This window comes from Megalobrama amblycephala, linkage group LG19, assembly GCF_018812025.1.
Source record: "Megalobrama amblycephala isolate DHTTF-2021 linkage group LG19, ASM1881202v1, whole genome shotgun sequence".
Classification (NCBI taxonomy): domain Eukaryota; kingdom Metazoa; phylum Chordata; class Actinopteri; order Cypriniformes; family Xenocyprididae; genus Megalobrama; species Megalobrama amblycephala.
The window spans coordinates 11,643,954-12,220,669 of NC_063062.1; the positions used below are offsets into that span (position 1 = coordinate 11,643,954).

The 576,716-nt window shown below is 37.1% G+C and overlaps 23 protein-coding genes, 2 long non-coding RNA genes and 10 other non-coding genes across 55 annotated transcripts in view; 11 read left to right on the forward strand and 24 right to left on the reverse strand.

Moving 5' to 3' along the window:
* siah1 (siah E3 ubiquitin protein ligase 1) overlaps nt 1-8,350 on the forward strand; it is a 21,762-nt gene extending 13,412 nt beyond the window's left edge. For all 3 annotated transcript variants that reach the window (XM_048169443.1, XM_048169444.1, XM_048169442.1), the window contains exons 2-3: nt 654-710; nt 6,267-8,350. In XM_048169443.1, coding sequence (XP_048025400.1) covers nt 701-710; nt 6,267-7,117 — 861 coding nt within the window. In that variant the 5' untranslated portion in view covers nt 654-700 and the 3' untranslated portion in view covers nt 7,118-8,350. The remainder of the gene's footprint in view (nt 1-653; nt 711-6,266) is intronic.
* A 2,350-nt stretch (nt 8,351-10,700) lies between these two features.
* lonp2 (lon peptidase 2, peroxisomal) lies at nt 10,701-41,064 on the reverse strand. The gene is given in 16 exon segments (XM_048169445.1): nt 10,701-11,322; nt 11,415-11,599; nt 11,983-12,157; nt 12,159-12,191; nt 15,291-15,409; nt 19,024-19,151; nt 21,247-21,373; nt 21,571-21,721; nt 25,835-25,976; nt 28,231-28,489; nt 32,357-32,451; nt 33,502-33,665; nt 33,746-33,868; nt 34,005-34,136; nt 37,317-37,551; nt 40,706-41,064. Coding segments are annotated over 16 exon segments (2,523 nt in total). The 5' UTR covers nt 40,939-41,064; the 3' UTR covers nt 10,701-11,100.
* Nucleotides 41,065-42,978: 1,914 nt separating this feature from the next.
* Nucleotides 42,979-51,898, reverse strand: il34 (interleukin 34). The gene is given in 8 exon segments (XM_048167782.1): nt 42,979-43,809; nt 44,491-44,653; nt 46,432-46,475; nt 46,478-46,631; nt 47,553-47,630; nt 48,021-48,127; nt 49,505-49,614; nt 51,615-51,898. Coding segments are annotated over 7 exon segments (630 nt in total). The 5' UTR covers nt 49,545-49,614; nt 51,615-51,898; the 3' UTR covers nt 42,979-43,765.
* A 2,499-nt stretch (nt 51,899-54,397) lies between these two features.
* sf3b3 (splicing factor 3b, subunit 3) lies at nt 54,398-76,090 on the reverse strand. Its single transcript, XM_048167781.1, has 27 exons — nt 75,935-76,090; nt 75,215-75,333; nt 74,719-74,874; nt 74,467-74,637; nt 74,190-74,362; nt 73,034-73,175; nt 70,723-70,835; nt 70,298-70,435; nt 69,586-69,689; nt 69,154-69,319; nt 68,710-68,805; nt 68,441-68,513; nt 64,985-65,136; nt 64,651-64,806; nt 64,408-64,563; nt 64,145-64,288; nt 63,056-63,178; nt 62,816-62,970; nt 61,975-62,149; nt 60,854-61,059; nt 60,512-60,668; nt 60,057-60,182; nt 59,470-59,682; nt 59,101-59,199; nt 56,770-56,913; nt 56,384-56,488; nt 54,398-55,216 (listed from the first exon to the last, which is right to left on the reverse strand). Exons 2-27 carry the CDS (start codon nt 75,282-75,284, stop codon nt 55,076-55,078), a joined length of 3,654 nt encoding a protein of 1,217 aa, XP_048023738.1. The 5' UTR covers nt 75,285-75,333; nt 75,935-76,090; the 3' UTR covers nt 54,398-55,075.
* LOC125254881 lies at nt 70,929-71,006 on the reverse strand. Its single transcript, XR_007181789.1, has one exon. It is a non-coding gene; the product is annotated as a small nucleolar RNA SNORD111 (small nucleolar RNA).
* On the reverse strand, nt 73,457-73,534 carry LOC125254882. The gene has a single exon (XR_007181790.1). It is a non-coding gene; the product is annotated as a small nucleolar RNA SNORD111 (small nucleolar RNA).
* A 1,992-nt stretch (nt 76,091-78,082) lies between the features above and the next one.
* Nucleotides 78,083-79,346, forward strand: LOC125253696. The gene is made up of 2 exons (XR_007181525.1): nt 78,083-78,688; nt 78,815-79,346. It is a non-coding gene; the product is annotated as an uncharacterized LOC125253696 (long non-coding RNA).
* Nucleotides 79,347-96,135: 16,789 nt separating this feature from the next.
* On the forward strand, nt 96,136-116,801 carry st3gal2 (ST3 beta-galactoside alpha-2,3-sialyltransferase 2). Its single transcript, XM_048167708.1, has 8 exons — nt 96,136-96,543; nt 97,707-97,852; nt 98,311-99,607; nt 102,900-103,093; nt 109,023-109,202; nt 110,397-110,442; nt 110,567-110,686; nt 112,924-116,801. The coding sequence occupies exons 3-8, from the start codon at nt 99,122-99,124 to the stop codon at nt 113,095-113,097; spliced, it is 1,200 nt and encodes a 399-aa protein (XP_048023665.1). The 5' UTR covers nt 96,136-96,543; nt 97,707-97,852; nt 98,311-99,121; the 3' UTR covers nt 113,098-116,801.
* A 3,691-nt stretch (nt 116,802-120,492) lies between these two features.
* LOC125253694 (alanine--tRNA ligase, cytoplasmic-like) lies at nt 120,493-135,060 on the reverse strand. Of its 2 annotated transcripts, XM_048167706.1 has the most exons (22): nt 134,910-134,991; nt 134,341-134,412; nt 132,264-132,431; nt 131,994-132,182; nt 131,696-131,841; nt 131,419-131,610; nt 130,336-130,480; nt 130,112-130,257; nt 129,914-130,022; nt 129,610-129,760; nt 128,610-128,734; nt 126,659-126,803; nt 126,401-126,579; nt 126,195-126,308; nt 125,854-126,060; nt 125,450-125,634; nt 124,272-124,380; nt 123,656-123,769; nt 123,458-123,577; nt 123,282-123,368; nt 123,062-123,175; nt 120,493-121,319 (listed from the first exon to the last, which is right to left on the reverse strand). In XM_048167706.1, exons 2-22 carry the CDS (start codon nt 134,389-134,391, stop codon nt 121,140-121,142), a joined length of 2,976 nt encoding a protein of 991 aa, XP_048023663.1. In that variant the 5' UTR covers nt 134,392-134,412; nt 134,910-134,991; the 3' UTR covers nt 120,493-121,139. The 2 variants fall into 2 exon arrangements, with proteins under 2 accessions (XP_048023663.1, XP_048023664.1); XM_048167707.1 differs by lacking the exon at nt 134,341-134,412 and having other exon boundaries at nt 134,910-135,060.
* Nucleotides 135,061-136,821: 1,761 nt separating this feature from the next.
* Nucleotides 136,822-150,685, reverse strand: tgm2l (transglutaminase 2, like). Its single transcript, XM_048169223.1, has 13 exons — nt 150,239-150,685; nt 148,682-148,858; nt 148,214-148,444; nt 147,382-147,500; nt 142,547-142,675; nt 142,236-142,413; nt 141,583-141,721; nt 140,907-141,010; nt 140,519-140,761; nt 138,109-138,375; nt 137,822-137,982; nt 137,492-137,628; nt 136,822-137,382 (listed from the first exon to the last, which is right to left on the reverse strand). Exons 1-13 carry the CDS (start codon nt 150,252-150,254, stop codon nt 137,205-137,207), a joined length of 2,079 nt encoding a protein of 692 aa, XP_048025180.1. The 5' UTR covers nt 150,255-150,685; the 3' UTR covers nt 136,822-137,204.
* A 4,050-nt stretch (nt 150,686-154,735) lies between these two features.
* Nucleotides 154,736-163,206, forward strand: LOC125254173 (plasmolipin). 2 transcript variants are annotated; one of them, XM_048168643.1, is made up of 7 exons: nt 154,736-154,872; nt 154,949-155,040; nt 157,336-157,500; nt 158,627-158,798; nt 160,317-160,490; nt 160,577-160,684; nt 161,907-163,206. In XM_048168643.1, the coding sequence occupies exons 4-7, from the start codon at nt 158,667-158,669 to the stop codon at nt 162,012-162,014; spliced, it is 522 nt and encodes a 173-aa protein (XP_048024600.1). In that variant the 5' UTR covers nt 154,736-154,872; nt 154,949-155,040; nt 157,336-157,500; nt 158,627-158,666; the 3' UTR covers nt 162,015-163,206. The 2 variants fall into 2 exon arrangements, with proteins under 2 accessions (XP_048024600.1, XP_048024599.1); XM_048168642.1 differs by lacking the exon at nt 154,736-154,872 and having other exon boundaries at nt 154,934-155,040.
* trnal-cag lies at nt 157,221-157,303 on the forward strand. Its single transcript has one exon. It is a non-coding gene; the product is annotated as a tRNA-Leu (tRNA).
* Nucleotides 162,700-168,286, reverse strand: LOC125254172 (ADP-ribosylation factor-like 2 binding protein). 2 transcript variants are annotated; one of them, XM_048168641.1, is made up of 7 exons: nt 168,164-168,286; nt 166,606-166,675; nt 166,457-166,518; nt 166,063-166,169; nt 165,890-165,975; nt 163,888-163,984; nt 162,700-163,667 (listed from the first exon to the last, which is right to left on the reverse strand). In XM_048168641.1, the coding sequence occupies exons 2-7, from the start codon at nt 166,641-166,643 to the stop codon at nt 163,560-163,562; spliced, it is 498 nt and encodes a 165-aa protein (XP_048024598.1). In that variant the 5' UTR covers nt 166,644-166,675; nt 168,164-168,286; the 3' UTR covers nt 162,700-163,559. The 2 variants fall into 2 exon arrangements, with proteins under 2 accessions (XP_048024598.1, XP_048024597.1); XM_048168640.1 differs by lacking the exon at nt 168,164-168,286 and adding an exon at nt 166,908-167,618.
* On the forward strand, nt 168,213-187,853 carry arih1 (ariadne ubiquitin-conjugating enzyme E2 binding protein homolog 1 (Drosophila)). 2 transcript variants are annotated; one of them, XM_048168638.1, is made up of 14 exons: nt 168,213-168,676; nt 170,630-170,697; nt 170,815-170,959; nt 174,285-174,377; nt 175,586-175,641; nt 176,250-176,316; nt 176,722-176,828; nt 177,137-177,179; nt 178,587-178,658; nt 178,758-178,888; nt 180,456-180,522; nt 180,606-180,866; nt 180,972-181,084; nt 187,095-187,853. In XM_048168638.1, the coding sequence occupies exons 1-14, from the start codon at nt 168,392-168,394 to the stop codon at nt 187,177-187,179; spliced, it is 1,593 nt and encodes a 530-aa protein (XP_048024595.1). In that variant the 5' UTR covers nt 168,213-168,391; the 3' UTR covers nt 187,180-187,853. The 2 variants fall into 2 exon arrangements, with proteins under 2 accessions (XP_048024595.1, XP_048024596.1); XM_048168639.1 differs by having other exon boundaries at nt 168,215-168,676; nt 180,456-180,513.
* Nucleotides 187,854-190,529: 2,676 nt separating this feature from the next.
* Nucleotides 190,530-202,714, reverse strand: lg19h15orf39 (linkage group 19 C15orf39 homolog). 2 transcript variants are annotated; one of them, XM_048168635.1, is made up of 3 exons: nt 202,482-202,714; nt 197,881-200,813; nt 190,530-192,222 (listed from the first exon to the last, which is right to left on the reverse strand). In XM_048168635.1, exons 2-3 carry the CDS (start codon nt 199,898-199,900, stop codon nt 191,189-191,191), a joined length of 3,054 nt encoding a protein of 1,017 aa, XP_048024592.1. In that variant the 5' UTR covers nt 199,901-200,813; nt 202,482-202,714; the 3' UTR covers nt 190,530-191,188. The 2 variants fall into 2 exon arrangements, with proteins under 2 accessions (XP_048024592.1, XP_048024593.1); XM_048168636.1 differs by lacking the exon at nt 202,482-202,714 and adding an exon at nt 202,268-202,412.
* A 6,172-nt stretch (nt 202,715-208,886) lies between these two features.
* On the reverse strand, nt 208,887-220,483 carry ppcdc (phosphopantothenoylcysteine decarboxylase). Of its 4 annotated transcripts, none has more exons than XM_048168677.1 (6): nt 220,111-220,481; nt 219,125-219,220; nt 218,846-218,974; nt 218,575-218,743; nt 218,270-218,380; nt 208,887-209,359 (listed from the first exon to the last, which is right to left on the reverse strand). In XM_048168677.1, exons 1-5 carry the CDS (start codon nt 220,252-220,254, stop codon nt 218,304-218,306), a joined length of 615 nt encoding a protein of 204 aa, XP_048024634.1. In that variant the 5' UTR covers nt 220,255-220,481; the 3' UTR covers nt 208,887-209,359; nt 218,270-218,303. The 4 variants fall into 4 exon arrangements, with proteins under 4 accessions (XP_048024634.1, XP_048024633.1, XP_048024635.1 ...); XM_048168676.1 differs by lacking the exon at nt 208,887-209,359 and adding an exon at nt 216,864-217,632; XM_048168678.1 differs by lacking the exon at nt 208,887-209,359 and adding an exon at nt 216,864-217,798.
* A 594-nt stretch (nt 220,484-221,077) lies between these two features.
* Nucleotides 221,078-228,452, forward strand: hacd3 (3-hydroxyacyl-CoA dehydratase 3). Its single transcript, XM_048168675.1, has 11 exons — nt 221,078-221,294; nt 223,758-223,800; nt 223,880-223,953; nt 224,068-224,232; nt 224,341-224,389; nt 224,483-224,593; nt 224,886-225,013; nt 225,432-225,544; nt 227,246-227,352; nt 227,452-227,583; nt 227,789-228,452. Exons 1-11 carry the CDS (start codon nt 221,214-221,216, stop codon nt 227,863-227,865), a joined length of 1,080 nt encoding a protein of 359 aa, XP_048024632.1. The 5' UTR covers nt 221,078-221,213; the 3' UTR covers nt 227,866-228,452.
* On the reverse strand, nt 228,405-236,535 carry ints14 (integrator complex subunit 14). The gene is given in 12 exon segments (XM_048168674.1): nt 228,405-229,018; nt 230,287-230,352; nt 230,442-230,560; nt 230,953-231,086; nt 231,278-231,422; nt 232,884-232,976; nt 233,249-233,391; nt 233,510-233,570; nt 233,573-233,627; nt 234,394-234,549; nt 235,600-235,707; nt 235,810-236,535. Coding segments are annotated over 12 exon segments (1,557 nt in total). The 5' UTR covers nt 236,032-236,535; the 3' UTR covers nt 228,405-228,763.
* Nucleotides 236,536-237,933: 1,398 nt separating this feature from the next.
* slc24a1 (solute carrier family 24 member 1) lies at nt 237,934-253,082 on the forward strand. 3 transcript variants are annotated; one of them, XM_048168671.1, is made up of 10 exons: nt 237,934-239,120; nt 241,889-241,951; nt 242,480-242,588; nt 247,402-247,452; nt 247,656-247,739; nt 248,252-248,343; nt 249,101-249,376; nt 249,471-249,560; nt 249,674-249,840; nt 251,636-253,082. In XM_048168671.1, exons 1-10 carry the CDS (start codon nt 238,083-238,085, stop codon nt 251,883-251,885), a joined length of 2,220 nt encoding a protein of 739 aa, XP_048024628.1. In that variant the 5' UTR covers nt 237,934-238,082; the 3' UTR covers nt 251,886-253,082. The 3 variants fall into 3 exon arrangements, with proteins under 3 accessions (XP_048024628.1, XP_048024629.1, XP_048024630.1); XM_048168672.1 differs by lacking the exon at nt 247,402-247,452; XM_048168673.1 differs by lacking the exons at nt 247,402-247,452; nt 247,656-247,739.
* A 2,470-nt stretch (nt 253,083-255,552) lies between these two features.
* Nucleotides 255,553-302,425, reverse strand: dennd4a (DENN/MADD domain containing 4A). Its single transcript, XM_048168670.1, is given in 33 exon segments — nt 255,553-257,444; nt 258,359-258,423; nt 258,530-258,692; nt 259,001-259,118; nt 259,258-259,476; nt 259,592-259,697; nt 259,781-259,956; nt 260,030-260,121; nt 263,395-263,434; nt 263,436-263,621; nt 264,132-265,039; nt 265,958-266,077; nt 268,807-268,929; nt 270,795-270,939; nt 272,131-272,259; nt 272,394-272,600; nt 272,711-272,843; nt 274,186-274,319; nt 278,021-278,047; nt 278,462-278,607; nt 279,244-279,465; nt 280,557-280,657; nt 281,065-281,108; nt 281,110-281,241; nt 281,330-281,474; nt 282,253-282,311; nt 282,438-282,504; nt 282,624-282,862; nt 283,486-283,655; nt 284,015-284,084; nt 293,847-294,093; nt 295,838-296,183; nt 302,182-302,425. Coding segments are annotated over 32 exon segments (5,181 nt in total). The 5' UTR covers nt 296,149-296,183; nt 302,182-302,425; the 3' UTR covers nt 255,553-257,307.
* Nucleotides 302,426-306,223: 3,798 nt separating this feature from the next.
* Nucleotides 306,224-308,154, reverse strand: LOC125254613. Its single transcript, XR_007181704.1, has 3 exons — nt 306,986-308,154; nt 306,750-306,782; nt 306,224-306,620 (listed from the first exon to the last, which is right to left on the reverse strand). It is a non-coding gene; the product is annotated as an uncharacterized LOC125254613 (long non-coding RNA).
* trnaq-cug lies at nt 307,665-307,736 on the reverse strand. The gene has a single exon. It is a non-coding gene; the product is annotated as a tRNA-Gln (tRNA).
* Nucleotides 308,155-309,203: 1,049 nt separating the features above from the next.
* rab11a (RAB11a, member RAS oncogene family) lies at nt 309,204-316,057 on the forward strand. Its single transcript, XM_048168210.1, has 5 exons — nt 309,204-309,411; nt 310,678-310,873; nt 312,811-313,004; nt 313,125-313,205; nt 313,711-316,057. Exons 1-5 carry the CDS (start codon nt 309,372-309,374, stop codon nt 313,845-313,847), a joined length of 648 nt encoding a protein of 215 aa, XP_048024167.1. The 5' UTR covers nt 309,204-309,371; the 3' UTR covers nt 313,848-316,057.
* A 1,537-nt stretch (nt 316,058-317,594) lies between these two features.
* megf11 (multiple EGF-like-domains 11) lies at nt 317,595-459,141 on the reverse strand. 5 transcript variants are annotated; one of them, XM_048168703.1, is made up of 26 exons: nt 458,905-459,141; nt 433,472-433,598; nt 428,656-428,779; nt 422,093-422,194; nt 421,475-421,575; nt 412,164-412,256; nt 372,466-372,712; nt 370,557-370,677; nt 368,299-368,435; nt 367,088-367,300; nt 364,462-364,636; nt 357,006-357,126; nt 355,777-355,940; nt 355,540-355,642; nt 346,701-346,847; nt 342,583-342,717; nt 335,753-335,881; nt 334,937-335,065; nt 334,060-334,188; nt 333,659-333,787; nt 329,204-329,437; nt 328,638-328,756; nt 326,882-326,936; nt 324,662-324,721; nt 323,489-323,698; nt 317,595-319,002 (listed from the first exon to the last, which is right to left on the reverse strand). In XM_048168703.1, the coding sequence occupies exons 3-26, from the start codon at nt 428,769-428,771 to the stop codon at nt 318,827-318,829; spliced, it is 3,345 nt and encodes a 1,114-aa protein (XP_048024660.1). In that variant the 5' UTR covers nt 428,772-428,779; nt 433,472-433,598; nt 458,905-459,141; the 3' UTR covers nt 317,595-318,826. The 5 variants fall into 5 exon arrangements, with proteins under 5 accessions (XP_048024660.1, XP_048024661.1, XP_048024664.1 ...); XM_048168704.1 differs by lacking the exon at nt 458,905-459,141 and adding an exon at nt 443,608-443,806; XM_048168707.1 differs by lacking the exon at nt 342,583-342,717.
* A 7,634-nt stretch (nt 459,142-466,775) lies between these two features.
* On the forward strand, nt 466,776-490,381 carry map2k1 (mitogen-activated protein kinase kinase 1). The gene is given in 13 exon segments (XM_048168229.1): nt 466,776-467,197; nt 482,541-482,751; nt 483,521-483,652; nt 483,654-483,668; nt 487,896-487,973; nt 488,097-488,148; nt 488,247-488,371; nt 488,606-488,813; nt 488,930-488,994; nt 489,113-489,171; nt 489,531-489,576; nt 489,671-489,736; nt 489,738-490,381. Coding segments are annotated over 13 exon segments (1,188 nt in total). The 5' UTR covers nt 466,776-467,114; the 3' UTR covers nt 489,786-490,381.
* rpl4 (ribosomal protein L4) lies at nt 490,371-494,377 on the reverse strand. Its single transcript, XM_048168230.1, has 10 exons — nt 494,232-494,377; nt 493,226-493,397; nt 492,933-493,039; nt 492,240-492,378; nt 491,787-491,911; nt 491,571-491,700; nt 491,226-491,382; nt 490,912-490,995; nt 490,603-490,723; nt 490,371-490,523 (listed from the first exon to the last, which is right to left on the reverse strand). Exons 1-10 carry the CDS (start codon nt 494,232-494,234, stop codon nt 490,434-490,436), a joined length of 1,128 nt encoding a protein of 375 aa, XP_048024187.1. The 5' UTR covers nt 494,235-494,377; the 3' UTR covers nt 490,371-490,433.
* Nucleotides 490,802-490,871, reverse strand: LOC125254876. Its single transcript, XR_007181784.1, has one exon. It is a non-coding gene; the product is annotated as a small nucleolar RNA SNORD18 (small nucleolar RNA).
* On the reverse strand, nt 491,104-491,171 carry LOC125254877. The gene has a single exon (XR_007181785.1). It is a non-coding gene; the product is annotated as a small nucleolar RNA SNORD18 (small nucleolar RNA).
* LOC125254875 lies at nt 491,452-491,521 on the reverse strand. The gene has a single exon (XR_007181783.1). It is a non-coding gene; the product is annotated as a small nucleolar RNA SNORD18 (small nucleolar RNA).
* LOC125254880 lies at nt 492,001-492,129 on the reverse strand. The gene has a single exon (XR_007181788.1). It is a non-coding gene; the product is annotated as a small nucleolar RNA SNORA35 (small nucleolar RNA).
* On the reverse strand, nt 492,771-492,868 carry LOC125254879. Its single transcript, XR_007181787.1, has one exon. It is a non-coding gene; the product is annotated as a small nucleolar RNA SNORD16 (small nucleolar RNA).
* Nucleotides 493,475-493,572, reverse strand: LOC125254878. Its single transcript, XR_007181786.1, has one exon. It is a non-coding gene; the product is annotated as a small nucleolar RNA SNORD16 (small nucleolar RNA).
* A 338-nt stretch (nt 494,378-494,715) lies between the features above and the next one.
* On the forward strand, nt 494,716-503,516 carry zwilch (zwilch kinetochore protein). 3 transcript variants are annotated; one of them, XM_048168225.1, is made up of 19 exons: nt 494,717-494,899; nt 495,048-495,087; nt 495,169-495,258; nt 495,348-495,466; nt 495,617-495,807; nt 495,896-495,975; nt 496,058-496,213; nt 496,314-496,385; nt 497,522-497,615; nt 497,779-497,831; nt 498,183-498,285; nt 498,378-498,457; nt 498,545-498,701; nt 498,856-498,884; nt 498,981-499,117; nt 499,364-499,459; nt 500,357-500,472; nt 500,580-500,676; nt 503,151-503,516. In XM_048168225.1, exons 1-18 carry the CDS (start codon nt 494,850-494,852, stop codon nt 500,669-500,671), a joined length of 1,755 nt encoding a protein of 584 aa, XP_048024182.1. In that variant the 5' UTR covers nt 494,717-494,849; the 3' UTR covers nt 500,672-500,676; nt 503,151-503,516. The 3 variants fall into 3 exon arrangements, with proteins under 3 accessions (XP_048024184.1, XP_048024182.1, XP_048024183.1); XM_048168226.1 differs by having other exon boundaries at nt 503,322-503,516; XM_048168227.1 differs by lacking the exons at nt 500,357-500,472; nt 500,580-500,676; nt 503,151-503,516 and having other exon boundaries at nt 494,716-494,899; nt 498,981-499,160.
* lctlb (lactase-like b) lies at nt 500,716-509,225 on the reverse strand. The gene is made up of 14 exons (XM_048168231.1): nt 508,935-509,225; nt 508,605-508,765; nt 508,436-508,523; nt 508,238-508,347; nt 506,316-506,444; nt 506,130-506,225; nt 505,990-506,042; nt 505,753-505,916; nt 505,405-505,679; nt 505,116-505,242; nt 504,578-504,777; nt 503,184-503,247; nt 501,289-501,333; nt 500,716-501,125 (listed from the first exon to the last, which is right to left on the reverse strand). Exons 1-14 carry the CDS (start codon nt 509,062-509,064, stop codon nt 501,010-501,012), a joined length of 1,758 nt encoding a protein of 585 aa, XP_048024188.1. The 5' UTR covers nt 509,065-509,225; the 3' UTR covers nt 500,716-501,009.
* A 2,188-nt stretch (nt 509,226-511,413) lies between these two features.
* On the reverse strand, nt 511,414-522,901 carry snapc5 (small nuclear RNA activating complex, polypeptide 5). Of its 3 annotated transcripts, none has more exons than XM_048169173.1 (4): nt 522,763-522,901; nt 513,736-513,851; nt 513,585-513,659; nt 511,414-512,300 (listed from the first exon to the last, which is right to left on the reverse strand). In XM_048169173.1, exons 2-4 carry the CDS (start codon nt 513,823-513,825, stop codon nt 512,121-512,123), a joined length of 345 nt encoding a protein of 114 aa, XP_048025130.1. In that variant the 5' UTR covers nt 513,826-513,851; nt 522,763-522,901; the 3' UTR covers nt 511,414-512,120. The 3 variants fall into 3 exon arrangements, with proteins under 3 accessions (XP_048025130.1, XP_048025131.1, XP_048025129.1); XM_048169174.1 differs by lacking the exon at nt 522,763-522,901 and adding an exon at nt 522,128-522,254; XM_048169172.1 differs by lacking the exon at nt 522,763-522,901 and adding an exon at nt 514,356-514,510.
* Nucleotides 522,902-576,716: the final 53,815 nt, after the last annotated feature.

The following is a 576,716-nucleotide window of genomic DNA, read 5'->3' on the forward strand; positions in this document are numbered from 1 at the left end:
AAGTAATTGCTTTGTAATTGCATTTACACACACTCAAACAAGTGTACACACACACACACACACACACACACACACACACACACACACACACACACACACACACACACACACACACACACACACACACACACACACACACACACACACACACACACACACGCAAGGTTTAAGCATGCAAGACGTGTGTGGTATACAAGGACTTAAAGGAGTCAAAATTATAAATCCTCAATCACTTTTAGTCAGCTTTGACGAAACTCCCCTCAGCTAGCACGTCTTTTTGAAGTGACTAGCAGCCTTGTCATCTGACCTGAATACTGCACACTGATTCGCTAAAATGGACTAATTGTTTTCTGTACACAAACGACAAGGGCACATGTCAGTTTCTGCTGTAAAACGTGAACTTGCGATGCCTCAACAGTGGACAATACTGGCTTTTCTGACACAACGTATTTAGGGTTAAGAACGTGCTATGTGGAGAATAACGGACAGGAGTCAGTTCTTTTTTTTTTTTTTTTTTTTTTTTTTTTTTTTTGGCGTTTATCGGTTTTTGCAAATGAATGAACTCTTCAGTTGGAAAACATGCATAGCTAGATCTAGACTTTTTTTATTGTATGTTACAAAACTGACACATCCTCCTCTCTCTCTCTTTCCAGAGGTCCACACATTTCAAGGAAAAAAGAAAGACGTACTTGGGAATCATATGGACGAAGGCAAGTATTCAGTTTTATGTTGTCACTGTGCATGTTCTAAAAATACTATAAAAGAACTCACAATGTTTGGGAATCCAAGTAGAGTCCTCTGCCAATGTGTAGGCCTTTGGAAATGTAGGTTCGTTGAAACTTGCAACAGGGTTGGGTATTTCTTGGCTGTGATGCTTCAATTCATGTTCAGCTGATGTTTAGTTCAGCTTGAATTCATGGGGATGTGTAAGGCTTCTTAGTGGAGAGAATGGAGAACTATCTGAGGAAAGATAATGATAAGGGTTTGTCGTTTGTGCCAGTATTCACACACAGTCCCCACCTGGAATAGCAGGACAGATCTGTACCATCAAACTCCCATTCCCTCGAAGCCCGTTACCACAGGCAGAACCACTAGACATTGCAGAGTGACCCATCTCTACCAAAACTGTCCCTGCTGGGCCACATTAGCCTACCATCTCCTTGGCCTTAATCTCTTCATCCCACCAGAACCTTGAATACTGAACCTCTTGTCTGTGCCTCGCATCAATTCTAGAAGGAATTCTTCCAGAGAACTGTGTTCCAGAGCTCTGTTTACAAATGAAACTAGACCAAAAGCAGTTCATTTTATTGGAACGTATCCCAGAATATATCCCACTTTCTGCAATCATACATGTGTACTGTACAAGCTTGTTTCCATGGCACATATAAGCCTCATAAAGAAAGTGAAAGAGCTAGTCAAACTTTAATCATAAATCTTAATAACCCACAAAGCTTTTATTATCCATTTTGAGTACTGACTTCAGATCTCAGGAATAAAACTAATTCCCATTACAGAATGTTGCAGACCACTAACCACATTAGAGACTGCAGCAAGCCTAAATCCAGTGGTAACACCTACTGAAGTGAACAAAGCTCTTGACCACAAACTTCTCCATGGAGTCTGGCATCAGACAACATCATTACTGTACCTGATAAAACTGCAAGACTGCAAGAGTTTAATAAACTTGAATTTGCTAACCCTTTTTATGTATTGAAGTAGACAGTTAATTGGCGCTACCATCAATTTGTGCAGCTGCAAATGATGTTATATTATGCCTCTTGCTTTACAAAGTGCTGCATTGTAAGTAACTGTATTCAAGTGTTTAATTAACGTAGATATTTGTAGCAGAGGTTAGTTATGTAACTTTGTACTGTGTAAACAAGATGCAGGAAGATCAACTCTTTCATTTCACATTATGAATATATTTTATTACCGTGAAATTGTTTCTGTACATTTTCTTCTTATTTCTAATTCTTGCTGCTTCATTTTAATCAGGTTTTTTATTGAGGTTGTATGCAGTTATAATATATTGATTGTTACATCAATTAAAATATTGAATTTTTGAGTTTAAATTGTTAATGTGTTTTTAAAAAAATGCAGTTATATTATTAAGTGTTTAAATTAGTTCTGCCAACTCGTGTTTTTTTTTTTTGTTTTTTTTGTCATGTCCCATCAGAAACCAGTCCATATATCTTACCAGACATTTGGAGTCCCAGCTCATGCCTAAACTTAGACCCTGTTTACACTAGTGCGTTTTAAAATGAAAACGATCCTCGTCTACACTGGCGTTTCCACAGCATTTCAGAAACATTCTCCGTCTATACGTCACGACTGAAAACGCATGTCACATGACTGTTAATGCACATTGGGCATGAGCATTCAAGTGTAAACAGTTGCCTCTTGCGCATAAAGGTAGCTGCAGTATTAAAAAAATGTAAGAGTTTAATTGCACAACGGCTGCTAAAAATGACGACAAAGCCAGCAAAGATTGCAGTTCAGTATTAATGTTATTTTTTACACGCGTTTTCAAACTAAAACAAGGTCTGCAGGGTTTATGAAAGTCTCCGTTTTCGAGGTTCAAAAATGCCGGCGTAGTGTAAATGACAGTCGTAACCATAGCAAAACTTATGCGTTTTAAAACGAAAATGCACTAGACTAGTGTAAACAGGGCCTTAGGTTGCAGTTTTCATATTAGGATTCGATTGCAAGAATTCAACAGCAAACATTAGAATACTTGATGTGGCTGTTTTGCAGTAATCTGTGTCTTGACTTGGAGATGAGAGATGACTCCAGAGATTAGATTTGTGCTTTTTGTTCTTGCTGCATGGTGTGGTATGTGGAGGTTTTTGTTTGTTTGTCTGTTTGTTTTTTAACCATGATTTAAAATGTGTGTGAGGGGAAAAGTGCTATTCTATGATGTCATTGAAAATGACATGTTTGAGGTTAACATCTTGCAAAACCTTAGCTTGCAAATAATCATGTTTGGACCAATTTCATAGTTACATTTAGATAGACATTATAAGATGCAAAACTTTGATTAGAATTGTTGTTCAAGTTGTTACATTTTCTAGGTATGAATCTTTTTTTCATAATGTTGTCTTAATTGTTTTACTAGTGTTTATGAAGTATGAAGCAATGAAGTTACAAAATTGTAATAAGCTTTAATAAGCTAGAGGTCTCTCTTTAGAACTCTCTCTTTATCTCTGCAAAACTACTGAACTCTTACTTGGTGGTGTATCATATACAGTAATAATGTGATCTGATGCCAGACTCCATGGAGATGCTTGTGATCAAAAGTTTGTTCACTCAGTAGGTCTTAGTATTGGGTTGGCTTGAACTCTGGACCCACAGTACTCTTTAGTCAAAGATTACAGAAACATGCTGGATGCAAACGCAGTTGCAAATTCTTTGCCAAAGTATTGTATATAATATAAGTAGCACCACTGAACATAATGTTTTTAGGTGGTAATGCTTTCAAATGTCTGTGCCATTAAACCAGATTTGTTTTAAGTAGCTACTTGTGTTGACCTTACGTAGCTTTTTGTTCACATACTTGCTTAGTTTATTTTGGTCCTTGGACTTGTCCAACTGCCATGCTTGGACTCAGCTCAGCACTAATGCTGATGTTACCCTCAGCATTAATGTTGATGTTTTTGCTGAGGCTCCATTAATCTGATGTATTAAAGTTACCTGACTTAACGGTCTACCTGAGACAAAATAACAGTCTTGGATATTGCAGCATTTTTAAACTTCAGCTTATGCAGTGTAGGCCAGTTGCATTGCCTTTTGTTCAGTCTTCCTAACTCCATTAGAAGACCTGACAACGAGTCTGCTCTAACCACTTCCTCTGGGGTTACAGGATTTCCTGTTATATCTGATGGACTGCAAACTTTCCACTGACATCAGCTCAGCACTGCTGGAGAAAAGACACACCGCACACCACCTTTTGATTCCCAGACGAAGAACTTTACAAATAGAAAATTCAGCAATTCCACAAGGGCTCTTACCATGCTTTGCTTTCTTCCAGAGTTTTAAACAAATCCTTATTGAAGTCAACTTTTTTTTTTCCCCCAAGTCTACTATTTATGTGCCATATAATTTGCTTTCTAGTCTCACAAAAAATGTTTAAGGAAACTACTCCTGGCACAGTGGACTAAAAAGAGAAACAAATTGCAAACCACTGTGATTTACATTATAGGTTGCCTAAAGAGTAACCCATACTGGACATACAACCTTTTTTAACATTTGCATTGATTTAATGATTGACACTTACTCTTGCTCATTACTTTGAAGGTGATTTAAGATAAGACTATTCATGAGACAGATGAACATGATGTTTAAACATGCTGCTTTGGAATGCTTCTTCTCTGTTTCCCCCTCAAGAAACAGATTTCTGATGAATTGATATTTAGCTTTGGCAGAAGTAGGATATTTTGCCTGCCAACCACAACTTACAAAAGTCAATGTCCATAAATAATCCTTTCTCACAAATCAAGCACTATCTCTCAAACTGTAACTCTAAACTTGACAAGACCTTATTCCTTTCCCTTCCCTTTCAATGTAAATTTACAGTTTGATTTTTCTCTTAGTGAGACACATGCATCACTTCAGCTGTCGTTAAAACCACTACTTAATGGACCAGCGCTGTTGTAACAGTAGTGTACAACAGCCATCAGTTGCTCAGACTGTTTCTTGGTGGGAGGGTGGCTTACTGTCTCTTTAGCTAAACTTCAAGCAGATGGACTGTCATTGCTTTTCTCATTGTATCGGGGACATCTGCTCTGGATATGAATACGCATCTCAACAAAAGCAAAGTCTGTCCAGTCGTGCTTCTGGGGGGGGCCAACATCCTGCAGAGTTTAGCTTCAACCTGCCCCAATGCACCTGCCTGAAGTTTCTACTAGTCCTGAAGACCTTGATTAGCTGGTTCAGGTGTGTTTAATTGTGGTTGGAGTTAAAAGTGGTCCTCCAGGACCAGGATTGGACACAACTGAAATATGTTGACCAGTCACCTGTAAATTTTCTTTAAAATGTGTACAGTTTGGGGGCTCGTCTGGGATTTGGATTCAATTCTTATGAGCTTCTAAAAATGTATATCTTGAATGCACCGTCACATCAAATGATATTGTAAAACATGTACCTGCATCGTTTATTATCGTTCTAGGACCTAAGGTTAACCCTTTTCCTAAAATCTGAGACTTTTTTTTTTTGGTCATTTCTAATCCCTTGGTCTTTGACTACAAGGCTTGAAAAGGCATTGGGGACATGGTGTTGGGCTAATTTTGGCCTCAGTTGTTATACTCTGAGAGCTGCTTGGTGAGGGGGCTAAAAATACTTGGCTTTATCAGAGCAGATGTGTTTACTAGCAGATTCTAAGCCACCTACATACACGCACAGCTCGCCGTCTATCCACACCCCCACCCTCCTTTCTGGCACTGTCCTTATTCCTCTACATGAGACGATTTACTGTGCTCTGATCCTGCCACACTGCTCCTTTGTTCTGTAGTCTCTTTATTCCTCACTTAATTGATGTCTGTGTTAAATCTGCAATCAGTCTTTTTCATTTGCTCCCAGTCCTAATTTACAGTTGCTCTTGTGCTTCCTATTAACTGATGTCTGGATGTAGGATATATATAGCGGTCGGGTGTTACAGCTGGGTCACACCATCCCTTTTGTCATGAATTAGGAAAAAATCCATCCCAAGTCCTATACGTCTCTCCACAGGTCGTCCCATACACGTTCACTGCAGCTTGTTGCCATAGGAACACTCTTGCAGCAGACATGCGCTCTGGCCTTCTGAGTCCACTCTCCATGTCTGGCTTTAAAAAAAAAAAAAAAAGGCGAGGCGTGAAGATCTGTGCATTTTACTCATGCCAGAAATAGCTGCCCCTAGTCTTCCCCTGAGGCCCTTGTCTGACTTATCGGTGGCACTAGATGGCTATATCTCTGAGCCGCTCGGGGAGAACAGGCATTGCCTGGCTCATAGCACCGTTGAGACTTTTTCATTGCTCTATTTGGAGTTCATACTGGTTGAATCAGCAGAAATGTGTACGTTTTACCCTGAGGCTACATTCTAAAATGTCTACTTCATGTTCAGGAAGCAGAATTGCTCAGATCAGTGCATTAGATGCCAGCTGATCTCTGCAGTCATGCATAATGCAGTTGCTTAGCTGGTCTTGGATGTTCCTTGTAAATGCTTGCACCTCCATTTCTTTCTGGTCGTCCGTTTGCCAAGCTAACTCTTTTCTTTATCTCCTTTTCTTTAGAAATGAGTCGCCAGACTGCCACAGCGCTGCCCACAGGAACCTCCAAGTGTCCCCCTTCTCAGCGCGTCCCAAACTTGTCGGGCACCACTGCATCCAACAGTGACCTCGCCAGCCTGTTTGAGTGCCCGGTTTGTTTTGACTATGTGCTGCCGCCCATCCTGCAGTGCCAGAGCGGCCATTTGGTTTGTAGCAACTGCCGGCCCAAACTCACCTGCTGCCCCACCTGCAGAGGCCCACTTGGGTCAATTCGCAATTTGGCCATGGAGAAAGTGGCCAACTCGGTGCTTTTCCCTTGCAAGTACGCCTCATCAGGCTGCGAAGTTACCCTCCCGCACACAGACAAGGCTGAACACGAGGAGCTTTGTGAATTCCGGCCATACTCTTGCCCCTGTCCTGGCGCCTCCTGCAAGTGGCAGGGATCTCTCGATGCCGTCATGCCTCACTTGCTGCACCAGCACAAGTCCATCACCACGCTACAAGGTGAGGATATTGTCTTCCTGGCCACAGACATCAACTTGCCTGGGGCAGTGGACTGGGTCATGATGCAGTCGTGCTTCGGCTTCCATTTTATGCTCGTGCTAGAGAAGCAGGAGAAATACGACGGCCACCAGCAGTTCTTTGCCATCGTGCAGCTGATCGGAACACGAAAACAGGCGGAAAACTTCGCCTACCGGCTGGAGTTAAATGGCCACCGGCGGCGGCTCACCTGGGAGGCGACGCCACGTTCCATCCATGAGGGCATTGCCACCGCCATCATGAACAGTGACTGCCTGGTGTTTGACACCTCCATTGCTCAGCTGTTTGCAGAGAACGGCAACCTGGGCATCAATGTCACCATATCCATGTGCTGAGGACTAACAGCTGTGCATACTTGAACACATACACACACATAAAACCAGACATTTCAGAACACCGCAGGATACCTTGAGTTGTGCTTGGGGGACGGGGGAGTAGCTATCCTAGAGAACTTTTTGCTGTTGTACGTTCCAAGTAGTCATCAAAAAAAAAAAAAAAAAACTGTTATTGGTTGGAGCTTGGCACGTCCGACCAGACTTTACTCCTGGGTTCTCAGTTTTATGCTACAATATTATATAAATTAAATAATTAATGTATTCTACATTTTTGAGAGCAACATTCATTGCCCTTGAAGGTATAGGAAAGCCACGTTTGTGGAAATGGACATTTGCAAATGTGGCATTTGGAACAAGGGTTTGAGGAACAGCACACCGAGCTGGATGGCGGTTGGGAATATTGATCAATTTTGAGGTGGGTTTGCTCAAAAGGTGCAACCCTTAGAGCAAATTTTTTCATTCTGTTTTGTTTCCCAAGAAGTTTTACATTTCAGTTCAGATGAAACACTAACGTTTGTTAAAATATTAGGTTTTGTTTTATGTCTTCCCCACCCCAAGTTAAGATTTCATTTTAGAGTTCTTGTTTGTTTCTGCCTGTCACTGCAGTGTTTCTCCTGTTTGTTTTTGAAGGGATAGTTTCATAACTTGGCACACGCACATCAAGCCAGGTTGTAAAAATGGTCAAGTTTCTGTCTGTCAATGCCACACTTCCTTTTTTTTTTTTTTTTTTTTTTTTTTTTTATATCAAAAACTCTTAACAGCTTGATTCAAGTTGTGCAGTGTATGCATGAGATCTTAAGTTTTGTTGCCTGAGATGGAAGCCCTCCATTACAAACAGTGGAGTAAACACTGCGCTGAATATCAGGCTAGGAACGGGGGCAATTAATACAGTTATTATAATGAGATTATTGTCATAATTATCATTTTGTAATGACTTATAAGAAAATGGAATGAAAAAGGCTGTTGTAACCTTGTGGCTAATCTTCAGTGTTTGTAGATAGTGTTGTTCTTCAGAAGACCTCAGTGTCTTCTTTTTCTCTTTTTGTAAGTCAATAATTTTGTTGCCGTTGTTCTTTGTATGTCTGTATTTCTGTTTTTTGCAAGGATAGGGTGAAGCAAAGCCAAACATCTCTGTGGATACATTGTACTGTTGCTAGTCCTGATCTCTAATTTTATTTGTTTTATTGTTTGTTTTGTTCTATTTTGCCAGTAAATAAATCTATCTTTTTCATACCCATTTTCTCACTCCTCATTCTAAGTTGCAACTGATGATGATGGCTTCTTTTGGTTTCCCCTCAACCCAATAGGTGAGAATGGGTGAAGCAAGCAAGTACTCTACCAACTAGATGTTTTGTCATTAATTTTTTGCATTGTCTATGTTAGCTTGAGTGATAATAGGGAACTTTTTAACCTTTCAACTGGAAGTGCTGAGGTTAAGTAGTGTAAATATTTTAGTCTGATTTAAATTTAACCAACTCTTTTTTTTTTTTTTTTTTTTTTTTTTTTTTTTTTGTATATAGTTATGTAAGTTGTCAGCAGCACACCAGCTCCAGACAAAAAAAATGACACTCAAAATTGTCCTGTTATATCTAGCATTACAACAACAGCATATCTTGGTTCTGAGAAACAGAAAAACCAATGTTGCTCATGTATGGTGCAAAAACGCAGCCTCTGTGTCCGTTTTCAAGCCTTCCCCCCTTAGGTCTCTCCAGCGCTGGAAAGCTTTTCTAATATTAACGGGGGTCCTAAAGCTCTTGCTTGACCCTTCTTTGTCCAGTGATATTCCTCTGACCTTTTCTTTTTATAATGTATCTCAGCCATCTCTCTTTCTACAATCTTTCCTCAACTCTATCTTGTTAACTCTCTCCTCCACAATCATGAGTGGACACGCCCCCTACTGCTGATTGGCTACAAGTGTGTTGGCTCGGTCCAATCCAACAGTTTCTCAGAAATTGCGTCTCTTAAGTTTTTTGTTTGATTCTCCAAAACCTTTTTTTTTTTTTTTCCTGATTTCAAAGTTGTGATTTTACACTAGGTGGTTCATTACTTTTAACTTTTTTAGGTGTATTATATTACCTTTTATGGTACTACTAAGATCAGAATTAAGGTGTAATGTATAGACCTATTTGGAGCAGACATCACAGTTACGTCACTTGCAGCTGTGCGCGCAATAAGTGGTGGCAGAAAAATAGCAGTAACAAGTGGAGGAAAATGTGCAAAATCCACAGAATAAGAGAAAAATGTTTTGTTGTGCCTTTGGATGTCAGAATCAGAGTGCAAAAAAATATAGATTTTTATAGAATACCGTCATTGAAGACACCCTTTGAAGCTAAATGAAGACGTTTATGTTGCAAATATGTTGTAAATAATATTTAAACCTATAACATTTTACATAGATAACTTTTAAACAGTCTATAACATTTTTATTTCCCAATTCTGACTTTTTTTCTTGCATTTGCGTGTTTATATCTCCCAGTTCGGACTTTATAATTCGCAATTGTGAATATCACAATTCTGAGGGGGAAAAAAGTCAGAATTGTGGGATATAAACTTGCAGTTCTGAGGAAAAAAGACGAGAAATGTGAGATAAACTCTGATTTGCAAGAAAAAAAGTCAGAATTGTGAGATATAAACTTGAAATGAACTTTTATTCCGTGACTTCCGTAGACTGCTACTGCAAATTTTCTGCCACCAGGTAGGCTCTGTCCACAAAAAAAAATGTCATCGCTGTTTGCAAACACAAAATTGGTCTAATGAACATCCTGGGAGGATTTTCACTCAACACTGAATGCTGAAATTTGTCATTTCTGTGTTGCTTTTATCATCAAATGGAGTTGCAAAATGATTTTCAGCTTTGTGCAACATTTTGCTGTCTTCCATTTTTCTGACCTACATCTAGTCCAACCCCAAACTAATGTCATTGGTTGAGCCAATGTTGCTGGTCAGGATGCTCAACCTACAAATAACCTCTAGCTGTCTACACAATTTAGCTTTCAAACAGGTTATTTCAAGAACAGTGTGTGGAAAATAGTGCTTCTCACAAATCTCTACACTTTATGTTGAACCTGACGGACTCCAGTGAAAGTGGTTAGTCTACATCTTATGACATTTCCAAACATGCCTTCTGTTTTCAGGCCAGAGCTGTCATGCAGGTATTAATGCGTTCTTGTTCTTGATTACTTTAACTGTTTATAACTCCCAAAAGTAGGTAAAATGTCAGCTTTGTTTGCAGTATAGCATATCAAATTATCATGTGCATGACAACTACAAATACAACAACAATACGTGGTTTAGTAGTCAAGATGAGTCATTTCAGCAGTCCTGGTAGAAGAAATAGTGCACTGCTACAGTGACTTTTTTTTTTTTAATTATAAATGTAAAATTATGGAAAAATCATATTTATTTCAAGGTTAAGAAGCGTTTTGACGTTTATTTGCAAACTGATGATCTAACTAACAAGACTATACTACCGGTATGCTATTCTATGATCATCACCTCAATGAACTGCTTGTGACTTTGTACACAAAGGAAGAATGAGGTTTGAGGGTGCAACCAAGTCTAGAAACATTTCCTGTACAGACAATGCGATTTCAGGCAATTATTTAATGCCAACCTAAATTTCAAAGACGATAATTTGACATATTCAAATTTATTCCTTTAAATTGTACTTAGTTGTCAACATATGTTTAAGAACTTTGACATTCATTCATAGGATCACTAAATATCTTGAAAAAAAAAAAAAAAAAAAAAGGATTTGTATAATTACCTAAAGTATAAGCAACATTTATTGTCAGTTATACAGGAACAAAATTATACTCAGTTACAATCAGCCAACAGCAGTCCTCTGTTATTAAATTAGAAGTTATTAAATCAATGAATTAGAGAAAGAATAAGCGCTCAAAGATGACAAACTAAGTGCTGAATGTTCGACTTCCTCTATGAGGAAAAAAGTCTTCTTGAGTTCATGTCTATCAACTACAGTCTCAGAGTTTACTAACAACTTGTGGATGACTGACAGCTGAGGGAAACCCGCCATCAAAGGCCGCATTCAGGACTTCATCCAGAGTGCTGGCGAAAACGAAATCCAGATCAGCTCGCACATGGGCTGGTATCTCCTCCAAATCTTTCTCGTTGCGCTTGGGGATGATAACACGTTTCAGATTGGCCCGATGAGCTGCCAAGACTTTATCCTTTATACCTCCCACCTGTAGAGAGACAACATACATCTTGTAAGGTCAGACACTCAACATCTCTGATGATGAACGGTCAAGTGAGAGATCTGCTTTAGGTTCCTCACCGGCAGAACCAGTCCTCTCAGAGTGATCTCTCCAGTCATGGCCACATCAGAGCGCACCAGACGCCCACTCAACAGTGAGGCCAGGCACGTTACTATGGTAACACCAGCGGAGGGTCCGTCCTTAGTGACGGCGCCTGCTGGGAAGTGCAAGTGGATATCGGTACCCTCCAGAGGATCAGCGCTGCCTACAACAACATCATTCAAACAGAAACATTGCGATAAATCAGTCTCGCCCACAGTCGACCATGAACAAAATGTGGTATTTTAGGGGAACTAAAAGCTGTCACATAAGAGTCAACTTCTCTATTTATCTTTAAATGACTACTGTAAGTACAGTACCATACAAAAGTTTGGAGTCAATAATCACTTATTTTGAACTTACTTTTATTCAGCAAGGATGACAGTAGTATAATGTTAACTTTTCAAATAAATGGTATTTCTATTCATCAAAGAATGAATTTTTTCCTCACAAAATTAAGATAGCACCTGCTTTCCCCCCTCTGGCCTCAATGTCTGTCACCTCAGATAGGTAGTATACATGTATGGGTAGTCAATGTCTATTACTTACCATTAGAGAGGAGGTAAGTCTTGGCATTGCTGCGGAGCCAGCTGATAGCTAGATGGGCAGATTCCTTCATGACATCACCCAGCTGTCCCGTCAGGGTCAACTGACCTTCTCCATCCATACGACTGGCCTCCACAAACATGATCTCTCCACCCATAGGAGTCCAGGCCAGCCCGATTCGCCACACCTGGCAGGGTCAGTCGCTCTGAGACCTACAAACATATACTGCTCTGGTTACATACTTAACATGTCAAACAGTGTAAAAATCAGAGCAGCACTAAATAAACTTTTTTAAGTGTTATGCATCTCACAAATTCCAAACAGATGATGTAAACTTGTGACCACAACTTTGAATGCTGAAAAGAACAGCAAGCCCTTTTGACTTTTTTCCCCCCAGCACATCCAGACTGAGAATTTGCCCCATTAAGAGAAGTCCACAGAAAAAGACTTTATTTTATAAATGTCCCAAAAACTTTTGTCTGTTTGTATACTTGGCAAACTAACTGCAGCTGAATGCTAATACAAGGTTTGAAGGAGAAGATGTGTGTGATAGTTCAGCAGAACTGAAATAGGGTGACTTTGTCTCTGACTGCCTCTGGGCTTTCCCTGTCCCGTCCCCATAGGCATGGCAGGAATGCAGCCTCTATTACTGAAAGGAGAGAGAGCACTCCTCTGAGAAACACAACAGCACACACAGGGGCGGGGCTGAAACGATTAGTCAACATTATCGACAACAAAAATATTTGTAGAGAATTTTTTATTGTCGACTAGTCTTTTGATCTCATATGACCTATTTGAAGGGCCTGCAATAACGCTGTTTGACCAGTGGGGCGCTGTAGCACAATACCGTAATGCAGCCCTACACGGCGCTTTGGAGTGCACAGTGCAAACGAATTCGAACCCATAAAATGTGGGAGTTTAGCATAATTCAAACTCACTGTTCGCCACACGTCCATTTTCTCACGCGGTGAAAGATACATCGCAGATCAAAGAGGACACAGACAACGCGCCAACAGATCAGGTTACTTTTGATATAAAACAAAGTTTCAGCTTTTAAATTCTGTCAATTTTACTACAGGATTCAAACAGTACATGTGGTTTTGGCGCTCTTTAATGTGGAGTGACAGATCGCTGTAGCGCCTCAGGTTTAGCGGCACGTGAACCTATTATGTCTTTCTCTTTTCTACTTTTACAGCATGAAATAAATATGAATGAACATCAAAAAGTATGTTGAAAGATACAGTACAACTTACTGAAATTAATTCATCTCTAATGTAATCACTTAATCAGAGTTTCAACCGCAGAAAGACGTCAATAAAACAGCTTGCAAACAATATGTCACAAAATCTTACATTTACCTCAGGAAAGCCATTCAATGACCATAAACTCGATAGTTAGTAAAAAAGAAAAAAAAAAAGAAATCTAGAGAGGAGCATTTTTTCAAAATATTTTGCACAGTTATTACAATTCCCAGACTTAATAAAAACACAGTACCAGTCATTTTAACAGTAATTTTAACAAATTCATTAAAACTACACTTTCAAAAGCTGAAGTGAACAAAGCATACTGATTATATAATAAGCGAAGTGCAATAAGCGATGATTAGTCGATTAATCGCTCCAAAGATCGGTAGATTAATCGATTATCAAAATAATCGTTAGTTACAGCCCTAGGTGCGAACAGTCCAAAAGTTTTGAGGACAAATGAACAATAATATGCGAGTAATGACAGGACTGCACCAAAAAAAAAAAAAAAAAAAATGACACCGGCCTTCAATTTGAAAGAACACAGACTACTAGATTTTTACATTTTCTAAAGAAAATGTGAGTGGTGTTTGCTCATGCAAAACTTTCCACTGTGATGATAAAAAAAAAAACAGTAATATTATAAAGTATTATTACTATTTAAAATAACTGCTTTCCAGTTTAACATATTTTAAAATGTAATTTAATCCTGTGATGCAAAGCTGAATTTCAGTGTCACATGATCCTTCAGAAATCATTCTAATATGCTGATTTGGTGCTAAAATAAAATGTTTAATGTCTTCTTATTATCAGTGTTGAAAACAGTTGCACTGCTTAAAGGGATAGTTCACCCAAAAATGAAAATTTGATGTTTATCTGCTTACCCCCAGCGCATCCAAGATGTAGGTGACTTTGTTTCTTCAGTAGAACACAAATGATGATTTTTAACTCCAACCGTTGCCGTCTGTCAGTCAAATAATGCTAGTGAATGGGAACTTCTACTATAAGTGTAAATAAAACTTGCATAGACAAATCCAAATTAAACCCTGCGGATCGCGATGACACATTGATGTCCTAAGACACGAAACGATCGGTTTGTGCAATAAACCGAACAGTATTTATATAATTTTTTTAACTCTAATACACCATGTCCAACTGCATTCAGCACTCGTTAGTAAGGTCTGATCGCGCTCTGACAGTGGCAGTGATGTCTAGCTCTCATTGAAGTCTATGCGCAAGACATCACTGCCGCTGTCAGAGCGCGATCAGACCTCACTAAGCGAATGCTGAATGCAGTTGGACATAGTGGTGTATTAGAGTTAAAAAAATGATATAAATACTGTTCGGTTTATCGCAAAAAACGATCGTTTCGTGTCTTAGGACATCAGTGTGTTGTCACGATCCGCAGGGTTTATTTGGATTTGTCTATGCAAGTTTTATTTACACTTTTAGTAGAAGTTCCCATCCACTTGCATTATTTGACTGACAGACGGCAACGGTTGGAGTTAAAAATCATCATTTGTGTTCTACTGAAGAAACAAAGTCACCTACATCTTGGATGCACTGGGGGTAAGCAGATAAACATCAAATTTTCATTTTTGGGTGAGCTATCCCTTTAATATTTTTTTGGAAACTATGATACTTTTTTTGTGGAGACATTGTAAAATGCTTTTGACTTGTGCTTTTTTTCATAAGGATCGTACACAAAGGTGGAAAAACGTTTCTACATTTTAGAAACATTTCCTTCAGAGACACAAAAAGTGGTGCATCCCAATTTGTGTTCTTATGGACTTATTCTATACCATTTTGTAGTATAAATAGTGTGAGTATTGTGCTCACACTGAAAATACCAAAAATAAAAGTGCATTTTAAATACACTTAAATGCTGGATGAATGTTAGACACTTCATGCGCTCAACTGTCGCACCTTTAATTATGTAGCAGAAGGGGAGAGGCTATCAGACATGACAAAATAACCTTATACAGTTCATAATCTACACAGTTGAGTACATAAGTACATCATTTGGGACGCAACTAAGGAGCTATCAGGCATTTATTTAATACCAACCTCTATTTCAAAGAGTGGCGGTCCAAGAATATCCTTAAGGGCAATGTGGTCAATAACAATTGGCATCTCTGGAGGTGCCGCTATCCCAGAATTCTCCACCTTGGTCTCTGTATTCTGATCTGAAAAATATAGACAGAGAGAAAAGGTGGGAAACTGGTGAAAACTGTGGTGGAATTCAAGGTTTATCATCAATTTAAAACTTTAAAACTGGTGTTTCAATATAAAAGAGGTGGGTGATTGACATTACATGAACTAAAAGTAAACTCAATTTAGGCAGAGATAAAAGCATATTCAGAAAAGTGAATTACAAGAGAAAAAAAAAAGTGCTATTAAATTTTATCGCACCAGCACTTCCATTATCATGTCTATTTGAGGCTTTTTCATTAGAGAAGGTGACAGACATGGAGGCCAGAGGGGGGAAAGTGAAAAGAAAAGCGAGAAAGAGCTGTCTGAAATAACGGAGAATTATAGGCTGCCACAGGGGTCCAGCTAAAGGGGGAGAGCAGGTGCTATCTTAATTTTGGGAGGTATTATAGGTTTTAATATCATAAATAACAAGGAAAGCAGCTTTAGGGTGTATTTATTTACAGAGTACGTCTATGTGTCTATTTTTTTTTTAAAGCGAGTGTTGTGTATTAGCCCTTGGCAAGACACACAATTATGTACATGCCCCTTGCTGCCCACAAGTCATGTGACCAGACTGTTAATGACATGCAAAGGAGGAGAATCATGTTCTGAAGAACAAAGAAGGAAAGAGCATATGCCATTCTGAGAAAGACATAATTAAAATGTCTTTTAAGATTTTATTGTGCTTATGATATGATTGATCAGTGCACATTATTCTAGGGGGGAAAAAAGTTTGCTTTCATAAAAATTCATCAAAGTCAGCTTTCTCCACCTTATTTTCTACTAACATAAACCAAGACAGAACGCAACAAATAATATTAACCAATAATGTCAAGCTCAACTTTCATGATCTAATCAAATTCCGATGGATAAAATTAAGTCCTACCTAGCATTATTTTGCACTATATCTTTTCGCTCAGAAATGCTTCATTTTACAGAATTTCGTGTTAGCATGGAATCAAAATTTATCATATATATTTTATTATTTCCAGTGACTGGCCTTAATGTGAATGATTAGTCCCTGCATATATTTTTTTTAGAATTTTGTTTCATCTGTCACAGTACTGTAGTAAAGCTGTTTTTTTTTTTTTTTGCGCTTTTTATTGAATAAAATGTGAAGTTTTTATACTTTTTATAAAGTATTTCAATTTTTTTTATTTTATAAATTTAATTTTTATATAAAATAAAAAGTATATATATATAATTTTATATATTTAATTACTTTTTATTTTATTTAAACATAAGAAAATAAAATAAATAAGGTAATATATTATAATTAATTTATTTTAATTACTTTATTTTATTTTATTTACACATAAGAAGATGAATAGTGCTTTTAAAAAATGTTTAAAAATTATGCAGTAGTAATAAAAGCAATTTTACATCACATTAAGCGGGATGCTTCATGGGGCCAGGCATGTTGGTCACATGACCAGCCAAATTCTGCTTGCTTTATTTATCCACCCTATTATTGGATGACATTAGTAACTGAAAACTTTTGCCTGATGCTGCATCTACAGCATGTTCCATATCAGTCAGCGCAACAAACAAAAAGTGTTCCTATTAAAGAACATCAGACTTATGCTCCTTTATGAGGAATCGGCTACCTGACAAACAGATTCTTTCATTTCCCTGTAACTTAGGAGGTTAATGCAAACACTGAACCATAAGAGAGGACTGAGATGTACTGAATGAGACTGAGAGAGTGGATATAACAGCAGGAAGCACATGCGACAGCTGTCATGATGTTAAGACCAAGAACAACACCTGCTACAGCGAGCGGCAGATAGAGCCTGAGAGACTGAATATAAAATAAAGCAAAGCAAAGCAAAAAAAGAACCCCTGACCCTCGTCTCTCTAAATCTCTTCTCACACGTGGGCCATGCAGGAGAGGACTGAGAAACAGAGTTGGGGTAAATCAGAATCTAAACAGAGCATTAACTGGCTGGGCTATTACTTCTGTTACAGAGGAGCAGCTGCAGTGGGACGTAAAGGGGGGTTCTAAAGCCGTCTGTTAGCACGCTTTACCCTCCTCCCCCTCTCTGGGGGCCCATGCTTAGAGAGATTGATGACCAATATGTGCATGTGTGTGCTGAGGTTCTCATAATAATAGCGAGACTAGTTTTTCTGACTGTACGTACGATATTTTCTCAGCATGGGTTGCCTACACATGCTCTTTAGTCTGAACACACATCTAGAGTTAGTGTACTTGATTCTGTCTGTGTGGTACAGCAAGGGTAAGTAGGTGTTATGGATTGTGCTGAAGTCAGCCATCTGTATGTGGCAGGGAATGCTAAACCCTTCCTGAGCTGCTGCCGTTGGTGAGTGAAGCACGATACACATACAGAAAAGTTCCTCAATCAAATACATCCTCACAAAGTGTCTTACCAGCTGACAGGACTAGTGGTCCATCATTATAGGGATTTTTTAAGGACAATTTGGATGCCAATAATATCTATAAATAGCAGGGTGAGGCAAATAAAATTAAATAATTGTATTTTATTTTATATATTATAATTTATTTTTAGTGCTCTCAAACTATTAACCGCATCCAAAATAAAAGTCTGTGTTTATATAAATATATGTGTGTGTACTGTGTATTTATTATGTATATAAATACACACATGCATGTATATATTTAGAAAAAAAAATAAAATAATAATGTATATATATATATATATATATACACACATGTAAATATTCCTTAAACATATACATGTGTGTATTTATATATACATAATAAATATACACCATACACACGCATATATTATGTAAACAAACTTTTATTTTGCATGCGATTAATCGCAATTAATTGTTTCACAGCACTATTTTATAAAGTAAAATATTGACAATGAATATTATTATTATTATTATATTTTTACATATTGAATATTTAATTATATATATATTTTTTTGTTTGATTTTATCATTTTATTTTAAAATAATTCAAAATTAAAATACATTTACTGATAACAAATGATATATATATATATATATATATATATATATATATATATATATATATATATATATATATATATATATATATATATATATATATACAGTTGCAAAAAATATGCTTGTGTGCATTTTCTAAGCTTGTCTGTAAATTATGTGGCTGACACAAAGGGAACTACTGCTACCATTAAATGACCGAACATGATCAAAACAGCGAAATCTTGCCAGATTTTTTGACTCATTTAAATGAATAGTTTTGTAATTGAATGTTTTTGAATACAGTTTCATAGTTACACTGTGTATAAACCAGGCCTAAATGCAACATGTTTCCAGCAACATCAATTTTCCTGTTCTTGATGAAAGCAAAATACTGCACAACGTGTCATTCTAGCTAATCAGAACATACCTAACATGTAATATGTAGCTATTGTGGTGCAGTATTTTCATCCAATGAGACTTCACTGTTGGCAGAGATAGTCATCGGGACGCAACAAAGAGGAGAGCACACTGGGACGCACATTTTTATCTCTGCCCAAAGGCTACTACCATCAATCCCGAGTCTACGACTGAAGCAGAGCCTAGGGGAGCTAATGTAATTCCAGCCATAAACTACAATGATGTGCGAGATGAAAAAAAATCCCACTTTTACCTGCATGCTGCTCAGTGGGGGACTCTGCTCTAGAGACCTTATGACCTTCAGCGACCTTCACAGCCACTGCTCGACAGATGGCCCCGATCTTCCTCTCCAAAGAGCGCACGCCTGCCTCCCGTGTGTACCTACAAACACACATTCACACACAAATCACTCTGTCATTACTGCTGCCACTGCTGGGCCGGGCCATGTATTGATTGCTTTTTAGCAGATAATCATCCCCAAATTAGCAACCTCTGAGGTAATTAATTAGTTTGCTGTGCAAATGTCTCTAATTGACGATCCCTGGTGGACTACAGACTTTTAGAAGAGAAGTTTGGCAGCTTGTCTTTAGATATGGGTTTGAAGGAGAGAGTGAGACAGCAGAGGATATAGTTTACAGGAGGGAAGCCTGATCTGTGACCCAAGCTGCCCCTCTGTTCCTCTGTTTCACCTGACAATCTCTCTTAGCAGTAGCTACATTTACATGGACACCTTTTGTTTCAATCGGAATGAATTCATTCATGAATCAAAACGCAGTGTTTACATGAATGCTAATAAAGTGATTGGGTTGATGTGTGCGTTTATATGCCACAAGCTTCAAGTCGGAATTGATTTTTTGATATGCGCACACTGCACGAACATACAGAGTTTCTCGCTGTTCTTACCAGTTTCGGTTTTTACTCCGATCAAGTTTTACGTGTCCTCTTGATTGGATTATTAAAGGTTTAAACCACCCCTAACAATCTGAATGAAATTTTAATCAGATTTGACCAATTCATTCCGATTGATGTGGTTACATGTGACATTTTTATCCCGACTGTGCAAGTAGTCGGATTATTAGGGTCCAAGTAAATGGAGCTAGCGAGAAGCTACATTCTCTGAAATGTTCTATGTTCTCTTCTGGCCTTAATGTACTCCTTCAAATATTCTGCACATGCATTCATATTTACTTAATTTAATTACACTCGAAATGTCGTGCAAATAATTTTTTTAGCCCCTTATTTCAGTGTGCCATCTATTTTTGTTATTTGTTTATATTTTCATTAATTTTTATAAATGTATTAATTAATCCATCATATACAGTACAGTCCAAAAGTTTGGAACCACTAAGATTTTTAATGTTTTTAAAAGAAGTTTCGTCTGCTCACCAAGGCTACATTTATTTAATTAAAAATACAGTAAAAAAAGTAATATTGTGAAATATTATTACAATTTAAAATAACTGTGTACTATTTAAATATATTTGACAAAGTAATTTATTCCTGAGATGTAAAGCTGAATTTTCAGCATCGTTACTCCAGTCTTCAGTGTCACATGATCCTTCAGAAATCATTCTAATATGCTGATTTGCTGCTCAAGAAACATTTATGATTATTTTCAATGTTGAAAACAGTTGTGTACTTTTTTTTTTTCAGGATTCCTTGATGAATAGAAAGTTCAAAAGAACAGCATTTATCTGAAATACAAAGCTTCTGTAGCATTATACACTACCGTTCAAAAGTTTGGGGTCAGTAAGAATTTTTATTTTTATTTTTTTGAAAAGAAATTAAAGAAATGAATACTTTTATTCAGCAAGGATGCATTAAATCAATCAAAAGTGGCAGTAAAGACATTTATAATGTTACAAAAGATTAGATTTCAGATAAACACGGTTCTTTTGAACTTTCTATTCATCAAATAATCCTGAAAAAAAATATTGTACACAAATATTTTGTACAATTGTACACATTAAATGTTTCTTGAGCAGCAGATCAGCATATTAGAATGATTTCTGAAGGATCATGTGACACTGAAGACTGGCGTAATGATGCTGAAAATTCAGCTTTGCCATCACAGGAATAAATTACTTTGTGAAAAAGTAAAAAAAAAATCTTAGTGGTTCCAAACTTTTGGACTGTATATATATATATATATATATATTTTACATAACAGTGGATTTATCTGTGATTGCATGATCATATAATGGTGATATATGATTGCTGATCATATATCATCAATATATGCATATAATGCATATGGCATGTTAACTTACAAATACCATCATACTAGCGTGTGGATGGAGATTCATCTGTTAGTGTGTGTGATTATTTCTTAATTGACAATGACTGCATCTGTCTGGACACTTTAATCTTGTCCTTCTGTCCTTCACGTGGGTTAAAAAGGATGTTATCAGCCTGAACCTGTTTAGAACACAAAGTGTGTATGTGTGTGTGTGTGTGTGTGTGTGTGTGTGCATACTTGCTGATAATCTCATGTGTAGTGTCCTGTGGGATCTGGAGCTGTTGTGGGGTCAGCCCATGCTGCTCCAGCTGATGAGGGATCAGGTGCCGATGGGCGATTTCTACCTTTTCCTCCTGGATGTACCCTAATGAGACACACATGCTGATATTCAGAACACAAATTACAATATACTAATCATGTATTCAACCACAAAACCATCTGCTCAGCTGTAGGATAGAGTTAATTGGGTTCAATTTAAATGGTCAGGAATTAATCACTAAAAATGTCACATCGTCAATGCCACATCCTGCTGTCTTTTTTTGTCCAATATTGAACTCTGACCTGGCACCTGGAGGACCTCCATTCTGTCCAGCAAGGCAGGGGGGATGGTGGCCGTGGTGTTTGCGGTGGCAATGAAGAGGACTTGTGAGAGGTCAAATGGCACGTTGAGGTAATGGTCGGTGAAGCTGTGGTTCTGCTCCGGGTCCAGAACCTGATAATGACCACAGTTTATTTGCAAAAAATTAGAAATGAAAATTGTCCCATGATGTCCTCACCCTCAAGCCATCATGGGTGTATTTGACTATCTTCTTTCAGACGAACACAATCAGTTATAAAATATCCTGGCTCTTTCAAGCTTTATAATGGTAGTGAATTACGCTTCTGATTTTGTCAAGTCCAAAAAAGTGCATCCATCCATCCATCCATCATAAAAGATATCCACACAACTCCAAGGGGTTAATAAAGGCCTTCTGAAGCAAAGCGATGGGATTTTGTAAGAAAAATATCAATTTTTAAATCTTTATAAACTAAAATAACTAGCTTCCAGCCAACACAAATCAAATTCAGAAGTGCCATTCACTACCATTATAAAGCTTGGAATTTTTAAATACATCTCTGATTGTGTTCGCCTGAAAGAAGATAGTCATATATACCTAGGATGGCTTGAGGGTGAGTGAATCATGGGATCATTTTTGGGTGAACTATCCCTTTAACACAAAAGTTAGCTTCACAAGTGTGCATTTTAACCACACATCAAATAGATCTCATGATCATGAACAGAAACTGCTCTAGCCTGAGTAGGTAACCATAGCAACAGGCTGCTCAAACCCCTTCTGTTAGAATCAGCACTGGTTGGTACATCGACAAAACAAACACTGTCATTATTTATTATTTTATTAGGGATTCACAAATCATCATACAGTTCCAAACAAAGATTCTAAACAATAACCAGTTTATTAAAACCATATTTTAATGTTTTCTACAACGCAATTATTAATCTTTAATTACATGTTGTCATATTAACATTCAATCAGTAAACTAACCAATGCCTCAGAATCTATAGTATACTAAATAATGATAAGGGCAAGTGTTCACTAAAGCATTTCTTCTTAACCAATCAATTGTTTGCTATGGGAGCGTTGCATGTTTATAAAAAAAGCCAGCAGAGTGTCCATTCCATGCTAAATGTTGTGCTTGACATTTTTGTGCTAGCAGCCAAGAGTGTTAAACAAAAATGTTTAACTTTTGCTGCATTCCATTTACCTTGGAAGAGGGATTTCAGAGCTGGGAAAACTAAGATGGACGCATCCAGGCGAACCTTTACTGTGCTTTCTCTTTCAGAATACAAACACATAAAAAAGCGGTATTTTGCACAGTTCACAAATAGATGTTGGATAGTACTGTGTGCACCACTGAGTTTACTGAGACATAGACAAATAGAAGTGCTAATAAACAATATTACTACCGTTTCACTACGGTTGATGTGCTGAGCAGCCATATTGGATTCTGAAGTTAGTGGTTCCCTCGAGTTTTCCAGTTGCAACTCGAGAGAACTTGAGAGGGCATTCCAGTTCCTACTGGGAACTAGGAATTTCTCACTTCCGAGGACAAACAGAACATACCATTTTTCTGTCAGTTTTTACCCTGCCATCCAATCACAGTGAAGGAAGGGCGGGAAAAATATCATACCAACCAACCATCACATTATACTTGCACAATGAATGACTAAACAACAATGAAGGAAAAGTTAATACTGCTGATCTTTGAGTATCTATGTCTATACCATATGACATCTCCAGGCTACCACAATAATAATATGAAAAATATTTCAAAAGAGCACCTGCCATTTTCAGCTGGCTAAAAACGCTTTGGTGGACACTGGACACTAGTTTATTTTGAATCAGACATTTTTGAAAAAATGACTCGCTGTTCAGTGAAGGAGTCAGTAATGGGTTTGATTGATTCACTGCGAGATGTTTCAAACTACTAACTCCAGAGCATTTCAACAGAAATCAGTGCAATCAAGGATTTCGTTTGAGGGAAAGAGTTTTTCCAAGTGGGTTCAAGTTGGTCATGAGAATTCATCACATTGACCAAAAGAGTGCCGCTTTGGTTTGAAAGTAACTTCTGTATGAGCTGTGCTTCACACATCACTAAACTATTGACAATAAACAATGGACCTTTTTGCCCACAAAATTTCGCTGATGTGACAGCACCTTACCACGCAAAGTGATATTTGACAAAACCTGAAAAAACAGTAAGTCTAATTGTTTAAAATCCATTCACGCCAAGGACGATAACTATAAATAATGATAAAGATATAGTTTTTAAAATCATCCTTCAATTTAAAAGAATAGAAGAGTCCACACCACAACTATAACTATAATGGCACAGTCGAACAAAATCATGGAATCCCTTTCAGAATGATTTTCCAGCTGATGAATGAGCCTGTGTGCGAACAGGCCTTTAGTCAAGTAATAACACACCTCTCCACGATGCACCATGAGGTATGAGATGAGTTATGTGCTGAAGTTTAATACTCAGGGTTAAGGGTTTAAAACAAGATCGATATAGCTATAAACAACCATCTTAAAACGATTTATTTTGAAATGCTTCCCCAAATAAAGCATGTGTATTCTGAGCCTCTGACAAACTAAATCATAGAGCTTTCTGCTGAGCTTGTCAGGTCACGTCCGCCCTGTGATGAACTTCCCTATCTCCAGATCCTATCTGGAGCACAATGAAAGGAGTCACATGCTTTACAGTAGGAGATGAACGTCACTCCCTGGATGATTTTTGAGTGGCGATCTTCTGATCACACGATGCAGACTGCTGATCTCTGGTGAAATTGTAAGATACATTTCTTTCCCCCTGAATTATTGTAAAAGTACGTCATGCCAACAGATAGGAGGATTACAATCACAGATATACAGATGTTCAAAGCATGCACGGCGATATTTGTATATTTATCTCAGTGGAAACAAACTGGCTCATGTGCAATCAAGTGTATGCAAATGGTGATGTGTATGTGATATTGTGTACAGAAAGTACAACAAACTACTCCCTATGGTATGCATGCGCTTGCCTTGCATGCAAAAATATCTTGTAGACCACACATGAACACATTTCAAAAAACATTTTCTTTCAGTATCCTGGCATACAATGTCATGCAGTAATGCTATTCTGGAACAGAGCGACCTGCCCTCAGAAATATCTGTCGGTTTTGCACTATTCCATCTCCAGTTTTTCAATTTGAAAGCATATCACAGTACATCCATCCATTCATCCATCCATCCACTTATATAAGGCCAATATTGCCCTTGAATGCAATTTAAAAAATGCAATTTTTTTAGCCTTAATCATCTATCCATCTATCTATTCATCCATCCATCCTTTCATCCATGCTTCCATCCTTAATTTCCTCCATCAATCCATCCTTTTATCCATGCTTCCTTCCTTTCATCTATCCCTTCATCCATCCATCCATCCATTGGATAAAGGGATGGATGAAGAGATAGATGAAAGGAAGGAAGCAAGGATGGATGGATGATGAAGGGATAGACAAAAGGATGGAACCATGGATGAAAGGATGGATGGAAGGATGATGGAGGAATGTCCATCCATCCTTTCATCCATGCTTCCTTCCTTTCATCTATTCCTTCATCCATCCTTACATTCCTCCATCCATTCATCCTTTCATTTATCCCTTCATCCATCCATCCTTTCATCCATGCTTCCTTCATCTATCGCTTCATCCATCCTTCTATCCATCCTTACATTCCTCCATCCATTCATCTATCCTTTCATTCCATCCCTTCATCCATCCTTACATTCCTCCATCCATCCTTTCATCTATCCCTTCATCAATCCCTTCATCCATCCATCCTTTCATCTATCCCTTCATCCATTCCTTCATCCATCCTTACAGTCCTCCATCCATCCTTTCATCTATCCCTTCATCGATCCCTTCATCCTTCCATCCTTTCATCCATGCTTCCTTCCTTTCATCTATCCCTTCACCCATCCTTTCATCCATCCTTACATTCCTCCATCCAACCATTCATCCTTTCATCCATCCTTACATTCCTCCATCCATCCATCCTTTCAACCATCCCTTGATCCATCCCTTCATCCATCCTCCCATCCATCCATCCATCCATCCATCCATCCATCCATCCCTTCACCCACCCCTCCATCCAGGCAAATTTTATTTTTATAGTTCCCCATGTTGTGTCACAACAAAAAATAAATAACATTTTCTTGTAGTGTGAGACTCTGGTCAAGGCAAGTAGCAATACTGTAACCTACATGTAGTTTCTCTCACCTCCAGCAGGGCGGCAGCAGGATCTCCCTGCAGGCTCTTCCCCAGTTTGTCCACCTCGTCCAATAAAAAGACAGGATTGTTTACCCCAACAGTCTTTAGTCCATTTATAATGCGGCCAGGCATGCTACCTACGTACGTGCGTCTGAGAACAAAGACATAGGGAGATAAAGTGGGAGTGGGAAGGAAAAAAGTAGTGAGAGGGAGAGATAAAAGATGGGGTGGAACATGATGAGAGGAGTAAAAAAGATCTGTATCAGGGTTTAGGTGAATAACTTCTTTACAAATGTTGCTGGGGCTCGAGTGCATCTGATGGGGTTGAAAACACTTAAGCCATAACATTTCATCCTACTGAACTACCAAAGAGGCAGGATACGAAGACAGACAGGATGGAGTTGTGCCCTAATTACAGTCATTAGGGGCTGTAAGACTGTCATTAAACTTTACACACTCTACTGTAGTAAACTAACGCAGACTCTGAGTTGTGAAGAGACAAATGCAGAGAGTGTGTGGGGAAAAGTCTCGTAAGAGCTGTTTGTCCTAAGGACACATTTTCCATATGAGAGTGTGAAGTTTGACATTAACCAATCAGAAAGCACAGAGGCTCCTCCCGGCCTGCAGGGTGTCATGATGTTATCACCTTCTAGTTTCTATAGTGACAAGAGATCAGAGGGAACATCAAAAGAAATCACAGTGCAGGTCAAGGTTTAAAGTTTCTCTCGTTACTAATAGGTCACTACGTCACACGTCTCTTTGGTGGGTTCATCATAGTCTGACACCTCAATCTGACACATCTACATCGCTGCATGCTTCACATCTTGGTTATGACTCACCATTTGATTGCAAAACAAAAGCTTGAATGGCTTGAGTTTCAAACGTCTGATAGAACTTGGATTAGTAACATAACACCCAGGTTAATCACAGTGGTGTCACAGGGTTTTAGTAATGCTCTGGAAATACAGCCTTTTTCTTTTTTTTTTTTTTTTTTTTTTTTTACAATAATCCAAAAACTGGTTGATGTTTATATAGTATACACTACCATTCAAAAGTTTGGGGTCAGTACTGTTTTTTTTTTTGTTTTGTTTTTAAAGAAATGAATACTTTTTTTCAGCAAGGATGCATTAAATTGATCCAAAGTGACAGTTAAAACTTTTATATTGTTACAAAAAAGTCTGTGAAATAAATACTGTTCTTTTGAACTTTGAATTTGTCAAAGAATCCTTTCATGGTTTTCATGAAAATATTAAGACTTATATTAGCAACTTAACAATAAATATTTCATGAGCACTAAATCAGCATATTAGAGAGATTTTTGAAGGATCATGTGACACTGAAGACTGGAGTAACAGCTTCTGAAAATTAAAGGCACAATATGTAAGATTTTTGGAATAAAAAATATCCAAAAACTTCTAGAACAGTGTTATATATTTTGTTGACTTGTGTACTTACATTATCCCAAATGGTTCCAAGAATGTTTACATCTAGAGAAATTTTAACCAGGACACGCGGGTATGATGTCATTGATAGGTGACATACGGACAGTATGTCACCTATCAATGACATCATACCCGCGTTACCCTCGATTTTTTGCGAATGCAGTGTAGCACTATAACAACTTTCAACATTTATCTAATATGATAAAACAGCGCTGCTTTACCCCACATACGTTTGAACGGAAGAAGCAGAAACAGCGACTGCGGCATAATAAAACTTCCGCTGCTCTCAAGACGTGTGTCGTCCTCGTCTCCTCATTAGTAATCGCTCAAGCGGCCTCGTTTCTGCTTGCACAGCACTCGGTTCCTGTTTTGCTTCATACTACAGTAACGTTAATAATCTCATCCATGAATATGATTTCTGCCCGAGTCCCATCCCAATTCTTTTCCACCGGCTGTAGACGTGAAAACAGCACCTCCCATGATTCCGCCAAAAAACCAAGGCGTCATCAAACTACAACCTTGTTTTGAATAAGCGACCTCTAGCGGCGAAAATTTACATATTGTGCCTTTAAGCTTTGCCATCACAGGATTAGAGTTGTTTTTAAATTATAATAATATTTCACAACATTGCCATTTTTAATGTATTTTTGATCAAATAAATGCAGCCTTGGTGAGCATAAGATAATTCTTAAAAAAAAAAAAATCTTACCAACCTCAAACTTTTGCACAGCAATGTATATACTTGTTCAGTCAGACTTTTGATTATCAGCATGAAGTCTGGCCCACACAGTTTATTCTGGCCAAGAACGCACCGCAAAAGGATCTTTCTGACCTGCCTGTATAATGACCGTATAACTACAGTTTCTTTCTCAAAGCAGTCAGACACTGAGACTATATGTATCACGTAGCATGCCTGTTTGAAGATCAGACTTTGAGTCTACTACCTTTATGATGACCTCTTACCTGTGGCCACGGATGTCAGACTGATCACAGACTCCCCCCAAGGCGATGCGGTGGAACTCTCGACCCAGCGTGCGAGCGATGGAACGCCCAACGCTGGTCTTTCCCACACCGGGGGGTCCCACAAAACACAGTATGGGTCCCTTAAGGGTGCTCTTGAGCTGCCGCACAGCCAGATACTCCAGCACCCTCCTCTTCAGTTTCTCCATGGCATAGTGATCATTATCCAAGAGCACCCGCGCCGCACGGATGTCCAGGCAATCTAATTAGATAACAATGAAACATGTTATAGAGTTAAAATAATGATATATACACTACAATTCAAAGATTTTTTTGAAAGAAATTAATACTTTTATTCAGAAAGGATGCATTTCATTAATCAAAAGTGACACTAAAGACATTTATAATGTTACAAAAGATTTCTATTTCAAATAAATGCTTTTTTATTTATTAAAAAATATATCATGGTTGGGTTTTCAACATTGCCAATGATAATAAATGTTTCTTGAGCAGCAAATCAGCATATCAGAATGATTTCTGAAGGATCATGTGACACTGAAGACTGGAGTAATGATGCTGAAAATTCAGCTTTGCATCAATAATTTGCATTTTAAAATATATTAAAGGTGCCCTAGAATCAGAATTTGAATTTACCTCGGCATAGTTGAATAACAAGAGTTCAGTACACGGAAAAGACATACACTGAGTTTCAAACCCCATTGTTTCCTCCTTCTTATGTAAATCTCATTTGTTTAAAAGACTTCCAGAAAACACTCGGATCTCAACATAACACCGACTGTTACGTAACAGCCGGGATCATTAATATGTATGACCCCAATATTTGCATAATGCCAGCCCATTTGACGCATTAGACAAGGAAAGGCAGCATTAACGGCTGGATCTGTGCACAGACAAGGTAAGCCAGCAAGAACAACAGCGAAAAATGGCAGATGGAGCAATAATAACTGACATGATCCATGATATCATGATATTTTTAGTGATATTTGTAAATTGTCTTTCTAAATGTTTCATTAGCATGTTGCTAATATACTGTTAAATGTGGTTAAAGTTACCATCGTTTCTTACTGTATTCACGGAGACGAGAGTCGTTGCTATTTTCATTTTTAAACACGTGCAGTCTGTATAATTCATAAACAACTTCATTCTTTATAAATCTCTCCAACAGTGTGTAATGTTAGCTTTAGCCACAGAGCATAGCCTCAAACTCACACAGAATCAAACGTAACCATCTAAATAAATACTTTACTCACATAATTCGAAGCATGCATACAGCATGCATGACGAACATCTTGTAATCATTTGAGGGTTATATTAGCTGTGTGAACTTTGTTTATGCGATGTATATATAGTCGAGAGCTCGTGGGGCAGAGGGAGCGCATCTCTTAAAGGGGCCGTGCTGAAAAAATCAGTGCATAGTTAATGATGCCCCAAAATAGGCAGTTAAAAAAATTAATAAAAAAAAATCTATGGGGTATTTTGAGCTGAAACTTCACAGACACATTCAGGGGACACCTAGGACTTATATTACACCTTGTAAAAAAACAATCTAGGGCACCTTTAAAATTTAAAGCAGTTATTTTAAATTGATATTTCAAAATATTACTGATGTTAATTGTATTTTGATCAAATAAATGAAGCCTTGGTGAAAATAAAATACATTTTTTCAAAAACATCTTACAGACCCTAAACAGTCATTGTAGCCCTTGATTGCACGCATGATGTAAAAATTCTGAAAGGAATGTGAGTGTTTTATCAAAGACATATGCATTTCCACTGCTTGATGTAATAAGATACAGACATACGTGCAGCTGTCTCATAAAGTAAACTTAAACTGGGCACAGAATTTTCTTTATGGTTCTCACAAATCATGGATTGTCTAATTCTGTATTTACAGGAGAACATTCCTGTAAGGGCAGACCTCTCTATTCCCAGCTTTCAAGCGCCGATCAAACCACTAAATCAGTTTTCTTCTAATGCTGTCCCACCCTTAAGTGCTGAGCTTAAAAGACTGTGAAATGCACTTCAAGTACATGAGACTTTCCCAGCAGAATTCCTGCCCCAAGGTCTGCTACACATCTAGCAAGGGAAATTCAGAGGTATGTATGGCGTTCTGTGTGTGTGTGTGTGTGTGTGTGTGTGTGTGAGCTCATACAATCACATGCGCATGTTTGTTCGAGCCCTTCGTGGATAGTCAGAGATCCTATTTCAAGGCAAGCTTTAACCTTAGGATAGTAAGTAATGCATAAACTTTTGAACATTCCTTTGAGTGTGCTAGTAAATTGATAAGTAATAGTTGCAATCCTGCACATGAAATAATAATAGAAAACACCAAAAATGAATGAATACAAAGGTATGTTTAATGCTTCTCAACATATGGTCAAACATTCTAGCTATGCTTGGCAATTTGATTACTGTATTTGAATTCTCAGATTCCCCCATGTGGCCATGGAGAACATGACAAGAATAACACATGTAAACAGCTCTCCACCACTACAGTAGACTCACAGCAATTCATTCACAAAAATTGGTAAAAGACTCCCTCTACTGGAGGAGAAACAGTGTAAGCAAACTCTCAGATTGATTTTATATGAAAAGCTTATTTAATAGTTAAAAGTTGTTACCAACAATTAAAACTGCTCTAGACGAAATCTCGAGATAACTTTTGATAACTGATTAAATTAGCCATTTTTGTATCTGAAAAATTAAACTATTAAACATTTCTTTAAATTAATTTTCAAAAATGTTTATTATACATTTAGTGTATAAATACACTACAATTCAAAAATTGGGGTCAGTGAGATTTTTTTAAATTAGCATATACTAATATTTGTGCAATACCTCATTAAATTAAATAAAAAGTGAGAGTTTTTTTGAACATTCTATTGATCAGAGCATACTGAAAAAATGCATCACGTTTGAAAAAATATTAAGCAGTGCAACATTGGTAATAGGAAATGATTCTTAAAGGTGCTAAAGAGGATGTTTTGTTTTATACATTTTTGCAATATTACTTGAAACTGTCTTTACTAACTGATAAAAGAATAATATTAATATACATCATCTTGCACGAGGTAGGGCCTTAAAAACATCAGCCAATCGTTTACGTGATCATCGCGTAAACGATTGGCCCTCTGGCTTGTCAATCACTGCCGTGACATTCCTTGTGAGAGACGTGCGCGGATTGGCTCTCTGGCTTGTCTACTGCCATGATCCTTGTGAGAGACAAGCGTGGCTGCGCCTGTAACTTTCCACACTCCACAGGCGCCGCATGCAATGTTTTTGTCCGGAGACAGGAGTAACAACTGCAGATTATGAGTTACCTGCGGTGAGTCCAACATAATGAATCCACTAACACGACACAGCGAATGCCGGTGGTAAACACTCGTTTTCCAATACTCGTGCACGAGTTTTGGGAGGCATTCCCTCGAAAAGGGGGGGTTGTCTCTTGATCAGAGCATGCTGAAAAAATGCTCATTTCAAAAACTCAGTAAAGCAGTCGACATTGGTAAAAAATGATTCTTAAGCAGCAAATCAGCATATTAGAATGATTTCTGAAGAATCATGTGACACTGAAGACTGGAGAAATTATGCTGAAAGTACATTTAAAAACATCAAAATATAAAAGTTTTTTTTGAACTGTAATAAAATTACTGTTTTACTGTATTTTTGATCAAATAAATGCAACCTTTGTGAGCATAAGAGACTTCTTTCAAAAACATTTAAAAATCTTACCAACCCCAAACTTTTGAACATTAGTGTACAAAACACTGGTAAAAAATAGCCTAGGTCATTTAGAAATACACAATATATCTACAGTAACAAATTGTAGAAATACTACAATAAATAGTGCTATACTTTGACTTAATTTAATAATATAATACTACATATTTTAATTATATTTAGAATGATATAAAATACTACTATAATAATTTGAGGTTTGACAAATAGTTTAATAATTTAATAGTTTAATAATTAATAATTAGTGACTAACAGTGTTTGGAAACTTCAAAAACAAAAATGCATGTACATTTAATTTAAAAACATAAAAAAAATATACAAATACATTTAATTTAATTTAATTTAATTTAATTTTAAAAAGCTTTCTTACCTGTAGTGCTCTTGCTCCAGGGCAGCTCTACCATCATCTCCAGATAGTTCCGGGTGAGGGCATACTCTGGCATGGACTGTGGCATCTTTTTTAATCTGTGGCAAAAAAACAAAACAAAACAAAAAAACCTTTCTCTTAACTCTCTGGTGGTCATTTTTGACAGAATAATTGAGGAGAAAAAAGTGTTTTGTTTATGTGTTGTTTTTTTTTCAATTTTTTTGGATGGTACAAATGGCACTTGCTATGTGAATACACACACACACACACACACACACACACACACAAAAAAAATCATGGACATGGTTAAATGTTAAATGGTCCAGGTTAAATGGTCCTGATAAAAAAAAATAGTCACACTTGTACTTACAGTCAAAAATGACTACTTTAGAAATGAATGGGAAACGAATTTCATCTAGTGGAAACCTTTGGTACCTGCTCCCAAACAAAATCTTACCGAAAGCATGTTTTTTGAGATATCAAGCTCAAATTTGGAACACAACTTGTTTAGATTTATGACTTTGACTATCTTAGAGTGTTTTAGAAAATATATATTTCATATAAAAGTGGAAACAATTATTTTTGTGCACTTTTCATAACAATAAACGTAAAATTCTATAACTTTTTTTAAGTTTACTTTTTAAAACTTTTTTCACTTCAGCAATAATTTGCCAAGTGTTGTCTTTAAAAAGAGATTAAACTTAAGTCTGTACTCCAAAGCATTCAATATTTATGACAGTTTAAGTTGTACATTTGGATTATAAAAATGGATTATAACTACTGCATAAATATAATTTAGTACCATAAAATTCACTAAAAATACAAAATATATAAATAAAAAACATTATCAAAATAAAACCTAGTACATTAATTTAGTTGAAATAATAATAAATAATAATAATAATAATAATTTTTGGCCACCATGTGAAGGGCACCAGAGGGTTAAGATGTTGGGTAGATAAGGAAGAAATCCAGGGAGGAAGCAGCTCAGCAGGGGGAGTCATGAATGTGTTATTAATTAAAATAATGATTAAACTGTAAAGACATTGACTTCATTTTAATCTAACATGCAGGCACTGGTCAGTGAAAAGTCCCTTGTGCCTAGCCAACTGTGAAATGTGGTTTCCTCTCAAATTACCAGAACATACCTTCTGAGCTCCTTGAGACACACGCGCAGTGCTGCCTCTGGCATAGCTGCTGCCTTCACCTTCTTCTCTAGCAAAGCCGTGTCATCACCATCTTCATCCTCCGCCTCCTCATCCAGCGAGAACTGACGACCTGGGAACACACCACCTTTACGGATGGCCAGCACCTAGGAAAAATGAGAAGAACTCTGATTTAGCAGGAAGTTGCGGAGGAAGGTGACAGAAAGATAAACAAATATTGACCTACTCTTTTGTCATCATCAGGTCTGAGTTTACGGGTCTTCTGCAGCAACTTGAGCCCCTCGATTTGTCTGGTGAGCAGAGGAAGGGCCTTCTTAAACCGTTCCTCCAAGTCTACTGCATCCAGCACCTGACAACAACACATTCAGAAAACATAAAAAACAAAACAAAAGTACTAAATTTAGTTTAGGAAAACATGGTGCGTGATCACACTAGATGAATCATACTGATTGTAGAACCATGCACAATAACCCTTATTGTTGCACCTGCAGTTTCTCTTTGTTGGAAGTGCGGATCATGGAGGCCAGGACATCCGGTAGGGTTTCTTTAGGCAGACTGTCCAACAGCCTCCTGAGTTTAGCCACCACAGGCACAGACATGTCCAACATCCCGACCAGCTGGACAAAGAGAGGCCAGAGAACACTATCAATACAATGAATGAAAAGCCTACATGCAATGATTCATTCTGTAGCATTTGGCAAAGAATGAAGCCTTTTTATTCATTCGGTGTTTAAATGATGACTCACCGTATAGATGACCGGTGCCAAATGAGAGAAAAAACACAATCACATTCATTTTTTCTTCAGTCATGAAAAAAAGGATGTCTTTAAAACATATATTTAGCATATACAATCATGTGAAAAAGTTAAGACACCCTATTGAATTCCATGGTTTTCCGTATCAGGACATAACAAAAAAAAAAAATCATCTGGTCTTTGGCAGGTCTTAAAATTTGGAAAATAAAACCTCAGATGATCAACAACACATGACACATGTTATTTATTTAACAAAAACTAGGCCATAATGGAAAAGCCATGTGTGATAAACTAATAAACCCCTTACTGCTAACATAGGAATTAAGAGGGTAAGTAGCAGTCAGGCACTGCTAATCAAATGCCTTTGATTAATTAATCATCAGAAAGTGTGAGCAAATCTATAAAAGCTGAAATCTTGGCAGTTTGCTGGTCTGGAGACTTCACACACTGTGTTACCAAATGCCAAGGAGGAAAGACATGAGCAAAGACCTTAGAGAAGCAATTGTTTTGCCATCAATCTGAGAAGGGTTATACGGCCATTTACAAACAATTTGAAGTCCATCATTCTAAAGTAGGGAAGATTATTTACAAGTGGAAGACATTCAAGACAGTTGCCAATCTTCCATGGAGTGGACGCCCCAGCAAATTCACCCCAAGATCAGACTGTGTAATGCTCAGAGAACCTCAGACTCTACAGGCCTAAGTTAACATGTTAAATGATAAAGTTCATGACAATACAATTAGAAAAAGATGGGTCAAGTATGGCATGTTTGGAAGGGTTGCCAAGCTTCTTCTCTCTTAGGTCTTAGGTTTACAAAGTTGCATCTGAACAAACCACAAGACTTCTGGAACAAAGACCTTTGGACAGACATGACCAAAGTGGAGATGTTTGGTCATAATGCACAGCGCCAAGTTTGGTGAAAACTAAACACAGCATATCAGAACAAACACCTCATACCAAAAGTCAAGCATGCTGGTGGAGGGGTGATGATTTGGGGCTTGTTTTGTAGCCATAGGCCCTGGGCAACTCACAGTCATTGAGTCGACCTTGAGCTCCTCTGTATACCAAAGTATTCTAGAGTCAAATGTGAGGCCATCTGTCTGACAGCTAAAGCTTGGCAAAAACTGGGTCATGCAACTGGACAATGATCTGAAGATCACCAGCAAATCTAAACCAGAATGGCTGAGAAGAAAAGAATAAAGGCCCAGTCAAGTCCAGACCTCATCCCGACTGAAAAGCTGTGGCGAGAGCTGTGCATAGACAAATGCCCACAAACGTCAATAAACTGGAGCAACGTTATGAAGAAGAATGGGCCAAAATTCCTCAAGAATGATGTGAGAGACTGATAAAGTCATACAGAAAACGATTACTTCAAGTTATTACTAAAAGTGGATCTATAAGCAATTGAATCATAGGGTGTCCTTAGTTTTTCACCCATGGCTTTTCCATCTTGGCTTTATTTTTATTAAATAAGCAATGATACGGTGTAACATGTCATGTGTTTTTGTTCATCTGAGGTTTTATTTTTTTTTTAATTTTAAGACCTGCCAAGGACCAGATGATTTTTTTATTATGTCCTGTTCTGAAAAAAACATGGAATTCAAAAGGGTGTCCTAACTTTTTCACATGACTGTATATTTTTTCGAAACATTTGGCTGCCATCAATTACCATTATTTGAATTTATCAAAAAATTATCAAATTCTCATGTTGGTTATCATTGCTCAAAGAGGTGTTTTGGTAAAAGTAGGTAAATAAATAAAAGATTATTTATTATTTATTCATTAAAATACATACAGTACAGTCCAAAAGTTTGGAACCACTAAGATTTTTAATGTTTTTAAAAGAAGTTTCGTCTGCTCACCAAGGCTACATTTATTTAATTAAAAATACAGTAAAAACAGTAATATTGTGAAATATTATTACAATTTAAAATAACTGTGTACTATTTAAATATATTTGACAAAGTAATTTATTCCTGTGATGCAAAGCTGAATTTTCAGCATCGTTACTCCAGTCTTCAGTGTCACATGATCCTTCAGAAATCATTCTAATGCTGATCTGCTGCTCAATAAACATTTATGATTATTTTCAATGTTGAAAACAGTTGTGTACTTTTTTTTTTTCAGGATTCCTTGATGAATAGAAAGTTCAAAAGAACAGCATTTATCTGAAATACAAAGCTTCTGTAGCATTATACACTACCGTTCAAAAGTTTGGGGTCAGTAAGAATTTTTATTTTTATTTTTTTGAAAAGAAATTAAAGAAATTAATACTTTTATTCAGCAAGGATGCATTAAATCAATCAAAAGTGGCAGTAAAGACATTTATAATGTTACAAAAGATTAGATTTCAGATAAACACTGTTCTTTTGAACTTTCTATTCATCAAATAATCCTGAAAAAAAAAATATTGTACACAAATATTTTGTACAATTGTACACATTAAATGTTTCTTGAGCAGCAGATCAGCATATTAGAATGATTTCTGAAGGATCATGTGACACTGAAGACTGGAGTAATGATGCTGAAAATTCAGCTTTGCCATCACAGGAATAAATTACTTTGTGAAATATATTCAAATAGAAAACAGTTATTTTAAATTGTAATAATATTTCACAATATTACTGTTTTTTACTGTATTTTTAATTAAATAAATGTAGCCTTGGTGAGCAGACGAAACTTCTTTTAAAAACATTAAAAATCTTAGTGGTTCCAAACTTTTGGACTGTACTGTATATACTACAATTAAAAGGTTTGGGGTCATTGGGGACATTTTTTAAATAAATTAAAATAAAATAAAAAAACTGTTATTTTAAATTGTAATAATATTTCACAATATTAATGTTTATTTTTGAACAAATAAATGCTTGGTGAGCAGATACTTCTTTCAAAAACTTTTACATAATCTTACTTAATCTTATATTTTACACAGGTGTATCAAATGAATAAAATCTGTGACTTGTGGAAAAAGACTTGTGTTATTTTTATAGCCAACAGAATCATGGCATAAACACTTAAAAGCCTGTCTCTTTCCTCCTGACCTGTACAGCTGCCTGATAGAACCTCTGTGACAGCTCTCCCAGCTCTCCATCAGCCGTATCCCCCTCTGTGTACTGCTCCAGCTTATCTAGCTGTTCCACCTCTGCCACAGGGAAGGGTCTCTCTCTCAGCAGCTGGGTCACACGAAAGCGACATAAGCCCGTAATGAGCAGTGTGTAGTGCGGTTTCGGCCAGTTGCTTCCCACGACCTGCACTGCCAGTCCTGCTGTGCCAATACTGAGAAGACAGAAGTACAGATTAAACTAAGCATTGAGGCCTAAGTTTTGCTTTCTGTCAAATCTAATTTGTGATATCCTATGTAGGTTTTATGCCAATCATAACATCTAACAGAGGCGCACACACACTGATTTAAATATTGATTATAAATAATAATAACTTCATCAATACCAGTATTTTCTCATTTCCATTTAAAATTCTTCTAGTCATTGAAATCATATAGTAAAGAAGCTAAAATGTGATTGAGTTAATGTACAAACATGCTGCTGACGCACAGAGTCAAGGTTGAGAGAAATATTGGCTGTGTTAAAACCTAGTGAGCTGCCAACTAAGACATGCATTTAGGCACCTAGACATGGTCAAGACAGAGATTCAAATTGAGCATCAGAATGGGGAAGAAAGGTGATTTAAGTGACTTTGAATGTGGCATTGTTGTTGGTGCCAGACGGGCTGGTCTGAGTATTTCAGAAACTGCTGATCTACTGGGATTTTCACGCACAACCATCTTTAGGGTTTACAGACAATGGGCCAAAAATAGAAAATCTCCAGTGAGCGGCAGTTCTGTAGGGGAAAACGCCTTGTTGATGCCAGAGGTCCGAGGAGAATGACCAGGGCTGCGTTTCCCAAAAGCATCGCAAGCCTATTGTTTATCATAGAGACCACTGGTGGCAATGGTTCTCCAAACTACTCAGGCCTACGATGCTTTTGGGAAACGCAGCCCGGACTGGTTCGAGCTGAGAGAAAGGTAACAGTAACTCAAATAATTACCCGTTACAACCAAAGTCTGCAGAAGAGCATCTCTGAACAGCAGCAGAAGATCACACCAGGTGCCACTCCTGTCAGCTAAGAACAGGAAACTAAGGCCACAATTCACAAAGGCTCACCAAAATTGTACAAATCTGCAGCATCTGTGTGATGTTATTATGTGCTAGGTGTAGGGTGGCAAAGGGGTGGAAAGTTTACAGAAAGTTTCCACTGTAACTTAACCTGGGGAATTTTGGAAATATTCCAATTTGTAAACTATGGGAATTTATGGGAATTAATTGGAAATTTTGGGAAATTTATAGAATTTTCTAAATACATTTTATATAAAATGTATCATATACAAACATAAATATAAACGTTTTGTTTGGTCATAATAACAGTTAGTCATGAAATAACAGTTATTTCTTCTTTTTTGCATCCAATTAATTCTAATTTAGTAAATATGTAAAATAAATATATTTTTATTGCAGCAATTTTTATGTGTGTTATTTATTTCAGTGTCACATGATCCTTCAGAAATCATTCTAATATGCTAATTTACTACTCAGGTATCAATGTTGGAAAAACTGGAGCAATGATGATGAAAATTCAGCTTTGCATCACAGAAATAAATTATTTTAATAAATATTAAAATAGAAAACCATTATTTTATTTATATATTTATTATATATTTATTTATTTTAATAATATTTCACAATATTAATATAATATCATATTTTTCTGTATTTTTGATCAAATGTGCATGTTATGGAAGAATGCACAGTGCATGCAGGGGGTGTGGCCTCAATGTCCCTGCAATAAGCATTGTGCTTTGTGTTTTATCTTGGATAAAACTGGTTGTTTTATCCAAGATTATGCTGCAAGATATTTTTTTCCACTACATTTAAGTTCCCTTTTATAGGATAACCTGCAATTTTGCAAATTCCCTGTCTATTCCCATTAAAGGATTAGTGCACTTTCAAATAAAATTTTCCTGATAATTTACTCACCCCCATGTCATCCAAGATGTGTCCTACGCATTCCCTATTCTACTTGTGGAAAAAAACAGAACTAGCGCTGCGTTCATTTTTGAAGAATACAAAAGTGCGGTTTTGGCGGAAGCACATACAAGGCAATCATTTGTTTATATAAAGCATATACATTTAAAAGAATTTTCAAAAATGACCGATCATTTTGCTAGATAAGACCCATATTCTCATCTGGTATCGTTTAAAGTCCTTTGAAGCTGCACTGAAACTGTAATTTTGACCTTCAACTGTCTGGAGGCCATTGAAGTCCACTATATGGAGAAAAATCCTGGAATGTTTTCATCAAAAACCTTAATTTCTTTTCAACTGAAGAAAGAAAGACATGAACATCTTGGATGACATGGGGGTGAGTAAATTTTCAGGAAATTTTTTTTTGAAAGTGAACTAATCCTTTAATTCCCGTTAATTCCCATATATTCCCGTTACTTCCCATGGAAAGTTTCCAGCCTTAAATTCCCAGAATTTTGCAACCCTAGCTAGATGTACCTAATAAAGTACACCTATCTTGGAATAGATATATACATTCCATTTATCCTGGAAAAATCCTGGAATGTTTTCATCAAAAACCTTAATTTCTTTTCGACTGAAGAAAGAAAGACATGAACATCTTGGATGACATGGGGGTGAGTAAATTATCAGGAACATTTTTTTTTTGAAAGTGAACTAATCCTTTAATTCCTGTTAATTCCCATATATTCCCATTACTTCCCATGGAAAGTGTCCAGCCTTAAATTCCCAGAATTTTGCAACCCTAGCTAGATGTACCTAATAAAGTACACCCAGCTTGGAATAGATGTACTGTATACATTCCATTTATAACTTTCAACATTTTATCACATTTACATGTCTTGCTGTCTTGTTTTTTTAATGATCTTATATGTCCATGTTTTACATTAAACCGGTCTAGACAGGTCGCAAACATATGAGACATGTCCACTGATCGCTAACAGAGCAGAGACTCGCAAGGTTAAAGTCCATCTGCAGCTCAAACGATTATTCTAGAAAACGAACACCGCTACTACTAGTCTCTTAGCATATAAAAACCAGCATTTAGATTAATGTTTGATTTTGAGCACCATTTAACTAAAACATCCTCAAGGTAAAGTTCAGTGAATACAAAATAGTGTCTAAATGTCGGTCATCACCCTTATAAACAATACCATGGTAACCAAAAAGATTCCAAAATGTCAAAGTTATACATAAACTAAAGTTTAAAACTAAAGCTTAGGATACAATAAAAGTAAGTTATTGTGTTATAAAATCATAATAAATGACTACTGGACTTCCTTGCAAATAGTTTCATAACGACACTCAATGACAGTTGCATCACACTGAATCTGCAGCGGGTTTGACAGACCCACCTGTGTAAGGACGGGAGCTCATCGCTGTCGTGCTCGGGGTCTCTAGTGTTAGGAATGATCCCTATGATTGTGCTTTTCAGCGAGGTCCCCTTTAGCAGTCTGCTCTTCACTAACTGCATGTTTCTCGCCGTGTCGACGCTGATTCTCATGGTCGAGCCGGGTAACAGCACCCCATCATGAGTACACAGCAAAGGCAGCCGGCTGGGGATTTGAATACCACTGTTGGATGACATTGTGCAGAAGCTGGATAACGTTAGACGTTTAAAGTTTAAAACTTGTATTCGCAGTGAACTAGGGTGCAAGGACCGCCTTCATCGTATGACAATCTGGGACAAATGAAAACAGGAAGTTGGAACTACGGCATGTACACTAGAACAATTTTTGCAGAGCAAACGGAAACGCCTACTTTTGTGAAACCACGCGGACTGCTGCCAAATGTACACTGTGTTCTCTCTCTTCGTAGTGTGTTTACTCAGTTTTACTTTGGGGACTTTACAAAAAAAGTTAAAGACAAAAAAAAAAAAAAAAAATCGGAGAATAAAATTAAAGCGTTAAGGATAGAATCTTTATAGACAGGACCCTCCCCTGGCCCAGTGACCAACGAGGCGGCCGGGGTCCATTAGGGGGCCTCAGCAAACGGGCTGATAGAAGACTTCAAAATGATTGAAAACATACTAAAATAATCCAAGCTAAATGCCCAAAACGCTAAAATAAAAATATACAATATGTAAACATATTTCTTATTTTAATTTGTCCCCTCAACAACTTGTTTTTGGAAAAGTTTTTTCTCAATTCTATTCTATTGACTAGTTTTTGTTTTACTTTCTAGGGGAAACAGACAAGAGATGACTGAATATTGTCTTTGATTGAGGACCTTAAAGGTCCTGCGCTTCACATATTTTGGTAACACTTTAGAATAATGGTCCACCATTAATAACTATGCAGAAAGTAATACTGGACTAATGAGTAGTACTACATTAACACTTCAGCTACTACTATTAATGTTGAAACAAGTTTAACTAATCAGTAAGTAATATCAAATTTAGGACTAAGTCGGTTCCTTATTAGCTAATCAATAATTAGAGACTGAGATTGGCATCATTAACCAACTAAACTAATAGGTAACTATGACAAATTATAAAGAATTACTAATTAATTACTAATCACAACATTAAAGTATCTGAGATGTGAGCAATTGTCTTTTTTTTTACTCTCAACGTGGTCATAAAATGCATCAATAATTACTCAAGTGTTACCAAGTCACTATGCAGGAACTACTAGTGATCAGGACCATTATTTAAAGTGAAAAACGTCTTTTTCACTTTAAAATAATGGTCCAGATCACTAGTAGTTCTTGAAGAATGTCCTTTTTTACTCTCAACGTGGTCATATAATGCATCACTAATTACTCAAGTACCTAAGAACTACTAGAGATCTGGACCATTATATTTAGTGAAAAAGATGTTTTTCACTTTCAAATAATGGTCCTGATCACTAGTAGTTCCTGCATAGTGACTAGGTAACACTTTAGTAATTAGTGATGCATTTTATGACTATATTCAGAGTAAAAATGATGACTGATTACGTCTCAAACACACGATAATGTTCTTTACAATTTGTCCGTTAGTTAATAGTTATTAATGATGGTAATCTCATTAGGTAATTATTGATTAGCTAATAAGGAACTATCTTCTAAATTGAATATTACTTACTGATTAGTTAAGCTTGTTTCAACATTAGTTAATAGTGTAGCTGAAGTGTTAATGTACTACTCATTAGTCCAGCATTACTTCCTGCATAGTTACTTATTAATGACGGACCATATTCTAAAGTGTTACCCATATTTTAATATCATTTATAAGCTATTATAGTATTTATTAATATTTTGAAAAAGCTTTTTTTTTTAAATATAATTTCATTTTAATTTGAGTTTGTTTTAGCAATCATATGTGCATTTTTTATTAAATTTTGTAGGTTTAGCTTTATTTTATTTCTGATTAGTTAAACTTATTTGATTTCATTTAGTTGTCAAGGCAGTGTTTCTAGTGTATTATTATTATTATAAAAATGCTAAAGTTTTCTTTTATGGTTAGTTACAGTGTTTATAATTAGCTATATAAAATAATTTAGCATGTCATCTCCTCCATATAAAAATGCGTCTTGTGATGTTTATCTCTGATATTGTAAACCCATCAGGTACTGTGTGTGAAAGGTGAGTGTGTTTGTAAAGTAACCAAACCCATAGCTTAAAACAAATGATACATGTGAACACATGAGGGTGATAGTGGGAGATTTATTTCCAAGCCATGTTACAACAGTTACCAGAACATTCTGAGGCAGGAGCCCAAATAAATAACCTAGATTAAAATCTGTGTATAAAACATATGATATCAAACCCTCTTGGTCACCTTAAAAAGCTTTTTTTATTGGAGTACTTTGGTGCCAACTTTCAACATCGAACCAGCAGTAAAGCACAAAGTAAAGAGCCAATGGGTAAAAGCAACAGTGCCGACTAAGCCAGCAGTCAGCATAACATTTGCATGCAAATGATACGTGTACAAAAGAAGCTTCATGTTATTTATACGTCTTGCCTAAATCTTACCAAGAACATTTACAACGTGGCAATGATAATATACTGTTTTGCTATTCATCAAGGACAAAATATTTAATTTCCTCAAAAATATAAGTCACAGTGGCAAAGACTTTTTGGAATTATCAATAGAAAATGCTACAGCGAAGAGTCAAAGCTTCTCTCCTCCATAGAGCACACGCACAGTGCATACATGATCCTTTATTAGCAAAATGCCACATAAATATGCAGGTTGGCAGGCGGGTGGACGGAGGTATGAATGTTCTGAATGACGGAGAGCAATAGCTGCAGGGTCAGTACAGTGTCTTCCAAGTGGTGTTGTATTTTTCCATATGGGTAACACCGGTGGAGGCAGTCACAAGGACAAGAGGCACACAAGCATGATGCATGTCACTACATACACTGGGAAACACCCTTTTACACCAACACCAGCAACATGAAGACAGGATCAGCTCCGCTTAGATCTGCTGCTATGTTGTTTTCTTCCCTTTCCTCCAGTTGAGGACTTCACAATCTAGAAATGAATTAAGAGAAAGCGCACAGATAAGTGGTCGCATTTTGGTGTCACATATAAAGATGTTATTTAGAGCTCCCATTAGAGACACATCACAAAGAGTTGGTAGAAAGCAAAAGACCAGGCATGTTCAGGCTAGTAAAAACATGTGGGTTTTCTTAAGGTACTTTACATCCTTCAGACAACCTCAAAGCCTGAATCATGCAACCATCTCATTCATCATGGAGGGGAGGGGATAAAGATGTTGATTCAATCCCCTTGGACTTTTTTTCTCATTCACAAAGGCTGATTTTTGACCACAGACATGCATCAACAAACAGCAAAAGTTTCCATCTTTTTGCTACCGTGTGCATACATTTTGGGGTTGCGTGAGGTTATCAACAAAAATTTGGTGGACTGGTGGAAGAACCCTTCTAGTGGTTTGACTCCAAAATTCCCCAAACCAAATTGTAGCAATCATTAGATGGACCTCAACTGTCTTGCCTCAAACCCGCAAAACACCAGTGAGTAAGTCAGTACCATCATTCCCAAAAAAAATCCATTTAAAAAAAAAAGAAAAAAAAAAAAGTAGTCTGTGTTTGTTGAATTGATTCAGTGGGCCTTTTACCAATCAATGTTTAGCAGATCAATATTCTACCGTCACACAAATGTAAAAACAAAAAGCAAGTTCCATTCACTTACAATCATAATTGTCATCCTCATTTGAGAAGCACTCTTTGAACAGGCAAAGCATGGTCCGATAACAGTTATCCAGTAATGACTTGGGTGTTACAGACTTCCATCCCTCGTAATATGGGTCCGTCAATCGATCCCAGATGTTTTGTATGATCTCTGGACGATCTCTCTATTTTGAAACAGGTACAAAGACACACATTTTTTCATTATGATGAACTTAAATACTATAAATAATGCTAACATAACATCAGTAACACAGACTGGACAGATTCAAGGGGTCTAACTGAGTTCAGTTTACCCAATCAAGAAAACAATAAGCCTATATTGAGGTTTTATTAAACCTCTTAAACCCTGAAGGCATTTTTGAGTTGTTTTTTCTTAGTGACATACACAAAAGTAAGGACTCATAAGGTAGGTATTGTTTGATAGAATTTTTTTTATTATTATTATTTTAAATAAAAAAATTAATTATTACATTTGGACATTCTCATGCTGAGAAACTGCTGATAAAAAAAATATATATATATAATTTTTTTATTGTAATTGTTCATATCTTTCTTATTTGACATGTAATAACTCAGGAAGGAAATAAGGTAGGAGGGCAATTATTTTTTAAGTGAAGTACCCCTACATGTGGTACATGAGCGGCATCTGGATCAAATTTTGTGGTGATAGCATAAAGTAATCAAAAGTTACAGCATTTGGAACCAATGTAGCCTTTTTGTTTAGCCCTTGACGCCCCCTAATGGGCATTTTTAAAATCGTTTCTCCATGAGGAATATCTCATGATCAACGCAAGGGATAATGTTGTTGACTCATTTCAATTGGGAGAATCCACTGTTAGTAACGATGCTCCATTTTCTACGATCTATGCATGTTTCATTAAGTTATAATCGAAAATACCACATGAGAGCTACATCTGATTTTAGTTAGTATCTGTGTGCCTGTGGGATTTTATGTGTCGTAATTCCATGAGGAATATCTCGTGATTAGATTTTGTTGATTTTTGACTCATTTTAATCATGAGAATCTGCTGTAAACATATTGTGCAATTTTCCAAAATCGGATCATGTTTCATCAAGTTACGAGTGAAAAAGTGACATAAATGCCGCATCGGTATATTTTTACATATGGGTCTTGCGGGGCTTCACATACAAAAACTTGCTCAAGTTTAGGCAAGGCCCAAAACAATTATCTTGTTGTATTCTACTCCATGAGACCTTTCAAATGACATATGACACATGATTATCTGAGCTGTATGATGTTTTTGACACATTGCAGTACATAGTAGCCTACAAAACAGTATTTCATAAGGGGCTACATTCATTGTAAAGTTCAAACTCTGAGCTTTCAAATGATACCTATTTTGTGTTGATCAAGGTAGTAGTTTTTTTTTTAAAACTACTTGTTGATTGGAATGTTGTTCCAGGATCAACAAAGATGTTGATCCAGGAACATGTCGTACTTGGCAAAATCACGGTAACCTGGGCGGTACACTCCGATTTAGCGGGATGACTCAGCACGGATTAGGAGTTGGACAAAATGGTTGGATGCATTAAAAAGATGAGTTTTGTGTTATTCCTGTAAGTGTTTGCTTAGTAATTTGATTATGATGTTTTTCGCAGGGGATGGTGTACACTTTGGGGTTAAAAAAAAACCTGTCGATGACTGCTCTGTGTAGAAACAGCAGATGACAGCATGATCGGCAAAATGTTGGTGACGTTTATTATGTAAACATAATGGGCGATATATTGTGTCACCAAAAATTATTGAGGTCATGTACACATATTGCGCGATAAGTCGATATATTGATTATTGAGACAGGCCTACTTGTATTCAAAAGCAGAAAAAAGTTAGCTTTGAGATACTGTGAGCAGTGGCAGTGACAGCCAGAATTATTAATAGCGTATGCTGTTGAGAAAGCAGAAATGACATCATTGTTCTAACCTCTTCACCGCTGGGATTCCTCTGGTTATAAAGCGCTTCAAAATTCTGAAGAGATTTTCCAGATTGGAGAGGTATTTACGTCGTGTAGGATGTCTCTCTGGCAGCACCCTTAAAACCCTCTTTATACCCTGTTGACTAATCAAAAGCCACAAATCCTGTAGATCTCTCTCCTGCACCGGTTCATCTTCAGTACTTGTGTTCTAGAGAACAGAGAGTGAAAGATAAACAAGATAAGACAGAAGGAATGAGGCGAAGAACTGTAATGAGGGAGGAAATGTTGAATTATATTAGAATGGTTGTGATTCATAGGCATGTATTGTTTTACAGTGTCAGAGTCTCGTAATGTTGAAAAAAAGAGTTCATTTTAAGGTCACAGTGTTTATGCCAGGTCAGGTCAAAGTTTTAGAATTTACGGTGTCAAGTTACATACCAATTTTACAATTTACAAAGAATGGGGAATATATGTAAACTACATATATATGTATATATATAAAATTTTATATAATACTATAATACAATAAGTAAATTATTGTATTATAGTATTATATAAAAAAAAAATTTTTACCTGAAAAGTTTTTTTAACACAAGCATAAACAAAAGGCATATACTACCATTATGCATAAATATTTTACAACTTAAGATATATATTCTTAAAATTACAATAATGATAATTGAATATTAATTGACTAAAACCCAAAATTAAATTTAATATAACATTAAATTAAGAAAAAAATATAGAAAATGGTTAAAGCAAGAGCCACATATGGTTGAAGAATGGATAGATATAAAAATATATATGTGATGGAAATATTTTATATATATATATAGTGTTATGAATTGCTGTATTTCTTTTTTTTTTCTTTTTAGTTTGTGTGAGAGTCACCCCTGAATATTTGCAAATGCTGAGTCACAGGCCCTCAAAGCCCTCAGAAACACTAAAACTCTGACTCCAATCTGACTCTGTTTGTAAGTCACGAGATTTAAATCTCTGGTGATCGGCGACAAACAGGAAAAATGATCTAATTGGTGTGGGAAGTTGTGGAGAGTGTGGCTATAAGCCACGATGGAAAGTGAGTCAGAGGGCTGTGGTCAGGGACAGTGTCAGTGGGATAAAGACTTACCAGTCTGCTGATGTTGCGTAGTCTGAACACCTCCTCATAATGCACTTGAATAGTATAATTAATAGGAAAGTTCATTTTCTGTGAAGAATAAATGTAAAACCTTTTATTGGCATGCCATTCATTCTGTGGGATGGGCAACTTTGTTCCTAGAGTGCCGCTGTCCTGCAGAGTTTAACTCCAGCCCAGATAAAAACTCACCTGCCTGTAGCTTTCTAGTAATCCTGCAGATGTTGATTAGATTGTTCAGGTGTGTTTGATTAGGGTTGGAGCTAAACTCTGGGGCTCTCCAGGACAGAAGTTTCCCATCCTTGTGCTAGACATTTATACAACCTTCACTTTATGCAAATTGTATATTTTCCTCTTTTTTATGTCTGTTTTCATTATCAATCTCTTTAAGCTTTACAAGAGCCTAACATAGTTATTGTTCAGAATATAACACTATGATTTAAGTATTATGAATCCATTTACCATATAACGTCTCCTAAGGGTTGAGTTTAGGCTTTCCCGTACTGTTTTCAGTGGGCCGCAGAGATCTGGTGCTGCACTTATGCACACTGGTAATAGACAAATAAAACCTAGAGGAACAGAAGAAGAAAAACAATAATGGCTTCATGAAATGATTGCTGTTTTGTACTTAAACTTTGCATCAAAATATGCCTAGCATAACACAGTTTCTCCACTTCATTTGAGTTTATCAATTAATAAGGCCTGTAACCTTTATGTATAGGATCAATTCAAATCTTCATGATGAATGTACTCAAAACCGTTTTGAAGATGGAGTATATATTTCAATTTATTGATGATAACTATTAACTACATCACATTTTACTTGATGTTTTGTTGACTTTGTAGCAGTATGTCACATAGTAACGGTGCAATATATATTTGAAGGCAATGACGCATTAGGTTACATAAATAAAGCGTCAAATGTTGGCCATGTGACAAGACACAAACCTCAAACCACAGCCCGACTTACAAGGAAAAAGGTGCTGCTGCAAAAAAGCGAGTCATAATGCCACAACACAAGAGCTGCAGTCCTCAAAAGCATAACATGCATGAAATGATCACATAATGCTTCTGGGAGCATTTTCAAGAAGATAAAGTGAAACTCATGCAGATGAACTGTGGTAGCAAACCTGAGGCTGATCCTGTATCTATTTTGGAGCTTTTATTGTTAAAGATAAGTGATTCTGACTAGCTAGCCCAGGGCGGAAAGACAGGGCACCGGCATTCATCTGTCACTTTGCTGTGGATCACAGTGCGGTTGGCCTCTGTGGTTGAGCTGCGCTATAGGGCTGTTACCCAGAGACTGACAGTCAGCAAAGTCTCCAAGCCATGAAACAGACTTCCGAGGGCTAGGAATTTGTTATGCCACAGAACCTGGGCTATTTACTGGTGTCCGACCACTCAACCCCCACCTCCCGTCAAAGTTATTCTGGCTTTTTTGGCCTGGTATCCCCCTCCTTGCCCTCTCTTTTACCTTATGCATCTGTCTATTTCTGATCTCTATCTCTCCTGAACACAGGAAGTGGTGACATTAACAGTCACGTCTTAGTCCTTCAGTGGCAGCACCATACGCAGTAGCTCTCCTCAAACACATGTTCAGCTTGACACTCATTTCAGAAGTAACAATTGACCATATATGCAGATGTTAAAACCACACATTAATTCTTAGCAACTGTTGCCTAAGCTAGCTCACATAATCAGCCAGAGAAGTTCTTGTCATTTGGATGTATCAGTTGTGCTTGTCCTTTTTGTGTAAAAGCACAAGAGACACTCCAGTTAGCTGAGGAAGTAATGAATCACTCTAAATGTTTCTGAAGTGCCACTGCAGAAATATTTATGTAAAGTACTGTCACATCCAAGTTTCCCACACAACTGAATATCTTCAAAGTCCTACTGGCACAAAAGCTAGCATTATACAATTGAAATCACGTAATTACTGGACTTACCCAGCAGCCCCCTGAGGAGGCGGCATTCAAACTGGATCATGGTTCTGCTTATTCTCTGCTTGCACTGTATTATGGGTCTGGATCCCAGAAAATTCTTATGTCCGCTTGGTCTATTAAAAAAACAAAAACAGACATAGTCAAAACAAACATCACACTAGATTGAATGGCAAGTTTTTGAGTTGACTTTATGTGCACATAACTTCATATTGGACAAAGAGAACCCGGACCACATCTGAATTCATTTACGCTCCTTCTGGAAGGTAAAACATATAAATATCGAAAAAGTCTGAGCTGGCAAATCTGAATTTAATGACCAAAAGAGTTGTAAAAACTCAAAGTGAAGCAGGAAAGGGGATCGCTGCTCATCTGAAGGGCTGGAGTTCGATCATAACGTTCCACTGTTTTTCTCCTACACAGCCTGTGCAGCAGCTGTGTAAAACAAATCCAGATGTTGTCTCTTTTTGCTTTTTTTTCGAAAGGAAAAATTAAAATTCCTTGTAATCCTACAGAGAATTTACTATCATCTTAACATGACAGCAAGTTTCTGACTAATATGCATGTGATGAACACGTGAATTTTTAATCAACATTTTTTTGTAGCTTTATCGGAAATGTCTTTACTTTTTTTTGGATATGGAAAATTATTACTGGTAATAATGGATCCATAAGAAAGAACCGTGAAGAACACGTGCCAGAACAAATCATATTCTTTATGCAACGTCATCTTTTATTTGACACAAGAAGAGAATTTTCTATTTCGCAATCAGTTGACTCTGCTTGATTCTCCTCTTCAAAGCAGATTTTGACAAAATATTTTGAGAAAAATACATTGCAGATACATACAGACATTTCAAACTAGTTTTTCAAATAGCACTGTTTACTTAAGCCAGCTATTTTATATAATTATCATTTGTACATGCACATCATTTCCTCAAATAGCGCCAATATTCTGGTTGTGCCTTTAGATTAAACTTCTGGAAATACTGAAGATGCCATTTTTTATCCTAAATTTTAGAAATACTAGGCAGTAATTGATTATCTCATTAATTCACATTCGTTTTTTTGGTTACACATTATTTGGTAACACTTTATTTTAGTGTCATTGTTACATGTAGTTACGATAGTAATAACTTTAAATAACCCTAAACATAACCCTATAGTAAGTACATGTAGTTACTAGTACTTAAATGTATGATTACAGTGTAACAAAGGCACCTTAAAATAAAACGTAACACATTTTAAGGTGACGTAGTTACATTATACTTATTTACTTATTAATGTACTTAGTAATACTAATTATCTACATGTACTTACTATAGAGTTACGGTTAGGTTTAGATTTAGGGTTAGTTACTTGTAATTATGCATAATTTACTGTTATTACTATAATAAGTAGGCCTACATGTAGTAACGTGTAACTGTCATCAAAATAAAATTACCCTTTTTTTTTTACAACACAACATTTTTAATTGCAAGATGTGGGTCATGCTGTTTGTTTGTTTGTTTATTTGTTTGTACAATGTTAGTCTCCTCATTGTTCCCAAATTTGTTTATACAAAAGCATAACGTTTTCCTGTGCCTAATATCACCCATAATTACCTTTGTTTGGACCTGTACAGAAATAAATGAATATTTAGTTTGAATAGTGGAATTCTGAATAATGTGACTCAAAATTCTGAATTAGAATCTAGAATTAGATTTAGATACTGGAATAATTTTCTCTCTGTATATATATATATATATATATATATATATATATATATATATATATATATATATATATATATATATACAGAGAGAAAAAACATACATACAGTATATGCCTATATAATACAGAGAGAAAGCATCATGAATCAGTTAATAATTAATATAAATTATGCCAGCGACGTAACATAAAAGTGTTGATGTATCGACCAAATTTTGCTGTCAGAACATCTTGTAAATTCACCTGTAATCTATTTGATATCAAAAGGGATCTGTCAGTGGACGGCGTTGGTTCGTTGGATCTTGGCTTAGCCTTTATGAAACGCCTTGTTGCGTCTGATTCCCATAGAAGACGCATTAACACGCAACACACTTCAACAGCACAAGGAATACAAATAAGCCACAAACCTTTCGATTCGATGACCTAGGCTGTCTCACAGGGAAGGCATCTGCAGAGTACTTTCAACAAACAGCAATTGTTTGCTTATTCCTCTAGATATGACCGCTGACACTTCCAGGCATGCAGAATACTGACCGAAGTAGTAAATTCGTCCCCTTTTCAATGCAACGTCCACCCAAAAGATTCGGAAACTCCCTTCTCTTATATTACCTCTTTAGGTTAAGTCGCTATATAGCATACACACACACACACGCCTACAGCCTTCTCCGCGCGAAGTACCACGAGAAGAACACGCTGAGTAAAGACCGACAGTCGATGAAACTGTTACTTTCACTTTTGGGTCAACATAACTATTAACTCGTCAGTGGCTGGACGTGAGCAAAACAGGTTTAGTCTTCTAAAACTAAAAAAAAAGGGAAAAAAATCGAAGAAACTTTTACTTCAGCCTTTGTTCGAACACTCGGACAATGGTACGAATCATGGGGAAGTCTGACCCCCCTAAAAAGTCTGAAATGTTGGGGGTCATAAAAGTATTTTTAAAATATTAGTAATTACTTTTCAGTAACCACAAAAGCTTACAAGTTAAGTCAGAGCACGCTAAATTTATACGCTTGCGAACAGATGTCCTCTCGAGGAGGCAACCATTAACTGATGAAACATATGTGTACTCTCGTTATTTATCAGGTTACTATACATTTAAACATGACAAAATAAGATCTTATCTTAAGAAAATATTTCATATAGTTAATGTTAACTGGAAAAGACAATGCTGTGCTAAAATAAATAAATAAATAAATAAATAAAAATAATTATTAATTAAGTTCACCCTCCAGAAAGTGCACATACTACACTCAACCTCTCCAGTTTATTTGATATAAGAGTAAAAATGACCACAAAATTGACTAGAACATTGCGAAACTATCAGTCAGCCAACAACAACACCTTTAGTACACGGGTCAAGAAACAAGCATTCAAGCATCAGTTCAAGTGTGTCTTCTTTGCCCAATCTCCCTGTAAACCTCATTCACCCACGCACATTACTAATTTATTCCCTACATTTACTGTGGTTCTGTGGTGACAGGCTTGGCACAGTTGTACACTTTTAGGAATTTCATGACAAATGTCTTTTTCGGACTCTGAAGCGCCTCATCTCACAACACAATGGACAATGGGCAAATATGGGCAACCAAGGCACACTACACACTTGCTTTGTCGTAGGATTGCTTTGTCGATTGCCACAATGGCCCCCTTGTTTTGTAGTACCTATAATCTTTCTTTAGGGGTATAACCACTTGTCAATGCAGCTATCTTTACTGTCCTAACAAAGGCCAAAGCCACTCAAGACCCAATGTGAGGGATATTCCGAATCCCGCGCCCAACCCAAATAGTCAAAACACCATCTGTCAGCCCAGATTACATCACATCAATATGGAAACCCCCCAAAGGAAAAAGAATGAAAGAAAACTCCTAAATTTGCCTCTAAACAGCATCAGTTTATAAACACCCTCCACAGTATCTCAACTTTTATGACCTAAAATGACTTTTTTTTTTTACTCTTTACCAGTGCCGTCACACAGCCCGGGACTGTTTTTCTGGGTGGGCCCCATCTTTTCAGACCCTAAGAGAATATTCCTAGTCCTGCCACATTCTTGAGGTCGATTCACAACACTTTTGAGAGATGTTCAAGCATCCCGCCTGAATTTGGTGACTTGAGGAACCAGGATTTAGATTACAAATTGCAATAATCAATGGTAACAACAATCAGAGCCTTCTGTTGGCACAGTCACAAGCAATTTGAGTTACTGCTATAGTACAATGTTACATCTGAGAGACAATAAAACAGTTGACTATACACACTAGACTGGAACAACCTCACAGCCTTAAACTCAAGTGTTAGGCACACTTGAAAACATACTGGCCTTCCTTGTATTGTGCATTTCTGTAACTTCATTCCACAGAACAGCACATTTTTGTAATTCTCAAGAAAAAACAAACAAACTCTGAATTCTTCTTGATTAAAGGTGCAATCAAAGTGATAACCACACTGTAGGTGGAGCGTGGTAGAACCTGGATGCGCAGTGGGTTTTAGTGTGATCAGGATGTGACTCACTTTGGTAAACTCATCACAGTCTGTTAACACTTCTGTCAGGTTCCACTGACCAAAGTAATTAAAATAAGAAAATGACACAAAATTCTTACTCATGGAATGGAATCCTTGTTGCAAAAAAAATGATGTGCACCATGTCTGAACATGACTGTGCAGATCTTGCGTCATTGTGGACTTGAACAATCAACATATTTGGTAATAGTTAAAGTAAGCTGTAACTTCAGCTCATAGCATTAGTCAACAAAGTGAAACATTGAGCTAAAGTGTCATCAAGAGAATGGTGCGATGCACTGGCAGTGTTCGTCAGTCATCTCAATATGCCGTTTTGCTTCAGATCAATAAAACTTTTAGTATGATGTCAGGTCAAGTGTAATTAGAGCAATCTATGAAAAATGTTTCCAAAAGATTTCAATGACTGCTTAATATTCTGTGAATTTAAGGAGATGAAGCCTGACTCACATTTATGTGAAACTCAAGACTGGATGTTTTAATGACTGAAGACTGAATAATGACTGAAGACTAAATTTAAGGCAAACACAAAATGACTCATCGTCACGAGAAGAGATACAAAAGCTTTATGGGACTTCTACTCAAAAGAGGAAAAAAAAAGGTTAGGAAAACAGTGAAAACCTGCTTTGCCTGTGAGCTCAGTTAACAGCAAGTCTTGTGACACGGAAACGCATGAGAAAGTAAAAAAGGTTTATTTACAAATTCTTTCACACTTCATGACAAACAGCACTTTTTCTTTTTTAGGTTTGGATGATTATGACTCTTTAAAAAAAAAAAAAAAAAAAAAAAAAATTAACCACAACAGATTTGCTGCTTCCACAGTGACAAAAACTAAAGCTATTTTACAACGTTTTTACAAGAGTGGGAACAGATTTTTAACGTTCAAAGGAGACAATTTAAATACTCAAAAAGTGAATGATAGAATGTTTTATGCAGACTGATTCATACAATAAAATGTGGATTTAGCTGGACTTAATTTGCATTGTGGTAGCTGCAAAATTAGTAATAGACTTTAAGTCTATACAAATAAAAGCCACAATTGTATACAGGCTGATGTAGCCTTATGCATGAAAACATTACTCCAAAAATATTTTTTATTTGCAACCACTCAGCAAGAACTAAAAACCGAGATGCTTTGTACTGAGTACAGTACCAACAGTCATTTCATGCAGGACAAGGTCAATGACCACTGGGACTGTGACGGCTCCCAGCTGGCCCCGATTAAAGGGGAAGCTTCCTTCAGCTGTCAACAAAATGTTGCTATACTTGTGGTAGAAAAGTTGAGACCACAGCCATGGGAAGTCCGGAGAAAATATTGATTTTCTCATGGTGCTCCAGCCAGATGTAAAGACACTAGAAGGCATAGCGTGTTCTGATGTCTTCCAGTTTCTTCGACACCTCTGGAGGTGTGCGGTCCAACTCTTCAGAGACACTCTTCTGCTTATGGGGGTCCATGGAGTTAAACTGCTCACACAGGTCTCCATCGATCACATTCTAGAAGCATACAAGCAAAGTCAATGAGAAAAATGACTAATAAGTGACTTAAATAGTCTGAGTCTTTGTAAAGTAATGGTATATTGGTTACTATTTCTTTTAAGATACTACATTTAAGTGTAAGTGGATAATAAGAATGAATTAAAAACTCCTTTTAATACGGTCGATCCAATACTCGGTATTGGTCCGATACAAACCATCTTTGTTGGATTAAGTAATGGTCAGACAGGAGCAATCCAATTCTCAGAAGAACAATCTCTACGATGTTACAATCTTCCCATTATTATGCATAGTCTGAACATAAACGTCTGTGGTTGTTTAAAAAGGACTGTATTTCTCTGGAGTTTTTTGGTGATTCTCAATGATGTGGTACTGTTTACTGGGTGTCTGTTAGATGAGAGCACTGGAGAGCAAACAACGAAATGCGCCATTCACACACAGAGTAACTAGAATTTAAAACCCTGATGAAGAAAGCTCAGTAAACTGCTGAAGAGATGCAATGCAATGCACTCTTCTCTTTGTGCTCTAAAAACTATAGGTTTTCATACTTAAATGTAAAAAAAAAAAAAAAAAAAAAACACATTTGTTGCAACACCTCTCTTCCAAGTCTGTCTGTAATGCTCTGTTTAGTTCCTGTCTCTATGAAGCCCCTCCATCTAAAAAGCTCAACATGCTCTGATTGGTCTGCTGTACCAGTGTGTTGTGATTGGTCAACCGCTTTAAGCATTTTCTGAAATATTATGCCCCTTACCATAGCTGCAAGTTAACACTAACTATTAAAACAACTCAACCAGGCCTGGCCCACCTTATTTTGTGTATGGAGAGGAGCTGCAAGTTAACACTAACTACTAAAACAACTCAACCAGGCCTCGCCCACCTTATTCCCGTAAGATAACTCCAGACTACAATTCAAGACGCGTTTTAGAGTTTAGAAACAGTACAGACTCTTTTCATGCTCAAACGGCTACATTACACAAAAAAAGTTGAAAATGTAAAAAAGCATAATAGGTCCCTTTTAAGTATCTGCAAATACCAATGCCATATTAGGTATCTGCACATACTTATGGTCACAGTATCGGCATCTGTTTCAGAGATAAAAAGGGGTATCGAGCCATCCCTGGTTAATACTAAAGCTGTCAAATATATTAACTGTATGTTGGTCCTTACCTTCACTGGGAAATAGTATGAGCGGAAGCTGAGGTGATCACGACCACACAGTGGAGGAAACTCAGAGCGCATGTGCATCTCCAAGTGCTGGAAGAAGTCATGATCCTAAAGACAGATGAGACGTACATTTTATTTTCACAAATAAAAACCTTATTCAATCATAAAATTAAAATACTGCCAACCTTTATTCCATTAGTTATTTAATGTGTTTGATAACTAAAGTAGCACCATACATGTCACAGTCTCTACTCTGATGGCCTGAATGCAAGCCCTGATCTGAGGCCTTCACCTCTTCTGCTTCAGTGGTTTTAGACTTACGAAAGACCACTGCACGTTAGGACTACTCTTACGTAATTTCTGGTTATTTCCACTTTAAGGAACTGTACCTCATGAGAGGTGAATGGCACCAGGATGCCAATGCCTCCTGATAGCGTGGTGTACACCAGGGACTCTGATCCTCCAGGGATGAGGGTGGTTTTCTGGAGGGACAGCACAGTCTCTCCTATGTGATAGTTAATAATCACCTCAGCCTGTGAGTGACAGGGAAGAAAGACAACAGGTACGGATTAAAATGGGCCTTGAGAAGCATGTTTGGTGTCACAGGCAAGCAATTCACTTCCATATATCATATTAGAGGTGTGCATCTTTACTTGCCTCATGATTTGATTACGATTCAGAGGGCAACGTTGATTATGAAGCAATTCATCTTTTCCTCCAAGTCTTTTATTAATAATAATTGCATTAATAATCACAATAGTTCGTTATTCTATCTGTTATTAAAAATACGAACGAAGATGAAAATAACAGTAGAACAAATACAATAAATTACCAGTGGTTTACTTTCATTTTATATCTATTTAACAGAAACTATTCAATTTCTGTATTATTTCTTACTTATCAAATGTAAAAATAGTCACTGCATAGTCTTTAGTGTATTAATTATATTATACGATTATTATATTAAAGCTACAAAAGTTATTCAGTCAAGGAGTGATTCCCTCTTTTCTTTTGTCATTTAACAATAATTGCAGCAGACCTAATGCACAGATCTAATATAATGTTACACAACAGACCCCCCCCCAACAGTTTACATTCACTTAAGCCATAACGACTAAATTAATACTCGCCAAGACATATCTTGAACTAATTGTGTATCTGAGTGTTCAAGCGCAAAAAAAAAGGCTAAAGAGAACTAAATTCAGGATTGCATGCTGTTTGAGAGACTGCTTTCTGTGTGCGTGCTTCAGTTGATGCGACTGATGCATTAACGCATTGAGATCTTTTCTGTGGTTTATTGCTCTTAACTCGGCACGTCCCACTCTTCACTTTCTCATTCATGCAAAAAAAAAAAAAAAAAAAAAAAAAAAAAAAAACCAAACATCAGACAGAAGTATTTTTCTTTTATATTACAGCCTATAAGAGTACCTTATTTACATTAAAACAGTACATTAATATGCATTATAGGCCTATTCATTTTTTTTTTTTTTTTTTAAAGAATCGATGCCTCTGAAATAAGCCTCAATTGCCAATTCTAAAACGTCATTTTAAAGCTAGTAAAGGAGGCTTGAGCCATTGATAAGCAGAATAATGCAGTTATTAGAGAGAGCGATTAAACGGATGTGACAGATGGATGGATAACCACTCCTAATCAAAGAACAAGAGAAAGCAAGTATATCTTGATTAAAGATTATAAGGACATTTTTTTCCTCTACATATTAAAATCACTCAAAAACCAAGAACATGCATTTTATTAATTAGGGTGTGTAAATTTAGATTTTAAGCTATTAACTTTAAAAACATCCAATTGAGCTTGCCTCCAACCAGAGAGCTATGACTAAAGGATTTTTGGAGTATTATGTCACAGAGTCTGTGTGTGGTCTGAAACAGGATTTGATAAACAAAGTATTAAGCATGAATAACCGTTACTGGTTACTTAGTGTAAACCTTGTGTAAACTTTTTAAAGTAATGAATATGATTCTAATGTATGAACACATACAGCTTTCCCGCAACACCAAAATAGAACTAAGATATGCTGTTAAACAAAGTATTCTTAAAGAGATAGCAATCTTAAAAGGTTATATCTTAATCTATCAGCCATAATCAGTATCCACTCTAATTAGCACTAGATTACGGCAAAATTTTATCTGATGTTGAACAGGTGGAAATGAGAGATTTCCAACATTGGCCAATAAATAGCCAATATGATTAATACATGACAAATAAAACGACAGAAAAAACAAAAATACTACTATCAGCTGATAACTGATATGGTCATGATATATTGTGCATCCCTTGACATACCACAATAATATGTTTATGCCAACCCACCCAGTCCAGCTCTGTCCTGATTACACATGCTTTAGGCATGTCCGTCAAAGCTAGACGCAAGTCATTGGTGTGCAAATAGGGACTTTCCCTTGTGTCCACCTAAACATTTCCATGCTACTAATCTGCACATAATGATCTCTGGCGAGAGGACAAGATTTGCTGCTGAGGTTTCAGAACCAGAGCAGGGCATGGACTCCAGCCAAATGTTTTGGGGTGCAGGTCTGTGTGTGCGCGCAAGGAGAACAGCAACCGCAAAACCAACCAGACAGACAAAAACAATGAGAAACAAGCGGTTAGGACAGCTCAGTGCCAAAGGTCTTGCTAGCAATTTCCGGGACCTGTGGGTCATGAGGTATTGAGTAATAATGAGGGTAGCAGAAACTTCTACCTTTTGTGATGCTCCATTAAGCAAGCCTCTGTCCCACAATGCCTTGTTCCCTGTGGGGTCCTCATCAACATCATCGCTGGTGTTGGGGGGCAGGCGGACCTGAAAAAAAAAAAAAAAAAGAAAAAAAAAATTGGTATGAAATTAGTATGCAGTTTACTTCTGTTGTAAATGTATACAGATGACACCTCAATTTATTTAATTAGTACAATTTACATGTGCATTTTCTCCCTCCATTGCAACTGCTAATAAAATACAACACGTCAATATATTAGATGTTAAAAAACTGAAAATGAATGTTTATGTTGACTTGGCAAACAGTATCTGGTACATCTGTGATACTGGTCTAAAAGTTCTGGTGACAACACTCACAACGCAGATATTTCCAAACTTATCCGCGGCAGCCATGGTGTCATAATCAAGCAGGCAGGCAGTCGTGACCCAGCGAGGATATGTATCGTCAGCAAAGATGATGAGCTGGTTCTCGTTGCGTCTGTAGCGCACCCAGAATAGACTCTCCTGAACATCAGACACAATAACACGCTGGCCAATAGTGTGGATGCCGGTCACCAAGTTAGGAACATGCTGCAAGAATAAGAAAAGGACACAGTCAACACTGTTTAGCAGGTTGTACCTCTTTTAAAACTGGTCAAGGACAGACAAAAATAATTTACAATTTCTATAAAGACTTTTTTTTCTCCACTTAGTTTTGTTTGGTTATGCCTGTGTGTGAGAAAAACTTGTCAGCAAGCTGATTCAACTTGAACACTGCAGTGAAGTACTCTACCCTATAACGACTGTCAAACTTTGTGGTCTAAACGTCTGTTTCAATGTTTTTCATGTGGTTATGCATCAACAGCAAGTACAAGATCAGTGCGTCATTTACATGACTCTCACATTGTTTAATGCTTTAAGGAAAAAAAAAATTCTCAGAAAACATGTATTTTGTAACTCCTCACCTTGTTTTCACACTTGCGAAGTAGTTTCTTTTTTCCCAAGTCATAGATGCGCAAGAGTTTGCCTACACCAACCAACACTCGCCCCTGAAAGGGAGCGATAGCCAAGGGCACGTCCTCCACAGGTGTCTGTCAATCAGAACCCACGTCTTAATTTATTTTCAAATCTTGTTTTAGAGCAAGTTGATCAGAAATGTACCTTTTAACATATGGTTTTGATATGCAGCTTGATCAAAGCATCATGAAACATTTAACTGGACCATAAAGATTCAAAACATGCATTTTGGGGCCGTGGACTAAACTCCTACACCATAAAGTTAAATTTTGTGATTTGCTAAGCTTAAATGGATTTTAGGGCACATTTAATGATTTGCGGGGAATTCCACATTCCTGAGCCCCCAGCTAACAGATGAGACCAATCAGTAGTTTCATATCAAGTCATTTCCTGTTCCATTCACCTTGTGCAAAAACTCCAGCTTGTCCCCACCTCCAACTAGGCGATAGGTATAAATATATCCTCCACCAACGGAGCGCGGATTTAGTATCATATCTCTGGCGACGCCCACCAACACGTACCAGTCATCGCCTCCACCAGAAAAGCGACATACAGCCACACTGCAAAAGATACACAAAAAGAGAAAATAAGATCAGAGAAATAGGTGCGACATGCTTAACGCTGGTCACTTTTTCACTTTTTTAAAGTTTTGATTAAAAAGTTGTGCAAGGGTAGTGCATATGTGCAAGTCCACATAATACTGTTTGTCCGATGTCCCCTTTAATCCATAATTCAACTTTCTTACCTGAAAGCTGCCTCGTTCTGCTCCAGCTGCACCAGGTCCAGTGTATTGCCCTGGATGGGGTTGATCATGCGTACTAGTGAAGCCCACTGCCCAGAACCTGCTTTAGGTGCCCCAAAGATGGCTTCTGGCAGGTTCTCATTCAAGAAAGCTGCTGCCATTTCTGCAGCCAGCTCTCTTTCATCCTCCCCTGCTGCCTCCACCATTTCCTGTAGAGCAGAAAAAAAAATTTATATGATGCATTATATGGCTAAAAATAAGTGTACACATTAATTGGTTTAGTACCTAATTTTCAAACAATTGGCATCAATTAGCTACTAACAGGCATATCACTGTAAGTTGGAAAATGGCTGTGGGACATTTGCTACCATTCAGACATGAACATCAGTGAGCTCAGGCTTTGGTGTAGGTCACCAAGTTTAAATTCATCCCAAAGGAGTTCTGTGGGGTTCAGGTCTGGGCTTGTGGAGGTCAGTTAAGTTCTTCCATACCAGAACCACTAAATCATTTTGTGCATGGGGCATTGTCATGCTGGAATAGACCAGTGCCCTCCATGAACTATTGCCACATTTTTAGAAGCACAACATTTTCATTCTATGTAGTAGCATTACGATTCATCTTCACTGGAATTAAAGGGCCAAACCAAACCCCTTAATTATAAGGGGCCGTCCACAAACGTTTGGCCACAAAGTGTATATAAGAATTTTTTGAGACAATTTGCAGATAAACAAGAGAACTTCATGTTAAGCAATACATTCAGAAGCAGTCATTTTACACCACAGTTGTGGACTAGACTCAAACATCGGCAGGACAGCATCAATATGATTTATCTTTGAGGGACCAACACAGTAACCACAGGCTTGCACAATTCACAGTACTTGTCACTTTTACGGCTCATCAAGGTGGAATTACCCTTGCAAACATATGCCATGATGAGGTAGCCACAAAATAGACATGACTGACAACTTCCGACAAAAAGCAATGAAATTCTGTGTCAGACAGTGATTAGATTGGGAAAATTAGTGCATGAGTCAGACAGGAGAGAAAGGAGGAATTCCAGAGAACATTAAAACAACAAAAGCGTTGTTTCAAAACGTTGCCCTGTGAAGACCAGGTTCACTGACCTCAGCCATCTGCTGCTTGCGCTGGGCTTTGGTGGCTTCGGTGTAGGCATTGTGGTCTGTCTCAATCAGGATCAGGTTGTTAGTTTCTGGGTGGATGACAAACTTACGAGGCGTGTATTGCAGTGGGAATGCCACCTGGTTAAAGACGGCACCCAGTTTCTCAAGAGCCAAAATTCTGAGGGAGAAAGGGATGAGAAGGAAAGACAGGCATGCAGTCAATTTAAAGAAAGTTCAGACATCAGTTAAAGATTACTACATTCGGGAAGCCAAAACCTCTTGTTTCCTGGCTGAAATTCGACAGAATCAGGCTTGTACTGATAAAATGGCAGTTAACCTAGGCGGCGGTGACGTATATAAAAACATTAGATATAAAAGAGAAGGTCTCTGGCTAAAAAGGGCAATGAGTACAGACCTCCAATAAAAAAAATAAAGGGAAATGTTTAACCAGTTTTAGTGGATCACTACATGGCTAATCAAAACAAGTAATTCTGTCCATTCATGGAAGAGAGGTTCACACTTCTGGGATTTGCTAACCACCCGCGAACTAAAGGAAACATTTAATCTCACCAAAACAATCACGTCCAGCTCATATTTTATATTGAAGACATATTTTAGGACCAACATTTGTTTAATTTGAGCACATTTCATTTACTTCTAAAGCCATATCTGAGCATCAAATCAGTGGTCAATTATGAAATTATAAACCACACATTAAAGGACCAACTACAGGAAATGACTATGAAACCATCCACAATATTCTTGACAATGTTCTCACAAACCTGTGAAGTTTTACAAAGTTCAGATTATTTACTGTATACACAGTATGAGTGCATGATTTTACCTCAGTGTGTTGGTGGAAATGGCAACTATCCCCTCAGGACACTGTTCAGAAGCGAATCCTGAAGCATACTCTAAGGTTTCATATGACAGTGGGGTCAGGTGGAAGCGAGACTGGTATGAGTAACTCAGCCAGGAACGACTGGACATGGCCAGAACCTGCACAGTTAAAGGTCACGTGATGGTCAGTAAATTGGCAAGCTGTGCGACACTGCAACAGATATAAAATGCAGACATGACTCACAGCTTCTTGGGCCTGCATCCGGACTCTGAAAAGTTTGACGGGACGAGAACCAAGATACCGAGTTCGAGTGTCAGATAGGTCCCCAGTCACTGGATCCAAAACGGTACGCAGTAACACTCCATTCTAAAAAAAGAGGTGATTATGTAAGTGGCAATGGAATGTCCAGGAAAGTCATGCCATCAAATAACAGGAAAGGGAGTCACATTGCAGTTCTTTTGTTTTCCTTTCAAAGTCTTTGATCCAAATGGCACACCTAAAGTGATCTTGTGATGTTTATGGTGAGCAAAGAAAAGGCACAAGAACAGAGTACCCCATTTGCCTTTTTAGGTTGTAGAGTTGTGCTCAAGTGTGCCTGCTATTGAAGTGAAGATAAAACAAATTACTATAAGACTGACTAAAAAAAAAAAAAAAAAAAAAAAAAAAAAAAAAAGGTAGTAATTCTATCCATCGGTTGTTGATTGGATGCAAGCAGAACTGAATGAGAGTTTGAAAGAGAGAGAAAGGGGTGGGGTATAAGCAGACAAAATGACTGGAGAATTCTTGTATATGCCTCCAGAGGGATAGAAAATGGGTATGTGGAATTTTTCTAGATTTCCTGGAATTAGCAGTAGAAATTTCAGAAAATTCTGATATTAGAATAGAACTACATTTAGGTAGCAGCATTCTTTTGAAACAACGTCAGTTTCTACAGTAACACCCTAAAGGGTAAAATGACAGTAAAAAAAACTATGATTTAAACAACTTTACAGTTTAAATAGATGTTTTACATAATTGGTCAAAAACAGCAGATTGGCTGAATGAAAATGCAAATTCACTCTGACAGTAGGTGGCGCTTATGGAAAAGCAGAAATAAAGGAGTCACCGCAGTTGAAGCAGCCCTGCACTTATAAATACTATATTAGGCAACTTAAGATTTTTTTTTTTTTTGAGAACGAGAAAACAGAAGCAAAGGGGAGCATGCCTTGCTCAAATTTGCTCAAATACACAAAAATGCATGGAAAAGTGACCAATTTCCTATTTTACCACTAGCTGGGAATGGACATAAAACCTTTATGTTACCAACCCAGAGCAAGCAAGAGAGTTTCTAACCTGCAGGCCAATATTGAGGTACAGGAAGCCAATGGTGCCCTTTTCTCCTAGTTCATCCTGTTTTTCTACTCCACCCATCTCCACAATACAAAGAGACTCTGGCTGAGCCGGAAGAGCCTGCATACTTAATGGCTGCAGACAGTCCTGTGCAACAAAGAGATTACACACTTCACACAAGGGATTGTTAGCAAGTAGGCACAGTGACTAGAATCCTTGTTTGATGCCCAAATCAACAGACAATAGATAAGCAAAAAGTAGCTTACGGATGGATCCAGGGAGATGATACGGACAGTATTGTCCACCAATCCAACAGCCAGGAAGCGAGAGCGCTGTTCACCAGGGGGCACATTTGCCAAACTCATACACACCACATCTGCAGACATCTCTTTCCTTTCTGTGTATTCATTCAGCTGTCCAGACTGTAAAGAGAAATCATAATGGAAAGACAATCAAACAAAAGGATGAAAATTCAGGTTACAATTCAAGATAAATGACCACCAACATACCGGGTCCATCTCAAAGTAGACCAGTTCTCCTCCGGTCAAAGCAATGACCACCTGCCTCTGATTGACAGCACATCGGACGATTGTTTTCTTCCCTGGAGTCTTCCATTCATTCACTCTCTTATCCGCACGGATGTGACGGATCCCATCCGGATAGACCTTTACCCAGCAAATAAAACAAAACCCATTTGAATGTTAAAATAATGGAACATTTTATAAACAATTGTTTAATCTACTTGTTGGGCAAGAACACAGAGATCAGAGTTATTTAACAAGCAAACAGAAAAGGTTCATTGGTATATTGTGCATGCATGTAGGTCAGGGAGACATCACTCACTTGCACAAGTGCATCTTCCCCAAGCAATGAGCAGGACAGGGTGGGTGTTGTGCCCAAGAAGCCAGAGTCTGTCACTTCTTCCACAGTCTCTCCAATAGAAAGCACCAGGGTGGCATTAACGAATGACACAATGATGTAGGCATCAAACTCATCTGTGAACAGGAAACCCACAATGTTCAAACAATTCTTTGGTTTGTAAACTTTTGCCACATATGGGCTAATTTGCACCATAAAAGCAAACCAATACAAGATAACAAAAGAGTCGTGTCATTCCAAACCTATAAGTAATTTGTTCATGTGTGAGCAAATGACAATTTATGTCAACCATCTCTTTAAAATCTTTTTGTTTGTTTGTTTATTAAGTTTTTAGGCATGTTAGCATCATGGTTATTTACATAGCAAACACAAAGGCCAATATCATCCATAAAATTTATATTATTATATAAAACATTTCAACTTAACATAAGACAGAAAATCTAAAATACATTCGGGTGATACATTTTGAAATATTCCAAAATCTCTATTTGTAACGGTATATAAACAAACAGTGAACAAGGCCCTTTTGAAAATGAAACCATTATGCACTATTTGTTTAACTCTCAAGACTAGTCAAAATGAAACTATTCCCCTTAAACACTGAAGTACACAGACCACAATCTAAACCTTGCAGAGCTCAAGCTGCATGCACAAGCCAAATAACCTAATAGCAAATCACATGATTTCAGAGAAATATCTGGCAGACAGTGACAGTTCCTGCAAGCCCAACTTACGGTGTGCATGCCAAGCAAATGTCCTTGTAGGTTGTTGATCCAGTATAATATGACTTGGTGAAAAGCCTTTTAAATGAGAGCATGCTGAAAAACTGACCTTAATGTTTCAAGGGGATAGGGTTAGTTACTGTTCATTTTAATCGGTACCTGAAATTCAGTACCAGGTTTGGGAGTTTACTCTGTTTAATAATAAAAACATCTATTTCAGCAGGGGAGGAAAAAAAAAAAAAAAAAAAAAAAAAAAAAAAAGGGTCAAGAAAGACCGTTTTTCGTGCTGTTCTTCACCTGCGCTGTTCAGTTTTGTGTTTGTACATGTGCCATGAGTCTGTTTCCTCAACACAGTAGCACAAAAGCGTTTTATTTTCCCAACAATGCTGTCATAGCTGGAGTTTGACTAAAAACACATGGAAAATATGACTGTGACAATATTTAGTATGTAACATGCGGAGCATGCATGAGAGCGGTTTCTGCACGGAGCACTTCAATGAGATAAAAGGGTTAGTTAGTGTTATGTCTTTAATGTTTTGAAATTGGCCACCACTAGATGTTGTTGAATAGTCGATATTGGGTTTTTTTGGCGCACAAAAAGTATTCTCGTCGCTTTATATTAAGGTAGAACCACTGTACTCACATGAATTGTTTTAAATGTGTCTTTAAGTGCTCAGAAAGGTACTAGTGTAAATTAACTTAGTGGCAATACAGGCCTCACTGAGTCAGTGGATTTTATCAAAAATATCTTAATTTGTAGAACGACAGTAATAAATGACATTTTCATTTTTGGGTGAACCAACCCTTTTACAATGCTCACAACACGGATCATATATGGACTGGAGTAAGCGTGTTTCAAATTATGAACATATTGCAAATGCCGTTGTCTGCATCTAGTTTTGTGAAATGTAACCACACTTCAGAATGTTTAGCCATTGCCCTGTGTGTCGTTTAAACAAGTTGCAGTGGTGACGTCGTATAGTCTATCTCTAACGTACCTTACTCTCAAGTTCTCAGGTTCCGAAATATTTTTTTTAAATTTAATGTGAATCAGTACTCTGTAGTAAAGACGCAATTCAGTTGATGCCCTTAAAAGAAACACAACTTTTTTTGAAAATAGGCTCATTTTCCAACTCCCCTAGAGTTAAACAGTTGAGTTTTACCGTTTTCGAATCCATTGAGCCAATCTCCGGGTCTGGCGGTACCACTTTTAGCATAGCTTAGCATAGTTCACTGAATCTGATGAGACCAATAGCATCTCATTCAAAAAAAAAAAAAAAAAAAAAAAAAAAAAAAAAAGACCAAAGAGTTTCTATATTTTTCCTATTTAAAACTCGACTCTTCTGTAGTAACAAGTTTTAAAAATAGAGATTAAAAAAAAAAAATGGTTTTAAAAGTACAGAGCTCTGTACCAGAGATGGAAACCCACACTTAAGTCACAAAAATAAATGACTTGCGACTTGACTTGGACTCTTGAACAACTAACTCGAGACTTGATTTGGACTTGAAGACAGAGACAGTCTTTTGGCATGGCATTCCTGATTACATTCTCTATTTACTACCCCACATGACAGCACAAAACACCACATTTTACTATATTCATTCATTCCCAAATATGTGCTGCAGCAGAGAATATCACAAATCATCTTTAAACACACCAAGCCATTGAGCGTGTGACGCATCTGAAGGCACGCAAATCCATCATCCATTAGAAAACTTCTGTTAAGCTTGCAATAAACTTTTTGAAAAATTTGATAATGCATATAATATCCAGATTTACCAAGTTAATTTGTATCTGGATTGGGCGAACACTTTCATATGCATTTTATGACCCTGTCCGTCCAACTGATTTCCACAGATCAGTTTGCTAAGTCACAGTGCGTTATTATATTGCCTCATCACAAATGAGACACACAGATAGAAATGTTGTTCATTGTGTTGTTTACTGTAACACTTGTCTATACGTAGGTTGTTACCGCCGGTGCTCACTGGAAGACTACATTTTAAAGCACTGCTTGAGATCTACAACAAACTACGGCAAGCTTCATATAGCTCAAAATACACAGCACTTACAAATTTTCCTTGCGGTGGTTCTAAATGGTATAAAGTTAGAAAGTAATAGTGATTTAAGTAGTATTTTGTGTGCTTTATTAGGCAATTTTAAAGTGAAAGTAATCTGTTTTCATATTTAAATACACTTAAATTACAATAACTACCTGAAAAAAGATATTGATAAAAACAGAACAAAGACTTGACTTGAGAATTCACTTGGGCCCCTAAAGATTGAGACTTGACTTGGACCTCAAAGACTTGAGACTTGATTTGATCGCAGGGACTTGTGAACATGTCTGCTCTGTACCCAACCCTAGAGAACCTAGAATGTACTCATCTATGCATGTAAGCCCTTTAATCTTACAAAAATAACTGAGCACCCAGAAATTATTGTGGTCCTGCAGGACTCTGGGAAGCCAATATGGTACAATTACATTTCTTGTTGTAGACACTTGTTGGTAAAAGGTTTAAATGCATTACTACATTTCCTTCCTTTCACAGAAGTGACTTTAATAGCACCGTGTCAAAACCACCACCTTTTTTTTTCTTTTTTTTTTAAAACAGAGAAACGTTTGCAGAAAATCATTTAAAACAGTTTTACATAGTTCATGACCAAGCACATGCTCAACGTGAGCAGATCTTTTACCTTCTACATGTCTCCTGACAGTCCACACAGCATTGGGGTTACCAGGCAGTTCAGAAACAGCCATTTCTGACACCTGAAAAAAAAAAAAAAAAAAAAGCATGCACTTTAACACATTGAAACATTAATAGCCTCTGGAAAAACCTAGAATCGGAACTGTAAAACCGCATAGGTTTTGCGTAGGTCCTCTTTAATACAGTGGGTGTCAAATTTCCATTTTGCAACTATGTTGTGAAAGCTGCCACAGAAATGTGACACCTAGCATCACAAACCTCCAGTCCATGTCTCAAAACTCTCAGTGTAGATCGGGGTCCTCTGCCACAGGCCACATACAGCTGTGGGGTGTCTTCATTAGCCAAATCAGCAATCTACAGTATAATTTAAAAATAAAAATAAAAAATTCTGTAGGTTTAACACTTCTTATAGAGACATCAGTTTCCATCATTACATCAGAAAACACAAGAGGGAAAAAAAGTCTGAAGCATTTCCATTCTCAATTACCCATACTGATGTGTGACTAAACACTTTGCAATTTGGTAACTAGAAAAAAAAAAAAGCAGTTCAAATCTGCACAGTCATACAAGCACTCATTCATTCCCAAACATATGTTCTCATGCCAACTTGTAATGCCACTTCCCATCAGTAACTCCCAGCTTGAGTATGAACATCAGATTTCACATTTATTACACTTCATTGCAAAATACACATTCACACACCTGGCAGGACATGATAGGGGAAAGATTTTCTTGCTCGTCCACCAGCACAAGGTTCTTAAGGGGACGAGGTTGGAAAAAGAATGTGTCTCCCTCCTCCAGAGGCATGGCAGAAGAAAACTCAGGTTCGTCGTCATCATCACCCAAGTGGGCAATCTGATACAGGTAGCTAAAAAACAAAACATATTTTAGATTCAGACTTCCAAAGAATAATGTGTCCAACAGTGCAGATTAATGAAAAGCTTCAGGTTAAACATAAGTTGTGTAACTGAAACTACTGCTCCCACATTCCACCTTCTTTTTATCAGATTCACATTCCACCCTCTTTTTATCTGTAAGCTATTTATTGAACGGAAGCTTGGTGAAAATGCCAAATTAGAAGTATTCAGTTATTATTAGGTGAATGACAAAATGTGTAAGATAGAAGTGACTTACTGGTTTCCAAACTCTGAAGAAACAAATAAGAAGCCAGTCTTCAAAACACACATGGCTGTGGCCACTGGGATGGTATCAAAATACTTCATCCTGATCTCCGTCACCTAAAATATGAACAGAAAATATGTAATCCAAACAGATAACATATCACTTTCCAGCATTTCACCACCTCTTGTGTGTATTTTGAGACCAGATCTCCCTCCGGTTCATTGAAACACTTAACGTTATATTATAGTATTCACTTTACTGCAGTTACTTGTGAGTTTCATTACTAAATCTGCTATGCTGCATTTGATTCAAAGTCAGATATGGGATTTGTTTTGAAGGTGTGCAATTAAGCAGTTTTTTTTTTTTACGTGGTTTACACACGCTTATCTGCAGTGCAAACAATTGCTTAAATGGTTTTAAGATTGTATAATGAAGGAACTTTGTTCAATGAATACTATTTACTTAAAAGTAAACGTTTAGCATCAACATTGTGTTCAGATAATGTCATATACCCATATTTCTTCAAAGCCTGGGTCAAAAGTTTCCAACTCCACCTTCAAGTGGTATTTTATTGCACTTTTCAAAGTAGGAAGTTAGAAACTTTCCATTTTAAATGGAACACAAGTATTTGAGTGCAATTACAGTTTCACTTGCTTGAAAAACCTCTATATGTCCATGAAATAAAGAGGTGACACAGTCAGGGTCTTTTGTTCTGTATGCTCACCATCTCCTCATCAGTTTCCAGTGTAACTTTAAAGATGTCGCCCTGTTCTGTCTGGGCTAGAAAGAAAAACATGGATTTGGTCTTGTGGGTGGCAGAGCAGACAAAGATCATGCCTCTCTCAGGATCATCCAGATCATTCTAAAAGATGCAGAGAAAGAGAAAGGCGCTGTGGTCACATCTCACATCTGTGTTTAATCTATTCTGTAAACACAATGACATAACTAAACAACCATATGAAGGTCCAAAATGAATATCATGATCAGAGGTCTTTATGTGTCTCCAGTTAAACGTCAGAGAAGAGACATGAAAAGCTCATCATTTCAATACTAATAGCAGTACAAGCTGCTGTTTAGACACCTCAAGTTGATGTTCAGTGTATTGTGCTCAAACAGAGTGATGCAAAGGGGAAGACGACACAAACTCACCCTCCTGCGTGGGATTGGGCAACGGATGTCCGGTTGGTCGCCAAAGTTTTTGTAGGTGATATAGTTCTCAGAGCAAATGAGGACACCACTGGGTCCATCCGAACCTCCAGGAACTATGAAAAACAGAGGAAAAGGTCAGATTAACACAAACTTGGACACTTGGCTAGATTTTCTCTTCTGAAAGCAAAACTTTCTTTGCAAAGTCCATGAAGATCAGATATCAAAACATTCTCTTCACCAAACAGTCAGAGAAGAGACATGAAGATATTCATCATTTCTGACACAACACACTGGAGAACATTAGTTTTAATCTACAACACCGTTCAAAAGCTTGGGATCCATAAGATTTTTAAATGTTTTTGAAAGAAGTCTCATAAACTGATCAAAAATACAGTAAAAACACTAACAATGTGAAATATTACACTTTTAATTAACTTCAGTCATTGAACTGCTTAATATTTTTGTGGAAACGTGTTTTTCAGGATTCTTTTATAAATAGAAAGTTTAAAAGAACTAATGTGAACCTGGACCACAAAACCAGTCACAAGGGTCGCAAGGGTATATTTGTAGCAATAGCCAACAATACATTGTATGGGTCAAAATTATCAATTTTTCTTTTATGCCAAAAATCATTAGGATATTAAGTCAAGATCATGTTCCAAGAAGATAATTTGTAAATTTCCAACAAAAAGTATCAAATATCCTTTATATCCTATATCAAAAAATTATTTTTGTTAATGGATATTAGGGCTGTAACGATATGCGATATGAAACCGAAATCGCGATACGCAGGTCCACGAACCTGTATCGCGATGTGAGAAGGCAGAATCGCGACACACCCCTTCCAACTCCCAGAGTTATCCTTCCTGTCCAGATTCAATGCTACCACATTTTTAAATTACTATAAATATTAGGGGTGTAACGATTTATCGTAGATGGTGTGTCTCAATCAGCTCTCTAGTTCAGTAAGTGTTTCGGGCACACATTGAATCTTGCAAGCAGGTTTAAACGTTTCTCATGTCAGTCTCTTGCATGGTCGCGTGAGAAAAGTCGTGGCTTTCTTTCACCGCAGTGCACAGCAATAGCTGTGCTCACAGAAAAGCAAAAGACGCTTGCGATGCTTTGCTTTAAGTTAGGGGCCGTTCACATATTGCGTCTTTTCCGCGTGCAAGTCAGTTATTATTTTCAAATGTAGCCGGGCGGCAGGCGCGCTCATAATGGGATCAACGCGGTCGCGACGCGCATGCAATTCTCAACTTCTCAGAATGCCGCAAGCGCACCGCAGGTCGTGTGACAAGAATCAACCGATCAGCTATGGCCTTTCCGTAACAAAACATCAAAAGCTCAGCCGAACAGCTGATCATAGCTGATCATAGCTGTTCATGGTGGTTTTTATATCTTATCTCCATCAATATATCTCGTAGTAAAACTAATGCAAGGGCTAGAAATCATTTATCCTTTGCAGAAACATCCTGATCCTCTTGGAGAGCTCAGTTCATGGTTGCATAGCAACGACCGACGCCACAGGAGCGCAAGCGCTTTGGAAAGAAGGAGAAGCGGTGCGGCCGCGCCTTCCACGCGTTTTTAGACGCGATATGTGAACGGCCCCTATTCATAATTCTAAGTTCATGTTAAATTTAACATTTTTTTTTCAGTGACAGACAGCCCTATTCAACTGTTAATTTGAATACAGAAGGTTTTTATTAAAATTTTATATTTATTTATTTTATTGAAATGTGATCTTGTATGTACAACAAGGAAAATTATTGAAATTTGTTCATGTTTTTTTTAATAAATCTTGTTTGAATTTCAGTTTCATTTTGTTCAAAATATCGTGATACGTACCGTATCGTGACCTGAGCGTATCGTTACACCCCTAATGGATATTCATTGCTAAGGACTTCATTTGGACAACTTTAAAGGCGATTTTTTCAATTTTTTGGCACCCTCAGATTCCAGATATTCAAACAGTTGGATCTCTGCCAAATATTGTCCAATCCTAACAAATCACACATTCAATGGAAAGCTAATTTATGCTTATTTACTCAGCTTTCAGATGAATATATATATATTTTATATTGTAATATATTTTATTATATAATAATGCATCTTTGTTGAATGAAAGTAATTACTTAAAAAAAAAATTAGACTTGAAACCTTTAAGAAGTGCATTATGCAATAGTGAGAGAATCACACTTCAAACAGGTGAAACAAGTGTTAGATAAAAGTGTTCTGCTGAAAGTATTGCAACAAATCTTGTGAATCCTTATCTAGCAAGTAAATCTATCTTGACATTATGTAAGGTCAAAACCTGTGATGAGGAAGTTGCCATGTTCCTCCAGTGCCTCGCTATACTTGCGCACCACATGGTTGAGGCCCAAGTCCAACTCATAGAAGGTCAGAGTCTGCTGGGTGTTTGCCGCAGCTTCGCCGGTGGGATCATTATCTGCCTCCTGCAAAATCATTTAACACTATGGGTTAGAGACATATGTCACCCAGCTGATGGTATCTGTAAAACCATGAAAAACTAAGATCAAATTAAGTAGCACAAACATGCAAATTCACCTCAACCTTTTTGACTCAAAGGCCCCCCATTGTCCAACACAATATTTGACCTCAATATAGACTATTATAAAGTTATGTCTGCAGTAATTATGACAGGGCAGCTAAAAAAATAAAAAATACAAAAACTCGGCTAGATTTTCTCTTCTGAAAGCAAAACTTTGCAAAGTCCATGAAGATCAGATATCAAAACATTCTCTTCACCAAACAGTCAGAGAAGAGACATGAAGATATTCATCATTTCTGACAAACATGCAAATACACCTCAACCTTTTTGACTCAAAGGCCCCCCATTGTCCAAAACACAATATTTGACCTCAATACAGACTATTATAAAGTTATGTCTGCAGTGATTATGACAGGGCAGCTAAAAAAAAAAAAAAAAAAAAAACCTTCATTAATAGAAACTGAGTATATATATATATATATATATATATATATATATATATATATATATATATTGATATATTAAGTTAACCAAAATTAATTTTGTGATTCTTTGTGAGTTTGAACTGTATGTTCTTCAGTTTTCATCTTGATTTAACACATTTAAACATTTAATTTAATTTAAATCAAATTCAAATTATTTCAATATATTAGTATTAATTTATTATTTGAACTACTTTTAAGTCATCCTGCAGCCCCTATGGGAGAACTGCTCAAGCTCCAGCCGATGCACTAGAATAAGGGTTCTCAACTCTGGCCCTCAAGGTCCAATGTGATGCAGATTTTATCTCCAACCCTAATCAAAATCACCTGAACAAGCTAATCAATGTTTTTATAATTACTAGAGTGAAGCAGACACGTGAATTGGTCAAGGCTGGAGCTAAACCATGCAGGAAAGCGGATCGAGGGCCAGAATTGAGATCCCATGCACTTGATCATCTCTCAAGAATGACTCTGACCTCATAGTCCATTTCCAGGCAGGCAAACATGGGGTTCTCAAAGCCCACGTCCACACCAACCACATGGTAGACGAGTGTATTAGCCTTATGCGCCTCTAGAGGGGACGAGATGGTAAGGCGGGCAGCTGCATCTCTGTTCAGGATGTATACCAACTTCTGCTTTTCAATGGCACCTGGGAATATAAAACATGGATAGTTAAAAAGAGAAAATGGGTTACATATGAAAATCCTGCTTGACTGCAATTGCATTTCACTACACAGAGCCTCTGTTTTTTACCTATCATAACAGCTCTGCCCTTTGGGTCCACAGCGAGGAACTGCCCTGGTACAATACGTCTGCAACCACTCTTGCCAAACGTCTCCTGGTGTATCTTTTCAAACATGTTCTTGGAGGGATGGTACTCCAGGATCACAATACGGCCAGAGTCACTCCCCACCACCACATAGTCTAAAATTACAGGATGAGATCCATAATTCAAATCTGTACATACAAACTTTGCAAAACAACTATTAGAATCAAGTTGCTCACCTTTAGTTCCACCTGTCAACCTGAAGGCCATGAGGGACCGGATGACACCAAACACCTCCATAGTAAGCAGCGTGTGGACCTTCCCTGTGTTGGCATCAGGACGCAGCAGTTCCAGGATTTTCCCACGGGAAACAACAATCTCCTGCTGCTTAGTTCCTAGTGAAAGAGAAACACCATTTAGAATTTAAACTTCATGCTTAAAGTCACCATGAGACAAAATGGCAAATCTTGTTTCTTTAATGGGTTATTGCAGAATTTATTATAAAAGGGTTTTTCCAAGTACATATTATTAAAAGTTCATGTGCCATTATAATGTTTAATCAAAATAACTTCCAATGACATTTTTCTTGTTTGAGAAGTCGTTTTACACAGATTTACTTCACAATAGAGAAGAAAACAGTACTTCAGTGTCAAATTTGATACAACAATAATTTCTCCAACAAAATATAAGTGAAGCACACTACTCTTGACTCAGTGTTGTTGTTCTGTGATATACCTGAAAAGTTGCCATGGATGGCATGGGAGATGCCAGTTGCCCGCTGCAGAGTCAGGTTGTACAGAAACATGGCTGCTGTCACTGGACCTGAGGCTCAGGACAAAGAGCTAAACCAGCACCTGCAAGCAAATCCCAAAGAGATTGTATAAGTACCAAAGTAAACAATGAAATTAAAGGCAAAGGCAGCAAAATGACTGTGGTTACAAGGCAAAAAAGTGTTTATTCCATCTACACACACAGAAACGTTAGGTTTAGCACTGCATAACTACAAACTACATTCCAGTTATGGGCTTTTGTTTACTAGAACTATGCTGGTGTGCGGAAATTAAATATTTACGGCATTACAAACAGAATTTAGGGTAAACATTTCCAATTCATATTACTAGAACCAAGTCATGCCACATTTATGTAAGACAAAACGAAAACTGCATTGTGAAAGTTCAGAGTTTCACAGAGTTTAGATCGTCCGTCGAGTTACAACATGCATTAAAAAAAACAATTCATTAAATAAGTGTTCTTGTAACCGTACTTTATGTAACACATAATTATCTACTGCTTACGGCACTTGAAATTGTAAGCGGTAGTCAGTCCATTCAGCATTAGCCATTCGGCTAACGAACTTTATTGTGAAAATAAAGGTTGTAACTATAATTTATGAACACAGATTTAAGTATGATTAAGCAATACGGGTTATTCGGGAATTGTATGAAAAATATTTACCGAAATAGCAACCAGGATGTTGTAGATTTCAATCAGATGAGAAACTTATATTGTTCATTGGCCTGGTCGCTCGTTATTTCAAACGGCGGTGGAACGACAGAGGGCCTCCTAGTTCTGTGGCGCATACAAGTGTTGTCCGAATACATGCCTGAGAGTAAAGATCGACCTCAAAAAGAGATTTGGTAGAAACATGTTATAATAAAATATATTTTATTATAACATGAAATATATTTTATTATAACATGTTTCTACCAAATCTCTTTTTGAGGTCGATCTTAATCTTAAAATAAATACGAAAGAATTAAATAACCTTATATATATAATGTTATTTAATTCTTTCGTATTTATTTATGTGTGTGTGTGTGTGTGTGTGTATATATATATATATATATATATATATATATATATATATATATATATATATATATATATATATATATATATATTCGTATAAACAAATCATTTACATCGAGTCAGCAGACTGTAGCAACGCTATGCTTGCGTCCACGGATTTTTAAATGTAACATGGATTTACCACGGTAACCATATTTTCGCCGAGGTAACATAGTTGATAGTCACTGTTACTACAATAAAACTGGTAACGTGTTATTGACCAATGTCCAAAAAGCGAAACAAAGTAAGCGAACAATTCTAAAAGCTTTTTTTAGACTGTCTGGAGCAGGTCCCATCCCAGGTGAAAAAATACTATAGTGTTTTTGAACCATACTATAGTAAAGTACTTGAATTAATTTGTTGTGGTAATTCTATAGTTGCTGTGGTAATATAACAACTTTAGTTATATAAACAAATTACTTTACCCAGTACTGTAAGTTTTCTACAACTATAGGGTATATTATACTACAATACACTACAGTTTACTATAGTAAAAACTAAAGTATTTATTACAGTTTATCAGTTCACTATAGTTAATATTACAGTATGCTGTAGCATTCATTAACAAAGTGTTGTAAATACTATAATATATACAGTATACTACTATAGTATGGTTCAAAAACACTATAAATTACTATAGTATTTTATGATCTAACCATGATATTTTTGGTGAAATCTGGCAGCCATTGTAAGCCATCGGGTTTATAATAAAGAATAAAAGTCTGTTTAAATACAACGTGGTCTTCTAAATCGGAAGCATTTTCTTCAGAAAAGAAGGTTAACTCCCTCTCACTTTGTGCGTGTGCGTGAGAGAAAAGGTTTGCACTGTGGTTGTGGAAATCCCAGAAAATAACCAGACACTTTTAAAAGCAAAATGTTTCATTCTTTCCATTACAGTATAAAACGATGACCAAATTTATATAGCTACTTTTTTTTCTTTTTCTTTTTTTAATAAATATTTACAACAACATATGCCTATGATATTTAGGCGTTGCTAATAAGGGCGATATGTTTTAAGTTTATGTTTATGTTAGTCTGTTTTTATCATGTTTAATTCTATTTATTTATATTTTGTATATGTAGGCTGACACCTATTTTTTTTATTTTTTCCTGTCATTGTATTGTGTTTTATTGATGCATTGGCAATATTATATGTTAAATAATCATGGCAATAAAGTAGCCTACTGTTAGAACCCGTGCGATATATCTCAGTCACTCCCTTTTTGTGCAAATTCACGAAGCAATTCTGTATAATTCATTCACAATGTATCTGAGGTTGAAGCAAAAGAGACCTGACACAAACTCCGTCTAACGCAACGATTTGTTGATCTAATCATATGCGATATAATTGTATCTATCATTTATGACCAAATAAAATGAGTTTAAAAAGTGTGTTATGTTCGAAAGTTTACACTAGTGGCGCAATCACTGTAGTGCATGAAGCATTTCCACAAGGCGGCAGCCGTGCATCAACTGGGACTTGTCTGGAATATACATTGAGAATTCATTGCATATATAATGCCACGTATTTAAACAATACACGAGGAAAAATAACACCCTGAATGCTACTACGTACTACCGCATCTCAAGATCATAAAATGTAATTTATGTGTCTGTTGTTAGTGCAAAAAGTTTTTTTCAGGACATTTAGGCGTAACAACAAACATAAATATACGAGAAATATAGTTTATATAGTTTATACAGATTGAATTTATGGATAGGTATTATTATCCGAACATCCTCAATCACGGTCTGCTGTGAATACCATCTGTTCCAAATGCATTATGGGAAATGTAGTACAAAAAGGCGCAGGACTCGCACGAAACACTTGCCACCACCGCACACCACTTTTCAGGTGTTGTGTATATAAATACATAAGAAATAATGTATTGGTAAGTCACTTGAGTAGCCACACGCGCAAAATAACGGTTCGCAGTTTAGTGATAAATCATTTAAAAAACTACATATCCCAAGTAGACTATAAAACGAGATTGGAGAATGTGGGGTGAGGGTGTCTTGTTGAGGAGGGGGGCAACACACACGGACTACACGCAGCATTGTGAGAATTACATTGTTGCACATTATCCAAGGGCTTAGAGACGATAAAATAACGCACAGCAGGACAAAACCTTAGTGCACATCTGCATCAGCGTACTATGTGGACGCTGGAAACGACCACCGACAGAGAATTCATGTGAATAATCATATGGAAGCTGAATGCTGTTCATTTAGTGCAACATCTACAACAGCCTGCAGAAATTTACATTCCAGAGAGGAGGAGAAGTGGGTGTCTTTACATCCAAAAACTGTTTTAAGAATACATCATGATGAAGGGTTATGCATCTTAAGAGGCATTGCAAGGTAAGGAAAGCATGAGCATCATAACATTTGTTATTTGTGTCCATTGTGTGATATAACCTGTTGTGGTCAATGCTTATGTGGTTTTCAGTCTATTAACATCTCACCCCTCCTTTTTTGTTTTTAAAGCAGATAGTCCCAGATTGTGTAGCTAGAGTGGTCCCTGACCCGCATCATGCATAGAGACACTCAAGAGGGACCGGTGGCTTGCCCCTTTGTGTTCGAACCCATCTCATTTATGTGAGGGTCTCATTCCTCTCTGAACCCACCCTTACCGATCTGCCAGCGTTGCTTAGATACAGGAAAGAAAGAAGGGTAGCAAATGATTTTCTTGGGGTTGATGTGACAGGGTGACCTAATCAAGTCTTTGTCTCATCCTTATGCAGTTTGGTTAAAGTACACACAACTGAACTCTATAAATGTGAATGTAAACTCAATAAAGTGAAATCAAATAAGCAGTATGTTGTCCAGAAAGACAACAAAAATGTATTAACAATCAAACATATCCATTTTATTTTCTCAGGGAAACTTATGGGAAAAGTGCAAGATTTCCTTCCATTTTTATAGACAAGTAGAATTTTCAATAGCATACATCAACATCATGACTGTACTGGAATTTCAACATCATTTGTGCATTAATAAACTCTAACTGTGCTTTAAAGATTTTCATAGATTTAGTTGATTTTAGCAGACCAGCATTTCCCATGCCCTTGTCACCAAAGAACTGTGCGTTTAGATCAGTTATCACAGATTAATTGGCAATTATTAGTGGTTATTAAACTAGATTTGCTTCTGTTTTAATATTTTGATGTATAGATTTTGAATAATTGGCATGTTTTTTTGGTTTTGTTTATTGTTATGTGAAAATTCTGTTTTGACCATACCAAGTTGCACCAATTAAATAATATTAACGGTACACTCTAAAAAATGCTGGGTTAAAAACAACCCAAGTTGGGTTGGAAAATGGACAAACACAGCAATTGGGTTGTTTTAACCCAGCGGTTGGGTTAAATGTTTGCCCAACGTGCTGGGTAGTTTTATTTAACTCAACTGTTGTATAAAAATTACTGTATTGCTTGCTTAAAATGAACCCAAAATATGCTGGAAATTAACATTTATTAATATGTTTAATAAATGAGCATTTATTAATAAGATAATGAATAATAAACAATAAACATTTATTAAATTGCTTATTAATAATTGTACACCTTTTGATTATTATTGTTGCCTCTAGTAATTATGTGTCTGATTTTTAATTTCTCACCTATTTTGGGTTCATTTTAATCCAGCCATATAGTCATTTATAATCAATAGTTGGGTTAAATAAAACTACCCAGCAGGTTGGACAAACATTTAACCCAACCGCTGGGTTTGTCCATTTTCAACCCTACTTGGGTTGTTTTTAACCAAACATTTTTTAGAGTGTAACACTTTATTTTAGTGTCATTGTTACATATGTTACATTCAATTACTATAGTATTAACTATAAATTATGCATAATTACATGCAACTAACCCTAAACCAAACCCTAATCCTAAACCTATAATAAGTACATGTAGTTAATTAATATTACCCAGTACTTAAATACATAATTATAGTGTAACAAAGACACCTTAAAATAAAGTGTAACCATATTAACTATTACATATTAATAACATATGACATAAAGGACCAAGTTATATTGGGCTCAACTGATTAAGTTTTTTTTTCTACTAGTATTTGAATTATTAGCCAGATAAGAAATGAGAAGAATTTTGGTAGATCATGGCATTTCAGTAAAACAGTAAGCACAGCGTTTGCTGCAATGCCTTTAATTAATATCTGATTCTATCATGACATTCAGTTTGCCCTTTGCTAATTGGTCCCTTTTCAGTGACAAAATATGAGAGGACAGTTGCTGTTTGTGTTAATTGCGTGACTGTGGTGATAGGGCTCTCTTTTAGCCTAGAGTTTATTTGAATAAATATCATACACACTGAAAAATTTGGTGTATAGGATTTATTTTAATACAGTTTTCACAATGGCAAGTAACACATGACGTTTAACATGACGTTTTAAAGTAGAAACATCTAAATGGTATTTTCTTGTAAATCATACTCCGATAATCTTCAAAAATAAATAAATAAATAATACAACTAAGAAAAATAATTTGCTAACACTTTAAAATAAGGTCTCATGTGTCAACATTAGTTAATGCATTAGTTCACTGACATGAACTAACAACGAACAATATATTCTTAGAGCATTTCTTAACCTTTGTTATGGTTAGTTAATGAAAATGATCATTATCACTTTTGATCTTAAAAATGTACATTAATCACGATTAATAAATGCTGCAGAAGTATCATTTGTTGTTATTTCATGTTAACTAATGTAGTTAAATAATGTTATCAAATGAAACCTTATTGTATAAAGTGTTACCAATATTTTTTTGTTTTTTACAGTGTCATAGACAAATGCAGTCAAAATTAATCTGTTTTGCAGCTCACCATGCTTAGTCCAGAAAGCAAATGGCCAGGCTGAGTGGAGTTTAGCGTGACGAGTTGTAGACATCCAGTGTAATGTTTCCCAAGGCATAATGGAGGATCATCTATTTCTTATTAAATCTTGACTGTGACGGTACGCACAGTGACTCAGTGCTGAAACCATATAATGAATAAATCATAGTATTCAATATTTTAATCATCTGATGTGTGTAACAGTTATGTTCTGTAACACACAGTTAACAGTGAGTGAAAAAAGTGAAAGTGACGTGTAGAAAAATATAGTATCGCATTCTCGGAATTTGTGCTCTGCATTTGACTCATTTAAGTGCAAACACACAGAAGTGAGTATTGAACACACACAACATGAACACACACCCGGAGCAGTGGGCAATAATTTTTGCTGCAGCAGTTGGGGAGTGATTGGGGGTTAGGTGCCTTGTTTAAGGGCACATCAGTTGTGGGTAATAAGAGTGGAAGAGAGCGCTGTTCATTTCCTCGCCCCACCAACATTTCCTGCTGGTATTGAGACTCAAACCAACAACCTTTGGGTTATGTATCTGACTCTCTAACCATTAAGCCACAACTGCCCTGACAGTATTTCAAAAACTTGCACTCTGAAACCCGTTTTCAGGCCCCCAAAATGCTGTTTTCATGTAAATGAACAGCTAAAACGCATAAAAAGTTTTCCATTTTAAGTTGAAAATGGTGTTGTGTAAACGGCCCCTGAGTGTCCTGTGCTGGTAAAGCCACACCAATACTATGAAAATAAGTTTTTTAAACATACATGTTCTTGAGTTGGAATTGCAGTCTAAACTATTCAAATGTCAATAAGGTGTAAAAGAGGATACAACAAATAACTTTTTTGTGTGTTGTGATGGACTGGAAACTTGTCTTTTCCATTTGACAGATGTTCATCTTCTGTAACTAGGCTAACATGGTACCTGGGGAATTTCAGGAGCCAGCAAAAGTCCTGCTGACTTAGCCTTAACTAGGTTAACGCTGCGTACAGAGCGAGAACGCTGTCAACGAGTCACATATGAGAGCTTTTAAATAGGTTACTCTATAGGAAACCTTTTTCTATCATGGGCTCAAATTGGTTAATTCACAGAGTTGTGACAACAGGGTTACCTGAAATCCAGTTATATATCAACTAAAACAGCTCAACTCAACATTTACAGTTACAAAATTTAAAGCATTTTACAGTAATGTTTACTTCTTCATTTGGAAACCACATGGATTGTAGTGAAAATAACAAATAGGGCACCTGCTGCTGAACACAGTTGTCTGTATATCGGTATACACTTGTGTGTGTGTTTGTGCATGCATGAGTTCTCTGGGTTTCTCTTTCCCTAAGAGACCTGCTCCCAAACCCAAACAGATGGAAGACTTTTCCTTCAGATGCTCATCATATCATCACTGAACATGTAATGGTTTTTACAAACAGTAACAGTCCCAAATATATGGAAGCTTGTTTCTGCCACAGAATAAACAATAAAAAAAGGTAATTGGGACTTTTTATCTCACAATTTTTTCTCACAACCTAAGTTTATATCTCACATTTCCGATTTTATAACTATCAATTGCGAGTTATAGTTGCGAGTATAACTCACAATTCTGACTTTTTTTCTTAGACTTGTGAGATATAAACTCAGAATTGCAAGTTATAAAGTCTGAATAGTGAGAAAAAAGAATTGTAAGATAAAAAGTCGCTATTATATTTTTATTATTTTTTCTGTGGCATAAACAAGATTCCATAAAAATATCTTCTGAGTTCAGCCTAGACAGGAAGGAAAATGACACTCTCAGCTCTCTCTATTTAAAAACATTAAATTTATTAGATTATTGCAGTGTGGCATTAAACAAGCACACACAACTATAGCTTAACTCATTCACTAATTGTAAGTTAATCCAGTGACGTTTTAACAAAATAGAGTGGGGTTTATTTTAATTTTGGATCTCACCATGTATATCAGCCCGGAAAGCAAATGGCCAGGCTTAGTTGACTTAAAGGTGCCCTAGATTATGTTTTTAAAAGATGTATGTAACGAGGTTAGTAGATATGGGAAGAAGGAGGCGGGAACCGGCGAACATTGAACAAAACTTTAATCTCAAAATAAACAAACAAAACGAAAGTAATGCCGGCAGACCCTCGCGGACGTCTGCCGGCCACACAAACATAATAAAACATAACGTAAAGTCCAGGCCTGGTCCTCTCTCGTCCTTCACTGTAGTCGCTCCTCCTTTTATGCTCCCGGAGCTCCTCCGTGAGGGACTCAAGGCCGGTGCGCCTCCCAGGTGAAGCTCATTAACACTCGCGCCACCGGCCTCGCGCCGTTCCCTCACGGCTCTCGCCCGCCCTGGTCGCCACAATGTAATATAAGTCTAAGGTGTCCCCTGAATGTGTCTGTGAAGTTTCAGCTCAAAATACCCCATAGATTTTTTTTAAATTAATTTTTTTAACTGCCTATTTTGGGGCATCATTATAAACGCGGCGATTTTATGCTGCGGCCCCTTTAAATCCCGTGCTCTCCGCCCACAGAGCTCGCGCTTGCCTTAAACAGTGCTTTAACAAAGTTTACACAGCTAATATAACCCTCAAAATGGATCTTTACAAAGTGTCCGTCATGCATGCGGCATGCATGCGGCATGCATGCGTCGGATTATGTGAGTATTGTATACTGTTATATTGTTTACTTCTGATTTTGAATGAGTTTGATAGTGCTCCGTGGCTAACGGGTAATGCTACACTGTTGGAGAGATTTATAAAGAATGGAGTTGTGTTTATGCATTATACAGACTGCAAGTGTTTAATAATGAAAATAGCGACGGCTCTCTTGTCTCCGTGAATACAGTAAGAAACGATGGTAACTTTAACCACATTTAACAGTACATTAGCAACATGCTAACAAAACATTTAGAAAGACAGTTTACAAATATCACTAAAAATATCATGTTATCATGGATCATGTCAGTTATTATTGCTCCATCTGCCATTTTTCGCTATTGTTCTTGCTTGCTTACCTAGTCTGATGATTTGGTTGTGCACATCCAGACGTTAATACTGGCTGCCCTTGTGAAATGCCTCGATCATGGGCTGGCATATGCAAATATTCGGGGCGTACACCCCGACTGTTACGTAACAGTCGGTGTTATGTTGAGAGTCGCCTGTTCTTCTGAGGTCTTTTAAACAAATGAGATTTATATAAGAAGGAGGAAACAATGGAGTTTGAGACTCACTGTATGTCATTTCCATGTACTGAACTCTTGTTATTTAACTATGCCAAGATAAATTCAATTTTTCATTCGAGGGCACCTTTAAAATATGATGAGTTGTAGACATCCTGTTGACAGATTTAGGAAAGGTATAATTGGCACACAACCTTACACTCTGTCATTGCAGCACTTTCATGACTTCAGAATATAGTGTGAACAACGTTTAGTGAGGTGGTGAGGTAAGGGTTAACTGTGCCAGCAATGAGGGCTTCTGCTGTGGTATTCCAGAGCCAGCGTTGCCCCTGGTTTTCCTTTCGATCGATGGGCTCTGCGACAGGCCTTGGCATCTGGCCCCAGTCTAGGTGGCCTGAGAGGATATCTACAGGATAAGTGAGGGAGAGAGACATTTCTGAGCACAGGAGAAGAAACACTTTGTCATGCAGATAAAAGGGATGAAAAACATTGTTTAAAGAGGATGGAACAGAAAGAATGAGTAAGAGAATGGAAAGGTAGGACATAAAAAGGGGCACAGGCTGAAAGAGCATCTTTTTCTGTACTTGCCAAATAGAAAGAGATACTGTAGATAGAGAAGTAGATATAAGGTACAGCCTCAGATGCATGGATAATTTCATGAATATGCTACAGAGGAACAGTGAGGCGTCAAACCTGTGCAACAGAGACAAGGTCAGTGAGGAGCGGGTAACTGAGGTCAGGTTGACCACACGTTGTATCCATTTGTTGACTTTTATGGATGATTTTAAAGTTCATCAATTGAAAATAAAAAGTTTTATTTAGGGCTGCACGATATATCGAAATATTGCAAATGTAGGCCTACATATCACATTATGCATATTGCAACGGCTTGCAACAACTGCATGATTTTAATATTTCAAAAGATGTACAAAAAATCTAAGTTTTAGGCAGACGCAGACCACAGAGAGGAGTCTGGAGACATGACTGTTAAATAAGTGTGACACGCTTAATGTTATTAAATGCAATAAACGAAGTACTCGCACTGCAAAAATGCTGTTCTTACTTAGAGTTTTTGTCTTGTTTCTAGTCAAAATATCTTAAAGTTTTTAAATCAAGAAGCATTTTCTTGACAAGTAAAAATTATTTTCTTGTTTTCAGGAAAAATAAGTCAAAATTAAGTGAGTTTGTCCTTAAAACAAGCAAAATAATCTGCCAATGGGGTAAGCAAAATAATCTTATTTCAAACCAAAAATAAGATATATAAACTTGTTTTCAGTTTGGATTAAGATTATTTTGCTTACCCCATTGGCAGATTATTTTGCTTGTTTTAAGGAAAAACTCAACTTAATTTTGACTTATTTTTCCTAAAAACAAGAAAATAATTTTTACTTGTCAAAAAAATTCTTCTTGATCTAAGAATTTTTAGATATTTGGACTTGAAACAAGACAAAAACTCTAAGTAAGAACAGCATTTTTTGCAGTGCGCGCACAGAAAGACGCCTCTCAGACAGCCCCTGATCCCAAATTTAGTTCTCTTATAGCTTATATGACCAAATACACAAAAAATTATGTCAAAATGCCCATCTTGGTGAGTATTCGAGTAAACACAATCAGTTTGGCTATGTCTTAAGAGGACAAAATAGTTCAGAAAGAAAACAGGCATGTAACATAAGGTGCATTCACACCATGTCGTACTTACCGCAATTATGTGATCTCAACACATAATAGAGTGCCTCAGGGATGACGCATTTTTGTAGGCAAAACCCGGAAGCGAGTTTACATTTTTGGACTTCCGGTTCCAACGCCATAAAGTCTATGGGTTTTTTGAATGGGTTTTTGCTAAATCGCCTGAAATAAGATCTGTGGATAACAAAGCCTCTAAATACTTTTACGTTTTGATCTATGATATAAAACACACCAGTTATAACCCACTTGTGATTTTTTTAAACTTTTACTGTCTTAAAATCGGCGGTTGCTAACAAATTGCTAAAAGGGACTACTTCCTTTGGCGGGGACTTTAGACGTCATCATTAAAAACGGGACATTTGGACAGCATTTCTCATGAAAAAGTGGATAAGTATTCAAACACAGCGCAGATCATAATCAGCGAGCATGTTTGTAAATAAAGTTGTTTTTTAAATACAGTTTGAGAAAGCTTGCTGGTGACGACGTTGATCTGCGACCATGGTGTAGTCCGTTTATAGCCTTTTGTTAGCCTTTTATATCTGACGACTTTATTTAGGCTTCAAAATCTATAAATGTTGTGTTCACTTGTAAAGATTATCTTGATAGACAAAAAGTGTCATAACCCTTTGTTAAACACAGAGCTTATTTTCTGCGATTTTCCAAAAGTCTATGGGAAAAATGCAAAGGCTTTCAACCGAGGGAACCCGTGCGCCGCTAACTTCCGGGTTAGCCTACAAAAGCGCGTCATCCCTGGGGCACTCTATTACAGCTTGTAAGATGGGAATTGCTTGAGAGCTCCTACTTGTACCACGTGACTGCTGTACCACCTGACTCTTAAAGGTCTCTCTGAAGTCCCTTGAAACGCACAGCATTATTCACTTTGTTTACGTAATTTTCATTGAAACAAGAAGACAGGGCGGGCTATATCAGGGCTCCTCCACCATATCACAGCTCGGCCAGAGCAATTGAGCTTGGTAAAGCCACAGTTTCCTCCTCCTAATCTCCTCCTATTTCGCTTTAAAATGCATTCTGTGCAGAATTCCAATGGGTCCGATACTTTTTCTGGTCTGCACCAACTTGCACATATGATCTGCTCTGCACTATCATGTCTCTGGACCAGAGCAAACTGTGTGCACGCTGCGGCAGTTTGCGTGACACTAACGTGAAACCAGACTTCATTCATCCCCATGGAAATCATTTACACTATCTGAATCGTTGCCTGTCCTCTATATAGTGCGCTTTGTGACATTCACCATGTAGAAAATAGTAAATATGTGAACAAGCTGCAGCTTCAGTGTCAGTTTATAATGTAGGGGGCGGGACGCTTTAGATTCTAGAGAGCATTTGATTGGGGCAGAAAATCTGATGAGAAGCTGAAGTGCAAGAGTGATGTCATCAGAATCACTGATACTGGTGGAAGTGAGTTTTGAATGCTTATATCTTAAAATGTGAATTTTATCATTGTTTTGGCACATACTCATACATGAAAATCCCTCACCTTTCGGCGAAATTTGCGGTTTTGAAACCAAAATAGGTGACCTACGTGAATCGTGTAGATTTGATGAGGAAAAATTTTTTGGGGGGGGGGGGGGGCATTCATATTCAGTGAACTGCGAACAGGTGCGTGTGCCAGAAGGGAGCGCGAGTGCATGGAAATATTAACGAGAAGGGCCTTGCATCACCAGTGCAGACCACCATCAGAAGCTGAAAGCACGCCTGGCCTCGGCGATTTACCTGACTGAATTTGGTGAGTGATGGTTTCAATAATTTTAATATTTTCTGGTATATCTAAGTTAAGTTACCCAGGAGCTCTGTTGACATAGACTTAGCTAACGTTAGCTACAGCTTGATGAATGGAGTCATTGAACACAGCAGGAGAGAACGCAACGTTAGCCAGCTAGCTAAAGCTCTGGTGGAAAATTATTAGCTAACGCTACCGTTTTTGAGGAGGTAGATTTTGAGGTGAGGGGACTGACAAGGCAGAAGGTAAAGTGGTCCACCGTTCTATCAGTAAGCAGACCTGCCAACCTGTACGCAATTTGCGTTGCGAATACGCATTTTGACTTCAAAGTACGCTGGTACGATTTGTCACTCTAAACTACGCAAAAACTTGGTGACGCCTCTGTGCACGCGCAGTCATCAAATCAAGCAACAGCAAAAGAAGAAGAGTTCGACCAATCATAGCGCTAGGTTCTTCCCCCAAATAGCAAGTGGGGATGATTGACAGAAAGCCTATCATTAAAAAGAGACTGAAAATCGATACCAATAAAGATTCCCGCTCTATCCCCCTTCATAATACTTAGTAAGGAGGCCATAATAATTTTTGACTCATGGCTGAAGTTTCTCCAGCTCTCCCCAGGTTGGCAAAAAAAGCATCTCAAAATGCATCAGATTGATGCTTTAAAATATGGAATATTTAAATTTTTCTTCCAGGGGAGCATGTCCCTGGACCCCCCTAGAGGGGTAATATCTTTCTCACCTTTTTCACCCCTGACCCGTTTTCATGCCAGCATACTAGCTTATAGATAACATTAAGGTTGACATATTCATACAAAAAGCCCAAAAACTTCAATTTTGATTTCATGGTGGACTTTAAAGTTACAGCAGCCTAATAAACCTGCTTCCATCTGTGTGCTTAATGTTAATCAAACAGCAAAATTCATACAGTGAAGACGAAGCAGTTTACATTTGATTATTCAATTTCTATTGTTAAATAAACCTATAACGTAGGCCTACCTGATACCCTAAACCCCCTGGTTTACACTGACGTTAAAATGACACATATTTGATTATATAAATAATTTTTGCAATATTGAAAGGTCACTCACTTCACCTGTGCTTAAGCTTGAAATCAAAGTCAATGTTCCTGAGTAAGCTTACATACAACCTGAAGCAGGGATGGGGTGCTGAGTCAGACACTTGGGCAGCTGCAGCTGTTCAGAGCTCCTACGGCACACAAACACAAATTTCTGGTGAGGCAGTTTATGCGAGAATAAGACAGCAACTGTACCGTCCATCGCTGCTGTGACAAACAGATCCCTCCTATTCTATCATTTTGAACTCCTATTGAGATGCTTTCTGCTCTGATTTATATGGTAAGATTGAGAACTATAGTATCATTCCCAGGCGTTTGAGATCCGTGAGGACTGTCTTCTACAGCAATGTGTCTGTGGCTTATCATGCTTGATCATAATAGACCAGCTTCTGCAGGCTGGAAGCGGAGGACCTGACTGGTGGCATCCCCTGTGGATAGCTGTAGTCTGGTGTGTCAAGACAGGCATGATGAAGGGTCAACAGTTGCTCAGGAGAATGTGACTCAAGTCGGCATGTTAACTCGTTACTCTTGGGCACAAACACAATTCATGGGTACGGATTGCTTAGCTGTATGCTGTTAACTGATTCAGTTCTTCCTCAGGGCAATGTCCCATTTAGCATGGATATGAAATATATTCTCAGAGTTAAAAGAAAGTGGTTGAAGGGATATTTAATGTCTGTCAAAAAAAAATGGCATAAAATGTTTTTGTTTATGTTATAAATTTGCTATGTAAGGATGTTTTTTTAGATTTTTATCTATGCACAAGATAATTGTGACATTAAGTTAATCAGGCAGAAACTTGTTCAGATGAGTCAAAATAGCACCTAAGGTTATATCTAGTTCTACTTTCATGTTTGGTACACAAGGCTAAATTAATTTTCCCTTGAGAGGGTATAAAATAAGATGAAACTGAAAAAGAATGAAATAAAAATGAGAGCCAGTATTTTCTGAGAGGCAGAATGGGAAGTAAACAAGACTGAAGCTGAAGGCTACATGAAATGAATTTAAGACTTGAATTTGATTAGAGATGTAGGCATTGTTCACTTGTTTTTCTGTCATTTAGTTGGTATAAGGCTTTGGGTTAACGGCTTGAAGTGAAAGGTTATAGTTTTTTGTTATTAGTTTGAGTGTGTGACGCAAACTAGGATAGGTTTGGGACTTTAAAATATAATGGATAAAAAGTTTAATTTTACACATCTTCGAATTAAGTTCAGTATTGTGAACTCTGTAAATTACTATCATGACCTCAGTTTTGGATTATTTATCCGAAGAATGTCTTTGTTATTGTTGACGTACATTGGCACTAACATGATGATGCCCCATTTATTAGTAGGCCACATTCCCAGGAATTAAATGCTTTTCGTCTTCCAGTTCTAGAGTTTCAAAAGGTCAGCTGAACAAAGAATCACTGAACGAAGGCTTCTGAGCGTGGAAAAACACATTCCACTGACACCAGATCACCTTGGAAGAAAATGTTGATTGAAATCGCTAAATCATAAATTTAGTTTATGGGGAAAAAAGACACGATAATCATACTTTTTTTTTCCCAAGAGAGGTCTAACAAGCAATAATGTATCCAGCTTTATAAGGGTTTAATCCATTAAACATGAAATTAGATTAAGCCTTAGGGCCAAGCCGTTGAAAATTACTATTTTATGATTAGATTAATCCTCAGCCGAGAGAGAGTGTACGTTTTGTCAGTATGTTAACCCTAGAGTCACTGGACAGACATAGTTTTTCCATTCTGCTTCCAATCTAATCATAGATAGCACAACATTGGAGTGTCCACTGTTGAATATGTGAGAACAACCTGTCCAGCAGTGAATCGGAGAGAATGTAAGCCCACCCAGTATGTGAATGTCTGCTCTTCTCTTTCAATTACATTTCCATTGCAGCCAGCTGTGAGGTTTCGTTGCCAAGGCAACTCAGACACCCACTCTACAGTGTTCGGCTCACCCTTGCTGATCAGGCACATTGGTCAAGACCCACTAAAAGCGACTGAACAACAAAAGAGACTAGGAAAGAAAGGGGTAAGCTAAGGTCATTGGATGTTTTGTGTGTGATACCAGAGACTGAAGAAGGAAGAAACGGAAAATTTGATCTTTGTGTTCTCTGCCTGAATTTATCCTTGAGAACGTATTACAAGAATTTGTATATGTGTGGTATCAAGAGTATTAATATGCTGAGCACAACTGTAAAAGCATTATCTGTAGCAGGTCATGTTTATATGTGTTGACCAAAAGAGAAAAATAATGGTTTATCTCAGCCGCCTGTTGTTTTTTTGTGAGTCTAGCAATGGCTTTATAAATGAGAAGACGGTCATTTTGAGATATTGGATGGGGGTAAGGAGGATGTGATGCTTAGTGAGAAAATGAAGCATGAATTGAATAGACTGGGAGCATAATTCAGATTTAAGAGGATTTTGCCTTTCATTTGAGATTTTATATCCTATGCTTATATATGATGTACTGAGTTCCATTCTTTTTTTAGACAGTGTTATAAAAGTGCATCACACTTTTTTGCTGGATATAAAACTCTCATGCTGTTTGGTTCTGAAACCATGTATGGAGGTAGCATAAACACAGTTAAACAGAAATTACAATTAATACAATGCAATTAATGTAGAACATTATGAAAGTGATTAATGAAAATCTGAAATTATAAAATTATTAGCCAATTGACCTTTCGCCAGGAGTTTGATTGACAGGCGATCGAACCAATCATAACGCCGAATTGGCCATTTTGTCTGACAAAGCAGTCAGGGGAGTTAGCAGATTAAAGTAGGTGGACTTGAACTTAAAAAATGGTGTGTGCTGACGTCTTTCCGCAATTGAAACAACATTCCATATGATGTTCATTCATGTTTATTTGATGCTATAAATGAACTAGTAGGAAGAGAGGATCGGTTCACGAGCCGCTTGAGCTGAGGCGCTACAGCGATCTGTCATGATACATTAAAGAGCCACAAAATGGTATTTATTGTTTAAATTTCTTTAAAAATGACAAAATTTGAAATTTGAGACTTTTTTTTCATATCAAAAGTGCTCTGTCTTTTCTGTCAATGCGTTGTCAGTGTCCTCTTTGCTCCGCGATGTATTTTTCACTGCTTGATGTGTGGCGAGAGATCGGCATGGCTTGTCGGACATAGCAACGGTAACTAAAGGGGCCGGGTCTTTGCGAATGGTCAATTGACTCTTCGCCGGGAGTTTGATTGACAAACGATCTAACCAATCATAATGCCAAATCCGCCATTTTGTCTGACAAAGCAGTCAGGAGTTAGAAGATTAACCTTGTTGGACTTGAACTTGAAAAATGGTGTGTATTGACGTCTTTTCGCATTAGAAACAACATTCCTTCTGATGTTCATTCATGTTTATTTGATGCTATAAATTAATTAGTAGAAAGAGATGATCGGTTCACGAGCCGCTTGAGCTGAGGCGCCACAGCAATCTGTCACGACACATTAAAGAGCCACAAAAGAGTTTTTATTGTTCGAATTTCTTAAAAAATTATTTGAAAGCTGGGACTTAATATCATAAGTAACCTGCTCTGTCTTGTCTGTCGACGTGTTGTCAGTGTCCTCTTTGCTCCGCGATGTATTTTTCACTCTGCTTGTGGCTTGTCGGACAAAGCAACAGTAACTAGAAGGGCGGGTCTTTGCGAAGGGTCAATTATGATTAATTATGTTTTTTCCAAACAAATTATCAGTAGGCTAACCACAAAAGATTAAAAGTAACAATTTTTAAAAGTTTCAACGGCCAACAAACCATAAGTAGCCTACTGTCATCATGTTATGATAAATTTACACATCCGAACTAAAAATCGTTAGTAATTTGTTTTGTTTAAAATTAACTCAAACCATAAAAAACTGCCCCAGAACATTACTGTCACTATCCGTGTGTCACAATCAGCTCCCTAGTTCAGCAGTCAGTGCACTGATCAGGGTATCAGCCACATTCGCTTTCATTATATACTGATTCACGACCTAGGGAGCTAGGGAGCTGATTGAGACACAGGGTATATCACCCTGTTTGGACTTCTGTTTTGCACTATTTTCTGCCGCTAGTCTGTCACCATGGTTACTGATCATTATCATCATCACTGTCAGCTGTATATCGTTTATCACCTCGTTTGTTGGTGTATTTAAGTCAAGTGTTTTCAGTTCATCTTTGTCTGGTATCATCAGTGTATGTATGGTTGTGCTTTGTTGTTTGCCAGTGGATTTATTAAAGACTGTTTGACCTGTCATCATCTTCTTTGTGTGTGTATTTACAACCAGGTGTGACAGAATACTGGATCAAAAAGTGAGATAGATTGCGGCCTGTTCTTTGTTTAGTTTTGTGTCAGTGTATTTGTTTATTTTCTTTTTGTCACCATGGACTCTCCCTCATTCCTGTTAATCTGCCTTGAGCAGGGAAATCGCTCCCTCGAGGCACATATAGCAGAATTTCACAATGTAGCACATCTGTCGAGCTTCCCGGACAACTGCTTTGGTTCATTCCTCTTCGTTGGACTCAACGCATTGACAAAGGCACAATTGTCCCTGATCTCGAGGGAGCTTTGCCGCATTTGTGGAGTGGGTGCTGGCATCATGTAGATCGTCTTTCACAGTTGGATTCGTCGACAATGACACCAGCCCCACTCTTCCTCCAGTGCCCAGCCAGGAAACTCCAGACGGCGAGGAACGGTAGCACGATCCCAGAGAGCCCACCTCTACCGTGATGCAGGAGCCAGCGGTAGGAGCCGGCCAGCTGGTCCTTCCCCAGCCTGTCTGCTATATTTTAGATGAGCTGGTCCCACCCAGCCTCCCTCTCCCACTTCCTCTCCATACATCTACCCAGAATTTTTCGTTTTTCTCCAGTCCCTCTGTTCATCACCAGTTCCTTCTCCAGCCCTCAGCCACGCCTGGTCCCCAGCCCTCGTTGTCTCCCATCATTCCCTCAGTTCCTCATCAGCCTCCTCTCAGTGGCGCGGCTACACCTGGGGCCTGCTGTGAGCCAGCTTCTTCTGGTTGTGGAGATCCTGTGGCTCCGTCACCGGCCTCAGATCCCGTCATGCCACCTCGGCCCATCGCCCTGACTCCTCCGCCTTTGCTCCTTCCTCCCTCAACTTCAACAGCTACCATCGAGCATTCAGCTCCGCAAGACTCCCTCGGACCATCGACTCCGCCTGGTCCAGACATCGGCATCACATCGCCATGGACTTGCAGGCCGTTCGTTGCTCTCCGACCCTCCACCCTTACTGCTCCGTTTGGCTCGGCCTTCACTCAAGCTCCGCCTCAATCCTCAGTCGTTCCAGCTCCACCTCAGCCCTCCAGTACCCTGTTTCCGTCTCGGGGGTCGTCAGAGACCTTCTGAGTCACTCTGCTCCTTCGGCTCTCTGTCTGCACCCAGGGCTCTACCTCTATCGGCTCCAGCAACGTCGCCGTGGTACACCATCCTGGCTGTGGCCTGGAGCACCATCAGGACATTCTGCTCAAGGCCACCCCCTGGATAACACCACCATCTGCACCTCCCTGGACTTCCCTCTGTTGCAGCCCTCTCCTGGACTACCGTCCTCCACCAAAACCACCTCCATCCATCTGCTGGTGCAAGGTCATGCCTTTCCAGGAGGGGGCGTTATGTCACAATATCACCCTGTTTGGACTTCTGTTTGCGCTATTTTCCACCACTAATTTGTCACCATGGTTACTGATTATTATCATCACTGTCAGCTGTGTATCATTTATCACCTCTCTGTGTATTTAAGTCATGTGTTTTCAGTTCACTTTTGTCTGGTATCATCAGTGTATGGTTGTGCTTCGTTGTTTGCCAGTGTGTGGATTTACTTGCCTGTAGATTTATTAAAGACTGTTTGACCCGTCATCTTTGTGTGTGTATTTACAACCAGGTGTGACAATAACTGACAGAATAATTTTTTTTATATTTAAGTCTACTGTCATTGAATAATCGCACAATACACTCACTGATGACTAAATTTTAATTTTAGCTTATTTGTATATAAACTAAAGGAGTTTGAAATCAAAAAGATAAATGGAACAAAATGTTTGTGTGAACGCACATAGTCAAAACTTGGGCGTGTTCACGCCTTTCAGAATGACGACAACCTGATCGTGCTCCCGTCGCATCAACTGATGACTGGCAAGTAGGCTAATCGGCAGCTACCACCTTAAAGGGTTAGTTCACCCAAAAATGAAAATTCTGTCATTTACTTACCCTCATGCCATTCCACACCTGTAAGACCTTCAATAATCTTCGGAGCACAAATTAAGATATTTTTGTTGAAATCCTATGGCTCCGTGAGGCCTGCATAGCGAGCAATGGACATTTCCTCTCTCAAGATCCATAAAGGTACTAAAACATTTAAATCAATTCATGTGAGTACAGTGGTTCAATATTAATATTATAAAGCGACGAGAATATTTTTGGTGCCCAAAAAAAAACCGACTTATATAGTGATGGCCGATTTCAAAACACTGCTTCAGGAAGCTTCGGAGAACAATGAATCAGTGTATCGAATCTGCTGTTCGGAGCGCCAAAGTCACGTGATTTCAGCAGTTTGGCGGTTTGACGCCCGATCCGAATCATGATTCGACATGCTGATTCATAACGCTCAGAAGCTTCCTGAAGCAGTGTTTTGAAATCGGCATCACTAAATAAGTCGTTATTTTGTTTTTTTGGAGCACCAAAAATATTCTTCTCGCTTTATAATATTTATATTGAGCCACAAACTGATTTAAATATGTTTTTAGTACATTAATGGATCTTGAGAGAGGAAATGTCATTGCTGGTTATGGAGGCCTCACTGATATCAAAATATCTTTAATTTGTGTTCTGAAGATGAACGAAGGTCTTACGGGTGTGGAATGACATGAGTAATAAATGACAGAATTTTCATTTTTGGGCGAACTACCCCTTTAAGGCGGTAGCAGAAATAAACATTATTAAACTGGAATTGCTGTAACGTTAGCAGCATTAAAGGACTGCGCATGTAGCCTCTTTCGCTGTTTCAAAACTAACATTAACTCGAACCAAAACTAATTGCCTCAAAACATTGGCCCACTGACAGAATTATTTTTTAAAAAGTTGAATGCGACTACATTGTACAAAAACTAAAGGAGTTCGAAATCGATAACTGGAATAAAAAAATTGCCTTGAGCGCACATAATAAAAAGTCGAAACTTTGGCGCGTTCACGCCTTTCAGAACGTCAACCCTGATCGCGCTCCCGTTGCATCACCTGATTCTGGTAAGTAATCAACGCAGCATGAAGGCTGTAGCAGAAATAAACATTAAACTGGAATTTCTGTAGCAGCATTAAACGACTTTGTATGCAGTCTATTTCGCTGTTTCTCTCTTCATACTGTGGGCGTCTAAAAAGAAGTTTAAGGGTGAGAACGTCTCACTCAAAGAAGTAGGCATTTACTACTGCCGGAGAAAATGAAATCTGAAATTCATTTTTCTAATTGGAGTGGAAGGGGAGAGCATTATGTGATCTCGAGCGGCTCGCCCACGCGTGCAATCACAATCACGTGATTTAATCTGTAGCCACAGTGAATGCAGCACGAGCCACCTGTTTGTTTGGTATATCAATATTCTTCTAAGTCCACGATTGAACTGTTGTTGGCAACAAACTGATGTGTTTAAAGATGTATTATTTCATTGTCTTCACTGTCAAACTATACCTGTGAGTATTTCTTATAAATATGCATTTAAATCAATGTTGTGTGACTTAAACATGTACAAATTGGTTGGTGGTATTTTGTGACAGCAGTGTGAAGTTCGTGTCCTTTTATGGTGCCTGAACTGGTGCTCCACATATTCAGCTCTGGTAATTTAGCTCAGCAGATGCTCTATAGAGAATATTCAACAGAAATCAGTGGTCACAAGAGAGCCCCAAAGATAGAAACACTTCAACTGTGGTGCCTTCATAAAATGTGTGTGAGGGACAGATATCGGTGAAGATGATGAAAATGAAAAGTCAGTGAACGAGAGGGACAAAGAGGGCTTGGAAAATAAAATACGAGTAGAAGGGAGAAATTGCACAAATATAAAGAGCAATTATAAGAGCAGCATCTTTTGATGTGTTAGGACAGCTAATTCTTATTTATATTACTATGCTTTTTTTTTCTCAATTGTTACCATACTTGTATTCAGCAAAAAGTCTGAGACCACTAATGAAAATGCATTTATTTTCTATCTTTTGTAATTTAATACGATATTTTTATTTGCAAATTATTTATCAGGATCAAATTTGAGTGATGTTGGACTGAAATTTCTGGCAGAATTTCTTAGTATTTGGTTTGTCTCTCTTTTACTTTAATGACAGCAGCTCTTGATCTAATCTTGTTTGAAGCAAGATTGGAAGCATTGAAAATGTCAGCATTACTGTCAGAAATTTGCTTATGTTGGTGACCTAGAAATAGTGCAGAATCTTAATTTTCTTATTAATTTTTATAACTTTTTCCTTAGTTTTGCAAAATCCTTTCAGTGTGTCTCAGACTTTACATTTGTAATTGTGGTACACTGAAACACCATAACATACATTTAATGTTTTACAAAACACTGCTTTATTTTTCTGTGCACATATTGTTGTAATTTGTATTAAATGTGGAAAAAGTCACATCTTGGAATGTAACGGTGATGAAATATTTGGTTTTAATCATGCATGCCAATATTCTGTGCCTTTTTGCCAGTTTTCTGAACATTTGAATATGAAAATCCGTCTTAGAATTTGCGTAGGCTAATACTAAAAAAAAAAAATCTACATAGCTTATAATAATAACAATGAATTGTATCACTGTCTTGATATGCACTACATAATTCTACACTTGTCTATCTGTCTGTTAGCCTGTAGTTTGGAAGGTCACCCTTAATCAAGAAGAGCAGCTGTAGACACCAGCATCTGGATTCCACTATGATCCTGATGCACTGCACGCTCTCGGACTGACGGGTTTTCTCGGCAGCAAACTGGCAGAGAGAAAGAGCTCGCACAGGTGGGCCAGCAGCATCCCAGAGATTATAGATTTGGAGATTACAGGACAACAGCAGGTCAGGGCACATTGCCTTGTTGAAATCCGAGTTCTCCACCTCACCAATTCCGTTAAGAGCTGTCATTGTGAAATTGGCAGGCGAATCCTGCGACACAACACACATTCGCATGCACTCGACTGATCACGTACTCCTCTAGCCGCTAGACAAATGCAGTGTTAGAAGAAAATCTGATGCCATTTTTTGTTCGCCTTTTTCTATAATCCAGCTCCTTGGCGCTCGTATCCCTTTTTTTTTGTGGTTGAGCCCTTAAATTCTTTTAATCGTCTTTATAGCCATCTTTTCCTCTAGTTTTTATTTGATTCATTTTTACTGATCTGGAGATAGTGCTCAAACTATGATGTAGAATGTCCTAAAGTGCTCAGCTAGACTGGAATGTTTAATCCCCACTACTGTTTTCCAGACAATTGGGAAGTGAAACCGTTGGGACTGAAGAGCAGCAGAGAAATAAATTCCTCATAGTTGAATCTGCAAAGCTGCTTTCATTGAAGACACCACAAGGGGACAACTGCGGTGGCATGTCTCTGCACTTAAAGTAACTCACAGGATACGACTGCGAAATGAATGAGACGGAATGAGTTTAGAAAGTGTTGTATAATATAAAGCTATTCAAGATGACTGCAAAAGAGCTTCATTACAAGTCTGTGAGAAAACTCCACCCTTTTCCTCCTTTGGCTGTGAAGTTCAGCACGATGGCTCGGTAGACGAAGCGCTCAGACGCGGACAAACCAGATTACAGTGACAAACTTGGACTCGTAGAGGACTGTAATGGAACAGACACGGATGACAGCCTAGCTTGTCTGGCACTGAGATGTCAAAACCACAGAGAAGGCTATTCTTCCAACTGTCACTGCAAGGAGAATAGAGCAGATCACACACACGCCTACAAGCAGACTGATTTTTTAGAGGCGAAAGACTGGTGTGCGTTTGAACCGTGGCAGTTCAGAAGCGTGAAAGGGAGAGCTGGAGGAGATCCCATAGTGTAGGGGGAAGAGAGCGAAAATAAAGAGCGGTAAAACACTCCACGGCAGCAGTGACACATTGAAAGAGAAGACTGACAGACGGAAGATCAGCAGTGGCAGTTCACAGGTGCACAATTTTGTGAGATTCACACACTTTTGGGTTTAAAGCCTGTGTCGCTCAGTACGCAGAGTAGCACTGAGTCAAGGTTTGGCACGGTGGCAGGGGCCGGTTCATGGCAGTGGGGCGGACGCATGCCGTCTGTGCCTCCGCAGCGAGAGGGACGCTTGGGCTTGGGCTGGGGTTGGGGATGGGCCGCATGGGCACGGACTCAGAGGACGGGAGAACTGAGGCCCTGGGCGCCCGTTGGAGCTGCGGCGGCAGGAGAACGCGGGGGAATGCGATGCTCCCTGCGCTTCTGCGTGGTCTTGGGATCCCTTGCCCTCCTATTTCTCACCTCACTCTTCTTCTCCTTCTCCCTAAGAGGAGGAGCCGGCCTGCCTTACTTTGAGCCCCCTGGATGGGAAGAGTCACACAGAGTTAAGCTAGTGCCCAGCTATGCTGGTTCCCACCAGGTGATCCCAGCCGAGAGCGCTCAGCAGAAGACATGTGCCTGCTCTCGGTGCGTGGGCGACCCAGGCGTTTCCGACTGGTTCGACGAGAACTATGACCCGGACATCTCGCCCGTGTGGATTCGGGACAACATCCAGCTGCCTTCAGACGTGTACTACTGGTGGGTGGTAAGTGATCTTATGGTTACTCATTTGCTGCTTTTAGCATTAGGAATCCATTCCCTTGACGTGGTTAGACTTTGTTGTGGTTCGATTTCGTGAAATGCTTTTGACCGCTTGCACTAACTAAATGGTAAAAACAAAATGAAATGACTGCAAAACCGTTTCATATAAACTCCCACTGTCCTTAATTAAGAGACCTTATTTTGTGCTTCTTTCCTTTAAACGAGAGATTTTAGTGCTCTGCAATTGTGCTTATGCATCATGTTTAAGTGACACGAAGCCAAGGGAACATGAGTAATGTCTGAAAAAAGTGTGTCAGCTGAAAAGTGTTAGTCTGTAATATAAGTAAATTAAAAGCAGGGAGGGTGCCAGACTGCATTAAGCAAAAGAAGCAGAAAGATTTGGGGGATGAGGGTTGGGAAAATGCTTGCACTTATGGAAACTACAGAATTTACAAAAACATGCTGTAACAATGCTGGAGGGTTTGCTAGGTAGATGCTTACTGGTTAAAAAAAATAAATTAAATTACAATTAAAATGACTGTTAATTGTTTTGGCAGTATTGGACATCTTGGACAGCTCTATTGCACTATAGAAAATGTCTAAACAAAAAAATGTATTTTTCATATCAGTGTATAATGGGCATAATTATTCAAAACTAATTTTATAATTTGTTTTGTCATTGGACTAATGAAATTAGTCAAAGTTTCTGAATTGCAATTAATTAAATTCCTGATCCTGTTATTCCATTTCAAATTGCAATCCATGTTTTTGAGAAAAGTCTCTAATGCTCACCAAGGATGGATTTATTTGATCAAAAATACCACAAAATCAGTAATATTGTGAAGTATTATTTCAATGAACAAAAACTGTTTTCTGTTTTAAGGTATTTTAAAATGTTATTTATTCCCGTGATGCAAAGCTGAATTTTCAGCATCATTACTCCAGTATTCAGTGTCACATGATCCTTCAGAAATCATTCTAATATGCTGATTTTGTACTCAAGAAGAATTTCTTACTGTTATCAATGTTTAAACCAATTGTTCTGTATAATATATTAGTGATTTCCTTTTTTCAGGATTCCTTGATAAATAGAAAGTTCTAATGAACAGCATTTATTAAAGGCACAATATGTAAGATTTGTGGATCAAAATATCCAAAAACCACTGGAACAGTGTTATATATTTTGTTGACTTGATTATCCCAAATGTTCCAAAGAATTTTTAAATCCAGAGAAATAAGCAACTTTAACCAGGACACAGACCTTGTCCTTGCGTCGCCTATCAATGACGATCATACCTGTGTTACCCTCGATTTCCTTTTTTTTTTTTTTAAACCATGGAAACACCAAAAAATGCTTGAATATATTGTTTTATTAGACAAGGGAACAACTGTTTGGATACATTCATAGACAGAAAACTAATCATTGTTTTATAGCTGAACACAGCACGTCTTATTGTTTGATTCTCGTTTTCTGGATTATATTAAAGGATTAGTCCACTTTTAAATACACTTTTCCTGATAAATTTACTCACCCCCATGTCATCCAAGATGTTCATGTCTTTCTCTCTTCAGTCGAAAAGAAATGAAAGTTTTTGAGGAAAACATTCCAGGATTATTGTCCTTACAGTGGATTTCAATGGCTACCAACAGGTTGAAGGTCAAAATTACAGTTTCAGTGCAGCTTCAAGGGCTTTAAACGATACCAGATGAGTAATAAGGGTCTTATCTAGCGAATCGATCGGTCATTTTCGAAAAACATACAACCGTTTATGCTTTATAAACAAAATATCGCCTTGAACGTACTTTCCGCTTCCGCATTCTTCATAACGCTTACGCTGAATGTCCTACACCTTCCCTATTCAAGTTACGGAAAAAAACGAAACTGGCACCGCGTTCTTTCTGTAAGTAGAATAGGGAAGGCGTAGAATCTGTTGGTAGCCATTGAAATCCACTGTAAGGAGAAAAATCCTGGAATGTTTTCCTCAAAAACCTTCATTTCTTTTCGACTGACGAAAGAAAGACATGAACATCTTGGATGACATGGGGGTGAGTAAATTTATCAGGAAAAGTGTATTTAAAAGTGGACTAATCCTTTAATATAATCCAGAAAACGAGAATCAAACAATAAGACGTGCTGTGTTCAGCTATAAAACAATGATTAGTTTTCTGTCTATGAATGTATCCAAACAGTTGTTCCCTTGTCTAATAAAACAATATATTCAAGCATTTTTTGGTGTTTCCATGGTTTCAAAAATTTAAATTAAAGTAAATTTATCAGGAAAAGTGTATTTAAAAGTGGACTAATCCTTTAATATGATATTCTAATATCGATCTAGCTTATTGCAGTTTGCAACAAGTGTCTCATTGCAACTGCCAAGCAAACATGCGTTATAACCTCATTTTCAACATACTCAAATGTATCTAATATGATAAAACAGCGCTGCGTTACCCCACATACGCTTGACCGGCAGAAGTGGAAGCAGCGAGTGCGGCATAATAAAAGTTCTGCTGCTCTCGAGCCGCGTGTAGCGCTCGTCTCTCATTAGCAATCGCCCCAGCGGCCTCGTTCAGCTCCAACATCACTCGGCCCGGCTCGCTTCATTCTACAGTAACATTAATAATCCCATCCATGAACATTTCTGCCCGAGTCCTGTTGGATTCTTTTTCCCTTTTGCCTCTAGTTGCGAAAATTTACATATTGTGCCTTTAAAAATAACAATGTGCAAAGTTTTTTTTTTTTTTGATCAATTTAAAACACACTTTCTGAATAAAAGTATTAATCTAAGAAAGTATAAAACATCTTACAGATCCCAACTTTGAATAGTAGTATATGTATATGGCTCCCATCATGTGGATGGGCAGAGAGTAAAATCAGTGGTTGGCATCTGTACCCAGAGAACATCTGCTAAGAATTATTAGGTGCAATGGAGACCTGATAAACTCTGCCAATTATTGGCAACAGGGACAGTGAGGAGGAGGAGAAAGAAGGGAGAGAAAACTGGGAGAGAGTCAGAAGGGGTTGTTTGGAAGGACGCCATGTCATGAAGGAATGTCAGTAAAATACAAAAGGAAAGATTTTAGGTCTGGTCTTGACTGTGTTTTTGTTAGATCTTTTTTCATTCATCATTGCAGAGGGCTACAGCAGCTAATTGGCTGCCTGGATGTTTATTTTAGTATGCATGTGTGCACATGCAGGTGTGCAGATGGTTTGAAGTTAAGATAACTGCCCAACCTTATGTCAGTTCCTTTCTTTCTTCCTCCCTCCCTCCCTTCTCTTCCCTCTGGGCCCTGTACAGATGTTGCAGCCTCAATTCAAACCCCACAACATCCAGCAAGTTCTACAGAGGCTGTTCCAGGTCATTCCAGGCCGTTCCCCATACGGTTCGTGGGACCCTGCCCGCTGTCTGCGCTGTGCCGTGGTGGGGAATTCAGGCAACCTCCGCGGGGCGGGTTACGGTCCAGTGATTGATGGCCATGACTTCATTATGAGGTGAGTCTTGAAATGCCAATGGGAAAAGAAGTAAGGAAAGAAAATAGTCTTTCGAAATGGATTTTAAATACACATTCAAGATTATGATTGGGTTTTGAAACAAGATATAAAAATGTAAACTGTGCCTTTGTATTCAGGATGAGTTTGTCAAGCAGGGTTTTAATAGTTTTGTATATTGTTTTTTTTTTTTAATTTAATGCTATTATCTTTCAGTTCAGATTTTATTTTTTTTGTTTAAATAATTATAATTAAAAATTTCTGTACTTCTAGTGGCCTTAAACAAAGTGACAAACGATTTTTTTAAAACAGGTTTTCTTAAAGGCACAATATGTAACTTTTGCCGCTAGAGGTCGCTTATTCAGAACAAAGGTGTAGCTTGATAACGTCTGATTTCGCGAAATTATGGGAGGTGTCGTCTTCGTGTCTACAGCCGGTGGAAAAGAATCTGACAGGGCTCGGGCAGAAATCATATTAATGGATGAGCTAATGTATTAAAGATTTATTAACGTTACTGTGGTATGAAGCAGGGTGCGTTGGAGAGAAACAAGGCCGCTGAAGTGATTGCTAAAGAGAGACAAGCGCGTCACAACGACACGGCTTGAAGAGCAGTGGAGCTTTTATTATGCTGCAGATGACCGCTTCTGCTGCTTCCGGTCGTGAGTATGTGGGTAACACAGCGCCGTTTATCATATTAGATACATTTATGTGTTTAAAGTTGTTATAATGCTACTCTGTGCATTTACTCGGCGGCTGCTATGAGACACTTGTTCCACACTGCAGTAAGCTAGATCAATATTAGGCATGGTAAAACATGGTATTTGCGGTAAATCAAGAAAACAAAATTTAAACAATAAGACTTACTGTTTTGAGCTATATAACATGATTCAGTTTTTTTGTCGATGAATGTATTCAAACAGTTGTTCATCTCTCTAATAAAAACATAATATACTAAAGTGTTTTTGGTGTTTCCATGGTTTCTACAAATTAAAACTGGAAATCTAGGGTAATGTGAGTATGATGTCATTGACAGGCGACGCACGGACATAGTCCGTATCCTGGTTAAAATTGCTTATTTCTCTGGATTTAACATTCTTGGAAACATTTGGGATAATGTAAGTACACAAGTCAACAAAATATAAAACATTGTTTTAGTGGTTTTTTTTGTTTTTTGTTTTTTTTGTTTTTTTTTAAATCCAAAAATCTTACATATTGTGCCTTTTAATCATCATTTTCCATTGGTTGATCAATTCCATAGTCCTGTTCCAAATTTAGAACATTGGTTGAGTTCATCTGGCTGATTTCAGGCTGATCAGGATATGCAAACGAACAAAGCAATGTTTTGAAAGCACTTTTCCACAGTGTTTAAATTTTTCAATAAACATAAAGCTGCAAATAAATTACTCGTTACTATAGAAGATTTATTATAATAATTTAACATTGAAAGAAGTACATCATCTTTTAAAGAATAAATTGAGGAATCAACAGAACATTGCTAGAGCAAGACCTTTGATGAAAGAATGACACATATTTATTTATTTTATAGCTTATGGAATTGGTTTTTAAATCAGTAATATTCGCCTTAGTTTTATTATGCGATAATAGTCCTGTTTTCTGGGACGCTGATCACAGCCAGATATGGTGGATTGACATTTGCAATTGCAGGTTTCAGTCGAATGAACATGGAAAAGGGCAAAATGTGTGTATTGCTGCTTAAAGAAAAGAGTAAAATAATGGCCTTGGGGAGGCAGAACAGTGTGTTTCGTAGAGATCAGAGAGACGGAGAGGCTGAAAGAGATGGAGGTATAAATTGAGGTGCTATTTCAGTGAAGTCTTAAATTAATCCCGTCCTCCTCCGAATCCATCTCTTTCTTCTGGCCTACAGCAGCTGTCTCCTCATCTCTATATTTGTTTAACTGCTGTCTGATTTCATTTTAACAGTTTAAGAGATGGTATGAGCTTTTTTCCACAGTTTGCTGTTGCTGTTTATTGGCTCATATAGGTTTCCATTGTCTGAAAGGTTTTTTAATGGTAATTAAACAGTACTTTGCTTGTAATCAGTTGGCATCCTATATTACATACTGGTGTAAATGTTCTGTGAAAATAACTTTTTTTTTATTATTTATTTTTAATATACATGTGTATATATATAAAAAATTCTTTAGATTATTTTACTTTGAGGGCAGCTGTGAAAATCATTGCTATGTACTACTACTAAACTAAACTAAACTAGAATAATAAACCTTCCTTGTGATTTCTTTTTATGTTAAATGAGTATTCAAGTTTAAGCCATGTTCTTTGGCCTGTGTGTATTAAAGATTGATGATATAAGATAACACTTGAGATTTGATTGGTAAATCATCTCTCTGGCTTTAAGACAAGCTTTGAATCTTAAGAAGATAAAGAGAGAAACAGGCGGACATGTACATTTGTTGTTTTGCATTAAAATCTCCAGGACTTACATCTAAAGCTTTTTAAAGTCCTGCTGCCTGAATACAAGCTTGTAATTCTACATGTTACAAAATCTTGGTGATGTAAGTAGTTCTCTGAATTTGAGTGAATACATGTAGGATACAGATAGAGAATGAGAAATGGTAGCAGGGTTTTTTTCTAATCAGAGCATTTTGTTGAGAGGACATGAGCTGTGAAATGGAAGCTCAGAAATCCATTGGCGCAACAGACGTGTCTCCTGAATAGACACGGACCCTGTCTGAGTTCCTGTCTGATCCACCCTCTCTCCATCATCTTGCTAGTCTCTTGCAGTCTGTCTCTCTTAAAGGAATAGCTCACCCAAAAATGAAAATTGTGTCATTTATTCATCCTCATGCAGGGTCCCCGTGGGTCCTTAAGTCTTAAAATGTCTTAAAATCAGTTTAATCAAATTTAAGGCCATAAAAGGTTTTAAATATCTTAAATGGTATAACAAAAGTCTTAATTATCAAGGTCTTAAATTTGGGAATGAACTGCAATATGGCCTAATGTAATTATTAAACTTCAAAGGTGATTTAATTAAATGTGAGCGCTGTGCAGTCAAATATCATGCATTTATGCCAATAATGGTCAACCGTTGCTGCTTATGATCTGCTGTTGATGAATTATGACAGTATTTATATACAAACCTGATTCCAAAAAAGTTGGGACACTGTACAAATTGTGAATAAAAAAAGGAATGCAATAATTTACAAATCTTATAAACTTATATTTTATTCACAATAGAATATAGATAACATATCAGATGTTGAAAGTGAGACATTTTGAAATGTCATGCCAAATATTGGCTCATTTTGGATTTCATGAGAGCTACACATTCCAAAAAAGTTGGGACAGGTAGCAATAAGAGGCCGGAAAAGTTAAATGTACATATAAGGAACAGCTGGAGGACCAATTTGCAACTTATTAGGTCAATTGGCAACATGATTGGGTATAAAAAGAGCCTCTCAGAGTGGCAGTGTCTCTCAAAAGTCAAGATGGGCAGAGGATCACCAATTTCCCCAATGCTGCGGCGAAAAATAGTGGAGCAATATCAGAAAGGAGTTTTTCAGAGAAAAATTGCAAAGAGTTTGAAGTTATCATCTACAGTGCATAACATCATCCAAAGATTCAGAGAATCTGGAACAATCTCTGTGAGTTAGGGTCAAGGCCGGAAAACCATGCTGGATGCCCGTGATCTTCGGGCCCTTAGACGGCACTGCATCACATACAGGAATGCTACTGTAATGGAAATCACAACATGGGCTCAGGAATACTTCCAGAAAACATTGTCGGTGAACACAATCCACCGTGCCATTCGCCGTTGCCGGCTAAAACTCTATAGGTCAAAAAAGAAGCCGTATCTAAACATGATCCAGAAGTGCAGGCGTTTTCTCTGGGTCAAGGCTCATTTAAAATGGACTGTGGCAAAGTGGAAAACTGTTCTGTGGTCAGATGAATCAAAATTTGAAGTTGTTTTTGGAAAACTGGCTTATTATCAGCGCTCAGTTCAGAAGCCTGCATCTCTGATGGTATGGGGTTGCATGAGTGCGTGTGGCATGGGCAGCTTACACATCTGGAAAGGCACCATCAATGCTGAAAGGTATATCCAAGATCTAGAACAACATATGCTCCCATCCAGATGTCGTCTCTTTCAGGGAAGACCTTGCATTTTCCAGCATGACAATGCCAGACCACATACTGCATCAATTTGGCGCATCATAAAGAGGAAGATGCGACAAAGAAGACCTAAGACAGTTGAGCAACTAGAAGCCTGTATTATACAAGAATGGGACAACATTCCTATTCCTAAACTTGAGCAACTTGTCTCCTCAGTCCCCAGTCATTTGCAGACTGTTATAAAAAGAAGAGGGGATGCCACACAGTGGTAAACATGGCCTTGTCCCAACTTTTTTGAGATGTGTTGATGGCATGAAATTTAAAATCAACTTATTTTTACCTTAAAATGATACATTTTCTCAGTTTAAACATTTGATATGTCATCAATATCATCTATGTTGTATTCTGAATAAAATATTGAAATTTGAAACTTCCACACCATTGCATTCTGTTTTTATTCACAATTTGTACAGCGTCCCAACTTTTTTGGAATCGGGTTTGTACTAGTATGTTGTAGATGGTTGAATGCATATTATTTCCCACATCTTTTTGAATGAGCAGCCAGCAATGGTAAAGCATAGACATTTTCAAAATAAGAACCTTGCTGTATTTTTAATTTTGGTGACATTAAAACTGTATGAAACTGTATATGGCATTTAAAATTTGAACATTAAATTCAATATACAGATTTTACTAGTATCTTACCAGTATCTTTTTTTTTTTTTGCCTTTTAAAATGCATTATAGTATCAACAAAATCCAATATTGATTGACCTCTAATTAATATTTATTGACATTTGTACATGTACCAATTTCAGTACTTAAGTATATGGGTCATTGACGAAAAAGGTTTTTAAAAGTGTAAAAAAACATAATGGAGATAAAATTAAGTAATTTGGTTTAACCAAAATTTTGGTTTTACCGAATGACACTTTTGGTTATACTGAATGATATTTTCAAACAATGCTAACAGGCTGATGGCTAGTTAGTTAGCTAGCAAAAGGACAATCAAACATTTTATATTTAGTACAAGTTAGTTTTAAAATTTTACAACATTTCCCATGTTTTATAGTGGTTGTACTGAATGACCTGATGTTTCGGGACATGTGTATGAGAAAGTGAAAACATGAACTTTGCTTCATGACCATGTGGTCCTGTACAGGTGTCTGAATCATATCACATCCTGTCACATGATACTGACTACATGACGATCCAAAATGGTCCCTTTATATTGGTTACTCCGAATGACACCAATGAAATTAATTTTTCCGGAAATTCTTTCTCATAACATAGCAATGGACTTCTACACATAGTGCAAAAAATTGTATTAAAACTATGTTAATATATGATGTTATAAAATCATGCCAGAATAAAAAAATATATACATTATATTTTTTTAAAAAAATTTTATATATATTTTAATCACAAATGAAAATGAATATGTGCAGTTGAATGTGTGCCCCAGCCTGTTTAATTAAAAGAAGCTAAGATACATTACAGTTACGTTACAGTATTCATTTTATTTATGCAGATCTTAAAAGGTCTTAAATTTATTTCATTTTAACAACATTGCAGATACCCTGTCATGTCATTCCAAACCCTTATATTTTTGTCTTCTTCTGTGGAACACAAAACAAGAATTTCAAATAATATCCTGGTTACTCTTTTCTATGCAGTTACAATGAGTGGCGACGGTTCCCTGCTGTCAACGTGAATGCACTTTCTGTTTGTTCATTTTACTCTCTTGTGGGGAAAATAATGAAATGCCAAAGTAATACGGCTTGTTTCAGTGAAAGTGAGAGAGGGTTTTCACGGTCTAATTCAATTGGATCTGTGTGTTCCAGGATGAACCTGGCCCCCACTGTAGGGTACGAAGAGGATGCCGGCAGCCGTACCACACACCACTTCATGTACCCAGAGAGTGCCAAAAACCTGGCGGCCAACGTGAGCTTTGTGCTGGTGCCCTTCAAGACTCTCGACTTGTTGTGGATCACAAGTGCCCTCTCCACTGGCCAGATCCGCTTGTGAGCACTATAACACAGACACACACAAAAATAAAAAAATAAAAAAAAGCCAGATGGCTTTTTCTTTTAAATGATTTTTTTTTTTAAATTAAATTTCTTTCTTTTAATTTCTTTTTTTTTTTCTTTCCTTTTGAATTTCATTTATATTATTTAATTTTAACATGGTACAAAAAGACATAATAGTGTGACATCCCTTCGATAAATTAGTTGTTCAGTTCTCAGACTGTGGATTTAATAAAAAAAATTGATTGTCAATGCCTAAACTTATTTTATTTTCTTGTATTTTGTTTTTTTGCTTTTATTTGCTTTTTTTATTTTATTTTATTTTATTTAAATCTTATTTTTAAATATTCATTTTTTTTCTTTCTTTTAATTTTCTTTTTTTCTTATTTTATGTCACTCTAACATGGTAAAACAAAGATGTAAAATGTATTCGATAAATTAGTTGTTCAGTTTTCAGACACTGGATTTAATGAAAAATTGGATGTCTCTACCTAAATTGTTTTTTTTTTCTTTTCTTTTTTTTTAATTCAAATCTTATTTTTTATTATAAATTGTTTTGTATTAAAAAAAAAAAAACTTTTCTTTTTTTTTAAAGTCATTATAGTGACATCTCATAAATAATTAGTATTAATAATTAGTATCTCATTAGTATTTCAGTTCAGTTTTCAGACACTATAGCCATTATAGCTTTTATAAATGAACATTAGAAAACAAACATTACTGGTGTGCATCTTGACAAAATAATGGCACTGACATATTTTAAGTTTTGTCAGTACTTTGTTAAAACGGCTCAAACATGTTTTTAGTCTGGGACTAGTCTGTGAAACCGGGATACGTGGATTTAATGACAATTTAGTTGTCAATACCTAAATTTTGAGTCAAATTAGTTGTAGAATCCCATAGTAGCTGCAGCATGGCCAATGAGACATTGATATATTCTGTCTATGAACACACTGCAGTGTTCTGCACCCAGAAATGCATCATTCAAAGCACATACACTGCTACACATCATAGCACTTTATCAACAATACACTCTTGCTTCACTGAAAAACACTAGGATTTTAGCAGCAGTTCAATTCATAGGTTTTTATGAAAAGATGAAGAGATGTCAGAAGTGGGAAGACTTATAACTTTATTTTTCCGAATCGTTCTTTCTCTCTCTCTCTCTCTCTCTCGCTCTCTCTCTCACAGTACTTACGCTCCAGTGAAGCAGTTTCTGCGTGTGGATAAAGACAAGGTAATATATTCCCATCCAGTCTCTCACAGATTTATATTCTCTGAATTAAGACACTCTTTACACTCATTGAGTGATGTTTTCTCTGTGCTGCTATAAATCTATATATGTAATCATTGTCCTGTAGGTTCAGATTTTCAACCCAGCTTTCTTTAAATACATCCATGACCGCTGGACACATCATCATGGGCGTTATCCCTCCACTGGCATGCTTGTCCTGTTCTTTGCTCTACACGTATGTGATGAGGTAAGACCTTAGGGTGTCATAATACATTTTAAATAAATACACTATATTGCCAAAAGTATTGGGACACCCCTCCAAATCATTGAATTCGGGTGTTCCAATCACTTCCATGGCCACAGGTGTATAAATCAAGCACCTATGCATGCAGACTGCTTCTACAAACATTTGTGTAAGAATGGGTCACTCTTAGGAGCTCAGTGAATTCAAGCGTGGTACCGTGATAGGTTGCCACCTGTGCAATAAGTCCATTTGTGAAATTTCCTCTCTACTAAATATTCCACGGTCAACTGTTAGTGGTATCATAACAAAGTGGAAGCAATTGGGAACAACAGCAACTCAAGCCACGAAGTGGTAGGCCACGTAAAATCACAGAGTGGGGTCAGCACATGGTGAGGCGCACAGAAGTCGCCAACTTTCTGCAGAGTCAATAGCTACAGACCTCCAAACTTTGTGTGGCCTTCAGATTAGTTCAAGAACAGTGTGTAGAGAGCTTCATGGAATGGGTTTCCATGGCCGAGCAGCTGCATTCAAGCCTTACATCACCAAGTGCAATGCAAAGCGTCGGATGCAGTGGTGTAAAGCACGCCGCCACGTCCGGGTTTGGCAGTTGCCAGGAGAATGGTACTTGCCTGACTGCATTGTGCCAAGTCTAAAGTTTGGTGGAGAGGGGATTATGGTGTGTGGTTGTTTTTCAGGGGTTGGGCTTGGCCCCTTAGTTCCAGTGAAAGGAACTCTTAATGCTTCAGCATACCAAGACATTTTGGACAATTTCATGCTCCCAACTTTGTGGGAACAGTTTGGGGATGGTCCCTTCCTGTTCCAACATGACTGCGCACCAGTGCACAAATCAAGGTCCATAAAGACATGGATGAGCGAGTTGGTCTGGAGGAACTTGACTGGCCTGCACAGAGTCCTGACCTCAACCCGACAGAACACCTTTAGGATGAATTAGAGCGGAGACTGTGAGCCAGGCCTTCTCGTCAACATCACTGCCTGACCTCACAAATGTGCTTCTAGAAGAATGGTCAAAAATTCCCATAAACACACTCCTAAACCTTGTGAAAAGCCTTCCCAGAAGAGTTGAGGCTGTTATAGCTGCAAAGGGTGGGCCAACTTCATATTAAACCCTGCAGATTAAGAATGAGATGTCATTAAAGTTCATGTGCACGTAAAGGCAGGCGTTCCAAAACCTTTGGCAATATAGTGTATATAAACTTTATTAGGTACACCTTGCTAGTACTAGTTTGGTCCCCATTTTGCCATCAGAACTGCCTTAATTCTTTGTGGCATAGATTCAACAAGGTGCTGGAAACATTCCTCAGATTTTGGTCATGATGGCATCACGCAGTTGCTGCAGGACAAATCTGCACATCCGTGATGTGAATCTCCTGCTCCTCCACTTCCCAATGCTCTATTGGACTGAAATCTGGTGATTGTGGAGGCCATTTGAGTATAGTGAACACATCATCATGTTCAAGAAACCAGTTTGAGATGATTTGAGCTTTGTGACGGCGCGTTGTCCTGCTGAAAGTAGCCATCAGAAGATGATACACTGTGGTCATAAAGAGATGGACAAAGTCAGCAACAATACTCTGATAGGCTGTGGTGTTTAAATGATGCTCAACTGCTACTAAGAGACCCAAAGTGTGCCAAGAAAATATCCCCCACACTATTACACCACCTGCCTGACTGTTGATACAAGGTAGGATGGATCATTCATGTTGTTTACACCAAATTCTGACCTTACCATCTAAATGTCGCAGCAGAATCAAGACTCCTCAGACCAGGCGACATTTTTTTCAGTTGTCTTTTGTTGAATTTTGGTGAGCCTGTGTGAATTGTAGCCTCAGTTTGCTGTTCTTAGCTGATAGGAGTGTTACCCGGTGTGGTCTTCTGCTGCTGTAGCTCTTCTGCTTCAAGGTTCAACTTGTGAACCTTGGTTTACTTTGAACTTCAGCAGATTGTCTTCTTGACCGTTAGACATGCCTAAATGCATTGAGTTGCTGCCATGTGATGCCATGTTAACGAGCACTTGAACAGGTGTACCTAAGAAAGTGGCCTGAGTATAGATATATATATGTGTGTGTGTGTGTGTGTGTGTGTGTGTAAATCATATGAATATGAATATGTTTTTGAGAGACATTTCAAGTATTTTATATTTTTTAAAGAATGTAATTTTTTAATTTTGTATACCTTTCCAAGCAGTGACTGTGAATTAATTTTTGCCTCTGACTCCATAGGTGAATGTATTTGGTTTTGGGGCGGACAGTCGGGGAAACTGGCACCACTATTGGGAGCAAAACCGCTATTCTGGAGAGTTTCGTAAAACAGGTGTCCATGATGCAGACTTCGAGGCCCAGATCATCGACAAGCTGGCCAAGGCTGGCAAGATCTCAGTGTTTCCTGGAAAGTGAATCTGGGCACCAGGTGCAAAGAAATGGACCAACTGATGGACTACCATAAACAAAACCACCCATTTCCACTTGACACACTTAGTGTGCCTGTTAAACGTGATCAAGAAGTAATGTTTCATGATCTTATTACCATTCTGTGCTGTCCTGAGTGGTCAGGAATCTGGGCAGTATCCCCCATGATGCGGTGGTTTTGAGACAAGACGCTAGTAAATGTGCTTTTCCTTGCAAGCCTACCTCAACTAGGACAAGGAACTTGACTTGGCAAGGAACACTAATATCTCATCACTAAACAGCATGTTAGGTATATGTGCTGGGAATGGTATTAACTCATATTTATGACTTTTGTTGAATAGTGATGATACGAGAACTCTTTCCCGCCTATCTCTTAAGCGTGCTCACGCCGAGGCCAGATAGATGAGTGAGACCAACAATCACCATAGTGTATCATCGTACTCTAGTAGTTCTCTGTGATTCATTGAAGGGACAGTTCACCCAAAAAAGGAAATTGTCATCATTTACTCACCCTCATGTCATTCCAAACCTGTATCATTGACTTTCTTCTGCAAAACACAAAAGATATTATGAAGAATGTTTTGAAAAAAACTGTTGTCACTGAAAGTCAATGGGGTCCAAAGTTGTTTTGCACCATTGAATTTCATTGAATTGAAAAAATGCCACTTGAGATATCTATCAAAATATTATCTTTTGTGTTTCACAGAAGAAAAATTTATACAGGTTTGAAATGACATGAGGGTGAGTATATGACAGAATTTTATTTTTAGGTGAACTATCAATTTAACTAAAAGCTTGGACATAGTGGGGGGTCGTTTCACTACTGTTACAGTGCTTCAGTTAGACTCCTCACGTCACCGGGCGTAAACCAAGCTTTACTTCGTCTAAAAAGTTTTTATGTTTAGTTGTTCGTGTTTGAAATGATCCTGCTAACAGTTTGCTATCACTGTGTGCTTGTATCAGTCTGGACAACATTGTCTTTTTTGGTTTGTTTTTGCTAATTACATTTGAGTACTGATCGCTCCTCTGGTCTGAGGAGGAACGACAAATACTCAACAGGAGAGAAACCACTGAGGTTGTCCAATATGAACACACATGAGCAATATATTAAAAATATGTGGAGTACATTTAGAAACCAACGCTAATACAGCTGTGGTGATTGTTCTAGAGATGCACTGTGAACAGTGGTAGAGCTTCATTGTTGATCTACAGCACACTACTCTCTTAAATAACTTACTGTAATAGTGTTGGATGGAAGGCAACGGCAAAAAAAGTGTTAGATTGTGAGAAACCGAATATAAGCTTTCAGTTATGAAGCCTGATTCATTGCCATACAACTTATGACTAGCTGACAGACAGATATTGGTGAAATTGATGGATTGCATTGATAAATATTTTCTTGAAAGCACCTAGACACTCCTTTGCTGCTGTTCAGTCATTTACCATCAACAATAGGTGATTTTTTTTAATTATTTTTTTTTTCCTTTAAAATTTGTATAGTTCTTCTTGTATAATTTATTACATTATACATTTTTAAGATCGTACAAAGGATAACAAAGATCCGCCAAGTGTTTTCTACGGAGGCCCTAAAGGGCCTGGCGAAGGGGGAAAAAAATTAGATGGGAGGAAATATTTTCGATGCTTTTGTGATCTCACACAAATGTTTTTGTGTTTGCCCGAAAATTTTTGCATTAGCTTGAAAATTTTTGCTTTTCTCCAAGAAACTTTGCATCAGCTTGCAAAATTTTTCAGTTCCCAGAGAAATTCGCGTTAGTTCTCCTGAGAAACGTTGCATTCACTCTCAAACTTTTGAGTTTTTGTGAGCTGCTTGGGGATGCAAAAGTTTTGCGAGGGAGATTTCGCAAGCGAATGCAGGGTTTCTCTGGGGAACGTAAAACATTTCCGAGAGAATGCAAAAGATATATTTTTCTTCCTCTCTCGAATATTTTTTTTTCATCACCATTTCCCTTTGGGGGTCCGTAGCTTTCTTGTTTTGGACTAGTCCAAATTTTGACTTTCAGGTGCAGTAGTTCTTTTTCAAAATGTAGACATATCAGCTATTTCAGTGTGCAAACGCACACACGTTACATGCTTGCGTGCCTTGTCCTTGCTTCTGGACACATCCTCTCTCCAGAGCACCGCTAACCTCATTATAAGACGCATAAACACATGCTATTGTTCCTTTAGTCTTCTTACAGAGCATTTATTGATACGTTCGTGCGCACAAATCTGGGCTCTAAAATAGGGCACGGATCGTCTACCCACCAGCTGTCCTCCGCCCACACATGATTCACGGCTTCTCCTGTGCGCCACCATCCTATCTTCTTGTCTGTTCTACTTTTAAGCTAAACCGAGCGCCGTGCCTTCGGGATCAGGGTGGGAAAACCTCTCTCGCCTGAAAACTTTCTCCCCTCTTCATTTTAAGAGCTACCTACAGGCATTCGCTGTCACTCCGGAAAAGTCTCCTGAAACTTTAGAAATGTGGCACACAAGTGCTTTTATACATTGTCAATAAAGCGTAATTGTCTTTTGACGGTTATATACCGGGGAATATTAAATGCACAGTGCTGCAGTGGCTTTATTATATTTAAGCCTATTCTGAGGGATTATTATTGGGCGTTTCACAGTGAAATTCTAAAATCACAAACATGTAGGATGGCTGCAATCTCATAGGTAGAATATTGAGATGTGCAGTTGGTCACCAAAGACTTTTTTTTTTTTTTTTTTTTTGTTATAGCTTTTTATGTATTGTTCAGAAAATTTGGATTAAGAAAAATGCTGGCTCGCGAAGTTCTTGTATTACTCTTAACAGTATTCAGTAATCCTAGATGGTACTAGTTGGCTATGAAGGATGTTTTTTTGTTTTTGTGCCACAGGAGGATCGTAGCCTGCTGAATGATATTCAGGCAAACCTACTGAAACAGTTTTTGAAAGACTGCATTATCCATGTCCACCTTCTCTGTTCTCTCCATTTGAAATGTTCCGTGGCCAAATTGCATGATGAGATCAATTCCAAATTGGCTTGTTCTCTTTATGCTCTTGCCAATGTTCTCAGCATTAAATTATCAGTCTGGATCCTTATTGTCACATTGAGAGAGCTTTCTAGGACTTCGTATCATCTTTTGCTAAATTGTTAGTAGGCGTAAATGATGCAAAGTTGTAAGGCTGCAAAGTACTGAATAAGATGAACATTACAGAGCCTGTAAAGACTTTGATGCTTCTTTCCTTTACTTAGTTTTCCACAATCAAACACGTGATTGTGCCTCCAGGATATAGTGAGTGATGCAATTTCATTTTGTTTGCTTGAACTTTTTTTTTTTTTTTTTGAAGGCTTTATGGTAGATTCCCCTTTCGATTTGAGTAATTAAAACAATAAAATGGCAGCAAAAAAAGGTTTAAAATGAGGCTACAGTATTTAGATATGTCCATTTGAGTAGAACAAACTCCACTATCAACTTAAATGTTGAATCCTGTTCTTCATTTGAGGGAACCCTCTTCTAAATCATTCAACACAGACTGTACATATCCACACTGTGGCCCACTGTGTTTGCTCTCATTAACTCCTCATTAGTGTTGATATAGTGACTATTGGTCAGTGCTTATTCTTTCCTTTCACAACCTCAGTCTTTGTGTAATTATGGACTGTTTTTAATCTTTATGCTACTGTAAGAAATAAACACATTTAAAAATTGTGCCTCTGTGTACTTTGATTTGATGGAAATCATAGTTCATAATCTTTTGATTTCATTCTTTTTCATCTATGTCCCAGTGTGCTATGCAAATTCTACTATGGAAAGCTGGCATTTAAAAATGTCCCAGATTTCATTTTGTTAAAATTTGTAAAACTTTTTCCTCATGTCCTCAATATCACATTCCTTCCCGTTTTCCTTTTGTAATACTGCTTAAAAACAGTGCAAACATCAGTAATGAATAATGAATTTGTTGAATTCTGTGTTTTGTGGGATCAGTCTAAATTTAAAACATTCCATCCTGATAATCAAACTTTTATAAGATAGTTAAACTTCATGTTGATGCCCCTAAGCTGACTTTGAATCCCTTACTCAGCAATGACTAACTTTAGCCCTTTTCATTCTTTTGCCATTGTGTGAAGTTATTGTGTCTTAGCTTGACTGGAGCATATGTCTGAAAATCTGGTACACCCATTTATAGAAGTTGCAACACGAGCATATTTTGTTTAAAATTTAAAGGGTTAGTTCACCCATAAATGAAAATTCTGTCATTAATTACTCACCCTTGTGTCATTCCACACCCATAAAACCTCTTCGGAACACAAATGAAGATATTTTTGATGAAATCTGAGCTTTCTGTCCCTCCATTGGGAGCAACACAACTACCACCCCTGACAGCAGCATAGTGTGGCCCACATCTGGTATGTGTGGATTACACGCGGACCAGATCTGGGCCGACACTGTTGCTGTCAGGGACTTTCAAGATACAGAATGTGGTAAAGACATCATAAACGTAATCCATGTGACTCCAGTGGTTTAACCTCATTTTTATGAAGCAACGCAAGTGCTTGCTTTGCGCTTGATAAAATTGAGGTTAAACCACTGGAGTCACAAAAGCCCTATTCGGACGGGACTAGTTTCACAGGGGGACGTTAGAGAAATTTCTGTTTCACAGACGTACTTTGAGATTTTAATCCCGTCCGAATCTGCCATGTCTGTCTTTTTCTCACACGACCTCTGTAAAAATTCCAGAGCAAATTACCTACTGTTTTTCGTCAAACTCGGCGGTCCTCAGAGAAATCTAATCCCGTCTGAATGCGAATGTCTGTGATTTCCGAAAATGTTTTTTCCAAAACGCTTTTTCTTGTGTGTTTTGGTCAACGTGAACTACCGTACAATCTCTCGCTATCGCGCCGGTATTCAAGTTTCTGCTTTTTGCGCACCGATAATGGATGTAGATGTGTTTGGTACACTGCGAAGAAATAAAAAAAAAAAAAAATCAACAAGAAGAGCCAAATCACGTAACCCGTTAAGACTGGCTACTGTAATATCAGTTTCAGGTAAGATTACTTTCATTTCTGCACTTAATTACATAACGTGTAAATTATATAAGTTAAAACTTTTTATTCCAGTGGGTTTATTATAAGAACCCAGTTCTATTAAATCATGATGATAAATGTATGACCATACGCAATCCACGCATTCTGAACACGTGATCTTCTGAAATGCCCACATGTAAACAGACACTCCTACCTCGGTAATAAACACGGAGATGTTAGTCCCAAAATCACAGACGTAGGTTGATAAGAATTGTTACTCAAACGTCGTTTGGAAAACTAACCCGTCCTTTAATGATGTCTTTACTACCGTTCTGGATTTTGAATGTGGTAGTTGTGTTGGATCTCTATGGAGGGACAGAAAGCTCTCAGATTTCATCAAAAAGATCCTCATTTGTGTACAGAAGATGAACAAAGGTCTTACAGATGCAGAACGACACGAGGGCGAGTAATTAATGACAGAATTTTCATTTTTGGGCCTTTAAGAGTTCAGAATGTACTGTATAACAAGTTGACTAGTTCTTAAAATATGTTCACATGGTTGAGTAGCTCCTGTGCAAGAGTGTTATTATGACAAGTAGGGATCTCTAATTAACCTGAATTTGATGAATTATTAATGAATGTAGTTACATTTAATAAAAACCACCAGATGACTGAAACAAAGGCCTTATTGTGAAACTTCCCAAGAAGGGCGATCTCCAGAACTGTGACAATTAGCATGGTGTCACATTAAAAGTCCCATTAAAAGTATGCTGTAGAGTTTTTCTATACAGAATTGACTTTAAACTCAGGCAAGAAAAAGCAGGATTCAGAAGTGGGAGAGGGTGCAGAGACCAGATGTTTACTCTGAGAAACACCCCTCCTACAGAGTTCCACCAAAAAGGTCATGCTGATGAGACAGTAAGTTTGAATGCAGCATCAGAATGGTTTCCTGTTAAGTAGGCGTTTGGCAGGGCTGTATCAACTCTTCAGTCCTCTTCCTGGTCAACATCGTCTGGATCATGGAGAAAACAACAGCTGACAAACCCAGAGGCTTCACACAGTTTGAAGACCTCGACTTTGCTGTAGTTTCTACAAAATTCAAACATCTCCAAGAAAAGTGTGAGGCTGAATAGATTTGCCATGCAGGTGGCCTGAACATCAATCCTTCCAAGAGCAAATTTATGTGCATTAACTCCATCCCTAATGCACCAATCACTGTCAAAAATGAACCATTGGAATGTCAACAATTTTACATACCAAAAAAGACATGCAAGCAAGGCTCGGCTAGAGGTGCATTCGCCAGACTAAAGATGGTCTGGAAATATAGGCAATACAGCACCACAACAAAACTACGTTTATACAACAGCTTTGTCAAACCAGTCCTGCTGTATGGCTCAGAATGCTGGCGAGTTAATAAGGGCAATGTGAACAAGACCAGTGACCCCCACAATAGACGCTTTAAGAGGATGTGTTGTATATTCTGGCCTATGAAAATCACAGAGTCAAAAAGTCAAAAGAGAGAACAAAGAGTCAAAGCACGATCAAGTGTTGACGCATCCGATGGTTTGGACGTGTTCTCAGAATGGACCAGGCCCAAATCCCAAAGACTGCCCTGAGATGGACACCACCTGGCAGAATAAAACAAGGGTGAACTAAAACAACATGGAGACACACAGCGATAGCAGAATTGAAGGAGATGTATCCGCCCAAAAGATCGAGCTAAGTGAAAGCAAATCCTTGATCCTTTATGTCCCACTAGGGACGAAGTAGTCTCAAATCAGACATCACGTCCACGGACCGTTGGCTGAACGTCTGATGCATATGGCACACTTAACCAGAAACACTTCAGGAAGTTGTCATCTGGTTGGTTGAATTCTACAGGACGTCCAGGAGATGTGTGTCGTGTTCTTTAACGGTCCCCCTGGAAACAAATGCCATGATGCTAAAACCCCTCGTGGAAGAAGAAATGCCATCACGTTTACAACTGTGACAATAAGCGCTTATCAGGATCAACTAAAAGCTGGATATTCAAAAGTATGAAGTTTGTGGGTCCATTGTTGCAGTAAACATTTTTGAATGAATTAGATGCATGCCGGTCTGTTATTGTTGGGACTTCGACACTACATTTTCACACCCCTAAACATGATGCGGAACAAAACGAACTGTGACTGGTTGAGTTGCATATCAGTCAAACATCCTCTTGAGCAATGAAAGCTGCGATAGAGTCCAGACCTTCTGCTGTCAGTCTGAAGGTTTGGCTACGCAAGACTAGGGACGAAGGGGAGTAAGTAATTATGCTGAAATAATTATAAGCAGTAGCTTTAATCACAATCACATTCAAAACACTACGCCACAGGACAATGAAAAGTCATTTATGCATTTGTAATCATTGCTTTTTTTAATTACCGTTAACAAGTGATACATTTCATGTGACAAGTGATAGATGGCTCATTTCCCCAAAACAGATGCTAGAAGACCTAGTGAAAGGTTAAGTGTTGATATGAATTTGCCTGAACCATTATGACATCTCTCCTGTTAAAGAGACAGAGCAACAATTCTACAAATGTAATGGAAAATCTTATGGCAAAAAGACACCTATTAAAATGATAATGACAATGATTTTTGTCCTTGTATGTTCAGGAAGATAACAATGGCAATGAGGTCTATTTTAGCTAGCAACATTAAACTGTAAATCTAAATGTCATTTTGCAATCAGAAAGCATGCGTAGCCCCATGTGCTTTGGATCACAGAGTCAGGACGGTTTGATGGATCAGTTGATCTACTAATGTATTGCCCTGCAATGACCCAGTTAACTGAGAGAGGGCGCTAATTATTTCCCTTCCTATCCACAATTGACAAGTGACACATTTCTATACAGTTTTTACATTTTCCAGCCTGGAATGTCCAGTTTGAAAATTCAGCAGGCATAGCTGGAACAGGACAGGAGGAGTGTTAAGACCAAACTAAGGACCTTTTTCCAGATTAAACCCCACCTACACAACTCTCTATCTCTCTTTGTCCTTAATTTTCACCCAGTTTGAGGCGGGCAAACTCATTGGCCAGCTGCAGAGCTTCCTGTATGCAGTGCGTGTTTCTACCCGTAGCCTGGGCAGACATGTCTTTACCGCCTCCTTTTCCATCCAGCAGAGGGCACACTTCCTGAACCCATTCGCTGGCCTTCAGGCCCCGGTTTGCAACATCCTGGAAACACACAAAGAGCAAATTGGTGATTTTAAATCGATACTTTACATATGCATTAATGTGTCTAGTACCATGAAAGTCAAAGTAATATTTAACCAGCATTTTACTTCTGAGGTCAACTGAAAAGCAAGCCGTTACATTTTACTGAACACAAAAATGATGTGCGCCGATTAATCATTCATAATAAAACTAGGAATGTGTATTAAGAAAATAATAAATCAAAAGTTTGGGTTCGGTTAGATTTTTTTCATGTTTTTGAAAGAAGTCTCTTTATGCTCACCAAGGATATATTTATTTAATAAAAAATAAAAATAAAAGCAGTAATATTTTGAAACATTATTACAATTTCAAATAACTTGTTTTCTATTTTAATATATCATAAAATGTAATTTATTTCTGTGATGTTAAAGCTGAATATTCAGCATCATTACTCCAGTCTTTGGTGTCACATGATCCTTCAGGAATCATTCTAATATGCTAATTTAGTGTTCAAAAAGCATTATTTCTTATTAATTTTTAATGTCAGTTGTGCTGCTTAACTCTTTCAGGACTCTTCGATGAATCAAAAGTTCAAAAGAACAGCATTTATTTGAAATGGAAAACTTTTGTAAGTATGTCTTTATAGTAACTTCAATTTAACGCATCCTTGCTGAATAAAAGTACTTATTTCTTTCATAACAAAAAATCTTAAAGGTGCCCTAGAATCAAAAATTTAATTTACCTTGGCATAGTTGAATAACAAGAGTTCAGTACATGGAAATGACATACAGTGAGTCTCAAACTCCATTGTTTCCTCCTTCTTATATAAATCTCATTTGTTTAAAAGACCTCCGAAGAACAGGCGAATCTCAACATAACACCGACTGTTACGTAACATTCTAGATCATTAATATGTACGCCCCCAATATTTGCATATGCCAGCTCATGTTCAAGGCATTACACAAGGGCAGGCAGTATTAACGTCTGGATGTGCACAGCTGAATCATCAGATTAGGTAAGCAAGCAAGAACAATAGCGAAAAATGGCAGATTGTGTGATAATAACTGACATGATCCATGATTACATGATATTTTTAGTGATATTTGTAAATTGTCTTTCTAAATGTTTCGTTAGCATGTTGCTAATGTACTGTTAAATGTGGTTAAAGTTACCATCGTTTCTTACTGTATTCACGGAGACAAGAGCCGTCGCATTTTCATTTTTAAACACTTGCAGTCTGTATAATTCATAAACACAACTTCATTCTTTATAAATCTCTCCAACAGTGTGTAATGTTAGCTTTAGCCACGGAGCACCATCAAACTCATTCAGAATCAAATGTAAACATCCAAATAAATACTATACTCATATGATCTGACGCATGCATGAAGTATGCATGACGAATATCTTGTAAAGATCCATTTGAGGGTTATATTAGCTGTGTGAACTTTGTAAATGCACTGTATTATAGTCGAGAGCTTGGGGGGGCAGGGAGCGCGCGATTTAAAGGGGCTGCAGCCTGAATCGGTGCATAGTTAATGATGCCCCAAAATAGGCAGTTAAAAAAAATTAATTAAAAAAAAATCTATGGGGAGTTTTGAGCTGAAACTTCACAGACACATTCAGGGGACACCTTAGACTTATATTACATCTTGTAAAAACTGGTTCTAGGGCACCTTTAAGCTTTAAAGCAGATGTTGTTAAATATTTAAAGAGAACCTTCATCCATCTTACAGAATAAGTTTCTCCCTGACCCCGTTTACCTGAGGCACTTGGCACAAGCAGATAATTTTTCCTGCATCGTTGTCCACAGTAAAAAGCATAGCAGCAGTCTGTGGTGAATTTGTCTTCAGTAACTTCAGAGACTCATTCAAAGCCTGTGGAAGCACAGAGGAATCATTTAGACTTTCACAGAAGAGAATTTAAAAACTATATTAATTTCAACTATAGAGTCCTAATTTGAAAGGACAGTGAGACATTTACCTTTGCAGATGCTCCACTCTCCATCTCCATCACTATTAGAGGTTGGTTAGGGTTGCTATCGATGATCTCCTTTGTCTTTTCCAGGACCTAAAATTAAAACTGTGTTCACAGCTGGTCTTTGACTTTCCAATAATCTCTGTGACTAACTATCAAACATTGGAATCATGTTTTCTTACCCTCTTCTGTACATCAGCTTTACTAGCACGGTCCAGGTCATCCATGATCTTTTTAAGACCCTTCAGGGAATCCCTCATCTCATCCTTCTGCCACTGAGAGATCACTGCAGTGCCCAAGGACTGAACATATATGCATACAAGGATTCAGTACACTTATACCAGACAAGCAAGAGCAGAACATGATTGAGTTGAACTCACCTCTGTCATATCAGCAATCTCCTTCTGAACGTCTTTATTTGGGGCAGTCTGGGCCTTCACTTTCTCTGCCATGGCATCTAGACCCAGCTTCAGGGCATCAGCTTTCCTCTGGGCCTGACAACACAAACATCCACCTGTCAAGAACTATTAGGAATGGGAATCATAAGGAACTTTATTATTCTGCTTCCTAAATGATTCACCCACACACCTAAAAATATACTGCACTAAAAAGTATTTAAACGTGTAAAAAAAAAAAAAACCAAAACAATTGGTAACAATGTTTTTACAAACCAGTTAGTAATAATATCGAATGAACTCTCACAAGTCTTAAGTACATGATTTGTGCGTCTTCATTCATTTTATTAACAGAACTGGCTCAAAAGAATCATTTGTGAATCAGACTACACTAGCCACACTGTGCGTGCAAACATCAAGAACAAGACAATAGAGATATTTAATCTTTGTATTATCCCAGGTCTTCCTTTCATATCACATTCAAATCAGACAGCAAAAACCAGTTCCACATTCCCCCACCCTACATCACATACTACATACTAAGTATCATTCAAAAATAAAAGGGTGTGTGCATATTCATGTTGGCCACGCCTTCTCCAACCTTTTGAGCCTCTGCTCCAGTCACTGCCACAATCCTCCTGATTCCTTTAGCAATGGCCTCCTCTGATACAATCACAAATGGAGCAGCATGACCAGAGTTCTGCAGGTGCCTATGGGTAAAAACGATCAAAAAGAAAACTATGAGTAACCATACTCAGAAAACAGTGAAAGGGATAGTTCACCCAAAAATGAAAATTCAGTCATTATTCACTGTCATGTTCCGAAGATGAACAAAGGTCTTACGGGTTTGGAACGACATGAGGGTGTCATGTTCCAAACCCGTAAGACCTTTGTTCATCTTCGGAACACAAATGAAGATCTTTTTGATGAAATCAGAGATTTCTGTCCCTCCATAGACAGCAACTGACACTTTGACACTTCAAAATGTTCATAAAGAGATCGTAAACCTAATCCATATAAATTGAGCGGTTTAGTCCAAATTTTCTGAAGAGATACAATTGATTTATTTGATGAACAGATTTATATTTAGGTTTTTATTCACATATAAACATTGATCAGTGAACATGAACAGAAGCTCAACGAACCTGCTTGACGTGCAAGAACAAACCTCTCGTGGAAGCTCAAACGTGCTGCGTAACACGAGAATGAACCTTATTGGTTCTCACACATCAAGCAAACATGCTTTAGCTTCTGTTTACCATAACTGATATGTGAGCTGATGAATGTTTATATGTGTTTATATGTGAATAAAAGCCTAAATTCAATCGGTTCATCATATAAAGCGATCGTATCTTTTCAGAAAATTCATAAAGATTAGTTTTACGATCCCTTTATGAACTTTTTGAAGTGTCAAAGTGTTGTGTAGACTGTATATGGAGGGACAAAAAGCTCTCAGATTTCATCAAAAAGATCTTCATTTGTGTTCCGAAGATGAATGAAGGTCTTACCGGTTTGGAACGACATGAGGGTGAGTGAATTATGACAGAATTTTCATTTTTGGGAGAATCATCCCTTTAATTCATTAGGGCTAAGAAAAATATTTAACGACAGTTTCATAAAAAAAAAAAAAAAAAAAAAATTTCATGAAGCATAGATGGAACAAAATACAGAATATCACAGAAATCTAGATGTGCTGCACATGAATGAAAGCGAGGAGCTGAGTGGGCCCACTTTTGCAATATTTGAAGTTTATAATATTAAATTCTAAAATATTCATACGTTCCACCGCAGAACTCGATGGAGGTGAGTGAGCCTGCAGGGCTGTTAGGATCAGCCAGCAGCTCCTCCACTGGAACGCCAATAGACACCACTCTAACAGGATCAGGGTACGTCTCATCAAACACTGCCCGCAGACCTTGTATGGCTTTAGCTGCTGCAAGAGGAGCATCCAGAGCGTAGACCGCCTGAAGAAAGAGAGAGAGAGAATATTTCAAATTGTGAGAGAAATTATGAAAGAATACGAAAGTGTTCTTAGGGACACGTAAACTATATATGTTTTCAACAGGATAACTTACAATAGGTTATGTTTTGTTTTCAGAATATCTGCACTGTGAATACTTGTGAAGAAAGTTTCAAGCGGTATGAATACGAATGTTTGAAAAAGCCTGTTGAATGGACTTGACCTTGGCGTCACGAATCAAGTTGGAGGCGATCTCTTCTGTGCGCCGCACTTCATCTGTGCTCATTGCACCTTTAGCTGTGAAGTCAAAGCGCAGTCTGTCTGGAGCAACCAAAGAGCCCCGCTGATCTGCCTCTCCCAAAACTGAACGCAGAGCAAAGTTAAGGATGTGTGTGGCGGTATGGTTACTCATGATGGGCCTACGACGAGCCTGAGAGAGAAAAAGAAAGGGGAATCATGTTGCATTCTGTGCTCGCTATAAATGTTCATAACATCCTATCCATCTATCTTTTTTGTCTGGACCAAATGCTGTAAAAACATTTTTAGAATCATTTCATTACATACCTCATCCACATGCAGAGTTAGGTGGTCTCCAACCTTCAGTGTGCCGTATACTGTACCAATATGCAGCACGTATCCTCCGCGCACCTGAGTATTCTTCACTGTGAACTCCATCCTCTGAAGCAGCAAAACAAAAACATGACAGCAAAGTGAATCATAACTAAACTAAGCAGTTCAGCTTCTTTCTACAACCGTTATCAGTTTCTTACATCCTCAGCAGAGTCGTTTTCTCGGAGCATGTAGCCTTCATCAAAGCTCTGCCCACCCTGCTCGGCATAGAAGGAGGTCTTGTCGAGCAGCACTCCGCACTCTTGACCTGTGGTCACCTCATCAACAAATGCACGCTCCCTCCTGAGAGCCAACACTGTGCCCACTGCCTGTTCAAACTCTGAGAGGGACACACAATATCACAGGCATGAAAACCTACACGTAAAAACCAACAGGAATAGCTAAGGTGTAATTCGTACCATAGTTGCCATTATCATCTGAAGTGTACTTGTACTTGGGGCTGTCGTCAGTGGCAGCGACACCTTTGTTTCTGAGCTCTTCAATGGCGTAGATGTCCAGCATGATGTGGTCCTCATCCCCAGAGCCTTTGCCCTGAGACTTTAACTGTGTACAAATGTTTTTATTTAGACCTATTTACAGTTGTGGCCAGAATTATTGGCACCCTTCATGAATATGATCAAAGATGACTCTAAAAATAAATCTGCATTGTTTATCCTTTTGATCTTTAATTCATAAAATTAGCAAAAATCTAACCTTTCATTGAAGGAAAAGAATTGAAAGTGGGGGGAAAATAACATTAAGAAATAAATGTTTTTCTCCAAAACACATTGGCCACAATTATTGGCACCCCTAGAATATTTATGAGTAAAATATCTCTGAAGTATATTCCCATTCATATTTACATTTTTTTTAGCTCACCAGAGTGATCATGAACATGAAATTGTCCAGCCATGACTTCCTGTTCCACAGGAGTATAAACATGAGGAAAAACAAAGGCCAAATTCCCGCAATCATTCATCACAATGAGAAAAACCAAAGAATATAGTTCTGATGTGCAGCAAAAGATTGTTGAGCTTCACAAAATAGAAAGTGGCTGTAAGAAAATAGCTTAAGCATTGGAAATCCCCATTTCCACTATCAGGGCAATAATTAAGAAGTTACAATCAACTAAAGATGTTACAAATCTGCCTGGAAGAGGACGCGTGTCTAAATCGTCCTAATGCTCAGTGAGGAGGAAAGTTTGAGTGGCCAAAGACTCTCCTAGGATCACAGCTGGAGAATTGCAGAGATTAGTTGAGTCTTGAATCTCAGAAAGCCTAAAAAAAAAGGATCAAACAGCACCTACATCCCCACAAGCTGTTCGGGAGGGTTTCAAGAAAAATCCTCTGCTCTCATCCAGAAACAATCTCCAGCATATTCAGTTGTCAAACAAGACTGGAACTTCAAACGGAATCAGCTTCTATGGTCAGATGAAACTAAAAAAAAGAGATTTTTGGCAGCAAATCCACCAGATGGGTTTGGTGCACACATGGATAAAAAGTACCCCATGCCCACGGTTAAATCTACTGCTGGATCTTTAATGTTGTGGGCCTATTTTTGTGCTGGAGGTCCTGGACATCTTCTTCAGATATATCGTATCATGGATTCTATCAAATACCTAGACAAAAAATCAAAACCTGACCGCTTTGTGAAATCTTATAATGGATGGTTGGATCATCTGTCGGGACAATGATCCAAAACAAACATTGAAATCAACACAAAAATGTGTCTGAGCACAAAATGAAGCTTCAGATATATGAACCCTAAAGAAAATGAGTGGAGTATGAAGAGAAGAAGCACCAACATGGATGGAATCTGAAGGATCAATTCTGCATGAAGGAATGGTCCATCTCGTCAGGTGTCCTACTCATCAGGCATTATAGAAGAAGACTCAGAGCTGTTCTCTTGGCAAAAGGAGGTTGCAAAAAGAATTGAATAAAAGGGTGCCAATAATTGTGGTCAACATGTTTTGGAGAAAAAAAGATTTTTCATAATGTTATTTCCCCCCCACTTTCAATTCTTTTCAATGTAAGAATAGACAAAAATGAGCATGCACAATTAAAAATCCTGTGTCAGCTGATATCTATCTATCTATCTATCTATCTATCTATCTATATATATATATATATATATATATATATATATATATATATATATAGATAGATATATATATATCAGCTGACACAGGATTTTTAATTGTGCATGCTCATTTTTGTCTATTCTTACATTTTATTTTTACATTTAGATTAGCTTTGCCATCATTATAAATAAAACCCAGTACAAATAAAATTCTCTGTGTTTGAATTTCTATGAAATTATTCTGTGCTTAATGGAAATTGCACTGCATAAAAAGAATTAACTGATTTCCACCTGAGCAGCTTTCTTCTCCTCCTCAAAGGCCTCCCTGTCCACCTCCATTCCCCTTTCCTCAGCGATCAGGGCTGTGAGGTCCAGAGGAAAACCATATGTGTCGTACAGCAGCCAGGCTGTGTCACCTACACAAAACAATGACATATATAAGAAGAAATAAAAATTTCTGGGGGACAAACAAACAAACCCTAGTCTGCATATAGTTTTTTTATATCACACTGTCATTTAAATTATTATTATTTAATTATTACAATATAGTAATATATAATACAATACTACAAAATTAGTCAATTTCTTTGCTTCCAAATGTTAAACCATAGAGCTTTTATTTTGGCAGAAAAACACAGAGTAAGCTTAAAGCCTCTCTTCCGTTGACAACAAATTTATAAACTCTTATTACATCTTATTACAATTTTGGGTAAATGGTTGGAGAGTGTTGCGTTTTATAAATGCATGTTAAAAGCAACCCAAACTCCTTCCCTTCAATCATTTAAAAAACTCAAATGACCTATTTTGGATTCAAAATTGTGAGTTTCGCCAAAAGGTGACAAGTTTCAATCCCTGCACCTCATCGAAGGGCGTTTGGCTCGGCACCTGGCTTGTTTAGGAACCTGGTGTGTTTTCATTGTTAGTTCGGTTCGCTTAGGCATATATGAACATGGCAATTACACTTGGATCTGAACCAAAACATCACTCCAAGATCGCCTGAATGTATATCATATATACAGTATATGACAGCTACAGATAAAGCCACAATAAGCTTGTGGAGCGAACTTGTCAATCCATCTTGATGGATAACCCAGAGGAAACTCTGAATAATAAAGGCAGTGTTATGCACATGAGACTTACATAAACACATTTTAGTACACATTTTAGTGAATAGAACCAAGAAGAAAATGCTACATTGTAACAAATTAAGTCCCTGTTTCGGAACAAATCAAATGATCTACAGGTCTGAAAATGCCCTAAGAGAAACTCTTTGTGGTAGTATGTGCTTTACCTGGTATAGTCGTGCTGTCTCCAAGACTCTGGATCTTGCGGTCCAGAATACGCCGTCCCCTGCTAAGGGTTTTGAGGAACTGTGCTTCTTCCTCATTGATGATGTCCTTTACCATATCAGGATCTTTCCGCAACTCTGGGAAAGCATCACCCTGTAGAGAGCCATGAATCATTAAATGGCCAGAGATAGAACTGAAACTGTATCTAATGAAAGAGCATTTCAATGTTGCAGGGGGTGCCACTTTAAATAAACCGTTCCTTATGCACATAAAGTGATGAAGGGAAAAAACTGGCAGAGGCCTTACCAGGGACTCAACCACTACATCTACTAAGGAGGCGAAGAAGCCCCTCTGTGCACCCAGCTTCTCGTGAGAGTATCGCACTGCACGACGCAGAATTCTCCTCAGCACATAGCTGCGAACACAAAAACAGACATAGGTCACATAAACATATATTGAGTATATATATCAAGTACATGGCAAACAAAAACACCATCATCTCACCCTCTGCCTGTGTTGTCAGGTCTACCACCATCAGACAAGGCAATAGTAATGGTGCGAGCGTGATCAGCCAGAACACGGTATGCCATGTCGATACCATCTGTGTCTTCTGCACCAACCTTTCCTGTGTATGCCCTGGCACCTGTGCCCTGAGAACCAAGGACATTTTTGCAATTACAAGCAAAAGAGAGTTTGGTCATGTTTCATATGCTTTTCTATGATTGTACCTTCTGAATGGCTTCAAAATAAGGGATGAACAGATCAGTGTCATAGTTGGACATCTTGTTTTGCAGCACAGAGACCAGGCGCTCCAGTCCCATCCCTGTGTCAATGCTCTTCTTGGGCAGAGGCTTTAGCACCGTCTCCGACTCCCTGCATGGAGAGGCCGAGACGTATGCGTTTAGAACAACGTGCATACTAACAGCATCTTTGTGTAAAGAATTAGAGGTTGCAAGATGGCACCCATGTTAAAATTCTAGGCAATAATGAATATACACTACCGTTCAAAAGTTTGGGTAGGTACGATTTTTTAAAATGCTTTTAAAAGTTTTGAAAGTCTCTTATGCTCACCAAGGTTAAATTTATTTGATCAAAAGCTTAAGAGATATTGAAATGTAATTTAATCATGTGAAGGCAAAGCTGAATTTTCAGCATAATTACTGCAGACTTCAGTGTCACATGATCCTCCAGAAATCATTCTAATATGCTGATTTGGAGCTCAAGAAATATTTCTTGTTATTATCCATTTTGAAATCAATTGCTGCTCTTTTTTTCAGGTTTGATGAAAAAGTTAAAAGAACAACATTTATTTCAAAGAGAAATGCATTGAAACATTACTTTACTGTCATTTTTGATTTAATGCAATTCTATATATATATATATATATATATATATATATATATATATATATATATATATATATATATATATGCGCTATTATATATGAAGTTGATAGCTGATAACCAACAAATGGCTAATACTAAAATTCATACTGCATTATTATTTTATAGTATAGTATTATACACCATTTAATTCATCCATTCACTGAACAAATCAAACATTCAAATTAATGTTTTTAAAGATTAATCAACCTACTTAATATTAAATATCCAATATCAGCTGATACTGATAAAATAAAGAACAAAAAATTTATTTCAGCCAATAACTGATATAATACTGATATATTATGCATCCCTATGAACAATAAATTACATAAGAAGAGTCTCTAAAAATAATATCTCTAGGTATGTGTGGACTTTTAATAAAGTGTTACCATTGTTAGCTAAAGTTAACAAGGAGCAGTAGTTTACCGGTTGAACTGGATGAACACCAGGTTCCAGATTTCAAGCACATTCGGGTCATCCATGTTGACCAAGTGGGCGGCATCTCTACCTCCAATGCGATCAAAGTGGATCTCGCTGCATGGACCACAAGGACCAGTGTCACCCATCTCCCAGAAATTATCTTTCATACTGCCGGGCAGAATACGGCTCTCCTCCATTCTGGGACAAAGTTGAGACAAACGAAAAATATTTTACTATTTCACATCAATAACTTAATACACCTTGTACATATTTTTTTACTCACCCCAAGTCCAGCCAGATCTGCTTGCACTCCAGGTCAGGCTCCAGGCCTGCATCAGCATGACCACCAAAATAAGTCACATAGAGGCGCTCAATAGGAATGCCAAACTCCTTCGTCAGCAGCTCCAGTGCCATCTTGCAGGCCAGGTGCTAGATATAGAATGAGCAAGACAGAAATGAAGGGATGCTAAGAGAAAAGGGCAAAATAAGTTTTTCATTTATCATTTTAGCAGCACATAAAGTACTATGAAGAAATACGCCACGAGTTTACAATATACAACGCCTTTCTTGCCATCTCTTACTTTAAAATAATCACCAAAGGACCAAGAGCCCAACATCTCAAAGAAAGTGTGATGGTACACATCTTTGCCCACATCATCAAGATCATTGTGTTTGCCGCCAGCACGAATGCACTTCTGTGTGTTTGCAGCACGCCGAAGTCTGGCCATTGGGTGGGACGGGTCGATGGTGTTCAGGAAGATGGGCTTGAACTATTAAGAAGATGGAGGTGACAATTAATTTTCTATAACAAATTAAAGGCCATTTATTTAACTAGGTTCAAATCTCCTTACCTGGTTCATCCCAGCATTGGCAAAGAGCAGAGTGGGATCATCTAGCGGAATGGTGGCTGATGAGTGGACGTACTGATGCTCATGACGGCGGAAGAAGTCAATGAACTTCTCACGGATCTGTGCAGCAGTCAGCGAAGAGTCCATGCTGGTTGTGTTTTTCTCGGTGGACTAGGGATATATACAAACACACAGTGAGTCAGAAACCGGTTTTACAAAAGAAGGTGGAGTAAACATGCAGCTGCTTTGTAGTGCTGTTAATTGTCAATCAAGAATGTATTATGGACATCTGCTGCCTGTAAGAACACCAGGCACACCTCACAATCACCGCATCCATACGGGGACATTCAAGAAATGAACCCAGCTGGTGAAGAAGCAAAGCTTGCAAACCCACCAAACAGACAAAATCCTCTCTGCTAGGCAAAGACATGCAGAGAAATGATGCTAGTGTAAAACACATGACTGATGTTGACTTTTTCCACTATCTCCGACAAACCGGAAGTCCTTCATTTAGAGTGCAACTGCATCATATGTCAGAGCACTTGCCCACATGGCTATGGCTCCGATGTATTATAATCAAAACTATGAGTGGAAGTGAGAATTGCCAGTATTTTTCCACTAAAACGTCATTCTTTTAACAATATTTATGTAAAATGGCGAGTTGTATATAATATTTTATAATTATTTAATCATTATTTACGTTGATTAGTCCTATAAAACTACTGTTTTTCTTCCAGATGTATTGGGTCATCTGTGGATATATTAATACATTCATTATTTTCATTCAAATCATGGTGAATACTCAGACGGTAGTGGCTATTTCACAACCATTTTGAAGGTTCTGTGCAACTGCCACTAGGACAATTGTATGCGAATCTTCCTCACTGGAGTATTGAAGGAAGCTCCTCAGCAGGTGGAGCCAGTATGCAGCAAACAATAGACATCCCTGAAGTAATTACAGCACCACTCCCATTACAACTAATCCAAAACATAAAGACATCTTTGTCCACATGACAACTATAACCATTCCAGCCATGCATGCCAGAAACTGCATCCATTGTAAAATAATAAACCACTTTAACATCTGCATGCCGAGAACCATAATTTCCTTGCTATAATGACGTGGACTTAAAATAGTTATTTTAAAATATAGCTTAGCTTGATTTAACTTGATGCTTAAAAATAATTCACTTGTCCTGTCAATGTTTTTACTGGACAAAAATTATATTTTCATATCATGTTTTTATGCGTGTCAGAATATATATTTTGTTTTTTTAGTTACGTTTTCTTTGCAAAATAATACTAATATAACTTAAGCTGTAGATTCTAATAAAAGATTTAAATTTCCTGGGGGGAAAAATACAGGTATTTATCATTTTCAACCTTCTCTAAATTATGCTTCCAAGAATATCAAATTATAACATTTCATTGAATGCCACAATTAAATCATAAAAATTTGACAACAGTTACAAAAATAAAGCCACACATGGCTAATCAACAAATGTAAGATGTAGTGATGCTCATGTTACTTAATAGGATGAATCACTTGTGTTATATTTCCCAATTTGTATGCCAGATCGAAAAAAAAGCTTTTGCTAAATGAATGAATGTAATCTATAATAATAACTATAATAAATGTAACATTGACAGTTATATATATATATTCATATACTGTAAAATACATGAATTGCTTTTATTATATTCCCTCAAGTCAGTTTGAATAGGAGTGTCTGCAAAAATTAGTTAATGTAAATGTAATGATGACGCAGCACTGGCAAGAAGCACAGAGCTGTGAAGTGGAACTTATTTAGTAGCCTTTTATTAACATACTAATGAAAACCTTACTGAGATTTAATCTAATTTAAAGCAAAGACCTGGGAAAGACTGCAGCAAAAAACAAACAAACAAAACTTCAATTTCAAAAGAAAATACTGGCCCCATGGGACATCCTTATTGTTGAGTCCTGGATAAAAATATTAAGTGCATTGTGAAGGACAAGAAATGGGCACATAACACGATGCACCAACATTAGTAAGCAAAACAAGTTAACAGACCATGTCCTGCACGCAGTGAGGTTCACCTGACAACAGAAGAAAGCTTTGGCACATAAAAATGTGAGATGAAGAGCCATAAATAATGATGCTCTGTGATCCTAGAGGAAGTATAACACGATTTACTACAATAACAATGCCTGCAAAACATCATTCCAATGAATACTGAACTATATAAATGCAAATGATTGTTTATATATGTGTGAAAACTATCAGATTTTTTTTGCTGCAAAGCTTTAACAAGTGCACTGACATAGGCCAAACCCCTATAGACCACAGTATGATGCAAGCTAGTGCTGACTTATGCACATCAACATCTCCATCATGATTTGCATTATCGGGATTCTGTACTAGTCAAGTAACCCAGTCATTATGTCAAGGTAACATACAAAAAGCGCTAAACAGTAAAGTCTGTCAGATTTATTTTACGATAGCATGCTTCCTCTAAGCACGAGACAAGGCTAAGCTGACGATCCAGTCATTCACTAAAACACCATGTAACTGGATATACAGTCTCATGATACAGGACATAAACACATATAGTCATAACGAATTGCATATAACGTCATGAAACAGATAAAAAGCTATTGAAACTTACGAATAATAATCTTATAGCCGCTTCAGAAGCCAGTCACACTACTTCCCACGCCGGTTGAAACGAAAAGGAGAGTCGACGAAGTACCGCCCACAACATAGATGATTGGTTCAGGAAGAGCGATGTTTCAGTGTTCGTAGTTTCTATTGGTTTAGGATGCTGTCGATCAAGAAAAAGACGGGACTGGATATGTCAACTGTGCAAAGGACGGAACTGGATGATGCAATGATAAAGTAACAGTGCAGTGATATTTACGTTATTATTATCTTTATTTTGTTATACAATCGTGATTTACTATCTGCTTATTTCATCTGGATTATAAGAATTTCTGTTAGGTTCTTCTAGAATCAAAGCAACAACACTGCTCTAAATAATGCAATATGTTATATGTTTAAATGGTTTAAAAAGATCATTATGCTTGGTGATCTATAACTTTATTTTCTTCTCATCATCATCATCATCATCATATTATTATTATTATTATTATTACAAGAATTCAAATTGATACAGCAGTAGACTGTTCAAACTATGGTGCAGTGTGATAGAAGGATGAAAGAGTTTGCACAATTTTTAACGTAAAATGATGCAATAAAAATAAAATTAAAGGATTAATTTACTTCAGAATTAAAATTTCCTAATAATTTACTCACCCCCATGCCATTCAAGATGTTTATGTCTTTCTTTCTTCAGTCGAAAAGAAATTAAGGTTTTTGAGGAAAACATTCCAGGATTTTTCCATATAGTGGACTTCAACAGGTTGAAGGTCCAAATTGCAGTTTCAATGCAGCTTCAAAGGGCTCTACATGATCCCAGCCGAGGAATAAGTCTTATCTATTCGGAACGATTGGTCATTTTCTAAAAAAATTTAAAATTATATACTTATTAACCACAAATGCTTGTAGTGCACTAGCATCCACAACTGTACGCATTATGTAATCATGTTGGAAAGGTCATGCATGACGTAGGCGGAAGTACCGACCCAGTGTTTACAAAGAGAACATGCAAAGACTTTTACAACAATAACAACAACAAAGATAAAACAACGATTTCAGACGATTTTGAAGGGAAATGGAGTTTTTTGTCTTACCGTGGTACTTCTGCCTACGTTATGCTTGACCTTTTCAACGTGATTACGTAAATGCGTGGCCAGTGCAAGACGAGCATTTGTGGTTAAAAAGTATACAAATTTTTTTTTTTTTAGAAAATGACCAATTGTTTCGCTAGATAAGACCCTTATTCCTTGGCTAGGATCATGTAGAGCCCTTTGAAGCTGCATTGAAACTGCAATTTGGACCTTCAACCCGTTGGTCCACGTTGAAGTCCACTATATGGAGAAAAATCCTGGAATGTTTTCCTTAAAAAACCATAATTTCTTTTCGACTGAAGAAAGAAAGACATAAACATCTTGGTTGGTTGACATGGGGGTGAGTAAATTATCAGCACATTTTCAATTCTGAAGTGAACTAATCATTTAGGTTAAAATAAAAAGTACTTTAGCCTATATTGTGTATTTGGTAGGAACAGTAAGCATTTCCTCACAGCAGGTGGCGATCAAGCTCTTGTTTATGCACAGACAACCCCATATTCTTCTTTCATAAGGGATCAGGAGAAAACAGATATGAGGTTTTTTTTAGCCATATGAGAGAGTTGATCATTCACATGACAATAATGGTGCCACTATTTACTCAGAAATGTGCCTATAATAAATGTCACCTGCTCACTAGTAAGGTTACTCTTTAGCTATCATAATTATATAAGTCACATTTACTTCTTAAGTCTTCGGTTCCATTTGTCAAATGCTACAAATGCAAGATCAATGCATGCATACATTATAATATAGCCAAACCTAAAATAACATTGATAAACAGTGATAAACAACAAGATGGACACATATAAAACATATATCTTGCAGTCATATTTACATGCAAGTATATTTTTTATTATGATTACATAACATTTATTTCAAACACAACAACAGCATTATACAGAACGTACAATAAACAATTGTTTCAAAATTATTATTAGATCAAACCAACTAAAAAAAATGCTAGAATGTATTCACAGGACTGGCTGGGCATTTTACATGTAGAAAAATAGCTTTTGTGGTTGTCATTTTCAATGTCTGCATGAAAGCATGCAAATATAATCATAAAGTAATCATAAAGGAAATGTTGCATGCTCTTTATATAAACAAATAGCAAACAAAATGTAACAGGCAAAACAGCTGTCAGCAAGCCAAGTATCGTGCTTTACAACACACTTAAATGATTTATCGTTCTCTGAATTGTACACGCTTGTCTAGATTTCTGAGACAGCATTCATATTCCGCTTTTTTGTCCGAACAATGATAGAGGCTTCTCCCTTGACATCTTTCAGCCTGTCCGAGTCAAAGTCGACAAGCAGTTTCCTCAGGCCAGCACGGGTGGGTTTGAAGGAGAATTTAACTGTCACAGCCTGACCAGGTTCAATCTTACCACTGGAGAAAGAGAGACATATAGACATTAACAGTCAACCATAACTTAGATGCACTTTAGAAAATGTATACTGGATCCTAGAATTCTGTCATTTCTAAAACTAGTACATACTGTGTTTTTATTTCTCTGGCCTCTGTTAGTCCTGCTCCCTCCACGGTAAACACGCCGCCTTGAAGACTAACAGGCAAAGGATTGGTGAAGGAGATGTGCGCTGTCAGTTTACGTGATACAATCGCATTTCCGATAATCTGAAATGTAGAACAAATGTGGGTTATTAGTAAAATTGGTCAGTAGAGCCTTTCTCATCATTTACTCACTCTCATGCCATCCCCGATGTATCTAACTTTCTTTCTTCAGATAAACACAAATGGAAATTTTTAAGAAAAGAATAAATATATATATGGGAATAAATATATTTGGGTGAACTATCCCTTTAATTACCTTAATATGAAGTGCTGGCATTTTCAAGGGGATGTTAACTTCTTGCAGGATGATGTTGTCTTGATCAGTGGGTTGGAGGAGGGCTGTGACCCTTATCATGTGATGTTCAGACACACATGCCCCATAATGGTCATACTGAAGTCGCAATACTTCTTTATGAGCTAAAAAGTGATGCAAAGATATTTTAGGAATTACTGTCAAAGGGCCCTAAATGAGAGGTGAAATTTGTTTGCAGATGCCACCATGTGCAACATAATTCAGGGTACTAAGTTTGCTAGTCTTCTTACCTTTGCGAGCTGGCACTGTGAGAGAGGTTGTCTTTCTGTGGCACTCTCCGCGGTGGATGCTATTATAGGTTATTGCGTTTGACGTGACTGTGAGTTGTGCATCTGTGTCCTCCCTGCCAGCGTTAAACACCTCTATGATCACGTCAAAGTCTGTCCCGTGGATAGCTGGGGCGTGTTTGATAAAAAGCTCAAGCTCTCCTGGGCTTTCGTTCTTTTGGCCCACTTGTCTTCCTGCTTTTTTATAAACCTCTCGCTCCTTCATTGAGCCTGTGGTGGGACAAAGCATTTGAATGTGATTAATATCAACTGTCAAAATTTCAGAATCAGTTAGCATGGATAAAATGATTTTCTTAACAATAGGTCTTGTTGTGAATAATTTGCAAGTGAAATGTATTTCCTTTTTATGCCAGCATCATCAAGACCTCTTATTTTTCAACCCAAGTGAAACAATTTTAATAATAGCTATAATACATTTTATAATATAAATAAAAAAAATAATAAATGTTTCTGGTACAATATAATGCTTCAGGTACAATAGAATATGAGACAATGAACTTCAAGTCACCATGAAATCAAAATGGACAATTCTTGTTTTTTTATGGAATATTACAGTATTTATTATAAATGATTTATCCAATTATCCAATTAAAGGATTAGTCCACTTTTAAATACACTTTTCCTGATAAATTTACTCACCCCCATGTCATCCAAGATGTTCATGTCTTTCTTTCGTCAGTCGAAAAGAAATGAAGGTTTTTGAAGAAAACATTCCAGGATTTTTCTCCTTACAGTGGATTTCAATGGCTACCAACAGATTGAAGGTCAAAATTACAGTTTCAGTGCAGCTTCAAGGGCTTTGAACGATACCAGACGGGGAATAAGGGTCTTATCTAGCGAATCGATCGGTCATTTTCGAAAAAAATACAACCGTTTATGCTTTATAAACAAAATATCGCCTTGAACGTACTTTCCGCTTCCGCATTCTTCATAACGCTTACGCTGAATGTTCTACGCCTTCCCTATTCTACTTGCGGAACGAACGCGGCGCCAGTTTCGTTTTTTTCCGTAACTTGAATAGGGAAGGCATAGGACATTCAGCGTAAGCGTTATGAAGAATGCGGAAGCGGAAAGTACGTTCAAGGCGATATTTTGTTTATAAAGCATAAACGGTTGTATTTTTTTCGAAAATGACCGATCGATTCGCTAGATAAGACCCTTATTCCCCGTCTGGTATCGTTCAAAGCCCTTGAAGCTGCACTGAAACTGTAATTTTGACCTTCAATCTGTTGGTAGCCATTGAAATCCACTGTAAGGAGAAAAATCCTGGAATGTTTTCTTCAAAAACCTTCATTTCTTTTCGACTGACGAAAGAAAGACATGAACATCTTGGATGACATGGGGGTGAGTAAATTTATCAGGAGAAGTGTATTTAAAAGTGGACTAATCCTTTAAATCCCGATGGACAAAATCAAGTCCATCTTGTCCATTTTTTCTTGTTTGAGAAAGCGTTTCACTCAGTTATATGCCACAATTGTGAAGAAACAACTATCGCAACTTCTGTTCTCTGTTCTTAGTTCACACAAAAATGAAAAATCTCTCATTAATGACTCACCCTCATGTCGTTCCAAACCCGTAAGACCTTTGTTTATCTTCAGAACACAAATAAAGATATTTCTGATAGAATCCGAGAGCTCTCTGATCCCTCCATAGACAGCAATTTAATTACCATTTTCAAGGCCCAGAAAGGTAGCAAATACATCGTTAAAATAGTCCATGTGACTACAGTGGTTCAACTTTAATTTTAGGAAGCAACAAGAATACTTTTTGTGCGCAAAAACAAAACAAAAATAGCGACTTTATTCAACAATTTCTTCTCTTCCCTGTCATTCTCCTACGCTGTTTACACTTTACACGTGAGCACCACGACGCATGCGTGCGATACTGACGAAGGAGTCGGCCAATAATCTGCACGTCTACAACGTAAACAGCGCAGGAGAATGACAGGGAAGAGAAGAAATTGTTGAATAAAGTCATTATGTTTGTTTGTTTTGTTTTTGTTCACAAAAAGTATTCTCGTCGCTTCATAACATTAAGGTTGAACCACATGGACTATTTTAATGATGTCTTTACTACCTTTCTGGGCCTTGAAAATGGTAATTAAATTGCTGTATATGGAGGGGTCAGAGAGATCTTGGATTTCATAAAAAATATAATAATTTGTGTTCCGAAGATGAACGAAGGTCTTACGGGTTTGGAACGAAATGAGGGTGAGTAATTAATGACAGAATTTTCATTTTTGGGTGAACTAACACTTTAATATCAGAACAGAGTGTCACAGATCAAAAATGAGTTTAGTTCAATAATGTTGAAACAAATGAGAAGATTTGACAGGTTGCTTGTTGGACATTACCTTCAGGATATTTGTAATTAGCAGTAATGTCCTCTCTGACGTCTCCATACACACTCTTAGTGCTAATGTTGCGTCCAATCATTTTACTGTTTTGGGACACTTGAGATCGTTCCCCATCTGGATGAACAATCCAGACGATCAGGTCTGCGTTCACCTCGGAAAACACAAATGGGATGTCATACTTCAACCCCACCTCTCCCTCTTTGACTGCACGGACTGGACAAGGCCCACAACAGAAAACTCCTGTAAAAACATGGAAGCAGAGGATGTAGGAAAACTAGCTAATATTCCAGTTTGATGCAACAGGAGATAGGAGAAAGAAGGCATTCTTTTGATTTTCTTGTTCTTTTTTTTACTTTAAGGAGTAAAGCTTATTTATAAAGATTACCATCACTCCTTTCTTGAGGCGTTGGATCTAGCACCTGCCATCCATTGTAACCTTCTGGGAGGTCATCACGTTTCATCCAGGACTCAACCCAACAGTGGTAATTCCTGAAAAAAAGGATGAAGCTAAAAGATTAAGAACTAAAGAGGAGAATGTTATTAAGAATGTTATTATTTAGAGTTATTCTTTCATAACTCAATGGGGTTATAACTTATATCTTAAAGGGATAGTTCACCCAAAAATGAAAATTCTGTCATCATTTACTCAACCTCAAGTAGTTCTAAACCTGTATGAACTTCTTTGTTCTGCTGAACACAAATGAAGACATTTGGAAAAATTTCAGTAACCAAACAGATCTCACTGACTACCATAGTATCTATTTTTCCTACTATGGTAGTAAATGGGGGGTGAAATCTGTTTGGTTACTGACATTTTTCCAAATGTCTTCCTTTGTGTTCAGCAGAACAAAGAAATTCATAAAGGTTTGGAACTACTTGAGGGTGAGTAAATGATGACAGAAGTTTTCATTATTGGGTAAACTATCCCTTTAAGTATCAAATTTGTCTCAGATCTTTCTCCTAAAATTGCTTAGAAGTAATAAAAATAGGCAGAAATGAAACAACTGTTTCATACAGAAAGGGTTTAGAGCTTTAAATTTTATGTGGATATCATAACATACCAGATACTGTCCTTCCTGCCTTCAGACACACTTTCAAGTTGATCATTCACAAGGTAATCCACAGAAATGTTTGCATCAGTGTCATGAGCAGATGAGTAATTAGTGATGCATCTGGTTGGAATGCCAAGACAGCGAAGGACTGTGGAAAGGTGATATTACTGATCACGTGTGAGACATAGACAGAAATAAAAAAACTGTCACTTGTTCAAGTGTTTTTGTGTTTTTGAATCACTAAAATGAACCGTCTCATAACAGTCATTAATCAAACTTGTAGTGTATTTGATTCACTATACAGAACCAGCTCATAGATATTTGTTCATGAATTGGGCTGCCCTGATTGCCTTATACACTTTTGGTTGACTAAGAAGAACCAGCGAGTCATTTGTTCGTGAATCTGGCTGACCTGTTTACATTGTACATTTTTGATTCATGAACTGGACTACACTGGTCATGCTGGATGCATACAGGCTGTAAGGACAACACAACATAAATACATTTCTTGCCACTATTTTGTGGTGCATGGTCCTTTCATTGCATCAGTGCAAGCCCGGAGCTCAGGTAAAATACAATTTCTTTCGTCATGCTGCTGAAGATACAGCAGCAGGAGAGAAAAGTGGTGCAGGAAACAATGACATTGATTATTTTTTTCTCACCTGTGCAGGCCACTCCTGTGAACACCCAGCACTGCCCATAACGCACTTTCTGTCCTCCACCCTCACTCCAGCGCCTTAGGATGGGCACACTGCCAGTCCAACGTGTGGGTGCCACCCCATCACCGTACTCTCCATCCCAGCGCCCAGATACCACCCCCCGGTCATCATTCGCATTCACCTATTAATGCAGATTGTATGTATGTATGGTATATAGTGTAGTTTAATTTGGTAAAAACTTAATTTATGCTTCAGCAAATATTATTATAACAAGGGGTGGAGGCAATGAATGGCCATGTTGACAGATGCCTTACCATGGCAGTAATAGTCCTGCTAACGTAAACAGGACTTGCTCTGTTGACAATATCCATCTCTGAATTTTTCATGGCTGCAGGCGAATTGTCCAGCACTTCAAAGCAAATATCCACCACATCTTTCTCAAACTGTTTGAAAAAGAGAATGCAAAGGATATGACTATCTTGTTTTGCTTGCATTAGTATATAAAGTAGGCCTACTACTTTATATACTATTTAACATTCTTCTGCATACCCCCTCTCTTCCACTTAGACTGCTGCAGTCCTTTTCCATTAAGGGACAATATTTTCCCCCTTAAACTGACTGTGCATTAAAGTGCTTTTTATTTACCTTTATATATACCTTTATAAAATAAATAATATAAATTAAATAATAATTAAATTATTAAATATATTTAAATAATAATATTTTAAATTAAAAATGTCCAAAAGAGAAATAAGCAATGATGTGATAAAACGAGAGATACTTTTAAATATTAAACTAAAACCTTAAAAACGTCTTAATGAGTGAGTCATCGAGTCATTCATTCATTCAGTAATGAAGCAAGTGGCTGTATTTTTGAAAGGGTAATTGAATAATTGACTCTCATGGTTTTTTCACAGCCACAGATCCGTTCACAAAACATTGATATGAGTTGCAGTTCTGCTGTGGCTTTCGTTGGAACTAGAGATTTTTCGATAGTGTGATCTGCCAATACCTATTTTTGCTGATTCCGATTTTCTTTCTTAGAACAGATTTATTCTTACCATAAAGTTATAAAACATATTCAGTCAAGAGCAGAAAGTGATTTTCTTTGTCTTTTGTTCTTTAAATAACATGACAGACAGCAGCAGATTTGATGTCAATTTGATGTCAATATTTTGACATCAAATTGACGTCAGTTTTTTTTTTACATCAAATTGACGTCAGTATTTTGACATCAAATTGACGTCTTTTCTTGACATCAAATTGACGTCAATATTTTGACATCAAATTGACGTCAATATTTTGACATCAAATTGACGTCAGTTTTTTGACATCAATTTGACGTCCACACACTGATGTCCAATTGATGTCAGAAAAAATATCAAATTGACGTCAAAAAAACAGGTCAAAAATGCAAATCAAACTGATATTCTTTCGACCACCAAAATAACAAAAGCAATGAAAGAAAAATACAAAGATCTGTCATGAAACTTTAAATGCACAGGCTAATAGGTCCTTATCTCAACTGCTTGTAATTACATCATTATCTATAGGACACAGATGATTGGTTCCTGCTGTATTAGTAGCCAATGAGCTTGCATGCTCAGTCTTCAAATACATGAGTAGCATTTGCCTTAGCAGTGCAGCATGCTTTCAAAAACCCTCCACCCTCCCCAGCTGCTACGGGTAATTCATGTATGCTATATTGTACAGCAGCAGTATTTTTTATATTTTTATATATATATATATATATATATATATATATATATATATATATATATATATATATTGCTAGAGGGCATTGAGGCAAATGACGTCAATTTGATGTAAAATATACATATATATATATATATATATATATATATATATATATATATATATTTTACATCAAATTGACGTCATTTGCCTCAATGCCCTCTAGCAATAGCAGTGACGTAAATGAAAATTATTGACATGATTTGATCAGCAGCTGATTGGACAGATTTTGACCCAAATGTCACATCTAACCAATCACCTGCTTATTTATTTTCTTGTGGGCTAATGAGGGTCTTTTTTTTGTTCGCGCTTGAAGTAAATTTAAAATAATTAAAAAAATAGTCTGGCCAATCTGGGGCCCCTGCACACCTGGGGCCCCTAGGCTGCAGCCAAGGCAAGCCTGTGCATTAATCCACGCCTGGCTTGGAACAATAGTACAAAACTCCCAGCATGCATCACAGCATGAATAAATTATGCTGCTGAATTGTCCTATTATTTTCTTTAATTCTAACTATTTGCTTTTAGTTTTGCTGTGTTTTTTTTCTGTCTTTTAGTAGCTTTTTGTGATGTCCAGAATTGATCTGATTGTCTGAATATTTTGTTGTCACCATTGTTGAGATTCATACTGAAAACTGACCATCATTGTGCTCTCGTAACAAAATAAAACCGATTATCGTTGAAATCTCATACCTAAACAAAACTGACTATCATTGAAATCTCATAATATAACAAAACCGGCTGTCATTGAGATCTCGTAACTGAACAAAACCTACCATCACTGAAATCTCGTAGCAGAACAGATCCAATGAAGTTAAACTGACCGTCGTTTAAATCTCATAATGGAACAAAGCTGATCATCATTGAAATCTTGTAACAAAACATAACCAACCATTATTGAAATGTCTTAATAGAACAAAACAGGCCGTCACTGAAATCTTGTCAAGGAACAAAACCTACTGTCATTGAGATCTCATTGCAAAATGAAAACGATTGAGATCTTGCAACTGAACAAAACCGACCGTCACTGTTGTCACCATTGTTGTCACCATTGTTGAGATTCATACTGAAAACCGACAGTCATTGACATCTCGTAACCGAACAAAACCGACCATCTTTGAAATCTTGTAACGGAAAAAAAACAGCTGTCATTAAAATCTTATTAAGAAACAAAGCCGCCTGTTATTCAAATCTTGTTAGGAAACAAAACCAAGTGGCATTGAAATCTTGTAATTGAAAAAAAATGGCTATTACTTAAATCTTGTAAAGGAACAAAATCGACTGTCATTGAAGTCTCATAATCCAGCAAAACCGACCGTCATTGAAATCTCGTAATGGACCAAAACCAACTGTCATAAAAATCTTTTAAAAGAACAAAACATAACGTCATTGAAATCTAGAAGCTGAGATCTCAAAAGGAACAAAACTGACTGTCACTGAGATCTAGTAAAGGACCAAAATCATTGAAATTTTGTAAAGAAACAAAACCGACCATCTTTAAAATCTCGCAAAGGAAATAAACTGACCGTCATTGAAATCTCATAACTGAACAAAACTGACCATCATTGAAATCTCGTAATTAAACAAAACCGACAGTTTAATTTGTTTCAAATTCAACCATCATTGAAATCTCATAACGGAACCAAACTGACTGTCATTGAGATCCCATAACCGAACAAAAACCGACCATAATTGAAATCTCATAAAGAAACAAAACCAACCATCTTTGAAATCTCATAAAGGAACAAAGCAACAAAACCATCATTAAAATAAATAAATAGGTGACAATCAAAAGTGTAATGCCGCAATGCATGCTGGGAACAATAATAGACAACTCCCAGCATGCATCACAGCATGAATAGATTATGCAGCTGAAATGTCCTATTATTTTTATAATTCTAAAAATTTGCTTTTATTTTTGCTGTGGTTTTTGTTCTGTCTAAGAAGAAGGTTTTAGGACAACTTTGATGAAAGGTTTTGATCCATTTCAAATGTTGACTACTGTATTAAAGATTATAAAATCATCATCTGATCTCATTTCAGTTTTCTTTGCTACTGCAAATGTGTTTCATAAAGACATTGTCATAGCAGCCAGAGAAGACAAACATATTATAAGAGTTAAGAGTTCAACTAATGGAAACACCAATCACCATTGTGGTGACTTAAAAACATGAGCATTAAACTTCTGTAAACGAATGACAGAAATAAAGTCAATATGGTTCGTAATATGTGAAGCTGTAATGCTGTTTGTGGAGTTGTTTAATCCTCCTCTGCTGAGATCTGGAGAGATTTAATGTCTTATTTTATCTTGAGTTGATTTCTGTGGCTGTGGCTGAAGTCAGCTGTAGCTCTTGTGTTTCTGTTTTTCTATTTTTTTCTGTTCTCTTTATCTTCAGGGATTCTGCTTGTTAACAGGCTTGTTAATGCTAAGATGATTCTATAAATAATATATAAAGATTTTGTGGCTCAGATAAGGTCTAGTTATTTCTTTGCTCTTGGCTGACATGTGGCATTGCTATGGCTGACATGTGGCATTGCTACTTGTGGCTCAGATCTGGCAAACAGGAGCGGTCTGCCCAAGTGGCATCATTCCACGTCACATATGGCCCAGATCATCATAACACACGTAGCAGATGTGGGCCGGATCTGGTCCGGCACAAAGTTGCTATCTAGCATCAACTAAATGCTAGATGTATGTGAAGTATGTAAAGTACGCAGCATAGACGTCCAATAATTTTACACACTGCTCTGTTATTGTAGGGGCATCAACGTTACATTTTCACGCCCCTAAACATGACACAGAACAAAACAAACTGTGATTGGTTGCGTTACATGTCAGTCAGATGGTCTCTGGGCAGTCCTTGGCCAATGAAAGCTGTTATGGAGTCCAGACTTTCTGCTGTCAGTCTGAAAGGTCTGGCTACGCACGACTATTGACATTATGAGATTGAGTTGAGATTATTGTGGTGATTAACAGTAAATGCTGTCCATAGTGCCTGACTTATATTATACAGAGAAAGTTTGGGACTTATAGTTCCCCCACGTAATCTGGTGTATCAAGTTTTTCTTGATCCACCCCAGACCTCCAATTTCTGTTTGACTGAAAGGGGACAGTCACTTGTTTGTGAGACAGACATTGTTTGATATCTACAGAGAGTGATTACCCATCAGACAAGCCCTCTGCGGTTCTCCTGCCACCGATCTGTCACAATTCACACTTTGCCTCATCTGAATTCCACCACCATGCAACATCACCCATAAATCCTGACTGTGTGTCAGTCATCTCAGGCCATGACACTTTCTCAGAGAGGACACTGACCACAAGACTGTCTAAACAGATGGGGGCTGTATAAGTTTGGATCTTTGGTGAGCACGTGTGAATGCATTTGTAGGTTACCTGCCCAAAGTTCCAGGATACAGTAGTGATATCATCCCATGAGCCCTGGTACAAGATCCCGTTTTCATTTAAAATGTACTCCTGCAGCAGTTCCTCACTGGGAAGGTACACTGAGTCATCTACAGGAAGAAATATAATTGAGCATTGTGTGTAAGGCCACAATGATCACATATGCTACATTCTTTTGAATTTGGTTTCTTTCTTCTGCTGAACACAAAAGAAGAAATTTTGAAGAAAGCCAGTAACCAAACAGTTGATGGGCCCCATTGACTTCCATAGTATTTTTTTTTCCATACTATGTTAGTCATTGGGGCCCGTCAGCCATATTCTTCAAAATATCTTCTTTTGTCCTTAGCAGAAGAAAGAAATTCATACAGGTTTGGTACAACTTGAGGGTGAGTAAATGATGACAGAATTTTCATTTTTGGGTGAACTATCCCTTTAAGGCCCGTTCACATCAAGGGCGATGATTAAAATGAGAACTATAATTAAAGTTTTAATAATTGTTCTAATTCTATGAGAATAGGGAAGTCCATGACACAGCATTAAATATCATCTTCCGCTTTAAATGCTCAAATTCTTTTAATGATATCATTCCTCTGTCTTGTTATCATTACAATTATCATTCTGTCTTACCCAACAATATAGGCTGTCAAGCTCCAAAATAACAAAAAAGCAGCATAAAACTATAATAATAGTGGCCAATGCAACTTCAGCACTATATTCCAAGTCTTTCAGGTTATACAATAGCTTTGTGTGAGAAATAAAACCTTTGCATGAAAGAAACAAAGTCATGATTTTTTGGGTGAGCAAAATACTTTAAATACCTCACCTTTACACCAGGGATTGAAAAGCAGGTAGAAAGTCTGAGGCTCGGTTTGCTCCAGGATCTGCCCATCACCTGAGAGCAAAACTACAGTCATGCTGTACAGACCCACAGGAGCATCAGCAGGGCTGTGGAGGGTCAGCATCACCTCACCCTGAGCATTACGCTGACTGAACCACCATTTCCCATGATCCTGCTCTGAATCTAACACCTTCAAGACCACCTCATTATTCTTACCTGTAACACACAAACACATGCACAGAAATTAGAGGATAAATATACATTTACACAATATAAAACATATGTGTCTTATGCTGTTGTCATATCCATTTTAGTATTTTCGTGATTGAGTGACTTCAACTATACAGATCGGTCTAAGATTATTACAGGTTCAAGCCACAGTCCAAAACCTGTAAGCCATCTATTTGTCTTTCTCACTGCTTAATCTGTTACTCTCTCCTTCGTATTACTCACCCAGGTGTAGTATGAGGTTGAGCTGGTGGTCTGGGATCTGTGGGATGTGCTCAGTACACTGCAGGACTACAGAGAAGGGCTGACCTCTGCGCACCAGCAGACGCTCCACGTCCATCTCCTCTGTGCGGTGAGCATGGTTATTCTCATAACACTGCAGATCTATATCACTCAGTATGGCTGGACACAAAAGAAATGAATAAATATCCTAAATATCTAATATTCTAAATATACATTTAGTTGAAGTGGGCCTTAGTTTTCTTTATCTATAATGTTCTGTCTCTTTTTTTGGGGTGGCTAAATTTATTTTGATTATGGGATGGATTAGTGATGTGGTTGCCTAGCAAATTTTGTTCTCCAGCCTTGCTGACCAGTTTGAGATATGCAAATTTGGATCATCTTCTTATGAACTGCAGTATTGATTTGCATTACATTTGCATACATTATCTTTGTACGGCAGTGGGGTCTAAAAGTCTAGGACCGAAAATGTATTACTAAACAAAAAAAAAATAAGAACGTTTTAAGATTTAGACTCTAATCAAAGGTAAGCAAATTGTTAACTTCTACAAAAAATTCCACTGAAGTACAAAATGATCTTTGGGACAATTTCAAACATTCTTATTCTCAACATGTTTAGTCTGCATGAGATGCCAAATAACAGTTTTGGGGAAGGAAGAGAACATAATAAACTGCTGATGATGTGTGAAGTTTCATAGTTTGTGGTTGCAAGGATGTAACTACGATAGCAAACTAAAACTTTTTTTCTCTCACAAAGCATTAAAATGTACATGTCTAATGTATGTGGTAACACATCTGATCAGTTTGGATTCTTCTATTGCTTCTTGATGCTACATTTACTTTTAATATTACTGGCATGCCACTTTCTTTATCGCTTTCCAAGCTGAGGCTATAAAGCTCAGACCTCACAAAGAGATCCAATACGGGACCAAATAAAATATCACAGTCCGCCAACAAGTCAGTGGTCCGTTTCCATATTTATTTTAACAGTGCAGAGCATTTCCAACCCACCTGCCCAACATGACACACAGCCAACAGAAGTATTGCCACCAGGAATATTTTACTAGGAACTTTAGCATCTCATAATTTTGCTGTTTGAGAAATAATATAATTAATTAAAAAAAAGAGTAATATATTTTTAATTTGAACCAGTGTAGAAAGACCACATTAGTGGAATATAAATTAAAAAGTAATTTGGAGTGTAGATGTTTTTTTTTGTTTGTTTTTTAAACCTATGGAAAAGTATCATGCAGCCCTCTTGGCGAAACTCTTGACCACCAAACTGCTTTATGTAATATATTTGAATTCACTTATAAGCAGTTTTTTATAAACTTAACAATACCATTACAAAACAACCTTTATAGTAATTCATTAGTAAACAAAGCATATTACATTTATTATATTGCAAGTGTGTGTGACAGGCGTTTATGCTAAATAGCACACTGTATTATTGCTCTCAAGCATATGAATATACTTAATTCTGACTTTTAGCTTAATAATACAAATATATTAAGTGACAGAACATTAAAGTGACATTCTTACCACTATGCCTGGCCATTGATGGATTTATCCTGACACTTCTTGTAAGTGATCGGTGAGCCTTTGTAAAATCCTGCTCTTGCAAATTTCCGTAGTCCAGTCCAAGACAGTTGTCCTCCCTGTAGCACCTTTGCTTTTTTAGGATCCGTTTTATAGCGAAAGAGCGTCCACGCCCCTTGACGCCGCACCATCTCTATCGTCGACTGTCCTTCTTTCTGCGTAAGACACACCCTGACTCACACATCCTCCCCGTGGCCTTTATGACCTCTGACATCACACACACATACAAGTTCCTCAAGTAGCCAGAAGTGCTAAGTGTGTAGACAGTGATCTGTGTGTATAGCTCTACCTCTGCCTCCGTGGAAAAAGGATAAAGGTTACGGAATTTACTACAACCGGCATAATTTCTGGAATCACGTCATTACTGGAAACACTTTCTTTTGCGAACGAGCCAGGGTCACACACAGGGGCCTTTGTTAAAAAGAGAAGTTCTGATGGTTGGGTAACACTTCCATAGTATTAGATCTACTCCACCCCTATTTTCCTGACTCATAGACAGTTACTTTCTATTTTTAATTTCTCTGTAGGTCTCCTATTTAAGCAGAGGTAGAAAAGACATTAATTCTTACGGGTAACGTGAATTAGGCCTGAAATGTTGGATTAAATAAGGCTACACTTTTTCCTGGCATAAATAATAAAAATCAGGCATTTGACTTTAGTTCAGTTCTTTTTCCAAGTTCAACAGTATGAAGGCAGATGTTTCATCAAATATTTCCAGACTAAATGTACTAAAAGTAAAGTAAAGTCTTTCCTCCACAAATTTTCTCTGTACAACTGAATGTAAAACATGCATTGAGTAACACACACAATATAGCGGTTTAACATATATTATCTATAATGTGTAAAGTGTAATGCACTGTTATGAAATGTCTAACGTGCCAGATAGAGGTCAAAGGATCATATTGCAGAAGCAACTAAAACTTCTGACATAATTTTGTGAGAAATTTCCCTACTATTTGTGGAGTTAATTAAATTCCATTAAGCTCCCTCACTGATGTTATAACAGCATTAAACTTTTAACAACTGGGAGCCACATAGATCATTAGAATTCTCTTTCCCAAAATAAAGTCATATGTCTGCCGTATTGTCTGGAAGAACAATGACCTCTCCGGCAGTGGATTCTCACCATGCTGTGACATTACTACAGTGCTTTTTGATTACACAGGGACACAGAAGGGTCTCTGTCTTGCCTATATGATGGGAAGCAACACCATACCACACCTACAGAATGTGCATGCGTGTGACACTGAGATGAGGAATGCTGGAAAAGGTAGTTTTCAGGAAAAAAAGACTCACACCACCTCTTCCACAAAACAAGCACAAAGATTATGTACACAGATTTTTGTTGAATTTCACATTACTCTCTCACTGATTTTTCATCAAAGAGTTATCGTCATACAAGTGAGGAACATACTAGTAACCCTTTGGATAAAAGCGTCTGCTGAATGAATGTAAAGGTACTGGTACTCGCATAGGTACTGTAATTTGTCAGACCTCTAGTCTACGGAAACATTTTACTGCAGAGGCATCGGAACAATCTGAAAAGTGGGTGAGACACAGTGATAAATATAAATGGAAAAATATGTAAAAATGATTGCTAAAACTTTGTTTAAAAAATATTATTTAGCCTACTTCTTGTAATGTTCCACATGCTGAGTTTACAGTAAACGTCATTACTCTCTTGTGCCTATTTTCCTGATTTTCCTATGAATAATGTTTTTCTGTAATTTTCCTATTTGAATTAAAGTTTTCAATTCTAAATGGGTTTATATTTAAGCATAATTCTTGATGTATTAAGTACAAATTCATAAAGTATTAAATGGGACCTATTATGCCCCTTTTATGCCCCAGAATGTGTCTGTGAAGTTTCAGCTCAAAATACCCCACAGATCATTTATTATACCTTTTGCCCATTTTTGAGTGGAAGGAAAAACATGCTGTTTTCGTGCATGTTTCTTTAAATGCAAATGAGCTGCTGCTCTCCGCCCTGCTTTCCAGAAGAGGGCAGAGCCTTTACAGCTTGTGCTTCAAATACTCTGCCAAAAACTAACAAAACATCTGTTTGGTTTTGATTATCATCTCTATTGAGGTCACACTCATGTGACATTGCAGTTCATCATCATAATGAAAGTTCATTATCTGCATGCGTTTTAAAGCCATATCAGTCAAAAATTCTGTAGCCTATATTGCATGAAACCGGTTTCAGTTGCTACCCAGGTAAGTTTGAGATACTACGTGTAAATGGTGTGTGTTAAATATTCAAATGTTCTGTATTCTTAAACTGATGACACGAACTTTGATGCACTGTGTACCACAATAATTTATTTAATGAGTTTGTTTGCTGCAGGTTTTTTTTTTTTTTTTTTGGTAGCTGAGAGTTGAAAACTGTTCCACTTTGGGTAAAACCAAAGTCTCTTTTAGATATATAAAGTCTTTAGTAAAACGCAGTGCTCGTCAATGTCAGTTTTCACCCAGCCGTCCAATCACAGTGGAAGAGGGGCGGGACAAACACCACACCGACCAAACATTCTACTTGACTGAACAACAATGGAAAAGTAAACATTGCTGGTTACTGCATTTTTATGTTCAGTGATTTTCTTGAAAATTAGACACTAGTAGTAACATATTACTGCCTGCCATTTTCCATGTCATGAAAGCAACAAAAGCATCTCAGTTGGAAAAACGCTGCGCCTCCAAAGCGCTAAGCGCCATCGGCTGGCCGTTTTCAGAAGAACACCATGCAGGCATTTTTTTTTTTCAGCTGACTAAAAACGCTTTGGTGGACAGTGGACACAAGTCAATTGAATATTTATTGTTTGGCAATATGCATATGGCCTAGTTACTTTTGCGTTTGTGCAGTATACTGGAGCCAAACCTGAGAAGGGAGTCCCGAAGATTTCACAGCGTTCCTGGACACATAAGGTGCGTTCACGCGGCCTCGTAATTCCTGTAGTTACAAGATTCTAGCTTGTAAAAAGCGTTCACGTCCCCGTAGAGCTCGTAATTACAGCTTGTAAACTGGGAGTTTTCTGAAAGCTCCCAGATGTACCACGTGGCCGCTGTACCACCTGACCACTGTAGATTGATTTATTAGGCGTGGTGCCATGGAAACGCACAATTCCCAGTCCAAGGACCAAAAGGACGTGCTCGGAATATAACAGCTCGGAATATAACGTCAAGTGTTGTCATTTCAAGATTCCGGTAAATACGAGGTGACATGAATGCAGCTATAGTTTACCTAGTTGTAATTAATTGGCAGGGATTATGCAAATTGAGAAAGAGCGCGCACCCTATTTATGAAAGAATGGAGCGTTTGAATCCGGAGGAGAGTTAAGGGAAAGTTTTACGCGCAAATTACTCCGAGTTTACGCATATATTTACGAAAGTTTCATGAATGAGGCTAGTTAAGCTTAAGTGTTCTTTTGAGCTCTTTGTGAAACTATATAATTTAAGGCCTATTTGTTTGATTCTCTTGCATTGGTATAGTCAGTAGGGCTGTAATGATATGCGATATGAAACCGAAATCGCGATACGCAGGTCCACGAACCTGTATCGCGATGTGAGAAGGCAGAATCGCGACACACCCCTTCCAACTCCCAGAGTTATCCTTCCTGTCCAGATCCAATGCTACCACATTTTTAAATTACTAAAAGTATTAGGGGATGCAATTCTCAACTTCTCAGAATGCCGCAAGCGCACCGCAGGTCGTGTGACAAGAATCAACCGATCAGCTATGGCCTTTCCGTAACAAAACATCAAAAGCTCAGCCGAACAGCTGATCATAGCTGTTCATGGTGGTTTTTATATCTTATCTCCATCAATATATCTCGTAGTAAAACTAATGCAAGGGCTAGAAATCATTTATCCTTTGCAGAAACATCCTGTTCCTCTTGGAGAGCTCAGTTCATGGTTGCATAGCAACGACCGACGCCACAGGAGCGCAAGCGCTTTGGAAAGAAGGAGAAGCCGTGCGGCCGCGCCTTCCACGCGTTTTTAGACGCGATATGTGAACGGCCCCTATTCATAATTCTAAGTTCATGTTAAATTTAACATTTTTTTTCAGTGACAGACAGCCCCATTCAACTGTTAATTTGAATACAGAAGGTTTTTATTAAAATTTTATATTTATTTATTTTATTGAAATGTGATCTTGTATGTACAACAAGGAAAATTATTGAAATTTGTTCATGTTTTTTTAATAAATCTTGTTTGAATTTCAGTTTCATTTTGTTCAAAATATCGTGATACGTATCGTATCGTGAACTCTGTATCGAGATACGTACCGTATGGTGACCTGAGCGTATCGTTACACCCCTAATAGTCAGATATTTTCCTCCAGCTGGCTTCTCAAACATTCGTGTTTATCAAACACAGAGTTTATTCTTGCCTTGCATTTAATTTTATGTTTTTTCCATAATGTTCTAATAATCTTCAGCAGAGAAGTGAATCTCGCGATAAGTGAATAAAACTGACGCTCTCCATGTTCCATGTGATTGGCTGTTCGCTGCACGTGTCACTTTCGCTTCAGACTTGCAAACTGAGAGCTGACAGAGAAAGTTGAACCTGATCTAAACCAGGTGGGATTTATATGGATTTGTTAACTCTAAACCTACTCTGAAACACTGAGTTTGTCCAACTAGCTTCATTCAGCAGGCCTCTGATATATGGATATGGTTTTCTGAACGCACATATCCGAAGCACGCGCACAGAAAGCTGGATGTCAGACGGCGCGTCCAGTAACGTGAGTGAGTATTAAACTAAGTTCTCTTTCACGTCTTATTATTGCGCTTAAACTGTCAAATACGCAAGGTTATGTCAAAAACACTTACCCCGGTTTCACAGTCAAGGTTTAAACCTAGTCCCAGAATAAAATGCATGTTTGAGCTCTTTTAACTGAAAGCAACTTGTTTTGACATATATTAAACTGTCATTGCCATTGTTTTGTCTCAAGATGCACACCAGTAGCCTAATGTTTTTCAAACGGGCATTTATAAAAGCTACATATCCTAATTCAGGGGTTGGCAACGTTGGTCCTGGAGAACCTCTGTCCTGCAAAGTTTAGTTTCAACCCTGAAAAAAGCTCTCCTGCCTATGGCTTTAGGAATCCTTAACATGCTGATTAGCTTGTTCAGGTGTGTTTGATGGGGTTGGAGCTGAACTTTGCAGGACAACGGCTCTCCTGGACAGATGTTGTCTATCTCTGTCCTAATTAAATTATAATCCTGGCTTAATCTAAACCCTGTCTGTAAAACCAGGCCAAAAACACAGCGAATGCCGGTGGTAAACACTTGTGTTCCAATACTCGTGCACGAGTTTTGGGAGGCGTTCCCTCAAAATGAGCTGTGAAGGAGGGGGGGTTCTTACATATGCGCTCATTTAAAAAACTCACTAACAGTCTTTGGTTTCTCAGTCGACGAAAAGATCCTCTTTAGCACCTTTAAGCAAATAGGGAAGATTCTGTCATGGGCGGGGGCTGTTTCAAAGTGACTTCACATTGGAATACATTCCTGAACGGCTCATTTTGACACTCTTTCAGATTTATGGGGAAAATAACAAACGTATCATATGTTATTTTATGTATGTACTGTACACCAGTCCTATCCAAAGCCACAGCAGAACTGTTGTGTCTCCGATCAACACAGTGGTGTTTACTGTAGGCTTGTTCGAGATGCATCGGCGCTGCGCAGACCGATCAGTGTACGACATCAAAGTACCGAGAGAGCGATTGGAGAGCATATAACTGCTTATGCTTTTGAATCGCTCTCAAGGTACTTTGATGTCATACACCGGTCTGCGCAGCGCCGATGCATCTTGAACAAGCCTTGTTTCTTTCCTGAATGAATCATCTGTTATGAACAAATCAGTTGAATGAATCAATCAATGACTCACTCATTATAGGTTACTTGCTGCCACCTACTGGCAGTTTCATATTTAAAGTGTCATTTCATAGTTCTGTATTCAATATTTTGGTAACACTTTACAATGATGTAATAACTAACATTAATAACTAATGATGACCAAATACATTTGCTACAGTATTTATTAATCTTTATTAACATTAGTTAATAAATATACAACTGTTTATTGTTTGCCCATGTTAGTGGTTTACAGTGCATTAACTAATATTATCAAATACAACTTTTGATTTTAATAATGTATTAGTAAATGTTGAAATTAACATGAACTAAGATTAATAAATGCTGCAGAAGTACTGTTCGTTCCTACTAATGTAGTTAACCTATGTAAACCAATGAAACCTCAAAAAGTGTTACCAATATATTTAAAACAATATTCTCATAAAATTATTATGCAATTGTAACTGCAGTGTAAATGCATGTATTCTGTCTCTCAGCAGCATTAAACAGTCTGTGTAAATAAATGCCACTTCAGATGCTGTACCGTTTCTGCAGTGCAAAGATAGATTTTGTTAATACTGATATTTATGTGATTGGTATCAGCCCTATCGTGTCTTATTATTCTAATTGCAATAAAATTAAGAATTTGCATGAAAGAGCATAAAAAAGCATAGGTCTACTACATTTAATAAGTTTAGAAAAGTTGCCCTTATAAAGGTAAAAATACCCCTGAAAATCAATTTAGGGGGAAAATATCTAATATAGGCTATAAAATATCTAAATGGAAAAGATTAATTCTGTCACGGCTTAGAGGTTTGGGATTATTTTTCAGTTATTATCCTGGCTTCACTAAATCCTGCAAAATGTCCTTAATTTTGGTGTTAAAGAAATGGCAACCCTAAATGTCACAGGACAAAAAAACTTCTAAAACACTATAATATAGTATACAATCTAAATAATATATGTCTCTATTGCACGTATGGCTGTTTTTGACTGTAACATAAAGAAAACACCGACATGCCAGTACATTCACACCACTAGAGGGCCAGAAATTACCCGTAGTACAGCAAGTCAGGATGGCCGAGCGGTCTAAGGCGCTGCGTTCAGGTCGCAGTCTCCCCTGGAGGCGTGGGTTCGAATCCCACTTCTGACAACAATGTTTTTTTTTTTTTTTTTGGTGAAAAGGTGGACTGGACTGTTCTCCATGGACCAAAGTCCATTTCATACCTCACGGAGAGTAGATACCAGCAAAAATAAACTACAACAGCAAAGTTTTAAATCTCTCCGCTGCAGAAAAGAGGCTAAAGATGAACTGAGTCAACGAGTGCAGTACAAAAATGACTGTTGCAGGTTAGTGGATGATATAAGATGTTAAAGGATTATTTTTTTTAACTGTTTCAAATAACGTGAGTGTTTCAAAGCAAGAAGTGCAATGAATATTGCATACAGGAAGAGTATTCTGCATATAATAAATAGTCTCATAATTTAATTACGAATGTTATGAGTGTGAAAAGTAGCCATTTTTACTTTTAGCAATAACCACAGGAACAACATTTTGTGTGCTTTGCTGTTGGGTAGCTTTAACATTCAAAGTCCACCAACATGATCATAGGCATATTATATATATATATTTTTGTGTGTGTGTGTGTGTGTGTGTGTGTATTTATATTAGTGCTGTCAATTAAAAAAAAAAAATTAACTTGATTAATTGCAATTTAAAAACACTTGTTTTTATACATTTTTAATATATTTTATAATGTAATAATTTCACAGTTAATCTTCAAATTAAAACAACATAAAGAAACAACATGAAGACAGTATATTTTAAATACTTGTTTAATGGCACCTTTTTATAAATGAAGGCCAGTATCACTGATACTAATACTGCTACTGACGTCTCAATGAAATTGATTTTCCCCCCAATTTTAAACATGAATTATAGCCATTCAACACTACAGTGTAATTGAAAGTTATATCATTTTTCACATTTATTAGGCTTCAAAAATATAACAACTTTTAATTTAAGTGAACTTAGAACAATATATATATATATATATATATATATATATATATATATATATATATATATATATGCATGCGTATGTGTGTGTGTATGTTACATATATTCTTCTGTCAATGATTTTGGCAATTTTAAGTTTTTAACCCCTAATTTTCACTTCTATTGTTTGCTATTTCACTGTTCCTCTTTTACTAGAGGAAGGAAGAGGGTTCTCACTTTATTATGCTTAGTGAAGTTATTTATTACTTTGACAAACAGTCAAACCTAACCTACATGATCTCATGTCAAATACATTGTAGGTGTACAAAGGTGTGTGGAAAGAGGGAGAGGGAGAGAGGGAGGGTGTGAAAGAGAGAAAACTTTCTGTTCAGACTGAGTTGCTAGGTAGTGACAACACCTGCATTACCTGTTCTGGTGTGTCTCTACTGAGGTACTGTCTTTTTTTTTTCTCTAAAGTGGCATTTTCATACAATCAACTATTTTATACTGAGAAGAAATGGCAGATTTTCCCGGTAAGGTCAGCACTCAGACCAGCTCACAAGAACCTCAAAGAAGTTTTGGAATCCCATCTAGTGTTGACATGAACTTCATCAAGAGCATTCCTGGTATTCTACTTTTGGCTGAGATTGTAAGTTGGAAAAACTGTCAATTACACTTTCCATGCTTTGTCACATGTTTTTTGGTGTGTGTTCTTTAGCTTCGTTTTTGCTTTTGATAACTTTTATTTTCCCTTCATCATACACTCACACCCACTTTTCTATGCTGTTTGTTTATTCTTCAAAAAATAATGCAGAATTTCCAGTATGAGAAATACTGAGACTGTGTAGGTGTTAGTTGATAAAACAAACTAACCAGGCCCATGTACTATGAGTTATGGTCATAATGTTTCAACTAGGATATTATGTCGATTGTTAGATTTTATTACCACAGACAGTCCTGTATGCTTACACAGAGTTTGCGTAGAGGTAGATAATGTTTATATTGTACTTGCATTAGGTGTGTTTCTACACTGAGCCAACATACAAGTATGTAGATACAGCACAAGTCTATGTCTCTGTGTTATTTAGAAACATTAAAACTAGGTTCAGCTGTACGTATGAACATGCAACTCTCAGGACAAATTATACAGAAAAATAATTACCTGACTAAATGACTAATCAGTATTTATGAAGATGATCATCTTATCTGTCATCTCATTGGTTTTTGGGTCAATAACCCTAATAAAATGCTCCAGTCAATACAAATACATAACTTATGTAATCAGTCTTGAATCAGTAAATATAAATGTAATATTACTGAGCATTAGTGAATATTTGACCTGAGATGTTTCTGTTTTTACCTGTCATTCTGTGGAGCAAGTCACAGTTGTTGTTTGTAGGTATCTTGTGTCAGACACATAGCCTGAAATCTGAGACCTTTATCAGATTAATAATACATTGTGAACTTTTGATATTCATTGTACAAATGAATGCCATTGGCATTGTCTGTTCATATAAAAATATCTTGTATTTCTTCCTTTTTTTTTTTCTTGTAAATTTATAACTATGTGAAAAATTCCTGAGGAAATACATCAATAATTTCAACAGTAAATATGATGTTAAAAATATCAGTAATTGCTGACAGGGTTAGATATGTATTGAACATCACCAGGATGACTCACACTTGCGTCACTTTTATTTTAAAGCTCACGTGTTTCAGAGCATAGTATGACACAGTATGTCAACTAAATGAATTATAACAATTATAACTAAGGGTTTTCTTGACTTAAAACAAAATTTTCCCCTAAAAATGATATTATTTTAGTCACCTTTATGTCCTTTTGAAACCTATATGGCTTTCTTTCTTCTGTGAAACACAAAAGAAGATATTTTGAAAATTGTCTCAGTATTTTTTGTCCATACAAAGAAAGTCAATGGGGTCCAGTGCTGTTTTAGACTCCACTGACTTTGATCGTACAGACAAAAGCTGTATAAAAATCCTTTTAAAAGTTTAAAAGTCTTTTAGGTTCAGCAGAAGAAACTCATACAGGTTTGGAACGATATGAGGGTGAATAAATGATGACAGAATTTTCATTTTTGGGTGTACTATCCCTTTAAGTGACTATTTTTCATTGATGTTTAACATGTCATCTCCATCCTCTGTTCAGGTTGTTGGATTACTGGTGTGGGCTCTTATCGCCAGTACCTCACACTCCTCGGAAGCTGTTTATGGCTGGGTCCTGTTTGTCAGCGTGACGCTGTGGCTTTTGAGCATCGCCCTGTTGGTTGTGCTGTTGCTGAGGTTTCATCAGAGTCTACCCTCAATACCCTGGCCTTTGGTGGTGAGATTCTCATTTGTTGGAGGAGATAGCATTTTTAAATCAAGACTTGTTGGGCAAATCAAATCCTGTCTCCTTCTCTTCCTTAGCTCATGGTGTTTTACTCAGTCGCAGCTGTTCTATACATAACCGCCTTTTTGGCTAATGCTGCATCTGTTCGCTATGGATTTTACCATGGTCATCTGGGAACTTCTGCAGTGAGTGAAAACATCTCTTGAATGCAAACTCCACACATTCACACACTATGAGCTGAAAGAGGAGTGTCTGACTGTACACTTCATACCTCATTTATAAAATAAAGCTTATCTGTAAAACATCAACTGATAACAGGTCAGGTGATTCAGATGTCAGCAACACTCTCAAGACCTAACAAATTACTAGAAATAAATAATCAAAGAATTATTAAAAAATGTAGCAAATGCACCATTGACAATAATGAATGTTTTTGAGCACCAAATCAGCATATTAGAATGATTTTTTGAAGGATCATGTGACACTGAAGACTGAAGTAATGCTGCTGAAAATTCAACTTTGCTATTACAGGAATAAATTACATTTTAAAATGTATTCAAATGGTAAACATTTATTTAAAAAATATTGTAACAATATTTTATAATATTATTTTACTGTATTTTTGATCAATTATAAATGACTTCTTTCAAAAACATTAAGGAATCTTACTGATATCAAATGTTGAACGGCAGTGTACTGTAGATAGGGCATTCTTAAAACATATTGATTAAAAATGTAAGTCGCAAAAGCATCTAATCTGAAGCAGGGCCTTCACTTTAACTGTATAAAGCATGTTTCATCACTCACTGGAATATACAATACAGTATTATAGATCAAATAAAAGGCTTTTAGGAGATGGTTACAATGTGAAACTGTCAGATGAGTTCAAAAGCAAGGTTCTTTAGAGTAGTATGTGCGTTTTATAGGGCTTTAAAAACAACATCGGCCAGAGTCCAGATTAAATTGTGCAGCAAGCACATGATAAAGCCATAATGCTCTACAGTGGAGGAGTTTAATCACAATTTATACCTCCTCCATGTGTAAAGGTCAACAGCTTAAGTTTCTAAATTTCTACAGAATCTTTAAAGCTACATATCTGCTCGATGACTGCTTACATGTGTGCCCTGAAATCATTTTAAAGGGATAGTTCACACAAAAATGAAAATTATGTTATCATTTACTCATACTGATGTTGTTCCCAACTTGTTAAGTCTTTCTTTCTACCGTGGAACACAAAAGAAGATATTTTGAAGAATGTTCAACGGTTTTTGCTCATACAGTAAAGTTAATTGGGATCCAAAACAACATTGGACCCCATTAACTTTCACTGTATAGAGAAATCTTTTGTGAACTGAGTACAATTTGTAAGATCTTAATTTTTTTTATTTATATATTTTTTTCTTGCAGTTCTTTGCCATAGTGGTGACCCTGTTATATGCAGCTAGCAGCTACTTTGCCTATTTGGGTTGGAGGGGTGAAGGGCAAAACGCAGCGGGGAGTACGGTGCCTGTATAGACCATCCTGTGATCTACACTGTCATTAACTATGTGAGGACACTTCCAAGAGGATATTATTTGGTATTGCTGAAAATCCTCTTCGGGAACGTCCAACAACCCATCTGTATAACGGTGCCCAGCATAATTGCTAGAAGGTTTATAACATGGGCATTGTGTGTACTGAGAGTCACCAGCCTGCACATGCAGCAGGTTTAGGGTCAGTAAGATTTTTTTTTTTTTTAAAGAAATTATTACACTGAGGTATTGATTAAAAGTGACTACATTTATAATGTTACAAAAATTCCATTTCAAATAAATGCTGTTGAATTTTCAGTTCATCAAAAAAACTTGAAAAATTGGGCATTACAATGAAAAAAAAAAAAAAACATTGCCATCCCAGGAATACATCCTATTTTAAAATTAAAATAGAAAAGTTGTTTTACATTTTTTTTCCTCAATATTATTGTTTTTATTGCATTTTTTTTTATCATATGCATCCTTAGTGAGCATGAGACTCCTTCAAAAACATAAAATCTTACCAACCCCAATCTTTTGAATGATAGTGTACTATTTTTGTAAGATACACAAACTGACTTGAGCAAGTATGTATTTAAGTGGTGAGGTTCTTGCATTATTGTACAGTTATGCTTAAGAACGTAATTGATTCATTGTTTTGAGCATAAAAATGTTTTGATAAAACATGATTAAAGAACAGTTGTATTTATTTCTTCCATACACAGGCTCAAATATGTCTATATATACAAATAATAAACAAATATACACAATTATGCAACATTCATCTAGTAAGAACAACACATTCTATATAAAGAAGGGGGTAAAAAGGCTGAATTTTGTACTGTATACATCAACAAAACATATCAGTTTGAACATATGGGAGCAATCCATGAGCAACATGGACTCAACATCACAATAAAAAACATGAAAAAACTGTATGAGATTATTTGCATTGTTTCTGGTAATTGTATAAACATATTTTTGAATGTAATATTTCACATGGGGAAACTTTAAACCTTGTGAATGGTTAAAAAGGGTCTTTCAGAATTGTCATATCAGGCACATTGTATAATACTTTTTTTTTTTTTTTTTTAAATGAAAAGCCCTTTTTGATTGTCAAGTGAAAGGAATTATTTTGGTATCTAATGATATGGGGTTCTTGTGTAAAAATATGCAATAAAGTGGCAGCTTTGAGATGTTGAGGCTCATTACAACTTTCTGAATCAACTTGCTTTCAGAAACAGCAAGTTTTGCTCCACTGTAGGCCAAAACAAGATATGAAGAACTGATCCATTCTGGATTTAGTAACAGATCATGAAAATACTGTTAGAAGAGTCGAACCGGATGAGCTGACAAGTTAACCTGAATTTTACGTTTAAACATTAACCTAAAATAAACACAGATTCCCTTCTGTCAGGTTAGTATAACAATGATTTGTTTGTTTTGGGATGTGTCAGAAAGGAATTTTCAATGAATATTCATCTTTTTAAATGGGAGTAATCATTGTGTTGATCAAGTTCATTTACATGAAATCCCTATTTTCATTGTTTCAGCTCGATTGTGAGGCCATGCTGGAGGTCAGAGGTGAAGCTGAAGCAGAATTTAATGACTTCACCACCAGTCCGGTACTAAGGTCCAATCCTCTACCCTCCTTTTCCTATAAAAAGGGAAAATGAGTTTCTGTCAGACTACTGGCACGTTTATAGCTTCTGTTCAGACCAAAGTTTCTTTGTAGTAGGTGATTAAGTTTCAGGTTTTTTATTATAGCCAAGAATTACATTTGAACAGCTTTTTTCTAAACTGTAGAAGAAATTTAAGTACACATTATTTTACATTATAAATCATATATTTTGTTTAAAGAACAGATTTTTACTTACTGCTCTGTAATCAATGAACATCTCTTTAAAGGCCATAAAGTCAGTGAAAGTGAGCAGCATGTCAAGTATGTCACCTGACACTTCATCTTTGTGCTGTCTAATTGAAAAAAAGAAGGATTAGGAATCAACAGGTAAAAGGAATCATTTTCTATGCAAATACCATCATATGTCAATACCTCCATCTAGTGGTAATTTATGTGTATTACAATAAGGAGACATTTTAGAACGGGTATTTAAAACGGGGGTCCAGGCGGGCACAAGGGAGTGCTAGTTTAGAGAAAAACTGTAAAACAAAATGAACATAATATATAAAAAATAATATTAAACAAATTAAATAATAGTGGATAAAAAAAATAAAGCATAAAAAATTATTAAAATAAATAAATAATTAATCTAAATGTACAGTACTATAGTGTAGTGAGTAGAAAGAAGTAATGTTAGAAACTATATGTTTTCCAAATATTATTTTACACATTAAAAAAAAAAAGAAGAATTGTATAAACTGGGTCTTTATACTTGAAAATATATAGCTGCCTTTTACATTTTTGGATGGGAGTTACATGATCATATTTAGGGGCCCATGGCATCTAAAAGCTAAAAGACTGAAAACCTCTAGACTAGGTTGCTATTGTCTGTATATATATTTTATATATATATATATATATATATATATATATATATATATATATATATATATATATATATATATATATATATATATATATATACACATACATACATATATATACACACTACCGTTCAAAAGTTTGGGGTTAGTAAGATTTTTTTAATGTTTTAAAAGAAGTATCTTCTGCTCACCAAGCCTGCATTTATTTGATTAATACAAACAAAAACAGTAATATTGTGAAATATTATTCCAATTTAAAACAGCTGTTTTCTATGTGAATATACAGTAAAGTAATTTATTCCTGTGATCAAATCTGAATTTTCAGCATCATTACTCCAGTCTTCAGTGTCACATGATCCTTCAGAAATCAATCTAATATGATGATTTGATGCTCAAGAAACATTCATTATTATTATCAATGTTGAAAACAGTTATTTAATTTTTTTTTTTTTAATTCTTCGATGAATAGAAAGTTCAAAAGAACAGCATTTATTTAAAATAGAATATTTTCTAACATTTTAATTGTCTTTACTGTAACTTTTGATCAGTTTAACTCATCCTTGATGAATAAAAGTATTGATTAATTTTATTTCTATCCCCCCAAAATAAAATTAAAATTCTTACTAACCCCAAACTTTTGAACGGTAGTGTTTAATGTTACAAAAGATTTGTATTTCAGACAAATGCTGTTCTTTTGAACTTTCTATTCATCATAGCATCATGAAATAAAAATGTAAATAACTGTTTTCAACATTGATAATAATCATAAATGTTTCTTGAGCATCAAATCATCATATTAGATTAATTTCTGAAGGATCATGTGACACTGAAGACTGGAGTAATGCTGAAAATTCAGCTTTGATCATATATATATATATATATATATATATATATATATATATATATATATATATGTGTGTGTCTCATATGATCTCATATATATATATTAGTCAAATATGTTTTTACTAGTGGGTGCAGGGCACTACAGTTCATTTATGTAAGTGAGGATAGCAAAATAAAGTAAACTTTGAGATATTATACCCAAAAATTCTTCATACCAGTAAAAATGATAAAAAATTTGGAACCAAAAATTCTTTAGACACTTTGACCTAACCATGTTTAGTGTTATCTGACATAATTAAGATTATTTTTTCTGAGATCTTGTCATATTTTATTTCCATTTTTTTAAACTATAGTGAATAAACTGTAATAATCAATTAAATGTTCAAAGTGTCTGAATAAATATTGGTTTGACTGTATATATATATATATATATATATATATATATATATATATATATATATATATATATATATATATATATATATATATATATAGTACTCAGGTTTAGAAAATCTAATGAATTCAACGTACTTAAGTGAATGTGTGAAGGAATCCATGTTAAATCCAGGAATTCGCTCTACCAACTGCTGTTCCAGATGCTTTTCTAGGATTTCAATCTGAAAAATTTCATAAATGACAGTTAAATATTTCCATCTCAACAAGGGTCATAAACGTGTGATAAAAATGCTTAAAGTATCACATACATATTCATTAAATATAGGTGTATAGCTGAGCTTATTCTCCTCAGAGTCGTCAAACTCAAGGTAATATTTCTCCATGAAAGACTGCTGAAGATACTGAAATTCATCCTCTGTGAAGAAAATGTCATGTGTTAGTTTTTATGATAACTAGGTCATATTTCACCACAAACCATAAGAAAAAAGGAAGAAAAAGAAATTACATTTTAAAAAACAAATTGAAACTAATTATATTAAGCACTTTTTTAGGAAATTGACTGGGACATTGTTTGGGACTGTCACATCTTGACAGATTATGTAAGATTCACCCCTGTTAAAGATGAATTCTGCTTGATTATATGAATGATTTACAGTTGTTGTGGTCATAAGTGATTTAATATAATAATAGATAGATGAATACCCATTATAATATCCTCGATGTTCCCAATTACCATGTCAAATTCTGCATCAGCATCTGATGATCTGGAGAGACAAAACATTACGGATAAAATAAGTGTAAATTGGATAAAGTTACATGCATTTTCATAGAAAACAATCTTTATAACTCACTTTGAAACAGCAAAGTCCTCTTCTTCCAAATTCTGCATTTCAACTATGTTCTCGTTGCCACCAAGCAGATCTTTTGGGTTTCAAAAAAAGTCAGAATTGTAAATATCCGGCGAACAGACGCGACAGACATGATCGCAATCATGAAACTAGTCTGACAGATTTCAGTAAGCTAGCAGGTTGTAGTGCAGGTGCATGGTTGACGCACTGGAGCTTTAAAGACGCAGGTAGAGCTCAACCACAGCGGTTGGTTTCGTGAACTAAGACATACAGTCGATTAAGAACATTTTAAAACAATTAATTACCTGTCTCTTGACGATCCATCATAAATAGCACAAACGTTCTTCCTGAAGTCGCTGCTGCCACGGCAACGGGAGAACGCGTACTTGTTCGAAATGTGTCCGGTAGAAACAAGTTTCCTTTCATTTAGTTCCGCCTCTTTGAGTCACAGGACAACCCAACACCAGAAAAACAAGGTAGCCTATTTCCGGACCATTACAGAGGCTTTAGATATTGCGGCTCATTTTGCCTTTTCTAATTTATGAGCTTCTAGTTAGTCAGGCGATAAGTATTTAAAGTTGAACGAATCTGACAATATCATACCTAGAGGCGCCACTCAGAAAAGAGGTCAAATCTGTCATAATTTTAATAATGACCTGCTTTATTGTGGAGAGACAGGAAATCATGTTTATCTATGCTATCATGACATATAATCTGGGTTATAAGATATAGTCCTATCGTCTTATTTCGCCACACTGCGAGCAACAGATTCAAGAGAGTTTATTGTCATATGTACAGGAAACACTCTGTAACACTATACAATGAAATTCTATAGGCAAAAATCTATAGGCCTACATATATGGTTCCTTTCCTCAAACTCTGAATGTACATTATTTAAAATACAAAAAACAAACAAAAAAACACAACACAGAAAGAAATATATTTATACATAGCCACCCTGCAATGTAATTATGGGATTCACATTTATAAAATGTACGAAATTTGGTACATTTCGCATGTATATACCCAGGTGAAAAAACACTATAGTAATTAATAGTAAATACTATAGTGTTTTTGATTCATACTATAGTAAAGTACTTGAATTAATTTTTTGTGGTAATTCTATTGTTGCTGTGGTAATATAACAACTATAGTAATATAAACAAATTACTTTACCCAATACTGTACTAAGTTTTCTACAACTATAGGGTATATTATACTACAATACACTACAGTTTACTGTAGTAAAAACTAAAGTATTTATTACAGTTTATCAGTTCACTATTGTTAATATTACAGTATGCTTTAGCATTTCATTAACAAAGTGTTGTAAATTCTATAATATATACAGTATACTACAGTATGGTTCAAGAACACTGTAGTATTTACTATAAATTACTATAGTATTTTTCACCTGGGTGATGTTTACCGAATATAATTATTATTTATATATTATAAATTGAATAAATATATTTATATTTATAAATTTTTGGTGTAGTTTGAAGTTCAGTACATGATAGTAAAAAATAAACATTTTAACGCAGCTGCCGAACAACTTTACTTGTTTTGTGCCACGCACATGACGTCACTCGGCGTCGGCCCGTGACGCTGCGTCTCTTTGTTGGCCCAGCAGCAGCGTCGCTCCTCTGTTGTTGTTTTCTCTGCTGCTGGAAAAACTGGAATGCTAGCAAGCTAAAGAAGTATTCTCTTTTTGTTTTGCTATATCTGCCAAATAATACACATCGAACTTATCCACTTGGCGTGTTGCTACACTAAACGCAACCCAGTCATGGACTCAGACGAGGGTTACAATTACGAATTCGACGACGAGGAAGAGGAATGCAGCGAAGACAGCGGCGAAGATGAGACCGCGGACGACACCCTGGAGCTCGGCGAGGTGGAGTTGGTTGATCCCGTTGTGGCCGGCGGAGATCGGGACGACTGCGGGGAGACCGGAGGCAGCGGCCTCGGGCCCGGGCAGGATGAGGAAGACTACCGCTTTGAAGTTCTTACCGCCGAACAGATCCTGCAGCATATGGTGGAGTGTATCAGGGAGGTCAACGAGGTCATCCAGGTAAGTGTTTTCAGGGCACCACCTGGGCTCAGATCGCCCTGGAATACCCCTTATAACAAAAGAGGGAATTTTTACATCATTCTGGGAAACTTTGCCCCCCGTCGGCAACATAAGAGACATGAAAAAGCCACCAGTTGTCCTTTAAACCAAACTGAATGAAAAGACAGTGTTGCTACGTCAACAAGGTACATATATGGGCATGATCGTGGTTCTGAAGGAGCAGGTTTGCGTCAACCCAGTCTTCTCCCCTGTCCTTAACACATCCAATAATGACATAAGATGCTTAACTAGCTTCTGGCTCACCTGCATACTGACATGTCTCCCTTGAATGTGCTTTATCTAAACAAAAGTACATTTGCGTTGCCAAAACGTTTGTATCTGAACACATGACAAACCAAGTCACATATAAAGTCAAATAATGATATTGTAAATCTCTCCATTTTATTAGAGCCCTCTTGTTCCTGGTCAGACTAGCTTAGTAAGCTAACCACGAGCAAACAGCCCTAGTTTAAGTACATCGAAAACTATATTGCGATGTCTTCATGTGTTTTGCATGTCTTCAGGGCTGGTTGTTGATAGTCCGATGAAGAAGGTGTCCTCTTAATCATCTGTTAGCTGGGATATGGGTTAGGTCGCGTTAGCATGTGAGAGTTACCTAGTTGCTCCCTACAACAACATGGCGGAACCGATGCTTCATCATGGCTGGTTATGTTTGATTAAACAGCACAAAAATAGCCCATCAAAGTGAATTTGAGTCATGATTGATGGTTGCTTTCTGCTGCAGAGTCTCAGCCACATGCTGTTTGGAGTCTCCACATTTCACTCTGCTAACCGAAGTTTGATTGTTTTGTTTTGTTTATGCTGGTTAATTTACAGATTTTGCGCTAATTGCTTAGATTTGCTCACTTTATTCAGTCAGCAAACGCCTTAAATGCTGTTATTGTGATAAGTGATTTATTCTGTGGCTCACTTTATACCGGTTAAATTGTATAACATATCTGTTACAGTAACAGTACACCCATTTCTAATTTGCAGTATATTCTGTTTATATGTCCCAGTGCAGTGAAAGCTTTCTCAACATGCCTGACATTTTCATCTGAACCCAATGAAGACCCTTGGTTTAGTTCAGGATTGTCGAATTGGGGTGGTTGCGAAATTCAGAAGGTTATGCTGGTTATGTCTTCTCGTATCCCTCTGGACTGCCTGTCAATATGCACTTTAATAAACTTTTTGGAGTATTGTAGTACATGCTTTTGTCTTCCTGACAGGCCTGAATGAACTCTGTTTTGTAATGAACTCTTGTATTAGCACAAATCATGTCATTGCTGCTCTTTGATGCATTGTCCTTCATGCCACCAACCCCAAGATGTTCTTGCAGTCTGTATCGTGATGACGTACTGTACATACATATAGTGGACATGTAATTTTTCCCCCCTAACCAGGTTAAGGTTAGGGTGTAGGGTAGGTTTAGGGGTTAGCATTTGTTGTAGCATTATGTCGGCACTGTGATTGACATTAGTAATGAAATATTTTGAATCGGCTGCGGAGCGGAGTTTAAGCTGAACTGTTCTGGGGGGAAAATCATGCCTTTTTATGTATTGGATTTAATCCAGTACATCATTGTGATACAGGCTGCAGTGAGGACAGACTCTCAAACACTGATAGATAGACAGACAGACTTTATTGATCCCTGTGGGAAAATTGTTTTGCCATAGCAGCATTTAACAATGATTTAAGCAGAAAAATAGGTGTTTGTGAGCATTAAATCAATGTGTAGTTTATTAACATTTTTGTCTTTTGTGAGGTATGGTAGTCAAAAGTAAAACTGATCTGTGAGTAGTATAAAGTGTAACTATATTCTTTATATAAACTATGATGTTGCTATATCTGTCTACACAGTACACACACACACGTTGTATATTAAACAATTAATGCTTTTGTCTCTTGTTACAGAATCCTGCTACAATCACTAGAATATTACTTAGTCATTTCAACTGGGACAAAGAAAAGCTGATGGAAAGGTAGTTGTTCTCTGTGGTCTGTTCCCTCCCTCCAGATTATTAGTCAGCTAACACCTGTCTCAATTCAATACTGAACCAGCAAAGTTTAAGAGAAATCTAACGTTTATCTCTTTGCAGGTACTTTGATGGTAACCTGGACAAGCTGTTTTCAGAGTGTCATGTTATAAACCCCAGCAAGAAGTCTCGGACACGCCTCATGAACACTAGATCGTCGGCACAGGACATGCCATGTCAGATCTGCTATCTCAACTATCCTAACTCGGTCAGTGCCCTCCAGCGCAGTCGCTTTCGTTGCCTCTGATTAATCTATTTCCACGGCTGCTGTGCCGATAGTTTATTAGCAGACTCGCACGGAATCTGTGCCTTGAAATGGAACGGCCATCGTTCACACAGTTCTGCCCAAAGATTAGACCCCAAACTTTTGCACTGTTGTGTATTTACTGTATTTAAATCCATTCTGCAGAATTCCATAAATATCCTCCTTATATCATTGCATAAAATGCAATGTCTGCAGATTCCATCTGTGGTTGTTTATTTCAGTGGATCTGTTGATTCGCTCAGCAGTGTGAACAGATTGTTTACCGCATGGATGGGATGCTGTTGCATTGTGGGGTATGTGAAGGTGGTATGCAGTATTATTTGGACGCATCTTGTGTTTTTGTGTTGCCACTCTGTGCTACACACTACAGTGTCTCAGCCGTCAGGAAGGATTTCTAATGAGCTCTTTTCGCCAGTAATCTGTTCTCACTGGATTACTCAAATTGTATACAGAGCAGCCGAGGAGAGGAACAGGCGGGTCTTTGGATTTGTAGGGAACCTTGAGAAATGTTGTGTGTGTGTCAGTGAAAAGATAGATTAAGTGCGGCATGCATGCATGCATGTATTGTTTTGATCAGCTTTGTCATGAGAGACAGCGGCTGTCTGAAAGAAAACTCTGGATTAAGCAGCAGGGATTTGGAAACTGTTCTATTTATTGCTTTGAATCGTGACTGAACTATTTAACTGGAATAGCAACCAGTGAAAGTTCCTGTCTCACTGCTTGTCTGCTCGAAGCAAAGGATCAGTTGGGGGTCACATGATACAGCTAACTTCATGTTTGGCAAATTTAACTATATTCAGTTTGATATTGAATTTGCTTGACTAAGAGATTAATCAGATTGCATGTGTATGCAGTGTATTAAGTATATTTGGACGATTCGTTTGACCCAATGTCAAATTCAGATTTCACTGCTAATGTGTTGCTTCATAAAGCTGACCACCACTCCGTTCCCTTGAGATGTTCCCTAAATACCATTAGTGCCGTCTGCACAGTGCTGTTAAACTACTTGTGATGTTGTTGTAAGCAATACTCTGCTTGCGTCAGTCCTACCACAAATATTAAGCTGATTTGTTCTTGCCCGTGTTGTCTGTTGTCCCAGGAGAGAGAACCAGCCATTTACTACCAGGGGGCATGAGACTATAAAACACATGACAAAGGGATACTTTGTAGGAGCAGTAGATAATCACTATGGCTGGCTCTTCTGTCACCTGTTCAGAACTGCTTCGTAAGATCCCTATCTGAGCCAAAAACAACAGTCTTGTTGGTTGTATCGATCTGTTGAAGAGAACGAGGCTCATTGTATTTCATGGGCACACAACACTGGATAGCTGTTAGGTAGAATTTGTTTCATTGCTTTTTTAGGGTTAATGTATTGCAGTGTTTGTCATTTGTATTCCAGAATAATATAGTTCCTTACTGTGTCACTGTTTTAAGTTTTACCCTTAAAAGAAGAAAGACATTCAGTTCTCAGGCTATTTCTTGTCTTGAAACTTAGGGCTGGGTATTGACAAAAATTTCACGATTCGATTAGATTTGGATACACAAGCTCGCGATTCGATTCAGTTCCGATTTCGATTTGATATAGATTAAAGGATTAGTCCACTTTTAAATAAACTTTTCCTGATAATTTACTCACCCCCATGTCATCCAAGATGTCCATGTCTTTCTTTTTTCAGTCGAAAAGAAATTAAAGTTTTTGATGAAAACATTGCAGGATTATTCTCCTTATAGTAGACTTCAATGGGCACCAAACAGTTGAAAGTCAAAATTAGTTTCACTGCAGCTTCAAATTGTTCAACATGATCCCAGATGAGAGATAAGGGTCTTATCTAGTGAAACCAGTGCTCATTTTCTGAAAGAAATTGAAAATTATATAAGTTTTAACCTTAATTGCTCATCTTGAACTAGCTCTCTTCTTCTTCTTCTCTATTAGAATTCCAGCAGTGTAGACACTGCTAAGTGTATTACTGCCCTCCACAGGCCAAAGTTTGAACTAATTGTTATATACTATTGAACTAGGATATTGCATATAAAAATTAGTTCAAACTTTGGCCTGTGGAGGGCAGTATTACGCTTAGCAGCGTCTACACTGCTGGAATTCAAATAGAGAAGAAGAAGAAGAGAGCTAGTTCAAGATGAGCATTTCTGGTTAAAACTGATATAATTTTCAATTTTTTTCAGAAAATGAGCGATGGTTTCACTAGATAAGACCCTTATCTCTCATCTGGGATCGTTTTGAACAATTTGAAGCTGCAGTGAAACTAATTTTGACCTTCAACCGTTTGGTGCCCATTCAAGTCTACTATAAGGAGAATAATCCTGGAATGTTTTCATCAAAAACTTTAATTTCTTTTCGACTGAAGAATGAAAGACATGGACATCTTGGATGACATGGGGGTGAGTAAATTATCAGGAAAAGTTTATTTAAAAGTGAACTAATCCTTTAATTGGGTTATGTATCAGGTACAGTATATGGTAAATTTTCTCAAGGAGAAAAAGTTGTAAACAATACAGTGAACCTCAGTTGGTTCATTAAGATAAAAAGTCAGTTAATTTTAACCTTTAATTTATGGGCTACTTGCATTTAAATAAAAATTCTCCTCTCTAGAGTTAATTTTTGTAGCTGACTAACGAGTTAGTCATTAGTGAATGGCTTTTCTGAGGTAAATGTAACGTTACCTGACATATTGTGTACAAGCTGTTTTATTGACGTTTTTCCGTGTTGAAACGCCGAATGAGCGATTACAGGACACATGATACATTTCAGTAAGTCGTTCTATATCTTTCAACATACCTTCTGATGTTCATGTTTATTTTGTGCTGTATCTCGTAGGAAAGAGGAAGAGATGTTCAGTTCACGTGCCGCTTGAACTGATGCAGCTACAGCGATCTGTCACGCCACATTAATGTGCACCAAAATGGCATTTATTGTTTGAATTTCTTTATAAAATTGACAGAATTCGAAAGCTGAGACTTTGTTTCATATCAAATTTGACAAAGCAAAAACCTTATTGCGTTATATTGGAAGGGAGGAACGCTAAAAATTTTGTTCATTCATCAACTGAAAAAGCATAGGCTGAAAGATTAATTCTTGATTTTTAAGAATCGATATTGTTTCATCAAAATGACAAGTTGATTGAAATCAAGAAATCTATATTTTTAACCTAGCCCTAAAGAAATTGAATTAAGACATTTACACTGTTTTCAGAACTTATGTTATTATTTGTAACTTTGGATTGTAAATGTGGATTTGGCTGTTCTTTTGCAGTACTTCACCGGTCTGGAATGTGGGCACAAGTTCTGCATGCAGTGCTGGGGCGATTACTTAACCACCAAAATCATAGAGGAAGGAATGGGACAGGTACATATTCCAGCTCTTAGTACACAGAACCTTCAGAACACAAATTGTCAGTAAAATGTCAGTAGTTGATGCCAATACCAGTGAAATTCCATGACTCTTAATGCTACAGCAAAACTAATATGAACACACCTTTATTTAAAAAGTTGAAGATTAGTAAACAAAATGAATAAAATAACACTACAGTTCAAAAGTCTCACGTCGGTAAGATTTTTTTTAATGTTTCTTAAAGAAGTTTCACCTAGGATGCATTTATTTGATCAAAAATACAGTTAAAACAGTAATATTGTGGAATATTATTTCCATTTTGAGTAACTGTTTTAAATTTTTATATTTTAAAATGTCATTTATTGCTTTGACGGCAAAGCTGAATTTTCAGCATTATTACTCCAGTCTTCAGTGTCGCATAATCCTTCAGAAATCACTCTAATATCCTGATTTGGTGCTTCATGAGGCATTTCATAATTACATTAAGGTTGAAAACAGTTGTGCTGCTTAATATGTTTGTGAAAACCACAATAAATTTTTTATAGGATTCTTTGATTAATAGAACCTTCAAAAGAACAGCATTTGTTTTAAATTTTTTGTAACATTATACATGTCTTTACTGTCACTTTTTATCAATTTAATAAAATCCTTGCTGAATAAAATTAATAAAAAAAAAAAAAAAAATCTTACTGATCCCAGACTTTTGAACTGTAATGTAGACTTCAAGTATTTTACAATTACTTAAAGCAATGTTTACTTAATTGAGAAGTAAGATGAAAAGCAGTGATTGTTGTTGTTTTTGTTTTTTTCCCATATTTCATATGTGAATATTGCTTGCTTAATATTGTAAACATAACGGGCAGTTGCTGCATTTACACTGCAAGGTCTAATGCACAAATCAAATGTTTTGACACTTTTTTTGTACTGACTGTTCATGTCTCATGTGAATGTAACCTACTATATTTATACATTTTGACCAAGAAGTGCATTTGACAGTTCGTTCATGCAGCCGAAATACCATTAGGTGCAGACTCTCTTCGGCAAGCACTCATACTTACACAAATACACATGAGAAAGCAGCCTATCACTCTGACAGGCTGATGTAAATACTGCAGCGGTTTGTTTTTAGCTTTTGAGTTATTCACACAGGCTGTAGCAGGGTTTTTTTCTGTCAATTGTCGTTTTTACACCTATTGTAACAAGCTTGTTTGTTTCCATTCTAGACCATTTCTTGTCCTGCTCATAGCTGTGATATTCTGGTGGATGACAACACAGTCATGTAAGTGTTTGAGAAATAAATCAGCATTTATTTATATATTTATTAATTTATTTTCTACTCTTCTTTCCTCTCTTTCTGTGGCCATCTTGGTAACATCGTCCAACTAATGTTTTATGAAGGCAGTTGGTTTCAATAAAAGTAATATCTTAATCTCAATATTAAAATTATTATTTAAAAATTCATGCCATTAAATTTCTCCCATATATTTTTCTTAGATTAGTCTTTGTCTCACGTCACCATTTGATATATAAAAGCCTCATTGGATTAATTCTTCTTAGCTCAAGCATAAAATGGTGTGTTCTGAAGTATATTATGGCTATCCTAGATGAGCTGATAGAGTTTATTTCTAGTCAGAAGTAGGACACTTACCCTGTCTTGCTGGAGGTGTGAGTCACAACACAGCACCTCCTGTCGATTCAGTTAGATTATTTTGGATCCGCACAGCTGTCTTAACCTACATATGATCTCCCTGCTGCTTTTGTGATGCAGGTACAGGGTATGATCCTTTTATATGCACTTTGTGGCCTTTTGTGGATAATAAATATATTATTTAGAAGCATGCATGTCTGTTTTTGTATGATCTAAATATATCTCAATTCTTTCAACAGGAGACTGATTACAGATTCGAAAGTGAAGTTGAAGTACCAGCATTTAATAACCAATAGTTTTGTAGAGGTGGGATTTCATTCCATTCTATTATATTGTGTGGTCCAGAAGTTTGATACCACATAGAAAATCTGGGATTTAAATAATGTCAGATTTATAATGCCAGATGCCAGATTTAATAAATAATGGATGTAAATAAAAACTTCAAGATTTTGGCTAATTTAAAATAAAGTTGTGAAATACAGTGAAGAAATGTTTAAGATTTTTTTTTTTTAAGATTTCTTGTTCAACAAATGTTAGCAAATTTGTGACACTGACCGTGTGAAAAAATTATACTAAAGGTCAGGTTTCCTTGCTTTTATTGAAAGTAAAGACATTTCTCAAATAATGCCGGAAAACACGAATCATCAGATATTGAAAATAATTAAGTTGCTTCACTTTTAATTTGGTTTATTCTGGTCTCTTTCTCTGCAGTGTAACCGACTGTTAAAATGGTGTCCAGCACCAGACTGTCATCACGTTGTCAAAGTACAGTACCCAGATGCCAAACCTGTACGGTGCAAGTGTGGTCGGCAGTTTTGGTAAGACTCCGAACTGCTAATGAGATCAGATACTTTTGGTACGTGACCTCAGATCAGGTTTAGGCCTTCCAACAGCTCAGGGAAGACCTGATTAAGCCAGTGACACTAGAACTCAGGAGACATGTTCCCTAGATGGTTCTGGTAATCTTATCAAGCTATCAAAGCTACCTGTTTATTTTATTAAACAAAGAGTCATTAGAGCCATTAGAGGAAAATGTGGCACACACATAAAAGAGATTGTGTGTTTTATGTTTATAATGTTTCTTCTAGATGAAAGAATGCTCATGTTCTCTTCAATTCATTTGCAGCTTCAACTGTGGAGAAAATTGGCACGATCCAGTGAAGTGTAAGGTATGCCACATTGTATTTTTTAAAATCCTTAAGATAGCACAACAATGCTATCAGTGTTTATATATAAATATATTGAGTCATGGTTTTGTCTTGTGCATTTTTTATTTTTGAAGCTTTTTTATTGTCAACAATGGTTTCTGTGTTTTTCATAGTTTAGCACAGTTAGTATTATTTCTGGCTGAAAAACCTGTATCATACTTTTCTATAAATACACTAATTTATTTATTTATTTTACATCGGTGTGAATTCCGAAAGCCTGTGTGTGCAAAACACCCACTTCGTCTAAATAACTGAGACAAAATGAGTAGATATTTTTTTATAAGTAGAATGCACAATTCCATTTCCATTAAAGGTAGGGTAGGCATTTTTTAGAGTGGCTATCAATAGCAAGCTAGTTTTGAAATCATAAGATCCCAGGCCCACTCTTCAGAGCGCTCTCCAAAGCCACGCCTCCTCCAAAAGACATGAACTCACACAGCAGAGCAGAGTCTGCAAATCGTCACGAGAGGTGGTGTTAAATTACCTCATGCCACAAAACACTTAACATTACAATAATAATGAACATAAACAACTTATCTGCTGCTGCAGATTAATTTCGGCATTGATAGTGTTGCCATAGAAATGGATAAATCCAAATCGCTCAGAGTAGAACGTCACGAGTTGCCACCTCTTGTTAATTATGGTAGTTATGGCATAATCGCTGCATAAGCTCGTTGTTTTGGTTCAGGAGGAACTGTAAAAGGTGGCTGCTGTTTGTTTGTGGCTCTCGGTGACTGTGTACAACTCTGCATAGCCTCATGGAACGTGCTGACAGGCAGGTAGTATATCCTTTTATTGCATTTGAGCCGAATGCAATGATTGGACAAACATATTTTGCTCCTGAGACTTCTACAGAAGATATATGTACTTTTTAAAATATTTAGACCACTTTTTTTATTGATTGCTATCAGGATGTGAAGAGAGTTTTGACCAGTATAACAAAAATTCTTATGAAAAACATTACCTACAAGTACCTTTTAATAGACATCCATTCTGAAAGGATAGCACTGAAAAAAGTAATTCACATTTACAGTGTAGAAAGCAGGGGAAATGTTGATTTGGTATGGCAAGTTTTTCAGAACAAAGAAAGCTAGCAGACTGCCACCTCTCCTACTCTCAGCATTAAGAGGCTCTTCAGAGACTTGTTATTGTGGGGGTAGTCTTGGCAAAAACAAAGGAATCTTCTAGTCCCTTGTGCTTCTCATATGGGGATTCTTCCATTGAGAGAGAACATTTAACTCTTCATAACTCCCTGCTCTTGTACACGTTTTTATGTAGTATCTATTAATGCCTCACTTTTTAGTTTTCCTATTTGTTACGGTGAATTGATTCTTGGATGTCCTCTGTTATTTTACCTCTTGATTCCAGTGGTTAAGGAAATGGATTAAAAAATGTGACGATGACAGTGAGACTTCAAACTGGATTGCAGCAAATACAAAGGTCAGTGGTTAGACTCACTTTGATGTGGTGATTTTTTTTTCTTCTATGTGTCATCTCATGACCCAGACGAATAACAGATGTCTTGCTGTTGTGTCACAGGAATGTCCGAAATGCCATGTCACCATAGAGAAAGATGGTGGCTGCAACCACATGGTGTGCCGGAACCAGAACTGCAAAGCAGAATTCTGCTGGGTTTGCCTGGGGCCCTGGGAGCCACATGGCTCTGCTTGGTGGGTTCATTTTTTTTTTTTAAATAAAGAATTAGGATTAATTAGTATGAAGAATTTATCCTGCAAGGATTGCAGTGGTTCCCAACCTGGAACTTATATGCTTTGAGGTCAAATATGGATGCGCAATCCTTTAGTTTCTATGAATGGCTCCAAACAGTTGGCTACTGATAGCAACCAGCTGATAATCACTTTTATTGATTTGATACGCAGTATCTCAGCTTTCCGATCACATTTTTATGATGTGAATGATGGCATGGCAAAGCTCAGCAGCTACAAGGAGTGTGTGTGTGTGTGTGTGTGTGTGTGTGTGTGTGTGTGTGTGTGTGTGTGTGTGTATTTCAAGCCTCTTTATAAAATAACTCCTAACCAATTGGCAAGAACAGTAGCACTTGTCCTTCCACTCTTTTCTGAACTTTTCACTCACACAAACATGTTCTCTTCATTAAAGCTCCAATTGAAGGGTTGCCTGATGTCACAAAAAAGCAACCTGGTCTAATATATACAGTGACCACAGCTATTGTGCTTTAGCTAGGAAGATGGTATTTTCAAAAACAAGCCTTATATAAATGCAATATAAGCAATCATATGTAATTATGAATAATTAGTTCAATATTAGATATTTAAATATTATAAAAAACAATAAAATTGATATTGAATTATAATAATTCAACAAATAAGATTTATTATTAATAAAGTTTAATTATGCTTTGTTTGATTACACCAATGGGTTGCAAGTTAATATCAATTTGTTGTCACATAGCTATGGGGTGTGGGGCAGGGTCACAGGTTTTTTTTTTTTTTTTTTAAATGTAAGGACAAAAGGTTGTGAACCACTCGTGCATTGTGATTCAAAGCTGTGATATATTGCAGTCATTTCTCATTCATCTTCACTGGACTTCAGTACTTTGTGCCATTATCCTCTTAGCTTGTGGATTCAATGCCCCAATGAGAGAATATGAGAAGACTGGAGTGACTTTAATTTCCCCTCCCCATTCAAAGCATTCTGTAAACACTCCACTCCATGTTTTCCATGTTTCACTCTGCACTGGTGAAAGTAACTGGATCCCCCCCAAAAACTGCTCCCTGTTGGTCATCCATTGCAAAGGTCATTTATTATGTTTGCTTTTTAATGTCATGAAATTCTCGTCATAAGGTTTAAACAAAAAACAAACACTTAACAGTGCATCTCTTTTTTCACCCCAATAATAAGAACATGAAAAACCCCTGAACACTCTCTCAGATCAACCTAAATGCTACTATTCTACCTTTCCCAAGGCAATGTTTACATATGCACGTCTGGGATCAGTAGGTCCCTCATAAACCTGAGAGCTCAAAGACTAGCTGTCCCCTCCTCCTTGTTCCATGCAGTCATCTGTTTACAAGTCATTGCAAACATCACTTAGGAAAACCTAAAGTGACTCACTCAGCTGACGACTGCTGAAATTCAGAGTTTAATGTTTCATGATTTGTTTGTAAACCGTTTTTTGTTGAATTTTACATTTGTTTATTGATGTGCAAAACATTATTGGCTAATAGAACTAATTATTGGAATGTGTTTTACCCCTAGGTATAACTGTAATCGCTACAACGAGGATGATGCCAAGGCAGCCCGGGATGCTCAAGAGGTAAATAATGTCAGTCCATTTGCCTGGTGTTTTTAACATGCAAATTTTGGTCTCATTCTTAAACATTTGCCATGTTGATATGTGTTGCGCAGCGTTCCAGAGCAGCCCTGCAGAGGTACCTGTTCTACTGCAACCGCTACATGAACCACATGCAGAGTCTGCGCTTTGAGCACAAGCTGTACGCCCAGGTCAAACAGAAGATGGAGGAGATGCAGCAGCACAACATGTCATGGATCGAGGTGCAGTTCCTGAAGAAGGCCGTGGATGTGCTGTGCCAGTGCCGCTCCACACTCATGTTCACCTACGTTTTTGCGTTCTACCTCAAGAAGAACAACCAGTCCATCATCTTCGAGGTAAACCAGAGAAGCTCATTTGTAATATAATGTATTGGATTGTGTTGTAAAAACATAGTAAATCTGTCATTTTAAATGTTTGATGGTTTATGTGTTTGCACCCAGAATAACCAGGCAGATCTGGAGAATGCCACCGAGGTTCTGTCTGGATATCTGGAACGAGACATCTCCCAAGATTCTCTGCAGGACATTAAGCAGAAAGTACAAGATAAATACAGGCAAGTGTACAAATAGAAATTTTGGGTAGCACTTTTTTTTACATGTACATACCCATGTACATACGATGTACTTTTTACAGTAATTACAATAACTAGGTAATAATTAGGTTCTAACCCTGAACCTACCCATAAACCTAACCTTTAACCCCTGTAGGCCTGGTTTCACAGACAGGGCTTAGATTAAGCCAGGATTAGGCCATAGTTTAATTAGGACATTTAAGTAGCTTTTACAAATGAGCCTTAGAACAAAACATTAGTGGTGTGCACCTTGAGACAAAAAACAATGGCACTGACATATTTTAAGATATGTCAGAACAATTTGCTTTCAGTTAAAACAGCTAACAAACATGCATTTTAGTCTAGGACTAGCTTAAACCTTTTCTGTGAACCCGGGTGGTAGTTACCTTATATTACCCTAGTATTTTCTCAGGTAAGTACACTGTAGGGCTTTTCACACTTGAAATAGTTATTCCTGGGTGATTCTAAACCCTGGGTAAACTGAATCCTGGGTTATCTTGCTTCACATTTCACACTGCTCATAATGTACCCGTGGTTAGCAATTAATCCTGGGTATTCATAAAATGACGTTTCACAATGTATATTCTTAAACCCTGGGTTAACGTTCTTATTTGCATATTTGCGGGGTCAGTGTCATTGATTGGATGAACGCTGCATGCGACCTGTTTACATAAAGCTCTAGCATTGCATCCTCGTATTGCCGACTGTACTGTCGGGTTTATACCGAATGTATACTTTGGAATATAAAGGTAAGAATGAAAAGGTCACTTCTTCAATCAAATTGTTGCATTTTCTGTCAGCATTTGACATTTTTCCTCTAAAACACTGAATTTCCTCTTTATTTACAATGTGCACTGTTTCAGTGACTCTCAAAGCATGCAAATAATGAGTACGTGATTGGTTGTCTGTTGCAAAGCGTCTAGCTGTAACAGTCTAAAACCGCATCGTTTCACGCTGTACAAGTTTGACACGGGTAAAAAGTGGTGCTAACCCCGCTTCTAAATTACACGTGAAACGTTCCTTTACCCGGGGTTAAAAGCGGCTTTTAGAATGGCAATAAGCACAGTGTGAAAAGCTCTTGTAAATACAAGTGCGTGCACATACTGTAAAATAAAGTGCAACCAAATTTTGTTTAACACTAACATTTGTCTGACTATGAAAAGCATGGATTTAAGACCCATTTGCAACAAAGTCCAATGCAACATAAAAAACACACAAAATATTCACATCACAAGGCAATGCCAAATATTAGGGCTGTAACGATATGCGATATGAAACCGAAATCGCGATACGCAGGTCCACGAACCTGTATCGCGATGTGAGAAGGCAGAATCGCGACACACCCCTTCCAACTCCCAGAGTTATCCTTCCTGTCCAGATCCAATGCTACCACATTTTTAAATTACTATAAGTATTAGGGGTGCAACGATTTATGGGTGCAACAGTGTCTCGGTAAAAAAATCTCTAGTTCTTACGTGTTCGGGTACATTGCACTTGCACCGTTTAAACGGTCATGCAGTCTCTGCATGGTGGTGAGAAAATATGGCTTTGTTTACCGCAGTGCATAGCAACGTGGCTCACAGAAACAGACAGACAGAGTTCAAATAATGTATGCTTTCAGTCGATGGATGCGAAAAACGTTACAACAATTGCGATAATCAGAAAGCGTGGACAAAACAGTTCACTCTTTGTAAACTGTTCACTGCGAGTGCCGTCTGCTCTAATGTCCAGTCATTTACGCCGTCATCACCCGGGTGTTGATAGCGCGCGAGCGCAGGTGAGGCCTGAACAGCACACGTTGTTATCTGTGTTTAAACTAAACTCATTTAAGCCTATGCTGATTTAAACCCTAACAAGAACAAGTCGCGAAAGAGAACTCGCGCGAACGCTGTGAGAAGATTACATGTGTGCGCTCATCCGAAGCGCGCACACTCTTATTTCAGTCAGCGCGCAAATACTGAGTTCACTTTCAAGTCTTGCGCTTCAGCGGACAATCATTCATACAAAAAATTGTCAGAAACATGCCCGATCCTCTTAGCGAGTATCCTAGTTCAAAAATAGTTGGTTATGTCTTAAGACCGAATGTATATTAGTCGAGAAAGACAGCGCATGTGTAACAGTGCGGCCTATACCTGTACTACGATCGTGCATGTCTTAAAGGGATATGTGAACGGCCCCTATTCCTGCTGCCTGATTTTAATGTTAAATTCAAACATTTTTTTCAAATAACAGACAGAAATCACTCAACTGTTAATCTTGAACTGAGATAGGTTTTTGTAACTTCAGTAATGATGTAATCTTTATTTATTTTATTGAACAGTAAAGATAATATGCAAGGAAAATTATTGAAATTTGTTCATGTTTTTTTAATAATATCTTGATTGAACTTTCAGTTTCCATTTTGTTCAAAATATCGTGATACGTATCGTATCGTGAACTCTGTATCGAGATACGTACCGTATCGTGACCTGAGCGTATCGTTACACCCCTACCTGAAATATACCTGATATATAGCAACTGTTCCTGGATCATGAAACTCTAGATGGCGCAGGCTAATGGGTCCTTAACTCAACCTTTTTGCAATCACATCATTCCCTCTAGGGCAGTGGTCACCAACCTTTTTAAGCCCAAGATCCCTGACCTCGACCTTTATGAAAGACAAGATCTACTTGATAGAAAAAGACAGCCCAGATTGTATTTAGTATTTTTTTCGTGGCCAATTTAGATTCTGATTATTTATTTATTTTTACAAGCAAATTGGCCGTTTCGGTACTGGTTCGGATATTTATTATTATTATTATTATTATTATTGATACTCAAAATACAAATGCCACTCAGACTCAGAGGAACCACTGCTTTTTAATTACAATCCAAACAAACGATGATACGGGATGTATCCCTAACAGTTTTGATTGGTTGTCTGAATTACAGCTGAGATTTAACTTTGCAAGATTTACAATCTAAAACCTCATCGACTTTCATCGCTGTGAAATTATATGCTACACAAAAAAGCTTGAACACGGGTAAAACAGCAGGCTGCTGAGACGCAGATTCGCTCTCTGACAGCAGGTGGCGCTTATGGAGCAGCAGTGAAACGTTTCCTCAGTTACCGCTGTGTAAACAATGTTGAAATGCGCTAATAATTAGCGGCTTTTCGGAGGTAAGATGAAAATAAAATGCCGTTGCCATCGCAATCTTTCTGAAGCACAGTGTGAATTCCTTTTAGAGATGCATTCATATAACCCTTCACCCCTAATTCAATATTTATATTTTTCCTATATTTCGAGCATCGTGAACAGTGAGCTGCTCTGCCTGCTACAGACTTTCTCCTCTTCGCGTCCGTCTTCAGCGTCTCTGGCCTCTTGTTAACGGCCGTTTACAGACTCGGACATGATGTGGGCTATTTACATTTATCACTGTCCCAGTAGCTCCCGAAAATAACAGAAAAATAAATACAAAAATACAGTGCAAAGACTGGAGAAATGTAATGTATTTTTGCACTCATATTTCTGTTGTTTTCGCGAGCTACTGGAACAGTGATAAAGATCGACGGGTTGGCGACCACTGCTCTAGGGCATAGCTGATTGGTTCCTGCTGTAGCAGTAGCCAATGAGCTTGCTGCTCAACCTTCAAATACTTGGTCTAGCATTTGTGTCGTAGTTTGCAGCGTGCTTTCAGAAACTCTCCACCTTCCCCAGCTCCACCTGTATAGATCTGCTACAGGTAATTTCATGTGTGGTATATTGTACAACAACAGCATGTCTTTCTCACAGCAGCGTGCCGTGTATGTATTGGCAGTTGCAAGTCCCGTATTTGCTCAGAAGCAGCATAGCAGACCTATTCAGTCAAGACCAAACATAATCAACATTTTCATACCCATTGCCATGCCAAACACTCAGAGTTATCATGACAGAAATATATATATGTAACATCATACAGTGCTAGAGATCCTTCTCTGTGCTGCACGAACGCCTCTCTACTGTGTTTTTCTGGTTTTCATGTGTGCTTTCGGTAACTTTCAGCAACTTTCAGAGATATGAGGGTTTTAGTTGTGTTTCTGTGCACGACTCAAATGCTCTGCTCTCCACCCAGATTAAAAATTTTTAGTTTTTAGTATTAAATTTTTTTTTTACTTTAAAATGCATTACTTAACTTTGACATCCCTAAAAATACATTTTAAAAACAACAACAAAACATTCTCTTAAGGCAGGAACACACCAAGCTGACGGTCGGCCGTCGGGCAGTTTTTTTTCGTCGACCAACTAAGTTTTCTCAGTGTGTTCCGCACCGTCGGCTGAAGTTGGTCCTCGTCGGCTTTTTTCCGGCCGATTCGAAATGTTGAATAGGCGTTGGAGCTCGTCGGTCCGTCGGGCCATCTGATCATTCTGACTGGCTGTTCAGCTACTGCCACCTGCTGGTTCAGAAAGGCATTTCATCTCACGCATGTGCAGAACTGACATGCTACTTGGGCGTCGGCTGTTTAGCGTCGGTTTGGTGTGTCAGGCCAACTTTGGACACAGACGCTGCCGACGTGAGCCAACCCCACAGTCTGCTTTCATCACCGCTAGTTCGTTGGTGTCGGCTTGGTGTGTTCTGGCCTTTTAAAGGGTTAGTTCACCCAAAAATTTAAATAATGTAATTTATTACTCACCCTCATGCCGTTCCACATCTGTAAGACCTTCGTTCATATTCGGAACACAAATTAAGATATTTTTGTTGAAATCCGATGGCTCAGTGAGGTCTGCATAGCCAGCAATGACATTTCCTTTCTCAAGATCCATTAATGTACTAAAAACATATTTAAATCAGTTCATGTGAGTACAGTGGTTCAATATTAATATTATAAAGCAACAAGAATATTTTTTGTGCACCAAAAAAAAAAAAAAAAAAAAAAACACGATTTATATAGTGATGGCCAATTTCAAAACACTGCTTCATGAAGCTTCGGAGCGTTATGAATCTTTTGTGTCGAATCAGCTGTTCGGAGCACCAAATTCACGTGATTTCAGCAGTTTGGCGGTTTGACACGCGATCTGAATCATGATTCGACACAAAAGATTCATAACGCTCTGAAGCTTAATGAAGCAGTGTTTTGAAATCGGCCATCGCTATATCACAAAAAAATATTCTCGTCACTTTATAATATTAAAGGTGCCCTAGAATTAAAAATTGAATTTATATTGGCATAGTTAAATAACAAGAGTTCAGTACATGGAAATGACATACAGTGAGTCTCAAACTCCATTGTTTCCTCCTCCTTGTATAAATCTCATTTGTTTAAAAGACCTCCGAAGAACAGGCGAATCTCAACATAACACCGACTGTTACGTAACAGTCAGGGTGTACGCCCCCAATATTTGCATATGCCAGCCCATGATCGAGGCATTAGACAAGGGCAGAACATCTGGATGTGCACAGCTTGAATCATCAGACTAGGTAAGCAAGCGAGGAAAACAGCGAAAAATGGCAGATGGAGCAATAATAACTGACATGATCCATGATAACATGATATTTTTAGTGATATTTGTGAAATGTCTTTTTAAATGTTTCGTTAGCATGTTGCTAATGTACTGTTAAATGTGGTTAAATTTACCATCGTTTATTACTGTTTTCAAGAGCCGTCGCTATTTTCATTATTAAACACTTTCAGTCTGTATAATTCATAAACACAACTTCATTCTTTATAAATCTCTCCAACAGTGTAGCTTTAGCCGTTAGCCACGGATCACAGCCTCAAATTCAGTTGTGTTCTGTGCACGACTCAAATGCTCTGCAGAGGTATCACGGGTGTGGAACGGCATGAGTGTGCCCACATTATTTTAATTTTTGGGTGAACTAACCCTTTAAATTTTTCACAGACCCTCTAGCTCTCTAGACCCCACTGATCAAAGGCAACTTTTATTTCATTCAAGGTGTTTGTTCTCTGGCCTTGTTGTTTTGCCGTGCTCTCTCTTCCTTTATAACCATCCACGTTCGATGCTCCTGTGTGCAGATACTGCGAGAGCAGACGGAGAGTGCTGCTGCAACACGTACATGAAGGCTATGACAAGGACCTGTGGGAGTACATCGAGGATTGAGGCTACATCTCCACACCACAGACTCTCGGAGAGAAACTCCACCCACTAGAGTGCTGATGCAATGACAAGAGAGCAGCACAGATCTCTGCTGCCTCCTCCCTGGCAAACCGCCCTGCATTGCATAATTTTTTCCAGATTTTTGTTCCATGAAAAGCATAAGAGTAAATTATATTTAAATGAAAAAGTTAGAGAATATTAAAAATAAAAATATTACATGTTCAACAGTATTGTTAGCAGCGTGAAGCGCAAGACTGAGAAATCCAACAAAAAGGCATCTTCCTTTTACTCGCATTGTAAGATCTTGCCCTCAGAAGGCTTTTTCCCTTCTTATCAGTTATGTTTGTGGACGTGTTCCGTTTGACTTTATTTTATATAATCTTTTTGTGTGTGGAAAATGGACTTTGTTTTCAAAATGGCTTTAATTCTGACCATGTCTGGCGAGATCCGTGTTTGGGTTGCTGAATGTGTGTTGGTTGATTGTGAGGAGACGACTTTTTGGCATACAGACCTTAGCAGAATAGGACACAAAAAAAAACCAAAAAAAAAAAAAAAAAAAAAAAAGACGACAAAATCGGTATTTTTCAATTTGTAAATAATGCATATGCATGGAAGTTAAAGAGTAAGAGTGGCATGTGTTTGCATCATTTTTAAAAGATATTTATCTTTACAAATATTAAAAAAAAATGTATATTTGCTGTGTAGATTGAGTGTCTTTCCTATCTTGGATCGCCCCTCTAAAGAGGTTTGGACTTGAGATATGCTTGACGTAAATCGGGAGTCCGTGTGTCTCCCTCCGCTCCTCCCCTTTGCTCCACAGGGACGGAGCAGGGCTATATTCTGCCAAATCGAGCAGATCATGCCAAGGTGGTGCGTTTTCTGCCGACTAGAAGTCTTGTGGGAGCTTCTGGCTTTACATTTGGAGGAAATGGGGGTAGTATAATGTTCGCTGCTTTTTCCAAGAGTCCAAACAGAACAGTGGTTTCCTCTGCTCTGCCTCCTTTGCTGTTATTCCCCTCCTCCTCCTAGGTAGATTTAGGATCGTATGATTTTAAGAGTTATATGAATAATTTCTGAGAGCCAAACTGAGTGACATTCACTCATATAACCTTTTATATTTTTTCTTTTTGTCTCTCTGAAGTTCATTCTTCGTTCCTGACCCCGGCTCGAGGTTCTTTCTCTGTCTGCCCAACATGCACGTAGATGACATTGTACCGATGGGCCTGTTGAGCTGCTTTCTTGACATCTGTTGTCAAGTGTTCTGACTGAGCCATTGACAAACAGGGTTAGGCATTTTCCACATGATCCATTTTTTTTTTGCACACCGCAGAACTAGTAGTCAGAAGCCACTGTTATCTCCACACTGCTTTAATTAATTTAGTGTAAAATAATCACACGTTCGCACCCGGGATGGTTTTCCAAAGGGCCGTTTGAGTCATGATATAGTTTGCAGGGAATATGTGATGTAACCTTCGTACTGTGACGTTGCATTTGTGTACACTTTGTTCATGCAAACATGTACAAATTGTGTGTGTGGACACACCGTGACCATCATTGAAGCACTGAGACCCTCTTTTCAGGGGTACGGGGACAGACACAGGTGGGACGGTGTCATTGTAGATCAAGTTGGCGTATTCAGACAACACCAAAGTCTCAAACTGGTGATTTGTTTTTTTCCCCCCCTTCTCCCTCTCTTTCTGCTGGAAGTGTGATTTCATATATTGGCTTTTCATTCTTTTCATTTCTTTTTTTTTTATATTTCAAATGTCCACCATGAAAAGAAATGTCCTAAAAATGCATTTTTCATTTAAAGTAATATCATTCTTTTGTGTTTGCCTATTAATCATTTTGCTTTGTGTGCTGGGAATGATTGCAGTTTTTCATGTATGTTTTGAGTGCTGAGATGGTCTTCCAGGTATAAACATATATCATTTGACTAATAAATGAGAATTAAGACATTTCATGCAAGAATATTGCAGAATAATAAATGCGAAATAATGTCAAGTATTTTGCAGGCCCCTGTAGTTTCCGTTAAATGGGGTTGGACTGCAAAAACATGGAATGGTTATACTGCCCCTGTATGCAGTGTGTATGTGTGTGTGTGTGTGTGTGTGTGTGTGTGTGTGTGTGTGTGTGTGTGTGTGTAACTGTCTCCTTCCGGCCTGTTTGCTTCTCAGTTACGCCTATTTGATCATGTCTGGTAGTTCATGAGCATCCAAAATTAATATTCAAGGTAACAAAAAGCAGCTACTCTCATTTTGTTGAGACATCCAAAAACTTTTAATACTTTTCTACATGTATCCTTTCTTTATGCGATTAATTTTTTTTTGATTTCTTGTATACATAGTGTACAAATGTGTAAGAAATTAGTTGTTCGTTTTGAAGAAAACAAATATTAAAGTGCAAAATGTTGCAAACATTGCTTTAGTTTGTGTGCTTTTGTGTTTATTTCAAGCTAAGTTTGTTTGGCGTATCTAGGGTTTTTGTTGGCTTGGATTGTTTGCTATTAACACAGGATTTTATGCTTTATATAAAACAGAGTCTTATCCAGAGGACTATACAGTCCACAAATAAAGCTCATAGATGTGACACCACAAGTATGATAGGGAGGGAAGTTTGATTTCAACGTTCACAATGAAAATGTCCACTAGAGGGAGACCAATTTTAACTGATGTTACTCGTCTCGTAAAAACGTGGCCTCCGGAACTGGGTGGATATTGCTCATTGTTCAGGTATGAGATTAAATTATTCATCTGTGCTACATTCTCAACTTTGTGTCGCATGAGAAACACTGTAAACTAGAAACATGAACCACCACACTTGTAGGTTTTAATTTGAAAAACATATCGCACAGTATATTCTACAAAACAAATGGGTTGTAGAAAAAAAATGTCACTGAAATTTCTCTGAGGAGTTTTTTTAAACGGTTTTGTTTGGAGAAATGTTGCTTTGTAAGTTAATCTTTATGGAAACCTGAGTAAAAAAATATATAATCTAACTATGAGATAGTTTAAAATGAAGTCACAATGTGAGAGACACTGCTGTTAGAAAGTTTGAAATTGTTTTTTTTTTTTTTTTTATTCAGCAAGGACGCTTTAAACTGATCGAAAGTGACAATTATTAATGTTACACAATGTTTATATTTAAAAAAATATATACAGTTCAACCATCAAATCCTGAAAAAAAAAAAGTATTACGGTTTCCACAAAAATATTAAAAAGCACAACAGTTTTCATAAGAAATACTTCAGCAGCAAATTAGAATGATTTCTGAAGGATCATGTGACACTGAAGACTGGAGTAATGATGCTGAAAATTCAGCCATTACAGCAATAAATTCTTAATTTACAGTTATTTTCATAATATTACTGTTTTATTGTATTTTTGTATCAGATAAATGCAGCACTGGTGAACATATCTTCAAAAACATTAAACAATATTACTGATCCCTCTCATTTGAATAGCAGTGTATAAAGTTGCAATTACCTTTTTTAAACTCTTAAGGTAGAAATGTTTCCATACACTTTTCAATAAATGTACCATGTAAACATTCACTAAAGAGCCCTTTAAAATGTCACAATGAAATTTCAAATGTCAATTTAAAAAAAAATTAGGCACTTTATAATGAATTGGAACAAGCCAAATAGATTTAATTTTTTAAAAGGTTTAAAAGTCAGATACATAACACATGACAACAGCCGATATAAAAAAATAATTCTGTAAACAGTTACAAATCTTGCTTTACAGCATTCCCATTCATCTCAATCACGTGGAATGCTTAAACGCAGTTACCAGCAGCTGCTGGGAATGTTTGCCAACAACTGAAACATTATTGACACCAGAAACACAAAGAAAAGTTACAATGTAACTTAAAAACATGTCAAGTTTTTGGTTGCAAAAATTAAGTCAATAATCATTTGACTGATTCATTGGTCAGCAATTCAACATATACTCACAGTATAAAATCAATTCAGTTCTCAGGTGCAAAATAAAAACAATAATACCGTCAAGACTTAGTCCTCAACTTTCAACCATCCTTTCTTGTAGTCTACCAGCAGCTCAAGATAGTATTGCCACTCAGGCTCACTATCATACTTGACCTCAAACACAGTTTTCAGTGGGTTGGTATGTGGCTCATGGATGCGCAGCACCACTCCTCTGTACCACACTTCTGTTTTGTCATTTTCCTCATACAAGTGCCATATCCTCTTCCCCACCAGCTCAGGATATCTGTTCTCCATGGCCAGGTGGGCAGACTGCACGGCAGAGCGCAGGACCCATCTGCTCCGGTGCTTGGAACCGTGTTTTTTGGAGAGGTAGGGATGGTTTTGAGAGTACGAACTGAAAGAAAACTCCCTGTCCGCACGGCGTCGTTTGTGCTGGGATGATTTGCGTTTTTTTTTTCTGTAATGGTTACCGTCTGTGTGTCTGAACTCTTCTGGAGCCTCGGAAGAATCTGTGACCTGGTAGTGGGGGATTTTGCCCCCGTGACCCCCATTGAAGAAGACCTTCCTCAGCTTGAGGACCATGTTGGAAGGCCCTTTGGACAAGGCTCGAGCAGATCCTGCTGAGCTGGATCTGCCACTCTGAAAGGACATTGATGATGTGCTTTCGGTCTCTTCATCAGTGCTATCGGAGGAGAGTTCATCAGAGGTCAAAGGTCGTGCCCAGGAGGAGTTCTCAGGCTCTTCCTGGGTTCCATCTTCAATCTTTACCTCCACATGTGGTCCCCTATCATTGCAAGTCACAAGAGACACTTCCCATTCATCTCTCTCTAAGGAACTGACGACGCTCCACCTCGCCGGTTCCTCAGTAAACTCATCCTCTTGTGATGAACTGGTCTCATCTAAAAATGTCCTCTTGGAGGAACTCTTTACTCTCCCTTTCTTTTTCTTTGTCTTCAGGCAATATTTGTCCACACATGTGGTTTCCGGTGTGAGCGGTCTAGAGGACTCCTGGTAGAATCCCTCAGAGCCATTCACAAGGCCGGTCGATTCATCTGAGCTGTCCGTGCTCTCTCTCTTGAAGGTTAAGCTGGTTTCTGCTCCTGTAGAAAGAAAACAAATCAGAATTTAGTATCAGCATTTGTTAAATGACCACTATTACAATTAAAGAATAATTAATTAGTATTATAATAATAATATGTGAACCACCAGACTTAGAATGGGTTAATACTGACTAATATGTTTAACTAAAAGAGACAGTTCACCCCAAAAATTTAAAATGTCATCATACCAAAATGGTTTGTCTAATATACGTTACATTTTATTTAATATACATTCACTTTTTTTGTGTTAAAAATTTACAAAAATTATATAATGAGCGAGTTCATCATGAATCCATTTTCCAAACCATGTTTTTGTCTTATCCTGAATCACTACGGTACACCTATAATAAGTGTTTATACTCAGATTTTAGACTGGTTCGGGTCGCACCACCGCGGAGTAGCACAGCACCCGCGTGATTCGTCATAGACATAAACAGAGAGAAGTAGCTCCGTCTACAATGTTATTCCGCAAGACACGTGCAGTTTTGTTTATCAACCGCTAGAGTGCCAAAAGTTACGGGGCCCAATCATACACCCGGCGCAATGCGACCCCAGGCGCGACAAGTGCTTTTTGCTAGTTTCAGCCCAACACGGTTAGCATTTTCACGTCCAGTGCCACGTTGTTTAAATAGCAAATGTACTTGCGCCCATCTGTTCACCTATGGGCGTGCTGGTCTGAAAACAAGGTGTGTTCAGGCGCATTGTTTTAATGGCACAGAATGTGTTGACGCCCTAAGTGCACCTGCTCCATACGCTTCAGACTATGCGCTTAGATCGTTAAAATAGGGCCCACAGACTGCAGTTTTAAATAAATATATAATTATGTTTAAATATTCCAAGAATATGTTATATAAGAATATGTTCCATAGAAGTAAAAAAAATCATACATGTTTAGAAAAACATAAAGCCAAGTAAACAATCACAGAATTTTTTATTTTTGGGTGAACTATCCCTTTTGGATTTGTTTGCATTTTCAAAGATTGCATGATAAATTATCATTTATTCAGCTTTACGAATATTCAAGAAAAATCACCCAAAACGCAAGGTGCAGTTAACTGTGGAAGCTTGTTTCAGCCACTAAAAAATAAAAAAATAAAAAGTTAATTGCAATTTTTTATATCACAATTCTGACTTTATATTATGCTATTATGACTTTATAAGAAAAAAAAGTCAGAATTGTGAGATAAAATGTCTCAATTACCTTTTTTATTTTTTATTTCATGGCAGAAACAAGCTTCCATAGATAACACATATAAACAGTAGTTCCCTTCTCTCTAAAAAAAAAAAAAAAAAAAAAAAAAAAAAAGGCCAAGCAAATTGACAGAGCATATGCAAGCACAAGGCAAGAATTCCAGTGAATTTTAAATATACTATGGCTTCAGGCCACTTTTATGGATCTTTATGGTGAATTTTCTGGAACTCAACAGCCAGGAGAATATCTTTTTTGTTCCATAAGGCAAAAAAAAAAAAAAAATCATACAGTTTTGGGATGACATGAGGGTGAGTAAATGATGAAAAAAAATTCGATTTTTTGGGAGGGAGGGGGCAAACTAATATTTTGTGCTAAAGGGCAATCACACAGGACGCGCTCTTGGATTTTGTCTGAAATGTTGGTGTAAATGAGTCAGACTGAACTGAGATTTCTTGCATTCTTGAGGCAACACCTCAGCAGGAGCATCAATAAAATGTAATTGAATAGGTTACTATTAATAGAAGCAATATTACCCAATCATGGCAATAAGAACAATAAGGTGATAGAGAAATTTGAAAAGGTGTCAGAAATGATTAAAGGCTAAAAGTGATAGAACACTGCAGAAAAAGATGGAAACAAAGAAAAAGAAAAAATAATGATGATCTCTTAAAGAACACTGCAGAAAAAGATGGAAACAAAGAAAAAGAAAAAATAATGATGATCTCTTAACCCTGTTAGGGTCTGGGGCAACCCGAAATGAACTTTGCTGAACTTGATGACTTTGTCAGCACTTGCTAGCTCTACAAACAAAAAAATAAATGGGAATGATATCTAGTTGTATGTTAGTGTGACAAAAAAGTCACATTCAGGATGTTCAGGGTCTCCCCAGATCCCACACTGGAAATGAAGTGGCAACACTATAAAACATCCACAATGTGGAACGCTCATGCTCACACCCTTCATGGCTCAACAGAATAAAAGAAATCAATGGGACACTATAAAAAATTGCTTTTCTTTCAGTTACATAATTTGTCAAAAAATGGACTACTGAAGCTTTAACAATTTAAGCTGAATTTGAACTAAAATGTACAAAATTAAAAAACATCTGAATGCTGTAACTGATAACAGACAGCTGTCAACCCCTGGGGTTCTGTAATGGCACTGCAGGTGAGAAATGTTACATCAGTGAGTATGGAAACCCCTTCCATCCCCCACCCGCCTTAGCATACATCCAAAAGCATATTAACTTCCTTCCCTGAAGTGCATGCACCTGAAACTGAAAGATATCCTAAAGCATATCACTGTTCCGTTCCAAACTATATCTGATCAGAAAACACCTGCAACAAAACTGCACCAATAAGAAACTGTGACTGTATGAGCAATTCAAAGATTTACAAAATGCTCTCAACAACTGTCAGAAAGATCTATTTGTGATTGAAAAGGTTGTTTTGGGGGGGACAAAGTAAAAAGAAGGTACCTGGGCATTTTTTGGACACCATCTGTAGCAGTGGAATCTGCAAGAACAAATGTGTATCAAATCAAAAAAAAGTATGACAAAAGTATGATTAAAAAGTAAATCATAAAGCATGAACAATAAAGGTATGTGCCATGAATGGCTGATCTTATATAAAAAGTAATTAAAATAAATGTACAATATCAAAATAATTCAAATAACTGACCTTCCAAAATCAAATAGGTTTTTATATTAAAAATATAAAATATATAACCATTTAACATTTTAAAGACTTGATCTAGGACTAAGCCTTAATATTAGGGATTATGTAATATTAATAAATACCTCCTATCTAAAGAGTAAGAATTCAGCCAGAATGTGTAATATTTTAAACTAACATCCAAGAGACAGAACAGTTTGATAGTTCTGCTTACTTAAAATGTGGAACTGAAATTTAATATTACTAAAATTAAAAAAAAAAAAAAAAAAAAAAACGTTTCCGTATTCACAGCCCTTCTGTGTACTGTGAAATTTAACCCTAAAATAAAATGTCTTAATTTCTTGTGACAGCTTAAAAAAAAAAAAAAAAAAAAAAAAAAAAACTAGAACAGAACTAAAAAAAATGGAAGCTTTTAAAGGAATAAGCCACAGTATGTTTCAGGCAATGAAGATACCATCATTACCATAGTGCCAGATCCAAAAATGAACAATGATTTAATTAATAAAATTTTATTAAATACCAATATTAAAATTCTGACTGATACTACATAATGTTTCATGGTTGATATTAAAATTCTGTACCATTTTGTTTAAATCAATCAATATATATATATATATATATATTTTTTTTTTTTTTTATAGTGCCTTGCAAAAGTATTTGTACCCCTTAATTTTTTCACATTTTGTTTCTGCCTTATGTTAAACTTTTTGATTTTTAATGATTTTTTTTTCCCTTCACATCAATCTACTACACTATACACCACAATGACAAAGCAAAAAACTGATTTGACAACTTTGCAAATGTATTAAAAAAGGAAAATAAGTGAAATAAGTGCATTGCATAAGTATTTGTACCCTTAACTCAGTACTTGGTTGAAGAACCTTTACAGCCTCAAGTCTTTTTGGGTGATGCGACACATCTGCATTTGGTGATTTTCTGCCATTCTTCTCCTCAGATCCTCTCAAGCTCTGTTAGGTAGGATGGGGACCATCGGTAGACAGCCATTTTCAGGTTTCTCCATAGATGTTGGGACTGGGTTCAACCTCAGGGTGGCTGGGCCACTCAAGGACATTCACAGAGTAGCCTTAGCTGTGTGTTTAGGGACATTGTCCCGTTGGAAGGTGAACCTTCTGCCCTGTCCGAGGTTCTGAATGCTCTGGACTAGGTTTTCATTAAGGCTATCTCTATATTTTGTAGAGCTGAGCTTTCCTTCTGCCCTGACAATTCCCTGCTGCTGAAAAACACACCTACAGCATGATGCTGCCACCACCAAACTTTACTGCAGGGATGGTAATGTGCAGGTCATGAACAGAGCCTGGTTACCCTCATACATGATGCTGGAAACTGAGGTTGTTCAGACCAGAGAATTTTGTTTCTCACAGTCCGATAAGAGTTCTTTAGGTGTTTTTTTTTTTTTTTTGCAAATTCCAAGGGGGTTTCATGTGTCTTCACTGAGGAGAGGACTTGAGTCTGGCCAATCTGCCATAAAGCCCAGGTAAAGTGGGTAAAAAGTGGGATAAAGTATTTTGCAGTGATGTTCTTCTTGACTTTTTGGTAACCACTCTAACCAAGGCGCTTCTCCATTAATTGCTCAGTGTGCCAAGGAGGCCAGCTCTTGGAAGAATTTCCTCAAAAGCATCGTAGGCCTAAGTGGATTGTAGGACCATTGCTACCAATGGTCTCAATGATCAACTTAGCTCACAATATTTTTGAGAAACGCAGCCCTGGTTGTCAAACTTTATTAAGGATTATGGAGGCTTTATGCTTCTGTGAACCTTCAATGCAGCAGAATTTTTTGTAGTCTTCCCCAGATCCGTCTCGTCACAATCCTGTCTCTGAGCTCTACATGCAGTTCTTTTGACTCTAGCTTTGGTTTTTGCTTTTATTGAGAGGTGTGTGTGCCTTTCCAAATCATACCCATTCAATTGCATTTGCCACAGGTTAACACCACTCGAAGAGTAGTAACATCTACAAATGAAATTTGAATGCTCCTGAGCTAAATTTCAAATGTCCCAGAAAAGGGTATGAAAATTTATGCAATGTAATTATTTCAGTTTTTTATTTTTAATAAATAAAGTTGTCACCAATTAGTTATTTTGTTTTGTTATTATGGTGTATGAAGTGTAGATTGATGTAAAAAAAAAAAAAAAAAAAAATAGAAAAAGGAAAAGGAAAAAAAAAATAATAATTTAAATAGTAATTTAAAGTAGTTTAACATTGGGCATCAACATAAAAAAAAGTTAAAAAAAGAAAGGGTATGAAAACTTTTGCAAGGCACTGTGTGTGTGTGTTATATATATATATATATATATATATATATATATATATATATATATATATATATATATATATATATATATGTGTGTGTGTGTACACACACTAAAAGCTAAAATCAATAAATCATTTTAAATGATGCTACAGAAAAATTAGCACCACAACAGTATAATGCAAAGTATAAAACATTAATTTTGATATTTAATAAAATTGCATTTAATTATATTTAAAATTTACATTTATTAAATTTGAATGATCAACGTTCATTCAACTTGAGCATTAACAAAGATAATCCAAATGTAAAAACAGAGAAAATTGAGCATGTACAATAGGGAAAATGTGCATGCATAATTGAATATCTAATATCAACTGAAATAATTTTTAATATCGCTGTTAATTGACACAGTACCAGTATCTTGTGCATTCCTAAGTTTTATAAATCAAAAATTCTCACACTGCAGTTCAACATTTATTGGGACGTCTTATGCTATTAATAGTGGTCAACCATCCAGCACTCACCAAGGAACTTGCAGACGTTGGCATGGTAGAGAAGGTTGAGGACATCAGGGTATATATCTGGCAGATGTTTAAGGGACAGAAGTCTCCGGAGTTTCGAAGAGAAAGCCTTTCTGTGGAGTTGAGTCAGCTGCCTCTCCTCTGAGAGGGTGGTGGGCCTGAGCTCCAACCGATGCTCTTGCAGGACCTGGTCTATGAATGTGCCTTGGACCTGAGGAAACAGCACCTCTTTGACCACCAACATGGGAATGAACACCGCACCAGCCCTCATGACATGAGGAAAGGGACATTCGCAGCTTTCGACGTACTTTTGAAGCTGACAGACCACCTTTTTAAGAGACACCTCCATTTCCTCACCTTTCAGCCATACTTCCCTCATTTTCAACCCCAAGAGACAAGACACTTTCTGAGCTTTGCCTGACTCTTGAAGGTCCAATTGGCATAACCAGTCCCTGAGCTCCTGACATGGCGTTTGAGTAACACAGCAGTATATGAGTCTACAGAGGGACTGGTGAAGCTCCATAAACTCATGACGGGCTTGTTTGCTGCTGCTCATAATTGGCTTGTCTTCCACTGGAGACTGAGGAACCTCAACAGGTTGTGTTGCTGTTGGAGCTTTTAGGAGTGCAGGGATGATTATCTTAAAATTTGACAATTTAAGGCAATGAGGTGGAATTTTAGTGAGAGAAAATTTAGTCGACTGAGGCGGCACTGGAGGTGTTGAGGACAATGTAGGAAATGAAATGGACTCCACATCATCTTTCACAGCATTCTCAGTCTTGCATGTGGCTGAAGATTTAAACTTTTCTCCAAAGGGTGGATTGCTTTCTTCTTCAAAGTCATTTTTTACTACAAAATGACAAGGAAGAGAGCCAGACATACTTGTGTCTGACTCCCTTTGCTCTTCCTTGGCCACAGAATCATGTGCCTGATGATTCATCTCCTCAGTAATGCTCACTTTCATTTCCGACTGATAAGCTACGTCATCTGGATCCAGTTTTTCTTTTTTGATCTTTACAGTATCTGGTATTTCAACTGGACCATCACTGTTAGCTGGAGACATTTGGTCTTCTTGTTTCAACCTGAGGTCACCTTCACCTGAATTTGGTTCTAGATTACAGTTTTCAATTTCTGGCTCTTGTTTAAGCTGTGTTGCCTCTGGCTGTGGCTTTGGACTTTTTGAATCTCCTAGTGAAGTCAACATGCCTGTAGCTTCGAAATAGACTTTATATGGAGCCAAGCTAAAAACTTTATTAATAACTGGCATTGGTGGGGAGGACGGTGACTGAGGCTCATCATCTGACAACTCATGGGTTGAGTCAATCTTTTGCTTTTTACTGGCCATGTCCATTTCAAGTTTCTCTCTGTGCCTTTTAGCTAATAGATCTTTGTCAGGTGGATCTGAAACATGATGCCTGTTCTTAAATACCTCTTCAGAGGACTTCATGGGAAATTCTTTGGAGCTGCCAACAAGAAACCCAGTTTCAGACATCTCTGAGTGTTCAAGGGTAGTGGTGTTACTGAGACGTCTGTAGTGGGCTGGAGTAGGATGGAAAGCCCCAGAAGTTCCAGACTGTCTATAAAGCTCCCGAGGGGAGTCGGGTGTCTGAACCCTTCGTATAGAAAAATCAAGTGGTCGCTCTGACTGATGCACTGGGAGAGGGGGATGTGGCTGCTCATGCATGGGTGCTTGGTTACTATTTAAATGCACCCCATAAGGATGATAAGTAGGATATTTTGAGAGTAACGGATGGTGTGGGGAGGCAACAGAGCAGGATGGTGACATCAGGTCAGATCGAGGGGAATATAACTGATCCATATGATGATGTTGACCGTGCTCGCCTGTAATAACATTGGGATCGGTGCGGTAAGCCTCAGGGTGACTCTGAGGGTAATAGACATTGGAGCATGGAGGCATCGACGTGTATTTAGATAAGTGAGGATGGTTCTGATATACCTTTGAAGGAACTCCACGGTGTGCCATAGTCCTTGGGTCATAAGCATAGTGAAGACCAGTGTGCATCTGTGGACGAATTGGGGCACGCTGGCAGTACTCTGGTGTGGCACCAATAAATGACGCACAGTGTTGTAAGTATAGCTTGGTTCCATTAAAGCATGGGACCTCCTGGGCCCATTTGAGCCAATACCATGGAAGCCCTCTGTCTTTCCATCCTTTATAGCCTCCACACCATGTTCAAACTGCAAAACCCTCTGTTGCGTCAATGCCTCCTGGCCCTTTTTATGCAGGTAAGCAAGACGGCTGAAATGAGCAGCCCATTCGTCATCATATATGCGAGGGGACATCCTATGAGGCCCATGTTCCATGCCATAGTTATGCCCTGCGGTGCATCCACGCTCAGTGCAGCAGGGGCTATGACCGTATACTGGTTTTGGAATAGCCAGCCCAACACAGCTTTCTGCATTTGACCCTCCAATGTGACCCTTGGGAACTGCCACTGGTGAGATGACCCCAGCTGCTCTGGGACTGTGCTGTCTGGGACTGCTGGCATAATAGGCCAATCTTTGCTTCGCAACCAACTCTTGCGGTACAGCACAGCGGCCACCACCGGCATCCACAGGGAAAGACGCTTTATCAGGCCTGTAAACGGCTGGAATTGTAATTGACCCCTGGGTGGCCGATGAATGAATCCCTGGGCTCGGCCCATTTCTCACACAGGTTTTTGAAGGGCCCCATGGAGAAGGAAAGTCAAGAGTGTCTTGTCCACTAAGAGAGTAAGGGAAATAAGCCCTGCTGATTGGTAGAGCTTTGTCATGGGAATAGTTTGGTAGGCTGTCAGCTTTAGGGAGCCCCACGGGGACTACGGTGCCCACAGCACCTTCCATATTACTTTGAACTCGAGGGTCGATGCAGCTTCGTCCCTGCTTACTGCTCATTTTGGATTCCCAGGCTCTGGCTTGACCCAGCTAAATCATATCTATACAAGAAAACAAGAAGGAAAAAACATTTTTGAGTTTATATGTTAAATTAGCTGTATCAATGCTGTACAATCATTGAAATAAGTACCCAGTACTATAAGTAATAAGCTATTTATTTAAACAGTCACCCAGCTTCACCTCTGTGGTTTATTTATCTACTCAGCAGTACCTTCCTTTCTGTGGTTTTGTCAAAACACAGTCTCCTGACTGTACAGTTCTTTATTCTATTTTGACAAATGTCACGTGACAGGTTCCTCCAAACATTAGGAAGAAATGTTTAAGCGGTAACCACAACAAGAAAAAAAACAGGCAATTTTCTGCATCACAACAGGGGGTACATCCTACTTCCTTTGCGTGCAAGAGCATCTTGCACTTTGGCAAAATATATCAAAGTTAATTATGAGTGAATATGCACATGTTCCAACTGTCACATGCTTTTTAAGTTGTTAGGACAGAGGAAAAGATTTATTTATATCCAACTTAGGATATATGTCTGTATACACACACATTTTAATCATTTTTAATTACTCTTACTGTACTTTTACTATTAATAATATGGTTTTGTATCTCATAAATGAAAAAAAAAAATAATAGAATTATGCATTTTGACATTTCATACTCATACATATTTCATATTCTGATACATATTGTCTTTACATAACTTTTAAAACTACTATTTATAAAACACAATAGCTACCATCTGAAAGGTGTTCACATAGAGGGGAGATGCACTCATTCCCTCCAGTGATGTTCCCTAATGAGCAAAGAGAGCATAATGATGCTCACAGGAGAGTAACACTAGGCTTGTCAGTGGCAGTGAAGGGGGATTTAAGTGGTTTATCAGTGGTGGAGACAGTCAGTCCCAAGGTGAGGCCACCCAGAGGTTTCAAAGTGATGAAACAACCCCCAACATCTTTCAGCATACTGTGGCTGTGTGTCAAAACCTAGTGAGCTGCCTTCGTAGTCTGCACTTGTGAGGAACATAGGCGCGTGCAACATTAAGACGCGGCCATAATGTCCAAATATGCTGCATGTGCCTATAATGCCAAAGTAACAGAAGAATTGAAAAAGTATGTGGAGAACTGAAACTTCTAAACAGTTACCAAATGTTATATATATATATATATATATATATATATATATATATATATATATATATATATGTATACATTTAAATTATACTGGGTAACGTACACATTATTGCACACTGACTCTATTGTGTGGGAGAGGTGAACATGCAAATTCATATATGCAAATCCGCGTTTAGAAAATACATAATTTGGGTGTTTTGGTGAACTTCCGTCAACATTTACCTGAACTAAATACTTGTATTTGACACTTCAATAAACTGTTCTGAAACGAAAGCAACAAAACCTCCCGAGCCTGCGATATGTGAACAATTCATCGTACATTTAAATAAACTATATAAATACTATGTTTTAACATACTACACCTTTTTTACTTCGGATAATTGTGATAGTGTTGACCATCGCCATAAGCTGAAAAGCGGTCTCATAGTCCAATGACAAACTTTAAACCCGTCCCAAGTACAGTTGTCAACGTTCATCTGTGTATTGATAATGTTCGTAAAACTTCGTCAATCTTCGCCAGCAAGTTCACGTTGTAATCATACCTAAAACAACTTTTGTTTATACAGCAACACTCACCTCGTGCACTGACATTCCTTTCCGTCCGCGACCAATCCATGACAACTGAAACACCCCAAAGTAAAACCCCAACGACTTGGGAGCGGATGAAGTATTGTACAGGAAAGCAGAGAAGCATGCTTTAACGTCGCTGCTTATTTCGCGAAAGGTTATTTCGCATTACCAGTCGAAGTATGTCGGTGGCAGCACGTTTAGCCAATCGAGCAGTGACATTAAAAAAAGAGGGCGGGGCTTCAACGCACAGGCGGCAGCAGTTAAATCATGTGTGAGAGTGGCAGTTCAGCCTGGTTACAGGAACATGGAACATGTCATCTTAAAAGAGCAACGTTTTAACCCATTGCTGACCATTTTTATATTTAGTATAAGCACAGGTCAAGCTTAATAGTAATAAAATGTTAAATAAATTAGATTTTGCTTTGGTTGCAGTAAAAAAGGGGCATAGTTTTAGACAACATAAATAGACTGTTACTGTCCAAACGCCATTTTTGCATCAAATTCTTATTTAAATCAACATTTTTCTTCACAGATTATATGATCAGCAAAACAAATTACGTGCAAAGTTTAACTGCAAAACATTAATTTCAGAATGCCTTTGTTTTCACCCTTATAATGACAGCAGCACTGCATGAACTCCACAAGTTTGGGACAAACCAGATGATGATGTTCTCCAGCATGATTTGAGAATGATCCAAAAAGCATCTTGTGCTTCACTTGAAGCAAAAACATCTGACAGTTTGTACAAAGGTTCACATGATCAGTCACAAATCTGACCTAGAAAAAAAAGTGGATTATTCCTTCTTCATTTTACATCAATTTTATTTACATTATTCAAAATCCCCAAACTTTTGTCTTTTCCAGGCGTTTTTAAATAATAGTAATTATACATTGCAGAGTATGTTGTCTCAGATTTTTGGATTCCACAGTATATTTCTTGCTACACTGGGAAATACTGTGATTTATAAGCGAGGCTGCAGATTTATTGCCCTTAGAAGGCACTAAAAATCTCACTGAAACAGTGTAAATCAACATTAGATTTAATAGGAAACAGTAGACTAATTTTTTTGTTTGTTTTTTTTTTTTAAAAAAAAAAGGATGTTCATATCAAACAGTGCATTAATGGCCATGAGCTAGAACACACATATCCTGTAGGCCTATATGTGGTTTGTGATGTTTGACATGTTTTCACACACCTCATGTGGAAATATCATCAAATGTCAGTTTAAGATGGCATGAAGAAGATAAACTCAAAACAGCAAAACCCTGGCTTTGTTGCCTGGCTAACTGAATAGCTTTTCTTACAAGGGATGAAAATGGAAATGTAGGCTGCTTAACAGACTGGGCTTCTTTGTCAAGTTTATTCATGCCATTATGTCATTCATGGAAAATGTCAAAGTACCAGTCAGTACTTGGAATGGACATATAACTGACCAACACTTCTGACCATCACGTTTCTACAACAGACGGAGAAGCTGAGAACTTAGTGGTTAGGAAGTGCTATATTTGACACAACCCGTAATATCATCATGTGTGACAAATGCAGTGAGTAATATACTTAGTGTGTGAAATTATAATGATAAACCCATAATTAGTATGAATAGGTGTGTTTGTTTATTAATACCATTCAGTTTAAGACTGCCGTTGATTTATGTAAAGTTCACTATGCCTCATTAGTCCAACTGGTAATGTAGATGTGTTATACATAAAGTTTATTTACTCTAATACAGAATTGTGACTAAACTCATGACATTATTTACATGGTAATTTCATCTGCTCTGCTGGATTTGTGTTTGCTCAACCAACTACTTCTGATGCAAAAGTCAATATTCAGAAGAAAAGGGAAAATACAGAGGACTATATTAACGACAGAACAAAGGAAATGATGCAACACTCTTTTACTAACAGGTCTTTGTCTTTTTTCCTCACATCTAAAAACACATTTTACACTCCTCTGAGCACTGGCATCTTTCCACATTTCTGTCTAGAGGAATGAAATACTTCCCTTTTTATCTATCCTGAGATGCAGATGTTTCCAGTCATCATGCTTACCCTAACAAAATTTCAGGACAATAGATCACGTCGACCTAAAAAGATAGAACTAAATACGATATAAGAAAATGAAACAGGAAATCAGTCGTCATGATTATCCCATGACCAGGAATGACGATGGCTTAAAGAATGTTCTTCAAACTGATGCAACCAAAAGGTTCAAATGTTGGACAGTTATGGCAACATAAATTAGAGAAGTTGTAACTAAGTCCTGAGACTTACTGCTCATGTGCTCCTTCACAAAGTTACCATCACCCCCATGTTAGGACTCATAACAGTTCTGATAGGTAGTCCAAACATTGCCGGTGGGAATGATAATACATTTTCGGTGTTTACACTTAAGGGTTCTTGCTTATCGAGAAGTTGCAGCTAGAGAAAAAATGGGAAGTTTACGTTCATCAACAGTCAGACTGATTGGTAGTATGAAATTTAATAATCATTCTTATTAAAAATACACAAGAAAAAGTGCCTGTACTAAATGGTAGTGTGTGCGCGCATGCATTGAATAAACCATGGATCCCTAATCTTCCCCTGCATGGTTCCATGTATCCATCGTTTTAAAATAAGACATTATGCTCTGCTAAAATGTGGGAAGAAGAATTCAGAAACATTTGAAACTGCACTGTAGGTAAATCTCACAGTGTTCACATTGTAATGCTGATTTTGCAGTACTTCTCTATTGCAATACAGAAGTATTACAAAATCAAAGGTTCTTTACTTAAATATTTGCTTAAAGTCAGCATAAAATGGAAGTTGCGATAGTCTTATTATCCTATTGTAACTTATATCCGAGTGAAACAGCTTCTCAAACAAGAAAAAATGTAGGGCGGGACTTGATATTGTCATTCTGGAATTGATTGGATCATAGGATGGTTGTGGTTTGCTATTGCTGTGATGTCACGTGACTGACAGTTTGTCCCGCCCTCGCATTGGTGAACGCCAACACAGTTATTTTAATACATATTATGAGGGCACATTAATTTTTTTTTTTGAATAAGTCATTTATAATAAAAATACTGCAATATTCCATAAAAAATAAGAATTGTCCATTTTGATTTCATGGTGACTTTAAATATATTTTGTATTGAGTTACAACTGAATACATCACTAACCAATAAGTATCATCTTTTAAAGGGACAGATCACCCAAAAATGAAACTTCTGTCATCAATCACCCTCATGTCATTCCAAACTTATGACTTTCTTTCTTCTACGAAACACTGTTACATTTTTTTAACCGTTTTTGTCCATACCATAAATGGCAATGTATGGATACTGTTTCTTGTGCATTCTAAAAATGCTGGGTTGTTTCAACCCAAATTTGGGTAAAAAATTGACAAATCCAACCACTGACTTAAATTTTGAAACGGTTGGGTTTGTCCATATTTGGGTTGAAACAACCCATCATTTTTTAGAGTGTGGGTGCAAAATGCTTTCTGGAGAATGATAGCAAGAGTTGCCAATATTTGTGTGCACTTCTAATCCATCTGCTGTAGATCTGCTGAAAATACTCAATAGACACCTCCTTTCATAAAGATTCTATAAAGTGTATAAAATTTTACGTTTGTAGTGATTGTTAGAACTCACATGGAAGGAAAATTCCCAGCCTTCACTCAATATGTTCCATTACCTCCTTGTCCTCACAAAGGTCAACAGCTTTGATATCAACATGCGTGTTAGTATCAGATATATTGTATCATCCTGAATAATAAATGGTTGAGGGCAAACATGTATGGTCAATAACTTCAGCAGCACTTCCTCTAATTATAAAAACCCTTATGAAAATTGCTCTATGTAATCATAGAAGGATGTCTTATAAGCATTTGACCCAGATAAGCAAAAGTAAACATTGCTTGGAAGGACAAAGTTGCTTTAATTCATTACACAGACATAAATAAGGCACATCAGTTATACATTTACTTCAACTATGTCTTATCACACATGACCCTTTTACTACAGAGCACTTTAAAAGACGCTTCTGCAGTAATAAGTGAAAATTTGTAGGATATTGTAAGAATAATAGGGGCCTCAGACAACCTTGACAAAATCCCCCATCACGCTTTTAGTATATTGTTTACTTTGCTTCTTTAATATTAATCACTTTCTTAATCTTATTATAAATAATGCTTCCTGTATATGTGCACTGTGGCACAAAAGAGTTTTGTTATGTATATCATCTCTTGTATTTTTGTAATGATTGACGCATTTGATCTTGAAAAGAGGTACAAATGTCTAAATGCCAGTACAGTCCAATACAGCCATTTCATCTGTGATTAAAATATCTTAAAATGTAATAAATGTATATATTTTTTATTCTGACATGATTTTATAACATCATATATCAACATAGAGCAAAATGGTATTAAATGTATGTGTAGAAGTCACAACATGTCATATTTGTTATGACCATTTTGGACCATTTTGGATCAAGTCATGCGGTCAATATCATGTGACAGGATGTGACATAATTCAGACACCTGGGGCACGTTCAAGCTCAAACCTGTGCGCAACGTTTTGCTACGGTTTCTGTGTTGAACGACATGTTTCCTGGAAATGGTGTGCAACGGTGTGCAACAGGTTTGAGATACGTTTTCTCTTGTTTGGTGGGTGTGTCAAAAATGTTAGCCCAATCAGCATCAACATACATATAAACCACGCGGTATTACAGAAACAGCTCGTAAATGTAATTAACATTAAAATAAATTCACAAGAGCAAGTATATTGTTTGCACATTTATTTACATTAATGGCAAAATAACTTAAATAATAAGAGCACAAGTATAGATCTGGAACTTCTTTAAGACTGTCTAAATATCACTTAGTAATTGCAATGTCTTCTGGTCCATATCCTTTCCTTAGGAAGGTGTGCTAGACACTTTAAACATAAACTTTCATAAACATAAAGACAAATTTTGGATCACAATAAGAACCACAGTTTCCACAAATCCCTTCACTGTTTTGAGATGTTTTATTCTGGATGGCAAGGGCAGTGACTGTAACATCGAGCGTATTTTGCTGTATTAAACACGTATTTATACCGACTTCATCGGGCTCCGAAAATGCAACTCTTGCGTCATCAGAACGGGGTGTTCAACGCACCACCGTTTCCGTTTAAAAAACGTTTTGCAACGTTTTGTCGGGGCTGAACGCAGCCCTGCAAAGGACCACATGGTCGTGAAGCGAAGTAACTAACTTTCTTTTAACTATTTGAAAAATTCATGTTTTCACTTGCTCATACGCATGTCCCGAAACATCAGGTCATTCGGTACAACCGCTATAAAACATGTATAATGTTGTAAATGTTGTAATATTTTAAAAACTTTTACTAAATATAAAATGATTGATTGGCCTTTTGTTAGCTAGCTAGCAATCTAACTAGCTAGCTAGCTAGATATCAGCCTGTTAGCATTGTTTGAAAATATCGTCATTTGGTATAACCGAAATATTGGTTAAACCGAACAACTTTTTTGGTGACAAATTTCGTCCATCTTGTAAAAAATGACAAAAGCAGTGTTAACTGATTATAAAAACCACATAATTTCATTGTTATATATATATATATATATATATTATATAAAATATTCCCTGTGTGCATTCAGTAAACCTGAAGATTTGAAGAATACCGCTTTGCGTATGTTTCATTCGGAACAACAGAGCAAAGTTTGTGGGAAAAAATGTATACATTTTTAATCTGCATTTTTTTTTTTTTTCATATAATGGCAACCAATGAAGTAAAAAACTGGATCTCACTGACTTCAATTGTATGGATTAAAGGAAAATGAGAAAAGAAAACTTGGTAACACTTTACAATAATGTCTCATTTTTTTAACATTAGTTAATGCATTAACTAACATGAACTAACAATGAGCAATATATTCTTATAGCGTTAATTAACCTTTGTTAATGCTAGTTTAAAAAAAATGTTCATGTTCACGTTAGTTCACAGTGCATTTACTAATGTTAACAGATAGGCTACAACTTTTGATCTTAAAAATGTGAGATTAACACTAACTGAGATTAATAAATGTTGTAGTAGTGTTGTTCATTGATAGTTCATATTAACTACGGTAGTTAACTAATGTTAACAAATAAACCTTATGGTAAAATGTTACCAAAATCTTTATTTTTGGGTGAACTATCCCTTTAAGAAACACCAGCTCTAGTTTTACACTATAATAAAATCTGGTATGTGATGAAGGGATAATCTGGAGGATTCTTTGAAGTTTTAAAGTTTCCCCCCCAAGGAATCTCTGCATTTCAGGTTTGACACAACACAGATAGCAGAGATGCCTGTTGTTTATTGAACCCTGTCATCTTGCTGGAGTTAATGGTTGGCCATGGTATAAGAGGCCAGATTTAGGTCATTTATTAGCAGAATATATATAATGTGTTTATTTTGGTTGCAAAATAATTTATATGTGGAATGAATCAGATACACTCACACACAACATTTTTTCACCACTAATGTACAGCAAGTCCTATTGTAATTAATATATGAATACATGTTTTTTTACATAAAGAGAAATGGATAATGGCTGTTAACAGACAATGAACAGAGCTTTAGTATTAAAGTTTTCCGACACATTTTTATCCGTGATGGCTTTCAATTTACACAGTACATTTGTCAACTGTGTCTAATTGTTTGCACGTTGAGATTGCAACTACATAGTCTAGACAAGTTGATGTCCTCCATAAGACCGCATGTTCCCCAGGGAGTGATCCTTCCTCAGGAACAGGGTCTCTACAGGATTTCCTACAACACCTTGCACTTCCAGTTTCCATGGTGTTACAGCCGATCAACAGATGTCACCAGGTGATCTTTTTATATAAAACCCTATAAGGGAGGATAAAATCGATGCTGTTAAATGATTCAGGTTAGCTGTCTAACACTTATACTTTGGCTATACTTCTCCTTGTCCAGAAGTATTCAAAAAAGCACTTTTTTTGCATAATGTGAAGCTTCATGACTTCGCTATTTTTCTTATATGGAAACCATAATCATTTGCTATCTAAAACCTCCAAACAATCAAAGAAGAGAACAATACTGAGAGGGAGAACAAAGGTCATGAAATAACTAGGCTAGATAAAAGAAAAAGGAAGCCAAGGCATGAGTGCTTCCAGTTAACATGACAGTTGTGACAGATTAAACCAGTTCTGGGGAGGGGGTGGGGAGAGATGAGGTTTTTTAATTCTCAAAATAGTATGTGCAAAACGTTCTACATGTGACCCTTAGGAAGTTGTAGCGTTTTACACCTCAATGTATGTAAGAGACTGTGTGCTCTTACATACACAAGCATTCTGCCACTTTACTTTTTACTATTTAAATAAAAATAAAACTACAATAATATAAAACAACCATGGATTTTTGTGGGAAGTGACTTTTATTGTGTCATATAAGCTGTTAGTGTGTCAGTTACAGTTAGGAATTGTATTGAAATATCTTGGAAATCAGTAAATACCCATAAGGAAGAAAACAACAGAAAATATGATAGGTAGGTGATAGTGAAAAGTCAATGATTGCAATGCTTATCAGGCACATCTTAACAACTGTTGTGATTACAGAAGCTCAAATATAATCAATGCTGGTAACACTTTACAATAAGGTTCAATTAATTAACATTAGTTAAAGGGTTAGTTCACCCCAAAATTAAAATTGTGTCATCATTTACTCACCCTCATGTCGTTCCAAACCCGTAAGACTTTCGTTTGGAAAACAAATGTAGATATTTTAAGTGATTTCTGTCCCTCCATTGACAGCTATGCAACTACCACTTTGATGTTTCAAAAAGTTCATAAAGACATCGTTAAACTAATCCATATGAATTGAGTGGTTTAGTCCAAAGAGACTCGGTCTCTTTATATGACGAACAGATTTAATTCATGCTTTTATTCACATATAAACATTCATCAACTCCACATATCAGTTATGGTAAACAGAAGCTCAAGCATGTTTGCTTGACACGTGCGAGAACCAATGAGCTTTATTCTTGTCTGTTACGCAGCACGTTTGAGCTTCTGCAAAAGGTTTGTTCTCACGCGTCAAGCAGGTTCGGTTGAGCTTGTTTATGTTTGCTGATCAATGTTTATATGTGAATAAAAGCCTAAATTCAATCTGTTCATCATATAAAGTTGGACTAAACCACTCAGTACATATAGGCCACGTACATACTGCAGCTAAATTTGGTTGTCAGTTCACCTTTTAGTGTTAATTGTGTTCTGTACACACACAGTTCAGTAAAATACAGGAGTGACAACCGCATTCTACAACCGTATTAACTCCCGAAAAATACAATTAGTTGTTAATGACGTTTTGTGTCTCTCTTCTGTATGTGCGGTGAATCGCAATGAAAGCATGAGCCTTGACTCATTCGAGTTGCCAAATCTTGCTTGAAAAATCCGCAAACAAGAACAAGCCCATAATAAACCGAAATAAATCCAAATGCTTTAAGCTGAAAATAAGACCAAAATATTGCGATTCATGTCTGCTCACTTTAATTAGGCCTACTCCATAAACCCGTTCACTTTATGAAACAAGTTTAAACAACAAGCACAAAAACACTTATAATCAGTGTTACCAATTCCGCAGTTTTCCCGCAGAATTGAGCTACTTTTTCACTGTTGCCGCAGGTTGTTTTTCGTGTCCGCGGGTTGAATCTACCCAAAATAACATGATATTTAGTCCCTGGAATGCAAATTTTACCTGTGGAGTCCCGTATGGAGTCAAATTAATGCCTTAAAGTTTTGCACAAAAATAAAGTTTTGCAAAACACAAAAAAGAATTGAGCAATAAAAAAATGTTTTGCAAACAAAAATAAAGAATTGCAAAGGAAAAATAAAGTATTGAGCAGAAAAAAATAAGTTTTGCAAACAAAAATAATAAATTGCAAAATAAAATAAAGTAGTGCAAAAATAAAAATATAATCAATTACAAAAATCAATGACAGCTGTAATCCTATTTTATCTTTGCCACATATTTTTCATGCTCAAACCTACTAAATCATTTGCAACGCTCATTTTATTCTGCGTTTCAGTCAAGCGTGCGCTCACGATACCGGTTTTCTTTTGCGCTGCACTTTTCTGTGCGGATCTCTTTATGGCGCTGGTTTGACGTGGGGGTGGAGTCAAGAAACGGGGGCACGCCCCCACGAAATGCATTGGAGGGGAACGTAATCAGCGACAGGTGAAATAATTCTTTGACATGGTTAAAAATAATGAATGGTTTGTTTTTGTTGGTTTGTTTAGCATATGTTGTCGCCAATTACGACCCCCTCCAATGCATTTCTTATAGTAAATGACCTGTTGTGCTCTGTCTCACTGCCTGTATCCACTTTTGTGTCCTTAAACATTCGTTTTTTGGGGTCGACAGCTTATAAAAACTTATTTCTGGGTTTTTTAGCTTGTTAGCTATACACCTTGTCACACAGCAGCTTTTAGGCATTGTTCTGTTTTTTGTAATGAGTCAGAAAAGACAAGGAGGCAGCCTCATGCATTACAAAGTCAATGGAGACGGTTGGATTGTTTTTCCCCCGGTGGGCGTGGTTTTCAGATTATAATAAATGCGCTCTGTCTCTATGCTTGATCTGTTCTGTTGCGATCTGCGTCTCCTGCGATGACGTGTTTCGCGGGGGCGTGCCCCCGTTTCTTGACTCCACCCCCACGTCAAACCAGTGCCATAAAGAGAACCGCACAGAACAGTGCAGCGCAAACGAAAGCCGGTATCGTGAGCGCACGCTTGACTGAAACGCAGAATAAAATGAGCGTTGCAAATGATTTAGTAGGTTTGAGCATGAAAAATATGTGGCAAAGATAAAATAGGATTACAGCTGTCATTGATTTTTGTAATTGATTATATTTTTATTTTTGCACTACTTTATTTTATTTTGCAATTTATTATTTTTGTTTGCAAAACTTATTTTTTTCTGCTCAATACTTTATTTTTCCTTTGCAATTCTTTATTTTTGTTTGCAAAACATTTTTTTTATTGCTCAATTCTTTTTTTTGTTTTGCAAAACTTTATTTTTGTGCAAAACTTTAAGGCATTAATTTGACTCCATAGTCCCGCCAAAAACGCGAATTTTACCGCTCAGAACGTGATTTTTACTGTGGGACCCCCCTGAAATGCGATTGGTCTAGTTTTGAGGAGCAATTGGGCGGGTTTAGTTGTGAAAACCTGGCAACCCTGCTTATAATGAATGGTACTGTGTTAGTGCGTTAAGTTGAATTGCAGAAAATAACTACTTTGGTCACAATAACGGATACCAAACATGAGAGACGCCAGAACGTCGCTATGGTTTCCAAGCTGTCAATCATGCTTTTTCTAGAGCGAGTCGTGTTCCGTACACACATGTAGGCTAGCGATAATTTAGGGGATTCACTCCCGCATTTAAATGCGGTTGTTACTCCTGAAACTTACAGTGTGTACGTGGCCTATTAGTTTTACGATCTCTGAACTTTTTGAAGCATCAAAGTGGTAGTTGCATAGCTGTCAATGGGGGGACAGAAATCGCTCAGACTTTATTAAAAATATCTTCATTTGTGTTCCGAAGATGAATGAAAGTCTTACCGGTTTGGAACAACATGAGGGTGAATAAATGATGACAGAATTTTAATTTTTGGGTGAACTATCCCTTTAAGGCATGAACTAGTATTGAACAATACTTTTATTAAACTAAGTTTATATTTATTCTACATTTTTAACATATCACGCTAAACCAAGAATAAATTGACATCAATAAATGTATTATGTACTAGTATATTATAAATGAACCTGCAGGGTTAGAGTTTTTTCTCAAATATTTCCTGCTGTTCATTTACAGCAGTACATTTTTTAGCATTGGCAGCAGCAGCACAATTGTGCTAGTTTGAATGTGTTTACTTTGAACGTGTGATATGTTTAAATAAGTGATGAAACCGTGCCAGCTCATGTGCTCGAGTCAGGAGCTATGAGTTCACTCAGCTGTGGAGTTACATCAGCCATGTCTGTATTACATTTCAGCTACCTGGGGAAGCAGCGCCAAGGGCCTGTCAACATCCCCAAAGGGCTACAAGCAGGAAATGTGACAAGTGTTTACTCAACCTTAGTGACACCTCCAACATCAAGCAATCTGCTGGGGTACACCTGAGCCCCGGGTGTGCATGAAAGTCCTTTGTGTGTGCATTTTAAATTCATAAATTAGATTTTTGATTATGAAACATAAGGTTGCACATGAACAAAACTGGAATAAATGTTGATTGTTAATACAGAACATGTTTTGTTGTTGCTCTGAGTGCGCAAAAGAGTAAAAGGAGACGAGAACATAAGTGCACCAGAATTGTGCAATAGATTGGTTCTTGTTGTTTCGCAATATATTTCCCATGTTGTTTCCTGTTACCCCTCCACAAAAGGCATTTCAGTGAACTGACCTTGACTAACACAGATCAGTGCCATCTACAACCCACATGCGAGTAAGAATATTTTACTCTCATTTAGCCTGCCAAGAGATTGGAGCCTCCTCCACATTATGCTCAGTTGATTTCACTCCCTTCTAGTACCTGCTTGATAAACGTTTCCCCTCCTGCCGGTGTGCCTGTTTTTAAAGTCTGGCTTGGCAGCCAATGACAGGAGGACACCGCATCAGACAGGGGACTGTGTGAAAAGCAGCACTGACAACACCTCAACTGCTTTGCTAAACAAATAAGGATGAACAAGTGTTTTGATTAAATGTTGAAATTTAATGTGCCAGTACTTGCATCATCTCCTACCATGGGTTCCTGACTGAACTAACACAAAAACTATTGATTCTTTGATATGATGCAATTTTCCATTATACCAATGTTATATTAACAATTTTCATTGTATATATATATATATATATATATATATATATATATATATATATAAAAAACCTATTGAACAATTACAATATGTTTAAATGGTGAGACATGTAAAGGGGTAAGTTGTCTCAACAGAAGTCATTTTTTTCTGCACAATTTAAACAGAACAGCAAATTTGAAGCATAAATTAATGTAATAGTAAAAATGGAAAACAAAATATAAAAATATTGCATTGGCTCACCGGCCACTTTATTAGGTACACCTGTTCAACTGCACGTTAATGCAAATATCTAATCAGCCAATGGCAGCATGTAGATATGGTCAAGACGTTCTGCTGAAGTTCAAACTGAGCATCAGAATGGGGAAGAAAGGTGATATAAGTGACTTTGAACATGGCATGGTTGTTGGTTTCAGACTGGTCTGAGTATTTCAGAAACTGCTAATCTACTGAGATTTTCATGCACAAACATCTCTAGGGTTTACAGAGAAGGTAAAAAAAAAGAAAAAGAAAAGAAAATCTCCAGTGAGTGGCAGTTTTGTGAGTGAAAGTGCCTTGTTGATGCCAGAGGTCAGAGGAGAATGGCCAGACTGCTTTGAGCTGATAGAGAGGAAACAGTAACTCAAATAACCACTCGTTACAACCGAGGTCTGCAGAAGGGCATCTCTGAACTTACAACATGTTGAAGTACACATGAAGTAGATAGTCTACAGCAGCAGACGACCAATTTGTACCAACTGAGCATTGTTTAAATGCCACAGCCTAAGTATTGTTGCTGACCTTGTCCATCCCTTTATGACCACAGTGTACCCTTCTTCTGTTGGCTACTTCCAGCAGAATAACGTGACATGTTACAAAGCTCAAATCATCTCAAACTGGTTTCTTGAACATGACAATGAGTTCATTACACTCAAATGGCCTCCACAGTCACCAGATCTCAATCCAGTAGAGCACCTTTGGGATGTGGTGGAACGTGAGATTCGCATCTTGGATGTGTGATCTGCAGCAACTGTGTGATGTTATCATGTCAATATGGCCTAAAATCTCTGAGGAATGTTTCCGGCGCCTTGCTGAATCTATGCCATGAAGAATTAAGGTAGTTCTGAGGCAAAAGGTGGTCCAACCTAGTACTAGCAAGGTGTACCTAATAAAGTGGCCAGTGAGTGTATATAAAGGGTTACATTGCTGTTCTGGACTGATTATTAAACCCAACGTGACTCTGGTCAAGAGAAAGTTGTTTTTGAACTTTGTGTCTCTCAAAAACCATTTCAAGGATTGTATAAAAGCTCTTATAAGCTGTTTATCCCTATACACACATTAGCAGGATGTTATCTATCCTTTTAAACTGTAGAGACACAGATACACCCTTTGTTCTAACCCCAATGTCAGACATGCACGTTGACATTTTCTAAATCTTTAGCTTAGAGAAACGGAAACAAAAGAAGAATGAACAGGATGAAGGAAAGGTTTATGTAGGGAAAGTAGGTAAATGGAACAAGAACCAAATAAATTGATTGAGAATATGTTTTAGGCAGTGCAAAGATGAATTTCCCATTTAACACTTTTACTTATATACTAAAAGTCTGGGCAGGATAATCCACAAAATATTATACTAGGAAATTTAAAGGATTAGTCCACTTTTAAATACACTTTTCCTGATATATTTACTCACCCCCATGTCATCCAAGATGTTCATGTCTTTCTTTCGTCAGTCGAAAAGAAATTAAGGTTTTTGAGGAAAACATTCCAGGATTATTCTCCTTACAGTGGATTTCAAAATTACAGTTTCAGTGCAGCTTCAAAGGCTTTAAACGATACCAGACGAGTAATAAGTGTCTTATCTAGCGAATCGATCGGTCATTTTCGAAAAAAATACAACCGTTTATGCTTTATAAACAAAATATCGCCTTGAACGTACTTTCCGCTTCCGCATTCTTCATAACGCTTACGCTGAATGTTCTACGCCTTCCCTGTTCTACTTGCGGAACGAACGCGGCGGCAGTTTCGTTTTTTCCGTAACTTGAATAGGGAAGGCGTAGGACATTCAGCGTAAGCGTTATGGAGAATGTGGAAGCGGAAAGTAAGTTCAAGGCGATATTTTGTTTATAAAGCATAAACAGTTGTATTTTTTTCCGAAAATGACCGATCGATTCGCTAGATAAGACCCTTATTACTCATCTGGTATCATTTAAAGCCATTGAAGCTGCACTGAAACTGTAATTTTGACCTTCAATCTGTTGGTAGCCATTGAAATCCACTGTAAGGAGAATAATCCTGGAATGTTTTCCTCAAAAACCTTAATTTCTTTTCGACTGACGAAAGAAAGACATGAACATCTTGGATGACATGGGGGTGAGTAAATTTATCAGGAAAAGTGTATTTAAAAGTGGACTAATCCTTTAACATTATAACACTCTTAAAAATTAGGAGAAAAAAAAAAAAAAACTCCTTAATCTTACAAGGGGACAGTAATGTTTCCCTAATTGAAGAATCACCCATGTATAGCACTCAATAATTCTACAAAGCCTTCAGATGAAACCTTTTTTATTATTATTTTTAATCCAAATCTAAGGCAATCATATAGTATCTATGCCTGTGCTTTTGGTGCCTAATGAGAATAAAGGTGGTTAACCACATGTGAATAATAGATGGAACCCATTTCTAACGGTAACCTGCAAACAGGATATACATCTGTAAAAACAAGATATTTGGAGGTGTTAAATACATCAGTATCTCCTAGTACAACCTGAGGCTATTTTCATGACCGCTTGCTACTGTTGCGGTTAGAGGCCCCTCACTCGACCTCTGAGACCCTCGCTTAGAGGTGTAATTTCACAGAGAGGACATGTATGCCAACTAGGTCACATACACTTCCGACATTTAAAGCAGTTAATTTATCAAGTAAACTACACCAATCATGAATATGTTGTTGCCTTAAAATAAATATCAATACACTGTAAAAAAGCAACTCCATATTTTCCAGATTACAGAACCTATTGAGTTACAAAAATTAAGAAATGTGAATAACTTGAAACCATAAAAACCCAAGTTAGACAAACAGTATTCCCGCAAATGTTGTCCCAACTAGTTAAACAACAAAGAATTTCATTTTAAACAATATTTATGGAACATTTTGCTGTTTGCTGTCTTTATTAAAACTTTTGTTGGTGTTTTGTCATTATTGTTAGTTACTTGTTGTTAAGAGCTCATTTCTTTGTCACCGTTGTCACCGTTCCTGAGGTTTGTGTGTCCAGTGTTGAGGTCCTGAATATGTTTGCTTTTTAGGACGATTGCTCCTTCACAAACAAAGATAGCATGGTTCATTTAACATATTAAGTGTCCTATAAGACTAATATGTACAACTATCAAAATGACAGATCAATTTATTGTGTTACTAAAATTTGCTGAACAAGAAATTTGTAGTTGTCTTGATGAATTTGTTGGCTGAATGAGGAATTTTGCCTTTAGTGAACGAACAAATTTACATTGACAAAACAAAGTAGTGTTACTTAGGTGTTGAGAGAACTTAAAAATCTTAATGCATCAAGTCGCTTTGAATTTTAACTTTTTAACTCAACGGTTTATATTTTACAGTGTTGACGTGTCAGTTTCTGATCATCTATCATAATAAGTTACATATTGAGGATAAGCTACCATTGCATAAGGGATCTAAAGATTAAACAATATTGACATTCAGCTAAGCTAAAATGTGGCACTTAATGAAAAGTAATGTTTTCAATGTTTCAATGTTTTCAATACCGAAAGTGCAATTCATGTTAAGTATATAATGAATAAAAGCATTACAAAGAACTATAAATGACAGAAAAATATGTTTGTTTGTTTCTAAATACTATGCCAGCTTTTCATGGCAAAATCCAGGTTAAAATGTAATAGAAGATAGAGCATGAATAATAATAACAATGTGTGGATAACCTTGCCCGCTGGCCCTGGTACGTTTAGTCCGAGGTCATTCAGGAGGACGTGTCTGGATGTACTGTTTGATAGTTTCAACAATAGTTGAAACCTCTGCCATGGCACCTTTACCTGTGAATGTAAGACGAGCCAAAACACAAGAAATGCTAATTAAATTAATCAAAGCTTGTCAGATAACATCTGTTTGATGTTCAGTTTACGAATAATGCATGAGTGACTTTCACACACTGATGAGAATTTTTTTATCTGTTCCATTCTCCCTTATCAATGCAATTGCCTCGTAAAAACAAATTCTTGGAAGATACCTTCTTCTCCACAGACAAGTTTTTTGGCAATGCATGGTATCTCAACATAGCCAAAGCCTTTAAGTGTGGCCACTTGCTGTGCAGTGATAGGGTGATTCCACATGGCTGTGTTCATTGCAGGACAGAAGAGCAAAGGACGGCTGGTGTCCCAGGCCCGCACCACACAGGTCTGTCATGGACAAAATGGGTAAGCATAGTTATATAATAAATGATACATCCAATAAAATCCAAACAAAAATGCCCAACGATGTAATAATAATACATTACCTACCAAAAGGTTGTCACATATTCCACTGGCAATTTTGCCAAGTGTGTTGGCATCCAGTGGCGCAATCACTAAAAGATCTGCCCAACGTCTAAGTTCAATATGTAGCACAGGGTCAGAGCGTTTTGTCCATATCTAGCATAGAAATATAAGGAAAGCCTTTCATATCTTCTCTGAAAAATCAGGTCAGTTTACGTATTGATGTAACGTCACAGCAGGAAACAATGTAATGTTGTTGTTTGATTAATGAAAATGCATCTTTTCCTCTTCAAAGGCTGCACTGACCTCCCACTCATCCTTATCTCTGTACACACAAACAGGGACTTCGCTGATATCGAAAAAATGAGTTGCATGGTCTGTGGTGACCACACGTACATCAACCTAGAGAACAGAACAGAAAAAAGATTTGTTCAACTCCTATGAAATCTTTTAACCATGACTGATATTTGACATAAATAAATCAAATATATATATGATCAATTTATTTGTAAGCCAAATAAATAAATGGACACATTAAAAACACTATCATGTTTTTATTATCCTTTATTTTATTAATTTTGAAGGACAAAAAATAAAACATCCACTCAAACCGAAAGAGAGAAATTAATAATAATTGTGATAAAACAAATCTAATATGACTTCAGTCTTTCAAAATTTGAGTTTATTATTTACTCAATAAATTATGACAGTCTTATGTAACCCTGGACCACAAAACCAGTCATAAGTCGCACAGGTATATTTGTGCAATAGCCAACAAAACATTGTATGGGTCAAAATTATCAATTTTTCTTTTATGCAAAAAATCATTAGGATATTAAGTAAAGATCATGTTCCATGAAGATATTTTGTAAATTTCCTACCGTAAATATATGAAAAAAAAATATTTTTTGTGAGTGAATATGCATTGCTAAGGACTTCATTTGGACAACTTTAAAGGTGATTTTCTCAATATTTTGATTTTTTTTGCACCCTCAGATTCCAGATTTTCAAAAAGTTGTATCTCGGCCAAATATAGTCCTATCCTACAAACCATACATCAATTGAAAGCTTATTTATTCAGCTTTCAGATGATGTATAAACCTCCATTTCAAATAATTTACCATTATCACATATTAAAATAACTCGCAATGTTCAAACAAATAGCACTCTCTAGTGGATAAATATGTTTAATGAAAATGACATTGGAGGACATGGTGAACTCGGCTACAGCAGTGGCTCTGTCAGCTTAAATCATGAATATAGTTTAACTGCTGGAATATAAATACACTTACCCCTGGAATCTCAAGTAGTTGTGTTACCAACAAAGGCGCCTTGAGTGCTGCTACACTGCCAGTCAAACCGACCAGAACATGAAATTTTGTACTATTTGTTTGCAGTTCTAGTTGTTTATGATCAGAATCAGAATCCTGCTGCATTATTAATCTTCGTGCTAACTAACTTATAGACTTTTTCTATTTGATTAGCTTCCCCTTTCTAAAGCATTTCTTTTGTAATGTATGATATTTGTATCACTCATACTTAAATTGTAGTACGGGATGAGGAATTTAATTGAACACTTAGATTGCACATTTAATGAGCAGAGTTTAGAGCCCGTTGAGCGTTAACCGTCGCTCATTCTTCAGGTTTTGTTTTTGTCTACTTCCGTAAACATTGGAGTAAACGCATCGTCACAGCGCCGTCGCTGGCTGGAAGTGTACGCAGTAAAATGCTCTATGAAGCTGGAAAACGAATAATGTGCCTAAATATAACAGGATTTTCGCCTTTAACTATGAAAATGTTAATGAAATATGATTTAAACTTTGTTTAAAAAAATTATGACGAATTATACTACCCATAATCCATAAGGACAGCTCAATTTGTTTATCATGCTTATAATAATAGTCTATAAATTCATAGTGCATATTTCACATTTTATTTATTTATTTTGTTAATATTGCACATTTTATATATCGTCGTTTTTTAAATTCGGTTACGTCATTCCCAGTGCTTCATGGGCAGTGTAGTTCATTTGCTCATAAAAGACGCAACGTACACAGTCTTGTGCCTTTATCTTCTTCTTCAATTGTCAAATGCTGAGTTTCTTTAAACCAATGTTTGAAATAGTATTCGTCTCATACCTGGGTAGTTTGGTTCAAGGCTTAAAACGTATTATTGAGGAGTTTTAGAGAAAATAGATGGGATACTTCCAGAATATGAAAAAGTGGGCGGCGAGTGTTGCGTTCACGACATGTGCGCGCACGCGCATTCGAAGAATATTCTGGACAAATGACAAGAATCCGTGGAAACGTCTTCCGGCTGCTTGTTGCAAGATTTACATTGCCTGTCATTCATTGTTAAATCTGAGTAAAGCATATTTTTAATGTGAATATTTGCAATGCAGGCTCTCACACCTCACGTGTACTGGGCACAGCGGCATGGGGAGATATACCTGCGAGTGGAGATCAGTGATGCACAGGTAAGAAAACTTGCTTTGGGACAATTATAACAGGCAATTTGTTTTTATCTTCTTTTTTCTTTTCGCATTTATTGCATATAATATGTATGGAAATCCAGGTTGTAGATTATAGAAATAATAAAACAGGATGGCGTTATGTTGATATTCTTTTGAATAACAGCACCTTCTGTAGATCTGATGACAGGGCTTGCATCAAGCCTAGATCTCAGAAAATAAAGATGAAGATTACGGAAAGGGAGATCAGGACTTGATCCTAGTGGACCACTAGCCATCTGGCCCAGTTACAATGGCAGGACATGTTTTATTTACAATTCAGTTTCTGACACAGGAGAAGCAACTTCCCCCTCATTGCTTTCTCAGGGCTGGATAAAGCATGCATGTTTGACCTGTCCTATCATTAAGGTAATGAGAGAGAATAGCATTTTGTAACTGAGAGCTCTGGAACAAAGGTGGTATTGCTGTGGTGTACTAATAGGGTTGCTATGACGTCCCTTTATGCAAATAAATTTGTGTTTGTTACATGTTAGAAAGCTATTACATTGTTTTCTCTTAGTATGTCTCCATATAACTAAGAACAGCAAAATAAAAGTATAACATTTGCCAAAATAGAGATACTCTTTTTAATTGGCCAGAATTAACACAAGCCCCAAGAATCAGTGGTTCTCAACCTTTTTTACTCTAATTGTCCAGTTGATTGTTATTTACTGTATAATAATAAAATAATCTACCTGATAAAATTAAAGCTTGGCATAACTAGAAAAATGCATATTTATAAAAATGCCAATGGAATTATAAATGACACTTTTTCAAAAAAAAAAAAAAAAAAGTTGTTGAGGGGTGAAGTAAAATAATAAATATTTTAATTTTTAGTAGTTTTAGCTTATTTTAGCTCTTGGTTGAGAACCACGTCTATAAACATTAGTACCGAAGAGAATCTTATTGGAACCTCAGTTATTAACAGCAGAGTTCCCCAGATCAAGGAAAACTTGCAATACCAGGCCTGTAAAATATAAAAATCAGCATGATTATGTTAGTCTCCTGGTTGAGAGTCATTTGTACACCAAGTGCAAACGTTTAAATCTATTCTTTTAAAATATTGTGATCACTATAAAATTATTTTAAAAATAGTTTTCCAGTAATTATGAACGGCTGGAAAATTCATGGAAAGTCAATAATCAGAAAGTGTGGGAAGCCTGAAATACATCATTACTCCAGTCTTCAGTGTCACATGATCCTTCAGAAATCATTCTAATATGCTGATTTGCTACTCAGTTATTATCAATGTTGAAAACAGTTGTGTCGCTTAATATTTTTTTGGAACCTGTGATACTTTTTTCAGGATTCATTGATGAGTAAAATGTTAAAAAGAATAGCATTTATTCAAAATATAAATCTTTTCTAACAATATAAATCTTTACTATCAATTTTTATCAATTTAACACATCCGTGCTGAATAAAAGTATTAATTTCTTTCAAAAAAGAAAAAAAAAATACTGACCCAAAACTTTTGAACCGTAGTGTATATTGTTACAAAAGATTTCTATTTTAAATAAATGCTGATATTTTAACTTTTTATTCATCAAAGAATCCTGAAAAAGTATCACAGGTTATAAAATAATATTAAGCAGCACAACTGTTTCCAACATTGATAATAAATCAGCATATTACAATGATTTCTGAAGGATCATGTGACACTGAAGACTGGAGTAATGATGCTGAAAATTCAGATTTGATCACAAGAATAAATTATATTTTAAAGTATATTAAAATAGAAAACCATAATTTTAAATTGTAATAATATTACACAATTTTATTGTTTCTTCTGTATTTATTATGAAACAAATGCAGCCTTAATGATCATAAGAGACTTCGTTCAAAAACATTAAAAATAGTAATCTTTCCAAACTTTTGACTGGTAGTGTATATATTAAAAATGTAAGAAAAATGTTATATTTATATATAAAATATCATATTTAAATATAATATAAATTATTTATTTATATATATATATATATATATAATTTATACCACACACATATATATATATATATGTGTATACATATATTGGGTGAATTTAGGTTGATTCGGACACTTTTTCCTGGTCATCTCAATGGCAAAAAGTGTCCCAATCAACATGAATTCACCCTACATAATAATTATACACAGAACACACACATATATTACATGTAAACAGACTTTTATTTTGGACACGATTACTCACGATTCATTGTTGAACAGCCCTGTGAATGTATTTATATTATGCAAACCATTCAATACTGATACATAATTGCACCATGCATCAAACATATTTTAATATGTAGTTATGAAATAATCATAACTACATATTAAAATATGTTTGATGCATGGTGCATTTGAAGGCATTGTACTGGTATAACAGGCAGTGGGAGGAGGAGCTTGAAACTTCTCACTTCTTTTTTTTTTTCATCCTGTCTCTTATCACAGAATCTCAATATTGGTGTAGAAGAGAACATCCTTCACTTCAGAGGTACATCTCACAACGAACCATCAGCTGGAAACTCTTTCTGTTCAGTTGTGTGACTTCTGTTTATTCTGCTCTTTTCGAGGTCAAGGGCATGGAGCGAAGGGAGAAAATGAATACGAATTCAGCTTGGAATTCCTAAAACCGGTTAAGCCTGAGGTAACAGCCATCTTCATTTAGACTGTCGTGAGAAAGTGCAAAAAAAAAAAAAAAGTGCAGTGAAGATTTGCTTTGGTTTATGTTGGCACCACATGAAAATGTTTGTGTGCACAGGTGAAGCACAAATCCACCCAGCGGCAGGTGAATATCACGGTAAAGAAGCAGGAACACGTCTGGTGGGACCGGCTCACTAAGCAGGAGAGGAAGCCTCTGTTTCTAGCACCCGATTTTGACCGCTGGCTGGATGAGTCAGATGCAGAAATGGAGCTCAGAGAGAAGGTAAAGAGGTTTACTATTAACCAAAAGTGTCAATTATTTAAGTTCTACTTGAGGAGCTTTACTGAAGTGCACTATCTGATGTGTTAAACTGATGTTTTCTGTTCACAGGAAGAGAAAATAAACAAAGTCAGCATTGAGTCAAGGGTTCGTAAGGACCGTGAGTATATTTTTCATTCTACGAGTGTAAAGTAAACACATTGGGTCAGCTTACCAAATAATAACCGTGCATTCATAACTCCTTTTTATGCAGCTTATCTCGGCTTGAAAAAAGGTTTTCTTTTTATGTACAACTTGGTCCAGTTCCTCGGTTATTCCTGGATCTTTGTCAACATGACTGTACGTCTGTTCATACTTGGGCAAGGTTAGTCTCTTTTTTTTAGTTTTATTTTGCAAGCAGATTAAAGATGCATTTCTGTTTGTCACTGTCAGGAAATGCATTTCATTTGAATTTTTCTGAGAAGGCCTGCAGGTCTGTTATGCAAATGTCTGTATATACTGTGTGTATATATAGAAAGAGCATCTCATTGCAAAACAAGTGATACAGAGTCAGTTCCACAAAATGCAGTTTGTTTGGTTAGTGCAAAGCGGTTATTGAAGTGTGAAAACCATCTCGGAGTTCAGTATGGTCCTTACTGTTTTTGTCAACCCAACAGATTCTTTCTACGATACATTTCATACCATTGCTGATGTGATGTACTTCTGTCAGATGCTGGCAATAATGGAAGTTATCAATCCTGCTGTGGGGTTGGTTAAGACTGGAGTCATACCTGCTTTCATTCAGGTATGCCTGGTGCATGCCATGCTTTAAAGGGTTAGTTCACCCAAAAATGAAAATCTCACCCTCATGATGTTCCAAACCTTCGTTTCATCTTAGGAACACAAATTAAGATATTTTTGATGAAATCCAAGAGGGGTTTTTTTATCCCCAAAAGAAAGCAATGTAACTACTGTCATTCAAGGTCCAGGAAAGTACTAAAGACATAGTTAAAATAGTCAACGTGTTAATAGTCAATTTGTGTTCTGAAGATGAATGAAGGTCTTACGGGTTTGGAACGACATGAGGGTGAGTAATTAATGACAGAAATTTCATTTTTGGGTGAAATAAGCCTTTAAGAGCCATTTAATTGCACTTCATTTTACACTGTTTTGAATATTAACTTTCATGACCGTGAGAAGCATATGAATTTCTCTCTTTAAAGGTGATGGGAAGGAACTTCATCCTTTTTGTCATATTTGGTAGCTTAGAGGATATGCAGAACAAGCCAGTGGTCTTCTTTGTCTTCTATCTGTGGAGTACGATTGAGATATTCAGGTAATTATGTGAATTATTTAAATTAGCATGTTACATGTGTGATCTTATCGAATCATGTTTAATAAGAGCAGTTACTGCTAGTGGTGAGGAGTTGGTGCCATGGTGTCCTTATCTGCAGGATATCCTCTTCTGTGTATTGTAGGCCAGATGATGCTAATGTTTCAACTTCCTATAGGCAGTCTTTAGTTTGTTAAAGTAAAGTAAATTAGAACTTAAAGGTGCCCTCGAATGAAAAATTGAATTTATCTTGGCATTGTTAAATAACAAGAGTTCAGTACATGGAAATGACATACAGTGAGTCTCAAACTCCATTGTTTCCTCCTTCTTATATAAATCTAATTTGTTTAAACGACCTCTGAAGAACAGGCGAATCTCAACATAACACCGACTGTTACGTAACAGTCGGGGTGTACGCCCCCAATATTTGCATATGCCAGCCCACGTTTCCAACATTATAAAAGGCATTAGACAAGGGCAGCCAGTATTAACGTCTGGATGTGCACAACCAAATCATCAGACTAGGTAAGCAAGCAAGAACAATAGCGAAAAATGGCAGATGGAGCAATAATAACTGACATGATCCATGATATCATGATATTTTTAGTGATATTTGTAAACTGTCTTTCTAAATGTTTCGTTAGCATGTTGCTAATGTACTGTTAAATGTGGTTAAAGTTACCATCGGTTATTACTGTATTCACGGAGACAAGAGAGCCGTCGCTATTTTCATTTTTAAATACTTGCAGTCTGTATAATTCATAAACACAACTTCATTCTTTATAAATCTCTCAACCGAGTAGCATTAGCCGTTAGCCACGGAGCACTATCAAACTCATTCAAAATCAGAAGTAAACAATATAACAGTATACAATACTCACATAATCCGACGCATGCATGACGAACACTTTGTAAAGATCCATTTTGAGGGTTATATTAGCTGTGTAAACTTTGTTAAGGCACTGTTTAAGGCAAGCGCAAGCTCTGTGGGCGTGGACCACGGGATTTAAAGGGGCCGCAGCATAAAATCGGCACATTTATAATGATGCCCCAAAATAGGCAGTTAAAAAAATTAATAAAAAAAAATCTATGGGGTATTTTCATCTGAAACTTCACAGACACATTCAGGGGACACCTTAGACTTATATTACATCTTTTAAAAACATAATCTAGGGCACCTTTAAATCATTGTTACAGAATACAAACTCTATTAGAAAGACGTTTACCGGTATATCCTTTTGAGCTGCCTTGGTATTTGAGGCAAATGGTTTTAGTTTGGTCTTTGCTCTTTCAGAAGTGATGACGTGTGTGTGGTTTCTGTACAGCCCACAGTGTTTCTACACTTCTTCTGGTGTTGCGATAAAACAAGTAGTTTTCTTCCTGTGGGCTCACACAACACATCACTACGAGACACACATCCGTGTACCAGTAGTAAAATGTCGCAGTCGTTACATCAAAATGGATTTAGAAGCAATGTAACTAGTTCATATGACAACATATAAATGAGAATACATATCTGCAGCAGTTTTGAATGTTATAAATTCAGCCTTCGTGAGCATAAGAGACTTTTTTCAAAAACATTAAAATAATTTTACCAAATCCAAACAGTAGTGTATATTGAGCCCTAAAGCTTGGTCCTCCAAGCAACCTTTTGTTGGATAAAATGAATATATCTGATCCTACTTTTGTAAAAATGACCCATAGGTATCCTTTCTACATGCTGGCCTGCATTGATACTGAATGGAAGTTGTTGACTTGGTTGAGATACACCATATGGATGCCGCTGTACCCTCTTGGAGTTCTAGCTGAAGGTATGCGTATCTGTAGACTAGCCCCTATCATAAGGACAAATCATGATGGTTTGTTCATGAAATGGAGAGAACTGACAGCTTTTCTTATGTTGTGATCAGCTGTGGCAGTTATCCAGTCCATCCCAATCTTTGACGAAACCAAACTCCTCAGTATTCCTCTGCCTAAAGCTATCGGCATCTCTCTCAGCTTTTCCTACATCCTGCAGCTCTACCTGGTGCTCATGTTTCTGGGTAAGGTCCACAAAATACGTACTACAAATGAAACTAGGGTTCTCGCAACGTTTGACCAATGTATTTCCATCACTTGCCCTGTTTGCTTGTGATTACTACAGTAGAAGAGGATTGTTAAAAATCATTTCATAGCTAGAATTGTAGAGCTAAGCATAAATTGCCATTACATTTTCAAAACATTGTATTAAATTGTTTGCAATTTCAGGCCTCTTCATCAACTTCCGCCACCTCTTCAAGCAGAGAAGGAGACGGTTTCGCACAAAAAAGAGGAAAGCCAACTGAGGGGAAGAGGACGCCACATGCTTCATTCTCCTCCTGTATCCCTCTTTTCTTCGATTTCATTTGCTGCCTCCATTTTCTCTCTTTATATTTGCCCTGTATCTCAGAGAAGTCATTACTGAAGGCAAAACTATCTCTCTTCTTTCAGCCACCAACTCAAGTGCATTTACTTTCTACATACTGAAATATTAAAGGTGACCATGACTTAGCCGTAGAGGATGTAAATGATTCTAAAGCACTAGAGAGGGAAACAGATCTTAATAAGATAATTCTAACCAGGACCATGAAGGTATTTATACATTTCATCTATATGCAGTATGTTTGAAGTTTAGTGGTTTGTGTGTTTGATGTTATAGATTAGATGTGTGACCGGCTTACTAGACTGTCATTCCCTGAGATGTGTTGTAATAGTCATTTCTCTGGCACAAAGTACTGCTAACAACGAGACGGACCATGAACCTCAGGGAAAACCTTGTAAAACATTCAAGTCACATGGAAAGAGCCAATTCAGTGTCATTAGATGTGGGATCTGGACATGAATGTGTAAATGCAACTGAAAATATTTAATTAAATTTCAGTGAAACAAAAAATCCATTTTCAGATGACTATCATTAAGCATAAACTAGACAGTTTTCTATTAGTCAATGTTAGAAAAAATATATTTACACAAACAGTTACTGGCCTGAAAATAGATTCCAAAGCCTCTAAATGCATTTTCAAAACAGCAAACCCAACCTTTGCGGCACTACTAAAACATTTAAAATGCCACATTTGTGTGATCCTGATACAGTAACCCATTTTCCTTGGATGAACATTACACATTGAGCAGAGTTTTTAGATAAAGGTACATTCCTTTATAACTGATCTGGTAGTTGTCCTTTGAGTATTGTTCCTCCATCCTCTATATTCTCTCGGCTCCTCCTCCCCCTGAGAAATCAGTGAGCATGGGGGTGATGTTATGTTCGAAGGCCGCGTATTTAGAGTCTCCACTACTGGCCAGTTTAAGCTGCTGGGCAGCATGTGACAACTGGAAGGCGGCATCAGGGTGGGCGGAGTCAGGCAGCAGAGTGCACTCTCTCTCCAGAAGTTCAGCCACACTCTTCAGAAGCTCCCAGAAACCAAAGGCGAGAGCGGCCTTCCGAAGACGGTTCAATTCCTGCAATGATGAAAATATAAATGTCACACAAAAAAGTATTTTAATTAAAAGGGTCATATACCGGCCCATGATATTAAATTTTATATATATATATATATATATATATATATATATATATATATATATATATATATATATATATATATATATATATATATATATAATTTAAAAATATCTATTTTAAATAAAAGGGTCATATATCAGTCATATGTCATATATCCCATGATACTCTTAATTTTTTTATATTTATACAGTACAGTCCAAAAGTTTGGAACCACTAAGATTTTTAATGTTTTTAAAAGAAGTTTCGTCTGCTCACCAAGGCTACATTTATTTAATTAAAAATACAGTAAAAAACAGTAATATTGTGAAATATTATTACAATTTAAAATAACTGTTTTCTATTTGAATATATTTCACAAAGTAATTTATTCCTGTGATGGCAAAGCTGAATTTTCAGCATCATTACTCCAGTCTTCAGTGTCACATGATCCTTCAGAAATCATTCTAATATGCTGATCTGCTGCTCAAGAAACATTTAATGTGTACAATTGTACAAAATATTTGTGTACAATATTTTTTTTCAGGATTATTTGATGAATAGAAAGTTCAAAAGAACAGTGTTTATCTGAAATCTAATCTTTTGTAACATTATAAATGTCTTTACTGCCACTTTTGATTGATTTAATGCATCCTTGCTGAATAAAAGTATTAATTTCTTTAATTTCTTTTCAAAAAAAAAAAAATAAAAATTCTTACTGACCCCAGACTTTTGAACGGTAGTGTATAATGCTACAGAAGCTTTGTATTTCAGATAAATTCTGTTCTTTTGAACTTTCTATTCATCAAGGAATCCTGAAAAAAAAAAAGTACACAACTGTTTTCAACATTGAAAATAATCATAAATGTTTATTGAGCAGCAAATCATCATATTAGAATGATTTCTGAAGGATCATGTGACACTGAAGACTGGAGTAACGATTCTGAAAATTCAGCTTTGCATCACAGGAATAAATTACTTTGTCAAATATATTTAAATAGTACACAGTTATTTTAAATTGTAATAATATTTCACAATATTACTGTTTTTTACTGTATTTTTAATTAAATAAATGTAGCCTTGGTGAGCAGACGAAACTTCTTTTAAAAACATTAAAAATCTTAGTGGTTCCAAACTTTTGGACTGTACTGTATATTATACATTCAATTGATAAAAAAAATTAAATCATAATAATTACATATATATACACATATATTCATATACCCACCTTATAGAATGTTTGTGTTTTTTCTGGCAACTTCCTTGCATTACGGAGAATTTTCTGTACATCTGTCTGTAAGTGTGATTATTAAAAACTTTAGTTATGATGACATTTAATCAGTGTCCTGTCAGATGTTTGTAGTGTAGTGTTTGGACGTATACCTGCAGTCCACTGGCTTTAATCCAGACAGTAACATTCTGAGCATAGCTTCTCTTGTTTTTCGGCTGTATGGGAAAAGGACTTTTACTGTCATCTTCACCATAGGGATTTTCAGCTGCATCTGTATGTCACGCAAACAAAGAATCATAGTGAATAGTTATTTATACCGTTGGCCAGTAAGCAAAACCTTATGCAAAACAAGGAGCAAATGTTTTTTATCTGTATGAGAACACCTCTACTCTCAGAAGGAAGCAAAGCATGTGAGAGGAAAATAAATATTTAATCATGCAAATGTGTGGTTCTACCGTTATCCCTGACCCTTGTGTGTTTACCTGCAGGTTTCCTAACTGAACTCGGTGAACTGTCTAGGTTATATCTTTTGTTTCAGTGTTTTAATTATTAACTACTTGCACACACTGCGTAATGCAATACAATGAAGTTCATTTTTATTTCATTTTAACTGGCCTATTAAGTGTGGCTTTTACATAAAAACACTGAGCAAAAACTTGCTACCTGAGGCAGGTCCAAGCTGTGATATTCTGCCCAACCAGGGCAGAGGCTCTGAGCCAAACTCAAAGAGTGACATCATTAGATTGGACTTCTTCTTACTGTCTGCCTGGGAATAAAGCATTCCGAACCAGTCTGGCCTGATAGAGGAAAATTCAATTATAGACAAAGAAAACTTTTATTTCAGAATAACTAGATCATTTATTTCAAATATGTTGGTATTGAAAATAAATTCCTCTCATCTGACAGTGCAATTTACTAAAAGCAAGTTAAAAAAAAAAGTTGGAATGCTTATGAGAAGGCAGAGGCGTATTTTTATATTGCTCCTCACCCTAGTTGTACAAGTGCCACCATGCCCTCCACCTTTAGGCTGCCATGTAGAAGAACGCAGAAGTTTGGGCTTTTGCCAGCCATCTGATTTGTGGAGGTCTCTTCCTCTGTCTCATCAGAGGTCCCTGTACCCATCTCATCCCCCTCTGTCAATCAAAAGAACATATCTATATATATATATATATATATATAAGGGGAAATAAGATGCCTTTAAACTATATAGAGCAGATATCTTCAACCTCGGTCCTGGAGGGCCGCTGTCCTGCAGAGTTTAGCTCCAACCAGCTCCAACACACCTGCTTGAAAGTTTCTTGTATGCCTAGTGAGACCTTGATTAGCTGGTTCAGGTCTGTTTAATTGGGGTTGGAGCTAAACTTTGCAAGACAGCGGCACTCCAGGACCGAGTTTGGAGACCTCTGATATAGAGGGTACGCATGTGACGTCATGACGAGTGGCAGCATTGGTTTTCAGCGTGAATGCTGCAAAAAAAACATGCAAAACACATCTAAAATGGGAAAGAGCTGTTCGACTGACTGCACAGATAGATTTGACAAGAAATCTGAGGTATATTTTTTACAGACTGCCGAAAGCTACAGAAAAGAGAAGCAAACGCATCGCTGCAATTCACAGAAACAACTGGACTCCAGGCAGTGAAACGTGGATTTGCATTTATTATTTTGTGCCAATATGTTGAATTTCGAGGTAAAATTATACCCTATATATTGAATTGTTATATATTGTATTGACAACTCATCAATTAAATATTTACCATCTTATATTCTGCATAATTGGATGTTTTTCAATAAACACTGACAAAAACTATAGGGCTGGAGGATATATATAACATTAAATGTAAGTGATCCCCCAGATTTAGACCTACCTATATTGTATTTATATAAAACATTCACAGGCAAATTTGCTTTATGTATTTCCCCCGTGTCGAAATCAAGGACATGTCAGGAGAAACAATTCCTGGCTGCATGTCAGTATCCATGGATCACTGGATCTTTGGTAAGTTGAGAGGAACACTATATCAAGTCCAACCTTTAGTTTAAACCGATAATCGTTTCTTTTACTCGCATTATCGCAGTTTCCCCTATTAAATCTAGTCATGGAGCAGGCTCTTTTGCCACTCAGTCCGGCTGAGGGGGGCGTGTTCAGGTGGTAAAGTGACGTCAATGCATACCCTCTATTTAAAATAAGACAAAACCAACTTTAAAATAAGTTAAAACACTAAAAATAAAGATGTTAAGCTGACATTGTATTTCTCATTTTATTTGATCCCTCAACAACTGTCATTTTTATTTATGAACCAAGATTCTCACAGTTTTGGAAAACCTAGATATACAAGGAAATTAATTTCTAGACCTGGAAAAGTCATGGAAAAATTTATAAAATCTTAAAAAGTCATGTAAATGTTTTATAATTAATTTATGTAAAATATTTTATTGGGTATAAATTGCTATTTGTGAGTAAAATAGTAATAATTAATATAATCACAAACAACGAGAAGTCAAATTCATTGGTAATAAAAAGTGCCAAATGATTTAGAACATTCAGTTATGGAAACTTCTTTGTTAATTATTAATCATTTTAATTATACTGACCTTTGTTCACAGCGATGGGCAGGACCAAGTGCCTGGATAAAACCGGAGGGCTGGAGATGTCTCCAATCTCAATAAAACCTACAATCTCCAAGTCTATATATAACACAACAAGGTAACATAACTATTATGCGCAATTTCTTCAGATTTCTTATTATCTAGAATCTTAACAAATAAAAATATCATTTATTTATTTACATTTATTGTGTGCTAAATGCCTTAAACATAAATTATATACAGTAAACCTGCTTACATAAAATGCTTTAGTGATTAGTCATGAGAAAATGGCATTTAAAAACAAAACTTGAATAATTAAATGCTTACATTACAACAGAACATGATCATTTCATTAGATTCTCTGCTCATACCTGTTTGCACTGTTTTGGGCAAGGGATCCACTTCATCATCTATAATCACTGGCTCTGGCCTGGGAAAGACCTGCACATCAGAAGTCAGGTTCCCACAGCGCAGCACCGCGTGGAAGGGAGAGTACGCCTGGTCAATCAGCTTACTGCCAACACAAACATGCAGTGATGCTGTTAATCACAAAATGTAGCCTAACAACAATATGCACTAGTAAAAAAAATTAACTTAGTAGTATTTATGCACAAAGTAACAACATTACTCACCCAAACATAGACTGGACACTTTTAAGGCAAAGGGGTCCCTCCATAGTGTATATCTGACCCTCCCACCATTCAAATTAATCAGATGCTCTAAGTTATCCATACCATCCGTAGCTTGGAGCTTCAGGGGGACATGAAAACAACATAAAAGGAAAATATTATTTCATTAGTATCTTTTTAAAATGGAAATTATAAAAATAAAAACTAATTAAAAATATTAAATGTAGGGTAGTTTTTCATAAACACTTTTTTGTTATACTGGTTAAAACACTCTTCACATCCTGACAGCAATTAATAAAAGAAGTGGTCTAAATATTTAAAAAATGTACATATATCTTGTGTGGTGGAAGTCTCAGGACCAAAAAATGTTCGTCCAATCATTGCATTTGGTCCGAATGCAATGATAGGGTGTCCTACCTACATGTCAACTTGTGTATTTTCGTCTTCAAACCAAAATTGGGTCTTCATTTTCGACTACCTCTGAAAGTGGTTAAAAATGGACAAGCTCAAAACGATTTAGACCCAGTTTACACCTGTATTGCGCGTCATCCACTTATGATCTGATTGACCAAAATGCATCTTAATACCAGGTGTAAACAGGCCTAAGTTGTTTATGTTCATTATTATTGTAATGTTATGTGCTTTGAGACATGAGGTAATTTAACGCCATCTCATGACAGACTCTGCTCTGGATGTGTGTGCGTTCATGTTGTTTGGAGGAGGCGTGGCTTGGAGAGCGCTCTAAAGGGAGGAGGTGGGATCTTATGATTTCAAAGCTAGCTAGCCTCTCTGAAATTACCTACCCTACCTTTAATAAAAACTATAATAGTATCTCAATGACACTAAAATAACACTGGTAAGGATACAGTGAAAACAGACTGAAGTACCTCCTCTGCATTGGCAATGCACATGATATAGAGTTTGGAAGGGAATGGGAAAGGAAGTGGGAATTTCTTGTCCTCCACACGTTGTTTCACTGTTTGCAGGGAGTGACGCAAAGATCCACGACCAATGCCCAGTGCACCATCAGTAACCAGCACCACCTACAGGACACCATAAAAACAACTTAAACACTGATCAACAACATAAATACAGTCAAAACAACAAATTTAGCATTATATTTAAAATATATTGTCAGTAGAAAAATTAAATGGGACAATTACTCTACTGTATATTAAAAAACTGAATGTGTTTAATGTTTAGACACCATTCTAAAGCGGTAATGTGTACCACTACCATGATACTCTACCAACCAATATAAAGAATCATTCCTATTCATTTACTTAACAGATCAACTGGTACAGAGCTGAGACATCTTGTCCCATAACATGAACTACTTTAATCAGTACATATATTGCCATTGGCAGCTATTTTACAATACACTGCCACCAGCTATTTTGAAAATGTACATTACATTTATATCCTCAACTTTTTTTGCATATACTACACTGTATTGTACATTACATAAAATATTTTACATAACACTGTGTATTTCATACTGTATTTATTCTGGTCATAATTGTTATTCCAATATGTACACTAGTGGTCAGTGTACACTAGTTTGTAGTTTTGATGAATAGAAAGTTTAAAAGAACACCATATTTATTTTGCTTTTTGTTTTTTTAATCTTGCTTACCATACACTTTTGAATGACAGTGTATCATGGTTTCCACAAAAATATGTTTGTTTGTAAAAATGTTTCAACATTGATAATAGTTAGAAATGTTTCTTGAGCACCAAATCAGCATATTACAATGATTTGATTTCTGAAAGATCGTGTGACACTGACGACTGGAGTAATGATGCTGAAAATTCAGCTTTGCCATCTCAGGAATGATATTTTAAAATATATTAAAATACAAACAGTTATTTTAAATGTTAATATTACTGTTTTTACTTTATTTTTAATCAAATAAATGCAGCCTTGGTGTACATAAGAGACTTCTTTAAAACATTGAAAAATCTTTATTATTGCAAACTTTTAACTGGTAGTGTATATGCAAGTGTATATGCATGATTCACATATTGCATTGTCTATAATATAATAGTATTTTTAATAATTTGATGGGGTTTTTTTTGTTTGTTTTTTTTACCTGGCATGGGCAAGAGGTTCCCCACTCCTGCTGTACTATATTACTAACACCTTGTAATGCAGCCTCCAGGCAGGTTTTATCATAGTCTTCAAGGTTGTTCAAGGCTTCCTGCAAAGCATTGAATGAAAGATATCAATAAGACCTATCAGATCATTAGGGCTCTGAAGATTATATTTTATGAGGACAGCACGACACCATGTCTGCTTTTACCTGCAGAGTATTGTAGTCTCTGGTGAATGGCACCAGAAGCTCCCAGAGCGATGAGAAGGCGACAAATGAAGTGAACTCCATCCTGTAGTTTGTGGCCATGTGTTCAAACAGCATGGTCAGTCCATGAACTGCCAGGTTCTTTCTCTGAAACTCTTCACTGCCCTCCACTGACACCGGTCGTGTCATGGACAGCGACGAGTCCATAAGAACCACAGTGGGCATGTTTGCAAACTCTTCTCTTTACACTTTGATAAACAGCTATGAATGAACGCCTGGGATATCGGTGTAAAAACTGTTATGGCTACACTTAACAGCTTAAACCAGACTAAGATGATGCTGATTTCAACTGGTCTAGCAAGTCCCCCAGCTTACAGTATCTAAAACCCCTCTAAAACCAGCCAACAGAGGCGCCTTACAAGGCTGGGAGACCAACTAAGATACTTTTTAAAATAATTTTCCTGTGTAACAGAGCAACCAAAAAAATAAAGTCTGTTGAGTGTTACTACGTCCAGCCAAACGTTCGCAGTTTAAATATAACCGGAAAAAACATCAAATGACCATAAAAGCCATATATCGTTCATATTTCCGAATACAGCTCATAGGTATGCATAACAATTTTTGCATATTTCAATAAAATGTTACAATTTTACCCATCGCTAAAAATCCATCTTCCTAACCAAGTGTGCACCCTGATAAGCGGACCGTCTGGAAACAAAAGAAACCTGCCAACTCGTTCCTAGCAAAGAACGCGCGCGAGAAAGGGATTTTAAAAAGTTGTATCCTAAAATAAACTCTCCAAGAATAAAGAAGAAAAAATAACTAAAAGTTCAAGAGATAGCCTATACAGAAACCTACAAATCTAGGATCATGCAGTGGACTAAAACGGTTAAAAATCTATTTAAAATCTAATTGTGGGTTAATTTAATGCTAATCTGTAATCCATAATCCATAACCGTAATTATGTAATAATACAACATTCTCAAAAAGTTGATTTAGACTTTAGTTTGTATTTTTAATTAACCAATTTTCATGCATATTCACTTTTTACAATTATGAATGAGACGTATATCAGCAAAATAATTGGGATAAAATGGTTCAAGACGTAATGAGAGTGTGGGGAGAGAGTACATCTAATCCTCTTAACAGACTTCAGGTATTAGGTATTGTGCTGATCCACGCTGAAGAGCTGTCCTGCGGTGCGTCCTGCTTGACCTATAGCAGCGCTCACAGCATCCGTGCCTTTCCCTACAGCCCAGCTGTGAGACAGCAGCGCCCAACTCACCGCCGCGAGCATCGTCTTTCAACCGGTAGGTTTCTTTAGCGTGTTCTGAATTATTTCTTACATGAGAGCAGAGGAAGTTTTAATATACGTTTCTTTGTTAATATAGTTCATTTATCCATTTTAGTATTTTATATAGCCCAATGCTGATATAAAAATAGCCTACCTGCTGCCACCAAACAGTCACATTTTATATTTCAGTGTTTATGCTAATATGTTTACAAAATACTTAATGTTTCATTGTTTTTATGCTGCTACTTGCAATGACAGTGAACGGTTGACAGAAACTTTAATAGGAAAGAAACGGATATTTTCCATGCTGTGTTTGTTCAGACTGAAATGTTAAAGAAATGTTTTTCTTATGTATTAATTTAGAAGCAGTGTCGTTTTTTTTACTGTTAAAGGGAAATATTTATCCTTTGGAATTGATTTACAGGGGGACTTTTTATGGCGTTTTTCCTAACCATGTAAAGCATGCTGCGTGCCATTCATAAATGATAGATAGATAGATAGATAGATAGATAGATAGATAGAATGGTATATATAAAAGGTTAAACAACTAATGACTTAAGGGCAATGTATTATTTTCAGTGGCATTTTTGCCAATCTTCAGAAATTTAATTCACATTTTAAACAATTCACATGAGTGCTTTTGACAGTGCAATTTTCAAAAAGCTAGAATTGTTCAGATATTATTTATTTAATCCAATGCAATGTGTTTGTTAGATGAGATACAAGTATTAGAAGAAACTGTAATGGCCACAGTAATCTGCTGATCCTACATTCAGTGTTGTCTGTACAACTGTTGCACTCAGTATTCCTCCTTTTATCCACTGTAAGGTCTGTGAGAAACCTGCACCACAGAGAAAATGAGATGAAACAGTCTGAGAGAGAGTCCTGCATACCCCTTCATCTTTTGGGGGGAAATTCTGGATGTTCTGGGTGTCATTGCCCTAAAAAACAACTCAGTGCCCTTTAGGAAACATACTAGAAAATGTTCCTGACTCGAAGAAAGAGACTTCAGCTCAGCAGGATTATATTTCTTCTGTCTGGGGTTTTCCTTTGTTCTTTATATCAATTCACTATCAGAGCCAGACTTCCAGAAGCCTGGCCTGAGCCCCAGAGAGCAGGATACCTAGACGATGGCTCTGGGCTTGGTCTGGAACCAGGACTGTTTGAGATGACAAAGACTAATTTGACCACAGTTGAGCCAAAGAACATCAACCACACAGATGGGGTCCAGCCGTCAGAGACAGCAACAAATATACCCGTCCAAACAACATCTACAACAGAGACGCCTACAACAACCACAAACAGGACAATTGTCCATTGCATTTATGTGGATCCAGACCTTCCGAAACCCACCCCAGTTCCTACTCCAGCAACCGATACGACCACTCTGGTGCCCAACACTACAGCATCCAGACCTGGAGACGCACCGCACATGAAGGGCGAGTACCCGGAGGACATCTTCTCCATTGAGGATCGACGCAACGGCTGGGTCATTCTCCACATCTTTGGAATGATATACATGTTTGTTTCTTTGGCCATTGTCTGCGATGAGTTTTTCGTCCCTACCCTGGGGGTTATCACAGACAAACTGGCGATCTCAGATGATGTGGCCGGGGCGACCTTTATGGCCGCTGGAGGCTCTGCTCCCGAACTTTTCACTTCCTTGATCGGTGTCTTCATTTCTCATAGCAATGTGGGCATTGGAACCATTGTTGGCTCGGCTGTCTTTAACATCCTGTTTGTGATCGGAATGTGTGCGCTGTTTTCCCGGGAGATGCTTCACCTCACCTGGTGGCCTCTCTTTCGGGACGTGTCGTTCTACATCCTCGATCTCATCATGCTCATCATCTTCTTCTTGGACAACACCATTATGTGGTGGGAGAGTATGATGCTGGTGAGCGGTTATGCTCTCTATGTTACTTTCATGAAGTTCAATGTTCAGATTGAGCGTGCCTTTAAATCTCAGCTCATGAAACACAAGAACATTGTCAAAGTCATCGCGGTGGAAGAACCTGAAAAGGTACGCCTTATTACCTTTGCCTTTAATATATAAAATTAGAATTAGTCTTTGGGTCAGATATTTGGGTCAGTGGCACAAAACCATGCTGAAAAACCAAGCATGAATTCCATGTTGGTCCAGGCTGGTTTGGTGCTGGTCTAGCTGGTGGACCAGCATAGTCATGCTGTTCTCAAGCAAAACTGAAGAGGTGTAGCTAGTCACCCATGCTGGTGACCAGCAAACAAGCAACCAGCATCCCATGCTGGTCCCCTATGGCGACCTTGGGTTTTTTGGGCCCTCTGGCTAACTTCTCAGCCGAATTTCTCTGTGCTTGGGGTGTGGGTTGGGGGTGGTGGATTTGGCGTGCTGAATTTCTCCATCAGTGGAGAGGGGAATGGGGTGGGTTTCGGAGCACCGAATTTCGCCCTTAGAATTGTCCTAATCTACCTAATCTAGAATTGTCCTAAAAGTGATTAATTATGTATTTAAAGGGACAGTTCACCCATAAATGACAGTTCACCCATTTACTCCGCCAAAAGTTGTTCCAAACCTGTATGAATTTCTTTGTTCTGCTGTACACAAAGGAAGATATTTGGAAGAATGTTTGTAACCAAGCAGATCTCGTCCCCCATTGACTATCATAATAGGGGGAAAAAATACTAGTTAATGGGGGGCGAGATCTGCTTGGTTACAAACATTCTTCCAAATATCTTCCTTTCTGTACAGCAGACAAAGAAATTCATACAGGTTTGGAACAACTTGAGGGGGAGTAATTGATGACAGAATTTTCATTTTTGGATGAACTATCACTTTAATACACATTTTATCAGTACTGGGATTCAAACCCCAAACCTTGTGCATTATTAGCACCATGCTCTACTATTGCATGTTAGCAATTTGCATAACATTTTAATCATATTTATCACAGAAACATTTACATTTACATCAGTGTTGATGATTTCTGCTGTGGTATATCTTTTAGTGATGAGGAACCACTATAATATCTGCTCATGGACGTGATAGCAGAGATATAATAGCATCCTACTCAGGTGAATGTGAGTCACTTATGTTTATTCATTGAACAGATACGCATGGGTTTGCGTTTTCCTTTGATAAACAGAAATGAAAAGGATCTCTTGTCTGCTGGGGCCAGACATTGTTAATGAGTTGTCTTGTAGCAGGCGAGGTATTTGGAGCAGGTGCATTTGGCTCGCAGTGACAGCCCCATCTGTATTGGTGACACTATCGCGTCACATAATAAAATTGTGTAGTCATTTTCACAAGTTCCTTTCTTCATCCTGAACATCCCTCAGCTTAGAAGCTGTGGTGAGAGGGAGGTTTAGAGAGATCAACACTTGATAATCTGTCATAACATCTCTGTGATCACAATCACCTGAGGAGGAGACTTTAAGCTTCAGTGACAAACAGTCTATGGGTTATTGTACATGTGTTTTATACTGTAAAAAACGTATATTAATAAGTGGACTGGATATCATTAATCAAAATAATATTAGCCAATGTTATATTATGTTAGAGACCCTCTTGACAGGTAAAATGCTCTCTGATCCAAAGACGCTCACTTAATCCTGTGAGGGTCTGCTGTGATGTACAAACTGTGTAACATATAGAGTCTTTAAATCTGATAAGTGTGATTGAAGCTTATATAGTATAAGACGGCTTACTAGACCCAGAGGACCTAGATCTCTGTCAAACTAAACCCAATGGATTGAATTTATCACAGATAAGTAACAAGTACAGCAGTAACGATAAAATACAGAATTTCATATTTTAAATATTTGAGTGCTCACGTGTTACAGTGTTGTTATTGTGAGCTATTAAAAATAATTTCTGCTATAAATAAATCTGCATTAAATAAAATCTAAATATTAGATGAAAAACTTAAACTTAACAAGAAAATGTAAAGAGAGAGAGATAAAATTAGAAATGTTGCTTTGGCAATTTACTGAAATAAAATAAATTCAAGTTTGAAGCTCTAAAAAGTGTCAAAAGACAACAAAACTGCAAAGATTTAAATGAAAACTGAAAAGATAAAAATAAAAGCTTATTTATAATATTAATAAAGCCGCATGCTACCAAAGACGTGTCACTCACTCGTATTGTTTTGAATGGGAGAAAGTGAAACGCGCAATATGGCGGAATAAGTCCCGCCTTCTAAATAAGAGCCAATCGCCGACTGGTAAAGTCATCGCGTCATTGCAGCGGCCGTTAGAAGCATAGACATATAATAAATATAAATATAATTTATTATATGTCTATGGTTAGAAGCACCGGTTTCTATAGAAACAGAGACGCGCATTTAGGTCTGCACATGCGCTTTAGCTTGATCCAGCCTGAAAAATACAGTTTTTTTGTCATGATTCGAGCGTTTGGAAAAAAAATTATATGACAGTTGTCAGATTTCATTGGTGATTACAAATATGAAATTTAATCGAAAGCTTGGCAAACAGCTTTGGAGAATTTGATGTTTCCCTATTCAAAGTGATAGGAGCTGCATGATGCCCAGGATGCCCGAGAGGCGTTTCAAAGATGGCCGCCGAGTGAAATGACTTGTCTTAAAGGGACTTTGATGTTACATCTTCTTACAGTTTTTCTTCAAGTTTAAATAAATAAATAAAAATGGTCTATGAGGCCTCTTAAATGAAAACTTTATCAACTTTGAAACAGACTAGTCACTTTTATTCTCCAAACAGTAGAGTGAGAAGTGAAAGTCAAAAGTCAAATCAGTACCCTGCATCCTCTGTAATGTTTCAAACTGTTTTTGCACACAGGACAATGGGACTTCAGGTGAAGAGAACAGGCCGCCTGAACCAGAAGACAAGAATCGATTAAAGGTAATCAAAAATATGCAAATATATGTTAATGTATACATAAACATATGTAAATAGGTCTAGATTCAAAATATGTGAACCTCTGATAACTCATAAAAGATAAAGGGTGTAATTTATCTGCCACTATTGGAACTAAAAAAATAATGACTGTTTCCAAACAGATAGTACTGGCCCAAACTCACATCACTGGTTGAGCCAGAAAACATACTGTGTTTTAATAGCCAACATATTTGAACTTTTCTGGGAAATCAGCCTACAAATGGCTTTTTAAGCTAAGATATGAGGAAGCATTTTAACATCCAAAAAAATGATAGACTTACCTTTAAAAAGAAAACACAACAGATATACACATGATAGTCTTGATTAGATTGGATAAATTTCCTGTTAAGCTAATATTAATTTAAGTAATATACTTAATAACATACTGTTACTTGAATAACATGATCTGTTAATATACTGCATATACTAACATATACTGTTAATAAACAACATGATCATTTAGTGTGAGCATATTTCTCTTGTCTTGTGTAGCTGAAGCCCACACTGCAGCGCGGGGGCAGTTCTGCCTCTCTGCATAACAGCACCATGAGGAACACCATCTTCCAACTGATGATTCACACACTGGATCCTCTTGGAGAGGGTAAGAGCCCTTCAGTGTCTGAACCCTCATAATGAAAACTCATTAAGCAAACCCAGCATGAAGGCATTACAAATTTCAATTCTGGTAGCGATAGTCCACCCATAAATGAAATTTCTGTCATTATTTACTCACCCTCACATTCCAAACCTGTATGACTGACTTTCTTCTGCACTGCAAAAAATGCTGTTCTTACTTAGAATTTTTTGTCTTAGTCCAATTATCTAAAAATTCTTAGATCAAGAAGCATTTTCTTGACAAGTAAAAATTATTTTCTTGTTTTTAGGAAAAATAAGTCAAAATTAAGTGAGTTTTTCCTTAAAACAAGCAAAATAATCTGCCAATGGGGTAACCAAAAGTAATCTTAATCCAAAGTGAATTTTGATTATTTGATTATTTTGCTTGTTTTAAGGAAAAACTCAATTTTGACTTATTTTTCCTGAAAAAAAGAAAATATTTTTTACTTGTCAAGAAAATGCTTCTTGATTCAAGAACTTTAAGATATTTGACTAGAAACAAGACAAAAACTCTAAGTAAGAACAGCATTTTTTGCAGTGTGCAGAACACAGAAGATATTATACAGAAGGTTGGGAAACACATTTCTCAAAATATCTTCTGTGTTTCACAGAAGAAAGAAAGTTTGGAACAACAAGAGGGTGAGAAGATGACGACAGAATTTTAATTTTTGGGTGAACTATGCCTTTCAGAAATGTTTGTGAAAGCTGTTCACAAGGTTTTTCCACAAGGTATTTTGAGTAAATGTTAGCATTAAAAGACCAGGAAAGATAAATAATAAGAATGTAGTGCTCTTTTATTACTTGAAGACTCAAATTATGCCATTTTTTGTTTGATGACTGTTATTTGTACAAAGTGGTTGATTTGAGCACTACTGGTTACAGCTTTTTACAGACTGTTTTGTATATCGAAACACAAATTGTAAATGGATCAAAAATGCCTATATAAACCTATATTCACTCAGGCAAGTGCTGTAATAAGTTCAGAAGTGTAGCAGGAGAGTCCCTTTGTCCTTCTCCTAGTACAAATGGATTAGCAAAGCGTGTTCCATATGATGACAGCACTAAGTCCAGATTGATACTAAGAAGATAAATAGCTCTTTCTCAGTCTATGGAGTGGAGAGTGATTCATAGTAGTGAGACAAGGGATGGCCCACCGCAGTGGCTCTATGACATTTTGTCAAGTCACATCAATGTGTATGTCACCATTTAAACATACACTATATTTTTTTCACATTGCACATGGGTTCTCTAACCAGATTTGTAACTGTAGTTTTAGCATCACAAAAATGCATACATGTAAAGCAGAAGCCCTGGTGCTGAGGTCCTGCGGGTCAGTGGTTTGATGGCTGGGGTTGGTCCCCTTGACCTTCAGCCTGTCCTCAGGAGGCTGCGCAGCACCTGCGCTCTCAGGGTCCTCCCAAAAACCTCCCAGTACTGTGCTGCTCCATCATTAAGCTGCTTTTGATTGAGCTCATAAAGGCTGGATGAGAGACAGGCTCCAGCAGCTCAATCCTGTTATTGTGATAGGGTCCCTGCTGTAGTCAATGAGACACCTTTAAAGGTTCATAAGTACATATACATTTGGGCTGATAAATTACTGACAAGCACTTAACAACTTAACAACTTAAAATGACCTCAATTGCACTGCCTTAATATACTCTGTGTACTCTGCATGTCAGTCATTTAAATCTCACAAAGGAATGTCTGGGTCACATTTCACCCCAAAAATAATAGAAATAAAATCTTAAATTCCACATGAAATCAAAATTGGCTTTTACTATGAATATGTTAGTCTTACTGTTATCTATAAGCTAGTGTGCGCCAAAACAATGACAAAATTCACATTTAGAAGATATAGGCATTCAAAACTTACATTCTCTTACTTCCGCCGATATGGATCAACGATTTTGATGACATCACTCTGCACTTCAGCTTCTCTTCAGATTTTCTGTCCAATCAAATGCTCTCTAGAATCTAAAGCGTCCCGCCCCCTACATTATAAATAGATGCTGAAGCTGCAGCTGAAATCGGTCACTTGTTCACACAGTTACTCTTTTTGTACATGGTGAATGGCACATAGTGCACTATATAGGGGCTAGGGAATGATTCAGACAGTGTAAATATGCTTTCCATTGGGGCAAATGATGTCTGGTTTCACGTTGGTGTCACGGGAACCGCCGCAGCGTGCACACAGTCTGCCCCGGTCCAGGGACACAATATCACAGAGCGGATCATATCCACGAGTCTGCGCATACCAAAATACATATCGGACCCATTTCAATTCTTCACAGAATGATATATTTTAAAGCGACATAGAGGAGATTAGGAGGAGCAGTGGTTAGATTAAGAGGAAACTGCAGTTACTAGCTCAATGGCTCTGGCCGAGCTGTGGTATAAACGAAACGCTATTGGCTAATTTAAAAAAGGGGAGAAGCTGTTCGATATGTCCCGCCCTGTCTTCCTGTTTCAGTGGAAATTACATCAACACATCAAATAATGCTGTGCATTTCAAGGCACTTCAGATTTTTTTTTTTTTTTGCTTTTCTTTTTCCATTTTCATGATAATTCAACATCCTACCTCCAAAACAAAAATAAAATAAAATAAAATAAAATAAAAAGCATACAGTAAATAACTCACTATGTGTAGTAATCCAAGATGCGTGACGCAGAAACTAGAGATAATCAGGGTACGTTTATATGACAATGATATACTAAACATGGAAACGTTTTTCCTTCACATTTTTAACATACAGACGACAATGTTGTCAAAAGATTTCCGTTCACACGGATCCACGAAAATGACCAAAAAATGCTGTATTATGCTGTCAGGCCAGTACTTGGCGATGTCACTTTGTAAAGAAACACTACGCGCCTCTAGACTGAACAAATACGCATGCGCATGACGTCATTGTTCACAAATTCATATTTTTGTCATTTCCAAAAAAAACGTACACTTTGAAACCCATTTTCAAAAGTTTGCGTTTTCAAGTCCCTAAAACGCAGTTGTCATGTAAATGAATGGCCAAAACGTACAATAGGTTTTCTGTTTTTAGCTGAAAATGGTGTAGTGTAAACACCCCCTCAGTTCTTTAATTGACCTTGGAGTACACAGTTGAATACTGGAGCAAACACATAATTCACACATAAAACAAAGACGATAACCAACAAAGGACAAAACCAAACAAGAAACATAAATACACCGAGGTGCAAATCATAAGTAATCATAGAAACAAACTAGGGAGTAACAAGTAACCAGGGAAACTGAAACTAAACAGAGTGGAGAAACAGGAACTAATGGAAACAAAACTGAATGTCAAAATAAGAGTCCACATAACGGAACATAAACCTGACAATAACAATTAACAATCTCTATATATAAACTTATATAAGCATATAATATAAGCATACTATATATATGCTAGTCTATATATATATATATATAGTCTATCTATCTATCTATATATATATCTATATATATATATATATATATATATATATATATATATATATATAGTGCAGTCCAAAAGTTTGGAACCACTAAGATTTTTAATGTTTTTAAAATACGTTTCGTCTGCTCACCAAGGCTACATTTATTTAATTAAAAATACAGTAAAAAACAGTAATATTGTGAAATATTATTACAATTTAAAATAACTGTTTTCTATTTGAATATATTTCACAAAGTAATTTATTCCTGTGATGCAAAGCTGAATTTTCAGCATCATTACTCCAGTCTTCAGTGTCACATGATCCTTCAGAAATCATTCTAATATGCTGATTTGCTGCTCAAGAAACATTTAATGTGTACAATTGTACAAAATATTTGTGTACAATATTTTTTTTCAGGATTATTTGATGAATAGAAAGTTCAAAAGAACAGTGTTTATCTGAAATCTAATCTTTTGTAACATTATAAATGTCTTTACTGCCACTTTTGATTGATTGAATGCATCCTTGCTGAATAAAAGTATTCATTTCTTTAATTTCTTTTCAAAAAAATAAAAATAAAAATTCTTACTGACCCCAAACTTTTGAACGGTAGTGTATAATGCTACAGAAGCTTTGTATTTCAGATAAATGCTGTTCTTTTGAACTTTCTATTCATCAAGGAATCCTGAAAAAAAAAGTACACAACTGTTTTCAACATTGAAAATAATCATAAATGTTTATTGAGCAGCAAATCAGCATATTAGAATGATTTCTGAAGGATCATGTGACACTGAAGACTGGAGTAACGATGCTGAAAATTCAGCTTTGCATCACAGGAATAAATTACTTTGTCAAATATATTTAAATAGTACACAGTTATTTTAAATTGTAATAATATTTCACAATATTACTGTTTTTTACTGTATTTTTAATTAAATAAATGTAGCCTTGGTGAGCAGACGAAACTTCTTTTAAAAACATTAAAAATCTTAGTGGTTCCAAACTTTTGGACTGTACTGTATATATATATATATATATATATATATATATATATATATATATATATATATATATATATATATAGTCTTACTTTATGGATTGTGAAATAATTAGTTAAAAAAATTGTCATAATTCAAGAAATCAGGCTTGATGACCCAAACATTTCTATACATTTTTTTTAATATATAAAATTCACGACTTATTCATTTATACTTAGACCTGTCCACATTTTTCTTTGAATAAATCCAATTATGAACTTCTAACATTAACAATGTTGCTTGGCATCCAAGTCAGTGCAGACGTGAGTAGTTGATGCATTTGTAAAACTCACCATGGTATTTATTGTATATGAATCTACTTTTACTCATTAGAGTCAGTGTTTAATGGAGATGCAAAGGCTAGAAGCTCTTTGGAATGTAAAGGTAAGGGGCTTAGTGTTTGTGATGTTATTCTTGTGATGTGATTGCTTTCTTGTTGTAGCCAGTGAGATTGACGTGAGAAAATGACGTTTTGTATTCGTCTGTGATATTAGGGCTTTTGTCATTTGTGGTACTGCCATTGTTGACCCTGACAGTGTCAGTCAAAGTCTACATTCAAGCTATATTCTTCCTTTCCTGGTTTGCAGTGAAATTTAAAGACAAGGCTCAGATTTTGAACGACATGGCCCGGGGGAAAGTAGAGAACAAAAAGAAGGAAAAATCTGGTGAAGGTGAGATTTTACCATCTTAGTCTGTTCTATTATGATTGCACAGAGCTTTGTAGACAGGTCGATGCATTGTCCTACCTCACAGATGAGCTCTGTTGCATATTCAAAATGGTTATTAATGTTGCATTTCCACAAGCGGTAACGTACCAGCTGTGTGCTGGATGAAAGGTACAAAGAGAGGGCACGCTGCCAGGAGTTTGGCCCGTTTTGCCCTCTACACAGCATCCCGCATTCCATATTTCCACCTTTTGTTTCTACTTGAGAGCTGCTTTACACATTAGCTGACATAATGACCAAGCTCCATCTCATGAATTAAGCATGAGTGGCTCGGAATCAATGCGGATTATCTTGTGAAGCAACTGTGGCGTTTGAAATTGCCGCCAAACGATATAGCAACATTACTCACTCCTATTGAGGAAATCTTCACTCCACATCTGAGAGGAGCTTGTAGTATTGCTACCTTTAAGAAGTAAAAGCAAACTTGATTGATATTTTATCATCCTGGTTTAAATAAGGTGATGGTCAATCAGAGCAGCCCAATGATTCCAAAGATGCGGCTCCAGGATCCAAGGAAGAAGACGCCAGTCAAAAGTCTGAGGCACAAAAGGTGGGCCAATTGCATCTCAAAAAAAGTTTGGAAGAAGAAGCAGAAGCTCTGAGATACTTGTGTGCTTTTAATGAGCTTATCAATTCTTTACCTTGTTGTAAAGCTGACAGAGACGATATGTCAAACATTGTATGTGATTCATATTTAAGGAACAATTCACCTAGAAATGAAAAGTCTGTCATCATTTACTTACCCTAATATCATGATTTCCTTTTCTGTGTGGACCAAAAAAGGACAGAAATCACCACAAATTTAATGTTGTTATTCTCCATGATGTGTTAGAAATGGCTTCTTCATGACCTAATCATAACTTCTTTTTAGTCAGATTTTTTGATAAATCAGTTCATTCAGTTTACAAAAGTGGACTGAATGATTGATTCACAATTCAGACCAATCCAGTTCTCGCCTCGAGTTCAACTCTCAGACTCAGTCATAGCAGTTTTTTGGTTAGCAGCTCACTGGATGTGAAGATTATCTTTGAATTTGATTAAGCTATACCTATTTATCATGCTTTTATTGTGGTTTTGTATACTTTTTGAAGCTTGAAAGCTCTGGTGGTCCCTATTTATTATAATTAGATGGAAAAGAGAGAGACATTCCACAGAAGAAAGAAAGACCTACTGGTTTGGAACAAATTGGGTGCAAGTAAATGATGATAAAACTTTACTTTTTGGGTGAACTATTACTTTGTTCTCCTAATTCCTTATTTTCCGTCTGGGTATTGTTTCCACCTGTCTCTTTCTCGCTCTGTGTTAAGGAAGGAGACACTGCAGCAGAAGGAGGCTCAGAGAAGCCAGGAGGTTCAGGCGATTCAGAGGATGATGAGGAAGATGACAGTGATGAAGACAGCGATGAAGACAGTGATGATGATGATGATGATGATGAAGATGATGAAAATGAAGATGAGGCTGAAGAAGGAGATGAACCTCTGTCCTTAGAATGGCCAGACACCAGACGCAAACAGGCCACATATTTGTTTCTGTTGCCCATTGTCTTTCCACTGTGGCTAACAGTTCCAGATGTCAGAAACCCTGTGAGAACCAAAAGAAAACATCATGTTTTTCTTGTATACTTGTTCCAGTTTTTCACATGTGATAGAACTGACATGTATATATTGTACTTCACAGGCATCCAAGAAGTTCTTTGTCATTACCTTCCTTGGCTCAATAGTATGGATTGCTATATTTTCCTATCTTATGGTGTGGTGGGCACATCAAGTAAGTGTAGAAACCATGTTGATAAACTGTATTTGGTCACTTAAGGTACACTTACTGCATTAGCAAATATAACAGTAAAACAAGTCAGCATTTATCAAGATTTTCTCTCCTAGGTGGGTGAGACAATTGGCATCTCTGAGGAAATCATGGGTCTTACCATTCTGGCTGCAGGAACATCAATTCCTGATCTAATCACCAGTGTGATTGTGGCTCGAAAAGGCTTGGGAGACATGGCTGTCTCGAGCTCTGTAGGGAGCAACATATTTGACATCACCATGGGGTAAGATGAATGAAACATTTAATAGTCAGTAAATCAGATGTTTGATAGTTGGAAATGATGTGCTCAGTTTTACTGCCGTTCGTCGAATGTGATCTGAGGGAACTCCACAGGTTTGCACGTTTCGAGAGAGAATGTCAGTCTGTGTAGTGATGGGGATTTTTCATTGGCTCTTTCTGCAGGTTACATTGTTTCGCCAGTAGGTGGCAACAAGAGTCTTAATGAGTGCATCATTCACTGAACTGATTTATTTGACAACATACATTCATTCAGGAATGAAACTGTGGAAAGTGTGGGTATGTCCTAATACCCACACTTGTGGTCTTGGCTACTTGAAAATGAGTACATACGACAGGAAGTAAGTGCGCAAGTCTACCCCAGGTCAGAAATATAGCGAAGTGGTAGGGTGCTTCTCAAATGGAAGGCTGCGTCCTAGTAAGGCTGCATATCTCGGATGCCACGTCATCAAGTGCTATCAGAGGCTGTCTCAATTTGAAGGATCCTTGGAAGGCAGCCTTCATTTTCCATCCTTCATTCAGCTAATTTTGAAGGATGCATCATGACTATCTTTCACATCCTTTAATCATTCAAAAACTGATGGAAAACTGACAGAAAACAAGTTGGCTCTGGGCTTGGTTCGTTATGAAATGTAAGATAAAAATAATGTTTTCGCAGATGAAGGCATGCATTTTATCTTTTGTTTTGGTGTAAATTAATCACTTAATAAACTGCCAATAATGTAAGCCACTGGGAGACCACAGATGGTTGTCATTCACTGTATTGCATTAATAGAAACCCAGTTAATATAAAGGACTCTAGCCTACAAGCCTCCATGGGGTCCATTGGGAATTGATTGCATTATTGGTTGCAATCGATTAGCAAAATAACAAAAAAGTATCTGTTTAAAATGTAAGTTAAAGGGATAGTTCACCCAAAAATGAAAATTTGATGTTTATCTGCTTACCCCCAGGGCATCCAAGATGTAGGTGACTTTGTTTCTTCAGTAGAACACAAATGATGATTTTTTATCTCCAACCGTTGCGGTCTGTCAGTCGTATAATGCGTGTCAATGGGAACTCAATCTATAACAGTAAAAAAAACACGCACAGACAAATCCAGATGAAACCCTGCGGCTCGTGACGACACATTGATGTCCTAAGACATGAAACGATCGGTTTGTGCGAGAAACCGAACAGTATTTATATCATTTTTTACCACTATGTCCAACTGCCCTGCGCAACTGGTTAGTGAGGTCTGAACACGCTCTGACAACGGAAGTGATGTCTTGCACTCATTGAAGCAAAGCGCGAGAGATCACTTCCGTCTCCAGAGCGCGTTTTCTGACCTCACTAACCGGATGCGCAGGGCAGTTGGACATAGTGGTAAAAAATGATATAAATACTGTTCGGTTTCTCGCACAAACCGATCGTTTCATGTGTTAGGACATCAATGTGTCGTCACGAGCCGCAGGGTTTAATATGGATTTGTCTGTGCGTGTTTTTTTGACTGTTATAGATGGAATTCCCATTGACATGCATTGTACAACTGAAAGACCGCAATGGTTGGAGTTAAAAATCATCATTTGTGTTCTACTGAAGAAGCAAAGTCACCTACATCTTGCATGCCCTGGGGGTAAGCAGATAAACATCAAATTTTTGGGTGAACTATCCCTTTAACCTGTTTTTGAACTGTTGATTATTTTGCAATCTCACACTCGCAATCTCACTTTTGGTATGAATGCATACCGAATAAATCATTCTTGTGTTTTATTGCTTAATTATATCTCTCGCTGTTACAGGCTGCCGGTGCCATGGTTGATGTTCTCGTTCTGCCATTCGTTTGCCCCAGTGACTGTGAGCAGTAATGGGCTGTTCTGTGCCATTGTGCTGCTCTTCCTCATGCTCCTCTTCGTCATTATCTCCATCGCTGCCTGTAAGTGGAGGATGAATAAAGCGTTGGGATTCACCATGTTCGTCCTGTACTTTGTGTTCCTGGTGCTCAGTGTCATGCTAGAGGATCGAATCATTATATGTCCCGTGTCCATCTGAGCACACCTGTGGTTTTCACTCACATCCATGAGGATACAATCCTGTCATTCCAAATGTTCTGAACTATAACTTAATGTATCACATTTAAAACATCTGTGGACTCACTGTGTTGACTTATTCTGTATTACACATGATTTTTTTTTGTGAAGGGATGCAATAACTGTTAAACACTTCTTTTTTTTAGCTTGTGTTAAAATTAATGCAGTAATGTCACAGAAAAGTCACAGGTCCTGTCCCAAATGGTCACCATTTGTGGTATCCACACTTTAGTGATGTAATGCCATATGGATTGTTGGCTGGTAGACTGCATGTGGTCCCACCAGTGTGGGCTTTGCAAAAGGGCACATTAAGGCCACATACAGAGGCACACTTGAGCTCCCCTTTGAACTGTAAAATGACAAATAAGACACCCTACTACTGCCCTGTGGACTTGACAAACACACTTTGATTATGATTGCGTAATCAAAGGCCACAGAAGTGTTCCATTCGAGACAGGGCCACAGAGTACTAAATATGGAAAATCACTTTTTTTCTTATATTCACACTTGATGGTTTGAGAAAATCAATGATGCAATTCAACCATTTTCTTTTCTATTGGGTTTATACCAAAACATGCACGTAAAACACACGTTCACACTGTCAGTAGTTGGGATTGATAATTACATTTACTTACAGGTATGAATCTTGAAATGTCCCGTTCAAACAGTAACTTACAGTAGCATCTCGAATACTGTCTGTATAAACGTGCAATGGCAGTCAAGCCCGTATTATCTTACCAGTAAATATAGCGACAGTGACCAAAGTAATATCAAAGATGGCAACGTCTATAAAACTGAAAAGTCTAATAGAGTTCATCCATCACATCTTAATTAACCGACAGCAGCTTTTATATCTGGGTGTAGAGCGGCGCAACTCCGACCGGTGGAGATCAGTGATTGGATAAAACATTCAGATGACACACATCTCACATCTCCATTGCTTTAAGTTACCGAAAGTGAAACCACACATGAAAACCCGCAATATACGGTAAAAACGAGTCCGGTTCTGTTCACACAGCGCGGGTTTTCCGAGAATGCGGTTGTGAGTCCTGAAAATTTACGGGTGTGAGTTCGGTTATAGAATGCGGTTGTCACTCCCGTAAATAAGTGAACTGTGTGTGAAAGGAACCAGAACTCAAATACAGGAGTGACATCCGTATTCTGTTGCTGTGTGAATGTGGCGACATACAAAATTGTTACACCAGAAATTTACAATAATAAATGCACAAAAATAGCGATGTCCTGAAGTTTAATTTATTGACATAACTCATGTTTAATGCGATAGTTGCATCCTCACATAATACAATATGTTGTTAGTCTCTAGCCGCTAGCATTTACATTAGGCCTAGTGAATACATAGATCCGCATCTATGATTTGTGTAGCCTACTGGACTGAAGACTTTTTGTTAAAGGGATAGTTCACCCAAAAATGAAAATTATGTCACCATTTACTCTCAAGCAGTTCCAAACCTGTATGAATTTCAGTAACCAAACAGAAACCAAACAGATTTTACTACCATAGTAGGAAAAATAAATACTATGGTAGCCTAATCAATAGGGAACGAGATCTGTTTGGTTATCGAATCCATGATACCATGTATCTGAAAAAGATGTCCAGGACCTCCAGTGGAAAAATAGGCCCACAACTTTAAAAATCGAGCAGTATATTTAACCCTGGGAATGGGGTACTTTTTATCCATGTGTGCACCAAACCCATCTGGTGGGTTTGCTGCCAAAAAGCTCTTTTTTAGTTTCATCTGACCATAGAAGCCGGTCCCGTTTGAAATTCCAGTCTTGTCTGACAACTGAATATGCTGGAGATTGTTTCTGAATGAGATCAGAAGATTTTTCTTGAAACGCTCCCGAACAATTTGTGGGGATGTAGGTGCTGTTTGATCATTTTTTTAGGCTTTCTGAGACTCAAGACTCAACTAATCTCTGCAATTCTCCAGCTGTGATCCTTGGAGAGTCTTTGGCCACTCAAACACCTTGCCTCGAGACAGATTTGAAACATCTTTAGTTATTGCCCTGATAGTGGAATCAGGATTTTCAATGCTTTATCTATCTTTTTACAGCCACTTTCTATTTTGTGAAGCTCAACAATCTTTTGTTGCACATCAGAACTATATTCTTTGGCTTTACTCATTGTGATGAATGATTACGGGAATTTGGCCTTTGTGTTTCCTCAGGTTTATACTCCTTTGGAACAGGAATATATATTCATGATAACCCTGGTGTGCTAAAAAAATGTAAATATGAATGGGAATATACTTCAGAGATATTTTACTCATAAAAAATTCTAGGGGTGCCAATAATTGTGGCCAATGTGTTTTGCATTTATTTTTATAATGTGATTTTCCCCCCGCTTTCAATTCTTTTCCTTCAATGAAAGGTTAGATTTTTGCTAGTTTTCTGAATTAAAGATCAAAAGGACAAACAATGCAGATTTATTTTTACAGTCATCTTTGATCATATTTACCAATACCTCTGACCAAAACTGTATCTTCCTTTGTGTATGACAGAACAAAGAAATTCATACAGGTTTGGAGCTACTTGAGGGTGAGTAAACAATGACAGAATTTTCACTTTTGGGTGAACTATCCCTTTAAGGGTGCCAGAGGTTCTGGGTTCTAATCCTCCCGTTTATTTTATTTTTTTCCTCATTAAAACCAAAGATGTTCATCACTGATTGTATATCAAGAGCAGGGACATGTTTATGTGCATTTTGTTTTGTGATTTAACCGGGACGAATAGAGAGTCTCCGCAACAGCATTAAGCGATAGATTGAAGCGCTCGTCTGTGTGAAGACTGCGCAGTGTGCACGAGCGCCAAGAGAACACTGTTGCCTTCCGCCACTGATCAGAACAGCGGCAACAAACACTCAGCATGATTTCAAAAACGACACATTCCAGCGCCATCTCCTCTCATTTAACACAAACGAACGAATTGATAATCAACTGGATGTTTCCTTTGTATTAGGTACATCCGTGCCGCGAGATGTTTGAAAAAGTGGTGGGGAGGGGACAGTATTGACCCTGGGGGACATGTTCCACCCGTCCCACCCCTCAAATTACGCCTATAATTTTGTCCAATGATGAAAAATTGAATTTTACAACTAATAAAAAGTTTCCTAATTGATTTTGTTGAATTTTATATTGTAATTGTCTTATTTGATGTTGTGGGTTTTCAGCTAGCTATGGGTGAGTTCTTTTTAAAGTGCAGAATTCACTACATTGGGAGAAATTGTGAGCTTATTGTAAATGATGTAATTTAATCATATTCTGCAATGGAATTATTTTTGTAACATGGAAAACTGTCATTAGCAAGCGTTTTAAATGCAGATGTTGTGCTGTATGTAAAATATGATTTTTTCCATTATAAAAGTAGAATCTCAAGCATATAACAAGACTTCTTTACAAATTCTAATGTAATCAGTATGACTCTAATATAAACGGTTGTGAATTTCCATACAAATGTCACACAGCTGTCGCAAATTTCTCTCTTGAGAGTTGCTCATTGTAAATATTCACTTGTTGGGTCAGTACAAAATTAAATGGGGTTTCAAATGTGACTTTCCCTTCTTCTCTTTCATTGAACAAACCAGCGATAGCAACACAAACACACCAGAGTCGATTTAAGTGAGTTTATTTACAGTTCTAAACAATTTGATAGACCTGGCTCAGATCTGACAAAATGATATATACAAATATAAATAGAAGTAACAAAAGGACTGATATGTAAAGCACATTGCCCTAACATAAAATGATTTCTTAAAAAACAAACAAAATCACCTTACACATTAACCGTTTTAAATTTCTGTAGCTTGTCATGAAATAGGTCAGTTTGTTTCACTACCATGCCATATGGACATAAAAAGCAGGTGATAGAAAAACTGCTAAATATTAACAGCAGTGTAAATTGTATATTTTTGTAGTTTTACACAGCATCAGGTCAATAAACAAAGGGTTCCCCCCCAAAAAAAAATTATTAGGGCAGTATTATCTGTTTTTTTTTTTGTTTGTTTTTTGTCCACTTGGGGCATTAACATCAATATATCATTGTGTATAATTACATGTATTATTATTTTTTCCATAATCCACTGCGCTTGTTAAACTTCAGCTATCCTCTTACCAACCACACAAACTCAAAGTGCATCTTCAATTAGCATTATGATAAAAAAAATGAACATTATTAAACTATAACAGTTCCAGTTACCGCATGTTTAATTTGAAAAGAGTAAATAAGTGCTTGTATGCTTCAGATGCTTTTATGTATCTTGACAGCAGGGACCTATGTTTATGCATCACTGCACACTATAAAGCAATGTTTAAAACGAAAAAAAAAAAAAAAAATGTACCTTCATGGCAAACACTTTGGATTATGTAAGTGTGTGTAAAATGCTGACTTCATATTCATATTAACAGTCCATTTTTTCTTTATACTAGCTATATTACTGTTTTTACCCTGTTGAAAATTTGTCTCCGTACCGTTCTTTGCCCCAAGGTAAGGCATTTCTCAGTTCAAATATCTCATCGAACATATTTTTCACCATGTAAACTGTGAGTCATGAGTCTATATTTGGTCCAGTTCTGTACCTCAAGACAACAGCGTCACTTAACGGTCACCATATACGACTGGTCTCCAGGACCAGGACGACGGACAGCACACGCTCAAAAGAGAAACCTATACACTACGAACAGTCTTTACAAATGGAGACACGTCAATTGTAACAAATTCCAGTCTTAAAATATAACTGTATAATACAAATATGCAAAATAATAATAGACTATATACACAAAAGTCTCTTTGTATGTGAAATATACAAGTGCCCCTAGACGGCCAAAAGAGGACTGTGTTTGTTGGGGTCGCTCATTGTGCTTCTACGTGTCCTAAACTTGATCGATTTGATTGTTCTACAGCTACTGGTCCCGAATCCACTCCATGATTCACTCGACGTGAACGAATGGAGCGATGGAATGACCTGAGCACAATGATATTGCTCCTAATCTACAATGACCTCTGAACTCAAGTTTACCTGAGCGGTGCTAGGCGATTTGAATATGACCCCAAGCTTCCAAAGGGGGGGTCGAGGGTCAAGACATTAGGCAGATGGAAGAGCAAAAGTGAAGGGGGAATATAAGGTAATGAACATGATTACAGACATTATAAGGTGGCGTATTCACAGGAAGTGTATGAAGAAGAACAGTCACAGACAGGAACGTTTTTTGAAGGAGACCTCATGGGAGCCAGAGGTAGCTTTGGTTACGATGAATGTTCAGGATCACATGATTGAAAGTGTTGCTTCTTTGGATGGGACTTGGGCATCTAGGATGCCTTCCTGTGCGATGGATGCGAGGAAAGAGGGAGGAATGAGAGGAGGCGAATCACAGATTGGGCAGCCCAAAGGTTCTTTTGCACTCCATGACTCCAGCGCTGGGTGGCCGGTCACAATTGTGGGTCATCTTGACCTGGCTGGGTGTCAAACGGTCATATGCCATTTTGTATTCACGGTCGAACGCATCTGTGAGAATGAATGAAAATGTTAGTAATGATTGTGGTTCTCACGTTGAGCGAATTCGTAATATGTACATTATTGTCAATAGGATTTTTTTTATGTTTTTGAAAGAAGTCTCCAAGGCTGCATTTACTTGATCAAAATTACAGTAATACTGTGAAATATTATTACCGTTTCAAATAACTTTTCTATTTTAATACATTTTAAAATGCAATTTATTCCTGTGAAACAAAGCTGAATTTTCAGCATCATTACTCCAGTCTTTAGAAATCTGTGCAAATGTGCTGATTTGGTACTATTATCAATGTTGATATTTTTTGTGGAAATCATGATACATTTTTTAGGATTTTTTGATATGTAGAAAGTTCATAAAACAGCATTTATTTAAAACAGAAATCTTTTCATGATTTTTCATAAAGAATATAGAAATGTAATATATGTACATAAATGTTTTCACTCTATATGAGCATATATTTCAGATATATATGTCAAAATATGTATTATACATACATAAACATATATATTATGGGATACATTTATATGTCAATATATGGAATTTTTTCAATTTCTAATAAGTTTTATATATGGCTGTGCATATACGTGCATTTATGTTTTCACTCTATATAAGCATAATATGATTTCATATATGAGACATATATGTCAAAATATATATTATACATACATAAACATATTTATATGGGAAAAAAAATGTCAATATATGGAATTGTTCCAATTTCTAATATGTTTTTACTTTGTATGAGGATATGCTCTATATATTGATATTTCATATATGTACATATATTACATTTCACTTTTGATTAATTCAATGCATCCTTGTTGAAAAAAAGTAATTTCTTTTACAGTAATTTTCTCAAATTTTGGAACAGTAATATAATACATTATCAAAAAAGTCAACTCACCGATATTTATGCTACTTTTGCCCAAAGCCACCAAAGCCAGGAACAGGATGTCTCTATATAAGCTCCTGCATATGAAAAAATAACGAGAAATTAAGTCATTAAGACTACCTTGTCAAAACTGTTATTTGAACAGATCGTTTTTGTGCTGAGGCACATTTATTGTTCTCTTACCGTTGTCTGACGAAGCCCAGTCTGGTTCCCAGTACCTGCAGTATCTGACTCATGGGCTGATAGACATCGTTCCTCTGGATGCTCTTCACGACACTCTGCAGCAGCTCTAAGCTCACAGACTGCTCCTCCTCCCACAGGGCAGCAGATACTGCAGGATTTGCACCTATTAAAAAACATGAACACACTATGATGTAGATGGCTGGTACTTGCTTGTGATGTTCATGCAAAACTACTGCTACAGCTGCTAAAGTGTTTTTAAAAGGGTTTTAGTGCATTTAGTGCTTTTCCTAAATGTTCTGGGCGGTTGTTTATTGGCCTAAGGAACAGTGTTGTTGTTGGTTTGAGGCATATCTCATATCCACAGCAAAAAATTTTGTTGCAAATATTTGTCCAAGAACCAATTTCATGCACATTTACTGTCAAAAAGCTCACTTATCACTGTGCAAATGAGTTTGTAGGACATATTCTTACAATATGATTTCCAGAGCAAGTAGCAGGGCTGAATGGGGTCCTGATGCAGTCTGGGGTTGTCCCACAGGATCTGGACCAAGACGTTTTTACTGTCTTCTGATGCACAACTTTGCAGAGGCTGCAAGAAAACATGCACATAACATTGATGCAAGCTGTTATGGAGAAATACAGTGGCATCACCAACAGCTTCTATGCATTTACAACTATTCATTCATTAAAAACAAATGGGACATAATTTGAGAATTCTTGAGACCAACCTGAACATCTTTGCTGTAGTGTTTGGAGCTCAGATAGAGTCCCGGCAGGCTGCTGGGCAGGTCCAGTCTACGGAAAAACCACACCAGATTCCAGAACACAATGGGGTGGTGATCCACAATGGCTGCAGACGAGATGGCCTGGTCTCCCTCGTTTTCCAGCAAGCTCTCCAGTTCTTTCCAAAGTACCAGAGGACTCAGGTAGGGTACGGTAACTGGCTCCTACAGCACAGAAAGACTAAAATAACTACCAGCCCAATTAACTGAACCAACTTTTGAGCCATAAAAAGTGATGATTCCAAAATACTGAAATGTAATGAATTGAACATATTCTTACAGGGTCTTTTTTGCCATTGCTGGACAGATTGCCAGTGACTTCGTAATCTTGTGGAAGTTCATCTGCGGTGTCTGTCTGGCAAGTATGCGTGTCTTGAGAAGGGGATCTGATTAGAAACAGAAGAAAACTGTTTGAAATGGTGAATATCTCTACAGAAATATCAACTGATTTGGTTGGAGACCAAATTACCTTTCCTGGTCACCCAGGTTTCTGATGTCCACATTGAGCAGGGGCAGAAACGGAGATCCGCAAAAGGGGCACGTGCTATTGAGGTTGGAGTCGTCAGCTGTCCAACCAGCCATGATCTCTTCATCATACACCAAACTCTCACAGGTGTTACAGCGTGAACAACTGGACATACGTACCTGGAAAGCCAATCAAAGTTAGTCTCACAGTAGTACTTAAACATACGTGTCGTTCAAAGTAAGAAAAACTCACTTCAATGGCGTAATTCTGCGTGGACTGAGTGAGGCTGGAATCAGAACACACGTCTGAGGTCTGCAGAGCTTTCGTTATCGTCAGCGACGGACCTAAAAGACAAAACAAAAGTCACTCTCTGCGGCAAAAGGCGCTTTGAAGATGATGTTTTTCATCAGAGAACAATCTTCTCCGAAAACAAGTCACATTTCAAGGTGATTGCCTGCAGGGATTATGAATGCTAATTCTGATGGCGCTCAATGAGGAGAGAGGCTCGACAGAAGTCTGGGATAAGAGCGTGTGTGCGAATGTGAGTGATTGGGGAGCACTCCAGCACAACCCCCATCAGCCTGATTAAAGAGCCCCTCTCAGACCCCATTACTGCAGAGCCAGACACACTCAGCCCTGTCTACTGGCCTACTTCTGCAGCTGCTGGAGCAGAAACAATGAACGACACACATATGCAAAAACGTGCTTAATCACCTACCCAAAACATCATGCGTAATGGCCCGGGAACGCTACAAATGTGGTCATCTTTACAATTAAATTGTTCATAATTAGTATTACCCCTCCTTTAGATTTATTTAAACATATCTCCTTCTCTTGCTTTACTTCTCTGGTTGTACAACACTGTAATCTTGACAAAGGACCGAAATATACCGAGCATTACTCTTGAGAAAGCCTGATGGGTAATTTTCTAGCACACCGTCTATTTTTAGTGTTATTCAGGGGAAACCATAAAGATTTACCTGAACAGAGGGGAGGCGTTTAAAATGAACATTACTTATGAATATTAAATGTGCTGTAAGTAAGTTCAGCCATTTTGCTAAGTTCCACCATTTTGCTTTCATCCACATGTCCTCAATTCACTGTCTAGAAAACCCAAACAAAAAAATTCAGAGGTAGAAAGAGATCCTGATTAGCTAAAAAAGAAAGTGTTGGTCGCTCTGTTGACTCGTTTTGCTGATTACAGAGCCCACATGTCACACAGACAATTGTGACATCCCATTTATATTGTGTGAGATAAATATCAAGCATGAAATTATAAAAATATGTTTTTTACAAAATTAAATTATCTGCTTTTATATTGTAAAGAAAATTATTTTAATGCAGTATATACTATTTGTAATGCAACAGTCATTAAGAGAGACTCGCTAGAAAAATACAACACAAACAAATAAAAACTTTTTATCATAAAACTATATGCATATAAAAAATATAATAGGACAGTCAGTAGAATAAATTATTGTTCAATGTCATAATCTCTGACCAGTCGTTAAAAAAGCAAAATAATACACTAATTTTCTGGAATAAAGTTTTGTTATTGTAATAAAAATGTAAATGTAAATTACATTAAAGGTGCCATCGAATGAAAAATTGTATTTATCTTGATGGAGCGATAATAACTGACATGATCCATGATAACATGATATTTTTAGTGATATTTGTAAATTGTCTTTCTAAATGTTTCGTTAGCATGTTGCTAATGTACTGTTAAATGAGGTTAAAGTTACCATCGTTTATTACTGTATTCATGGAGACAAGAGAGCCTTCGCTATTTTCATTTTTAAACACTTGCAGTCTGTATAATTTATAAATACAACTTTATTCTTTATAAATCTCTCTAACACGGGTGTGTCTCATACGTCCTGAAAAGTGAAGCCGCGGGCTCTTTGATCGCCCCCTGGTGGCTGGATGCAGTACAAGTCATAAACCCGCCCTCTCAATGCAAACTAATGGCACTTGTCAAAATAACAAAGAAATAATTACACATACAATAAAATTTTCCGAAAGATGGTTTTGGTCATTTAAAGTAGTTGTTATCATGCTGATATATATTCAATAGTTCATTTTTGTGATCAGTTAGATTTTTGCAAGAAATTTGGTGCGTGTCGTCACGATTTACAGTTGATTGACAGCTTCTCTGAGGACTGTCGGAGCTTTGAGGGGAGATTGAAGATGAATAAATAACTATTATTTTTCGATTTCTGTGTTATTTCTCACTGACAAAAGTTGTTGTTCAGCAGTAAAGTGTCCTAACCGACCTACAGATCTGACGGATCACTGAGTTTTTTTCGGTCACGTTAAATGTGGGTTTAAGCTAAATGTTATTAGCCAAGATAACACGGCTAATGTTAGCCATGACGGAAAAAGCAGGTGATCATAATCTGGCAGTTACTAATTATCTTTATGGGTATAAAATAATAATTATCAGGACAAAACTAATCCTACTCTAGTTAATTAAAGAGCACTGTCTAACGTTACAGCAATCGATCTGCTGTAGAGTTAGTTCAAATTTACCGAGGTTTCAAAAATATTATTGCTCTAGAAACAGAATATTTTTACAAGTATAATTTTAATTTGTGTATAATTTATTTATTTAAAATACATCAATTACGATATGTTGTTTTGACCTAGTTATGAGTAATTTAGTTTAAAACTGAACAATGTGCATTAATAAACATTCAAATAAATGTAAATTCCTTATTGCCAGATGTAATTAAGCCATCGTTTAAGCCAAATGAAAAAGGGAGGAGGAAAAGAAAAATATAATAAACAATAGATAATAAAACAAATAGGTGATCTGATCTTGATGACGCAGACGTCTGGGCGGAAGTTTGATACCGCGACTCCGCCTCCGCCTCCGCCTCCTGGTTTCACTGACGAGTCTTTCTGCGCATGCCCAGGTTCCAACATGTCAACGCCCATCATCGTCCGTTTTACCTTCAGTTCATTACAATGGAAGGAAGCGGCGTCGCGTTGTCCATCTTTTTTTACAGTCTATGCTCTAACAGTGTAGCATTAGCCCGTTAGCCACGGAGCACAGCCTCAAACTCATTCAGAATCAAATGCAAACATCCAAATAAATACTATACTCACAGGAATCAATGTATGCATGATGAACACTTTGTAAAGATCCATTTTGAGGGTTATATTAGCTGTGTGAACTTTGTGTTTGCTGTTTAAGGCAGTTGAGAGCTCGGGGGCGGGGGAGTGGGAGATTTAAAGGGGCCGCACGCTTAATCGGTGCATATGTAATAATGGCTCAAAATAGGCAGTTAAACAAATTAATTAAAAAAAATCTTTGGGGTATTTTGAGCTGAAACTTCACAGACATGTTCAGGGACTTATATTACATCTTGTAAAAAAACGTTCGATGGCACCTTTAATGTGTTAAATTGTTTTTATTTATTTTATTTTATATGTATGTTTTTCTTAATGTCACTTTTTCACCATGTCTCAGGAGACTTATTTCAATTCTGTGAGGATAAGAATATATTTATAAATATACATGCAAATCATAGAAAATCATAACATAAAAATTATTGTCTGATATTTAGATAACACTGTTATTTCAGGAGTAAAGCGAATGCCTGCACACTCACCAGTGAGGGAGGACTGTCGGAAGAGTCGAGGTGGTGCGGAATGGGCTTTCTAGGCAGTGGCTGCTCCTGTAAGGGCTCCGTTTGGGCCGCGTGACAGGCTGGGCGGCATCTCGCTGGGGGGAAGAGAGCCCATCGGGGTCTACACAGGAATCGCTTTCGATCAGGGAGGAGCAATCAGGGTCACCTGACCCCAGTGAAGACACACTGACCCGGTCAGAGTTTAAATCCTGGTCAGAAAAAAAGAAAAATCAGGGTGAGAAAAAAAGTTAACATTTTTGATGTCCACCAAGGTTGCATTTATTTGATTGAAGAGAAAAACAAACAAAACAGTTATATATTGTAGAAATATTATTACAATTTAAAATAACTATTTTCTATTTTAATAGACTTTAAAATGTAATTTATTCCTGTGATGGCAAAGCTGAATATTCAGCAGCCAGTCACATGTGTCACATGATCCTTCAGAAATCATTCTAATATGCTGATTTGGTGCTCACAAAACATTTCTTACTATTATAAATTGTTGAAAACAGTTGTGCTGCTTAATCTTTTTCATTTTGTTGATATTTTCAGCATTTATTCAAAATAGAAATCTTCTGTAACAATTTAAATGTCTTTCATTGTCCCTTTTCATTTATAAAATTATTTCTTTCTGAAAACAAAGGAGAGGTGAAAAGAGTCGGCAAAGACAAGGCCTTCGTTTCCAGAACTTCATTAATGGGTAGTGTCATGCATACCTGTGTAATGGACGTCTGGGAGGAAAGTCGTGAATACAGTCGGCTGGCTTTCTCAGCGACCCCCTTCCCAGCAGAGAGGAAGCTGCTCTTGAACACGTCCAGGGTCGGGGTGAGCAGAGAGTCCATGGAGAAAGAGGAAGAGGAGGGAGTCGGTGAGGAAGGGGAGGCCAGGGAGGTGGGCCGCTGCTCCCTGACCCTGCGCACTCGACCCTGAGGGAGGGATGGCGAGGAGAAGAGTCGTGTTCGCGGCTGAGGTTGGAGCTGTGAGGTGCAGGGGGAGCCGGCCGCTGCGGACATGCGGGGAGAGCTGTGCGGGGACGGGGTCTGGAGCCCCTTGAGGTCCACACTGAGAGACCGCTGGCTTAACGGGCTACTCAGGTTGTTCATGTAGTGATGAATCTCTTCAGCAAGGTCTCTGCGGGCGGTGGGGGTGTCTGCATTATCCCCCTCACTGTGGACTTGAGTCTCAGCCACCATGAGGGACAGAGGATCAAACCCTGCTTCAATACCCATCCTCTTAACCACTCGGCCAAGTGCACCGCTGCAGCTCACGCTCCTCTCCACGCCGATGTGCTCCCTCTCCATGGCAACTCTCTTCTCCATGGCAACCGTGCAGCTAGCAGTCCTCTCCACGGCAACTTTAGGTGGGCTCACAACGCCCCCCACTGCATCCGTTTCTATCAGTGCTGCGACAGATTCAGTACAGAGTTCTCCTACTGTCTTACCCGGGGTTAGATCCAATGTGCTGGGCCTTATGGGCTTTTCTCCAAAAATATCCAGGGAGTTTGGCCTTTTTGTCTTTGTGAGGGCTTCAGAAAGGAAATGATTGTTCTCCCCATTGGTTGCGGATGGATGGGTTCCAACCAGAAGGGATGAATCCTCTATCTTTGAGAGTACAGTCTGAGACACTAAACGTTGAAATGAGAGGAAAAACAAAGAGACACTTGTTTAAAAGAAGCAAATAAACAAGCATTTTAATACGTTGCAGTGCCACACATTACCACTAGGGGGAAGCGAAGAGGTGTTCAGTGCAACTTGCATACTTGGAATTAAATACTAGTCTACTGCTTACTGAATACTGCACAGTATATGCTGTATAGGGCAGCATATACTATAAGATTTTATTTAATAACATTAGATAATGTGTATTGTAAAAACAATATTTTTACAGTATTTAGTAATCTAATTTAGAAATATACTATTGTTCAATGTTAATTCATGTGTGTTCATAATAAATTGTTCATTTATATGCTAAAGTCTTTTATGCTCACCAAGGCTGTGTTTATTTAATCAAAAATACAGATAAAAACAGTAACATTGTGAAATGTTAGGCATTAGGCAGTTGTGGCCTAATAGTTGGAGTCGGAATTATAACCCGAAGGTCGCGGGTTCGAGTCTCAGTACCAGCAGGAAATGTAGGTGGGGGGGTTTGAATGAACAGCGCTCTCTTCAACTCTCATTACCAACAACTGAGGTACCCATAAGCAAGGCACCTAACCCCCATTCACTCCATGGATGCCGCAGCAAAAATGGCTACCCACTGCTCCGGGTGTGTATTCATGGTGTGTGTTTAATACTCACTCCTGTGTGTGTGTGTGATGGGTGAAATGCAGAGCACAAATTCAGAGTATGGGACGCCACACGTCACATCACTAACTTAAAATGTTATTGCTAATTAAAGTAACTGTTTTCTATTTTAATATGTTTTAAAATGTAATTTATTCCTGTGATGGCAAAGCTGAATTTTTAGTAGCTATTATGCCAGTCCTCCATTGTCACACATACCCTTTGTATGTTTAGAGACAAAAGAATTCTGCATTACTCACATGAGCAAGAGTTTCTGTCCTTCTTCTCTTTCATGTCTGGAGAAGGGTTCTGCTCCTCACCTCCTCCTAACCTCACCTCCTCTTTAGACAGAGAGTCATAGCCCTGATCAGACTGACCACCTGGAATCAAAACAATACACAGAAACAAACACTAAAACTGGTGGTTCTCAACTGATTTTTTCTTCAGGAACTAAAGTTGACACTGTTTTCAGTGCACATTTAACATAATCTAAGTCTTAATTTTAGCACTAAAGGGTTAGTTCACCCAAAATGAAAATTCTGTCATTTATTACTCACCCTCATGCCGTTCCACACCCGTAAGACCTTCATTAATCTTCGGAAAACAAATTAAGACATTTTTGTTCAAATCCGATGGCTCCGTGAGGCCTTCATAGGGAGTAATGTCACTTCCTCTGTCAAGATCCATAAAGGTACTAAAAACACATCTAAATCAGTTCATGTGAGTACAGTTGTTGAATATTAATATTATAAACCGACGAGAATATTTTTGGTGCGCCAAAAAAACAAAATAACGACTTATTTAGTGATGACCGATTTCAAAACACTGCTTCAGGAAGCATCGAAGCGTTATGAATCAGTGTATCGAATCATGAATCGGATCGCGGTTCAAACCCGCCAAACGGCTGAAATCACGTGACTTTGGCGCTCCGAACTGCAGATTCGATACACAGATTCACTGTGCTCCGAATCTTCCTGAAGCAGTGTTTTGAAATCGGCCATCACTAAATAAGTCGTTATTTTGTTTTTTTTGGCGCACCAAAAATATTCTCGTCGCTTTATAATATTAATATTAAACGACTGTACGCACATGAACTGATTTAGATGTGTTTTTAGTACCTTTATGGATCTTGACAGAGGAAGTGAGTGACATTACTCCCTATGAAGGCCTCACGGAGCCATCGGATTTGAACTAAAACATCTTAATTTGTGTTCCGAAGATTAATGGAGGTCTTACGGGTGTGGAACGGCATGGGGGTGAGTAATAAATGACAGAATTTTCATTTTTGGGTGAACTAACCCTTTAAGCTTTGTTTTTCCTTCAGCGACTCTTTTGGAATAGAATAGATAATTAAGTGCAATTCAGAAAAAACACTCCTAAACCAAAAAAAATTGGGCAAAACATAACATAGCATGCACAAAACAAATCATCCTCATAAATGTTTAATGTTGTTAAGATTTTTTGCAGGGCTAATATGATGGAATCTTTTTGAGGGCTTACAAATCTGTATTGAATATTTTATTATTACTTTACGGATTTTGGGTCATTTGATGCAGCTGGATAGAGACTCTTAGGAGAAAGGCTTCAAACAAAGTCTAAAGATAGAACAGAACATCATGACCCATGATAACACAACATCAAAAAGAAGCACTAATTTACTCTCATATATTCTGTAATCAGGCAGAAACACTGACAGACACTCACAGGATGCCTCCTTCTGAGCCACACTGAGAAAGCTGATGGGGCATAAAGTTCACATCACAGTACTGCCTCCAGAGGTGAGCTAAAATAACACCATTAGTCATTCCTTCTTGCCTTTCTCGCCTCCTCAGTCAGACTCCTGCTACACTGTTGTCTGTGAGTGCTCGCTAACTGTGAGTCTCTTCTGATCAATCTCTCAGATCTCCTCTGTGGGCATCACCGCCTATAGCTTTGGAATACTTTAAAAAGCTGTTCGAACATATAGAGGGGGCTTTCTTCTCTGTCTATTACCATATTCTCAGATATGGGTGTCAGGAATCTACTGCAGTCCTGCTCATTTCTTTTCATTTCATGACTTTGTGGAACACAAAGGAAGGCATTTTGAAAAATATAACGAAAGTTAATGGGGTCTAATGTTGTTTTGAACCATATTAACTTTCATTCTACTGAAAAAAAAAGGCTGAAAATTCTTAAAAATATCTCTTTTCGTGTTCCCTGTTTCGTGTTTTGAGTGACGTGAGGGTATGTAGATGATGGGTAGACCCATCTCAGTTTACAGATCCTGTGAAAATGTTGTACATTAATGTTCAAAAGTTTGGGACGGTAAGATTTTTTTTGATAAAAAATTAATTATTCAGCAAGGATCCATTAAATTGATCAAAAGTTACAGTTAAGACATTTATAATGTTACAAAAGATTTGTATTTTACATAAATACTATTCTTTTGAAAAAATGTATCATGGTTTCCACAAAAATAATTAAGCAGCACAACTGTTTTTAACGTAATCAGAAATGTTTCTTGTGCACCAAATCAGCAAATTAGAATGATTTCTGAAGAATCATGTGACACTGAAGACTGGAGAAATGATGCTAAAAACTTAGCTTTGCCACCACAGGAATAAATTACATTTTATAATATATAAAAATAAAAACATAATTGTAATAATATTTCATAATATTATTTTTTTTTTACTGTATTTTTGATCAATGTAATGTTGGTGAGAATAAAAGACTTCTTTTAAAAACATTAAAAAATCTTACTGATGCCAAACTTTTGAACAGTAGTGTACTTCCTAATGAAATCATTCATTTTCACAATTCTTTTTTGTTTTGAAGTTGCATTCAAAATTCATCTGAATCATCTGAGGGGGCATGTGAATGGTGTAATGCTTTTGTTCACTGAAGCAAATGTGCTATACTAATGTGTGCTTGAAAAAAAGAGAAAATACTGAAAGCGAGAAAAAAATGAGGGAGAGACGTCTTTTCACTCCCACAGTGAAAAATAATGACTCTCCTAGAGACTTCTAAGGAGTTTGAAGGAGAGGGGGCGCGTCCTGTTGTGCCGAGAGCGCAGTGGAGGACTGATGATGGAAGGAGAACACAGACAGAATGAAGGCGGCCCGGTTACCTGTGCTGGATCTGTCATCACTGGAATCCATTTTAGTGAAGTCTGTATCAATGGAAGCTCGCTCCGCAGAATCGTTAGAGCTGTCCAGACTGCCATGGCTGACATTGTCGAGATCACTGGCATCTGCTCAGAAGAAAAGTATGAAAGACAGTTAGCAGGAGAACTAACAAGTAACATATTTCAAAACACCACCGTTTGCAACTTGAAAAGCTTTCTGCCCAGAGATTGCGTCATCTTTCAGTGGCAATAGAGCGAAAAAAGCGATCAAAGAACATGTGCGTAGTTATATTTTTGATCCAAAAAAAAATTAAATAAGCCACCCACATGGTAATAAGATGTCGAGGGCTTTCAAAGCGCATACAATATCCAGTAATAAAAATCCCAAAAAAGACAAGGAATTTATTTTACAAAAATAAAAGAAAAAAAAATGTAAAAGTTATCTTTTTTAATGGCATTTTGATTTTTGTATTCCTAAAAAACTCAAAGTTTACATTAAAAACCACAAAATACATTTCATAATCAATAATCAAGCAATATTGTGAAATATAATTAACATTTAAAATAACTCTTTTACTTAACGAGATGGCAAAGCTGAATTTTCAGCAGCCATTAGTTGCAGTTTTCAGTGTCACGTGACCCTTCAGAGATTATTATAATATGCAGGTGTTCAAGAGCATTTATTATTATTATTATTATTATATTATATTATATTATATTATATTATATTATATTATATTATGTTATTATATTATATTATATTATATTATATTATACATCAATGTTGAAAACAGTCATGCTACTTTGATTAATAGAAAGTTCAAAGAAACAGTATTTATTCAGGTTTTTTTGCATCAAAGTCTTTACTGTCATATTTGACCAATTATAATTTCTTTAAAAAAAAAAAAATCATACTGATCCCAAACTTTCGAATGGAAGTTTGTATTCCTTTAATATAAATGACTGGACAAATGCATTGAAAAGTATGCTCCAACAGCATGCAATCAGCCAATTGGGTCTTTAGTCCCTTGTGTGCGAGAGAAATTCGATCTGCACGACAAGGCTGCAGTATTTTGGGGGTGGTGCGTTGAGGCAGCTTTTATTAATTACTAAAGCCTTCTTGTGCACTTCTCAAATATGCTGCTTACAGGGGGCTGTGTGAGAAAGGAGATCACATCAAGTGCAGACTGTGAACTGTGGTAGCTGAGGAGGCGGCTATCGACTCTCATCTTAATTGGACCCATTAAAGCCTCTCTGGTTCAGCAGGCAGGCTGTATCAGGCCTGGGTGAGGAGGGGGGATAGTACCTCCCTCAGGCACAAAACTCAAGTAATCCTGCCTCTGTGTAAAATGATGGAAAGTTTTTCTGACAGTGGGAAATGATATTGAGTCCATGCTCCCTTTTGACTGAGCTTGCGTCTCAAAGAAACAAGTCTGGTGATATAACTATTTTGAAAAGAAATGAAAAGTCTGGGTGTGGATTTGGGACTCAGAATGATTATTACTTTGTAGAAGTAATGAATGTAGCTATTAATGACCTGGTCCAAACTCTAATGAATTCTGTTCCAAAGACTAGTGAGCTGCCTTGGTGTCTGCATAGTGAACTTCCTAACCAAAATGGAATCTAAAAACAAGCCAATTTGGAAGAGATCATCAAAGGCAAATTCCAAGCATAATTTCATTCTCATCTAGAGACTCAACAGACAATTGATTTCAATAGAGTTTGCCGATAACATAACACACATTGGGTAAAATAGTCATATGTTATTATGTATGTATACATATATAAAAATAGTCATAGTTGAGTAAATTGGGTAATTTGGGTAAAATGTGTCTTTAATTAATTTCATTTAGACATACTATATTTTGCTCGCTTCAAGGCAGCATAATCATGTGTAATTGTTCTGGATTGAATCTGACTTTGTTTTTGCAGGCAACTTAAAATCTGTGTCCACTTCAGTGAAATGTGTGAAATGGAGTTGGGGGTTTTACCAGAGAGATGGGTGTCTTTCGGGTGGGTGGTCTGCCTCCTCCATACTTGTTTGAACAGCGCCACACCCCGAACCACATTTCTCAACTTTCCCCAAAGGAAGTATCCCCCTCTAGTTGAGGAAGGCCATGTGCTCTCCAGAACGGCCTAGGGAGAGAAGACACAGTAAGACACAAACACACACACATAGATTAACTAAATAATTCTACAGTGCAACGCCTCTTATTATCTTAAGTAGATTGTGTTCTCTCTCAAGGACTGGGTGTAATTACTCTGATAGAATTGGAACAACACTCAGCTGCCCAGACTTATGTCCCTGTGAGTGTGTCCTCTTGGTATTTTGGGACAACTTGCAAAGCACACTGGGAAATATTGCTAGTCTACACTTTTGTCTAAAGATAACAGGCATGAGAAATAGAGTCACATGCCAGATCTGCTGCCAGCTCAAGGCTCTCAAGCATCGGCAAATAACACACCTACATAGGATAAATCTGTTCTGTCTCTATTTCTTCTTATGAAAGGAATTACACAAATGTGTTATTGGTCAGCCAATTGGTCAACGGTGGCTTTGTAGATTTCTGACATTCATATTTCATTCGAACCGCGCCAGAGTTCATTTGGAAGCGGAACGAAACCCACGTACCTAAAAATGTACCTAGTACATTTTGACATTTAAACTGTAGAAATGTTGTTGCATTAAATAACAAAATATCAAACCAAGTGGCTTTTGCACACAAATTATGCCAGGACAGTGGTTGGGACCCAAAAATGGGTTGCAGATCTGCCCTGATTCTGTCTGTTCTAGTTGTGGCTACTAGAAAAATGCACAAAAAAAAAAAAAAAAATGCAACTACACTTATATTTGTGCATAACTTGGATAACAAAATAAATGTTAAAATTAGGAGAAAAACATCCTAAACTTTTTGTTGTTGATGTCTTTTTGCTGTTTTTCCACTCAAACACTATGGTTTTTATTAATCTGTCACTTGGTAAAGCTAATCAAATTAGGCAGATGCAACATGGGCAGGTTGTGTGACATTTCATCAACCACAAAAACCATAAAACACCAGAAAGAAAAGGAAGTACTACCCATAGTACATTAAAAACTGGTTCATTTAGAAGGATAAACATGCCATTTTGATATTGAGTTTTGTAACCACTTTTTGTGGTGACTTCATGTATTTGAACAGGAAATGGTGTCAAAATCCAGAATCCAAAATCAAAATCCATCTAGTATCATGTAGTGTAACATAGATCTTGTGCCTTGAATAGATCTTTTATGTATATTTATTTAGGATTATTTTGATTTTTGTTTTCACAAAAGAAAACTGCGCTCACCCTGTTGTAGTATCCATAGGTTATGGCGTTAGGCTGCACTCCGGCTTTCTTCATCTCAAAAAGAACCCGGACAGCCAGAACAGGCTGTCCGTACTGCCCACACAGCTGCATCAAGACCCGGTAACACACCTTCATTGGAGCAGAAACAAACCATTACTTACAAAACCACAACAAAGGCGGAAATTTCCGCTGTCTAGGTTCAGTACTCACTGTACTCACAAATGACCGAAACCAATCAATGGAGACTGTTTAGGCGACTCTACCTCATCAGGGGGCTGCAACTTTTTGTCCTGCATATTTCTCAGCACGTCGTAGGCAGTATGCAGCACCCGCGCCTTAGAGTGGCAGGCGCTGACATACGCGGGCAAGCAGATGAACCACAGACCATGACAATGCCTGAGGAGACACTTGGACCACATCTGCGGGATGGAGGAGTACGTCTTAGCCATCCGCTGGGCTGATTTGATCTCCTACAGAGGGAGGATCACAGAGAGGACGGGAATTAGAGGGGAGGGGGAGAGACTTGACAAGTGGGATCATGGGGTGTGATTTGGATGAGATTAGTGTTTGAAATACCAACCTGTTGGGAGCGCCTGAAAATAGCAGCTGGGCTGATGGGACTGATGTGTCTCATGGCTGATGTTGCTTTGGGGACTCTGGGACCATCCTGAAGCTCACAGAGTTGGGCGTTCAGTACAGGGAACCCGCTGTAGCTGTAAGACATCAACAGTATCAACACTGTTCTCCCTTACTTGCAGAGGTGTAAAGTATTTGAGTAAATGTAATTAGTTACTGTACTTAAGTATCTTTTTGGATACTTTGTAGTTGTACTGAGTAACAAAAATATTAGCAACTTTTACTCTTTACTTGACTACATTTTTGAGCAAGTAAATGTACTTTTTACTCCACTACATTTGTGATGAGAAACGAAATTACATTTTTCATGGCACCTAACTTTTTCTGCAGCAGTTTGTTTCTGATATAAAGAAGCGATATCGCCATCTAAGGGCATTGAAGATACTATATCTTGTGCATTTTGCCTTTACTCACCCAAAATTTGTCTACAAGTATACTTTACGTTGAATGCGAGTGCATTAGCAGGTTATTGACAAGACCGTTTTGAAGGATATTAGTTTACTTGTGGCCTTTTTGTGCACTTGAGCTTAACTGAGACTTGAGAGTTTGTAGACATTTAAAAGGTTGTGTCGACCTTGATTTGTTGCAACATTGAGGTGTTCAATTTTATTTTGATTTTAGAAAAAAAAACTTTTTGATTTCTCATCTTACAAATCAATTGTTTGTTATTTTCACTGGCATGTCTCTCAGGACCAGTGCATCTCTGAGCCTACATTCAGCATGAGTAAAATACTTAAGTACTGTTAAAATCAGATACTCTTAGACTTTTACTCAAGTCGTATTGGAATTGGTTACTTGTAACTTGTAGCGGAGTCATTTTCGATGTAAGGTATCAGTACTTTTACTCAAGTATGGTTTTCAGATACTCTTTACACCTCTGCTTACTTGATAATCCTCAACTTGATTGTTATGTAAATTTTATTTAAATATTAAAAGCACAACACTACACTATGCAGCACTAATTGCAGGTAAAACAACGTAGTTTCTGCAGCTTCAGAGAAGGTAAAAATAAAAATAGGACTGCAGATTTTAAAATTAAAACTTAAACATGGCTAAGTGAGGTTAAAGTGAAAATAAAATATATAATTAAGCAAAAATAGGCATATATTCAATATTTGGGATATTAGACAATCATAATCATCAATGTCAAAACATCCTATTGTAACTAAATAATATAAAATCTTAATATAATATAATGACATGCTCTCTGATGAGTGTGTATTATTGCTTTAGTGGGAGTTTCTGTAGACACAGGATCCTCAAAGAGGTGTATTCTACACGCTGCATCCTGGGAGAGGTTTGGAAGGGGATTATGCTATTGCTACAATACCATCTGTGGTGTGGTGTGCTGTTTATATGCACAGTGTAACGGTGTGGATGGGAGATTGTGTGCCAGAATGGCAGAAGCGTCTGTTGTACCTATAAACCATAGGTGGCTCTTCTCCTTCTGGAAGTGCCGGCAGCTCTGGCGGGGTGATGTAGACCGTGTGCTCGCTGCGGTGGGATTTGTCAAGTTCAATAAGTCTTGTGTCCTCTGGCTTATCGCTGTCCACCTAGAGTAAAAACACGCTTCATCAGACATGGACGGTTTTCCGTTTCCACAAAAACACATAGTATAAGCAATGACCCATTATGGAGAAAAGATAATGTTTTAGTTAAGAGGCTACATGTTTGCTAATAGTGCTCACTGAGGTCATTGAATAAAAGGTGGACAATAATAGGTAGAAAGAGGAACGGGAGAGAATATTTATGGCAACTGCAAGGCTTACACGCTAACTTATTCCATTTTACTATATTTATAAACTCATCACACGTCAATCCAGAGCTAAATTTTGGTCAGAATTGAGAACTGAATCTGGAACAAAACACACATCCTGCCATACAACCATGCCAAGGGATTTTCCACAGTCTGGACATGCTGCTGTTAGCCAAGAGATTTTAAGCACAGATCATCTGATCCCAGATCAGATGGAGCACAAGTTTTAATGTAAATGAGCCTGATGATCTCCCACGTCGCTGCGTCCGACTGATCTCACATCTGCACCAAGAAGCTCTGATCCTCCTAGACTCCATCCAATCCTCCCCATCTGCCACAGACGCACTACAAGAGCACTGACCTGGACTTAATGCTTAATGTTGTATTGCTCGAGGGGCGTGAAACCATTCCAGTGCAATTTATAGGCTAGACAGTGCTTGGAGGAGACACTGTGCATTTAGCCTTCAGACAAAGTCTGTCTACAAGCCCTGTAAATGGACTATAAATGCATCATAAAGCCCATGCCACTGTACTACATTGGAAATGAGGAACGCTATCAAATAAAACATGACTTTATATCTATTGATAGAGGGAAAATGAGTTTAAGCCTCTGTAAAGCATCCAAGGGTTTTGGATCATATTATTACAAAGTTATTAGACAGACAATAAGAGCAACAGGACAGAATTGAGCTCTTCCTAGACTTGCCAAATGAGTTTCCCTGAGAAAGTTTTAGATCAATCAGTGCCTCTTTTTACCAGAGGAAAAACAGCATCGATGACTGCGGCATCAATTAAAGTGCTTTGTAATGCACCAGGATGCCCAAAGCCACTTTCCGTGAATACGGTACAAAATGAAGTCTGAAACCCTAGTGAGTTTTTTCCATTTTCAGCAAGTAGTCAGTTAAAACGGGTGCTTTAAAAATGATGAAAAATGTGTATACCTCAGATGGTATAAGTAAATGCTATATTGAAGGTGCCCTCGAATGAAAAATTTAATTTATCTTGGCATAGTTAAATAACAAGAGTTCAGTACATGGAAATGACATACAGTGAGTCTCAAACACCATTGTTTCCTCCTTCTTATATAAATCTCATTTGTTTAAAAGACCTCAGAAGAACAGGCGAATCTCAACATAACACCGACTGTTATGTAACAGTCGGGGTGTACGCCCCCAATATTTGCATATGCCAGCCCACGATTCCAACATTATAAAAGGCATTAGACAAAGGCAGCCAGTATTAACGTCTGGATGTGCACAACCAAATCATCAGACTAGGTAAGCAAGCAAGAACAATAGCGAAAAATGGCAGATGGAGCAATAATAACTGACATGATCCATGATAACATGATATTTTTAGTGATATTTGTAAATTGTCTTTCTAAATGTTTCGTTAGCATGTTGCTAATGTACTGTTAAATGTGGTTAAAGTTACCATAGTTTCTTACTGAATTCACGGAGACAAGAGCCGTCGCTATTTTCATTTTTAAACACTTGCAGTCTGTATAATTCATAAACACAACTTCATTCTTTATAAATCTCTCCAACAGAGTAGCATTAGCCGTTAGCCACGGAGCACATCAAATTCATTCAAAATCAAAGTAAACAATATAACAGTATACAATAGTCACATAATCCGATGCATGTATCCCGCATGCATGACAAACACTTTGTAAAGATCCATTCTGAGGGTTATATTAGCTGTGTAAACTTTGTTAAGGCACTGTTCAAGGCAAGCACGAGCTCTGTGGGCGGAGAGCACGGGATTTAAAGGGGCCACAGCATAAATCGGTGATGCCCCAAAATAGGCAGTTAAAAAAAATAATAAAAAAAAAATCTATGGGGTATTTTGAGCTGAAACTTCACAGACACATTCAGGGGACACCTTAGACTTATATTACATCTTTTAAAAACATAATCTAGGGCACCTTTAACAATTTTATTAAGAGCCTAATTTGTCATTTTCATATTATCAAATGTATAAAATATATAAGATGGAATATATATATATTTTAAAAAAACTGAATAACTATTTTTTTTCATCTGTCAATGACTGCTTGATATGTAAACAAAATAAACTTTAGGTTTATATATACATAAATAGCAGTTTGATTGAAGTTATTTTATTGTGCTCTCTTTCCTCTCACATGAATCTAGCAGAGTATGTGATTCGGTCCCAGGGACAACAGTGAAATATACAGTTTAAAAATAGTTTTAATAATAATAATAATCCACAGCAGAACACTACCATTGCTCAATTAAAATCAAGTATTCCAGAGAGCCATGTAATAATACACTGTGCTGCAGAACACATTCAAACATACACTGTGTGCCTTTATTGGCCCCCTCTGTGTTTTAAAAACACTTTCACACGTGCGTTATTGCTGTCAGCCAATCACAGAGCGGATTACATTGAAGTCTTAAAGGAAAAGCAGCATTAGAATCAAAAGTTTCACTTAGATGGTCAGAAACGGTGAAAAATGATTATGTATTACTACATTATGACGAACTTTGAGATAAGTTCTGGATCACTGAGGTGTCACACTATAACCAAGTTTCTTTCAGGCTACGGCGGTACATGGTTTGTCCTTTACTGCCCTAGTTCCTTTAAAATGTCCTCTGTGAACATAACCCACAAAACCACGCCAGTTTAAATCAACTTAAGCTGTCATTTTCATTACCACCACAGTGCTAAAGAACTGTCCTCCAATGTTCTCTCGAAAAAGGAAGGACAGGCCAAAGCAGGATAAGTGTGACTTTCACTGATGGCAGCATAATTGAAAGTGTAAGGCAAAGAGCTGCACATTCATCTCCACAAGCACACTAAAGCCTTGTGGGGAGGACAGGTGAGAGATGACTCCTGTTCCACTAAACAAGAATAAATTGTGGGCTCTTGTCGAGACATAAAAGCACTACAAAGGTACAGAATATATTTGTCAGCACTATATAAAGGAGGCAACTTGAAGAGGATCACTGCAGATATAACTTCAGATCCATGTGCAGTCTGGATCATAACAAGAAATAGGACAACAGTTGCAAACATAAGGAGATGCAAAATGGTGTATGGCACAGAAAAATTAATTATACATGCAGAATCTCAGTGGTTCTGCAGAGACTCTGATCTAAACAGCAATGTTTTTAAATAATGAAGGCAGAGAGCTCACATCTTCAAAACCAAGATTCATACAACCATATCACCACACCCATGGCGAGACCACAAAACAAAACAGGTCACGTCGGTCTGTCAACTGAGGTTAAAAAAACTAGGGCGAGCATTTTTTTTCTTGGACAGTCTTAATTATGTTTTAATATATTAATGATAAAAAACAAGTAAATAAAAAATGAGAGAGAAAAAAAAAATAATAATCGTTCCAAGCAGCCTGGAATGTAAAGGCCATTTTTTGTAATGAAGGTAAATTATTTTGGTGACTGTTTTCAGTATTGCTATACACATATCCCCCACATCAGAAGTTAAAAGACACTAAATTAAGCAACTTACCTTCCCTCCTTTCTCTGTGCCGAACAACTTTCCAAGCAAGCAAGTAAAGACAATGGTTTAAAGGGAAAAGAGAAAAGAAAGTAGTGAGAAAATGAAAAATAATAGGGTAGGATGAAAAGCCAGAAAGGAAATAAGAACAAACAAGAGAACAATACTCACAGAAAATTAATAACCTGACATAAGTAAGCCCAAGGGATCATAACACAAAAGCTAATAATGCCAACATTTCCCCTTACTGTTCTCACAAATCACGCTGTATGCACTCCATTGAACTCACTGCATTTTTCACATGCTCTCTGTTAAGAGCCTGGAGTCTAGTTTAAAATGGTAACTTTTTGTGAGCCTTGTAAAAGCAGTTTATGTTAAATCTCTAACCTCTAATCTGGATAAAGGCATGAGATGCATTTCTTAACAGGTATATAGACTAATAAGGTTTCATACCTTGTCAACGCAGTCATCAAAGAAAGCAAGGCTTGCATCCTTATCACTAACAAAGGAGCACTCTTCGATGAAACGAATGAACATCTGAGTCTTGGTCATGAGGGAGTAAAACTTTTGATGGGATCGATCACGACTCTTCAAAAAGCCTGCAAAAAAAAAAAGAAGAGCCATATCTAAAGTCAAAGACATCAAGAGAAGAGTGTGAGAGGTGCCGTTACAATGAGAAAAGGTGATCGCATTCATTATTTGATTACTATAATTCACTGCCACAGTTGTCGGTTGCGATTAAACATTTAATCAGTCAAATTTAGGAGGGCGTGTTGTGAATTACATGTTAGTCGCTAGAATGTCGTCATTGAGAAAGCCAGGGCAGAGTGTAAACAGTGCGAAAGACGTAAGAGACTCATTTATTACATAAGAGGCTGCAGATGTGTTCTCAGACATTTTATTAATCACTGCAGTTTGTGGGACCTGTCAGGCATGTCTAATTTCCAATGGGGCTTTATCAAAATCGCCACAATAATTTCAAGCCTGATTTAAGCCAGACTCCACAGGCACAGAGCCAGATTTGAGTATTCTGAGCAGCTGCTGAGCTTCAGCATTCCACTAATGCACCACAGTGGTCAAAACAAAACACTGAGGATTTGAAATGCATTGTTTTTCCGTTTCGACACTGATGACGAAACTCTATTACAGCTGTCCTTGACGTTCACAAACAACTACAGCTGTCCTGATACACTGGGACAGCTTATTCGAGCATCATGTCCATCTTGGCTGCTCACCTTGCAGATCAAAGAGTGAACTGGCGTCAGTTGCTTTCTCAGACGGAGCTTGTGTGATGGGCAACAGGTACAAGCGGTAGCCCTTCAAGATGGCTGCCATGAAGCGCAGGAAAGCCTCCTGGATCTCCATCTCCAAGGTTTCCAGACTCTTCCCAACACAGCCAGGTTCCCGCTCGGTCATGAAGGCCTCCATCTGTCCTTCCTCACGACTCATCTGATAACCTGTGGAAAAAATATGGTTAAGTCACACTACCATTTAAAAAGATAGAAGTAATACTTTTATTGCATTAAATTGATCAAAAGTGACAGCAAAGACATTTATAATACTAGAAAATATTTCTATTTCAGATAAATGGGGCTCTTTTGAACTTTCTATTCATAAAAGAATCCTGAAAAATCTATCAAGGTTTCCACAAAAATATTAAGCAGAGCAACTGTTTTCAACATTGATAATAAGAAGAAATGTTTCTTGAGCAGCATATTAAAATGATTTCTGAAGGATCATGTGACACTGAAGACTGGAGTAATTATGCTGAAGATTCTAAACATATTATTATGTTATTTTATGTTGTAACAATATTACTGTTTTTACTGTATTCTTGATCAAATAAATTCAGCCTTGGTGAGCATAAGATACGTCTTTCAAAAACATATTAAAAAAAACGTACCGATCCCATTTACAATGTCTAAAATACGTAGCATATCTCAATAATGAAGATATAGTAGACTCAATTTGAGATATTGGACATTATATAGGCTCCTCTCAACATCACTTCAAAAAGAGCACATAATGTTCTCCATAAAACATATGGGATCACAGCCACTTAGCACAAAAAGATACATCATTTTTATCACAGTTTCCCTCTAAATAATCTCAGTGTTTTGCCGAGTTCTACGAGACGGTACATTCTGTATGGGACATATGGGAGAACCAAAAATACATTGAAAACTTGGGTTCAAAGTCTGGTTCAAAGACTGAAGCATCAATCAGCTCTCAGGTATCAGATAATATCTCAGTACTTGAAAAAAAGACTTGTCTGTGCCTTGCTCTGTCTATCCAGCCAATTGCCCCCATCTCTAAATCTCATCACATCTCAAGGATGACTGCATTTTGCTCTGACTCAGTCAAGCATTCATAAAACATTGTTAGGTAATAAAAATGATACTGTCAGAGCACAAAGTAGACAGACAGTAGAAGGCCACTTAGAATGGCATTTCCCGTGCAGTCAAGTGAACTACTATTGCCTTGAAACGGACAGAAAATAAGTGAACTCATTTCTCTGTTGACACCACAGTGACCCGCCCTCACTAACCCTCATCCAGTTGCTGGTGGAGATTGCTGAGGGTGTTGATCAGATGTTTACAGGCTTTTCTTGGCAGGATTTTCCAGGTCAGGGATCTGCGCTCTTCTTTTCTGAAATAGGCCACACATGTTTATCATTTGAGAGGGTAAAAAACGAAGGGAAAAAGGGGTCCAAGCATGTGAACAACAGAACTGTGGGCTGCTTAATGTTTTAATGTAGCTTTCACAACGTCTGCAAACTTTTAGCTGCATACTGACAGACAAACAACATAGGTGCATGTGTTCAACACATGGTGGTACTGAGGGTCCTATCTTTACTACATTCCTCACTGCTCATATATCCCTATTCTGATCTTTTAACCATCTGCATAATGATAAAGAACATTATTACTCAGGATTTCACTTTTTTTTGTGAATTTATGTGGTAAAAGATAACTTTAGCTCAACAACATAGGTCAAAGGTCAGGAGAGGCTCTTACGGGAACTCAGAACTATGTTGAGGTCAAAAGGTCACTCACTGAGTTATAGTGTTGGTGTCCAGGTCCACACAGCTTATGTCCTGTCGGTGGCTCATAGAGGTCAAAGTACCGGGAATCCACGCCTACGATGAAAGGGCATGGAGCACTGAGCACATCTGCCAGGGCCAGCGGGCAGAGAGGTATGTACGGGCATGGCCAGTGGAAGGGAAAAATCATCTGTGGGAGAAGTAAAACAAGTTTTGGCACGACAAAACCATATAGGAACGGTAAAGGCATGAGTGAAAATTAATAATCATCGACTCACCGATACCAGGGCCTCGGTAACGCTGGTAAGCACGGCCGGACGTAAGGAGTGCACCAGGATCTTATGTTCAGTCACAGCTAACACCAGCAGAGTCACTGCATTCTTCGGGCCGAGGTTCAACAGCAGTGTAGAGAGCCTTCCTCCACTGTGGGCAAAGACAACAGGCAGGTAAAAACAAATACTCACCAACAAAAGAAAACATAAACAAAACATAAAACACAACTTAACCAAACCAAACAAAGCAAAGCCAAGCAATCAAAACAAAAAAACACAAAACATAAAACAACAAAACCAAACATACAAAACAAACAAAACATTAAACAAAACCAAACATACAAAACAAGCAAAGCAAAACAAAACAAAACATAAAACACAACAAAATAATAATTAAAAAAAATATATATATATATCGCAGCTTTCTAATCTAGTTGTCCAATAAATGTGGCATTGTAAAGCAAAAACCAAACCAAACCAAACCAATAAATTGTAATAATAAACAAAACCATGGAAAAATGCAACAGCCTTACAAACTGATATACGACTTGACTGGATTGACTAAATGTGAACCTGCCACAGCGGTTTAGACAAACACTTTTTATTCTACATTAATCCATTTTTCCCCATTCATGTTAAGTTTTTCGAAATCATCAAAGATACATTTTTTAGAAGCATTCAACTTTACTCAGGAAATCTGTTTGAATGAGTAGAATGTGTCTACAGTGTGTAATATAATCATCTGCAATGAGATTAGGAAATTACCTGACACAGGCGATTGCAAAATATTGCATTAGGAGTCTCAACTCATATTAAACATGCAATAAAGTTATCACACTAAACCAGGCCCTGCTGAAGTATCCTTTCCACACTTCATACTTTGATCAGCATCCATCCGACATGTTCAGTGTATCTTGTGTCTGACTTACCTCAGAGGGAGAGGAGAGGAAACAGGCTGGCTCAGCATCAGGCTATCATGTGGAGACAGCTGTGAAAAACAAGCACACAAACAAGTGAGATGAGGGCCAGGGTATTTGACCACATAATGTCATTTGCTTTGACACATTCAAGAAGGACAGTGTTCAAACAAAGACACGATGTGCACAAAACTCACCTGCACCAGGATACGTGGCCTTTGTGAGGAAGGAAAAGGAACCTTGTGCATGAAATGGGAAATATGCCTAAGAGAAAAATAAGGAGATTTAAAACAAATTACTATATAGTGGCCGCAAAATGTTTTTTTGGACATTTAAATTATAGATCTAGCCCGGCAACCTCCTAAATTGTCCTCAGAACTCACTTCTCAATGGGCAGAGTGTGTGGACCTGAGATGGAGTATCTGTAGAGGAAGGTCAAGAAGTTATGGAAAGCATCAAAAAAGGGCCAGTGAGAGAGAAGGCAGATGCTTTTGTTGGTGTGGACAGTCATGGATCCATCAGGCCTGAGCCCGTTAGCCTGCAGGCCCAGTTGAGTTCGCTGCTTGTCAGTCAAATGTTCTTCTGGGTAGGGCTCATAGAACTGTATGGCGGCACCATAAACCTGAGAGCACAAGATGTACACCTTCATCAGACATAAACACCTTCTAGGAATTGGGTTGGTTTACATCTTAGAGAACAAAAGGCTCTTGATTCTAAACAGCACAATAGCAACTATTTTAGCCTACTTAAAAGGAATCACCATCAATATCCATTTAAAAAAAATGAAAAAGTGATGCAGAAGATTTATTTTTGCAGTCTTTTAGATCAGAAATATCTCAGCAAAGCCATGTTTCTTTGAAGCAGCTCACCTAAATGAATAAATTATACATTACTGCAGCACAAATAGCCTTGAGACTTGTTCGGCTGTGAGTGTACTGATGTGTTTGACATAATTGAGCTGACCCAAACAGCACTTTAGCAATGCATTATTAAACAGGCCAATTACACATGTTCATCTTATTTTCAATTCTTTTCTGAGGCCCATTATTCACAGGCGTTTTTGATATTCCGCCTGCGCCGGTTTCTAGCTGCTTTAAATTCTTTGCACATTGCTAAACCAGACAAGACAATTCACCTTCCACTGTGTCTGATTGTTCCAAAGAATGATGGTGCTGCAGTGAGAAGAAAACCTGCAGCAAATCAGAATGTTTGTGTGTATTTGTGCGTGGATTTTTGTGTCTGTACCTTTTCTCCAGAGGCGCCCGTGAGAACGAATGTTGAAAAGACAGGAAGAGAATATTTGGTATGAGAGGGCCAGCACTCAATGGACACTCCCATCGGTAGGCAAAATAGGGGTACGGATTCAGGCAAAGGAAAGGAATCATAGTCCTCCTCTGGGTATCTGGACAAAAGACCTGCGCAGACCATACAAACCCTCAATTAGGATGTAGAGCTCAGTTAGAGACAGCAATTATTACCGATCACTGCATCGTTTGCCCTGTAATTAATTACTTGACCCACACTTCCATATGACGAGCTAATCACAGGCGGCAGCCTAGATCTGTATGCCGCTGTATACTGTGAGTATTAAGCCTAACAATGACATCATGTTGTTCTTGCTACTTGGGAGTATCAGGTTTCACTCATCCGCAATCGTATCCCACTGCTCTGATGGGCTTTGTTATAAACGCATTTCGCCCCTCCTGCTGTTCAATGCAAAATGCAGAACAAAACACAAAACTGTGAAAAACAACTCAAGACTGAGATACAGTACCTGCTGTGAATGCAAGTGTGTTGGTTTTGGCCAAAGATTTTTTGTAGCACAAGTACACAGAGGACCCCCACTGTAGAAGCAGGAAAAACAGAAATTAAGTTGATTTCAAATTTTATACAGATATATAAAAGGCTGCCTCATGTGGTCTGATGTTATTTCTCATAATTTCTGGCTAACTACCCGACCAAAAACGTTTGATCAGGGATGCACCAAGATTAAAATACTGTCCGATACTGACAAGCTGATAATAATGTTATGGCTAATAAATGGCTGATACTAAAATTATAGGGTCAAACTTAAAAACACAAAACTAAAACTTAAAAACAATCGTTTTAAATGATGGAATTGAAATTAATTGTTTTACAAGTGAATTTAGGCATCACAACATTATAACGTAGAGTATGAAATATGGATATTTTCAGATTTGTTAAAGATTACATTTAACAGTGTTTTTAAATGCTTTAAAGATAAACTGGGTGAGCATCATCTAAATGTAAAAACCATAGATATAGGCATGCACAGTTAAATATATATATATTTATACCTACATACATACAAATATACGTTCATTCATACATACATACATATATATGGAATCCCGTTTCTGCAACATAGGGGGGGAAATTGTGCTCTGGTAAATCATGATTATGACATAAAAAGGCAAAATTATGACACACTGAGTGAAAATTGTGAGATGAAAAGACAGAATTATGACTCAAAAAGTTGAAATTATGACTTAAAAAGTCAAAATTATGACAAACTAAATCTAAATTATGAAATACCAAGTCGAAATTATGAGATTAAAAAGTCAAAATTATGACTGTCGAAACTGACATACATACATACTGACATACATCAAAATTATAACATAGTAAGTCGAAATTATGGCATACTAAATCAAAATTATGACATACTAAATCGAAATGATGAGATTAAAAACTCTAAATTATGACTGTCGAAATTGACATACTAAATCAAAATTATGACAAACTAAATCGAAATTATGAGATTAAAAACTCAAAATTATGACTGTCGAAATTGACATACTAAATCAAAATTATGACAAACTAAATCGAAATGATGAGATTAAAAACTCAAAATTATGACTGTCGAAATTGACATACTATATCAAAATTATAACATAGTAAGTCGAAATTATGGCATACTAAATCAAAATTATGACAAACTAAATCGAAATGATGAGATTAAAAACTCAAAATTATGACTGTCAAAATTGACATACTAAATCAAAATTATGACAAATTAAGTCGAAATTATGAGATTAAAAAGTCAAAATTATGACAAAGTAGAGTATGAAATATGGATATTTTCAGATTTGTTAAAGATTACATTTAACAGTGTTTTTAAATGCTTTAAAGATAAACTGGGTGAGCATCATCTAAATGTAAAAACCATAGATATAGGCATGCACAGTTAAATATATATATATTTATACCTACATACATACAAATATACGTTCATTCATACATACATACATATATATGGAATCCCGTTTCTGCAACATAGGGGGGAAATTGTGCTCTGGTAAATCATGATTATGACATAAAAAGGCAAAATTATGACACACTGAGTGAAAATTGTGAGATGAAAAGACAGAATTATGACTCAAAAAGTTGAAATTATGACTTAAAAAGTCAAAATTATGACAAACTAAATCTCTAAATTATGAAATACCAAGTCGAAATTATGAGATTAAAAAGTCAAAATTATGACTGTCGAAACTGACATACATACATACTGACATACATCAAAATTATAACATAGTAAGTCGAAATTATGGCATACTAAATCAAAATTATGACATACTAAATCGAAATGATGAGATTAAAAACTCAAAATTATGACTGTCGAAATTGACATACTAAATCAAAATTATGACAAACTAAATCGAAATGATGAGATTAAAAACTCAAAATTATGACTGTCGAAATTGACATACTATATCAAAATTATAACATAGTAAGTCGAAATTATGGCATACTAAATCAAAATTATGACAAACTAAATCGAAATGATGAGATTAAAAACTCAAAATTATGACTGTCAAAATTGACATACTAAATCAAAATTATGACAAATTAAGTCGAAATTATGAGATTAAAAAGTCAAAATTATGACAAAGTAAGTCGAAATTATGAGATTAAAAAGTCAAAATTATGACTGTCAAAACTGACATACTATATCAAAATTATAACATAGTAAGTCGAAATTATGGCATACTAAATCAAAATTATGACAAACTAAATCGAAATGATAAGATTAAAAACTCAAAATTATGACTGTCGAAATTGACATACTAAATCAAAATTATGACAAACTAAATCGAAATGATGAGATTAAAAACTCAAAATTATGACTGTCGAAATTGACATACTAAATCAAAATTATGACAAACTAAATCGAAATGATGAGATTAAAAACTCAAAATTATGACTGTCGAAATTGACATACTATATCAAAATTATAACATAGTAAATCGAAATTATGGCATACTAAATCAAAATTATGACAAACTAAATCGAAATGATGAGATTAAAAACTCAAAATTATGACTGTCAAAATTGACATACTAAATCAAAATTATGACAAATTAAGTCGAAATTATGAGATTAAAAAGTCAAAATTATGACAAAGTAAATCGAAATTATGAGATTAAAAAGTCAAAATTATGACTGTCAAAACTGACATACTATATCAAAATTATAACATAGTAAGTCGAAATTATGGCATACTAAATCAAAATTATGACAAACTAAATCGAAATGATAAGATTAAAAACTCAAAATTATGACTGTCGAAATTGACATACTAAATCAAAATTATGACAAACTAAATCGAAATGATGAGATTAAAAACTCAAAATTATGACTGTCGAAATTGACATACTATATCAAAATTATAACATAGTAAGTCGAAATTATGGCATACTAAATCAAAATTATGACAAACTAAATCGAAATGATGAGATTAAAAACTCAAAATTATGACTGTCAAAATTGACATACTAAATCAAAATTATGACAAATTAAGTCGAAATTATGAGATTAAAAAGTCAAAATTATGACAAATTAAATCGAAATTATGAGATTAAAAAGTCAAAATTATGACTGTCAAAACTGACATACTATATCAAAATTATAACATAGTAAGTCGAAATTATGGCATACTAAATCAAAATTATGACAAACTAAATCGAAATGATGAGATTAAAAACTCAAAATTATGACTGTCGAAATTGACATACTAAATCAAAATTATGACATACTAAATCGAAATGATGAGATTAAAAACTCAAAATTATGACTGTCGAAATTGACATACTAAATCAAAATTATGACAAACTAAATCGAAATGATGAGATTAAAAACTCAAAATTATGACTGTCGAAATTGACATACTATATCAAAATTATAACATAGTAAGTCGAAATTATGGCATACTAAATCAAAATTATGACAAACTAAATCGAAATGATGAGATTAAAAACTCAAAATTATGACTGTCAAAATTGACATACTAAATCAAAATTATGACAAATTAAGTCGAAATTATGAGATTAAAAAGTCAAAATTATGACAAAGTAAATCGAAATTATGAGATTAAAAAGTCAAAATTATGACTGTCAAAACTGACATACTATATCAAAATTATAACATAGTAAGTCGAAATTATGGCATACTAAATCAAAATTATGACAAACTAAATCGAAATGATAAGATTAAAAACTCAAAATTGTGACTGTCGAAATTGACATACTAAATCAAAATTATGACAAACTAAATCGAAATGATGAGATTAAAAACTCAAAATTATGACTGTCGAAATTGACATACTATATCAAAATTATAACATAGTAAGTCGAAATTATGGCATACTAAATCAAAATTATGACAAACTAAATCGAAATGATGAGATTAAAAACTCAAAATTATGACTGTCGAAATTGACATACTAAATCAAAATTATGACAAACTAAATCGAAATTATGAGATTAAAAACTCAAAATTATGACTGTCAAAATTGACATACTAAATCAAAATTATGACAAATTAAGTCGAAATTATGAGATTAAAAGTCAAAATTATGACAAATTAAATCGAAATTATGAGATTAAAAAGTCAAAATTATGACTGTCAAAACTGACATACTATATCAAAATTATAACATAGTAAGTCGAAATTATGGCATACTAAATCAAAATTATGACAAACTAAATCGAAATGATGAGATTAAAAACTCAAAATTATGACTGTCGAAATTGACATACTAAATCAAAATTATGACATACTAAATCGAAATGATGAGATTAAAAACTCAAAATTATGACTGTCGAAATTGACATACTAAATCAAAATTATGACAAACTAAATCGAAATGATGAGATTAAAAACTCAAAATTATGACTGTCGAAATTGACATACTAAATCAAAATTATGACAAACTAAATCGAAATGATGAGATTAAAAACTCAAAATTATGACTGTCAAAATTGACATACTAAATCAAAATTATGACAAATTAAGTCGAAATTATGAGATTAAAAAGTCAAAATTATGACAAATTAAATCGAAATTATGAGATTAAAAAGTCAAAATTATGACTGTCAAAACTGACATACTATATCAAAATTATAACATAGTAAGTCGAAATTATGGCATACTAAATCAAAATTATGACAAACTAAATCGAAATGATGAGATTAAAAACTCAAAATTATGACTGTCGAAATTGACATACTAAATCAAAATTATGACATACTAAATCGAAATGATGAGATTAAAAACTCAAAATTATGACTGTCGAAATTGACATACTAAATCAAAATTATGACAAACTAAATCGAAATGATGAGATTAAAAACTCAAAATTATGACTGTCGAAATTGACATACTATATCAAAATTATAACATAGTAAGTCGAAATTATGGCATACTAAATCAAAATTATGACAAACTAAATCGAAATGATGAGATTAAAAACTCAAAATTATGACTGTCAAAATTGACATACTAAATCAAAATTATGACAAATTAAGTCGAAATTATGAGATTAAAAAGTCAAAATTATGACAAAGTAAATCGAAATTATGAGATTAAAAAGTCAAAATTATGACTGTCAAAACTGACATACTATATCAAAATTATAACATAGTAAGTCGAAATTATGGCATACTAAATCAAAATTATGACAAACTAAATCGAAATGATAAGATTAAAAACTCAAAATTGTGACTGTCGAAATTGACATACTAAATCAAAATTATGACAAACTAAATCGAAATGATGAGATTAAAAACTCAAAATTATGACTGTCGAAATTGACATACTATATCAAAATTATAACATAGTAAGTCGAAATTATGGCATACTAAATCAAAATTATGACAAACTAAATCGAAATGATGAGATTAAAAACTCAAAATTATGACTGTCGAAATTGACATACTAAATAATTGACATACTAAATCAAAATTATGACAAACTAAGTCGAAATTATGAGATTAAAAAGTCAAAATTATGACTGTCAAAACTGACATACTATATCAAAATTATAACATAGTAAGTCAAAATTATGGCATACTAAATCAAAATTATGACAAACTAAATCGAAATGATGAGATTAAAAACTCAAAATTATGACTGTCAAAATTGACATACTAAATCAAAATTATGACAAATTAAGTCGAAATTATGAGATTAAAAAGTCAAAATTATGACAAAGTAAGTCGAAATTATGAGATTAAAAAGTCAAAATTATGACTGTCAAAACTGACATACTATATCAAAATTATAACATAGTAAGTCGAAATTATGGCATACTAAATCAAAATTATGACAAACTAAATCGAAATGATAAGATTAAAAACTCAAAATTATGACTGTCGAAATTGACATACTAAATCAAAATTATGACAAACTAAATCGAAATGATGAGATTAAAAACTCAAAATTATGACTGTCGAAATTGACATACTAAATCAAAATTATGACAAACTAAATCGAAATGATGAGATTAAAAACTCAAAATTATGACTGTCGAAATTGACATACTATATCAAAATTATAACATAGTAAATCGAAATTATGGCATACTAAATCAAAATTATGACAAACTAAATCGAAATGATGAGATTAAAAACTCAAAATTATGACTGTCAAAATTGACATACTAAATCAAAATTATGACAAATTAAGTCGAAATTATGAGATTAAAAAGTCAAAATTATGACAAAGTAAATCGAAATTATGAGATTAAAAAGTCAAAATTATGACTGTCAAAACTGACATACTATATCAAAATTATAACATAGTAAGTCGAAATTATGGCATACTAAATCAAAATTATGACAAACTAAATCGAAATGATAAGATTAAAAACTCAAAATTATGACTGTCGAAATTGACATACTAAATCAAAATTATGACAAACTAAATCGAAATGATGAGATTAAAAACTCAAAATTATGACTGTCGAAATTGACATACTATATCAAAATTATAACATAGTAAGTCGAAATTATGGCATACTAAATCAAAATTATGACAAACTAAATCGAAATGATGAGATTAAAAACTCAAAATTATGACTGTCAAAATTGACATACTAAATCAAAATTATGACAAATTAAGTCGAAATTATGAGATTAAAAAGTCAAAATTATGACAAATTAAATCGAAATTATGAGATTAAAAAGTCAAAATTATGACTGTCAAAACTGACATACTATATCAAAATTATAACATAGTAAGTCGAAATTATGGCATACTAAATCAAAATTATGACAAACTAAATCGAAATGATGAGATTAAAAACTCAAAATTATGACTGTCGAAATTGACATACTAAATCAAAATTATGACATACTAAATCGAAATGATGAGATTAAAAACTCAAAATTATGACTGTCGAAATTGACATACTAAATCAAAATTATGACAAACTAAATCGAAATGATGAGATTAAAAACTCAAAATTATGACTGTCGAAATTGACATACTATATCAAAATTATAACATAGTAAGTCGAAATTATGGCATACTAAATCAAAATTATGACAAACTAAATCGAAATGATGAGATTAAAAACTCAAAATTATGACTGTCAAAATTGACATACTAAATCAAAATTATGACAAATTAAGTCGAAATTATGAGATTAAAAAGTCAAAATTATGACAAAGTAAATCGAAATTATGAGATTAAAAGTCAAAATTATGACTGTCAAAACTGACATACTATATCAAAATTATAACATAGTAAGTCGAAATTATGGCATACTAAATCAAAATTATGACAAACTAAATCGAAATGATAAGATTAAAAACTCAAAATTGTGACTGTCGAAATTGACATACTAAATCAAAATTATGACAAACTAAATCGAAATGATGAGATTAAAAACTCAAAATTATGACTGTCGAAATTGACATACTATATCAAAATTATAACATAGTAAGTCGAAATTATGGCATACTAAATCAAAATTATGACAAACTAAATCGAAATGATGAGATTAAAAACTCAAAATTATGACTGTCGAAATTGACATACTAAATCAAAATTATGACAAACTAAATCGAAATTATGAGATTAAAAACTCAAAATTATGACTGTCAAAATTGACATACTAAATCAAAATTATGACAAATTAAGTCGAAATTATGAGATTAAAAAGTCAAAATTATGACAAATTAAATCGAAATTATGAGATTAAAAAGTCAAAATTATGACTGTCAAAACTGACATACTATATCAAAATTATAACATAGTAAGTCGAAATTATGGCATACTAAATCAAAATTATGACAAACTAAATCGAAATGATGAGATTAAAAACTCAAAATTATGACTGTCGAAATTGACATACTAAATCAAAATTATGACATACTAAATCGAAATGATGAGATTAAAAACTCAAAATTATGACTGTCGAAATTGACATACTAAATCAAAATTATGACAAACTAAATCGAAATGATGAGATTAAAAACTCAAAATTATGACTGTCGAAATTGACATACTAAATCAAAATTATGACAAACTAAATCGAAATGATGAGATTAAAAACTCAAAATTATGACTGTCAAAATTGACATACTAAATCAAAATTATGACAAATTAAGTCGAAATTATGAGATTAAAAAGTCAAAATTATGACAAATTAAATCGAAATTATGAGATTAAAAAGTCAAAATTATGACTGTCAAAACTGACATACTATATCAAAATTATAACATAGTAAGTCGAAATTATGGCATACTAAATCAAAATTATGACAAACTAAATCGAAATGATGAGATTAAAAACTCAAAATTATGACTGTCGAAATTGACATACTAAATCAAAATTATGACATACTAAATCGAAATGATGAGATTAAAAACTCAAAATTATGACTGTCGAAATTGACATACTAAATCAAAATTATGACAAACTAAATCGAAATGATGAGATTAAAAACTCAAAATTATGACTGTCGAAATTGACATACTATATCAAAATTATAACATAGTAAGTCGAAATTATGGCATACTAAATCAAAATTATGACAAACTAAATCGAAATGATGAGATTAAAAACTCAAAATTATGACTGTCAAAATTGACATACTAAATCAAAATTATGACAAATTAAGTCGAAATTATGAGATTAAAAAGTCAAAATTATGACAAAGTAAATCGAAATTATGAGATTAAAAAGTCAAAATTATGACTGTCAAAACTGACATACTATATCAAAATTATAACATAGTAAGTCGAAATTATGGCATACTAAATCAAAATTATGACAAACTAAATCGAAATGATAAGATTAAAAACTCAAAATTGTGACTGTCGAAATTGACATACTAAATCAAAATTATGACAAACTAAATCGAAATGATGAGATTAAAAACTCAAAATTATGACTGTCGAAATTGACATACTATATCAAAATTATAACATAGTAAGTCGAAATTATGGCATACTAAATCAAAATTATGACAAACTAAATCGAAATGATGAGATTAAAAACTCAAAATTATGACTGTCGAAATTGACATACTAAATAATTGACATACTAAATCAAAATTATGACAAACTAAGTCGAAATTATGAGATTAAAAAGTCAAAATTATGACTGTCAAAACTGACATACTATATCAAAATTATAACATAGTAAGTCAAAATTATGGCATACTAAATCAAAATTATGACAAACTAAATCGAAATGATGAGATTAAAAACTCAAAATTATGACTGTTGAAATTGACATACTAAATCAAAATTATGACAAACTAAATCGAAATGATGAGATTAAAAACTCAAAATTATGACTGTCGAAATTGACATACTAAATCAAAATTATGACATACTAAATCGAAATGATGAGATTAAAAACTCAAAATTATGACTGTCGAAATTGACATACTAAATCAAAATTATGACAAACTAAATCAAAATGATGACATACCAAGTCAAAATTAGGACTTAAAATTCGAAATAATGAGATTTAAAGAGTCAAAATTCTGAGATTAAAAAAAAATCTAAATTATAGAAATTAAAAAATTAAAATGATGACTTTAGTCGAAATGACTTTTAATCTCATCACTTTTTAAATCTCAGAATTTTTCATTTTTAATATGTTATTAAAAGATAATTATGACTTTTTATGTCAAAATTATGACTTCTAGAGCATGATTTTTTTTTCTAATGTGGCAGAAATGGGCTTCCATACACACACACACACACACACACACACACACACACAGACAGTAATGGTTTCCACCATTTAAACTGATTCAGCAGTGTAGGGAGACATTCAGCACTCACCATACTGCTGTTGAGGTTCTTGTCCACCTTGCAGAAAGCATGTGGTGGTGTCTCTCCCTTGCCAGGAACAATGACACAGATGTCAGTGACAGCCAGCGTGGAGTTTGAGTGATTTTCAGAGGCACGCCGATATGTGATGTAGATCCTTTGGGAGGAGGAGCTACTGATATTGGCGGGGCGGCCAGATGGCGTGGTCTGTATTATTTGACAGTCCGGCTTCAGTTTCTCCTTCCACTCATAGAGGATGCTAAGAATCATGAAAGAAAGGACATAAGGATAGTGAATGTCACTGAAAAACAAAAGTGAAAGCACAACAGTTTCCAAAACCAACTTAAAAGACTGCATCCTAAATGGTACCTCATAAATGAGTGATTTCGAACGCCCTACATAGGCAGCAGCTCCATTAACAGCCAAGCAGCATGAGAGACACGACTCACTTACAGTTCATTCCAATAAAATTGAGTGTTAGCATGTTGCTAAGATAACTACATGATGTTCTAATAAGCAAATTATATAGAATAAAATATTAAATTTTTCATAAGACTGAGTTTTTTCGTGATACTTTCTAGTATTGAAAAGAATTGGGTTTAGTCAACATCTTTGTCTACAATCTTTTTGTCGCAAACAAAAGAACAAAAGATTGTTACCTACTGTTTAGAAAAGCCTATGCTTCAGGAGGATGCTGTTTAAAGGGTTGTTCACACCAAGGATAACTATAAAGTTTTAAAGGTGCCATTGAACGTTTTTTTACAAGATGTAATATAAGTCTAAGGTGTCCCCTGAATGTGTCTGTGAAGTTTCAGCTCAAAATACCCCATAGATTTTTTTAAATTAAATTTTTTTAACTGCCTATTTTGGGGCATCATTAACTATGCACCGATTCAGGCTGCGGCCCCTTTAATTGCTCGTGCTCTCCACCCCCTCCCGAGCTCTCGACTCTATCATTGCATAAACAAAGTTCACACAGCTAATATAACCCTCAAATGGATCTTTACAAGATGTTCGTCATGCATGCTGCATGCATACATCGGATTATGTGAGTAGAGTATTTATTTGGATGTTTACATTTGATTCTGAATGAGTTTGAGGCTATGCTCCGTGGCTAATGGCTAATGCTACACTGTTGGAGAGATTTATAAAGAATGAAGTTGTGTTTATGAATTATACAGACTGGAGTGTTTAAAAATGAAAATAGCGATGGCTCTTGTCTCCGTGACAGAGACAATAATGATGGTAACTTTAACCACATTTAACAGTACATTAACAACATGCTAACGAAACATTTAGAAAGACAATTCACAAATATCACTAAAAATATCATGTTATCATGGATCATGTCAGTTATTATTGCTCCATCTGCCATTTTTCGCTATTGTTCTTACTTGCTTACCTAGTCTGATGATTCAGCTGTGCACAGATCCAGACGTTAATACTGGCTGCCCTTGTGTAATGCCTTGAACATGGGCTGGCATATGCAAATATTGGGGTCATACATATTAATGATCCCGACTGTTACATAACAGTCTGTGTTATGTTGAGATTCGCCTGTTTTTCTGAGGTCTTTTAAACAAATGAGATTTACATAAGAAGGAGGAAACAATGGAGTTTGAAACTCAGTGTATGTCTTTTCCATGTACTGAACTCTTGTTATTCAACTATGCCGAGGTAAATTCAATTTTTAATTCTAGGGCACCTTTAATAATCATTTTATTTCTACGACACAAAGGAATGTTATCTTTAGAATCACTTTCAGACTGTTAAACAATAAAACATTAATAACCAATTAGAATCCACCTGACTTTAAAGAGCTTGAGCATTTAAAGTGACAGACAAAACTACAGCGCACTTATAATAATACAGAATGTTATTGTGCTTTCGTCTGGGCATTAATATAGGTATCATTGCAGTTATCTTGACAGTTATCATTCTTGGTATGAATCACCCCGAAGTAGGCAGCTTACTAGGTTTGTCAACAAACACGGATGCCTTACCCCAGGTCTGTTAGCGGCGGTTTGTCTCTGCCTCTCCTGTAGCAGAGGAAGATCTGCGGCCCCATGAGACTTCCTCCATTCAGTTCAGCAGAGAGTCCAGAGGGGGTGCATTCAACACAGGTAAACCCTCGAGGTACCTCCTCCCCTAGGGATCGAATCACCACCGCCACATCAGTGATCGGCGCCTTGAGCTGTGCTGAGCTCCGGTGACCACCATCTTCAGTATGGACATCTTCATCGAGGGGCTTAGAGGAGTCGGTGAGTCCTGCCACAACAAAGTAGTCTGCTACACGAAGGCTTTTCTCCTCCATTTTTGATCATCCCCATAGAACGAGGACTATATATGCTGGAAAAAACAGAGCGATGTGAATAGGGTGAGGGAATACGGTTGCTTAATAATGCCAGGTGCTCAGATTTAAACATCCTTACAAATGAAAACATCCTTCTTCAAACCGGGAGGGGTTTAAAAAAAAACAAATCAGCACATGCAGCACAGTGCGGGTTATAAAACACTCCTAGGAAATACCATTTTTACATTTAGTCCCTTATGTGCTTAGAAAAGGAAATGACCATTACATATCCACAGATGCAGAGCACAACCTCAAGTAACAATCTTTGTGAGAAATATAAACTAGGCATACGGAAGCAATTACCCGTTCCTGCTGGGGATAAAAGAATATGTCCTGTTATGCTTTTGAATCATGAGTCAGAGTTTGCACCTCCAGAATAAATGCACAGGAAGGAAGAAAAAAAGAGCTCAGACAATAAAGGGAATTCCTTTTGCTTGCATCAATGTGAAGTTTGTCACTACGAGCCTCACTAACACTAAAACCACTGATATATTAATTAGAGATTCTCCTCTCTTCCAGAAGAGGCCTGGGGCTTTTACAACACTCAAGTTGGCACATATACTCAAACTGAGTCATTACGAGTGACTGATGCTCACATGGCTTCATCGTACCAAAAATAGCAGGGCACCAGCTGATAGGCTGTGGGTCAGTTATCTTTATGTACAGGTCATACAATCCCAACAAATCACTGATAAATAGGCTAAATAAACAGTTATCTCCAACCTTTTAAACTCGACCATCTATAGTTCACTGTGTGTATTAGTTAGGGGTTGAACGACTTCAGACTTCTACATTATTAAAGTCGAATTGACTAGTTGGTAATGATCTCATTAAAAAAATAGACGTGAATGCGGGTTTCTTCATGCACAGGTATGGCATTTGACAGTGCTGCCCACAAGGCTATTGCTCCTACATAACAGCTTATTTTTCATCAGTTCTTTTGTCTTTGGGTCATTATATTTCTCACCGATTTCTGCTCGTTCTAAATCAGATACAGATAAAGTGGCACAGTAAAGATTACATTTATGTGAATGCATTAGTAAGAGAGTGACTGCATGTGAATTAATTCTACCTGGCAGTGTCTCTTTACTAATAGTGAAGCTGTGGGTTTTAAGGTCTTTGCACACTGAGTCGGAAATTTTTGTATGCATTTTTTCATATTCGTCATCCTAAAAACACTGAGTCCGATGCGTATTAATTAATCCGTTGCAAAAAAAATTTGCAAAACAATACAAAATGGAGTCTTCAAGCAGAGAGGATGATTTTGTTGTCCTTTCTCTTCTTAAAAAGAGAAAAAGAAAGAGAAAATATTGGGTCCATCTAATTCTGAGATTGCGTAGAGAGGAAGGAGAGTTCCACTTCCTTATCAAGGAGCTGCGGGATTATCCAAAGTGATGCAAAGTTTACTTCAGGATGTCTTTGGCTCAGTTTGATGCTTTGCTAGCAATACTTGAGCCACATATTAAAAAGAAGACCACCAATATACATGTATTCTGCACTTTGTTTGTCAGAAAGTGCTTTGTGCTACGAGACAAAGTGAATTTTGACATTCGCTAATACGGTGGCTCTGAATTGTCAAAACACCTCTCAAAATGCTTGCTACGGATGTGAAAAATGCATAAAAATTGAAACCAATCCGAATTTTTTATGACGGACAAATGTTTCGGAGGCAGTGTGTAAATGTGATTGGCACAACGTGAAGTTGTATTTATTTTTTAATGTGTGAAAATTTCCGAGTTGTATTTATTTTTTAATGTGTGAAAATTTCCGACTCGGTATTCAAAGACCTTTAATTACTAAGAACTATATGCTAGAACTTTTCAGTTTCTAAGTTATTTTACTGATAAATCACAGAACAGTGTTGACAAAACATTTCTGCGCTACTGCACATGATGTACGCGCTACTGTCTGAATGTGTGTTACAATGCAGCAATGCATATTAGTTAAGAACGTTGATTAACTTACGTGTACAATAAGCTGTTTAAAATGTGCATTAACCTGATCAATATTGAGCATCCAGATGGTATAATCAATATCTTGTGGAGTGCTCTCTGAGTATGCATTTGCCATTTACTGTTGGATACGGAGGGTAAATGTGGACTTACTTATTCTGTTGAGCCCTCTATAGGCCATGATCAGCGACTAGTCGACATCATGCTTAAAGCGATATGGCAGAGCATTACAGTTGACTAGTCGAATACTCTGTGTTTTTACAGTAGTATTTTTCCCTGAACAAGTACTACACTGTACCAAAACCATGAGCCTAAAACCACTGTAATTATAGTAGACACCATCTGAAAGGTCTTTGATGGCTAGCAGCTTTATAGCCATTGGCTTCTCTGTAATTTACAGTAATGGCCAACAGAGTCACGGGACACGGCTTAAGAGCTTAGGAATTGAAACTGACCTACTGACTAGTTCTTTTGCAGTGACGAAGTGTTAAAGTGAAGAAGTCTGTCTTATGAGGAACCTGTGACGCTGATGGTGTAAAACGGGAAGTTGCTGTTTCTAATCAAACATTTTAGAAACGGTGAAAAGTCAATAGTGGATTTCATGATCCCGGTTAGATGCTGAGAATAAATACAGGCCTTAAAACTCTAATCCTTTTCATCCTTATAAACCTTTGGGCTTTAGAGGAGGGGTCTCTACAACACTCTCTCTGTCCCTTGTCCAGCAATGACAAAGACACTGATGCACACTTTGTTCCAGATGTCTCCACTGTAGCCGATTTCACATATTCTGCTCAACAACATCACACAAAGCAAACACACAAAACCATCAGTCTGCTTGCATAAACAATCAAACAAATCAAGATCTAATCACACCCACGTTGTTCTAGAAAGATACCGCAGAACGTCCACCAGGCACAGTGAGGAGAAAATGTAGCAGATGTGTCACATGTTACGTGAGAGATTTAGGATTATATTTAGACATAATCTCTCGGTCCAACAACCACGCCATCCGCAGAGGCTGGCTGTGCCCTCTCTACCATCGGTAGAGAGAAATTATAATCCTCACCATGGCAACCATGAAGAAAAGCCAGTGAATATTCATCATTCGCCTTAAAAATGTAAGGAGGAGAGAAAATACTTACATAAAACTAATAAAAAAAGAGTCACAGATGAGCAGAAAGCTAACTCTTTTGGTAGAGATAATGATGCAGTAATGAGGACCTCACAATCACACATCAACAGTTAAATAACAAGTGCTGGGACTTGACAGGTTAGAGCTAAATTCTAGGCAAATATGGATAAAATTGCAGAGAATTATACAGTTATTATACTGCAGTCAGGCACATTGCACTCTGGAAAGCCCTGAGGCACATTTCATTGTTGTGTGATGCAATTACAGACACTCTTGCACTGACTCAACACTTTTCAGACATCTCGTAGGAAGTCACTCCCATATTGAGAAACACCATGGTAACGTCAAAAAGAGACACTCAAAAATGCACGGAAGTGCGTTGGAAATGGCTCTTACATCAGAGAGATCAGCATGGGTCCTACGCAGCGGAAATTCATGGAGAAGCCATGAAAGAAAATTACACTGTGTGTCTGAGACATACCAGAAATGAGGAACTCCTTCACCCACTTCATACTTATCATTCTGAAGAATTGGAGTAAGAGATCAATAGTTCCCTTTTCCAGTTTTAAATGACTGGACAGTTCCAGTACACGCAGCACAGAAAGCACAATGCAACAGAATGACGCCTCGGAATAGGAAAACAGCCTCACATAATGGACGTAAATCTGAGAGTTGCAAAAAGCTGTGAGTGGATCCATGATGTGATCTAGGATTAGAACATGAAGCACTGGTCTTTTAAAAAACAAAAGACAGAAATAAAAAGGAATTTATTATTACATTACATAAAATTCAGAAAATCTACACAACAAAGATGCTAAAATGACTAATAAATGCATTATTTATCAAATGCTAAACAACATTTCTGTCCATTTATTTTTCGAATGCTCATTTTTTGTTTCATCTATAATTAAAGCAGCATAGAAAGAACTTCACAAATATGTTGAGAATCAAAATGAAAAATAAATATATAAATAATATATAATTTTAAGAATAGAATTACCTAATATTATAATAATACAAAATATTACAAATAAAAATATATCATTGTGATGTTTTGCCCAATCTGGGGCTTGACCTAAAATGATTTGCATTAAAACCTCTCATTATATCAGGGAAAAAATCTTGTCCCGAACAAAACTCCCACAGCACAACAAAACACCATTTATTTTCTAATAATTTTATCTAGTGCTGCTGCATGCCTACGGCTGTTAACACGATAAGCCTTGCCCTTCTTTCACCAACCTGTGGCGTGTAGAAGCCACAGGATAAGCCAATTTAACAGCCTGCTCATAAAAATGAGCATGATCTTATCCAGCTGTGCTGGAGCTTTGGGCTGTGGCCCTGAGTAAGGGCTCCATGGACCAACAGGCTCCTGATACTGCACAGCTCTGGGACAGCAGGGAGGCCTGGAGGAAAACACAAGAAGGGGGAACTAATGCAGCACATTTGGCCGAGCATCTGGTCCTGCTTAAGACGCAGGGCGGACATTTGATTCCTTTGCACCATGCCGGGAAACAAGCAGACATCTGCATACTTTGGATATGAGGAGGCAGGCAAGCTATTTCTATGTGGAAATGTTTTGTCAGGGAGACTTTACTGAGGTATAGGACAGGCAGTAATTCTTCTCCAACTCCATCTACTATGACTTTTGGGTTTAAAGACGCTTTATAAAATAATGTATTTATTTAACCGGTTGTCAAGAGACAAACTGGACAAATTCTGTCAAACAGCTGAAGTTTCGAAAAAAATTCCACCCATGCAGACTTTCCAAAGTGGATGAGAAAATGAAAACAACCAAGAATTTTATTAGTCAGAATGCCTCAACAGACGTTTCCCTTAAATGTAACGTTTACTGTAATATAATGATATATTTTAAAGGAACACCCAAATGAAATTAAAGCCTGCATTGCTTGGTCAAGCACAGACTGTTAAACTTAATTACAAAATATATAATTACAGCTGAGTAATGATGAAATGTAAAGGATATACTGACAAATATCACACTTCAACATTAAGACAAGCTCATGAATCCTGCAAATGTCTCTGAATTCAGATATAAATCACAACCGACTCTAAATCCAGGATCAAAGCTAAATCACCACAGTAGATGATGGATGCTTTGAGCGATCTTCCTTAAACTCTCTGAAATACCTTTGCAAATTTGTCATGGTTTGCTCAACTACAGCATTACATTATCACATCAGACAAAATGCATTAATCTCTGTCTTTGTAATTTGTAACTCTGATAATCTGTATTTGAGCATGGCACCTTGTTGCGTACATACACCCAAGAATTTAACCTACATGTTCAGGGTTGGGAGGTCAAAATGTACAAATTTAACAAGCAAACATTACATACACACACACACACATACATATATATATATTCACTGCCTATGGTGGTTATGTCTCTGCAGATCACATCACACCAGTATCCTCTTTTCCATTTAAGATCCATTTTAGGTGCATTTAAAGATAGAACAATGCATGTTAAGCTATACTAATAAACAAACATGAGAACATGGTGAAATAAATAAATATGAAGAAGATGATACTGCATCCAGACAGCTGGGCTGGGTCAGTCTTACAATAACTCATAAATCATAAGGGCCATGATATTTAAATCAGACGCTAAAATCCTGAATTATATTAACAGAAACCGAAAAATGGCATTAAGTGACAACAATCATCACATGGTGTGTAAATACACGATCAGAATCAAAACAAGCGCACGATTATCGACGCGCGATGACAGCTGCCACTCCAGTGCCGGTCAGTCTTGTATGTTTATAAAAATATATCGATTAAAAATAACTCAAATGTATCGTTTTATCAATCATTTACACTTTACATTTCTAAAATAAACAAATGTCCGTAACCATTAAAGAGAATTGAGCATAGCACACTCACTGTTTCAGTAGGACGACGATTCAGAGGACACGCTCATTGAAGCACGCACCGTTATTCTGATTATTATTCACAAAACGGAAGAAGGGACTTGTGTATTTCCGTTCATTTTCATCAGACAAATGAATTATTCCTCCATCACGTATAAACATTCCCTCCGGGAGGGCTGTGCCTCATCTTCTCTATACGCTTTCAGGGATGCGCTCAGCTCGAGACTCGCGCAAGCGCTTATCAAAACCTGCCACCGGGGCACGTGACTGCCAGCAAACCGTGACGTCATTTGAGCATTCCGGGGACTGTCGGCTGATTTAATGTGGGGGCGTCCCGACAGGTAGTCCATATAAAGCCTGTGGTGCTGAATGTTATTGACTCAATGTGTTTCACAGTGTTGGACTTGGTTGTTAGATTTAAATATACAGTGATAAAATAACACAGCTTTTAGTGTGATATAGTGACTAGACAGACAGCAGATATTTGGCCAGTTAACAGAGGCAGTGGTATTTTAGTATCATTGAGGTACTAAATAGTTTAAATTATTTTTTGTTTATGTTTACCGTTTTCATGTTAATGTTAGTTATTTTAGTTGTTTTAGTGATTTTGTTGTGTGATTTTGTCATTTTTATATATATATATTTTTAAATATAACAGTAGTTTTTATTAATTATTAATTATTATTTCTGTTTTAGTTACTCTATTTTAATACATCAAGTTAACTAAACTAAATGAAAACGACAAATGATTCTGTGGCAACTGAAATAAAATAAGTTTGGCATATATATATATATATATATATATATATATATATATATATATATATATATATATATATATATATAACATTTATGGTATTTCAAGCAACAAAAATGTTTTTTTTATTTTTTTTTTATGTCGTTTTAGTTTTAGTTAACTAGTATAATAACCCTGACCACTGAGAAGTGGTTGATCTGCCTAGTTCATTTCCCAAAATCTACTGACAGCCTAATCAAAAAGATGCCAAGATGCGCACAAAATGAATTAAAGTTAAATAAACACTTTATTTTATAAACATAATTTTTTTTTTTTAATTTTGTTTCAACTTAAATAAGTGTTTGTGCTGTCTTAAAATTTTAAGTTTAGTCAACTCAAATATCCAAGTTGTCACTTAGTACAACTTCACATTTCAAGTTGACTAAACTAAAAATTTTAAGGCAGCACAAATACTTACTTTTTTAAGTTAAAACAACGATTTTTTTTTTTTTTTTTTTTTTTACAGTGAATATACTGGAAAACACAAAATGTGCACTACACTTGTATATATATTTGTATATTTATTTATATTTATTTGTACGCATCTTATTTGCTATCATTAAATTGTATTACTGTAAATATATCTTAATTGTTTATTTTTTATTGTTCAGCTGAAAATGTATTGAAAAAGTCCATTTGTATAAAATTAGAAAATAAAAAAAAAAAAAATTTTTTTACTCTTAGTGATGTTTGGGCACTACTATATTATATCACCCTACTCTTTAGATACTGGCCTTACCCATTAAAAAAACCCATATCGATTGACCACTAACTGTTGCATTTATGGCAAGTCAGTGTATTTCATTCCATTTTGTACTACTATTATATTGCTGTTGTCCACTAGTAGTTAATGCGAGAGGACATCATTATATGAATGGTTAAGTTTACAAAGGCAACCTCCTTCACATTTGAACCAAAGACAAAGTTATAGAGACTATAGGCCCTGTGTGACTCTCTAAGTTTGTTTGCAAAACCTGGTCCTGCACTGATAGTCTTGCAGGGCTTTGAAAATGGAAATACAGCCCTCACCTGACAGAGAGTTTGCAGACATTTTTCTCATTAATGGTGTGTCTGCCAACAAAATGTGTCATTGACTCAGATGTTCCATGCCATTCTAGGTGGTCTGATGAGAGCAGATTGCCAATGTAACTACATCCTCAACTAACAACAGCTCCTCAGCTTGTCCAAAAATGTGTCTTAGCTGACAATAACATAAGGTCTCATGCTGTAAAGAGTCTCCAAAAATAGCAGATCTGTGCACAGAATGGCAGATAACCACTGACAAAAGATGGAGACTTTTTAAGAGGTGAACTTGTTTGGACATATGCAATTCTACTTTAGAAAACGTGTGAGGGTGGGAGAATGTTTGTTTTATAAGGTTCAGAGATCAAAAGGTGCTGCAACTAAGGACAGTCTTCAAAGTGCTTCAAGAAGACACCCAGAACACTTCTTAAACCCAGATAAATGATTTAATAAAGCAGTTTAAGTGGATGCCGACTGGCCACCCAGCTGGCTGTGCAAACCCATAAACATCAGAAGGATTAGGACATCCAGACCCTCGTGTTTTTGTCCTATAGCTATGTGGTTCCAAAGGACACATGCTGGCCTCCCAAATGGTAGGACTAGAGTTTCAGACATCCACAGTCAACTGAGGGGCTGTTTACACGACACCGTTTTCAACTAAAAATGGAAAACTTTTTATGCGCTTTGGCTGTTCATTTACACGACAGTGGCATTTTGGTGGCCTGAAAATGCAAACTTTTGAGAATGCAAGTTTTTGAAAACAATACCGTTGTCATCTCTGTGGAAATGAAAACAGTGACGTCATGCACATGCACATTACATGTTTAGTCTATCCATCTTATTTTTCAATGTGACATTGCCAACTACTTGTCTGGCTTGCGTAATACAGGGTTTTTACTAATTTTCGTGGATCCGAAAAGTTTAGAAAACGTTGTCATCTGTACAAATAAAAAACTTTTCTGATTTTAGTAGATTGTTGTCGTGAAAAACATACCCTTAGTATGTGTCCAGCTACTAGAGAATGTTCTCAAAACTTTGGCTAATGTTTTGGAAAGGTTCTCTTAAAATATACATGCTAATCAACAAATGTTGGGGGCTCGTCCGGGATATTAGTTATCTAGTCTTTAAAGTTTTCTGCCCTGCGTCTCAATAAGCTTCATAGGTCATGAATCAGTATATCTTGTAAATGAATGTGGCTGACTCCCTGATCAGTGCCATGAACTAGGGAGCTGATTGAGACACATGCTTCTGGTCTTTAACAATTCTCAAAACATTAGCACAGAAACATTCATGGAACGTTTTTTTCTGAAATGTTTTAGTTAGACATTTTTCTAACATTTTTAAATGTTACTACTTGAACTACTTCAGAATGTTCAGAGAATATTCATTTATTTTGAAAAATTAAGAAACATTCAGAAATAACATTTTAATGGGAACGTTAGCAAAACATTCTTAGAATATCTTTTTGTTAGCTTGGTGGTCATTGTGGTAAAAAGCAAGGTATTCCTTTTCCTGCCTTCTTAGTCTACTGTGGAGTGCAACATTTTCTGGTTTTGTGTAAAAGCCTTTACAGAGAAGTTTTCAATTGCATAGTCTGAAGTCAAATCTGGAGTTGAGCTTAATACATTTGCCATGGGAGCAGCTGAACAAACTGATTAGAGCTTGAAGGCTGCTGTCGCTGGTCTCCGTCTGCCAGAGTTTGATGATGTACACAGGGATCTGCCATGCAAAATCATTGCTTGACATTAGTGATATTCAATATGCGGCACATTTCGACACAATTTTACAGGATTCTCTGTTTGTTTAGATGTAGCAATTATGTTTGTAAGGCTGCACATTGTGTTCATCTGAAACAGAATTTATACACAGCCCACTTATAATAGTAGTCCAGCCCGCCATCGATTTGTCAAAGATTTATCTAAACAGTGAGAGGTACAATTGCAAAATGATGGCAAAACCTAAGATGCCTGTACCTACTTTTAATTCTAGTGTGCTGCATAAAATATGTTTATGTGTTTCATGTGTATTCTCTTTGTGTCTACCTCAGTGTCTCTATAATTTCCCTGAGGAGCTGAAGTAATGTTATCATGTTTCACTGTGTGCTTGTGTTTGACTGGAATGACTAATATCCAAACTTGAAATGTGAATTTAAATGTATAGTTCACCCAAAAATGCTCACCCTCAAGTTATCCTAGGTGTATATGACTATCTTCTTTCAGATGAACACAATCAGAGTTATATTAAAAAAATATCCTGACTCTTCCAAGATTTATAATGGTAGTGAATGGGGCTCCTGATTTTGAAGTCCAAAAAAGTGCATCATACATCATAAAAGATATCCAGCTAATACCTAGGAATAGGAAAACACCTTAAATATTTGAATATTTAATAGTGCCACAAATGAAAGGCATTGCCCACTGGTTGAGAACACGTTTCGCAGTGAAGGAAACCCCCCCAACTGTCCAACAGATGTTTCTTTTCAAAGATGAGTCATCAACAATAAGAGTACATTACTGGCAGACTTACAGTATACATCAAAAATACAGCTCTGAATACAGTCCAGTCCTACAGTTTGCTGTAAAGCATCATAGAGATTCAGCATGGATTTCTAGATGAAGTTCTGTGAGATGAGTCTGGATGATGTAATAAGAAAAATTAAGTAGGCTAAAAGGGTGCAACCATACTTTAAAACATTTTCTCTGTTTCACTCTTACAATCTAAAAAGTACAAAACCTCATAATTATAACCACAGTCATACTTACTGTGAGAGCTTTTGATGCAAAAACTGTAAAATTCTGAAAGAAAAGAGAAAAATCTGGACAAATTAATCTGTATTCAACAGAGTATGCATGAGCAAAGGGCTGGCTAGCTAACTAGATCTGAAACTGGCATTAAAAACAGGTCTGGAAAAGCATTGCCAGGAAATGCATATGGCTGTCTGTTATGAGTCAAAGGTTTGGTTGCTATGATTGTGTAACCAGCCTATGGAAGTAAATACCTTTGGTGGCATCAAAAGGTTCGGACTGTGTTTAAAATGTTTTGTCATTTTCAAACTATCCACTCAATGTGACTAAAATATCTATATACATGTAAATATGGTAAATATGAGATGAATCTGCAGTCATTTCAAATCTGAAATATCTGTCTTATTGTTCATACAAAATTTTATTTTCAGTCCGTGTGAATCATGGGGACTTCCCATCCCCACCGCAACGCATTTTTGGCTTTCAACTACGTAATGAAGGTGCAACTTCTTGTTTACGTCTATCTACACAATCACGTGTTCAGTACATTTCAACCATTTTGGTGTTTCTGTGGAACTCAAGATACGCACAATACTGCACCCTAGTGGCCTTAGGTAATGTTTAAATTTATCATAAACCCTGTTTATGATATGCTTAGAAGAATGCTGTTTTACTTTAGACTAAATCATATTTACACCTTTTTATCCTTTTAATCTTGTAATCTTTTGTAAAAAAAAAAAAAAAAAAAGAAAAGAAAAAAGAAAAAAAAAGAAAAAGAAAAAACGCGTTATACGGATTTATCACAGTGTTTGAGCTAATTATTGCCCTTTTCAGAAGAGTCATAATTCAGAACAGACCTTTTTATGCTCCTGTTAACTATTATCATGAAATGTAGGTTCTAAATTATATTATTACCCATAAAATACAAAATTCAGGTTCCACCGAGATTTGAACTCGGATCGCTGGATTCAGAGTCCAGAGTGCTAACCATTACACCATGGAACCGGCCTGCCCCGCATTGGCTATCTACAGTTTTAATAGCTATTGTGAAATATGAAAAAATGTTTCATTCGTTGCTTTTTGTTTGTTTGTTTCCTTAAAACCGCTATCACCAGAAAGTATGACCTAAACAACCCACTTTTACTAGTCTAAATTAAAAATAACTCCGAAGAACACAGCGGCATGCTAAATACCTCTCTGCTTAACATGAACATATTTCAACCTCAGCGTCACTTCCTTGCTATGTGCCCCCTTAATGAAACTAACGTTAGTGTTTTTTGTTGTGCAAAAAAATTCTTTATGGTTTCTGCCAAAGCACATGTTTTATATTAAAACATATTAAACATAAATATTAGCATTTTAATTTAATCATTTAATTGTTTTATAGTTATATACCACGATACTGTGTGAGAATTAGGTTGCATTATCAGACAGGCAATAACAGTAGACAGAAAATACTACACTGAATGCAGTAATTACAAGACATTAAAAGGTTAGTTCACCCAAAAATGAAAATAATGTAATTTATTACTCAACCTCATGTCGTTCTACAGCCGTAAGACCTTCGTTCATCTTCGGAACAGAAATTAAGATATTTTTGATGAAATCCGATGGCTCAGTGAGGCCATTCAAACTCTCGAGGTCCATAAAGGTACTAAAAACATATTTGTGACTTCAGTGGTTCTATCTTAATATTATAAAGTGACAAGAATACTTTTTGTGCACCAAAAAACAAAAAACAAATAAAGACTTTTCAACAATATCTCTATGGGCCGATTTCAAAACACTGCTTCTGAGCTTTACGAATCGAATCAGTGAATTTGAGTGCCAAAGTCACGTGATTTCAGCAGTTTAGCCGCATATGATGTCTATGGTTTAGTCGTTTGACAGGAGATCCGAATCACTAATTCGAAACAAAAGATTCATAAAGCTCAGAAGCAGTGTTTTGAAATCGGCCATCACTAAATATTGTTGAAAAGTCATTATTTAGTTTTTTTGGTGCATAAAAAGTATTCTCGTCGCTTTATAATATTAAGATAGAACCACTGAACCCACATGAACTGTTTCAAATATGTTTTTAGTACATTAATGGACCTCGAGAGTTTGAATGGCATTGCTGTCTATGCAGGCCTCACTGAGCCACTGGATTTCATCAACAATATCTTAATTTGTGTTCGAAAGATGAACGAAGGTCTTACAGGTGTAGAACGACATGAGGGTGAGTAATAAATGACATTATTTTAATTTTGGGGTGAACTAACCCTTAAGGTATACATTATAAACGAGGTGCACAATATAGTTATACATTATACAACGTGCATATTACATTCCTAGTGGTATATCATCTTCAACATACTGTCATATTTTGTGTAATAAAAAATTAAAATACTGAAGGATTTGAAAAGTTGCCAAATAAAATACAATAAATATTGTAATAAGGCTTTTATTATGACAGCTTGTAAAGGCCCTAACCCGGAACACTTCACGAGATGCTCACTGGTTCGCCTGCTTGCTAACCTGTTAGCATGGCTACTGCCTAATCACAAATACACTGCAGTGCAGTAGCGGAGAGGACAGGGACGGGTCGGCTCCACTTTTCCTTCACATTCTTCCATTGTTTGCGCTTTTCTTTTAATCGAAATGGGGACGCGAGACGACGAATATGACTACTTGTTTAAAGGTTAGTACGTAGTATATTTGTGTCGACGGTACATGTTAAAGCTGCGCTGATCATCGTGGTTATTGTTAGTTAGTGTGGTTTTATATTAAACACATAAAGGCCAGCTAACCGGCTAGCTCACTTCGAACAGCACAAAACAACTCCTGCTCCTCGACTGGAACTGTATAAGTTTAGTGTTTATCGGTTTATGTGAAATATTACTCATTTACGGCGCACTCGCTCTATACAGATGTTGGTTAATTTATCACATAAAGAACAATTTACCGAAGATCGGACCACACCTTGAAGCGGCTAGCTGAAGTTAGCCGATACGGTCGCTGGAGGGGTTTAACGGAGCAGGCGGAAATGGGAAACGGCCTGCATTCCCAAATGTTTTTCCTAGCCTGTATGACTGACTGACTTCGGTGGAAGACAAAGGAGATATCTGAGACGACTTCAACCACCGTTCACTTTCATTATATCTCTTTCCACACAATGAAAGTGAACGGTGACTGAGGCTGTCATTCTGCCTAACATCATCTTTTGTGTTCCACCGACAAAAATAAAGTCAACATGTTTTGGAACAACACATTTTGGGTGAACTGCCATTTTAAAAATAATTATGTGTCAGTTTAATATTATTGTCTTTTGGTATGGGGTGATGCGGCCTCTCTTTGCGTACGTATGTTGCTTATCGTTGTTGTTCTTTTTTCATGAAAGCATGTGAAATTTATCTTTTTAGGATAAGTCCCTTCTTTAGTCATCTTTTACATGCATTGGTTTCGCTTCTGTGAGGCATGCTGTCATCAGTTAAGAAATTACCTGCTGGCGTGAATAGTAGTTATTGTAAACTAATCTAGTAGTTTAGTTATGTTCTGTGTACCTGTCTTTAAATAAGACTATTAGTCTGTAAGCTTGCAATATTCATCACGTTCAGTGTCACCAGAATGTTACCAAAAATGGTCATGTCTTATTTAAACTTATTTAAATGCACTTCACTTTCAAAATTGGTTGTATGACATGTGGTTGTGACATAAGTTTCCAAATGTGAATAGGTTTGTTCCTATATTTTATTTTAGACAGATGTCTCTTTGATTTATCACTCACACTCCCATTTAAAGGGATAGTTCATGCAAAAATTAAAATTGTCATCATTTACTCACCCTAATGTTTTTCCAAACCCATAAGACTTTCGTTCCTCTTCGAAACACAAACGAAGATTGGGTGAACTTGGTTATAGTGTTGCTCTGATGTTGATATCAAACCATGATGTTTTTTATTTGAAAGTGGTCCTGATTGGAGACTCTGGTGTGGGGAAGAGTAACCTGCTGTCTCGTTTCACCCGTAATGAATTCAACCTTGAGAGCAAAAGCACTATCGGAGTGGAGTTCGCTACACGTAGCATTCAGGTGGATGGAAAGACGGTGAAGGCTCAGATCTGGGACACAGCTGGACAGGAACGTTACCGAGCTATCACTTCAGCGTAAGGCTCTAAAGCTGATTTTCCTTATATTACTGATACCAAGTATTTGTTGTTTAGTTTGATAAAGTCTAAAAGCTTGTTCACACCATTATGTTAACTTAATTGTTCTAATTCTATGATCTTAGGGAAGTTCACACTACAAGATAAAATGATAACAACACAGAGGAACAATATTGTTAATCACTTTCAGAATGTTTTTTTTCCCTGTTGAAAAACGAGCCAATCAGAATCCACCTCACTTTTAAAGTTTGCGTATTTATAGCAGTCAATTATGATGTCAGTCAAAAATTGAAAGTTATTTCAGAGGTGAAGCAAGTTTCTGTTATGATAAACAATTAAGACAAATGTATTTGGTTTAAAGTGACGTTTTTACACCTTACTGGATGTACTTACTATAGAAATAACTGGAAATTATGCATAATTGCAAGTAACTAACCCTAACTGTAACTCTATAATAAGTACATGTAGTTAATTAACATGACTCAGACTCAGCACTTATGAGCAAGTACAATGTAACAACGTCACCTTAAAGGGTTAGTTCACCCAGAAATTAAAATAATGTCATTAATTACTCACCCCCATGTTGTTCTACACCTGTAAGACCTTCGTTCATCTTCAGAACACAAGATATTTTTAATGAAATCCAATGGCTCAGTGAGGCCTCCATTGCCTTCAATGTCACCAAACTTCTCAAGATCCAAAAAGGTACTAAAAACACATATAAAACAGTTCATGTGTCTACAGTGGTTCAACCTTAATATTATAAAGTGACGAGAATACTCAACAATATCTAGTGATGGGCGATTTCAAAACACTGCTTCATGAAGCTTTACAAATCTTTTGTTTCAAATCAGTAATTCGAATCACGTATCAAATGGCCAAATTGCTGAAAATCATGTGACTTTGGCGCTCTGAACAACTGATTCGAAACAAAAGATTCGTAAAGCTTCATGAAGCAGTGTTTTGAAATCGCCCATCACTAGATATTGTTGAAAAGTCGTTATGTTGTTTTTTTTTGGCGCACAAAGTATTCTCGTCACTTTATAACATTAAGGTTGAACAACTGTAGTCACATGAACTGTTTTAAATGTTTTTAGTACCTTTATGGGCATTTAAAGTTTAAATTAACTTGCTGGCAATGCAGGCATCACTGAGCCATCAGATTTGATCAAAATATCTTAATTTGTGTTCTGAAGATGAACGAAGGTTTTACGGATGTAGAACGACATGAGGGTGAGTAATTAAAGGTGCTAGAGAGGATGTTTTGCTTTATACATTTTTGCAATATTACTTGAAACTGTCTTTACTGACTGATAAAAACTATTTATTAGGTGCACTGAAAGTAATAATATTAATATACATCATCTGTGCACGAGATAGGGCCTTAAAAACATCAGCCAATCGTTTACGCGATCATCGCGTAAACGATTGGCCCTCTGGCTTGTCAATCACTGCTGTGACGTTCCTTGTGAGAGACGTGCGCGGCTGCGCGCTCCAGTAACTTTCCACACTCCACAGGCGCCGCATGCAATGTTTTTGTCAAGAGACAGGAGTAACAACTGCAGATTATGAGTTACATGCGGTGAGTCCGACATAATGAATCCACTCACACGACACAGCGAATGCCGTTGGTAAACACTCGTGTTCCAATACTTGTGCACGAGTTTTGGGAGGCGTTCCCTCGAAATTCTTACGCATGCGCTCATTTCAAAAACTCAGTAGCAGTCTTTGGTTTCTCAGTCGACGAAAAGATCCTCTTTAGCACCTTTAATGACAGAATTAAAATTTTTTGGGTGAACTAACCTTTTAAAATAAAGTGTAACCATGTATTTTAATTGGAATATTGAATAATTCAGATTGCATGTTTATGTGTACTCATTGAGCACACTCTTCAATTTTCCATTATCTTTCGATTTGTTCCCTGTTTCGGTCTACAGGTATTACCGAGGAGCTGTGGGGGCCCTCCTAGTGTATGACATCGCCAAGCACCTGACCTATGAGAATGTGGAGCGTTGGCTTAAGGAGCTCCGAGACCATGCAGACAGCAACATCGTCATCATGCTCGTGGGCAATAAAAGCGACTTGCGTCACCTTCGGGCTGTTCCCACCGACGAAGCACGTGCATTTGCAGGTTAGACCCACAGTAAAGTCTTAGAAGTGGCCTGATGCATTACAGGAAGTGTGTATAGCCAGTATAGTTTGGTTTCTTTGCATACTCTTTCAACTGCATGTATGTTCCCTATGTTTGCAGAGAAAAACGGTCTGTCCTTCCTAGAGACCTCAGCTTTGGATTCCACCAATGTAGAGACCGCTTTCCAGACCATCCTGACTGGTGAGTGTGCTTTGCAAAAGTGCGTTTCAGCATAAGCAGCGGATACTTATCAGCGCGCAAGGTTAAAGATGATAAACTTTTATTTTTGTAACGGTCGAAGAATACATGAATAAAAAAACAGGCTTTGAGGAAATGACTGTGTTTTTGTCTAAAAGGAAGATTGATTGGCTGAAGGCCATATCCTTATGAATGACTCATCAAAAGCCCCGACTGGGTCGGGTAGGTTTCTCTAGCCTGACGTGACTGCAATAGAGAGTTTCCGTCGTCTTTTGCTCCTCTGTTTGGCTCCTGGCATCTGCAGAGGAAGAACAAATAATAAATGTTTCAAAGGCAAAGGCATCGCAGTCAGTTGCAATGCTGTAATTGTGTTTGCCCTGACATTAAGTAATAACTGTAGGGTTTATAGGCTTTTACGGCAACACAAAGTCCATATTCATTACCAGTTCGAAGATCGTTATCACTGTGTACGTTGTCTTAGCATCAATATCTTTTTTCTGTCCCGTAGAAATCTATCGGATCGTATCCCAAAAGCAGATGTCTGACCGCCGAGACAATGACATGTCACCTAGCAACAATGTGGTGTCCATCCAGGTGCAACCTACTGAGAATAAACCAAAGATGCAGTGCTGCCAGAGCATCTAGCGGCACCCGTAACATAACCCAATCCCCTCCCCAACCACCCACCTGCAACACCCCCCTCCCCCCCTCCTCCTCTTCAAGACTGCTTTGGGTCTGAGATGCAGCTGCACAACTAGGCTTGAGCACAGAGGCTGGTTCCAAAGCTGGAATCTCAAAGGGTCACCACCTGCAGTCTGGACTATGCTTGTTTTTTTTTTTTTTTTCCTCCTTCCTGCCATGGTAGGCTTTTATATTGCAGAATTTTAATAATCATTTGTGCCGATCTTCACTGAAATGTCTTAATATATAATTTCATTCGCAAACGTGTGAGGTTCGCTCATGTATGTCTATAGTAGCAGCCCCCCTTGTCACTGTCGTGTCTGGGGTGGAGGGGAGAAACGTGCAGTATTGGAGGTTTTGCTATATTTAATGTTGTGATTGTAGAGAGATGATGTACCTGATAGATGTTAGATGATGATTAGGGCCCAAAGACCACAGTCCTTCACCTTTCAGCCATCTTCCGAGCGTGGTTTACATTGCATGTACACTCCCTTCATGCATTCGGCACTGGGCGGCATCGCGTCGCGTTCTTGATTTCACCATCAGGCCAATGGAAGAGGCCTTAAGGCACATGGCTACTGCGCTGTTTTGTCTTCGCCATCACGTGCTTCATTTGCATCGAGGTAGAATAGTGGTTTTAGTGCCTTTTTTTGATGGAACGTTACACACGGACGCTTTCATGCATGTGCTTCAAACGCAAAACATGTCCTCTTCAGCGGTCCGTGCCAGTGCGGCGAGGCCTTCATCACACGCTAGAATCACGCTGTAACGTAGTCTTACCAGCCCTTTCAGTTGTTGTCTTCATATAGCAAAAGTTCAATTTGTAATAAACAATAATTGATGTCATAACGCAGAAAGATGATTTCCCAAACACAGGCACAGGTTCTCTTTGAAACACTACCACAAACCGATTCAGTATGAAATGAGGGAACAGACTTCCCCTAAACGTAACATTATCCTATCGCCACAACCTCAAACCCATTGTACTCGTGCAGGTCACACTCTGTCGTTAAAGTCAGAACAGGAAAAACACGCAGCGGTGAATGGCGGCCGGCCGACGGCGGCCGCATCACATGAGAGCACTCTAGGGAACAGACTGGATACTTTCTCTTTCTTTTTATTGCACTGAATGTAAAATATCTCCCGCCACTACAGTTAATGATCTTAAGACCTGTAACTTGTATTTATTTTGTGGTAGTCACTTGAATCGAGTCGTTAGCCTTTAATCTTCGTGGCGAAGTGATGGGACTCTTGAGCGTTAAGACACAGTGTGATAATTTATGAATGTATTATGTGTTTTAGCCTACAAAAAGTCTTTGTCCTGATTCCAGCAGATGAGGAAACTACCACAAGCTGTGATGCTCGTCTTCGCTTAATGGCTGTCTAATAAAATTTACTCAGTGTGACATAAAATATCAGTAAAGACTGAACTAATAATGCATGTTATATAACGGTCACCACGGGTGACCTCGGTGTGGAAGAATACCGTAGACCTCAGCATCTTAGTCTGCAACTCTGAACTGGTTTATTTTTCTGCAAATTTCACTTTTGACTTTAATTACCCTAGCCCTAGGTAAAACAACATAGTTTGCTAAGATCATTCTCAACAGTATCGGAACACATTCCAGGTGGAATTGAAGGCCCTTCAAGGCTGCAATGTAATTACTGAATCAGACTGAACCGACATTACTGCATGCAAGTCATTTTACTGTTTTTAGTGAGTCTCCTATATCTTATAAGGTAAAACCCTAGATCTTATAAGCAGCACATTGAGGTAATACAGTACTTATCGCCATCAAAAGGAAAAGACCTGGTGATTATACAAGCATCGGGGTCTGTTTCTGTTCTTTTCGGACCCTGATTGTATGACTGTTCTCTAGAGGCAGGGGTCTCTGGTGCTAACAGGGGCCGGTGCCAATGATGTGAGGGTACAGATGGCACAACTATGACCTGCCCATGCACTGCACATAGCTGGTGTGTCCTAGTAAGATTATCCAGATAATACTTTTCTGACTGTCGGATCTTTCACGTATTGCCTCGAGAACCTTATTTCTTTTTGTTTCTTTTGTCTGCACTGTACTGTGATTTTATTTTGTATTGTTATGATTATACTATTACTCTGTCCACTGTAATTCCAATTTAAAAGAGCAAATAAAATATGTAGTTAATTCAAAGTTTTTCTGTTACTTATCATTTGTTTAACTGTTCTTTAAAAGCTTCGGTTTGTCATGTAACAGTTTTATTACCTCATTAACCGCTGCTGATAATGCCCCGTTACTTTATTCCTTATTTTTCAACATCATATTTATTTCAGTTCCTTAAGGCATGACCATTACGTCCTTATTTCTAAATTTAGTAAAAGTGGTTGGTTTATTTGAAAGGGAGCAGTTATTTGTGACAGATAATGTTTAGTACAGACACACCAAATTATTATTTTCAAGGTAAATTAACTATATCAAAATCTGTTGTCTAAATAAATAAATTAAAATAAAACACTAAATGAATCTAGCATTACAACATTATAATGTACAGTATAATAGAAAAAAACTGTTAATTTGCTCATTAATACATTTAACAATATTAAACATTAAAGGATTAGTTCACATTCAAATGAAAATTAGCCCAAGCTTTACTCACCCTTAAGCCATCCTAGGTGTATATGACTCTTCTTTCTGATGAACACAAATATTAATAAATATCCTGACGCTTCCAAGCTTTATAATGGCAGTGAACGAGTATGAAGCTCAAGAAAGTGCCTCCATCCACATCCATCCATAATAAACATACTCCACACGGCTCCGTGGGGTTAATAAAGGCCTTCTGAAGCGAAGCGATGCGTTTGTGTAAAAAAAAAAAAAAAAAAAAAAAAAAATCCATATTTAACAAGTTATGAAGTAAAATATCTAGCTTCTGCGTAGGATGTAGCATAAACTTTTTGAACTGCAAGAGTTTTATACTTTCTTCATAAGTAGAATACGGAAGGCGGTCTGGCGGAAGCTAGATATTTTACTTCATAACTTAAATATGAATATTTTTTTACACAAACGCATCACTTCATTTCAGAAGGCCTTTATTAACCCCCCGGAGCCGTGTGGAGCACACGTTTACGGTGGATGGATGCACTTTCTTCAGCTCATACTCGTGAACCCCGCTCACTGCCATTATAAAGCTTGGATGCGTCAGGATATTTATTAATATTTCTCCGATTGTGTTCATCAGAAAGAAGAAAGTCATATACACCCTAGGATGGCTTGAGGGTGAGTAAAGCTTGGGCTAATTTTCATTTGAAAGTGAACTAATCCTTTAATGTTTTTAAAGATTAACTTTAAGGTTAATATAACGTAAAAATTTCTTGAGATAAGTCAGTTATACAGTTTAGTGGTTATTACATGAAAAAATATGTGACAGCCAAACAATGCAATTAACCAATGTCCTTCGAACAGGTTTCAAAAATTAGGACTTTATGTATTTTTATAAGCAGCAATTAAACAGTAAGAACATTAAATAGATTGAGCGATCTTGAACAATTCATAAAAGTGCACGAGGAACCACTACTGAGCTGTAGAGCTGATAGGATTGATGAAATGCTTTCCCCCCCTTTTATTTATGAACGATTGTCACTATGTTATTGCTATTATGATGTTACGCAGCCACAAAACTCAAATCAAAGCCGCAAAGCCGCAATCATCAAACAAACTGAAACACAAGGAATGGGACAAGTCTCCAAATCTATTTATACTGTTTTTAGGACACGTATGAGGTCTATCATGGAGTCTATTTTGACATAAGAGCTAACATATAATGTCGACTTTATATATTAATACTGTGCACGAATAGCACAAGCACATGAAAATAATTGGTCACTTCATTTGTTCATGCTACTTTTTTCCCCTTTTAAATATGTTTAACTTTTACACTATAAAGAAAACATCACTTGCACAAACAAGGTATAAATAAACATCATAAATACATAACCACAAAATAAAAACCTTTCAAGGCCTGCTAATAGATGTTTTAAAAATGTAAACATACAGAGAAGAAAAACTAAACATGATAGCTTTGTATAGTGTTACACAACTTAATCCCAGTTCATAAGACATACACACCCAATTAACTGATAGCAACAGTCATAAACTTCTATGTACAGTACAATAGAAAGCACCAGGTTGTTACACAAATGAGCAGTGTAGTGCAGTATCACAGAGCTCATGTTGACCCCAGGCTCTCCTCATAAACTTTATAAATATTTCTGAACGGTAGATGAATGTACAGTATTAAAGTCATGGTCGGTACTCCCTTATCTCATAATGGTAACCGTCTTTAAGAACTCTTATTATTTCTTATTTTAAACCATGCTTTTGTCTCTATGGTCCAGACTAAACGCTCAGGGGTGAAAAAAAGAGGACTGCCCTCTCACGGTCACCCCGGCTCTCGGTTTCGAGATTGACGGCAACTCCAAATTACAAGTTCTGGATCATTGAGTCGCATTGATTATCTGTTCCAGTGTGCAGAGCTCTAGTCTTTAAGAATCAACATAGTGAGTATGTTTCCATGAAAACCTCTCAAATGCTCCTTTATTCCCTCCAAAAGTCTTTTCATTGACCTATAAGCAAAGAATCCTTTTCTACATTTGTATTTCCTGATTTTATATGCACAGCTTGTTATAAAACACCTCTGAGAGGGATGATGAATAATCGCTGGTGTCCAAATCTCGAGTTCTTGTTCTGGTATACAGTTCATTTCCCGCAATCCTCGTTTACTCAACGGAAAGAGGAATACGGTCTCCACCTGTGTCGTGTCCAGTTAATCTACTCATGCATCTGTACTTGAATGTGTGTTGGAGAGGAAGAGAGATAAGAAGAGAGAGAGAGGTTGAGATTGTAAAAAAACGAGGTCTCGGAGCTGCCAGTCTTGCGTCTGTGTTTTTGGGGCAGGACTGGGCTCTACAGCAGGGAGCTCGGGGGGCTCTCTGGAGGGGGTGGGGTGTGTGTGGGGCTGTGGCGCATGGGCAAGATGTCGTAGTGGCTGGGAATGTGGCTGTTCCGCGGAAGGTCGTAAGGACTCTGGGAGAATCCGGTCGCCAGGCCGTTGGGTCCCTGAAGAACACTCACTGTCGGTTCTGAGAAAGAAAAGAGAGGTGAGCGGTTCAATTTATGAAACTCTCTCTGAATCTTTCACACATAGCTCTCTATATGGTGTATATTTTGTTCTAGAGATTTAATATTTTTTCCCATTAGATATTTTGGCATCATTTATGGGAAAATAATGGGATTAAATATTGCCATGTGGCAACCTTGTACTACAATGGGAAGTTTCTCCTTTAAATAAATGAATTCATACATTAACACATTCAAACATTAAAAATACTGTATTATACTGTAATATTGGGTCTCGTTCACTAAAGGCTTAGAACATGAAGCATAAATTACATCTGTTATTCATGCATAAAACATAATTATATCATTATAAACCTTACAAAACAATTTATATGATAATATATGCCTGGCCAAAAAAATAGGTAAATAGGTAAGAACCTTTGGTCACACTTGAGATTAAGACTTTTGCCTCAATAAACTCCTAATTACTGCTTATTAATAGTTAGTAAGGTAGTTAAGTCTAAGTATTGGGTAGGATTAAGGGATGTAGAATATGGTCATGCAGATTAAGGCATTAAAGGTCCCGTTCTTCGTGATCCCATGTTTCAAACTTAAGTTAGTGTGTAATGTTGTTGTTAGAGTATAAATAAAATCTGTAAAATTTTAAAGCTCAAAGTTCAATGCCAAGCGAGATATTTTATTTAACAGAAGTCGCCTACATCGAACGGCCAGTTTGGACTACATCCCTCTACTTCCTTCTTTAATGACGTCACTAAAACAGTTTTTTGACTAACCTCCGCCCACAGGAATACACAAGAGTTGCGTTTGTAGAGTGTGTTTGTCGCCATGTCGTCGAAACGCTGTTATTTTCATCCCGCAGTCCAATCACCGGGTCTGATTCCGGCTCAAATTGATAGGGTAAAATTAAAGACATGTTTACAATAACACTGAGCGCGTGCATCTCCACGTTATGGTAAGAGGCGTGACCTTTCCGGGCAAGGTTCGCTAAGCTGCTGTCGAATCACAACACAGGAACCGCTGGCACAATCAGAACTCGTTACGTATTTCTGAAGGAGGGACTTCATAGAACAAGGAAGTCATCAGCCCGTTTTTATGACAGTGGAAACAGCGGTATACAGATAAGTAAATTATGTGAAAAATACTGTGATTTTTAACACGCGAAACATGAACACATGTTATATTGCACACTATAAACACAAAGCTTCAACAAACCACGAAAAACGGGACCTTTAATATGTGCTTTATATGTACTAACAAACAGACAATATCCTATTAATATGCATGCTAATAAGTAACTAGTTAATAGTGAGAATTGGACCCTAAATTAAAGTGTTGCCAAACCTTCCATTGGATAATTACTGCAGTGATTAATATGTTTCAGCTGACAACAAGTTATTTAACCCTAACTGATGCAGTGAGTAACTCAAACAATCATGCTGGAAGAAATATCCTGTGGATGTGGAAAACTGTCCACACATTATTAAAACCTGGAAGGATAAAGGTGAACCATCATCATCGCGGAAGAAATGTGGTCAGAAAAAAATCTTGAATGAACGTGATTGGAGATCAATTAAATGGAAAAAAAAAATCTACAGTAGAACTCATGGCTATGTTTAATAGTGAAATTAAGAGCATTTCCACATGCACAATGTGAAGAGAACTCAAGGGATTGGGACTAAACAGCTGTGTAGACTTAAATACTTACCAGTGAGAAAAAAGGCTTCAATTTGCTAGGGAGCATAAAGATTGGACTCTGGAACAATGCAAAAAGGTCATGTGGTCTGATGAGTCCAGATTTACCCTGTTCCAGAGTGATGGGTGCATCAGGGTAAGAAGAGAGGCGGATGAAGTGATGCACCCATCATGCATAGTGCCTACCGTACAAGCCTGTGGGGACAGTGTCATAAACTGGGTTTGCTTCACTTGGCCAGGTCTAGGTTCAGCAACGTTATGTGTCCAAAAAATTAGGTCAGCTGACTACCTGAATATACTGAATGACCAGGTTTTTCCATCAATGGATTTTTTTCCTTCCCTGATGACATGGGCATATTCCAAAATGACAATGGCAGGATTCATCTGGCTCAAATTGTGAAGACATCATTTTGACACATGGACTGGCCACCAGAGGGTCCAGACCTCAACCCCAATGAGAATGTTCGAGATGTGCTGGAGAAGACTTTACGCAGTGGTCTGACTCTCCCATCATCAATACAAGATCTTGGCAATAAATGGTGTGTCACTGCATAAGCACATCGAAACGATGCCACTGATGTAATCAAAGCAACAGGAGGTCCAATGAAATATTAGAGTGAATTTTTTTTTGGGCCAGACAGCAGTGTCGTAACCACCATAGACATTGAGGGGAACAAGTCCCCCCAATAATTAGAAATGACCAAATTGCCCCCCCCCCATTTAAAAAAAAAAATAAAAAAAAAAAAAAAAAAATATATATATATATATATATATATATATATATATATATATTATGCGCAAATAGTTTAAATTGATCACTTCATAACTACAATAGAATCCCTTGTAATTCTTTAATTATTCCTTTAAATAAAAAGACTAATAACTCAATAACACCCACCCCCCACAAGCAAAAAAAAAAACAAAAACCTTTGGTCCCCCAGTGTTTAAGACATGGTTATGTGTAGTGTATAATAAAATAGCCTTCTTTGCACATTTGTGACCTGATCCAGCAAAATGAGTCACAGTGACCCAAATTTCAAAATTGAGATTTTGATATCAATGGAAAGATGAGACAATAAGCTTTAAAATGAAGCTTCAAAGTCATACCTTGAATGGTTTTAAAGATATACCCATTTGAATTATGGTCATCTGCCCTCTTTTTCCAATTGAAAAACTGAGAAAATCGCTTTTAGAGTTTTTTGCCTGTTTTTTTGTTGATATCTTTCAAAATCCATTGCATTTAAAGGGATAAACTATTTATTTTACAGCTTAATTTGACCAAAGACATTTTTATATATTATATAAATGCTATTAAACCAGGCTGAAGCTCAAATTATTTTAAAGTATTTATTTGAATTAATATTTTAGAAGGCACTTTTACAAATATTTACTAAAATCTGAAAGATTGAACAGAGGTGCTACATTTTTGCTTGAGAGAGAGTGTGTGTGTGTGTGTGTGTGTGTGTGTGTGTGTGTGTGTGTGTGTGTGTGAGTGAGAGAGAGAGAGAGAGAGAAAGTGAGAGCAGCAGAGCTTAGGTTAGCAGCCTCCAGTGAGTTTAAAGCTTTGGTCACTTTTTTCTCTTTTGACAGTGACATTTCTCAAATATTATTAATAAACAGAACTAACTTGCACACAGTATACTACACTACACTATACAGTACTGAACTTGAATCTTTCTGAGGAGATCAGAAAGTTTCTCGCGTGCCTGTCAGTCGAAACGGGGCTTCCCATTGATAAAAATCAGCATTTATGTCAGTGTGTTTACATTTCTAAGCTTTTTGATTGGTTCTATACAACGTGTAACACCATATTTGTAGAGCAGATATAGTAACGTTTCAGGGGATACCGGGAAATGCTCATAAGTGACGAGAGGAGTTGAGAAGTTCATTTCCAGCGAATTTAGTAAGACCATGTCAAATTTAATAGCCATTTAAATACCTTTACTCAATTATCTGGACTACGAAACTTTGGGAGATTATTTTTGAAAGTCTGTTCTTTGAATAATCAGCGTCGCACACCTGTAGGTGATAGATAGGTGCGTAGGAAAAAAGACTGGTGTAGTCAAAATATGAAAAAACAAGAAAATCCCGCACAGTATCAACTTGCAAAGCAATAAAAAAGGTACTTTATTAGCAACGTTTCGATCGTAAGAAGAAAGTCTGTTCTTTGAAATTAGCTTAAAAAAAAAAAATCAATTTTTTCATTGTTTTTCCACATTATCGGCCCATATCTTAAAATAGAACGTTGCGACTTCCGACTCATTTCGCCAGAGCGGGTCACATTTATTTAAATAATTGTGTAAGTAGCAAATCAATACAAAAGCAAACAGGGCAAAAAAAAAAAAGTCAGTGTTACTGGTGGCACGGTTATTCGCTTTGTTAATAAGAGTTCTATGTTTATTATAAGTGAGTTTGTCATTGTACTGTTTTGTTGTTGTGTTTTTCATTAAGAATAATAATGAACCCACCGTTCAAACAATTGCAGGCCACAAATTGCCACTAATTCAAAAGCAAAAGTAATATCTGCATTCGATTTAAATCTCCAATGTCCCGGTCTCCATGCTACACTAATAACAGTAGTAAGGCTTTACTTTTTACGCTGTAACAAAAAATGAGCAACCCCTGAATGTGTCTTTCTATAGAAATTACTGCAGTTTGTTTTTCTCATTAGTGCTTCCAAGTTTTCAACTTCGTACTAAAACTGTATTAACAACTCGTGTGTTTTGAGAGAGAAAAATGAGAAAACTGGAGAGCTTATATAAGAAGGAAGTACTCATTTGCTTTCATCAGACTCACCCACGTCATAGACGTTCCTGCTGGCAGTGGTCAGGGTTGTGCTAGTGCTGGAGCAGAAGGTCAGGTCTCTGTGCGCAGGAGACTTCATCTCCACGTAACTGCTTTCAGTGTGCTTGCAGGCCAGGCTGGGTGGATCTCGGATGGTGGCGTACGGGTTCTCACTATTTAGGGAGCACGAGCTGGAGCTACACATGGAGGCCTTTATGTAATCTACACACATAACAGAAGAGATATTACTCACATATTCATTTTCTTTCAATGTAATCACCACATCATCCTCTGGGAGAGAAAAATGTAATAAATGTTATTATATATACAAAGAACTATAGGAAAATTAAGTTGCGTTCAAGACAATCTCTAGTCAAAGCTGCAAAATAAGCACTTTTCCACAATGTACTGTTTAGAAACAGCAACCCAGAGTGGATTTTTCCAGTGAAATCCTGTTAAACCGCACTGGAAAATCTTGTTACAGCAGTTAACATCTAATATAGCTGAAGAAGAGTTAGCGTAGAGAGAGTAAAAGATAGACGCTGGCTGTATTGCTTATGTACATCATCCAGAAATAAAGAGGAAGAGATTAAGTTGTGCTCTGTAGAATAAAGGAAGTGATGACACAACAGAGTATTTATAAATCTTTTGCACAACTGAAACAGAAACGCATTTGCAAATGAGGCACAAGCACATCCAGGATATAGTGTGATCACTGTATAACTGACTTGACCAATCTTCGAAAATCATTCTTCATTTTTAAAAATTGAACGTGTTACGAGTCCCGGGCGTGGAACACGTAAACAGATTACAAAAACCCCTGAATTATCAGAAGTAGTAAACACAAGAAAAGATCAGTGGCTTTCCTCAAACGCAGCTTGTAGCGTCTCTTTATTGACATCATATCATCTTGACTTTATACTTATCAATATCGCAAAATACATATTAACACATCTGTAGTCTTTACTGTTATATTAGTATCTTTTAAAATTAAACCGTTTTACTGTACAAAATGATCACTGTCACGCTCATAACACATACACACTACTTTAAGTCTGAACAAATATACAAATATACACTTTCTGAGTCATTTTTATATTAATAAATTAGCGCATACTGAAATAAAATGTATTATTTCAGTATGCGCTAATTTATTAATATAAAAATGTTGGACATTGTTATTACCTTTGGCCATTCGGGTGGTTTTGTTGTCCCTCAGTGTAAGTGTGTCTCCTCTTGATACTCCTAATGAGGCACATGAAAACACATTCTCAGTAAATCATGACTCAACAACATAAATAGATGATTATAATTGGTAAAGCTTCACAGAAACCTCCCAATGACACGACATGGTATTTTTAAATTAAAAATACAGTAAAAAAAAAAAAAAAAAAAAAAAAAAAAAAACAGTCATATGGGTCATATTTTTTAAATTGAGATTTATACATGAATAAAGCTGAATAAATACCCTTTTCATTAATGTATGGTTTGTTAGAATAGGGCAACATCTGGCCAAAATACAACTATTTGAATATCTTGAATCTGAGGGTGCAAAAAAATCAAAATATTGAGAAAATCGCCTTTAAAGTTGTCCAAATAAAGTCCTTAGCAATGCATATTGACTCACAAAAATACATTTTTGATATATTTACGGTAGGAAATTTACAAAATATCTTTCCTTAATATCCTAATGATTTTTGGCATAAAAGAAAAATATAATTTTGACCCATACAATGTATTGTTGGCTATTGCGACAAATATACCTGTGCGACTTATGACTGGATTTGTGGTCCAGGGTCAAACATATAAAATCAAATTCTACCTAAAATGTGCTTTTTTACAATTTTTTTAAATTAATTTTACATTCACTTTCAAATAAAACAATGTTTACACATATATATTTGTATAAATAATCAATCTAATATATTCTAATATATATATATATATATATATGTTATATAAATGTTAATTTGTGCTAGAAAATGTAAAGATATATATATATATATATATATATATATATATATATATATATATATATATATATATATCTGTACATTTTCTTGCACAAATTAACATTTACTGAACGACTCTACTTTAAGCACACAGGGGAACACCTGAAGTATTATTGTATGGTTGATGGTTGGATTATTTGACTTTATGATGAAGATGTTATTGCAATTAGCCAACAAAATGTCATTAACAGAAAACATGGAAAGGCAGGCAGGTAAGTAAGATGAACTCCGAAGTCCAACTACAAAAAAAGACAACACAGGAAGGTCTTTCTTTCCATCACAGAGGCCTACATATAAAAGCAAAAACAAGTGCTTAAGCAATACCCAACTTAATCACTCTTATGAGTACTATGAGTTAACCTTTAACCAAATCACATCTCTACTCATCACGTTTCTCAGCTGACTACCCAGAGATACTGACATGCCTTTAGAGTGACGTCAAGATAGATAAATGAAAATGCTGAAACAGTGCACTGAATCCTCAATGATAAAGCCAGTGGAATATTAATTTGGATTGACTCAGTGAATAGTCTCCATGGTGACATGACAGCAGCAGAGGAACAGTGTGTGTTCACTCTTCAAATGGGTCTTTTCTCTAAATGTAATGTAGTTTAGTCTGTTTAAAGAAGACAACTATTTATACTTTCACTTGATTTGAACTCAAAACTGGCCTCATTTACTTTAACACAGATTGTCTTACAGTGAACGATTCATTTGTAATCTTTATCAAAATTTAACAACTTTTGGCTCAAGCTTTGAAATAACTTCCCATTTATAAAACAGGTTGTCATCTACAAGTTTACATTACAGCTCTCATAAACACTGTGATCAGAAATCAGGGAAATTTCCAATAAAAAGGTGAAATTACTTCATGGCCCTATTTCACTTCCTCTATGGACTTGCAAAAGAATATGATGGAAATACCCAACCCGAGTCTCTGAGGCCTCGTATGCCCTGCCGAAGCCTTATCAGCAGACCTGCAGGTAGACATAATGGGGTGAGGTGGCTTGGGATGGGAAGTCAGAGAGGTAACGAACTCTCTCCCCCCTACTCTGAGTGACCTTGGATAATATAGGTAAAGCCTGACCTTCCACCACGTGCATGTGCCACCTAAAGTAAGGGCTTATTAAAAACGCAGCAGGCGGAGGTCTTGCTCCAGTGCCAGAAGCGCCGTCTGGTGTTCGTTGCAACCCCCAGGAATGAGTAAGTAGTTTAATTCTCTGGTGCCTCAATGGAAAACAAATGTCTTATTTGTTTTGGAGAATAGGCTCAGCGGAGAAAAGAATGATATATCTGATCCATTTCAAAATGCATGAGTACTTTTGTCTGAAGGGAACAGATAGAAGATGGTTTGAATAGGAGGTGAGATAAGAAATTAAGTGAGGACACTGACCCAGGTCATTGAGATTGCAGTACGCTCTCCATTCTGAACTGTTCCTGTCTCCTTTCTAAAGGGAAAATGAGACAAAAAACATCAAAGACACTTTAAAAAACCATTGTCCTGATAGACTTGATGAAATTGTGCAAGATTCTTGACCTTTTTTGGTTTCATTAAGACTGAATTAAGCTATAAAATTGATCTCACTGGCGTGATTACATAACTTGCAAATTATTGTCTGAAGAAAAACAACAAATTTTACTTTTTATTTTTACAAGAACTTTAAAGGCACAATATGTAAGATAAGATTTTTAAATTAAAATTTCCAAAAAAAACCACTAGAACAGTTTTATATATTTTGTTGACTTGTGTACTTACATTATCCCAAACAATTTCAACAATGTTTAAATCCAGAGAAATCAGCAATTTTAACCAGGACACTCACCGTGTCATTACGTCGCTTGTCAATGACGTCATATCCATTGCAAGGTCATCTATAAGGTCATCATAACCTTCGATTTTCAGTTTTACTAATATCGATCTAGATTACTGCACAGTGCAACAAGTCTCTCATTGCAGCCACCGTGCGAACGCACAAAGTAACATTATAACAACTTTCAACACACTTAAATGTATTTAGTATGACTGTTTTAACCATGTAAAACAGCGCTGCGTTACCCCACATACACAACGAAAAGAGTGAAAGCAGCTGACTGAAGCAAAACTCGAGATCGGTGTGCATTGCAGGGGTCTATCATTAGCATTTGCTCCAGCGGCTCTCACCCCATCCTGCTTCATACTACCATATTGTTAATAAAACTTTAATACATTAGCTCATCCATGAACATGATTTCTGCCCATCAGATTGCTTTCCATTGGCTGTGGAAGTGAAGATGACGACATCATCAAGCTATGCTTTTGTTTTAAATAAGCAACCTCTAGAGGCGAAAATTACATATTGTGCCTTTAACACATCATTTGGTCCCACCTCACTGTCTAATGTACACTACGGTTTAAAAGTTTGGGGGCGGTAATATTTTTTATGTTGACCAAGACTGCATTTATTTAATTAAAAATACAGTAAATATTGTGAAATATTATTACAATTCAAAATAACTGTTTTCTATTTTAATCAATTTAAAAATTTTATTTATTCCTGCAATGGCAAAGCTGAATTTTTTCAGCATCATTATAGTCTTCAGTGTCACATGATCTTTCAGAAATCATTCTAATATGCTGATTTACTGCTCAAGAAACATTTCTTATTTTTATCAATGATGAAACAGTTAGCACATATTTAACTTAATATTTACTGTATGTAGAAACTGTGATATTTTTCATTTATTTGAAATAGAAAACTTTTGTAACATTATAAATATCTTAGCTGTCACTTTTGATCAATTGAATGCATCCTTTTAGATAAAAATATCTTACTGACCTCAAAATTTCTAATGGTAGTGAATGTCACACAGCGCGTCAAAGTCTGGCATTATAACTATAAATGCACAACTTTATATCCAGCTTCGGATCATTATTCCATCTTGATGCAAATTAATGCTGAATCCTCCCTTCAACAAATAAACCTAAAGGAGTTGAATACGCAGAGTTCGCCCTTGTTTTTGAGTCATGTTGTAGGATATGTATTTTTAAGTAATATTCCAAGCACAATAGTAGCTACTATGACCATAAATTGATGCTTGAAAAAAAATACAGTTTTTGAAAATGGTTCATCTACCGAACCTACATGGAGTCGTGACCCTAATGTGCTCACCTTAAGAGTGAGAGTGCCGTCCAGGTTGTTTGTGATGGAGGATGAGATGTTGCACTGTGCCACAGTGTGGTAGCTGGGATTGGAGAAGCACTGGCCACTGCTGCTGCTCTGAGATGTTTCTAGGTTGAGAGAGCAAGACAGTAGTGTTCAAAACTCCTACATATCGTACTGTACAAGTATACAAACTCCTGTCTGATAATGCATGACATCCTGTTAATGAACAGAAATTCATGATACTTAATGGAATTGGTGGAGCCATTTATTGCCACATCAATAAAACTAACATCTATGCAGCTGGCATTAAAAAAGACCATAGATACGCAGTATTTTCACATTATTAAAATATACTTCAGCAGGTTATCAGAATACAGTATGAAAAGTGTGGTAGCACTATGGAAACCATAATGCAATGCTGCTTTTACTGTCAATTACTGAGCAGACAGAAACGCCACTTCACACACCATTCAAAAATATCTACTATATAAGTCATATTTGTAAAAAGCATCTTAAGTTGTTCACAGCAGCTTATTCAATATATGATGATTATTCTCAAAGGAGGTTCTCACCAGAGAGGGAGTAGTCAGTGTTGGTCACACGCAGGGCAGGTGTGTATGAGACACTAGGCATGTCCTGGCCTTTTTCTCTCTGTCTCTGCCTGAACCAAACAAACAAGCTGAGCATGGCCATGATGATCAGGAGCAGGAAGATGATGCCCATGACAGCACCCGCGGACTGGCGCTCTGAACCCAGGGCGGGACTGATCTTAGTGTATGGGTTCAGCTCCTCCATCACTAGAGCCGCTGGGACACAGAATATGATTATGTTGAAATCAAGTACAGTAGATCAGAGTACTTCATTCCAACAAGTACAGGTACAAAAGACTTCTCTTGTGCATGCTAATCTCGTTTCATGTATGATAGTGCACTTCTTCATAAATATCAAATCTTTTTATTATACTTGTGGTTGCCAGGGAGTTACTATGCAGGCAACTATGGGTTTGAGTGGTTGTTAGTGTGCTGCAATGTGGTTGTTGGTGAGCAGTGTTAGGAGTAACGCATTACAAGTAATGCTAGTTACGTAATCAGATTACTTTAAGTAACTAATAAAGTAACACATTAATTTTAAATTTAATATCTGAGTTACTTTTTCAAATAAGTAACACAAGTTACTTTATTTTCCCTGACGCCTCTGCTGTCCCCATGTTTTTAGAAATTGTGAGTAAATGCAGAGGCGTTGTGTGCGCTGTGTGAACATGATGGTTAGTGTAGTTCTAGACTAAATCTAAGCTTCCATTTACTCATCTCACTTGCACAAAAGCAGATTCATAAATGAATAAAAACCATAATTAAATTTGTTAAATTACACAAATATACTTTATGTATTTAATCTCACTTTATTAACCAGTGTCTTTGCTGCTGACCTCTGATGATCCAATTCAGCCATTCTAATAATCAAAATTACTTTAGATAAACAACACATTTGTGTTTCATTTTTTGTTTTTACTGCTGAAGACTGTTGAACTTTACTCTGCTATGTCCTGTTCTTCTGCAATCCAGAATGGCATCACAGCTGTAAGGTTTGTTTGAGCTGCGCCCTCTACTTTACAGGCGTGAATTTGCATTTCCTTCAGCCTGAGGCGAATACATTTCACTTTTGGTGTGAAAGGGCCTTTAAACTTGCAAAAAATATAGCTTTTTTTGTTTGTTTTGACAAACATCAAGCCCAGCCCAGGTGAGAAAAAGTAACGCAAAAGTCATGTAGCATTACTTTCCACAAAAAAGTAATGCAATTAGTTACTTTTTTTAGGGAGTAATGCATTATTGTAATGCATTACTTTTAAAAGTAACTTTCTTCAACACTGTTGGTGTGTTTATATGTAGTTCCCAAGATGTTCTGTGTGGTTGCTAAGAGTCTAAAGGCCCGTTCACACCAAGAACGATAACTATATGTGCGCCCACACCAACGTATGTTAACAGTCTGTTTATTCTAAGCTCACGCCCTGCAGTTTCAAAGTGTGTACAACATGTTTTTGTTGTTCTTGGTGCATTTACACAGCTTTAACCAGCAGATGTCCTCAGCATGCAATGTTTCAAATGAAAAGCTAGTGTAATCAATCTAATCTAACTGAATTTAGCCGACAATGTCAATATAGTGGAATAAAAACAACGCCTAGTCTTTTTCACTGCAGCAAAGGAAGCAAGACAAAAAAGAAACTAGCGCTGGTTACCTGAGGTTATTTTATGTTACATTGTTTGCTAGCCTGGCATGATGATCTCATCGTTAATACTTCTCAACAGTTATTCTGAGGGTATGACCGATTGTTTTCCATATATCCATTTTCTTTTAAATAGGTTTGACTTGTCAAACAGTTGTGACTTTTTCTGGACCTCGGCGATTAAAGGTGCCCTAGAATCAAAAATTGAATTTACCTCGGCATAGTTGAATAACAAGAGTTCAGTACATGGAAAAGACATACATTGAGTTTCAAACTTATTGCTTCCTCCTTCTTATGTAATCTCATTTGTTTAAAGGGCACCTATTATGCAAAATTCACTTTTACATGGTGTTTGACCATAAATGTGTGTTGGCAGTGTGTGAGCAAAACCACCCTAGAATGAGAAAAATCCACCCAGTGGTTTTTTTACAATCTCAATAATTCATAAGCACTGTCTCAGAACGCCCTGTTCTAAGATTGCTCTCACTGTGATGTAGAATTGCGCTAAGCCCCACCCACGTGGTTTGATTGACAATCTGGTTTTGGCATAGACCCCGCCCTCGGTGATCGGTCAACCATCCTCCATTGTTTCAACGACAGCCGGTAATGTCTCCTAAGAAACCTAAGTGTTCTGTTGTGGGATGTAATAATGAACATAGTAGTTTTCACTTACTTCCGACATCAGAGCCACTGAAAACGCAGTGGATGGATTTTATTTACGAAGGAAAGGCGCCACTCAAAATTCCAAAATACGTTTATGTTTGCGCGAATCATTTTTTGACTGACTGTTTTGAGAACGAGGGTCAATTCAAAGCAGGTCTTGCTTCAAAGTTAATCCTCAAGTGTGGATCGTTGCCTACTGTTCGCGATCCAACGTCACCTCCAGAAGAAGTAAGTGTATTTAATGTTTTTTGAGCAAATAGTCATTTCAGTCGATGTCAGCCAATTCAATAACAAATGCGTCTAAAGTTGTTGTCGTCGTCGTAGAATGTCTGTGTATATAATTTAAACCTTGTTTGTATAGTGTGTATCCACACGTATATATATATATATATATATTTTTAAAGATATTGTATTAAAAACTGTGTATGTTTACTTAGCAAACGTTATCACAGTATTTGTGTTTGTAGTTTCAAAAAATTGCGCGAACGTTATCACAGTGTGTGTGTGTGTGTGTGTTGCACATCCATAATTGCAAAGGGGACGCGATTAAAACTCTATAAGTACATAAATGTATCATATAACCATTCAGAGACGTCCTGCTCCATTCTCAATTGTGTTTCTTCTGTCGGAGTCTCTTCATCATCTGGGTCTGATTCCGGTTCAAACATGTACGGCTGAATGCCATACAAAACAGCGGGTCTCTCACTCTCAGCCATTCTGCTTCTACCGACAGTTTATTGCCATAGGTATGCAAGTTACGCCCTCATCCAAAGGCAGGGCGGGGATATGCAGCTCATTTATTAACTGTGGGGTATTTTGTGCTGAAACTTCACAAATACATTCTGGGGACACCCAAGACCAATATTACATCTTGTAAAAAGGGGCATAATAGGTGCCCTTTAAAAGACCTCTGAAGAACAAGTGAATCTCAACATAACACCGACTGTTACGTAACAGTCGGGATCATTAATATGTACGCCCCCAATATTTGCATATGCCAGCCCATGTTCAAGGCATTACACAAGGGGAGCCAGTATTAATGTCTGGATCTGTGCACAGCAGAATCATCAGACTAGGTAAGCAAGCAAGGACAATAGTGAAAAATGGCAGATGGAGCGATAATAACTGACATGATCCATGATTACATGATATTTTTAGTGATATTTGTAAATTGTTTCGTTAGCATGTTGCTAATGTACTGTTAAATGTGGTTAAAGTTACCATCGTTTATTACTGTATTCGCGGAGACAAGAGCCGTCGCTATTTTTATTTTTAAACACTTGCAGTCTGTATAATTCATAAACACAACTTCATTCTTTGTAAATCTCTCCAAACAGTGTAGCATTAGCCCGTTAGCCACGGAGCATAGCCTCAAACTCATTCCGAATCAAATGTAAACATCCAAATAAATACAATACTCACATAATCCGATCCATGCATGCAGCATGAATGACGAACATCTTGTAAAGATCCATTTGAGGGTTATATTAGCTGTGTGAACTTTGTTTATGCACTGTACAACTGCACTTATAGTCGAGAGCTCGGGGGGCAGGGAGCGTGAGATTTAAAGGGGCCGCGCAGCCTGAATCGGTGCATAGTTAATGATGCCCCAAAATAGGCAGTTAAAAAAATTTTGATTGTATTTTTTCACAGACACATTCAGGGGACACCTTAGACTTATATTACATCTTTTGAAAAGACTTCTGATAGGCTGTCAGTGTTTTATTGTTCAGCTGGAAAAAAATCATTCTGAAAGTGATCCCAACGATATTGGTTATCGCTATAGCTGTGGTGTGGACAGTGCTATTCTTTTATAGTTATATTTTATATTTAACTTTATAGTTATTATGCTTGGTGTGAACCTTAAGTGGTTGTTAGTGTGTTGCTATTCTGTTGCTAGAGTGTTTTATGCAGTTCCTAAGGGCCTGAGTGGTTGTTACTGTGTTGCTATGTAGTTCCTAAAGTGTTCTTTGCAGGGTTGGATTGGTTAACATGCTGCTATGTGGTTGCTAGCGTGTTCTAGGTGTCAAGGACTTGCTATGTGGTTACTTTGAGGCTCAAGTCAAAAGAATTTATCCAGTTTCTTCATTTAGTATAAATGTTTGGAATTTTCCATCAAAAAGGACATAAAAGAGAGTGTTACCCTGGTCACAGCGGATTCCTTTGTATCCCGGGCTGCAGTAGCACGTTCCGGTCACATAGTCACAGGTGGCGTTGTTCATACATTCACACAGCTGCTGACAGCCATAGCCAAAAGTCCCGGGAGGACACTCTGTACAAAAACACATACACGAACACAATTAATCAAACACCCCCGCTAAACACTGTGTAAAACAAGCACTCAGACAAATGTTGTGATCGACTGCCTGAGATGGTGGATGGGGAACACATACACAAGCATGCACACACACACACACACACACAAATCATCAATTACAACCATCATCAACCTCATCAGGGCAGCTGAATGTCTCTTTCGAACTGACATTCTCACAAACCCCTAACACAAGAACACAACATTCTTAAAGAGGCTACAACACTCACTCTGTTCACAGTTGGTCCCAATAAAGCCAGTCCGACAGGCACACTGGCCAGTGATATGATCACAGTCAGCTCCATTTTGACAGCGGCACACTTCTGCACAGTCTCGCCCATAAAACCCTGAGGGACAGCCTGAAGGAAAGAGATATCCTGCTACATCACATTAACCTACAACACACAGTTGGTGTATGCTGATGGCGCCAGCAACAGGAAACCCAGAGTGTAAAAGAAGCTGCAACATTCGAATTCGGCAAATGACCAGAATTTATTGTAACGTGTACCTAATTTAACTTTATTAGCATGGCAGTGTTTCCCCCTTCACAACGGCCTCGGACACTAATAGCAATTCACAGAAAACGCAAGTACATTACATAAATACACAAACACGCAAAGACAGTCTGTCCACTAAAGATAACAAGCCTACTGGAGCAAACATTGCAGCAAAACACAAACTGATTTCATCACCCCTCAAGAAAGAGTTATCACTGCTATCATAAAAAAAGAAGAAGTTTCAAACAGATTGTCAGCAGAGGAGGGATCAAGAAATGATTGACGTAATGAATGAAAGATGGATTTTGTTTTTAGCAGGCGTGATGCTGATGGTTTTTGATTTCAGCCTTGAGCAAGGTCATCTAATGAGTTAAATGACTGACATGAAAAAACGTGCATTTATTATTAAGGACCACTCTGTGGCATCATAACATCATGAGATTTCACAACTCTCTAGTGCAGTTCTGAAATACTGCCAACAGATGTCACTGTGTCACTTTATGTTCATTACATTTGCGGGAGAGAGTGTTTGTGTATGTGTATAACAGAGGTTTGTTTGTACATCTAATAACTGTGAATGTGTGTGTATCTGTGTGCGAGGGACACTCACGCTGCGTGCAGTAGAGGCCGGTCCAGCCCAGGCTGCACCTGCACTCTCCGTCGTAGGCACTACATTGGGCTCCGTTGTGACAGTTACATGAGTTCAAGCAGTCAGGGCCCCACTGGCCTATGGGACAAACTGCGGAGCCAGAGACACCGTCAGATAAAGACTAAGACACATGTGTATTGTGTTTTAATATAAAACACACGTGTAATCGCACATTTACAGGCCCCTAATTGACATAACATGTATACAAAATGATGCATTTGATGTAAAATTTGCATGTTTTGCAAATAAAAAGTCAAAATAAAGAGGAAATCACATTGAAATGAGGGCCGTAGCTACAGTATAGACCTTTTAGTCAATTTAAAACTGAAAAAATCACTGTTTTGAATTACAGTAATAATTGAAATATTTCACTTTTCCCACAGCCAATCCTCACCCCATTCACTTACAGCAAACAGTGTTAGATTAACAGCTCGAGAGGGGAGGGAGAAGAGCGAATAAGCGATAAATTCTCCGGGACATTGTTGCTCTCGTCTCTATTTCATATTGCCGCTCTCCTGCGCTGTGTAAATTATTGAGAGTGTGCTATCAAGTAATTTATTGAGGAAATTGTTGGTCTCCATCAGCGGTGCTTGTGGGGTATTTGTCAAAGAAAAATGGACGTGGTCATGATTTACATGGCACTATGACATGAGACGCCCATGAAAGAGAAATGGATGAAAGTGGATGGGACAGAGTAGTTGGACTTAACACAAAGAGTGGGAGAAATAAAAGGGTGAAACTGAAGACAAAAACAGAGAAAGACAAATTGGTTCATACTCTGTGAACAGTCGTCTCCAGTCCAACCTGGGAAGCACTGGCAAGAGCCGTCAATGGGGTTGCAGGTGCCATTGTTAGTGCACAGACAGATCTCAGCACAGGCTTTCCCGAACTTGCCACTGGGACACACTGAAGGGACACAAACCACAGAACACAGACACAAAGCACAACACTTAAACCTGTGAGTCATTCTTTCAGTGGTAATCATAGAATATCTATAGGATGCTAACAATGTTTTTATTCCTTACACTGATATTTGTCCACAGTAATGTTTTTGAGTCAAACATTTGCATTCAAATTACAGATCTTTCCGAAATAGCTTTTGCTTTCTCAGTGATGTGAAGGTGAAGTGTGTCAGCAGTGGCACTAAGCAAAATGATTGAAATGATGAAAATACTAATGATTATTTCTTATATTCTACTGCAGTACCATCCCCTTTTGAAAAGACAAAATGCTCTTCTGCTCACCAAGGCTGCAATTATTTGATTAAAAAATACAGTAACAAATAATAATATTGTGAAATATTATTACAAATTTAAAAATAACTATAACAAGTTTTCACTTTTAATATATTTTAAAACATCATTGATTCATGAGATGACAAAGACGATTTTTGTTTTGTCTTCAGTGTCACATGATCCTTCAGAATCATTCTATTGTATTGTATTGTATTTCTTATTATTATAAATGTTGAAAACTGTTGTTCTGCCTAAAGGGTTAGTTCACCCCAAAATGAAATTTCTAATTAAGTCCTCACCCTCATGTCGTTCCAAACCCGTAAGACCTTCGTTCATCTTCGGAACGCAAATTAAGATTTTTTGATGAAATTCAACAGGTTTTTTTTTATCCCCCAAACAAAGCAACGTAATTACCATCATTCAAGGTCCAGAAAAGTAGTAAAGACATCCTTAAAAAAATCAACGTGACTACAATGGTTCAACCTTAAAGGGTTAGTTCACCCAAAAATGAAAATTATGTCATTAATGACTCACCCTCATGTCATTAATAAGACCTCCGTTCATCTTCGGAACCAGTTTAAGATATTTTAGATTTAGTCCGAGAGCTTTCAGTCTTTCATGTGCAGTATACTGTCCGTGTCCATAAAGGTAATAAAAACATCATCAAAGTAGTCCATGTGACATCAGTAGAAGTTTTTGAAGCATCTTATATAGATTTTGGTCCAACAATAATAAAAAATGCGACTTTATTCAGCATTGTCTTCTCTTCCGGAATCCTTTCCATTGAATTGATTCCATTGAATTGATTCCATTGAATTGATTCCATTGAATCCTTTCATCTGTCAGCGTTGGTAATGCACTTTTACGTCGTTGTTTTTGGCGATTAGGACATCCGCGACATGCACACTTACGCACCATTTTAAAAAATATAGCAATACCAAAATACAAACAATGTAGAATAGCTTGAATACAGCGTGCGTCTCCCTCAGACTGTAAACGAAACTCTGGCGCACCAGATAACACGTCAGCAGCATCTTACGTCAGCAGTGCGCTGCGGTTACTGAACCAGAGTCGTGAACCCGGATGAACAACAGACCCGGAAGAAAATACAATGCTGAATAAAGTTGTAGTTTTTGTTATTTTTGGACCAAAATGTATTTTAGATGCTTTAAAAACTTCTAACTAACCCACTGATGTCACATGGACTACTTTGATGATGTTTTTATTACCTTTATGAACATGGACAGTATACCGTACATACATTTTCAATGGATGGAAGAAAGCTCTCGGACTAAATCTAAAATATCTTAAACTGTGTTCCGAAGATGAACGGAGGTCTTACGGGTTTGGAACGACATGAGGGTGAGTCATTAATGACATAATTTTCATTTGTGGGTGAACTAACCCTTTAATGTTAAGTGATGAGAATACAAAACAAAAACCATGGCTTTATTCAACAAACTCGTCTAGATTTCATCAAAAATATTTTAATTTGTGTTCTGAAGATGAACAAAGGTCTTATGGGTTTGGAATGACATGAAGGTGAGTACTTAATGACAGAAATTTCATTTTTGGTTGAACTAACTCTTTAATGTTTTTATGGAAAACATGGTTTTCTTCTTATATACAACAACATTAATTTGAATTAGAAATCTTTTGTAACATTATAAATGTCTTTACTATCACTTTTGATTAATTTAATGCATCCTTGCCGAGTAGTAAATTATTAATTAAACTTTTGAACAGTTGATCCAGTGATGTAAAATAATATTTTTGACTTGAATAAAAGTAATTGAGAAGAATTCAGTTTAATTGTTTAGTGTACTAAAGTACTGTAGTTTTCTGAACTTTACCCATTATACTGTAACATCTTGTAATTCACCATTTAAAACTTTTCATAGATCACAGATATCATGATTTGCGTTTTTAAGTTCTGCTGCATAGAGTAGTAACTGATGATAAACCAGAGTGACACGTGCAAGAGTGATTGTAAGTCGTGTCTGCGTGCACTTCAAAGCTGAATCACCCTTCAAACATGTGCTTCTGTCACACGGTCCAATTATCCGTGTTTGCCAGCTTCGTTCGGCACTGTCAAGAAAAGGTTCAACTGATGTACTACAAAATTAAAAATACAGCTTGCGTACATTTTTAATAAATTGAATATTTCACCACACTCTTGACACTTGCTTCAATTAGAAATTTCAGTTTAGTTTAAAGCCTATCATGTTTTGCACCCCTCTCCCTTCTGGAGTTCACATAAAGGTAAATAGAATGGGATACGTCCTATTTCCTCCCTTGTAGAAGACAACATACATGACTTCAACTTCTCATGAGAGCTGAAATACGGCCACACAATGGAATTTTGGAGCGGCCACACAACGGAATCGTCCATTGAGGTGAAGTTGAAGCTAAATCTTTGAGCCACTGGCTTTTAATAATTATATTTCCACACTCTTCTCATTTTGTGGAAACTCTTTCAACTAACTCAAAGCTTCCTCTTATTAGCTAGTGGCCCCCTCATGTCATGGGCTCCGTTTCATTCCAACTGTGACTAGCTGAAGTTCATTAGCTCGCTTTGAGACGGGTGAACGTGGGCTCAAGACATACGAGGACACGACATAAACCAAACTACAAAAAAGTAGGTATGTGGGCTAGCCACGTTTCCCCCGAGGCCTGCCTTTCTTCCAGTAATTATGATCTGGACAAATTAAAACAAGCCTTTTCTCGAACCTTCTCCTTCTTTTGCTTTAACATATTAAATATTTATTCACGAGACAGCTCTGAAAGCAATGAAAGTGAATTCTATATATTCATGCTGCCTTTCCTTAATTCATGAAAAGACTGGTTAATTATTATGAGATGGTCTATCTATATTTCATCTGGACGTCTCAGTTGGGTGCTGTGGAGTGGGAAGTGAGTGTTAGGGTTTATTAGTTGGAAATCTGCCTCATTGACCTGAAACTTAACTCAAAATCCCTTAACTATGTCTATATACAGTCAACATGAAGTCAATATTTATGGCGCTCTTTTAGTGTACGAGGACAGCGGGGAGCTTAATTTCAATAACTTCAGAAAAAGTGAAAATCACAGTAGAAAAATGATCTCTTGGAAAAGTAAATCAAAATCTCAGGGTTTGACTGATCAATCTCTGCTGCCACATTTTCATTGTATCTTTTTCCATTGACAGCCATTCAAAAGTTTCCATGCTTTCTGACGAAATAAATTTGTTTTGCAAGCAACAACAGTATATATTTCAGATATGTCATTATATTATAGTAGATGCTTTGCAATTAGCAAAAGATGGCAGATTTCAAACTGCGAACTTCTCGGGGTTATGCCTAAGCAGCGCAACTGTCATCGTGATGAATAAGTATGTTAACGGATAGCTCTCTCCAGGTATTACAGACCTCCTAGATGTAAATCATGAAGTATATTAGTGGAAATTAACAAATTATTGTTTCTACACTGTCTCTGGTTTTCCACAGGAGCTCAACAAAAACGGAAACCGGTGATATTGACCTGACTCTTCAGTGTTTGTGTCTCGCTCAGAAGAATGAGCTCAGCAATATTCAGATTTCCTCTGAAGGTTATTTGTCAGAGTGTCAGTGATAATGCCAATTATTTTCAGTACGGCGGAGGCGCAGAGTCAGCGTGGAGTTCTGCAGATGGGCATGTTGCCAATAGCAGCACACACACACACACACACACACACAGAATGGCATGAGGCGCCATGCAGGTCGAGTACAGCTCATTTTAGGTGACAGGTAGGTTGAGGGGGTAAACCGATATTTATGTGCAACATTTATGTATATAATCCAGTAAGACCCACAAGACCATTTTCACACACCAATCAAAATACATGTAAACGATCCATTTTTGGCAGTGTCTACTTAAACTAAGTACAAATTGACAACTTCCTTAAAAGTACACAATTGTGCCACATAATTTAATCTACATAACAATGGATTCTGGTTCACTCTGGTTCATCAGCAGGGGAAGTAGCAACTAGAAGGAAATAACTTTGGTGTGATGTCATTACAGTTTGTGTGAACTGCCTCAAGAAGTGTTACCTGTTTTATATGGTTTTCAATCAAGCATTTTCAAAATGTAAAAAAAAAAAAACTTCTCACAAATGACAGTAAATGATTTTATTTTAAGCGATGTATTTTTATAAACGTTTTAACATCATTTTTAATCATGCCTAATCGTTCAGTCCTGTCAGTCATCATTACGAGCAGATGTGAACAGCAGTCATAACATTATTTTTATATGTTTTTTAACATGTACCATTTGTACAAGATTTTCTTTTAAAGGTGCCCTAGAACTTTTTTTAAAAAAGATGTAATATAAGTCTAAGGTGTCCCCTGAATGTGTCTGTGAAGTTTCAGCTCAAAATACCCCATAGATTTTTTTAAATTAATTTTTTTAACTGCCTATTTTGGGGCATCATTAAATATGCGCCGATTCAGGGCTACTGGCCCTTTAATTCTCGTGCTCCATGCCCACGGAGCTCACGCTTGCCTTGAACAGTGCATAAACAAAGTTTACACAGCTAATATAACCCTCAAATGGATCTTTACAAAGTGTTTGTCATGCATGCGGCATGCATGCGTCGGATTATGTGAGTATGGTATCCTGTTATATTGTTTACATTTGATTCTGAATGAAGTTTGAGGCTGTGCTCCGTGGCTAACGGCTAAAGCTACACTGTTGGAGAGATTTATAAAGAATGAAGTTGTGTTTATGCATTATACAGACTGCAAGTGTTTAATAATGAAAATAGCGACGGCTCTTGTCTCTGTGAATACAGTAATAAACTATGGTAACTTTAACCACATTTAACAGTACATTAGCAACATGCTAACGAAACATTTAGAAAGACAATTTACAAATATCACTAAAAATATCATGATATCATGGATCATGTCAGTTATTATTGCTCCATCTGCCATTTTTCTCTATTGTTCTTGCTTGCTTACCTAGTCTGTTGATTCAGCTGTGCAGATCCAGACGTTACTGGCTGCCCTTGTCTAATGCCTTTCATAATGTTCGGAACATGGGCTGGCATATGCAAATATTGTTACGTAACAGTCGGTGTTATGTTGAGATTTGCCTGTTCTTCGGAGGTCTTTTAAACAAATGAGATTTATATAAGAAGGAGGAAACAATGGAGTTTGAGACTCACTGTATGTCATTTCCATGTACTGAACTCTTGTTATTTGACTATGCCAAGATAAATTCAATTTTTCATTCGAGGGCACCTTTAAAGATAAATACTGACAAATATGATCTTTCAGTTTATAATTTCCAATTTTCTTAAAATATTCAAAACATTACAACAGAACCCTGCACATGACTTGCAGACAATATCGTGGCCACAATTTAAAAATTAGTTCTCTCGTTCCCTTGATTTAAGTAAATCATGTGCATGATATAATAATTAATTCCTTAATTTAACTAAATTGTGCACACAATATAATAATTCGCTCTCTTGATTTAGTACATCATGGCCAACTTGTACTAATTTGTTCCCTCGTTTTGATTAAACTAAAACAAGGGAACAAATTATTATATTGTGTGCGCAATTTTGTAACATAAGAGAAAATTGTGCGAACCATTTAGTAAAATGAGGGAACGAATTATTATTTCATGTGCACGATTTATTTAAAATGAGGGAATGAGGGAATAAATTAGTGCTGATGTATTAGTAAGTCATGGCCACGATATATTTTTTCCCACATCATGTGCAGGGCTCTGTACATTACAATTAAAAACAAAATGTTTTAAAATGATAAACACTATACATATACACTATAGCTACAAAACAAATTGCTGTAATTTGACTTATGCTTTCAAAACTATCACTACAAGTTGTTCCCACAATCTAAACAAAACAGTATGTTAAATCATGGCAGCTAACTAGATAATGTTACCTTGGTGACAAGTTTAAACCAGCAGAATTTGCAACAACAGTTTTCAATACACAAAAAGTTTTCAAGGCATAATAATTATTGATAGTGACAGTTCCGTCAACTGGCCCAAAACACTCCCACATTAGTCCCTGAGAGATGTGCAAAAAATTCCACCAGAACTGCAATTTGTGTGGAAGCAACAAGAATGTGTCAACAGTTTTGCAGAAACTGCGTATTTCTGGATGCCTTGGTGTATTGATTCAGTTATATTGTGTTTCCAATTGAACGATACTGTAATTATAGTAACGGTAGTCAGAGAGTGGTGTGACTATACTTCTCTTGTACCTCTCTCCAAGCAGAATTAGCCTCCAAGGATCTGAGGAGGTCCATGGGTGAGGAAGAGAAAAAAAATAGAGAGAGAAAGCAGAGAAACTGAGGGAAAAGAACAAGGGCTACTTGCCTTGGTTGCAAAGTGAGCCGAAGAAGCCGGCCAGGCACTCACAGTGACCCGTGACGTGGTGGCACGGACCAGTGCTGTGCACACACTGTGGGCATGACTGGCTGCAGCGGTGCCCGTAGAAACCAGGAGGGCAAACTGTAACGGGCAAAGGACAGGAAGTGAAGGGGAGGAACAAAACAGAAAGGATGACAGACATATGGAAGGAAAGATTCAGTGAGAAAGCAAAGAAAGACAAAATAGAGATTAGACACAAATGGGAAATATAAATACAAATCCTTATTATCACATACAGGCAATAACAGTTAAAAAAATATTGTACAATGCATTGCACAAAGAACAGTCATTAATCAATCACCCAGTAAAAAAAATCTTTTATACTCTACCGTGCCGTAAAAGTTTGGAGTCTGATTTCATACAAATATTAAGCTGTTTTCAACATTGATTATAATAATAATTGTTTCTTAAGCAGCAAATCAGCATATTAGAATGATTTCTGTAGGATCATGTGACACTGAAGACTGGGTTAATGATGCCAAAAATTCAGCTTTGCTATCACAGGAATAAATTTGAAATAAATTAAAATAGAAAACGGTGCTTTTAAATTGTAATAGTATTTTACAGTATTACTGTTTGTACTGTATTTTTGATCAAATAAATGCAGGCTGGTGAGCATAAGAGACTTCTTAACGAAACATTAAAAAAACTTGCCGACCCCAAACTTTGGTAAGGTAGTGTATAGAAATATAATTGAGCACTTCTATTAACCATTACAATAATGTTATCGTCTAGATTTGACTGAGATTTGAAACATTCCTCAAGGTACTATTGCTTAACCCTAAATCAAGGAGACACTGTCACCTGTACAACTAATATAGGCAGAAATAATGAGGGGGTTTTGTCTGCCTCATGGTCTGGCTCATTGTTTCACAGAGCATGAGGGCTCAGTCTATCTCTGTCACTCAGCTCTGTCCGAGACGGAAGCTCCTGTGGGTCATTTTTCTTCATTAGAATCTTGATTCGCTTTAATTGCTGTAGATTTGTGTAATGCAGGAGAATAGTGTGTGCTGACCTTTCCACCATGGGTGGTGGGCCTTTGTAATTAAGATAATTGTACAACAACGAACAGTGTGGTGAAGATTAATCACATTCCCTTTCCCTTCTCTCTGTAATCTTTGAACACGCGCACACACACACACACACACTCACATCTCCTTACTGCGTGAAATCTCATGGGTGAAATCTTTCACTCCAAAATAAAAATCAAGAGGAATATATAATAAATTATATTTTGCTTAAAGCATTAGTTTACCCAGAAATGAAAAAAAAAAAAGCTGCTTGCTTGACATGTAAGTTAGGGCTGAAATGAATAGTCGACATTATTGACAATAAAAAAATTCTCTACAAATATTTTTGTTGTCAAATAGTCTTTTGATCTCATATGACCTATTTGAAGGGCCTGCAATAATGTGGTTTGACCAGTGGGGCGCTGTAGCACAATACTGTAATGCAGTCCTCTGGGGATCCAATCCAATAGAAGAAGACACGGCGCTTCAGATTGCAAACAAATCCGTAAAATGTCAACTGTGGGAAAGTTTAAAATAACCACAAAAAATAATGCTGTCTTGAAGGGCCACCAATTCTTCATTCAAACTCACGCAACTGACACTGTTCTCATGCCACACGTCAATTTTCTCATGCAGTGAAAGATATATCGCAGATCAAAGAGGACACAGACAACATGCTGACAGACAAGACAAGTTACTTTTGATATAGAACAAAGTTTCAGCTTTTAAATTCTGTCGATTTTACTATGGGATTCAAACAGTACATGTGGTTTTGGCGCTCTTTAATGTGGTGTGACAGATCGCTGTAGCGCCTCAGGTCAAGTGGCACTTGAACCTATTATATCTTTTTCTTTACTACTTTTACAGCATGAAATAAATATGAATGAACATCAAAAAGTATGTTGAAAGATACAGTACAACTTACTGAAATTAATTAATCTCTAATGTAATCACTTAATCAGAGTTTCAACTGCAGAAAGACGTCAATAATACAGCTTGCAAACAATATGTCACAAAACATTTACCTAAGCAAAGCCATTCAATGACCATAAACTCCATAGTTAGTTTAAAAGAAGAACTTTAGAGAGGAACGTTTTTCAAAAAATACGCACAATATTACATATTCATGTTTTTACACTTATTAAAAAGTTATTACAATTCCCAGACTTAATAAAAACACAGTGCCAATCGTAATAGTTGGGCTATTGATGACTTCTGAGGAGGAAAGAAAACCTGAAGGAGATTGGTCTATTCAGTTGGCTCGAAATTCATTAAAAATACATTTTCAAAAGCTGAAGTGATTTCTTTATTACTTAAAATAGGTATAACTCAATATTTTAACTAATTGCAAAAGTGGAATAATGGATCAAAGCCGTCTGATTAATCAGTGAAATAATCGACGATTAGTCGATTAATCGTTCCAATAATTGTTAGATTAATTGATTATCAAAATAAGCCTTACTGACATGCGAGAACCAATGAGGTTCATTCTCATGTTACACAGCGCGTTTGAGCTTCCGCAAAGAACCAATTATGTTTGTTCTCAAGTATCAAGCAAGTACGGCTGAGCTTCTGTTTGTGTTCGCTGATCAATGTGTACGGTATATGAGAACAAAAGCCTAAATTCAATAATATAAAGCGATCCAGTCTCTTCAGTTCATATGGATTTGACTGTCAATGGAGTGACAGAAATCTCTCAGACATTTGTGTTTTGAAGATGAACAAAAGTCTTACAGGTTTGAAACGACATGAGGATGAGTAATTGATGACAGTTTTTCATTTTTGGGTGAACTAACTCTTTTAAAGAGAAATCCATTAAGATTTTTTGCATTGTGACAGCTCTCCTCACTGTAATGCAGAAAATCACATTCTCATTACTGTAATATAAATGAAGTTCCAAACGTAGGTTTGGGAGGAGCCTAATCGTTCAGTCCTGTCAATCATTACGAGCAGATGCGAGCAGCAGTCATTGTGCCGTCCCATGCAGCGACAATTCTTCCAGCATCCCTCCACCTGCCCATCTCCTCCTCTATTTCTCTCATTCTTCCTCTATGTAGTACCGTTAGAGGGGGGTTGAGTTTGGAGCATGAGCCAAGCCTCGGGTTCGAACCTCCTTCGAGGACAGCAAGCCAAGGTTGTTAGCCATTAACTATTAAGCCTGAATGGGCAGACGAACTCATGAAATAATATATAATGCAAATTGTATTAATCAATCTAGAAGTATTTATGCATCATGTTAGTACACGTTTCCTTAAATTTATGCAGTTTTTTACATTTAAAAAAGCGTTTTGTTCCAGTGTTGTTTTTTCTGTAATGCAGTAAAAATTGCTATATAATGATTAAACTATATGATACTATATAATTACTCAAATAAAAATTTAAATATTTAATGAGACTCAATGATAATAATGAAAAAACCCTCAAAAGTAAAACATCCAGACGCATTAAGGTAATGAAACTTTTTAGATAAATGTATTTATTCATTTTATTTAAAATGTATTTCATAAAAACAAACAGATAGATATATAGTAACCTGGACATGTTTTCCTGAAATGTACCTGCCTTCTACCATACACAGACTAACTGTTATAGTATTTCCTGTTTGTGATCCTTGAAAATGACCAGCAATCAGTCAGCTTATTTGTTGAGGGTGGTAAAGAGAGACAGCAAGAGCGAGACAGTGTCTTAAGAAGACCCCCCCTGGGAGGCCGAGTAAACACTTCTCCTCATGATGAGAGACTGATGAGAGCCCCACATGGACACTGCATCTCTACAGCGATCCAGGGCTGAAGTGATTAAGATGTGTGTGATTAAAGCTTTGCTCACACATGTTCATGACTCTTCACTAAATGCTTCCCTCTTCATCCGTCCCCACTCCACTCCCAGAGGGTCACCGTCTGGATGTAACAGTCGTGACCCCTCTCATTCCCACCAGTTGTTTATCGTCTTGTTTGAAGTGTGTTCAAATCAAACACTTATGTGACAAGCTTTGAGAAGGTGACACTGTGTAAAGAGTGTCATTGGAAGGAGAAAGGAAGTTTAGAAGAAGCTTACTTCTCTTGCAGGAAGTCCCACGGTAGCCAGGAGCGCACACGCAGGTTCCGTCTTCAGGAGAGCAGGAGCCTCCGTTCTGGCACGAGCAGGTCATGGAGCAGTTAGGCCCCCAGAAGCCTTGAGGGCAGATGCTGTCACAGTGGATGCCTGTTTAAAGAATGAGGAAAGTATCACTGCTTGTTCTTCATGTGCTTCCATATTTAGTATCACAGCTGAAAAATAAATTTGTTGAACTAAACAGAAGCAAAATAAATCAGATGCTCGTTGGAAAAAGAGACATGTATGAGGGGGAATGCCTGAACCTTAAGGGTACTGCTTTTATAATAAGCTAGTACAACATTTTCTATTGGGACAGCAACAGAGTACTGAGCAGTCTTCTCTGAGAGCAAAGTCCTGGTTTCAAAAGCTTGGGGTGTGTGTAAGTTCAGGCATCTCTTGGCCGCAGCACTGGGCCGCTCTGTGCTGTGCTCTGTATGTATTTTTGATCAGACTGGGCCTCCTAGCCAGTGCAGAGTGTTCATTAACAGGGCCAAGTCCCTCGAGTGGTTGAGCCTCTTCTACCATTCTCTTTCAGCTGGTTTGTGTATAGAGTTCCACTAGGGACATGCTCAAGTACACACACGCACAAATATATAAAGAAGAGACCTACTATATTGTTTCAAAGTGTTGTAATGAAATGACATTATCTGGTCATATTGGGGTTACAACACAAACAGGAAAACAACAAGGCACATGGACACACACTCTCACAAACAAACCTACCACAGAACTGCCACTGCAGCGAAAAAAAAAAAAGCTAAATGCATACTATAAAACTGATGGTAATAATAATAATAATAATAAATAAAATGTATAAAATATAAATATATGACATAGAGCAGACTGATCTTCAATAAATAGATTCATATTACAAATATATGACTGTTTATTCTGTATATACACAGAATAAACTAATATTTTTGTAATATGAATTTACAGAAAAATATAAACATAGTAAATGTTACTGTAAATAAAAATACAGATTCATATTATAAATATGTTTAGTTACATTTACTAATATTAGTAATCAGAATAAACAACAATATATTATACGTAAGCAATAAGGTACGAGACTGTGCTGTATCGTGAATAAGTCACGGCTGAAGGGCGTTGTTATCTTTATAAAACGGTTACCACACAATACAAAAATATGTATCAATGCAACTTTCATAAAGTAAAAAATCACTAAAAGCCTTCCTTCTGCCGGAAAAAAATAGTCCCTGACCATGAACAGCAACAGAAGTTACATTATTACGCCATTAGATGGCGGCAAAGACTGTCTTTATGAGCGTGTCAGTCAGTAGCGAAGACTTTTACATTGAAAAGACTGAATTGTTGTGAACACGGAACAAGACGCACCCGACAAATGCTTTGACTAGCGCTGTCAGTCACGGGAAAACCCCTTAACTGTTAAAAGGGCAAGATAATGCATTGGACATTTAAACTGATTTTTTTATTATGAACATAGGACTGACCTGAAGGAAAATGCTAAATCTGAATGCAGGTAATAAACTCGCTCAATCGATCTCTTTCTCACAATACTCTTCTACACAATACTAACCCTGAACCTAACCTTAATCCATGTAGTTACCTTATTACCCAGTATTTTCTTAGGTAAGTACACTGTAAGTACATATTGTTAAATAAACTGAAGCCGGTCATTGTAGTGTCGATAAAGACTGATTTGCAGTCTCCACAGTCTTAATCGTGTTACAATTCATGTCACAATTCATTTCAGTTCATAATCTCATTAATTTTTTACCACTTTCTGAGTTCAGTAACCACATGGAGCAGGGCTTAGTGAAGTGAACCATTGTTTATTTTGTGACTATTAATATTCCTAACTATAAATAGATATATTTATTGAACACTGGTGTTGCCACTGCCATTATAAAAGCAATTAGCACTCGTGGCAAAGCACCACAATGATTTTTAATCACGGTTATGCCCAAGTACATCATTTACCTTTAATAAAATCAGTGTAATGCTCAGCCTCGAGTGGCTTCCTGCTTTAATAATACAACTTAAATAAATTAGCATCTATGTATTTCACACTCCATAAGCAAGATGGCATCGAAGGGAGAAATGATGTGCACATACATACATACATATTCTCACACACATCCTTTCAAGCTGCAGCTCAGGAACCTCATTTGCAATTTCCTTTGACAGAGACTTTTCTGAGCGAGTGGCACGGCCCATTAAAATGAAATTAGTCCCAGGTCTTTGAATTAGACCAGGTCTAAACTTCAGGGACAGGCATCATAAGTCCACCTCTGTGGCAGAACAGAGAGGTGGCCGGATGGGGGGGGGCAACAGGGATGTGCGATTAAGACAAGCCCAGCCACCGCACATCAAAGAAGGGCCGAGCCTGTTTGAGATTTTGCTGGGCTGGGTGGAAAAAAGTCCTGCACTTCCTTTATTGTCAGCAATGAATGAGAATAGAAGAGTGCCCTGAAAGCCTAATAGTGACAAAAAGAGGGGCTTTTGAGCAGAGTGAGGGAGAAGAAAGAGGAGAAGTGACTGTCTGCATATGAGACTTTTCTAGTAGAGAAATGCCAGGGGGACCAGCGGCCAATTAATGAGCGAAGAGCAAGTACCATCATACACCATCACTTTCCACCGCACTTTACATGTTAAGTGGACACATGAGCGCACATGCCTGCACACGTAATGCAAGGGTTTCTGCAGGACACTCTGTGTTATACCCACAATCCTTCAGTCTAGAGCCCCTGGAGCTCCTAATATTGCACCTCCATCTTTCTTTGCTTTCTCAGTCTACCTCTCTCCTGGTTATTTCGTCTCTTTTTCTTCCTCCTTCCATTAGACACAGGCACAGTTTTATTGAAAGTGACCATTTAATTCCCGTCTCACACGTCCCTCTCTTTCTCTCTTTTGATAAAATACACTTTCAGCTTGTCTGTCCTTGGGCTATCTTTCTCTATGTTTTATTCCTCTGTTCTGTGGTCATTCTTTTCGTTTGTATCACAAAAATCTTGCAACTGCTGCTCTTCAAGACGTTCTCTGTACTTCTTCAACTTACTGCTTCATAATTGAAGAGGTCATATACTCCTTGTGATAAATTTATTTATTAGAGGTAGAAGAAAAAAAACGATCCTTCGATGCATCGTGATTCTGTCTCCAACGATTATGGATCAATTCTGAGAATTAAGTCTGCAAACGAATTAATTAATAAGAAAAAAAGTAGAGCGAGAATAGTTTTGGTACTGGATCGGAACTCCCAGAATTGGAATCGGATGGGATCGTGAGGTGACTAAAGATTCCCAACCCCTTGTATTATAGATTATAGATATATTATTATGTTTTTTTTTTTTTTGTCTTTTTTTCCCCACAACCATTTTCACCCTCTTTCTGGTCCTTACAATTAAACAGGAAGGCTTTTTTTTTACTTTGAGACTTCTATGTAAATGATTTTGTGATTATAATTTTTTGGCCAATTTCTGTGACCTTTCCAGTATGTGATTATTGGGTAAGGATTCGTAACAATCATTTTGATTCAGGCGATTTGCTAATAAATCATTGTATTTGGCGGTTTAATGAAAAATTAACCAAATTAAACTTTACTACGCTTGCAAGTTCTACACAAGAGTAATATTTAGCCAATGAAAGTATTTCACAGTAGAGAAAAGCTTAAAAGGGTTAGTTCACCCAAAAATGAAAATTCTGTCATTAATTACTCACCCTCATGTCGTTCTACACCCGTAAGACCTTCGATCATCTTCAGAACACAAATTAAGATATTTTTAATAAAATCCTATGGCTCAATGAGGCCTTCATTGACAGCAAGATAATTAACACTTTCAATGCCCAGAAAGATACTAAAAACATACTTAAATCAGTTCATGTGACTACAGTGGTTCAACCTTAATGTTATGAAGCGACAAGAATACTTTTTGTGCGGCAAAAAACAAACAAACAAACAAACAAAAAAAACAACTTTATTCAACAATATCTAGTGATGGGCGATTTCAAAACACTGCTTCATGAAACTTTGAAGCTTTATGAATCTTTTGTTTCGAATCAGTGGTTCAGAGCGTGTATCAAACTGCCAAAGTCAAGCCAGTGGTGAACCATTGAAATTTTGAAACACTTGTGATGTAACAAAGCCCCGTTTACTGAAATCATGTGACTTTGGCAGTTTGATACATGCTCTGAACCACTGATTCATAAAGCTTCAAGGCTTCATGAAACAGTGTTTTGAAATCGCCCATCACTAGATATTGTTGAATAAAGTCGATATTTGTTTGTTTTTTTTGGCGCACAAAAAGTATTCTCTCTTCGCAATGCAGGCCTCATTGAGCCATCGGATTTTATCAAAGATATCTTCATTTGTGTTCTGAAGATGAACAAAGGTCTTACGGATGTGGAACGACATGAGGGTGAGTAATTAATAACACAATTTTTTATTTTTTGGTGAACTAACCCTTAAAATATATATATATTAATTTTTTATATATAAAAATACACCCTAAAAACTAAAAAAACCAACAACCCGCCCTAAAAAAAATCTAAATTAAAAATCATTATTGCTCTGCAATTTCAATAAATGGCTAACTTTTCATAAAAGTTTTTGAGAGATACAGTTACAGAGTTCATAATGCAAACTCTTATTTCAAAAATCAACCCATTAATGACTTTGAGTGAGATTCCTTATCATATGTTCTGTTGCAAACTCTTGCTCTCACTCCATCTCCATAGCTTATTCTCTTAAAGTCTTAGACCTGACGCTATCTTCTCACATATGTATGTCTAGCTCTGCCTCTCTCAGTAGCTTTCATAAATCACTGCTCTGCGTAGTCTCTTTGTTCAGATGCTCGCAGTCTCGGAGGCCTATTTGCACCCTGGTGACTCCATTAGGCCTGGCAGATGGCGGAGACCTGGGCAGGATACAGAGCGTGAGATTTCTGCGTAGCTGGCTCCTTCTTGCAGATAATGAAAGCCACATCATTTCCCGAGTACACATGGCCAGAATTTGGAGACCTGAACGGAGAGAGTTATGGAAGGCCTACAGGCAAAGGCACATCTACCAATTCAACCTGCTCCTTTTCTCTTGTTGAATAACATGTTCACATGATACTGTACTGATGAAGAACTTGTAAACATAGCCCTTCTGCGATATTAGACAAACAGTGCTGAGACCACTGCAGCAGAAGGTGTAAGCACAGTGTGAAAGCCGTATAAGCAAGCCAGAGAATGACTGCTTCATTCTGGGTCAGTGCAATCTAATTAGGTAACATGTTCAGCAACAGTTATTATAAATGCTTCATGCTTTGAGAGATCTCATATCAATCTGCCTGCAGGCAGTGTCCTGTGATAACATCTTTTGGAGGCATGGTGGTCCAATGCACAATAATCTGTACAACATACCCGCACACGTGTAAAATTAGTTTGATTTAAATACAATATTAACATGAGCTGACATAAAAATGTGCTATAGCTTTGCTATTGATATAAAATGAGATTTCATGTTTCAAAATTTTTCAAAATATATAATGCATTTCCCCCTGGATGAAGGCAGTTTAAAGATTAATACTTTCCTGATTACAAAGACAACATTGATTTCATTATTTCTGGATTACTTTAAAAGATAGATTAATACTGCAATATTTATTGGAAAAGCCGTTATTATAACAATAACCTGCAGCAGATGTTTCTGGGTGGATATTATATATTTGTCTCATGAAGACATACTGTGGTATCTTGAAAGACTTCTGCCAGCTGACTCTTATAATGATTAGCAGTGGTATGACTAGTAGTAGTAAGTCTGTTTCACACAGCTTGTGTAGGAAGTGCTGCAGCGTAACTGTAACAGCAGGCTCTCATTGTGCTTTCACTCTGACTGTGTTTCTGCAGCGTAACAACTGCAGCTCTATACAGAAAGTAAAGTAATTCCTGGCTAACCACACTTTGAGTATTTCCTAGAAAAACAGCCATGATATATAAAATAGGCTACTGATATGTAGTACTTGATCATGTTGAAAATCATCATGAAATCTAATTCACATGAGGAGAGGGGTCACATTTATCTCCAAATGGAGGTAATTAATTTACATGAAGCAAAACCCAAACCTCAAAGTGTAGCTATAAACTGAAGTGTCACATTAGTGTTCAAGGTTGGTAGGATTTTTTAAAATGCTTTTGAAACAAGTCTTTTCATTAATTTGATCAAAAATACAGTAAAAACAGTACTACTGCACAATATTATATTATATTTAGGGCTGTCAAAATAATGCGTTAATTTCGATTAATTAATGTGAGAAAAAATAACGCGTAAAAAAAAATAACGCAGATTAATCCACTCCGTATTGACCTTTGAACCTGGAGCCGTTCTAGCCACCATTCGACTGTAAAATGAAGGAGAGCGACGACTGCTGCGCTGACGGACAGAACGAGCGCGAGCTCTATCAAAGTAAGCACCGTCTTTGCACTCTCTCTACCTCACACATAATAATCTAAATCAACTGACACGATGCTAAAAGTTCGTAAGACCGAATCCATGTTTCACGAGGCACATTCGGAGAATGTTTTTTCCTGAAAAACTGCTGGGTGTGAATAGTGCTCAAAAGAACGTCACCTCATCTTCTCTGACAGGCGTCCTGCACGTGCAGCTGACATAAACCACACTTTCAGTAAACAAAAAGAAAATCCTATCCAGTGGTGAAGTGTTTTCTGTGTTGACAAATCTTTTGCGATGTCCTAATACAGTAACAGTCGCGATTCGCACGCAACACGTCAACGTCCGCTAATGTCCAATTCGCGACCTAATGACTCATTTGAACAGATTCATTTGAATGAATCATGACAACAACTGATCTGCCCACACTGTCTATAATGAATCATTTACTCGAACAACTCTGAAATTAGAACACAAGTGTGCTTACCCCATTTAGCAAGAGTGGTTAGTAAAATTAGCCTTAATAATCCACAATATTTTCAGGTTATTTACATGACAATGTGTAGTAAATTAGGCCTACCTATAAAATCAGTTCATTTAGACTGGAGTGAGGTGAAACCAGAACAAAGCAAGTTGTTGTTAGCTAGGTGCATTCAATTGTATATGGTACAAAATTATATTATTAGTTAATATAAAATGCTACTTTTTAATACTTTTCAGGTTTAGCAAAAAAGCATCTTCTCTTACAAAGCTATAAAATCACTTTTTTTTTTTTTTTTGCAAAGAGGGCAAGAAAGAATTACAGTGAGAGTGACGGGTACTTTATTGTCAGTATCAGGCTCGCAGATCACGTGGGTAGGGCACTTTTTACTGTTTGTGTGGATGACCATGTCTGTCACCACCGAAGACCATTTTTGACCCAGGAAAAACCCTGCATTGATTCATTTGAATTGAAATATTTAATACTTTCACAGCAAAAATTATGTATGCGATTAATTTAGATTAATTAATCACAGAGTATGTAATTAATTAGATTAAAATTTTTAATCGATTGACAGCCCTAATTATATTATACTATATTATTATCTATTATTAATTACTATACTATTAATTACTATAATTATATTATATTATAGTGATTTGGTGCACAAAAACATTTCTTATTATCATCAATGTTGAAAATAGTTGGGGCTGCTAAATATTTTTATGGAAATTGTGATGTACATTTTTTTTTTTTTTTTTTACAATTCTTATTTGAGTCATATTAAATTTATTTGAAATATCATTTTTTTGTAACAGTGTGAAAGGATTTACTGTCACTTTTGATCAATTTAATGCGTCCTATGTGTCTGTCAATGTGCGTTTACGAGAGGTGTGTTGTATTCAATTGTTTTGATAGAGGAAACAAGATACATTTCTAGTTTCAGTGTTATTTGTTCTTCAGACGTTCTTCTTTAAACACAATAACTATCAGCTGTTTAAAAAGTTACCTACATTTGGTTCTTGATCATTGAAAATGGGTAAAATTCAACAATTTGGGCATGGAGTTAAATTGGGCCCCAATATCTATGCGACTGAACTATATAGGGCCTTAAAATTGAAGATTTCCCACAGAAAAGTTTATTAAGAATGAGAATCTAGAAGGATATTGAGATATCTTGAAAGCTTTTAAAGTTACAGTCATGTCAACTTTAAAAAAAGAATATTTATGGCAGTTATGCAATTGAGCTGATAGAAAAAAAGAGATACGTTTCGAGTTTTAATATCATTTGGTCTTTAGATATTCCTCTTTGAAAGGAAAAAGTGTCAGCTGTATACAAAGTGATCCACATTTGGATTTTGACCACTGAAAATGTGTACAATTTACCATTTTACTCATGGAGCCACATTAATTCCATATCTCTAAGATTGCACCACCGAGGGCCTTTAAGATACGAAGATACCAAAAGTAAAGTTTGTTTAATACTTCTTGAGTTACAGGCATGCAAACTTGAGGCCATTTTTTGACTGTCACTGTCACTGTTCAACAGATTTTACTAATAGCATCTCTGTCTAAAAATAAAATAATGATGCTGACATCTTTCTAAAGTCATCTTTACACCCCTGTAAACTGCCTCCAAATCTCTCATTGTTGTTTTGACCTTCCTCTACAAAATAGTGGATTACTCACTTAATATACATCTGTGACATTTAATATTTTGGCTTTCGTCATTATTTATGTTTGTCTTTCGACAGAAAAAATATTAACAAATCAAAAATTTGAGCCGGGGAAGTTTTTTGGAAATTCGGTCGATTTGACACGGAATGACCCACCAGCATTTATGTTGCGCCTTGAAGGCCTATTTAAACATGTCAATGTGATTATGTCACTAGTCTCACACTCACCTGTCCATCCTGGCAGACAGCGACAGAATCCACTCACAGGGTCACATCCATCAGCATGGTTACAGTCACAACGCTCGCGACACTCCAGCCCGTATGTGCCATCCTGAATAACCACACACACAAACCATCTAGCTAAGCATAAACTGTCCTGTCATGACAAATATTTATGAATCAAATGGCCAGTCTTGCTAGCCTCTGGCAGAGAGACAATGGAACCGGTCCTGGGAAGATACTCACGGGGCACGACTGTTGGCAGCGTTCCCCTCTCCAGCCTGAAGAACAGGTACAGGAGCCATCGATTGGGTCACAAGCCGCACCATTGGCACACAAACAAGTCCGGTTACAGCCCAAACCCCAAGTCCCGCTGGAGCACAGGATTGAGCAGTCGACACCTTGCCAACCTATAAAGCAGAGAGAAACGGTACAGACATTTGTTCATTTATTTGTCAACTCAACCATTGGTTCCTTCACTTGTTTTTGTCAAAACAAAACAGTTCTATCCAAATAAAGCCTCTCTGGTTTATACCAGAGTTCAATTAATAGATCGGGAAGAAGGGGAAGTGAGGTCACATCTTGTCAGAAGCCAGAGAATTCTTGTCTCCCTTAGCTCACACTGCAAAGCAGTCAATGAGTGGAATATATGCATGGCTTGAGGTCAACATAAGAGCTGAGTGGGATAGGCAGAGGAGTTGTGTAGCACACTGGGGTTCTGCATTATGAATGGGATGAGGGTTTTTAAAGGTACTGTCTCTAATGAGCTTCCTCCCAAACTGAAGGGACCAGAGCGAATACTCTTCTGGTGCAAGCTCTTCAGGATGAGTCCATGTTTATGTAACAATGAGGGCTGTCCCACAGGTACGGTTAGCTGCGGTCAGCCAAACGCTGAGTGCTCACAGGGCTCTTGTGGATTCACACCGAATTTTTTATGCTTTTACAGCCTAAAAAGGCCATATGTGTATGTAAGTGCTAAGTGGTTATGCATCCTTTGAAAGTGACCTGGAGGGACTTTGGATCCTTTGATATCGAAACACCAGTTTTTTTCATAATGACAGAGATGGATATATGGAGAACAGATGGGGATACACTATTTTTTGGGAGTGTCTGATGAGGTGTGATGTCCAGAAAGTGTTTCGGAGTATAATGGGCTTGTTAGGCATGCTGTATTTCAATTTATAGACGGGGTTAATTCTCTAAATAGTGACGTTTGTTTTAGAGGGAATTGGAAAATGATTAATTAGTCCTAGAATAATCAGTTGTAAAGATTACGACTTTTCCTTACTATTTGATTGCATATATTGATTGCATATTCATTTATTTGTACAGGTCAATTTATAATCTTGTTATTAGGTTGGTTTTGAAAACCCACAATCTCGCATGGTTTTCTCACTATTCATTTCAATAAGAGAAATGAGGGAATAGGAATTAAAGAAGGAGAGCACATTATTATGTATGAAGGTATGCCTTACCTTCTTTACAGATGCAGGAGCCATCGATTGGTGAGCAGGATGCCTGGTTGTGGCAGTGGCAGGTGGAAGTGCAGTTAGTACCGTATAGCCCAGGTGGACAGTTTTGGGAACAGTCATCTCCCTGAAAAACACACACAGCGGAGTTGCTGAACAACACACTAAATAAACATTTATACAAATAAATAAAATACATTATAATGTCCATATTACATTTTCATACAATAGTTATTAACTTGATAACTTAAAGGGTTAGTTCACCCAAAAATTAAAATTCTGTCATTTATTACTTACCCTCATGCTGTTTCACACCCATAAGACCTTTATTAATCTTCAGAGCACAAATTAAGATATTTTAGTTGAAATCCGATAGCTCCGTGAGGCCTCCATAGGGAGCAATGGACACTTCCTCTCTCAAGATCCATAAAGGTACTAAAAAACATATTTAAATCGGTTCATGTGAGTACAGTGGTTCAATATTAATATTATAAAGTGACGAGAATATTTTTGGAGCGCCAAAAAATCTAAATAACGACTTATTTAGTGATGGCCGATTTCAAAACAATGCTTCAGGAAGCATCGGAGCATTATGAATCAGTGTATCGAATCATGATTCAGATCGCGTGTCAAACTGCCAACGGCTGAAATCACGTGACTTTGGCGCTCCGAACAGCAGATTCGACACACTTGATTCATTTACGCTCCGATGCTTCCTGAAGCATTGTTTTGAAATCGGCCATCACTAAATAAGTCGTTATTTTGTTTTTTTGGCGCTCCAAAAATATTCTCGTCGCTTTATAATATTAATATTGAACCACTGTACTCACATGAGCCGATTTAAATATGTTTTTAGTACCTTTATGGATCTTGAGAGTGGAAGTGTCCATTGCTCCTTATGGAGGCCTCACGGAGCCATCGGATTTCAACTAAAATATCTTAATTTGTATTCTGAAGATTCATGAAGGTATTACAGGTGTGGAACGGCATGAAGGTAAGTAATAAATGACAGAAATTTCATTTTTGGGTGAACTAACCCTTTAACTTGTCTATAACCTAGCAATATGCTAAAACCACCCATCTTAGCAAACACCTAGCAATGCCTTGGCAACCACACAGAACACCCTTCAAATGGATAAAAATGTGCTAAACCACCCAGAACATTTCAACGACTACATACATAGCAATGCCCTGGCAACTACTAACAACACGTTTTGCTCAAGCAGACACACATTTCTTTCAGAAAATGTAAGATTCTAGTTATTCGAATTTTTCTGTACTTATGTAACTTTACACTGTAACATGAGAAATATGTTGTGAAGTGTGGCTCAAAATCCCAGCTGAGGATTCCATAAAACTTCCAACAGGAAATTTCCTGCAAAACATTCTCTGCAACAAGGCAGCATATGAGTAAGATACAGTTTCAAGCGAGTGGAAAGGTAGAGAGCACATTTGCACAGCAGAAAACCTGAAGTCCGCGTGTAGCTTGTGTCCTTGTTGCTATCACACAGAGTGTGGCAGCGGAAGCTCAGAGCTCAGTGCTAAAGGCCCGCTTTCCCCAGCTGCATTAATGAGCTGACAGCCCCTGGCCCTCGGCACCTCCGTCCATCCCCCAGAAAACCATTGCTGATGACTGACAGACACTGTGTTCTTAAACCCTGTTTCCCAGCCAAACAACACCAGCACAATCTCTGCGCTTTACCAGGCTTAGCAGGGGAGTCGCCTGTATCCCAGCGCCGGTCATCACCTGTGTCTTCTTGCCTCATTCCTGGCTCTGACTGACAGCTGACAAAATGATTTAGACTCCCAATTAGTGGGGTAATGGCAGTGTGCCGTGCGCCTCCTGCCTCCGTCTCCCTGGTGCCAGGGATTGAGCAGCAAAGGACCCGCTCTCTCATTATCATCTGGAACTAGGTCTAAGAGGAAGGCAAGATAAGATACGCCACAGGACGCCATGGGCACCAAGAGGGACTGACTCTCGCTCTCTCTATATATGTTTTGTTTCTCCCCTCTCTTTCAATCTCTCATCATTTATCTCGCTCGCTCACTTTGATACAATCATCTCCAATATTTTCTCTTACTCCCACTCTTTTCTTTCTTGTATGCTCTCTCTTTCTTTTTGCTTCTCTCTCTCTCCCACATTCCCCCATTGTATTCCCCATTTCAAATATTCTACCTCTCCATCTGCTTCGCTCGTCCATCCACTCCCCACATGAAAAGCTTACATCTGTGGATTAATTTTTCATCAATCTACGTGCAGTTATCTTTGTTCCACTCAAAAGTGACAGCAAGCAGACTGCTAACAATGGCAGTTCTGTTCAGCGGAAAAAGACTTAAAACTATCGGTGCAGGCAGCCGAATATGGGGCGAGAAAGTTAGTTTGTTCGACTTTTCAGCAGACCTGCAATTTACTGGTGAATGAGTTGGAGGTAAAAGAGTCTCTGGCTCACAAATGACCACAGGGATTTATTGAGACCCGTGAATGCTCCAGATTACACTGACACAGGCCTGAGAGCACTCATTCAACTGGGTGACTAAACTCCTCTAAAAGCAGGCTAAAGCAGGACTTAAGTTTAGAAGCTAAATATTCACTTTATAATAACATTAGCAAAGATCAGTAGTACATTCAAAGAGCTAGAAATGTCTTCAAGGTTTGATTGGTATTCATTACCATATTGAAAATCTGGGATAATTCTCAAATCATGCTGGATAACAACATGAATCTTAAAATTCATGTAATTTTTTCAGTTAAAATCTGCATTAAAATATATCACTTATAGTGGTTATTCATACAATATCTAAATGTGTTATAGCAATGACTGTTATTTTGGTAATGAACATTATTTTAAAGCACTAAAATCCCTATTAGTGCATCTGTTCATTCTAGTGAAGTGTCATGAAAGCACTCATGAACGTGGCATGTGTGCTTTCAACGTGGTACTACCAGCACGCATTTGGTCCCTCATTTACCCACCTGCGTTCTTCTCCAGTACCAGCAGCACGAGCATATATACGTTCCTTTCCCACCCCTATAAATATAACTCTCTCAGAACTCTATGGATGAGAGTTTTGGTGGCCATTACCCCTCTTATTTTCAACCAGACTGCGGTCAAATTGTTAACCTTTGCTGTTCTATAGGTCCAAATGGAAGAGCTGGCCTGGAAATAGATTATTGTGTCCCAATTCCATTGCATCTCGGTCAGGCACCTTGGCCAAAGCTCCTCGAGCAGTGTTTAATAGAACTGGCAGCAGGCCTCTCAAATCTAACACAAAGAGCAGGTGGTGAAAATGAAGATACAGTCTGTGCCTCCGCCTGCTAGTTCAAATCGCTGTAGCAGTTCTGCCACAGGACACAGCAACAGGCCAAGGCTGGAGTTGGCTAGAGCCTCTGGTACTGAGTTTGTCTTAATCATCACTGCCGTTCCACTCTTTACCTGCGGCACTGTCTTTATTTTATCTGCTTTGCAATATTTTCATTATTTCTGAATGCAGCAAGGGTGAAATCAGTTCAGCGGTGGGGAATATACTTGAAACTGTAGCTTTCTATGCTATATGCTACTTAAAACAAAGTGAAGCTACCTAAAATGTATTACCTACAATACCTATACTACCATTCAAACCTAAAACCTTAAAAGTCTCTTATGCTTACATTTTACAGTAAAACAGTGTTAGGCTGCATTTACAGTTAAACAGTAATATTGTGAAATAGTATTACAATTAAAAAATAAAGCTGCAAGCAGCAAAGAAAAGGCCCTTGCACCCGGGGCCACCACCACTCGGTGGCCATAGGAAAACAGTGAATACTGGGTGAAATGCATGTAAGTGAGTAAATACAGTTGAAATATGGCAAAGTCAATTTCGACGTGCCACACTTCCTTGACTATTACTGAATTTTGCCATGTAGATGTCTTCAGGCTAAGACTATTACCAATCATGTGAAGTTTGGAGCAGATTGGACATTGTTTGAGTTACAACAACTTCCTGTTTCATGGCATTAATTGCACACTTTAGCACTTAGCCATACTTCATGGCATATTTAAATGTTTCTGAGAGTGAATTATTGTGCAAAGCATGCCATTTCCTGTTGTCAGCAGGTGGCGCTATGACTAACTGAATATTGGCATAGAGATGTCTTCAGGCCAGGACTCAAAATTCAAAATATCTCACTTCCTGTTGGGTTTTCAGATTTTGCACCTGGGACTTTTTTGTAGGTATTGGGCTGTTACATCTGTCTACCAAATTTCATATGTGAAATGTAGCGCGAATGGTGCTTAACTGAAATTTTGTAGGTGGCGCTATTGAGCAATTTTGACACACCTTATTCTGAAACCCACATCAGACGTAAATTTTCACCACTTCTGATGCGTGTGCAAAGTTTCATGAGTTTTCAAGCATGTTTAGGCCCTCAAAAATACGATTCATTTTGGAGAAAAAGAATTGACTAAGCAATTACAATAGGGTCCTCACACCGTCGGTGCTCAGGTCTAACTATTAGTGATGTTGAAAACAATTGTGCTGCTTAATATTTTGTAGAAATCCATTTAAAAAATTTCAGGATTCTTTGATGAATAGAAAATTCAAAAGAACAGCATTTCATTTGAAATAAATATTTTGTAACATTAGAAATGTCTTTACTGTCACTTTTTTTTGATCAATTTAATGTATCCTTGCTGAATAAAAGTATTCATTTGTTTTAAAAAAAAAAATCTTACTGACCCCAAACTTTTGAATGGTAATGTGCCAGATGCAGAAAACATTATTTACTTTACATTCAGCAGTATTTTATTTAGTATACTTAAGTTCAAGTATATTTTTAAATATACTTTGGCCCGGTTTCACAGACAGGGCTTAGCCTAAGCCAGGATTAGGCCTTAGTTCAATTAGGATATTTAAGTAGCTTTTATAAATGTACACTAGAAAAAACATTACTGGTGTGCATCTTGAGACAAAACAATGGCACTGACAATATTTCAAGATATGTCAGTACAAGTTGCTTTCAGTTAAAACAGCTCAAACATGCATTTTAGTCTAGGACTAGCTTAAGCCTCGTCTGTGAAACCAGGGGTTTATGTAGCAAGTACACTAATATCAATGTAGTATACTTGTAAGTGTACTATTTCAATACTACTTGGGACTAAACTGGACCTTTTTAGTTTATAAAAGTATACTTATAACTATACTTTAAGTCAACTTTGAGTACACAACTAGTTTACAACTACGTTTTTCATTTCTTCTACAAGTGAACGTAAAAGTATACTGATAATTTACTAGCAATACTTGTAGCATTTTTGAAAGTATACTTTCAGTAAACTACTAGTTTAGTAGTTTTACACTGCAAGTATACTTGTATGTTTTCTTTAAGTGAAACTTAACATCATACTTAGTTTACTATCATACATAGTTTACTATTTATGTTATTTTTGCACTTTAAGTATGCTAACAGTATTCCTATTTATGTATACATTTTTAACTTGAAATATACCTTTAACTGTAATTTAAGTAGATTTGAAGTAAATTCCTATGTATGTTACCAGTGGACTACACAAAAAGTTACATAACCAAAATTCTTCTTTAAAAATCAATATTTTCAAACAATGTAAGTCTGCAAGACAGTAAATGTAAGTTCATAAGACTGTAAAAAACTAACAGCACTCTTGAATAAAATTCTTTTTTGTAAGGATGGAAGAAAAACAACAAAGATCTCAATTAGGATGACATGCATTACATTTGAATAGGTACTTTTACACTACATACAACTAAACACAAGAAACAGCTTAATGTATATAATTCAAGACATATTTAAAGGGATAGTTCACCTACAAATGAAAATTCTGTCATCATTTACTCCTCCTCAAGTTCATCCAAACCTGTATACATTTCTTTGTTCAGCTATATACACAAAGGAAAATATTTGGAAGAATGTTTGTAACGAAGCAGATCTCGCCCCCCATTGACTATCATAGTACTTTTCCCTACTATGGTAGTCAATGTGTGTGGGGGGGGGGGGGGGGGGGGTGCAGAGTGGGATGTTCCAAATATCTTTCAAATATAACATCAGAACAAAGACATTTATACAGGTTTGGATGAACTAAAGCGGGAGTAAATGATGACAGAATTTTCATTTTTGGGTGAACTAGCCCTCTAATATAGTCACTATGTCAAAAACAGTGGGAAAAAAAGAAAAATGTTACTAAATATTTCACTTACGTTGAACATGCAAGTTACTACCAAACAATTGTTTTGGTTTCTCTCAGTTCTCTAACTCTCCCTACTAGCTCTGAAGGAGAGTATGTTTGCTTCTCCAGATGTACAGAAGTGTAAGAAATACTGACACATTCAGTAACAAAGTGAGACATCCAGCGATTTTAACATCTCTGTAAATTAAATTCAGGTCATTCTTATGATCATCTCTGTAAATTAAATTCAGGTCACTCTTATGATCATCTCTCTCGGTTTCTCTCAAGCTCTTTCCTTACATCTTATCACTTTCATTTTAGCATCCCCTTTGTTCATCAGAGAGCAGATTTTGTGCCTTGTGTGACCAACTGGATAACAAAATATTTAGTTATTTATGTCATATAAAATCTTGCCTGGAAATCACACTCTGGAGTCCTGGTACCTAATGCTTCTTTCTGCTTTTGGCAAGCTCTTTGTGTTAAGTCTAAACCTGCTGTGTAATAAGACATGAGCATTGTGAAAGTAGCATTACTGAACTTAGAGACTCTCACCTTGTTCCCAGCCTCCCTGCAGGAGGTGATGTGTTTATGTGTTTTTGTGTGTGTGTGTGCGTGTGTGAGAGAGACCACTATAGAGATCATTTTCAAAGCAATAAACTGTATTCGCTGACACTTCTGCTTTAAGTATGAAGGCACAAAAACTTTTCAAAGAAAGATCAAGGGAAGTGCTGACTAGAAATGTTCTCTGAGAGGTGCTTCCAGTTTTCACTTAAAATACACAATCATAAACCTTTATTATATAATTATGAATTCTGCCACCTTCATATGTCATATCTATGGCCCTGTTTAGGCTTGGTATCTCACAAGTGGTGAGCCAAGACACCTTGTTTGCACCTGTGTCACAAATGTGTGTCCTGCGACCATTTGTGATCTGGGGTCACTGATTTTTGGAATATTTTTTAAAAGCCGTATGTAATCAACTATTAAAATCCTCATTTTTTTTTTAGTGCAGTGGTTGATTGACAGGTTGGTAGGCAGTCTATAGCCGTTGTCCAGGACGCATTAGTGTTAACGCTACTAATGAGAGGTTTGAGTGATGTTAATGCCAGATGTATAGGGGCCTATATGTCTTGGCAATTGAATAAAGACCATCCTTTAATTCAAAACATTAGCAACTGTAATCATCAATGCTCAGCAGTCAATTTCAGGTGACAATATTTCAGCATGGCATGATTTACTAGTATTTAATGACTGTAGACAATGATAAATGATAAACATGGACTCACTGTGTAGCCTGGGGCACAGATACAGGCCCCAGTGAGACCGTGGCAGTCTGCTCCATTAGCACACTGGCACGGCACACTACATCCTTCTCCATAGTAACCCGGGGGACAGGTCTCATTGCAGTATAGACCCGTCCATCCCGCTGTACACGAGCATTCACCTGTCAGGGGGTGGCAGCTGAAAAACAGAAAGACAGATAGACATTTAGTTACAAATATGCCTAAAGATACACTGTGTATACGGCATCTAAACAGAAACACTTTGGTTTCCAGAACAAGGGAGCCAAATCTGAGAACTAAAACCATTGAGTTAATCCATCCTGGTGTCTGTGAGCTCCACTCAGATAAATGGGGTGTCCTTTCTCTCCTTCATGTAGTAATGAGCCCCAGTGTCTCAGGGTCTAATCTGCCCATACCAGGCATTAACATTGCATTAGCCAGGAACGCGGCTAAGAAATAATGAATGAAGCACAGGTCGCGATAAAGAGCAAGTGCTATGCTACTGTTGAAAGGTGTTCAAATTTTTCCTTGCAAGTCAAATGAAGTCAAATGGACTCAAATGGAGCTCTTTACTCACCCATGGCTCCAGAGGTTAACTCGAAAGGAGTTGGCTGGAAAAGTGATGATTGTACGACTGAAGGTAGGGGATTCCATAAAGATGTATTGTTTGTGTGAAATAACTTAGCTGAATTGATATTTGTTTAGTGTGAGTTTGCTGTTTAGCTGTGGAAAATCACATATAATGAATTTAATCATGTTCCCTGCAAGTCCCAGCAATACTCTTTGCATTGAATACATAGACCAACTTTTTTTTTAAATGGCACAGAAGAAATGCAAAATGTGTCACTGACAAATGATATGGAAACAAAACAAAACAAACAGTAATTTGACTTGTAAAGTATCTTTTTGTAATGTCTATTTCATGATTTACTTGTCTGCTACAATAATAAAAGTGGCCTCTCTCTCTCTCTCTCTCTCTCTCTCTCACACACACACACACACTCACATATATATATATATATATATATATATATATATATATATATATATATATATATATATATATATATATATATATATATATAGATAGATAGATATATATCTAAGGCTGTCAATTGAGTTAAAATTGAATGGAATTAATAAAATAAATCGCACAAACAAACACACACATATGTATATATGTAATATGTGTGTGTGTGTGCAATTAATTTTCTTAATAAGCATATTATGCAATTAATTCCATTCATTTTTAACTCAATTGGTTTACAGTTTTTAGACTAATTAACAGTGTATTTTGCTTTGCAAGAAAATAAAGTGCATTGTAGGTATTCAACAATACTACACTAATTAAATTACTGCATAATTAGGCATCAAAACGTTATAACATACAAAATAAAAAATGGATATTCATTTTGAGATTTGCTAAAGATAACATTTAATAGTGTTATTAAATTGTTAATTTTTCCAAAGATGAAAGAAGGTCTTACGGGTGTAGAACGACACGAGGGTGAGTAATTAATGACAGAATTTCCATTTTTGGGTGAACTAACCCTTTAATTGTAAGCAGGGCTTGACACTAACTTTTTTGCTCACCAGCCACTGTGGCTAGTGGTTTTCCAAAGTTACTAGCCACTCAACATTTTCATTGGCCACAATTTTGCTGTTGGGAAAATTACATTTTATATGATTAAAGTTGACTTTGGCATGCTTAAATTACTTGATTTTGAGTCATTTTACTTGATTTACAAGATTTAAAACCCTTTTAAACTTTCAGATAAAGATTGACCACCAAAATCAAGACTATATTGTATATCAGCTGGTATGTACAGTTATTTTTGTTTGGCTATATAAAAAAGAACAAAGTGAATTACAAATAGTAATTTAAAAAATCTTTTTTCAGATACATAGGTTTATTTAACATGTATACATTTAATCACAAAAGATGTTAAATAACATTAATGACAGACAGGTATTTATTTGGGGCCTGCTGAATGCATGTATGTAATATACTGACACATATTCAGTTTTTTACCCACCTGTTTACGTCCACTTAAGTCATAACCGACTATATCCACGCAAGATACTCCACACGATGGGCATTTTGACATCTGTGTGTGTGGATATTTTGACTATTCAGGCGCAAGGAAAACTGAGTGCGCACGCGAGAGAGCGCTTCTGTTGTGTCATTCAGCACAATTCCGCCTATCCGCCTTCACTGCAAGTTAATCGATAGAGAATTGTGATTGAATTGTAATTTTGTGATACGAAGAGCTTGGCTACCTTTCATTTGGCTGTAGGCTGAAATTATATTCAACCCGCCAAAGTGGCTAGTGGGAGTGGCTGTCTTACCCGCCACAGTTGAAATCTACCCGCATTTGGCGGGTGTTAATGTCAAGCCCTGATTGTAAGTAAGCATTAGATTATGGACAAGGTAATCTAAATGTAAAAATACGGCATGCGAAATTGAAACATCCAATATTGGCTTTTACCATTAAATTTGTAAAACAATCAGCTGAATATGAGCTCATAACCATAATGGTACAAAAATGCATCCCTAGTCCATTGTTTTTTGTCAGTATAGCAGTTATCATTCTACTGCAGTCTATTGACGTGAGGTAGCGTGTCTCACCTGAGTGTGTTGGTGGAGTTACATGGACAGTATCTGTCACAGATGAGACCGTATAGTCCTGGAGGACAGAACCTGTCCTGGCAGTGAGGCCCTTTAAATCCTGTATCACACAAACACGCTCCGTTGATGTGGTAACACTTGGCCCCATTCTGACAGTCACAGTGGAGGGCACACTGGGGTCCGTAGGTGCCAACCGGACACTCTTCCTGGCACCTGGGAACATTTCAGACACTTTACATAGGTAAAAAAAAAAGCCCAGTGCAATGTTTTGTATACATTATTCGTTACTCAGAGCAGCTCTGGAAGAAAAAGGAGCCAGTCAGAATAACACAAGCAGAATTAGTAGACTACAAAGTTATTCTAATCTAAGGGTCAAGGGTCAATGGTCTGGGCATCTTCTTTGGTACCTCAGGTTCATCAGTCCCTTGGCTTTGCCTATGGGGCGACAGGAAACTAAAACTGCAGTCATTAATTACCGTGAATACAATTAGACCCAGGCTCATTCTCTCTGTTGAATAGCAAAGTGACTTAAGGAACAGCGACTTCCACGAGATCTTCAATATACAATCCTGGCAGAACATCAATCTTGAGTGTCCAAAAAAGCCATTAGGAGACAGATAAATAGCTCAATTAAATTATAAAACGGACTAGGTATGTTTCATGTTGAAATTACACCAGCGTCGTTTGTATCAGGAGAGACGGGTGTGAGAAGGACTTAGGGGAAGGGAGGAGGGGGTACTAACGCAATCTGAGATTATTCCTGCTGGGCTAATTCACCTGTCACAGACCAAATGAATGAGGGCAATTTTGTTAAATATTAGAGGATAAGAAGTGTCTGTCCTGAAAGTGTTTTCATTCTGCAGACAATCACTTTAGTGCACTAATAAACCCTAAGCTGCTGCAGTAGACACAGGTGAAATAAAGGCACCGAGCTATTTCAATTGGATCCTAATAAAACTCCATTACTGGTAATTAATGGGCAGAAACTTAACAGACCAGTGCGGATCTTGGAGTGGGATCAGTGGACAGAGGGAATATAAACACAGGGCAGTAAAAAAAACAATTAATCAATTATTCAGACCCAAATTGTGCATGCTTGGTAACAAACTGCTTTTGTGGTAGTTTTTTTTTTTTTTTTTAAAGACACAGAGGAATAATAATAACAGAAATAAGATCAGAACTGGTTTTCACTAATTGGGTATCCGTTTTACCTGTGGCCACTGTATCCTGCCATACACTGGCACTGTCCTGTGATGTGGTCACACAGTCCTCCATTGCGGCACGAGCATTCCTTACTGCAATTGATCCCATATTTGCCGAATGGGCATGGCTGAGCGCACACAGACCCCTATCGAGCAAGAAAGCAGAGAAAATTCACATCTGAGAATTACTTAATTCAGAATGACCACTGAAGATGCACAAAAGGTAACGATTCACTTAAAGGTGGACTCAGTAGAATTTCAAAAACACTGTTTGGAAGTTAATCGGGCCGACACCAACAACAAACGTCTAACCAATCAGCATTAGGGGGCGTATGACGGTCGAGGAGACGGAACGAGCAAGAGGGAGATTTGAAAAAAAAGAACTGCAGAACGAGAGATGGAAAAGAATATCACTGGAATGAAGGTTTATGACTGGGCCGACTCGGAGCAGGGTGGTTAGGATTGGAGGGAGAGTTCTGGAGGCGGAGCACTGAAAAGAGGGGTGGGTTTGTTTGGGTTGATTTCAAATATCAACAATGTCCAACAGCTTTCTTCAAAATCTACTGCTCCCACCTTTAAAAAATTATAGTTCTGTCATCATTTACTCCCCCATTTCAAACCCATATGACTTTCTTTCTTTCAAAGAGAGAAATGCCTTAGTCATTATTATTCATGTATAATCTTCCCATTTTCACACCAAGAAAAATGATCATAATGATAACAATGTTGGCGTCCACGCAAACACAGGTTAATGTTCTGTTTATTATAAGCGCACTGCAGTTACGTTGTCTGCCGCTTTAAATGCTCGAGCTCTTTAAAGTTGTGTGGATTCTGACTGGCTGTTAATGTTTTTATTGTTCATCCGATGAAAAAAATCATTCTTAAAGTGATTCTAATAATACTGTTCATCTGTGTCATTAATGTTGTAGTTGTGGTGTGGACTTCGATATTCTCATAGAATTAGAACAATTATTAAACTTTATAATTATAGTTATCATCCTTAGTGTGAAAGTGACTCTTATTCTCACTTCCACACAAAATTGTGTGATGTGATCAGTCACATGATGTACAATCACCACAATGATGTCAAACAGATGCCATATAAAAAGATCCAGAGAGCTGAGGGCAATTTTTCACTGAACAACAACTTAAATTTCAATACAAAAGCTATCTGTCTTTTATAATGTTTTATGGTGATTTTTTTTTTTTTTTTTTTTTTGTCATTTTGGAGCTTGAAAGCACATTTGCTTTTATTCAATGAAACGAGCAGCCAATACATTCTTCAAACTTAAAATAATAAACATTTCTTGAGTGCCACAGAAGAAAGAAGTCATACAGATTTGAGGGAATAAATGATATACAGAATCATCCATAAAGATAAACGATCAATCATGCAAAGATAGAACATGTATAGAATTATACAAAAACACAGTATGTGGCCCTGTAAAAGAGGTCATATTCAATATCTATAGGCACTTATGTCAGTTAAAGCTGAAAGTTTTGCATGATCACTTACCACCTCATATCTGATCCAGTCTTTGCTACTGTACCTTTAAGACCTTTAAAGGTTCCTTTAATCACTGAATAGGTGCTGATATGTTTACAGTATGCTAATGTACTCACAGTTCTGAGGTCAATACTATTACAGTGTCTGAATGACCCATTTTTGCAGTTTAGTTTAATAAACGGTCTGAATGAACTGTGGATGGAGCATTGCTTTTTGAGCATTAGAGTATGTCTACATACAGTACTATAGCACATAAAACTCTTTTCAGAGGAGAAAGGAAACTTGTGTTTTTGATATGTCCTCGTTACGAGTTTAAGATGATGCAAAAGGAGCAATAATGAAGCTCAGCAAACTTCACACAATTTTCATCTTAAATAATAACTACAGCTGCTCTGCAAGACTCAGATCAGTGTCATTTCTTCCCCCTTTAGGATTGTGCAAATATCTCAATTCAGATTCTCCTCTATCCCTTCTTCATTTACCTCTTAAACTCTTTCACCTTCCCTCCATTCACTCACCCCTCCCTTCTCCTTCTAATTATTCTGTCTTTTCCTTTCTTACTTTATTTTAAGTGTGACTCACCTCTTCCGTCGTTTCAGTATCTTGCCCTTTTACTCTCCTTCACTCTCTGCCCCTCATCCCTTATCGTCTCTTCATCTTTATTCCCCTCTGTTTCTTTTCTATCTTTTATTCTCTCTGTCACTTCCTCTTTGTCCCTCACTTCTCCACACTTTTGGTCCCTCTGAGCGCAGCATCTTACCGTCCATCCAGCAGGGCAGGAGCATTCTCCAGTGATGTGATGGCAGGTTCCTCCATTTTGACAGGGGCAGCGCTGCTCGCACTGTGGGCCGTGACTTCCAGAGGGACAGCGCTCTCCACATCTGCCAAACCACAAGAGCAAAAACATGAAACCCAGGCAGCCATTGCAAAGGATTGCAACATAAAACACAAGAATGTTCAAAGACTTTAGAACAAATACTTAAAAAAAGAAAAAAAACCAACCAAGTACCCTCACAAGTACTTCACAGCATTTCCACTATGCTAACAATGAATATAGACAAAGAATAAGTACATCGAATGTAGAACAGTATGGGAGACTGGGGCTAGTTGTCACATGGGGTACCTGGAAGGTTTTGGGTTAAAAATCTTCAGAAGTGGTTTTCTTTGTTGGTTTTGAACATCTAATTCAAATTGTATCCTCCAAACTGCAATATTTGTCAACTAGAGTTGTCAAAAGTACCATCTTCGGTACCAAAATTTAAAAAATGTGACACTTTTAAAAATGGCGCTACAATGACCAACGCACAGCTGCGTTTGAAAGCACATGGGAGTGTTTGAAAGCAGGCATCTATCAGTGGATTTGTCCACGATAGATGCCTGCTTTCAAACTCTCCCATGTGTATCTGTGTGAGAGCTCGGTGAAGAGCATTGTTGTTGTCTATTTACAACATGTTTTTGAAGCGTTGATCATTGAAGCCAATCACAGACATATTCGATGAGCATGTGAACACAATGGCCAATCAGAGGTGTTTACGAATCCATTCAACAGAGCATTTTTAAAATTTCAGTACCGAATTGGTACCTAAGCCTGTACTTTTGACAACTCTAGTTTTCCCCAATGAATGTATGGTGAATTAACCACAGTAGCATACATTGTAGTAAAGGGTTTGCTATTATTTTTATTTATTTATTTATTTATTTACATATTTTATTGGAATTGAATAATTTTAATCAATTTATCAATTACAATTTGTGTTACCACAAAACAATTGATATTTAAAAAATGTTACAAAATTATATATGTTTTTTAAAATAAAAAAGTATGGTACACTTTTGTTTGGGCTGCTAAGATTTTATAATTTTGAAAGAATTCTCTTAATATGCTTAAGAAAGCTGAATTTATTTGATCAAAAATATACTAAAAACAGCAATATTGTGCAATATTATTACAATGTAAAATAACTGCTTTTTATTTTAATATATTATATACATTTAAATTATTTCTGTGATGGCCAAGCTACATTTTTATCATCCATTATTCTTCAGTGTCACATGATCCTTCTTATATCATTATTTGGTGCTCAAGAAACGTTTCTTATTATTATCAATGTTGAAAACAGTTGTGCCACTTAATATTTTTATTGAAACTGAAAACATTGTTTTAAAGATTCTTTGATGAACAGAAAGTTCAAAAGCACAGCATTTATTTTAAATAGAAATCTTTTGGAACATTATAAATGTCCGACTGTCACTTTTGTTCAATTACTGAATAAAAGTATCAGTTTCTTTAAAAAAACAACAACAAAAAAACTAACTAAAATCTTATTGATCCCAAACTATTGAATGGCAGTGTATTTTGGAATATTTTCATGAATTATTTATATAATATAATATTTTTGTACGTTGAAAAACAGACTATTTAATGGCAGGTTCCCATTGTGACAACACAAAAGGTCATAAAAGGCAAATGTGTGTTTCCTTGGCAATGATGGTGGAAAGGTTGAATAGCTATTTTGCAGTCAAGTGGTGTGGGCCTATACAGAAATTGACTTTCAAAAATAAACCTACCCTTTTCACTGGAGTTACAACTTGCCCTTGTCTTTTTTCAGGAAAGACATATTAACCTTCATATCTCTATACTGAAAACCTGTTTTATCTCTGGTACTCACATGGGGCCCATGTAGCCTGGTGCACATATGCACTCCCCCGTCTCGTGGTGGCAGGTGGCACCGTTGAGGCATTGACATTGCAGCTGGCAGCCCTTGCCATAGTAGCCAGGCTCACATTGATCCTCACAGCGCCAGCCTTGGTAGCCGTCTGTGCAGACACAGGCTCCTGTGATGGGGTTACACAGTGCCCCATTCTTGCACTGACAGCGGTTGCTGCAGTGGGGCCCCCAGTGGCCACTTTCACAACCTGAAACACAGAGAAGAAGAAAGGATGCTTTTTTACACCAGCCAACTAAAATGCCACTATACACCAGTCAGAGTGGATACTCTCGCTGATCAGTATGATTCAATTGTATTACATTCTGAGCAACAGGTTGTGAACCGGCGACCTGTAATCCTGGAATTCCCAATACACAAGATTTGTGAAGTCATAGAATTTTATTACAGAACATATGCTGAAGTATACAGGTTTGTACAGTGTTTTGTCAATACAAGTGAATCCCACTGCAAGTGGGGATTAGCCGAAGCATAGATTATTTACATCCCCTCATATATTCTCTTTAAATTATCAACGAGGTAATACCATGCTGAAAGCAAACGCTATCAATAAAATGGGTGAAATTGCAAGGAGCTAATTTTGCAAACGCACCTAAAGTGACCCAGAGATGCTATAAAAGACTGACTCAGTCATTCTTGTGTTCACACAGTATTAGCTATCATAAATTAGGGCCAATAGACATACTGTAGACTTTGTACATCCTTGCATAAATCTTACAGCATGTTTCTGGAGATATTCTGGTGATTCTGAGAGGTCTTATCATTTCCCTCACCTTAAAATCAGTGCTAACTACTAACTCAGTGGATATTTCGTCATCTTTTCTGATATACTGTACACTACTTTTAAAAAGTTTGAGGTCATTAAGATTTGTTTTTGAAAGAAATTAATAATTTTATTCGGTAAGGATTGATTAAAAGTGACAGAAAAGACATTTACCATGTTTCAAATGCTATACAAATGCTAACTCTCTATTAATGTATCACAGTTTCGACAAAAATATTAAGCAGTACAACAGTTTTCAACACTGATAATAAAAAGAAATGTTTCTTGAGCATCAAATCAATTATTAGAATTAGAATGATTTCTGAAGGATCATGTGACACTGAAGACTGGAGGAATGAATGCTGAAAATTCAGCTTTGCCATCACAGAAATAAATCACATTTTAAAATGAATTAAAATAGAAAACAGCTATTTGAAGCTATTATTTTGTAGCTGTTTTTTTTTCTGTATTTTAATCAAATAATTGCAGCCTTAGTGATCATAAGAGACTTCTTTCAAAAACACATCAAAATCTTCACAACATGTTGTTTCAAGCATACAGTCCTTTTAAACTCACAAACCAGTCCATATTTAACCTCTAACTAAGCTACAAGACATTTGTGACCCATGCAGGCAAAATGAGTCAAATTCAAATTTTTTCACATTCTCTATTCAAAAACCTTCAAAATTATGTTTATGATTTGTTGGAATCCAACAAAAAATGACTGAGCTACACTTGTTTGAAGTCGATAGAGTCAGCAAGGTCAATTTTGAGAAAAATCGTAAAGGTTCCAAAACAAAATCACCAAGCAACAATACCTTAAAATCCCTGGTAACAACACCGGAATTGGCACACACCAAGTAAAAACCAAATATCTATAGGAAAAATATATATTCAACTTATTTTTTCCATGATACCACAATTGTTTGATTAACATTAGCAGACAGCCAATATATATTAAGACCTACTGTATCACACAGATCTAATATAATGTTACACATCAGATGTTTTTCCCCCAGCAGTTAACCAAACTTTCATTTAAGGCATAACAGATAATGTTTGTGTGAATACTCACCAAGACAGATGTTTTGAAATGCGCGGCGCACTTCAGATCTGTCAGTCAGTGCGAGTAAAATCATTTTTGTTTACATCAGCATGAGTTTGAAAATCAAATTTCATTGGTTCAGACTCATGCCATTGAGAATTCGCTATGAATATTCACAAAGTTGGAATGCTGAGCTTTAAAACGTTACTAAACTCGTGCTGAGTGAAGCACGAGTCATCGAGAAGCGAGCAGAGAAAAATGTCAACTTTCATGGACAAGGGAAAGATACTTCTCTCAGAAAACGTATAAATAAAGATACTTTTAGATATTTAATTGCTATTTGGAGCATTGGGGTCACTAAATGAGGGCTTAATGAACTAATTTTTGCGAAAACCTCAAATTCAACCTCAATTGACATTTTTCACTTGTTTTGGCTGTAGCTCGAAATTAGCCCGTGCGCATTCCGACTTCTTTTGCCAGCCCGGGTCACATTTATCTAAGCTCAGAAAGCTGTTTTGAAAGTGGATAAAGCCCTAATGAAGACTGTGTGCTGTGGGAGAGCAGCATCTGTTGTCTATGTCAGACAAACATCAGGTGGATGATCAGCACTTAGAGAAGACAGCTTGGCACAGAGGGGGGTCATGGAACATCCTGCCGCCATGGCGAGTCTTTCCCAGGAGGTGCGACGTAGACCGCATTAAGTAGCTCACAGAGGGCAGGAGGCACGTTATTGATTTGAGTAAATCTGCCATGGATGAGTTCTCCTGTCGGTTGAGCTCTCACACCACACAAATGACCAGGGCACATTAAAGGCAGGAAACCTGCAGGAGGTCAGCAAAGATGGATGAGCCGCTCATCGTCTGCTCCGCTCGCAGTCAATCAGCACTCATCATGCTCCTCTCGGTTCTCCCACGCTGATGAGAGAAAAAGAGCAGAAAAACACAACACATCCACTGTTTGCCTCTCTCGCCAGCCCCCGGACCTCGTCAACTCCCCATCAGCCCCAAAGTGAGCGCTTCACTTTCAAAGAAGCCTCATACTGGGACGCAAACAGTTTCCCTCCCATTTAACACGGCAAATCCACTCCGCGTTGGCTCAGAGTCCGCCCGGCCTCTTCATTTGCAGCCATTCTGAATCACTGCGGAGGAGGACAAATAAGTGGAAATCTAGACAGAGCTTAATTTGCAGAAGTCTTTTTCTCTGATGCTCAGAAGCAGCACAAAATGTTGCCATTGAAGACTCAAAGCCTCTTTTCCCCCCACAGCGAGACGCCTCAGCACATTTCCTCCTAAAGCCCATTATCTCGGCCCGTCTCTTCTGCGTTTAGTTTTAGACTCGCCGCAGACAGTCTCTCACTGCGGGCCCTCTGACAGCATTTAGCTGTGATTAAAGAGTCAGAGATCATTTGGTGCCATGGGCAAGGCTGTAAAACACACAGTGTTATTCCTATTTCTCTGTGTTTAAAGTATCTGAAAAAAAGCTTCCATAAGTATGTGTCTAATCAGAGAAGAGATGAAGGAAGAGTGGATGAGGCCCCCTTTGGGGCAATGGACCTGGTGTGTGGGCAGAGATTCAATGTTATAAGTACACCAAATGGTCGGCCTGTAATACAACCCCTATTAAAAGCGCTCAGCATTGCACAAACAGGCTAATCTAAGGGTGTGTTTGGGGAGAGAACCCATGCTCCTTTCCACAACACACTTGCACTTCGAGGCAAGAGGAAAGAGCTGTGAACGTGCGTTTGTGTACTGTATTTTGATAAGCAGAAAAATGTAATGGCCTGATCTGATCAGATGGTTGGGAAAGATCTCAGTGCAGGGCAACGCCATGCAAAAATCCTGTGAGAATCCGTAATGCTGCTACTTGAAGTTCTCCCATAAGTGCGGTGAACCATATTACAAAACAAGTAAAATCCTTTCAGCTGCAGGCCTGATTCAAAAATTATTAAGGCTGGCAAGAAAAATACTGTATGTATTTTGGTGCTACATTCTGCCTGGAGCTGTGTGTGCAGCTAAATAAACATGAACGTCACAAAAGGCTAATTAGGGAGAAGTCTAAACTGTTGTATTTTCTATGAAGACAAAATATCTCACTCCTGTGGAATCTGGAAGCCCTGCTTGCGCTGTCTGTTTTTTATCAAGAATACGTTTCTTGTCAGAGCCATAGCCTTGAGGGCAGCGCGCATACATATTGTGCAACAGAGCTTCATATCTCTTCCTGTCTCTCCTCAAACTGTCAAATAAAGGCATAATTCTCCAAAAATATGACACTGAAAAATATATATATAAAAAAATGATTTTATTAATTGTTTTATGCCATGTCAGAATCTAAGGCTATTTTTAAAGCAAAAATCATGGTAAAATATTTTTTGATTTAAAAAAGGTAAATAAATCAATAAACATATTTAAAAACAGTGCTTTATATTTCTCGTCTCCTATTACTTCCTGTGTCTCCTCCGTGCATAAATACATTTTAAAAAGACAAACCTGAGACAGACCCAATAAAATTATCGGGTTTGCAATTTCTGCAATTTTTTCGAACCTGACTGGACCCAAATGTAAACGGCTTTGAGATGTGTACAGACACGCATCAATCAGGCCCAGACTGGCCATCGGGAGCACTGGGAGAAATCCCGGTGGCTTGGCAACTGATTTGGCCTGCTGCTCCGTTCATTTTTATTTATTTACTTATTTATTTTTACTTTATATTATTGCCTGCCTGATGCACACAAGTGATTTTTATATTCGGACAGTGATTTTAATTGTGACCAGTGGGAAAAAAAACTTGATAGCTCGATAAAAATTTAATTGATGAGATGGCTTTCTGTGTGCGCGGTAACAAATGTTTGTTCCTTTTCTATATGCATTTCCCAAAAATGCATAGTCGCTGTCTGTTCATGAAGTGCTAAAATGTCAATCACTCATCACTGTAACCTCATTACGTCCAATAAAAAAAAACTTGTTATTTACCTGAAGCGTGGATTCAGAGAGAACTTAGAAAAATTGAGATAATGTTATCATAGAATTATTTAATATGTATTTGTTTTAAATTATAAATATTGTTAAGTGCCCAAAATGAATAATGGAAAGTTGGCATAGTTTAAAAGAATTTCAGGTATTCTCGGATCCATTCTGTAAAAGCACATTTATTCTAAATTACCCAAGACCAGATGCCACTCATATCAGACCCGACCTGTGTCTGAGGCACTCGTCAAAGTTTTGGACCCGGGCAAGCCGGATGAGGCCGCAGAGCGGGCTTCCAGATCGGGCATGAGAGCCATGGAGTTAGCGGGAGAAGACCAGAGAAAGAGAAACCCCTTCGAAATTCTCCGCCAGCTCCCCAGGATTGTAGTTGACACTCAGCATGCGTGGGGCCAGAACTGCGAGGTGCAGACGCTTGGCTACCATCTCTCATGAAGAGAGCGAAGCGGCGAGACTGAGTCCAAAACTTTGACGAGTGCCTCAGACAAAAGAGATGCTCGCCAGCTTTCTCTTCCCTGGGTCGGCATCATATTGAGGCTGGTGGGCAAGGCATACGTGGTGACAGGTCAGGTTGGTGGGACCTGCACACTATGTCGTTGTTGCAAGCCTACCAAGCAGACCCTTTGAAAGACCTGGACCAGGGCGAGGGATTGTTTCCTGAGGCAGTTATGGAATTGTGTGCAGCCACAGATCTAGTCCTCTGTACTACTAAAGAGACGAACCATGCCATTGGCCACTCTATAGCTGCTATCCATATCTTATTTATTGCCTAGATCAGCTTATTATGATGGACTTAGAACTGTGGACTTAGCTGAGGCAGATAATAGCCTCTCCTGAATAGCTCTACCCTTACACCGTGTCTACACCGGGCGCGAGCAGTGCGACGTGACATGTCAAAAGACAATAGAACCCATTATAATCAGTGATGTTGTCTATACCGGATGTGGCGCGGCGCAACAAATTCCAGACAGTAAATGGATTCCCCGCTCTATTTCTGATTTAGTACAAGTGCTTTGCAATGGTCGGTTTGTCGCGTTCAGTGTAGACAGCTTTTAGCTGTTGCGGTGTTGTCGCGTCTGGTGTAGACACAGTGTTAGAGGCTCTAGGTTATTGCCTGCCCTATTAACGTTCCCATAGCATCAGCATCTGACGCAGCATTGAGTTCCTTTGAAACCCAGTTCCCTGAGAAGGGAACGAGACATTGTCATGCTTCGGACATGCCTGCACGATCTGGAAGCCCGCTCTGCGGCCTCATCCGGCTTGCCCGGGTAAAAGAGATGCTCGCCAGCTTTCTCTTCCCTGGGTCGGCATCATATTGAGGCTGGTGGGCAAGGCATACGTGGTGACAGGTCAGGTTGGTGGGGACCTGCACACTATGTCGTTGTTGCAAGCCTACCAAGCATACCCTTTGAAAGACCTGGACCAGGGCGAGGGATTGTTTCCTGAGGCAGTTATGGAATTGTGTGCAGCCACAGATCTAGTTCTCTGTACCGCTAAAGAGACGGACCATGCCATTGGCCGCTCTATAGCTGCTATCCATATCTTATTTATTGCCTAGATCAGCTTATTATGATGGACTTAGAAATGTGGACTTAGCTGAGGCAAATAGTAGCCTCTCCTGAATAACTCTACCCTTACACCATGTCTACACTGTGCGTGAGCAGTGCGACGTGACATGTCCAAAGACAATAGAACCCATTATAATCAGTGATGTTGTCTATACCGGATGTGGCGCGGCGCAACAAATTCCCGACAGTAAATGGATTCTATTTCTGATTTAGTACAAGTGCTTTGCAATGGTCGGTTTGTTGCGTTCAGTGTAGACAGCTTTTAGCTGTTGCGGTGTTGTCGCGTCTGGTGTAGACACGGTGTTAGAGGCTCTAGGCTATTGCCTGCCCTATTAACGTTCCCATAGCATCAGCATCTGACGCAGCATTGAGTTCCTTTGAAACCCAGTTCCCTGAGAAGGGAACGAGACATTGTCATGCTTCGGACATGCCTGCACGTCTTTTTCAGTCAGTCTAAAGTTGTTGACGTGTAATGCAAGCACCCTTTTATACACACGGGTACTCCATGTGACATCATAGGACTACCGTCAGTCAATAGGATTGGCGTGATTTCAAACATGCTTCAGAAATCGAGTTCCACGGACACATCCCCATAGCATCAGCATCTGATGCAACATCTTGTTCCCTTCTCAGGGAGCCGGGTTACATGCGTTACATGCGTATTTTAGTTTTAAATTAATATATCAATCTTCTGCCAACCTGGCATTTGCCCTTGTATCATCCAACAGATGGACCGTAGCCATCTAGATGTTTGTAACAGGGCCAAGGGTTTGAGAATCAGATAGGAAGCACTGTACAAGAGTGTGATTACACTGACTCTATCACAGCATACAATACCTCTAGGGCCAATTACTACTTCCTTGCACCAAGTCCAGCCCATTCTACTCCTTTAATTAAAGCTCCAGCGGTGGAGAGGAAGACTAAGTCAACCCCTCTTTCACCCAAGTTTTAGCGTTAGTGGTTAATGAATGGAGGAAGTGCATCCAGACAATTAAACTTCCAGATAAATGAAGATCCCAAACCCTGGCAGCTGAACTGCTCTGTTTGGGTTCATCTCTGCTATGCCATGATGAATACAGGATGGGAGTTTGTCTCTACATGACAGAGTGTCTTAATTACTGTGAGTCAATGTCATAGCTCTGTGCGCTACGTGACTCAAGTCGACTCCATGCCTGATGACGGTTAGAGTGAGACCTGTTTTGTGCTAGTTGAGTGTGTTCTTCAGAGCATAGGTTATGCAGAAACCTTATTAAACCACTGAATGTCAAACAGTGTGCAGCTTCAAAGAAAGCAAAAGTAAATTAAAGTATATGGACAAGGTGTCATAAAATATACAGTTTTAAAATGGGTGATCCAAATGTGTTTTGATAAAAAGATTCTGTCTAGTGAGAAATAAGTGAAGGTTCATATACACACAGAAACCTTGACTGATTGGAATTGCAAGGCTGCAAGGATAGGATTTTTAAACAATTAAAGGTACTGCATCCCTATTACCCGACGGACATCCTGAATAATGAGGGAGGTGAAGAAGTTTGCCAAATTAGATCATTAAAAAACAATAATAATAATAATAATAATAATAATAAATTTAATTGATTTTTAAAATTTTGTTGATTAAGAACTTTTTTTTTTTAGAGGTTTAACAAGGTAGTTTACACCATGCTCTCTTGTTTTGGTGCATGAATCTTTTTAATTACATAAAGAATTCAGTTTGTGATTTGCAATCAAAAATCAAAATCTTTTGCTATTTTATTTAACACATGTAGGAAAACAAAAATGAAGCTGAAGAGAGAGCGTTTGTGTTTCCCTCCCTGTGTTAAATATAATAACAAAAGATTTTGAATTTTGAACGTAAAACGTTGGGAGAAATCAGATGTCTCTTTATATTAGATACATGCATAAGGTCTTAAAGTGACAGCACTGTCATTAAAGGTGCCCAAGAATGCTTTTTCACAAGATGTAATATAAGTCTAAGGTGTCTCCTGAATGTGTCTGTGAAGTTTCAGCTCAAAATACCCCATAGATTTTTTTAATTAATTTTTTTAACTGCCTATTTTGGGGCATCATTAACTATACACTGATTTTTTCAGCGTGCCGCCCCTTTAAATCGCGTGCTCCCTGCCACACGAGCTCTCGACTATATTACAGCGCATTTACAAAGTTCACACAGCTAATATAACCCTCAAATGGATCTTTACAAGATGTTCGTCAAGCATGCTGTGTGCATGCTTCGAATTATGTGAGTAAAGTATTTATTTTGATGTTTACGTTTGATTCTGTATGAGTTTGAGGCTGTGCTCTGTGGCTAACGGCTAATGCTACACTGTTGGAGAGATTTATAAAGAATGAAGTTGTGTTTATGAATTATACAGACTGCAAGTGTTTAAAAATGAAAATAATGAAGGCTCTTGTCTCCATGAATACAGTGAGAAACGATGGTAACTTTAACCACATTTAACAGTACATTAGCAACATGCTAACGAAACATTTAGATAGACAATTTACAAATATCACTAAAAATATCATTCTGTCATGGATCATGTCAGTTATTATTGCTCCATCTGCCATTTTTTGCTGTTGTTCTTGCTTGCTTACCTTGTCTGTGCACAGATCCAGATGTTAATACTGCCTTTCCTTGTCTAATGCTCGAACATGGGCTGGCATATATGCAATATATTGGGGGCGTACATATTAATGATCCCGACTGTTACGTAACAGTCGGTGTTATGTTGAGATCTGTGTGTTTTCCGGAAGTCTTTTAATCAAATGAGATTTACATAAGAAAGAGGAAGCAATGGGGTTTGAAACTCAGTGTATGTCTTTTCCATGTACTGAACTCTTGTTATTCAACTATGCCAAGATAAATTCAATTTTTAATTCGAGGGCACCTTTAATGTTAATTAAAAAAAAGACAAAGAGAAAATCACTTACTGCTTTTTACTGAATAACCTCAGTACCTTTAAAGGTGCCCTATAATTAAAAATTGAATTTACCTCGGCATAGTTAAATAACAAGAGTTCAGTACATGGAAATGACATACAGTGAGTCTCAAACTCCATTGTTTCCTCCTTCTTATATAAATCTCATTTGTTTAAAAGACCTCCGACGAACAGGCGAATCTCAACATAACACCGACTGTTACGTAACAGTCGGGATCATTAATATGTACGCCCCCAATATTTGCATATGCCAGCTCATGTTCAAGGCATTACACAATGGCAGGATGTCCGGATCTGTGCACAGCTGAATCATCAGACTAGGTAAGCAAGCAAGGACAATAGCGAAAAATGGCAGATGGAGCGATAATAACTGACATGATCCATGATATCATGATATTTTTAGTGATATTTGTAAACTGTCTTTCTAAATGTTTCGTTAGCATGTTGCTAATGTACTGTTAAATGTGGTTAAAGTTACCATCGTTTCTACTGTATTCACGGAGACAAGACTGTCGTTATTTTCATTTTAAAACACTTGCAGTCTGTATAATTCATAAACACAACTTCATTCTTTATAAATCTCTCCAACAGTGTGTAATGTTAGCTTTAGCCACGGAGCACTATCAAACTCATTCAGAATCAAATGTAAACATCCAAATAAATACCATACTTACGCGATTAGACATGCTGCATGAAGAACACTTTGTAAAGATCCATTTTGAGGGTTATATTAGCTGTGTGAACTTTGTTTATGCTGTTTAAGGCAGTCGCGAGCTCCGGGGGCGGAGAGCATGAGAATTTAACACTCTGGGGTCGGCGGTCACACCGGCATGATCACCGCGTTTTTTTTCTAACCAGTGTGAAAGAGACTCAAAATACTCTGTCAGTGTTGCACATACAATTAAGAGTTATACACCATTTTAATCTGTGGAATATTTTCTTTTATTTGTGTACACTCAGAGTAAAAACAAAATGTTGTGCTTTTTGTAAAATAAAGAAAACAAACATGATGCGTGATCTCTCGTCTCCCTCTGAACGAACTCCAATCTGATAGTTCTCAGAAAATGAACTGTAACTTAGTGAATACTAATCACAAAAAAATTATACTTGTGTCTAAAGAGACGTTGAAATGTCAGGTTTTAAATCGTGTAAGTCAAAACGAAAACAAACCTTCTGTGTTTATGTAATCTGTATGAAAAGAGAGCCATGTCAGAAGTCCTTGATTCAGCTCATTATCCGCTAATGCGGCCACGCCCACGGAGCCAGCGCTATTCAGAGGCAAATTCTGAGTCAATACATGCATTCATCGTCTTTCAAAGTGTTTTGAATAGCCATAGTTAGTGATCTCTGGCCTCTGTTAGTTGTTATTTCCTGGATTGCCTATTCTTCTTTAGCATTGGCATTTGTGGACTAAAAGTGTACAGAGCGCCCTCCGGCTGCAAGTATGAATTGTAAACACAGTATCCAGCGTTCATAGTGATAACAATAAATATTGAATAAATATTACTCCTCTGTATAGAAAATTGACATAAACATGAGAATCCATCAATATTTCTCCAAATGTGCATGCTTTTAAGCTAAAAGCCTATATGAAATGCCATAGAGGTAACATAACTGTTCAGACACTTTGTATCATAGAAATGCATTATATTTTAATAATAGAATACCATTATTTTAAATTGTAATAATATTTCACAGTATTGCTGTTTTTTCTGTATGTTTGATTTACATTATGATGAGCTTGAGACATGATCAACAGGGTTTTTTCACAGCTTACTTGACTGAAAGAGCTCATTATTATGCAGGTCATTAGAGCTCTTTATCTGATTCTTTTGTCTTCTCAGGTGAGAATCATCCATTATTCATGATTATTCACGCCTCCATGCATACTGTGTTTCTTGACCAAAGATGTTTTAGAAAATTTAAATCTCTCTATTGTTTTATATGAAGGAGTAGGAATGATAATTTTTACATAATTTTTAAGCAAAAACTCTAGTCTACAACCTCCAATACCCAGAAGTCTTGTGAACACAGATTTAATATATATTTTTTGGCTTTATTTCAGTGACTTAAGTTTTTTGTTTTTTCAATAACCACGCATAAACGTTATTCCTTCAAAAATACAAACATGTACATACATGTTCCTTACATATTATTGTAGCCTAGTTTGTGCTGAATACAGTGTAATAACACTTTTGTCATTAATATGTTTATGAACAACTGAAAAAAGCACAAATGTCAGGGCATGTCAAAACTTCTCCAGGCCCCAAATCAGCCTCAGACCCCTGGGGGTTAAAGGGGCCGCGCAGCCTGAATCGGCGCATGCATGCAGTATGCATGACAAACATCTTGTAAAGATCCATTTGAGGGTTATATTAGCTGTGTGAACTTTGTAAGTGCACTGTATTATAGTCGAGAGCTCAGGGGGCAGGGAGCGCGCGATTTAAAGGGGCCGCAGCCTGAATCGGTGCATAGTTAATGATGCCCCAAAATAGGCAGTTAAAAAAATTTATTAAAAAAATCTATGGGGTATTTTGAGCTGAAACTTCACAGACACATTCAGGGGACACCTTAGACTTATATTACATCTTTTAAAAAGAAGTTCTACGGCACCTTTAATAAGAATCAATGTATAATTTATACAGTGAAGTCTATGTAATTTTATTTTTATATTTCTTTAATCAATTTCTTACTTGAATGCTACTGTTAAATAATGTAGCTGAAAAATTAAAGCACTGTGTATTTCATTTGTATATTATATTGTATTTGTCCTATTATTTGTAATTTGCTTCTTTGTTCTTATTTTTAATAACAAAGATAAAATAATGAAATAAAGATTTTCATCTTTGCCCACCCTTACTTTGGCCTAAATGATCTGTCATTCTTTTTTATTTTATATTTAGTTACCTTGTTAGGCAATTTTTTTTTAAATAGGCAAATTAGTTTTGCCTTACTGCTAAGCGACTTAAAATAAAACCAAAATGAAAAAGAATTGTGATAAAATTGTGAAACGTTATCTTCCTGAAAATATTAGGATATTTGATATAGGATATAGGATATATGATATTTTTGCCATATCTCCCACCCCTACGGACTAAACTGGTGTTGTTGTTTTTAGTGAAGCAAAAAAAAAATATAGTGCATGCTTTTGATTCACTAAAAAGAACCAGTTCAAAAGAGTTATTGTTCAGTAATCACACTTCTCTTGTAATGTTATCTGTTTCGCTGTGCATTTAAATGCCTGGAAAAGATGAACAGGGCTATAGCTCTGATAAACATTTACAAATATAGCTTCTTTTTTTTCTGTAAAATTACGATTATTTAGTACACTAGGATGATAAATGTCTCCTGGACATGCTTTTAAACGTACAGTTGTAAAAGCTGCCAATACTCTCACCATGAAATGGCCCACTGGGCCCTCTAGAGCTCCACTGACACTTATCACTATGTTATTTATTTGTGCGCTGAAAGAGCCGACTGCTACAGAATGAATTAGAGATACATTAGGGAATTTGTGATATGTTATGTAGGGTGGGGAGCTGATGGATGCTATTCTAAATATACAGAAGGAACTGCCAATAGTCATGTGGGGTGGATAGTGCTGAGTTATAATATCAGAGGGGGGAGCGCTTGCACTGCAGCTGCCAGGCAGCCTCGACGGACCGGGACGTCCCTCCTACCCTAATTTATCTCAGACGAGCCCCTGCTACATGTTTCCTTTTCCCCAGTAGAGAGGAACAGCATGGGACCTGCCAGCCAAAGCCTCAGGGGAGACACGTAGCGTAAGGATGTGCTGATGTCGTATATTTTCACGCTATGACTCATGCTACATTATAGTTCACATGTACAGAGTTTTACTCTATATTACGGTATCTGCAGTGAATTAACATTTTATCAACAAACTTGTGCATGTTAACGGATATAATTTCTGGTTTAGCAGTGACAGAGAAGGCACTTTTCTTAGTAAAAAAAACGTTCGACTTTGCCACCAAAGGAATACATAACATCTTAAAATATGTGCCCCTTGCTGGCAACAGGAGTCGGGCTAATTTCGAGCTACAGCCAAAAAAAGCAAAACATTTCAATTTTGGTTGACTTTGAGGTTTTCACAAAAATGAATTCATTAAGCCCTCATCTAGTGATCCCAATGCTCCAAATAGCAATTAAACATCTGAAAGTATCTTTATTTGTTTGTTTTCTGAGAGAAATACCTTTCCTTTGACCATGAAAAATGCTCAAAGGAAAGAGTTTTTCTCTGCTCACTTCTGGATGACTCGTGTTTCCTCTCAGCACAAGTTTGATTTCGTTTTAAAGCGCAGCATTCCAGTTTTGTGAATATTAATAGCGAATTCTCAATGGCATGAGTCTGAACCAATGAAACATGATTTTCAAACTCTCATGCTGATGTAAACAAAACGATCTTACTCGCGCTGACCGACAGATCCGAAGCGTGCAGACAAAGACGCCTCTAACAGTGCGCGATCCTGATATACACATATACATAGAATTACAGTATTTCAAAATATCTGCCTTGGCCAGTATTCATGCAAACATTATCTGTTATGACTTAAATGAACGTTTGGTTAACTGTTGGGGGAAAACATCTGCCAAATTTGGTGTTATTACCAGGGATTTTAAGGTAATGTTGCTTGGTGATTTTGTTTTGGAACCTTCAGAAAACTTTAACTTGATTTTTCTCAAAATTGACCTTGCTGACTCTATCGACTTCAAACAGCTGTAGCTCAGTCATTTATTGTCAGTTTGAAGATTTTTTAATAGAATGTGAAAATAACTCATTTAACTCAATAACTCATTAACTTATTTTTGACAATTTGCTCAATCCGACTCCTTTTGCCAGCATGGGTCACATACATTAAATTAGAAAACAGTTCTTTTAAATTGTAATAATATTTCAGAATTAGGGATACACCGATATGAAAATTTTGGCCGATACCAATAATTCTTTATATTTAAAAAGTGATAACCGATATATTGGCCGATAAATCTAAATTAAAAAATTTTTATATAATTTTTGAAAGCCTGATTACAAAAGTTTCATCATTAAAAGCCATGTCCCAAGCACACAATTATAGTGTTCTCATTATAATTTTATGTAGCTTAAATGACAGAATTGCAATGCACATTGCACTTAATTATATTTTCCTTTACAATCATTTCAAGCAATTCAAAACCATCATGGTGGACAGTGCGCATCTGAAGTGTTTCAGTTGAAGGAAACAATCCATTATTTATCAGCTTTAATGTATCAATATATTTTATATACATTCATATATTTTATATATATTCAAATTCAAATTTTCGATAACGATAACACTAAAAATGAACAAACATCGGCCGATACTGATATGGTGGCAGATATATCGTGCATCCCTATCTTACGGCCCCCAAACTTTTGAACGGTAATGTACTGTGTCATAATATTTATGATAATGCTAAATGATATCCAATGTAACATGGCCGAGGAGAAACCCAAGGCAAATCACCTAACCTACTGGCCACTAAACTCTTTCAACTGCTTAAATACCTTGTATTCGCAGAAGGTTGTTTAGAGACATCTATATTAAATTAAACCCTGACTAATCACTGTCTAGAAAAGACACTCCCCTGTGGATACAACTAGGTCATTTGTTCGAGATATATCTAGGATGTGAACTCAGATCAATATCAGCCTTGAGAAGTCACCTTCTATTCAATACAGTGCTAGAGACCTTTCACAGCAAAACTGCAGGATGGCACTATCCGATCGCAGCATCTTTTGTGGAGGGTGAAGGGATCTTTGAAGTGAATCATGCAGGCACAAGTCGGGTCATTATCACGCTCCTGAATAATTTGAGAAAAGCCATGACCTAGTGCAGCAAACCAGTAGCTTATTCAACAAAAGTCAGAAGTGTCCTCCTCAGCAGATTGTTACACGGGCCGTTGCTTTACCAAATTAATAATTCTATCTTCCTCTCCTCCCTTGGGAAAAACACAAGCTATTCTCTAAGCCACAAAGCCAACAAGCACGAAAAGAGCCTCTTTAACATCTCTCTAACCAGAAAGGAACGACTCCAAATAAAGAGGTGCAAGAGATGGAGATGCACAAGACAAATGTGAGATCAGCAGTGACCAACAACCGCTGCTCTTGAGACAATGTCAACCCAATAAAGCCCACTCGTGCTGCGCTTAATTTGCACCCATCGATTTCCTATTTTCAATTATTAATTCTAATTAGGATGAAGTAGATGGTGCCAGGGGCCGTGACAGAGGGTCGATGATGGAGAGGCCCGGCAGATGTAGGCGAGTGATCCACATACGGGAAAGAGTGTGACTCTACTCTATGCCAATTCTAGATTTTGATGATAGAGCACATAGATTTAGTGATTTAAACCCAATTTAAACAGCTTTTTACTCAGCATACATCATTATTTCATATTATTATATATCCTGATCTGGGCCAAAGGGCTGTTATGCTCACGTTAGCTTTAAATCCTGACCTCAAAGCATGAAACTCTTTCACCAGGGGGCAGTATACCGCATAGTTCAAGCACGGGTCAATAAGCAGCTGTGCGCCCACCAGTGGTCTGACGTACAAAATGGTGCTTCGTGATCTATGTTTGATTATGAAGTTGCTACAATGTGGCGACAGTTGCAGCCCTTCCTCCACCGAGTGCTGGAAACACAACAGCTATGATGCATTACCAATAATCCACAATGCATTCATTAAAAAGCACATCAAAAACATCAAGGCCATCCGCCTATCACACTCAACTTGCAAAGCTACAAATCTGAAAACTTAAGGGTAATTTTATTGACAGCTAAGGAGTTCTCTAATATTTAAAATATAAAAAACCATAAGGTTGTAGTTGAAAAACATTCTGTACCATAAGAATGAAACATGAAAAGCATGAAAGAAGAGATGCTGTTTCCTCTGTTTGCATATGTGCCTTTTTGTAAACCATAAGACTGCTCGTTATGAATCCATTACTAGAACCACTTGACCATTATGCCAAAGCAAATAAAAAGAGAAATGAAGACTCAAAATAAGGCAATTAAAACTCATGTGTGGACAGGGACAATGACAGAGTAATGTAGCATGAAGATCTCTCCTGACCTACACTGTCAGTGCATTATGGGTTTCCATGGCATCTGCACCTGCTGAAAACTGGTAAGGGGAGAGGACAGAAATGAGGTTATGTTATATATCTTTCCTCGTGTTTGCTGCTAGTCTACCGAGCATGAACTCATTCTGCAGGTGTTGGCAGTAGTATACTGTATATTATGTGAAGAGAAAGTTTCTCATATAAAAGCCCTATATACAGCATGCACAGAAGAGTGAATCGAAATAGTAAGCTATCACAGCAAAACATGCTGTTGTTTCCTTTTAAATTGATTCACACTAACAATGCATTGGTCTGTTGGGAAGAATGGTACTTATTAAAGCAGTAACATCCTGACTTGTGCACACAGAAGACACCAGTATTTCAATATAAACCATCTTTAAAGAAGTCCCTGATTATGATTTCACTTTTTTAACTTTAACTAGTGTGTAATGTTGATGCTTGAGCATAAACATCTGCAAAATTATGATGTACAAAGTTCAATGCAAAGGGAGATATTTTCTTTTACAGAAATCGCTTTTTAAGGACTACAACAAATGGCTGGTAGGGACTACAATAAACTTCTTGACAGGTTAGTAACATCACTAACCCTAAAATTTACATAAACCCTGCCCCCGAGAACATGAAACACAGGAGGCTAGGCCTTGTTGGGCTGATTAAGAAAAGAGGAAGAGTTGTTGTAGTAGAGTGTTGTTACCATGTCATCATTTTACACCGGACTGCTTCACAAACGAGGGTCAATTTGGATTTGCACAAAATATTAACATGACGGCACATTCTAGTCGATGCTAGTCGAGGAGTTGAATCAACTACATAAATTTATCCACCAACCATTCAAAAACGTCCAGATGCATTCTAAAAGTTGTAACTTCTTCCTGAATCTTTCCATCATTGTCCGACTCCGGTTTGAACAATGTAAGGCTAAACACTGTTACTGACAATCGTCATTTTGGCTGTGTGAGATTCTCCAGCTTTGTTGTTGTTGAGCAACCGAAGCGTGAACTGTTAAAGCTCCGCCCTCTTTTGCAAAGAGGGCTGGGAGCAACAGCTCATTTGCATTTAAAGGGACACACACAAACGTGTTTTTGCTAACTCCCAAATAGGGGAAAATTTGACAAGCTATAATAAATTATCTGTGGGGTATTTTGAGCTGAAACTTCACAAACACATTCTGGGGACACCAGAGACTTATTACATCTTGTAAAAGGGGCATTATAGGTTGCGTTTAAATATAATTTCTACATTATCAAATTTGGACAACATACAGAACTGTCAGATATTGTTCTTATATTGTAATCAATATGATCACAAGCTGTAATCATTGCCTAACGTTCATTGCATCTGCTTTACTGAATATGTGATGTTTACTAATCACATAACTTATATTATTGTATAGCAGTATATTAATGACATATGGACATTACTTGAATTGAATAATCCAGTGTGAGAAAAAAAAAAATATATATTTTTGTAAATGGAAAGTGTGTAAGGCTTCAGGAAAGTTGTACATATGCATATGCCTACAGGCAAATATAAATGCAAGTGACAGACAATTCATGGTGGAATTATCTCACTCAATCCACTGACTGCTGCTTCTGATTGCTGCTGTAGGAATAAAGTTGCCTGTAACTGCTTGTTCTAGACAAAGTAGAACTTCAATTAGGATGGGAAATCAATGGCTGCAGGAAATCTCATACTAAGATTGCATGCACAATAAAAAAATTAAACGAAATAGATAGACAATAGACTTTTTTTAATTAAATAGTATAATTTGTGGAATTAAAATGAATTAAATTATGATGAACATTACAAATGAGTTCTTCCAAGTTTCAACAAAAACATCTATATCCACATATAATATATAACTGCTTAAATGGCTTGAAATGTTGAAAAAATAATCAAACACAACCCCTAAACTTGTGAAAAAGTCATTCTCCACTAGATGTGAAAGTTCTAGCTTCCAAAACAAAACAAAACAATAAAAATATGTATGTCATGGTTTTGAGTTGCTAAAGTAATATTATTTATTATTTCATTATTGCCATATGGATTTTATATCCATATGGCCATATGGATTTTATATCCATATGGCATGAGTAGCCCTGTTGGTATGTGATCGAAGACTGTAATGATTAATAATTTGGCTCAAAGATTTTGCATATGTTGTTAATTGTGTACAATAGATAGTATGACTGTAACCTGAAGATGTTTTTCAGGGAATGTTTCACAGGGGTATGAAATCTATTTTAAACATGTTTTTAGAAGAAAAACATCTCCACCTTCTAGACTTCACAGCTTTACCCTGCAGTTTGTTCACCAACTTGAAATATGTGCATGAGAATCTACAATTGCACGATTCATTATTTCACACAATTACCATTCTTGTGTAAATACATTAGAAATGACATGTGGTCTTTGGAGGCATTCTTCTGAGCACCATGGTTCGAGATCCTGCGAGCGCCCCTGGTTATAGCGCCACATCAGCATCCCAAATCTACACTGAGAAAAACATGAAATTTTTGAATCCAAGAAACTTTCCCAACACTTTTTCACCGCACGTACACACACAGATCAGTATAATTGGCTTTTAATGATCTGACATTATGCTAATGTTCATTGTAAGGAGATAAATCTTTGCGAGGGGTTTACGATTCTCGGCAGGTGGCCGTCTGCCCACCAGAGCCATGGAGATTAAACATGGAGGACAGACTCAGGAGAACAACAATGACGTGCTCCATCATTGAGGGTCAGAGTGCACCATTTTCTGCGTGAAACAGTTTGCGTGGGAAAGCAGATTATCTTTGCAACGATGACTTCATGTGTTTACATCATCAACATTAGGTTGAAATTAAAACGGCCATTTCTGTTGTTTCATTCGTAAACATTAAATGTTGTCGTCCGTTGGATTAAACGTGGGTTGTTTTAAATCATCTATAACCCATGCAAACAGCCCTTTAAAATTTTAATGCTGAGAGTTAAGGTGTTTTGAGAAATATTGGGTTCTTCGGAAATTGCCACTTGAGTTCCATCAGAGAGCTGCCCACTTAAGAAAGGACCACATTAAGGCTTCATTAGCGGAGTGACTGCAGCGGTGAGAGTGGAGGTAAGGGAACAGCCTCAGTGGCCAAAGAAGTATTTGGAACGAAGAGGCCACTTCTGCGGTCGGGCTCTGAGGGTCTGAAGGTCCTTCTGAAGTGGCCAATGTGTGTCAATCACAGCTGTCCCTCTCCTCCCTCGTCCACTCAGCAGTCACATGAAGAACCCTCTGGAGAGTCTCATCCTCTCCGGAAAAAGGTTGGCAGGTTCAGAGGCACAGAATTATCCGGAATGAGCGGCGAGATCTCTGAATGCAGTTTTGTTCTTCTCAGCTTTGGGAACTCACCAGGGCACATGAATTATTCCTGTGGATTCTCAAAGTCACAGTGAAGTCAAACGTATACATCAGTGACTCCCTGAGAAATCAATTGTGTATCTCTTTCTCTAACTGACAGTCAAAAATAGATTTGAAGAAAAAAGGCTTGTTGCTGGGGAAGTTTTAGTTTGAGAGTTAATGGATTATTAGTCATGATCTCTTGCATGGCAATAAAACTGCTACTGAGAACAACTGGCAGAAGACTCCCAATGCAGTTATTTGTTACTTCCCTCATGACAGATAGAGTTGCAGATGTCTGACGAGAAGACAAATAGAATGTAAAAAATAAAACATAAAACAAATCTGATTCATCCATTCTATGGTGAAGTTTGCTAGAGAGAGGCTGCCGTATTGATCCACCGCGGAAAAAAATTCCTTTCATTCCCCTGATGAACAAAAGCAAATGATCTTATCTAAATCAGTCTTAAAATGAGTCTGGCTCACAATAGCTAGTATTTACTCTTGTGGATGTGCAACTGGAGAAAAAGGATCAATGCTGGACAAGATATTTACAAAATAATTGTAATGTAAGATTTTTGCTGTATAAGATGTCCTTACTCATTTGTCAGCATGAACACTGCAAAGAAGTTTTTGTATTAATAAGTATTTATGTCTTCCTTTCCATTATAAATATCTATAAATCCTTAAAAACAAATTTACTCAAGAAACAAAATACGTAAGGTATAAAACATTTTGACTATATGTTTATATTTTTAAAAATACAAATAAATTAATAATATATAATACATACCCGATTCCAAAAAAGTTGGGACACTGTACAAATTGTGAATAAAAAAGGAATGCAATAATTTACAAATCTCATAAACTTATATTTTATTCACAATAGAATATAGATAACATATCAAATGTTGAAAGTGAGACATTTTGAAATGTCATGCCAAATATTGGCTCATTTTGGATTTCATGAGAGCTACACATTCCAAAAAAGTTGGGACAGGTAGCAATAAGAGGCCGGAAAAGTTAAATGTACATATGAGGAACAGCCAGAGGACCAATTTGCAACTTATTAGGTCAATTGGCAACATGATTGGGTATAAAAAGAGCCTCTCAGAGTGGCAGTGTCTCTCAGAAGTCAAGATGGGCAGAGGATCACCAATTCCCCCAATGCTGTGGCGAAAAATAGTGGAGCAATATCAGAAAGGAGTTTCTCAGAGAAAAATTGCAAAGAGTTTGAAGTTATCATCATCTACAGTGCATAATATCATCCAAAGATTCAGAGAATCTGGAACAATCTCTGTGAGTTAGGGTCAAGGCCGGAAAACCATACTGGATGCCCGTGATCTTTGGGCCCTTAGACGGCACTGCATCACATACAGGAATACTACTGTAATGGAAATCACAACATGGGCTCAGGAATACTTCCAGAAAACATTGTCGGTGAACACAATCCACCGTGCCATTTGCCGTTGCCGGCTAAAACTCTATAGGTCAAAAAAGAAGCCATATCTAAACATGATCCAGAAGCACAGGTGTTTTCTCTGGGCCAAGGCTCATTTAAAATGGACTGTGGCAAAGTGGAAAACTGTTCTGTGGTCAGACGAATCAAAATTTGAAGTTCTTTTTGGAAAACTGGGATGCCATGTCCATGTCCAAGCCTGCATCTCTGATGGTATGGGTTTGCATGAGTGCGTGTGGCACTGGCAGCTTACACATCTGGAAAGGCACCATCAATGCTGAAAGGTATATCCAAGTTCTAGAACAACATATGCTCCCATCCAGACATCGTCTCTTTCAGGGAAGACCTTGCATTTTCCAACATGACAATGCCAGACCACATGCATCAATTACAACATCATGGCTGCGTAGAAGAAGGATCCGGGTACTGAAATGGCCAGTCTGCAGTCCAGATCTTTCACCCATAGAAAACATTTGCCGCATCATAAAGAGGAAGATGCGACAAAGAAGATCTAAGACAGTTGAGCAACTAGAAGCCTGTATTAGACAAGAATGGGACAACATTCCTATTCCTAAACTTGAGCAACTTGTCTCCTCAGTCCCCAGACGTTTGCAGACTGTTATAAAAAGAAGAGGGGAGGCCACACAGTGGTAAACATGGCCTTGTCCCAACTTTTTTGAGATGTGTTGATGCCATGAAATTTAAATTCAACTTATTTTTCCCTTAAAATTATACATTTTCCCAGTTTAAACATTTGATATGTCATCTATGTTGTATTCTGAATAAGATATTGAAATTTGAAACTTCTACATCATTGCATTCTGTTTTTATTCACAATTTGTACAGTGTCCCAACTTTTTTGGAATCAGGTTTGTATAGTTTGTTCTTGTTTTAGTTGGATTCATGCTTTAAAAAATAATTTTGCCAATTAGGCAAGAAAAATAATCTTAAAGGATTAGTTCACTTCAGAATTAAAATGTCCTGATAATTTACTCACCCCCATGTCATCCAAGATGTTTATGTCTTTCTTTCTTCAGTCAAAAAGAAATTATGGTTTTTGAGGAATTTTTCTCCATATAGTGGACATCAACAGCTACCAATGAAATTGCAGTTTCAATGCAGCTTCAAAGGGCTCTACACGATCCCAGACGAGAAATAAGGGTCTTATCCAGCAAAACAATCGGTCATTTTCTAAAAAAAAAAACACTAAAAATGTATATACTTTTTAACCACAAAAGGTCACGCGTGATGTAGGTGGAAGTACCACAGTAGGGCAAAAAAACTCCATCTCAATTTCTCCCCCAACTTCAAAATCGTCCGACATCGTTGTTTTACCTTTTTTTTGTAAAGGCTGTGTACTTAGTCTTTGCACGTCGGTACTTCCGCCTACGTCATGCATGACCTTTCCGACGTGATTACGTAATGCACATTCAAGACGAGTATTTGTGGTTAAAAAGTATATAATTTTTTTTTTTTTTTTTTAGAAAATGACCGATCGTTTCGCTAGACAAGACCCTTATTCTTTACAAATATTAATAAGCAAACCTTTTTCACATAATCTAAAATTATACTTGTTTTCATTCAATACCAATGAGAGTTTGAGGCAATGCACAGCAAACTATTTTATTGCAGCCCTTACAGTAACCTTGAATTCCTGTGGTGTTTATGTAAAAGAGGAGCACATGTGTGACATCGTGGAAGCCACTAAACGTTCTTTAAAACTCTCCTTTGAACCTTATCGTCTAGATGCCCTTTCTCAGATGCACAGATCACAAACCCCATCCCTTTGTTCCTCTTATTAAGCCTTACCAATGCGCATCAGCCTTTCTCTTTCCCTATGCTCTGAGGCAAAAGGCAGGAATTTAATTGAATTTCAGGGCTTTTAATGTCTGCATCAGGATAATCAAAGCAAGCCAGACTTGAGTTGTTTATCATGACCTTGGGAGCTTTAGCAAGGCCACTTTCATAGAGATAACCACTGTCCTGAGTTTAAAAAAGGAAAAACATGATTGCACAGGACCATAAGACTTAGTCTTAAAGCTCAATCAATCAGAAATCATAATAATAAAAGTTTGTTAAAGTCAACATCTTTCTTCAGGCAAAGATGCTATATTTCTAAACTCCAAAACTAACTGATAAATAATGCCTTAAAAATCAGAAATACTGTAGAGCATCTGTTCCTTGACAAGGCCACAGTACTTTAAACATACTTAAACATACCCTTCTTCTCAAAGGTGTTGCAAGTTATCTAACCGGTAATTATAACTTCTTTTATCCAAAACCTAGAAGACTGTGGCCTACTAAGCAAGTTGCTGAGTTAACTGCATGATAATCAAATGAGCATGAAGATACATAACACACGAAAATTGGTTAAAATAATCTGCTTTTAATTAAACTGAATATTTCCCTGTTGAAAAAACAGCATACGCTGGTTAGGTACACTGCCTTTATGTGCACATGAACTTCAATGACATCTCTTTCTTAATCCGTAAGGTTTAATATGGAGTTGGCCCACCCTTTGCAGCTATAACAGCTTCAACTCTTCTGGGAAGGCTTTCCACAAGGTTTAGGAGAGTGTTTATGGGAATTTTTGACCATTCTTCTAGAAGCGCATTTGTGAGGTCAGGCAGTGATGTTGGCGAGAAGGCCTGGCTCACAGTCTCCGCTCTAATTCATTCCAAAGGTGTTCTGTCGGGTTGACGGCAGGCCAGTCAAGTTCCTCCAGACCAACTTGCTCATCCATGTCTTTATGGACCTTGATTTGTGCACTGGTGCGCAGTCATTTTGGAACAGGAAGGGGCCATCCCCAAACTGTTCCCACAAAGTTGGGAGCATGAAATTGTCCAAAATGTCTTGGTATGCTGAAGCATTAAGAGTTCCTTTCACTGGAACTAAGGGGCCAAGCCCAACCCCTGAAAAACAACCCCACACCATAATCCCCCCTCCACCAAACTTTACACTTGGCACAATGCAGTCAGGCAAGTACCGTTCTCCTGACAACCGCCAAACCCAGACTCATCCATCGGATTGCCAGACAGAGAAGCGTGATTCGTCACTCCAGAGAACAGGTCTCCACTGCTCTAGAGTCCAGTGGCGGCGTGCTTTACACCACTGCATCCGACGCTTTGCATTGCACTTGGTGATATAAGGCTTGGATGCAGCTGCTCGGCCATGGAAACCATGAAGCTCTCTACACACTGTTCTTGAGCTAATCTGAAGGCCACACGAAGTTTGGAGATCTGTAGCTATTGACTCTGCAAAAAGTTGGCGACTTCCGCGCACTGTGCGCTTCAGCATGCGCTGACCCCACTCTGATTTTACGTGGCCTACCACTTCGTGGCTTGAGTTGCTGTTGTTCCCAATTGGTTCCACTTTGTTATGATACCACTAACAGTTGACCGTGGAATATTTAGTAGTGAGGAAATTTCATGAATGGACTTATTGCACAGGTGGAAACCTATCACGGGAACACCTGAATTCGATGATTTGGAGGCAATATGTTTTGAAGCAGGGCAGCTGGTTTGAGCTGGTTTAAGCTGGTCAAGTGCTGGTCCTAAGCTTTTCCTAAGCAACTAGCTCCAGTTCAGGACCAGCATATAACCAGCTCATGACCAAATAAGGACCACCATAAACCAGTTCAAACCTGTTACCATGCTTCAAAACATACCTAACCAATATATACTGTTTTTTTTTCAACAGGGTTGTATCCATATTTTTCAGTATGGAATAAAATATAGCAATTGGTATTTTAAGACCAAACAAAATTAATTTGCTTACTTTTTTGGAACAACCTTCATGTCGGCAGCCTGCTTATGCCTTAAAAAGCTGCCTCTTTAGGGAGACAACTAGGCTAAACAGATACATATGTTAAATGTATATTTTATATATTATAGCTGGTTGAAAACTGTCATTAAAATGTGATGGGTGTTGTTCTTTGTCCTTAATCATGCAAAAACAAATCATTCTCCAACAACCTTCTTAAGAAATGTACGTAACAGCCGACAGAGAAGAATGGAGCAGAATTCAGAATAAAACCCCAGTTACCTTGGGGCCTGAAGCACAATTTGATTAAAAGTTTGTTTTTCTTCCCTCTCCTCAGTTACGGAGGGGGCACGTCGATGCAGCACTGACAGTTAATTGGACTTGGCAGGGCCAGGAGTTCATTCGTCAGCATTGTGTGGGGTTTGCCAGAGAGGAACAGGACAATCAATGTCCCACAGGACGGCCAGTAATCAGTGCAACACTACCATGGAGTGCAGGGTTAAACATCAGGAGACTGCAGGTGCAGGAGGATCTGAGGCATACCGCTAATACTATAACCCCCATACCCCACCACCACCTACCTCAACAACATAATCAGCCAAGCACACCCAAGGACACAGCAGAGGAAAGGCATCATGGGTAGTGCTACAAGAACAAACACATATTATCACAATTTTTTTGTACTTTACATTACCATGAACAACCTAAAATACCAAAACTCTCTCTCAGTTTGGCAGATGTAGTTCTTCGGACGTCATTTGGTTCATCAAGGTCATTCCTAACCTAGTATGTATGTGAATTTGACACTTTAAACTTTGAAGGCTCCCCTTTAATCATAAACAGTGGCATAAATGCAAAATATTGGTGCAATTTTACAGGAAACCCTTCAAAAACTGTATATAAGACTAAAACTACACTGGCCGGCCAAAAAAAAAAGTCGCTGATTGGATTTTAATGGGCAAATACTTAAGAGTCTATGAGTGGATCATTATTACAGTGATTATTATGTTTCTAGCATGTTATATGTTTGGCAATGGTCCTTTTATCCCTAAAAGATGGACTGTGTAGCTTTTCATTTCTTAAACAACCAGGTAGGGAGACACATCATGATCATATTCCAAGATGACAATGTCAAGATTCATCAGGCTCAAATTGTGAAAGAATTGTTGGGAGGGAGCATGAAGAATCATTTTCATACATAAATTGGCACCTAAATGTTTTGATGATATTTCCATCAAGAGGTGCATCAATTTTTGGTAAAGATCTTCTATTGACTATTCAAGAGTCCTGCACTCTGTAAAGTCTACTCCAGCACATCCCAAAGACTTTTAAATAATTTAAGGTCTGGACTCAGAGGTGCCAATTCATGTGCAAAAATTATTCTTCATGCTCTCTGAACCATTCTTTAACAATTTTAACCCTGATGAATATTAGCATTGTGATCCTGGAATATGGCCATGATGTGTCTTCTACATGGTTGTTTAAGAAATGAAAAGCTACACACTTTATCTTTAAGGGTTAAAAGAACCGTTGCCAAACATAAAATATGCTAGAAACATAATAATCACTGTAAAAATGATCCATTCATAGATTCTTATGTATTTGCCTATTAAAATCAAAACAGCAACTTTTTTTTTTTTTGGCAGGGCAGTGTATTAAAAATATATATTATATGAAAAACTTTAGAAAATTTTGAAATGTTGCTTTGGTAACAAACTGAAAGTTGAAGTACTAAAAATAAATTAAAGCTTTATAGAGAAATAAATAAAAAAAACTTAATAGAAACTACAAAAAAAAAAACACATTTACAAAAACGTGTACTAAAATTCAAATATATATATATATATAAAAAAAAAAAACAATTCAAAATGTACTATATACATACAAATCGCAAAAAAATAAAAGATTGCTGTAAGTTTCTTTAAGGCATCGTCCAAGAAAACATATTCCTTTTTGGTAGAAAATCAATTAACAATAAAGCATTAACAAAAACCTGATGCACTGGTTTGTCTCACTTTAAATCACTCCATCCCATTTAATAAAATTATGAAATCTGTACATTACAAAAAAAAAAAAAAAAAAAAAAAAGGTAAAAAATATGTAAGGTAATTTCATACATCAAGGACGAAATTTACATTAACTCTTTATTTGCATTCTGTTAGTTTACAATCTTTTTCACTGCCATTGTGCAATAAATAACAATTATAATAAAGTTATAATTAAAAAAAAAGGTTTTAAGTGCACAATGTTGACCTTTCTGAAATTTCTGAAAGTCTGGTATACCATTTTATTAAAAAAATGCTTCATTAAATTACAACTTATGCATTTTCATTTCAGAAAAGTTAAAGAATTCAAAAGGCACTCTAATACAAAAGGCGCAGGAATGACCAAACAATATTCCACATAAGGAATACTTGTGATGACTGCAGGTACCCTTGAAATCAAGTCCTAGAGACTTGTGCGGGGGCATCCCGCACAGATCCATTAAGTAGCTTGTGAGAAAATCCAGTTCCCTTTCCTACCTTCACCTCATCACAACATGACCTCCAATGCCAAGAGCAATTTCTGCTCAGAGGCTGCAGAATTAACATCACAGTGAGTGAAGAGATCATCAAATGTAATGATCAATGAAATAAATTGAATCCTGTAGCGCTAAACTTCATAAACATGGAAATCAACCCCAAAATCAAGTGTGACTCAGACTATGAAATGACCACAGCAGAGCCCGGTCCTGCATTAGTATTCAGCCAGCAGCTTGTGGTTGCACTGTCATCACAACATTTCAGCTATTTTAGAGCACAAAAAGAAGTGATAGAGCTTTATAATGTCCTCATTCAATTATGCAACCTAAAGGCTGTTTAGACTATGGACAACATTCCAGAATCTGGCTTTATGTCCTTTGTGGAGATCTAGTTGATGGTTATATCCAGCCAAGGGAGGCATAAGTGATGTCTGTGCAATCACAGCCGCTGCTATCATCTCTGGCACTCATCAAAATAGCTGGACCTTTTCTAAAAAGCCTTCATTCGAGAAAGCCGCTATGTTCGGAGACGATATTCCTGTTATCAACAATGCACAATATGGAAATAATCATGGCAGAGAAATATGCAAGCTACAATAGGCCGTTTGGGACATTACTCTAAAATTAATTGTGCTTGAATACAACAAAAGGCTGATGAAAAAAACTACTTTCCTAGTGGGATAGCAAAAATGTATTCAGGGCTGAGCTAAACAATACCGTAGGGGTAGTTTTGGGGAGTTTGTGAGTTTCTCTGTGTGTGTGTGTGTGGCCTATACAGAGGGCACAGGGTTTGGCCCATTATGGCTGGTCAATTAATAAGTGCAAACAGTAGGGAACAGTCACATGGCCACCACAACTCCACCGATAGCCATTAAAAACACTACTGCAGTGATTTATCCAACCAATTTATGTAAAAACACATAATCTATCAATGCTCTAATCATGAAGAAACACACACACACCCTCACTGAATCCTGAATGATTAGAGCAAACTCCCTACAAGGAGTTTCTTAATTTGATTTTCAGTACCCTTTATATTTTTATTCTATCCTTATCCAGAGAGTTTTGAGAGTTTGAGGTCAGTCACAAACAGCAGCCCCCAGTCCCTTGCTTTTAACAACAGAGACGCGACACCGGCTTAGGCTGCGATGCTCGAGGGGTGAACTTTGTGTCTGCAAACATACGCACACACAAACACCTGGGCAGTGTTGATCCAAAGAGGGAGGTAGAGAGGTCACAGAACGAAGCCCACTCCCTCGCCACCTCTCACAGCGCGCTTTGATTCTTCAAAGAGGAAAAGTCTTTATCGATGATAATTTTCCGAAAGCTGCCGGTTTGGACCGTGAGAAAGAGACGCTGGCAGGCTTTTTAAGGAAACCCTGTGCGTAGCAAGCGATCACATTCATTCAGCTATATAATGAGGTATCCCACTGATTAAGTTTTGTTTTTCCTCCAGCACAGTATAAATGATTTGTGCTTACAGATGAGACAGATGAGTTGTCACCGTGTTTGGAATGCACAATTACTGTGAGTGATCAGGTTCTGGACTTTTCTGACACCTTTTTTTTTTTTTTATGCACGCCACTAAACCAGGGGAAGGACATTCATTAAAAGGCCGAAAGCATGACACCTGAACAACACACTTATATGTATATATTCTTGATGGGCATCTAATTTCAAAAACATGAGAATTAATAGAGAGTTGGCCCTGCCTTTGCAGCTATTCCAGCTTCCATTCTTCTGGAAAGGTTTAGATTTAAAGGGTCAGTTCACCCCAAAATGAAAATTATGTCATTAATTACTCACCCTCATGTTGTTCCAAACTTGTAAGACTATCGTTCATCTTCAGAACACAAATGAAGTTCTTTTTGATGAAATCTGAGAGATGTCTGTCTCTCCATTGACTTCCTTTGCAAGTGACACTTTGACGAGATTGATGAGATTTCCAAGAGATTGGAAAACTAATCAATATGAATCGAGTGGTTTAGTCCTAATTTTCTGAAGAGACTTGATCACTTTTTATGATGATAAGAATTAATTTAGGCTTTTACTCACATGTATACATTGATCAGCGAACATAAGCAGAAGCTCAACCAATCTCTTCCGATCTCTTTATGATCTTTTTGAAGGGTTAGCTGCAAAGGCAGTCAATGGAGAGACAGACATCTCTCAGATTTCATCAAAAAGATCTTCATTTGTAAACCAAAGATGAACAAAAGTCTTACGAGTTTGTAACGACATGAGGGTGAATAATTAATGACATAATGTTCATTTTGGGGTGAACTAACCCTTTAAGAACATGGCTGAAAGGGCTTTCTTCATCCAAATTTTAAAGGTGCACTTTAGAAGATTTTATGGGTTAAAATAAACAAATGTTGAATGATAAAGTTTGAACTCAAAACTGGGTTCTTACCCACGTTCAATACAGTAACCTGTCAGATTTGGAAGGAAATTTAGCAATTTTATGTTTCGACCACAGATGGTGATAGAGTCCAAAGTTACACAGTACACCTTTAAAGTATCACTTTTGACAGAGGTAGTGACAGATCTTTTTCCTATATTGTGATGTACATCCCAGTGTAACAGTTTATCAAAAAGAGAATAAAATGTAGGGCACGGACTTGGTTCTATCTATCGGTTGTTGATTGGATTTGCACTCAAATGAATGCAAGCTCGCAGTTGATTGTGGAGAGGTGGGGTTTAAATAGACTAAAAGATTGGAAAAGTCTGGCATATATCACCAAAAAGAAAGTATTTTTCCCTGAAAGATTGAGTTATGACATTTTTATTAAAGTTAAAATAATACTGAAATAGTGACATACATCAAAGTGTAATGGATTATCAGAAAAAAAAAGTGTGACGGCTTTTTGTTGCATCGGCTGATAATTAGATTTTGAGATACTGGCATTGCACTCAAAAGTAGAAGCAAATGAACGTACGTTAGGAGATTCAAGAGATTCTTTTCTGCTGCACATACAAAATCCAGAAATTGGATAAAAAGTTTGAAAAGGACACCAAATAATACAAAAATAATTAAATAAAAATAATCCATCAAATCATAATAGATCTATAAATTATTATTAAAACCACACGTTTACTACAACATCAACAATTAACAAAACAAAAAACAAATCAATGTAAACTTAAATGGCTGCGTAAACTACACTGCAATTACCTTTCCAATTATTCCAAAGGTATACAGTGAGGTTCAGGTCATGCTTTTGTGCAGACCAGTAAAGTTCTTCCAGACCACACTTTGTAAACCATTGATTTTTGGACCTTGCTTTGTGCACAGGGGCACTGCTGGTCATGCTGGAACAGAAAAGGTATGCCCCATTCTACTAATAGAGAATGGCTGAATTACCTAAACCTGTTAAATAGAAGTTTTTCCACATATTTTTGGCCATGTATATGCCAGCAAACATATGCATACACAGACAGACATATATATATATATATATATATATACATACAGTGCCCTCCACAATTATTGGCACCCTTAGTAAATATGAGCAAAGGTGGCTGTGAAAATAAATCTGCATTGTTTATCCTTTTGATCTTTCATTCAAAAAAATTCACAAAATTCTAACCTTTCATTTAAGTAAAACATTGAGTAAAATATCTCTGAAATATATTCCTATTCATATTTACATTTTTTAGCACACCAGGGTGACTAGGAGCATGAAATTGTCCAGCCATGATTTCCTGTTCCACTGGAGAATAAACATGAGGAAACACAAAGGCCAAATTCCCGTAATCATTCATCACAATGAGTAAAACCAAAGAATATAGTTCTGATGTGCAGAAAAAGAGCTGTTGTTGAGCTTCAAAAACTAGAAAGTGGCTGTAAGAAAATAGCTAAAGCATTGAAAATCCCCATTTCCACTATCAGGGCAATAATTAAGAAGTTCCAATCAACTAATGATGTTACAAATCTGCTTGGAAGAGGACGTGTGTCTAAATTCTCCTAATGTGAAGTGAGGAGGAAAGTTTGAGTGGCCAAAGACTCTCCAAGGATCACAGCTGGAAAACTGTAGAGATTAGTTGAGTCTTGAGTCTCAGAAAGCCTAAAAAATTTATCAAACAACACCTACATCCCCACAAGTTGTTCGGGAGGGTTTCAAGAAAAATCCTCTGCTCTCATCCAGAAACAATCTCCAACATATTCAGTTGACTGGAACTTCAAACGGGAACGGCTTCTATGGTCAGATGAAACTAAAAAAAGAGATTTTAGCAGAAAATTCACCAGATGGGTTTGGTGCATACATGGATAAAAAGTACCCCATGCCCACGGTTAAATATACTGCTGGATCTTTAATGTTATGGGCCTATTTTTCTGCTGGAGGTCCTGGACATCTTGTTTAGATTCATGGTATCATGGATTCTAGCAAATACCAACAGATGAAAAATCATAACCTGACCGCTTCTGCTAGAAATCCAATAATGGGCCATGGTTGGATCTTCCATCAGGACAATGATCCAAAACAAACATCAAAACCAACACAAAAATGTGTCACTGAGCACAAAATGAAGCTTCTGCCAAGGTCGTCCCAGTTCCCTGACCTGAACCCTAAAGAAAATGAGTGGAGTGAACTGAAGAGAAGAAGCACCAATGTGGACCCGGGAATCTGAAGGATCTGGAGAGATTCTGTATGAAGGGATGGTCTCTGATCTCTTGTCAGGTGTTCTCCAAACTCATCAGGCATTATAGGTGAAGACTCAGTGCTGGTTTCTTGGCAAAAGGAGGTTGCAAAAAGTTTTGAATAAAAGGGTGCCAATAATTGTGGCCAACGCGTTTTGGAGAAAAACATTTATTTCATAATGTGATTTCCCCCCACTTTCAATTCTTTTCCTTCAATGAAAGGTTATAATTTTATGAATTTTTTGAATGAAAGATCAAAAGGATAAACTATGCAGATTTATTTTCACAGCCGCCTTTGCTCATAATTACTGAGGGTGCCAATAATTGTGGAGGGCACTGTATATATATATATATATATATATATATATATATATATATATATATATATATATATATATATATATATATATATATATATATATATATATATATATTCAATAACGACAACTCTCGGAAAAGTTTTAGCATGTTATTGATTTTGGTCTTGGCAGATTAGATCTGCTAGATCTGCAAGTATGGACTTGCTACTGCTACACATGCTGCTGTGAGTATGTAAGATATGCTGCTGCTGCATAAACAGACATACTTAAATCCTGTACATAAATCTCGTAACAGATCTAGGCAGGTGGAGCCGGTGGAGGTGGAGGATTTCAGAGGGTTTCTGTGTGTTGCAGGACTAACCTACAGCAAACACTAAACGTAAATGTTGAGCAAGCAATCTCATTGGCTGCAGGGTCAGCAGAGGCCAATCAGCTTGTGTCATGCAGTAATGATGTGATTGCTTGCAGACTGCATGTAAAGGACCAATCAGCCTGCGCCATCTAGAGTTTCATGAGTCATGACTGAACTATACACAGACACCCTCACACATATACATTAAACAAAGCTAATAAAGCTCTTATAAGTGTGAGCTGAGAGCACTTCCTGGTGTGGAGTGTCTGTATTTGGAGCTTTTGAGAGCACAGCAGATGCAGTGCTGAGAGATTAAAGGAGGCAAAGAGAGGAGAGAGGGATGAGAGAATAGGGAATGAGAGAATGATTTATTTAACTGCTTTGTAGATGACAGAGGAGAGTCGGCGATAGTGTGTCCTTCTTTTCTGCCAACTTTCACTTCTTGCCTCTCTTGAACATTGAATAGGTCTTCCATTTCTTTGTAGTATTTACCACTTCTATGTAAATTTTTATCTCTGCCTTTTTCCCCACTCTAATCACACCATCCATCTGTCGCATTTAATTCAATTCAGTTAAATTCAAAGTTCAGGTACGTTCAATTCACTCTCTCTCCCTTTGACGCCATATCATGTCAAGAAACTCGCGCGGATCTGGAATGGCACCATCTGTTTGAGGGTCGCTGTTGATAAATGAGGTGTCGTGAGCAGGTGAGCCCTGAGGCCCCCGACGACCCCTTCCCTTCCATTTCTGCTTCCTCCAAACCCACGCACATTTCTTTTACATCATCACAACCTGCACTAATGTAGAAAAATTGGCTCCTAAACACTTCCCAAGACAACTGCCATTAGAAGTCATTAGTTGAGAGTGCACAGCATAACTACCATCACAATCTGGCTCAACCAAACAGTCAATCGAAGGGGGTGTATCACAGTATACACATTCCCACCTGAAATGAATTGTTTGAATAGCAGTATAAAAGGTAAAAGTAAGTTAAGTGTTATCGTTCGTACATGAATGCCAATTAGACATGATCTGTCACTCATATACCGCTTATTTTCACTTGAATGAAATTATGTTTTGCTCTGTTGCCAGTAGGCCCTGCTGTTTTGTTGCCATGGCAGTCAAGCTGCCACAGAACCTGACAATAATATTCTGCAATGCAAATGTAACTGTGTCCCACTCTACACCCTGACTGGGTAATGTGGGAAAAAAACATCATATCATGATATATTGTGTAACTTCACAGAGAATTTCATTAGCACTGCAAACAGTCCTATTACAATTTGCAAAAAATACAAATAAGTAATCTTTACAAGCATTTAATCTATATAAAACAACTGCATTAATTAGTAATTTACCCATTTTAATTTTTGCATTTCAGTTAATATTGAAATTGCAATACAGTCTTTGGTGGAATTAATTGTACTGGAACAGAACCTGGTCTTCTCAAAAATGCATTAGGTACATAATTGACAACAAAAATAAAGCAAGCAAAATATGAGGTAAAATAGTGAGTAAAGCTGTAATATTTCTAAAGTGAATGTAAAGTGAAGTGAAAAGTAAAACATAAGCGACAACATTCAAACTTTTTGATGCCAATGATCTACTAATGTGATGATCCCATTGTCTTGAAATATTAAGGTAGCTTCATATTTTCATGTTTAAATACCCATTCATACTGTGTGAGAAAAAGAGCAATCTTACACTGTCTCTACACCAGACGTGAGAGGCGCAACACAACAAAAGCAAATAGAAGCCATTGTAATCAGTGATGCTGTCTACACTGGATATGGCGTAGCGAGATGACAAATTCCTGACAATAAACTGAAGACTCATTCTATTTCTGATGTACTCCAAGCGCATGCACTACCTTCTGACAAGAAGAACAAAATGGATTTGTAAAGATCGCTTTGTTGTGTCCAGCCTCAAACTGTTGCAACGCGACAACTGTCACATCCGGTGTAGACACAGTGTTATACACTACCATTCAAATGTTGTTTTTGTTTAAAGAAATTAATAGTTTTATTAAGCAAGGATGCATTACATTTTTTAAAAGTGGTCAGTAAAGGCAGAATGTCAGAATGTCAGAAAACATTTCTATTTCAAATAAATGCTGTTCTTTTGAACTTCCAAAAAAAAAAAAAAAAAATGTAAGCAGCACAGCTGTTTGCAACATTTATAATAATAAAAATGTTTCTTGAGCACAAAATCAACATATTAGAATGATTTCTGAAGGATCATGTGGCATTGAAGACAGGAGTAATGGCTGTTGAATTTTAAAATGAATTTATTTTATTCAAAGTTATTTTAAATTGTAAATTCACAATATTATTGACCTATGAATCAGCCTGGGGTGAGTTTCCCGAAAGCATCGTTAGCCAACTATGGTCGTAAGTCCCACTGAACTCTATTGGTAACGACGGAACTTGCGACCATAGTTTGCTTTGGGAAACGCACCCCTGGGTGGTTCCCAGTTTGAAATCCCCTGGCCTCCAAAACATTATAGTATTGGTTGCTTATTGATAGTCCTAATGGTGTAAGGTAAATGCTCCTACAAATGCTGACCCAGGACCTGAACATACAGATTCTTGATTGACTCCACTAAACTAAAAGCACTACAAACATCTACGTTTTATCTATCTATCTATCTATACAGACATATATGGGTGTAGCACTCATTTCCATATTTAATTACATTTATAAAAAGCATGCCAAATTGGCATGCATGTTTCAGTCCATAATGACAAGCTAGAGACTGATGAAGATGTACCCATCTGCAGCTGCTGATATACTAAATCAAAACCCAAAATGTATTACACAACATCCATCCTCACCCCAGGCTAATCAATATGAAATGGATAAATCTGTAGATGCATTCTGGAGAAACTCCCCAAACTCAGCATTCTCTTTGGTCCTCCGGTTCACTATTAATTCTCATGCTTTGAAAAAATTATCAAATAGAATGAAACGCTGTTGCCAAAGCAGCAGAAGTAAATTTGAGACAGGAATCTTAAATAGACCGTGTGAAATGAGTGCTTCACTGTGCGAGCATAATTCAGATTTGTGTAAAAGCCTTCATTTTGCCGATGACCTTGCAGCGACTTTTAGCACCTGAAGCTTTCTGAACGATGCAAGGTTATATCTCACATTTGCAGACTGACAAACGTGACGGCTACATTGTCTTTAGGCAATGGCAGATTGACCTCAGCAGGAGCGAGATGACAGGCCCTTCCTATTCACCTCCCTCCCTCTCTTTCTCATTCTTTCATTTCATTTTTATCCCTTCATCCTGGCGATAAGCTCCACCTTTCAGTTTTCATTTCTGACCCAAATAGCAGGCTCCTAGTGGGTGCTGCTCCAGTAACGCTGGCCAGCCTCTTTGATGCTGCTCCAGAGCGTCAGCGCAAAGCTCGTCACTTCAACTCTCAAGCTCTTCAGTCGCCCAAAAGCAGCTCTGTTTTTCATAACCATATCATCCCCATTGCTTAGCATTATCCTATATACTCCATTCATTCAGAACGCACATAATACTGGGCTTTATTTCACTTTCATACCTCCATATTGACTCCACCAGCAGGCATTTCAGTCGGTGACCGAAAGCCCCGATTGTGATTAACGATCTATGACTATTTGTCTCTGTTAGCTAGGAGAATCCTGAAATGTGATGACAGAATCCACCCTGGGACAGCCGAGGTTCCCACCACTCATCCACACATGAGAGAGAGAAGGAGAAGAGAAATTTACCTTGAATGGCAAAAGGGGGAAAAAAAAATGATGCACCATTTATGTACGAGTGAAAAAAGAGGTCAGATTTAATTTAAAAATTGGCTCCCATTCCTCATTTCTACAGATGAAAGCTCATAAATGAAAAAGCCTGGCCTAACGCCCGGTATGGAAATATAAAAGTTATGAATAATGCTTCTGTCTCAATCACCAGGTCTGTTTTAATAAGGCGGATTAGTACAGAACAGCACCTGCTCAGAAGAATGTGTTGTCCTCAGACAGACATACCCAGGGGAGGGTCTTGAGCTTTAGAGGTGGGTTCCTTTCCTCGGCCCCCCCACCAAGGAACTTTGTTCCTGCAAGTGGATTTCACTGTAGAAAATCAGTCTAGGTCATTAGTTGTGGTCGTGCCTGTGCCTCCTCGGCTGTGGCTGGTGCCTCAGAAAGAAAGCTGGTGATTTACAGACTGTTCGTAATCATGAAATGGCTCCTTTGTTAATGAAAATGCCCATAGATCCATACAGAGCATTCTGCAACCATCATTCACTGGTAAATATGGGCAGTAAGTGAACCACAACCGAGTCAACAAGCCGGAAAAATTAACGAATTGAGTCAAAACACGCATCTTGAATGAGAAAATCAGCGTATCTGGCGTCATGTACGTTGACAAGAGCTGTACATCAGTGACTGATGTTGGACAGAAAGGACTATAGACATTTACATGCCTACTTCAGCACAAAACTCTAAGGTCAAGAAGTTTGCGGCCCTGCTGTTCTTAACATGAAAGAGGTTTAGTTTGTTGTCCCTACTGTCTTCAAGTTCCTCTCAACACATAAATATTAAACAAGTCAATATCTCTTTCCCTCTCAAACTCTAGTCTCTCCTACAACTTGCTTTTTCATCATTTAGTTGATTAGAGAGTGAATGTCGATGGCTTCCTATTTTGTCCCGCAATGTTTCAGCCATAGAGGTAAGGCCTGTTAAACAATTCATCTTGAGGATCCAGTGACAGTCTGTTTGCAGATTGATTCCACCCTGTGCACTCCTTATCATTCTAATTGTGATGAAGGCCATTTCACCAAGTACTGGGGAAAGAAAACAGGTAAGCTTTGTCTTATCCATCCATCCATCCATCCATCCATCCATTAACTTATCAATCCATCCATCCATCCATCCATCCACTCTTCCATTCATTTGTCCTTCTGTCATTTATCTCTCTGACTAGCTTTGTATTGAGTAAAGTTGCAATAACCAATCAATAAAATTGATAAACACTAATGAAAACTGTCAACAATGAATTTGGATTTCATTTTAGGGAAGTAGTAGTTCTATGAAAAAAAATAGAAAAATACTATTTTAAATTTAAATAAAAAAAAAAGAAATTTAAATTTAAACAATTTAAATTTTACAGTTAAATCCATCAAAACAGTTTCTAACAGCAAGTAAGTAATTGCTGCTGTCTTTGTTAAACTTTAAATACTCCACAGAGCATGTGCAAGCTTGTCAATCAAACAGAGAAAAAAAATGATCAATCCAAACATTTTGGACAAAACAATTCATCATTGGATTTCACATTAATGTTTAAATGAAACATAATGAATTTAACAAATTTAAATCCTATATGTAAAGCAAATAATTGTATGTTATTTATAATTGAAGTCTGTATACTGTATGCAAAACACTGAGTGGAAAAAAATTGTGTAAAATAAATGATACAAATAAAAACACAATTTGAAAACAGCATTTTAACAGTTAAATAATATATAAGAATATAATAGAATTTTTTTATATACTGTATATAGACACACACACACACACACACACACAACAATTTGGGGTGGTTAAGGTGCTGCTGCCAACCTGTTAAGCGCCTGTATAGTTCTTTAACGGTTCTCTAACTCTCTCTTAGTCTCTTAGTTTAGTTGGAGAAATGATTAAAAAAACGACATTAAAATACAGTGTATTTCCCGAAGATAACGTGGTTCTCAACCTTTTTGCCCCCAAGGGCCCCCTATAAGGAAATATTCCAAGAACCCCACACAAGATTTTTTGACCTCAGAAAAGCATAAAAGTGATTCAAAACAGCTTTTGCCATTGTAGTAAATTTCCATTCATAGCAAACATATGAGAGTGGAGTAACATATCTAAAATCTAAGGAGGAGAATGGGGTGGTGGTGGGATGCAACAAGACAGTTCGGATACTGAGAGCTGTCAGTTGCAGTTTAAATTATGTGGAAGGAGGAATACAATTAGAGGATGGGAGAGAGCTAAGACATGGCGATTGGCTGTAGTCTTTAAATGAATGTAAACTGATAAGAGGTTCGACAGTAGGAGGTATTTGTGAAGTCAGTTATATACCGAAATTATGTCACAAACTTCAATAAAAAGGCTATATTCATATATTAACTGCTTTGTGTTATGTAGTCAAATAATTAGGCTATATCTTGATGTTTTGTGATTGAAGCATTCTGTAAGTACATTTTTCAATCAACCCTTATGGTTTTACATAGCACCATTTGACAAAGGTGCTGTATAGCACCTTTAAAGATAAGACTTAAAAGTGGTTCTCCTATGATTACAAGCCAATGAACCACTTTTAGTGCTATTCAACACCATTTTTGTTTAGAGTGTATAAATATAATTCTATTTAAAATAAATGCGGTTCTTCTGATTTATGTATTTATTTATAAACATATATGTGTTACATGTTTCACACATTTTTGTGCACAATGTTTTGGGCACAACTAGAAAACTGGCACAATGTGGAGAAATTGAACGAATTCAATAATTAGAGAAATAATCCACCAAAATAGTTCATAGTTGTTTTTTCCTCTCAGAGCTTTGGCACAATGAGTAACCTGTTAATGCAACTGCACAATTACACATTCTTCCTCCATGATTTCCAGTTTTACTTTTTAATACAGCTGGCAAAAGAAAAGAGGGGAGCGAGTAAGTGAGAAACATGGTAGCTTTGCAGCGGCGTCTTGGGACTGGTGCAGCCATTAACTATGTGAGAGTGAGAGGGCCTTAATGAAGTGAACTGTGCTCTCAGAGTTAATGAGAGAGTGAACTCACCACTAGAGCAGTCCAGTCCTCCCCAGCCTGGCTCACACTGACACGTATCAGGAGACACACACCGACCATGGGCACACTCCTCGGTACATCGTGCTATCAGAGATAAAAGAACAGAAAGTCAAAGAAACAGAAAATAATGCTTTAAATATAGCAGAAATGAAAAACAAATTCTAGTAAAACACTTTGCAGAGCATGAATGTGGTTTGAGTTCATTCCCAAACACAAATAAGACATTGAATGCACCTTGCGTAAGACAGAAACGCGAATAAGCACAGGATGCTGTACAGACACTGCAGGTCTGCATCTCCCGTAAGACATAATTTAGCTGGCCGCAAATGTCTGCTGATGTGCTGATATGGAGGATAATGACTACACTGGCCATTTTCCAAAGATGGCTGTCACCGATGCCTCCTCGTGAAAGCAAAGCCACACATTTAACACGCTCACTCTGACCACATGTTAAACAATTTCCTAAGAGATTGAGTCCTTGGTCAACATCTCAGTTTATCACATGAACCGGTTGTTTCATGCAAAACGAGCCGACGTAAGCAGCCACAGCCGCAAGGAAACAAGCTGTAAATCCCTCCAAATTTGATCAGCCTGCACTTTGCCACAATGCTCTAACACAGCGACCAGCCAGCCAGCCTTCATGCTGTTTACAAAGTGTGCAGTTTTCTTGATCATTCCTATTGAACAACACAGCATCAAATTGATTGTCTAAAGCATTAGTATTCCTGCCCGGGCCCTCGCATTCGGTCAGATATTTGGATTTGGACACATAATACAATGACCTACTTGGATTTTTTTGTCATTTTTTGTTTTTCTGGATGATGAAAAAGATGAATTAGAGGGAAAATATATAGGCGCTAAGCATGAATAATGCTTAAGGGAGTGAAGGTCACCTGGCCAGCAGGACTCAAACCTGCAGGCTCTTATCGGAGTCAGGAAACAGTCGACCCCCAAAGCTTCTGGAACAATCCACTTTGATTGGAATCAGCAGTGTATCTCCAAGTATGGGCGGAAGAGAGCATGTACTTCTAGAGATTTTAGCGTGAAGAAGGTAACAAAAAAAAAAAGTGTCATATGCTATGGTGTGTCCTTATCTTTGACCATGAAATATGTGAAGGTTGGTTCTATCAACAACATAAAGTTAATGTAGCCACTGGCCAGTCATGCATTTTGTTGAAAGAAACCTGATAAACACAATGTGATGACTAGCATTTATCTTGTCCGGTTAATATGCTTATTATGATTCTCTTGGGTAACAGTAAGAGAAGTCTTTCCTAACTGCAATGAAACACAATTCCAATGAAACACAAACTCAAAATGTAATGAATTCAGATTCTCATAAAGTGTTATGTAGTAGTATAGTGGAGTGTGTGTTAATCTGAATAAATCAATTCAAAGAGAACTAAGGGATTGGTACTGGGACTTATCCCCCCCACCTTCTACTTCAATGTGTTCCTCCAAACCACACAAGAACCACTCAGTAAAGAGCAATATTTCAAGTTCTGTCACGTTCACAGGAGCCCTGAAGTATGATACAAATCTTAAATGTCAACACCTTAGGAACAGTGAATTATTTTGGTGCCCACACATTTTGTGGTGCTTATGATAATCTGCTTTTTACCAGTAAATAGTTTTGAAACTCACTATACATATTTATACTGAGGGGAAAGGGTTCAGATTCATTTTTTTATTCAAGGGAATCTTCTTAAAGCTGCAGTCCGGCAATTTTCCTCTTTGTCGCCATCTCTGTTTGAAACCCGCAATTGCAGTCTTGCAACGCGGAATTGTTATCGTTACGTGCGTTGTGCATCTAATGTTTGCTGTCGGTGTGGATACAGTACTTCAGAATCAGAATACAGATTCTACGTCTTCTACGTCTATGACTAAAATAAGAATTTTCACCGGAAAATATCATCTGAAAAAGTAAGTAACATTTCTGCCACTTTTGTTCTGACCAATTAAGAAAAAAAGCATTAGGCCTACAATAAATCGCGCTACCAATGGTGATTAAATCTAACGATCGCTTAGCTCAGATCATGCCAAACCGTGCAAATTATTATTACTGTTATAATTTGTTCTCAATTGTTAATGTTAACAACATCAGCATTGCATGACTGTATTTAGTGTGTATTAGTGTTACCTGTAGATTTCTGTAGCCACTCCGCAGTTCAAGGTATTTTGCTTTTGACTATGGGTGAATCTCCAGTTGTCACTGATGATTGTCATTTGGATCTTTCTGGATTACAATCCACCATCAAAATGATACATTTAATTATTTCAGCTGCTGTGAGAAAAGGCTATAAATGATGCGCTACAAGCAGCATTCTCACATGATAAAGCCAACTAGCCTGGACTCCTTCTTTCTGTTTACAGACGTGACGTAATGACGCAAAGACGAACTGCTGCATGCTCGAATTTCCCGCAATTTTCTCTTTAAGTAACAAACAAGAAGAAGAATTTTGGTGGAAATATATGCGTGTGTGTGTATATATATATATATATATATAAACCGTTGGGTTCTCCACCCATGGTTCAGCACCGTGGTTCATCCCAAATCTGACGACGCATCTATAATATGGTTTGCTGAAAACAACAACGTGTAAAACAGACAGACGGATTCGGCTAATGTATGTTTCAGTCGATGGATATGCATTCTGGTTTCCCAATATGTTACAACAGCGATGGTCAAAAGAACATGGACAAAACAGTCATTCTTTGTAAACAAACGTTCAATGACGTGCCGAATGCTTTATAACCAGCTGTCATCACCCGGGTGTTAATAGCGCGCGCCGCGAGCGCAGGTGAGACCCGAACATCTCACGTTGCTATCTGTGTTTAAACTAAACTCATTCAAACCTTGCCAATTTAAACATTCATCCGTAAGATGCGAAAGAGAACTCGTGCGCACTGTGAGGAGATTTGTGTTTACTCACCCGAAGCGCGTACACAGAGAGCTGCATCACAGCGCGCAAATACGCTGGCGCAAATTCTCTTTCAAGTGTTGCACCTGAATGGACAAATTCTCACAAAAATTGTCAACATGCCCATCTTAGCGAGTATCCTAACAAACATAGTAGGTTATGTCTTAAGAGAAAAACGAGACAGACAACGCATGTGAATCAGTATCAATGTACTGGATCTTTGAATTTTCTTAAAGGGACAGCAGTCTAATATTCCTGCTCTCTGGGTTTTAATGTTAATCAAATGACAAAGGACGAAGAAATCGCTCTTGACTGAATAGCTTTTATAACTTCAATAATGTTTCATCTTTATTTAATTATTCAAATAAGTTTATATGAAGTGTTATTTTATATTTTATTACTTTATTCAATTTCTGTAGCCTACCTGAAAGCTGATAGATACCTGAAAAACATGTAAAGCATTATTTTACTTGTATCTTAGCTCTCATGTATGTATTTGTGCTGTTTCTTGTAGTTCGGTTATTTGTTTTTATTTTCTTTATCCTTATAATTGTCCTATTTTTTACTGAACATAACACATACCGAACGGTACCGAAACCATGACCCTAAAACCATGATACAAACCATGATAGAAATCTGAACCATTCCACCCCTATATATATATATATATATATATATATATATATATACACACACACACACACACACACACACACACACACTATCATAAGCCCTATTCGGACAGGTTTTACAAGGGTAGATGGAGTAATTTTACCACAGGACATCTGTAATATTAATGGCCAATTCACACAGGATAAGAAACCTCAGTAAAACTGCATCGCCGTCACCTCCTTGTCGTCACATGCGTATTACGTTGCTTCCTGATACCACATGCGCAAACCTATATATATATATAAAACAATTAGGTCTGGTCGAACGATTTATTATAAATTCTGATTGGACTCTGTTGGTAAAAGGCAATTGCCTAAAGCTAAAAGAAGTTTTGTGCCTCTAACAAGTGGTTTCGGCCTTCTTTTTGATCTGAATGGTATGCAGAAAACATTTGAGGTTTGCCACAGACTTGTCCCACCACCCAGAATGCAACTGAATGCTTCTTCAAGTGCTTCCATACTTTAAAAAAAAAATGCGGAAAACCACCTTTAAACAGGATATGATAGAATATTTACATACACATTTACAGCTGGTCTATTCACACAGGATTAGCATTACCTAAAGTAATTTTCTGGACCTTTTTACAGAAGGTAATCTTTACTGAAATTGTCCGTAAGATGAGATGGGACTAAAATCACAGATAGGCTCTGGTAATAATTACTTCACCCCACCTCTCCATGTAAATCTAACCCCGTCCGAATAGGGCTTTGGTTGAAATAGTTTCAGAATAAATATAAATATCAGCATGCATGCAAATAAGCCATGCTCGTTTTAATGCTGGCACACACTAAAGCTGGATGCAGAAGGTAAAGGATGAGGCAGGACTTGCCCTCATTCCTGGCCAGCATGGCTATAGATTATCGCTCTTTCAGCCTTTGACTGGGCCCTCAATATTGGACATAAGCACAGGAGAGGGAGTATCCCAAATACCCAGAGGATGGTGCTTAGAGCAGAAATGCTCCACACACAGAAAATGCTAAACCTGCCACTGGCAAATAATGCAGTATGGATTTACACAGCACTGAGAACCTGATATTCAAGCATGCCAGTTCTCTTCCAGCTTAGGAAAAAGAAAAACCCTTAGTATTTTGTGCTGACAAAGACATCAATTTGAGTTCTCGAAATCAATGAAGCTATACAACGTGCTCAAAAGCGAGGTTTAAAAAACTCTGGTGATGAAATGATTGATTTTTGTTACAATCAGCAATTTCTGATCAGACAACTGAGAAGAAATGCTAATTTGTCACATCTTTTCAGCAAATTAAAATTCATTTATGTAACGTAGGTGAAAGGATAAAGTGTGCCTTTTCCCGAGAGCTGAATTGATGTACGTGTCTATAATACTTCAGAAAATAGGTCCTGCATTTTAATTAAAACTCAATGAATCTTCTTCCTTCTACACAGAAAAAGACTATGTCTGCAAGCTCTAGTGAAAAATGATGTTTTTCATTTCGATAAAAGGCTAATCTCATTACACAGTGGCGTTATCATACCGTGTAACAATAGAGCTAATTGTAATTGTCATGCATTATTACACCGAATACTCATCTGGCCAAAGATTTAAACATACAGTTTGACAATCAGTCAATCAATCAACACAATAAATAATCCAAGTTTATTATTGTATGCATCTACTATAACACATACTACTTATTAATAATGAAACTAAAAATGATTCAAAATCAAACCAAGGCAAATGCATGATCTTATCTAATCCATCATTAAAACTAAGATGAGAAATCTACTTTGCGATGGTGCATGGGACTTTATTAGAGCAACTAATTCTCCAGCAAGAAGCTGCAGCATGCACATAGCATCATTAATACTGCATCACTAACTATTTGAGACTCGTCTGACCAGATGGTGTAAACTGCTTTGGCTTCATGTAGTTTGGCTCCAAGAAAAGTCATTGCAGCTCAGTATGAGCAAGATATTTTCCTCAACATTAAATGCACAATATGTATGATTTTTTAGATTAAATATATACAAAAACCACTAGAACAATGTTATATATTTTGTTGACTTGTGTACTTAAATTATTCCAAATGTTTCCAACAATGTTTAAATCCAGAGAAATCACCTGTTTTAACCAGTGTAACCTGTCAATGACATCATATCCGTCACCCAACTACAACTCCCTTGATTCCACGTTCATTCATGGCATCATCAAGCTACGCCATTTTTTTTTTTTTTTTTGAATAAGTGCTGCTAAAATTACATATTTTGCCTTTAAATGCACAATTCACTTTTGCAAAAACAGTGCTAGTGTTATGACAGATATAAACTAAATTGGCTAAAGGTTCTGTGTCAGAAAGCATACAGTTAATACAGAAGATCCTCTTTTAAGCCCACTGACAGTTTGGGATTGATAGGTGCAGTGTATGCAGATTAAATGACATGAATGTTTCAGGCACCTCACTATGGATGCAGAAGACAACCTGCAAACATGTCACCTTCAAAGCAACTAGGCTGTGTTAGTTTAGGCCATTAATGAATGATCTCTTTAAAATGCAGCTATTGCACGAGGGACTGATTCTACTAGGAAAGCAGCTCATAAAAGGCACATATGAGAGGATAAACCCTGAGGTGTTTGAGATTGAAAAGAAAAGCAAAGATCCAAATATATGTAATGAAAATGGCTTTAATACCTTCTCTTGTCCCTGCGAAGTGAACATAGCTAGTTCTACAAAGCTCTTAATCCTGCCACTGAGAGCAGTAGGATTATTAACAGAGCAGATACAGCAAAAAAAAAACCAAAAAAAAAAAACCCTGAAAATCCACATACCTCTCTAAGGTGACCACACCATCGCACAAAAACATCTTATTATACTTTTTGCTGGCAGCTTACATTCAATGGCCAAATTATACCCTGAAATCAAATAAAATCAGCACAAAAATATAGAAAAGAAATGTTTAACAATTAATATTTGATGGAGCCATGGTACAGAGGATAGTGTCTGTTTAGTCATGGTCGTGCAGGTGACATATGGCCTTTGAGCTATTTACTAAATGTCTAAAAAATATAGGCAGATGACATAAAAAAGGAAGCATTTAACAATCAATGCCAAAGACAGGTTGGCAAAATCTATTATAAAGCAGGCTTTGGTTAAGGGAAGTAAAATAAAAAGTGGTTCCCTGAACTATCTGTTTTTATAAAGCATATTTAGGTAAACTCTATGTGCAGCCATGTTTTAAGCAACACAGAGGCAATAAACGTAGCTTGAGGTCACTGAGAGGTAAATTTATGCCTACCATCTTCCCCACAGATGGTGTGGTTCCATTACAGCAACAACTGTTAACATGAAATTGTTGCAGCTATTGTGTGGTAATGAGAACATTATTGATTATTGTCATTGCCTTCTTCCACTCAGACCACCAGACAATGTCAAAACTGATCCCTATCCCAGCTGCACCTAATCCCATGGTTGTTAGCAGTGCCTTCAGGCTACAGACAGAGCTGGACAAAATCCCACTCAATAAGGACAGAAACATGAGATCAACTTTATCTTCAACAGACCATGGTCACTCGCAATCAGCCATAAAAAATTCTTGTTACTAAAGGTCATTGTTGAAACCTCTTCCTTTCTACAATGACCTTTAGTAACGAAAGAACAACATCTGGTGAACAAGCTGTTAATTTACATGAGGGTTACAATCAATGTCTTTTTTTTTTTTTTTGGCTCTTATTGTTCACCATTCTAATTTTCATTCAAAGGGAACCATCTGAATGAAGCATTCATTTGCATTAGTATAATTAGTACAGGAATAGTTAACACCAAAAACAAAAAATTAAATCTTCAACTACTCTCGCTGATGTTGTTCTCAACCTTTATTTATTTTTTCTTCTGTGCAATTCAAAATGAAAAAATGTGAAGAATGTTCACGCTTCTTTTCTCCATACAATGAAAGTGAATGGGGATTAGGGGATTTCATGTTTAAAATAAATGAATACATTATTATATATATCACCATAAAAGGACAAAAAGAAAAAAAGTCAAAATCATTACTCACAGAAAAATTACTTTCATTGCATGGAGAACAGCATTTTGGACATTCTGCTATAAATAACACCTTTAACTGGCCTCAAAAAAGTTGAGTAAATAACCGAATTTCAGTTTATAGATGAATTAATCCTTTCAAAGCTAAAAAGAGAAACAGTGTGAGCAAACATATCAATTAAATAACTGCTTGAAATATCAAATTGCTCAATACCTGCTGTCATGAGAGCAAGGTGTGAAACAGTAAAATTAAAAATGTCCTTGGATCATAAAAAGTGTTTTCTGTTGTATATGTAAATGACTAAGCTTTCAAATCAAACTACAAAGACTGACAATGCCGGTTAGGTCCCTGTGACATGATGACAGCAAAACAGCTGCTGGGTCTCATGGCTCGTTCCATAGTAAAGTGGAAAATTCTTTTTGATATGGTGAAATTAAAATGAAAATTAATTATGAATTAGTGTGACTTCACTTAACAGCCTTGCAGGTTTGTAATCAGCATTTCAACCGACCACACCGTCTGTAGCTTATCCTCTCTTCTTCATAATATTGAACTGAAGTGAAGTTTTATGATTCCTGCAGAGCTGGATATCACAGCGGCCCACATCATGACTTAATGTAGGCTGTTAATTCTGTTCATTCTCATGGGAGTCCATTTAAAACGCACAGGCTGAAGAATTACATGACATTATGCTTATTAACGTCATGATGCTTTAAGAGTGGACATAGAATACATTTATCATATTCAGAGCCTAAATACATGACCACAGGTATAAATTTCATCAGCTTTTTTGCAAAAATACAGCAGTCAGTGCTACAAGACGAAGAAAAGCCATCCACCCAGGAGCAGCCATCGATCAGAAAGCCCGTCCCACCCTCTTGTTAATAATACCGAGTAGCTGTGAGGACATCAAATCCCATTTGCTCTTAAGCTACGTGCGTTGATTTTTATCCCCTCCCTGGAGCTCGGTAAGACCGTCATTTACCTCATCACCTTGACACGGTCCTGTGCGAGGTCCTTTCACGCAGAGATTTTTGCATATTGTCAAACAACCGCTGAACCGTGCGAGCCAAAGGTCTGAGCTGACTGACAGGATTCACTCACTCGTGATTAAAACGCATTAAAGAATAATGAGTCTGGCCTACACAATAACCAATCCTGAGAAACAAAACACACATTTACAGTCTTGGCAGCGCGAAAAGACAATAAACTAGAAGAAAAGCTGACATTTTTGACATTCACTGCTCATAAAATAATCGCTAAATCTATCATTCAGACCACAGCAAGGGAAAGTTGTTATTTCCTTAATTAGCGTATTATCTCCAGAACGAGAGGAATTAGGACAATGTATTTGCAGTGAATCACTCAAGATTCTTTTTTCTAAAAAATGAGCGATAACTGAATGCTATTAACGCCGTTGTAATGGCGTACTGGCAGTGTTAGAACTGAATATATGAGAAAACCCAATATGAGTAGGACCAGTAATGAAAGGCACAAATTATGCCTGAAATATGCAGTTGCAAAAATGCCTTAAAGATGGCTAAGATTTTGATGAATGCCTCTGGAGGAAGGAGCGGGGTTCAAGGCTTAAGAGGACATCGCTCAGGCAGATGAATGCTTTTATTGTGCTCATAACCACTTGCAAGAAAGAGAAATTGAACTGTGCTGATTTAAGAGGAAATAAGCGAGCAAAATATTAAAGACACTCACGGACACACAAGTCTCCACTCTCAAAGTAGCCGGGACAGCACTGTGAACGGCGACGGTACATTGTCCTCACCCCACGCCGATAAGCTGTCTTGTAGCTGGTTCTGAGATGGAAACAAACACATACACACAAGAGAAAGCATGAACATCAATAACCTGGCAGGTGAACTCCACAAGGACATTATGACATGCATCTGGCTACCGTTAGCTTTTCTATTTGTGTTTAATAATCCTAGCCAAGCACTAAAGGTGGAAAGGGGAGAAATAAACATAATTAAAGTGAGTTAAGGAAAAGTTTCTGTGCTCGTTGAAGGACATTGCGCCTCCTGAATGCTACATTGCAGCATGGTGACTCATTGGGCCCACAGCTTTTAGCAGGGACACTGACGATAAAGTCTTTAATGCAGCAATTAAAACCAATGTAATGGCGGATGACAGTCAAACGGCCATTTCCATCCCTGACTCTGACCACTACAATCACGGCTGGTAACATTAACACTCGGTGATAAAGACACTGGCACAGCGGCACCTTGATTTTTATGTGTCTAGTGGGAGAGTGCTACTTGTTGCCATGGAGATGAATTGTGACAACTGTAGATCAAAGGTCAGGGTCGTGCTCACCTGTGTCTGGTGCATTTAAACCAGTTGAGGATGTCGGTGCACCTGGTGTAGTAGATCTGGTCAAAAGGATGAGCATAGGACTCTTGAACAGTCACTGCGTAACTAAGAGAGGGAAAGACCAAGGAGAAATTTCAATACGAAGAAAAATACGATTTCGGTTTACATCTTGATTTTTTGTGGTTTTTTTGCATTTTAATTAGGTTTTAATAAATTTTTTATATAATTAAATAATTATGTCAACCTGTTGCCTCCTTGGAAGTTTGCGGAGGCGAGGCCCCCCAAAAGGCCCCGCCCCCCTGGTTAAGAATCACTGGTTTAAAGGACAGCAGAGATAGTTGTTACATAAGAAAGTACACAAGTGCACACAATAAAATCACATTAAAGGGTTAGTTCACCCAAAAATGAAAATTATCCCATGATTTATTCACCCTCTCAAGCCATCCTAGATGTATATTACTATCTTCTATCAAACGAACACAATCAGAGATATATTTAAAAATATCCTTGCTCTTTCAAGCTTTATAATGGTAGTGAAGGGGGACCAGATTTTGAAGCTCAAAAAAATTAATCCATCCATTATAGAAAATAATCCATACGGCTCCAGGGGGTTAATAAAGGCCTTTTGAAGCGAAGCGATGCATTTTTGTAAGAAAAATATCCATATTTAAAACTTTATAAATCCAAATAACTAGCTTCCGGCAGACGACTGTACGCATACTGCACAAGCAAAAAAAAACCTGACGCGATGTATGATGCAGGATGTAGGAGTATCGTAAGCTTAGACGCCTCTCGCGGTTCAAATAAATAGGGCTGGGTGACACACTCAAGCTCCTTATTCTCTTATATCAAAATCCTCTGAAATTTCTCATTTTAGACCTCTAATTCATGAACAGTGTTTTGTTTTGCTCTATCATCTTCATTACGTGATGCGTCGGGTCAGGGGTTACTCTACTCTCTCTTATTATAGTTAATACATTTTTAAATATTGATATTTTTCACAATCACAACTATTATAAAGCTTGGAGGAGGAAGGATATTTTGAAATATATCTCCGATTGTGTTTATCTGGATGGCTTGAGGGTGAGTAAATCATGGGATAATTTTCATTTTTAGGTGAACTAATCCTTTAACATATATTAAGGTACAGGATCAATTAATAAAAGTAGATTTCACCCAAAACACAATTTTATTGGGGCGTATGGGAATTTTATATTTTATGAAATTTAGATGCAACACCTGGCCCAATATATGGGTTGATTCCTTGTACACATTTTTGCTGTTAAAGGTACAATTTGTAAGATATTCGCAGTAAAATATCCAAAAACCACTAGGCTAGTGTTATATATTTTGTCCAGCTGATTACTAACAATATCTCTAATGTTTTCAACTACTTGTAAATCATGAGAAAATTCCCATTCTAAACAGTGACACGGGGCAGTGCAGTCGCCTGTCAATGACGTCAGTTACCCTTTGTTACCGCCTTTACTGACGTAGAAACCACATGACAACAGTGTCGCGGACAAATGCGGAAGTAGTGTCTAGCATCCAGCAAACCACTAGCTTGCTTCAAGCAGTTCCTTATTTACTTCTTGCACGTTTTATGGTGGATTGTGTTACTTATTTATGGAACATAATTACTGTTTACCATCTGCCGCTGGTTCTGTCGACAAGGGACAGCTCCCGTAAACGTAAGCGTACGGGCCAACCAAACGATCCAAGAAGAGTTTGGGACAAGAGGAGAGAAAGAGCGAGGATCAATATCGGTGTTGCATTTTCTAGATTGAGAGAGCTTCGCGACAAACTTCACCTAGAAAGAGATGCCGATCTCGCTTGTGTTTTACTCGACAGGTGAGTTGTTTTGATTCGTATCTTTACAGAAAACGTATGCCATTATAACGATCAACACGATTAGTATTATGGGGCATACACGCCAAACGCGGGGCATCACGTCTCTAGACCCGCGCGAGGACGCGTCTGATCCATAGTTTATATATTTATAAAACTTTACCTCATCCGTTAAATCCATGATTTATCTTTCCGTCTGATTGATGGCTGTCAGCGGTTGGGTAGAAGACAACAAATCCCATCATTCCACGCACCTTCTTAGCGTCATCAAACCACGCGATTGTTATTGTTTTGGTAGTGCGCCCTCTAGTGGCAGGTCCTACAAATTGTACCTTTAAGTGCATTAATTGCATAATTGTTTATTTATACACCTTTGCAGAAAAGCCTATAATTGGCTATAATTGTATGTAGGACAACTGTAAATTTAGTCTTGGGTATTAGCAGTGCAAAGTTTGGACCTTTTTTGTAATAAGGACATTTGCGTATTTGCATAATAAACCTACCCAGAAACATATTTACTGGAGTAAAATATGAACACTTTCCCCGGGGACTTTTACTTGAATTGGCCAAATGTGATTACTGTATGTTGCAGAGAAACAAAGAATTTGCTGGTCTCAAGTTTGTAATCAACTGCAATGTGAAGATACTGTAATCTCAAATGTAATATTTAGGCAAGTATCAGTCTATTTTGCTTAAGTTCAAAACATCTTGTTATCTTAACGCGACTAGCATAATATTTCCCTTCTAAAGCTACAGTAACTCTAGAAAAACAAGATGTCTTATCACAATTTCCATGAAAAAACATTACAAATGTATTGCCAACAAAATGACATTAAAGCTCTGAAATATTCTCTTTCAGGGAACCAATGCTGAAACTCATTCATCTCTGCAGCCCTCTGTCCTCCTCTCTGCAGAGGCAATCACTCCTGCTTATTTGTCATAACTGATAACACCCTTTACAAATAATCATTTTTCAGGCAATAGGTTCAATCAAAGCAGATTGTTCTGGTCAACTGAATGCTGTTCTGCCTGTTTTATTTTCGCAACATATCCTTTCTCTCTCCCGACTCACACACACACACACACACACACACACACACACACACACACACTTACAAGGTTAATAATAAGAACATCAATATTGTTCTGTGTGTTTAGTGACTGAACCATAATACCTGTAGGCAAGTGTAACCAGATCAACACTCCCAAACACAATCCTTTACATCCCTTCAACTTGTGCCATTAAAAGTGAATACAGTCAATACAGGAACAAACAAATGTAGATCCTCTAAATCTCTGAGATAACAGAACAGAGCTGAAATACACAATGTGTGTGTTTTGCGACTGATCCATATATAGCTTTTAAACACATCCTTTTTGTCAAGAAAAAGTTTATCCAGTCGTAAATTTTCATTAAGTAATCCATTCAAGTATACACAACAAATGAAGCCATAATACTTCAATATGTAATATTCTGACAAGTATCCATTTTGAATCAAATTTTATCTCAGACAACATACAATCACTGTTGGGGACTCACCGAACTAAGTCATCTTGACTACATTTTTCTGTAGCTCATCTGTTTTCAAAATGGTGTAATTTCTTCCTAGTAATAAGCAATTTTTTTTCCAGCAAGTAGCTTGACAAAACACAGCAAAATCACATTTTCACATTCTATTGGCACTGTATAGATGGACACTTATCAGAGAAAAATACAGTACAGCTTTACAGCTGAGTGAACAAGGGGTGTAACGGTACATGTTATTGTCCCTAACCATATGATACGGACGTCACGGTTCGGTGCAATGCAATCAAACAAAGAATACAGTTAGTCACGGGCAATCCACCCTCCAATCCAGAAGGGTGTGTGTGGTAATACAACGCTGTTTGCTATCCGCCACAACAGGAAAAAGAGCAGAAGAAGAACAGCACATTATAGTTTAAGTAGAGCAAATTGTAACACTCCTAATGCACAAGTTTTATTTTTTATTATTCTATTTATTTTGTACTTTTATAACAGAAGATGCTTTTCAGTTTTGTAGCTGATTGTGACCAAATACCTTTTATGTTTTATCAGCCCTGCAAAAAAATATGACCTATGCACGAGTGCTTTCTGTTTACTGCTTAGTGCTTGAGGAGGCTGTACTGCACCAAATAGGGGACTAAATACCGCTAAGGTGGAAAAAACTGTGATTTGCACTACTGTCTGTTCAAAATAAAATAAAAGAAACCTAGCATTGTAGATTTGTTCCTTTGTCCAGTAACACTTTAATTTAGGGTCCAATTCTCATTATGAACTAGTTGCTTATTAGCATGCATCTTTCTAGGATATTGGCTGTTTATTTGTACTTATAAAGCAGATATTAATTCCTTATTCTGCATGACCATATTCTACATCCATAATCCTACCCAATTATACCTTACTAACTATTAATAAGCATTAATTAAGAGTTTATTGAGGAAAAAGTCATTGTTAATAGTTAAGTGTTAATAGTGAGAATTGGACCCTAAAGTAAAGTGTGACCATTTTTCCTATTGTAACCGAAATCAACCCCTAAAACCGAGGTACATAACGAATCATGACTTCTTACCGTTACACCCCTAGAGTGAACTGAGCCAGTGATCAAATGCACTCTTAAAGAGTCCTCTCTGTCAGATGTAGCATTGTAAAGTCCAAGTACAGTGAATCAGTTTGTTTGGACTGTTCAAAATCATTAACCAATTCAAAACAATTCACCAATTTTAGCCCCACCAAATATTAAACAAAATTCTCATTGCTATGTATTTGATTCATTTACTAGCGGTTCAATGGATCACAAAACTCATGGTTCGGATCACATCATGGTTATGAAGTCACGGATCGGATCATTTTTCGGATCAGCAAAAAAAAAAAAAAAAAAAAAAAAAAATCATAATAATTAGGGGTTGGGGGGTAACTCAACTTTGCATTTATTACTTAGCCCACTTTAACTACTCTGATACCACAGTAGAAACTACAAGCTTAACTAATACATTATTAAAGGCAAGTGAACAGACTGTAAAAAGAACAAATACTGTACACCAATTACAAGCATAGATAAATACAACATAAAGTTACAAATAAAATATAAGTTCTAACTGTAGTATTAATTTTCGTGTACAGAAATGTAATAATTAAATATAAAATGAAACTGTTCACTGTGTAAATGTAATATAGATTAATCTTTGTTAAAGCTGTGTTCTGTTGTTTGATTTACATGACATGACAACAGCAGGTATTTATAGGTTGCTGTCACTTTACGAGTGCGCGCACATCCGCTAGGCTAGATAAACATCCGATTCCGAATTCTCGCCTCGTTCAATTAAGACATAACCGAATGTGTTTTCGAGAATACTTGCCGAGAGGAGTATTTTGACTGAAATAATGCGTGTATGTGTCCATCTAAGTGCATTGAGGACGCGAAAGAGAAATTAATTTAGAGTTTAAGAGCTATCTGGAACGCGCCTCTCTCTCTCTCTCTCTCTCTCTCTCTCTCTGTCTCGCTCTCTGAGCACGCGAGCCTTCTATGCGCGTCTGTGCGCACCGATAACAGCGCTGCGTGCGATACCGAATTAAATCCTCTTTTGCCTCTTCTAGCGCGCTGGAATGGTTTTATATCTATTTAATGTGTGAAATAGCAAGACAAAACACGTTCAAATTATAACCTGTTCACTCTATTGCGGTGAAACTTGCAAATGATCCGTGAATCACATGTGTCCCGAACCGTGGGGCTCAACAACGATCCGTTTAACCACTATCATTTACGTAAATTCAGATGTATTCTAGTTTTATAAGTTGTATTTATTGTAAGTATATCATTTCAAGTTGAATGCAGTAATCCTAACGGAGATCATAGTTTATAGTTTAGCTATAGCTACTTTTTAAAATAGTATAGGTAGCCTGTGAACAGTATCACAACATTGTATTTAAATGGTTTAAATTGTAATAATTATAATACTTAATATTAATTATTAGTAGTAGTAGTACTACCTTTTCACATTTCCAGGGTTCTCATAAGTGGAAGTCGTCATAGTTGAGTAAACCTCTATAGTGGTGAATGGTAAACTACAACAAATATATTTTTTGCATTCCCATTTGCTCCAATAGAAAAATAAAACAATTACAATAGTATTTATATGGAAAATAAAATGTATTATGATAAAATAAAATGTATTATGATAGTCAGAATAGAGAAAGATTTTTCTGCTGTCAAATCTGCAGTCACTCCCTCAAGTGTTGTGTTAGAAACACCTAAAATGTAGCGTTAACTTTTTTCCTAGAATTTAATGCCAAGGTAAAACAACACAAACATATAGTGTTATAAATGTCCATTACATTTTTTTAATGAAAATACATTCAAATTTACAATGTTAATAACTGTGGAAACGCGTCAGCACAGTCTGTGAAAAGGGTCAATTATTAGATAATATTATTATTTATAAGCACCCACACACTGTGCAGTTTATGTGCATTAAATAAATAAATGTATTAATTAACTTTAATTTTAAAAACCACCACAACCCATTATAACTCAAACAAATCATACAGGAATAAATCAGTGCACTGTTAAATTTCAGTCCTCTTTTGATCAAAACATCATTCTGGCATGTCGGAGAGGCATAACTACGCTGTGTGAATCCTGCAATGGAGAAATGGAAGGTAAAACGGAGTTTAACACAGGAGAGTGCCCCTCTCTCACCTCTCCCAGTGACTGCAGACATTGGGGTCATCTGGGTTGAGGCTCCATGCGCAGATAATGAGGCCCAGAACAGCCAGCACAGGCAGGGCTAATGGGTAGGCCCGTACCGGCCCCATGACTCCTCCTGAGAGAATGAGAGTGAGAAAAAGAAAGAGAGAGAGAGAGAGTGAGAGAGAGAGAAAGACAAGGACACTTTTTGTCCTTTATCATTCTTATAAATTGGAGCCCTTGGATCATACTTGGAAGTACAGTGAAAAAAGATTACTTTTTAAGAACAATATCAATAAATGTTACAGGAATTCAGTATGCGTGTGTCTTTATTTTCAGTTGACTGAAATGGGTCAACAGCCAATGACAACTACAAAGCATGGTGGCAGATGGCTGATATAATGGTGTGATAGACACTAATACAATTTAATTAAAAAAATGAGATGTATACAAACACTGAAATGAAAATATTTAAAGGGTCATAAAACCCCAGAACAGAGCTGTGAACAGATATGTATAGGATGCACATCACTGAAAACACTAAAGGTACTCATTAATTTTATTTAAAAGTTGAAATTAGTTATTTTTGCATTTTTCAGAGCGATTTCTGTCTTCCGGTTTGAAAAGCTGAGTCGGAGCAATCGTGTACTAGCGGCAAGATCCGGAGTGCTGGTTGGCTCCAAGTATGGGCTGGTCGAACATGCTGACGTCAATAGTTTCTACATTTGTTCATGACTTAAAGCTTATTCAATCCAATCACTGCGCTGTAGTATGCATATGATTATAATTGCAGTATTATGCATGAGAAAGTATCACGTCTCTTGTCATTCAGAGACATATCGTTGGTGCTCGTTTCCTCAGTGCTATAACACAAAAATGCGTTTTCCTGTGACGTGACCAGAGCAGAAGTTTGGGGTCATGTGGATAGTTTTGCTGTAATCTACCAGCACAAATGGAAAATATGTTCGCATAAGATCGCATTATAGCGGAGAATTAAAATGTCACAAAAGTGCGGCTCATTCACCTCTGCCTGCTCTGCGTTCGGTCACGTGAGCCGTATGTTTCCCTCAGCACAGCAGCACATGAGTGTTGTTTAATATTTTGCCCGCGATGCCATCAGAACTGGAGTTTGAATACGAACACATCAAAAATACAATTGTTATGATATACACACGCAGCGCACATATGATCGGTTTCAGCACGGAGCTCCGAGTTTAACAACACTAGCCATGTGGATTATAGCTATACAGAAGTATAGTATAGAGTATAGAAGTATCCATGTTTAAAGTTTTTATAGACATATTTAACACATTCTCCTGCACCAAACATGAACCAGCACGGTGTATGCACACATATTTCATCAAGTCTTCTTCAAATGAATTATATGTGCAAACTGGACACTGATACAGTGGTGTATGTTAATGTGATGACACGATTATTCTGATAGACAAAAGACTGATTTAGATCGAAAATTCTAAGAAAAATGGACCAAAAATAAAATATGTCTTTATTCTTTCTGTGTTAAACTAAGTGTTGCTTATCATGATACTGCAGTGCTCATAAATGTAATCAAAGTAGCCTATTATTAGCCCTTTTAAATATTCTTTCGCATTTCTCCCTTGTGCTTAGGAGTTTGTTGTCATTTTCTCTGTGCTCATATATTAATATTCATTATTCTGTATAATGAGTGTGTTCTATGTCTGTGCTTCATTGGTTGTTCTCTCCCCTCTTCCCCCCCCCCTCTACACTCCCACTTTTCCAGAGCTTTACACGCCCATTTTAACAGACTTTTTCAGCTTTGAGGTGTGAACGACCAGGGTAAAACAGGGGGGGTTTCGTGACCCTTTAACACAAAATTTACTTAATAATCGAAAAAAAATGTCCAAATATTCGTGCGCTTCATTTGTCCTGATTGATACGTCAGTCTTTATGCACCTTATATTCACACATACTTGTGCGAGTGTGTATGTTCTGTAACACTTAGCTCAGGATATTAGTCCCATGACAGTGATGAAGGACTATTTAAGACCACACAGGGTGAACCGTTTGTTTAAACTGTCAAGATATTTCATTAGACACATGATGGGAGATGAGCATGTGTGTAATGAATTGACATGACAGAGACAGATTTAGAAGGGCACGTGAATGACACACTGCACAAGCATGGGTCGGCGAAGCGTGAAACCACTGATTGTGTTAAACTGCAGGAGGTATTGTAGAAGGACACAAGAACAACAGTTTGCTTGATTCTTGAAACTCTCCATTATGTACCTCATCAGGACGAACCACAATTACAACCACTAACAATGTGCGTGTTTGTAGTATGCAAACAAATAAACGCATACATACTTTGTTTGGACTGTATACTTGATCTGTTAACGCCATTTAATGATTTGCACGACATGTCTAATAACACTGGCTTCACTTACTTGTCCAATTTAAGACCACTGAAAGGTGTTTACAGGTCATTCACATGTGAGAGAAAAATCAATATCGATTTCACTTCCACTATATAACAGTCCATTTAAAGGCAGAGACTGAAGTCAAGTTCATTTCTGTAAAAAGGTGAATTAACATGGTCACCTTTTCTAGGTTTCATATCATTCCACACTAGGACTGCAGCTGTAAGACTTCGACAGTAACACCCTTGTTATGATGTTTTGTTCAGCTGTACAAACAGCTGTTCCCTAGTGAATCGCTAAAATGTCAGCTTGAATGTTTGAAGTTAAAACGATGAACACTGGTTTCATTCAAATCCCTAGGTAGGTGGACATGTACATCTTTACATGTTTGTATTGACTGTGAAATGTACAATATCAGTGTACTGACAGCATTTTAAGCATGTACTACTTAAGGGATATAAAATAGTTATGAATCCAGTCGACCAATGACTAGGCAGAACTGGCATTGCAAGAACCTTTACACTTAGACACAACCCTATAGACCTTATGTAGCCCCGCCCCTTTTCAGCGCTGCGCTCATTGTCTTTTGACTTCCGGCTTGTATTTCCACAGCTATCTTATGTATTTATGAATGAACTGCTCATTTTAAAATCTTCCCGGTCTACTGACATTTGTTAAGACATCTGCTTTAAACATAACAATGCTCATGATAACTTTCATTAACTCTACAACACGTAAATCCACTTCACCAGCTAATTATTCTTCAACAGCGATGCCATAGAAATATACAGGGCTACCGCAAAAACGGAAGTTCAAAGACAATATTCTAAAGATGGCGGCGCGCATGTTTCTCTGGAAAATAAGGTCTATAGCAAGTAACTTTAGAAACGTATAATAACAATTATATTAGAGTCTACGCCAGCGAATGATATCGTTCTGTTTCTAAGTGCATGCTGCATTTATGTCATCTGCCGCTTTTAATAATTGAGCTCTTTAAAGCAGGATGGATTCTGATTGGCTGTCAATGTTTTTATTGTAAATAAGCTGGAAAAAATCATTCTGAAAGTGATTACAAGAATATTGTTTCTCTGTGCCATTATTGTTGTGGTGTGGACTCTGCTGTTCTTTTATATTTAGAACAATTTTAGTTAAACTATATATTTATTGTTATCATTATAGTTATTGTCTTTAGTTTGAACAGGCCTTAAGGCCTCTTTAGTAACAAATTGTATTCATAAAATCTAAATGGAACCAAGAGACACTGCCTGTGTTAAATTCATTTACTGACCTGTGGGTGTTTCTGTGCTGTCACAATGGTTCTAAAAAAAGTATTTAGAAATCACACAGAACAAGATGAATTTATTTGTATATTTCTAAAGTTGTTACTATGTAAATGTAGCTTTAGCTGCTGTACAGTAATATTGTGCATTTCAGTCTTCAGAAACACACTTTCACGTACGAATACTGATCACAGCAACTGATCAGTGAACGTACACTTCCATTTCAAAGTTTCTACGTTTTTCAGTAAGATTTTATTTTAAAGAAATTAATACTTTTATTAAGCAAGGATGCATTAAATTGTTTAAAAGTGACAGTAAATACATTTACAATGTTACAAAATGGATTTGTATGCCTTGTTTGGATTTCTGCCTGCAGTAATTAGGTCTGCGTTCTTACCTCTTCCTTGCGCATCCGAAACAAAAATAAGCACAATTGTTCTTAACATTGATAATAAAAAGAAATGTGAGCTACAAATCAGCATATTACGATGATTTCTGAAGGATCATGTGACACTGGAGTAATGGCTGCTGAGAATTCAGCCTTGCCATTACAGGAATATTAAATTTTAAAATATATTAAAAGCCTCTGCGAGCATAAAAGACTCACCAGCCTCAAACTTTTGAAAAGTAGTCTACACTGAAACTAAATCTAAAGGTTATACCAGATCCTTAAGGTAACAACTGTGCAATGATAGTGATCAATTTTAAAGCATTGACAACACTAAGTGACATCCAAAATATAGTAGTAAATGTAAAATGTCTGGTATATAGATGGCAAAGGCAATAAGTTTTAAAGGATGATCAGACCATTTCTTCAGAAATGAATTCCATGCATTATGAATCACTGATTTGCACCATAAGATCACTTGGCCTTTAATCAAAATGCATCTGCGGCTCTGTGTTATCCCCATAGACTTGCGGTGGTTCTTGAGCATGAAAAAGATTGTACTTTTGTCATGGCTTTAAGTAGGAGTACCATAATGAGGCATCTGACATCAAATTATTCTGTGCTTCCTCTTGAAGTGCAGGTGACTCTAATGAACACTGATTTCTAAGAATTAAAGCTGCGTGGACCCGACTGGCATAAGCGCTGATTGCAAACGAGGAGAGACAGGAGCTAAGGCGATGGATCCCGGTCAGACTCACCTCAGACCACGGGCTGGAGTCCCTGGAGATGTCTGGAAGATCAACTGCTCGCCTCAACCAGACAACCAGACACAAGAGCTGGAGACCAGACAGTCCGATAATCAGACTCAAAGCAAAGAGAGGGCACCTGGGTATTGAGAAAGAAGAGAGAAGAAACAGTTAGTGTTCAACTTCAGAACAAGAGAGCACAAGAGAGCAGGGAAGAGGTCTAAATGGCAAAAGAGAATAAAGATTGAGAAAAAGGGACTCTCAGGAAAGTGACTCGAGCATTAGGAGCTCCCCAATGCAACAGCTGCTAAATCCCAAATATTAAATCTAAACCGCACCTCCTGTTTGGAGGGGATGAAACATCAAGCTCATTCGCCTCCTGCTAACACACAAGGGTGAGAGCTTACATTACCTTAAGGAGCATGGAGTGTCAAAGCCTCTTATCACTCCGCAAGCGCCACGAGAGCTTTCTCAACAATAGCAAAGGAGAACAAGCTATTCACGGCCATTAACGACACAATGACGAGTACCGCCGTGCCGACAGCTCGGGTCTAACTAGGGGCCTCATATTCCTCAGCCTCATTACGCAGATCTTCATTATGCCTGCGTCAGGCCGTGGGTCATCTACGTGGGGTTCAAGACGAGATGAGAAAAATAACACTGCGGGTGCAAACAAAAGATGTAGTTTCCTCTCTGTCGTCGTGATTCATTATTTATTCCCCTTCTCCTTCAGATGCAGAAGAGGCCGGGCAGAAAGCCGCAGGCGAGGACACAGAGTGGAACAAGAGCAGGAAGATGAGCTCGAAGCACACTGGAGGGGACAAGGCTGTCTGGAAATGACCTCGTCCACCACTTTTCTGTCTACATGCTGAAAAGTTCAGCAATCAGACTTTAAAGCTACTGGGGCTTGTTTGTCCATCTAAGTTCTCTGTGGAGCACCACTGAGACACCAGCAGTTTGAAGATACTAAGATGTGACGGAGGTGCAATAATACACCACTCTGTTTTGCTGCTCATAGCCTGCTCATGTTCTGCTGGATTTACATAACATGTATTCCTTAGAATCCCGAGGGGAAATTCTACGAACAAATGATGCTCTGAATTCTTCTGTTTATTAGTGGCAACAAGCCTAAGGGTGCAAAATGGGATTGCATAAATTACCCCAATGAGGCCCTCAGTGTGGGATGTATAGGCACATCACTGGACTCATTACAGAACATAATGAAGTGTGTAATTGAAAGCTAACTGAATGAAAGGTGAGAGCTGGATTGAACCGAAAGTTTAATTTCCGTTTGAAAGAAGCTAACTCTGTAAATAATACAAATGACTATTGTAGCATGATGTATCTTGTTATCAGAAGGCCACTCACCAAGTAAATGTACATTTTTGTCATCACAATGTTAATTTGATCACCATTAATTAGGGATGCACAATATATTGGTTTTATACCGTTCAAAAGTTATTTTGAAAGTAGACCTTTATGCTCACCAAGGCTGTATTTATTTGATCAAAAATACAGTAAAACAGTGATATTGTGAAATTGTATTATGATTTAATATATTATAATAGTTTTCTATTTTAATATATTTCAAAATGTAATTTATTTCTGTAATTTTCAGCATCATTACTCCAGACTTCAGTGTCACCTGCACTGTAAAAAATTATTTTCATGATTTATCACAGCATTTTTTTTCTTTTGTCATATCAACTTCAATAATTAATGTGGTTCAGATAACATAATATTTTGAGTTTCTGTTGATTAAACCAATCGCCTTCATTGTATTAACTCAAAGTTTTAATTTCAATGAATTCAAAATTTTAAGGGAACCAGGTAAATTATTTTGAGTTAAACCAACAATACTTTTTTACAGCGTGATCCTTTAGAAATCTGTGAATATGTTGATATGGTGCTCAAGAAACATTTCTTATTATTATTAACGTTAAAAACAGGTTGTGCTGTTTAATATTGAATGGAATATCAATTTGTTTTGTTTGCTATTTAATTGAAACTGTGACATATTTTAAGCTCTTTAAGATCCCAAAACTCTGGACTTCTGGTTGTTCCTAGGATATCTAAGTCCACTAAAGGAGGGAGAGCGTTTTCACATTTGGCTCCTAAACTCTGGAATAGCCTTCCTGATAATGTTCGGGGCTCAGACTCAATCTCCCAGTTTAAATCTAGATTAAAGACTCATCTCTTTAGCCAAGCATTCACATAATGCACCTCATATCAGATCAATCACACATGACTATCTTTGCTTAATATTATGAACAGCAGCTACGCTAATTATTCTCCATTTGCTTTTCTGTTTTACCTCGGGAAGCCCGTCCCGAGGTGACTAGAGAGTACATCAGCTTCAGCTTGGATCCAGCCTCTTTGGAAGACCTCAGATGACCAACACCTTTGAAGAGACGGCGCCAACTCCTGCGAGGACTTTAGATGATGCAACATCTGGATCAACATGCACATTCCCAAATTTCTATATATCCTAATTATTGTTAATATGTAATTGATTATTTCCAGGAGCTCATTGCTTCTACCTTCAATTAAACTGCTAACAGTGATTGTAAATTAATTGCCTAAATTATTACATTATTAGCTAACTGCATTCTCTAAATTGTAATGTTGACATGCATCCTCTGTAAAGCTGCTTTGAAACGATATGTATCGTGAAAAGCGCTATACAAATAAATGTGAATTAAATTGAATATTTTCCCAGGATTTTTTAATGAATAGAAAGTTCAAAAGAACAACACTTATTTTTCTGTCACTCTTGATAAATTGAATGCACCCTTGCTGAATAAAAGCATTAATTTCTTTTAAAAAATTGTACTGACCCTAAACTTTTAAATAGTATAGATTGTAAGACAACAATTAATATTGATTTTAATTTATCAATTTAAGCCAATATTCAATATTTAATCGTGCATGCTCATTTCTCCTATTTTCATTCATAATGTACCTACAACACATGTTGATGTTGTGATGCCTAAATTCACTTCTAGCATCTAAAATGACTCATTTTATTTATATTTACACAAAATGGTAAGGAATTTTAATATTGGCCATTTGTCGATAATATGGCTGTGCAGAAATATTGACAGCTAGCTATCGCAATAGTACGTTTTCACGATAGTGTATCGATATTCCAACCTCTAGTGTCGATAAATTTTTTTTAAAATCATGTTTTAATGTTATTGTTTATAGCAGAGCCTACTGCCTAAAATTTTGTATACTTGATGCAATTTATTTTTATAAGATTTTTGTGGCATCTACATCTTTAGTTAAAAGTTTTTAGTTACACAATATGCACGTCATACATTTCTGTGTTTTCACTGAATACCCCAGGTGCTACACAGCAAGTTGCATTTTTTTTTTTTTACAATTTTGATTTAGGCCTATATAAAAAAAAGTATATCACATTATATCTCAATATGTATTGTATCACAATATATCATGATATATTGTATCGTGACCCATATATCGTGATATGTATTGTATCGTGAAGTCCATGCCAATACACAACCCTAGTCGATAATCGGCCATAACATGACAACAATTAATTGGCTTATGGTATCGGTATTTTAATATTATGCCTCTCTAATATTAGTGAGGTAGTAGTCGTTCAAAACGTTACACCTCCATCACACTTCAAAATGAATGTTTGAATAAAAGCTTTCAGACAAACAGCTTAGTGTTATTGAAATGACAAAATGCATTAAGCTCTGTTCTACTGCCATGTATTTCAACGGTTCGTAGTATTACATGACAACCATGAGACAAATGGGTAACTAAAAGTATTCCACCCGAGACTGTGACTCTGAAATATGAAGCCATACCATTTTACTTCTCATTAACTGAGTCTGTGCACAGAGAACAATAACCTAAAACTCAGATCAATATGGTGGGCCAGAGTCTGTATTTGTTGTCTCCTCTGCCTGCCTGACATTCACAATAGGAACAGCATGTTTCATTGTCTCCAATTCACACACTAGTGATCCTGTTCTTAAAACTCAAACTCCCTTTTGGCATCTTTTATCCTGCTGCACTTATTTTGGGATTTGAGATACAACAATTGCAATTGTATCTTCATAGACCTGTATATAAATAATAAAAAGTGCCAGGTTATATTACTCTGTGTCCAGACTCTTGTAAGTAAAAGGGTACTTTAAAATACTCAAACCAACTCTGTATTCCCACCTTGTCAACCAAAGGAGACATTGACATGATTCAGGACATGCACGTATTAGAGCTCAAAGCAATTAACCGACCAATTCCCTCACCCCCTGCATCTGAGACCCTCTGTGAGTGATGTTATGGGTCTGCTGGCAGCTCTCACAATGATAAAGTAAAATCAACCCATCTACTCAAGACAGGAGTCATGACCGCATCTTAAGTTTATGTCAGCATGTGTCACCATGCTATGGTTATTTATTTCTGTCTTCATTTAGGAGAAGCTAGTGACCATTTACATATAATCATCTAGAAACTTAAGTGATTGCTGATGTTAGAGTGGAGACTCAGATTAGAACTACTGACGTGATACTTACTGCGAGAATTTCAGTAGTGTTTGATTTTATATACCAGCATAATAGGACTGCCCCCTAATATTCAACTAATCGTTAGTCGACTAGAAGAGGCTTAGTCGACCAAAACTTTTATTAGTCAGTCATGCAGTCCATGAGGGACAGATCTTAACGACGATCTCAAATATGGCTTATCATTTGCAACATGTAAGTAGTAGCAACTTTACATGGCTGCTCGCTCTAACGTTAACCTAGATAAATGTGAGCTATTATTAGGTGCATCCAAGTGTTTGTGTGGAGTGTGGAAGCTAAAGTATAATGCGCTCACTGCATAAATATCACTTAGCATTTTTTCGATAACAGTGGAAACAGCTTAAAATACAGCTTAAAATATATTTTTGGTAATACAGATAAGAGTAATACATCATTAGAAACTGAAATACTTTTATTTGTGTAAACTCAAAATAACAAGAAAATGTTGTGCCTTTGTAAAATAAAGAAAACAAACAGCATGCGCTTTCTGCCATCTCAGTCTTTGTGAACTTGAGCACGTCAAAAAAATAAACCCAAAACTCAGTGTATACTTGCTTTACAGACATAACAAATATATCTATAGAAAGTTTGAAATGTCAAGCGATTGTCAACCAACTCCATATTCTCAGATTATGTAATCCATATGAAACGTGCATATAAGCGTGTCCACTACTGCGGAGATGACGAGTCAGCATATAATCAGTTGATATAATCTCTGCAGCCAAAACCAGAAAACATTATCAATAAATTATTAAAATGTTTAGACAGTCTCCTTGATGTTTCTTCAAGACACATTCAGCGCTTTGAACGCTGTTGAGTGGATTCGTAAACACCTCTGATTGGCCTTTGTGTTCCGCTCATCAGATATATCTGTGATTGGCTACAACGATCAACGCACAGGAGCATTTGAAAGCACACGGAAGTGTTTGAATTTGAAAGCGGGAGCGGGTGACTGCTTTCAAATGCTCTGTGTATCTGTGTAAGCGCTTGGTGAAGAGCATCATTGATGTCTATTTACAACATGTTTTGGAAGCGTTGATCATTGTAGCCAAACACAGACATATCTGAAGAGTGCGTGAACACAATTGCCAATCAGAGGTGTTTATGAATCCGCTCGTTATGCTGCTTGATATTGCTTCTTTAGCTTTAAATATAATAATATAACTTCTTTAGCTCAAATTAAGACAAAAAAATTTTTTTGACTGAGTGCTTCCCATTTATGCATCTGGTGCAGTTCTGGCTTTAGAGATTCTATAGTAAAATATTGACCTATATTTTGTTTTCATAACACTGACTATGTTTACGTTTTGTAAACCCCAATTATAGTCATTTTGATTGCAGATCCTGAATGTACTGTTCCACCTGTGACCCATTAAAATATCTGTTTACATACATTTGCATCATACATATTCTGCACAAATTTTCTGTGCATGCAAAGAGCAGCATTTAGTGTCAACGTCACCACAGCATTCGTGAAGCTTGTGAGACCCGTCAGTGTTCCTGTCAAGAGAAAGCAACAGCGTCAGCTGATTAAAGAATTTTGGCAACTCAGCATGGCACCCCAGTGCATAATTGGCTGGTTTGCCTTAAATTATGCCAAGAAAGATTTCTCCTCATTTTTCTAACTTTACTTAATAAAATATGGGATTTAGAAGCAGCTTTCTGAAATTACATCTTGCTTAAACTAAAACATTACTATTTGAGAAGTAACGTTTTTAATCCAGTTGTGAAAGTAGTCTTTCACATGGTTATTACATGGTCACAAGGATAATTAATAATTTATTTAAGAGGATTATTTAAGAAGATATTAGGAAATATAAGATCAACAGATCAAATTCAATCAGGAAAAAAATAATTATCTTATGTGCTATTTTGAAGCTTTTCATTCAAACTGAGCCCTGCATGTTTAGTAACATAGCTGAAGAACAATAAGATGGTTGAAACCTGTTTTAACTCAAGTAAAAATAACAAGGTACTCATGAATATAACTCAAGATGTTCTCAACTAAAAGGTCAGACTTTCTTACATAGACCACGTGATTGACCCTGAAGCATCTAACTGTTGAAGAAGATAGCCTTATCTTGTCTCATTTAGAGGCATGCATCATTAAGAGAGCCATGGTCTGTTAAGGATGCAGTGGCCAAGTATCTGAATGATGTGTGTGTGTATGAGAGATAGAGTATGTGAGTGTGTTTGGACCTGAGTGCTCAAGCATCCCTTACCACTAAGCAATGGCTATCTACACTCATCAGTTCAACAGGTGCTAATCTGTCCTGATTTTGTGTCCTAAAACATTCAATCGCTATCAATGTTGAGAAACACTTGTTACAAAGACTGCCAAATGGCTTTTAAGCAAAAAAAACCAAATAATATTTTGCAAAGGGCAAACAAACCAAGTCAAAAGATAAGCCAATCTCTTGATCAGCAGCACTCCATCCTTGAATGAAATAAGTGTGGATAAGAGAGCGTGGAACTGGAAAAACACAGTGGGGAAGCTTAGCAAATGCTCTAGGTCACTTAATTCTGGGGACATGGATTATTCATGTGGCAACCACTGATCATCATGACCCTCATAAATCAAACAATGTGGTTTCTCGCACCACCACTGAGCCCAATTTCAGCCTTGCTAATCTCAATGCCATCCTTCATCACTATAACCTTTCCTTATCCGCACTCTGCACCCACAAGACAGAACCGAGTTTGAGGGGACAGGTCTTTCATGCTGATCTTATTTTACCTGTTTATGCAGAGAACAATGGAAACGTATCTCTTATATCTCTCCTGTCATGCTGTGTGCTCTACTCCTACATAGGCTATCAAAGGCCTCCAGCCATTTAACACAGGACACCTGGTTTCAGCACATAGGATGCCGCAGGCTTAAAGGAGACGCTAAATATAATTTAGGCCATTGTTTATCTCCCATATTAAAATATATCTTGGGTTATTCAATCACAAGCGGTCAGCCTGAGACCACTTGTGCGTCTAAACAGCATCTTTGGTGACCAATTGTTATTGGAGGGTTTCTGATGTCAGCATCTTAGTGCATGTTGATGAAGCAGAAAAAAGTAAATATCAAAAAACATTTTAGACCCCAATGTAAACCAATTTACATTGGTTATGTTTGGAAGCTTGTATCCGCCACTAAATAAAAAAATACAAAAGGTAAATGCGACATTTTATCTCACAATTCTGACTTTTTTTTTTTTTTCTTGCAATTGCGAGTTTGCATCAGTGTTGCCAAGTCCTTCGGTTTTCCTGCGGAATTGGGCTACTTTTACACTGTTGCCGCGGGTTGTTTTTCATGTCTGTGGGTTGAATCGACCCCAAATAATGTGATATTTAGCCCCTGGAATGCAAATTTTACCAGGGGAGACCCGCAAAAATGCGGATTTTACCCCCCAGAACGCATTTTTTACGATGGGACTCCCCCTAAAATGTGATTGGGCTAGTTTTGGGGAGCAATTGAGCACAATTGGGCAATTTGCTGTGAAAACCCTCCAACCCTGGTTTGCATCTCACAATTCTGACTTTTTTTCTCAGAATTGCGTGATTTAAACTCGCAATTGCAAGTTATAAAGTCAGAATTGCGAGATATAAGGCCGCAATTCTGACTTTTTTTCTCAGAACTGCAAGATATAAACTCACAACTGCGAGTTATAAAGTCAGAATTGCGTGTTTTAAAGTCAGAAATGTGAGATATAAAGCCACAATTCTATATTTTTTTCTAAGAAATTGCAAGATGTAAATGCACAACTGCAAGTTATAAGGTCGGAAGTGTGAGATATAAACTCGCAATTCTGACTTTTTTTTTCTCAGAATTGTTTGTCTCGCAATTCTGACTTTATAACATGCAATTCAGTTATAAAGTCAGAATTGTGAGATATAAACTCGCAATTCTGAGGGGAAAAAAAATGTTCCCTTACAATTGGACATTATAACACGCAAATGTAAGTTTATATCTCACAATTCTGACTTTTTATCATGCAATTCTGACTTTATAACTCACAATTGTGAGTTTATATCTCACAAAAGTGAGTTGTGAAATATAATCTTGCAATTGCGAGAAAAAAAGTCTTTTTTTTTTTATTTCATGGTGGAAACAAGCTTCTATAGTTATGTAAGCCAATACTGGATGTTTAATTGTGCATTGCTATAATGTAAAAAATTAAATCAAATTGAATAATTTAAATATAAATTAAATAAACATTTCTAATTTAAAGGGTTAGTTCACCCTAAAAATCACTTGCTCTTGCCGTTACAAACCTTTACAACTTTCTTTCTTCTGTGGAACACAAAAGTAGATATTCTGAATGTTGGTTACCAGTTTTGGTTACTATTGACATCAATTGTGTAGACCAGGGGTCGGTAAACTTTTATTACTTTTTTTTTCTTTTTCATTTTTGGTTCTGGGGGTGCGATCATTTGTAAATTTAATATGTCTGGCTTCCGGTGTCATTTGCTTCCAGTTATTTTTAGCTGTACAAAACACCTTATTTCCACATTGAAAAAATAGGTGGATAGGACATAAAAGGTCTTTGGTGCAAAAGTACCCAGTGAAATGTTTCGGAAATTTCTCTTGGCACAGTAGAGCACCAGATTCAATAAAAGTATAAGTTTTAAATCCAGTCACTTTATTATATACTTTTACATTTTCGCTGCTGTTCTAAAAATCTTTCTTTTCGCCATTACCACAAACAAGCTATGTAGCTGCTTGAATCTGAGTGCAGGAGCTCTAAAGTGGTTTGCCGTTGATTGCTGTCGACAACACGAAACATGCACTTTGGCCAGTACAACTGGAAATATACTATTATTCTTCTAAACATTGATTTCATTAACTTCAGTAGGTTGCACAACAAAGGAATAGTAAGTGGCAGATTTTTCTGCAGAAAGCTGATCTCTACTGATGTGTCTAATTTTTTATAAATCATTTGTTGGTAAAGGGCGAGAGATCTGAGCGACCACATGATTGTGTGGATCAAGTGTGGATTGCGAGCAATCAAAAATACTGAGACATTCCTAAAAATGTATTGTTTTATCTTATTTTTCTTACAGGATAAAAAAAGAAAGTCACAATTTGGAACGAAATGAGTTAATGATGTTAAACGTAATCTTTAGCAGATCTCAAAATGAATATCCATTTTTTTATAGAGTACTTTATAATTCTTGAATTCACTTGTTAGCATTGATTTTGCTTTTTAGTTTTTACTTTTAAAATAATATATAATGTTAATATAGCCAATAATGTTATATAAATAAGAATAATGGTGCATCTCTTTATGCATCATTTATACAAGTTGTAAGAGGTGCCTTAAATGTTCTGTGGAAAACATAACTTGTGGAATAAATAACTGTACCATTTTAATAAAAAAAAAACAGGGTGACAGCATTATAATGAAAGAATACTAAGAATATACTATAACAACAACTTTACTTGAGCATAAATATAAAGAAAGCAATGATTACAATTATTATTGAAGTTGAAAACAAGATAGCCAGAAGATGAAAGCAAAAAAAAAAAAAAAAATAGTAGACAAGATCAACACTAATGAGGGATATATTTTTAACAGCTCTCTCTGCCAGTTAATGTACCTTGTGTTCATTTGCTATTTCTGTATGGCACGCCCTTTCTTGTGTCAAACACACCAAGTGTTACAGTCTTAATTGGACTGTGCAAGTGACTGAGGCCTTTCTTCCTCAACTTAGTGCTGCTCCACTGATTCAAAATGTCTATATAAGTCTGAAAGAAACATGAAGAGAAAAAAAAAACTTAATTAAACACAATAAAATCAGCAAGAAGGTCAATAAGGTCATATTACAGTCTCTCTGCAATCAAACACATATGCTTGTGTTTCCTTTTTGGTAATTCTGTGAAACTGAATAACAAAAGTTATTGACCAATCTTCATATGATAATAAGTTTCATACCCACTTAAACCTTGACACCGACATCCCGCTGCCCCATTCAAAGGTCAACAGCGGGGGTCCCTTGTCTCCCCATAAACCCCCAGCAAGCTCCAAACAAGCTCGCCACAACCCAGTCAATTACTTTCCCTGTTACTTCTCACATAATAATAGGACCAGATTCCTCTGGTGTATGTCATCAGGCAAATTAGAACAAATTAGCATTGTTCTGGCGAAGGAGGCGACGCTATGTCTGTATAAGAAACACCTTCGTGCTTGCAGGTTCAGCCTTGAGACAGAAATGAAAGTGGAATATTAACACTCTTAGGGTCTGGTTGTAGAGCTTCACAGCGGCGCATACAAAACAAGGAGATTGGTTATTGCTTTATAGTTCCAGCAGACTCTCGGGCCAGGGCTTAAGTCAGCACAAGCGCAGTAGGGCAAGTTATAGAGATGGGTGTAGAGAAAAAGGTGAGAAGGAAAGATACAGAGAGGAAGGAAAGCAGGCTGAGCGGCTCGCCATGAAATGCTGAAACAACAGCATGGCTGCCAGGGCAATTTTACAGCTCAGTGGTTTCACACCTCAGCCGTCGCCCTTCCAACACTGAACATCCAAGTCCATTCTGCATCTTCATTTATTTGGTGTCAGCGTCCGAGGACGCGCAAAGCTCGGCATGGATCCGAAGCCTGTCCCAAATGTCTTCGGATAAGTGGTGTGTGAAGCCGACAAGAGAGGGAAAAAAAGGCATTATATAGCGTTCCGAAACCATGCTACGGGTGACTCTCTCCTACATTCAGCAAATCATTATTAATGAGCTCCGAACACAAAATACACACCCAGATCAGCCTCGGCACATTTGCTTCAAACTTGATTTAAGTAAACCTGTCCATCTTCGCTTAGTCCTTGCAAGACAGATAAATGCATTCAGTCTAAATCTAAACATCCAGAAGAAGTAACAAATAAGGGACTTGATCTATGGTGTCCCTCAGTGTGGAGGCTGATCTTTAAAATTTTACTTAAGCGCTACGATTCCTGGACACATCACGAATTCTACGAAACAATCCACTGTGCAAAAATAGCTTGCTACATTGCTTTCCACCTAAACTTTGACTTTGTCAAGGTCAAAGCTGTGAGCTAATGGTTTATTAACCTGTACTGTTGCCACTGCACTATCGACATGGGAAGTAAAAACCTGATCGTGACATGAGTGTTTGAAATACGGCGGTGTGATTGGGATACTTAAAAGACTAAGAGTAAGGTTGATGTGCCCCTGGCTTCAAAGAGCATCATAATTGTGACATATTCTCTCAAAAAAGTTACATCTACTGTACCCACGCAATAAAAATTTAGGAAATATTAAATATACTGGTTTGGCCATGATCCACATTTTCTACTCAATTCAAATTTTTAGGTATTGCAATGATTTTTTATCCTACCGATCGATTATTTCGATGTAACCTTGAGAACCAATATTTATTTACACTTCTGTGACAATTATTACAACACTGGAACAAACCATTTTATTTATAACAATCACTCCCTCCTTGGTTAACGAATATATAACATTGTCAGGAAAGTACAAGTAACATTGCATCTAGTGTTATTAATTATTATGTTTTGTCGGTCTAATTGTTTTGACTGTAACTTATTGCATTTACACAAAACTATAAATTGGGCTAAACCGCGATCGCGTGTGGATACTAAATAATTTCCACAGAGCTCATTTATTTAGATTTGTATTAACTAAATTGGTTATTGTAAATCAAATGATTATATAATCTAATAAATAAACAACTTGAGTTGGCATTTTTATAATTTAAAAGTTAAATCATGAAATGCCAACTGACAAAGTTGTTTGACTATAACTTAATCAACCAATCGCGCATGGAGATAATAAATAATTAATTTCCACAAAGCGGTACATTTATTGTGTATTAGCGAAATAATTGTATGTGTAAATGATAATATAATCTAGGGTGTTTACAAGATAATTGCAAAAGTTTCATTCAGTGGCCGTGCTTCCCTGATCATGCAGTTGCTAAGCAATATACACTTTTTCTTCTAGACTATACAAATACACAATAAAAATTAAATTCAGCGCTTTTATTTTCAACATGCACTCATTCATGTCTGTTTTATTTAATTCATGTAAAGTTACGTCTTTATTGGGGCAGGGCATGACGAATTACACTACGTGACTCAATGAGTTCGTCTCAATTGTTTAGAAACAAGCTGCATAAATTAACTATATCAGGAATTTATGTCTCAGATCTCATTTGTGCATGTCTGTTATGTTAAATAAAGTTGATTAATTAAAGCAAACCAAGTAGAACATATACTTTACCTGTGCACTGAGTTGTTGTTGACTGATCTCCTCAGACGGAGGAAGTCTCAAAACGGCCACAAGATGGCGCCGTAAATCGGCGAATCCGATATTACAAAACCGATACCCGATTATGGAAAAAATGCTTAAATATCGGGAAAAATATCGGTAAACCGATACATCGGTCGATCACTATTTTTAGGAATTTGAACCAAGCAAATGTATTTCTCAAAAATGGCTGACACACTCAAGTACCATTCCACATTACTTAACATACAAATAAATTGCAAAAATATCATTAACACTGATGAATAAACAATATAAGGTAAAGCTATTAAAAATCAGTCCCAAACTAGTTTTTCATAATACAATAAAGCTAGTTGTTATGATCCACCACAGTCATCAAAATACAAAATTAAATTAAAGTGGTATTTGGGTTACAGCAACTACAGTTACTGTGGTAAATACCATAGACTGTAAAAAAAAAAATATGGACGACGCACCTTCACTCTCTTCCATTGTAGAGAAGTGAAGCCGGCAATGTCCAAATATGGCACTGACATCTCGGAACCCGTGTCTGCGCAGTAGTGAGCATGAAGTGGAGCCGCGGTATCCCTGCCCACACTCCAGCAGAATCGATTAATACAGTTTACTGCAGAACAACATGTTATGTCGGTGTGAAATAAACAATTATGGAAATGTAGAAATTAAAGTTGCATCTCCAATCTCCTCCCAAAAAAAGTCTGTTGGTGCCTCAGTGACTATTTCGCTCAGAGAATCTCAGCTGTCAATCATGACGTCAAAGCCCCATTTTTATAGCATCAAATAACTAGCTAAAACCAAACTTATTTAAAAAATGAACACTTGAACATACATCAGCGTGATAAAAACTACCTAAATGACAGAAACCATCTTTGGAAAAAATGTGATTGTTTAGTTTGTCTCATGTCCCATTAGATTACATGGAGAGGGTGGCGTTTATAAGCTATACTGCATCCAGCCACCTGGGGGTGATCGAAATGTTTTGACTTCACTTTTCAGGACTTGTGCGGCACACTTGGTAAATACACAATACTAACATCCATAATCGATCCTGATGAATAATGAACATCATACCTGCATGAAAATCCTGGCGTACCAGACAACGTAACTACTATGTTGCATGCTCGTAATTTCATTTGCTCTTTATATAAAGTGAAGTGATATACTGTGCGCACCTCCGCATTTGCATGCACAATCGAAGACTGCACGCTGCAAGCACAGTAAAACCTTCTATTGGTCACACTTCTTCACATGATATAAATTCACCGGTCAGAGTTCACCAAACTTGAACTTAAGCCCTGTCCCTAATGGCACACTTCATATCCACTTACGGTCTTGTGGACTTACAATGGTCACACGTGAAGTCATAGGTTGTCCCATTTGTCATTTTAGGTTTCAGAAGTGGGCTGAGCCCGCAAGCTCCTCAGCAGACTTCTACCCGACAGTCAAAGCGGCATTACGTCACAAAAGTGCAGACTTGCATGCTTTAAATGCAAGTTCATGAGTTTCGCCTGCCCATTCAGCCTTGGCGGTTAATAGTAAAACGAACTTGGCTTGCTGTAACACAAAAGTAACTTAGTGCATTATTTTCCATTAAAAATAACAATGAAACATTAGTTAGTTTTGAGTAACAGAATGTATTTATTTACTTCTAAATGTAATGATCTCCAGCACTAAACATGAAGAGACCTCTGCCAATATTAGAGTGTCCTATAAAAACATCAAGATGGAGGAGAGTGCATAATACACACACACACATTCAGTATGCATTAGGCTAACACATGCATTTGGCAGAGAGTGACATGTAAAATGTGATAATTCATTAGAAACAAATGTAGTCCATGGAAAGAAACATCTTAGAAGAATCATCTGAGGAACATTATTGCAGTCTTTCGCAAAGTGAGGTAGTGCCATTAATCTCGCACCTCTTCCAACTCTGCAGCTTCCTCCACACAGGTCATTACGAGGGGTCCCTCACCACACACAGGCAAACAAATGAGCCATTACCGCCATCACTCAGGCTCCAATTAAACAACCCATGCAGCCCCTGCTCCTCACAATCACTGCCAATTAAAGCCCAACTGTGTGAATTCCAACACCACTAATTACATGAACGTGATAGAACTTTCTGACATCCCTCTCTAAAATTAATTTCAAATATTGCTCAAAATTAATAATTAAATGTGCCCTGCCCAAGGTAAGCCTTTATGTGAATTAAATCACTTTTTTTTTTAAAGGTTTAATGCCAAAACTCACTATGAATGTTTCAAGGTAAAGTGCAATTATTAAATCAAGGTAAATGTGTCTTGTCTAGATGTAATTTGCAGTAGAGGCAAAATGTCAGCTACCGAAGTGTTAAATATTTAAAAGCTAATGATTAGATCCTATATCTTATATCTGAACACTGGACCCCATGAAGTGGCCCTTAAAAACACAGCAGCTCTCAGTACATTTAAGCTCCAAAAATAGTTTTCAAGACATGCAGATCATGCAGATCTCTTCAGATATCTTACCGGTAACTGTTCCACTCTATCTGTTCTCCTTCGTTAACTCCAAAAAGACAGATGATGGGACAATCCACGGTTACCAGAAGTAGCAGCTCTCATCCCCACCTCCATTCTCAAAAGCAAGACTGATAGGAGTAAAAGTGGCCTGGTCAGAGATCACTGAATTATTCATATGACTGGCAGGTGTTGTTGATAGGGCAGCTCTTCTGCATTTTCAAGGTCCCAGGTGTGGTTTTAACAGCTCTATGTTCTCGACCCTGCCTATAGCTGCCATTGATCGCAGGCTAAAGACCCTGCTGCTGAATAAGCAAAGGAGCTTTACATAGTGGCACATGGTGCATCGCACCAATAACACTACAGATCCATCACAGCCCATGACACCCACTGGTGCGGGGGGAGGGAGGGGCATCCAACAGTACTTCTGGGTTTAGAGTTAAAGACAGAGCAAAGAATAAATGACATTCCAACAGGACTGTTCAGCATGATTGAAGCTAATCTAATATCCCACCGTGCTTCTGATGACCGCTGACTCGGGAGACACGGATTTGAGTACAATACAAAGCTGCAATAAAAAAACATCTGGACCCTGTGGAGTCATGCATAATAATGTGGCTCTGAACTAAATGTTTCCCAAAATTTCAAGAGAATGACATTTCTTTAAAGCTCACACTTAAAGAATCTGATCCCACTAATGTATCTGTGGTTAAATGGATGTTTTCGCTCAAAAAATTAAAATTATTTTATCATTTACTCACTCTCATGTTGTTCCAACCCTGTATAACTGTCTTGCTTCTGTGGAGCACAAAAATAAATGATTTTTTTGAAAAATGTGTTTTTGTCCATGAAGTCGATGGGGTTTAATGTTGTTTTGGTGCCCAATGACTTTCATTTTATGACAGAAGCAAATGAAATCTAAGTTATACAGGTTCGAATGACACAAAGGTGAGTAAATGATGACAGAATTTTCATTTTTGGGTGGACTTTCCCTTAAGTTGATCTTATGACCCTGTCATATGTTGTGGAAATTGGAAAGGGACGGATATGTCAACACGTACATACAAATATTGCATTTCGGAAAAGAAAAACAAAGCTGTGAAATTGCCCACGGTGCTACATACCGTTAAAGGTCACAGTAGGTCACTTCTCAGAATCAACTGCCTCTAGCATATCAAAATATAAAGGTATAACTGTCCAGTGCAGACTTTTACATTGAGAATTTTTCCATGTGAAAGGAAAATAAAGAGCTTCCTTGGCTGAGGTTAGATTTTCATCAAAGATGATATAATTGGCCGCAAATGCACATTTGTTCTGTGTATGGAACTGTGCGCTCATTATAATGTATGTGAAATATTAAATGCTAGCACCAGTTCTTTGTAACAAGCTCTTGTTTCATTAAAAGTTCAAAAAAAGAGAGTTGCACCATCAGTTCTGGAGATAATGGAGAAGTGTTTTCCTTTTTGCTCAGACCTATGGATGTCATCAAACACACTGTGCTGTTCTCTGTTACAAGTTCAATTGAGATGTCCCTGAGCACAGTTGTCTGGTCTAGGACAGGACAGAAGGAAACACCAAAAGCAATTTCCACCCAGGTGATCCCGCCCCAGGGCCCCAGCGGGGTTTAGACGAGGAAATTAAACTCAACGCTGGTCTCGCTGCTTGAGAACTCCAGTCAAATGAACAGCCAATGTGCAGCCTTTTACCACTTCACAGAGAAAATATTAACAGAATAAAGAAAAAGGTTTCCTGCAGGGTGTGGAGTGAAGCGGCTCACGCGGAATGGCTAATGTCCTCTCTCCTGAGTGATGGAGATGTCTGCAGGTTCAACTCTAACGACTCCCAGAGCCTGTGCGGAGAATAGTAATTCACCAATCACGCTGTCCATACTTGAGCAGACTGCATGCTGGGTGAAAAAAAAAGTGTTATGATAAGTTCAGACATATACACGAGGCTTACCCATTAGTGTGGTTCAAGAACAGCTGTACACAAACCTCTCAAAAGTAACTGTGAGCTACTATCAATGGAAGACTGAAAGGGAAACAGCAAACCGACTAGAATGCGCAGAACACAAAGTACGGAGAGGAACAGACCTAGCATCACCCTCGGTACATCCATTAAGATGTCTCACAATACAAGACTGATCCATGCTACACTGAGCTTGTTTAGGTCTCTCCATTGTGAGTGCTGGGACAGGAATAGCTTGAAGCAAAAAAGCATAAAGTTAATGGGGGACACACTCTCTGGGATTGCAATGGTAAATTATGACTCCCATAATATACAATTCAGGGGCACTCTTGGTTTACAGTAAAGGCTGGATGAAGTCCTTGGGCTATAGTGCTCATAATGGGTGCCGTAACTGAAAGCCTGTAATGTTAATGAATAACCAACTCAATCCAAATCCAAAATGATGCTATAACTCCAAAGCTCCAGTGGAGCCAACAAGCAGATGGCCTGGTTTCTGTGAGCTACTCAATTCTGCATTAATGTAACCTTTCAATATGAGGTAAGATTTATAAGCGGCATTAAAAACGATGACCCTTACTCACTTCAATTACAAAACAGAGCCTGCTTTAGTTTCCACGCTTGCGATGATCCCTCATAAGAAGCGTCCTGTGCTGTGACGACATCTTACATCTTCCGAAAGCAGGTCAGGGAGGCTGTGCGGCTCTGAGAGCCTTTATGGTAATACCGCTCTGATTGAGATAAGTGGCAGATGTAAGCAGGACCATCAGCAGTATTTGTAAAAAGTCAGTGGATTCTCGAGGGAGAGCTGCTTGTCATTACAACCACCGGGAAAAGACCTGATGAGTGCATTATTCAGGACCCGGCAGAGCTGCAGCTAAGAGGTGTGGAGTTGGCATCAGACAGACGAGCTCTATTGAGCTTCACTATAAGCTCACATCAGTGCTTGTTAATTAGCTTTGCTTAAAGATGCTCACAGCCGATCTTTATTTGATTCTATTCTTGTTCCCTCTGAACTCACGATTGTGCGACTTATCATTCATCATCTGTACAGAAAACTGAAGTAAGATATGAACGATTGTTTCACTCTGAAAAAAAAGTAGCTGTTGAAACTCGCTGTTTCATCAAATTAAATAAGTATTATCGTTTCCTCTAGTTCTGGATATGGAAGTAATGGGACCCTTCAGGCTTCTTGTTGAAACCAAATATTTAAACTACAGTTCAAAATTTTGGGGTCGGTAAGATTTCTGAAAGTTTTAGTTCACCCAAAAAGGAAATTTCTGTCATTAATTACTCACCCTCATATTGTTCCACACCCGTAAGACCTTCGTTCATCTTTGAAACACAAATTAAGATACGTTTTGTGCGTTCTTATTTTTGGTTTTGTTTTCGCGCACAAAAAGTATTCTCTTCTTCATAACATTAAGGTTGAACCACTGTAGTCACGTGGACTATTTTAACAACGTTTTACTACTTTTCTGGACATTGAATGTGGTAATTTCATTGCTTTCAATGGAGGATAAAAAAAACCTCTCGGATTTCGTCAAAATATCTTAATTTGTGTTCCGAAGATGTGGAAGGACATGAGGGTGAGTAATTAATGACAGAAATTTCATTTTTGGGTAAACTAACCCTTAAATGTTTTTGAAAAAGTCTCACCAAGGCTGCATTTATATGATCAAAAACACATTAAAAACATGTGACGACAAAGCTGAATTTTCAGCATCATTACTTCAGTTTTCAGTGTCACATGACCCTTCAGAAATTATTCTAATATGCTGATTTGGTGCTCAAGAAACATTTATTACTGTCATCAATGTTACCTGAAAACTGTTGTGGAAATGTTTGTGGAAACCATGATACTTCTTTTTCAGGATTCTTTTATGAATCCAAAGTTAAAAATTAAATGCATCCTTGCTGAATAAAAGTATTGATTTCTTTTAACCCCAAACTTTTTGTAAAATCTTAAATTCTAATCCTAGATTCACTAGACTCCAGACTTTATTGATAATTTTTTATATTGATAATTTAGGAGCTACTTTGCCCTTCTATCCCCCAATACTATGTAACATATAGTCTCACGGCTGACTTTAATGGCTGTCTTAATTTGACACTAATGTCTTTGCAAAGAAAAAGTGCTCCAACAGCTGCCTAAACAATCTTCCTCTTTCATGTGTTCTGTTGGACAAATGCAGCGCAAAAGAATTGCTTGATTATTAATGAGCAATCCATCCAAACACAGCAAATATGAGCTGTTTCTTTCCCTAGAGTCATATTCACCATGTTTCATGCAAGCCCTTACATTATGACAAGGTAAAATTACAGAACCTTCTGTTCAAGTCATTAATAAAAAGGCTTTGTTGGTCTTACTGTGCACAATTCACCAGTGGACTCTTTTTGTATACTTAGATGGCACTTCATAAAAGCCTACCAAGCACTCTATCCTAATACTTTTCTGCAATTAAAGACATGTTTGGCATGCCTCTTTCAAATTTTCCTCCCAGTGGAAAAGTAAACACTAACCTCTGGGTTAACGTGGAGAAAAACACCTGTAAGATTGAAAACACAAAGAACTATGAAAGAAAATGATTTGCCATACTGAGACAGGCGATAACATTCAACAGTGAAAATATACAGACTGAGTTCAGAAGACAAGGACGTGGAAAGGGGAGGGACAGTACATACTGTCAAGAAAACTGTGGCTGTCCTTGATCTGACAACCTCTGTATACACGATCAGAGGAAACGAGAAACATACATCAAGGTTTTCAATTACAGAGCAGAAGCTGACCCAAGAAGGTTCAGCTAATGGCTTTATATTTTTCATTAACATTTCTTAATGCTCCCTCTCTGACCTCAGGGTATTTGTTCAATGTATAATGTTCAATACGCCTTGGTTAAAAAAACATCTATCAGGCAGCTCATTAAGAAATCAGCTTGATTTGCAGAATAAAGGTCAGGTCGTATTATGACATTGAAGGTTTCCTCTACTGAGCACCGCCTTCGGTGCCATTGCATAGCATCCAATGTTACTGTATTAAGCACTATCAAAGACATGTTCATGTTTACAGTGTAAGCTATAGATATAGACTACTATCAGTTCTCTGCAAGGTTTGACCTATGAATTGTTTAAATCAAATCAGATATTGAATACTCCAAATATCAAATGCCTTGATTGAGTTCCTCTGAATTTCCACCTGTTTTGAAAAGATCCCCCAACAAATCAAATGTTAAAAAAATATTACCAGATATGTATAATAAAGTGAACTCCAGTGGAGAAATGATGAGTCAAATTTTGTATGCCCATTCCAATTTAGAAAATGATCCATTCTCATTTTAATTGACTGCTGTTTCATCCATCATTTTATGGTTTACAAAGACAGTCTGATTAATAATAAACTTGCGTTCTTACAATTTCATATATTGATGGCACTCTTTTCACAAACGGTGTACAAATGGAGCCTCAAAATCTTACTTTCATGGTAAAAATGAATTTGTGATTGAAAGGAAGTGCTTAACCTTCAGATTTTGTTCAAGCAGTCAACGTAAATATTACATAAGCTGACTTTTACCAAACGGAATAATTGTTTAAAACACTATCCCCTGGTTTCACAGACAAGGCTTAAGCTAGTCCTTGTATCAGGATGCACACCAGCAATGTTTTTTTCTAGTGAATCTACGTAAATGCCCTAATTGAACTAAAGCTTAATCCTGGTTTAGGCTAAGCCCTGTCTGTGAAACCGGGCCTAAAAGTATATCATTTTGTAATTTTCTAGCAATTAATGTTAAAAAGAAAATCAAAATCAAAACATGAAAATGAAAGTTCTAGAAGTACTGTATAAGCTTAATCAAAAGTTTGATATGACAGAAATTGAGTATTTAATAAAAATAATGCAAAATTTCAATACTAATAATTATGTTTTAATTTCTTAATTTACAGATGTTAAAGAGTATATGAAATATGTCCATTAAAAAAAAACTTGAAACACATTCGCTCCCTGTTGTTAAACTAATTTGCGGTGTTCAGCGCAGAAACGCTCTCATGCTTGTTCTGTGTGTACACAGATATATTTTCCTTGTGTGTTGGTAGGCAAAAGCACATGAAGGAATGCAAACAACACATTCATGTCTCTGAAAGACAGCAGCGCTGAGTTGAACAGATGACAGAGATGAATATGAACAGACCTGAAACTGCTTTTCGTGACATTTGAATTCTCCGGTGTAATGCAATCTCATGCAGAATACAGCACGGTGATCGGAGTAAACAAATTTCTTCTCATTAATAATGCGCATTGAGCCGCTTAATAATGAACCTAGTCACTCTGAGACCCTAAAAAAATTACACATGCACACTTCACTTTGAAACAAGCAGCGCATATATTTATAATTAAATCGCAGCCTTTGCGATTTGTAAATCATGCCAAGTTTTGCAATCTCTATTTAATGTTGTTATATTGTGCAGCCCTAGACTATAGACTCGGTTCTGCAGCCAAGTGACTTTGCGCGACCCACAGTCTGAAAACCCCTGCCGCCTATAGCATACATAGAGTAAGTTCCTTCAGTGGTTAATGCTGTTTCAGCAAAGGTAAAACATTTTCTTGGGGAAAGTCTTTGCAACTTTGTTGCTAGGTCAATCGTTCTTGTTAAGTGAGCCCACCGGCAATGATAAGGCAGAAAGGGATAAATCTGAAGAGCAGCAAAACACTAAAAACTATCTTATATATTATATGACATCATGTACAATCGAATACAGGGCAATATTCAATCAATTTCAACTTTTCCGCAATCAGTATACTTCTATAGCATCCTACTTAATACATATACATCTACAATCCAGCAGCTCTCTTCATCTCTTCGATTCTCTATATCCCTGTTTATGTCAGTCATAAGAGAAAAATGACACGAAAATGAGCAAACTTACACTAATGGAGACTAAGCAGAGACTCTGATGAGGGTCACAACAAAACAAGGCCATTTCATCCAGCTTATATAGCAATTTGCCTTCACACACACACACAAATCATTTTGATAAAAACACGTATCACTCTTCAACACTCTAAATGGCTTTGCCATGAATTTCCTAGCTTATATTAACATCTAAATCCTCTATCAAGTTCCATGCAAAGGCTGAAACTGACATAAAATATAAAAAAATAAGCCAAAAGCCTGAGATACTAATGTTAACTTTATGTTGATGAGACCACATTTAACCAGACTAAATAATAAATAATCCTTTCGAATCTGAATACTAAAAGAAAAGGATGCAGCTCATTTTCTGCATTGATTCGAGTCAGCGTATAGCCACAGAATACTAATGAAATCTTAATTTGAAAACTACTCCGATGCCTCAATTCACCAGCTCCAACACCTAACCAATTAAAATGAATCTCATCGGTTATTTGAAAATCTACAGGCCTAAATCTTTCAGAAATGTACAAAAGCATGTCATAAATTTACATTTGATTCAAAACTTAAAATGCCAGGCAAAGCAGAAATTTGAAGTGCTTCGTCCTTGGGAATTCAGACAACTATTAGCAATGCGCAGCCAGTGTTCCTTCATTTATCAGCACTAATTAAGACTATTGATTGAAGAAAACATCAGGATTTCCAGCTGAAAAGGTTTACTAGACTGTAAACTGGAAACTCTACAGGCAATGGCATAGCATTGAAAAGAGCCAAAAGATTTCTTTGCCCTTGGTTCAAGCTTCACTTTGCAAAACAGCTCAGAAAATTAAACCAAAAATGCCCCTGCTTCCCTGTCATTAAGTGCTGTCAGGACGAATCAGAGCTCACAGGCCAGTGGTGCTGCACAAAGCAACGCTCAGTCTCTCATTGTTGAGCTTCCTGTCTCGCTTACACACATGCATGCTCAGTCACACATAGGGTTAGGCTTGACAACAATGTCCCAGGACTCAAAACACATGACATTGAGGTCATATTGAACTAGAGGTAAGTGGTACAAGCAGTCAACATCATCAAACATTCTCATTATTTTCATATTTGCACCAAATCACAAATCTCGCGAATTGATTGCATCATTTATTTAGATATTGTTGCTGTAATATTGTATTATTAATGATTCTCTGGTCAATTGAATGAATATTACTGTGTTGACATAACTAAATATCATCTTCGGTGAATAAAATTTGAATCTCATAGTTAAACAGTTTTGCACCTTTTCACAGTTTAAAAATACGATTGAAGCTGCATTCAATTTTTAAGTGACATTTTTACAATATGCCAAAAATTAGGGGGGGTAAACACAACAATGCCGTTTTTAGTTTGTCTTGAAGAAATAATTGGGCAGAATAAATAGCAGCCAACTAATGAATATCTTTTCAACAAGACTGCTGTTTAATTAGGCTAAAAGCTCAAGACTGAAAACAAAAGCTGCATTACTGTATTGGCAAAGTACATTTATGACTTTTTGACAGATGGCTGTAATGCAGTCTAGGCAAGCAGACTAACCAACATGGAGGCAAACATATCCTTAGATTTGCCAGACAGACTGAGAAACAAATATTGAAAATCTGAGGCAGACAAAACAATGAACATATTTGTTGTACATGCAACAAAATCCATTCAACTTAATGCAGGTCACGCACACTGTGAACACGAGAGCAAAAAACGAACCTCTGACTTTTCTGTCAATTATCGGAATATGCAGCTTAAATTACATCATAAGACTATATGACATTAGTGCTGATGTTACGAGACATTAACTTGGTTTTTAACAGCCAGAGAGAAAGCAACTGCCTAACAACCTGGAAAGCTCAGACATGGAAAAACATTTTATCCAAACACTTTAAAAAATAAAGTTTCAATATAAACACTGTCAAATCAGATACCAACGATTTCAAAAGAAAAATAGCACTCAGAGATGTAAACAGTCTTTTGTTTGATAATGAACACTGAAGAGCCAACCAATTATGTTTTATATATCGAGCTGTTCTTGTCTGTATAAAGGAATATTGCTGCTGGAAAAATGACTCTACTATATCATCTAAACAACCTGCTATATTTCTAGCTATATTTACAGGACTGCATCTGTTTGGTTATTCACAGGGGCTCTGAACATCTCAATAAGGCTGTCGAATTGCTCAACAGAGCCATCTAGTGGCCTAAAAACTTTCTACCAAAAGTAATGAATGGAAAGAAGACGATCCCGAGCGACCGGTGCGTCGTCTCGTCTCAAATGCTTATGCCTTTGATAGAAAACAACAGTAAATAGCATATATTATAAAAGCTTGACGTATTTGCCAGTCTTCATTAGCATACATAAACTCGTTTTATTAATGTCAGTAAGTGTTTTACAATGAGAGCGTTACAGTTACAACCCTTGTAAATTACTGTGGCAAGACTAGGTTATCAAAATATTACGAGTGGTTTGACAACGTAATATTATATAGTACTGTATTTTGCAGTTAGCAAAATATTCAGTTAACAATACTACTCTATAAAATATAGATAGATTAAGTCAGCATATTTGATTTTTTTGACATATACGACAACGCATTTAGTTTTATTTATAACCTCATAAATAATTAAAGCCAGAAAAGGCTCAATTGAATGAAGACACTGTACTGTACACGATACGTCAACATTGGCTATAGGAAAAAATCTATCCCGCTTATAAATAAATATAGACTGCAGCGATATAGCGATATTGAGCAAAACTGACAGCTCAAACAATGAGCTAAAATTATAGCCTATGTGACAAGGAATACTGATTACTTAAAAAAATAAAAAAATAACTTATTTTTCTGCTATAAAATATTTTATTTTATTTCATTAGCGAGCTTACAGAATGAAAACAAATGTAAATGTCGCACAAGAGTATTAAGAGATTATTAATAAATCCTATTTGTACCTTCATTGACCGGTTTAACTATCGTCTCAAATTATGCTTGAATCATAATGTTCAAATGATATATTTATAAACTCGTCTAAAGCTAAAATCTGTAAATAAGACATGCGAGAAACTGTTTCTATGGATATTCAGCAATATATATTCATAAACACTGTTCAATTCTGAACAGCTTGTAGCCTAGGCTATATGATTCAGCAACACAGTGCGTATATCAATATTACGAATATGATTATTTTATTACAGATTACAGGGGCTTTAAAAGCGAAGTACAAATATATATCCTACCTTCTCCTGGTCCGTTTTACTTTCCCTGATCTGAAATCGATTCTTGCTGTTCGTCCATAGTCTTCGTAATCAAACTCTCCACTTTCTCGTAGGTAATTTATAGCAGACTATATGAAGAAGAGTCCTGGGCTGTATTTTATCACATTCGACGCAATGTTCGTGTTGTTTGACCAGTTTTGTCAGAGCGTTGCGCTGCGGTTCATCCTCTGTAACCGACACTGTTGCCGAATGTTTCTGCCTCTCGCGCGGCCTCATTTTAAACTCACGTGACGTCAGAGATCATGGTGCTGAAACTGCAAGCACTTAGTAAACAACACACATAGGCTACACGTTTATCTGGTGAAAAACAATTCTCGGTGGACTTTTACTGTTACACTTAAAGCAAACCACAGTTTTAGTAAATAGCCTACACTGAAGATTATATAAATAATAAAAAATAGAGTAGCCTACACATTAAATCTGAATCTATTTACATAGGCTATTACTTTTAGCAATTAGTCGAATAAAAAAACAGTATTTCGTGGGGATCTTTTATCAACATTTAATTTTGAGTAACTTTCGCCTCCTCTGAAATCACTGACGTCACAAAATCCGCTTTTTTTCACCAACTCCTCCTCATACCTGCTGAGGTGCGTCCCAAATCACTTACTAATGGACTGTTATTTGCAATTTTGTAGAATAAATATTGTAAGTTAAGTACTAGGCTAAAGAAGAAGAAGTGCACTTCAAATAACTGGATGATGTAAAATATTAATATTGCCCTCTACTATGAGTAGCATGTCACACATGCCTAGAGTAGTATGCTGTATGTTTTTGTGATTCATTGGGAACCACTTTTTAACCATCAAAGTCAATATGGTACAGATCCTGTACAGCTATCCGATAGACTATTAGATTCCGGAATTAAATATTGGCTGCAAATTAGTATGTCATATTCACTTTAAAAGTGCAGCAATGATTCATTCCTATAATATAATGTTTTCATCCATTTCACTTTTAAACATTCATCCTTTTACAATGGATTTTATTTACACACAATATCTCCTATACCAATCTTAAAGTCCCCTTGAAATCAAAATGTAAGTTTTTTAGCTTTTAGTATGAATATGTTAGCCTTAAAGTACACATGAAATCAAAATTGAACTTATTTATTTTGTTAGCTCAAATTGCTAGTTTTGTGTTGAACAATTCATCCATGCAAGTCAGTCCACACAAAAAATTTTTTTGGCTTCGTAATATTTAATCAAAATCTGAAAATGCTCCTCCCCTCTGCAACGGTGCCCCTTCTCTAATGACATCAGTTTGACGGCTTGGGTTGAAATCGCTTAAACCACTCCCCTAAAACCGTTAGTCTGCTATGAGCGAGAGATGGAGAGGAGGAGCGTTAAAGTAAAACTCTGCCCTCTATTCAATATTCCGTTTCACTTGGAAATGCGTCACAACACTGGAGAAAACTCGTTTGCAACTTCCGGTTCATGCGGACTTTAAGGTTATGAATAAGCTGGTGTGTTCAAAAACATTGACAAAAGGTGCATTTTGTAGATATTCAAATCTTACAGTCTCTCACTTCCGCTAAAATGGATCACGGACATCAATGCGGACTTCAGCTTCTCATCAGATCTTCTTTCCAATCAAATGCTCTTTAGAATCTAAAGTGTCCCACCCCCTACGTTATAAATAGACGGTGAAGAAATCGGTCACTTGTTCACACGTTTACTAGATTCTACATGGTGAATGGCACATAGTGCACTATATAGGGGATAGGGAACGATTAAGTGTAAATATGCTTTCCATTGAGGCGAATGAAGTTTCATGTGAACCACAGGTCACACAGTCTGCTCTGGTCCAGACAGCACAGAGCAGATCATATCTACTAGTCTGCGTATCGGATGGACCCATTTGAATTCTGCACAGAATGCTGTATTTTAAAGCGATATGGATGAGATTAGGAGGAGAAATGGCTAGACATTAGAAGGAAACTGAGGCTTTATCAAGCTCAACAGCTCTGGCCAAGCTGTGATATAAACAAAATGCTGTTGGCTATTTTATAAAAGGGGAGGGGCTGTTCGATATGTCACCCTGTCTTCCTGTTCCAGTTGAAATTATGTCAACACATTGAATAATGCTGCGCATTCTAAAGGCACTTCCGTGGGCCTTTAAGTCGGCATAAGTTGCCATATAGTCTTTTCTTCCGTACTGTGACATACATATGTGAAACAGCTTCTTGAAAGAGAAAAAATGCAGTAAATAATAATAATAATGATGTGCATGGATAAATCATTTATAATAAATTATAATAAATTCCTTAAAGGTGCCCTAGAATCAAAAATTGAATTTACCTTGGCATAGTTGAATAACAAGAGTTCAGTACATGGAAAAGACATACACTGAGTTTCAAACTCCATTTCTTCCTCCTTCTTATGTAAATCTTATTTGTTTAAAAGACCTCTGAAGAACAGGCGAATCTCAACATAACACCGACTGTTACGTAACAGTCGGGATCATTAATATGTACGCCCCCAATATTTGCATATGCCAGCCCATGTTCAAGGCATTACACAAGGGCAGGCAGTATTAAAGCAGAACTAAGTAACTTTTTTTACCTTCATAAATAGTTTTCTAAGTCCTTACGATGGTTAATTGACTTGTAGTGGTGTGTTTGAGGCGAGCACTAACCCCTCTGGCACGTCTACGGCAGAAAACAGCACTTGCAAGTTGAGCTGCGCCGACCCGACACAATCTCGCCTCATGTTCACGTTCACGCGAGAGTGAAAAAATGTTTTACGGTAATTCAAAAACAATGTATATATTATGACTTTTTAATACAATTTCAAAAATTACCCACCTCCATCGAGATTTGTTGTACTGTATTTGCAAAACTACTGCGCTGGTGAGCGTTGTAGTCGTTGTAGTCCAGAGCTGCGCTTAGAGTATTTACGATAGTGTGATTCACTGAAGGAACCTGTAGGGGGAGCTTCGCAAATCTTACTGAGTTCCGCTTTAACGTCTGGATCTGTGCACAGCTGAATCATCAGACTAGGTAAGCAAGCAAGGACAACAGCGAAAAATGGCAGATGAAGCAATAATAACTGACATGATCCATGATTACATGATATTTTTAGTGATATTTGTAAACTGTCTTTCTAAATGTTTCGTTAGCATGTTGCTAATGTACTGTTAAATGTGATTAAAGTTACCATCGTTTATTACTGTATTCACAGAGACAAGAGCCGTCGCTATTTTCATTTTTAAACACTTGCAGTCTGTATAATTCATAAACACAACTTCATTCTTTATAAATCTCTCCAACAGTGTGTAATGTTAGCTTTAGCCACGGAGCACCATCAAACTCATTCAGAATCAAATGTAAACATCCAAATAAATACTATACTCACATGATCCGAAGCATGCATGCAGCATGCACGACGAACATCTTGTAAAGATCCATTTGAGGGTTATATTAGCTGTGTGAACTTTGTAAATGCATCAGGGGCAGGGAGCGTGCGATTTAAAGGGGCCGCAGCCTGAATCGGTGCATAGTTAATGATGCCCCAAAATAGGCAGTTAAAAAAATGAATTAAAAAAATCTATGGGGTATTTTGAGCTGAAACTTCACAGACACATTCAGGGGACACCTTAGAATTATATTACATCTTGTGAAAGAACGTTCTAGGGCACCTTTAAGAAAATATGAGTTGTCAATTCTAGTGACTTTAATGTCCTATAAAATCATTACAATAAATGTAGCCTATAAGGTTATTGTGTTGATTGGGGTTGTTATTTTCCACCATCCTTTTTACTTCATACTATAGACTTATTTTTATTATGTTTATTGATAATAATAAAATACACAGCAGTCTCTTTATCCATCTGTCTGAGTAAATTAAAGCTTCCATTTAGGAGAAGAGTCTACCTGTATCCAGGGCCCATCCATTAACAATCCATCATAATAACTTCATAATGTGCCATTACTAAAGCTCAACAAGAAAATGCAGACAATAAAAGATCTTAGATTATCTGTGCAAGTAAAGCCCTTCACAGATTCCAGATCTACACTGAACATGTACTGAATAAAAATGACCTTCTGAGTTAGAAAAAAAAGAAAATAAAGGACAAGACCATTTATAACAGTTGATCAATTTCAGCTAATAAATATAATTTTCAGTTTTTGCTTACTCTATTTCAAAGTTATGCATCTTTAATTTGACAACACTTCAATTTTAATAATATCTGATGTTCCTAAGAGAACACGATTTCTTGCATACCTAAATGCAAATTCAGTAATTATCCAGATCTGCTTTTTATGAAATCACAGGGGGGAGCCTGTCAGAATAGCTGACAGAGCAAATCTGCCTGTTGCACCGATTCGAGTAAGTTGCTGATAAATTATGCTTATAGTTAGAAAAAGGCTATAGTTTACTGTTTACACTGAATCACAATCTCTCTGCAAGCTGAGCTGTTGAGAGTCAAGACAGATGCAGCTACATACAGAAATGTTGGCTAAACATTTTCTTATCATGCTTAGTAGGCCTGGTAATGCGCAAATGACCTTACATTTACATTTACATTTAGTCATTTAGCAGACACTTTTATCCAAAGCGACTTACAAATGAGAACAGTAGAATCAATCAAATCAACATGAGAACAACAGTATGTAAGTGCTGTGTGAAGTCACAGTTATGACAGTAAAGTGCTCGTAGCAAGGATTTTTTTTTTTTTTTAAATACACAAATAGATGAAGATAGAAATCAAGGTAAGTGCTACTATTACTGGGTCAAGTGCTGACGAAAAAGATACGTCTTTAGCAATTTTTTGAAAGTGGCTAAAGATTCAGCTGCTAAAGATAGAGCGTGGCAGGTCATTCCACCAGCCAGGAACAGACCCGGAGAAGGTTCGTGAGAGTGATTTTGTGCCCCTTTGTGATGGCACCACAAGCCGCCGTTCACTTGCAGAACGCAAGTTTCTGGAGGGCGCATAAGTCTGAAGTAGCGAGTTAAGGTATGGCGGTGCAGAGCCAGCGGTCGTTCTGTAGGCAAACATCAGAGCCTTGAATTGGATGCGAGCAGCTACTGTCAGCCAATGCAGACTGATGAAGAGAGGAGTGACGTGCGCTCTCTTCGGCTCGTTGAAGACCAGTCTTGCTGTAGCATTCTGGATCAGTTGAAGAGGCTTGACAGTGCATGCTGGAAGTCCAGCCAAAAGAGCATTACAATAGTCCAGTCTGGATAGAACAAGAGCTTGGACAAGAATTTGTGTGGAATGCTCCAATAGGAAGGTCTAATCTTCCTGATGTTGTACAAGGCAAATCTGCAGGACCGGGCCGTTGTAGCAACATGATCTGTGAAGCTTAAACAATCATCCATCACCACTCCAAGGTTCTGGCTGTCCTGGAGGGAGTAATGGTTGATGACCCAAGTTGAATTGAAAGGTTATGACGAAGTGTTGTTGGCACCGACCACCAGCAGTTCCGTTTTTGCAAGGTTGAGTTGAAGGTGGTGGTCCTTCATCCAGGCAGAAATGGCTGTCAGGCAACCTGCAATACGACCAGCAACCGTTGGATCATCTGGTTGGAATGAGAGGTAGAGTTGTGTGTCATCAGCATAACAGTGATAGGAGAAACCATGATCCTGAATGACAGATCCTAGTGATGACATGTAGATGGAGAAGAGAAGTGGTCCAAGCACTGAGCCCTGAGGTACCCCAGTAGCAAGGAGGAGGGGAGATGGCCTGAAGAAGAGGAGTGGGGATGGGGTCTAGGGGACAGGTAGTAGGGTGATTGGAGAGGGATGAGTTTTGAATTCTTAGAGTATTCTTAGAGTCTTAGAGAATTCTTAGAGTACTTAATTCTCTATTTGACATTTTTCATCAGAGCACAGATGGGGATAATATCAACCACAATAGCACTAAAATGTGCAGTAGATGAGAGGACAGTATGAGCAGAGATAATTAGGCTGAATCTGCAAAGCACAATAACTGGACTGAACATAGATAAATGCTGAAAAAGAAACAACTTGGAAGGAGCAAAGGAGATGCATCTGTTTACTTAGCCGTAGACAGATTTAAGACCTTAAGGAGTGTAGAGAAGATTTGTATAAACTTATGTTTAATCTCCAAATGGGACTGGTTGCCCTTCCCGTCTGAAAAAGTATTTGTCAGTTTTGTAATATCTTCCATCTCTATATTTCCACTTCTTCAGGATAGTATCATATTAGGGACATCATTCCAGAATTGTTTTTTTTTTTCCTTCTTCTGGTGGACATATCTTATTATAATAATGATTACAAACACAGACATAATGGATCTGACTTTTTTCTGAACCAATATGATTTGTTTTCTCTGTCTAATTTAAAACTGGTTAAATTGTATGTTTTTTAAATACAAAATGAATCAATACACCGTAAACCCGAATAAGTTGGCAAAACTAAAAAAAATTGAGGTAATCAGTTACATCAAATATTTTATGTTAAGAAATTCAAAGTTATTAAGTAAGCAAAACTGGCAGATTTCAATTTTGTACTCATACATTTTAATTGCTGTTCACTTGAAATTTTTGAGTAAGTTAATCTATACATTAAACTTAAAATTATCATGTAATCTAAGTTTATAGTTTTAGTAGTGGAAATTTAGCTAGCTAATTCAGCAAATGCTAATTGGTAACACAATGCTATGATAAAATTAACATAGAATAGCAATTTCTGAAAGAATACGGCAATATAAAACATTTCTCATTAAGCCCATTCTCCACTCATAACAATGACAGTACCCCATAACAGAAACTCTTCTAAATTGGGATAGCAAAGCATTAAACACTACTAAATCCCCTACTTAACATTAATCTTCAACAACAACAACAACAAAAAACATTATATAATACTTAATTTTATTCTCCCTTCAGAGTGTCATGGCAAAGCATGCTGGAAAATAGAAATCCCTGCCCAGTTTCAGGTAAATTTAAGTTTGTCTAAATTAAAAATAAAAGTTCATAAACCTCAAAACAAGTGAAACCATTCAGATTACTTAAAATGTGTCAGTTTCGTGAACTCAAAAGAAAAAGAAAGTTCTAAATACTCATAAAACTTAATTAAATTGAACTAATTTGTTTAATTTGAGTTTGGCCTAATTATTTTGAGCATTGAATCAAAAATCCAATCCTTAAATTCACACTTAAATATATAATAGATGCAAAAGGTAACAAATCAGCCATTATTTTCAATGAGTTAATGATGTAAGACCATCAACCAAAATATAATGCAGAATATAGGCTATATAGTGTTGGTTATGTGATTATTATATTATGTACATTCAGTCCAATATATGTGCTTCACCACAGGCACAGGCTGCTGCTTTTCTATTAAAATAACACTTTTATGGAAGTTATATGGACTTGAATTGTTTGTTTTGCAGCAAGGACTTTGTTTTCATTTTAAAGTCAATTCAAACTTGTAATAGACAGTTACTTCGCAATTGCACGATGTGACCTGAATGGCAATAATACTTTTCTATAAGCCTGTATCATCTTTTCAACCAGGGAAAGTACTGCAGGGGGTCCACACTTCACAGAGAAGAATTATCATAATCTAATTACATCATCTGAATAAACAATAATTAGATCAAAACAAACGTGACCAAACTTTATTTTATATTCGGGATCTAAAAGTCTGGGTGTGTAAAGGTTGAAAACTCACAATCTATTACTTCAAAAGGTCTATATTCTGATACACGAACACAAAAGCCTGGATGCTGTTTAAAGATTGTTGAAATTTCTTAGTTTCAATTAGCAGGCAGGCCTATTGAATACAATGCTGAGTAATAACGTAATTCCACCAGCAGATGGGGTCATTGTCCACACGCGGTCACGCTGTCCGGAAGACAGATGTAAATATTTTCATGACGTAAAGAGACAATCTCTGTACCCATCCTCTACTGTCGTACACCTCTAGAAATACTCAGTTTCACCGTGAAATATCTATTCTTCGAAACAACAGTCATCCTGCCTGTCAGAGGACCATGCGAGGTTGTCGCTGACAGCATTCTGTCGTTATTTATTTATTTATTGTAAAGCAAACAGCGATTGGTAGGGTGTGATAGGCTATTCATAGCTTATGCATCATTGCTCTGTCGGCGAGTGAGTTGGTGTAGTCTGCGGATCAGATTGCTCCTGTTTGAATTTTTCTTTTTTACTGCCGAGAAACCAGCTATTAGGATTCATCATGCAAAAAAGGAGGAAGCCAGAGCCGATCCAACTGAACCCAATTCCAGATGGGAACGCTATAAACGGAACCGGGGCCACAGAGTGAGTGGCTTCGATGTCATTTCATGTCGAATAAGCTGTTAGAAGACTTTACAAAACCAGATTTGCTTCATTCATGGATTGTTTGGCACTTTAAGAATGTTGTTTGACTCTAACAGGGATACTTAATAGATTTGGTATTGCTTAATCTGATTGTATTGGGCATTAAATTGGTATTAGTGTGGATATTTTTGAATGTGTGTTGGTGTTTGTCAGTGTGAACAGAATTAAAGCCCACAAATGAATTGTAAGCTAAAGGTGATTATTAGTTGACTTACATAATACCAAATATGGGTCATTCCGCACTCATTTTTTAAGTTTAAGAAAGTGATTTTCACTGTCAGATTTGAAACATTGTTTCGAAGCAGATTTACAGTAATAAACAGGAAAACTTGATGGAAACTTCATCAAATATGTGACAAATTCAGATTCTGCTGTAATGCAGCTCTACAGAAAACAATTAGGTCAGTATTAAGTTCAGTTCAATAACTGTGTAAAGTTCAATCAATTATAAAATGAGTTTAATTAAGCTATAAGCAGCATTATAGAAGACAATACCATTATTCAGCTCAATTCAGTTCAGTGTTGATTCAATTTAGTTCAATAACAGTGTGTCAATCACGAAAGTCGAATCAGCTAAAGCAGCTCTGCAGAAAACAGTGGCGTCATCATCGTTGAAGTGTTAGTGCAGTCAAATGAACTCACAAGTCTTTACACGTTAATAAATTGCATTGCGCCATCTCAAGCTATCTTAATACATTGTAATAAATGTTGGAATATATCTATGAGACAGGTTTGAGGATACTAGGGTAGACAGTTTTAGTTATAATATTTCTGCTTTCACTGATTTATTTTAACAAATAAATGCAGCCTTGAGCAAAACAGACTTCTTTCGGCTCTCAGTATATAGAGTTATTGAATATGTTTTTTGCTGTGTTTAGAAAAATGTCTATTTTAACACAGTAAAAGTTAACACAATTATTTATTATAGTCATTTTAATGAGGGACACAAAATGCATGCTGTTCATGGAATGACCCATATATTAGTGTTGTTTAGCATCCATCAGCTGCACATAAAAGTGCCGCATCTCCTGCCACTGAGATCAATGAGAATACCTTATCACATTTGGACAGAGCAGCTAACACAGCACCGCTGTCCTCTGTAGTATGTTGTTCAACCATATATTAGGTGCAAAACTCCAGGCAGTGTTTTTGTTATTATCCTAGATGGATATGTAAATTAATGTGACAGCATTCTCTGAGCCTCAGTATGTGATTATGTAGGATTTTAAATGGATTTGTTTGCCGGCTTCACGTCCCCACAGACAGATATGGTGACAGTGAGGACCACCTCTGTCTGTGCTACCTTCATTTGTCAGGCCTGTGATTTTTCTCCTCTTGATGCCGAGCCAATGACAATCCTCACGGCCTCAGCCAGTGGTGCATGTCATTGCCTCTTGTTTCGACGAGCTCACTTGAGAGCTCAGACACTTTTCCCTCTTGTAGTCTCTCCATTTGGCATTAAGAGACTATTCATTATTTAAGGATAAAGTTTCTGTCTTGTATATAGAAACTGGTTATTATTTCTACATAAATAAGAAGTATTAGCAGTGCTATAGTGCTACAGAATGATGTTTGTGAGAATGACGGTTAAGTAGAATTACAGTACATTCCTTCCTGAAGAGCAGGACAGGCTGTGGCGAGCTCGCTTTGGAATGTGTGTGTGTGTGTGTGTGTGTGTGTGGTGAGTCAATCGTGTGGAAGTCAGTGTTATAGAGAGAGGCTCAGTGGAATGTTAAATACTGTGACAACACTTTTTTCCTAGAAGTCTCTGCTTTAAATCTGTCGTGGCAAGCCTATCTCAAAGAGTGCAGTTAATATTATTTTATAAGTTCTTGGTTATCGCTTGGGAAGAACTTTAGAATTTTAGATATGCACGATTCTGGAAAAATTGAGAATAAAGATTTTTCTGAATAGACAACTAAACAAATACCATGTAATTTACTAGAGGTTCTGACAAAATGTTAATTGCTGCAGTCTACTTTAAAAAAAATTTAATTAAATTGAATAAATTATTTTAAAAAATAATTTTGAATGAATGATTCAATGACTTGTTTGATTACTGGATGAATCAGCGTTTTTTTTTAACAAATCTGGCCCTGTCCCAAATGGCGCACTTCATGTGGACTTTCGGTCTCGTGGACTTAAATTGTGCGTGCTCGCCGAGTCTACGAGTCCGTAGGCTGTCCCATTCAGCATTTTAACGCTCTGAAGTGTGCTCAGCAGCGCCCCCTTTGTACCCTTGAAGCGGTCTTCCGCGAAGCCTGCATAGATGCAGGCTCCGCACACTTTAACTACCCAGGAATCCTTGCGAAATGCCAATCAGACAACGGATGGGAGGAGATTTTGCTCAAGAGCAATTGATGGTTTGATATCTCAAACATAATAATAGCGCGTTGAATAATACGATTGCATTATGATTCATTAAAGGGATAGTTCACCCAAAAATGAAAATTTGATGTTTATCTGCTTACCCCCAGCGCATCCAAGATGTAGGTGTTTTCTTTGTTTCTTCAGTAGAACACAATTGATGATTTTTAACTCCAACCGCTGCCGTCTGGTATAATGCAAGTCAGCGGGAACTTGGACTATAAGAGTAACGTTAAATAAAACACGACAGACAAATCCAAATTAAACCCTGCGGCTCGTGACGACACATTGATGTCCTTAGACACTAAATGATCGGTTTGTGCTAGAAACCGAACAGTATTTATATCATTTTTTTTACCTCTAATACACCACTATGTCCAACGGCATTCATCACTCGATTCGTGAGGTCTGATCGCGCTCTGACAGCGGCAGTGATGTCTGGCGCTCATTGAAGTATATGCGCGAGACATCACTGCCGTTGTCAGAGCGCAATCAGACCTCACGAATTGAGTGATGAATGTCGTTGGACATAGTGGTGTATTAGAGGTAAAAAAAAAATGATATAAATACTGTTCGGCTTCTAGCACAAATCGATCGTTTCGTGTCTAAGGACATCAATGTGTCGTCACGAGCCGCAGGGTTTAATTTGGATTTGTCTGTCGTGTTTTATTTACCATTATAGTCCAAGTTCCCACTGACTTGCATTATACCACTGACAGACGGCAGCGGTTGCAGTTAAAAATCATCATTTGTGTTCTACTGAAGAAACAAAGACACCTACATCTTGGATGCTCTGGGGGTAAGCAGATAAACATCAAATTTTCATTTTTGGGTGAACTATCCCTTTAAATAAATAGAACCGAATGTCAGTGATTTACTGAGTCATATGTAAACCTAGTATTTATATTTAAACCTGTAAATTCATCTGAAACTCACGCACATGTTTATTATGTGTTAAAATTGTAATCTTAGTTCAAATGGAACATTATGTATTATTACAACTGTATACATTATTTAAATAAGCATGTATATATTGTCTAATGCCCAGGTGGCATCAGCAAAAGCAGGCTGTATAGTAGACATGGAGATAATATTTTGCAAAAGAAAAGAAACCTGTTCACGATGCTAAATATTATCCCAGAACCTGCAGCTCCTGTCAAAAAACAACCAGACCGTTATTTCCGGCGTGACGATCGAGTCTGTCCCAAAAATACCTCTCAATGCGCCCTCGTGGACTCACGCCAAGGGCCCTATAGGTCTGCACTACATGACGTCACCAAAGTGTGGACTCTGAGGAAGTCCACAAGTCCGGAGTGTGCCATTTGGGACAGGGCATCTCTGTGCAGACCGACCGACCTGGGGTGCGTTTCCTAAGAGCATGGTTGTAAGTCCCATTGAACTCTATTGGTAACGACGGAACTTGCGACCATAGTTCGCTTTGGGAAACGCACCCCAGTGCGATTAGAGAGCAGGCGTATGCTTTCGAATCACTCTCGCTGTACTTTGATGTCATACATCGATCGGCCTGTGCAGCACCGCTTCGAATAGTCGAATAGGGCTGTTTAACGATTAATCGTGATTAATCGCATCCAAAATAAAAGTTTGTTTACACATAATATATGTGTGTACTATGCATATTTATTTTGTATTTATAAACACATACTTATTTAAGAAATATTTAATATTTAAATGATTTAAGAAATATTACATGTATACATTTATAATTTAAATTATAAATAATGTATATTAAATAGAATTTAGTTAATTTATAATTAAAATTTGTATTTTTTGTATTTTTCTTAAATATATACATGTATGTATGTGTTTGTAAATACTAAATAAATATACACAGTACATACACATATATTATGTAACACAAACTTTTATTCTGGATGCGATTAATCGCGATTAATCGTTAAATAGCCCTAAAGTCGAACACACCTACCGATTCAATGACTCACTCATAAAGACTTCACCTGTGTCATTAATGGATGAATCAGCGTTTTTGAACAAATCTCTTGAATGAATGATTCAATGACATATTTTTAACAGCCACTTGTCGCCACCTACTGGTGTAACGATGTAATCGATACAATCTTTATTTGAAGGTGATTTACTCTATTTTGATCACTACCGTATCAGTCTTTAAATCAAAATTATAAACTTATCCCAGTACTTCTGTGATAATTTGAATGATTGTAACAGAAATAATGATTCTGTGTGGTTAAAAAAGACTTGTTTGTGAAGCCGAATATTCGCTGTGGTCGTTGTCAAAGGTTTAAAAGACATAGCCGAATCATTGTCAATAAGATCACATGGGTGTTTGAATCGAGATCGCAATTAATTGCGCAACTCTATTTCAAATGTATCACCTCTTTCATGCATTTACTAATTTTGTAAATTTCTAATTTACAAAGAATGCAATTGTAAGTGCCTCCAATGAAAGTGTCTCCAAAATTGATTTACCAGTCATAAATATTATCTTAACAGTGATGAAACAATTTTTTTGAAGACCGGATGTGATTTTCTTCATCATTTTTGTTATGGTGGCTTAATGCAACCAATATTCTACATTCAGTATGTCACCACATACATTACCGTTCAAAAGTTTGGGGTCTGTAAGGTCTCTTATGCTCACCAAGGCTGCAATTATTTGATCAAAATGCAGTAAAAACTGTAATAATATTGTGAAATATTATTACAGTTTAAAATAACTTATTTTCTATTTTAATATATTTTGAAAATATAATTTATACCTATAAATTGTTACATTCTAATAGGCCGATTTGGTGTTCAAGTAACATTTCTTACTATCAATGTTGAAAGCAGCTTAATATTTTTGTGGAAATGTAATACTAATACATTTTCGTTTGAATTGCTTGTGTTATTTACATTAGAAAAAAGTGTCTGACTTGCAATATGTTGATGTTTTTAAAAGGCTACTGTCCCAATTACTTGTAACATAGTTTTATTTACTTGCCAAGAGCCAGTTTTACTTGCATTTGGCACTTGGCAATGCTAATTTTGTACACTGCCAATATTGTTTCATCTCTCTTCGTTGGCAGCAGTACCTCTGCCGCTATTGTTTCCCATGAGCTCTATGCTGCATTGTGACTTTTCAAGATAATCAGTAGGAAACCACACAGTGTTACAGTGTTGCACAATCACACCACACACACACCATGGCACCATCTGCTGCTCTCCATTTTACTTAAGAGCACTGCTGGGTGTATGAAAGCTGCTATAGTGCATCAAGAAGAGCTTGATCATTCCTACACATTCCCTACCTGTTCCCTAATTCTTTTCCTTTATTGTGCTTATGTCTGAGTTTAAATTGCTGCTTTACAGGATGACAACTCAGATGTATGGAGTGAATGATTTATGGAGTGTATAGTTAAATATTGACCACAGAACACAGTCTCTGGTTTTGTGCACCTCCCCAGAGAAAAATGATTTGCTTCTGTCTAACCTCAGCTGATCCCGGTGCTCCCTAGTGTTTACATTCACATTCCAAGGCACGACATGTGAAGCAGACCACTTATTTCCTGTGTTTGATCATACTGTATCCACACACATCTTCAAAAAAGCTTGGGAAAAAAAGGGAAATGGAAGTGAAGTTATGATTTTTTCAAGTACTCTTCTTGGGCCTTCAGAGGCTTTTCTGTTTGAATCTCAAACCGTGAGCAGCTTTTACTCTTCATTTTTATGCAATTTTTTGTCTTTTCTCAGAAAGAATCTGCCATTTTTATGTAAACATAGACTAAATATCAAAGGGTAGACTAAATAATTTACTGCCTAGTATTATTGAATTATTTATTACTTTATAACAAGTGGTTGTAGCACAGCATGCTGCATTGTCACTACATCCTACATCTTGTATACATGTATGAATGTATGCATGTATATGTTATTTTTTTTTAAAGATATGATTTCATTTTCAATTAATTGATTTTATGAATTCATTTTATTAGACACTTTTCTTGATGATGAATTTTAAATCACTGAATCCATTACAATTAAAGTGAAAAACCCAGCATATCGGGGAAAACTATAACAGAAATTGTGATTTTATCCTATTTTTACAAACTTAAAGGGTTAGTTCACACAAAAATGAAAATTCTGTCATTTATTACTTACCCTCATGCCGTTCCACACCCGTAAGACCTTCGTTATTTTAGTTGAAATCCGGTGGCTCCGTGAGGCCTCCATAGGGAGCAATGACACTTCCTCTCTCAAGATCCATAAAGGTACTAAAAACATATTTAAATCGGTTCATGTGAGTACAGTGGTTCAATATTAATATTATAAAGCGACGAGAATATTTTTGGAGTGCCAAAAAAACAAAATAACGACTTATTTAATGATGGCCGATTTCAAAACACTGCTTCAGGAAGCTTCGGAGCACAAATGAATCAGTGTATCAAATCTGCTGTTCAGAGCGCCAAAGTCACGTGATTTCAGCCATTGGCAGTTTGACACGCGATCTGAATCATGATTCGAACTAACCCTTTAAGTGTAAGTTTGCAGATTTTCATCCTGCTTTGTATTATTACATTGTCATAGTTAAACTTGTGCCGATATTCGGTAATGCGATAAATCGCGATAATGAATATGCACGATATTGTAATCGTCGGCACTTCAGAATACCAATTATTATTACCAATTATTAATTTTTTTATAAGGCAATTAAGAATACTTTACTCATCAATCGTATAAAATGCACAACACCGCTGTATTCTGCGTCAAAAGGACACGCGCTCAGATGTAAACAATCCCAACGTGCACGAGAAGCACATGGCGGAACGAGTGAAGGAGACGAGCTGAATGAAAGTGCGCATTCACTCTCTGACAGCAGAGGGCGCTGATGGAACAGCAGCATGCAGCGGTTACCACGGAAACCGTACAAACAAAGTAACTGCGCTAGTGAAGTTTTTAAAATGTTCTGATTATTTGTTATTGTTCAGTAAAACTTTGAAAACATACAGCTTCATTAGTTAACATGTTAATTCATTATCACTAAATTGACAATAAAAATACTTAGAAAGTATTAATTATTATTAATTAATGTTAATTTCTTAGTTACTATTTAATAACATTACTAAAATCAAAATAACTTATTTAATGGACCTGAGATAAAACTAGCAATGATCAGTTGTGTTTCTAAACTAACATTAACAAAAAATAACGCTGCGTCCCAATTCGCCTACTTATACTACGTCCTAAAAGTATGTACTGCTTTTGTAAAGAAAAAGTGCATACTTTTGAGTGTGTAGCAGAAGAGTATGCAAGCTTTGGGACATACTACCTCGTCATAATTGCGTCTTTAACGGACGTTCTGTCGCTTAGTTACGCAACCTGTAACTGTTTAAACTACCCTGTCAATCATCTTGTCACAGTTAAAATCCTCCACATTCAATTAAATTTAATTTCCTACCGTTTCGGAGAGAAATGTTGTTCTGCCAGTCATGGGTTTTTCATGGAATAACTCTCCTCATCTTTGCATAATGATGCATTTAGAAGTTAATGACCAAACGCCTTTTTATAAAAGTTCACAATGCTGTTGCAGATGAAATATAATGTAGATAACATTTAATAAATGTCTTTTCGTCAGGTTAGAAACTGATTATTAATCACTCAAGCCCTTTTACAGTCTATGCTCAAGCCCCTTTATCTTAACCGCTCTGCTTAACCGCATAGACAGTAAAAGAAATGGACACAGCGACCCCATTGGAACTCAATTGAGACAAGTGAAGCCCATTTTTAGCGATTTTTAGCACTTCCGTTTCTGACGCGCAGACTCAAACTAAGCTTGATGACGTCCGCAACCTGTCTGACAGATGTAAATCTTCTAGTAGCTGTGCGTGCAAACTGCCATCGTTAATCTTGCAGAGACGGCGAGCTTGAGCGGGGAGTTCTTTGGCGTGAGTAAGCAGGAGTAAGTATTCTGATTAATTATTTTGTATAGTATTTTAAAATGTAACGCCAGTACATCTCTCTTGACATCTCCCCGATTGCCTGCGAGCTTCTCCTCCTGTCTGTACGGTAATTTCTCTACTGTGCGACAGAGAGTCGAGTGGTTATGACGCAATCGTTAGCCTATTTTTACAAAAACTGTATCTACGGGGCCATAATGTAACATAGAAGGTAATGGAGCCCTTTATACATTGTCGTGTATCTTTAGAAATAAATAATGGACAAATGGAGTCTTTAAACGCCTCAGATGTAAAGTTATTCACTGTCAAAGTGACGCCAAAATGAATGGGAGTCAATGGGGATGCTAACGCAAGTGAAGTTCTGCTACAAGATGGCGGCACCCGGCCGACTTCAACTTCCGGTCGACTTCCTTGGGCACTGCTTAACCGTCGGTCTCGCACATCCGTCATGTTTGTAGTTTTTTACCACTTTGTACTCATATTTGTAGTTCTAATCGAATCCTCGTCCACAGCGCAATGTGTTATGGGCAATATTAGCGGTTAGAAGTGTGCACGGATCTGCACTTCGAATTCTAACCGGAAAAAGTAGACCATCCGGGTATCTTTGGAATACTCATTTCAACATACTACGATTTGGGACATACTAATTCTTTTTTCGAATACTATTTAGGACGGATAGTATGCGAATTGGGACGCAGCATAACACTTTCTGTAACAAATGTAGCTATTGCTCAATCTTAGTTAATGCATTAAATAGAGTAAAGTGTTATCTGTTGTTCTTTATAGCCTAATTCTTTTGCATTTTAATCTGTTTGAAAATTTCAGTCAGAGGTGTTTTTGTTTTATTACAAAAAGAGTTCTTAAAACTGTTAAACTATGACAAAAATGGTTTTGCAACTTATTTTAATATCGTGATAACACCGTATACCGTGATAAAAGCTTCATCAATTAATTGCAACATGAAAATTTGATACCGTCACATGCCTAGTCATAGTATATGTAAATGAACAAATGTTTACTCGTTCCATGGTTATCAGCAAAAGATGATGCAAAGCGCAAGGCAGCTCCAGGGCTTTCGTGAAAACTACAGATTAGGCTATACTTCCGCTTTTTTGTATCCCGGCACACGGACAGGCGGATCGTAAGGGTAGGTTTATCACTGAAAGTTTTAACTATGTTTACTCTTTAAACAGCATTATGAGGGTACACTGTTGCCGCATCTCACTTCGGAGCTGATGTTGTTAACATTAACAATTTGAGAACAAAGTATAACCGTAATAATAATTTGCACGGTTTGACATGATCCGAGCAAAGCAATCATTAGATTTAATCATCATTGGCAGCACGATTTATTGTAGGCCTAATGCTTTTTTTCTCAGTTGGTCAGAACAAAAGTGGCAGACATGTTACTTACTTGTTCAGATGACATTTTCCGGTGAAAATTCTTACTTTGGTCAAGACGTAGAATCTGTGATTCCAAAGTACAGTATACACCGGTGTGGTGACTGACAGAAAACATTAGATTCATCTGCGCTGAGGAATTGTGCCAATGCACAACCCACGTAAAGATGACAATTCCACAAATAACTGCAATTGCAGGTTTCAAACAGAGATGGCGACAAAGAAGCAAAACTTATAGACTGCATCTTTAAATGTGACCGGCTCGATGACGTTTGCAGCCTTCAAATGCGACTTCCGGAGGACAGCCTTCGAAATGAGACGCAGCTAATGGCAACAGCTTTCTTACTTGTACGCGACGGCGTTTCACTTCGGGTGGTTGGGCGGAACTGACAGAACGGCAGTTCCGTTTAGCCTAAAACAATGTGTTCGTGGCCATCCAGTTTGAAATGTTGACTACAGACACAAAGGGTTTTCAGATTGTCCGTCTCTGCATTCTCTCTGTATTTAGAATTCTTTGCAGCTTTAGCCTCTGCCTACAATGCACTGGATCCTTCACTAGAAACTGAAAATAACTCACTTCCGCTAAACGTTTACTCTTTCAATTCTTTCACCCGGGAACAATACAAGTTGGAACCGTTATGACTAAAAGTTTGCTAAGAAGTATTGCCAACAAGAAAGCCAGTATTTGACGCTGGTAAGCGTATCTTCAGCAGACTGGTGGGAGTGGCCTTGGATGGAAACATGCCTAGTGTATTATGGATGTTGAAGTTTTCCTACCTATTTGGCAAAAGGGAAGACAACAGCTCTATTTCTCTGTCCTCGGGTAGCACTGATTTCAAATTTTTTCCTCCGCCTTTGGCCTGTATACGTAGCCAAGTTTTATTTAAACCCATTTTGCCAGCGTTGAAGTATCCTTCTATCATTTGAGTTTTTTTCTGATGCATTGATGAACAATGTTGTTGGCAGATTTGCTGTTTTGCATTTTATAAACCAATTTTGCAAATTATAAATCAATTTATGTTTTGAATTATATCATGTAGTTGTCAATAAGTTTTGAATTTATTGTAACATAATACATAATAGATAATTTTCAGATATTACTGTGAAATGAAAAATTAAATGTATCTTTTTTGTGGTGGGGCCAGTAAAAATGTTGGCATGGCATTGGCAAGTAAAAATATGAACTAATTGCTGGTCTGACATGGGCCAGCAGAAAAGAAATCTTGCAGTGGAATCACTCTAAATATGAAGTCATTGTTCGCCCTCCTACATGCCACACAAGTTCTTGAGTTGTGAAGTATATTTCTCCACTCTGGCATCTTCTGCGTCCTTCACCATTATCACATCTCCACCACAGCGTGTCCACGCCACCCACTTACACCCACACAGCAGCCTCGTAACCATGGTTATAACTGGCCTTGCTGTCAAAAAATGAAAACACTTCGCCCTATTCTGCATATAGATGAGACAAAGACATCCTGGAGTACTTGTGCTGCTCTCATCCACCTGAGTCGTGCCGTTCTGTCCTGGAGCAAAGCTTGTTGCGATATGTTGTGGACTGATCAGCATGCTTTGATGTAAATTTATGTGCAAGGGTCACTTGTTGTGGCCTGAAACATTGTTCAACAGCAGGACAACATGTTTTCCATCTGAATTGGCTCGATGCTTAAAAGCCCTTGAGGCCCATGGTGTCTGTTGGTTCTGAAACATTAATTGAAAGATTGAAAGATACAGCCGCATCACAGATGTTTGCAACATGTGTGGCACCAGAGCTTTGGTTTTTTTTTTCCACTGAAACACAAGCTGCAGGAAAGATTAAGTTTAAATAATTCCTAATTGGTATCAACATCTGAACTTTTAATTGGTTCATTAGAAAGCAAAAGAAGATCCTTTTTCTGGATTGACCTAAAATCCACTTGATAAATGCAGTCAAGCCATGGTGAAGAGTGTTGTTGGAGGAGATGCAGAGAGGATGGAGAGCAGAGGTTCATGGAAGTTCACTCTTCCAGCAGAAAGCTAAGGAAATACATCACCATGACAACAGGGCCAAGGGAAAGGCTCGCATGCTTAGAGGAACTCCCTGTTTCCTCAAACAGAGCTTTAGGAAGAAGATGTTATAAAGCCCTCACACCACTTACGCACACATTTTACAATAGCGTATTCAATATCCCTACAAGTTTTCTGCCTTGGGGATGGGAATGTGTTTCAGCATGCAAGAGTCTGGAATCTTACTGATCACAAGAGAGCAATCCTTCTTGTCTTGCCATATTAATGTATAACAAAAAAGCAGGAATAACGACTCTAGCAGTGTTATTTTAGTATTATTTATTCATATTTTTAAATGGCTTTTATTTTTATATTTTCAGTTTTAATTTTAGTATGTTTTAGTAATGTTATGTGTTTTTGTCATTAGGATTTTTTATATTTCTATTTAGCTTTAATTAATTTTTATATAATTTTTAGTGTTTAGTGTAATTTTAGTACTTCAACTTATTTTATTTTAGTTGCACTAAAAAAATTCTGGGTTAAAAACAACCCAAGTTGGGTTGAAAATGGACAAACCCAGCAATTGGGTTGTTTTAACCCAACGGTTGGGTTAAATGTATGCCCAAGCTGCTGAGTAGTTTTATTTAACTCAACTATTGTTTAATTACTGTATTGCTTGCTTAAAATGAACCCAAAGTATGTTGGAAATTAACATTTATTAATATGTTTAATAAATGAACATTTATTAATAAGTTTAATGAATAATAAACAATAAACATTGGGTTGTTTTGACCCAGCGGTTGGGTTAAATGTTTGTCCAGCATGCTGGGCAGTTTTATTTAACCCAACTATTTATTAAAAATTGCTATATGGCCGGCTTAAAATGAACCCAAAATAAGTTGGAAATTAAAAATCAGACAGATAATTAGTAGAAGCAACAGTAATAATCAAAAGGTGAATGTTTATTAATTCATTTAATTATTATTCTTTAAACTTGTTAATAAAAGTTCATTTATTAATCATATTAATAAATGTCCATTTCCAACCTATTTTGAGTTCATTTTAGGCGAGCAATATAGTAATTTTTAAACAATAGTTGAGTTAACAGGTCTGAGGTATCGCCGGCGATACCACCGCGTTTTTTTTCTTATCAGTGTGAAAGAGACTCAAAATACTCCGTCATTGTTGCACATACAATTAAGAGTTATACACCATTTTAATCTGTGGAATATCTTCTTTTATTTGTGTACACTCAGAGCAAAAAGAAAATGTTGTGCTTTTTGTAAAATAAAGAAAACAAACATGATGCTGATCTCTCGTCTCCCTCTGAACGAAGTCCAATCTGATAGTTCTCAGAAAATGAACTGTAACTTAGTGAATACTAATCACAAAAAAAATTACACTTATGTCTAAAGAAACGTTAAGATGTCAGGTTTTAAATCATGTAAGTCAAATCGAAAACAAACCTTCTGTGTTTATGTAATCTGTATGAAAAGAGAGCCATGTCAGAAGTCCATGATTCAGCTCATTATCCGCTAATGCGGCCACGCCCACAGAGCCAGCGCTATTCAGAGTCAAATTCAGTCAATACATGCATACATCGTCTCAATCGTGTATTTATTGTCTTGAAAAGTGTTTTGAAATGCCATAGTTAGCGATCTCTTGCCTCTGTTAGTTCCTTGATTGTCACATGATATGCCTCTTCTTTTACTGAGGCATTTGTGGACAAAAGGGGCAGAGCTCCTTCCGGCTGCAAGTATGAATTGAAAACACAGTATCCAGCGCTCATAATGATGACAATAAATATAGAATATTACTCCTCTGTATAGAAAATTGATATAAACATATGAGAATCCATAAATATTTCTCCAAATATGCTTAAAAGCATGCACATTAAGAAATTATGGTCAATATAAGATTTTAAGAGTCAAAATGTGAAGCTTGAGTCTTAGATCTTTTTAATGATGTACAGTTTGTCAACTGCACATTAACATTTAGGCTCTATAATATAACAAATATAGTAGCCTATATGAAATGCCCTAGAGGTAGGAATGTTCAGACGCTTTGCATCACAGAAATACATTATATTTTAAAGTATATTAAAATAGAAAACCATTATTTGGTTAGAGACTTGAGACTTCTTTTAAAAACATTATAATGGCAATGTGTTCAATCTTTTGACTGATACTTTAATTTAACATAGGCCTATACAAAATTTTCTTCATATCATGTGCAATAATACGTGCTTGCATGAGATCACAAAAATCATGGGTTTTTTTTTGTCCTGAGTGGACTTTAATCCTGTTATCAGCATGATCACAGAGGGTTTTTTCACAGCCTACCTGACTGAAAGACCTCATTAATATGCAAGTCATTTCAGGTCATTATTATGCAATTCTTTTGTCTTCTCAGGTGAGAATCACCCATTATTCATGATGATTCACGCCTCCACGCATACTGTGTTTCTTGACAAAAAGTGTCTTAGAAAATTTAAATCTCTCTATTGTTTTATATGAAGGAGTAGGAAGGATAATTTTTACTTCATTCTGAAGCAAAAACTCTAGTCTACAACCTCCAATACCCAGAAGTCTTGTGAACACAGTTTTAATATTTTTTTTGGCCTTATTTCAGTGACTTAAGTTTTTTGTTTTTTCAATAACCACGCATAAACGTTATTCCTTCAAAAACACAAACATGTACATACATGTTCCTCACATATTACTGTAGCCTAGTTTGTGCTGAATACAGTGTAATGACACTTTTGTCATTAATATGTTTATGAACAACTGAAAAAAGCACAAATGTCAGGGCATGTCAAAACTTCTCCAGGGCCCCAAAAATCCTCAGACCCCTGAGGGTTAAATAAAACTACCCAGCAGGTTTGAACATTTAACCCAACCCTTGGGTCAAAACAACCCAATCTTTGGGTTTGTCCATATTTAACCCAACTTGGGTTGTTTTTAACCCAGCATTTTTTAGAGTGTAAATGTTCACCTTTTGATTATTATTGTTGCCTCTACTAATTATGTGTCTGATTTTTAATTACCAACCTACTTTGGTTCATTTTAAGCCAGCCATATAGTCATTTTTAAACAATAGTTGGGTTAAATAAAACTGCCCAGCATGTTGGGCAAACATTTAACCCAACCGCTGGGTTTTCCATTTTTAACCCAATTTTAGTTGCTTTTAACCCAGTATTTTTGTGTAGAAGCCAAGGCATTTTAAGTTTAAGTTTTTTTTTTCATTTGATATTTATATTCTATTTCAGCTTTTTTCAATGAATGGAAATTATTTTTTAATAGTTTTAGTTTTAGTTCACAATAATAAAACTGCACTGAGTTTGAAAAATGGAAAAGGTGTCATGACATGATGCAGTTTTGATGCATTAAAAATGTAATGTAATGACTTGAATACACATATGAGCATGTTTTTATATAAGGAATTCAAATTAATTTTTATTAAATAATTTGGCATTATGAAATGAAATCATATAGAGGATCCCGTGCACATCCTCATGACTGTGTTGACTTGTAGATTTAGCCATTTAGCTTTGGCAATTTCGAAATTAAATTAATTTCTACCTGTGTTTATGTTAGAACAAATCTGGAAGCTTTGCAGAAGAAGCTAGAGGAACTGGAGCTGGATGAGCAGCAGAAGAAACGTCTGGAAGCTTTCCTCACCCAAAAGCAGAAGGTTGGAGAGTTAAAAGATGATGACTTTGAGAAGATTTGTGAGTTGGGTGCAGGCAATGGAGGAGTGGTCTTCAAGGTCTTACACAGACCCTCAGGCTTCATCATGGCCAGGAAGGTAAGTTACAGTAAAGCAAACTTTATATTTCATTTTCGGCTTCAAGTTTGCAAGAAAGGTCTCTGAAGTCCATTGATTGTCATTTCCTAGCCTTGAATCGATCGGATGCCGTTTTAGAGCTGCTTGCCTCAGGAGGCATCAGCTATTCATGTCATCATGTCTTTTTATAGATTGGAAGAAGTTAGACATTGCAGCAATAAGCCTTGACATTCTGTTCTTAGCATGCTGAATGGATACGGTGACATTTATTGCACATGTAATGCATATAGTGAAGCTAATCGCAGTTGAGTCAAATGACACTTTTCCTAATAAACTTGTCCAAGAAAAGACATCTGCTTTTTAAGCCAAATTACCAGTCCACTACATACTGTGATGAAACAAATGGTTCTATGAGAGCTTCCAAAGTGCAGTCAGCACACAAACTCCAAACAACTCATTTACAGCATACAAAGAACTGACAGTATGCTTACAGAGAAGGAACTCCTCCTTATCAGCTAACTGTATAATGCAGACATCCTGGCAATTACAGAGAGAAGCTCTGCCTGGTACTGAAAGAAATGATTGAGGCTTCAGAATTATGCTTTGCGCTGCACTTATAAAGCAAAAATTGCAACATGGTAAACATCAGTATGAATGTAAAACATTAATATAAAAATGTTTCTTCAATTTCAGGGGTTGATTTTTATTAAAACAAACTGATTTCCACTTTTTTCTTTTTGTAATAGAAAGGTCACATTAAAATAGGCCTATTTTTCTTATTTTCATGCAGTTGATCCACCTAGAGATCAAGCCAGCAATAAGGAATCAGATCATCAGAGAGCTGCAGGTGCTGCATGAATGTAACTCTCCCTACATAGTGGGCTTCTACGGGGCTTTCTACAGTGATGGAGAGATCAGCATTCTGTATGGAGAACATGGTACTTTTTCCTCTCTCAGTGTCAAACATTATACAGAGGAATATTAGAGTTTATCTGTCTAATATATACACTACCGTTCAGTAGTTTAGGGTCTGTACGTTTTTTTTTTAAAGATATTAATACTTTTATTCATCAAGGATGCATCAATTTGATCAAAACTGACAGTAAAGACTCTTGTAACATAAGATTTCTATTTCAAATAAATGCTGTTGGGTAATTTGATGCCAAATCAAACAAATTTTGTAAACTTACCTGGCTTAAATATTTGATTTTGTTAATATTTTTTTCTGTAGAAAGACAAACATAAATAGTGATGAAAGCCAAAATATTAAATGTCACAGATGTATATTGAGGGCCTTTAAAATGAAGATACCTAAAGGAAAGTTTATTAAGAACCAGAATCTAAAAGGAAATTAAAGGTGCCATCGAATTGAAAATTGAATTTACCTCGGCATAGTTGAATAACAAGAGTTCAAGTACATGGAAATGACATACAGTGAGTCTCAAACTCCATTGTTTCCTCCTTCTTATATAAATCTCATTTGTTTAAAAGACCTCTGAAAAACAGGCGAATCTCAACATAACACCGACTGTTATGTAACAGTCGGGGTGTACGCCCCCAATATTTGCATATGCCAGCCCATGATCGAGGCATTTCACAAGGGCAGCCAGTATTAACGTCTGGTTGTGCACAGCTGAATCATCAGACTAGGTAAGCAAGCAAGGACAACAGCGAAAAATGGCAGATGGAGCGATAATAACTGACATGATCCATGATATCATGATATTTTTAGTGATATTTGTAAACTGTCTTTCTAAATGTTTCGTTAGCATGTTGCTAATGTACTGTTAAATGTGGTTAAAGTTACCATCGTTTCTTACTGTATTCACAGAGACAACAGCCGTCACTGTTTTCATTTTTAAACACTTGCAGTCTGTATAATTCATAAACACAACTTCATTCTTTATAAATCTCTCCAACAGTGTAGCATTAGCCGTTAGCCATGGAGCACTATCAAACTTTATTCAGAATCAAATGTAAACATCCAAATAAATACCATACTTACGTGATTAGACATGCTGCATGACGAACACTTTGTAAAGATCCATTTTGAGGGTTATATTAGCTGTGTAAACTTTGTTTATGCAGTAATAGAGTCGAGAGCTCGGGAGGGGGCGGAGAGCGCGATTTAAAGGGGCCGCAGCATGAATTGGCGCATTTCTAATTATGCCTCAAAATAGGCAGTTAAAAAAATTAATTTAAAAAACTCTATGGGGTATTTTGAGCTGCAACTTCACAGACACATTCAGGGGACACCTTAAACTTATATTACATCTTGTAAAAAAAAAAACGTTCGATGGCACCTTTAAGATATCTTTAATACAGGGCTTTTCACTGCTCTTAACCCCAGGTTGTCGTCGTTCTGAACACTGCTTTTAATCCCGGGTAAAGGAGCGTTTCACACTTGTAATTTAGATGCGGGGTTAGCACCACTTTTTTACCCGGGGTTATGAAACCCTGCTTTGGAGCAGCTTTTGCTGTGTTAAAGGGATAGTTCACCCAAAAATGAAAATTGGATGTTTATCTGCTTACCCCCAGCACATCCAAAATGTAGGTGACTTTGTTTCTTCAGTAGAACACAAATGATGATTTTTAACTCCAACTGTTGCCGTCTGTCAGTCGTTACATTCTGATGGCGGAAGTGATCGCTCGCACTCATTGACATATGCACGCGAGAGATCACTTCCGTCATCATGCTGCGTTCACACCGAACGCGTCTGGGGCGTCTGAGGCGTCTGATTTACATGTTAAGTCAATGTAAACGCGCGTCTAGGTGTCCTGCGGCGCGAATCAAGCGTCTAGCGCGGCGCGAATTGAGCGTTCACGCGGCTGACGCGCGAATTGAGCGTCTGACGCCCAAACGCCCGAGTTGAAAAATCTGAACTTTGGCGTAAATTCGCGGCGCGTTAACCAATCAGGGACTCTGCTTTGGTAGTAACGTGTTTATGATGTGATCAGCGGTGGAGACCAGAACAAAGATGTCGCTGCCACCCTGAGCTCTATGATGTGTCATTATATTTTTATCGAGACAGGAATAAAAAGGACCTTCCCTGGAAGAGAATAAGCGAAGAAATCGGACAATCTGGTTAGTTGTTTTTGCATGATTTTAGCCGTTGATACTAGCCCACCTTCAAAAGCCAGCCGGCATAACCGAGTTAAATCGCCGGTACAGGTTTCCAACTGACGAGATTATGTGTTTATTCAGAGGATCTGTGCAGAAAGAGATGAAAGCCCCTCCCATGACGCGAATTCGCGTCTGAACACACTTTGTTTAGACGCGCGAATTGAGCGAATTTTACGCGCGTCCGAAGCGTCTGACTTCAAAATGTTCAAGTGTCCAACTAGACGCGTCTGGTGCGAATTTGACGCCCCAGACGCATTCGGTGTGAACGCAGCATCAGAGCGCGTTTTCTGACCTCACACACCGGATGCTCAAGGCAGTTGGACATAGTGGTGTATTAGAGGTAAAAAATTATATAAAGACTGTTCGGTTTGTCGCACTAACCGATCGTTTCGTGTCTTAGGAAATCAATGTGTCGTCACGAGCCGCAGGGTTTAATTTGGATTTGTCTGTGCGTGTTTTTTTTACTCTTATTGATGGAATTCCCATTGACACGCATTATACGACTGACAGACTGCAGCAGTTAGAGTTAAAAATCATCATTTTTGTTCTACTGAAGAAACAAAGTCACCTACATCTTGGATGCCCTGGGGGTAAGCAGATAAACATCAAATTTTCATTTTTGGGTGAACTATCCCTTTAACTCCGCATATCTGCGCAAAACTTGTACAGTGTGAAACGATGCGGTGTTAGAATGGTACAACCATTGCTGCTCTCCGAAAATACATAGCAAAGTAATTTCATATTGTGTCTACATTTTAAGTCTGAAACAAATTACCTGCAAAATCAGTTCTAAGTAACAGTGCCGTGGATATTCCGTATCATAGCAACAAAGCGTCTCAATGGAAAAAAACGCTGCTCTGCAGAAGCGCTCTCAAGCGCTCACAGATAGGCGTTTTAAGCAGAGTGCCTAGCGTTTTCAGCTGGCTAAAAACGCTCTGGTGGACACACGGCCTTAATGTAATAAACAGGTTACGTGCTGCGTTTGTCCAATCAGTGACACTGGCACCTCAAATATGCAGATAAGGACTTTATCCCGAGGTTTAGGAATGTGCAGTGTGAAACGTCACTTTATGAATACCCAGGATTACCCCGGGTATACTATGAGCAGTGTGAAACGTGAATAAAAATAACCCAGGATTTCGTTTACCAGGGGTTTAAAATAACCCAGGGTTAACTATTTCAAGTGTGAAAAGCCCTTTCTTGAGTTACGGGCATGCAAACTTGAAGCAAAAAAGGAAGAAGAAGTGCTTTTTGCAATTTTTTAACTGTCACCGTTGGCATATAATGAAACCAAGATTGCAAAAGTCAACAGATTTTACTAATAGACCTACAAATCTCTGTGCAAAAAAAAAAAGAAAGATGCTGCCATGTTTCTAAAGTCATTTTTACACCCCTCTAATTTGGCTCCAAATCTCAGGTGAAAATTGTCATTTTGACCCCCTCTACATAATAGTGGATTACTCCGTAAATTCACATCTTTGACATTTAATATTTTGGCTTTCATCGCTATTTATGTTTGTCTTTCTACAGAAAAAATAATAACAAAATCAAAAATTTGAGCTGGGTACCTCTGGTTGAGTTGATACAGAATTACCCTGTTCTTTTTACTTTCTATTCATCAAAGAATCCTGAGAAAAAAAAATGTATCATGGTTTCCATGATACCAAATATTAAGCAGCCCAACTGTTTTTAACATTGATAATGATAACAATTGTTTCTTGAGCACCAAATCAGCATATTAGAATGATTTCTGAAGGATCATGTGACACTGAAGACTGGAGTAATGATGCTGAAAATTCAGCTTTGCATCTCAGGAATAAATTAAATGGTAAAATATATTAAAATAGAAAACAGTTATGTTAAATTGGAATAATATTTCACAATATTACTGTATTTTTTGTATCAAATAATGCAGCCTTGGTGAGCATAAGAGACTTATATATAGTTCAATATCCTTTCAGTATCCCTACACTGCCATTGATTTTATAGGTACAATATAAGTGTAACTGCTGAATATATCTCCATCAAAAAAAAAATGTAGGATGGTGGCTCCCTCGATCAGTCCCTGAAGAAAGCAGGCAAGATCCCAGAACAAATACTGGGCAAAGTTAGCATTGCGGTCAGTATCTCTGTAAACCATCTCAAAAATATCCTTGATATCTTGTGGACTGTTTCCAGGCTGAAGTACAATGCGTAATGTTTTCTGTTTCTGTTTGGACCCGTTTTCTTTCCATTCATGCAGGTGATAAAAGGCCTGTCCTACCTGCGGGAGAAACACAAGATCATGCACAGAGGTGATTGGTGTCACGCTATCTCAATCGGTCATCTATTCATTTACTCTTTCTGTTGACACAGTATTTACTGAAGGAAAGACCTTGTCCTTTTCTTGCAGATGTAAAGCCATCCAACATCCTGGTGAACTCACGTGGTGAGATCAAGTTGTGTGACTTTGGTGTGAGTGGACAGCTCATTGACTCCATGGCCAATTCGTTTGTGGGCACCAGGTCCTATATGTCTGTAAGTTTACATACTAAGCAAAAAACAAACAAACAAAAAAATATATATATTTCTTCCACATTATTAGGTTCTAGATCATTTGACAGTGTGATTACTGGATGTTTGATTTGGAGTATCTCAAGGCAGCCATCTGTTTGTTCAGGCTCCTGTTTTTCATCATATCTCTTCCTGAATGATAATGTTAATTTCCTCTTTGTATGATCCTCCTTCCTATTTTTCTGTGTCCATCTGTAGCCCGAACGCCTTCAAGGGACTCACTACTCTGTCCAGTCTGACATATGGAGCATGGGTCTCTCTCTGGTGGAGATGGCCATCGGACGCTTCCCTATCCCACCACCTGATGCCAAGGAGCTGGAGCAAATCTTTGGTCAGCCCCTCGAGGGGGACCCCTCCGCCAGCGAGGCCTCTCCTAAACCCAGGCCCCCTGGTCGACCCGGCAGCTGTGAGCGACTGTTTGCCATCCTGTCTGCAAGAACGTGTAGAAACTGATCAATTATGCTCGAGGTGTAAATTATCATAAGAAAATACAGTGATTTTGTTTTATGTTTGTCTGTTTAGCATACGGTCCAGACAGCAGACCTCCTATGGCTATATTTGAGCTGCTTGACTATATTGTCAATGAGGTAAGCTTAAAGTGGTGCTCATAAGATCATTAAACAGCTTTATGGCAGTGAATTAATTAAATGAAAGGATTTATTGGCTGCTTCATTTAAGCTTAATGGAGCGTTTTTCCTTTTTCAGCCACCTCCTAAGCTACCAAGCATCTTTGGTGCAGAATTTCAAGACTTTGTTAACAAATGGTAAGCAAAAATGTAATGTTTGCATTTAGTTTTATTCCTGTAGCTCACCTAGTAGAGCATGACACTAGCTATGTCATGGGTTAAAATGCTGAGTGCACTCAAAACTGCTTTGGATAAAGGCATCTTCTAAATGCACAAAAGCTTCTTCAGTGCTTGCTGCGCCATCTAGTGGTTGAACTAAAAACCAGTTTGAAATCTGTTGCTGTACTACGGAACCTCTAAATGGACATGTAAAAAAATGAGATGGGAAGTAGAATTCTATTTCAATGCTTTAGCGTCCCATCTCATATTTCTTCTATCACCAATATTTTGACGTTCTTCATACTTTATTGCTCATTGATTTTCCTTGTTTTACTCAGTTTAATCAAAAATCCAGCAGAAAGAGCAGACCTCAAGCAACTGATGGTAGGAACAATCCTTTTCTGTCAGTCCTCATATACAGATATTATTTTCTATTGCAAGAATGCACCTCACACATCTAACATAAATATCTTTTCAGGTCCATCCTTTCATAAAGAACTCGGAGGCAGAGGAGGTTGACTTTGCTGGATGGCTATGCAGCACCAATTGGGCTAAACCAGCCAGCAACTCCAACTCACAGTGTGGGAATGTGAGAGCAGCCATCTTTTTCTAAGCCAACCATTTAGTGTTCCTTCACACGCAACATCTCCAGTTCTACCCTGAGGCCAACAGCTGCCTCCTGAATCTACCCAGTCTTATTTTAGATGTCGTCTTGAGTATTAACAAGCACACTGCTGTAATTAACACATCAAACCTCGGATACAGCGCTTGAAATCTGTTCTGCCAAATATTGGTTTGATACTTTTATTACAAAATCTAAGTGTAATTTTGATTGCAAAAGCTTTAAAAAAAAAAAAAAAAAGAAAAAAGCAGCAGATACTACACTGCGCAAAAACTTAAATGCAAAGGATCCCCCTTCCAAATGTCAACTTGTGATCACGATATACTTTTGTACATTTTCAGCTACCCCTGAAGTGGTTACATTATTTCATTGTTATATTTTGTGTTCTGCTTTATTTCAATATGGTGAATGTGCAGTCTTTAACTCAAAGTGAGAGAAAATCAGTCATTTAACTTATACAAACTTATATATTATAATAGATTTATTTAACAAATGACAACTTATGGAATGTGGCAGTGCTTAAGTGGTATGCAGTGGATTAAAAAGGACAGATTTATCAATTTTCAACAGTTGTTTTATTTGAAAAGCATTTCTGAACTCCATAGTCTGTTTATGAGCCTTAAGCTTGAGCTGGAGCAGCTTCAGGCTTCTTGGCCTTGGTCTTCTTCACAACCCTCTTCTTCTTGGGTTTCAGCATCTTAGCCTTGATCTGTACAGAGTTCACAGGTTTAGAAATTGCTCGGCTAGTGATCAGACAATCAGACTTGTTTGGTCATGAGGGTACTTACGTCAGGGTTGTGTTGCAGGATAGCACGGCGACGTGCAGTCTTGGCGTAGGGGTTGAGCTTCATCATCACTCTCAAGTTCTTCAGAGGGTTCTTCTTGAACACTCTGCGATTAATCTTGAGACTGCAATTGTATGAAGAAACTTGTTACTAGACTTGTACTGTAGATTAAAACAATAAGCTTTTGTGATTTAAAGCAAGATGGCTCAGAACTTCCCATATAATCATTAAATCAGAAACACGGACCTGAAGTAGGAATCTCATCATTGCAATGATGTTTACAATATGACAGTCAAAGTAACCAAAACTTACTTAGCAGGACGAAGTGCCTTCTGGACTTCCTCACTCTTGATGATTCTGTTCAGATCTGTGTTGTTCATTTTGTGCATGGGCAAGCTAGAACATGACAAAGGCAGTAAGTCCACAAACTTAATCAATATTTACATATTTTATATATATATCTAGGCATGCATTTGATCAAGTGGGGATTCAGACACCATATGTTGACTCAGAACTTTTAATGTTATCATTGTGTTCATAAACACGGACAAAGTGTAAGCTCATCACTGTGCACCAAGTACAACCAGAAAAGGATAAGACCAAAGGGAAAGGGAAAGGGAACTCACTTGTAGTCCACTTTAAGGGAGGAAGGTTTGCGCCAAGTGCCGTAGAGGTTATCCAGTTTGCGGAAGGCACCCTCGGTCCAAATGCAAAAGCGTCCAATGTGTCCACCTGGAGCAAGCTTTAACAGGTCCAGTCTGCTCACGGACTGCAGTGTGACACCTGAGAAGAGATATCTTGTGGTTATTTATTTTACATCTATCTAGACAAACATAAAATACTTTTTCAATTAGAGTCAGAACTTCCACTAAGATCATAGGATTCATAAACACGGACCATGAAGTGGACATCATCATGTATAAAGTGTGTTCATGTGAAGCAAAAGTCAAATACAAGATCTCTTTGCGTACCAGGGATGTTTCTGAAAGCTCGTGTCACACCATTGTCTTCATTGAAGATGATGCATGGTCCTTTACGCTGGATACGCCTTCGGTTCCTCATCTTACCCTTACCGGCACGCATACGCTGAGAGGCGTAAACCTGGAGACCAGAAATATGCATCAAAAAGATTTAATTGTGGTAAACTGCAACATTTCAGTCAATATCAGAGTTTGAGAGTAGCTCACCTTCTTGATGTCATTCCATGCCTTAAGCTTCTTCAAGAGAAGCACAGCTTCCTTAGTCTTCTTGTATCCTTCAACTTTGTCATCAACGACAATTGGGACTTCAGGAATCTCCTCAATGCGGTGACCTGAAACATTTGGCATTTGTTAAAAGTCAGGGAAACCAAATAAAATCAAATGCAAGTATGGTAATTTTTTTTAAATATTCTACATTTATTACTATTCTCAGCCTTCGAAAGGGAAAAACCAATAGTTTGATTCAGCCCTTCTGCAAACTGAGGTTTCTCTTGCACTGAATTGAGCAGAATGCCAATAGGTGGCAACCCACATAAAACATACAGTGCATAAAGGCAATGTGATTATATGGACCCCAGGGAAACCCCAATTTGTAAAAAAAAAAAAAAAAAAAAAAAAAAAAAAAAAAAGCAGCATCATGAAGCACCTGTGTTCACTCACCTTTGGCCATGACCAGGGCAGGCAGAGCAGAGGCAGCCAGGGCAGAGCAGATGGCATAACGCTTCTGGTTAACGTTGATTCTGCGGTGCCAACGGCGCCAGGTCTTTGTGGGGGCAAACATGCGACCACCACGACACATCTACAGTGGAGTCAAGGGTCAACATTTCACACTAACCCATGTTTACAAAGGCTTTCAGACCAACAAAAACATATGCATGTCAATTTTTTTTTTTTTTTTTAACAAAGCTGTTCTAATCTTTTTTTACACTAAGGAAAACTGGGCAATGTAAGGTCTGTGCTTTTCATTCATATGCCCAGAGCAGCTGCTGTTACAATACTATGGGGCTTTCTCTCAAGACTATTTTGTTAAGAGATAGTGAATAGCTAAGGAAGAATAATAGTAACCACTGTATTTCTGCTTTTCCTTTAAGATCATTAATTGTCAGAGAGAGAACTTACATGTTCAGGTCAGCCCATCTACCATATTTTTGTTGGTGTGAACAGGCCTTAATACTTAAATATATGTGAACTTGCTCAGATTCAATATTCGTCAGCCTTTCACGCCAGCATGAGACAGCAGGCAACTGTCGCTGTGCGTAGAGTAGGACGCAAATTACACCATCACAGCAAGGGTTGCTTACAATCAAAGATTTGACAAGTCGTTCAAGTAAATAGCATGTTAGTCCAGGATACATTTCCGAAAGCACCCTGTCCGGAGCGGTGGGTGCCACCACCGCGCACACGGGGGATACGCGCCACAGCTCTTCCTGTGCCCCAGGACTCGGCGCTGGTCTGGTGACCTGAAAAAAACACATTTTTTGGAGTTATATTTGACCATGTCATACTATAGTCAAATATTATTAATATATTTGTCAGAAACAGACAACGGCTCATCAGGACTTCCAGCATCATCAGGTGTCAGAGACACAGACCAAGGTGGGATATCATTGAAGTGACATTAACTGTGGATTTAAAACAACACTCACCAGCCAGTTCGCTTACAGCATAGGGCTGGCGCTTGTTCTTGCGCATGTTGGTGTGCACAAAATTAACAATATCAGGGCGGATGGGAGCCCTGAACACTGCAGGCATAACCACATTTTTGCCAGTTGTCTCCCCTTTCTCGGAGTAGACCGAGACTAACGGTCGGGCGCAAGCCTAAAACAACAACAAAAAGACTTATGAATAACTTCCACATATTACCAGGTGCATTTATAATTTAGAACTTTGAATCTTGCTCAGTCTTTGTTTTCATCAACCTTCTGTGCCAGCATGAGACAGCAGGCAACTGTCACTGATCACAGAGTAAGACGCAAATTACACCATCATAGCAAGAGTACCATTCTTTTTTCTTTTTTTTAGGGGGAAATAAATATATATGTGCAAAATATTTACTCTAAATAATATTTACTCTAAATAGTGTGAAACAATAGTGTGGATTAAAATAATCGTTCAGTCCAAGTAAAATTGTGCCATCATTTACTTACCCTCAGATTGCTTGTATCGTATGACTAATGTTAGTTTTTGTTAACATGAGGATGAATAAACAAAAAAACTGACATTATAAACTGAACGATTTCTTCAATACTTGTCTAATGCACCCCGAATTTGAAGCATCTGCGCTTAAACATAAGACTAGGCCATAAAACAGAAGTTGACATGTCTAATAATGTTCCTAACGTTACATAAGTTGCCAAGGCTGTTAAAGTATATTTAGATTACAAACTGTGTTTCTAAGAGGGAAAACATATTTTCTTTATAAGCACGTCTGAATTTTGGAGTCGGCTGCCAAATTACGACTACACGTGTATACACGCCGCACTGGATCAAAATGGCTGCCGAGATTCGCTGTAGTGCGAGCATATTAGCTAACGCCTAACATTTCATCCAAAAAACAACAACTCGTGGCCTACATGCAAGTAAAACAATGAATTGAAGAACATTTATTGAAAACACGCTCAAGTCAGGGGGAAAAACATCAATTGTGCTCACCATTATAGTAAGTTTTCACGGCACGCCAGGAACAACGCTCCTAACTCGATGGCGGCCACGGAAGAAAAGGAAGAATGAAGCACTACACCGGCACTTGCAATATCCATCCGACACATGTCACTTCCGCCCAAGTCGGTGGTTTCATTTTAGCCAATAGCTTATTTTATTAATATGATCTGGATTTAATTATAAAATTAATTTGAGTCCATTTATTAATTGAATGACAATGAATTGCAATAAGATACCTGCGATAAAATAATAAATGTGGCAGTATATGTTTTGGCACTATTTAAGTAGTGGAAGCTGGCGGATGGGTCATATGGAACTACTTTCAATAATTAATTAAAATATTTATAAATGGTTTGATTTTTTAATTTCATGAATTATATTTTAGATTAAAACGATATTGATTTATTTAAAAAATAAAATATTTTTTTCTTGTTGAAGATTCATTTTTAACAAAATAGGCGTGGTAAAAAGGACGTCTGCGTCGTAACCCTGGTGACGTACATTGGGCGCGCTGTAATCAAATAGTTTTGTGTCGTCTAAGTTTTTCATTCAAACGGCGAGAATTTGATAATTTTATCTATATATTGCTTTTGTTTTCCAACGAAGGGAATGGGATGCAAAATAGTTTCAGACGCCAACGCTTTTGTAAAATTTCTCAAGTGAGTAATTGTTATCTTTTTACTGCAACTGAACTTGATAAACTGGCATGTCTGTCATGTTTGGCTTCGTACAGTATATGTTATTTACGTAATTCATTTGTTTAACTCATATTTATTTCCTTTCATATTTCTTCCCTTGCCTGTTTAGGTTGTGTCAAGATGAAAATAAAGACAACTGCACGTATATGGTAAAGTTAATGTGGATTCAGATGTATCGTTATAGAGAAGATGCTCAGTCATACGTGTTGAAAATAAGTTGTTTGTTTCAGGATGATATTTCAGTACTGCTGGTGGAGAAGGAAGAACTTTTGCATGACATAATCAGTGGAAATCAGCCTATCTTTGTCTGTGAGAAAGCAGTAAGTCAGTTTGTGATTGCTCCCTATATACATACCTGCTTTTTTTTACAATAAACATTACATAATTGGTGAACTTATTAAATTAAAAGCAACCAAAGAATGAAGCAGAATCTACAGAAACTACAGCTGACACCAGTGTTGTTGAAGAGGTACTTTATAAAGTGGAACAAGATCTGGGGCCTCAGCCTCTCTCGGTCATGAAAGCAAGGTAAAAGAACCATAGTAGCAACATAGTATAATTAAAGAATTCTTTATTTATGCATTGTGCATTACTGCACTGCATTTATTAGTTTTCGAGTTAAAAAAAAAAAACTAGCATCATGACTATGAATAATCGTAACTCACTTTCTTCAACCAGGCAGCTGCTGTCGTGGTACACCATGGCTCATAACCCCAACATGCCCCGGGTGGAAGTCCCAGGGCCTCTGCATCCTCTCTGGGTCCGTTGTGACAAGTCGGACCCATGTGCTACTGCCTGGCTTGGAGTAGAAACTATCTACAGTGGGAACAAAACCAGTGGTGTCAAACTGTATACAGTCTGCTGCAAAGGTAATCATGTGTTACATTATGGATCCAATCATTAAGATTATTCATTGTAAACAGAAACAACCTTGTCTTATTTTCTAATTTCCTGCAGGTCCAACAGGAGATGAAACCTCTTTCACCACATTGGATGAGCTTAAACAAGAGCATCAGAATAGACACCATCCTTCTGCAGTAAGAAATTATATTTTCTGTTTAACTCCTATAGGTATCTCACTATTAGATTTCTATTAAGATTAATCTGATTTTTTTTCAGGTGGCGACCAAAGGCTATGCACAGTTTAACATGTTTTGCTCCTTGAAAGAGGAGAGCATGATGTTTGAGTCTCAAAGCAGTGTTATAGCGAGTTTGACGTGGAACAATGTGGAGAAAGTCTTGGAGAGTCCTCCCTTATCTTCTAAAGCAACTCTGGTCAGCACCTATGCCACATTCATTTGCCTGTGATTCTTTATTCAGTTAATCTGTTAATCTGGGGTTACTTAGTTTTTTTTTTTTTGGTTTGATATTACAGAATATCAAAGTTGCAGTTGGAGACATAAGAAGTCCACTGTATCAGACCCACAGAGAGATGGAGTTCCTTCTGGTAAGTAATTATTTTAATATTATTTATATACTATTATAGGGTTTATTTATGTATATTTTTATATTTACTTTTATTTTTATATTTGTATTTTATTTTAAGTTTAAGTAATTATGTTATGTGATTTGTCATTTTTATTATTATCTTTTTTCTTTTTTTTTTTTTTAAATATTTCTATTTGGGTTTAATTTACTTTAATATCAGTTTTAGTAATTTTGTTTTTTTAATTTAAACTTATTTTATTTCTGTTATAATTTATTTGATTATTATTTTATAATTTTTAAGTATTCTCCATCTGCGCGCAAGCCTTTCAAAGTATACTCCATGAGCATGGAAAGAAGTGTTTGACATGTGCGCACTATCTAGTGGACTTTGGCTGCGTCCGAATCGCATACTCTCTTGAGCAAGTAACTACTTCACGACTGCTAAAAAGTATTTTCTAATCAATATAGTATGAGTGTGTGTGTAGTATGAATGTAATCCGGACATACTACATTTGCCATGTTGTCGTTATCATGTGACCTACCAGCGTCAGTTGCGTCACTTCACTGCCATTCACAAATCCTCTCCCGTGGCCTCATGGGATAGTAAAGTCCATTGCATGCACACTTCAGAATCTTGCCGGAAGTAAAAGGTCATCTGGGTACTTTTTGCATACTCTTTTATGAGTATTCTGAATTCGGACATACTTCTTTTGTCCCATACTGTTTTCTGCCTAATATATATTAGGGAAGTATGCGATTTCGGATGCAGCCTCTGTTTTCAAGTGTTCAAGTCACTCGCACATGTGCTGTTGTACGCACACTGTCCGTGCGGACGCAAAAATTGGGCTGCACATGGGTGGTGTTCGTGGATATTACGTCACGTGGACGGTCGCAGAATGTGGACAGCCAAAGTATACTTTGGGCATAATACTTCACTATGTTGTTTCAGCTCTATTTCAATTAACAAAAATTATTTTAATAGATTTAGCTTTAGGTAACCGTAACAACACTGTTCCTGTATAGAATTGCAGTAGATTTGTTATAGAAAGAAAAATGTTCTGCTCTAATATATAATATTATATTGCTTACAATATAATAATGTTATTATCAAGCAATTTAATGTCATTATTGTTAACCTATAAAACACTTTACTAGGCTCTGGCAGAGGGTTTGAGAACAGGAGAAACTGAATGGTTGGAACCAATGGAGACTCAGTCTGCAGTGGACCTGACCAGAGCACTCATAGAGGGTACAGTGAGATTGATCTGTGATACACAGCTGCAGTAAGAAGCAGCAAATAGATATGAATGCTGCTCATTTTCTCTGTCAGTCCTTGAAGTTTTTTGCTTTATATGTTTGAAGGAGTTGGATTATTTCCTTGTTTTTGAAGCAGTTTTTCTTTCTTATTTTAGAGCTTGAGAACCTTGCTCATGGAGTACAAGGACACACTGGCAAAGTTTCTGAGGTAAACTGATAATGTAATCAGGGCCGAATTTACCTCATAAAGTGACATAGGCAAAAGAAATATATATATATATATATATATATATATATATATATATATATATATATATATATATATATATAATATGTATGTATATATGTGTATATATTTATATTTCTCTATATATATGTGTGTGTGTGTGTGTATATATATATATAATATAATATAATATAAACAGTTCTCAAAAATTCTCCTTTTGTGTTGTGTTCCACTGAAGAAGGAAAGTCTTACGGATTTGAACAACATCAGCGAGAAAACAATTATCAGAATTATCATTTATGGATGAACTCTCCCTTTAATTGTTTATACCAGAAACAGAAAGCTAAGACAGAGGCTGCTGCAGCCTTCAGCTCGATGGTAATTGAGAGAGGAGACCTGGATTTTACAGAACAACTGTGGGAGAAGATGAGGAGGAGTAAATAAAATTTTTAAATGGCGTTAAAATTTTCACAAATACAACAAAACTATTTCACTGTAACTAAATTTATTACACTTTTTTTCTCCTAGGTGTAACTTCGTATCAAGACATAACAGAATGCCTGAAAATTGTTGTCAAAGCAGTGAAACTTGGTAAAATCAAACCATGGGTGCGTTTAATGCATTGAAGATATTTTTTGGTTAAACATTGGATATATTTTTAAAATGATATGTAATGCGGGTATTTTTTCCCTTAGATCCACAAAGACAGCAGTAGCACTCTCAGTAAGCTGATCCTGCAGTCGTACCAGCAGCAGATCGACACCATGCCTCTCACTGGCCTCACACCCGCTAATATGCTGCTAGAGTTGGGCCTGGACAAGATCAGGAAAGACTTCATCAACTACCTTGTTGGTACGTTGACTTTACAATTTCAAATGTAGCTCTTCTTTGGTTTATAGTTCACTTCATCTGCTAATTAGCTGAAAGTTCATTGTTAGATGTTCAAAAGTACTTTGAGAAGCAGATTAAAGACTTGATTCTGACTTTATTCTTTATTCTTTTTTAGGAAAGGAACTTACAACTCTCAACTATTTGGTAGGAAACACTTTGGATTTTTATTTTTTTAAGGTTTAGATGAATATTAACATTATTGTGCTGGAGTGGTTTATGCATTTTATCCGTAATTTTCAGAGTTACTACTTGGACACCGAGGTGGACCTGCAGGAGCAGGTGATAAGAGTGAGGAAACTGCACCACCTGCTGGAGATCCTGGGCACCTGCAGTACATTCCTCAGTCTTCCTCATGACCGCCTTTTCCTTTTCACTCAGTGAGCTTCCTGGCCTTTCCATGAATGATATATTAATCAAATGGTGATTCAAAATGTAGATAAATAATATATCATACCATTTTTCACAGGAAATTGTGGTTTATGATTTAGGGTGCACTTTTTCCATCAGAGAACACTGCAGATCCCTTGATTGCAATAAGGATGGTGCATTGAAAGAGATTTAAAATAGAGAAAAAATTAATTTTAGTAGCTGGGTCTTGTTCTAACTATGGTATTTGATGACAGGTCCTGTTTGCAGTACTATAAAACATCCAACTATGATGAGGACCATGTCTTCCAGCTGCAAATTAAGCCTGCCCTCATTAGCTACTTTTATGAAAAGTGAGTTGATGCTGCATTTCTTATGAGCTGTCATATTCTTTCTGCGCTATTACTTTCAGTGCTGGGGAGTAACTGATTATGTGTGATCTAGATTACGTAATCAGATTCCAAAAATGAAATGCTTATAATTAGATTAAATAACTTTTTAAAAACTCAGAACTCAAAAATATTCCGAATACAGTTACATTTGTATTGATTACATGATTGATTCTCCCTAATTCGTCTTTTTTATATTTTAAATTTAAAATATGCTTTTTATTTTTAAATTATACTTTTTATGGAATTTCACACACAGACTGGCCACTAGTCAGGTGACAATAAATTACATGGAAAATTGAAGCCACACAGCATAAACAAATAAAATATTTAAACTTTTTTTAGTTAGTGTTTTATTTTGATTTTTAAATGTAACTTTTTTTTTTTTAATTTAACTTCATAAATCTATGAACCCCCTGCAATTCCTTCCCAAACCCTAGTTAGAGAAACCCTGAAGTAATGTAATGTTCATTGCATTTCATGTTGTTGATGAAGTACAAAATGTAATCATTTTTCTTTTTCTTTGTTTTTTTTTTATCAATATGGTACAAGATTTATATATATATATATATATATATATATATATATATATATATATATATATATATATATATATATATATATATATTCAAATCAATGTTATAAACAGGTGAGGTCAAAAGTAATCAAAAAGTAGTGTGCTTATATTAAATAAAATGTGTAATGAAATGGATTACGTTACTAATTTTTATCATCTAATTTGTATTCAGTAATGGATTACAATTTGTATGTAATCTACTGATTACTTTGCCATTTGATGTATGATGTATTAAATGGTGTAATGACATTTATAAGTATGAATTATGAATGTTATTCTCTCAGGGAGCAGCCATTCTCTTGGGGCATGGAGGTGTCCAGTGGACTGGGGTCTAAGGAAGTCAAGACAGCATTGTACCTCAGTGACAAGCCCCTAGTAGACCACATCAGTTTTGACTTGGGTGAAGTCATCTGCATTTTTTATTTTTTATTTTTTTTTTGGCAGTTTCATATCTTTTGTTGTTGAGATTGAAATATGAGATTTTAACTAATCTTGTCACACATGCAGATGTGCCCCTGGATGAGTCTGTCAATGGAGAGTGTGAGAAGATGTCTTACTACAGGACCATGGTGAGCTGTAGCCTCATCAGCTTCACTTAACACCGGTAAGACTCCATACAATGATAATGTACTCACAGATAATGTCAAGAAATTCATATTCATACCTTTATTTATATAGCACTTTAAATAATACAGATTGTTTCAAAGCAGCTTTACAGTGACAACAGGAAAATTATGCATTTCGGCTGTTGTTCAGCTGAAGTCAGTTAATGCAATAGTTTTAATTTGTGGTGCTTATTGTGAACAATACTGTTCAAAAGGTTTTTTTTGTTTTTGAGAGGGCCAAAACTTAAGTAGTGTACTTTTAAAATTTAGCATAATATTCTTAACCTCAACCTCCCTGCCTGCAAAGAGTATTAAATAAGAAACAAAGTGAGCTAGTTATGTTTGCGCAATAGGAACATGAGAAAGACAGCGCTGATCAAAATGCAGAGGGTGCACACTGTGGGAACCACAACCTCGGTCACCATCTCCATGTGGCTGGTTAAAGGATCTGAAATATATACACACAAACATGTGTATCAGTCCAAACATGTTGGCGTAGGCAAAATTTCACACTGCTTTTGCATAACGGAGCACTCAAAGGGTTAATATAGTTCTCTTCTAGCTGTTGTGTGTGTGTGTGTGTGTGTGTGTGTGTGTGTGTTATGGCTTACCATGAATAAGTCTTAGAATATTGGCAGCCGTATTCCGCTGTTCCTCTAATGAAGAGAGAGAAATAATCTTAGGATGGCATTAGGGCACATTAACCCTTTGAGGACTGCTGTGTAAGCTCACAGTAAAGCGGCACAATCTATTCAACTGGGTTACAAAAAAAAGGACATCATCCACATCAAGCATCCTTTTAGCATGACACTGGCTGTTTATACACTAGCTGTTTTTTATTAATATTATACAGCACATACAGTATGAAGCTGCTCATTTTGATGGGAAACATTTCAGTTTGAAATATGAGAGAATTAGCAAAAGCAACATTTCAAAGTTCTGATTGAGAAGATTTTGAAATCTTAATAATCAAATGATTATTTGCTGATAATGAAAACCTTGGCAACAGCAAGCTCTGATTAAAGCAACAATTTATGTTCCATACAGTCCATACACTGTCAGTTGTGACTTTTGCAGTTGCTCCTGATGACAACAGTCAGGTTCCGCAAGTAAAAATCCTATTCATTTTCTCCATAGAGAAACTGATTTTTACTGATAACCTATAAACCTTTAAAGACAGACCTACTGTGAGCTACAAGGTTATTAATTTATGGTATGTAATGGTATATCTTTTGTTGAAGCCATTAGCCCACATTATTTCAACATGGTGAAAAAATATATTACCCAGGATTCTGTGAAAAAAAAAAAAAAAAAAATCACCAATAAGAGAATTTAAACAAAAAGAACTCTTTAGTATATATTATATACTAGTGTGTGTGTGTGTGTGTGTATATATATATATATATATATATATATATATATATATATATATATATATATATATATATATATATTATACACACTACAGTATATTACATATTTTGCAATGGTTTCTGTATACATTTCTATGTTAAAAGCTGTTAAGTACATGGTCCCGTACCTTTTGTCTTTTTGTCTGCTCTTTAAAATACTTTTTTATGTCAAATCAAAGTTGTGATTTTCCTTGTAGCTGTTTGGTTTGGTTCATGACTTATAACTCTTTAACAAAGACTTAAAAAAAACAAAAAGATTATAAATGAATGTGAAAAATACTTCCAGAACCAAGGCCATTGATACAGTGAGCGAGCACTGTTCCACTCTATAGTATATGGAACATTCTAATGAAATGTTTCTCAGTGTACTGCTCCTTTAATGTTCTATGTATTTCAATAGCTGATCTGGCTTTTTCTTTATGGTGGCATTTAATTAAGAATATACTATATACTACAGAACCAGTTTAACATCATTCACTAAAGCTTGCAGAATATGGCCTCTGAAGATTTGAGATATTTCAGCTTCTCAAGATCAGAGTAGGCCAAAACTGGAGTTGCTTAATGTTCTTTTTATCCAACTACACCACACAATCATTTTGAGGTTTTTGTCGGAAGTTTGCCAAACCAAAAAGAAAAGAACAAGTTTCTTCTAGATGTACCCTAGTGTCTAAACTTCATCATGCACTGGCCAAACTTTTGGCATCCTGCATGATCTTTATTTTCCTTGGATTTTCCATCTAGCTGGAGGGACAAACAAAGAAAAATCCTGTTAGAGGTTTCAGCACAGTCTCTGTTTCAGACCTCCCTAAAAGTTTTTGTCGATCCATTCTCATGGTAAGCATACCGGGTCCCTATGGACACTAGTGGCTAAGAAGAAACCTCGTCAAACCACAAATGAGGTTAGCATAATAAAACAGTGGAGATCCAGATGAAAACAAGGAATGTTCTCATGAACTGTTAAAGGGGAATTTGTACCCATTGAATTTGTTCTTGATTAAAGGCTACATGATTATTTATTTTAGTCTGTGATCAACAAATGGAATTTTTCCTTGTTTGCCCAGGTTCAACTAAGTTAGAATCAATGATCCACTGACCTGCAGCTAGGAGGTGATTGCTGGTGGAGCAAGTCTCTGTAGCTTTCCTCTTCCAGTTCTCAACCTGCCGATGATGATGATGATGATGATTCAGGACATATGGTCATTGTCTCATTTAGTCATACTGTTCTCATACAGATGGAGGTTTGCACAAATGGACACTCCTTTCAAGATTCTATTCTGATTCTACTCTAATCTGACCATTTATGTGGTATTTAACTTGACTGTTTAATTCTGATAATTACACCACCCTTTAATACATAGATTATGTAAACAAGTATATATAAAAATATATTGTTTTGTATCATCTGAAAATAAACATTTGGAACATGTGTTTTTGATTTGCAGTTTGTTCAATATAAGTAAACAGAAAAATAATTAGAAAATACTATTTATATGGTAATTACATTCTAATCTTGGGGTTCTCCAAGACATTTTTGTTGGTAGATAAGCAAATGAGGTTGTTGCATATTTCTCCTAAATAGCTATTTAATTGGAAAACGTTCTCCGCAAACATTTCATTGACTCTAAATAGCATGCTTCAATACCAAAACAGATGCTCTAATCCAAAATGTCACCACAGGATGGTTGTCAAACAATCTGGAGCTGAATCAGTTCGTTCAAAATGTTAATCGGCACTTTTCTTAAAAATAACTTTTATTAACTGCGAGTGTGTGGTATGTCTAATGTGGCTCCCTCCAAAGTTTTGTAAGTGTATATATTTTATCTTTATGATTCAGCTAGAGTCCTTGTAATGTACAGTACTGTGCAAAAGTCTTAGGCCACCATTAGATGTTGTTTTAGCAATGGTATAATGACCATATATAATTATTTCTCAGTCTCTTTATTAGAATATAACCAGAAAATACAGGAAATTTGTATGCAGTATTAAAAAAATCAGAAAAAACGACTTCTATAGGGTAAAGTGGCAAGTATTTAGTGACCTCCCCTTACACTTGAGTAATAGCAGGAACCTGGCTCTCTTAAATGGAATGGAAAAGGACTGGAAGCCGAAAAACATTCAAAATCTGCTGAGAAGTTTCTCAGATTTTCTTCTTTGAGAAACTGGAAGGAGTCCAGGAGGTCACTCTAAATACTGATTTTTGCTGAAGGAAGCCATTTTGTTCTGATTTTTTTTACATTGTGTGTATATATTTCCTGTATTTTCTGTTTTCATCATAATAAAAACCTAAAAATAAATATGGATGGTCATTAAAACTTTGCTAAAACAACAAATCTGATGGTGGCCTAAGACTTTTCCACAGTACTGTATAAAACTGACATTTTATGTTAAAAACGAAAACCTAAGGAGAAGTAGGTAATTATAACCTCCACTCTTTTCTTTTTAGTAACTCATAATGCTCATAATGGACAGATCAACAACATAGATATACCTCTCTTTGATTGGGAAATCCATTAGTCTTAATGATGCGTTTGTAGAACTGAACAGAAGCCTTGGGGTAGCGAGGTTTGTTTTTGTTCTTGAAGTCTACGTAGTACAGGCCGAACCTCTCTGAATAACCCTCATCCCACTCAAACTTGTCCAGAAGGGACCAGGCGGTGTAGCCCTTCACATTCACTCCATCCCTGATAGCTGCAGGATAACAAGAAATAAAATATTTGTTGCAATTCTGTCAACATCATGTCGTTGCAAACCTATACGACTTTCTTCTGTAGAACACAAAAGAAGATATTTTGTGATTTTTTTTGTCCATACAATGAAAGTCAGTGGGGTCCAATATTATTTTGGACCACGCTGACTTTTATTATATAGACAAAAACAGTTGAAACATCCTTCAAATGATCTTCTTTTGTGTTCCTCTGAAGAAAGAGAGTCATACTGGTTTGGAACAACACAAGGATGAGTAAATGATAACAGAATTTCAATTTTTGATTTCTTTAAGGAAGTTCATCCATTCATTGATTAGTTACCTTTGAGCATCTCATTGATATAATCCTTGTAATACTGTATCCTCCAGTTATCACACAGTTCTGTGCACATCATCTTCTCTGAGACCCCGTTCTCAGTGATGAACATCATGGGGTTCCCATATTGAGTCTTTAGAAAGAGCATAAGTCAAGAGTTTCGAGATTATATTTTAACATGATACTGTCACAAAGACAATAGTAATAAAGATATATTTATGATTGAAACAAGATTCGTCATGAGAAAATGATAGAAAAAACCAATGGCTTTTAAACAACAACAGCCGTTGTGCACCTTTATAAAGTTGAGCAGACGGCGAAAGCCCCAAGGAACCGAGTAAAGCCACTCCGAACCGGGATCAGGCCAACGTGGGTCAACCAGCTCCGCTATATCCCGATCTGAGAAGTAGGTGGTGCCACGGTTGGAAGGGAAGCTCTTTTGGGTGATGTAGCGTGTCGTGAAGTGTCCCACGCCAAGGAAGTCACAGGTGCCTTTGATGTAACTCTTCTCCTGGGAGGAAAAGGTTGGAAGGCGAGACGTTCCCAAGCCCTGCTGTGCGCTTTTCCTCCCTTGGATACAAAATTGGCATTAATATGCTGAATTGTGCCATTCTTGACCTCGCATATATTAAACCAACAGTACCTATGAAATCCTTCATCACTTGAGGATAATCTCCATGGAAGATGGGTGTAGCAAACCAGCCTATGTAAAACTGCACATATCTCTCTGCAGCCTCAATGTCCTTCTGGTTAGTGATGTCCACAGGCTCTCCCCAGTCCCCGGACAGTGAAATACCCACCATACCTAGAGAAGAAAGCAGCCAAAGGGTTCAGAGGGTGTAATTTTTAATAAACTAACATACATTTGAATTCTCATACCTTTTTGTTTGCTCGCCACTGAGAATCGTAAGTGTGCCAAACCTTAGCATGTGCCTGTTAGTAAACCAACACAAACAGTATTGCATATATTTCCGTTATGGAATACTGGGGTACAATATTCTGTCAAGGGAGCGATGTTACCTTAATGATGTGGTGAGCTGCTCTGTAGGCCCCAGTGCCCCTGAGCTTCAGTCCTGGAGCATGTTCTCCAGTTTCATATCCTTCCACTGCCACTGACTGACACACAATGAGCACATTAATAAGCATAACCTTTTCACATATATTTAATTTGCTGTTATTAAGGAGAGATGAATAGAGTGAGCATACCCATGGGTTATTAAAAGTTATCCAGTATTTCACACGGTCCCCATATCGTTCAAAGCAAAGGTTGGCAAAATCATTGAAATAATTAATCATGCTGATGTTCTGCCATCCGCCATATTTCTCTTGCAAAACCTGTCCAAATGTACAGACATGATGATAAATGATAAAACTTTCCAAAAAGGTTACAGACTGATCCATTGTTACAGCAGGCATTGCAGTGGATAGGTTCAATTTAATTCAATAGATATCCAAATCTTGACAGATATTGTTGAAAAATATGTCAAAATTTATCAAATTGACTCTTGATTTTAGGTTAAATGCTGTATTAATGTTTCGCAAATGAAAACATAGATGTGAGGAGAGACGAGAACAGTAAGGTGTGCTCACATACAGTGAAATTTCGGAGCATTTTCATGGGCAAAAAATGTCCTATAGACCTTATGTAGCCCCGCCCATTTTTAGCGTTGCGCTCGTTGTCTTTTGACTTCCGGTTTGTATTTCCACAGCGATATTACATTTATGAATGAACTGCTCGTTTTAAAATCTTCCCGATCTACTGACATTTGTTAAGACATCTGCTTTAAACGTAACAATGCTCATGATAACTTTCATTAACTCTACAACAAGTAAATCCACTTAACCAACTAATTATTCTTTGACAGCGATGCCCATAGAAATGTACAGAGCTACCGCAAAACGGAAGTTCAAAGACAATTTTATAAAGATGGCGGCGCGCTTTCTTTTACTGTCTATGCTTGTTTCTCTGGTAAATAAGGTCTATAGACTAAACATGTAATACACATGTGCAAGATGCCACCGTTTTCTCAAATTCACGTTTTTGTAGTTTATAAGGAGATGATAACGGTATAGTTTTTAAAAAATTGCACTTTGAAACGCTTTGTATTTAAAAGTTTGCGATTTCAGGCCTCCCAAAACGCCATTGTCATGTAAATGAATGTTTTTAGTTGAAAACGGTGTAGTGTAAACGCCCCCTATGTCACTTTCACACCAAGCAGCTTTTTGGTCAACGTTGGGAGTCCGCTTGAACAACTTTGCGTAAGGGAACTTTTCACGTTCATGTGGAACTCCCGATCCAGATGTGCCCACTTAATTTAATCGAGAAATGGTAAATGTGATTGTGTCTTAAATAATCATTTTAGCGTACATTTAAAATTGTTAACAACTTTAAAAATGGGGAAAAAATTCTTTGCGTTTTTCACGTACAGACAACAAAGTTATCAAGTTGTCATCTCCGCTCACATAGATTCGCGAAAACGAATAAAATGCTGTATTATTCACGCCAGGCCAGTAGATGGCGATGTCACTTTGTAAAGAAACACTACAAGCCTATATAGACTTGAACAAGTAATATGAATGCGCATGATGTCACCATTTTCACAAATTTGCGTTTTTGTAGTTTACATGGTAACAGCATCTTTTTCAAAAACTTGCACTTTGATTCCCATTTTCAAAAATTTGTTTGCAGGCCCCCAAACGGTGTTGTCGTGTAAATGAACGGCCAAAATGCTTAAAAGGTTTTTCGGATTTAGTTGAAAATGATGTAATTTAAACGGCCCCTCAATTTCTGCGAAAATTTTGCAGACAAAAAAAAAAACACACAGGTGAACACAGGTGAAAATCACTTTTTTTATCCTCACGTGAAACTCCAGATTGTGCAGATTCCTTGATTTCAGCCATGAAATTTCTAAATCACATCTAATTTTTACAATTTTTTTTCTTTGTTTTTGGCATTATTATTATTATTATTATTAGGAGGTACATCCTTAACATTCTCGTTTTCATTTGCAAAAAAATTAATATGCCGTTTAAGATCCATTCATTAAAACTTTCTTTAGAGGTTAAAGAAATCACACAATATGATATTAAACACATTATTAATAATGAATAAATGCAGCAGTACACACCTGTGGCAGGTCCCAATGATACAGGGTCACAATGGGAGTGATATTATTTTCAAGTAGCTCATCAATAAGAACATTGTAGTACTTCAGTCCTTTCTCATTCACATGGTCAGCTGCAAACACACAGAAGTGAAAATCAAATTTAATGGGGATTTATAAATACCAAATGTCCTGCCTGGAGCCAGCAGTACAGATACTTACACCTGATACCAGTTGGCATGATCCTGGGCCAGGAGATGGAGAACCGATAATGATTCAGATTCAGCTCTTTCATCAACAAAATATCATCCTATACAACAAAATGAAGCAAAATGTTGTTGCATTTCACTGCTGGGACATTTCACAGCATGACAAGAACCAACATGGTCACCTTGATTTTGTAGTATCCCTCACATGAAGAGTCTCCGGTATCATTCAAGAACGTCTTTCCCTTCTTATGAGTGAACACATCCCAGATGCTCAGTCCTTTCCCATCTTTGTCCCAGGCTCCTTCTGTCTGATAGGCTGAACTGCCGGCTCCCCACGAAAATCCTGACAAATGAAGCGAAAACAGTCTTAAACATTCCTTCAACATTGAGTCTAATTTGAAGTCTCATTAGTCGGTTCACTTGTTTAACTTGTATTATTGATATCCATGCAAATCTGTTGATTTCCCAAGGGGCTTTGTGGCTGAGAAAAAGGGATCTGAATGGTATCATACCATTTGGAAAAGTGCCATAATAGAAGGAGTCGTGGTTGTTCGCTGACCAGTCGAAGTCCTCAGCCGCAGACAAACACAACACCAGCACAAGCACATGACACGCTCGTCCAAAGCGGTGTGACAGCGTCATATTCCAGTACTCATCAGCACCACACTCTCCTGATATGAGGGTTAGTTATCCTTTCACAAAACATAATTAATCATTATGACTAGAAACAATGTCTTTTGCCAAGTAATCAAAACTTTTTTTTTCCCAACATCTAATCAAATTTTCACACTCGTACTCTTGATTTGAACATACCTCTCACAGAATCTTCATCGATCTCTGATGGAAATGCCTTTAAAATCGATGAAAACTATCCAACATCCAACTCTGGGTTTTGAAAGTTACCATACAAAGTCTGTTACTGTTCAGCCTGGGTGGCAAAGCACTGTGCTGGACTAAAGGTGGTCCCATGACCTCAATGAAGACCCAAAAGCCTTCCTATTGAGGGTCAATGGACTGTGATCACATTTTGCAATGGTGGACAGATCTCTTACAAACGAGGGTTTCACTCTGTAAGCAAAGTTAATGTTGGAGAGGCTGATACTCTTGTGTTTACTAAAACAATGACAGCATATGGTGGAATAACAAACTGACCCAAAATATTACACAGCAGGTATCTAAGATCTTATTCTGACTCTAATATTATTGACATGGATTTAACTTGTATTTTCATTGAAACTACATTAGCAGTTCATGAATGAAAATTAAAATATACATGTTATAAATTATAATAAAAGCACATATATACATATATATATATACATATACCTATATAGGTAAAACAAAAACAATGGGATTTTTTTTCTCATTCACCAATAAATTTTTAGGTTTCAGGATGTTTTTTTTTTTTTTTACTAAACTTTATATAAAGATTATTCTCAACTATGTTATGAAAGATATAATGGAATGAAATGATATACCATTTTACTTTATGCAATATGTAGGTAAAATTGCCATAAATGGGTATTCCCATTCAATACAATGTATCTATACACTGTATATTAATGTGTTTTTGGGGCAATGTGATGAAAAAAGAAGTGTAATGATGGGAGTAATAATTGGCATCATAATTTCATAATAATTCTTTCCCTATTCACTTGTTGTGTCTCCCAAAATATCTGATAAACATGCTTTAAAGGGTTAGTTCACCCAAACATGAAAATTAATTCTTAATTAGTAATTGTCATTAATTACTCACCCTCGTGTCGTTCCACATCCGTAAGACCTTCGTTCATCTTCGGAACACAAATTAAGATATTTTTAATGAAGTCTGAGAGGTTTCTGTCTCTCCATAGAGATCCAACGCAACTACCACTCCAAGGTCCAGAAAGGTAGGAAAAAGACATCTTTAAAGTACTCCATGTGACTCCAGTCGCCTAAACTCAGTTTTAATAAGCAAAGTGAGTGCTTTGTTTGTGAAAAAAAAACAACAAAAAAACATAATTTTCCACTTTACAGAGTGTTCACACAACAATGCCAGTTCTCGCGTGAACACAAAACGCACGTCGTGATGCTCTCGTTAACATTCGCGGGTGTGCGTTGTTGACGCGCGAGTACGAACACAACACGCATGCGTTTAGAAGCTCTCGTGAACGCGGGTTGCAGATCAATATTTTTGTAAGTAAAGTGATGAATTATGTTTTTTTTTTTTTTAGCACAAACAAAGCACTTGCGTCACTTCATAAAATTTAGTTTAAGCCACTGGAGTCACATAAAGTACTTTAATGATGTCTTTTTCCTACCTTTCTGGACCTTGAGTAGTTAGTTGCGTTGAATCTCTATAGAGAGGCAGAAACCTCTCAGACTTCATCTAAAAGATCTTAATCTTTGTTCCAAAGACGAATGAAGGTTTTATGGATGTGGAACGACACGAGGGTGAGTAATTAATGACAGAAATGTCATTTTTGGGTGAACTAACCCTTTAAGTCCTGATGTCCTCTACAGTGGACATGTATGAAATCAATGAAAGTCATATTTTGATTAGAAACCCCATAACATTTTCCAGAAACAATTTGAAAATTAGTCTGATTTAAATAATTACAAAATATATTTCCATAAGAGTGCTAAATTTGATCACTAAATTAATATCAGTCATTTTAAAGACCAAGAGTTGTTGTTGTCATAGTGAAGCCTCCAAATATTTGGTATCTCTAAAAGGCATCCAGGAAACTGTGACACCTATGGTGTCAGAGAAATTCACTAAAGTGGACAAAAGTCTATTTCTAGGTCCCAGGAGGATATATATTTTTGTGGCATCATTTTTCTCCAGAGCTGCCCCCACTGTAGTGCATTGTTAGCAGCTGTTTAGAAAGTGCTGATAGTGTTTTTACTGCATTGCAGGTTCATGCCATGGTTGGGAGGGGGCAGAAGTCTGTTGTCACAGAAACTAAATTATTCTATCAATAATACTGGGCAAAAGAGGAAATGCAGCTGTCTGATCATCATACTCGCCTTTATTAGCATGTACCTAGGGGTTAATGTAAAAATGTCATTCACACATCATACATTTACATCAAGGCAACACCAAAACACCTAACCAAACAACTTGCATCACTCCAAGTTGAAGTCTATTACGCTGAGCACCTTCAAAGATGTTTTTCTCTAAGAAAACATAGAAACTCTCTGTACATTAACAATGAAGTACAAAAAAGTTATAATACTGGCTCAGCTAGAACAATTGTCATGCCCATGCATACACAACCTATTCCACACACTCAGTCTAAATAGAAAAAATACCTCTGCGAGTTCACAACATGAACATGAACATGTACATACTTAATACTTATCATCAGCTTCATAATCATAATGCATTCAATCTGAAATCAATACAATACAATATTAAATAAAGCCTATACAGTACAGCATCACTTGGTAAACGCCATGAAATAGGATTGGTGCAATCTTTAATTTATATGTATTTAAAAAATACATAAAGTGCAGGCTTGGCCAACAGCACAGTTATAGGAGGAGTTGTATTTGTGCTACACATACTTCTGGAGGATTTAATAGATGGTGAACCAACGGTTTATCTAAAGCAACACCAATCTAAGACAGAGAGACAGTCTCTTTCAGCATGCCAAATGTGCAGATTACACACCTAAACACAGGAGTAAATGATAACGCTCTCTTTGCAGGCACAGTCAGTAGTCGTCGTCTTCATCCTCATCTTCTAGCACCATGTCAAGGTCACCATCTGCATCGTCGTCATCTTCCTCGTCCTCTTCCTCCTCGTCTTCTTCTTCCATGTCATAGTCTGTTTGAGCACCCAATACAAGTTTGGTCTGGTTGATCTCTGTCTCATCATCCAGGTTGACTTCCACCTGTGCATAACAAAAATAAAAGTAATTAAAACCTCCTTTAAAATAAATAAATAAATAAAAAGATCGGAAAGACATAAAGATCCTCATATTTTAAGTCAACCTATAATGCCTCTTTTACAAGATGTAATATAAGTCTCTGGTGTCTCCAGAATGTGTCTGTGAAGTTTCAGCTCAAAATACCCCACAGATCATTTATTGTAGCATGTCAAATTTGCCCCTATTTGGGTGTGAGCAAAAACACAGCTCCCTTTCATGAGAACTGTCGACGCTATGTCATATGATGTTATGGGTTCCCATAACGTCATATGACGTAGCGTCTTGTTCCCTTATTCAGGGAACCAGGGTTACACAAGTAACCCGAGATGTTTTTGTGTGTGTCCCTTTAAATGCAAACGAGCTGCTACTCCTGATCCGCTTTCCAAAAGAGGGCGGAGCTTTAACAGTTCAATGCTTAGGTTGCTAAACAACAACAAAGCTGGAGAATCTCACGCAGACAAAATGACGATTGTCAGTAAAGGTGTTCAGCCTTACATTGTTCAAACCGGAGTCGGACCATGATGGAGAGACTCAGGAAGAAGTTACAACTTTTAGAATGCAACTGGACGTTTCTGAATGGTAAGTGGATAAATTTACGTAGTTGCTGTGGAGTTGAATCAACTCATCGACTAGCATGTTAATCTTTTGTGCAAATCCAGCGTTGAATTGACCCTCGTTTGTGAAGCAGTCTGGCGTAAAATGATGGCATGTAACAACAGCAGCCCAACATGGCCTCACCCTCTTTGTAGCGTATTCTTGGGGGCAGGGTTTTATGTAAATTTCAGGTTAGTGATGTCACTAACCCGGGAATAAGCTTGTTGTAGTCCCTACCAGCTGGTTGTTGTAGTCCTGTAGTAGGTGTGAAAATATCTCCCTTTGCATTGAACTTTGAGCATCGTAACTTTGCAGATGTTGTTTATGCTCTAGCAGTTTAAAAAGTGAAATTACAATCAAGGACCCCTTTAAGAGTGTGTGAGCAACTCTTATGATGCTTTTTTGACCATTATGGAGCTTTGCAGTATAAATCAATATTCACTTTCGTTGTATAAACTTGGACATAGTGTGACTAGAGTTTCACTAAAGAAAGAAAATACTTTGAGGGAGCAAAATATTTTGTATATAATTTATATTCTTATTTTTGAGTGTACAGATCCTTTAAAGTAAATCCCCAGTGTTTAGAATAGTTGAAGAACAATACGTTTGTTTTTTTATGTCTGAATATGTGGTGTTGTCCTTTTGTTTATTTACCTCAGGGACAGGGGCTTCATTTGGGCTTTCTTCAGACTGAGCATTGATCATTGACTTCAGGGTCCCTTCCTCAAACTGATGAACATAAACAAAGACAATCAGATTTATGCTCAAAGATCACAATGAAATATCTAAATATGTTTGTTCTTACCTTAAGTCTGTTGAGCTGATCTTGCAGCATGACTTTTATTTTCAGAAGAGTCTCCTCTTCCTTCTTGAGCTCCTGAAGGCGACTCAGCATAGTGGACGAGTGTTTCTACAGCATTACTGCACACAAAAGCACGAGAGAATGTCTTTCGTTGCTTAATTACAGAACATGGCCTCGGATTTCAGAAACAAACAAGCATTGCTCTGTAACTACTAATTACAGTTAAACACTGGTGAAATTAATTGTACAGCCTGCAAGATCAAATCGTAGATGGAATTTGTAATCGTGCTTGCTGTTTGGTTTAGGAGTACATCATGTTCCTGATCTCCAGCGGTTTACAGGCTGCTGTTACCTTTCTCTTTCTCTCATTCCATTAGTTATCGTGCAGAGTAGTATTATTCAGGCCTTTAACAGACATCTAAATAATGCATCATCTAAACAGTTATTTTATTTACATTTTCTTATTTAAAACAATGTCCGAACCCATCTTAAAATAATGTACCGTGTACAGTCAGCTCATTTAGCAAGAATGCTAGCGGAAATAAATACAGTTACAAGCAATTTATCTCTTTAAGCATTACTCAGTTCTTTTTTAGCCTCGTAAACCAAACGACGTGACTTACTTTATTGGTTCAACACGCTCTGTGGAACATGCATGATTTCGATTAAACTGTTTATTTTCTTCTCAACTCCACAGTTGTAGCATTCTGAAGAACATGTCACGCGCACTTTCAGCACGCATGCGCATAAAGCACGTGAAGTGAAGAGCCAGGAGTGCCGCAGGTCTGAACTGACCAGAGTCTTTCTGTTATAGCTAGCTTCTAATATGTAATATTATATAATAATATATATATTATAAGTATGCATAATAATGTCTGCGCATCATAATTACAATAATTATTAAATTTAATATATTTATTGGTTTTGTGTGTGTGTGTGTGTGTGTGTGTGTGTGTATACAGTATATATATATATATATATATATATATATATATATATATATATATATATATATATATATATACATACAGAATAATTTCTGAAGGATCATGTGACACTGAAGACTGGAGTAATGATGCTGAAAATTCAGCTTTGCCAACACGAGAATAAATTACTTTGTAAAATATATTCAATTAGAAAAGTTATTTTAAATTGTAATAATTTTTCACAATATTACTTTATTTTTAATTAAATAAATTAAGCCTTGGTGAGCAGACAAAAAACTTCTTTTAAAAACATTAAAAATCTTACCGATCCCAAACTTTTGAGCGGTAGTGTACACACACATATATATATATATATATATATATTAGTTTTTAGATTTTATTTTTAAGTAAATGTATTTAATTTATTATATATAAATATATTAGCATAAAATATAATATAGATAAGTATACATAATAATGTCTGCGCATCATTATAATTACAATAAATTATTACATTTAATATATTTATTTGTTTTGTGAGTGTGTGTGTGTGTGTATATATATATATATATATATATAGTTTTTAGATTTTATTTTTAAGTAAATGTATTTTTTATTATATATATATATATAGTTTCTAGATTTTATTTTTAGTAAGTGTATTTATTTTATTGTTTATTATTAATTAATTAATTTTATTAATTTGTTTTATTTTTTATTTTATGTTAATATTGTTTAGGCTATATGAAAACAAAATGGTAAATATACATGATAATGTTGTCGGTACATTATGTTGGCTTGAGAAAAGTCTGTTCTTCGGTTACAACTTTTATTATTATTATTATTATAGGCCTATTTAAACTATTTTAAACTTTCAGACTAGGCTTTCTCAAGCCAACATCAAAGTTTGTTTCATTTTATATTTAGTAATACTTATATTTTTGTTGTAGATATTATTATTATATTTTTAATATTTTGTATTTTAATAATTTTTATACAAGTGTTTATATTTATCTTTTTTAAATGGCACTCAATCACACTTCATATGCATATCACACAGCATATTATGCAGGACACCGAGCGTATTAGTGACGCCATGTGGTCAATTTGAGGACAGGCACCACCATAAAAGATGAAATGTTTGGAGACACATCAAAGTCTAAGTAATATTAAACAGTATTCCTGCTATTAATATTCATTCTTTTTATTTATAGATAGATAACCCCCTTCTATATATAGAGAGAGCTAGTAGAAACAGAGAGCATAAGGTATAAATTTACATCTGTCCCCGTGTACCTGCTGTGCTGTCCTCACCTGCATATGGAGATGTTTGAACTGGCAGGTGTCAACTTTACAGCACCAGGAAGCTTAATGCATTGCAAATGTAATGCATGTTTCGAGTCCAGAACACAAAACACAAACCCTGCTTCTCAGATGATTTGCACCACACTAAACATCTGAGCTGATGTTATCCTATCATTGTCTGCATTTGTCTATAGAGCCTATGCCATTAGAGGGCATTGTTCTTTTATTCATCTGCCTGATCTAATAAAACCTTCAGTGTCAGCTTGAAAGCAATGGATGCTCAGAAGGGCATCCAAGATTATTTCTTTGGAACATTATTTATTAGGACCGTTTTATGCATCACACACAAAACATATTATGCACTGTACTTATGCATGTTTTGCATTAGATGACTGGAATTACTTACAAGACATAAAAGGAAACCTTGTGTGATATACACACAAACTCAAAGTCTTCATGCAACCTTTTTGAGGGATTTAAGCTACTTGCAGGTACCACCTCAACACATCAACCTGTTCAGAAGACATGCACGAGTTTGCACGTGCCCAAACAATTCCCAAAGAGGGGACATAAAGAAAAATGCTCATTTAAAGAAAACTTACATAAATCACAGATGGAACTCATTGATGTGAAGAACATCTAAAAGCTCTCTTAATCAGTCTCTCAAAATGTTAGGAGAGCCCATTAGGTTCTTTATAGGATTCCTTGACTAAACCCATCCAGATGTGTACACTGATACACAGCACGTGAGCACCACTGGACAGTGTAGCGAGCCAGTCTGAAATACTGTATATTCCGGTGTTTCATGCATAAATCATGCTAAAATATTTGTATTATGATTTTTTAAAATTATTTTATTATCATTATTTTTTAGTTTTTATTATTATTCGTAGTATTAGTAGTAGTAGTAGTAGTAGTAAAACCCATCCAGGTGTGTACATTGATAAACACAACATGTGAGCACCACTGGACAGTATAGATAATGGTGACAAAGTAAACAGAATATAATAATAACATAACTTGAACAGACTTGAACATGAACAGAAACTCACCAACAACAGGTTACATCGACAGAGCTAGACCAGACAACGGAAACATGAGGGCTATTTGCATCCGAAATCGCATACTTCCCTACGAAAAACAGTATGTGACAAAAGAAGTATGTCCAAATAGGCCACTCATAATAGAGTAGGCCAAAAGTACCCGGATGACCTACTACTTCCGGCGAGATTCTGAAGTGTGCATACAATGGACACTTTAGGCCCTGTCCCAAATGGCACCCTAAACCATAGGTGTGATTGGCAAAGGACAAAAAAGCAGGAAACTATATGGTGCACTTACCATTACACACACACAGTGACATAATTTTTATACATTTAATGAAAACATTGCAAACAGTGCAAAACAGTGCACATTGAATTAGACTACTGTTTAAATGAATTTATAAATTAAATAATTAAAAAGGGAAGAAAAATAGAAATACACATCTAAATTAAATGATTGAACAAAAAAAATCATAAAAGGAGTAATATGAGAAATATGCTTCAAAGACTGGGCAAAATAGGGATGAATTCCAAAAAATCTGTCAATGACTTGCTGCTGACGTGCACGAAAACTAGCCATTTATTGGGCATTTCTTGTCCTCCCAGATGTTTTGTTTTTCCTTATTTCTATGGTGTCCTTTACGTCTATCAAAAATAACATCTTTATTTCCCTCTATATTTTTGAAAGGTATCTTTTCTTGTGTTTTTGTTCAGCCATTTTGTCAGTGCCTCCGCCTCTAGGTATGTGCTTTATTATAGACTTCTATGATTGCTAATCCACAACAGATGACAATTATTAGGTTGAACGTTCAGAATACGATTCCATAGGTTATATTTCAGCACGAATTTCGCGAATGGACAGCGACTCTTAAGTAGCACGTAGAACACGTTTATGTCAAGTAAATTTTTTGGGAAAAGCGTGTGGAATTGCGGCGAGCGTTTGTAACCTTGCACGTAGAGAGCGCTCTTCGGAGCTAAGATACATCATTATTGGGAAACTCGACCCAGATCAGTTTTAAGCATTCATTAAAGTGAATCGGTTCAAAGGAGTCATTAGTTCGCAAATCGAACGTGTCATTAGTGGACAGATATGCTATATATATATAAGTCATATAAGATATATAAGTCCCTTTAAGACAAGTCATTTCACTCGGCGGCCATCTTTGAAACGCCTCTCGGGCATCCTGGGCATCATGCAATCACTTTGAATGGGGAAACATCAAATTCTTCAAAACTGTTCGCCAACCTTACGATTAAATTTCATATTTGAAATCAACAATGAAATCTAACATCAACCAGCTCATAAATTTAGTTTCTAAACGCTCGAATCATGACAAAAAAAACCTATTTTTTAGGCTGGATCAAGCTAATGCGCATGCGCAGACCTAAATGCGCGTCTCTACGGAGGCGCGCGTCTGACTGTTTCTATAGAAACCGGTGATTCTAACGGCCGCTGAAGTGACGCGAAGACTTTACCAGTCGGCGACTGGCTCTTATTTAGAAGGCGGGACTTATTCCGCCATATTGCGCGTTACACTTTCTCCCATTCAAAACAATACGAGTGACACGTCTTGTGTTATTCTATAGTCTTTGCTCATATGCTCCGCACTCCCAAATATATTTTTAGGTCGCACAGATTAAATTTTTAGGAGCATATGCGACAAAAATGTTGGCAATTTCGAGCCTTGTAGAAGCTGCTAAGCTTTCTAGCTAGAAGTAAGTAATAACCAACATGCCGTTACTTTGCTAAATTAGCCCAGAATCGTTTAGCATTAATGTTATGGAATCATGACAAAAATGATCAATAGATTGGTTAAATTTTACTGCATATAAAAATGAAAGACAATATATTGCATGCAACGTCAACTGGCGGCCCGCGGGCCAAATCCGGCCCGCCAGAGATTTACATCCGGCCCCCAGAATAATACTGAATTCAGGAATAGCCTTGTAAGAGGAAAAAGTTTAGGGCTGGTCCGAATACCATTTTTTGATGAACATCGACTATTCGAAGCTTCGGAGAGAGGGGCTGAACATATTTTTCTCTCTAATAAAGGCAGGAATCTGTGTCTGTATATCCGTTTGCATTTTTATTATTTCGAGAACCGTTCATCCAATCGACTTCACAGGGGAGTGCAGTGTCGCATTTGGTGCAATATAGATGGACACGCGAGACGCGACACATTCAGAATTAATAAACTTTTAGTAAACTACAGTTAGAGCAGCGCGAGCGGGAAGCGGCGCACCTCACGCGGGCAGGGCTTATGCTCCGAGAATGGACACTGCACTAGTGATATAAAACGCACACACACAGGTCTGTTAAATTAAGCAATACTTTTAAGGTAGTCTAATAATTTTCTGACTAACAAATTGACACAGAAATTTAAACAAAGAAAAACGAAATTAAGTTAAATTAAAACGAGATTAATTTAGATTGATAATAACGGGTAAAAATGCTAATACATTTTGTCTATTATTGCTATTTTCCACAATGTCAAAGCAACAAAACACAAGCTCAGACATGCACAAACTCCGCTGTTCTGCGCTCTAGCCAGAGAAACACTCCCGTTGCTGGAACACGCGTCGGTTCTATTTCTAGCATGCACGCGTTTTCTGCGTGGCTCGAGCGCGCCTGAGACGCGTGTCTCAGTGTGCAAACTCCAACCTGTTAAATATGGGAGCCGAAATAAAAACGGACACGCCACGCAGCTGAGTCGCTCACGCAGCCAGTGTGTCGCCTATGGCGGCATTTTAATGCCATTAATGACCGAGCGCACAATTGATGCTTGCGCGCGCAGTAAATCACTTCCGCGAGAGGATAACAGATCTGCACGCGAGGAAACGGAGCCCGCGAGCTCATTTTAAACCCGCGCGCGCGCATGACATCTCCTCTGCGCGCAGATCAAGCCCTCGCGTGCTCGGACAAGACTCGCAGCACGCGCGTCATCATTCCCCACGCTCGCGCTCAATCTTCTATTTCGCTCGCGCGAACACTTTTGATTTTTGTCAGTCGTGGGGCGGGACTTTACTTATTTCAGTGTAAGCTCAAATGCATTGGCATCAGTTTTTCCAGAAGCTGTTTTGATTGGACGTCTGTTGTAAAACGATTAAATGCTTCATCAATGGCGTGCAAGTGAGTTAAACTTTATTTATTAACTGATTGATTGCATTATTATTATAATATGGCCTACCATATACATTAACTTGATTTATTATTATTTTTATGGAGCTGTAGCTGCTGGGGAAATAAGAGAACACATATTATATTTGCTGTAGTTCACCGCTACATTACCACTATACTTCCACTAAACAGTATCTGTTTACCCAGCCAAAATTATATCAGTTCTGAGAACTACAGAAATGTCAAAAGTGTCAATTAAATAGTTGTAACTATGATTCTAAATCCAGAATTGCTTCATGTGGCTTTGGATGAAAGATACATCACTTGTTCATATCAGCAAGAGTTGTTGTGTAAGCTTTTTGTTATCATTCTTTGTCAGTTTAATATATTATCAGGTTAATATATTTTCATTTAAATACAGTATAAAATGGTTTCAGCATTTCACTCTGTTGAAAGGTTGCAGTTAAAGTTAAGATACAGTACACAGTATGAATGATCATACCCCCGAAACCCAATTTAGAAATCTTTATATCTAAGACATATTTCGTTTTTTTTTTTTTTTGTATACTATCATGGGTAAACAGATACTGTTTAGTGGAAGTATAATGATAATGTAGCGGTGAACTACTATGTGTTCTCATTTTTCCCCAGCAGCTACAGCTCCATAAAAATAATAAATCAAGTTAATATAGTATCTATCTAATAAGGACATATAATAATAATAATGCAATCAATCAGTCAATAAATAAAGTTTAACTCACTTGCATAATAATAGTAAATACTATAGTGTTTTGGACCATACTATAGTAAAGTGTAGTATACTGTATACATTATACTATTTACAACACTTTGTTAATGAATGCTTCAGCATACAGTGTATTAACTATGATGAACTGATAAACTGTTATAAATACTGTATAGGCTACTTTAGTTTTTACTACAGTAAACTCTAGTGTATATTGTAGTAATATACCCTATAGTTGTAGAAAACTATAGTATTTGGGTAATTTGTTTATATTACCCTCAACAACTATAGAATTACCACAGCAAATAAAAGTACTATACTATACTATGGTTCAAAAACACTATAGTATTACTATAAATTACTGTAGTATTTTTTCATCTGGTCCAAGCCATGTCTAATCATTTTACAACAGGCGTCCAATCAAAACAGACTTCTGGAAAAACTGAATTGACCAATGACATTTGAGGTTACACTGAAATAAGTAAAGTCCCGCCCCACGACTGACAAAAATCAAAAGTGTTCGCGCGAGCGAAATAGAAGATTGAGCGCGAGTGTGGGGAATGATGACGCGCGTGCTGCGAATCTTGTCCGAGCACGCGAGGGCTTGATCTGCGCGCAGAGGAGATGTCATGCGCGCGCGCGGGTTTAAAATGAGCTTGCGGGCTCCCGTTTCCTCGCGTGCAGATCTGTTATCCTCTCGCGGAAGTGATTTAATGCGCGCGCAAGCATCAATGTGCGCTCGGTCATTAATGGCATTAAAAATGCCGCCATAGTCGCCGGCCTTATTCAAGGGGGAATGAGAACCGTTTTTTATTTTTAATCTAACGAAACAAAAAGCCTTCTGAAAAGTAGCTTGTGCCATAGCCTGCCTTCAGTCAAGAATGACGATAAACGCGTTCTCTCATTGAACATCTTTTATTGTTTCACGTGCTCATTTTTTCACAAATGTCAAAATTTTCCTTGCCTGGGATTTGCGCACAATTGCGTGACAGTGATGGACAGCTTGAAAGCCTCACAAATATGAAGCCTAAAATATCGCTATCGCCCCCTGGTGGCTTGCTGCAGTACAGGTAATATGTAAAAAATAACATAAATTTGGAATTAGAATTAGTATATCAAATAATAACATACAGTATTAGGATACAATTCGAATTTTATTTTATATTACGAGTATCTGGCCCTTACAGAGTCTGCAGTGAAAAATTCTGGCCCTTGGACAAATATAGTTGATGACCCCTGATATATTGGATTTGCTTACCTGAATCATCCGTGTTCACTGTCTTCGTCAGTCAACTGAAGCTGTTCACGTGAGTAGATGGTTGGGCGCGGTTGGGTGTGTGCGCATTCATAACGGTGCGCGTACACTTTGAACTTCAATCGCACAAATGATTGGACTACTTGCGGAGTGTGACATGACGACATGAATCAGAGGCACAAAAAACGTTGACAGCGGTGAGCGGTCATTATGTTTACCAATACTCGACCCATCGCAACCGCCGCAACCCCGAAGAATCACACCCCTGCTAAACAGTCGCAGTCTTCAAGTCCGCACTTTTGTGACGTAATGCCGCTTTCACTGTCGGGAAGATTGGCAAAAGTGCGCATCTAGGGCGCATATCGACCGCAAAGGGGTGCTCGCAATCACCCTTCTGAGACCTAAAATTGACAAATGGTACACCCTACGGTCTCGTGGACTTGACGACATGTGCACACGACTGAAGTGTGCCATTTTGGACAGGGCCAAAATATTCCATGAGGCCTTGGGAGAGGATTTGTGAATGGCAGTGAAGCGACGCTACTGACGCTGGTAGGTCACATGACAATGACAACATTCCGAATTACATTCATACTACACACATTCATACTATATACTTACTCAAAATAAGTACCTACCCAAGAGAGTATGCGATTTCGGACACAGCCATTAACAGGCGGGAAACAGAGATCACATGACTGGATCACATGAGGGGAAGGGAGTCACTAGATTACTATGATAATATACAAAATAAAAGACATGAAAACTTGAACTGATAACAAAACCTAAACAGACATGACCTGTCACATGATCCTTCAGAAATGATTCTAATATGCTGATTTGCTGCTCAAAAAATATTTATTATTATTATTATTATTAACTGTTGAAAACAGTTTTTGTGCAAACAAAAATACCATTGTGGTAAGATACTAATAAAGATATTAATACTTTAATTCATCAAGGATGCATTAAATTGATCAAACAATTTAATATTTATTAATTATAATAATTTTTTTTTTGGAATAATGTTACAAAAAAATGACATTTAATAAATGCCTTAGTAAAAAAAAAAAAAAAAATGCAAATAAATGCTGTTCACTGAACCTTCTATTCATCAAAGACTCAGAATGTTAACTGTTAGAATGATTTCTGAAGGATCATAGGACTGTCACATTTAGTTTTTCTTTCATGTTCATGTTTCTTGTAGTCATATTATGATATTTTTGTTATTAATTATTATATAATTATTTTAATTATTTTAATGTTTTTATTTTATTTATTTTTTTAAAATTGTAATTATTTAAAATAAACTTTGCACTTTACCAAGGACTGAGCTGGCATTACAGCATGAAGCATTTTGCAAATTATTCCGATTACATCATTGTGTATTTCGTACATGATATATGAGTATATGATATAATTGCCAAGAAGCTCATTCATGCAAGACTCTCCTACTGACTCTTATCAGCTCCTCAATCGTTGCTTTCAATCTCCACGTATCTCACGTGAGGATGGCACCAGCAGACATGCTGTGGCAGATGTGGCACATCCAGATAAGCTTTTTTGGGCCAGGTGAAAGCCAAGGCAGTGGCTGTGGCAGAGAGACAGCCTGGTGCTGCAATCCACAGGTGAGGTCACTGGGTTTAGTGAGTGCACAGAGCTTGGATGATGGTCACCGGAGACATATGAGGCTCTGATAACACAAACCTGGCCAAGTTCACCCACCTCTAATGTCACATCTACTCTCTTCCTGGCCAGACATCCAAAGAGGGCTTAGTGCTTGCACGGTGTATGCCAGACTGGTCAGAAGGATGTAACTAGAGCGCTCCGTCAGTGCATGGGGAGCCCATAGTGCTGCTGCCTGCTTCTTTTGGGGTCAGAGGGGAAATGGTGCTGGGCTTACGCAGCTGCCAGTTCCAAGCACAGGCATGGGAGTGACTCAGTGAGTGAATGTGCTGGGTGATTCTCACGGAACGTGGCCAGAAAAATATTTCACCCTAGAATTAAAGGAAAGAAATAAGACATTATTGTTATTATTATTATTATTATTATTATTATTATTTTTTTTGCTTAAACTAATTTGCTTACAGAAAGACTTTTTTATAAAATAAAATTGTATTAAAAATAATTAAATAATTAAAAATGTTATAAGATAATATTTTAATAAATATAAATAAAATAAAACTTTTTTATTTTTTATAATTTCAGAGCATTAAGATTTTATTAATATACAATCAGTATGAAATATAAATTATTTATAAAAAATAATTATTTAGTAAAAAATATTAACAAAATAAATACATTTTAAGATTACATTTCAGAGCATTCAGAGCATTTTAATAATATGAAATCAAAGAAATGTCATTTTTTCTTAAAGAAACTGAAGACTTTTTTAATAAAATAAAATAAAATCACATAAAAATATATTTTAGTTTATAAAATAATATAATATAAAAATATTTTATAGATAAAAAAATAAAATTTAAGATTACATTTCAGAGCATTAACAGGTTTTTTTTAAATAACTATAAAATGTTATATTAAAATGTAAAGTATTGCACAACCTAATATATTGGATATTTCCACTGTATATTTAAAAATTATATAATAATATAATAAAATTATATAATAAAAAATAATGCTGGGTAAACGATTAATTGCGATAAATTGCATCCAAAACAAAAGTTTATGTTTACATAATATATATGTGTGTGTGTGTGCTATGTATAATTATTAAGTATATATAAATACACACATGCATGTATATATTTAAGTAAACACAGATAATATTTGTTATATTTATATATAATATAAATATATGTACAGTATATACATGTAAATATTTCTTAAATATATACATGTATGTATGTGTATTTAAATATACAAAAGTATACACAGCACACACACACATATATTAGGTAAACACAAACTTTTATTTTGGATGCGATTAATCGCAATTAATCTTTTGCCCAGCATTGATAAAAAAGTGTTATGGCAAAGAGAATCATTGTGAAAACATTGAAATAGCAAAAGTATAACAGACAATAGTAAAAGTAAACATTAGGCCTTTTGAAACGTTGCGTTGTTTGTAAACACATTTTTGGAGCTGCAATTTCAGTGTGCGGACATTATTTTTCTTTTGTTATCTGTTTGTCCTGCACCTGAGCCCAGTTTGGGTTTTGGATGTGCACATCTTTTTTGTATCTTTAATTCTTAAATAGTGAAAGTAATACATAAACATGCATTATCCGAATGAGAAGTAGAGATAGAATATGCCTAATTGTCTTTAAAATAACATCATAATGAACTAAAACTTTTATTAAACAATTATTAAGGGAAGAATTATAATATATAAAGCCAGACATTTCATGACAGGCTTCTTGAGATATTCAGGATATTCTCATGGTGGGCTTAACTGTGGACTCTGGCTCAGGGGACTAATGTGCTGCATATACCAATCTGCGCCCCGCAGAGCCCCCAGTTGCCTTCTCCCTGTCATCACAGGGGCCGGGTTGCTGCTGGCCTGCATTTTCTCGCAGTGAGACCTTTCCTCGAGCTGGCTGGTTGAGTGCTATGGGGGCTGCTTCAGGCCCAGCGCTGCTCTGTTTGAAGGTGCTGTGTGACTGAGGAATGCGGAGCTGGGCCTGCTGTTTGAGGGGCCTCACAAAAGGGAAAGGAGGAGGGAAAAGGGGGGAAAGGGAGTCGGATTGAGCCAGCAGGATTGACCTTTGGACAAGTCAGGAAGTTGTGACTCAATTTCACAAAGCAACAGTGATGGACGGCTGAAAAAAGCAATGAAAAAGAAATATATATATATACGGCAAGATGGAGAAGAATTCACGAAAGAGGAGTGAGCGTGGTACATTTTTGAGTGTCCCAAGCTCAAGCAGTTTAACATGGGAATAATATTCTTTTCATTGTTCTTTATATCAAATTGGTAACAGTGCCAAAGTGTGTGGTCACTCTTGTCAAACAATCCATTTTCATGCTCTTTGCTTTCTCATTCAAAATATGTTTATTTGTAGGGAAGAACCAACAATGTATACAATGCCGTTACACAAAATCAAACCCAACATGCCGTTTGCCATTTTTCATGCTGCAGCACTTTTTCCCACAAAATCTATTCTATAAATGAAAATGCACCAACAAACAAAACCATAATGTCCAGGATGTTACTCCTTGAGCCTGTAATGGTGGAAGGAGCCCTGTGCTCCAAGGAAAAGGAAAAGTGTGTGTGGGGAGACTTCAGACTCTTTGTTTTCAAAGCTCCGTCTCAACCTTCACCTTTCCCATCCGTTCACTCTTCCTTCTACACACATCCAGACACGCACACATCTGAAGTCTCGGCATATACAGTTCTGCACGTAGGCCTATACAATTACGTGAACACAATTGTCCTCAAAAGACATTGGCCGCTGTTCTGAACTGGAGAATTACTTCAATATCAACACGGCCGCCATTCAACCACAAAGTAAGGCATGATTCCTGTTTTTGGGGGGGAATTCTATTTTTTCCCAATTTTTGGTTTCACTTTCAAGGTGTGGCCTTGCGTTCCTTCAGTGGCGGTGTTCAAACACAGTTTACAGACTCAAGGCTGCAGTCTGTGTCTGTGGAAGTGGGTGAGTGCGGATGTGTGAACACAGTGAGGTCCTTTATGTGAGCTGCGATTTGCGCACCAAATGAATCACCTGCTTTCAGTTTCCGCAGTGGGTTATTATGACATCAAAGACCTTGATTAATAAAAGAGTTTAAGATCATCATCAGAACGACCACAGAAATGTGACTTGGTCAACAGAGTGGTCTGTGTCTGTCATCACTGGCTCTCCCAGGTTACGTACAAATCAAGAGTACCGCCATTAAAATAAGCAGATAAGACAAGCTTACCTCCTCCCAATGACTTAAAGGAGCTTAACTAGACAGGCTTCTTCAGGAAAATGTTAGAATGTATCGCTTTTATTTAGGAATTAGTATGGAAATCAATTTAGATTCCATTTCTGTTACAGCTCCATTTATACTTTTTAGTAAATTTTTTTAAGGAATGAATAAATAATAATAACGCATTTTATTTATAATGTGCTTTTCTTAAACGATACAACAACTAATTAAAGGGTTAGTTCACCCAAAAATGAAAATAATGCCATTCCACACCCATAAGACCTTTGTTCATCTTCTGAACACAAATTAAGATATTTTTGTTGAAATCCGATGGCTCAGTGAGGCCTGCATAGCCAGCAATGACATTTCCTCTCTCAAGATCCATTAATGTACTACATATTTACAAAACATATTTAAATCAGTTCATGTGAGTACAGTCGTTCAATATTAATATTATAAAGCAATGAGAATATTTTTGGTGCACCAAAAAAAACAAAATAACAACTTGTATTGATGGCCGATTTCAAAACACTGCTTCATGAAGCTTCGGAGCGTTATGAATCAGTGTGTCGAATCATGATTCGGATCGCGTGTCAAACGGCCAAACTGCTGAAATCACGCGACTTTGGCGCGCCGAACCGCTGATTCGACGCGCTGATTCATAACGCTCCGAAGCTTCATGAAGCAACTGAATACTGTTCCAGAAAGACCCAGTGCAGCCTGTCCAGCAGAACAGAAAGGCAAATGGTGTCAAAAGCAGCACTGAGGTCTAACAAGACCAAAATACTGCATGCACCAGAATCAGCCACAATAAGAAATAATTACATATTAAATAAATACACAGGTACATTGTACATAAATAAATCTTATTCAGTTACTGAATATACTGCCCCCCACGTCATTACATATTTCAGAAATTATATTACATAGGCTACTAGAAATAAATTTGATACAGTTTTTGCAAAATGTGACTTTAAATGTCCTTATAGTTTTAGAAATGGCATAAATGCAATCCAGTAATTGTACTTAATTGTTAAAGGTGCCATCGAATGTTTTTTTACAAGATGTAATATAAGTCTAAGGTGTCCCCTGAATGTGTCTGTGAAGTTTCAGCTCAAAATACCCCATAGATTTTTTTTAATTCATTTTTTTAACTGCCTATTTTGGGGCATAATTAGAAATGCACTGAATCAGGTTGCGGTCCCTTTAAATCGCGCGCTCCCCGCCCACGGAGCTCGCGCTTGCCTTAAACAGTGCATAAACAAAGTTTACACAGCTAATATAACCCTCAAAATGGATCTTTACAAAGTGTTCGTCATGCATACTGCATGCATACGCCGGATTATGTGAGTATTGTATTTATTTGGATGTTTACATTTGATTCTGAATGAATTTGAGGCTGTGATCCGTGGCTAACGGCTAATGCTACACTGTTGGAGAGATTTATAAAGAATGAAGTTGTGCTTATGAATTATACAGACTGCAAGTGTTTAATAATGAAAATAATGACGGCTCTTGTCTCCGTGAATACAGTAAGAAACGATGGTAACTTTAACCACATTTAACAGTACATTAGCAACATGCTAACGAAACATTTAGAAAGACAGTTTACAAACATCACTAAAAATATCATGTTATCATGGATCATGTCAGTTATTATTGCTCCATCTGCCATTTTTCGCTGTTTTCCTTGCTTGCTTACCTAGTCTGATGATTCAGCTGTGCACATCCAGACGTTAATACTGGCTGCCCTTGTGTAATGCCTCGATCATGGGCTGGCATATGCAAATATTGGGGTGTACACCCCGACTGTTACGTAACAGTCGGTGTTATGTTGAGATTCGCCTGTTTTTCGGAGGTCTTTTAAACAAATTAGATTTATATAAGAAGGAGGAAACAATGGAGTTTGAAACTCACTGTATGTCATTTCCATGTACTGAACTCTTGTTATTTAACTATGCCAAGATAAATTCAATTTTTAATTCTAGGGCACCTTTAAACATTAGTTCAGTCATTTCTCCATTTATTTATTTTTTATAAAATGCCACAGATTACAACAAAACTCATAATGTGTGTTCATAGTGTCTGCCCAAAAGTAATAACACTTACTGATTCATAAGTGTTTTTCATTCACTAAAAAAATGCTCACGGGAGTCATTTGTCTCGGGAATTAGAATACACTGGTTGCGTTGTATGTGGTTCACTAAGAAGAACCGGCTCATAAGAATCCTTTGCTTGGGAATCAGACTAGATTAGAAGTGATTCACTCAGAAGAACCAGCTCAGAAGAATCATTTGAATCGGATTACATTAAATGCGCTGTATTTTTTTGATCCAGCTTTTAAGAATAATTTGCACTACACTGGACACGCTGTATGTTTGAGATTCACTAAGAAGAACCGACTCATAAGAATCATTTCTCATTGGAATTACACACACTAGCTGTACTGTAGCCTATGTTTTTGATTCACCAGGAACCGACTCAGCACTAGCTGTAGATTCATTTGCGCCGTTCCTAAACCCTTGAAATTTGGTTAGTTTACAATGGAATGCATGCTGGCATTGTCGAAAGGACAAACGACTGATGTGATTGGATGCTGAAACAAGCTTTTAGTTCTAAAAGCATCACTCAAATGTAGACCTAAGTCAATGAGAAACTGTCACACTAAACAAACAGAGTGTGGAGGAGAGCACTAATCAAAGCAGCGCAAATGACGCATGGTCATATTCTGGCAATAAGTCTATATGAGCAGCGACCACAGTAAAAAAGGCCTGTTGATTTAGGCTGGACTAAATGGAGAGAGCTTCTTTATGTTACAGCTGGGGAACGCCTCAGATCACGCATGTGGTTTGTGTGAGTGTTTGTACTGCTGCTGATCTGATGTGGTTCAAGTGGGAGAGTGAGGGAGAAAGAGCCTAAACTAACTGGAGCACTGCTCTGCCACAGCTGAAACTTTTAAACTAACTGACCACCCGTATGCAGCAATCCTGCTCTAGGAGGCCTGTTTCGGAGAAATTGGGGGGAGTGAAATCCCAAGCCCCTCTCAGTCTGGCTCTGTAGCTTTTACCCTGTGGAGCTCTAGTGTGGTTAACTTGCACATTCATCCAGGCCCATTTCCCCTCGTCTGCCTGCTTGTTTACATGTTTCAGACCAGCTCACCTTCAGTGGCATTTCGTGTTAAACGACTGGGTAACGTCAGAGCCGCACAGCACACAAGACATAATTCTTGCCGTTTTCATTTGTCATTGTTTTCCTTTCTTCCTTCTCTCTCACATCAATAATTCATTACAAGTCCGTTTTTTCCTTCCCCTATTCATGCGAAAGCCTTTTAATTCCAGATAGCATTCTGCACGGCTGAGTGGAGCGCTGAAAGATTTTTGGAGGGAAATTTTAACTCTATTTATTCTCCTTCTTCTGAATGCCAAAGGAGAGGAAAGGAGGAATTAGGAAACTATAAAACATAAATCCACCCTGGGAAAGGGTGAGAAAGGGTCTATTTAGCTAAATGTCAAACAGCAGTCAAAGGTCAGGTGCCTGTCCTTTGTAAGTTTTCTTTAGAATGTACAAATGCATAGTTTAACAAAGACATGGATTTTAAATTGTAAAGTTCTAAGAAAAAGTTCAAACACAAATAAAAAACAAATTGTCATTATTTATCCACCTTTATAGCCCAACCGCACAGACAGTTTGTTGGGTTTTGTCGGATCGGCGTGTTACCCCTGTCGAAGTCTGCTGGCATCTGTCAAAGCTCGTTTTCACCGAATGTCTGAGAAGTGACATGCTGTAATCTGGTGACTGTCACCGTTGGTTCTTCCATGAAGTATAAATGGTAATTTTTTTAAAATATCCTGAACGTCCTCGAATGAGATATAATTGACCACAACCAAATCAGTGTGAAATGGATCCGTTTTGTTAACTGGATCCAACGATTAATTTATAAGATTCGATGCAAAAGAACGATTAGTTCATGAATTCATCATCTCTGCTTTTCCCATGAGCGCATCCATTTTTCATAAAAAGCTATGGCTTCAGAAGACTTTGAACATAGTGCATTAAGTTGTTTGGATTTAATGTATGTGTCCTTTTTCAAGCATGACAGCCTCAGTCCTCATTCTTTTATTATATTGAAAAAAATAGCAAGGATATTCATCAAACATTCAACTTTTGTGTTCAATGGAAGAAAGAGAGTCAGGCAAATTTGGAATAACATGAGGTTGAGTAAATAAAGACAATTTTCATTTTTGATTGAAGAGTTGTTATAATGATTTAAAATGTATACTACTGTTCAAAAGTTTGATGTTGATAAGATTATTTTTTTTTTTAAGTCTCTTAAGTTTGCTTATCAAGACTTTGATTACAAATACAGTAAAAACAGTAATATTGTAAAATATTTAAATGCAAAATATTTTATTTATTTATTTATATATAACAAAATGTATTTCTGCAATGGCAAAGCTGAATTTTCAGCAGTCATTTCTCCAGTCTTCAGTGTCACATGAACCTTCAGAAATCATTCTGATATGCTGATTTGGTGCTCAAGAAATATTTCTTATTATTATCAATGTTGAAAATAGTTGTGCTGCTTAATATTTTTGTGGAAACCGTGATACATTTTTTTTTTTTCATTATTCTTTGATGAATAGAAGGTTCAAAAGAACAGCATTTATTTGAAATAGAAAACTTTTGTAACATTATAAATGTCTTTACTGTCACTTTTGATCAAATTATTGCATCCTTGCTGAATAAAAGTATTAATTTACTTAAAAACAATCTTACTAACCCCCAACTTTTGAACAGTGCACTGTAAAAATAAATAAATAAAGTTGAGCCAACCTGAAAAAATAAGGCAACATTTCACACTCAGCTTTTAAAGTTAAAAAACAGGTAGTCTTCTGAACTTAAAACTTCTTGTCAAGGCAACCAAAAAAAAAACCAAGTGGAGCCAACTTGAAAAAAATAAGGTAACTTATCACACTCAACTTTTTAAGTTTTCTTTACAGTGTAGTGCAGGGGTGCACAACCCTGGCGATCTACCTTCCTGCAGAGTTCAGCTCCAGCCCTGCTCAACACACCTGTCTGTAATTATCAAGTGCTCCTGGAGATCTTAATTAGCTGATTCAGGTGTGTTTTATCAGGGTTGGAGCTAAACTTTGCAGGTAGGTAGATCTCCAGGAACAGGGTTGGGCACTCCTGGTGTAGTGTATCAAACCCTAGTGTATCAGACTTTCTCTGACAATAAAAAATGATAGCTGCTCCTAATTTTTTTTAGCGGGACCACTAAAAGGTTTTCACTAAAGCAGGTTTTCCTCTCTTCCCCGTTGACATTCATCACATCTCCTTGTGGCATGGCCTCACTCCTGAAGCAGTAATTCCCCTAAAACTCATGTACACACTCAAATAAAAAAAAGAGTTCCAATGGACTGATGAAAGCTTCAACAATGTTGTGAACTAGCAAATGCAGTGCATTATTGATGTAAGGACTAGAGGGACAAATAAGCAGGAGAACAAAAAGGTGTGAATTCCACAGTGCGGACTGAAATTATATAGTTGAAGGAAACTACTAAAGGTGGTTACTAAGAGTTGTGCTTCATACCTGAATAAGGTAGAGTGAGTGTCTGTATCAGGGCTGGAAGGTCTGCATTGACTGTGTGGTTTGAGTCTGTAAACTGTAACATTTAGTGTACAAACAATTTTCACCCAGAAACTGCTAGTAAATTTCCCAAACAAATAATCACTAATAATCTTTGTTTTATCTACAACTTTTTTTTTTTAACAGTGTATAGGGGTGATAGTCTGCATTAGCTTCAGGGAGAATGTGTGAACACACTGACAAAACCATTCATTTACAAACACTTCCACACTGAGGTCTAGCACCTGCAGCCCAAGTGCAACCCTGATGAACACACAGCTGTGTGTGAACAGTGTAACAGCGGCATTGCACACTTTGATCGACACGACACACAGGCAGCCCTGAGCTGCAGAAACATCACACATCTTGTCTGATATTCTGCATGTGCAAACTGTGAAATTCCAGCCATGCGAAACTCAAACCCGTGACAAATGATCAGCCAGGGGAATTCCATTGGGTCCGTTGCCATACGGCAGGGTGTGTGTGTTACAGTAGGTCCGTTTGGGTTCTGTGTGGATTCCTCCCAACCGCACACACTGATCCAGTGGAGAACTTGGCTCTGAAGATACAAGAATCCATTTTGGATTACTATATTAATGTTAAGCCCCGACGGGTGGGGTGCTGAGTTAACACTGACCTTTAGCAAGTCCAGGAGACAACTATTTCACTCACTCGCTTATAGACCGCAGTTAAAGTCAATGTGAATTGCTTTTGCAACCCATTTACTTATATCTTCTATAATGTGACATATTTGTAGAGTGAAGTAGGATATTCAACAAGAAAAATCATGATTTCCTCCACTGGAAATTGATTAGTGAAAAGTGGGAATGAAAAAGGAAAGTCATTTCAGAGGAAGAGCAAGTTAAATATGTTAACATTTACATGAATATTTCATCAATCCATTCATTTCATAACTGTAAGTAGGGATAACTTGATTCAGTGGTTGATAAAGTAACCGCTCTGATGGATTCAATGTGTTCAATCAGTGAAGGAGTCATCAGAACAGGGTCGTAACCACCATAGACATTGAGGGGGACAAGTCCCCCCAATAATTAGAAAAGGCCAAACTGCCCCCCCCCCACCCCACCCCATTTTTTTGAAAATCTTGCACTGCTCTGCTGCACTTCATTATGCATTATGTTTTATATATATATATAACTATACAAGGGCGGATTAGAACCCTGAACCTTTGACACGGTTAACAAAAATTTTACCACCAGAACACTAGGAAATTATAGTAAGAATTAAACTTCATTAAACATGAATTCACAATGGACTATTGATTTGAAATTGATTTTTTTTCTACAATTGTTATTGTACATATCTGATATAGCTTTGTATTAGCAACCCCCCCCCCCCCCCCCCACACACTCCTGTCTCACCCACTTTTTAAAACAAAGTTGTTTCGACATACAATTAAAAGTACATGTGTGCATATTTTAATGCAAATAGTTCAAAAATGATTATTTCCCACCTAAAATTTCCTTCATGGTTCTGTTTCTTTATGCTTTATATCAGGGGTGTCCAATGTCGGTCCTGGAGGGGTTGGAGCTAAACTCTGCAGGACAGTGGCCCTCCAGGAGCAGGATTGGACACCCCTGCTTTATATAAATAAAAAAATGTTCAAGACATGGTTACAGCCTTGCATCAGACTGATTCAAATGGTAACCCATGAGTCTTTTTGAACTGTTAATTTAAATGATTGGCTCAAAAGAGTAATTTGTTCATGAAATGAATCACACCATTTGCAGTTTTCACTAAAGAGAACAGGTTCATATTTCAATTGTTAGTGAATTACCAAGCCCTTTAGAATAAGACCAGAAACATGCATTAAAAAAGAGTAAATTTTGATTTTGAATTACAACTCTAGGAACTGTTTGCCGATTTACCCAACCAACATTGGAGGATAAACCACATTAAAGGGATAGTTAACTCAAAAATGAAAATTCTGTCATCATTTACTGCCCCTCTAGTTGATTCAAACCTGTAAAAATGTCTTTGTTCTACTGTACACAAAGGAAGATATTTGGAAGAATGTTTGTAACCAAGCAGATCTCACCCCCATTGACTACCATAGTATTTTTTTTTCCCTACAAAGAGGGAAGGAGAAAGATTATTATAGGTTACAGATGATTACTTTCTGGTGGTATGCGTTAATGCATTCAGAATCCAATATGCAATCCATTTTCACTCCAATCTGTCATCACTATTGGAATGCTTGCATCTTATAACCTAAATACAGCGCCGTAAAATTTTTGTACGGTATGCAATAATGTCAACATACATTCAATGCCACAGCGAGCAGCATAATCATGCACTGTAGGTGCGAAACCTGTAAAATGTCCATTTATTTCCAAAGTCCGTTAAACAAACGCAGCACTGCGCAACTCAAAAGCTGATGTCATTTCCTGCCATTTCCCTGCCTGGGCTGGATGCCACCAAATACCACTTTCCTAAGCCATGCAGAAGTCAAATGAGATCTCTAAACGATTGAGTCTTTTACAGCTCATTTCCAAACTTCCATTCACTCATGACATTTTCAACAGCTTTACTCGCTGCAGCCCTTCCCTCACTACCTCCCTGGTACTTGTGTGACTTTGACTCTTCTAATGGATTGATTTAATATAAAATATGGAAAAATAAATTAAGTTCATGTGCCTGGCTGAGCAGCAGATGACATGTAGCCATCCCAAAACCAACAGTCGCCTCTCTCCAATGAGTACGGAGGTATTTCTGGAGCTGTGGGTCTATTCTGTCTCTTTTCATTTCACTCAAACAAAACTGGATGTTTACATGGTCAGAAAAATGTTTTATGCTTTCTCTGTTTCTGGTCACATGGCCTGGTATCCATCAACATCTTCTTGTGTTGAGGTTGAAGTCACAAGGGTGGTTCTGTAAGTAAGCCCTTTCTTTTTTCTTTTTTCAAAGATATCGACCGTAATCTGGGGCTGATGGTGATCTGTGCCAGAAAGAGACGGCTGCAGATTTCACAAGAATGCTTTCAAGATCTTAACAATTCCTGTGTATGTGTTCGACAAGGTGTTATCAGACCGATCTCAATCGCACAAGTCATGGAGTATGACTTCTAGTTCTGGCATGTCTGGAAGCACGCACACATCGGGGATAAATCCCCATCATGTAAGGCGCAAAAAGTAGGATATGGTATAGAACTTATTCTGCTGTGACAGTTATTTCTTGTCCCTCAGCTTGATTCTCAAACCTGTCAGGGGTGTTTCCTCCGATGGGGCAAGGAAAGCAGTGCCTCCTCAAAAAACTGGATGAGAAACTAATCCACAGTACAAAAATAAAACAATGCAAATATTACAAAATGTACAATTTAAAAGTGTATAAATCACGAATTTTCCGAAAGTGACAGTGGAGCGTTTGAGATTCCACTTTGGTGGGGGGTAATTGAGAATTAACGGGAAAAAGTCCATGGTGTTGTGATCGAGTCGTGGAACTATGACGCGTTTTTGTAGGCCAAAACCCAGAAGCAAGTTAGCATTTTAGCACTTCCGGTTGCATCCTCCTAAAGTCAATGGGTTTTTGATTAAATGGCTGAAATAAGGTCCGTGGTTAACACAAGCTCAAGATACTTTCACGTTTTATTATATGACATAAAATACATCAGTATTAACCTACCTGTGATTTTTTTAAGCCATTACATGTCTAGAAAATGACGGTTGCTGACAAGTGGCTAAATCGGACTACAGAGGCTGCTGGGGACATTAAACGTAAGCTCAGTCTGCTCTTACAGCCTCGTTATGCTTATAACTGCACTCTTACAAACTATTCTAATTCAAACTTTCAGGGAAAATGTCTTTAGATAAAGACTGAAAGACTTGTCGGAAACTTAGTGGTGGTGACATTAAAATTGTGGGACTGTGGTGTAGTTTTAGCTTATTGCTTCTGGCAACTGCATTTAGTTGTGTTCATCTGTGAAAATTATCTTAATGGACAAAACGTGCAAGTATCATAAACTTTTGCTGATCACAGAACTTATTATTTTGTGATAATCCAAAAGCCTATAGGAAAATCCTATTGGGTTTTGACAAGGGAACCAGGGTGATGCTAACTGCCGATTGGCCTACAAAGTGACGTCATAGTTCCATTTCCGGTCTTTTGTATGTTCTTTCGTTAAATATAGAGCTGTTTTACTCAAGATGACTTCAAAAGAGCAAGCAAAGATGACATAACCGAAATGCAGGTTGATATCTAAAAGTTTAGATTTTTCACCTTCTTACTAACATTTGCATATTAAAATCGAATAAAACCAGCTAACTATAACTATAGGTTAGCCGATTACTTTAGAAGTCCACAGATATCGTTGTCAGTTCATACCGCCGTTAACACTTTCTCCAACAAGCGGATGTGACGAGACTCGTTTTCCTGTTCATGTCATTTTTGACATAAAGCCTATTGCGCTGTTACAATAACCCCCCCCCCCCCCCCCTTCTCGTTTTCATTTGCGTTCTGAATAAATAATGGTGTTAATGGAAAGACTAATTAAAAAAGTAAAACAATATGTACTGATATCACCGCTTTATGTCACGTCATTGAAATGACTTGAAAATGTGATCTGTGAAATTAAAGTTACATCTAGTGTCTGTGACCATCAGTGTTTACTGAGCTTTGATGACTAATTATTCCAAAATAATTTGACTTAAAAAGAACAGATAACAAATAAAATATACATAAAATATGAAATTTGTTACTACATTCTTAAAGTTAATGTTTTGGAATGAATGTAATTATGATGAGAAATATACTTATAGACCAATAATTACAAAATAGAATATTTCTGGCTATTGCTGCTGTTTTCTTGATAGTGTAAGTAATGTTTTTTCTACCCTGTACATTTGTCAACATTAAGTGCAACTGGAACATGACTTATATATATATATATATATATATATATATATATATATATAAAACTGAGGATTTTGCCTCCTTATTTTAGAACTCCACAGAGTTTTAGAACTCACAGGTTTGTTTATTTATGCATGAACATTGCAGTCCCCTTTTATAGAGAAGGACAGTCTGGAAAGCCCACAGCACAACTGTTGGGTAATTTCTGGGCCTGCTGGAGAAAGTGTTGTGGAGGGGCCACTGGCTTGGTTGCTAAGCGACGAGGGGTGCACAGGTTTGGGGTAATGAGTGAGAGCTGTCTGCTCAATGTTCCGGGTCTTGACGAGAACAGACATGCTGGCCTGGGACTGCCTGTGTGGAGCTGCCACCATGGCCACCTGCTCACAGCAATCATCACCAATGCTCAGGCCAGCCACTGATACAGCATACAGTCCCAATTAAGAGCCCCTGCATATCCCCCTCCAACCAGCCATCACTAACACTCTTGCCAGGCTGACAAGGCAGCCTTTTTCCCCCCAAGCACAACTCTAATTAACAGCGGTGGATGTAGAGAGGCCAGGCAGTGTGGAGCTACTAAGAAGGCCCAGGGCTCTGGGCAGGTAATCAGCTTAAATACAGGTTTATTTCCTGTCCTCTGCATCCTGCTGTGTCCAGCAGAGAGTGCACTCTTTTATCTGTTTATCTCTAATTTTCTCTGACTTGCATCATGTCTTTCAGACTCACTGTCACCTCGGCTTAAGTGCTGGGTCTTGGGCGGCCATCTCCTCTGATCAGATGCTTTCAGGAGACGGGCTTGCGGTTAGCCTTTCTGACAGTGTCTGGTTGAAAAAGAAAATAATCAAGCAAATTAAATTAATAATTATTTATAAATAATTCTAGTTGATTCTTAGTCAATTAAATAATCAGATAAATGCATGCAAGGAATAGTTGACACCCCACCCCCACCATAAAAAAAATCTGAATATATTTTGAGAAATGTAGACATTATTGAATATAGTAATTTTGCAATGTGATATTTTGGGATTGAATATCCAGCAAAAATAAATAACTATTTCATGATATATGCTATTACTATGATATAAAATTATTCACACCATGATAAAAGATTTCAGCAATACAGCATACCACACATAGTCTACTCGCCAAGTTAATAAAAAATAATTATTATAAAAATTGGAAGCGTGGCACTTAGGTTAATGGGATCCTGCTTTGCTTTCCAAAGTTGAAAAGCCCTCTTAAAAACCAATCCAAAATCCAGTCAGCGAAGTTTATGACAGTTGAATATACCTGCAAAATACATATTACACAAACTACTGCTGTTTGACAAATGCAGAGGATTACAAAAACTCAAGGAAATGGGATCTATGTGATTGTTTTCTTTACTATAAGCCTGGAGATAATGGAGTTCAGTTTGACTGTAATAGTAGAAAGAAAAGGCTGCAAATGACATTGTGAAATGAGCTCATTATAGCGCAGGATTAAGCGGATGCTGTGTTCCAGCAGCGAGCCCTGGACGGGGGAGAATTTCCTCTTTGTGTTGAGGTGTTGTTGTTGGAGGCCCGTGGATGGCTGTCGTATGAAATATCATTTTCCCTCTTGCAGATTTGACTCTTGCTCCAGGCCCATGACTTGAATTTTGGTTTGGACAGGTTGGTTTGTGGAGCTCAAGTTCAAGTCCATTGGCAGTTTTTGAGGCACTAGGGTAATATAGGTCTTGATTAATAAATGTGATGTTTGTTTTTTCTATCATTCAAAAGGACTGGAATTGGGTCAGAGTTTTTTCAAACAATATTGGCCAACAAAAGCCAATTTATGCCATTAAGCATAAAATGCTGCTGTATTTCATTTTTATGCTGGTAATGTGGTGTATTACAAAGGTCAAAAACGGTTAACCGAAAAGTTAAAGGCTAAAATCACACAAAAGGCAATCAACTAACTATCAATACTGTGCTCTTATGCTAAGCACTACTTAGTTACTTCAGTAACTATCCATTATAATTTACAATATATAATAATGACAAATTATCCTGCTGAAAAACATCTTAAATCAGCCTAAATTGGTTTGCTGGTTTCAAATGGTCTCTCAGCCTGACAAGCTGAAAAGTACCTACCCAAAATCCTTTCAGAACCAACAAACAGACCAGCAAACCAAAGTTAGGCAGTTTCCCCCCTAGAAGGGCAGTAATGTTATCTACAGCAACTTTCAAAAATAACACTGATTAGTACAAAACTGCCCTCCAGACTCAAATGAAGCAATTAGAAAATAGTTTCTAGACTCCAGCACAAAACGTACCCTGTATTTTTCGCTGCTTCCGGCAGATGGCGCTGTTCGTCACATGGGCCTCCGCCGTACAATGCATGAGGCATCGGCCAGAGACCAGTGTAATGCTAATAGTCTGTTTTCAACATAAAATAAATGATGATGATTTAGAGGTAAGTTTTCATCGCATATATTAACCTATTCTCTGCCACATAGCTCAGAACTTGACCTTAGATACAGAAAACATGAGGAGGAGAAGGATTAAAAACTGAAAGAGTAGACCCTAAAGGATTTTAAGAAAAGCTATTGTTGTGACATTTGTAATTTGAGTTATTAGCCTGTACGAGTCACTGTGATCCAAACCCTGGTAACAATGATGCCAAAAAACGTTACATACGTTACAACATCACAAGTGACTCGAAATATAACCCAAATATCATAATATTTGTCTAAAAGTTCGAATCCCTGAATAAAAAAACATTTAGCACGAGAATAAAGTAGTGATTTCTGTTAAATACGGTTACGTTCACATTCGGTTAGCAAGAGACAACCACATTTTATAACCAAACAAATTTTCAACTTTTGAGGTTTCGAAACCGCATTTTCGGCAAACTTGTGTTACGTGAACGGAACCTAGCGGTCTTCCAGTCGTTTGTTAGGTCATATAATGCGATAGCGCACCCTATTGGCCGCTCGTGTGATCGCGTTTCGGAGCTGAAGCTGATCCAAATCCTGCACTCTACACTAACGTAAAACTGTTTCCTCCTTAATTAAGGTGTACTCTTGTCTCACTTAAGCCTGTATAATATACAGCTGTGATAACATTTTCAGATGTTATAGACGCCGCCATCTTTGATTGGCTATTTATCTTTGCAAAAACGCTGACCGTAAACGTAGCCACGTGACATGTAAATGTACTAGTCCCAAGTAAAGCATATTGATATTTCTTATTTTTATAGAATATTTAGTGCTGGTAGATTACTTACAAATTGTAGTCTGATTCCAAATGACACGACAAAAAAATCATTACACATTTTAGGTAGACTAATATAATCTGACTACTTTTTGAATATTTTTTTAATTACTTTTAACCTAACTCGTTTAGCACATTAAATTGAATAGGATAATCACTTTCGAATCACTCTCGCAGTACTTTGATGTTCTACACCGATCGGTCTGCACAGCGCCGCTTCTAGTCAACCATGCCTATAAACTTTAGGACATCTCTTCTCTTGCGTAATATTTTTTGCATAATAATGCATTTAATAGTGGCCAAATATATCTGTTTTGCTACTGTGCTATTCTTTTTTTAAAAGTTCTCACAGTTGATGAAATATAGCACAGATAGCATTAAATATGATTCAGGTTAGATATTGATTAGCTTAAACCCATTTCAGGGCATCTCTACTTGATTGTTGGCTTCATGTACATCACCATGCTTGTAGTCCTTTTTATTCACATCTTCCTTTTATTTGCAACTGAATTCTTCAAAGTGCAAACTAATGTTGTGGGTTATATTAGCCATTAGTGTGCACAGATCCACCATCCGGGGACTTTTGGCATACTTTTTTTCAACATACTATACTTTGAGACACTTACTCTAATCTCGCATACTACTTAGGATGAATATAGTATGTGCAATGCGACTTAGGGAGTCTCAGCCTTCTTGTAAAACGTAAACATTAAAGTTGGTCAATGACCTGTTGAACAGGGGTCTTCATCAGAACACAGAATGTGGGTGAATAGTTTGGAAAGACAACTTTTCTTCCTCTGACGTGAGTGTGGGCTTAATAAGAGTGCCTTCTCTAGTGAGCCATCTGCACCAAAACCTGTAGCTGGGTGTTTTGTGTGTTGCTGGTGAAGGGTTAAGAATTCTTGCATGCTTTATAATTTAGACTGGCCTTTTACAACTACACCCAATACAGAGAGTGAACTATTGCTTAATCTGTACAGTTGTCCTCTATTCTTCTCTGTGAGTAGCCTCATTACCCTGCTTAAAAATCCAGCATGAACCAGCATGAATTCCATGTTGGGCCAGGCTGGTTAATGCTGGTTAGAGCTGATATAGTGCTATTGGACCAGCTCAATCATGCTGTTCTCTAGCAAAATTGAGCTGGTGTAGCTGGTCCATGCTGGGGACTGACAAACCAGCAACCTGCATCCCATACTGGTCCTAGCATTAAAAACAGCAATGCTGGATTTTTCAGCAGGGTAGATTTGTTCTTTTTTGGGATAACAATAGCTAGGGATGACAGAGATATAGAGAAACCCATTTTTACTTGCTTATTTTTAACACTTCTTCTGTGGAACATTCAAAGACACCTTTGACATAGTCTCACATACATACATATACATACATATATATATATATATATATATATATATATATATATATATATATATATATATACACACACACACAGACACACACACAGACACACACACACACACATCATTTTGTCTATTGAGTTAAAAATGTAGATGGAGAGAGCAAGTAAGTATTGCAAGAAGAGGAAAAAGTGGGGAAAGGGGAAAAAATCCTGGTATTTCTAGGCCTGATCCAGGCCTGGCAGAGTCTGCACCAGGGGTCTACGTCTCTGGGGTCTCGCATTCTCTCTCTCTTTCGCTCCCTCGGTCTTTCCCTCACGCAGCCCCTCAATATCCTTCTGTCTCTCACTCCGTGGGGCCACTCTGGATGAAATTTCAGCAGGGTATGAGGGAATGGTTCACAGAGTTTAGCACCTTTTTTAACATAGGCAAAATAAATGACTTCTCCTAATGCTCTAATTGGCGGTGGTTTGATGATCAGGTATCATGGCCTTCAGGCTTGAAGCACCTCGTTGTTTTTCCCTGGCCTGCTGAAAGAGCCCGTCTGTACCTCTTAATGTCCTGACTTTTATTTTTTGATGGTTTTATACTTTGAGAGAGGTTTTTTTTTTTTTTTTTTTTTTTACCTTAAAGAGCTAAGAGGAGAATTTTGAAATAGTCCTAATACTCTTTATTTACCAACCAGTAACTAGGTTTGGATGGGAGAACGAAGAGTGAGGAATTAAAAAGATGTAATGCTCATTGTATATTAGGAAGATAAAGAGTGTTTTTGCATGTTCAATATTGTCAAAAGGAGGCAATACCTATATAATTTATTTAACTTGTCTTTCTTTATTAATCTCTGTTTTTTTATTACCCATGTTCAAATGCATGCATGTATATTGATTGATGCAAGTGTTCCTTTGCTCATTATTTTATATATTTATTTTATAATGATTTTATATTAATGAATAATTAAGTATTAATAACTTAGTTTTTAAAATAAAAATATTTCTAATTAACTTATAGTTTTTTTTTACAGTGTTTTATGTAAATTTTACTTAAATAACTAAATATAATAAATAATTTATAATAAATAATAAATGGGCATTGATAAATCTTAATCATTAACAGTAATGTAACATTATACCTTAAGAACACCCGTCAGCCCAACAGAACATATGCTCAGAGTCTATTTTTATTTCTTAAGCTTACAAATCCAATGTGGTTGCTTGGCAGCAATTTCAGTGTGTATGCCTGCTACTTTACATGAATCCAACACAGGAATTTATGTTTATGATTTACTTTAACAATAAGGCAGTTCTCACATAGTTTTCTTTATAAGTACTTGAATTTCTATTGTGCAAAAGTTTTTTTTTTTTTTATGATGGATGATGTAAAGTTTGTGGAGAAGAGCTACTGTAGATCAATTTGTCTGTTGCAAGGAGTGAAGACAGACTGTCAAACCTCTTTTTATGGTTTTGAGTTGAAAGAACTGCATCGGAATAATTCCTTTTATTTATTTGAATTTTTTTCTTCCTGCTCTGGTAAAAGCATGATCTTGATGCCAGACCTTTTAATCTGTGCCAGAATGGGTCCATGACGCTGCTTGCTTGTAAATCAGTGTTAGTAAACTGAATTAATGATCAATGAATCAAGCCTGTTCACTGCGCCCAGACAGCCTGGGCCTCTGCCCAACACCAGGCATGATCTACTGCTCAGCCATTGTTTGCATTTAACTACAAAACATGGATTTGCTCTTTTTTACAGGGAAATGCTAAACTCCCTTGCAGAGATTTTTTTGTGTCTACTTGCAATCAAACTGTGGTTGTGGATCAAAAGATAGCTAATGTCACGAACAGTATTCAAGTTATTTTCTTCTTCCTTATTCTGAGTTTAATTAATGTGCAATACAAATACACGCTAACTGTTAACTTTTAACCTTTGCAACTGTAGCAGGCATTGCAGTACCTCCGTATTAACAACATTGTTCAATGAAATGGCTATTAATAGAGGCCTTTGTCATGCTGAGTGTCCTCTGTTGTGAATGAAGCATGGAGGTTATGATAAGGTTATCTTGATTAGGATGGGAAAGGGTTTAAACAGTTCATAGCAGCAGAAAAATAGTGCTGATAATGGACATTATGTCTAATATACAGTAGCTATCAGCTCAGTTCAAAAGTTTGGTGTCTGTAGGATATTTAAAATGTTTTTGAAGAGTATCTCGCATTCTATCAAACAGTATAGTAAAAAAAAAGTAATGTGAAATATTATTGTAATTTAATATACCTTTGTATATTACATTTTTTTTTCTGTGATGGGAGAGCTGAATTATCAGCAGCCATTATTCCATCCTTCAGTGTGACATGATTTGCTGCTCAAGAACCATTTCATGAACTTTTACCTTTATCTGACTCATTGACTGCTTTTTTTTGCTGCTGGGACTTTTATGTAAACACTCTTCACATGAGAAATGGTGCTTTGCTTTTCTCATGATAAGATCTCTTTAGTGTAACCATCTCATCTACTCTTTCTGTCTAAATTGGGGCTAAATACCTTCAAAGGGAACCGATAATTCCCCTTTTACAAGATGTAATATAAGTCTCTGGTGTCCCCAGAATGTGTATGTGAAGTTTCAGCTCAAAATACCCCACAGATCATTTATTATATCTTGTCAAATTTGGGTGTGAGCAAAAACACACTGTTTTTGAGTGTGTCCCTTTAAATGCAAATGAGCTGTTGCTCCCAGCCCCCTTTCCAAAAAGAGGGCAGAGGTTTAACAGCTTGCACTTCATTTGCGCAACAACAACAACAAAGCTGGAGAATCTCACGCAGCCAAAATGACAATTGTCAGTAACAGTGTTCAGCATTACATTGTTCAAACCGGAGTCGGACACTGATGGAGAGACTCAGGAAGAAGTTACAACTTTTAGAATGCAACTGGACGTTTCTGAATGGTTAGTGGATAAATTTATGTAGTTGTTGTGGAGTTGATTCAACTCATCGACTAGCACGTGCCGTTATGTTAATCTTTTGTGCAAATCCAGCGTTGAATTGACCCTCGTTTGTGAAGCAGTCGGTGTAAAATGAAGGCATGGTAAAAACACTCTACTACAACAACTCTTCCTCTTCTCTAAAGCAGCCCAACATGGCTTCACCCCCTTTGTTGTATGTTCTCGGTGGCAAGGTTTATGTAAATTTTAGGGTTAGTGATGTCACTAACCCAGGAAGAAGCTCATTGTTGTAAACAGCAAATTCTTTAAAAGAAATTATCTCCCTTTGCATTGAACTTTTGAGTGTCTTAAAGGTGCCCTAGAACCAGTTTTTACAAGATGTAATATAAGTCTAAGGTGTCCCCTGAATGTGTCTGTGAAGTTTCAGCTCAAAATACCCCATAGATTTTTTTTAATGAATTTTTTAACTGCTTATTTTGAAGCACCATTAACCATGCACTGATAAAGCGTGTGCGGCCCCTTTAAATCCTCTCGCTCCCTGCCCCTCGAGTTCTCGACTATTATACAGTGCATTTACAAAGTTCACACAGCTAATATAACCCTCAAATGGATCTTTACTAAATGTTCGTCATGCATACTGCATGCATGCATTGGATCATGTGAGTATTGTATTTATTTGGATGTTTACATTTGATTCTGAATGAGTTTGAGGCTGTGCTTCGTGGCTAATGGCTAATGCTACACTGTTGGAGAGATTTATAAAGAATGAAGTTGTGCTTATGAATTATACAGGCTGCAAGTGTTTAAAAATGAAAATAGCGACGGCTCTCTGGTCTCCGTGAATACAGTAAGAAACGATGGTAACTTTAACCACATTTAACAGTACATTAGCAACATGCTAACGAAACATTTAGAAAGATAATTTACAAATACCACTAAAAATATCATGTTATCATGGATCATGTCAGTTATTATCGCTCCATCTGCCATTTTTTGCGCTATTGTCCTTGCTTGCTTACCTTGTCTGATGATTCAGCTGTGCACAGCACCAGATGTTAATACTGGCTGCCCTTGTGTAATGCCTTGAACATGAGCTGGCATATGCAAATATTGGGGGCGTACACCCCGACTGTTACTTAACAGTCGGTGTTATGTTGAGATTCGCCTGTTCTTCGGAGGTCTTTTAAACAAATGAGATTTATATAAGAAGGAGGAAACAATGGTGTTTGAGACTCACTGTATGTCATTTCCATGTACTAATCTGTTGTTATTCATCTATGCCAAGGTAAATTCAATTTTTCATTCGATGGCACCTTTAACTTTGCAGATGTTGTTTATGCTTAAACAGCAATATTACACATTAACTAAAGGAGTCTGGAGTCTGGCAAGCTTAAGCCCTCAAACTTGAATTGCTGTTGGGGCAAATTAATGTACCATATACAATGAGAGCAATTGAAAATTTGGTTTAATGGTTTTGTTATCATATAGTTGCATATGATAGATCACAGTGTACTTTGTCATGGTCAGCTTTTTCTGTTCAAGACAAGAGAGCTCAGACCTCAGTTTGTAGGAGTTTTTGGCGAGCTGCAAGCGGTTTCATACATCAGTGTGAGAGACACAAACTGCTGATGCTGGGAAAGTTTGTGCATTGTAGAAATTATTGTAGAGTTTTATTAACTTTTTTTGGCATTGCTTGCAGTAGTTCAGTCACAAACCTCATGGGCGTAGTTTTCACCATACAATAATACAATGCAAGTAACAAAGGATATGAAGAATATTTCAGAATTCACATATTAGATCTTATTGCGTAGAAGCTGAAAGCATACTTTGAAAACAAGCTTACGTGTTAAGAAACATTGAGCTCATTGTTATGCTAGTCTGTCAAAAATAACTCTGAGCACTGTTTCCTAAACGATCCGTTATTGTGTCAAGGGTCCTTTTGCTAATAACCTTCAGCTGACTGGAAGAGAAAATGTTTTTGCAGGATTCAGGGTGGCAAAGGGTGAAAGAGAGAGACATGAAACTGTGTTTCCTTCATACAAATTTTGCTCTTACTCTTTCTACGCTATTGTGTCACTGGCTGCTCTTTGAACCTGTGTGGTTGTAAGCAGGACTGAGTGCTCTCCGTCAGCAACAGGTCGGTTGGAAGACAATACTGTGACAGGAAGAGGCTCTCCTCTGGCCTCCCAGACCCCAGCCACACTGCCTGCGCTCAGGCCAAGGAGCGCCTGTGCTGTGGGAATAATGAGAGGAAGAGGCTTGAACACTCAATTACAGCTCAATTACTGTATCCTTAAAGAGACAAATGCGTGCACATAACTGACCATATTTAGTACAGATGCTCTGTTCTAAAACCGGTTAACTGACTGCATAGGCAACAATTAAGGCATTGTAGGTACCCAAAATATCGGCAAATTAATTTGTTTATGTACCTTTATGTAGAGTGTTCCAAATAATACACTTTAGTCTTTATTCAAGTTCACCAGTTCACTTCATGCAGGTCATCAGGTTTTTGAAACCGAGAAAAGGAGATCCTGGTCTGTTGAGAGACACTGCTGTTCTCATGTGTTTCCCCTGCTCTGCTGTTTCATGCAGCCATCTGACTCTCAGGGCCTCAGCCAGGCTAAAACACTCAGCTGATCTCCTTGACTAGTTTAATATCTGCATGCTTATTTATGCCTCTAAGCTGCGGAGCGGAGGTTTCAAAGCCAGCGTCGGCTATCTCTTGGGCATCTCCCAGGAAGAACATTGTCACTGTGTGGTCAAGATAAGCTACTTTTCAGGGGATAAAGTGCAGATGAATACTGGTGTGGTTGTATTTGGATAATTTACCAGGGGCTGCATGAAGAAAACCCCCTCAAAGTCATCCAAACACTTGCGCGCCTTCAAGTCTCTCACGATATAGGCCTCGCTGTCCCTTCTGCTCTCTGCGTGGAAGAGACGTTTGAAAAACATGTTGTTCTGATACTTTCCTGTCAATAACAGTCCCCCTTCTTGCTTGCTCTTAATGTGGACATAATGTGTTTTCCTGCAGCTTGTGTGCCAGCTATGTTTTTAAAGAGATATGTACTGTCCTAAAAAACGCCTTTGATTTTTAATGGGATCTGCCAGTGTGGCATTTATTGTTCGTGGATGGTCGTAAGTGTTCATGGACAGGATATCAACACCGCCTGGGTCTCTATAGCTCTCATCTCAACATAACATTCACTGGTCACTCAAAAACAAAAACAGGCTGTTCTATACACACAAACACACACGTCACGCAGTCATTTATTCTCACACCAGTCTTTTCCAAAAGTCACTCTTAGTGCTGTTAAAACCATTCTGTTTATATTCTGAACTAATCCTCCTTTAAACAAAAAATATTTTTCCTGTGTTAACTTCTCTGTTAATCACTTCAATGAAAACAATGCCTGCAGACCGCACAAAATTGGTAAAAAGTTTATTTTGTCTAGATTTTCTGTTATTTTTGATATAGTGTTTCAGAATATTTTCCACTGGCAACGTTCCCTACATTATTCTGCAAGTATACAAATATTAGTATTATGGACAAATTAGATTTATACTGAAAATATGGAGAAGGCTTATTAGAATCACTCTGATTCATTTGCCCCAGTATAAAAGCTTTCTTTATCATTCTGTGTAGTGGAACAAATAAGCTTCTTCATATCCGTGGTAGAGCGTGGATTTGGCTGTTTTATGTGTATCGTTCTGATATGTCAACCATGTTACTTGTGTATTTTACAACCTTTTGAGCCCAGTTTAACTCAGTATTAAACTGGTACAGTATAGTGTATGCAGTCAAGCCTTGTATTTTGTTGTATATTGTACAATGAAAAACCGATTTTTGACTTGTGTTCAGTCTAGCGCAGAGCTGAGGTTCAGCAAAATGCATGTAGGGTGTTTAATTGACAGTTTTCAATCGCACCTCATTATTAGAACTACCATGTACTGTTATGTTAAAGGTGAAGTTCACACAAAAATTTATATTCTGTCATCATTTTTACTCACCCTCATGTGACTTTCTTTTCTCTTGTTTAACACAAAAGAAGATTTTTTTATACAATAAAAGTCAATGGCGTCCAGTGTTGTTTTGGACCCCATTGACTATCATTGTATGGACAAAAACAGTTGAAACATTCTTGAAAATATTTTCTTTTGTGTTCCACAGAACAACATAAGGGTGAGTAAATGATGACAGAATTAAAAATTTTTCATGAACTATCCCTTTAAATGTGTCAAATGTATATCTAATGCTTAAGGGGTATATTTTACGGAAGAGGATTAGGGCCAAGCAATAATAAAAAAATAAAACCATCTCGAGATTAAAGTTGTTAAATTTCGAGAAAAAACTCGTTAAATTTCAAGAAAAAAGTCGAGATAAAATGTTGAGAGTAAACTCGTTAAATTACGAGATAAAAACTCGCTAAATTTCGAGAAAAAAGTCGAGATAAAATGTTGAGAATAAAGTCATTAAATTACGAGAAAAAAGTCGTTAAATTACGAGAACAAATTCGTTAAATTATGAGAAAAATGTTGTTAAATTTCGAGAAAAAAGTCGAGATAAAATGTTGAGAATAAACTCATTATATTATGAGAAAAAAGTCGTTAAATTACGAGAACACATTCGTTAAATTACGAATTTGTTCTCATAATTTAACGACTTTTTTCTCGTAATTTAACGAGTTTTTTTCTCTTAATTTAATTAGTTTATTCTCAACATTTTATTTCGACTTTTTTCTCGAAATTTAACAACTTTAACTCGAGATGGTTTTATTTTTTTATTATTGCTTGGCCCTAATCCTCTTCCGTAATATTTTGACTAACTATATAGAGGCAAATGTATTTTTATTACGAGTAATTCAGCATTGTTATTCCTCTAATTTATGCTTACTACTTTTTGTTAGCCCTATCACCTGAAAAGACAGACTAGGGCTCAGTCTAATCAGAGACCCTGGTCAAACTCAGCCTCTTTCTGCAAGCAAGTACTGTATTAATTTTCCACTCAAGTAATTTTTCTAATGGCTGGGCCAAAAAAGCCTGCCTCCCTTCTGCTCATTAGCTCTTGCACTGCCACCTGCACTACACTTAACTTAATAATGAGACCCAATTAACAGCAGCCCTGGCCCCACTCCAGTTGCATTGTGGGTGAGTGCGAATGCAATGGAAGGAGTTGGATGTACCTGGTTTACTAGTTTGTAGAGAGAATTAACAGAAATATGGGTACTAATGAAAAATCTTAAGAGTGAAGTTGTTAAAATACTGTCTCCAAGTCCAATTTTAATATGCGGAGATGAAGCATTTGTTGGGTGCTGCCGCAGGTTGTTTTCTCTGAAAAGTAGTTCAACACATTGATGTATTTGTTTGAGAATCCTGACTCATCAAGACTGACTGAGACAATGGCATGAGATGGGGTGGGCCAATCTATTTATGTGACCAATGGCATTTAGGGATAATTTTCAGGAAGCCTGTTTAAAAATTAAATCATTTGGTTAAATTTTTTTGCAAGTGATTCATAAATGAAAGTTGGCATGAAATGGAGATTGACATATTTTCTAAATGCATATTGATCTTATTGTGAATGCTTAATCCATGCATTTGGTTTTAAAGGTGCCCTAGAATCAAAAATTGAATTTACCTTGGCATAGTTGAATAACAAGAGTTCAGTACATGGAAAAGACATACATTGTGTTTTAAACTCCATTGCTTCCTCCTTCATATGTAAATCTCATTTATTTAAAAGACCTCCGAAAAACAGGCGAATCTCAACATAACACCGACTGTTACGTAACAGTCTGGATCATTAATATGTACGCCCCCAATATTTGCATATGCCAGCTCATGTTCAAGGCATTAGACAAGGGCAGCCAGTATTAACATCTGGAGCTGTGCACAGCTGAATCATCAGACTAGGTAAGCAAGCAAGAACAATAGCGAAAAATGGCAGATGGAGCGATAATAACTGACATGGTCCATGATAACATGATATTTTTAGTGATATTTGTAAATTGTCTTTCTAAATGTTTCGTTAGCATGTTACTAATGTACTGTTAAATGTGGTTAAAGTTACCATCGTTTCTTACTGTATTCACGGAGACAAGAGAGCTGGGGCAGGGAGCGCGCGATTTAAAGGGGCCGCAGCCTGAATCGGTGCATAGTTAATGATGCCCCAAAATAGGCAGTTTAAAAAATTAATTAAAAAAAATCTATGGGGTATTTTGAGCTGAAACTTCACAGACACATTCAGGGGACACCTTAGACTTATATAACATATTGTAAAAACTGGTTCTAGGGCACTTTTTAAGGGGTTCAAGAGCATTGCACTGAAATGCTATTGTAATTGGTAAAATTTCCAAGGATCAGCGTTCTCCCCTAAAAGTGATCGGGAAGACCAAATCGTAAGTCATAGAGACTTGAAACTTTGAGGGCTGGTAGTACTCACACCATCTAAAACGTCAGCAAGGCTCGGCCTGACGGGGCCTACAGCAGTCAAAAGTACGAAATGGCTCATAACTCCTGAACTGTAGGCTTAAATGTTATGTCGTTGGAATCCTTGGCTCAAGATGGACAAAATGCATGACTAGGATTCACTCATCTAAATGTTTGGGTATTTTGGATTTTTTGAAAAACCTACTTTGGCCAGATCGGAACCAGTGCAGTGACTGTTAAGCAAAAAAAAGTTGAAATTTTGATTCACGGTCCCTAAGGGCCGCCAAAACATTCAAAGTGGGTGGAGGCACTTTTACCAAAAAGGCTTATGAACGGAATGAGATATTTTTACCAAACTCATCACACCTATGTAAGAGCTAATTCTGAGGTTGCGTGAAAAAGGACGCGGCGACTGGCCACTTGGTGGCCCTATTACAGCAAAAAAACATGAAAATGGTTAGAACCACTTTACCATTACTTGAAAATTAGCATGCAGTGTCTTTGTCCAAGGTGCCACGATTGTCTATGAGGACATTGACGTATCTCAAAAAACATGGCCACCATCGACCAATGAAATTTGAGACAAGTTTAACGGAGGTCGATCAGAACGAAACTCGCTGTTTGACTCACGGCCCTAGAGGCCTGTGAGAAATTAGAAAGAAATTGGCCAGCGGGGGTGCTCTCATATTTTTCATGTGTGTGAAGGACTGTGTATTGCGCTATTTTTCGCACACGCCCACGACATTCGTGCCACATGTTAGAACTCCTCATTCTGTACATCGAATTGTTCATTAAATATTGGAGATTATTTCAAAAGCCAGCTTTGGTGAACTAGTCCTAGATTTTTGTCTCAACCTTGATAACTGTTAAAAAGCTTTAAAAACCATATATTTCTTTTGGAAAATTGCCTGTACTGGCTGTAAATGATCTTTTCCATCTATGATCGAGATAGTTACAGGCTTGCTAAATAAAACATTTTACGCATGTGCTTAAAGCGCTTGAACCTTGATAATTGCTGCTCGCAGCTATATTATTTATTTATTTTTTAATTTGACCTTGTCATTTTTAATTAAAATGTCAACTCCAAACCGCAAACTTCTCTCTGGTGACGTATGCTGGACTTTCACTTCATCTGCATAAACCCTCCCCTGCATTCAATCAACAGTCGGTGGATTGAACCAGATCTCAATCGATTTCATTCGCATGTACATCACAATATGGAAGAAAAGATCTGTCGCTACTTATAGTATATCATGACTTTAAGCACTTCACCTTTAATTAAAACTCTGTTTAAATCTAGTCCAAAGTCTGCATTTCTTTTGGTCCAAGTGGCTGCAGTGAACTCTGGCCAGTCATTAAGCCCATTAGGTTTGCCACATGTTGACCACAGGACTTTGGCATGGGTGAATGAGAGAAAGAGGAAGAAAGACAAGAAAACAGAGAGACTGGATCAGAAGCATTAATTCATGGCTGTGTGTCTAACTGCACTAGAAATAGAAAGAAAAAGAAAAAGGGAAAGGGAAGCATTGAAGTGTAGGCGGTTTATCTGGTGGATTTGAAGGGTCAATGGTGGCCTGAATGTTAGGTCAGCGGGGCTCAGTCACTGTCTTTAGGGATGGTCTAGGTGGTCTTAGGGTGTCTGTAAGACATGTGCCCATCACTCTCTCCTGCTGATGGCCCATTACAGCTGGGTCCTTTAGTCAGAGCCCGCTTTCCAATGCCAGTTCACTGAACCCAGGCAGCAAGTACAAATAAACAAGAGCACGATCACATCCCCTTAAAACACTGTTTACAGCCATTTATTTTTTGTTCCTGGTGTTGTTTTTCTTGGGTTTCTAGTGCTGCTTGCTGCATCTCTGAGGAAATACCACCCAGATCTTAATAGGAATCAGTTGCACTGGAGAAATAAAGCAATGTGCTGCTCATTCTCGCCAAGGTTGTTTGAGACTTGTGTTTGGTTCAAAATACTTCACGAGAATCAGCCAATGCGCGGGCACTGAACTGACCTAATGTTGGCTTATTGCAAGATGATTGGTTTGGAACTTTACAGTGAAAAACACTGATTGAATTACCATCTTTTTTTGTTCTTTTTGTTTTTCTCTTCATGGTATGTGTTGTGCACATAAGCAGAAAGTGATGACTTGTGTTGGACAGCTAGAGGAAAGAATAATTAAATGAGAGGAACTCTTCAAATTTTCCATCCGAGAGAGTTGCAGTCTGTATATACTCCCGGATCCAGACTGGAGCTTGGCGATGACAGCCGCAACTTCCCAGAGTGTTGGGACAACTTCAGAGGCCAGTGTTTGTTCACCTGTTGGGCCTGGATGGCCTGTGACTTCAGATGACATTGAATCATGCTGACCCTCACCCTGAGCTCTCACCACATTTGCTATTATGACTTCCTGAATCACAGAGAACCGTTTTGTGGGACACATAGATTATATATTTATTCATTTATTATTATTATTTTTAATGTGGACTGCTTAGTGTACAAAGAGAATACTTTTTGTGTGCAAAAACAAAAAAACATTTTTAACAATATCTTCTCTTCTGTGTCATTCTCATACGTTGTTTACGTCCAACGTCCTGCTTCCAGGTTCTACGTCAGAACGCAGACTCGGTATTGGCCGGCTCCTGTGTCAGCATCACACGCATGCGTCATGCTGCTCACGTGTGCAGCTTTGGCCAATACCGAGCCGGCATTCGGAAGCCTTCACTGTGCTTACTGCGGCAACTGCGTATGGATAATGACAGGGAAGTGAAGAGATTGTTGAAAAAAATTGTTCATTTTGTTTTTGCCCACAAAAAGTATTCTCGTCGCATCATAAAATTAAAGGTGCCCTAGATTCAAAAATTGAATTTACCTCGGCATAGTTAAATAACAAGAGTTCAGTACATGGAAAAGACATTACAGTACATGGAAAAGACACATTGAGTTTCAAACTCCATTGTTTCCACCTTCTTATATAAATCTCATTTTTTTAAAAGACCTCCGAAGAACAGGTGAATCTCAACATAACACCGACTGTTACGTAACAGTCGGGTGTACGCCCCCAATATTTGCATATGCCAGCTCATGTTCCCAACATTATGAAAGGCATTAGACAAGGGCAGAACGTCTGGATGTGCACAGCTGAATCAACAGACTAGGTAAGCAAGCAAGGACAATAGCAAAAAATGGCAGATGGAGCAATAATAACTGACATGATTCATGATAACATGATATTTTTAGTGATATTTGTAAATTGTCTTTCTAAATGTTTTGTTAGCATGTTGCTAATGTACTGTTAAATGTGGTTAAAGTTACCATCGCTTCTACTGTATTCACAGAGACAAGAGCCGTCACTATTTTCATTTTTAAACACTTGCAGTCTGTATAATTCATAAACACAACTTCATTCTTTATAAATCTCTCCAACAGTGTAGCATTAGCCGTTAGCCATTAGCACAGCCTCAAACTCATTCAGAATCAATGTAAACATCAAAATAAACACTGTACTTACGCAATTAGACATGCTGCATGACGAACACTTTGTAAAGATCCATTTTGAGGGTTATATTAGCTGTTTGAACTTTTTTTTATGTTGTTTAAGGCAAGCGCGAGCTCCGTGGGCGTGGAGCACGAGATTTAAAGGGCCACACACCCTGAATCGGCTCATTTCTAATGATGCCCCAAAATAGGCAGTTAAAAAAATGAATTAAAAGAAATCTATGGGGTATTTTGAGCTGAAACTTCACAGACACATTCAGGGGACACCTTAGACTTATATTACATCTTTTTAAAAAAAGTTCTAGGGCACATTTAAGGTTGAACCACTGCAGTCACGTCGACTGTTTTAACAATGTCTTTAGTTTCTTTCTGGACCTTGAAAGCATTGATTACATTGCTGTCTATGGATGGGTCATATACCTCTCGGATTTCATTTTAATTTGTGTTCTTAATATGAACGAAAGTCTTGCGGGTGTGGAAAGAATGACAGAAATTTCATTTTTGGGTGAACTAACCCTTTAAGTAAAAGGTTCTTTGCGGAACCAAAAATGGTTCTTCCATGGCATAACTTTAAAAACCCTCTCTTGCAACCTTTATTTTTAAGACTGTATGCTATTTTAATGGTTCCTAATTTTGTTTTGGAGGTCTCCTACAATAGGTTTACATACATCCAAGGTCAAAAAACAATTACTCATAATATACATGATTGCATATTATGGAACGAAACGGCCATTACTATATCTGCTTTCTCAGCACTTCCACATCACGTAGTGCATGCAAGTGGATTTGCAGCACAGACAACAGTGTCTTCATGACATGTCGACAGCACAACATATTGCTACAACGTGTTGCTTCTCAGCTACAGCTACAGTGTTTAAAGGCAGGTCAAAGCAGCCATTGTTCATGGGCAGCCAATGAAGACCAAAGTCTGGCATTATGTAAAATTGTTATAAACCTATGTAGTTTTTTTTTAGTGGAAGTAAGACTGGAATTGCTGGCAACCATTTTTTGGCAGTTCAGAATCGATTATTACTTTTAGGAGACAATTTTATTTGTTGTGCACTTTGATCTTTAAAACTTTGCAGACCTTTTACATTCGCAAACAGCTATATAACACACTTCATGAAATGTACTTGAAAAAGCATAATGGGGCACTTTAAATATGTAATATGTCTATTAAACTACTGAACTCTAAAACTACTGAACATCTTAAGATTAAAATGCAAAATCATTCTGACAGCATATTTCATAGGTTTCAAGAATCCAGCTACCATACAATGTCCTACTGTTCTTTGAACTATTGAAAAGAATGAAATAGATACTGAGATACTTCCTTTGAATAAAAGAAGTCAAAACATAGATTTGTTTATGACTTCTTTCTTAAAACTCCCTGTTTATTTTGAAATGGGGTATGCAGGTTTTCTTGTGCCCAGTGGTATGGACTCGTGCCACAGAAATACTCATAAACTGCTGTTTGGCCCGTTCTGAGAACAGTTTCCATGACCTGCTTTCTAACAGGCACAAAGCCGAGCATCTGTAAGAAAAGTTTTGCTTTGCTTAGGGTGTTCTTTCTCACTTTCTTTCAAAAGGTTCCATTTTTTCTTATTCATTCTTTAATTTGTCTCCCAAATCAAATTTAAAGACACCGTTTGTAAAGCCGCCAGTTTCAGTTTCCTTACTGTAAAGTGTTTTATTTTTCTTGCTCAAACTAGTCCCTTTAAATCCTTTGCAGACCTAATAGAGATATCAAAACATTCTTGACTAAACCTCTGATCGTGTGCTTAGTACTCAGGTTAAGAAAACAGAAACAGAATCTTAAGACAAAACATTGTTGGCTCTTGTTTTGCTCCCCCCTCATGGCACAGCAACAGGAAAGAGTGACATGGAGGCAGAGAGAGTTTTTTTTTTTTTTTCAGGAAAAACACGTCACACTTTCTTGTAACCCTTCTTAGGCATGACCCTGACCACATTTTAGTGTTTCCTGTCACCTTCAATCTTCATTGGATGTCTCCCCTTCTGCAGTGACATCAACAGGAAGTACCTATGGCTTACATTTTGTTGCTAGAGAGCTAATATTTAGAACAGCCTTGGGGTGCACTGGCCAACAAATCTTTGTTAATTTTTATATTTATTTATTTTATTCATTTATAATTAAAAGTATTACTGTCCAATAAAAACATAACTATCCAATGATACAATTTAATCAGAGCCCTATTTGTTCTGGCACAAAAACTGTGGGATTTAAAAGACTTTCAAATGAATGAATGTTCATCTTAATTAGAGGAGCGTAATCTAATTCAAATTGGTAAATTTATACTAAATACAAGAAAAACAGCCTAATTTATATAACCGAGTTGAAAGATTGCAGGGACTCAAATCACCAAATCTGTTTTTAAATATAAATTAACCGATTCACTAGAATTAATCAGACTTTTCAAAGCTAAATACACAACTATTCATCAGAGAATCCTGAAAAAAAAATGTTTTTTCACTGTTTCATCAAAAATATTAAGCAGCAATCGTTTTCAACATTGATTATAATAATAGGACATGTTTGAGTACCAAATAAGCATATCAGAATGATTTCTGAAGGATCATGACACTGAAGACTGGAGTAATGATGCTGAAAATTCAGCTTTGCATCAGAGAAATAAATTACATTTTTAAAAATATTAAGCAGTTATTTTAAATTGTAAACTGTTTTTATTAAAAAAAAATCTTACTGGCCTCACTTTTGAATGGTAGTGCACATGGATGAACCTTTTCATAGTTCCTAGAACTATTGGTGGAAGTACCCGGATTTTGCCGTGTTTGCACCGCAGGAACTAGGAACGATTTTAGTTCAAGGAACTTTGTTTGGGGGAACTAAATTAGCTCCTACTTCAGAGTAGAGTCTAAACCAGCACTATAGGAAGTATCATTGACATAAGTGTATGTTGATTGGCCAAAAGCATGTCAAACACTGGCACCTGGCATTTTTTAAAAGCTGTGTAAACAAATACTCACTCCACAAACATGGAAAACAGTGATAACTGCATTTACCTGTTGTCTGCGGGGTTGTGTTCTTTTCTCAGCCTCGATAATATGTAATACTGCAAGTTGTCATAGGAGATTTCGTCTCATAGCCCCATTTTTTGGTCTTTCAGTCGCATAAATTATGCGTTTACATTCCATCTCCGTTATCATGAAACCCACGACACACAACAAACGCAGGCTCCAATCATGGCGTCCTCCATTCACCAGTTTTTGATGTTTGTAAATGCCACACGCCGTATATGACCCATCCATCCACGTATATGACCCATCCATAGACAGCAATATAATCAATGCTTTCAATGTCCAGAAAGAAACTAAAGACATTGTTAAAACGCCGCTATCAGCCGCTTCAGAGTTCCTACTGCCGGTGCAAATCCAACTACGAAAATGGCCCGGGGCACGTTGAAATTAGCTCCTAGTTCCTTTAACTGAGTTCTTAGAGCTACCCAGTGCGGAAGCCCCTATAGTACTTTAGTACAGACCAGGGACTTGAATAATCAAATCATTTTTTTCAATCTGTTTATTTAACTGATTATCTGTTAAATATCTGTTATCTTATCTGTTTATTTCGTTCCAAACCCGTAAGACTTTCGTTTATCTTTGTGCGATATCTGTCCCTCAATTGACAGCCACCCAACTACCACTTTGACACTTCGAAAAGTTCTTGTGTGTTACGCAGCACGGTTAAGATTTTGCAAGAACCAATGAGGTTCATTCTCTTGTGTTACACAGCACATTTGGGCTTTTTCAATCTGTTTATTTAAATGATCTGAATGAACCAATTCACTAGAATGAATCAGACTTTTCAAAGCTGCATATGAAAACAGTTAAAGAGGTTAGTTCACCCCAAAAATGAAAAATAATGTCATTAATTACTCACCCTCATGCCTTTCCACACCCGTAAACCTTTGTTCATCTTCTGAACACAAATTAAGATATTTTTGTTGAAATCCGATGGCTCAGTGAGGCCTGCATAGCCAGCAATGACATTTCCTCTCTCAAGATCCATTAATGTACTAAAAACATATTGTAAATCAGTTCATGTGAGTACAGTGGTTCAGATATTAATATTATAAAGCGATGAGAATATTTCAAGATTTCAAAACACTGCTTCATGAAGCTTCGGAGCGTTTAAAGTGACTTTGGCGCTCCGAACCGCTGATTTGACACGCTGATTCATAACGCTCCAAAGCTTCACTAAGCAGTGTTTTGAAATCGGCCATCAGTATATAAGTCGTTATTTTGTTTTAAAAAAATATTCTCATCGCTTTATAATATTAATATTGAACCACTGTACTCACATGAACTGATTTAAATATGTTTTTAGTACATTAATGGATCTTGAGGGAGGAAATGTCATTGCTGGCTATGCAGGCCTCACTGAGCTATCGGATTTCAACAAAAATATCTTAATTTGTGTTCTGAAGATTAACGAAGGTCTTACGGGTGTGGAACGGCATGAGGTTGAGTAATAAATGACATTATTTTCATTTTTGGGTGAGCTAACCCTTTAAGTTAGTAGCATCGCTACTTTTAGTGAGTCCCCAACACTGGTGTCAGCAGAAGCACAGAAAGTCTAAATGATGTTTTCTTCAGTATGCCTGCTCTTTATGTAAAGTGTGTGTGGATGTTAGCAAACTTAATGCAGAACCCCTATAATTTCCACAGGTCCATCATTGTTCTTGCAGTTTCAGTGTGTGTTTAGAACAGGCCTCTACTGCTTGGACAATGCAAACACACTGTCATTTTCCACATGATTATGGGGCAAACAGAGTTTAGGGAAATATTTGAAAGGCACATTCTGTTTTTAGTTTTTTTTAGATATATGGACGACCGCTAAAATGACATGCTAGAGACTCCTCTCCGCCCAGAGCCGAACCCTCCTTTGTTCCACAGCTCACTCCAGCCTCTAAATTACCATTGCTGCTGCCAAGAGGAGATGCAATGCGACGTTTCCCCTCCACCACTAACAAGCCTTCTCATGTTAGGAAGACAAAGAACTTTCTGGACACAGTGACAACATTTCGGGAGTTTAGACCAAGACTCCCTTCTTAAGAGGCGACGAGTCTCGCTGTGAGCCGTTTTGTAATTTATAATGTCTGTCTTAAGAGGCTAGTCAACTAGTAAAGACATCAAAGTCCGTGCTGCAATAGCTGCCCTTTACAAACAGGCTTTGATCACCATTATTTGATTATCCAAGTGTTTATCTTCTTGACTTTTTACCCAGGACTTCTCAGGACACAGAGTGCTCGGTCTGAACAAGTGGGGCTCTTGAACTTGGACAGAAAAATTTGTTTATTGCATGCAAGGCTGTGCGCTGAGTGCTTGTTTTTTAAGTAGAAAAAACATAAGAGACAGCCCTTTACGCAAAAAAAAGGTCAGTCTCGCCACAGCTGGACCAGTGCGATCTGACGTGATGAATTGGATGTGGGCGCGCGGGCCTGTGGCGAGGAACTGAGAGCGGAACTAATCTAAAGAAATGATTCCCTCCTCTAAAGCCTCGAAACTCGACACAATCTGGCACTCATTTGACAGCTTGAAGTTGGTAACTCTTAGCCACGGTTACAAATAGCAAGTCAGGAGGAATTTACTGAGTAATAAAGACTTTTTCTCCTCTCCTGAGTTAAAATAATGTTGTTCTGGATATAATCATCTAATTAGGGCAAGAGGCTGCTCTTGGAAAGGCTGAGGATCGCATTTCAAAGGGTCGTGTCTGCCAGCCTCCACACCGATGGTAAGATATCCAATGGTATGGCGGCGCGATCCTGTGTGTATGTGTGTGTGTGAGATAGGGAGAGAGAGCATTCCTGTGTGCTTGTGTAGGGTTGCGTGCGACCGTGTGTCGCTCGATCCACGAATAGTATGGAAGCCATTGTGCATGTTGGACCCTTATCAGCAGTCCATCTTAATCAGTCCTGCCTTATTTCATTCCTTGTCGGCCCCTAAACTCCTAGTGCCCTCTTCATGGACCCAAAGTGGAGCTGTGATATCTTTCTTACCCATTAAAGGTGCACCGTTTACCCAGTCATCCACAAACTGGAGTTGTTTAGAGAGCATTGAGGTGCCATATAAATACTAAAATAGTATAGAAGTAATACTACTGACATGAATGTATTGTAAAAGGGTTAGTTCACCCAAAAATGAAAATTCTGTCATCATTTATTCACACTCATGTCGTTCCAAACCCGTAAGACTTTCGTTTATCTTTGTGCGATATCTGTCCCTCAATTGACAGCCACCCAACTACCACTTTGACACTTCTAAAAGTTCTTGTGTGTTACGCAGCACGGTTAAGCTTCTGCAAGAACCAATTAGGTTCATTCTTTAGTGTTACGCAGCACGTTTGAGCTTCCACAAGAACCAATGAGGTTCATTCTTGTGTGTTACGCAGCACATTTTCAGCTTCCGCAAGAACCAATGAGGTTCATTCTCGTGTGTTACGCAGCACATTTGGGCTTCCACAAGAACCAATGAGGTTGATTCTCGTGTGTTACGCAACATGTTTGGGCTTCCGCAAGAACCAGTGAGGTTCATTCTTTTGTGTTACGCAGCACGTTTTTACTTCCGCAAGAACCAATGAAGTTCATTCTCGTGTGTTACGCAGCACATTTTCAGCTTCCGCAAGAACCAGTGAGGTTCATTCTCTTGTGTTACGCAGCACATTTGAGCTTTCTCAAGAACCAGTGAGGTTCATTCTCGTGTGTTACGCAGCACATTTGAGCTTCCGCAAGAACCAATGAGGTTCATTTGTTTTGTGTTATGCAGCACGTTTGAGCTTCCACAAGAACCAGTTAGGTTCATTCTTTAGTGTTACGCAGCACGTTTCAAGCTTCCACAAGAACCAATGAGGTTCATTCTTGTGTGTTATGCAGCACGTTTTGAACTTCTGCAAGAACCAATAGGTTCATTCTCGTGTGTTACACAGCACGTTTGAGCTTCCACAACAACCAATGAGATTCATTCTTGTGTGTTACGCAGCACGTTTTGAGCTTCTGCAAGAACCAATGAGGTTAATTCTCGTGTGTTACGCAACATGTTTGGGCTTCCGCAAGAACCAGTGAGGTTCATTCTTTTGTGTTACGCAGCATATTTGAGCTTTCTCTAGAACCAATGAGGTTCATTCTCATGTGTTACGCAGCACGTTTTGAGCTTCTGCAAGAACCAATGAGGTTCATTCTTGTGTGTTACGCAGCATGTTTTGAGCTTCTGCAAAAGAACCAATGAGGTTCATTCTTGTGTGTTACGCTAGCACATTTGAGCTTCCTGCAAGAACCAATGAGGTTTCATTCTTTAGTGTTACGCAGCACATTTGAGCTCCTGCAAGAACCAATGAGGTTTCATTCTTTAGTGTTACGCAGCACGTTTGAGCTTCTGCAAGAACCAATGAGGTTTCATTCTTTAGTGTTACGCAGCACATTTGAGCTTCCTGCAAGAACCAATGAGTTTCATTCTTTAGTGTTACGCAGCACGTTTGAGCTTCCGCAAGAACCAATGAGTTTCATTCTTTAGTGTTACGCAGCACGTTTGAGCTTCCGCAAGAACCAGTGAGGTTCATTCTTTAGTCTGAGCTTCCACAACAACCAATGAGGTTCATTCTCGTGTGTTACACAGCACGTTTGGGCTTCCACAACAACCAATGAGGAGCACATAACACATACGGTTGAGTTTCTGTTTTTGTTTGCTGATCAATGTTCATATGTGAATAAAAGCCTAAATTCCAATCCGTTCATCATATTAAGCGATCGTATCTCTTTATAAAATCTGGATTAAACTGCTCAATTCATAGAAAAGAAAGTGAAGTGACGTGTAGCCAAATACATTGTCCCATACTCAGAATTTGTGCTCTGCATTTCAAATGAACACACTGCAGTGAGTATTGAATACACACCTGGAGCAGTGGGCAGCCATTTTTTCTGTGGCACCCTCGGGAGTGATTGGGGGTTAGGTGTCTTGCTCAAGGGCTCCCTCGCTGTAGGTAATGAGAGTGGAATAGACCTTTGTTCATTCACTTCCCCCACCTACATTTCCTGCAGGTATTGAGAATTGAACCCGTGACCTTTGGGTTACAAGTCCGGCTCTCTAACCATTAGGCCACATTAGTTGCGTAGACTGTCAATGGAGGGACAGAAATCAACTCAGATTTTATTAAAAATATCTTTATTTGTGTTCCGAAGATGAATGAAAGTCTTACTGGTTTGGAAGTACATGAGGTTGAGTAAATGACATCATTTTCATTTTTGGCCGAACTAACTAATTAAACTACTTCATTCTCCATTCATTGTAATTACTTGGAAAAGAGTGACAAGAACGAGAAGAACAGATTCATAACTTCACCTTTTGTGTTCCACAGAAAAAGAAAGTTATAGGCCTACAGTTATTGGATTGACTCAAGGGAGAATAAATTACCAAATTTTCCTTTTTATTCCTTTAAATTTCATGCCAAAGAAGAAACCTACATTGGAGAGTAGCAGAAATACTTATGATTTAACAGTAAATGGAGAGCTGGAGAGCAAGCCTAACAGAGTACACTAATCCCAGTGCTGCATTCTGGGTAATTACAGATTCCCATGTGGACATTAGTAGGTTCCAGTGATGTGCATGTATGAGAATGAACTAAAAAACCTTGGTAAATGTTGATGGTTTAGTGGGAGTTTAAAATAAGACTAAAACGTGACCATTTCAGCTTTTTGTTTTAGTTCGTGTAAATACGCACCGCAGTTCAGCCACAAATATTCACTCCAAATAGGCACTATTTTCTTGTCCGTTTTGATTCTGCTATTCCAAACATGAGGCAAGCGCAATTAACAACAAAGATTTGGTCTTTCCAGGTCTGTCGTCACATCAGGGTGAAATTTTGAAGGGGGCAATGAAAGAAAGGGGTGATAAGTTCAGAAATGTGAAATGAGTTGAGCAGCTCTCTTCTGATCCCCCTCGGCCAATCCAATAGCAGTTTGAACAGATTAACACACAGAATGAGCAGAATTATGGCTAGCTGGTGTGCAATGTAGTCTGAAACAGATGTAGACTACAATTGTAGTACTGTATGTAATGTCGTCTGCTTTAACCTCTCCAATCTGGCTTCCATATCTTCAGTCACTGAGAGATCCAGCCGTAAATCATACCACGGCGAGCACACTTCGGTCCTCCTTTCCATGTAAATTCATATTAATCTATGATAACGTACCAACATTTTCATCTAAATGTTTTCTTCGACATGCTAAATTCGAGCCGAAGACAAAATATAGAACCCTGTGAAGAAGAGCACCGTAACCTTTGGCAGCTCAAGCCCAGAAATATTTCCTCCAAGGCAAGCAGAGACACTCTTTAGGTCATTGGATTTATTTGGAGCCTCTGCTACTACAGAGGTCACTGCATTAATTGATAATCTGCTCAGCCTTGCACACTCTGTCATCTCATATTTCCACAGTTGTAGCCACTTACAGGGCATTACATTCTCCCCGGGTTAACTCACAAGTATGTATAGGATTGCAGAGGAGGTCTGCTGCAGGGCTGTATTTTTAGCGTGTTGAGCAGGTGCGATAAATCTTTTTTTTTTTTGCTTTTTGCTTCTGTGGTCACGTGAGCAGAGGGGGAAGTTGGGACAGATGCAGGCTGCTGTCACTTCAAAGGTCCAGTCCTACCGACTGACATCTTTATTTAAAGAGAGACACATGTGCATCCATACACAGTCTTGTCAGACTGATCAGCTGGTGTGTCGAAGGGGCAGAATTGTTTCTTTCTGTGGTTGTGTGTGAAGAAGCTTTGTGAGAACACTTGAACTTTATACTCGCAACGCTGTACATCTCATGGAGCCCTGATAGCTGTGTTGAGGATATATAAGTTGTATGTATTTTTTGTGTTGTTTTTAGGTATCTGTATCCTTACTAATAATTAACACATTACCTTTTTAATGCATTAATATAGTTCCATTGTTTACAAAAAAACTTTTTTAGTTGTTTATTAGTTTAAAGTTTATTAGTTGCACTATTCTTACATTATTCTTATTTGAAAAACTGTCATATTAAATAAATACCAGATTAATTTAATATATTGATTTACTAAAGTTCTTATTATTTATAATATTTTATTTCTGTTTTTAGTTAATTATAATAACAACAACAATAATAATAATTCATATATAATTATCAATCGTACAATTCAATAAATAATTATTATATTATATTATGATATGATATGTATATATATAAATTAAAAAAAAAAAAAATATATATATATATATATATATATTTTTTTTTTTTTTAAACATAAATAAAATATTATAAATAATAAGAACAATAATAATAATTCATATATAACTATCAATTGTACAATTCAATAAATAATTATATATATATTATATTATGTTATATATATATATATGTGTGTGTGTGTATACATATATATATATATATATATATGTATATATATATATATATATATATATATATATATATATATATATATATGTATATATGTGTGTGTGTATATATATGTATATATATATATGTATATATATATGTATGTATATATATATATATGTATGTATATATATATATATGTATATATATATATATATGTATGTGTATATATATATATATATATATATATATATATATATATATATATATGTGTATATGTCACATAATACTGTGAAATATTAATTTACTGTTTTATATATAGTTTATAATCATTTGTATATTGTATGTTGACCATACTGCAATAAAAAACATTTCTTATTATTATCAATGTTGAAAACAGTTCTAGCCTATTTTTGGTGGAAACTGTGATACTTTTTTTCCTAGATGTGTTTGATGAATAGAAAGTTCAAAAGAACAGCTTTTTTAGCAATAGAAATCTTTTGTAACATTATTTATGTCTTTACTTTCACTTTTGACAATTTAATCCATCCTTATATCGTGTCTACACTGTCGATTCTACTCGACAAATGATAATAGAATCCATTATAATCAGTGATGCTGTCTACACTGAATGCAGCGCGGTGCGACACAACAAATCCCCGACCGTAAACTGATGCTTCGTTCTTTATAACGTACTCCAAGCACTCGTGATACTTCTCATAGGAAGCACAAATGGATTTGCAACTGTCGCTATGTCGCATCCAGTGTAGACAGTTTCTAGCTGTTGTGGTGTGATGCGACGCTTCAACGGTCACGTCCGGTGTAGACACGATGTATTAATAAAATCCTAATGACCACAACTTTTAAATGGTAATGTGTATAAATATGTAGAGTACATAATGAGTGAACAAATACAATAATTGTATTAACTTTGTACAGAAACATCTTTTTGTATTGTTTATGAATTTTTTATAGGCTATTTGAAAAGTTTGCACAAGTGATTTCCATGTTATGAATCTGCAACATTCTGTTAGCATTCTGTTACTGTCTCTAGCTGCACGTGTGACTATGTAGCTAAGCTAATGAGCGATCCTTTGGCTTGCTCATACTGTTGTAAGAATTTGAGGCATGGGAATTTTGAAACTGTGTCGTGTAATATTACATTGTGGTTAGCATCTAAATACGGAGTTAGCTTTGAAGTTCTTGTTCTCGTTTTCTATATCACAAGACAGCAGAGCTAAAGTCAGCATCTGGTTCCAGTTTAGTTGCATAAAGGGCTTGGTTTATGTCTGTTGAATCAGTGGAGTGACGTTCTGAAGGTGTTTGTGATAAAGTGTCATTACAGCTCTGTGTTTCTATATTAACAAAATAGTACTCACTGTAGGAATGCCATTAATGACCATGTCTGGAAGATGAGAATCTTTAAAGATTTCTTTTCTTTCATTTTTTTTTTTTTTTTAAAACTACATATTCATCCACAGTATCACCACTCCCTCATGTTGTTTAAAATAATATGACGGCATAGGATTGTCACAGTACCAAAATTTAAGTGAAAACACAAAATGATCATGCAATGGGATAAAATAGCTTCTCTTCCCTGCAAATGATACCATGAAGAATGTGAATATTTAACCAAGTCAAAAACAAAAAATGTAAGCAGGTATCCATATTAATTTCAGTATCAGCAGATGCAAAACGCTATTAAAGGCGACAACAAAATGATAAGAAGTTACGTAAACGATAAAAGCTCCTTGTGGTTTCTCGGTTTGATCGTTTTGAGCAACCATAAACGATGCAAAACATTTTGAGTTTGTGATAGTGATTCCTACATAGAAAAGTCACTTCCTGCCCTCCAGCTGCATTTCGTGCCACAGCAGTGATGTCATGAGCAAACAACCTATTACAATGTGGTGTGAATGCAGCAAGAAACCGTTGACACTCAGAGAGCGCTCAAACAAGTGCGAACAAGAGGATTTAAAAGTAGCGATTCAGCGGGTACCTGGTATTCAATACTACCGCTACTGCACAAATGTTGGTACCGTTACCTTTTTTTTTTAGTACCGGCTCTTACTGGGTTTGACAACCCTATGACGGTAAGAGTCTTTTTCCATGCAGTAACAGTGAATGAACAGTGAATGTTTTCAAGCTTCAAAAACAATGTAAGCACCATAAAAATGGTCCATGTCATTCATGCACTCACTATTTTCCAAGTATCCTGAAGCCATATAATAGCTATGTGTTAGGAACACACCTAAAATTGAGTCGTTATTACCTGAAACATTTTAACATCCACCTAAGCTCATGAGAAAAGATTCTTTTGTGTTTGAATCATTTGATCACTTATCTGGTTCTGGTGTTCAGCTCACTTACTCAAACTGAACACACATTTAAAATGAAAGAATTGTTCTATAGTATTAGTTAGGATATAAATACAGTGCTCAGTGTAAATGAGTACACCCCCTTTGAAAAGTAACATTTTAAACAATATCTCAATGAACACAAAAACAATTTCCAAAATGTTGACAAGACTAAGTTTTATATAACATCTGTTTAACTTATAACATGAAAGTAAGGTTAATAATATAACTTAGATTACACATTTTTCAGTTTTACTCAAATTAGGGTGATGCAAAAATTACTACACCCCACAACAAAAACTACTACATCTAGTACTTTGTATGGCCTCCATGATTTTTAATAACAGCACTAAGTCTTCTAGGCATGGAATGAACAAGTTGGCGACATTTTGCAACATCTATATTTTTCCATTCTTCAAGAATGACCTCTTTTAGAGACTGGATGGAGAGTGATGCTCAACTTATCTCTTCAGAATTCCCCATAGGTGTTCGATTGGGTTCAGATCAGGAGCCACTGAATCACTTTCACCCTGTTCTTCTTTAGAAATCCAACAGTGGCCTTAGATGTGTGTTTAGGATCATTATCATATTGGAAAAGTGCACGACGACCAAGGGCATGGAGTGATGGTAGCATCTTCTCTTTCAGTATAGAGCAGTACATCTGTGAATTCATAATGCCATCAATGAAATGCAGCTCCCGACACCAGCAGCACTCATGCATCCCCACATAAGGACACTGCCACCACCATGTTTCACTGTAGGCACCATGCATTTTTCTTTGTATTCTTCACCTTTGCGATGCCATACAGTTTTGAAGCCATCAGTTCCAAAAACATTTATCTTGGTCTCATCACTCCAGAGTATAGAGTCCCAGTAGTCTTCATCTTTGTCAGCATGGGCTCTGGCAAACTCTAGGTGGGCTTTTTTGTGCCTGGGCTTTAGGAGAGGCTTCTTTCGTGGACAGCATCCATGCATGCCATTCCTCTTCATTGTACTCCATATTGTGTCATGGGAAATAGTCACCCCAGTTTGACTTTCTACTTCTTTAGATAACTGTAGTGAACTTGCATGCCGATTTTCTTCAACCCTTCTCATCAGAGAAGGGTTGAAGAAACCCTTCTTCAACCCTTCTCATGTCGAGGTGTTAACTTCCGTGGACGACGTGGACATCTCTGTGAGATGGTTTCAGTTCCATCTTTTTTAAATTTTTGTATCACTTTTGCTACAGTATTCTGACTGATAAGTGAAGCTTTGCTGATCTTCTTGTAGTATGCACCTTTCTGGTGTAAAGAAATTATTTTCTTTCTCAGGTCTTGTGACATTTCTCTTCCATGTGGTGCCATTGCTGACAGCATGAAATGGGAAGGGGTTTTAACAACCTTTTATAGCCAACTGTCTGCTGAACACCTGTGTAATGAATAATTAGACTCACCTGTGGTTGAATTCTTGTTAAATTAGACATTTGTAGTCTAAAATCTAGCTTTGCTCCAGAGACTTTCAGTGGGGTGTACTCATTTTTGTATCAATCTAATTTGAGTAAAACTGAAAATTTTGTTCTCTAAGTTATATTATTAACCTTACTTTCATGTTATAAGTTAAACAGATGTTATATAAAACTTAGTCTTGTCAACATTTTGGAAATTGTTTTTGTGTTCATTGAGATATTGTTTAAAATGTTACTTTTCAAAGGGGGTGTATTCATTTACACTCATTTACACAGAGCACTTCTTTTAAATTCAGTTTTAAGTTCAACAAATCTTTTTGTTTTTCACATACAATAGTACTTGGAGCAATATTACTAATGTATAATGTTCTGTTGCTTACCATTTAAAAAAAAAAAACAAGCAGACATATTATTTATTAATGAATCCACAGTTTTGCAGTTTGCATTCACAATACCATTTCCGCGTCTAATGAGCACATATTTGTTAGACACTAATGGCAACTAACTGGCTGATGGAGGTTGGAGGAAGGTTAGATGCTGGGCCGGTGATGATGTGACACATCCCCTCCCTGTGTTTGGGTTCCAGCGTGTCCTCAGAGGCGTCCGACGTCCCGTGGCGCTCTCTTATCTTAATGACCATTAACCATCATTGCTCTATGTCAAAGGGAGAGAAGGCGATGGAGAAAAGAGAGAGAGAGAGGGAGGGAGCAGTAGGGAGAGCCTCAGTTAGAGAATTCCTGACAGCTGATAAGAGGAAGTAGGAGATCCAGTTTACTGCACAGATAGGGCAGGAATGTGCTGCCAGATGATGACTCTGCCCATGACTACACCGCTGCCCCTATCATACCCTGCCAAGAGCCATCAACACTGCTTCTCTCTTTCCTTCTCTCTATGTCTTTTACTCAGGATGAGGGCTGTTATAATCCTGCATATCTGTTATAGATAAACTCATCATAAACTCATTTAGTTTATGGCTGCAGATTGAGAATATCAAAACTGTCGGACAAGGAGAGAAATGTCGATTATAAATAAACATATTTCATTCAGTACTGAAAAGTATCACAGTAGTGCATTATAATTTAAAATTTATTATTTTACCCAATATTTATGTGTTTAATATATTTATGTATTTGTGTATTTTGCACAATATATTGTTTGTTAATTTTAATTAAATCATTTAATACAATAATTTAAAATGAATAACACTGTTAAATGTAATCTTTAGCAAATTGCTAAATGAATATCCATTTTCATGCTGTTATATAATGTTGTAATGCCTAAAATCACTTTTAGCATTTAAAATGATTGATTTTAGCTTTTAGTGTTTTATTTTCACATTTATTGAGACAAAATAGAATATGCATTTTAATGTCTCTATAATTATCATGTTTTCACATTAAAATAATGATCACTTTATCTGTGACTTTCTGTAGGATTTTATGATGAATATAATTAATAGTTTATTTTTATTATTATTATTATTGTTATTATTATTAGAAGTAGTATTAGTAGTGTTAATATTTAATATTTTTATTATTAATGGATAAATAATAATCATGTTTTAACAGCCAGAATTTTATGATGATGATAATTATTATTAATAATTAATAGTTTATTATTATTATTATTATTATTATCACGTTTTAACATGAACATAATTATCTGTATTTGAAAAAAAAATTTATGATGATGATTTATAAATAATTATGTTTAACATTAAAATAATTATCACCTTATTGGTATCGGCCAGAAACTTGATATTATGATGATGATGATGATGATGATGATATTATTATTATTAAGCTTATTGGAATATTGTTCTGTTACACTGTAAAAAAAAAAAAAAAATCCATAAAAAAGGGATAATGTACCGGCAGAAAATTACCAGGACATTATCCAGTAATTTTACAGACATTTCCTTTAACCCTAAAACACAACGCAATGAAGTTCAAAGTTGAAAATACAGGTAAAACACCTGTAAAAATAAATATGGAAAATGAATACAGTACATTGTGCCCAATTTTTAGAGCGTATCTTAGTTACATGCTAGCTTCAAACTCTATTGCAATAAGTTGCAAGTTGTGTCTCTGATGCGGAGTATGTGTGGAGTTTCGCTTATATAGAGTATATCAAATCAGTCATTTATGAGTCTCCATGATGGTTAGGGTGCCATCTTTGAAGGCAGCTATGCAAGCAGCAAGAGCAACAGTGCTTACACTGTGAATTGTGCTGAATATCCCTAAGTACCAAATCAAAATTGACTGGACTGAGCGTCTCCTGCAAAACAAGCCCGTTATTTCAGATACATCAGCCCTCTGTGTGCATTATTCAGCTTTTAGCATTACAATGGCCGTGTCAGGCAGAGAAATGCAATCCTTGTCAGACAGTGTGGAAGTGAGCCAGCCAAACACAAAGAGCATTTCAACAGTGTGGTCTGGGCCACAAGCCTTTTTAAATTAATTATAGATCAGTATAGACACTGTGACTTGGTGAATGGGGAACGGGGCAGCGTTGCATGCTAAGAGTGGGTTAGTGCTAACAGAGGAGACATAACTCTTGTAGAAATATGAATGGGAGAAATTGTGACAATTAGCATGGTGGTTGTTGTAAAGGCAGCCTACGTTTTGGTTAAAGAACCAATTGGCTTTTTAAAACAGTTTGTTTAGGCTAGAATGCACTTACAAAGAGACTCTGGTAGAATCGCTCTTCTATGCTGTATCATGTCCTGTCGTCTCATCCTGTTCTTTTTCCCTCTGTTTCTTGTTTATAGAATTTCATGGTTTTCATTGTACATGCCTTGTTCATTGGAAAAGAGTGGGTTAAGCAACTGGATCATTTTGGCAGGGACCTCAGCGGCCCCATTTCTCTGAGAACAAGTATAGGAGAAAAGAGAGAATAATCAGTAAAACCTGGTTGTGTTTTAGTTTATGTCACATCTCAGCCTGTCTTACTTTTTTCTAATGAATATCTGTACTATCTGTCCCATATTTTATGTCTGACCATCAAAGAACATCTATGATTGTCAAACAGAACAATTCTGATGCTGTGCTGAAGAATCATTGACTGCCCTCGGAAAGTTTCAAAGCCCTTTATTTAGATTTTTTTCAAAATGGATTGATATGGATTAAGGTGACAACACATTTTAATCATCATTATGCTTTGTGTTTTTTTTTTTTATTTAAGTTAAAAATATTTTGAATAATATAACATTTATTAGAATGTTAACCCTTAAATGCATGACTGTTTCGTCAATCATTCTTACATATTCGGGTCTTTATCGACCCGGAACTATATCTAACACGGAAGGATCTCTACCTGTCGCGATAATATAAAAGTCCGCTGATATTAGAGTAACAATTACAGAAGAATAAAATAAATTATATTTTGTTACCTTTTGGAGCTTGAAAGGGCTCCGTTTGAGCAGATGTTTTATGCTATCATCACTGTCCTCGTCAGAGCTCATTTCCCAGTAAATTCAGCAAATAATAGGCTAGTTTTATGTTTGAGGCCACGAATATGAGCCCATTCGCAACCTCAAACGTATTCTCAAAACTATATAATTTTCAACATCTTCAAAATCAATATTTTGATCGCTAACAGCTTCACCAGATTCATCCTGTAACAGTTACAGTCATATTTGATTGCATTTAGTACTTGCTCTGCAGTAAATCGCTGAGCCATTTCAGCCATTTTTCTGTCTGAATGAGTCGTCACTTCAGCATTGTGTATCAGACATTGCCACCTTGTGGAATAAAGGTGAATTGCACTTATTCCATCATCTAAGATTCAATTATTGTTGTGCAGAAAAAATATACGTACACTCATACACACCTCGGGTCGTTTGCGACCCTATACAATTTTGACAAAAAATGAATACAAAAATAGGCATTCTTTTATAATTTTATGATTTTTTTCTTGTTATATTCTTTATAATGAATTGATTGAGGAATACCAAGAAGGTTGATGTCTAACTTTAAAAAAATGAACAAGGAGGAGGGTAGTGAATGACGTCCCGGGTCACTAAAGACCCGAGGTATGCATTTAAGGGTTAATATAGTTAATACAGACTCTTTATTATTAAGTATTTGGAAATCAATATTTTGAATGTCTTTTTTATGCATCTGGGTTAGGCAGATCCTCTTAATCCTGCAGATTCTTTCAAAATTTGTTGATTCTGGTCTTTCTTCTGATTTTCAGTGCAGTTCAAATTCAAGCTTTGGGTTATTAAAGGGATAATTCACCCAAAAATGAAAATTCTGTTATCATTTACTCACCCTCAAGTTGTTCCAAACCCGTATACATTTCTTTGTTCTGCTGTACACAAAAGAAGATATTTGGAAGAATGTTTGTAACCAAGCAGATCTCCTCCCCCATTGACAGCCATATTATTATTTTTTCCCCCTACTATGGTAGTCAACGGGGGACGAGATCTGCTTGGTTACAAACATTCTTCCAAATATGTTCCTTTGTGTTCAGCAGAACAAAGAAATTTATACAGGTTTGGAACAACTTGAGGGGGAGTAAATGATGACAGAATTTTCATTTTTGGGTGAACTCTCCCTTTAAGGATATTCAGAGACCTGTGGTTGTGTTGTCCTGAAGCTTTGTAGCATAATAAAAAGTGCGAAATATTAGGTATTTCAACATGGTTTGCAGTCATAATGTCATTATGAGGGTATTTTGTGTTTATTGATGGCAGTAATATTAACTTAATGAAAGTGCTTTAAAGCAAACACAAAATTCACTGAACCACTAAGACCTGGAATCTATTTGTTTTTTGCACCGTCTTCCAACAAAACGTTCAAAAGTGAAGAAAAATAAGGGAGTTGGTTACATTTGGCAGACCTTATTAACTTTGCGTAATTGAATGCCTAAAATCATACCAGTTGTACGACATGAATGACATGATTAAAACCAGCATGTTTTCTCCCAACATGGATTTGTTTACCACAATCTGATAAGTCATCCGCCCATGCAGGCTCACATTTGATCAGGTTCAAAGGATGCTGAAATTTAAAGTAAAAGCATTATAACAATCGTACGTCTTCCTCCTCTGTATTCCGTCCCACGATCAGATCTGATTACCGTTTCCTTTGTAATGCATACGGACAAACTTACTTCCACCATTTCAATAAGGCATTGCATCCACAACAATTAAACGGTCAGTTCAAAAGAGTGTATCAAGGTCTCGTTGGCATTCCTTGAGACGTGAACGTGAGCTTTGTCACTGGCCGGATGGAAAGGAGGTTATGCGTGTATGTGTAGTCGGGGGTCACGTTACATAGCCATCACCGCTGACCTCTCTCCTCCTCCAGCAAGAGGAAACAGGAGGACACATGGACAGCAGGCTAGTTGTCAACCCCTGAACTAAACTTGACCCCAATTTTCATGTTCAGCGCTGCAACGTGGAGCCAGGCACGTTCACTTTTTCATACATGACGGCCACGTGGGTGCAGGAGACTTATTTATTCGAGTCATTTCTGGCTAACTGCGCAGGAGGAAACAAATCTTGAGAGCCAGATTATTATGATGTGTCATTAACCAGGCTGTGATGATGCAACTAAGACTGGCGACATGGTAAATAATCTGATCTCTGTGTCTATTCTTGTGTCTGAGCATCTCCGACTATCTGCGAACAATAGCTTTGGGTGAGTTTTTTTAGGGTTTTCCCTGAATTATCTTGCCATCGCGCCCTGATGATAGCGCAGAGACTGGCGTCTGAGCCTGTGATTGCTGTCTCTCTTTCTATCTCTCTTTCTATGTGCAGCAGAGCGTGGCATTATGGAGGCGGTCTGTCCAGGGGGTGGGGAACCCTTTGTCGTGAGAAAAAGTACACTCAGTCACTAGCCTCTGTGAGTGTGTGTGTTTGTGTTTTTGTGTGTGAGAATGAAGACAAGATGGCACCAGCGGGAGGGCAGAGCAGACTGGAGCCAGCAGGGAGAGGCCAGTGGTATTATCACCGGCTCTGTGCGCTCTGGTGACGCGATGAGCCCTTATCTCCATCGTCATCGGACTCTTTGTCTGCCGCTGAGTCATGGCCTGTCCTGCTCCCAGCCCGGAGAGGCAGGGTGAGCCACCGTTAGTTAACAGGGCTGATCTTGTGATCTTGGTGGGTGCAGCAGGAGGACATCTCTCTCGCCTGTGGCCCCATCACCATGCGTGCCCGCTCCTTAAAAGGCAGCACGGAAACTGCTTGAAGAAGATCTTTGCACTGCCCTTAAAACTACAGTACCCTGATAATATATCCCTAATCATTCCAAAGACTAGTGACGTCTCACTTTATTTTGTTCAGATAGGCAACAAGTACCATTTTTTTGGTGTATCATACTCAATTGATCCCCTTAGTCACTGTTGCTTTGTCCGACAATCCATGGCGCTGTCACGCCACACAGAGTGAAAAATACATCGCGGAGCGAAGAGGACACTGATAACACGTCAACAGACAAGACAGAGCAGGTTACTTATGATATTAAACAAAGTCCCAGCTTTCAAACTGTGTAATTTTTTAAGAAATTCGAACAATAAAAACCATTTTGTGGCTCTATAACATGTCGTGACAGATCACTGTAGCGCCTCAGCTCAAGCGACTCGTGAACTGATCATCTCTTCCTACTAGTTAGCATAAAATAAACATGAATGAACGTGAGAAGGAATGTTGTTTCAAATGTGGAAAGACGTCAATACACACCAATTTTCAAGTTCAAGTCCACCGAGGTTAATCTTCTAACTCCTGATTGCTTTGTCGGACAAAGTGGCGGATTCAGTGTTATGATTGGTTAGATCGCTTGTCAATCAAACTCCCGGCGAAGGGTCAATTTCTTTTTCATTGTTTGCAGTTTGAAAGTGTTTATTTTGATTTAGTTTTAGTCATAGTCTTTTGACTAAAATGCCATTTAGTTTTAGTCATAATTTATTTATTTGAATTGTTTTAGTTTCAGTGTAGTTTTAGTCGACTAAATCTACATTTGATTTAAGCACAAAATATAGTTCACTTTTTACACTTATGCGCGAGGGTCAGCATACAGTTTGCGTGACGCGAATTTCGTCATCAGAAGAGTACATGCGTACTGTACGTGCCGCGCCGTATTTTTGTAACCGCACGTTATTTTGTACGCGCAGGTCGCATATATGCGCATTTAATTGTTTTTGCAGTAATTTGTTTATCCACATGGTGGCAACCGTGCCCTGAGGGCGTCAATTCACAAGGTAGTCAAAGAAAACAACTCTTATCATGAAAGAATACAAAGATATTTACATGGGTAACTTGTGGCGGGAGATTGCCTGTGTATGCGTACGAGTCGAATGAAGTATGCATGTGCATAAAAAAACTAAGTATACCCAGGCCCTTAGTCGAATAAAATCTAATGGATTTAGTTGAATTGTAATGTATTAATTAATAATTTCTCTAAAATTTCAAAACCCATTATATACTCCTGAAAAAAACATCTATTAACCTATTAATGTGAATGATATTAAAATTTTAAGATGCAATGCTGACACAGATTCTGCTGTGACACATGAAAAAAATATTATCTTAAAATTAAACAAAACCATTTCTCCTAAAGAAGAACATGCGGTCTTCTT

Bases quoted from the DNA above. Each gene is read 5' to 3' on its own strand.
- slc24a1 (XM_048168671.1), top strand. From the start codon at position 238,083: ATGTTCCTGACTCGAAGAAAGAGACTTCAGCTCAGCAGGATTATATTT. The intron at 242,589-247,401 runs GTAAGAGCCCTT...TTTACTCATTAG, and splicing joins ACTGGATCCTCTTGGAGAGG to AGTCAGTGTTTAATGGAGAT. The intron at 249,841-251,635 runs GTAAGATGAATG...TCGCTGTTACAG, and splicing joins ATATTTGACATCACCATGGG to GCTGCCGGTGCCATGGTTGA.
- st3gal2 (XM_048167708.1), top strand. From the start codon at position 99,122: ATGCCGTCTGTGCCTCCGCAGCGAGAGGGACGCTTGGGCTTGGGCTGG. The intron at 103,094-109,022 runs GTGAGTCTTGAA...TGTGTGTTCCAG, and splicing joins GGCCATGACTTCATTATGAG to GATGAACCTGGCCCCCACTG. The intron at 110,687-112,923 runs GTAAGACCTTAG...CTGACTCCATAG, and splicing joins CTCTACACGTATGTGATGAG to GTGAATGTATTTGGTTTTGG.
- snapc5 (XM_048169173.1), bottom strand. From the start codon at position 513,825: ATGCTGAGTCGCCTTCAGGAGCTCAAGAAGGAAGAGGAGACTCTTCTG. The intron at 513,660-513,735 runs GTAAGAACAAAC...TATGTTCATCAG, and splicing joins ATCAGCTCAACAGACTTAAG to TTTGAGGAAGGGACCCTGAA. The intron at 512,301-513,584 runs GTAAATAAACAA...TGTTATGCACAG, and splicing joins ATGAAGCCCCTGTCCCTGAG to GTGGAAGTCAACCTGGATGA.
- lctlb (XM_048168231.1), bottom strand. From the start codon at position 509,064: ATGACGCTGTCACACCGCTTTGGACGAGCGTGTCATGTGCTTGTGCTG. The intron at 508,766-508,934 runs GTATGATACCAT...TTCATTTGTCAG, and splicing joins TTATGGCACTTTTCCAAATG to GATTTTCGTGGGGAGCCGGC. The intron at 505,917-505,989 runs GGTATGAGAATT...GCTTTCTTCTCT, and splicing joins CAGTGGCGAGCAAACAAAAA to AGGTATGGTGGGTATTTCAC.
- lg19h15orf39 (XM_048168635.1), bottom strand. From the start codon at position 199,900: ATGCACACTGGTCTTCACTATGCTTATGACCCAAGGACTATGGCACAC. The intron at 192,223-197,880 runs GTGAGTGCTGGA...TTCTTTCTACAG, and splicing joins CAACGTCTGCAAGTTCCTTG to GAGCAGAAACCAGCTTAACC.
- megf11 (XM_048168703.1), bottom strand. From the start codon at position 428,771: ATGGGGCCGGTACGGGCCTACCCATTAGCCCTGCCTGTGCTGGCTGTT. The intron at 421,576-422,092 runs GTGAGCACGACC...TTTCCATCTCAG, and splicing joins TTTAAATGCACCAGACACAG to AACCAGCTACAAGACAGCTT. The intron at 334,189-334,936 runs GTGAGTGTCCCT...TCTTTCCTTCAG, and splicing joins CGGCCTCTACTGCACGCAGC to GCTGTCCCTCAGGGTTTTAT.
- zwilch (XM_048168225.1), top strand. From the start codon at position 494,850: ATGGGATGCAAAATAGTTTCAGACGCCAACGCTTTTGTAAAATTTCTC. The intron at 495,088-495,168 runs GTAAAGTTAATG...TGTTTGTTTCAG, and splicing joins AAGACAACTGCACGTATATG to GATGATATTTCAGTACTGCT. The intron at 497,616-497,778 runs GTACAGTGAGAT...TTCTTATTTTAG, and splicing joins GACCAGAGCACTCATAGAGG to AGCTTGAGAACCTTGCTCAT.
- hacd3 (XM_048168675.1), top strand. From the start codon at position 221,214: ATGCAGGCTCTCACACCTCACGTGTACTGGGCACAGCGGCATGGGGAG. The intron at 224,390-224,482 runs GTGAGTATATTT...CTTTTTATGCAG, and splicing joins GTCAAGGGTTCGTAAGGACC to CTTATCTCGGCTTGAAAAAA. The intron at 227,584-227,788 runs GTAAGGTCCACA...TTGCAATTTCAG, and splicing joins CCTGGTGCTCATGTTTCTGG to GCCTCTTCATCAACTTCCGC.
- arih1 (XM_048168638.1), top strand. From the start codon at position 168,392: ATGGACTCAGACGAGGGTTACAATTACGAATTCGACGACGAGGAAGAG. The intron at 175,642-176,249 runs GTAAGTGTTTGA...TTCTTTCAACAG, and splicing joins GTGGATGACAACACAGTCAT to GAGACTGATTACAGATTCGA. The intron at 180,523-180,605 runs GTCAGTCCATTT...TGTGTTGCGCAG, and splicing joins ATGCTCAAGAGGTAAATAAT to CGTTCCAGAGCAGCCCTGCA.
- LOC125254172 (XM_048168640.1), bottom strand. From the start codon at position 167,028: ATGAAAGGAAACTTGTTTCTACCGGACACATTTCGAACAAGTACGCGT. The intron at 166,519-166,605 runs GTGAGTTATAAA...TTGTCTCTCCAG, and splicing joins GAGGACTTTGCTGTTTCAAA to ATCATCAGATGCTGATGCAG. The intron at 163,985-165,889 runs GTACGTTGAATT...TTTTTCAATTAG, and splicing joins TCCTTCACACATTCACTTAA to ACAGCACAAAGATGAAGTGT.
- rab11a (XM_048168210.1), top strand. From the start codon at position 309,372: ATGGGGACGCGAGACGACGAATATGACTACTTGTTTAAAG. The intron at 310,874-312,810 runs GTAAGGCTCTAA...TTCGGTCTACAG, and splicing joins TACCGAGCTATCACTTCAGC to GTATTACCGAGGAGCTGTGG. The intron at 313,206-313,710 runs GTGAGTGTGCTT...TCTGTCCCGTAG, and splicing joins TTTCCAGACCATCCTGACTG to AAATCTATCGGATCGTATCC.
- rpl4 (XM_048168230.1), bottom strand. The intron at 493,040-493,225 runs GTGAGTGTTGTT...TGTTTTTTTCAG, and splicing joins TGCTGTAAGCGAACTGGCTG to GTCACCAGACCAGCGCCGAG. The intron at 491,383-491,570 runs GTACGCAAAGAG...ATCTCTTCTCAG, and splicing joins AGCTTTCAGAAACATCCCTG to GTGTCACACTGCAGTCCGTG.
- LOC125254173 (XM_048168643.1), top strand. From the start codon at position 158,667: ATGGCAGATTTTCCCGGTAAGGTCAGCACTCAGACCAGCTCACAAGAA. The intron at 160,491-160,576 runs GTGAGATTCTCA...TCTCTTCCTTAG, and splicing joins CAATACCCTGGCCTTTGGTG to CTCATGGTGTTTTACTCAGT. The intron at 160,685-161,906 runs GTGAGTGAAAAC...TTTTTCTTGCAG, and splicing joins GTCATCTGGGAACTTCTGCA to TTCTTTGCCATAGTGGTGAC.
- ppcdc (XM_048168677.1), bottom strand. From the start codon at position 220,254: ATGCAGCAGGATTCTGATTCTGATCATAAACAACTAGAACTGCAAACA. The intron at 218,975-219,124 runs GTCAGTGCAGCC...TTTCTATGCTAG, and splicing joins GAGATAAGGATGAGTGGGAG to ATATGGACAAAACGCTCTGA. The intron at 218,744-218,845 runs GTAGGTAATGTA...TGTCCATGACAG, and splicing joins GAATATGTGACAACCTTTTG to ACCTGTGTGGTGCGGGCCTG.
- sf3b3 (XM_048167781.1), bottom strand. From the start codon at position 75,284: ATGTTTCTGTACAACCTGACTCTGCAGCGGGCAACTGGCATCTCCCAT. The intron at 63,179-64,144 runs GTTAGAAACTCT...CTCTTTTTTTAG, and splicing joins ACCTCAATATTGGCCTGCAG to AATGGAGTGTTACTGCGTAC. The intron at 60,669-60,853 runs GTAAGAAAGTTG...TATCTTTTGCAG, and splicing joins CAGAACGAGGCAGCTTTCAG to TGTGGCTGTATGTCGCTTTT.
- tgm2l (XM_048169223.1), bottom strand. The intron at 141,722-142,235 runs GTGAGAAAAAAA...ACCTTTCCACAG, and splicing joins CACAGGAGTGGCCTGCACAG to TCCTTCGCTGTCTTGGCATT. The intron at 137,383-137,491 runs GTATGTACTAGT...CTCTTTCTCCAG, and splicing joins GCCAGAGAAATAAAAACACA to TGGTAAGATTGAACCTGGTC.
- LOC125253694 (XM_048167706.1), bottom strand. From the start codon at position 134,391: ATGGCTCTTCATCTCACATTTTTATGTGCCAAAGCTTTCTTCTGTTGT. The intron at 132,432-134,340 runs GTGAACCTCACT...ATATATCCCTAG, and splicing joins AAGCTTTCTTCTGTTGTCAG to TCCACCGAGAAAAACACAAC. The intron at 130,023-130,111 runs GTGAGATGATGG...TTGTGTTCGCAG, and splicing joins CCTGACAACACAGGCAGAGG to CTATGTGCTGAGGAGAATTC.